The sequence below is a fragment of the Lagopus muta genome, chromosome 7 (assembly GCF_023343835.1).
Source record: "Lagopus muta isolate bLagMut1 chromosome 7, bLagMut1 primary, whole genome shotgun sequence".
NCBI lineage: Eukaryota > Metazoa > Chordata > Aves > Galliformes > Phasianidae > Lagopus > Lagopus muta.
The window spans coordinates 35596048-36172763 of NC_064439.1; the positions used below are offsets into that span (position 1 = coordinate 35596048).

The window sequence follows — 576716 nt, forward strand, 5'->3', positions numbered from 1 at the left end:
ATGGCTATGGCACAGTCAGTGAGCATTCATCTCTTTCCAAATTAAAAACATAGAGGGGAATTCAGGTAATTCATCCCTGTACAATCCCATATATTTTTAGATTATCATTTTCATTTTGCAGCATATTTTAATCAGGTTTTCTAAATTGGCTTCACAAGACTTATGTATAGTGATTTAGTGATTTTATTATGCAACGTTATTGAAGATTTGTATGTTATGAGTTTCATTTTATCTTGTTACTCACAACTCATAGTTAATTATATTGCATTTAAAGTAAAATTTAAGGATAAGATTATTCTTTATATGTTTATATATTTTTCTTAAAACATACAGAAATGTTTGAGATTACTTCTCAAACTAAAAAAAAAAACATGATTTCAAAAAATATTTTTTTTCAAATGGAGAATTCACTTTTATTTAATGGTTTCTTGGAGTCATTTATTGACGCTCATTAAACTAGAAAAGGTTTAACACAGTGAAAACCTAAAAGCAGCATATGAAAAATGAATTCATGGAATAACTTTCTATTATTTGTTCATTCATTTATTCCCATTCATAGTCACATTACATGCTAACATTTGCTTACGTTTGTAAGCACGTATTGGTATGTGTAAATTTTCCTTGTGTGATTAAGGGCAAAACCATCATGAGAAGTAAAAATACAAAAAAGTAGTTGTTAATGATCCATGATACAAATTGGCAGAGATGGCACTGAGATCAAAGAAGCTGTGTAAATCAGAGGAACATTTTCACCTATTACACAATAATAGATGGTTATAGTACTCACTAAAAGGATTCTCTCATCTCTTGAGGAAAATTAAGTACAGGTCCATTAACTCATAAAGAGAAGTTTTTGTAGTTTTCTCTTACTCTTGTTCATTGAAAAAAGTTAATGAAATAGAATAAATGTTCTAGACTATATTTTTACCTGTAGTGATGTTCAGGATGCCCCTGAAACAACTAATTATGAAAACATGAGAAGTACTTTATATTGTTTAAATTCCAAGGAAAACTTGAATTATGATTTATGAGGTCTATAATTTCTAGTTTTTGAACCATGTGAAACCTGCTAAGTTTCAGTGAGACCATATTCCTTTCAATCAGTCTCACAGGGCGAGGAAGGGGAGATAACAATCATCTTAGTACAATGCTTGCTCATTTAATTCAGCTCTTTAAGATGATTACTTTATGAAGATCACACATCTGCTCGTTTTCCATTTCATAGTCACATATCTCAAATGAAGATCCCAGGTGATCACATAAGATTATGTTTAATGTCTTAAAAATCATTTTATCTGCATGGTAAGTACATTACAATTATGCTTTGTGGTTCTTACAAAGGCCATAGGAAAAGATTTTTGAGAACAAGATGCACTATGATTGCTTGTGACTCAAGACTCAGAATTCCAGCATTTCTTCTGTAAGGAAAGATAGAGATTTGGTTTTCACAAAGTGAGGAACTAGAACAGCTAATTTCTCACTCAGTTTTGACTCTATGAAGACAAATCTAACCAAACACCCTGTCTTCCTCAACCAGCCCTGCTTCTTTGAGAAATACGTAGAAAGTATTTTAAAATCTTTAAATTTGCTGACATTACAATCTAGAATGAAAGTTAAAAGTACTTAATAATGCATTTGGGATTAATAAATCTGATTTTGTATGTCAGTGATCAAGGGATTTGTTAAAGGACAGCTCACTGAATTGATGTTTAATGCTCATCTAAGGATAAACTAAGTTTTGCAATATAATTAAACGAGCAGTAATGCAGAATCACAGTCTTATTAATATGTTAGCCTTGTAAAATATTTTAGTATTTCAGGCATCTAACAAGATAGCCAAGGCAAGTTAATTAGATTTCAAGTGAGTTGCTAACCATGCTAATTTATATTTTATGAGATTATTAATTAAAAATCAACATGCTTTAGCTTCGGTGCAGTACCTTACTGTATTTTATTACCAGCTTTGACTTACAAGTAAATTAAACAATACAAGCATAAAGGATTAGATGAGTGCAACTAACCATTTATTGCTAATATACTAAAAATTATGCTGCAAATGGTTTATCTTTTACACTCTTATTATAGCTTATGAAGGGCTCTCTCTAGCAGTCAGTCCAATATGTGAATTTTCTATGCAAATTAAAATATGGGGCTAAGAAAATAAATATGTTTATTGAGGCACTTCCTATGTTCTCATTTCATTCATGAGGAAAATTATATTATAAATGGAAAAAAAAAAAAAAAGAAAAAAAAAAAAAAAAAAAAAGAAAAAAGAACATCAAATGTTAAGAAATGCTGCATTGACAGGTATTTTTTTCCATTAGGCTCAAGTCACCAAATAAACAGTTCTTTGATCAAATTCACATTTCACTGAAGAACTATGCCTATTCATGCAATTGCTGTGTTAAGCTCAGCAGAATTAAATACTCTGCTAATATTTCCATTCACAACTGTTACAAAGAAAAGCCCTATTTATGCTATATAGTATTTTGCCCCATACACAGTAATGTTAGGTCAAGTGGGTACTGATTCTGAATGACAGCAGGATCTACAGGTAAACATATGTATGAGTCTCTATTAAATTTTTCAGAGATTGTGGGTGTTTCTTCTGCTTGCTATTCTGAACACCCAACCAATTGGACAGCTCACTTGTTCAGTTATTTTCCAGCTCATCTTTCAGGATATGTAAATCCAGGTGGTAAATACTTCTCTGATTTCCAGCAGGACTTTCTTGCTCCCTTACTGTTTATCAAATCCTCTACAATTGCTTTAATCTGAGGTTTCCTTCATAGAAGCTCTTTCTTGAAGAGACTTCCTATAGGGCTCTGAAAACCACTACAAAGTGAGACAGTGTAGCTTGTTTAACAAATACTGGCATCTTCTGACTTGGTTGCAAACCACAGCCAAGTAGCTCTGGGTTTGTCTGGTTTAGAATGTCTTGCTGTAGAAAATTCATTTCTTGTAGCATCTTTACTCCATAGTATGACCTCAATGTAAGGATGTTGTTTACTTTCTGTAAGCTTTAGACTAAAATAGTAAGTTATTGAAGTGACCATTTTTCCCTGCAGGGTATCTTTTCACTCCTGTTCAGCAATCAGTCTGAGCTACACAGAAACTGATTTGTTTCATTAAAAGTTGGATATCTAGCCCAGGTTTTGCACATTTTAGTACAATAAATATTTTGTTGCAAGCCTCTTAGTAGTTTATCTTCCCACAAGTAAGCAGGACAGAATCCTGCATCTTACATTAAGAATCTTATGATTACGGTTTTGCAGATCTTTGCGCATCTGTCTGGACAACATGTTGATTTTCTCAAGGATAAGACTATTTTTTTCATTCAGTAAAGCCATTGGGTGCATTTCAATATTCCTAATCTTTGCCCATGACACTGTAAATATTCAGTATCATACTCCACTCAGCATTAAAGATCATGAAATATTCTAGATACCAGGTAGCATTACCTAATGTCATACAGTCAACAACACAGGGAACCCAGTGCATAGAAAACTGAGCTCTCCTCTTTGCCACCACAAAAAAAAAAAAAAAGATTTCATTTCCATTTTCCTCATTGTTGCTGTACTGTGTTTAGGGTTTTGATTCATTTAGCATATTTTTTAACTTGTTCTATAAAAAATATCTATATTCAAAGTCTTAGACATTTTTTACATTTACTGGGGACTCCAACAGCTGTGAGATATCATTATTACTAAATAAAACCTAAGTGTCTTGGAGTCCTTTTATCCAAGCTATTCCAAGCTATATATATGTTTCATGTGCAGTACAGACAACTGTGAATTCAACATAGGTAATTATGCATTCAGTTTGAAATTTCCCAGTATTTACTCTGTCATCCCTGCATGGAATTATTCAGTGGCAAATCAAATATGAGGTGGCAAGTAGCATTTGCAATAACTTTATTTATTTGTACTTCTCTGTACAGCTAACCCAAAATGTCATCTGTAAAAATGTTGCTAAATCATGCCTTGGCAATTCTTTTTACGTCTTACAGGCAGACCATCCAGAAACATTAAAAGCTCAACAAGCCAGTGCACTTAACAAACATTTGAAAAAGAGGGCATTTTATCAACAACAGGAAATATATTCCTTTCCTCCCCTTAAGGATCCTCAGACTCTTTGTGGCTCACAGGATGTAATCAAACCTGTAGGTAGAGAAAATTAAAAGAGTCCAAAAGATTTCTACTGAGAGTAGATTGCTCACAGATCTTTGGTTTTCTACATGACAGGATTCCACCTCTATTAAATGCTGCAGTACCAATAAGAAAAGCCACTTTCTTTACAGGCTGATGTCCAAGGATCCTTGCCTTTATACTTAGGGCAGTCAGAAGTGGCCACTGAGCACTACACTACCATTCTGTGCCAATGACTTCTCCGTTCTTCAAGGTGCTCTGATTGAGAGGCACAGGGTAAGAAACTGCTTCCCTCTGAACGCCCTACTTCTGCTTTGGGCTTAGTATTGTTGTGTTCTGTGTTGTTGCTTTTTGTTTTTTTTTTTTTAAATCCAATGATAGCGTGTATCACAGTGAGTGGTTAAGTCCTCAGCCAAAAGAAACACCTGCAGCCTCTGGGACATGAACACACAGAGAAAACTATTCTGCTGTTCTACTGTTATAGGAAGATATTATTCACGGTCAAATGACACAGCTAGGCTGTGAGCTCTGGAAATTAATAACATGTATTTTCACAGTTAAAAGGGCCTCTGACAAATTCATCTTAATCTACTCTTGTTTGCTTCAAGATCATAACCATGGTTTTGGATTTATGCATGCTAAACCTCATTGTTACTTGACTCCACCTATAAATGGAACAACAGGATGAGCTACTTATTCTCTTATTTTCTCGTCTATTCAGCCAAACACAGATGATATTTGGTCTTGTATACTGCTGAAACCACTGAAAAGGCCAGTCAATATCACTTACCTCCAAATTATTTTTATCAGCAGAAAATAATTAGTCTGAGATCACTTAGTTAAACTCAGAAAATTTCAAGTTTCTCCTAAAATTGAGGGCTTTTGTTAATTCCTTTAGAACTTGCTTTAAAATCGTGAAAATTGTTGGTTTCTTTCATATGAACTACTGAATACCAATATTTTATTTCATGTATTCATGCAGTAATTTTCCTCACAAGCCAAATAAGCAAGAACATGAAAGAATATTAGTATAAAATTGCTGTATGCAATAAAATACAGTGTTCAGAAAACTGAAGTGCAAGGTTTATAAATATTAAATATATCAGATTTTAAAGGTCTTGCCACTCTCCTAATATTGTAGTGTTTTAGATTATATTTAAACAGTTCCAAACACATTCTGAGAGATACATTTGTTTTTGCTTAGGCTGGAACATGAGAGCATATTTTTGCTTTAGGCTCAAAGGCCCAGTGATGGCTTACAGACATAATTTCTGGCCAGGAAATCTGAGAGAAATTGAAGTAAAAGGGAAATATTAGCTCCTTTGCATCTTGAACCACCAAAGGAGTATAGGAAAAAGTCTGATTTCCAGTTGTTCTTTTTTAAAAAAAATAAATACCTCCTTGTAACAATTGAAGTGCTTACTGAAGAAAAACACCTGGAATGTTATATTTGAAATCCTGAAAATATAAACAGCAATAATAAAACTCAGAATAGCTTGAATTAATTTAAAACTTCTAAATATTGGTTTCAGTCAAGATTCTTTTTTAGTATGCAAGCCAGATTCTCATCATTATTACCCTGATGCTTTTAGTTTAATAAATTAAAGATAAAGTTGATGAAGAGAAAGTTAACACAGTCCTAGGAATATTCAACAGGTTGACAGCTATTTTGTACTCAATAATTTATGAGAACAAGATGTCTCCATTACATTAATAATTCCTTTGCATTTCATTCAATTATGCTGTTATTTTGGATGTTTATTATTTAGAGAAAAGATGGCTTTTGAAGGGCAAAGTGGATGTTCTGGGCTGAAATAATTGTTGAGCTCTAGAGATTACTGATCTGTTATTAATGTCCATCCATAAAACAGACTGACCACATGCAGATATTTTTTTAAAAAATAAACTCATGCTTGAAAAGAGGATATGTATGAAGTTGAAATCTTTGATTAAACAGAATAGGTCAGAATTTTTTCAAATATCTGTTTCCCTCCCTGAAAAATTAGAATTCACTGAAGCCCAAAGTTGCTGTTTTCAAAATTTGCTATAATTGGTAGGGCTATGACCTTACCATGGCTTTCATATATGACTAATACAAGCCAATTAATAAAAAGCAGTGTTCTTCTTATCACAGAATTGTAGGGTTTGGAAAGGACTTCTGGAAATCATCAAGTCCAACACCTTTCTATAGCAAGTTACCTAGAAAAATGGGAAAGATACACAGGAAAGCATCTAGGCAAGTCTTGAACATCTCCAGCGGAGACCCTACAACATCTCTGGGCATCCAGTTCCAGTATTCTGTCACCTCACAGTAAAGAAATTCTTCCTCATATATGCATGCAACTTCCAGTGATCCACTTTGTGCCCATTGCCCCTTGTCTTGTCACTGCACATCCCTCAGAAGAGCCCGGTCCCACCCATTTGAATCCTACACTTTAGGTATTTATAAACAGTCATGAAATTCCCTCTCAGTTTTCTCTTCTCCAGGCTGAAGTGTCCCAGATTTCTTGTACAGCAGATGCTCCAGGCCCTTGATTGTGGCCTTCCACTGTACTCTCTCTCGATCATCCTGTCTTTTTGTACTGAGGAGCCCAGAACTGGATACTTCAGATGTGGCCTCGCCAGGGCAGAGTAGAGAGGAAGGATCACCTCCCTCAACCTGCTGGCCACTCTCTTTTTAATGTACCCCAGAGTACCACTGATCTTGGCCACAAGAGCACACTGCTGGCCAATCTGTTGCCACCAGGACACCCACGTCCTTTTCTGTAGAGGTCACTTCCAGTATGTCATCCCCTAAACTTTTCTGATGCATCCTGGTGTATCATCTATATATGTGATTAGAGGACGCTGAAACTGCTGAATTCACTGCCCATTTTCAAATACTCTCTACTTACATTTTTCCTAGGAAGGGGATTTCATACACTGGCAGCTGTGAGTTTCATCCCCTTTGCAAACCTTGCTGAAATTTTGTATTGCTTTTCTTTTTTCTTTGTCTCTGATAAATTGCAGACGTCACAGATTGTAAGCTGCACGGAACTGCAGACTCATGCAAACTCACTATAACACGTAACAACTTTATGACATCGTATCTAACATGCTGCTGTAGATCATTCACTTTGACTAACAACATCAATGCAGTGCAGCTGCAACTGTTTTGCACACCCTTCACAACAGACTGCAGTGAGAGATTCACTGCTTAGCCAGAAGCATTCAGAGATGGACATAAAGCGTCAAAGGATAAGCACAAAATCCTTTACAAGACAATTACCATTTTGTCTTCATTCTGGCAAATTGTCATTAAATCCTCTTATTCTGTAATATCTAAATAATAATTAATCTCTGATATACTTTTTTTTTTTCTGTTGTACTGTAAACACAGGAAAGCACACTGAGTTTACAGCAATTAAGTTTTTATTTTTATCTATTTATTCATTAATTTTGTGGAGATCCGGATCCTGATAAAATACATCCTGGCGTCCTGAAGTAAATGGCTGACGTGATATTTGAAAAGTCATGACGGCCAGGTGAAGTCCCTGGTGATCAGAAAAAAGGCAATTTAGCACTCATTTTTAAAAAGGATAGAAGGAATGACGCAGAGAACTATGACCTATCAGCCTCATAGAATCATAGAATGACCAAAGTTGGAAAAGGTGATATGCAATAACAAGCACACATTTTGATAGCAGATCTATTACATGCACCCCAACAGAGCAGAATTTTCAAAACACATTTACATTTGATTTGAAATTTGATTTTCTTTTGCTTCTAAACTCTTCCTGATGCATGATTGAAAGATACTGAAGTTCTGTTAGTGCTGTAATCTGCTTGAATAAGTATCTTTCACAAGTGTACTAAGACAAGTTGATATCTTGCTATAGTATGCTGACAATCCTCTTCTTTTTTCTTGTAGTTTCCTATATATGCCATTGATTTGCTTGCTTTTTTTTTTTTTCTTTTTTTTTTTTTTTTTTTGTCATCAGGGTTTTTTGCATTTCTATTCCTGAGATAAACTGCCTTAGTAACAGGCATATTCGTATGCTCTTTGAAGTGTATTCCTCAGCAAAGAAGAGATCATACCTCATGGATTTCTCTTGCATCTGCAAAATCCATCAGGTTTCCGGATAATGACAAATATATCTGCAAGTCAGAACTGAGATCCCTTTTATTAATGAGCATAGTGACTCAACTGTCACATAGTTTTATTTCATATCAAGGGTGACAGGAGAAATGTATAAAATCTGTGTACGATGACCAAACATAGACATCATAAACATATAATTTATGTTCTTTAACCAGTCAAAGGTTGTCTAATAATGGTAGCCAAGCCAATGTGGCCAAAAAGTTATTCATCATATCTTTAAGCTGATGTCTACGGTATACTATGTAGGCAGAGCACTACTCTCCAGTTAAATGTGTCTGCACCACAGAAACCTACATTTGCTTTCATGAGTGATATTAATGATGAGATTAGACTAGGCACAGATTAGGTAGTAGTTGGCTGACTACAGCTCTGCTGACGTTTAACGTTTTCACTCATCCAGTTGAGATGATACTAAAAGCTCAACTACAAAGAGTGCATCAGCTGCACCTTGTTGTGTCTCAGATAGCACACCTGCTTAGTTTACAGCTGATGTTCTATAGCCAATGATAAAATCTTGTGTTTGCTTAGGCTGACATAAGACACCATACACGCTGGTGTGCAAGGTCATTGCTAACTGTGAATTGTTGTCTTTGCAGCTGTAAATAGTAATGAACTATCATTACCATTCAGTTTTCCATATGTTACTAAATAATTTGCATAATTAACTCCACATTTAAAATGATCCATGTCTACAAATGTATATGCTTATGCTAGGTCCAAGAGCTTTAACATTCTACAGTATTTCAGTTACTTTATAAATTTCCTCAAGGTAGAAGTCTGTGTTAATTTTGCAATTCCACTTTGGATGGTCTCTCACTTTTCACTTTCTTATTGATAATTTTTTTGCTAATTATATGAAAGCATGCTAATGAAATATCTAAAACAGGCTGAATTAGGAAAACAAGTGCTGAAGTTTAAAAGCCAACAAATTAAATCTATTTTCTAGATTTCTAGAATTTAAATTTCTAGATTTAAAAGCGCTGTAGTCAATTATTGTGTGTAGCTATTGAAAAATATGTATTATTTAACAATGTAAAAATGAATACTCACAAGAAAATAATACATTTAGTGATGTTTTTGTTTGTTTGTAACAGAACATTTAAGTTGTCCCAGCTTAAAATTTTGGGTTTAGATCTCAGGAATTCTCCCAGGATGGAAAAAATACTTCTAATAATTTGACTGCCAATGCTTCTATGCAGTCACTGAAAAAACTGTAAACACAATATTCAGAAAAAGAAAGCAAACTCTCCCAACATGTTGCACAGCAATCCCTGATTGAACTGCTGATATCAGCTCATGTTCTTTAACCATGTTCTCTTAACCATATGAGCTGACATTCTCAGGTAATAATACTTGCAGTTTTTCCTCAGTCAGTTGTTCTAAGTTGACAGAGGCATATCTGTTGAGTCTTACCTTGATTTGGCTCTCTTCCAACTCATAAATATATATCATATCAATGATTCAAGTATAAGAGTCATAACAGTCATTCAAGGCATACTGAAAAGGCAGCCACAGTGAATCTGTGAGGCATTATTGAGTAGACTATCAAGAGTTCTGACAAACATGGAAATATTGTCAATGGTACACTGACAAGCATTAGAATCAGATTGAATTACTGTAGTGCAGAGTAAATTAGATAGTAGAGCTTGAAAGAGAGCTACCCACGAGTATATAAAGTATATTTAACAGAAGAGTTGTTATCAAATGTAAGATGTAAAATCTTGCTATAACAAGATGGCAGCACATGACTGGTTTTTATTTAAATTAAAAATCACAGAGAGTGAAATTCAAATGTCTGAAGTTAGGACCAACCAGGTATCAGTGTTGAAAGCAGCAGCTGCAGTGCATCTCCACTGAAATATAGACACCATTGCCAACAGAAAGTAGTGAACATGTTAAAAGCTGTGTCATGATAGGTGACCATCTGTTTGTGTCTGTTGAAACTCTTGACCCCCTCAGGCCTTTCCAGGAAAATGTGACACATAATGTTCTTTATATTCTTCTTGTCTGAGATTTTAAAATAACTCAGGAATCTTTGTCTGCACAGAGAGTCAACATAGAATGAGCATAAGCCACATCTTGCAACATCTGTACTGTCTTTAAACAATGTTTGCTGTCACAGAGAGTCATTACATCACTTTCTGTAGATGACAGTACTTGAGACATCAAAGAACACAGATTTTTTTTCTTTCTGTTTTGTTGTTGTTGTTGTTGTTTAAACTAGCAGAAATTCCTGATGATAGCAACATCAATGTCCACAAGTGCATTTCTTCTTTTCACTTTGAGTTGGGACTAAATGTCATGGGTACACATCATCTGAGCTGCAGTAGAGCCATTTTGTATTTTAACTGTACATTGTATGAGACTGAATTGAAAGCTTTTGCCAGTAGTCATTTTACGAAGTTAAAATATTTTAAATTTATACTACACTGTAAATTTTTTAATCCTCTAAATATTTTTAAATATTATCTAAAGTCTACCACCCTAGGAAAATTTAATATGGTACACCTAAGCAGTATTGAGATATATTATCTTTTAGTACGATCATGTAATAAAATTAAATATCATTGTCCAGCATAATTTTTCCCAGGCAAAACAAATTATTCTATTCCCAATCTATGACAAAAATGTCAGTTCTTCTCTTGACTTAACCTGACATGTGGAAGAATGAAAAGTTTCCTTAACATTACTCCGAGGACACTCAAAAAATAGCTGTGTACCTTCTTTCACATTTCTTCTACCTCCATCTAAGTTTCGTGTGCTTTTTTTTTTTTTTTTTTTTTACATATTTTCTATTAAAACCTCAGATATTCCTGCACAAAAATCTCACCTAGTTCTGAGAACAACGCCTTAAAGTGATAATAGTTTTTCAGAATGCACTGCTCCTGACATATAAGTCTAGCCACTTCAGGGTTTTTCCGTAGTGTCTGACATTCTACTTCACCTTTAGAAATCTTTATTTAGATTTCATCTGAGAACAAACAAGATTTCTATAGGACTGATATTGATATTCTTTCAGATTTGCTTCCCTGTACATGCAGCATACATCTGATGCCTTCAAATCTCTTCTGAAATTCTGTTTTCAAGTGTTATAACTCTATGTGGAATTTAAAAAAAAAAAAAAATCAAGTATGTTCTGTGCCTGAATAAATCTTTCTTTAGTGCAAATCGGTTTCCTTTCTCTTCTGTATCATTTCACCTCCCATGTTAGAGCCCCATTTTGTGAAACATTCTAGCTTACTTATCTATGATTTACAACTTCTAGATGCAGATACATTAGTTTTTCCAGATCTATGCAACATTTTCTGTCTCTATGGAAGTTCCTCTGAGATATCAGTCTTGATGCAAATGACTCTGTCACAGTTTTGCTTCATCAAAGTCTAGTCTTTATCCAAGTTTTGGTTTCATATCCTGCTTAGATGTCTTATCGGAAACGCAATTTCTTAAATAGTAAGATGTTTTTTCCATTGTTCCAGTAATTCTTCAGTATATTCACATCTTCCTGAAGTCTCTGTTTAAATACCACTCATATTTCTCTTTTGCGCGTTCTTCGGTACTCTTCCAGGGTCTGCAATAGCTTTGTGTCTTTCATTTGAGTTTATTGGAAGCAAAGAAAAACTTCTATAACTTCAGAACCTACTATTATAACAGGTAAACTTCTGCTTAATTTTCTTTTTTTCTGTTTTTCTTTTTTTTTTTTTTTCCTGGAAAAATTTATTCATTATTACAAGTAATTTTGTCTTTACCTCAGTTTTCTTTTTTATGCTTCTGAAGAACTTAATTCACAGAGGGGCTGGTAACCATCAGCTTTGCTAAAACTAAGCTAAAAATACTGTTTGCTTATGTTCGTTTATTTCAGCCATCACTCAAGGCCTAGTGTTCTTATGCAGTCCTTCCTCACTCCAGCTTTTCATGGCATGAGCTCTGTGCTAGGTGGTTTGACCTAACACACTCTAAATCCTCCTGAAAGGAGAAGCTCCCTTCCAACTAGAAATTTTGGCTGCATTACATGGGAGAAAGCAAGGCAAAGAGAGTAAACTCTTTAGATATATCACACACCTTTCCATCAACCACATTTCAAATATGAACTAAAATCCTAGTACAGTCTCATTTCAGTTGATGCCTTTTTTGTCCCTCAAATCAGTGAGTTGAATCAATGGACGTACCTTAGCAGGCAATGCCATGGAAGGCTTGCATGTACAGTCACTCTGTATTGAAAGCAGATTATAGTAACAGACACAGGAGGGAGAGCACAATAAAAGGATAGATCTTATTAGTGTACTCATGGAAAAACATTGTTAACAATACTTGTCATTCCTTGATATTTCTGTTCAGACTCGGCCTATGTGAAATAAACTATGGATGGTTTCTCTGATACAGCATTTGGCATTTTTTTGGCAAATGTTCTAGTTGTCTGGGGTAACATTCTGTATATCCTGAAAAACAGTGGAGCAGAATGGACAAATAAACCCTTGTTAGATGCTAAATAAGCAAGGATAAGAAAATGAAATGAAGAGCTTCTAGAAATGGATAGATTCCATTCCATAGTGTTGTGTTGTGGATGCTGAGTGTTTAGAGATAATTATTCTCAGTCTTCCTAATTCAGAGTTTCCAGATGACACTTAAGATTTTCCCGTAAGTCTCATTTTTAGAAATATGTAATCAAATATAATCTTTAGAGCAACTACATGGCAAATCATTGGTCTGATTTTCATGTCCACTGAGTACCTCAGGGTTTTATTTTTGAAAATCATTTTACTTTGCAATAACATAAAGATGTAAAGAGCTTCTATCTTTAGATGCATACCACTACAGATCCAGGCTCCAGCTTCTTAGCTACAAATTACCTCATTACCCCAAGTTCCTTATGACATCATTATCTCTTCTTAAATAGACAAAGCTTGAATTTCACGACCTTAAGTCACCTGTTCAGAGTAGCTGAATTATACGTTTCTTCTATTTCTGAGACGAAAACAAAAAATATTTCATTGCCTAATATTCAGTCTTAAGCCACATATGTTCGACAAGGAGTCGTGGGCAAGCCATTTCCTGGAAAAATTCCTCATGTTTGCAAATCCTCACTTATAACAGCACATAAAATGTCAGGATATGATGGGAGAGTTTATTTCTAGAGCCATAAGGAAGCCATGAAGTATTTTAGGCATGTTTTTCCCTGCTGGGTTTCGCTGCTTTGTAGAGCATATGCTGATTAGCATTAAGTAAGAGAGTCAGCTTGGAAGAATGATCTGTTATATGGGTCTGTATTGCCAAGGAACACCAAGTCAGAGAGGCAGGAATGCCAATACAAAAGATAAATCTAAATGCATTTATTCCGTAGCTTCCCACTTCTTTTGTCATAAAGAAAGACTGCAAGTCTGTTTCTCATATGTTTCCCATCTAACTCAAGACTTGGTAATGCACAGATTATAGAGTAATTTATTTTTTTTTTAATGCTGATATTGCTTATCAAACATTAATGAGAACAACTATGTGTACTCTTCACATTTTATTTGATATATAAACAGAGCAGTGGGGTTAATTGTGAATGTTTATTTTTGAGTAGGGATGAAAACCTACTCAGATGCTGCCATTTTTCAAGCTGTGAAGTTTTTCTCTCCATAGAACATATGCATTACTACATTCTGGCAAATATACCCACAAAAAATAAGCCATGATAAGAATCTATTCTTTAATTTATTATTTTTTTTTTTCTGTTTGCAGTACAAGTTGAGAATTCATGACAGTTATATATAGTTTCCTCTCTCTCTAAAAGTATCAAAACAGCACATTAAATATTGGCCTCCTTGACTGTTCTGTCATATGAGCCTAAAGCTAATCATGAGTAGCGAAAGGAAGCATACTCAATTTGAATAGTTTTGTGAAAAATTTTACAGTTCAGCAAAATAGAAATCCAGTTTAAAAATATGTCACTTATGCTAGACGTTGTGTGCAGGGCCAATGGCCTGAAACATTCATTTTTCAATTGAAAACATCATTTTTAAAAATTATGCCTTCCAAGAATTCTTCCAGTTGTATGAACAGTGCTTCATAACACTGATCTCACTGATGTAATGGCCTCCCCTTTTGATTTGCATGCTTTTATGCTTTTACATCACTCCCCAAGAGTCTCCATACTATAAGCCATAAAATAAGCTTGTATTTTGCCAAACTTCAAGAGTGAGCGTTTTTTTTTGTTTGTTTGGTTGGGTTTTTTTGTTGTTGTTGTTTTTTTTTAATATTTCTTGGTCTACATGGTAAATTGATTAAATATTTAAATACATAGGTTTTGAGTTTGAAATTATTTCCTTTGTACTGTTTAATTTCTATTTGTTCTGGACTGAAATGACAGGTTTCAGAGCATAAAGAAGTGTGGGATCACACTTATGTGAATGATATTCTTCATTAGGACTTAGTTTACAGTATAGAGCATAAGGAGATAAAAATTTATTCTCAGAAGGCAACTGTAGAAAATGCAATGAAAGATAAGAATTATCCAGAGCTAAAGCTCATCCTGCCCTAGTGAGGTGTTTTGCCAGTGTGTGACTGAAGTAGCACATCAATAATCTGACCAGCTGGTCTACCTCCAACCTCCCACTGCTCGTTACAAAGAAATCATTCTCCAGCAGATACATGTGATAGTCCACACATCTGTATGTGTGTACAGTCACAAAAATTACATTCCTAAATCCTTGTAACTCATGTAACAAAAGTTAGTGAGCTCAGTGGAAATGAAGAAGTATTTTATTTATCAAGTTTTTCCCAAAATACAGATATAAATGATTATTATTAGTAGTAGAACTGACAGAGTAATGTTAATGACAAATAATGACAAATATATAAATATTTAGAGCAAAATATTGGATATGATCCTTACAAGTGACTAATAATTGCTGTGATTTCAAAATGTTTATTTTCTTCCTACTCTCCTGCATCTATGGTCTCTCTGTCTAGGAGAAAATTCAATAACAAAACTCCCTATGTGACATATGATGATATTTCTACAGTACTTCTACAGTTACTCCATATGCAATTTCAGGTCCCCAGATTCTCTACATACATCAGCATATAGGGAAGGTCAGTCTGTCTTTTTGCTTTCCCCACTTTCTTCTTTTTCTGAGTGTATGTCCCGCTCTGGAATTGAGGTTCTTAGCAAAAACCTTCAACCCAAAAGGAGAACCTCAGTCAGTAGCACAATTTCCTAAGGACTCGTATTATTTCGCCTCACATTTTCCATGTGCTAACAGCTGCTTTTTCTTCCTCTCAGCCATTTTTCTCAATTGGTGGCTGCACATCTTCAGATCTAGATTTACCATGTTACTTAGCAGGGAGAAGTCACATTCCTGACTTCTTCAGGAATATTTAATGAAACTGCAACTGAATTTTCTTTAGTTATTGCTTTGCTTTTATAGCATTATATTATCTGCTTAGTGATCCATTTGATAAGGTAATGAATGGGAGTCATAATGAGAACCTGTGTATCTCAATCCTATTGCATCAAATTACCTTATATCTATTGTGACACAAAGGACATATGGTTTGGAATTCAAAAGCTGTAGCTAATTCATCTAGAAATTGATATCAAAGTTTGAATAAGACTCTGTAGGCTTTTTGGCAAAAGATGGAGATGTGCAACCATCTATAAAACAATTTATTTTCTAGTGAAATATGCCTACAATGGGTGGTATAAACTGTTCTCTCCATTACCTAAAGGTGATGACTATATTTAGTCCAGATGTAGACATCTAACTTTTAGATATCTACATTTACTGAAGGTAAATGTATCATTTTATAATATGTAAAATGAATTTGTAGAAGTGTCAGAACTTTGTGTTTCTATTTCTTCAACATCCTCCTTTGAAAAAAAAAGAAAAAAGAAAAATTGTATAAATGTGTATATGCATGTACATAAGTTGTTAAGATTCCATGCTATCACCGTAATTATTTCCTCTGGTACAATAACAAAAAATCATTTGTGTTGGTTGATATGAAATGCAAAACAGGAAGCATTTTAAATCTGCAAAATTATTAGTACAGACAAAAAATTAAAAGCTGATGGCAACATAAACTAAACTGAGAAAACTCAGGAAGAACTGTTCTATAGTAAGGTTGCTGAACATGTGGAAAAAATAACTGAAGGGGGGGTTGAGCCTGAGAAGTGTAAGTGAGTTCAAGAGAGCCTCAGATTTCCTTCTTGAGCATGAAAGGGGTCAAGTAATAGAGCAAAAAGACGGGAAAGCGGGATTAAGGTAAACCAAAAAAAGCAGGCATGCTGGGCCAGATGACTTTTTCCTGTTTGTAAATTTCATGTTTTCAACAAAAAGCAACTACACAGATGGTCTGTGTTATTCTCACATCCTTTGAAATTCAGTTTCCAAGAATGTCACCTTGTTCCCTATCCTCCTGTGATACATAAAGTGCATACACTGTATTCCAACATGTTCACATGCATTCTTGCTGTCAAGACTGGTTGTCATTAGCCATCACCATGGAAAAATGTGTGCAAGAAGGGGGTTATAAACATAATAGTATCAAATTCTCTTGTGGAGATCTGCATGAGAGAAGGCTGCTGGTGGGTCACTAGCACTGTGTTTACACTACTAAGAAATTCAGCCTTACAAAGATGAACTAGTTGGTGCTGTGTCCACTGTATTTGTGGTCAATGCAGTTCTGGATTTTTATTTCAGAGCAGGAAAAAACTTCCAACCTTTATCTATGAAACTGTCTTAGCTTCCATTAGTTTGCACATTAAATAACCTTTAAGGGTTTGAAAGCATTTGGCACAGGGCAGAGTATGCTGTTTGAGTTAACATAAAAGAAATCTTACTAGTGAGTACAAAAACTGGACTACAAAGGAAACTAACACAGAATTAGTTTGTTAGTATGCTGCTGCTTTAGATCAAAATGTGCATGAAGGTGTAGGCTTTTTATCCAAATTCACACTCAACTAATCCTCCTCCATTTTGTGATCCATTGCATCTTACCAGACTTCACTATGGAAACTGACTTTTACATACTGTCTGATTTTCATAGCATCATTGAATGAAAGAAAGGAAAGGATTTGACAAGTTCAACCAATCTTATAAGGCAGTCCCACTTTTGTTTTGAGTCATGCTGCTGTTACTCTCAGACTGATTACTGGCAATGGAACTGGTCTATCTGCAGCCAAAGCTCAGAGAAAGTTGTGGTGAATTCATCCAGGATTTCCTGTATGAATTGTGATGTATCCCCCAGGGGACCAGTACTCTTTAACATCTTTATCGTTAACATAGTCAGTGAGATTGAATGTACCTTCAGAAAGCTTCCTGGTGACACCAAGCTGACTGGTGCAGGTGACACAATAGAAAAAGGAAGTTATGTCCAGAGTGACCTGGACAAACTTGAAAATTGGGCCCACATAATCGAATAAGATTCAACATGGCCAAATGCAAGGTACTACACTAGAGTAAAGGCAACTCCAGATATGTGTACAGACTGGGAGAAGAACCTGAGAGCAGCCCTGCAGGGAGGGACTTAGGAGCAAAAGCTTGACATGAGCTAGCAATGTTCACTTCCAGCCAAGAAAGGCAATAGGATCCGGGGTTGCATGAAAAGAGGGGTGACCAGTAGAGTAAGAGAGGTGATTGTCTCCCTCTTTACTCTGCCCACATAAGGTTCCATCTAGAGTACTACATCCAAGCATGGGGACCTCAGCACAAGAAGGATACAGAGCTGTTGAAGAGGGTCCAAAGGAGAGCCATAAAGATAATTAGAGCTGGAGAACTTCTCCTATGAGGAAAGGTTCAGGGAGCTGGGATTGTTTAGCTTGGAGAAGAATCCAGGGAGACATCACTGCAGCCTTTTAGTACTTGAGGGGAGCTTTTAAACAGGAGGGAGGCTGACTTTTATACAGTTCGATAGTGAAAGAACAAGGGGGAATGGTCTCAAATCAAAAGAGGGGAGATTTAGATTAGATATCAGGAGAAAATTCATTACTCAGAGTGTAGTAAGGCACTGGAACAAGTTGCCCAAAGAGGTTGTGAATGCCCCTTTCCTGGAGGTGCTCAGAGTCAGGTTCGATGGCTCCCTAGTCAGCCAGATGTAGTGAGTAGCAACCCTTTCTATGACAGGGGGAATTGGAACTGGTGCCTTCACCTGTGCTTCCAGGGCTGACTCGTTGCTCACATTAGGTGATCAATCAGAGAGTTCAGGCCGTGATTCAGCAGTTCCCATATACCCCCAAAGTCTAATAACAACAGAAAAAAAATAACTAGAGTTTAAATCAAATTATATATAAAGTGATTCTGTGATAATGTGATTTTTCCCTCTAGTAAGATTGCTTGAAACTGCTTCTCTATTTTTCCTCTAGCATTTACTTCCAAATCAAGGACTGAAAAATACCTTGTTTTCCACCATCTACAAGGCATACACATACTGATACCTGATGCTTCTATGTAGTTTGTTAAAGAATCTTTAAGAATTAGGCACCTGGACAAATCCAGTCCCATGTTGTGGTTCCATTTGGACCTGTTGCTTTCCAACAGCTGTGGAATGTATTCATTGTTGCATTCTGCAGTAATCCCAGTTCTAATGGCACACTCATTCCTTCTGTGGGGAATACTTGGCAGCAAAGAGTTTTAGTGAGGTACAAATCCCACTTCCAGCCAGTTATGGGCAAGGGATAAAAGCTCCAGCAATGCCCTGTGGAGAAGGAGGGCATAGCTCTACCCTGGTTCCTCTCATACCTAATGTGATTGGCGTATATTCAGAGATAAAAAGAGCCTGGATAATTCAATCACCCAATTTCCTCCAAAACTCTTTTCACTTTAGCTCTTTTGTGAAGAGAGAATACCAAAACACACATTTGTTTTGTTGGAACATGTTCATGTTCAGAGACGGTGTATGAGCTGAACACCAGGGAATCTCAGAGCCATTTGAAGAGTCTCATTTCCTTAACAGAATGACTTTGGAGTCAGGGGGGTTATTCTCCAGCAGATCTTAAATAATGTGACAGTCGGGTCATGGTCATATTACTCTTTTTCACAAAAATTCTAAAAATAATAAAGTAATTGAGAGTAAAGGCAGCTCCACCAGTCCGTAAGTACTAGCCTAGTACAGTTTATAAAAGGGGATAAATATTACTTAGGAAAACAAAAAAAAAAAAAAAGAAAAAAGAAAAAGAAAGAGGAGAAAGAAAGAAACTGAGTTGTAATCCAGCCTCTTTTTGTACAACCTCCAGACATATATGAATACAGTGTTTATTTGTTGTTTGATTCTTTTTACCGTCTTTAAACATATATCAGAACCCAGCTCTTTGGATAAGCCTGCACATATTTCTAACCATATTTCTTAAAAAGCTTAGATAGAACTTTTTTAAAGCTCACAGCAATTCATGTGCTTTATATTGATAATATACTCCTAATATTTTCATATGGTTGTTTGGGGTTTTTTTTTTTGGAAAGAAAAATTGGTAACAAAAGAACTTTGTACAATAAAGGAAATCAAACATGACTGACTAAAAAGGAATTTAAATCAGTGAAAAAGGTATTCATCACTCTTTTCTTAACCTGCAAAATGGATTTAAATCTGAATAAAATATTAACCAACATTACAGTGCTCTAAGGTGAGTAAATAGTTAAATAAGTTCTTTCTTAATACACTGTCTCTGTCATAGTGATGGCTCAGTGCTTGCTAGTGTGCCACATGGTGCTCCAGCAGATGCTGGTTTTTCAGAGGGAGAGGCACAAAATGGCATCAAGAATATTTACATTATATAACATTATAATTTTCTTGCACCTCAGCACCAGCACTGACAAAAAAAATTTCTTCTAGCTGTTCTCTGCATGTGAGCATAGCTGGGAATGTATGGGTTAAGTGACACTGCTCCACCATGTCTGTCTCCGTGGCAGGGCAGGAGGTTATGCAGCAGGGATCTCATAGGAAGGTGAATGCTTCTCCTAATGAGGTGAAGATGATGGCTCTAATGCAGTGGAACAGCTGCAGCGGGCTCTTTCCCAGCCCGAGTCACACTGAGATCAGATTCAGCGTATAGTGGCTCTGTTTTCTTCACACACTATAATTATGATTGATTTGCAAAAGATGTTAAACTCTTTGCCTTTTTATAACAAGAGCTTTTAGTTGGTGAGGCATTGAGAAAGGGGGGTTTTGGTACTCTTCCAGAGAGGACAATCTCCCTTCTGCCTGCTCAATCTTTTCTGTGGCTGACAAGGTTAGATTCTCCTTTTACTGCAGTCTCCTTTAATGCTGCAAGATCTGGGTGTCAGGATGGACAAGCAGCTCTACATTCAGGTTTTGCAATGTGCAAAGTAGCCTGCTTTCTTCCAATTGCACATCATATACAAAACAAGGAGATAAGAAACTCATGACTTTTCTCCTTTATAATAACTCTATCATTTCCATTATAGGGTTTACACCATAGTTAGACTTGATGTCAGAGAAAAATGTGAGATTTGACTGCCTGTATAATTCTCAAATGGCTTTCCTCAAAGCTAAAATTTGAACATAAAGTCTGATTCCCCCAGTTCAACAGCCAGCTATGTCCTGGTTGTGTACCTCACTGTCTGGACATGCAGATTGCCTCCTCCTCATGGGTTCTCAGGGGTCAGGAACTACCTAGGACATGCAGTGTTGCACCAGTGTCTGCTGGAGTCTTTTGGACTGATCTGGGTAGCTGAGCAGAATGGGACTTAGCAGTATTCCCACACAGATGTAGGGTTTCTGGAGGAAAGCATGTTAGCTTTCTGTCAGCCTAAGACTCAATCGAAGTGCTAGGGACTCTGAACTAGTCTTCAGAGACCTCCTCATAGGAAATAGTCCCTGCTATGATGAGCTAGTCTTTTGGTGCAGGGAATCATTACATCTGCTGTGGGTCTAAGAATTTTAGCACAGGAAGCTCTTTTTTCCCAAAAGAAAATGAATCGATTTTGGCAACTAATTCAAAAGTTTGGAGTGCTGGAGTAAAAATCTTCTATTATGAACAAAATTTTTTCCAGGATTTTCAATTATTATTCAATCCTTAGCTATGGGATCATGAAAAGCGCCTAGGGTGCAGAGCAAGCAGAGCAGAAAGCTGCAAGAAAAAAAATGATCATTTTCTTTCTGGTGTGTAAGCATCAGACTAGACCAGAAGATGAAGCTTTCTTTGCCAGCACATTGCTACATTTGGACAGCTTAATTCTGACAGCTCCTGACCTTTGCAGATTTGATGCTACAATGTGAACACTTTTATAATATAATTTCTATACATATTATCTGCATAACTATATGTGCTTTGTGACTTAGCAAGGAGGCCAATTTTCCCTTATGTTTGTAAGACAAAGTAATGACATTGCTACTATTTCAAAACCATGGGCAGCTTACATCCAACTTATTATAAACACAGTTTTGTCGCTTGCTAAGCTCAGTAGTATTTCTAAGTGTAATGGTAGAGTTCAAAATTATTGTTGGGAATTTTTGAGGATGGTAATAAATAAATTATAACTAATAATAGTATTTTCAGCAAATTGCTGACACTTAAAGGTGTAAAAGCTGTAGAGCCATACTGAACCACACACTTTTTGAAAAAGCAAATTCACTAGTGGAAACTCTATTAGTATCTATACATGTTATTAGGACAGCAGGATTTGTTCTGCAGCTGGACTTATTTGCTATCTTAGATTAGATTCAGTTGTCCATTACGTACAGATCTATGCACAGATGTCCAGTATGTACTGTCAAGTCCATGGAAGCTACAATAGTATTTACATCTATTTTTATTTATATGCATTGTTTCTTGGTGTATGTTTTTCCTGCTTAGTACTTCTACTCCTAAAAAACGATTCTGGAAGCTAGGCAAAACATGCACTGCAGTCATTCTCTTTGCAACTTCACAAAGAATCAGAGATGTTCAGTAACAGCAGAGAATTAAAACTGTATATGCAATACAAAGAATTAATTCTGTGAGATTGTCACCGTCTCTTAACTTTCCTCATGTGTTGGTTCGCATACATAAAATTTTGATCAATTTGAGGTGACATGTAAAGGTGACATGAATGGGTGTTCTCTGGAGAGCAGGAACAGATGAAGATATTGCACTCCTGCTGCCAAAGCCTTGAACTATAGGAGGGCCAAAAAAACATGCATGATGTACTGCTGCTTAATACATCTGAGGGTTGTAACTGGGGATACCTTTGGCAATTAAATCTTCTATTGCTTTTAAAAAAGCGAAAATAGTGTCTGTAGTTTCTGGCATGAATAAAGAGAATGTAAAGCTATTTCTAATTATTTTCTTGATATCCTACTCTAGAAGAGCTTCTTAAGGACCAGTATAGTGATACCAGCCTATGCTGGATAACGCCAAACTATGTGGTATGGTTGACAGACCCAACGGACAGGTTGTCATCCAGAGAAACTTAGACAGACTTGAGGTACAGGAGAACATCTTGAGGTTCAACAAATCCAATTTCAGAGTCTTGCTCCTGGATCCCTTCAACTGCCACTATCAATACAACCTGGGAGATAAGGGGATAGAACAAAGGGAAATGGCTTCAAATTAAAAGAGACAAAATTTAGATTGGATATGAGGAAAAATATTTTACAATAAGGGTAGTGAGGCACTGGATCACACTTGGAGGTTGCCAAGAAATGTGGTGGATGCCCTTATCCCTGAAGACATTCAGAGTAAGCCTGAACAGGGTTCTGAGAAGCCTGATCTCACTTTAGGTGTTCCTGTTCACTGCAAGATGACCTTTAAGGCTCCCTTCCAACTCAAACAGTTCTATGATTCTATGATTCTATCTCAGAAAGATATTGCAAGGATGAAATCTGTGTTTTCAAAAGCTGCCAAATAATTAGTCAAGTCTAAACCTAGATTACCAATTGATAAGAACAAAACAGTCATTTTTTTGCATACATATTTTTTGTGTAGATTATGTTAAGAATATCCCGGCTACACACACTCGCAGATCTCTCCTGCTGGAGGTTATATGATTTAGCCAAGCTTTATGCCTCACCGATCTCTGGCGACTGCAGAGAGGATCTGCCCAGACAGCCCTCGCCTGAGAAGGATGAGGTCTGCTGAGCAGTTCTGAGGGATGAGATGGGATCAGAAAGACAACTCCCTTCTCAAAGCACATGTGCTTTCAACATAATGAGGCCAGGGGTCTTGTTCACCATCACTGTACTAATATAATCTGGTACTTTTAAACAAAAAACTACTTCTCCAGATTACTTACCCTTACACCACAGAAGAACTGTATAATGCCTTGGAATTAGAGTTGACAAGATTTCATTATTTTTCATTTTCAGGGCTATTGTAATACATACAGTCCACTTAATACATATGGCATTTATTTCCTTTTTTCTGTGCTTAAATTTAGTAACATTGTAAGAGGATATCACACTTCTGCTGATGCAGAGGTCCTTATTCCTTCATTTTGTCCTGGCTAAGCTACTGCAGAGATTTGTTTCTCACTAGTAATTCTGCATGTGCAATTAATAGCTGATGCAAAAATCCCCTGCCTGATCTCAACTGGCATTGAATAGCTGCAGCTCATAACACCAGATCTGGCCCTGCTACAAGTCTCGTTGTTAATATGAACTCATATTAGTTTCAAGGTGTTTTTATTACACTACAGAGACCTTTCATTTAATTAATGGATATCTGACAACTCTTGAACCATCCTTTTCCATACATCTCCATTTTCCCCAAGTCACAGTCTTGGCATTGGCTTCTAAGATAAATGATAACTGACAACTGGTAACTTGTCCTTTAGGCAAAATTTTCTGCAAATGTTGATACCTGGGTGTTCACAAACCCTTAGTCTCTTCAGTGACAGTTCCTGCAGGAAATTTTACTATGTGAAACTAATACATGAAAACTGCATATATGTTACTGATTTCATAATATAACACATTGGCAAGAAAACATTGCCAAAAGAAGTCAAGACCACTTCAATCCAAGACAGTGGTCTAATTTCTATCTTTCTCATTGCAGATTACAGCCTTTGAAAACACTTACTGTTGTAAAGATATAACAAAAATGGGAGTTGGTATGATTTAGTTAATAGGACTTAGAAGGTCCTTATTTCTGTTTCCTTCTCAGACTACCTAATTCCTCCACTCATTATTGAATGTTGGCAGAAAACAGAGCTGTAAGGGAAATCTCATAAGAATTTATAATTTTTCACAGCATAATCTTTTGCCAGTTTTCAAAGTGAAATGTTATGTGTACAGATGCAAGCACACTGGAGAAAAGAGAAGAGGAAAGTAGTGGTGAGTGAGCAGAGAGCAAATAGCTAATACAAAATTTTTGGAGATTGTACCCATCATTACTTTTCTCGTGTTTTGTTTCTGTTTTCCCTAAGAGAAGGAAGAATTCAACATATTAAAAACTTTTTCATCTTCTAATCTAATCTAGGGGATTTGTAGTACAAACTACTAGTTGTCTCTAATAAAATAACATGAAATACAATCCTGTTGGAGAGTTTATAATGCAAGAAAATGGAAACATTCAGTTCCCTCAGAGGAATGTGTTGCTGGGAGAAAACTGTCAGTAGTTGTATGTATATATGTATGTGATTTTAATTATTGTTGTTATAATTTGCAATGTACATACATGTGTTCTACAATCTAAGCATGATCTAACGATATGGAATAAGGGGTGGATACTGTCCTGGTTTTATCAGTATTTCATATCATGACAGGATGCAGCAAGCTGTTTGATGCTGGAGCATAGTGCTGGGGAGGAGTACTTCCTTGGGTCCTGTGCTTCTAGCAGTTCCAGCTATTCTAATGTCAGTTGTGGCTCTCTTGGAGGAAGATTTGCTGAAAAGACAGATTCCCAGAAGTCTCCAGTACTCCTCATGTGATTTACAGTTCTGGGTGAATTGGGGGGAGAGCTCTCTGCCCTTCTAGGAGGCCAGCCATGAGATCCTGCCAGTGAAATCTCAGACTCTCTCTCCTCCTTTGTTTTTTGTTCATTTGATTTATCATTCCTAATTATTCTGTATTATCTCATATTCCTTTTAATAAATTTGTTCTGTTATCTCAATTGAGTGTTTTTTTTCATATTCCTTCCCTTCTCCTGTGGGGAGGGAGAAATGTCTTGTGATTAACTCTTCAAACTGCAACAGAGAGGTTCCAGGAATTTTCTTCTTTTTTTTTTTTTTTTTTTGTCATTGTTGCCTGTGTTCTGATGATAATTCCTTTTTATCTTGATTTGTACTGATTGCTTTCTTACTATTAATGGCTCTGAACAATTTCAAAACAAATTTCTCCTAGGCTTTGGTCTGGACTGTTATTGGTTGATTTGTAACAGTAGAGGCAGTAATCTGAAGCTCTTTCTTGGAAGTGCTGGGCCTCCCGCAAAGCCCTAAGCTATCTTTAGCAAGCCTGGTAAACATAGCTCCAGAGCTCCACACAAACTGACAGGGAAATCTTTGCCTTTGCAAAGAATTCAGAAATCTTTTGGTAGTAAATGCTGTGCATATGCATGCACAAACATGTGCATCCACAAAAGAAAAGTCCTTAAATTTTCCATGCCCAACAAATCCCTATGATTATCCTCCATGATTTCCTTCCCTGTTATCTTTCTGCCCATAGAATTATAACATTCTTCGATCTAGTGTTTGCTGAATGGAAAACATCAGGGCATGGCTGTTCTTATTTTCAAACAGAAATTCAAATGAGACTGGAATCCTTTAGGCTTTTAATGAGTTTCCAACATTATTTGGGCTTGCAATAATTCTCTCAGGTCAAAGAATTGAAATAATTATTGACCTGAGTCCATTTCTTTCTTTGTTTTTTTTTCTTCCTTTCTTTCTTTTTTTTTTTTTTTTTTAAATACAGGTGTAATTATCTCCTTAGCCATGTGCACACAGCTATTCCTGTAGAGATTTAGATTTCCTGACCTTGGTCCAGACATTATCTCTTACTATGAATAAATTTACTTAGAAATCTGCTCACTAAGGGAGTACCATCACCCCAATTTCTCTTGACTAGCATATGCACATAGAAAACTTCCAGAAATTTAGCCTGAAATTACTGTTAAGTTACCAATATTGAAGGAATTACATCAAAGCCAATGAAACCTAAACAATAGGGTACAAGTGCTAATATACATATTTTGAAGATATTTCAGTAGAAAATAAGTCAGGGCAGCATATTGAAAGCATGCATAAGTATCCCAACAACTATGGTTTCAAACAGTTCTTGTAACATTTCAGTATATTGCTGTGCAAGAAAAATTTTGCAAGACATTACTGTTAGTAGCATGACAGTCTCCTATTTAGCTATTACTCAATTCTCTGTCTTGAGAAAAAGGATTGAGGATATTTTCTTATATTTTGATCAATTTAAAAGTAGTTTATATTAATCATACTAGCTGACTTCAACTTTTTATTGCTTAATCTACAATTAATGATATTTGTAATACTCGTATCAGTCTACTTCTTTTCTAAATCATTTCCATTTCTTATCAGACTGTTTTCGACTAGATCAATGTAACTCCAGCGAAGATCATACCAAATAAAGGAAAAATTTACTTTGCTACTTCATTCTGTCTCAATATGACTGAAGTTACAGATTCAAAATTTGTATGGGTATGTGGAGGAGTCCTTATGTTACACTTCTTACAGGTTCAAACACATAATTTCTCTTTAAGTATCTCCAATTTATTATGCAGTTAAGCTAAACTGATTTTAGTTTTTCAAAATAAAATCTTCATATGTAACCATATGTAACCAAGATCCTTTGCCCTACACATTGGTATTTTTGATTCATATAAGACTTTTTTGTCCTGTACTCCAGTTCATCATAAGAGTCTAAAGTTTTGTCAGTTTCATCTACCTCCATCTTTCCATCTTTTAAAATTTAACTATTTCTTATGAATATATTTCAGTGCACTGAAAAGTATAAGAATACATTAATTGCATTGTTACAAGATGGTAGATGAGACACAGTATGAGGTATTTGTGCAAGATCGCGTGTCATTCTTATTTCTTCGTCAATTCTGCAATAATATTTATAGAATATTTATATATAAAATGACCAAAATGAAGCTTAGTCATCACATAGGCCAAATTCTGGGTAACATAATGCTTTCCTTATATTGATATCTTTGCATGGTTTAAAATTCCTCATGATAACAATGAAATCCTTGTATGCAGGTTCAAGGAGTTACCTTTACTGCTATAAAAGTGCATTTTATTTTCACTGCATTTCTCTTTTTTTTTTCTACAAGTCATTACATTCTGTCTGCTACTCAGGTGGAAGAAGTCTCTGCTACTGGATTTCTACTTCCTAGACTTCAAGACACTTAAGGTTTAGAGAAAGACACTCCTTAACCTTCCCTTTGATATGCTAAGTCTGTGGAGCACCTGAAGAGTTTTTCTATAAGACATATTTTCCTCCTCTTTAATACTTCAGGTTTTTTTTTTTTTTTAGATCCTTCCCTGTATTATCAGCCCTTTTTTACTCAGGTGTCAGACTGAGGGACTCTTCACCATGGTGAAATAATTTCCTCCTTGTGTGAGTTTCTCTAGTCCTGGGTTTGTTTCATCTCATTGACTACATTTTATCACATCAGGCTTTTGTGATTAGCTGTTGAGTTGCTATCACCCACCAGTTTCCAAATCTTTTTCATCATGCTCCTTTGAAGTATATAATTCTCTCCTGCAAGTACAGTTTATGTTTCTCTGTGTGACTTTGCATTTCACTGTCATGTAATACTTTGGTTTAGCTAACCATGAAGACCTTTCTTTATCATTATTTACCACTTCCACAGTATCTGTGTAGGGTTATACACTTTTCTACTTTCATAATTTTCACTTCTATATTAGGTCTTTACATTTACGCTTATGCTGCATTTTCTTCAAGTTATGCCTGATTTTTAAATTAAAAAAAAAGAAAAAAAAAAAAAGGTCCAGGTAACGAGGTCCAGGTTAAACAAGACACTCTCAAAAAATTGCACTCAGAGCATTCAGGTTCCATACCTGCCACTTTATTTTAAAAGCTGATCATAAACTTCCAGTCATCTAGTAGGTTGATGGTATGTTTATGTAATTTTAATGGAATTTTTCTCTAGGATTATGCTCATAGTTTACTCTGTATTGTACCAATGCCTCCATCTTTATCATCCAAACTTATAATTTTACATATGTCTCTCCAAAAGTAATGCCTCCCTTTTATTTCCATGGAAACTACAACAGATACAAAGAGCACAAAAATACTATTTAATAGAGCAGTTTTTTCAGCTAAAAAATGCTGTTCTTCAATATAGACACCACTATTAACATTTTTGCCAGCTATGAAAAGAGCCTGAATACTATGCTAGTAAAAATATTCACCAGCAGCGTTTATTCAGTGTTGTTGTCATCACTGCTAAAATGCACCATCCACCTCTGTGCTCATATCCACTGTTTGCTCTCTGTAAACATTCAGCAAATATCAGTGAGTATCAATGGGTGATATTTTTTCCGCGTGGAGAAGTTCAGTTCCACACTTTTGCTTCATCTGCACTTCCATGTCAGATGTCATTTTGACAGATGGCCCCTCTGCAGCCATCTGTCACACAGCAACAAAACATAATGGAATACTGTCAGGAAGGTTCAACCCCTACTGTCATACCACCAACATCCACATCTGATGTTGTGGGCCAATATGATAAAATAGGAGGCATTACTTTTGGAGTAGCCCTTGTACATAAATTGTTCAAGGGCTCTAGAAGTCATTCTAGCAGTCATAGCCCACAAAACTGAGGAAAATCAGATCTGAAAATGTAGCTCTTTCAATGAAAATTAAGTTGAAAAATGCTAATGCACTGTTCTTTCAGCATAGAAAATAAAATCGTTCTTTTTTATTATTATTTAAATATGGTCTTCACAAGTGAGTTTTGCTCTTGTCATTGGCTTAATACTAAAGTTCCCCTCCATCCTCTTCTATCTAATTCATAATAAGTTTAACTAACTTGGTGAGTTCTTTTTCAGAGAGAAATATTACCTGTTCAGATCCAATAAAATTTGTTTTATGATATGCACACTTTATGAGAATTTTTTGCTTTATACAGTACAATCCATAGACATTAAAAATTTAAGATGAGGTTTAATTTGTTCTCTTAAAAATATAATTGCATATCAATTCAAGATCATTATTATCAGAGTCACGATTTGGTTTTAGATGTACCAGAAAATATGTACTTTTTTGTCCGTGGATAAATGGCAAAAATAACTTTTAACCTGTAAATATTTTGAGCTTAACTTAAGACTTGAAGCTAAATTTTAAAGAGTTATACTCCAGCATAGTACATATTAGACACAGGAGAATATGATCCATGAATACAAATTGTTAATTGCAATCTGAACATATATAACAAAAAGTAATTGGTGTATTTTTGTCCAACATTTCTGACTTGGTAAAAATCAGTGTGCTTTATTTACTGGTTGCAGTCCTCTGGTAATAGGGACTGTCTGCTTCATGCCTTTACTTATTTCCTACATTTGAGGTGCAAATATATGTCTGTGTGTTTACATCTGTGCTTTTATATGTGTTTGTGTGTTGCAGCCTCATGATCCAAGTAACGCATTATTACCATAGCTAGTGACAGGTTTTGTATTAGTGTTACAAATTCTTGGAAGTATGACTTGTCAGGCTTGATTTCTCTTGGCTTTCTGAATCTTTGTTTTAGCTTGTTAGCTAGCAGTAATTTTCCAGCTAGTAGTAACTACTAACATTTTTCTTTAACTTTGATCTATCTTTGTGTGATTGTTTACTGTTCTGTCTATTGCTATAACTCTTATATATTTTTGTAACTAATAGGTAGCAATAATGAGTAGTTATGCAGTACACAAAGGACTATCTTTGACTCCAGAATAATAATGTGCTGTAGAGGAGTATAGGTGTAGGATAGTATTCTTGCAATTGTGGGCACAGGACAAAGTTAAAGGCCCCAGTACTGTAAATAATTCATTAGTTCAGTGAACAGAATAAAAAAGAAATATGTTTTATTGAAAGATATGCAGTGAATTTTTGTTCTTAGCCTTATATTTAAACATTATGGAAGGGTAGAAGTTTTCCTGTCAGTGTAACGGGTAAGTGAATCACCTATCCTTAGGATAACTACAACCCTTATATTTTCCACACATTCCCTCACTATGCTCACACCCCACTGTTTTGGAATCTTCTCTACAAAACCTTCCAATTTTACTTCTCACAACTCTGCTGCCTGTGCTGAGGATTACTTTGCCACATTTAGGGACTGTCACTGTCACTTCCACAAGTGGTATTTTGAAAACCTTTATACTTTATACTTTAACCTTATACAAACTGCAAACTCTGTTCCCCTCCTAGCGCTAGAACAGTTTAAAGGAGAAAAGTATGATGACTAGTTTAGCAGCTTTGCCCTTCACTGACAAACAAGATTTTTTAAACTATGCAGCAGAATGAGGGCCTTCACTCTTTCCTATAATACTTTTGCCTTTGACTCTTTGTAGGACCTTGGGCTGACCATTTAAGCAGGAATATTATGACCTAACAGAGCTGTCGTGTCCCCAGCCTGAAGGGGAGCTATTATGAATGATTCAAAGAGACTTTGATTTCCCTGCTCCAAATATGGTAAAATATCACTCTGTCTCAGCACAGAGCAGAGCAGACTTTATCCTTTGCCAGCAGTTTGTGCACTACTGCAGCATCCAGGTATGAAAGGCACTTTGATATTGCCTTCTATTCTTTGGCCTGATCCTGCTGTGCTGTAAGTGTTGTAAGCTAAGAAAAGATCGGGCTTCCTAGTGTGTCTTTCTTCAAAGACACCCTTACTCTAGCTTTTGTAGTCGTCTGTTCAGTAAGAAGACAAACTGAAACTAGCTTTACTTCTTAGTACAGATCTCCATCAACATCATCTTTCTGTTATGAAAGCCTTTGTTGGCAATCCTGTCACATTTTCAACAACAGAGATACCTCTTACTTAGTAAGAATTATAGTGAGGAGTCATTCATCACCTAGATTTGCAAACAACATATGTAGCTTTTTTTCACCTCCCTGTCCCTCACTCCACTCCTGACTTTATGTAACTTGTGCTGAATCTGCAAATTCCTTCCAAGCTAAAGGAGTCCTAATGTGGGCACTTCTCTGCTTGTGCATCCTGCTGTATCACTGCTGTTGCCCTGGAGAGGCCTGCTGCTATTTCAGCCGTAATGGTAGGCTGACCAGGAAGAGGCACAAAAACATATTTTTTTTAAGGCTGTTAGCTGAGATTGTAGCTGACTTCATAAACAAAAGTTGGAGCAGCACTCCTGTCATTTCTTAGAAGTCATATGGATGGTATCTCAGACTACACCAGCAAAATAGAGCAGAGGGTTTGTTGTCTGGACAACATAGTCCAGAAATATGACCTGGTTTATAAGAATTTAGTCCTGCATACATGCTATTTCTTCCTCTAGAATTCAAAGCGGCAACAATTACTTCTATCTGTGTCTATCTGTGGCTATCAGTTATAGCATACTGACACTACCCCCATGGTAACGCCACTCAAAGTCTGTTATGGGGTATTCGATATGTAAATATATTTTAATACCACTGGTACAAGATTTATCATAAGAGAATGAGCAAGAAATGCATTCAGAGACATAAATTTGCCTACAGATCATCTAAGCACAGAAAGGGAAGGTTATAAATACTGAGGAAATCATTTCCTGGGAGTTACACACTAAATTCAATTAATTCATTTTTTTAAAGAGCTTTGAAGTGCTGTACTAATGTTAAAAATCATTAATTCAACTGCTACCCCTCCTCTGACTTGTTTGATTATTCCAGAGCCATAGGCACAAACTCTTTAATAATTAAAAATCACTTCTTAATCTGTCCTTCCTACTTTAATAAATATCTTGTAATCACTCAACTTCTTACTCCATTCTCCAAAAACAATTTTAAAAATCTTTAAAATTTCATTTTATTATCCTACTTTTATTCTGTTTATTTGGTGGTCGATGTAGTGCATAATATTCTCAAAGATTAAAGCGTGAGAATTCTTTGTTGCAGCATTTAGATCAGTGTGCAACAGAATGAGGTAAAAAGTATTATTTAAAATTTAAAAAAAAAAATGGCAAGTGCCAGTCTAGCTACAAAGAAAAAGACTGTTAATAGACTAATTAAGACATCTATGTGGAAAAAAATTTAAACAAGGATGTCTTCTAATCCTTCAACTGTAAGCATCATGGGACTTAACTGCATTATAAAATATTTATAGCAGAAGAGAAACTGTATTCAAAGATAATAATTAATTTGGATTTTGACTTGAAAAATGCTTAGAACCTGCCATGACCATAATTTTTTCATTTGATGTCATAACCCCTCTGCAAGGGATCTCTCTCAGGTCCAAGCAACAAGTTTTTAAGGTATCCCATGCACAAGATTACAGGAAACAGAAGAAATTCAAACTGCTGTATATTAATTAGATTTGTTAACTGAAGTTGGAAAACATGATGAGTTTTGAAATATCCAGACAAAATACTGATAGTTGCTGCTCAGGTATTAAAAGCTGCTAAAAGGTATTAAAGGCCTGCAACAGGGAAAGTTATTTCTGAGTTCAATCTAAAGTGAGCGTAAGGAAGGTCATAATGAAAAGCCTAATGGTTTCAGTGAGTTCAGAGGAATACATGAGTAAAATATAGATGTTTTCTTAGATCAGTTTTCTTACTGAGGAAGCCTTTATTGTGACCTCACAGTCAGCAAAAGAAATGAAAGTTTCAGTATTTTGATGATTAGTTGTCATTCTGTACGAATGATTCACTCAAAAACAAAAAAAAAAAATTTGCTTTTCTTGAGAAGCATCAACTATGGCAATGATAATTTGTTTTTTAAATTCTTAGATAGCCCTAACTATTTATTTTTTAACTACTTATGTTTTGGTTTTGTTCTTAGAAGTGATTGTGAAGCCTCACCTCAAGTACTTTGTGTAGGTTTTGGTGCCACAGCATTTAAAAAAAACCATGGAACTACTAAAAGTTCCCAAAGGAGGGCTACAAAGATAGGGAAGTGTCCAGAGGGCAAGACATCATGCACAAATACTACTCAAAAAACAGCAATTGTGGATAGACATACAGAGAAATTAGATAAAAAATACTATACTGCAAATACATTCCTTTCCAAACTAGTGACATCATTCTCATTTCTTGGATGCTGTACATGAAAGAGTATATTCAAATTGGAGAGCTGTATTTATTTTGGAATAAATAGATTTAAAAGGTAAGAGTGCATTTAGTGGCCTACCCAGGGCAATGCTTGTGGCAGTGGGTAGCTGAAAGACCTCTTGGTCTGGTTTATATTTTCAGAACAAGTCCAGAATGCCTAAATAACCACATTTTTGTTTGTAAAACTTCACACAAAGTAAATAAAATAGATGAAAATATGCAGGTCGCTCCAAAAGTAATGCCTTCCATATATTTCTGTGGAAGCTACAAAAAGTGCCCATTTTTTGTGACAGAATATTAGTGGTATGTGAGAAACACTTCTGAACTACAAAATTGATATAGAATCAATTGAGATGTTTGAGGAGACTGTTCACATAAAAATTAAATTCAAATACTAGAACAAGGTTTCAGATAGCTGGGGTTGAGGTTAGGATTTTAGTTCGTTCAAGAATCAAGAATGCCAAAGTTTGGGCCCATGTGAGCAATACTGGTCAGATTTCTGATCCCGCTTAAAACTTGCACACAAGAATTTGTGACTTCCCGTTTAGTTTTGAATCTGAATCAAAAAGAAAACCAATCTCTAATTGAATCCTTTTTTTAGAAAAGGGTGACTCAACAGACTTATATCAATGCATTTATCAGTCAATTAAATACCCTCTGAGGATATGGACCAGTGAAGAATCAGCCCTCTTAACATGTAAAGATGAAGACTGAAATCGCAAACAGGATGTTCATAAAAAGCTGAAATACTCTGAATTACTTCAGAGTATTTCATAAGCTGATATACTTTTCCACTGGCCAGATTCCCAAATGGAAAACTGATGTAGAGATTATTGTTATGAAATAGAAAAATATGAAGTCTTCATTGGCAGTAGACTAGTGAAAATACAAGAACTCGTTTTTGGAACAGCTTGGAAAAGTTTGTCTCTATTCCAAACACATTTTGTTTATCTTACAAGACAGTTACAGTTGAGGGAACCTTTACTGATTTCTCTTGAAAGTGTGTTTTTATAAATGCCTCCTGGAGACAGCGCAGTATGATACATATGATTCACTGTTGATCTTTAAAAGTACTGTGGCTGCTATTTTCACACGAGATTTTTAAGAGATCTTTTAGAATTGTGAAATTATCAAAATGCTCATTTCTTGGTTAGTTATGTGCCGCTGCACAGCTGTGCTTAATTAGGTGGACATTTGAAAAAGAGCAAAAAGCCTTGAGTCACACCAGTCAAACCAGAAACCAGATTGCATCAAAAGCCCTCTTTAGTTAGGTGTACTTTCTCAGAGAAATTTCAGAGAAATATTTTTCATTTTTCCTCATGTCACTGTTTTCTAAACTCAAAGAACCCGTGAAGAAGTTGCATAATAATTTTTCTTATCCTCTATTGGCATCCAGAGGACATTGTCAGATTTCAGTTCTGTTTTCCTGGACATTAATTCTGAGATCTCCACTTTAAGGTTTTCACAGTCTGCAATAGATTGATAACAGAAGATGAGTACAGAAATACTTTGAAATAATAATTCCACTAGCCAAACATTTCTAAAAGATTTTTGAAGATTGGACTTCATCTATACTCATCCTGGTCTCAGCAATTGATTTTTCTTCAACTCTCATTGATTTCCTCTGACTTTTGTGTATCTAAGTCTACCTATTCTGGACAAAACAAAAAAGAGAAGGAAAATAAGTGACAAAATGGGTCTGGCTGGTACAGAACAACACATATCAACAATTTCAGAGTTTAGGGCTATTTGATTCAGGCTGGACTGATAGCGTTGGTTTGATTTTTCATGAGGGAGACAAATATAATTTCCTATTATCTCGTGTGTTTTGAGGGATTATAAGCAAACTTCTGGAAACAATCTTCCAGTTAAATGTAATTCTGTAAATGTAAGCCATGTAATTTGTGTTGGGATTTTTGTGAAAAGAGTTAGAGAAATATATTTCTATAAAGTACAAATACACATTTTTTTACAGCTCATATAGTCTAATTAGGATTTGGTCATTGAGACTTTCTTTCCCTGTAAAACTTTTACTTCTTGCTTTTTAAGAACATGTCGGCATTATATGTCCCAGAGACAAGTTAGTGCATCTTTCTCTCATTGCATGGCAGTTCTGGTCTCTTTTGCCTTAGATGCTGCATATACTAGATTTTAAAACAGTGAAATGTAACAGAGGAGGTCATTTAGCTTCTTCATCTTCATTTCTGTTTATTTCCTGTACAGTACTCACAGCTTACAGCTAGAATTATTTGGCAGCTGCTCAATAGCAACAATACAAAAAGCTATTACCTTACCCGGGAATGAAAAGCAGTGCTGAATAGAACTAGTCTACTTACTCACATGGTGTCCTTTCATTACTGGTCTGTCACTTTTATCATGGTGTTTCTAGGAAGTGAACAGGAAAACAACTGCTTCATGAGACAGAGACAGATATACAAAGCCGTGTTTGCCTAAAGTTGTGAAATAATCATCTGGTCTCTTCAATACCAAATATGTGTTAGACTGTATAAAACGTTGCAGTCATTCTGCACAAATTCCAGCACTTGCTGATGGTTCATCCCCAAAGTCAACAGACAGTGGAGAAACAGCAGTTCCTGTGAAGATGTCTGCCCTCCTCATCTAATATGTGGAGGCAAGTACATTTTCCACTGTGTTGTTTTCTGCAGAAGGAAAGAGATCCAGACACAGATCTCCCCATTTTATTTAATTTGATGAAGTTGCTTAGTTTCATTATATACATAGGGAGTTTCAACTAGAATAAAAAATAAGTATCATTCTGGTCAGCTATGCTCAAGACTGACAACATGGAGTTGTCTGTGAAAAATCTTTTCACAGAAGTAATCTTTGTCAGCAGATAGTTGGACGTTTGATAAGACAGAGAGAAAGCTTGTATATCGATTTATTTCAGCATAGCACTTATCCACAAAACACTCTAGGTTCCTGTAGCGATCTCATTTTGAATCAGAAGTAGACGTATTGGACATTTTCAAATCCCACTAGGTTTAGATATAGTTTGTCTGCTACATTTGTGTGAGAATGATATAGAAAAAAAGTGAACCATGAAAAGTGGCAGAACATGGAAAACAGAAAGGAACAGAATACAGCTTTGGAAGATTTCTGAGAGTATTAGTTCCTGGTACTAACTGACTGTATCTTAGGCAAGCATCTCCTAAATTTTATACAACTCAGCAGTCTCTCCAAGAAAAATAATATCTAGCCATGTATTGATAAGTGTTCACCAATTCGTGTTTCTAGTTTCCCCATAATACACAGTTATTCACCCATTACTTCAGGAAATCTAGTGTAGATCTTTATAACTTATTTTCCTCTAAGGTAAGTACAGCCAGGGTGTAATAGGATCCATGTGACAAAGTAGAACAAAAGCAACCCTACTAAAATGTTTTCTAATCTAGCAATTAGATCGGCAAATGAGGTTAAGTTGGTGATGGTAACTAGAGGCTGTTTTTAAAAAGTGATACAGGGGTTAAAGTGAGGAAGCGTTTGATGGACAGCTTCCCATGTGAAAGCAGCTTCTCTGAGGATCTCCTCAAATACCTGTAGACATGCATACAGCATGGGAAATGAACAGAAAAAATAAAAAGTCTATGCACAGCTGCAGAGCTATGAGCTCATTGAGGCTACACAGATGTAGTGGAATAGCTTGTACAGTAGAAAAGCAGCAGTGAATTTATAAGAGCTCTTCAGAAAGGACAGGAAAGGAGGAAAAGCTGTACTTGAGACAAAGAAGAGTTTTACTCTCAAGAGTAGATAGTTAAGGGGAGAGTTTTACTCTTCACCTAAAGTGAGAATTAGCAGTCAGATTAACTGGAGTTGCACAGTATTGGAATGACAGACAATACAATACATCTGCAAAAAAGAAAGTTCTAATTAGCACAATAATTATTTTTCACCATGAGGATGACAAAATATTGCAATAGCTGCCCAGAGAGGATGAATAGTGCCTTTATCTGGGAACTTTCACAATCAAACTGGACAAGGCTAGGAACTTGCTCCTAGCTGGCATGGGGCTGGTTCATCACTATCTAAATTATTCTGTGTAAGTGAACACAAGCACCTGCAGTGGGTTACTGAGAAATAAAATAGTTATATACTTGTAGCTACAGAGCAAGTCATTCCTTTGAAGTCTTTCTTATCTGTCTTCTGGATAACAATGTGTTACATCTGACATGTTCACCTCTCAGCAAGAAAGAGGCAATTTGCTTAATCTTATTCCAAGTGCCTGATTACAAGCCTTAATCACTCAGCAGGCCTGACTATAATTACTACCTGAAGATCTTCCTTATGGGAGTTTTGAGCAAAGGTAGATTCAGAAATTCAAAAAGTATTTTTGAAGCAATATATTGCTTAATTTTCAACAGTATGAAGAAAGCAGAGCAAAACATAATTTTACCAAATTATAGCAGTTTGTATAGGTGAGAATCAGTTTATGACATGTGAGCGTCCACATTGTATACAACAGAGATAATGTACCCAAAGTATTTTTATAATTATGGGAACTTTAGAAGCAGAAGTCTAGCATAGGTCTCATACATTGCGTACTGAAGTAGTCTATAACTTTCCATTGATTATATAAAAAGAAATGCAGCCAAGGCTGATTATTTTAGCTACAAATACTGACACTGTAAATGTCAACAATACATTAAATTAATCCCAAAGTTACAACTCTAGCTTATCTAAGGAGGCTGGATTCCATTCTACACCCCCAAATTTGCCCTTTAGCTTTTGTCATTGAAGGCTTCTCTTTTTATTTTAATCCAAGTTTTCTATTATCTGCTCTGTTTTCTGATCCAGCCTAAACCATGAGTCAGCCTGCAAGAATGTCACAAGTTCATTTCAAGACTGAGGGAGCTGATATATACTGAAACATTCCTAAGAAATTCATATCAGGATTAGAGTATACGCTGTTTACTGAGCCAATTTCCTGACGAATGTGCTCTGTATATTCACGCAGTCAACACCACAATAATCCTGTTAAGCCACAGCATTCATAAAATATTTACAGGCAGCTTCAAATTTGTCACAATAGTGTAAATATTTAAAGCTGTATCACTGGCATCTTGGAACCATTGCAATAGTTTGCACCCAGGCACAGCATTTCAGACTTTGCAAATACTGCCAGACATTTGCAGCAACTTTTGACATGGTTTTGAATAGCCATCACAGCCAGTAAGAGTGTATTTTTTTTCTCTTAAACAGAAGGGAAGAGGAAGACTTCTGAAGGTTTGCGAGAATCAGTACTCCAATCATTTGTGCAAAAGAATGTTGTTTAATTTGCTGATTTTATGCAAAATGTAATAACACCACAACGAAATTTTGACCAAAATTTATTATTGTCTCCATGAGAAGCAAAGGAAAGGAGAATGTTAAAAAAAGCTTAGGTGCATTTGAGAAGGAGCAAGTGGAGAAATCTGTATACACCTTTCAAACATGATTATTTTCAGGGACAATTAATGCACAAACGAGAGATCAGGAAGTGAGAGGGGGGTAACATCAGGGCAGAATAGAGAAATACGGTTGTGTGACAGTCCTGTACTACTTTTAAATCTGATTTTATGAGACCTAGCTCTCATATTCCACTTATTCTCAAAAGCTTTCCAGCATTCACTATTTTCAATGGTCAATCAAGCAAAATTTCCTTTATTGCTTAAACAATTAACACACTCTTAGGCAGAGTTACTTGTTACCTTTAATAAGTCTTCAATAACATAGAAGTTTGAAGGGAAAATAAAATACACTGATTCCCTTAAGAATTATTCACTTCTGCCAGTGCCTGATGTAAACATCCCAACTAAAATTCCTGATCTCCTCAGTTCTTACTCCTCAAGAACTTACGTTTTAACTCAGAGCATATTTTATTTATAGTAGTAGGTCTATACAGCATGGCATACACAGATTCTATGGAGATGAAGCCTAATTTTGCAACTGGAGAGAACAGTTGTGTTCTATATGATTTGTACTCAGAGATTGTTAGAAAAGCAAAGCATGAAAACACAGCAAGTCCCCTTCTCTTTGTCCTGCATCTGTACTGTATCTCTGCAAACAGACAATATTATTTTTCCTATCCCTTTTCTATTCTTCTCCCCTGAAAGATCTAATGAAAGTTTATTTCCAGAGATTTGGCAATTTACCCAGGAACCTGTTTATTAGCTTTGAAGTCTTCAATTGGACCCAGCAGTTTATATCTCATCTTTTTAACACAAGTACTTGTAGTGATGACAGCTCAAAGTCAGAGCCAAGACCCATAAATCACAGAAAGATTTTGTTTCAATATGACCATTTATTATTCTTGGCCTATTACTTGTTTCTTTTACTTGGAAAGGCTCAGAATTTAGAGAGTAAGATACGAAAAAAAAAAAAAAAAATAGTTCTAATGCATGTAAAATTATTGGTGTAGACCCTATTATTTTCCATAAAAACAGAAGTACAAACAAAATTAGTTTTCAAAGCTTTTGCTTAGTATATAGCATTTTATATTGGAGAAAAAATATATAGCATGGCCAAGAAATTTCAATGGGGACCTTACAATAAATTGGGTTTGAAGAGGAATGTGTAACCTTTGTTCTTCCTACTCTCTGATCTTCATTTCCAAGTGATGTAGCTGTTGTATTGTTGGAAAGTTATTAATGCGCTTACAAAAAATGCCTTGTACACTTCAGAGAAATGAGGTTTCATTGGGAAAAAAAAAAATCTTTAAAGGCAAATCATGTAGCTCTGAGAAAGAAAAAAATAAAATGAGCAGCTGACAACTGAAGTCTGCTCTTTCACTGGGTGTTATTACTACTGTTCCAATGTCAAGTGTAGAACTGCACTCAACAACTCTCTCTTCAAATGCAGAAAAATCTATAGAGGCTTGTGCTTTACAGTAGGTTTTTAAACCAATAGAAAGAAAATAAAGAAAATTTTCCTCTGTTATTACAAGATCCCCTTTTTTTTCCCGTGTGCTTAGTCTGGGTTTTCAACAGAGCACACAAAAACTTACTTTTTCCACAAGTTAAAGAGGAGAAAGGCTGTTACAGGGAGAATAGAAAACTATTGTTTGTGACATTTCTAAAGTCTTCCACTTAGAACTAACAGCAAGTACATGTAGTAAAATAATAATAATAATAATAAAAAAGTCCTGAAAATATATATAGCAGCTAAAATATCTTTTGTTTTCATCAAATTCATTGCTGTGTCTTTGAGGAGTACAGCTAATTTAGCATTCAAAGACAAATTACTGGAGGCAATCTTAAGTCAGTATTTAACTGTAATGTTTCTTCTATTTTTGCCTCCATTTCCATAAAAGTTCAAAAACAATGAATTGTAACAGGAAGCACCTGTGCATTTATAATATTATGATTTAGTTGAAGATAAACTAATTCAAAAGCTAACTATATATTAGATGCCAACACATTCATGAATTAACTTTGCTCTATTCTGCCCCTAAAAGCATAATTATTTCAACATGCTAACAAATCTGTCATCAGAAAAAAAAAAAAAAAAAAAAAAAAAAAAAAAAAAAAAAGAGGAAAAGTGATATATTACATACCAAAACAAGGCAAAATACTTTGATTAGAATTTTGTAAGGATTTGCACAGATCAAAAAATAAAATAGGGTTTAATCTTTGTATGGGAACTACTGAATCACAGCCTGAACCTCTGACTGATCACCTGAGGCGAGCAATGAGTCAGCCAGAGGAGCACAGGTGAAGGCAATTCACCTGTGAAGGCAATTCACCTGTGCTGCCAGAAGAGGTTTGGAGCCAGGCTCCAGTCCTTCTTAACCTATTTAAGAGCTGGCTACCAGTGAGGAAGGATATCTCCTGGAGATCTGCTCTGCTGGAGTTTTGTAAGTGAGCCTAGGATAGGGGTAAGCTTTCTATCTATTCTCTTTTTGTTATCCTAGTCTGCTTTACCAAACTCTCTCATTTATTTTGTAATTATAACATATTAATATTCATTGATGACACACTTGATGAGCCAGGCAGGCCAAATATACTGAAATTTACATCATGTCTTTTCTTTGGAATTTCTATAAATGGGTCAAAGGGGAGAACAACATTCCTCTAGAGAAAATGATTCTAGGGCAGATCCCAGCATTTGTGGGATCTCCCTATTATGAATTAGTGGTTATCATTGAAAAATGGGATCCCTTATATGTTATGGGAAATATCTCCCCATATCGCATGGCAGATTAGTTTCAGGGACTTAGCAAGGATGTACTGATCACTGAAGAAAGACAATTGGCTGCCTCCACAGTGGCGTGGCCACTACTAAGTGCCTTAAATTGTGCTGAAATAAGAGATAATACTTTAGAGAATGAAAATCAACTTTTGAAAGACCGTATTGAAAAATTAGAGCAGGAACTTGACATATTAACAGGGAAGAAACCAATTCTACATCTTCCAATAGGTTAAGTTCATAACAGCTCAATAAACAGTGATCAGATTCCTGAATCAACAGGCTTCATTGATCAGGAAAATAAAAAATACAAATTAGATCTCAAATATCCAATTTTGACAGATCCATTAGAAGCCCATCCTGTCATAACTCAGAAAACAAAAAAAGTACAGGACAGACTGGCAGGGGTGCCACCTGATCAGTGGCTCCCTGCCCAGACTCATTTACATGTAACAGCCCGGCCATACGCGGCAGCAGAATTAATGGATTTAGTACAGCTATTTCGGCAGAAGCCTAGAGAAAGTGTGCCGGCTTGGTTATTGAGACTGTGGGATTCTGGGGTAGAAATCCAGGGTAAGAGTTATAGAAAGGATACAAACAATGACATGGAACCTAGAAGATTTCATTGTTCCTAATAGGAAAAAAAAAAACTGCCTCAGGTGTCTTGGGACACAAAGCCTGAGCCACTGGAAGCAGAAGAATTGGCCCTAGCACAATTCATGGCATGACAAGGGATGTTAGTCCCTCTACGGCCTCCAGATGGGACCAGAGGCCCTATGTAGAATTAACAATTTATTGGTCCCGAAAAAAATATTCAGAGACTTATGGCATTAGTGGACACCCGAGCAGAAACATCAATTATCTACGGAGATCTGACCAAATTTGATGGGGACAGAGTGATGATTGGTGGTTCTGGGGAACAGACTATTCCTGTCACCCAAACATGGTTAAAACTGGGGGTTGGGTGTCTCCCACCCCGGGAGTACAAGGTGTCTATTGCCCCAGTCCAAGAATACATCCTGGGCATAGATATTCTATGGGGTCTGTCTTTCCAGACAACTGTGGGAGAGTTCAGACTTCGACAGAGATGTATCAGTGTCTGGGTGGTGCAGGCAATATTAAGAGGCCATGTGAAACATAGGCCTGTTTGCCTGCTGAAACTGCGCCAGATTACTAATGTGAGACAGTATAGACTCCCGGGTGGGCAAGATGTAATATTGAGAACGGTTCAGGAATTAGAAAAAGTTGGCATTATAAGACCTGCACACAGCCCATATAACTCCCCCATATGGCCAGTGCGAAAGTCGGATGGCACATGAAGAATGACAGTTGATTACAGAGAATTAAATAAGGTCGTGCCACCTATTCATGCTGCCGTACCCAATATTGCCTCCCTAATGGACACATGAAGTAGGGATATTAAAAACCCTATCATTGTGTTCTAGATCTAGCAAATGCGTTCTTCAGTATCCCAATTGCTGAGGAATTGCAAGATCAGTTTGTGTTTATGCAGGGAGGCAGGCAGTGGACCTTTCAGGTCCTGCCACAGGGGTACGTGCATTCACCAGCATATTATCATAATTTAGTGGCGTGTGACCTGGCTGATTGGAGAAAACCTGATGATGTTAACCTATATCATTATATTGATGATCTGCTGACATCTGACTCACTGGAGGCAGTAGGACAGGTGGCAGATTCATTAACCACCTATTTACAATAGAGGGGATGGGCTATAAATCCCCAGAAGGTGCAAGGTCCGGGCCTGTCCGTAAAATTCCTGGGGGTGGTTTGGTCAGGAAAGACCAAAGTACTACCCAGTGCTGTCATAGATAAGGTTCAGGCGTTCCCAGTCCCTACGGATCAAAGCAGCTGCAAGAGTTTCTAGGTATATTGGGTTATTTGTGTTCCTTTATACTTCACCTAGCGCAGCTGCTAAAGCCACTATACAGACTCACAGAAAAGGGGCAGCTATGGGACTGGGGGGAAAACAGAACAAGATGCTTTCCAACAAGCAAAACTGGCAGTTAAACAAGCCCAGGCATTGGGTATATTTAATCCTACCCTCCCAGCTGAGTTAGACGTTCATGTTACTCAAGACTGCTTTGGTTGGGGCCTGTGGCAACACCAGAGTTCTGTTCAGACCCCCATTGGTTTCTGTCTCAGGTTTGGCACGGAGCAGAAGAAAGATACAGTGTGATTGAAAAACAGTTATTGGCTGCCTATTTGGCATTACAGGCAGTAGAGCCAATAATTCAAACAGCTGAAGTTATAGTTGAGACCACTCTGCGGATTCAGGGGTGGGTGAAAGATCTGACCTACCTTCCTAAGACAGGGGTGGCCCAAGCACAAACAGTGGCATGATGGATCTCCTACCTCAGCCAATCAGCCAAAGGGGCAGCCTGTCTTCATCACCCTTGAAAGAAGAGCTCCAGAGAATCCTAGGCCCAGTGACATATCACAGTGATGCACCAAAAGAAATACTGGTTGCTCCACAAGAGAAGAGTGCAGTTCAGGAGGGAAAATATCCTATCCCTGAAGATGCCTGGTACACAGATGGGTCCAGCAAGGGCAACCCGAGCAAGTGGAGAGCAATAGCTTACCATCCTTCCACCAAGAAAATCTGGTTTGATGAGGGGGATGGTCAGAGCAGCCAATGGGCAGAACTGTGAGCCGTGTAGATGGTTATAACCAAGGAACCTGGTGATGGTATCCTGAACATCTGCACAGATAGTTGGGCTGTGTACTGGAGGCTCACTCTTTGGATTGCACAGTGGGCCACCCAGAAATGGACTATCCACGCCCGACCGATCTGGGGCAAAGACATGTGGTTAGATATATGGAATACGGTCAAACACAGGACTGTACGTGTCTACCATGTTTCTGGTCATCAGCCCCTACAGTCACCGGGAAATGATGAAAGTGACATGCTGGCCCAAGTTCGATGGATTGAGAATTCACCATCTGAGAACATCGCCCATTGGTTACATCAGAAGCTACGACATGCTGGACAAAAGACAGTGTGGGCAGCTGCTAAAGCGTGGGGACTGCCCATACAACTACCTGCTATCATCCAGGCATGCCAGGGTTGTGGCTCTTGCTCCAAGATGAGACTGAGATCGTTGCTCAAAACAACAGCCTATCTTGCTAGAGGACCCAATCCTCTGCAGTGATGGCAGGTCAATTACATTAGGCCTCTTTCTCGGTCTGAGGGGGCAAGATATGCCCTGACCTGTGTCAACACTGCAAGTGGGCTACTGCAGGCCTATCTAGTACTGAAAGCAAACCAGGCATATACCATCAAGGCACTCACTAAACTGATGTCTGCCTATGGGACACCTCAAGTCATCGAGAACAACCAAGGAACTCATTTTACTGGTGCAACAATACAGTGCCGGGCAGAAGAAAATAACATTGAATGGTGATTCCACCTGCCATATAATCCAATGAGGGCAGGCCTTATTGATTGTTATAATGGTATTCTTAATACTGTCCTGAAGACAGACTCCCAGTCCCTGCAGGGATGGACAAAAGACTGCATGAAACCACGTGGGACCTGAATGAAAGACTCTGAGAACATTGCAGACAACAGGGGCTACCCCACTTAGGATCCAAATTACAGGCACTGATCATCAGGTAAGACCCCAGATTGGTAACAAAAATAATCTTCAGCTCCCTGCCCCTGAGAATTTAGATTTGGGTACCCATAGAATAAAATGGCCCTGGAGGGTGCAGGTAGGACCCAAATGGTGTGGCCTACTTGCACCTTGGGGGAGATTGTTGGAGGTGGGAGGCTTAGTAGTCCCTCCAGTAATAAGTACATGGCCTACTGATATTGTGGTCAACACTCCGATTTTCATTGCTAAAGGGACCTCCATCATGTCCCTGTGGCAGATCAGGACACCTCCTTTGGTGCCTGATATAATTATGCAGCCGCAGACATCTGGCCAGAAGGTGTGGTTCAGGCAGCCAGGATGTGCCCCACACAAGTGGAAGTGTTGACCTAGGATAGAAATACTGCTTGTATCTTGCCCTGGAGAGCAGACCTTCCTCTCTTGGTACCTCTGAAACATCTGTATTACTCCCCATGAGTCTGTGAGCCTTCAGGATCACTGGAAGGAACGAAATGCCATCAAAGCGTTCCAGTGCTACTGTCAGATCATGTGCAACACCCGGTGATGGTCTACATGGGACTGATGGAACATAGAATAGACCTGCACCTCACGGCTACATGCCTCCAGTAACATCATCGAGCACTGGCCCATAAAAGAATATGGACATTCACTGATCATCACTCGAATTGTACCAACATGCGTCGCAGTGAAAATTGTATAAGCATTGTGATATAGCAGATCTCTGTCTTAGGGAAAGCTTACCCTTTAGTCAACCTGATCATTGGTTCATGCTGTGAAGGGGTGGAGTGTATGGGAACTGCTGAGTCACGGCCTGAACCTCTGATTGATCACCTGAGTCAAGCAATGAATCAGCCAGAGGAGCACAGGTGAAGGCAGTTCACCTGTACTGCTGGAAGGGGTGGAGCTCCTCAACGTATTTAAGAGCTGGCTACCAGTGGGGAGGGATCTGTTCTGGAGGTCTACTCTGCTGGAGTTTTGTAAGTGAGCCCAGGATAGGGGTATACTTTCTATTTATTCTCTTTTTGTTATCATAATCTACTTTGCCAAACTCATTTATTTTGTAATTATAGCGTCTTAATATTCATTGATTATACAATCTCGATGCACCCAAAACTGCGGTAGAGTATCAGCAGCAACAAAATAATGCATCAGCTGGTTCTTACAGGAGAAAATCCTCACGGGCTAATGTGTAATATGCTGCAGAACTGACAATGTTGGTTGTTTGTTTTTCCAGTTCAACGCAGTCTATTGCTAGAGGCACAGTATAACACCAGATCAGCTGGTTTATTGCAGTGATTTTGAATGACAATTTTTTTTGCTCTTGCTATAGAGGAAAATGTTTGAGTTGTCTACTTTGCATATCACCATGTAAAAAATCACGGTCCTTCTTTTCTATAGTAACAAATGACAGGTGAATCTTCTCTTATCACTTGTTTTTATATCTACTCTGACTTAGATATAGGATTAGTGGTTTTTTTGTTTTTTTTCTTTTTTCCTGGTACTATATTTATGTATGATTTAGTTCACACTGCAGCAAGCAATAGATTTAGTGCCAGGAAATTCTATATTTCTCTGTATGTATATGTATGTCACATGTAACAGCATAAATTAAGTAGGAAAACGAGGAACACTTTTGAAATTAAAAGCACATTTTTTTTGTCTTGAAGTGAGAAGTGTGAGGGGTCTAAATCATGAAGTCATGCTGAAACAGATGAGTTGTAATTAGGGCAGAGAAGAGAATGAAACATGGACATATGGCTTCCTTCTCGCCATGGTTTGCTTTTTTCTAGGGGATCCTAGATCCCTTATAAAGGTGGCGAGACGGATAGCCCAGCTGAAGTGCCTTTATACCGATGCACGCAGCCTGAGTAACAAGCAGGAGGAACTGGAAACTGTGATGCACTCGGAAAGTTATGACCTTGTTGCTATCACAGAAACATGGTGGGATGACTCCCACAATTGGGATACTGCCATCGACGGCTATAAACTCTTTAGGAGAGATAGGCGAGGTAGGAGGGGTGGGGGAGTTGCTCTCTCTGTCAGAGATTAGATAAACTGTGAGGAGCTCCCTACAAGAAACAGTCAGGAACAGGTTGAGAGCCTATGGGTTAGGATTAGAGATGGGACTAATATAGGTCAGCTGGTGTTAGGGGTATACTACAGACCACCTGATCAAGGGGAGGCTGTTGACAAGGCTTTCTTGCTCCAGATGCATGAGATGTCTGGCTCACGGGCTCTTGTCCTGGTGGGGGACTTCAACCATCCGGACATCTGGGAAAACCACACGGCGAGCTGCAAGAGCTCCAGAAGGCTCTTGGAATCCATTGACGATAGCTTTCTGGTTCAGGTATTGGACAGACCGACCAGAGGTGAAGCGTTGCTGGACCTGCTGCTCACCAACGCCGAGGAGATCATCAAAGGCGTCAAGGTTGGAGGCTGCCTGGGCTCCAGTGACCACACCCTGGTTGAGTTTGTGATCTCAAGCGATGTGGGCCTGGCAAAGAGCAGGATCAGGACACTGAACTTTAGAAGAGCAGACTTCAAGCTACTCAATGGATTGCTGGCCAAGATCCCCTGGCGCGCTGCCCTCAAACACAAGGATGTTGAGGAGAGGTCTTTCATTGTATTGAAAAAATGAGCGACAGCATTGCCACCATGAAAAGTGAAGATGTATTATTTGATCTTTTAGAAAAACATGGTGCTCGACCCTCTTTATCAGGCATGGATTGGGCACAACAGAACTGGTATAACTTGCAAAGTGTTTCGGACCGCATTAGTGTCTTAAAGAATGAGGCTCATACACGAGCTGGAAAAGGAAAGTCGTTTATTTGTGCCGTACTCGGGGCTACTTTAAAAGCTGCTGTGGAGTTCCGTAATGAAAAGCATTCAGCAGAACTCCAAACCATAGAAGCACTACAGGAATCGGTTAAAGTAACACAAGAATTGGTGAAAACTCTGCAGAATCAAATAGTTAATCTCAAGGAAGAATTAGTAAGAGAGAAACGTAATTCAGCTTTGTTGCATATGGCTTTTAAGGAACTGCTAACGTGTAAGCATGCCAGCCATACCGTCACCCACAGTTTGCCTCGAGAAAAAACTTTTCTTCAGGTGGAACTACCAGGAATGAAGGAAAAGCTAGATAAATTAGAAACTCCAATAGCCCCATTGCGTCCTTTGATAAAAACTGAATATACATTTGATAACAGTGAGGATCTAGAGCCTTAAATGAATGTTAAGGAAATTCCCTTCTCAGCCACTGAACTAGCAAAATTGAAGAAAGATTTTAGCCGCTCTCCAAAGGAATCTGAAACAGAGTATGTATGGAGGGTTAGCCTCACTGGTGGAGACCAGATTCTGCTAACAGAAAAGGAGGCGGAAGGTTATTGGGGACCAAGAGTATTTTTAACTACTGGCAACAGTCGTGCTCCCTGGTCATTAACGCAAAGGGCTGCCTATTGGGCAGGTGGTCTCAACCCTTTAGAACGGGGAGACCCTCTTGCCATTACTGGAACAACTGATCAGTTAGTAGAGAGTGTTCAAAAGGCTGCTTGTCTCCAAATGATGTATGATAGAAAGCTGCAGCCACACCATGAATCACCTATGATGATGCCTGTTGATCCTGAGAGAATGACTGCTTTAATTAGAGGGCTTCCAGAGTCGTTAAAACCTATAGGTATTCAACTGCAAGGAAAAACAGAGGCTATGTCTCAGGGAGAGAGAACCCGGCGAGTGTTGGAAGGAACTGTAACCCCCAACCATCTGCAGTCAGGAAACAAAGCATGGGCGTGGGGAGAGGTTGCCCAAGAGTTAATTAACAATGGAAGGAAATATGGGCCAGTGGTTTCTTCCTCCACTAAATTCGAGCCAAGAGAAGTAAGACTTGCAGCAGTCAGCCTTGCCCCCAGGCCTCCTAGCTCAAAGCTCGGTGGGACTGGAAGGGTCTCACTGTCAGTAAAAACAGGTAGGCGAAATATTGATCATAAACGTAATTTTCTCTGGACACTGGGCTGGCAAAAGGGTGTTCTACGAGATTTGATGAATGGATTACCCACTGTCAGGTTAGAGAAATTAGTTAACTGGTGGCCAGAACAAAAGCTCCAGAATCTCGAGGAGAGCGAAACCCCAGGTCCTAGGGTCTCTCCCAGGGAACCTGAACGGCTCTCCAAGCCATTAGAAAACTGATGTCTTTGCCCCTCCCAAGTGAGCGGGGTGGGAACGGTGAAGGGTGGATGCATGAGAAAGCTCACAACAAAGGGAAACAAGATCCTCGATTTAACACCTTCTGTCCAAAGGCCCCACCACTCTTGCCAGTTATCCCTGTGAGTCACGATCCAGTAGCTGATAAGCCAGGGAAACACTCTTACCTCCCTGGCCAGACTGTGTCGATTGACTCGGCTAACCTGAGGTCAGTTCCCTTCCTAAGGGAACCTAACAGGATCCCTTAACAAATATCTTTGGAAGGCTAAAGATACCCTGAAAAAGGAATATGAAATCAACACTTGCTGGATTGTTCCCTCATTTTTTAACCATATTAACAAAGCCCAAAAAGGGCAAGTCGGTGTCTTGTTTTATTTTACAGAAGATCCCCGTGGGACCTTGACAGAACACAAAAAGGCTAATAGCTGATTTTAACTATTTGTATTTTGCGACCAAAATACTGAAGATTTGATCATGCTAGAACACTGAATGTACCTCTTGATTACATTTTTTGGTTGCAATAGTGTTATGTTTTGTGTTGTTGTGTGTGTGGGCGGTGATTGGTATCAGTCCTTGGATCTGTTAAACTTCACAACTGGGTTCAGGGTTTTTTACAGGTCATCCTGGCTTACTGGTACTCCCTGCACGGTGATACCATTTCTTTTGACCCCTTCTTTCACCCCTTTTTACCAAACTGATTATGATTTCCATGTAATTCCTCCACAGTGTTTCCAAATTCCTAACAAACTGGGAAATGAATCAAGGGACCCATCTAATATCTGTTAGATGTGGTCACAAAAGAAATCTATCATAAAGCCTTTTGCACTGATGCTTTTCAGTGTCACATCAGTCTAGGAGTTCCATCCAAAACATGGTTGTTGGAAAGTGCCTAAGTTTTAAAAAGAGATGTGTATGTTTCTGGGATTACCCCTCTTTGATGGTTTGTACTGTGGGGGTATCCTGCACACACTGTCCTGTGAAAAGTTCTGTGGACTGTAAACAATACTTGAACTTGCCAAACTAATATTTGTATCTCTTAGCATTTGAATTGCTTTGGAAATGCTCAAGTGGAAAGTTCTCGAGACACTAAATCATCTTAGAAAACATTGCATGGCAAGTCCACATATTGTCAAATTAGATTAGATACGCTTTTTGTGAATTAACTGAAGTGTAATATTGTATGACTATTCATAAACACCACAACCTCTACTGAAGAATTCCCATCTGGATCCTGGCTTACACTGGGAGTTCCTGGGTGGGGAAAGCAGCTGACACAAATACCTAAGTTTGTTTTACTTATTTGTTTATTAATATTGGTTATTGTTAAATGTGTGGTCATTGCTAAATGTATGGTTATCTCTTTTCACTTTCTACCTTTAATTCATCATGTAACATTCATTTCACCACTCCTGAGGTATCACCGAGTGGTGTCTGTGGCAAATTGAATGATTCTAATTGTTGTCTAAAGATTGATGATAATGGTAAAGTTGTTAAACAAATTGCCCAGGGTATATGAAAAATAGCCCATGTTCCTGTCCAAACCTGGAAAGGCCCAAACTTTGATCGCTTTCCCTGGCTTCCAGGTGGTCCATGGGTCAAACGTGTCCTATTATATCTGCTGTGTGTTGTTGCAGCTCTTATGTTTGTACCTTGTATGATTCCATGTTTTATTCAATTTATACAACGTGTTGTATCCTCCATGTACTTTGTAACCACTTCAACCAATGATGGACAAGTCCAACAGATCAGGGCAACATTTGTAACCAAGCCCAAGAAATCTTATATAGTAATTGTGTAACGATTATCTTCCCCTTCTCCTCCTCCTCTTTCTCTCTTGCTTGTTTGCTGTCTTTTCATTTTCCCCCTTTTCTTTTCCTCACCACCATGGAGGGTTACTTATGCTTCATTTCAAGCAATCTTTGAGCCACGGGGTGGTGTGAGAATCCTTCTCTGTTTTTTGGCTCAAAGCTTGCTTCCTGAGGTGTTTCTTGTGATAAGACTCTGATTGATTTGTTGAGGAGGCAACTAATGGGTGCTGACAATGGATATCGCCTTGGGAACATTTGAAAGCCCTTTCCTCCAGAGCTCCTTGCTCTATAGAAGAGCGGATGAGAGTGCTCAGGAGTGTTTACTGGCGGAAGATCTGGCCTGTGACAAAACAGCTCCAGCTAGGTGTGGGAAAATTGGGGAACGATACCATCGTGTCCTGTGAGAAACAGGATGCAGATGGGTACCCCTGCTCCCTCTTATCTGCTGGCAAGGCCCGGAAGATGGGAACAAAGGAGTTTCTGCTGAGATCCCAGAGCCAGAAGCTGCCTCTCAGAGGAGAGCTGACTCAACCACTTTGGATTTGAGCTGTCACTCCAAAGATAGCTGACTTCACCACTTTGAAACCGTTGAAAAGGGGCCATCATCACCATGGTTGTTGTCGTCGTTGTCAACAGGACAACTCTGCCTGACGACCCACCGCTACTGAAGATCAAAGACTGAACTACGAACCTCGCTGGATCCATGGTGGTGACTATGTCCCTCTTGCTGCCTATAAAGACTCCTTGCCTCTTCTTTCCTATCTTTTCTATCGCCCTCCTTCCCTTTCCCCATTACCCTAATTCATAATAGTGTCCGCCCTCCCCTTCCCCATTTCCCTGATTAAGATTTGTAATAAACTGGTCGGACCAACATTTGAACCGTTGCTTCTTAATCTCAGGCCGGGTATATAGATAATAAAAGAACCTCCTCTCCCTCCTATAAATTGGAGCGAGACATCTGTCTTGGGACCGGTGCTCTTTAACATCTTTATTAATGACATCGATGAGGGAATTGAGTGCACCCTCAGCAAGTTTGCTGGCGACACCAAGCTGAGTGGTGTGGTTGATACGGTGGAAGGAAGGGATGCCATTCAGAGGGACCTCGACAGGCTGGAAAGCTGGGCTTGGGTGAACCTAATGAGGTTCAACACGGCAAAGTGCAAGGTTTTGCATTTGGGCCGGAAGAACCCCAGGCACCTGTACAGGCTGGGAGGAGTGGTCCTTGAGAGCAGCTCGGCAGAGAAGGACCTGGGGGTCCTGATGGACGAGAGACTGAACATGAGCCAGCAGTGCGCTCTGGCAGCTCGAAAGGCAAATGGGATCCTGGGCTCCATCAGGAGAGGGGTGGTCAGCAGGGACAGGGAGGTGATTGTCCCTCTCGGCTCTTGTGAGGCCCCATCTGGAGTACTGTGTCCAGGTGTGGAGCCCTCAGTACAAGAAAGACATAGAGATTTTGGAAAGGGTCCAGAGGAGGGCGACTAAGATGATCAGGGGGCTGGAGCACCTCCCCTATGAGGACAGGCTGAGGGAGTTGGGCTTGTTCAGCCTGGAGAAGAGAAGGCTGCGGGGTGACCTCATTGCAGCCTATCAATACCTGAAGGGAACCTACACCCAGGAGGGGAGTAAACTCTTCAAAAGGGCTGACAACAGCAGGACTAGGGGAAATGGTTTTAAGTTGAAGGAGGGAAGATTTAGGTTGGATGTTAGGGGGAAGTTCTTTACTAGGAGAGTGGTTAGGCCCTGGAACGGGCTGCCCAGGGAGGTTGTGGATGCCCCGTCCTTGGACGCGTTCAAGGCCAGGTTGGACGGGGTCCTGGGCAACCTGATCTGAATGTGTATGTTTGGTGGCCCTGCTAGGCAGGGGGGTTGGAACTACGTGATCCTTGAGGTCTCTTCCAACCTGGGTGATTCTGTGATTCTGTGAAAACCTGCTTGGGTTGCATCAAATATTCATTATGTTATGTAAGAAAGGAGACTGTCATGGGAAAAGTGTCTAAATATTTGTCAACTTTAAAAGATAAACCTCTTTCTTTCAACAAGGATGGCTTAAAGAGACTTTTTTTTTTTTTTTAATAAAATATGGCTGGCTGTGACATGTCTATTCACCTTCTACCACCAAAACAGAAATTTTTTGTTCACAAACACCTCAGTCTCATATTGTAGGTGTGAGATAATCTGAATTACAGCTGTATTATTTAAAAAAAAAAAAAAAAAAAAAAAAAAAAAAAAAAAAAAGAGGAAGTTCACTTTAGAGAAGCATCGTATTAGTAGTGGACAGAAAGTTTAACCAGCTTAAAATGGTCACTATGCATCTCTCTCAATGTTTCTATGATCTACTGCTATGGGTGATAGGTATGTTGGCAGAGATGCTAAATACTGGCACGAGACTGATAGCCAACAAGTACTGTAAGGGAAAGTTAAAAAGAACTTTGTGATTCTGTGAAATTTAAGATACCAGCAAATTTTGAGCATTCAGTTAAATTTCTTGGTAGAAAACAGAGCCATGAATGTAGTTCTTGAACAAGTCAATATTATAGTTATTTACTTGGTGGTTTTATTATTTGGGTGTATGGTTTCTTAGAAATCTCACTTGCAGCTAATTTCTCTAATAATAAATCCAGTTTTTGGCAGAACAAATGAGAAAGGCTAACTATAAGTAGATGCCTCCTTGTCGAGCTTGTAAAAAAGCAGATTTTTGTGGCTGCTCTATATGGTTGTCTGACTGCATCTTCTCAGGATCCTTCTTCACTTGGGCTGTGCATTTCAGCTCAGAATCTCCCCTTGGTTCTTGAAGTGTGCAAGGCAGCTATGTGCTGGGTCATGCAAACCACGGATGTGAATCCAGCTATGCATCTAAGTTCCTAGTTGAGCTCTGGATACGTCTATGACTGTTAAAGTCTCTGCCATGCCACAGAAGGTTTCATGGTCTCCATGGAAGCCACCACCTTGCTGCTAATGGGTTGCTGCTTAAGGAGACAATTCTCAGCAGTACAACAATGTCCTGCAAGACAAAGTTATGCAAGTTTTTACTTCCCTGGTGCAGCACAGTATCTGTCCTTCCTCTGTTATATCCAGAATGTCAGAAATACACAACAGTTTTATGCTTCTTCTCTGATTTCACTTGATGACTCCACAGAATATTCTTCCTTGAGCTATGTGTAGTTGAACTTCAATTTGAAACAGAAAGGGGATGCTCTCATCCAGAAAATATTTAACATTTCAAATGCAATAGCCAATATGAAACAAAGCCCTGTGAAAATGAAAAGTCACAAAGGAACCTTTCCCCAGACCAGGAAAAAAAGGTTAGAAAACTCACCTGTGGTATGAGGTGCTGAAGTTCACATCCCAAATTGTTCACAGCGTGGGTCACAACCTCAGCTGAATATTAACCGAGCTAATAGTTAAGCATTGCACTCTCCATGTCTCAGAGCTGGATTACATACATTTTCCCACTACAGCTGCATCTCCTTTCCAAATATGAGCAAACTAGATACATTTTGAAAGAAAAATTTTAAGTTTGAAGAATAAAAATAACATTTCATATGAACATTCCTGACTGGCTTTCATGCCAGGCAAAACACTAAAAATTTATTTTTAAATAGCCTATAATCAGTTCCTATTATGATAGAAGGTAACTTTATAAATAGATTTTTATGTTCTCAATGGATTATTATTTTTGATAGTTGATTTTAGTACTAATTCCTCTCAGTCTTTTAAATTGAGAATATTTAGTTTAGAAAAGAGAAGACTCAGTGAACAGCCTTCAGATACTTTAAAAGCTCCTTTGACAATCTGGTAATAATTTGCTCTTCACAGATAAAGGAGTAGTAATGGACTTAAATTGCATCAAGGAAAGTCCAGGTTAGTCATTATCATACACTTTCTAAATGGTAAGGGGACAGTAAATTCCTGAAACACTCTGCTTGGGAAAAGTATGGTTCATTATTGCAGGTCACAAAGAATGGGTTTGGTAAGGAGCGATAAATAGAAGAGTAGACGTAGATGATGGTGCTTTGGAGTAGAAGGATGAAAGAGACATTGTCTTCAGGTCTCCTCTTCTCTGAAACACAGAACCTACACCAAAAATAAATAAATAAATAAAAAATAATATATATATATATATATATATATATTTCTCAAAAGGATTTTCTTACATCTGTGTGAGAATCACCTCTACATGTATAAAAGGTTTTGAATACTGAAACATTCAGTGCTGCACCCTGCCCTTTCTAGAAATAAAATAAGATTTCCTGGGCATCAATTTCCCACTCTGTCATTACAGTAAATATGATTAAATCACATATATGACACTTAGCAGCTCATTTCCATAATTACTCAATTACTTTTCTTCAGCTTTTTAAAGTATTTTCCGGAATTTGGGTCTTGTTAAATGCAATTTTATAAAGGCTTTAAAAAAAAATTGAAATCCTAGACCAGCATACCTTGTAATGGATCGTATGATGACAGAAGCATGGAGAAAGTGATGCTTGAATGAATTTTCACCTCCCTCAGCCTTCTGGTCACACTTTTGTTGTAGCCTGTGAGGGACACTACTGACTCACATTCAGCTTACCATCTACTAGTACTTCCAAGTCCCTTCCAGCAGGGCTGTGCTTAGTCCTTTCATCTCCCAGCTTGTACTGGTAGTGAGGTCTGCCTCAACCCAGGTGCAAGACCTTGCCCTTGGATTTGTTGAACCTCATGAGTTTCACCAGAGCAAACTGCTTGAACTTGTCTAGGTCTCTTTGAATGGCATTCCATCCCTCAGCGCATCAATTGAACCACACAGCTTGATGTCATCACAAACTTGAGGAAAGTACAGCTGATCCTACTGTTGATGTATTTGATGAAGGTCTTAAAAAGCACCAGTCCCAGTACTGACCACTAAGGGATACCACGCATTACTGATCTCCACCTGGACAATGGGCCAGTGATCAGCACTCTGTGTCCATTAACACTTTATAGCCTTTTTTCCCTGAACTTCTTCATTAAAAAAAAAAAAAAAAAAAAAAAAGAACAAAATCAATATGTAAACCTCCAAGTGAATCAACTTAGTTTTACTGTGTACAAAGGACATAAAAGTAGGTGCAGGAACAGTGGTTATTTCCAGTCCTTGGATATGAAGCAGTTTGTTTTAATCAGTTCAAAATGGAGTTCCCCTGGTTTGCATGAGACACCTCTGGAAAAAAATACCACAGGGACTTAAATTACATAACAAGCCTTTAAAAATAGGTGAAGTTTGGAACTTGAATTGAACTAGACCATGTTAAATAGATGCAGAAGAGACATTTTCAACATGGAAATTTATGTCAGCTATATTCAGTGAGTGCAGATGTTCTGGCCTAGCCTTGCATATAGTATATAAGAACTATTTACTATTTCTTCAGATATCAAAGAGAAACATTAAACACACAAACCAGTCCCTCAGGAGTTTTCAGTATTCACAAGCTCCTTATTTATATAGAGATAAAAGACACCTGCAGCTATACCTCATTAGAAGAAAAATGACCTTCAGTGACCAATAAAGCTAATCAAAGAAAATATTTTTGTTTCTTTCTTTCCACCCACCCCCTCCGCCCCCCCAAGGAGCACATCACTTCCCACATTTTCCCTCAGAGAGGCAGTCAGGATAGATTTTGGTAGTAAGAATGTGATTAGCCTTCCTCAGACTTCTCTCTGTTAATTAAAGTGTACTGTGTACTGTGTACATAACATCTATGCTTGTGTACAATAGGATGCAAATGAAAAGAAATTACAATACCATTTTTAAAGGGTAAACAAAACTGTTTGTTAGTGCAGCATTCAGTAAATTAAGTACAGTGCTAAACTCACCTGATAACATAAGGTCTCAGAAAATAGTGATGATGGTAGCTAAACAAGCAAACTGCTAGACTAAAGTGATAGGGTTGCTTTCTATTTCTATCTGTCTGCCCACTTACAACAGAGACTCATTTTCTCATATTTAGATCCATAACCTTGTATTTATTATGTTGTCAAGACCAAATATTCCTATGTTGGACACACCTAATTTTTGTGGATGATAAAATATCTCATTTTGATTTATCCTAAACTTGAGGTAAATAATCCCTTGCTCAAAAATGTCTTGAAGACATTTCCATAGTTCTTGGCTTTTGTATTTACTGCGATGGATGTTAGAAGCTACTTCATATCATCACAATTGTCCTGCTGAGACAGGTAATTCAAGGGAAGCATTCAGAGGAGCACAATTAATACATCCACCCAAAGTACTCGTATAACTCCAATTCTCAAAGTATGAACTGCACATGCTCTTGTTTAGCCTCACGTGATCTCTGAAAAACAGAGAGTTACTGCCATCCTTATTTATATTCTATATAAAAATTCAGAAACGTAAAATAAATGCAGGTTGTCCATGAGATCTCTAACAAAACAAACTGCAGCACAAATCCATGAATTTAACTCCAATTTTATTGGATTCTTCCTTTTCTCACTTCTGTGATGTGTCTATCTCTCAAAGTGCTGGCAGCAGCAGCAAAATCAGGACATTAGGAAAATCTGAAGACAAATAAACATAAGTAGGAGAGCTGACAGGAGCAAGTGAGGAGGCAGAAGTAACTCAGTTCATAGAGTGCGCATTTTCTTATATATTTTTAGTACATTTTAAAGAGCAAACAGGTATTTTATACAACAGAAGAAATGGTAGCAGCAAAGAACTTCTTTCCAGTGAAACAAATTGAAAATGTAGTGTTTTGAACTGCTCATTCTACTAGTCCAGACAGCTCAGTATCTTTTTCTTTTGTTTCATTTCACAAGAGAAATCAAACAAAGGACATGGCTTAGCTTTTTCCTTACTGTTCCATCTTCTCTTAAAAATTGCTGTTCTTCTATTCCCAAAGCCCCCCTGATGGATAGTTCAAGGCAAGGTCCAGAAGCAGTCTAAACAGTTTGAGTTGCTTTGATGATTGATGCCACTGGAGTCAGAAAGCTTTTGAAAAAAATGAAACATGCTGTTGACAAAACTATAGAAAGGCTTTACTGGCTTCTTTAATATGGATCACTCTTATTTTAAAATATAACAGAATTTGAGTCCACACGAAGTCTGTGAAAAGAAAAGAAACCACTCAGTACAGTGTGTTATGAGGAAAACAGTACTGGGAATGATCCTGAGGCTGTTTCTTCCTATAGCCAGTTCAAACTCACTTTTAGTCTTTAGCCAGAAGTTTAGATCACACAGACAGGGTTCTGGATCCCACAGCTAAGACAATGATGCCAAACTTATCCAAAAAGCTCCAGACCCCACGGTTAGTGACTGACTTGAGGTCATCTCCAGTTGAAATTTTTCAGAGTGACCTCCTGTCACGTCTTGCCTGTAAGGAAAAAGGAAGGGGCAATCAGATTCACAAATATTCCTGGTTACAAGAAGGTAAATGATATGCAAAGGTCTACACACAATCACCAACTTTAATGAGAATTTAACACAGTTTAAATGAGAAGCATACCATGGAAAGTCAGAAAATATTTTATTGGTCCTTTGCATCCTCTACATAATTTACATGCAAGAATGCAATCAGAAACCAATATTTCACTTATCTCAAATGTATGGCACTGGTGGGTGAGAGATCACCAAGGAAAAATTCAGCTCAGGATTTTCCACAGTCTAGACCATCTGACCCCAGTCACCTTTGTCTGAGCACTGTCAAAACTGGAAGCATTATATACTAGTGTTTCTGGAGCTGTTACAATTTTCATCTACACTCTTAGAAGAAGTACAGGTACAGAGAGTTCATCAGCTTGGGTTCTTTATGCTCTGTATGCAATGAATTTGCTCTTCAGCACTTCTTAATTGATGCTGAACAAGAAAGCCTTCCACTTCATCACTTCTCACCTCAGACTGCTACTAGCTTTGGCAGTGGAAGTTCCATAAAATAGTCTAGTAGTCTTTATTTTAGTTGTTTCTTGTTTGTTCTGTGAGAAGACTTTGTCTTTAATAGAGTCCCATTGGACCTCTCTTGGTTGTTTTCTCCTGACTTCATGGACAGGGTCACACATCTTTTAAGAAATAGAAGCCAAAACCACATAAGATCAATGACATAGCTGTGCAATCAGGATGAGGCCTCCCTCCCTTTCTCTGCAATTAATTATCCATTTAAAATACATAACCTGGAATCCACATACCACTAAACGTAACAGAAACCAAAGACTTATTAATTGTCTGCTTCTTCAGAATTGAACTATTCTGCTGGTAAAACATTTTTTCCTTGTATGTCTGTTAGAATTGAAAATAATTGATTTCTCTTTATTTACATCATTAAAAGCTTCTAACAGTGACAAAACATTACAATTTTTACACCGGTAAAATCCACATTCTTTTCCTAATTGAGCCTCGATTATAAGTCATGATTCCCTGGCAATGCTTAAGTTCCTTTTCCAAATTCATAGCTTTGGATTTGCAGTGACCTGTAGTAAGTGATAATTAGTTAAAAATCAATACCTAAGTCTAATGAAAAACACTGAAAATAACTGAAGTCAATAATTCCCTTGCTACCAGTTTAGCTATTTTGGAATGAACTGGCCACTTTAGAATACCAACTCTGGCTACACTGCACTATTCAGAGATCTCCTTTGACGTTCATTTGTTCCAAATAATATTTTGTGGGGTTTTTTTTTGTTTTTTTTTTTTTTGAATAAACACATTCTCTCTCCTCTTATGATATGGAACAAAAATTGGGCTGCTGCTCCCAAGGCACTTAGCAGTACAAATATAGTCTGCAATCAGACCCATGGACTGTCACGGTTCAGGCACAGTTACAAAGCTTTCCTTGTACCATAAAACTCATAACACATGCCAAAGTGCCTGATATTGATGGACTCTTTAAACAGTCCTGACTCTGTATGGAAGGGTATCTCAGAAAAAATGCATCACAACCTGAGTGGGCCACTGTAAAGGTAGACGACATGTCTTGGAGGGAAGCTAGGCCTGTAACTTCATCACTTATGCTAGCCATTCACTTAATCTCTTTTTACAACTGAAACTGTCATCAACAAAAGACTATATTATTTTTATTTCCAAAATACATTACAATTAGAGTAGGTATAATAGTAATTAGATGCAGGGCTCTTCTCATGCAGGTCACATTAAGTCATAGCAACAGCATCCTCTGTCCTTAGGACCTCCATGGCAGATGGACTGATGGCCTCTTTACACTGTGGACAATGTTCACTGCACAAACAGTGCAGATGTGACTTACAGTCCAGGTAAACCAAAGAACTGAAATGTACAAAAAGAAAAGAAGCATGAGCAGAGCCTTGTTAGAGATAGGAACAGAGCTTGGGGCACCCAATTCCTAAACTATTAAATACTGCTGCCACTATCACTTTAGCCTAAAAAATTAATAATTAGAATGTTTTACTTTATTTATTTATTTATTTTCCTGAGCTGCTAGTTTTCACTAATACCCTCCAACTCCTTTAAAGGAAACTTTGCAACAGCACACTTGGGGAGAAAATTTTTTTTCCAAAATCATCTTTCCAAAGAGGTGACAGAAGGGATGAACCACCAAAATCAGATCCTGTGAGTACAGGGAGGACTTGGACAAAGAAATGCCTGCAGGGTAATGATGTGGGTAGTCTCACTCCATTAGTCTCAGCACAATTGATTCTGATCTGTTATGTCAGCCTCACTTAAAATGTGAGGTGGTTTCCCTTTCACTGTCTCCTGTAACAACCAAGAACAAACTTAATTTCAAAATGGATGCACTCCCTGAACCAAATATGTGGTGTTTAGCTTGTCAGCACACTAAATTATATTATTATTTCTAAAGGCTTTCCTTCTCTTTCTGTCTTGTCACATATGTAAAACCCAAAATGATTTGTAAGAAATATTCATTGGTGATGCTTACCAGAAAAACACACAAAAAAGTATGGAGATCATAATTTATACTGCATTGGCTTATTAGAAAACCGTGCATTCTACTAGAGCTTTAAGTGTGTTCTTTCACTTCTGTGGATGTCAAATGCAAAACTAAGAATCAAACTGGCACAGAGTGAAATTTCCTGTCGTCTTGGCCATTGGATGAAAATTAGGATAGCTATTACAGTAGTTATGCAGCTGGAAGTATTTAAAGAAAACAGCAGGCAACACAAAAGATTATCCAGAAGAAGCAATTCCAGATTAACCCTTCTGATGCACTTAAACTTACTAACCTACCCTTGTTCTGATTTGGAAAATGCTACTTGGAAAAAAATAAAAGTAAAAAAGAAATGTTGTTAGTAGAACATAAATGTAATTCAACTGCCTTGTCACAGTGAACTAGATAGCAAGGATGTGATATTTTCGTGTGATTGTTGTTACAATACCCTTTTCTTATATCTCTGGCTTTTTTGAAAGCAACATGCTGCCTTAAGTCACGTTCTGCACAGAAATTCTTGCTGAGAATATAGTAAAATCTACTGTAGACAGAAAATACTGAGAAAGTAATAACATGAAAATTACTTGGTCCCTGCACCATGGAAGTCCCACTTGAGCATGGAAAATAGGCTTTTAATTGTAACATAAGTGTTTCTGCTCTGCTGAGAAAGAAATCTCATCCAAGGAGAGCTACAGGTCTATACAATTAACATCAAAATGAATCAAGTGAAAGGAAACGTTTGTATTGGGCTGTGCTTCACCTTTTCAGTACATTTGTGAGACACTGCTTGACAAATAAATAATAACTGGTTAATGGAACAGCTCTCCTTTGTGTAAAAGCCATTCATTTTTGCAGAACTCGGAAGCTAGGTTAGAGGAAACTTACCATTGAACTGTTTTAACACATACTATTTCTAAAACATGTATATTTTAATTTCAATGTAGGATAATTCCAAGAGTCTCTTTTAGCACTACTTTCCTGAGCAATGCTACATTTAAGACTTGCTTATGTCTTCCTTCCATACTTCAATGTCCTTATATTTCTAGTAAATTAAAAATAAAAAAAAAAAGATCTGGGTGAACCTCGTGAGTAAACATTATCCTCTACACAGAGACTGATTCAAGTCATTTCAAGATTAGAGGGACTGAATGAATCCCAAGTTTTCTGTCTAATCCTCAAGTTTATCAAGAGGAAAAATTCACATGACATTCTGCAATTTTTATTTTTGTTTTTTAAACATCTGGACAAAAAGGCTGAAGGTCCTTTTTCAAATTGTCCTTTAACATTTCATAAAGCTGCAATATGTATTTATTTTTATAGTCCTGAGTTCTCTGCTGGAACAATCTCCTTTGACACAATTTCAACACTTCCTCATTGAACTTTTACTGCTATAGTGAACATTGCCAAAGGCTTTAGCCTGTATAACCTCATCTTCCCACTCATTGCTTCACAGCACAACAAGTATGCTTATGAAAGCACTTAAATAGCTTAGAAGTTTATGTACGTCTTCTAAAATTAAAAAAAAGAAAAAAAAGAGAGGCATATCATGGATGCCATGAAAGCCAGTAGTTTGCCTATTTTGCTCTCACAGAGCTTTACATTAGCTGGTTCAAGGGTTAATATATATCTAGCTATCACAGGTTTTGCAAAGAAGCCCATAAATATTTTGTGTCATAATTATGTAGTTATTAGTACAAGAGACTGGAGGAATCTGTTATGCTATTAATTATAAGCAATATATTTTGAGCATCACACCTTGCCATGAAGTCCCTTCAAGCTGTAAAGACCTGCATTGTAGTCTTCACATTCCTATCTTCTGCTATTGGAAAAATCAAAGTGAAAAACACTTTATCCTTGCTACGACAGACAATTTTATTTTCCATTCTCCAGCCCTAGTCTCCTTTCCCTACAAAGTCCTTTGGCCTCTCTCAGCAGTTTCCTTGCCCCGAGGACTCTATTTCCTCATCATCACTACTAACAAGAATTCTTTCAGCTGTTGGCAATCTTACTTCCTCACAGCAAACTCTCTTTACCTCCTTGGATTTATTTTTTTTTTTCCTTTATAACGATTCTTTTCTCATCTCTCCCTAGCACACAGCGTGCCAACACATAAAAGCTAAACGCTTTTGCTGAGAGTAATTCCAGTAACAAGCAGACCAATGAAAAGGATGGTTCATTTATAGAATACGTAGGCCAGCAGGAAACTCTGAGATATTTTATTTTCTTCTAAAGGAGGAATGAAAAACAAACCTTTAATTGAAAAACAGCAAGAGGCTCAGATGCACAACAGTGTTACCACACTATGAGAGGCATGAAGCTAAAAAGTTTTGCCTTTCTGTCTGTTCTTAGTAGGCAAGAACTCAAGACAGTCACCAATGCACGCAACCTGCTGACATCACAGTAATTCAGAATGTCAGAACCATACATCTCAAGGTCTTCTCTGCTTCTTTTTCATCTTCTACATGCACTGTTGTTACAGTCGACATTACAGCTGGAAAGATTATCATGGTGACAACCAGAAAAGAAACTAACAGGGAAGGAGTGCTCACCTGTATCCAAAGATCTAGGTTCACAGGAAAGACCCCACAGAAGAAGGATCTCCAGAAAAGGATCCTTCACCAATGGCAGTCAGCCCTTATATAGGGTCTAAGAGAGGTGCAGCCAGGCTCCACCCCTTCCGTCACACAGCTGAATCGCCTTCACCTGTGCTCCCATGGCTGACTCAGTAGTTGCCTCAGGTGGTCAATCAGTGGTTCAGGCTGACACTCAACATACAACTGTTATAGGCATGCACCTGACTGCATATGTCAATCCTTAAAGGGAAGAGGAAATCACATCAAACATATAGTTTAATCCAAAATCCCATTATTTCTCAACTAAAATCTAGGAAAAAAAAAAAAAAAGAAAAAAAAAACAACTAAAATATGCTGAGTATAGTAGAGCACCAAAGCCCTAGCTAAGGCTATGCACATTGTGCCAGACTCACTAGAAATGGGAGAGGATCGCCTATGCCTTGGGATACTTTCAGAAGAAACTGATAAAGGGAGGAAGAAGCACAAGCCTGTGATGTTCTCAAAGCCAAGCTGTAAGTTCATGGCACAGCCACATGTATACCTCCCAACTGTCCAGCATCCTGGCTGGACAGTTGATATAGACAGAGCTCATGTGAAGGAGACACTCATAGGTAATAGATCTGTGTTACAGTGATAAGGCCAGCATCGTTTCCTAGTTAGGAAATCATGTCAGGGAAAAGAAGGACTCATCATCTTTCTCAGGCAGACACAGCTTAGTACCTGCTTTGGTTATACACTAGAATATTCACGAACAGAACACTCATATGGTTTTTCAGACAGGTAATTTGACATTCCTTGGACTCCTTGCATTACCTCACCTCTCTGCAGCAGGCTGATCTCCAGCAATTCTACACCAATCATCTGCAGCGCTCATATTTTGAGAGGTGTATCCGTTATGTAGAATACCTTCCTTTTCACAAAGAGTTCAGTTCATCACTGCATGCTGTCTTACTGTCACTAGCCCCTCTGCTGCCTTGCTTCCTCTCTAATGAAAACTGTTTTCTTCTGCCCAAGACAATTTAAATTATCAATCTATTCTTTTTAATCACAAAGAAAAAAAAAAATCACTTCTGTTCCTAATAGCAGGTAGTATCTGCTCTCTTCTCAGCTCATATGCATGCCTGCTTCGGACACATTTCTCCTGTCACCATCTCCCGTCAGTCCTAGGATCTTTCCTTTATCCAATTCCAACCACGTACAGCCAGGAACATTGTTCCTTGTAGAAACAGCCGCCTTCTCTGAGATGGGCACACAAAAGAGCAGGAGCAATCTGCTGTGAAGCTACTTGGAATCAAATGAGGATGTAACAGTAGAGATAAATGGAGACAGAGAATAAAATCCCCAGCTACAAGATAGACAAACGTTGGGCAGACAGTATCTAGAGCTAGAAGCAGAGTATCTGAGGGTCTTTTTCCATTTATTTTTTTTTCTTCTTTGGCACTGCTTTACAGAGCTTATCATGCAAACAAAGTATTTGATTTGAATTTTATCAAGCACTGCAGGCTGACACAATTAAATCTAATTAGTAAATCCCTCCACTTCTGAGCATTCAATACAGAAAGATTTTACCTTCTAGTCTTAAACTAACTACAAGAACTCAAGTTATTTACTTTAGTAGTAACTTAGGAATATTTATGGGAATTGGATTTGCACTGTTTCAAGCACATGTTCAAGAAACATCTGCTGAGGATCTCATGCAGGTTTTGTGAATCCTACATTAGCTGTGGACCATCACGTCAACCAAATAGCTCTGTAAGAATCTGACAGACACTGATTTTGTCAAAAAAAAAAAAGCAAATTCTATTCTCCCTGGGCACTCTGTTCTTCCAAGGGGAGAGGTTGCTACTGCAAAGGACCTGTAGAGATATAGAAAACATCAAACCTTAGACTTCCTTAAGAAGTAGTACAGTCATCAGTGCACACAGCAGAGCTGAGAAATGCTGTAAGATGGGGGAAATGCTTCCACAGACCCTGGCTTTTAAGTATTGCTCTCTATGCAGTGCTCAGATACTGCTGCTTGAAAATGACAGACGTGCCAGTTAAAAAGATTGTGTAGTCAAAGAGAAGCAAAACAGGTTGCAAGAAAGATATGTATATTAAATATTTATAATAATAGCTTTGTGATATTACAGAAGTTCACATGCATTTATTTAAAACCATCTAGGGATTCAAATTCAAGTTTGCGGCAAACACAAAGTTGTAAATCAGGTATTTGCTATCTCGTATGGTTTCTTCTTCAGAAAAACAAAACAATTTTGTTTTATATGAACTGACTAGTAGCTATGTCATTCTTATCCACCATACCCAGATCTGAGGTAAGTAAGTGACTTCACTGCTTGGGCCTGATAAGATATGCTTGTACTACTAATTATAATTAGTACTTAATAATCAGTTGACTTAGCTTTTTTTTTTTTAAATTAAATATTAAAACAAATGTTACGGCTCTGGAACATGAGAACGAAAAGCACCATATAAATCAGAGCAAGACCTGACTTTTCTAAGTAGCACTGGGCAGCAGAAACTGTTAAGTATTCAGTAAAATCAGAATTAAAATGGTTGAAACAGATTTCCCATTAATCATCAAAGTAAATAAAATACTGACTTGTCCACATTAGATAACTGAATTAAAGATATTTGAAGTCACACACAAAGGCTTTTAAAATTGTATTTATGTAATACCGACCATAAACAGGCCTAAATGTAAAATAAAGTATTAGTGCCTGCAATGAATATTCTAGCAGACAAAATATTTGTAACTGTTTTCACATATCAAGAATTCATACCCACAAGTGAATCCAGAACTGAGCATTACATAAAACTTCTTTTTTTTTTTTTTTTATTTCATCATGAAAGTCATAGCATTTAGTTACTGATATACATATTTTATTTGGGAAAAAAAAAAAAAAAAAAAAAAAAAAAAAAAAAAGAAGAGACAGGCATATCATGGATATAAAGCATACTTTTTCCTAATATTTTTTACAAAAATGGAAGATCAGCATAATCCTTTTTTGGATTCTTTATATAGCTTCTGTCCTGCAAAGGACCGACTAAGTTGCTAAGGCTGCAACATCAATTTGTAATTCCTGCAAAAAATATGTAGATTATTGTTTTGTATGCTGAAGAGTTTTAACCTTGATGTGATGATGTGTTATGATACATCGTTGGCTAGCAAGGAGTTATTATTTTCCTATGATTCTAAGATTGTAAAGCAAGAAAAATTCAAAGCCAACAAACCTGATCTGACATCTACTCTTGCTTTTTACTGTAGGGGAGGAATTTTGAACATTTTTTTATTTATGTTAATGAATCCTTAGAGTAATTCTAGGAGGGTGCAAAATTTACACAACAAATTTAAATTAATGTAATAGTGAGAATTGTTTTGTTGTTTTTAATTTCCCTTTCACAGCATGCTCAGAAGTAACCAATGGAAGTTCAAGGCTTCGTGAGCTGCAGGTTGAAAATCACTGTTGAATGTATATAGAGTAAGAAATTAAAGTAATAATTTAATTGCAATAGTCAGATGAAAAACAAAACCCTTAAATCCGTAAGTATTAAGGAAAACAAAAGCATATTTTCAATGAACAGTTTTCAGTCCTACTTTTAAACAACATTCCATTAAGTCCAAAAGCCTCTTTACCTTTAGTTTGGCAGTACCTGTGTCAGAAAAGACTCAGTGCTATTTCTGATTAAAAAAAAAAGCCTTGGACCTCTCCCCAGTTTGTCTTGTACCAAGGTCAGTATCCCCCCCACCCTAGCTGCTTGGGAGTACTAAGACATTGCAAAATATATCACCTCACTTTCCAGCCATATTGTTGACTTACTTTCAGATTATTTGAAGAGTCCTAGTTCCTCTGATAGGTATTGATTGAAATGTTGAAAAAGTCTTTGGCAAGTCACTATCTCATCATGCATTTCACACTCTGCAAAAAAAAAATTCTTTTAGTTGTTGCTGTTTCTTCCTAGCACAGCAGTTTTAGTAGGCCTTTTTCTGTTCTTCATAACCTAGCAAAATAACTCTTGCTACTGTTACATCGGAAGAGAGGAAATGAGGCCAGGGACTGAAACTCGTTACCATAAATTATAATATACTTCCCTCCCTTGGGGTCTCAATTAAAAGGTACTGAGGAAAAAAATAAAAGACTGAAAATATACTAGTGGAAATATTTAAAGCTGAACTTTGTCTTTGGTCTTGTTTTTCTATTCCCAGGGTTGTCACAGACTTCAAAGAAATCCTGCCAGCTAATATTGCTGAAGAATTTTTTATAAACATTCATATTTACCTAATTCCCTTCCTATATTTACCTCCTCTCACACAGTTGGAATAGTATGTTACTTTGTTCGTAACTGCTTGATTCTTGTGCTATAAAATGTACTTTAAACGTATCTGGGTGAAAAAAAAAAAGTACAATGGCACAGATAGATAAAATATTTCCAAATTCAAATAATATACAGTATTATTGTGCCTTCAATTTCACACATTGACTTTGTTCAGTCACCAACCACACTGAAATTAAGAGGAAAAACTAATAGAAATCAGAAAAACCCAGGCTTCTCCTGGGGTGCAGGAGGAACTCCCTGTACACACATCTAAACATTTCTCCTTCCAGTTTTTAAAAACACTCCTCGTTAGAACATTTACACAAATATTGATGACCACTAAACTTAAAATCAGAGCCCACCTCTTATCACAACAAGCAAATATTGATCCTTTACTTTACTTTTACTGTCTGTACCTGCAGATATCTCTTGCTGATGTTTATTCAGTAAGTTCACCGCAACAGTGACTTAACTTTAGGTATGTCTATGAAGAATTTACTAAAGAAGGTTTCTGTTTCTGTTGCTTCGGTGAAATTTAATAAAGTCGGCTAGATTTAAAAGTATATTTTTTATTTTTTTATCATCTTTAAAGATGATATTAGCAGCCAATATACTGCCTAAAGATATTTTAGGAATAGAAGTAAACTTCTGTAATCACTGATGAAGGCTAGAATTAAAGAACAACAGTAAAATCTGTCCTTAAATAATGTAAAAAATCTTAGTACTAAATGATTTTAAGGTCCCTTCTATGATCTAGTCTGGAACAGAGGGTCATATGAATGAGTCATATTGCCAGCACTCAGACAAAGGCCACGATCAAACTTAACTAAATCTGAGATTGTAATGCTTTTTCTGCCCTTGCAGATTTTGCATTCTGATTGTGAAAACGATCTTTTTAAATTTATATAATTGACTGAAAGGATGAATAGGGTAATTCTGAGATCAAGTCTGTGCTATTTGTCATCAGTTCCAAGAGATCAGTCTTTGCCTTAGATCTACAGAAAAATATTTCTTTTTTTTTCATTTTGTCTATTTATTTTTTAGTTGCACAGCCATTTTCTTATGAGAGGAACCTTTTTTCTCTTCAGTATTTACTACCCATCTGTAATATCATGATTTGCTTTTGATAATAAGCTGACCATTCACAACATTCAGTGTTATATTTCCATTTAAAATTCTAATTCAGTATAGGCCAAGGTATACAAATTTATTAATGCCATAAATCTACTGTACCTATCCCAAAGAAAGCTGTTGCCCTTTTCAGAACTCTGTCTTCTGTAGTTTACAGAAAAGATTTTACAAATAGAGTGAAAGAGCAACATTAGAAGAAGAATTAATTAGTTGTACCTCTCTAGAAGGTGAGTGAATCATCTTACTCAGTATAAATACAATCTACCCACCTTATAAATAAATGTTGATATTCTGCCTAATAACAACACTGAAACACACTGTAAATCTTTACTCTGGGTTTCAGTCCTTCAAAAATTATAAAAAGATGCTGCTTTCACTTGTGAGAGCACCTGTTATGGTAGCATTGCTTTGAACCTGTTTTTCTGTTCTTTGTGTTCTGTGGGTGGTTTTAAAGATTTGCTGATACTACTATTACTACTTCCTTGATTTCTCTTTTTAACTTCTTCACTAAATGTAATGAATGAAATCCACCAAATGTCAGTGTAATTTTCCTGAGTTATTCTTAATTACTTTCTGATTTGCCTTAGTTTCCCTGCTGGTTTATCTATAGTTCACAAATTCCACTGACCACTATAAATCTGCTTTGATCACTTCTAGACAAAGATATTAATATTCTGTCAGCTTTTACTGCAATAATCTACTAGCTTTTTCCATCCATTCAGCTTTATTTTGTAATTATTTCTGAGATGAGACATTAATGAAGATTACGTCAGGGATACTATCTCTCTCATCTTTCTGCCAGTGAGCATCCATGAAAATAAAGTCTACATGAAAATAGCTCACATAGCACAAGCTTTCACATGACCCATGTAAGATGCTTCTGCTGCAGATTACTTCCTCTGTAGTAATAACTTCCTGTACTGTTTTTATTTTTCTCCATAAAGTAGGCCAAGTAATAAAACTTTTTGTATAAACACATAATAATTTATCCTAAATTTTGTACTCAGAACATGCTCTCTTTGGAATTGCTGTTTTCATCCATTTCAGTATGGTCCTATTTTGGAGAGTTGACTCTCCATAGTGCTGCACCATGTCTTTCCTCTCTTCCAATTCTTATGATGACATAAAGAGAAAAAAATTCCTGACATCAAAAGAGCGTAATTTCGTATAGTCAGCACTATAGATTCCTGCAGTTGGTTGTTATAAAAGTATTGCTTGCTAGGTGTAGTTAGAGGGGAAATAACTTGCACTTGCAGTGTCCCTTTTTAGGCTTCATAGAACTGAAATTTTACATGGGACAGGTAAAATAAACAGGTACCATTCTTAAAAGAGCTTTTAATGACATTGCTTTCTTCAGCTCATCTCAATATGAGAAGAATGGCAGGAACTCAGATTAATTTCTCATTATATAAATTCAAATATACAATTCAGATTAATTTCTTCAAAAGTAATTTTGTTAATCAGTGCATATATAAAATATATACACATCAAAGTCAATTTCCATTAAAAAAATCCATAAGAATACATCAGAAGAAAACATGGGTAGACTATCAATCATATTTTGCTCTATAATGCTCCCCAGGGTCCTTGCCATGACATGCTCAAAGGGATAGATGATTTTCCACTATACCTCACTCTACTGACAGTTCACATACAACTCTTCATAATTCATTCTTCAGGGATTCTCAAACATTTGATCGGATGCAGGATTTTTCACCAGCTTTCTTCTAATTTTTCTCTGAAATGCAACCAAGACAAGCAGTACTTGACATTTGTTATTAATGGAATTCAGTGAGATGCAAAAGAAAAAGGCTTGAAGTGGAATATCTTCTCTCATGCTATCAACTTAAGGAATTGGTTTATCTGAGAGAAAATATCACATGCTTGAAAACAAACGCAATTTTGGAAAAGAACAAATTTTCAATTATTTTGATGCAAACTCTATTCTAGACTAAAGAATAAAATGACAACCTCCAAAGAGAGCTTCTACTGAGATACTGACGGAACATTTGAAGAGCACAGCTGGTGGACGCCTGGTTAGGTGTTTTTTACATAAGTCCATTTGCTTGTAGACTAAGTATATCAATACAATTGGTAATTGTATGAATTGTACGAATTGGTAGGGAAAGCCCAGAACTCAATCTAAATATTATCTACAAACAGGTAAATTATGCATCCAAAGGCATGAGAGATATAACTAGTTAGTTAAGATCAACATTTATTGTCACTGATGTATAACGTAGCTTGTTTTCAGCATATAATCCCTGTGTTTAGTAGCTTTTTTTTAAGCAAGGCACCAAGGCATGTCCTACATTAATACAGACATTTTAATGCATATAAAACACATGAAAGGCCTTCCTGTTGTGCAAACATATCTAAACCAAACTGGGAGCTACTAGGAACATTAAAAAAAAAAAAAAAAAAAAATCCTTTCTCTTCCCTATTTTGTTTTACTTCTTCTTGAATAGATCAGTTATTAACATTTTTAGGTCTGGCAAGAATCCTTAGGAAAAGATTCCTGTGATAACTGCACCATTCAGAGAGTGATGGAAAAAGGAGACTCGTATACACTTCTTGGGTGGCTCCTATGTTATTCAGAATCACTCAGAGCATCTGACAGAGATCTACTTCAGGATGTTATCTAACTTCAAGTTTTGAACAAAGCACAAACTGGTCCTAACTGATACAAACTCTTAAACAAATACTTCTGTAACACTCCAAGTTAGACACTCGGTCTAATTTCTCCAGTATATTGCAGAGCAGCTCTCAAGTGTCATAAGCAATTTAGGACCACATTTAGATTCTCAGAGCATCACTCTCCCAAATACTTTATTCAGTAATCAAGATTTGTTTCAAACATCATAGAAATTCTTTCGTACTTCATTCTCAACATTTTCAGCTTAAGCTGTAGCTTAAAGAGATTTTCTCTTTCAAGCTGAGTACTTCCTTATGACTGATTTAAGCAGAATTCTCCTGTCCTCCCTCCATAATGAAAGTACATAAGCTGTTATACCTCATCAGCCAAAGAGATTTCTCTTTCAGTCATTTTTATTCCTGCTGAGGAAATGACACCTGCTCTTCTTCCAACAGCTGTTTCTTTCTCCAAACCCACTCACTGGGATACAGTACATCAGAGCCCAGGATATGTGCTGTAGGGATGGTTTAAATTACATGTCAGAAGTCTCACGAGAGAATCATTTCTCAGAAACTCCCTTGTCAGGACAGCCTCAAAACTAAACCTATGCATTCTCTTGCTAGTTGTCAAAAAGACAACAAATCTTTGCAACCCTGTAAAGTCTGTCAGTACAAAGACGGATCCAGTTCTCCTGGCCAATGGCAGTTTGGCTCATTTGTCTCTGTTTTTTTATGACACTAAAAAAAAAAAAAAAAAAGTGGGAGGAAAGCATTTCCAAAAGCTTCTCTATAATTATAGGACAGTTCAGCAAATGCATCTAAAACTATCCCAATAGTGCTAGCCAAATTCTTGGATAAAATTATGCATTTGCAATAGCTTATTGGGTTTACTGAAACTGATTGACTTCAGCTATTCATACTGGATTTCATTTGTGATCGCATCTTAAATTTATACAGTTCTTTCTCATGAAAAGTCCAAAAAAACCCCCAAAAATATTAAGAACATATTGAAGTGCCTTAATCAATTGAGAAACGTGTGTTGCACATTGCACTGAGCCCAGTGGGATCCAAAAAATGGCCCTGAAGGACTGCACCATTAAGGCTGCCTCCTGGTCATTCATAAGCACCTGCTGACTGCTTCGTAGTGCAGTTGAGACTAGAGCACCATGCAGGCAACTGGTAAAGCTTGTGGCACATGCACAGCTGCATATCTGTTTGGGTCTGGACATCTAGCACTTGGCAGGCCTTTTGGGAGCTCTGAAGTTGGCTATTCCTAGTCTAACCTATCTTGAATTATCCTAATTAATAGTTTGTTGAATTTTAAGCCACAGTTGTTTGCTATATCTGTCCTGGATGTACAATTAGATCTGCTAAGATTACATTTCTTTCTGAAACACCAATTGTGCTCAACAGAAGTGGAGATGTATCTTTCACTCTCCATACACACACATGCATACACGAAATTGTGCCTCTCAGGTTTGCAAGGCTTTGTCTGCCTTTGATGTAGTGGGGCAGTAATGTGTGCACCCATTTCAAGGCCTGCAGGATTGCGCGTTGTTAGCCACAGAGGATCATTTAGGTTGAAAAAGACTATCAAGATTATTAAGACCAACTGTTACTTAATAGTACCAATTCCCTCATCCCCCTGAGTACAACATCCACAAATCTCCAAGCTGGCTACCCCAGCACTATCCTGTCAGCCAGTTCCAAGGCCTAATGTGGTCACTCCCTGACCAGGCAGTCTGCCATGCTCCTACCAAACAGCTGGCTGAATCTTAGAGATAAAGAATAGCACATGAGAAAAGTGAAGGAAAAATGCAAGAGATTTAAAAAGGATAGCATATTTAAAACAAAGAAATTAGCAGCATCTAATATGCTGAGTGTTTTGCTCCTGGCCAAAAATGAGCATGGCAACCTTTCTATTAGCCTGTTACTAAATGCTGAATGCTGTTATTTATGGGGATAGTGAGAACATATTTTATAAACATATATTTTTGGTGGTTAAATTACCCATCTGTATGTGTGCGTAATTCTTGTGTCATTGTAACTCCATATGTTGTCAGGATTTAAAGGGATCTTGTGAATAGGCACTGGAACTGCCTGCCTTGTTGGTCATAACCAATTATGACCGAGAAGGATGTAATTTAGCTCAAATTCCTATATCCATTAAAAAGCTGTTAAATCACCTACATTTACTATTCAGCTGTTCTGAAGACTAGCTTGGGTAACATTCATACATGTAAAGTCTAACGTGTATTCTGATCTCTAAACACTGCTGATTCAGTTGCCCTTTTCCTGCAGAGGCATCTTAACCTGCCTCCAGAGACCCTCCAGAGCCACAGCCCAGTTTCTGACTTTGGGAGGCATCAATCCAAGCACACTGAAGCAGTTCACTTCCAAAAGCTTAATCACAATACAGAACCTGGATGTTCTCTTGCTTACTATTTCAGGGCTTTGTTCACTCACAGATAACAGTGTATGCTGGCATAACCAGATATGATCCCAATAAATACACAGATATCTATAATCTGTTAAAATACATCTGGGATGTGATTTCTTACCACTCTGGCCTTTTTCATATCTTTCTTAGGGCATAAGCAAGGAGAGAAAAGGCAAATCCTTTAGGCTAATGAGGTGCAAACCTGTCATTTAAATACTTAAATCAACAGGCATGAGACCTTTGTGATTGCTCTCTAGGTGCAAGATTAAGTCAGACAGAGATAAGCATCACTGATATCTTGGGCAGAACATCGGGCTGGAGGGATGACCTGGGGATTTACTCTTGCTGCCAGCACTGCAGTCACAACATGAAGTCCCAGTATTGGGCTAGTGCTGTACTGTATTGGAAAAGCCTCATTAAATACTATTTTGAGGCTCTTTCTGCTGCAGGTCATTTTGGGAGGATATTGTTCAGTTCTCAATCATATTGGCAGGGTCAAAGTGCATTCCATTCTCTATAAATTTCAGTATGCACTGGATGACTTCCTCTGCTTTTCATATTTTAATAGGTTTGTCAAAAAGAGTAATTCAGGTTCTTTTAGAAAACTCCCAGGATGGTTTGACCAAAGTCCAAAACATGACCTCTTCTCTTCTCAGAGAATTGCAAGGTTGACTTTTATCCTCACATTACTGAAACACTCATAACTCGTATTCTTCACCTTTTTTTTTTTCTTTTTTTTTTCTGGATGATTGCATGGACATTGCTTGTGTTCTATTTCACCTAAGGAAGAAAAGGAAAGGTCAGTGTCTTAATCTGTATATCTCAACCTTTTACAAGCATTGAAATTCAAACCAAAGTATATTTTAAACTGAATATATTTTTTCCAAGGGTCAATGAGAACCAGCTAGTGCACTGATCCTTTTCCTTCTATTTCAGGGATTTGATTTTAAATTATTCATTCTGACACAACTGCGTGTAAACCTTGTCTCGATTAATAAAGCTGAATGTAGAAAACTCTGAGAGAGATTATTAACTTTGTAATGTGTGAGGATCAAATGCATGGTCCACACCAGAGCTCACCTTCTGCACTAATGATTGTGATTTATCTCTAGCCTTTCATTATTTAAAAATAGTCTGACACTCAAATACATATTAATGAATTTAGCTGGAAGAGCTGACTCTTTAAGACAGCATGTACAACTGGCACTGTTTCAAGGAAATACACGATAACTTCATGACAGCATAATATTTCTTAAGCAATTTTGTTCTAATTGTTTGTACATTCCTTTGTGCATACCAGTTTCCCAAGTCTCTGTTCCTTCACATTCAGAGAAATAATAGCAGCTAGATGCAACAAACCTGTGCCTATAGCAGTGGGAAGAGGGCTCTACATCCTCAGTTTGGTTTACAGAGCTTTTGATCTTGCATATCCCAGCAGATGTGAAGGATCCATGTGCAGGGTGAGTATTGCTTCTGGAGTCCAGAGTGAGGTTCTGTTAACCCAAAGTTGTCTCTTTGATGCCACAATGGAATTTCCAGTTCAGTTTATCTGCAGTCTTTAAAGGTTTAGCCCTAAGTATCTAACGTTGTATTTGTTTTTTCCTGAATGTTAATATATTCCATGAGTTTTGAGATGCAGTTGCTCTAACTTCAAGGATAGAAAACAAACTACCTTGCTGCCTTTTCGTCTTCATCCTTCAGCATGTCTGAATGTATCATTTTCTACCACCACACCAGCAACTGCTATAAACCCTTCAGTCCTATTCTGTAAAATCTAGAATATTTCAAATTTTAATATCCTTTTTTATCCTATGCTCCAGACTGGCAGAGTAAACATTACCAGCATGGCCTGTCATTGGTAACTAGCCTGGCAGATAATAGCTTCCCTGCCAGCTCTCAAAGGCTTCTGCCAGTCTGTGATATCACCTTATCTTCACCGTTGTTATTCCCCATGGCTTTCCCACTTGTGATTTAATTTCAAGTAGCCTGAACAGAATAATATCAAACAGAAGATAGAGGAACCCTCGATGCTCATTAGGAAAACATGAATATTTCATTTATTCTCCTCCGCATGACCTTATCACTTTTCCGGAAGTATAGTAGAAACTCATGTGGAGCAGATCACCAGTTCTGCTCCAAATACTGTCCAATCCAGTCACTTAATGTGATTTCCATTCCCATTCTCTTTGCATACTGAAGAGTCTCATGCCTCTGATCACCATTTCCATTTTCATTTAGTTGCCTCTGTATATTCTTTACCTTTTAATTGACCAGCGTGTTGTTTTGACAGCTAGAGAATAGTTTGACTCCACCATGGCGTACCCCTCACATACTTGACCCTTAAGGCACTTCTGTGAAACAGCTGCCATGAAAGCATTTGTTGTTGATCCAAGTCCAAGTAATAAACACGCTCACTGTTCCATGTATGCGGATTCTAATATATACTTTAAATGTCACATAACTTTAACTTTGTATATAACCATAATATTTCTCCCTGCAGCTTATACTTTTGCATTATGCATGTATGTAAAATGCATTTAGCTAGGAGAAATCCTTTGAAATTCTCATCTTTATTCCCCAGGGAAAAATTATGGACTGGATTCTACTTATTCAAACCCAGAAATAGTTGTATGAGTTACTGTACAATTTAATTTCTTTATTTAAATCTAAACATAATGCTGTTCTCTTCCTTTGTCTAAAGTTTGATTGACTAGCATATCATCCTGTAACTATTGTCTTTGATTAATACTTCAAGAGAATCTATTTTTGTTTTGTCTATTCATATTTGTTTTGTGAATGTATTGCAATTTTAATACCATTAAAAACTACAACAAAGAAACACTAAGATGCTACAGAATTGGTCATTTTTTGTTGTTTGCAGTCTCGTCTACTTCAATTTTAATTCTTTAATTATGCAAAAAAATTGTATTTGTTGCAACAGTTTCGTATTTTTTATCAGAGAATCAGGGAACAGTCTTCTGATTTTCACACCTGTGCAACATTTGTAAATCATTCAGTATATACATTCATAATATTAGTTCATTTGTGTATTATACTAACTAGCACACCAAGCTGATATGTGTGAATGTCTGCTGGCTTGGGTTGGAAGAGACCTTGAAGATCCCCAAGTTCCAATCCTCCCTGCTGTTGACAGAGTTGCCAACTGCTAAATAATATGATAGATTAAGTGTGGTTGTAACATTCCTTCCAGAATTGTGGAATAATATTTGATAAATAATTCCAACATCTATTTACATTTTCAGTATTTTTCTAAAAAAAGCAAAATAAAAGTTTTGTGACTGTATATTCCAGTAAAAATTTTATTGTTGTACTGAATAGTCTCTTGAAAGAGGAGTATTTTAATTTTTCTCTGCAGCTAATTTTCAGCAGGTTTACAACTTTTGAAGGAGGTATGTTATACATTGTACTGATGAAGCTTCCCCTCCCCTGCTATACCTATGCAGCTTTGAGCATACCATTTCTACTTTTTCCTTTCCACTTTATTCAGTTTATCCAGATATCCACTGATTGCCAGCTGCACTGCTTCGCTCATACTAATACAAGAGATTTTTCTGTCACAAAAAATTTTATATGGTATATATACACATACATGCACATATATATTTATACGTGTATGTATACTTGGAACCTGTCAGAGCATTTTTTTCCCAAACATTCATGTTCCAAATGTAACATTAAATATTCTTCTGTGTATCAATTACTGCTTTGATGTACAGAGCTACATTTACATTGGCTCTATGACACCCTATGCTTATGCTTTGGCCCATGTTTTTATCCCTTGTCTGGACACAAGACCTGAGATACATTTGTGTGTCTAATTGTTATTGTGTTGCTTGCAATATGATCATCAGAAGTTAATTTTAGCATGTGTGCCGCCAGAATGATTGGGAAAACAAAATACTATTTACATAAACAGTAGTCTGAATTACCATGGTGTATTTTTATCAGTAATTATTACTAGCTGCTGATAAGGAACAAATGACTCATCATTTTCAGCAATAGTTTATATATTTTGTTGATCTAGTTTTGCCACAGGCAGTCCCTGAATGTCATTATAGAACTGGTCAACACACATCACTGAAAATAATTGTTTTGGAGAAATGCTATCCAAAAATAGAAAGAAGGTAAAAATGTAGTAGATCCCCCACATCTTCACAGTTTCAGAGATTCTATAGACTCATATAATTTTGTCTGACTGTTCTAATGCAGGTATTGGGTATGCTATCTAGTCAATCTTGAAGCTTACTCATATCAAAAGAACACTCATGTTTTACTTTCATTTCAGCTTTCCTAATATGAACAGTTAAGAATAGGCCTTTTATGACACACATGAGGAAAGCTGTGGGATGGTCTGGTCTTAGTTATAGCACACATGTATCTGCTCTGCATAAGGAAACAATGAGAAAACATTATAATGAAAGCAGTCCTACTGTTACTGGGCAACAAATCCAGCAAGCAAGAAAATAACAGCCACCAAACACATCATCATAATGGCAGTGCTTCGCTGTATTATCTCCTCGAATCCCTGGCATTTTTTTCCAGCTGCAGGAATGTCCCCTTGGCTCCCTGTCTCCCTAGAGGCTCAGAAGTGCACCCTCCCAGCCTGCCATGCTCTCTGACCATCCCATTTAGTGCATGCAGCAGCAGCATTTGCTGCATTCTTCAGCTGCCTTGAAGATATTTTGGTGGGTTTCTGAAGAGTGGAAGATTACAAACATGACAAAGGTTTGGAGCAGTGGTACAACTCAATGAACAGAACTGTCACAAAGACATCTGGCTCCAAACATGACAAAAGATAATAATTGTGTACAATAATGCTTTAAAAATTAATAATCTATTACCCAAATATTACTCCACTTATGCTCTTTAGGGCTACAGATAATCCGTATATTTTTTTCTGCACAGTAAGTAACAATTATTTCCAACAATGATAATTAAAGCCCCAAAAAGATACGGTTCATTGAGGATCATCTCCTGCTTTCAAAACAGTTAAGCTATTTGATTTTCATTCTTGGCTTGGTGCAGCTCATCAGTGTAATCTACTCAGGAGTTAGGGATGAGTGATACGTTTTACAAAAGCCTCTTATCTAAATCAGTTTCAACACCACTTACTTGCTTTACTCTAAACTTTTCTTTCCATAGAGCAGCACAGCAACAATAACTTCATAAGCATTTATATCAAATTGAGTAGACAAGCCAAACTACAAAAACAAATTTAAATAACCCAGTTTTTATAACTCCTTCAGATGCTAGGGTGTGTTCATGTAGGCTGGTGGACTTAATGGAAAAGGTTTTCTGCAAACTCATAAAATACACCATTTCATACATAAAGTACGCAAAACCACCAACAAATTACATTCCTCTATAACTTCCATTTGTATAAGCTGCAAAAATATGTTGATTTCCATTTATTAAATGAATATAGCTATGTGAATTCTTCTTGAAATGGTACATGGTTTGTTTTTATGTTACTGACATGAGAAGTAGATGCAATTTAATTGAAATTAAAACAGCAATGACTTGCTATCTAGCAAAACCAATTGTGCAACCCATTCCTTGCATACTGCTTATTAGTTTCCGTGGTAACTTGTAATCATTTGGCCTCCTAAAACAGATGTGATGTCAACAAATACATATTGTAGTAGAGCTTGGATACATCAAAAAGGAAGAGTGTTCTAATGACACCATAATAAATGTTAATGTGAAAACTTAATGGCCACATTACTGACATGATAACTATAGTATCAGACTTATGCTGTTCACCATGGAATACTTTTATTTCATAGCATGGTTGTGAGTTACTGTACTATGTGAAGCACCTTCCAGCATCCATTCTAAAATCAATTCCAGACTAAATATTTAAAAGCAGTCATTTATATACTAATATAAATGCATATACTATATTATATACTAATAAAATCTCAGTGATGACATTTCTTCCTAAAGTGATGTTACCTGTTGGATGAATCTTATTCTACCTGAATCACTAACTTCTGATTCATTTTAGTTTATCTTTATATGCTGACATCAATGTATTTCCAAAGTCTTCCAATGTGTTCATTACTATCTCTGTACATTTCTGATGTGTTTTTTTTTGTTGTTGTTTTTGTTGTTTTTGTTTTTCCAGTATAATAATATGTAGAGGAGAAGAAGAAAAAAAAGTCATAATCAGATTTTCTAAGCCAGGAATAATGAGAACAAATGGATGGAGCTTCATTTCAGCCTGGGAGAAGATACTAGTCAGTGATTTCCTGACTCTGAAAACAGATTTCCACCAGCTGCCTGCATCACGAACAGTACCTGATTTTCATCAGCTTAGGGCCTACAAAAAGAATAAAATCAAAGATCTGTGCAGGAGCCAGAAGCGAGTCTGAATTTCCTTTGATTATGAAAGCATTGCCCAATCATGAGGAGAAGAAATTGCGAAGGCCAAAGGTGGAGTTGAAATTGAAAGATGTAAATGGCAACATGTAAGTTTTCTGCAGGTACATCAGCAGAAAAGAAACACAAACAACAAAAACATGGAAAAAAAAAAACCCAAACAACATTGTTGAAAGGGACAGATAAATGCAGAAATCAAGGAGATGGAAAAACTTGTAGTAGTCCTAGCAGTGGAATTTGGATAAAGAGAGGTGCCTTATCCTATTTGGATAGTGAGGAAAAATTAATAAAGTAGACACACGCAATGCACAAAACTAGTCATGGTATACCTGAGGAACCTGACTGATGAAAAAAAAAATGGGGTGAGTCTTACAGACTCCTACGAATGAGGTAATTGAGAACAGTCAGCTTAGTCTGGGACAAATTTTACTTGACCAGCCTGAATGTTTTCATCATTAAATGAGTGGCTCTGAGCAAGGCAAGCTGATTAACTGACTTTATAAGGCTTTATACACACTTTTAAATAAGATCTTTTAATCAGACTTGACAGATGTATTTTGGATAGGAGAAGTACAAGGGAGGTGGAAAGCTGGATGGACTGATATGTCCTGAGTCAGTGTTTCAAAAATCTAACCAACAGGCTGCTAGCAAATATATTCCTCAGGAACTGGTACTAAGACAGTACAAGTTATCAGTTATTACCTTCAGTAGTGGTATAGATAATTACAAATAAATCAAGCTTGCAGGGTGGAAGAGGGGGCAGTGGCTGTTAAATTGGAGAGTAAGTTAGTCTTTCTAAAGGACATTCACTGACAAGAAAAATAAACTGCCAGCTACTTCATGAAGTTCAGCAAAATCAAATGCAAGGAGGCAAAACTTCATCAGCTAGAGATTTATAAATAAAAGTTTTACACCAGTTAAGCTCTGAACCAAGCTGCCTAGAGTTTCTGTGTACTTTCCAACTCTGGAGATTTTAAAAACTCAATTGGACAAAGCACTGAATGAACAACCTTACCTAACTTGGAAAATAACCCTGATTTGAGTTTGGACTTCATGACCTCCAGTGATCCAACTTAAATTATTCTACAGTTTCATGATGTAGTATTGTCAACTGCAGTATAGATAGGGTTTTGGCATCTTTAATTAAGTGGTAATGGAAGGGGGATTTGAGATTGCAGTGGTTATAGTAGAAAATAAGGTCTATTTATGTTCAGTCTGTAGTCCCAGTTTTCATTCTTCAATCCCTATGTTAAACAGCAGTTGTGCTGCCTCATATGTTTACTGTGAATACAGCTGCACTAGTCTGAGGTACCTTAAACCAAGTTCATAAAGGTTATGAGGTTTTTAAGTTGTTATCTCATAAGCTCCTTGAAAACGTACTGATCACAGTCTACTATGTTAAAGCACAAAACCATGACTGTTCTATGGACCTAGTACCTGATCAAATATCCAAATATCTTTCTCCTCCATGGGATTTCCAAAAGTTAAGGAAGGTACCATAGATCTGTTTTGAGTAATGGACCAACTCCATTTTGCAGAAAGAAGTGGAACTAGACAAGTTTGCCACAATGCAATTAAACTGAAGAATATAGAATGAGGGATGAAAAATAAATAGTGAGGAAATAAAACTAAGGAAATGTATTAATTCCAGGGAGACTGCCACCAACATCTGATGTGGTTAGTACAGTAGATCAGTACTGGGAAGAAACAGATTCACTGTTGAATCGGGGAAATTGCAAGGCTAAGTTTCCCAAGCCAGTACACATACATTTCCTTGAGTTTGTTTCATCTGTATTAAATCATTTGCTGTCTTGATTATCTTTTGAATCTACATGCTGCTAACTGTTTTAGTTGAATTAAAGTGATTTGTGAGCAAACTAGGATAAGAGTTCTCCATTCTTTTCTTTGCCTCTGCACACACTTTCAGCAGCAGAGATGAATTATTGATTCATGCATGCCAGCCACTCTAGGCCATGACAGTGGGATGCAAAAAGAAAAGGGGCTAAATATTTAACATGAGATTTGAAGAGATTTGAAGAAGTTTGGCAACACTTAACTATTTTGATCCAAGAAAAATCCTTCTCTAGCTCCAGAAATGCTTGAATCATACAAGTGTCTGCATTTCCCTCCTGTAAAGCATCATGTCCTTCCTTATCTTATTCTAGGCATATAAGTGTTATATTTTCTCTCATCTACCAGTTTCTCTTTTCACCTCATTTTTTTTCTCTAAATCTTTTCTAAAAACTTAATTATTCTTGATCATGACTCTGTGAAACTAGCAAACTATAGAGTTTTTAGTCTACAGTGGCATAACATGGAACATATTTCGATGAAAGGATTTCCATTTTTAAGAACATGTGTATCAAATTTATAGCTCATCGCCATAATATACCAAGGTTGTTACCTTCTCCAGCTATTTTTAAGAGTTGAGTTCTTAGAGTTACTTATTATTAATTTCTAAATGCATGATCAGCCCTTTCTTTCCTATTGATTTCAGCTCCTTTCTGTTACATCAGTTCTCAAAGACATTCTATTTTTTCAGAAAAATATCTTCTTCTTCTGTCTATTGATGATAGCTCTTCACATGTGTTATCAGAAAATGCAAAGAGTACATGATCTTTCCAGTTACAAACTTGAACTGCTTGTGAGGAATAGAGTTCTAGCCTTTCTCTTCACTTTAATAACTTTACACTATTAGTCTATAACATCTTCACTTTAGTCAATTTCTTCTCAAATTGTTGTCTGAATCTCATAATAGAGCACTATGGCAAATAATTTATTCTGTAACAATGATTCTACCCTTGCCAAATAAAGAACTTGCTCAAACACTGCTAATTCTGTCTCATTTAATCTACCTTTGACAAGCCACAATTGTTTCTTAACCCACTGCCCTTTCCACACAGTTAATAACTCCGACCTCTAAAAAGATCTAAGTGAAGCATCAAGGGGGTTAAATAGCAAGATAGAATTGTCCCAGTCACTACTCTCCACTCTTCTTTAATTAGAGACATTATATTGACTATTTATCAATCAAAATTACTATTACACTCTGCCAGACCATGAAACTTTACCACTGAACTTATAAAAATGTCATTGAAATTTAGCATTTCTGAGCATGTATGGATCAGGGTCAATTTTTTGTGATGTCCTCAGTACTCTCAGTACCCTATATATAAATATGCATTCTGTTAAGAAAGAAGGGCCCATGCTGATTTTCTGTCAGGCCTAGGAAGAGTTTTTTTTTGTTACTCTGATGAATTATTTGGCTTCAGTTTTGAGGTTTATTATTGCAGCATTGGAGATCATCTATAGCTGGAGATATAATGTTCAATATTGCTGACAGACTTCTTGATTTTCCAGTTGCTTCAGTACACTGACCAGCATTGAAAACATTCCCACATTTGGGTACAGAAGGAAAGTTCCTACATTAAATTGCCAGGAATCATTATACTTTCTTGCCCAAATGCAACACAGCTGTTGGACTCACCTGGATGTCCTTCTAGCAGCTCTTTGACACCGCATTACGTAACGTGTGCTCTTCATCACCAAGCTTTCAGAGGGCCCTGGCAGGTTTTGAGGATTCAAATGCCTTTACTGAAGCTTATGTTTTAAGTATGTCAGTGGTGTAGTGCAGATGATTTGTACACTGCTCTGGATTAAATGTCTGTGGCATGAATAGTGATCCACCACATCACCACATCCTGTCTTATGGAGCAGAACTGAAAAGCTTCTTAAGTATCTACTGCAGCAGTGAAGTTTCTGACAATTAACTGGAATACAGACGTCAGTAAAACATGAAAGGCCAGATTCTTTTTTTCCTACTGCTTTCCTTAGCTTTGTGAAGGAAATGAAAATAGCTCTAGCTTTTCTTCCAAGTATTTATTTGCCATGCAAAATACCCAAGAGGAGAACAGAGCATACAGGGAGAAGGTTTAACTGAAGGACAGTTAACATTGTTGATTTCTGTGACCACTGTAACGAGGGGCTGAATGTAGTGCTTGTTAGCACGAAATTGAGCCATATGCTAGATTATAATATATGACTGAAATGATATAGGACTTTACATTCACATTATTACATATCTGCATTATACATCTATTCACAGGTGTTTTATTTCTTTTTCCTTTTAATACTCGTTGTCCTGTTCCATTCTTATGGGGTGTCACCGAACAGGTGAGAAGAGAGGGATAGGAGGGAAATAAGAGCAGTGTATATGTAGGGAAGGGATCAGATGTGCACAACTACATGGAGATTTTGCTGTTTGAGTGAGTGGATAAAGAGTGACATCTGTTTGCATCTTCTTTCTAAAACTATAAAAAGATTATAAGAAATATTTTTTTTTTCCTAATTTGACACCTACTTTTCAGTGAGCTGGTAGGACTTAGACAAGTGTAGTAAGTAAAAAAAATGGGTCCAATGTAAGGCTCATCACATTTTTCTTTCCTTCTGCTCCAAAAATTGTCTTCACAGATTAATTCTGAAGAACAGATTCAGACAGCAATTTAGCTGGTAATGCTATGGACCAAGACTACATGCAAAATATGTCAGAAATTAAAAATCATTTTAGCAAAAGAAAGGGGTGTTATTGGAGAGGATTGTCCTTCAAACTGAAACACTTGCAGTAGAATGCAAGCTAATTCCTCAAATCATAATTTTCTTCAAATTGTTCTCCTCTTTGATACAAACACATCAGGAACATGTGGGGAGGGGACAACATGCATCTTGTAATGTTGTTCAGTGGGTGCTGCCCTTCCCCTTCAAGCCATCAACCAGTTTTGGATGTGTTAAGCAGGATACTATAAAAGCATAATTTTTTTGCCCACATGCTATCATCTCCCACTTTGTTGTGCCCCAGAAGAACACCTGCACTTGACAGACTGTTTTGAGCAGAACAACTTTCACCTGATACATGTGTGGATGAGAACTGTTCCCATGGTAAATGACAGCCATCAGCCACAAGCAGACAAAAGGCTGGAGCTGTTAAAAAATGCTGCAGGCATTTACAGTGAGAAAATATTTTATGATTTTTATGCTTTTTTTCTATTGCATTTGTGCTCAGAAATAGCATAGTTATTTTTTAGTGAACATAAGAAATAACATTTATATTTAATTAAATCTTTGAAGAATCCCAAAAGGGAAAAGCTTCAGGAAATTCTGAAAGACTAAAGCGTTGTCTGTGACATAAAACACTGACAAGCGTAGGTAAAGAGTACTATAGTGTATGTATGTTCTCTATTCATAATATACAACTATAATTTTAGTACTGTTGTTTTCAATTTTTTATTCAATTTATTGACTGATCAAATGAACCATCAATGGGCTTGATGAATACCAGCTTCTGAAGGGAATATTAAAACTGATGGCTTCTCTTTGTTCTTATGAGACATGGAAATACAAATAAAGTAACACAGAAGAAAAAATCAACTAGTATTAAAAAAAACAAATGTGAAATATGGCTATCCTTTATGGAGACCAAGGCATTGACACAATGCAGTGGTATCTTGGCTTGTGTGACAAGACACAAATGCATGAATTTCACAGGAAAAGCCTTGTCTCCCGTGACTGAGTGTCCAATATTTATGTAAAAAATACTAATATATATACTTGCTTCTAGTTATGAGTGTCAAATATTTATTTTCCGTAGCGAATAGCATAGATTTTAGTGTGCTAGCAGTGTAAATAGTGTGAAGACCATTACAACAAAACAACAGCACTAAGCCAAAATCTTCTGTGATCATTCTCATCAGCAAGTTAATTGTTTTCCAATTTACAGTTTTATGACATTCAAGGTCCTTATTTTACCCAAACATTCATGCATGTGTTAGTTTGTAATGCTTCACACTGCACAAGTAAAAAGAACCAAATTATTTTCCCAAGTTCATTACACTAAGTCCTTTGACTCCCCTTACTTTTCCACCATCTCAGCATGAAGCTGAACACAAAAAATAGGCCACCACTAAGTCATATCTCAGGTTCAGTCAAGTTTCTTTATCAATATATCAATTCTGCATCTGAGTGGAATGATACTTAATTGCACGATGCAGCATGACTGCGAAAAAACTCAAGCATGGAGGAAAAAAACATTGCATCTACCACAGTCAAAAACCTTTGCAACCACTTTCAGGAATCCCAGGTTTAAGAGCGTATGGTTTTCATACTGTCCTTAATTTTGGTCTGGAGCATAGAGTGTCTCAGCCTTTGACATTTCAGATCAGGCTGTGTAACAGTTATCCTGAAGGTAGTCACATTTAATCCAAAATGGTTCCAAATTGTAATAAATCTTATAGGTGGGGAAGGGTATGAAGCTCTCAGCCCTGGTTAAACCCTTAACTGTATGTTTGAGATTTCTACTAGTTTAAGATAGGATCTATCAGCATTGCTATTTCTTTTGTCAAGCACAGAATCCCAGCAGAGAAGCTTTTCTATGATCCACTAGTACTGAAGTAATGGTGCTTTCAGATAAAGAGAATGGGAAGATGTGTTGTAAAAAAAATTCTGTAGCATTTTATAAATTATAAGCTAATGCTTTTAAGTCTAGGTTAATAGGAATACCACAGTTGTTTCCCTGAGAGCTTTAGCTGCTTAGATCATTGAAACCTGAACTGTGCTGAAGTTACTTTTAAAAGTGGAAATTCAGACATTCATGTTAATAAAAATTATAGATCCTTAAAATCATAGAATCATAGAATCACCAAGGAAAAAGACCCACAGGATCACCCAGTCCAAACCAAACACCAAAATGTGCTACAGACTTTAAAACTCACCTTGTTTTCAAAGATTTATGCATCCAAACAATTTGGGTAGCTACATTTCATATTTACTGGTAAAAAATTATGTGTATGTAGAAAAACCTTTTCAAGTCTTGCTCCTCAATATTTGTCTTATTTTCATAAATCATATTTATTTTTGCAAAAAAAATGGGAGATATTATGGTAGAAGTTCTTCAAGATGCTTCAGAGAGAATCTAAAAGCTATGCATTTACAGGGAGCAGAAGGCAGATGCAGAGAGACCTAAGAAATATAATTTCAGCTTTCAGGGAATATCGAACCAATACTCTTAGCTATAATTGGGGCCTAGAGTATAAGTGATTATAAGCAAGTTCATTCAGTCACAGCATTCCTGGCATAACTGGAAGATAATGAGTGCGAGACATTAATTTTTCCCATAGCATCCTTCTGTTGCTTAACAGCTAAAGACTTTTTTCATCTTTTAAAATACAGCGCCAATTGTGATATCCCAGTACTAAAATGACAGATGTAATTCTTCTAGTTATATTAACTTTATTTAGCTATTTTTAATTTCATATATTTTTATTTTAAAATAAAGATGTATACTTTTCAAATACAATATTCCTTGACATGGCCATTTCTTTTTTTTTCTTCCAGTTCATTTCAGATCACCATATTCATACCATTTGCTTACCAACCTCTCACATCAGCTTTTACAGCAGCTTTCAAGAAGGTAACCGATTTCATGTTTCAGAGCAATGATGAACCTTCAGAACAAAGGTTTAAAGCCAGAGATAGTTGGAAAAATGCAGATAGTGTAAAAATATAAATATATATCCCTCCCACAAAAATACCATCTCTCTGGGTCAGAATAGAATAGTCATTCTTTAACATTTAATATAGAATTTAAGAAAATATCCCTGATCCTATTTGTTTTTCTGAGTTCATACCCAACCATTTCCCTGCAGGCTGATTTCACACTGTTATTCCAGTGAGTGACTGTATTTTCAGTGAAATTATCTGTTTCCTTGTGCTTTAGGTTTCTTCCCAGCCCTGGAGTGTTACTGTATTATGAAATATAGTGACACATTTTGTTTTTATAGTGCTTTCCACAGTGAATGTGTTGATAGGTAAGTGTAAAGTGTCTTCTATTTGCTAGCTCCTTTTTCAGCTACTGTGGATATACCCTTGTCCAATCACATTGCTGTGCCAGTGTTTTCTCTGACATATATTTAGTATAATATCTTTGTGCTAACATTCCAGGGTCATTGATTTTGTACTGACCAAAAGGGGGTGGAACAGCAAGGCACAGAAAATCCACTATACATTCTAACATTTAGTCTTTATCTTTTATTAGGTAGTGAGTAAGAGACATAAAAAGAACTGAGTCTGTTTACAGCTGAAATTTAAAAGAGACTTGTGTGAACAAAAACTTGTTCCATAGAGCACTGTGACAAAAGAGGTCCAAGAAAACTTAAGGTGTCATTGCGAATTAACTCATGTAAGTAGTTGGAATGACACTCTTTTTATTTCTACCAAAACTTTTATTAATTCTGCATTTAGTACTGTGCCTCCATACATGCCACAGGCCACATTATGAAAGGATCAGCCTGTTGATTTTGGTGGCATCATGACAACATGGCAGGATATACAGCAGGTGCCCACGTACCATAAGGCTGTACGTAAAAGCCTATAGGATATTAGTAGGTCTCCCTTTCTCCTGTCTGCATTTCCTGGGGAAAAGATTTTCTGCTCAGGCCTCTCCCACCCCAGCCCTCCTCTGCTTGTTCTGCAAATGTTTTATTACATAGGCTGTTACAGAAAGCTCTGCAGATACACGGTGGCTGAAGGAGCACATTTGGAAAACCAGTGCCCTACTTGAGGAAGAATCTGCACACAACTGGCAATGGCACTACATCTTCTGCAAAAAAAAAAAAAAGGAAAGTTGAAACTAGTTTTAAAGACCAAGCCTAAGAGTTTTTAAAGAGAAGCTTCACCTGACAACACAATGTTTATGTACCCACATAAGTGGAAAGATTTTCTAAATTCTGAGTGATTAGCACAGGTTTTGAAAGCTGGTCTGCCTCTTTACTGGGAGCTGTAGAGTAGGGAGCCCTTTTAGATGTCAGCCCCCAGTTATTTCGGTGCCTAAACTTTACTCATTCTCTTCTCTTTTTTGGAAACTGGGCAAAATAATCCAGCTAATAACCAGCCCTAACGCATCTATTTCACATCTATTTCATGGCTACATTGGAGTGAATTAAATATAACCAAAAGCCTACTTCATTTCAAGGCACAAACATTTGCAAATAAACTCGATGAAAAACATATACATAATATAGAAATTATTTTAATAATTCTAGATAAATAAATGCATCTCTTTGGAATTCTTTGGACACAGACATCCATGGAACCTCTTTCTCTCTTTATATATATATATATATTTATAAAATCTATATGCAGAGAGGTTTAAAAAATGGCAAATACCAACATATATGGAAGGCTCACTGATGAACTGCAAGTCAAAAGTGCTGTATATTCCCATCCTCTATATCTCCCACCAGTCCATATTAACCACAGGCAGTATTAAATAGCAACCGCGTGGTCAATATTTTGCATTACTACCATTTAACAGAATTTTTTAAATCATTTCCCAATCTAAACTTAAATTATGTTTTTAATTTTTATTCCATCTAAATGTATGGTAGGCATTTCACTTAGCTACACATCAGAGTGGTCACAAGTGATTCAGCAACACACTCTGTAATATTAATAGATACTTTTCAGCTCTCTATGGGAAAAAGCAGGCAGCAAGAATCAGATTCAAGACAACTATTTTTTTTCTCTGCTGTTTGTTACTTATCACATAATGACCCACATGTGAAACTCAATGGTTATATAATTATTTTATATAGTAGATTTTCTGTTTATAAGTTATTTTTCTTACTCTAACATATATACAATATATCTATATATAACCCTGATAAATCTTATTTTAAAGGGACACAGTCAACCCCTTTAAGCCTCACAGTAGACATATAAGGCTTTATGCTGTCCATACATAATGGTCAGCTACAGAATTCAAGGGTCCCTTCAGCTCCTAAAGGTTGTATTTGTTCCAAACCCACAATGTGCAGTTATCTCATAATATGTATCTTGTGTTGCTGTTTACATTTTATAGGTATACTAAAACATTTTATATCACATCAGTAGGAAATAAAACAAGAGAATAAATCTGTTTCTAAAACTAAGCCTACTGCAAAAAAAAAATATTACCTGTATCTACAGACACTCCCACTGGTATGATATAAAAAGAATATGTGCCATTCTCAGGATGAAATTCTGGCTACACTGCAGTCAGGAGGAATTTTATACTGACTTAAATGAAGCCAGGATCTCTCTCTTGATATTAATTTGCTAGGTATGACTATGCATAACCCACTTGTGTCTTCCCTCTGCTCAACACTGAAGTGTCAGGCCTGTTTCATAACAAGACTGTATTTTTTGCTATCCACTGGCCTTAAACTTTGAACAGTACTGTATGTATTACAGTTTGGAACTGTACACATATGATCTCATTTAAATAGAAGTTTGACCTATTCTGTGTACAGCATTTGATTTATTTTTTTTTCCCACTAAATTTTCTTGATCATTTATCTTATCTTAACCATAAATTACCTTCATGCCCATTCTTCAGCAGGTGAGGAAAACAATTTTTTTCTCACCAGGAACAACTCCACATTATTGTCTTTTTGTGTGTGTGTGTGTTTTTTGTTTTTTGTTTTTTTTTTGTGACATATTTTGTTCATTTTAACTTTTGCAATGCAGTTAGAAACCTAGTGGCATAGATAGAGACACAATACTACTGTTTTACAAGACATCTATTGTATCTACTTTTGTTCAGATAAATACCCAGTAACCGCTGATTTGGCAGGAGGATTGGTAAGGTACTACTATTCACAGTGTTTCTTTTCTTTTCCTTCTTCTTTAATCTACAGAATAAAGTATTTTATGTACATTGGAACCAGTTAATGCCCTTCAGACAAATTTGTAAGTTGTTTCATAAAGCAGGAAAGACATTGCAGGGAAATATGTGCCAAAAAGCACAGTCAAAAGGCTTCATAAGTTTTATATATCACTATATCAATGCTGGAGATCAGTTCTAAAACGATCAATACTTAAGAGGAATGCTCTCATCTGGAGAAAATACTGCCCATTCCCCCATTTAGAATTTGTTCAGTTCTCTATCAAAAGTCCTGGCTCTTCATATATGCTTTAAACTATAAATAAACACTGCATAGTTCAATGTTCTTGGTTTTCTTTTTTGTTTGTTTTGATTTGAAAAATTATTGCAGTACAATTGTTTCCTGTTTGGAGTTCAGTAAGGAGCAAACAGCACAGGAGTATGGGTGGTCCGTATAGGCCCCGGAGCTGGTCGTAGGAGTGCTGGAGGAAGTGCTGAAGTCTGGAAAAGGGTGGCTGCTGGGGCTGTTCGAAGACTGAAGGGGGAATTCACAGCCACAGCAGCAGCTGCTGCTGCAGCTGCTAGTGGATTTGGTAAGATTCTTGGAGCCATCGGCTTTGAAGGTTCCTTTGAAAATACTAATTTTACCTGTGAGGAAGAGAGAAACAAACAAGAGAGAGAGACATAATTTGTTCATATTAGCTGCATGACAGGAAGCTTGACTTAAGATTATAAGAGAAAAATCAGTTAAGAAAGGCTTTGTTCTGGTTATTGATTCCTTGAGCTGTAGGGTTGTGACGAGTCACAATCTCACACATTCAACAAGGGAAGAATTTGGTAAGGGACAAATAGTTCCAGCATTCCCTTGGTTGTGGGCTCATGCCTTACCTCTGAAACATTTAATTTGATATGAGCTGAGAAATCAAAGCAAAACTAAAAGAGTGTTGGGCAATCTTCAGATAAATTAACCCACATGTACACTATGAAACTAAATAAGAAAGAATTAGCCATCAATTAAGAGATTTCCATCTGGACAGTTTTGTGACAGAGACCAGAGCAGAACCAATACATATCATTCTCCCTAGTGTGAGAAACACTAAAAAGCTACAGCTGTTTTCAACATTACAATCAAAGTTCTACTTAAAAACATGATGAACATCTAGATTCTTTTTATTAAGTGCAAACACTAGCAACAGACAAATAAACAAAGCTCATCTTGTACCAGTTATGAAAATCTCTTAAATGCATTTCCTTTGTTAAAATAGGTGATGGACTCTATGGATGTACTGCCTTCTGTCACGTGTCATCTCATTGTGTATTCAGAATACTGTCTTCAGAAGGAAATGTCAGAAATAACTTTTCACTAACATATTGTGCAGTATTATAAATATTGTGAAATATTTAAACAGTACTGTAATGAAAAACTTTCTTATATCAGTTAATGTAGTGCTAAACTATGGGGTTTTTTTATTACTGTCACTGAGGCTTTCGCTTTAAATGTTTATAAATTATGACTCTTACTCAATACCAAATACAGTTTAGAAAATTCTTAGTGTTTCCAAAAAGGAAATAAATAAGCTCAAGATTTCCCCAAATTAAATGAAAATACAGGTTCATTATTATTTGATTACATAAGAATTTATGCTTGATATTCATACAAATGAATATCAGAATAGTCTATAGATTTCTGCAGATTTTAATGGGATTTTAAGCTTCTAATGAGAAGCCAGAAGCCTGAATATTTTTGTTTTGATTTTATAACTCTGAGATGAGGATAGAGAACTCATCAACTGACAAAAATCCCATCAACTCTGATGAATTCTGGGTACGTTTGAGTCCTTGAAGGTTTTGATGTCCTTTGCTTAGAATATATACCTGAATATATGAAGTTGCATATAGAAATTGAATATATGTACCATTCTGTGATGCATCTCAGACTAGAACCAACACTCTTCACTCATGGAGGAAAAGTTTCTCATCCTTGGATTGAAAGAGATTTTCAAATAATTAACTTGCACTATATCAGTCTAATACTCAATACTTAACACTGCCATTATGAGAGACTAGTCAGAAAGGGAGGACAAGAATCATCTGACATGTACCATCAGCAAGTTTTGTCACTACATTATCACTGTATGGAAAAATTATTTATCTGTTGGTTCCTTATCAACCAGATTGATACAGAATTTTTACTTTTCCTAACATGCATTGGCAAATTTGCAGATCTTAAGGTCCTTTAAAGCTCTGAAAAAGATATTCAGAGTTTAACATCCTAACAGAGAATAAAATAGGCACTAGCTCCTACAAAAGTCAATAATCTTAACTCCTTGATCAGTGTTATACATAAGCTGTCTTCTCTTGCTTAATGTCTGACTTTTTCCTCCTTCCATTTTCTTTAGTGCATTTCTTTTCAGCCTCATTTAGAAACTAAATAAATGAATGAATAAAGAAATAAATAAAATAACTGAGTACAAAGTACGAGTAAAAACAACCCAAAGACAAGGGTTATGATTGTTGTCTAGAATTCCATTCAAGGGTGTTTGCCCTAAGAACTATCTTATTGCAGAAAGTTTGGACTGTCAAATGCTTGGTAGCTTCTTTCAAAGATCCTAGGTGACTTCATGTTAAAAGGCTAGAACAATATTGCCATTCTTAGAGAAATTAGAAACTTCTAACGAAGTTGAACAGACTTTCACTTTATCAACATGGTTCTCATTTCAAGATAGCCGTAATAACTGTCACAATATATACAGTATAATGCACAGTCATTTCAAATCTCCTACAAGTAGTAATTAACATACAGATCAAGATTAAATAAGTAAAACTTACTGAACTCTTATTTTATAGTGAAGTAAAATAAGGTCCAGTAAATGACTTGAAAAATGTAATGAAAAGCAAAGTTAAACTCTAGAGTTCATAAAAAATACTTACATTAAAAGAAATCTTTGGCCTGTTGCCATGCAAATCCATACGTCAAGTGACAGTTATTTTGATGTTTTGTTTTGTTTTGTTTTGTTTTAATTCAAAATCAAAAAGGACTAAATGTTCTACTATGGATATCAGCTTGCTTACTGCAAACTCATTTTCTTCCCTTTGAAATCATTTGGTCTTTTTGCTCATCTCTGGTCTGACTTGTGAACTGTGAGCACTTTAGAGTGAGGCAGTAAGAAAAGGACACACTGATTTTATCTAGTCACCAATTGAATGGCCTTGGCTGGAGTTCTCAGAAATCACCATTACATAAATTGTTAAATAGGCAACTGTTTACAACAACAGTAACAAAATAGTTATTTTCATCCCCAGGGAAACAATTTCCTAAAGAAATACAAATTCTGAAAGAAACTCTAGTGATTCTGTATCCTACTTTTCTAATTATAACTTTTCTATTTCTTTCAGTATATCTTATTTGTAGTGGAGCTGTTGGTCTCCCAGGTGAATTAGAAAAACCCCTGTGAGACTATTTCCCTACTAGTGAGTTCACCAAAATGATGCAGTGTATTATTCCATAACATCTATGAAATCTCCAGTGCAACTAACAGTGCATGGATATACTACAAAAAAGGTCTGCCCCAACAAAGACAAATTCTATCTGTCAAGAAAAAAATTTAAGTTCAGCTAACAGAGAACTGTACTCTCAAAGAAGAAAGTTCTGTATGCTGCATGCGTTAGAGAAGATGGACAGTGATTAAGGAGTGAATCTGTATAAGGTCAATGAATCAACACCCTCACCCTGCCAAAATCATCTATAAATCCTTACAAAGCACCGTGTCACATAAAACAATCACACAGTTGATGTAACAGAGATAAAAATCAGATGCTCCACTATCCCACCCATGATATAAACTGTTTCTTGATTAATGGCAGGAACTTAGCAGGGTTTTTATTAGAAAGTAAATATTATTTTCAGCTTTTGAAGCTAGCAAGAACTCTGTTTCACAAAGTTTATCCTGTTGGTTTGAAACGTGACCAGAACCATCCTGAAACTAAGAGTAATAAAATGAGAGATGGATTTTTGTTTTTACTGTTTCAATTGTTATCTGAACATTTTATAAATGAGGATAGAATGAAGTTTTAATGTTTTATAGAATTTTATAGTTATTTCAACACTATTGCACTTAGTGAACACTGGAAAAATGCTTGACATTTGCATGTTTCTCTCCTCACTTGCTCTCTAATGACCTTTAAAAGAGGCTTCTTTTCTAAGGTTATTCAGCGGAGCTACAAAAACAAGAACCCATGGGTTCATACCCTTCAAAGGAAATAAATTGTTTCCTGTGAGCTTTCATGCACTTCTTCAGACACGTATTTCCATTGCTTACACTTACTTATTTTAAAGATTCTTCCACTCTCATTTTCTAAACTCTCAGTACTCAGCAGGATTCTGTGAATAACAAAGTGATTGGCTTACCCCTAGAGGATGTGTTCCCTTTTGGAGTTTGTTGTATGGGCTGTATTTAGGTTTAGGTGGCTTCCCAGCAGCTCTGTCTTTGTGCCTTCTACTGCTTATGTGCTGTTAAAATACATAAGGGGGGGGGGGAGGGAAAAAAGTGATATTTCCTTAAGAGATCATTTTGAGTTCTTCCTGAATGCTCTCCACAACAGCATTATATGATTAATTCAATAATGATTGAGAATAGGGCCTGTTCCAGTTTGAGGAACTCCTTTGTACACCACGCATTAAGACTGATTTTCAGCAGTGCTCAGTTCAAATCTGCTTCCACCATGTCACTGAATTTGTTAACTTCAACAGGACTTGAATTAGGTCAAAGCAAGAAACCTTTAAAATAATCTCTATTAAGCACCCATCAAATTCAATCTGCTAGTTATTGAGAGTTTTGGAAGAATGTTAGTACCACATTCTCTATTAAAAAAGAAAAGAAAAAAAAAAAGCACAAAATTGTTTAAATCCCCAAGAAGCCTAGAGATCCTCTTAAGATTTCAGTTGAAAGATGGTTACATATCAAACTAAGTGATAGTGAAGTAAAATCACACAATTCATTATCTTCTTCATAAAATCTATCAGATTTTACAAGAATGACTTCACACAAACTTCACTGCTGTATTGGATGTAAAAGACCCTTTTCAGAGCTGTACTTTCACTATGATTTTCATTCTCAAGAGAGTTCTTACAAAAAAAGACAAAGTACTGGACTTTTTTTCTAAAAAAAGACAAGCATTGCCATTGTCCATTACAGAATTTATCTTCCTCCCTGTAAAGCTCCTTAACAAGTATTGAATTCCAAAAGGTATATGGAACTGAACAGAGCAAATGTTTTGCTCATCTGATGAACAACTGAACATAACCTAGTATAATTGCAATTTCGAGGTCACACTTCTCGGTTCTGATAAAAAAAAAAAATCAAATCCTCACCATCCCACGTTTCTAAGTAGGCTATTCAATGTTGAGGGAAATACTGCCTACAACTACAAAGCAAATATCATGCAGTATACTAAATGGAAGGTTTTATTAGCTCATGACAACTGTAAAAGCCTAAAGATAACTGCAACACATTGCAGCTTACAGCTGCATGTATGTATGTAAGTCATATAAATAAATATAACTTTTGAGAAAACACATTGTATGAAGGAGAAAATCATACCCAAAATTAAACTTACAGCATAAGAACCGAATACAAAGGGAAAATTCTACAAGCTCCATTTGGATGTGAAGTGTTAGACTGACACATGCTGATTGTGTTGGTACTTTATTACCATGAAAATAAAGAATAGCCAAGGATTCACACTCTGCAAGGTAGCAAGGTAGTTGAGTACCTGTTTCAGTTGTGTCTCAGAGTTTACGTGCACATCGCATATTTCACAGTGAAATGTTTTGTTCTGAAGGCCTGTGTTTCCTTTATTCACAGGTCCTTTGCCTTTTACGCCTGCCCGGGGAAAGGCTTTTATGGTTCCACTTCCATTCCGAGCTTCCAGCATAGTTTTGTGCTTAGTCCCTGGAGACATTAGAAATGGGAAACAGAAACAACTTTGGCAATTTGGTTGCATTCATTGTTTTGTTTTCTTTCTAGAAGAAAATCATATGAACCTCAGCTTAGTTTTACATGCTATCCTTGGAATATGCCTGTGTTTGTCAGTATCAGATTAATACTTATGTAATGGTATTTCAAATCTGATATTTAATTATTAGATTACAGTTCTGTAGGTAGAACAAAGCAGCCACACCAATAAGTACTGGCACAATCAGGTGTCCTGATGTGAAGTTAAATGGGTGTGACTTTTCTCATTAACTCCTGCTGCTAATAAGACCTGAACTGTAGTTGCAAAGGAAGAATAATTTAGTGATTAAAGGTGCAGTTGCCTTTGATTTGTAGTCCTTCTGAATGGATTGATAAAAAGTATGCATTAGGTAGCTTACACTTAAATCTGTAATTAAGTAATTAGTTGTCAAACTGCAAAGGGGCTGAGGTTCCTGGCAGAAACCTGGACCTGAACAAAATCATGTGAGAAACATGGAGGTGAGAAAAATGCACTTGCATTTCTTATTAAAATAAAGGTTGGATAGAAAACATTTGTGTCTATTGCTGTACGTTTAATCAGACCAAACAATTTCTTACACTGTTGACTTCTATGTAGTTTGTCTGTGATGATAATGGACTACTACAAATTGCAGATTTATTCTTCCAGTGATAATCTGTATATGAATCACCTTCTACCCTTTTCCAAGTATGCATGTGTGTGACCACACACAGTTTAACAGCATAGAAATTAAAGCTTGGAGGTTTGTAATTGTTACAATAAAGTTTTGGCTCTCAAGTGGATCAGAAAAATATTTAGGGTCTAACCTTAATAGGAAGGAAGACATACAGGTAAAATAAGTACAACTGGATGAGCTTTTAATTTTCATCTGTCGAAGATCTAGTATACAGCAAACGCAGCATTCAAAACAGACTAGGCTTTGATTTTCATGAATACCAACAAATTGTCATTTCCTTTTTAATTTAAATGTATTCTATAGGCATGTAAACTTCCTTCATTTTTGATTAAAATTATTTTTATTACATCATGAGACCATTTATCATTTTTATGCAGGTATATTAGCAGTCTCCAAATTTCAAACTTGAAACCCTCTATCTCTTAACTCTGTTCATCCTGCTGTCAGGCAAGCACTGACATCCAAAATCTGGACTTTTTCCGTAGAACTGTTATAAATGCTCACTGCCACCATATTAAATTACAAGATATTTTAACTCTGTCTACCACAAAGTCAATCAATAAAATGCTTAAAATAGTGACTATGGATCACGGCTGACTACTGCTGGAACTTACTGATGTTACTAACTCTAACAACATGAAAAGGTTTAAAAATTAAGAAAGGCAGAATTAAGCAACTACCCATTCAACTCTCATGCACCAGCTACTACCAGTTTATGAAGACAGAGGAAAAATATACTACCAAGTTGTTGACAGACAATATGGGGCCAAAAATTCTAACTATCATTGAACTCTGACTGACTCTGCCTCTTTCAGCCTTAATTTGTTAGATTTCAAACAGAACTAATGGCATTCATATTCAGTTTGCTAGCTGGCACAAACAAAAGTATGCAAACTCTGAACACCAAAGGTAATGAAGCATGAGCTGTCATTTAGCTCTATAAGGCTAAAATGTAAGAAAATGGGTAGCTTGCATGCATGAAAAAAAAAAAAAAAAAAAAAAAAGCCCTCTTTCCCCCTTTAGAAAAGCCTATTTGCCTGTCTTTTTTATTCTTTAATAGTTAATGAATTCCATGTAATTGCCAGCTTTCTGCCACCTCTTTGTCCCCTGCTGCAAGAGATCTAAACTATTCAGGGAAAGATAATTGCAGAGCTCTTGAGACAGAAGGGGAAAAAAAAAGAAGAAAGCAAGCATTGCTCCATCTCACCACTGTTGTGCGCCTCCAGTTGCGAGGCAGAGTTGACAGCGACTTTGCATAGTGAACAGTACAGCAGTCTTTTTGCTTTTTCTTCCTCAGTCTCAACGGAAGGGCATGTCGTGCTGCTAGTGGCTGTCGTGGGGATTTTCTCCACTTTAGAGGTGATCTCTGTTGTCATAACACTGCTCTTCCGGATTTCCACGGTTGTTGTCGTTGATATTGCTGGTGTCCCTGCGGTAACATCTGTGGGCAGAGGGAAAAGATGGAAGGAAACAAAATAAGAGGTTGTGACCTCTGATGTTTGCTTACTTGCATCACAGCACTGTAACTGCCCAGAAAGCCAGATGCTGGTGATAGTATAACTAAAAGTAATGAACTAAATCTGAACTTATTCTTTCATTTTATATGATTACTCCCGTGTACCAAAATGCCACATACTGCCTCCTCCATTCTGCTAAGACACAGTAAATACAGAATTCATAAACTGAAAAGATAGGTTGTTGAGACTGTACTGTACCACTGAGAGATAATTCACCAAAAGTGGCTGTATAAATTACCAGCATAATAGTAGTAAACATTTAAATGCAGCACTTCAGGCACATAAACTGCCACGATACTGTATAGTACTTACACTGATCGATAGGCCAAGCTAAATTTTTAATATTCTGTACTAATAAAACTGGAATTAAAGTAATGTTCTTGTTATCTGATAAAATTAAAAAAAAAAAAAACAAAAAACAAAAAACTTCATTTAGTATCAACCAAAACTCTTATCAAATGAACCAAAGTAATTATTAATACACAGTATACATTTATCCATGCATCCTTATTATTACATATCAGTAATATGTAATAATAACAGTAATTAAAACAAAACAAAACATTCTGTATCTAATACCTCCAGGAACACTAAAAACAACTGTGTTGGTGATATGTTTAGAAAAACTGTAAACATGTGAGATATCTAAAACTTCAGAAATCTCGTGCCTGCATTTGAGAACACATGGTTTTTCTGTAGCTTTCTATTCTGGAAGAGAGAAAACACACAATATTGTGGTTTGAATAACATATAAATGACATTCTGTACGAGTCCTAAACATCCATACTCGATATTATCAGTTACCCCAGCAAGCTCTTCAAGCCTTCAGATGAGTTTGCTTTCCACTAGATAAGTTGTACAAGGGGCTCTATCCTTGCCAAGGACACAAAAACAGCTATACAAATCCTGAATTCACCAAGAAGCTTATAGCCTAAACTTTTACAGGATTCTCACAAACCTCTTTCCATCCCATTTTAGAGCCCAAGTACCGGGGACACAGATCTCTCTCACTGAAAAATGGAATCACAAAATCACAGAATTACAGAATCACAAGAACTGGAAGGAACTCCTGGAGATCATTTAGTCCAACCTCCCTGCTAAACCAGTTCCCTACAACAGGCTACACAGGATAGTGTCCAGATGGGTCTTGAATATCCCCAGAGAAAGAGACTCCACAAACCTGGGAAGCCTTTTCTAGAGTTTCACAAAGGGAGAGAGAAGAAAAGGCAGGGTAATATAATTTGGTAGCTAGGTACTTAGCAGGGTATAGGACAGTAAGACTAATCACTGAATCAGTGCAGAAGATAGCAAGTAAATTACAAGAGAAGAGAAGTGACGGAGCCATTCTGCCCTTTAAGAAAGACCAAGATTTGCAGTGCTTTGTTTTGTCATACTAGCCTACTGAGTAGCAGCTTACCTCATAAGAAATCTTATTTACTTTACTGAGACACTCCTGTGGCTAGGTACTTTCCAAAACAGACAGCTCACACATCCTTTGCTGTTAGTGGTGCTCTGTCTGTAATATGCTTTATTTATTGCCATCTATTACAATAAACAAAATAACTATTCTTTGGATTATAGATCTCAGTATGCTTTGTGATGCAGGAGGGACACATTAACTGATGCCCGCAGAGGTATATTTCAGATTAATACTGTTCAACAATTTCATTAATGAAGAGTATGCCTATTAATTTACCAGACAATAGCAAACCGGGAGGAAAAGCAAACACAATAGGAGACAAAATTCAAAACTATTTTAACACATTGGAAAAACAGTCCAGAAAATTAGATACTTTTCAGTAAAGACAACTGCAGGAATCCACACTCAGCAGGATTAATGCCACCTATTAAAACAGGATGAAGATCAACAGCCCAGTAATGGTATTTGGAGGATTTTTTTCTTTTTTTTGTTTTTGTTTTTGTTTTTCTCCTGTTTGTTCTGTTTGTTTATTTTTTAAGAAAAAGTTTTCAATAGGGGATAACAAGACAAACACATACCACACAAACTATGGTGTTATGAATAAGGTACCTGTCATACTGAAAGTGCAAAGTGAGAGATGTGTGAAGGTTTTTTTTCCTCCTTTAATCAGAACCGGAGGCCCTGCATCCAATCTGGGGACTGCAAATGTCACATTAACAATGACTTGCTCTGTTTTTAATTCAGCAGCAATACAAATGTAAACCAACACAAGGAGGGTTGTAAGAGAGGAAGCCAAAACAAACTAGAAGCTTACAAAACATGGCCTACTAATATAGAACGTGAAGGGTAAACAATGACAACATTTTTTCAGATCTGCAGAAGGTAACTAAAAATAAGAGAATAAACTCTTCTCCCTGATCCCTCCTAATAGGACATGGACTATTGGATTACAGAGAGGGAGACTTAGATTAGACATCAGGAAATTCTTTCTAATATTAAAGCCTGTAAAGCCTTAGAATATCCTATCTACAGAGATACTGAAATATTGCCTGTTGGAGGATTTGGAAATGGTTGAGCAAACGTCTGGGAAAACAACCCAGTTAGCAGGAATAATTTACCTCTGAGGAAACTTCTAGTCCTGTCAGTTTCTATAATCTGTGTATTTTGTGATGTTTCTATGTATGCTCCCAAAATGTTTTAGAAATTATTGTTTATAAAACCCAAAGCCTGCATTTGTGATGTGAATAGTCTGCCAGGCATTAAAGCATAGAGCAAAAGTTCCTTGTCACTCTTTAATGAGAATGTTTTTTTTCCTGAGACTGAGTCTGGATGTGGTTCTATTCTGAATGCACTGAGACAAATACTGTTGCAGAGCATTCTGTTCTTATTTTTTAATATTTTATGGAATAACAACAGTGTTTCAATAGAAAATAATATCTTGAAATATTAAGCCTTTTGTTGGGAAAGTGATGAGTAAATGAAGCCTTTGTATGTCTGTCCAGAAAATTAATTTAACTAGTCACTCCTCCATTTCAGAAAACATGTGCTAACGCTTGCGTTCTTTGAGTTGAAAGATGCAGCAAGTGTATCAAAACCCCACTTTCAGCAGTGCATAACATTGCTTTCTAAATTTCTGTTTCTCCGTCCTAGGGCTACTGTACAGTACTGTACTGTACTGTACAGTAGCAAGTCTAGCTATGCACTTTCCTTTGAAAAGGAAGGCAGAAGGAAGGTAGAAGTAGAGAGAAGGAAGGAAGAGTGAAAGAAGGCATTAACATTCTCTAAAAATTGATAGCAAGGTTGGTGCTCATCCTGATCTTGCAGGAAATTAGATACATACGTCAATCAGCATTATCAGCCTTTCAGTGCAAAGGTTAGCATGCCTTATGCAAAATATAAATAATCATTTCTTTATTTCACTTAAGAGAACCTGAGGCAACGGCCAAAAAAAAAACCCAAAAAAACAAAAAAACAAAAAAACTTAAATAGTTGCAGTTTTTGTTCTGCTTCAAATATATGTCCTTCTGTATGTGTGTTGATTGTATACTTCACGATTAAAGTGAAAAGAAAATACAATCATTATTTTGATATGTGTAAAAAGCATTATTTTATACAAAAATTAAATTACAAGTGGTAATTGTCATCATCATATACTCCACCTATCAAAACCATAATTATTCAGAGCATATATCCTGCTCATAAGCCTTCCAAAATACACCCTTTATAAATACATCATATACGTCAGTAATGCAAACACATTAATGACATCAAAACATAGAGGAAAACCATCCATGTTTGCCTTGTAAAAGCTATGACACATTTGAAGATGTAAAGCTCCACCTCCTCATATAAACTACAGAAATTACAGGGAATACATCCTAAAAACTGTCAAGTAAGCTTAAAAAGAGGAAATTCTTAAAAAGAGGAAATTCTTCTAATCTAACCAGTGTATCTTTGTATATATTATTCTATTGCCACTTATACATAGTTTAGCATCCTAAATACAGAGAGCAGCATTAAAGGTATAAGGGATAAAGCGGGGGGGAGGGGGGGAAGGCATTGGAACTGATGCTTTGAAGACTGAATCAGCATTTTTTAGCATTGCATTATGACAGTGCTTTAAGTGCTACTTCAGTAATAAATTATCTAAAACCATGCTGGAAATTCAATTGGAAATTTGTTTCTGGTGATGCAAGCTTACAGAACTGTGCTATTTTCATAACAGGAGCCTCCAGCAAATATTCGCTATTGCAACTGTCACTGTGTGACTTTGGCATAGAAGCATATTGCTAATATTGTGTGGAACTGAATTCCAGCTGCAAAAAGAAAAAAAAAAAAAAGAAAAAAGATTTCAGGATGAATAAGAATCCATTTATGCTCCAGTTCTTAATATAGAACAGACTAAACATTAAAAATAATTTTAAAAAATCATTAAAAACTAATCTGACTCACTAGAAAACAATCAAATATTTATTTTGACAAGAAGATAAAACCAGAAGTAAAACATTTAGTGAGAATTGTCTCCTTTGGGTTGTACAGATACCATAGTTCCAGAGGAAAACTGCAAGTATGTGATTAAGGTGCTTTTAAGTAAGCAAGATTAATTTTATATCCATCTACAAAACTCATGATATTTCTTTAGGCTGGAGAAACACAAAATTACACCAACTTATGTTTTTCTTCTGAGTATGTGAAAGTCCCACTTGTCAGTTCCTACTACTAAGAATTTCTTATCCTAAGACTATAAATAGACCTACAGAGAGAAAAGTGCATTGACTTCAAACAAATCACAACTATTTATGAGCTTATTTTTGATTCCACAATCTCAAGTGGCATGCATTTAAAAATATCTGACTTAGCACTTAACTCATGCATTCTGGTCTCATTTCAATCAGTGTTGCCCTTAGCATAAAAGGATGGACAATTTGGCCCATAATGCTGCCCATGACACAAAGAAAAACAAAATAAAATAAAATTAAAAAAAAAAAAAAAAAAAAAAAAAGCCATGAAGTATGCTGTTTCTTATGCCAAAGAGAACTTGATATGATGTATTTCATTGTACTATAAGACCTCTTACGATTGCTAAAGCATTGCCATCTGGATTACTTGTTGCAACGTTCGTCAAGTAAAAGACCACTCAAGTACGGGTGCTTGATGCTGACATGTTCAAGAGTCTCAACGTTTTATTATCCTGCTTGCTAAGGACCAAATCTCTAGCTTCTTGGACTTTGTTGAAAATTCCATGCTTCATGTCCTCTCTGTTAATTACATCTGGAGATAGGATATTATTCCTTTTGAAACTATAAATATAACAGTGGGCTATATTATAAACAGAGTACCAACTCAAAAATAACTACGCAATCAAACTTCTTTGTGCTTGGCTGACTTTCTGAATTCCTGTTCTTAAACATAAGCATGTGTGCTAGCACACTGGTTGGATCTGGCACTTAATCAAAACACTTTAGGGAACATTGACTCAAATGTATCAGCTCTTCCTCTTTTATATGTAAAGAATACAAATTGCATATTTTGTGGTTTATTGATATTTGGCTTACTACAATACATTGTACAGAAAATTCTTTCAGTATCATACTATGAAGATTCCTTTCATTATACTTAGTTTCACATTCAAAATCCTGATTCAATTTATTTTTAAAGATCTATTCTGACCCAAATGGTTATCTTTTACTTAGAGAGTTAGAACTGTTTTGTTTTGTTTTGTTTTTAATTCAGAAAATCCACACAATTTCTTCTTAAATACTCTACAGTGTGGGTTTTTTGTTTTTTTTTTTTGTTTGTTTGTTTTGTTTTGTTTTGTTTTTACATATAAGTTCTAATATCTGAACAACAGCTGTTTATTTCTTTACTTCATGGCAACATTTCCATCAGTGAAACAACACTAAATATTGGAATTCATGATATTTGTCTGATATTTTACTACTTAATGGACCACAATGGAAGGGGTGAAATCTCTGAAATAATGAACAAAGCAGTACATGACTAAACAGGAATAGAACACAAACATTTTTGATGGGGTCCTCTTGTTTCTTAAACATCAGATATTCATCTATTTTCTCTTCTTTCCCCTTTCACTGCCCTAGCTTAGTTAGCCAGTATCTTGCTAAAGTTCCTTGTTATTTTGATTAGTCTAGGTCTTCATTATGACTGCTCTTGATACTCAAAAATGAAAGGCCTAGTGTTTCAGATGTAGTGCCCAAGCATTTCTTCAAACAAACAGAACAAGGAGGACTGTAAAGCTTTCCCAGGATCAGCATGAAAGCCAAATACTCAGAATTTTCCTGGTTTGTAACTGAAGAAGCAATGACCTCACTGTTTTGACCATTGCATGTTTTCTAACACTTAAATAAATCACATTATACACAGTATTCATTGCTTAGAAATGAAGGATGAAAAAACAAGTGGCCCTAAAACAAGTGGTTTCATTTTACTGAGACCTCTACTCCATGCTTCCCCATGACATGCTTCGGTGCAGATCTGATGGGAGTGAATCAGAAAATTGCATGTTTTGTGACAAAAGATGTCCTTAGAGAGAGCAAGAGTGAATAGAAAGTAGCAAACTTCATATAATTACTCTTTGGATTTTTTTTCTCCAGCTAAGCTTGAGTCAGCTGAGTCCTAAAGTGACCCTTCTTCATTAATTAGCAGTACACAATCTTCTAACAAAATTATACCTCATTTTTCCTAGCAGCTCCCTTGGTTTAGAGCACAGTTCATTAATCCTGAACAGGATTAACCGCAGAGGACAACTGCATTCCTAGTCAGGTTAATTGCACAGAGCTGGCAGCAGCAATAACAGCTGGGGGTAAAAGGCCTATGGAAAAGGAAGGAAAAAGGTAGGGAAATGTCACGCTGTGCCTGGGTTTTGGACTTTGGGTAAATGTAGCTGACAAAAATGTGTCTGGAAGGGAAGGAGACAATGAGCAGAAACTATTCTTGGACTATTTTAAGCAACTATTGGTTATGTCTGGATTTGGGAGCTGAGCTGTCCTTTCAGGTCTATTGCATTGATTTTCTCCTCAGTGAGGCAGAAGAATAATGGCCTTCACCAGTACGAGTAAAAGGGTCCTTGCACAAGGAGCTTTAGGGGGGGGAAATCATGTTGCTCACTGAAGCTATTGTTGTCATTTAATTAATGAGACTCATGTAGTGAAAAATTCAATTTTAAATCAGGACAAAGTGTTTTCTCAAAGGGTGGAGCTTAGAGCCAAATTCAGAAGATTGTGTGGACTGGTGTCTCAGCAACCCTGCTAAAATAACATATTTTCTGTTTAGGCACTAACTTGAAGGTTAAACATAAAGCGGAGTGAAAGATTTCATTTTAATAGCTAAGATTTTATACTGGAGGCTGCAATGTAAAACGCTATTTTTAAGACAACAAATAAAACATGCACATGGTCGTTTGATCATATATTGAAGGAAAGCTGCATTATCCTACATATAGATCACCCCGTTAGGCAACATCAAAGGCAATACTGGCAAACTGCCATCAATTTTATATCTGCACATGCTTCAGTAAGCATTTCCCAACATTTAAGTAAAAGCAAAACAAATAAAAAAATATATCTGTAGCAAATCTTAATCCATAAGCAAAAATTGTGCAGTGATTGTGTGTTACCACTAGAAAACAAGGACTTGGAAAACATTTTTTATAAGCTAAAAACCCGCTAAAGAAAAAGGTCTGTAAGACATACTGGTCAGATGAATTTGCCTTGAATGTACCTTTTTGCAGCATGGAGACTAACATTAGCACAGCCATTCCCATCCATATTGTTAAAATCTCTTATCTTCCCAAATCAGACGGTTGCACACAAGCTGTCTGTTGTTCCTTGGCAAATATTGAACTCCAGGGATATCCGAGGGATTTAGCTTTGGCCAGAAGTCATCTAGAGACAGCTATACCAGTGGAATTTATGGATGGTTGTTTTACTGTGACTGTGTCCAGGAACATCCCTGGCATCAGTGAGAATCACTAGTGCAGGCAGAAGTCTAAAATACATTTTAAAATAGACTCTGGATGCAGCGTACTTCAGTGAGAATCCAGGGAGGAACTTTTGTCTGCACCAATAACTTCCAATGGCTATTATCTCTCTACCCAAAGACCCCTTAGGGCTTTACCTCAAGCCATGTACTTGGAAGAACATGCTGTTGTTACCAAGATCAGTATGCAGTCATGATCTAGACTCATGCCTACTACTCCTTCCGCCCTCACATGTCTATGTGGCAGACCTAGAAAAGGAAGAAGCAACGATGATGTTGTTTTTCAACTGGCACTATGAGCTACAGTGACGGAAGTGACCTTTAAAGGGGGCATTTCCTAAATTCTCAATTTCTGCAACAGATACAAAAATCAGACACAGTCCTTCTTAATCTATCAGAGATTAAGAATAATTTTTCACATAACAAGCAGACTGGCAAAGTCTATTTAAGATTTGATATCAGAAACAATTTACTGTGGAATCATTCTCTCAATGTTCTGTCACCAGAAACAAAGAAGCACAGAGAAGTATAAAGAACTTATTAAGGAGAGAAAATATACTGCTTTCACTGATGAAATGAAACAAGGAAAGAATGAGTGAACTGCACAGCAGATTGCATCAACTGCTCTCCATTTTAAGCAAAGTTTTGTTTTATTTTGTTTTGTGGCATTGGTTTTTTGGGGCTTTTATTTTATTACTATTTGAAGCAATTTAAAGCCTCCATCTAAACTTTAAGTTTCAAATCAGATTTATATTCCTAGAACCTAAAAGTAAATTTAAATAACTGGAATCTAAAGCAGAATTTCTGAGAACTCTGACTTCTGACTGCCCTCATAAGTATAATACCTCATGGCTTTCTCCTGTCTCAAATCCAGGAATAATTAAAGCTATTCCCTTTACAGCAGCTTACTTCCTTTACTGGAGAGCACTGAGCTAGTAAATCTGTTTTTGGCAATAAACTCATGTTGTATCTAAAGCAGGGATTGTCAGAAACATCTGTTGTAACTGTAATTTCTTTCAGTAGAGGGAAGGCAGGGAAAGCAGTGAGAAGATACATTCTTTCAGACATCTATCTTGGGGTGTACCAGAAGTAAAGCTTGCAGCAGATGTGTTCTGAACAGCAATGGCTTTCTTAGAACCATATGCTCTTCTATACAATTTTGAGACCACAAATGCCTAAATTTTGGAGGAACAAATTTCAAAAGAAAATGATGAGAGAACACAATGGCAAATATTAGTTTTCTTTTCCTTATTTTTAGAGTAAATGAGTGTTCTGACTCCTTTGCTATCCCATTTAGATTTTTAGCAGCCATCTTTGGTTTGATGCTTTTACAAGGAATGTCCCTTTGGCGGGCCACATAATCGTTGCTAACATATTCCATTAATTAACAGGTGCACCTCAAGCCTAGCAGTATCAAAGTGAGTGCCAAAGAAAGGAAACATCTTCCAATTTCAAGACAGTCTGTGAAAGGATCTTCTACTACATACACTTGCAATTAGTATGACCATTTATTTAACTTGCCCTTGTGTCTCCACCAGTTTTCATTGTCCAAATTAAATGTTCTCTATATTATCTTCACCTGATCTACATATTCCTGTCTCCAAACCATCACAGATCACTTCTGGGCTTATGGATACATTTGAGCCATCAATGCAGCAACATCATTTAGAGAACTACTAGCTTAATTGCATTAGTCAGCAGAAGCAATATGTTAAGTAAACCACAGTGAGGTTGGATACCTGAATCTTGGACTAGGCAAAGAGTGAGAGAAACCTGCCCCCCTCAGTTCTCTGGTGAGTTACCATGTAAATTTTGTTCTTTGTAAGAAGAATCTGAAATAACTTCCAGCAGGAAGATTATTGGTGCTCTGCTATGTGGGATGTACCATAATTTTAGCAGGCAAATGACACAGAAACAAAAACAGAAGATGGCTTTACTAGCACAAAGCTGTTTTGTTTTTCTTTTCTGGTGAATTACATGAATTATTTTGCAAACAAAGAGAAACAACAAAAATCACAAATATAATGGCACTGATCATAGATACCATTCCTAGTTTTAGATCTTACCAAATCACATATATTATTTGATTTAACCCATGGATATAAAATAACTATAGGTTTCTTTGTTTGTGATAACAAGGTAGCAAAGTAGTCCTTAAAAAAAAAAAAATGACAGAGAAAGAGAGCAGCTTCATATTAATTAAAATCAGCATCAAATGGCAGCTCAAGATTAGCTTCAGCAAACATTTGCAGAATCTCAGTTTAAGCATTTAATTCTTGCTGTGTTTTGGCTTTCCTTTATGCAGGGTCTTGTAATATTAAAACCAAACACTCATTTAAAATAACCAAGAGTGACATAAATCAATATTAATAGTGACATAGTTAATTTTGTTGGACAGTGTTGCCCAAGGCTTGCACTGGATAAAGTTTCTGTTGTGTTGAGTGACAGTAGCTATGTTTTAAGTGGTGTAATCCTTTGGCGATTGGTTGTAGGTGAAGTGAGAACTACAATTTGTTCAGAACAAATGCCAAAGAAGGCCATTTGAATAAAAAAGCCTCATGGAACAGGAACAGTGCTGCTAATAATTTCAAATGGCTATAATTTTAATGGTCAGTCTTTTCACATTTTCTTGTTCAACAGGGGAGAATATAAATAATAATAATACAGCATTTTTTTATTATTAATTTCCTTTGTAAACACATATTTTCGTTCTCTACATGTGATACACCTTCCTTTATATGCTGGGCTTTTTGTTTTTCTTCCTAAAGTATAACACAGTAGCAACAAAAGTTGTTTCATCTTCCTTTCTAGAAGTGGCTACATATATTACACCATTTACAAGATCATACCCTAACTCCGTTTTTCCCTTTCTTGCAAAGAACAGTTATTCAGATATCACTCAGTCTAATATCATTCAGACCCAGCTTTCTCTCTTTGAAAAGAAACAAAATAAACTTTTCTGTATAGGAGCTTAATATCCTATAATGCTAGAACTTTAGTTTTCATTCAGCCATATCCTTCTCCTATGTGCAATATAACATAGAAAAAGGTATGACTGAGTCCCAGGAAGCCCCAATAACAAAAGCAGAAAATTACCCTCATTTAAGAATGTGGAATAGCAGCCTGTTTATGAATAACTGACTGAATTTTTCACATGCATTTTATGCAGCATCCAGAAGGGCCGAATAACTCAAGTCTTTCAGCCATTTTTAATTTGTTAATCGTAAGACAAGTTTAAAGTATCACATATCTGGAACAATTAGATCATATTCCATGGTCACACTTTCACTCAGTTCATCATAAGTGACTTCTTTAAAATCCACTTTCTCTTCATAAAAGTAATATTGTTAGTACTTTTCTTGTGCCAAAAAAAATTTCATCTCAACAGTTCCAATTCTAAGATCTACATGGAACAGAATACACAGAGAATGGGGGCACATAGTACCAAATGAAACAAAGACTTTTAACAAAAAAAAACTAATTTTACGTAGTGTTTTGGGGCTTGATGGAGGTTTGTTGTTTGGTTGCTTGCTTTTTAGGTTAATATTTTTGGGGCAGCTTTTTTTGGGCAAGGGGATGGGGAAAGTAGGAGAGAGGAAAGGAGTGTATTTTACCTTCTATGACTTATTACTTTCAAATATCTAGCAGATAGTGAAAAACATTATAATAAATATTTTTAAAATTTTCAAGGAAAACCTGCTTACATAAAGAAATACATCAGTTATTTGCACGAAAAATACAGCATTATGAGCTGTGTATTAGTTTTCAAAAATCTTGGAAAGAAGTTGTATTATGACTGCATTAGTAGAATAACAGCAGCCGCAAAAACATATTTTAGAATTCCCTTCAGTTTCTGCAGTATGCAGTACAAGAATATCTTAGGATCTCCTTAGCACTGGAATGCCACATTAGACATGTTCTCAGAATTGTTAGGTTGATCCCTTAAGTATATTAAAAAAATAAATAAATTACAAGTGGCTTTACCTAGGATCACTTTACATCATGAAGTTTCAGAAAAGTCAAAACAGGATGTAAAAAAATGACAGCACCATTCTTCTGAAGCAAAACTTCCTCTATGACAGTCCCTGAAATTGCCATGTATACCATGAGATATAGATTTGGGCCTTTTGGACAGTTGTGGTGGTTTCATTTTTGAGAGCCTGAAATAATTCACACAAAATGTAAAGATTTTTGGTGAACAAATGCCCAAGTTGATTGCTTTCATACTATGAGCATTAGCCACTTGGCCAGCAGATAGAGAGTTTGCTTAGCTTTCCTTCAGAAAAGTCTTCATCAGCTATGACATTATAAGCTAACTGATTACAGCAGTACTTGAGCTAATATACACACACTAACTTTTTTTTTTTTTTTTTTTGAGTGGGAGAGAAAGACCATAAATTGACAAGAAAACAGAATACTGGTTCCTCTTTCCCAAAGCCTTTGGACTACAGATTAAACGATAGAATCAGTGCCAAAAGTCTTGATCTATGACCATGAAGAAACACATACACTTTCACTACTGAAAGATTTTTTGGTGAAATGAAAGACAAGGTTGGAAAAAATGAAACAATAAATGTAGACTTCAGCTACTGTAAAATCATTAGCAAATATGTTGCTGTCTATCTTGTGTTCAAAGGACTACATATTATATATATCCGCCCTTCTTCACAAATTAAGAAACGTGAAATTAGTGTGAAAATAAATTAATGGAACCCAAGTAAGTCAGATTTATAATGTACAACATTAGAATGTTTTAATACTTATTTGGAAAATTGAAGTATTTTGCTTCAAAAATAAGCCATCCACCAATTTTCCCAGGCAGCTACTGTACTACGCTTCAAGTCTATTTATTATACATATAGCACACTCATATCTGATCTCTTTCATGTCCTGTTAATAGTGAAGACAAGATCTGTAATGGCTTATGCATACAAAGAATAGAATATACTTCTACCTTTCATTGCCATAGCAGGAAAATACTCTCAATAAACACTTGTATACCTACTTCTCCTAAAAGGGACTGTAGCATCAAAAAGTATCTTAAGACAAGAGTAGACAAGACCGTAGTGGTAAAATCTAAAAATTGCACCATATGACCAGTAAAATTCTGCAGGAGTGGGGAGCACATAAGTCAATCATAACAAACACAACTCAGAAATGGTAAGAAGTCCTCCAGTGCTATGCTTTTGTAACTTGTTCTTAAAGCTTTCAGATAGCTTTAACAAGAAGTTAAGGTAAAATTCCAGTAGTTAAACCATGTAATAAACAAAAACCTTTTGTTTCTTCCGTCCTCTTTTACACTTGCTAATAAAATATAGTAGAAATGATATTCCGGACTTTCAAATGCAGTAGAAAATAAAGATCTGAGAAAATAAAATAACTACTAGAAATAGGGTACAATGGAAAACACACTTCTCAATTTACATAGAAAGGCTAAAAATTCACTGAGGCATAGTGAAGCTACAGTTAGCTATGACAGCAAAGCAATGGAGGTTGCCTTAATACAAGCATATCTCAAGGACTTAAATGCTTCTTAAGCCCATACCCTACTAGGACTATATTTTAAATATTAAGTCGCTAACTGCCCATAGCAAACACTTAAAATTAACTTACTGTCTATTTTGATACCTCATCATCATCATTGTTTTCATCAGACTGTAACTTCTTAAACTTTACCGACAACCGGGCTTAGGTGAGCCAGGAAAGATGATGTGGGTTAAATTGCCTTCTACTCTTTGCTCTTTTGTATCTAAAGACATCGTCCACAAAAACTGACATTCCAGCCCTGTATTAGGTAAGACATGGCTATGCACAGGATTTCTTCTAGCACCTTGCCTTCGGCAGAATCTCAGATATCTTGTCTGGCTTTTGAAAAAACTGTGTATAATGATTTCAGCTCTCCAGCCCCTTATATTGTATAGTTTGTACTACATTTTATATTTCTAGGTTCACACTCAGCATGTAAGCAAGGCTTGTGAATGTATCTTTTTGTTCTGAAAAAAAAAAAAAAATAGCCATAGCATTTAATCTTTCAGTACATGAACCTGAGTCATAGCAAGTAAGTTCTCCTAACACTTTAATCACAGCTTAGTCAAATGATCAATGCATCTCTCCACAGGCTGCTTTTAGCTAATTCTTTAAAAATAAATAGGACTGGACTGGAAAGCATCCATATTTGGTAGCATCTTTCTTATTGTGACTTCAGGCTGTAACAGCTGTTTCAAATGTCAGCAGATAGGGCAGAATTAAAAGGGATAGACAATAGACAGGGGAAATGCAGATATAACCTATATGTGCCTACTACCAAGAAATCTGCAGATGGATAGTTGGTTATCAGTTCTTTTATCAAAATTTATTAATACTTTTAATCAGTCCAAATGTGCAGCTGCTTCCATGCTAAATGAGATGAATCTGATAAAGATCTCTTCTTTGCTCTGCTGAGACACTGAAAAAATGCCACGTGACAACTGACATTCGAGAAAAAGGCTTAGAAAAATACTAATATAATCAGTGTTCACAAAATCACAACATGGCCAGGGTTGGAAAGGACCTCAAGGATCACAAATCTCCAACCCCCCTGCCACATGCAGAGCACCAATCAATTTAATACTAGACCAGGCTGCCCAGGACCCTGTCCAATCTGGCCTTGAACACTTCTAGGGACCGGGCATCCGCAACCTCTCTGGGCAGCCTGTTCCAACACCTCACCACTCTCTCTCAAAGTTCCTTAAGTTCTTAAAGTTCTTTAAAAGTGTATTTGAAATGAATCCTGCTAGAGCATACCCATATTTCCCTCAAGTATATAGTTTATAAACAAACAAACAAAAAAAAAAACAAAAAAAACCCAACCAGGACCCTTATTCCATTGTAGATAAATGAAAGTCTATTGTGAGCCGATTGTATCACTAGAATGCATCATACGACCTAAAAAGTCATTATTGCATAACATTAGTAATCATTAAACTTCCAAAGAACTTTGTTCAATGTCTTTTTGGGTCATTTAGTATGGCAGGCAACTTCAGTGATTCTGATAAGCTTGCCAATGGCAGTACTGGTCTAAGATATAAAATCAAGCCCACCTTGAGGCAATCACTAGCAGTGATTGCACTCCCCAGTTAAAATGGGTCAAACTTGCAGGACCAGATTCCTATTCTACTTTTTTTTTAAACACAGATTGAGACATCAATTCAGATTTTTTGTACATGTAAAACTGAAAAATGGAACAAAGTAGATTGCCCTTGCAACAGCAAAGTCTATGAACATGTCTTTAAATGGGATATTGCAAAAGAGCTCTTCCAAAAAAAAAAAAAAAAAAAAAATTTTCCCCCCATATCTTCTCGTATGCCAGGTTATAATTACCAGAACTAGCCAATTGAGTTTTAGGGAAAATGACAATACCTTTAGGCCTAAATTGTGACCTACTTTTTCTTAAATATAATTTCTCATACCTGTTAGCAAAGTCCATGTACTTCTTTTTATGTGTTTTTTTTTTCCCCCAAAACAAATCCTTCAATGATGTTTTTTTTTCTAAAAAAAGAAAATAAATAATGCCAGCATCCATACAATAACAAACCAGTCTGCATGCATGATGAAAGGGAACAAATGGCAAATATTGCATTTTTTTTTTTATTTTTCAAAGTTCCAAGAGGTAATGTTAGCATCAGCAACAGTAAATCAAATATACTCAAAAATTATGAAAAGTATCTGAGCAATGTTCTTACAGGCTAGAAATATATACTCTCCTCTCAGACTTAAAAAAAAATATATTGTGTACATACATACATATACACACACACACACATACACACACACAGTCTTTTCTCCTTTGAACTTTAAAGTTTTAATGTTTTGTTCTTTCAGATTCCCCTCTTTTCCCCTTGCCTAGCAGCTCAGCAATTCATAGGCTGCTGCTTTATGACCAAAGCAGTGCACTGTACAGGCTTGTATCACCAGCATCAGCAGCTGCTGTTAAATCACCTGTCAAATTTGCAAAATTCTCACTCAATTTACCCTTAATGTCAGACTTGCACTTTTTTTGTCCATGTTTCTGTTCATGTTGTTTACACAAGGGTTCTGTTGAGACCAATGGATGAGCAGCTTGATTTCCATGCACAGATGATTCTTTATACCAGCTGCTTCTCCACTAGGAAATGGAGAACAGAGCAAAATTCAAATGCATGTTGATGTTTTAAGTATTGGGTTGCATGAGTCTGATTCACGTATGCAGTAGGCAGCTTTGGATCTGGAATATCTAAATGAAAAGCTAGCAATCGTGACAATTGTGCAGATGTATTTCAAATTAATTAATGCATAGTATGCTTCTCTGTTTTGGAAATAAATTTATCACTATACATACACAGAATATAAATTTGCTTGTATGTGCAATGCGCCAACTTTTATGAAAATATATTCATCATTGTAGATCAGTTGATGATATCAAAATACTGTGAATTATATACTTACAGAATTTAACCAAAAATGATTATTTTCAGTGCAACATGTTCTAATACTGACAAAAAAAAAAAAAAAAAAAGTTGATGAGGTCTTACCAGAACAAGTATTTCTCACCACTTATCAAAGTTAAGTTTCTGTAAGAGATTTCGAGATTTCAGAACAGACCACGACAATAATTGAGGAACAGAGATTAAAGAAATGCTTCAGACTTGATCCTCTTACATCCAGATGGTAAAAGAAGGATTGCATAGTCACTCCTACACCAGATAACATAAATTGTTCCTTTTGGATGCCATGGCACTAGTGGAAGACTGAAAAACCCATAGTATTTCCTCAGCTCTTCCTTATCCTATAAATATGTCTGGATTGAAATTCAGATCTGCCACACAATATCAATTCAAAAAACTTCAAGGTGAAAAGCCCCTGGTTTGGGGGGTAAATACCACTAGAGCTCCAAACTCAATTTTTACAGAGAACATCACAGGAAATTCTATAGCCTACAATTTCACTATTGGAAACTGCCATCACCAAGAGCATGAAGTCCTCATCACAAAGCCACTTTTCATAAGAATATCCACTCCAGCTACACAGTTTAGGATGCTGCAGTTAGCCACATATTTACACACACACACACGTGATCCTTGCAACATTACAAAAGTTATTTTACTTCCCTCCCACTACAGTTCGGTATGCAAAGAATGAACTTTTCAGACATTTAACAACGACCACTTGATAAAAGTATACTTTTAATATTTGGAACATTTACTGTGTTGGTGCTTTAAACTTTGTAAGAAAGCATGACACTGTAGCATACAGTAGCTCCCTTTGTGAATCAAAGGACGCTCCTCACTGCTTAGTTTGTCAAATATTAAACTGTTCAATTTCATGAGAAATAAACTATGTTTTGTTGTTTAAAATGAATGCATTTTCTGTTCTTAGTTCAATGGATCAGCTTGTCTTCTGTTTTCCTCAGTAAAATAACTTTTTTTTTTTTAATCTTAAAGATGAGTGTTCTCCATCAAAACTTACATCAAAATAGTCTGAATAAGCACTTCTAAAGCTAGAGAAATAAAGCTTTTAATTATTATTTTTTTGTTTTTCTCTTATTTTCTTAGCACATATACACAGTACAATTAGACTAGCTAAAACACTTATGTTTCATGTAGCAATAGATGTTTGCAGCATCATGGAAAAATAAAAGAAAACATTGCTCTAAAAGGTTTAGCCATTAATTTATTGGGAATAATAAGCAAATATGGAAGTAGGTGTGCTGTTGGAGAAGAGTGAAAGATCTGGAAGGCTTTTTAAGAGAAACAGGTTTTATAAAGAGATTTTGAGAGACAAGGGATATAGGGGTTATCTAACACATGTGAAGAGACAGATGTTCTAAGAATAGAAATGAAAAAAAAAGCAGACAGACATCAAAACGGCATGGAAGTAGACAAAAGAATCACCTAGAAAGCAATCTGCACAGAAGCTTAGGTCTGTCAGTGTCCCACAGGCAAGGAAAAAAGGACAAAAATAATGATTTTCCATTTCTGATGGAAAACTTTTGATCACAGAATTAAAATATACACACATTTGTATTGACAAAAGATTTCTGCATCACATATCTGTCTTCAATGTTCAGGAAATGAATACTGCACAATGGCAGAGCCCAAAATGCTGCTCAACATTGTGTCCACTGATAAATGTAAAATGGAATGACTCAATTTTGAAAACATTTATATTTTCATAAACTTTAGAAAGTCGGGCACTACACTGACTATTTTCTTAGATTATTCTAGATGGGCACATACTTCCCATGGCACCAGAATAATTCATCTGACTGAGAAGACATCTTCATCCATGAAGTATTTTCATGGCCAAAATCAAAATACAACATTGAGCATGAAGTACAGCATGATAATTTGGTCTCACAGCACAAAGAGAAAGCACAACTTTCCTTTCAAATTCACAGAGAAATTTGCCCATCAATTTGAAACATCTATTACATTTTTTCAAATTAAACTCTCAGATAATTTTAATGACATTAAGATAAAATAGCATGTGTCTCAAACAACAATTGTGTAAAACACTTTCCACAAGTAACAAATACTGTAAAAAGAATTAGGAGTTAGTCTACTTAGAAACTCCTGTTCTGTATTATTATCAAAACAAAAGCAAGAACAAAAACACACACCCAAAACCAAATCAAATCAGAATGCTCAATAGAAAGTGTACAGAAATATCTACATAAAATAAAATATAAGCTAATTTATGTTTGCATCTCAGATATCAAAATATGTAAATTTAAGTCCTTAAATATGCAGAATATGAAGCAGACGGAAAGACAAAAAGTAATACCAAAAAAAGGAAAAGAAAAATAAAAAGTTAAAGAAAAATTTGAAGTACAACAGAAAAACACAGCAGACCTTTTAGTATCTTGAATTGTAGTGTATGACTGAGTTTCCAAATATCTTTCCTAGAACTCAGAAGCTGAGAAACTTGGCTGTTCCATATCTTCTCAATTAGATTAATACTGAAATTAAAAATACCACAACTGTTTCCTCGTCCTCTTAACCTAATATAAATAAATAAAAATGCTCAAACTGATATAAACAGGAAATGTGCTATGAAAAAACTTCTAAGCTTATAGTAATAAAGTTAGCAGACAAAATATAGTTCTGTAATTTTAGCAGATTTTTCAAACAGGATTAAGACCACTACATGATTGGTGTGCAAGTGATAAATTTAAGAAGTAAGCTTTTATCTTCCATTTTTGATCATCTCATCCCTTTCTCTGTCTGCTTATCTCTCTCACACAGATCTGTGTACACCATTCAAAGCTCTGCAGATTCTGCAGAGCAATGATTTGTCAAAAAAGAAAATCCCCAAAGAACCATAGCCAAAGATATCTACATCCATTCTAACAAATGTGGAATAATGAAATTTCAGTTTGGTTTTTTTTTTTTTGGAGAAATGCAAGATAGGCAAGAAACAATGCATTCATGATCCTTCTACCACTCTGCTGCTATACAAAAAAAAAAAATTTACATCCCTTGAAAAAAATCACTGGTGAATCCAATTCAATATTCTGTCTCCAATAGTAGTTGAAACTATCAACTTGAAAGGAAAACCAAGTTAAATCTAAACAAAACAACACAACAAAACAACACCACTTTTCAGTAGGTTGCATCCCTAAAGAATATTATGATATTGTGCTTGGAATCTGAATATGTCTGAAGCTGAGCAAAACAAACACAGTTTATTCCTTGAATATAGCAAAATTCTTAGAGAAACATTTTAAAAGATCTTTTGATCTTCTTAAAGCTCTTTCAATCAAGTCATAGATGTAACAGAAAAATTACTTATTCTCCCAACTCTCTTGAGGTACACTCAGTTCTAAAAAGAAAAAGATTTGTCTGCATAAGTGTTTTAAAATGTTATTCAAATGGAAAAACAGACAAACTCAGAACTATAGCTTCTAACTAATCAATGTTGAGCAGAAACTTTTTAAACTGCCCTTAATGCAGGATTTCCAGTTAGGACTGCAGACTGAAAATGAAGCAAACGATCCTATCTTGACATCACTAGCAAGACCAATAAAAGATCATTAAACAGGGCAGCCCAAAAGAAATACACTTTTAAACTTATCTGATACCAATCATAATGCTATCATTTCAGGATACATAGGGAGGGATGGAGAAGGAGCAAGAAGAAACAAGTACTGGAAACACACAGAAACAAGAATGACCCTGTCTGAATTAAAAATATATATTTTTACATTAAAATACTAACCAAACAAATGAAGAATTCTTCCTGATATTTAATGACTTATTTCAGCTACTGCTGTTGTGTTCTATTACATCACAATGTGAAGGTATTTTCCATCAATTTAATAAAAACTGATAGACTGTGAGGACAGAACAGAGCATAACTGAAAGTCCAGATCTTCTAATCCCAAAACAGATAAGCTCCTAGCTCTACATGTATCCACTGATTTTACATTTCAGGATGGTCCAGATGAATGTGAAAATGTTGATGAACGGGGCCTGAATAGAATTTGATCAAAGCAAGCAAACAACAATAGACATAGCTTCTCCCAACAGCAGATTTAAAATTTGATTGCTAAAACTTAGGAAAAAAGGGTTCAGGTGTTACACATCACAGTGTTGCCTGCTTTTGCAGTGAGACCACTGTTCTCTCTGCGGTCCTCTGGACCCACTCCAACAGCTCTGCTTCATTCTTGTACTGGGTGCCCCAGATCTGGATAAATACTGCAGATGAGGCCTCATGAGGGAAGAGCAGAGAGGGACAATCTCATCCCTCACCCTGCTGGCCATCCCCCTTTTGATGCAGCCCAGGATACTGTTGGCCTTCCAAGTCAATGCACTGCTGGCTCATGTCAAGTTTTTTTATCCATCAGGACCCTCAAGTCCTCCTTCACAGGGATGTTCTCAGTGAGTTTTTCTACCAGTCTGTATATAAACCTGGGATTGTCCCAGACTAAGTACAATACCTTGCACTTGGTTGCTGAATCTCATTAGGTTCGCTTGGGCCCTCTTCATAAGCCTGTCCAGGTCCATTTGGACAGCATCCCTTCCTTCTGTTCTGTGAACTGCATCATCCAGCTTGGTGTTGTCCACAAATTTGCTGAGGATGCATTTGATCCCACTGTTTACATCATAGATAAAGATGTTGAAGAGCACCAGCCCTAAGATGAACTCCTAGGGATCCACTTGTCACCAACCTCCATCTGGAAGCCAGTGATCACAATACAATGGTTGCAACCTTTGAAAATATTCTTTATTCACCAAATAGTCCACCCTTCAAATCTCTACCTCTCCAATTTAGAGATAAGAAGATGGTATGGGATGATGCCAGAAGCCTTGAAGTTAACGTTAGTCCAGTTAGACCACATCAGTTGTTCTTTGTTCACCAATGGTATCACTCCATTGTAGAAACAGTCACATCCTTTCAAAACCCCAACTATTATGAGAGAATCCCACCTCATTGCCTCTTTGAGTTCATCAGCATAGCTTCTTAGTCCTGACTGCATGTTTCCTGAATCAAATTTGCTATACACCTCAACACTGTCTTATCTACACATCTGCCAAATTTACTGCTGCCAATTCACAATACAGAATGGTATTTACTATAAACTTTTCATGATGGTGATTCTGACTGTGGGAGTAGCCAATACTTAACCCACTGAGTAACTATGATCACATAAATCAGTCTTGCTTCATCTTTTTAGGAAAAATATAAATAAGTTATTTATGTATATTCACAAATGTAGACGTATACAAAACAAACAAGCAAATATTTTTGGATATATTTTTATATTTTCATACTGTTTTTCCTCAACTGAATCCAAACTGAAAGGATAATAATTCATGTGGCCTTATGGATGAAATATTCCACATGTAAGCAAAATCATATTTACCTCCATCTATAACATTCTGATGGCACAAGTTGATCGGGCACTAACATTCATCTGTCTTTTAACATTTTTACAAGAACTGCGCTGTAAGATTTGATGTGCTTTAGGCTTTACAATCTACTGCATCTTGGAAAAACAAATATATCTTTGTTTAAAGAGCTTTCTTAGTTTTGCTTCAGTTATGCTGGTCTTTTGGCATGTGTTCGTTCTCTGAACACAACTCATTCTAGTTTGCCTTTTTGTGAACCTTTAATTTTTTTTTTTAATGTTTCAGATTATATATGTGCTTAAAATTGCATACAGCTGTCCAAACACAATCTTAAAATCCCCTCAGAGCATTAAAATAATTCTCATAGCATTGCACTCTATCCCCCTCTTAAAACATTATTAGTCCTCTGTTTGCTTTTTTATCTTCACTTATGTACAATACTGAATTTGATTCCTTGATTGCCTACTGTCACATGCAGACATTACTCCTCATTCATGTCTGACAAGATATGCCTGTTTAATATATATTCTGGCTATTCAAAATCTGCTCATTCACTGTTTCACTCTATGTGCCTGCCAGAAGATACAAATTATATTTTCCCCACTATAGTTTCATAACCAAATGAGTCTTCCAAATTAATTTTCTTTTATATTAAAGAGATAACAAATTCTTTTTAATAAAAGGAGGTCATTCTTTAATGTTATATGCTTCTCCATAACTATCCCTTTTGTTTCATTTGCATGTTAAGTGATGTTACAAATCAAAGAACTATTATTTTGGTGCACAATTAATCTACAACTACCTTCCTAAAGCCAGTAACAAATTCATTCTTTCATGCTGACAATTATTATTTTTGGCTATGCTACTGACATAAGATTTTGGCACAATGAACTCAATTAATCAATAAAATGATGGTGCAAATAATTTTTTTTCCAAGTATAACTAATAAGGTAATTTTTGCACCTAAAATGGCAAAGAAGTGCTATAGATTTGAGTGAAGATTGGTTTTCAAAGCTGCCACGCAGTTTAATTTTGGAACAAGGTCACAAAACCTAAATGGGACTATTTTGTTTGAAGATTGAAAATTCTATTACTTAAACAGATATTGTGAAAAATATTAGCAGTGCTCTTGTGAATGAATGAACTAGGTGATACAAAGCTTAACCTAAATAATCTGTCTAGTTTAAATGTAGGAGTTGAAAAAAATTAGGACTAATAATTACTGCCTCATGTCAGACTGAAGAGATCACCTGTTTTGTTGTTTTTTTTTTTTTTCATGAAAACCAAGTAAATCGATAAATTATAACATTGTTAAATGAAACTTACTGTTGTATCAAGGAATAAATTCCTGTTCTCTGGTAAAATTAATTCCTACTTCATAAATGGAAATGCGGAAAACTTCATTTTACTTCAATTTCCTGTGGAACTAGAAGAAGCCAAATCTTGTAACACATATATATGCATAAAATAAAAGACAGCATGTAAAATGTATATCTGTAAATTTTCTATCTGGATAAAGGTTTCTAGAGACTTATAGAAGACAGCAGTGGATTTTAATTTTAAAATAATAAAGAAGTTTTCACAGTTTTTGTAATTTTAAAAAGTTCATTTGTAGCTATCCAGATTTAATAGTATAGCAGTCCAAGGAGATCTGTTTTTGACTGACAGATTGAGGACAAGAAGAATAAGGGATGATGGCAGTGGAAAAACATAGAGCTGCAGCAGAGAATACAAAAGGAAGATAGGATATAAAACACATACACGAGAAAATAGAAGAGCAGAGCACAGTTAACATAAGCTTTGGTACATATTTTTTAGCCTTTCTTTGACACTTTGGTCCAGAAATACCTTTAAAAGGAGGAGAATCATGGTTCACTGCACATTGCTTTGTGATAGTTGAAAGTTTTCAGTCAGTCATCATTATTAACATCCTTTTCCAGAAAGGATTTTCAATAGCCCAGTGACAGACAATGAAGTTACTTCGATGTAAACGAGACCATAAATAATATCAGATCAAGATAAAAGCGGGAAGAGAAAGTATAAAAGAAAGATCTAAGCACCCTAAAAATCCTATCTGTATCCCAGAACCACAACTGACTACATAAGTAGCTGAAATAGGTTTTCTATTTTATTGTTGCATTATCTTCTTTCAGTTACAGTTAAATTACAGAAATCCCTCGAGTGCCTTGCCAGAAGTTTAAGAGATACTATACCATTAATGACATCAACTTTGCAGCTTTCAATAAAGAAAGAAAACAAAGAACAAATAAAAATGGCTGAAAGGGACTGCAACCCTCGTGTTTCAATTAACCAATTATTCAGATTAAAACCGATACCTTAGGAGATAAAAAGTGAATATAGCATTAGTACAATGTAAAGCATGCTCAAGAATTCTGACTTGCTATCAAAAGAACACGTTTCCTTCAATTAACGAGACAAAATCTAGACTTCAGTTTTACTAGTTGTATCTCAGTTGAAGACTTTTTTTTTGTCTGTGTGCCAATTCAACTTCAGACTAAAGTGATTGCGTGCGGTTCTAAGACAAAATCAGGAGTTAAATTTATAAATATTTAGTTAAAAACAAAATTGACTTTTTGTAAAGTTGTACAGAACCTCTGTTCAACCTTGAACAGAGAGTTTACAAGTTATATACCTGAAACATATAATACATTAAATTACAATTAGAAGTTAAACACTTACTATTACATCTCTATAATTATCTTTTGACAGGCATAAAGCCAAAGGACTACATGTATAACTTATTCCTAACTCTTTTCCTTGGAATTTATTTGATTTCATTTTTCTCACTCCCGATGGTGGGTCATTATAACTTTCCTGAATAACCTCCACTGTCAATATTTACATTGATTTGTAATGGACTAGAGACCTCTCAAACAATACTGTTAGTTTTTGTTTTTTTCACCCACCATACAAGTTCAAACATCAAGGGCTTTAATTAATATTAGAAGAATTTTCCAAAATCTACATGGCTACATTTCCCTCAGGCTAGTAGTATTGATTAAATTAGTGAAATAACTTGTCTCGGCAATATTTATATGGCCTGCTAGAAAAATTTCACATGAAAATAATAGAGATAGAAGAGTACTCAATTAGTACTTGCTAGGAATGCCCTCTCCCCTTGGCTAAGAGATCAAAGATGAGTCATTATCAGACAATATTCTAAATGCTTTATTTATCAAATGCAAATGCACAGGGAAAATGATTTCAATTTGTCAAGTCATTTTTGATCCATTTTAGGAAAAAGAAGTTATGAATGTCAAAACTATCCATTATGGGTGACATTTTGAATTGTACTGTTCTCTAAATGAGCACTAATAGTTTAGAATGTTACAGCCAATACGCAAAGCTATGTGAAATAAATTCCAAATGGGAAAGATATCTTACTAATGTATCTTAATAAGAAAAACAAGCTAAAAAAAGCTTCAGGTCAGTGGTAGGTACACCCTTTCACTTACAAGTTTCTGCAACAAGGATATTTAGTACAAGATGTAACTGTTTAGATGTCAATAGTTGAGATTTGATAAAATTCATATTTCAATCTTTATTTTTTTTCTTCATTCCTTTACATTGATTATGTACATAAATTATACACCTACATGAGTATTTATGACAGCCTCCATGGACTGCAGCACACAAACATGAGGAGCTTAAGTAAATCTAAGTGAAGACATTTTCAGCTGATGATATCCTAGACAAAACATTCTTCAGCAAAAGGAACACCATAGAAAGAAGAGCAGCAGAAAGTAGTTAATATCACAAGTACATTAATGAGAAGTCCTATTCTTCTCAGTCTGTAAAACTTAGGTCTGTTAAATATCTTAAATAAAATTCTGATCAGTTGTGGTAGTGACTTTTAGAAAAGTTATTTGATGGAAGCAGATATGGGAGTGTGAGAGACATTGAAGTTTCACTCTTCTCTTAGGATAAAACATAAATTGGAAATTCCAGTTATGACCCCATGGAAAACTGCTTTGATAATGTTTTAGTGAAAATAAAACACTGCCTCAAAATTTTCGTTTTCAAGAAACTATCATAATTTCAAAGTTATTATTACATTTTTTTTAAATATATACATATATATATTTTCTAAAAATATATATTTTTAAAATATTTTCTAAAATAAATTTCCTTGCTGTACTGGATTATAGAAGAATACTGAAATGGAGCACCTTGGCTTTCTGGAATTACATCACTGAAATGTGGATCAAATTATGTTTATGAAATATTAAATATGGAAAAATTGATTTATTTCCTTACAATACACTGATAATACTCAGAAAGAATAGTAAACTGATATAATTAATGAGATTTCAACCTTATAAGACGTAATTAGGATAGCACTGATGAATGTATTTGTAACAGCAGAAGTCCCAAACCTTGGATCCAAGTGGACTAACTTCCCTTACAAAAAGAGAAAGACAGAAACCACTATTTTTAAATGTTTCTAATTTCACTGAACTAAGGAAGAAACACTTGTCGGAATGCTATTTAATTCCATTCCTAAGAGCATTTTGTTAAAAATAGTTTTCATTTCACTGAAGTAAACTCATCATTTCCTGATGATGAAAAGATATAAGCTCTATTTGTCAGACAGATCATTTACATTCTCCCTTTTTTTCCCCCCTTTCTGAAAAAATGCAAGAAACATAAGAATATATAATTATTTGTATAAAAAAAAAGTTAAAAAGAAAATGAAAGCCACAATAAGAAATAACTTTAACCATTCATGAACTAATTGACATGTTTAATATTGAACTGTTTAAACAATCACAGAACATATGGAACTACACCAAGAGATGGGCAAAGAAAAAAAAAATGAGATAGAGAAAAGAAAGGCATTTTAGGACTCATTATTTACATATCTCATTAAAAAAAAAAAAAAAAAAAGACTTTCTAATGCTGAACAATATATTAGAGCAATCTCATTTTTTCATGTTATCAACAAAATTATGCTGTGAGGAATGACAGCAAGCATAATCATTTTCCTTGTAAATAACACATGGTTAAGTCCAACCACTGCACAGATACCTCTTCAGTAAGAAAAAACCATTAATATACATTCTCAAGGAATTCCTGACAATATTATGTTAAACTTTGTTGCTGTGTGATAGATGGCAGCAGAGAGGCAGTCTGATAAAACGGTATCTGACATAAAAATGTGGATGAAGGAAAGATGTGAACTGAATTCCTTCATGTGGAAAAAATGGCACCCATTGGCATTCATTGTCTCCTGCTGAATGTTTATAGAAACCAAACAGTGGATGTGAGCACAATGAGTGGGTGGTGCCCATTGCCTCGTGACAGCACTCATGACACTGACATGAAGACAAGCCATGTTCCAGATGGCCATGCACAGCTGTCACACTACAAAATGCAGAGCACCTTGATCAGCTTGTCTACATAAATCGGCAGATTATGAGAACTGTGCATAGAGCTAAATATTAGCTTCAATGTTTTGGAAACAGTGGTAGCCATATTGGAATACCACAAAGTTTGCAGCATTTGATTCCTACAAATGCTCACACAAGAACAGAAAGATCACCATAAGCAAGTTTGTCAAGTTTGTTGAACCTTCAGTGCGAGTCTGAAGATGACAAGTTTCCTGGATCCATAACATTACCAGTGACAAAACACTGCATTACCACTGCAACCCAGAATCAAAATAGCAGTGCATGTGACTTCTTCATCGAAGAAAAAGTTCAATATGCATCTCTCAGTAGATAAAGTGGTGTGCACTGTCTTCTGGGATAGGGAAGAGGTGATCCCTATAGATTTCCTGGAACCTGGACAAACCATGAACTCTGACCACCACATCTCGACACTGATTAAACTGAAGTATCAAACTTCCAGAGTTAGGCCAGAGAAGAAAATAACCTTTCTCTTACAACATCATAATGCCAGGCCCCATCCCAGTTTGAAGCATGAAACTCATTTCTAATCTTGGATGGACTGTTCTACTACACCCACTGCATAGTCCAGAATTGGCACCTTCTGACTTCAATATGTTTGGGCCAATAGAAGATGAACTGCATGGGCAACATTTCCCTAGCAATGATGCCATCAGAGCAACTGTGAAACAATGAATCACTTCTGCTGCTGCAGATTTTTATAAGTGCTGCATGTAGGCTCTTGTTCATCTTTGGCAAAAATGCATAGCTAATCATGGTGACTATGCTGAAAAATCATGTTTTGTATCTCAGCATTTGCTCTTTATCAAATAATGTTATTGCGTTTTTTGTATCTGCTATTGTTTCCATGGAAATAAATAGGAGGCATTACTTTTGGAACAGCCCACCTACTTTTAACTTTACAAGCCACCAAAAGCTAAATATAAACAGTGCATATCGGATTAAGAGTCTGAAAGTTCCCACAGCTATTCAAAGATTACTCTCATACAGTGAAGAGAGACTGCAAGAAAAACTGTTGCTTTTGGCTTAGCTAATCCCAGTCAAGCTAAAGATAGATGAAAATGCTGCATATGTATATGAGTAGCTTGGGAGGGAAACAGATGTTTTAAATTGGCCTCTGTGAAGCACTGAGTGCACAGATGGGGAATATGCTATTAAAACATAGTCATTATATTACTTTTACTATCACTAGTTTGAAGGAAACAGAGACCTGTTAAGGACTATCTTGTTTGGAGATTCATTTAGGGCAAACATTTGCAGATCCTTTGTTAATAAAACACGTCTAGAAAACATCCCACAATAATGCACTATATAGCAAGCTAGAAATAACCTATCACAGCTGTGAAACATATGAGGCATAGCAGAGCCAGAACTTGACTGGCATTTTAGTTTCAGAAGCATGTTCTTTTAACAAAAGGCTAAAAGGTGTAGATGTATGAAATCAATTATGTATTTCAGGAATAAGAATTCTATCACTACTGATAGAAGCTCTTACTGGTACTTCAACCTAAAGAAATAGTTACTAATGTCAGAAATAGTGTAGGATAGTGTGGTTTAACACAGAGGGCAGCTAAGTACGACACAGATATTCACTCAATTCCCCTCCCTTCCACTGGGATGGGAGAGAGAATTGGGAGAAAAAACAAATCACAGGTTGAGATTTAAAAAAAAAAAAAAAAGATAGAAAGATAGAAAAAATAGTAATGATTCAAAACAAATGATACCCACCAACCATGAAATGATGCCCAGCCAATCCCTGAGCAGCAAGCAGCCTGCTCTGGCCAAATTCCCCCAGTTTTATAGTTATTGCATGATGTCACACAGTAGGGAATATCCCTTTGGCAGTTTAGGTCAGCTGTCCTCATTTTGTCTCTTCCCAGCTTCTTGTGCCCCCCAGCTCCTTCACTGGCTGGGCAGTATCAGAAGTTGAAATGTCCTTGGTTCTCTGCAGCACTGCTCAGCAACAACTAAAACATCAGTGCATTATCAATATTACTCTTCTCCTAAAGCCAAAACAGAACATTTTACCAGACACTACAATGAAAGTCAATTCTGTTCCAGCTGAAATCAGGACAGATAGATTTAAACAAAAGTACAGAAGAGTGCTACAAAACCATAAATGTTCCTTGAAATTATATATATATAAATATGCATATAATGTATATTAACTGGGAAATAAGACTAGTCCTGCTTCAGATGTCTAACAGCTGATCAATTCACCCTAAGCTCTGAAAAATAGAAGACTAATAATGAGATCAAATGTCCTCTAGAAAAGCTGACTTCATTCCATCCAGTAAACAAAATATGATATATTTCCAAAAAATTAACTCAAATTACCTAATCCTGAGTGATATAAATTCAAACTGAAGTACAAACTGAAGTAAATTCAAACTCAATGTATTTGTTCCCAGTTATACATCTCCCTCTTAGTCTCTGAAAAGATCACTGAATCACTACATAGGACTTAGAAGAGCATTAAACGTTTAAGTTTCAACTTAGATGGACTTCAGGTGACCAGGATATCAAATGACCATTTGACCATTATTTGCCTTTCATTTCTTCTTCTACTTCCAGCCATAAAGTACAGTTCATATTTTAACAGTGTAGGAAATTTATACACATTTCTCCAAAAATAAACTGTTCAGATGCAATCAACATAATCAACTTTTTTGATTTAAACAACTACTAAATTTACTTTAAGTGAAAATTCATGGTGTACTTGATGAAACATTGGCTAAAGAGCAGTTTAATATAAATTATTTCATTCACAGAATAAATATTTTCCATTTTTCCATGCAACCCACTATAGTCCAAAATGCCTCAAAGAGGAGACTATGATTTGTTATGTCACCAGTGGATATGCTCTTAATAGGCAGTGGGCTTACTCTTATGTAGTTAGTTATTTAAAAGATGAGAGAGAATTAAATCTTACCTAGGAAATTCTGAACTATTTTTTTTTAAATTTTTTGCTTAGCATTCCTCAGACCCAAACAAAAATATGTAGGCTCACACCTATAATTTTAAAATCTTGACATTCATTCTCCCTCTTTTACATTTATGGTATAAAACCTTTGATAGTTATTCAAAAGCAGCATTTTCAACAACCATAGTTACCTATCTGTAGGGCCGAATTGTCATCCTTTTATTAACTTCCCTTTAAAACTGAAAAATCTTAACACTTGAAAACAGTAAAAAACATTAAATCTTGACTTCATTTAAATCAGTATTTCCATAGGAACAAGAAAATTTTTTTTTTCTGATTTTTTTTTCATATTTCATAGTGTGGAAATTATTAAATAACCATGGTGTTTTGATAAATAACATGAAGTATAGCTACTTGCATATGTAGCATGACTTTCTGTTTGCAAAACAAATCCCTTGTTTATTGTCTTTTTACCTCATTTACAGCTACCACCTTTATAGCTCCCAGCTTTATGTCCATGGTTACATTGAAGATTTATATGTTGGAAGGATTGAAAGGTACAAAGAGCATGTTGTCAAAAAATATTTTTCTTCAGCTTTGCTAAAATTTCAGATACATATGCAGGTATTAGGGACAATGATACATGCATGAAAGTAATCTAAATTGTTTATTGGCATTTGAATGTATAGAAAAACAAAAAAGTTAAGTGGTTGTTGACTTATTCCCTGGCAGGTTATCTCAGTGTTACACACTGAGTAACATCATGTTAGCCAAATTTCTGACACAATACGAAAGATTATTTCAATATTACTATTAAGAGTTCTGATTTTTATAGAGCTGACCTTAAGGTTTTAGATACTCAGAGATCGTGAGAGTAACCACCTGAACTAGACATCTGAAAAGATCACTCACTTTTGAAAACACAGGCCATGCACTCTCATTTTCATTGAGTAGGATCCTTTCCTTTGGTGAAGATCTGCATACAATGTTTGATACGAGCCATTTTATGTATTCTGTTAATAATGGTTTTACGCAAAATGTATCAACAGTCCTTGGTGTTGAGACTGGCATCTGTGTATCTTTCATCTCTCTGTTAAAATTATATACCTTGACTGTTTAACAACTTAATTTTTGAAGTATTGAATCCCTAATTTCTTATTTCTATGAAAAACAGAAAGAGAAAGGCTGGTTCTCAACACGCGAAGATTTACATGGGAAACCCTTGCTTTTATTACAGATGGGGCAATGTAAGTCATCAAGGCATAACAATGACAATGTCAACACCACCAACAGCATTAATGTGGCATCTGTCTTCAAAGCCACAAGAATTTTTAATCTGATTACCTATCAAGAGTCAACATGAAAAGTACCTTTGTTTTTCTATTTAAAACACTAAAAATGAGGAATGAGTCTTTATCTTCATTGCACCTTACTTAAAACAGTTTTTGTAGTGATTATATACTTATTAAGAATCTGAATCAACATTTTCAGCAATAGGGAAAGAAGTTCCAAACAACAACCATAGATAACAATCACAATTTCACTGTAAAATAATTTTAAATAGTAAAATTATAAAGCCTATTTTATGCACAAAATTCCCAACATGGCAAAGCCCTGACTTCACTTCCTAATCAAAAATAGAACATATAAAAATTGAGATCAAAGCAAAAATCCCCCCCTGCAAAATACAGATGCATATTTTCACAATCAAAATCAAAATCAAAGAAACCTAATTAAACAATAACAAACAGAACACCAGTATAATCCAAGAGCTGGATCAAAAGAGACAGTCAAAATTTGAACTCATGCACTTTATTTCTGATATAGTAGCAAAATTCTTGTACTTGGGCTTTGCCTTGCCTAAATTATCATACATGCCTGGATGGAAGATAGGTATTCTGATGTGTAAAAAAGAATTTGAGAACTGTGTCAAAAATATAGCACATTTAAAAAGTTGAGTGCTCAGGCTGTAAACCCATTTACATGAATATGATTTTTAATTTAGAACTAGACACATGAGCAAAGTACCTGAAAACTCATATCAATGCTCAGCAGCTTGCAGACAAGTACCAAGTGGCCTAATTTTTAGTTACATTATAGGGAGAAATTGATTTACAGTGGTAGAGTACTTGGAAGTAGCAGCTAATACCACATTTACATGCCTCTATAATTTACTTCACTTATGGCTGTCTCTTATATTAATATTCATTATAAAAGTCCTCTTCTAATATTGCTTGATTTGACAGGAATGCATTAGCTATGACAAATGCTTTATAATGTGCTCAGACAATATTAATACAAGCAGAACCTCTGATAATTGCTTACTTAAATGCAAAGATTTTCCTTTTTATTCAAATTTACCCTTTCCTTTCTTGTTCCGGCCCCTCAGTAATACAAGCTTGATAACAACTATACACCAGTTAGAATCTCTCTAAGCTGAGTTTGTGTTACTAGACCACACAAAAAACTGAACTGGATTAATTCCTTTCAGAAACCTTTAGATACACATATGAGGTTTTCAATTTAAAATATATATTTTAAAGTGGAAGCAAATCACTTTCCTTATCTGTGATCTTATTTTATGATAAACAAATTCCTTCTTTCTCCTTAGGAGATGACTTGCAGATGAATGTTTTTTATCCATGTGTAATCTGAGATCACAGCCAGAATTTTTACAAGCATAAAGCAGAAGAAACCTAGCAGTCAGGTTTACAACATCTCTACTCAATTGTAGTAGGATGTGAGTGGAGAAATAGGCTTTTAGGTTTCACAGTATACATAAAAGCAAGATACTTTCATAAAATACATTTAAATTTTGCAACAACAAAATGGGTCCATATTGCCATAGGTACATGGGAAAGACCTACTATAACCAAAAATTTGCTGAACCCTGATGCAAACAGGGTAGAATCCATGACCGTACAATTACACCACAATCATAGCTCGGCTTCATAAATATGTAAGTTAATTCATTTGAGAAGTATTGAAAAACAAGTTGACCTAAAATAGTTGCTGTCAGATTTGTTTGTTTGTTTTGCTATAATATTTTGTCCTCGAGCAAAGAGCTAAATAAAATTCAATATCAACCACACTTTCTCCATTTCTTGTGTTTTCTCTAATGTTGATACAATTTATTTTCATAGTCCAAATGACATGTCAGTGTTTTCCAGAGATATGTTTGTCATGCTCATGCTTAAAAAATAGGTAAAGTCTAAATTCACGCTTTTTGAAGATAATCCCCAAGACAAACACTCAGGGAAAACATTTCTCATTCTTGATATTAATGGGAAACAGATATTTAACTCAAATAATAAATTTTTAACTACCGGTAGTCCAGTGTTTGAAATGCAGGAGGTATAACTACTGTAGAAATAGCAACTTCTCAGTTTTCAGGTAAGAACATTCAAAGACTTATGCAAAATTTCATGTATAGGTTGAGTAGAAGAAAACAACTATGCTTTGTTAGACTTATTTTAAAGCAAATAATTCCTTTTGCTATGTTGCATCATACCACTTTTGTTTTCTTTATATAGCAATTTCTATGGTTGGGATCTGTTAGGTCTGGTACATCAGCTCTCCTCCACAGAGAGGAAAGAGTCTCTTCCCCTTTGGAGTGAAAGATGCCCATTGCTATGCTTGGCAGAGGGAAGAATGTGAAGATTTATTCCCTCTTGGAATAAATGTCATTGGGGAATACGCAACATAGAGAATAGAACATAGGAATATTTTGTAGACAGGTAGATAAAGTACTTGAGCTAAAACCTGAAGTATCTCCCTTTTTTTGCTAAGAATCTTATGGGGCACATGGTATCATAGCTACCAAACAGACAACCTAACTCACAGCTGGAGCTTGAGGAAGTCACTTCCACTGAACTTTAATGCCGTTCTACTTTTTGCTATTTTTTTTCCTACTTTTGATAATTCCAGTGACTGTCAATACAATAGCAACATTATTCACCTGAATTTAAATTGAATAACCCATCTTTTGAGACTTTATTTATTCACTTTATAACACTATGTTAACTAATACTTTCTAGTAAATATGAATATGTAAAATAGGAAGTGAGGAAACATTTATTTAAATCTCTCACTGGTTCTTTGCAAAATTATACTTAATATATTTAATATATACTTAATATATACTTAATATACTTAATATTAATACAAATATTTCCATGTACTTAAACACATGTTACTAGTTCAGAACCTCTAGCTGAAATAAATTTCACTACTAAGTCTTCAAAGATTCTCCTTCAAGATGTATGTTCTCTGTATTTATAAAACTTTACAAATAATGAATATAAATCATACTATGATTTATACAATGAGTTTCAGCACTTCTTTTATGGCTGGAAACTGCGTGCCTGATACACATAAGTATGTCTTATCTGGAAAAGATGTAAGTTTTTGCAGTAATTACAGTGGAAAAACAATAAAAGAGGTTGCATATAACTGTCCTGCTAATAAAATCCATCTCAACTAGAACAATTCATTTCTTTAGAGACTTAAAAGAGGAATCTTTATATATTGCACTTTTGCTTCACTAGCTTGTAGCCAAGGTAAGTTAAAGAAATATGGCAAATTATAAATTTTGAAATATATTTGAAAGATATATTTCATATGAAATATTTTATTTTGGAGTGAACACTGTAACTTGCCAAAATACAGCATTTTTTTGGGGGGGGAGGGAGTATCAGTTTCATTTTTATGTCAACTGTAAAGAACCATGCAAACACATCTTCTTACAACTACTCTGCGCAACTACAGTTTCAATTTCTGGATGCATGGTCTCTTGCATGATAACCACAAGTGAATTTAAATTAAATAAAGAAATGTCTTAAACTGGATGCTAAATGATCAAACATTTAAGTTTCCTAGGACCTACCTCTGGTCAAAACATAAACACAACTGCCAATACAGTTTTTTTAGATATTCAGGTCTGAATGTGGAATTAAAAAAAAAAAAAAAACCTTTAAAATAAATTATAATTAATGCTTTAAACAAAGACTTGAAGCAATTAGTAATACATTAGTTTAACTATTAGTACTGAAAATAAATATGTCTTTTCTCAGATACTTAATAGGGTATAAATTTATAAATAAATAACAGCATCAAATGCATCACAGAGCCTTCTCCTTTGACAAAATATCAAATCTTGTCTCTCTATTCAGAGACTGCCCAAGTGTGTAGTAATGACCTTGAAAAAAATAAGCAAGTTCTTCAAACTGTCAGTAAAAGAGTCAGTAGATAAGAAGGGTGGGCTCAGTCACTGGAAAGCATTCTTTGTCTAACATAAAGCTAGCAAGCATACGATGGTGTTGCTTGGAGAATGATGACACACTATCAAAAGAAGATAAATGCACTCCCAAATATTTAAGGCTGCAATGTCAGCAATATATCTCATGAGTTAAGTAATGACAGCCATCTTGATTAGATACAGTGTCCACAGTATTTGAGGAAGGTAAAGGCACTAAGTTAGTGTAATACAGCTTCATGAAAGATCAGAAAAACGAGAAATATTTTTTTCTCTAACATTCTGTCAATATTTATCATGTGTAAACAGCATCAGGTAGCAAACTGAATAAAACAGTACAGGTACATACAAGTTATTACAAAATATATCGATCTGCTCTGGATCAATAAGCACAGTATCCACAACACTTGGACTTTTTTCTATATTCCTTAGCAGTTTCCCCTCAGTTTTCTCATTTCAAAGGCTGATTTTGAAGCCTTCCGGAAAGCAAAATTGGGAGTTTTTGAAAATCTTTTTAAAATATTAGATAGATCATTACCTGAAAGAACTGAGGAGACAAAGATCTCGTCACAGGTTGTTCTTCTAGACTTAATGATCAACCAAAAGGTTGCACAGAATATATGTTTACAGCAGCAATGTTATTAGAATGTTGGAGTGGGCTAGTTCACATTTCTACTTATTTTCTTCTTTGGTTTAATTTTAGCCAGGATTATCTTTAAAAATCTTTAAATAAGTTAAAATCTTTAATTAAAATAAAATTGGAAGGGAGTCATGAAGCTTGCTTCACAGTTATGGTAGAAGATAAGAGGGATCTTGACTTGGAGCTGGACAAACTTTTTTGACATTAAAAGGCAGAGCAAAAAAATCCATCATTTCTCAACAGCTATTACAATGGACAACTTGAAGAATATTCTAACCTAGGAAAAACAGAACTATTAAGATTAATTTCACATTTCTGTATAGTCAGAGAACACTCAAATCATTGTCTATGACAAAAAAAAGTGATGATTAACAGTTAAAATTTTCTGTTGCAGGCAGGGTGACTTTCCTTTAGATTTATCCTAACACAGTAGTTAAGTGCAATTGTGTGAATTGCTCCTGGCCTTTTAAAAAGTTAGGTTGAGCTCAAATATCTCTGCTAACTTCATCTCATGAAGATATTTGGGTATCTGATGAAAACATGACAAGGAGATGCTGTCCCTGTGCAAGTGGGTGTTGGCCCTACAAACACAGCAACGCCTCTGGTTCAGAGGTTTTGTCAGTGCAAACTGCACACCTACTCTATTAGTTTCCATATGGACTTCCACTCACTTATCACAGGTGTAATTCACCTTCTCTGCTTGGTAGTGAAGTTCTTATGCTCACTGTTGATACCTTGAGCAGGGAAGCTGCGGAATCCATAGCATAATATGCACCTCAGCCTGGAAAACTAGTGAGCAAACAGCAAGGGAACGGAAAAGCCTCTTAGTTTCCCTCTTCACCTCAGTAAATTAGTTTCTGACTATGCAGGTGCTGTGTATGAACTTGTCTCGATTTAAACAAAAACATGACCTGACCATTGTGTTTCCAGAAAATAAATATAAATAAATAAATACATACATACATAAATAAAAATATATAAAATGAAAGCTAAACATGGATTAACTTGTGTGAATTTTCATGAGTTTCAGTTACAAGCTCACTGCTATAATAAGAAATTTTATTGGGTTTAAAATTCAGAAATAAAAAAGTTCATTTACATTGTGAAATACTGCGAGCATAAAAGCTTTCCTCTAATAGCATGCTCACAGCTGCTGTGAGCACTGTCACTTCTGTGTGTGCACATGAGATGTCCCCTCCAGTGGGCAGGGGAGGGGAATTCAATTATACTGTTGAAGCTAATTTACACATGTATTCTATAGGAGATAGAATGCACTAACTTCTCCAAACCATTCTCCCACTCTGATGGAATAATAAGGAAATAGGAATCACATACAGGATAAATGAGAAGATTCACCACTTATTTGAAGTACTTTTTGTATCACCATCAATAGCCGCTGATGTTTTGTTACAATTAAAGCCAGGAAAAAATTGGGTATCATTCCCTATTGAAAATATCAGTAATTGCAGGGTAACTACTTCAAGTGAATTCCAGTGAATGGCTGAAGTAGGTAATATGTTGATACACCTTGCAGATGGATCTGCTAAGACAAAACTTCAGCTATTAAGCCACTAGAGCAGAAACTGAAGCAGAAATAGTAAAAAAACAAAATGTAACAACAGAAGGGATTAAAACTGTATGATAGCTATCTCAGGACTCCCTTGATAAGGTGAGTGAACTAAAGAGCTCATTTGAGGACTGTTATAAGCAAATGGCTATTTAAAAGCAGAAATAAGATAATTTGAAAAGCATGATGAAAATATCTGATTTTAATGTAGGCTGCCTATATTTTAATAAGTGAAGATCTACTGGATTAAATTAGGAAATCCTTCTGATTTTATTTATAGCTTAAAAATAATCAGAGTTGAAGCAAGGAAAAGAAGACAATAGCAAGTTCTGATTGTAAGACATGAGAAGAATGCTAAGAAGTATAGAATTTGGGAATTAAAACATGAATTTCAATTGTCTCAATTAATTCAAATTCTAATAATGACAGAAAAAATACTAAACCAAGTGTAAGAGTAGAAAAAATATTAGACTTCCAGTGACATAAAGCATGTTTAATTATCTAGAGTAAATTTTTCTGACACAGTGAAGGACATGCTTTGCACTATAAAGACATGGTCTACCCAGACAAATCTTTATGAGCAACTAAAATTTTCTAAGAATTTATTATCCAATCCCGTGCAAAACATAGAAAGATAAAATATTATGATCTGGGGAGGAACTACCTCAAGAGTCAGTTCTTTTTTGATCACATATTATTCTACTGAAGTCAACTGGATCAGTCTCGTGTATTAATAAGAACTTTCACATGTGACAAATAAAGGACTTCAGCACAGAACATCTAAAATGTATAATATACATGATGAACACATACAGTCTACTAGCATCAAAGAATTTTTTATTGGGAGAGTCAGGAAGACAAATTATTTATGTGAAGCCTGAATATATATATATAAGCCAGAAAAAAAATTATATCCACACTTTTCTCTAACTTATGATTGAGCATTGCCCAGAAGACTTTCTAATGGAATTAATTAATATTAATTTCTGAGTCAAGTCTCGTAACTTTGGTCAAATGACGATAAGAATCCCACATGACATTTGGTATGTGATATAATCCTTTTCAGTGCTAAAAACACTTTGCTTTGCTTGTGGAATCAAGCTGCCTACTTTTCACTTGAAGTCTTTGGATATTGCCATACCTCCTAAGTACTGACTTAGATTGCTGTTTTCATGCATTTATTATTATTATTATTATTATTATTATTATTATTATTATTATTATTATTATTATTATTATTATTAGATTGTAATAAAAAAACCACTAGTTTACGTTCTGCTTGATGAAGTAAATGTTGAATATATTTGTCTCATTGTTCATTACTAAATCATATTTAAATCATCACATTAGATCTCTAATTGTGATTATATTTTTGCAATTAATAATATATTTCATTATCAGTAATAAAAGAAATAAAACTCTTTATATTCCTCCAACAAATACTTTTTTGCATGGTTTTGGGAGAACATCACTGCATCAGTGTTTCATGTGCAGCTGAAATTTAGACATGAATTCTCAAGTCTTTTTCAACCTTACATGAAGCCCCCCACCTTTCGAAAACATGCTTTAAACTTTATCCTTGGGAACAATACATCCTATCATATTAAGAGCAACTGACTGACTAGATCTCCAGTTCAGACAGTGATTATTTACGTACATTTATTAATTTCCCAGATACCTAGAATTTGTGCTATTTCCAATTTGTGAGAGTTTTACACATTCCTGCAGGTATCTGATGATGGAGATAAGAAACAATTCCAAAATTACTTCACTAGGATATATCTATAAAAACTCATGCATTTTGATTGCATTCCAAGGCCTTAAATTAGCAGGTCTACATGCACTTAATATGTTCCACATTTATTCTGCATCATTCCAGTATTTCACATAATTTTTAAACTCTGTATATTCTAGAACCATGCAAACACAAAGCATCAGCATGTTTTCTTTTTATCAGTTAAGTATGGACTCTCATGAAAACAATTTTCGGTAGGAGAGAATGATTTTCTTTCAATTCATGTTAATTTTCATTAATTAATTGATCACATTTAATTCATTATTCAATTTCCCTGACAGCTGTTGCTTTATTTCTCCCAAAATCGGTGTCATAGTGATAGATCAATAGTTACTTGATTTATCCTGTTTACCTTTTTTGAATACTGACACAATGTTTATTTTCTTCTAGTCCTCTGGATTTTCCAGTGTCTATATTATATAGAAAACTGACAGTTATGCAAGAAGTTCTTAATCTGCTTCTTTTACAACTTTCAGATGTAACTCTGGAATTGCTATCTGATCAAATACTTGTGTTTAAATACATTTAATGTTGCCATTAGCAAAGAAGGCATTTAAACATTAACATTGTCATCAATTTGAAATTGGTAGCCTGTTTTATTCTCATTCTGAATTTATCATGTATGGTTCCTTGGTTCTAGTAACTTTTAAGAGAGTCTTTTTATTTCCTTTAAGAGTGGATTCATCTATTTCCTATAATAATACTCAGTAGGTTTTACTTTCAAAGTTACATGAACCGTTTTGACATTAATACGGCTATGAAGGTGCCATAATACAAGAGTTCTAATACTGGGAGACTGCTATTTTATTTATCAAGGTGAAATACGGAATGTGAAAAGATGAAATGAGAAATACACAACAGTTCCTCAAGATGTCTGATATCCTAAAATAATTTTGAGAATAAGATCTTAATGCAAATGTATCCTGAAGTTACAGTTGTAGTTTAGCTCAGGCATCTATCACATGGAAGCTAAATGAAGTTTAAGCAGCACAGAATTCAGGTGCATGAAAACCAATTACATGTTTGTGTTCCTTCTCAAACAGATATCTAATCTACAACTATGCTTTATCGCAAGGTAACTTGATCTTCCTGATATCCAACCTAAACCTCTCCTGGCACACCCTGAGGTGAATTCCTCTTGTCCTGTCACCTGCCACCGGCAAGAAGAGACCAACCCTACTCTTGTTGCAATCACCATTCAGGTATTTGAAAAGAACAGTAAGTTCTCTCCTTAGCCTCCTCTTCCCCAGACTAAGAAGCCCCAGTTCCTTCAGTCACTCCTCATAGGGCATATTCTCCAACCTTTTCACAAGCCTTGCTGCCCTTCTTTGGATCTGCTCCGGCATCTCAATGTCCTTTCTGTACAGAGATGCCCAAAACTGAACGCATTACTCGAGGTGGGGTCTCACCAAGTACAGGACCAGGATTACTTCCCTAGTCCTGCTCATCAGACCATCATCAGTACATTATGGACAATTGGCTGAATATGAGCCAGGTACAGACACCTCCATATTTATTAAAACATCTATTCCTCTCTTGTGGTCATTAGACCACTCTGAATGGTGCTGTAAGGCCATTGTACAGTAATGGCACTAAATGTTTAGCACAGTACATTTACTCATTCTCTCAAACACACTCTCCTACTTTCTTTGGTTTAGGCATGGTAGAAATATGATAGAAACAAACAAACAAAAAAAAAAAGAAGAAGAAGAAAAAGGAAATACGAAAAAAATTAAGTCTAAACATTTTTTTCTACACTGCCCATTTAACATGTCAGCTTGAAAAAAATTGATCACTTATACAAAGATGTACTCTTTTCATTTCCTTGAAAATCTCATCATCTGAAAAAAATTCAACTTGAAAAATTTACCACTTATCCAAGAATATTTGATCAAGAAGTGTCTACTGCATTCCAAATCAGTTTATAAACTAACAAAATAAACATGTACCCAACTGTAAAAGGCTTTTGAATCTAATGGTTTACAAAGATGTAATAGAGAACCACGGACTGAAATACCTTGATTTTTCTGAAATCCCAAAGGCTAACTTGTGTCAATTTAATTAATAACAACAAGTAAACACAACATGAAGAACGAGCCATTAAGCAGAAACATGCTGCAGTACTTGATCCAGTTTTTAGAGCAGTGATTATGAATAACTGATGAACAGGTATCTTATAAACAGATTATTCACAAGATTTTAGTTACAACTATGGGCAAAGGCAAACAAGATTATATTTCACTAAGACACTATGAATAGAACATGCTTTTCATTTCTATAAGCAATAGCATTGTTAGTACAAAACTTTCAAACTGATTCAGTACGCTGATACAGATGTTATGACTGACAGCAGTTTTTAGCTACAGGATTATTCAAGCACAAAATTGTTGTCAAGGCAATCCAAAACAAAAGCAGCTGGGTCCACAGAAAACAAATGTTGTTCACATGACAAAGCTCTCAGTACATAGATGCAAGCAAAGAAAGATTTTATTGCACATTAATGATCAATTGAGGCACATATAAATTACTGTACTTTTAATATCACCATTTAGCTACACTTGGAAAGAAAGAAAAAGCCCTAGTTCTACATAAAGATCAAAAGAGAATCTATTGTCTTCCAAATTACCATTGAGCTTCAATGCAAAATTGGTACAACAGCCTGTGTAAGGCTGATAACATTTTGTGCTGCAGTTAGCTTCAGATTGCCTGAAGTGTGGAAAAGTCAAAGCATAGGTGATTTAAAGTGAAAGACATTGTAACATGGCTGAATATGACTGTGTTTAATTTTCTGACCACACAATTAAGAGAACTGATAGCGATGAATCAGTAATCTCTAATTTCCAAGCAAATGACAAGAACATCAAAAATACAAACACCTTTTCCAGGCTAAAATTTTCATTTAATGTTTTCATTCAAATCAAATTAGAAGAGACCAGTTTTCAGAATTGGATGATTGAGAACTATATTATGCTGTTCTAAAGCTGGCTCTGAAATCTGTCTGCACCATGTTAAGCACCAAGCAATTACTCTACATTTATTATTTCACACTTGCAGTAACAGCATAGGATATGCTGCATACTGTGCAACTTGTTATCAACACTACCTACATATCTACAGACCAACTTCAGCTCCAGCTTAGGCTATTAGGAAACAGGCCTTTTTCAGCTTTTATTCCCATTATCTGTAGACTGTTGAGTCAGTCCCCAGAAGTACAGTTAAAGGTTGCAGAAGAGTGATAAAATATGCTATGAAATTATTAGAAAAGATACAATACAGGAAGAAAATGCAGTATACCACATGGCACAAAACAGGTGTAAAAAGAGTAAAATGACTCTGAAAATAACAGCTTTGAAAATAAAAACTCTAAATTTGTCATCTATTCCAAGCAGAAAGATATAAAGATACAATTTAAAATGCAATGGAAAGCTTTGTGCTTCAGTCAGGTCCCATCAGTGATCTTTTCCTTATTTTAATTGCATGTAGAATACATTTTATAACAGTAATGTATATTAGATAAATTCAATGTGATTTGCCTAATGGGAAACTAGTGCAAACCTATTAAAGCCATGCATTAGGAGAATTTAGTGATCCGTATAAGATTATACATTCCCATTTTAGTCCTCTTATTTTGCTTTCAGTTCATTCTTTTTCCTTTTTTTTTTTCTTTTTCTTTTTTTTTTTTTCCCTCTTTTTCTTCCTGACAGTTTCTTAGTTCCCAGTTTTACATAAAGATACAAAAGATAATAGAAAACATGCTGTATGAGCTGGCAGGCTCCTGGTCAGCAGCAAAAAGTCCAGCTGGAGGCCAGTCACTAGTGGCCATCAGGGACTGATATCAGTGCCAATACTATTTAAATCTTCATTAATGACCCAGTTGCTGAGATAGCGTGAGCAAGTTTGCAGACAACACAAAACTGGGATGACTGCCTGATATACCAGATGGATGTGTTGCTATTCAGAGATCTTGATAGTCTGGAGAAATGGGACAACAGGAGTCCCCTGAAGCTCAACAAAGGAAAATGGAAAGTCCTTCAACTGAGCAGGAATAATCCCAGGCATCATTCTGGGTTGTAGGCTGGAAAGAAGATTTGTGGAGAAGGACTCAGGGTCCAGAAGTGCATCAAGCTGGACATCAACTAGTTATATGCCCTTGTGACAAAGAAGGCCAGTGGCATCCCGGGCTGCGTTAAGAAGAGCATTGCCAGCAGGCTGAAGGAGATTATCCTTTATCTGTACTCAGCACTGCGTGAGAAACATCTGCAGTACTTGGGTCTGGACTACTTCATGTAACAGAGACATGAACACACTTGGAGTAAGTTCTCTGTTGTTCTCTTGGAACACAGAGGTCTCATAGTCACATTCAGGCACATTCATAACATTTTGCTGTGTATTCAAGGGCTGCTCACTGGATTTAATACTTTAGATTTAAGACATAATATATAAAATTCAGAAGATACTTTGAAGACTTTGCTGTAATGATGGCTGCCTTCTTGGACAGATCTATTTGTCATTTCTCACTGACCAAAAAAATATCTAATACACTCTGAATTCTCTGTTAAAATAAGAAAATATAAAAATCTTCAGAAACTAATCTATAATGTGCTCATGGAGAATCCATGTATATTCAGACATATATAATGACTACAAAGATATGATTTTACATGAACATAAACTTGGACAGTCACTCTTGATCCAAAAGTCCAAGCACAGGACAAGACATATAGTCTAGTATGATTTTACTGCACAGGACGCATAGTTACACCAATGGAAATCCACCTAGATATATTCTGAAAGGCTTACCTACAGTATAAATCCTTACAGCCAAAGTGGACATGTGAAGGATTTTAATGAGGAAAATACACATTTGCTGAAAGCAGGAGCAATTTTTAAAGTTATCTAGATCAATTAACAACTTTATACATGGAGATATGTATGCATGTATGTTAACATACAGTGAAAATACCATTTTTTATTGTCACACCTTGAATTAGAGAATCAAGAAATATTGTAATCTGGCTTGTATACTATCACAATGTGAGTTTCCATTTGGAATGGTCATGTCTTCTGTTTTTCTTTCTAAACAAACACAGATAAGTACAGGTGAAAGGAGGATATGAAATAATAGAACAGGTACCAAAGTTGTCATATGTTAAAAATGTGATCATTCATTATGTAACTGGTAATATAACCCTTTGATTTTAATTACTTCCAAAGATTTCTCAAGTTCTAGCCTTCTAATGGTTGTAAAGGTTATGTAAGGGAGACAAAAAAGGGAAAAGAATTTTGACTTTCATGGAATAAGAAAAATGACCCCATAACTCTTGTTTTCTCCTTTACACATACAATGTAACAGTCAGGAATTATTTATTAAAGGTTTTAAGGAGTCTGCTTACATAGTGGATTGCATAGCCTCCAATAATTATTGTTTTTTTTTTCTCAATCTTCATTGCACAGCACTGCATAGCATTGCACAGCATTGCATAGATTTCCTGAAGGTATTTCATTTGCTGGGGCTGTTAAGTATGCACAAAACTAGTGAAGTGAAATCCTGACCAATGTGCTGTGACTGACATGTAATTCACCACTTAACCACTGCTGTACATGATGTATTGAAGGTGATATGAACATGACCTCATCCTTGGCATTTTTGGGATCAAGTATTAGCCTTCTGCACAGAGTTCTAAAATACTGTAGGGAAAGCTTTTACTGCAAATCATCACAAGTGAAGGCAATAGAACTTATTTCCAGTTATGAATGATCAATTCATGTGATGTTTTAATTAGCTCATTATTCCCTATCAGAACATTTGTCTTTTACTGTGATCCTTGAAAATAGTGCATACAGTGCAGCATATTCTAATGCCATTCTGGCTTTTAGAAAACACTTTGCTCTTAAAAGTACTATAGAATAAACATAAAATTCAGGGAAGGAAAGAAAACCTGATTTATAAGGTTTTTTTTTTTTTTTTTTTTTTTTTTTTTTAACTTGCTATATTTGGCAGAAAAATTCAGCCTTTTGGCTACCAAAATTGAATATATATATATTTATTGTTTGTTTGTTTTAATGGTTTCTATGGTTGCATGCTTGGTTCTGCAGAGAATAACCTGTACCAAGGATGCCAGTCACTGTGACCACCAGTCACATCAATACTGGCCTGCAACACCCATATTTCTGTTTGGATTGAATTGGCTACCTTTTTTATTTTAATGCCAATGACTGAATAGGACTTTTGCCACAAGTCGAACAGGTGCTCTCAGTGTTTTGTCAAAGTCAGATTTTAGATTGTTTGACAAGTAATATTATTTCTTTTCCTTATAGAATGCCACTGAGGTCAGTATCACTAGTACAGAATAAATATGTGTATGTGTACGTACACATATGTATACACATATTCTAATTCTGATTAGTTCAAGAAGTTACACACAGTATAACTTCTTCATAAAACTAAAGAAATTCCTGCATAGGTCATTGCTTTTGTGGACAACAAGTTTTTTGCCAGTTTTTTGATGTTTTCTTATTTATGCTGATACAAATATTGATTTGTACTACTGACCTTGGATGCCAGACAGTTTATATTTCTTGTCAGGGATCTAATTCAAAGCCTGGTGGAAAGACACTGACTGTTTTTAGGAAACCTTGAATAATCCTCTCAACTTACATAGCACAAGAAAAAAAAGCTTTTTAATAGTGCAAATCAAAGCTGAAAAATCTCTTTTTTCTCATTCTCTGAAAATAGTAGTCATTTTTTGTAAACATTAACTCACTCTTTCCATACAACATTTCTCAAACTGTTATGAGACTTCAACTGCTATAAGAGGTAGCACCAGGAGAAACTTCAAAAGATATTGGTATGCTTAGAAACATCTTTTATATATATATATAAATATATATATATAAAACTTATGACATTTCTCATCTTTGATATCATTCTGCTATGCTTCATTTCTTTCATCTGAGAAGCAAAAGCACTTAGAATATTTTCAGGAATATGCATAATTGTAATAAACATAACAATATTGTAACCATTGTTCTTTAAAGCAATAATACTATTGTTATTATATAAATTTCCAAAAAACATATGCTGTTTATAATAGATATATATGCAAGAGAGAAGGAAAGGGAGAGAGAGAGAGAGAGAGAGAGAGATTGAGAGATTGAGAGAGTTATTGGTATCTTTCTACAACAAATACAACAAAAATATAACCAAAATAAAGTATTACATATCTGCAAGGAATTTTTTTGTTCATTTTTGCAATAATTGGTTAGTGCACAACTATTTACAGTGCAAGATGTGAATCAGAAATGGTTGGAAATGAACAGCTTCTAGCACTAGTAGAAAGTTCTTTGATTTTTCACACCTTTAACTTCTTTGTCGTTTCTGTTTTTGGCTTGTTTGGTAAAGGGGGTTTGAATACGATTAACTATTTGAACTCTTCATGAAGAGAAAAGCAGTCATACCTTGTGAGATACCAAGATACCCTTCAATGGTCTTGCAGCTTTCCTTTGAAATTTCCAGTAGAATAATATTGCATTTAAAATGCAAGCTTAATCAAACCCTGTTGACTTCACCAAATATTCACATAGATTTTATTTGCAAAGGAGTGCCTTTTAGCCACTCAACAATTTAAAAGATATGATTTCGTTCTGAAGACTCATTTAAGCAGAATAATTGTAATCAACAACACTTACCTGATTATGTGGAATAGAGGTTATACTGTTATTTTCCAGTTCAAAACCATGCAATAGCCACTTTAAAAAAAATGCAATGTTTGGAATTTATGAAAACTAGGTTTAAGCTAACAATGCTCTAGCAAGAGGCTTCTAGAAAGAGTTAGTGCAATTTGCTGCTTTATTTGTGGTTAAAAGAAACATGCCGTAAGTAATGATTTATAGACAGGTACTGTGTATAGGCTGTGAGGGTTAGGTCAGTTGATACGTAACAGTTTAGCTGTTATAAAAAATAATCAAAATGTAAGTACTGCATTCTATCCTAAAAGAATGACAAGCCTCTTTTCATAAAGAGAAATCAGTTGTATGGCTGTCATACTCTCACCAGCGTACTAAAAGTACTAAAAGAAATCAGTACCACACAGAAAAATGGATTAAGCATGAATCAATGTGGCAAGCACATAACCAAACAGACATGGAATTAAGGAAAAAACAAAACAAAACAAAACAAAAACAAAGCAACAACAATAACAGAAAAAAACAAAAACAAAAACAAAAACAAAAAAAAACAACCAACAACCCACAACAAAGATTGTCGCTTAACCTGGTTTGTCAGAGCTGGTATTGATGGTATTGGTAGTGATGGAAGTGAAGGTAGTCTTTGCGCTGTCCTTGGTAGTAACAGATTTCTGCTTATTTTTCATGGCTTCCAGTGCTTTGAGCTTCTTGGCATGTTTAGTGCCTTTGTAGTGGGCCGCAGCCTGGCTCTACAAAGGAGAACAAAATGAACCATGCAATCAGGCTCATTTCTAAACTGGCATTCTCTGTATTAGTACAAATACAGACTACCTTTCAATAATGGGTACCATTCACATTATCCAAATGGAAAATTATATTTAGAATGATGCTTGGAAAACAATGGAAAAATTACCCAAACAACCCCTATTGGATGAATACAGTATATTTCTGTATAACGATATATTACTTCCAGACCAAAAATAAAGACGTTTTAGTCTCACATGCTTGAAATACATATCTTCATTGGTTTTTCTATCAAGAAAAATTTCGCTTTTGCATTAAAAAAAATATTTCTCAGGCAATGGGGAAGAAAGCACTTTTCACTATCCCAATTCCTATGAAAAACTAGATATTTAGCTAAAGTTTCTTTCTGTCTTTCAAAGAAGAGTTTACACTTAGCAGTGCTATCAGGAGTTTCTCAAATGGAAAGTAAAGACTGACAGTTCAGAGCAAACAAAAAAATTCCAAAAATCTCAAAGCAAAAGCTACCATGCTCCAAAAAAAAAAGCAAAACACAAATCACATAAGTTATCCTTTTCAAAGCCCATCACCAAAGAACTAACTGAATCTAAGGCAGATGTGCAATTATCTGTCTTTAATAAGTAAATAAATAAGCAATTTTAGTCCACTTGCCACAAATGGTAGCATTTGAAATTCAAAGCCAGGAGCATCCAAAGGAGAAACCTTACCCAAGTCTCATCAGAGTGCCAAATATGTTTTGGCTACCTGACATCATTAAGCTAAAACAGATTTGAATGTGCATTGCTATTGAGATTTATGTACAATACTGAAACCATATTAATTATTCCATAATTTAATACAAAAAATCATTTAATTCATGTTGTATGTATATTTTAAGAGTAGTATTTGAAGAATAAGATTAAGTTTTAGCAAAAAAAACCCAAACACTGGAACTAATAAGAATATTCAGAGCTTTTTATTTTCTCTTATATTTAAATTTTTATAAGAAAGATAGTCTTATTGTTACTAAAATAATAATTAGATAAATTCCTTATAATTTTACTGCTGAAATTCTAATTTAATTGAAAGCAACTCATTTCTTACTTGAAGAAGTTTACTGAGAATCTCAGATAATCTTCAAAATTTAACTACCACAGAATCAAACAAATGAAAAGCAACTAGGCTGGGTTAGCCCAAGGAGACAAAAGGTCAGTATTTTGTTTCTGAGATAAAAAAAATAACAGATGCTTAGCATGAATATATAAAGTAAATGCACTTTATTGTGTAATCACAAGAGGAAAAAAACACATCACTTAGTACCTGCTAACTCAGGGATCAAAGGGATAAAATGACACAGTTGCTTCACTCACTAAACCACTTTTACTAGGTAGAGAACTGCATTTTCTGGCATCTGTTAATCATCAGACCTTTATTTAATGCTGCCTGTGCTGAATTTTGGGAATAGAGCAATTTCTAGTAAATGTAACAAGTATATATTAATTATCTCAAGATTTATGGTTTTCAGCATTCCTGAAAAGTCCTGATTCTTTCCAGAAGCCTGAGTTTTGGGAAGTTCAAGGTGGGGAGATGAGAAGTGAGAGAACTGATTTAAAATATTAACCACATATACATGTATGTGTATATACACATAAATATATGCTCTCGTTGTATATTAAGATGCATCATTCCACTTGGTTGAAATGCCAGTTTCTCTGCATCTAAAATAATGCAAATATTGTAGTAGGTACCCTTATTGAAAGAACACTGGACAGTGAAGTCATTAATTAGAAACAACTTGAACAGAAACAGCACAATCATGCACCTTTTACAATTCAGAACACATAACATCAAGACATACTGTAAGCCAAATACAAACAATCAAGAGATGTTAATTGCTGTTAAACTGAAAAACCAGTGTCAGCTTATGATGATGCATTAAAAATGACATTAAAAAGTACAGCCTTATGATGAGATTGTATCAACTGTATTTATTGTTTCTAGAGTCAAATTTAATTATCAGACATCTTCAGTTACTGAGTGCGCTTGTTTTCCCAAACTGACAGAGTCATTTTTCAAATAACAGAAAGGTAGTTAGAATATGATCCTAAATACTGGAATCTGAACACTGACTTTCGTTTGAGACACAGCTCAATTTTCTTCACAGAATTACTGGAAAAACACCCCAGATTTTTGTGTCCTGTATCCACAGAATTTACTCCAAATTCTCACAGCTACATCTCTACAAACCCCTACTCGAAGTGCTGGATGCATATGGAATAAAAAATAAAGCTTTATGTAGAAACTCATAAACATTCCTGTGTTCTGAAACATATGAACATAATTGTTCCGAAGTAGAAACACATTCCTGCTATACAGAGTTGTCCATTACTCACTTCCCAGAGAGTGTTGCCAGTTTGTGCAGCTTCTACTTAGATAAGATGTCTTTTATATTTCAAAGTTAAAATCCCCCTTCTCTGAGGGAATATGAAGCCATCTGAACTTGATAACAGCAGTTGTTAGGTTAACAGTAGTTCTGTGCAAGAAAATAATAATCCCTAAGCATTTAACCCACTCAAAATTAACGTAAACTCAACTTCTACAAATTAACTGGAATCCTAAATAAGAGTCTGTCATATTTCCTTGCAAGAGTGGGATAGGGAAAACATAATGAGTGGTGACTATAGCCTTTCACAAAGGTGAGCAGGGGGTCTCATTCTGAAACACTTCAGTACTTTAAGAAACTATATCTACTCTTGAAAAGGTGTCTAAGAAGAAAGTAAAATGTATGTTACTAATTTGAATTCGAATTTGAGGACCCACTGATGCTTAACCACATTCTGAGAGCTCCAATCCTGCAAATCACATGTGGATAAAATTTGTACTACATGAATTACTTCAAACCAAGGAAATGGCAAGATGTCTAAATAGCAATTCACTTCAAAGGTTATATGTAAAGAAGTCTTATAACTATTTCAGTGATACAGTTCAGTTTAAGCATCTCTTTTGCAAAGCAGAGAATTTCTTCTGCTTCTATGCACATATTATGATTTATTAGCAACCTTTCTAATCTATATATTTTCCAGACTTCACAAATGTCAAGAATATAAAACTGTATTGACCTACATAAAAAATATATTTATTATCAATTCACAGACACACACATACCACAAAAGAATAACCACTGTATTTGCAGTTTGTATAGTTGCATCAGACAGCAGTAAGAAATAACAGCCAGTGTCAAAACTCAGCTGCATTTTATTCTTTTTTGCCTAAGTGAAATTGTACTGCAATTGCTATAAGGACATCATATTACTAAGCAAATTGTAATGAGTAAAGTACAATGAGAAATATATGAGATGTTTTAAAAAATCCAGAGTACTTTCTTACAATAACAGGCATCACATCTATACAAAAGTCCTCAAAATAAGTTTGTCAGTCTGACTAATTTACTCCAGTGAATCATACAATTCTTACTTATATTTCTTAGGCACTGGATCAAGAAAAACATCCTACTTAATTTTGAGTGTTGAGGTACAAAAGGATTTTCAGAGAATTTTCAAATTAGCAGCACTGCATCTTCTATATTTTTAATATCCATCTAGTTCTACCTCATATCATCTTACAGATTGGTTTCCTGCCTCTTTCATTCCTTCAAGGCAGTACCTTTCTAATAAAAGCAAGCTCAAATAAATGAAAATTTTTAAAAGTGTAATTGGTACACTCCACTGATTCTTCGTTGCTTAAATTTAACCCAAGCATCTTACACTGTCATCTCAAAATATATTGTGAAAGCTGTCCATCATGGAGAACATTATATTCCATATTTTCAGGTGGCCAATTACTACTATTAGAAAGCTCTAGACAGGGTGGAAAGTCTTTTTTGTTTGAGATTTTAGTTGCTCACATCATGTCTCTGTTTTTACCAGCCACTGGATGCTACAATCACTTCTGCTGTCACTCCCAATACAACAGAATCAATTCTGGCTAACATATTGATGTCAGGATCTCCCAGAGTAAAACACAGACTATAGCTGCCAAACTGTTCACTGTTCAAACCAGTGTTGATACTGAGCTACCCACACAGGAAAAGCAGTGAGCCAGATGCATATGGCAAGAAGAGGGTTTCTGCTCTTTGGTGTAACAAGGGAAATTGTTTATGAGATGCCTGTGCAACACGTTATCTTAATCATCATGTACATGTAATCTTCTTAAAGTTGGTCTGTCAATAAATACTTCAAATATAATAAGATAGATGCTCTAATCACAAAAGAAATTGATCTAAACAAAAAGACCTTTAATTTTTGAGCAGGCATCATACTGATATAAGTACTTTTCTAATGGATCCAAAGTCGCCAGGTTGACTGCCAGTCTGTCTAGTCAGTGATCAAAAAATCACAGAATTGTAGGAGTTGGAAGGGACCTCTGGAGATCATCAAGTCCAACCCCCTGCTACAGCAGGTTCCCCATAGCAGATAGCACAGGAAGGAGACCAAGCAGATCTTGGATATCTCCAGAGAAAAAGACTCCACAAACAATTTGAGCAGCTTGCTCCTCTCACTCTGACAGTAAAGAAGCTCTTCCTTGTGTTAACATGGAATTTCCTGCATTCCAGTTTCTGCCCGTTGTCTCTTTCATTTTTGCACACCACCAGAGTCCGCCACCATCAACCTGACTTCCACACTTTAGGTATTTAAAAACACTGTTGAGATCCCCCTCAGCCTTCTCTTCTCCAGATTGAAGAGTCCCAGGTGTCTCGCTTTTCCTCATACCTAAGATGCTCCAGGCCCTTACTCAACTTTGTCACCCTCCACAGGATTATCTCTAGAAGTTCCATGTCTTTTTTGATCTGAGGAGCCCAGAACTGGACATAGTATTCAAGATACGGTCTCACATGAGTAGAAGGGGAGGATCACTTTCCTTGACTTGCTGGCCACACTCTTTTTAATGCACCCCAGGATACCACTGTCCTTCATGGTCACAAGGGCACACTGATGGCTCATGGTCAACCTGCTGTCTACCAGGACATCCAGGCTCTTTTCTGCAGACCTCCTCTCCAGCATGTCAGGCCCTAACCTGTACTTATGAATGCAGTTATTCCCCTTCCCCGCCCCCCCCCCCCCAGGGGTAGGACTCTGCATTTGTTCTTATCGAACCTCCTAAGGTTCCTCTCTGCCCAACTCTCCAGTCTGTCCAAGGGCAGCATAAACTTCTGTTGTATCAGCCACTCATCTCAGCTTTGTATCACCAGCAAACTTGCTCAAACTTGTTGAGAGTGGACTCTATCCTTTCATCTAAGCCATTGCAGGAGATGTTCAGCAAGACCAGACTCAGCACCAACTCCTGGGGAATATGGCTAATCACAAGGTTCTAGCTAGATTCTGTACCACTGATTACAATGATCTGCCAGTCAGACAGTTGCCAATCCACCTCACTGTTTACTCATCTATCCACACTTTCTAAGATTCATTACATGGATATTGTGGGAGACAGTACCAAAAGCCTTGCTGAAGTCAAGGTACACAACATCCACTTCTCTGTCCTGATCTACTCAGCTAGTGATGACATCACAGAGGGCTACTAGGTTGTTCAAGCATGATTTCCCCTTGGTGAATCCGATCCTGATAATCTGATGACACCACTGTGTTCAAATAAAGTCATATTGTGCAACTGAGACATTTCTTTACTACCATATACATGCTATATAATCAGGGCTGAATTCTACGGAACAGTGAATAAACCGGAGAAGGTTACAGAAAGTCTAGCAACCTTGAGACTCCCAACAATTAGGACCACTGTGAATATCTGATATAACAATACAAGAATTGTACAGTCTCTGGCACTGAGATGTATTTGATCTAATTAAAGATAAGTCTTCATTTGAAGATATTTTAATATTTCAAATTTACATGCCTTTCGAGGTATACTGTTTTGTTTGCCCATTGAGTACAGACAGGAAATTCAGGACTACTAATGAGGCCTATTCTCACTTTCTAGAACACAGTGGAACTTTGTAGAATTCAGAGCTTCGCAGATTCTCCCTACAAGAGACAAGAAAGCCAAGCACCTATGCAAGCCTTTGCAGAATAAACGATTAAGTAAAGATATGTAATGTAATTTTTTAAGGTGATGTCAGTACAATGACATGTTCTATATTGAACAAGAAGAGTGCTCTGATGCCTACCTGATATGTGCAAACTGAATCTGCAGTCAATTATAATACAGATAAATGTTGCCTGTCATCATTTCTTCTTTCTGCTAAGCTTACCTTTATCTTCTGAATTGTGTCATTTCAAATTTCTTGCACTCTGTTATCTACATCAGTCTGTAATATGAAGCCACAGACTTAATTACGTTATGAACTAAGATTTAACCATGGTATGAAACACCAAGGATGTTCACTCTTTGTGATATGCTTTGAGAATATGGTTTTGCACCATAAACATTCACTGCTCTCTTCCTATAGCCAAATATACACTGATAGAGCAAGTACTGAAAAGGACATTGATGTAGGAAAAAAAAACACAAAACAGTCCTCCATTACCATGGCAGAAGAAAATAAATGTTAATTCCCAAGAACTTAATTTTATCTCTTTATGGAAAAAAGAAAACAAAACAAAAAACAAACAAAAAATCAATCAAACAAAAACAACAAAAAAACCCTATTCTCTCTTTTATTTTGTAAGGCATTATTTTAATACATCCTTGAATGCACTTTGACACTCAAGGATCAGAGAAGATGGGAGCTTTCTGAGCACACTAGCTCCTTCACATTAACAAAGCTGTTCCATCTCAATCTGCTTGGTCTCTTCTCAGTAATGGTGAGAGACCACTCCTGGCAATACTCCGCATCATATTTTAACATCAAATAAAAAAAAAAATCAAACATTCTCATTTTTGAAAGGAAAACCTTATTTATCTTGGTCAAATACATGAAATCAAAATTCCCTATTTAATATCCCTTGTCTCATAGTACTCTAGCAGACCATGCATACTGTAGAATGCTACTATCTAGGCAAGGTACAAAAGACTGCATAGATACAAGACACTTCTCAATTCATGTAACATATACAACAGAACATGTACAAAATCATAATTATAAAGGGAAGGCTGTTCAAGTAATGAATTCCCTTCTATGGCCTGTTTCTTTTAAGGACAACAGTATTTGGTCATGCGGCGCAATAAAAGTTCATCTCAAGTTGAAGCTTAATAAAATTATTAGTTGCTTTACCATCTATTTTGTTCTTCTTATTGCTAAGAAAGATAAAGTTTAGACTCATTTTTAGCATGGCTTTCAAGTTCTTGTCCATGGAAGTTCCTATATGCTGATTTTCATATTAGTAATAGTTGCTTTTGGAGGAGATTTTTTGATGGGGAGATGAAAAAAAGCTCTTTTGAAAACTAGCCTTAACTATTAATCAATGAAATTAACATTTAATCTGATCTTTATTACTTGGAAGACATTTAAGAACCATTTATTTTCAACATGGTAAATCTTGCAAGGAGAGTTTCAAGACAATATTGAACTTGATTTTTTATTCAGATTAACCAGGTGATTGATTAATTTTAGAATGAAGAAGATGATTAGTCTATATGTACACCGCTTTGAGTTATTCAAGATAAAATAAACAAGATATTTATTCAGCTCAGTAAATATAACGTGAATGTTTCCAATTCTAAATCTGGAACTAACATACTCAGAACTGAGAACTTGATCAAATGATGTATACCAAAATAATTTTGTAGAAATTTACCCCACCTTACCTCCCTTAGTAGTAGACACTTGCACATTTTACTCACTGTGTTAATTAACACCTTTTGAATGTTATGGTGATAGTAGAAATCCTAAAATTAGAAGTTGACATAAAATGCACCTATGAAACAACAAAGAAAGTAATATACCATGATATAATATGTTTGCAATTTACTTAATGATGAATTTAATAATGTAAATTTAACTCAGTATTCAGGTTATACACAAATGATATTCATCTAAAGACAGCAGATTCTGTTGGATTTAAAATAACTACTTCAAAGTAATTTTCTTAATAGCATTGAAAAGTTCAGTCTTTAAGAGAAGTAACAGTGATGGATGCATAACCAACACCCTTATGACTCTCAGTTTGTCACAATTCACAATAGTTAATGGGAGTCAAGACTGTAGATATACCCTTACCTGCCCAGAGCCTCAGTTCATTTAGAAATCTTACACTGAATGGGCATAAAACACTTTTCCCACATTCAGTTGGTGAACCATTAACTAAAGAAAATTGAGCAGTGGATTTAGCATAACTTCTTTAAATGTTTTCACCTGCTTTCTGTTATCAACCACTTTTGAATGCTTATTGTCAGAATAGTAATCTCATTGAATTCTGAGTTTCAGATTTTTTTGACTGAATTAAAACTTCAGAGAAGAATAGAGGTAAACAAGATAAAAGTACTAGAAGAGATTTTACAGAGGGTAGGAAAAATGTAAAAGTGCATATTTAAATTCCCATTAATTTGGTACCATTTGAATTTTATATTTGAAATTATCAACAAGCTACAATCAAATACAGCCTGCATGTATAAAATCACTAAAGAGTACATGGAGATATTTTCACTGTGTTCTTAAAAAAGTTTTCCAAAATTCAAGGTTGTTTTCAGAAAAAATGTTGATTCAACTGTTTCTTTTTCTTCTCAAATATAGTTAATTTTTAATTTTATATTTTAATATTCCCTGAATCCTTTAGATCAGCCTCTACACATAAGAAGGAAGTAAAAACCAGGCAAGAATCATTCTAGCACTGTTTTATTTGGACATGGCTGTAGTTAGGTGCTCTCCAGGTCCAATCTCCATCCTGCTTGCAGAAGGCAATAAGATACATCAAATATGTGAAGTTGCCCACTGTGAGATCTCATCACAGCTACACAGAGATTGATATTTTACGGTAGGAACTAAGACTGAAATTTGTACAGATTCTTCAATTCTCTAATTCCAAAGGGAAACCAAGCCTCTCAGGTTTAAGGAACTCCAAGAAGAGGCAATCTGTTTTCTTACAATAAATCTCAATGTACTAGTTCCTAGCTCATTTTGACCAATGTTAGATCTATGAAAGGACCTGCACAGTAGTTTACTCAAAAAATCCTACTTCAGGGTTATTCACAGGACATCTCTTTGGGAGGAAATACTCATTACATAAAAAAGAGAAAAAGGAAAGAAAAAAGAATGAAAGAATGAAAGAATGAGTACCAAGCAGTACTAAGAGAAAGTTAATGTGTCTACCCCAGGCTATATATAATTATTTCTGTGAGAGTTCATTTTCTGTAAAAAGCTGTAGAGATTGGATAGGGTCCTGGGCAAACTGGTTTAGTGTTAAGTGGGGAGGTTGGTGGCCCTGCCTGTGGCAGGTAGGTTGAAGATTCATGATCCTTGATGTCCCTTCCAACCTGGGCCATTCTGTGATTCTGTGATTCAAAGATTCCTGAATCTTGTGAATAAAATGAAAATAAGGATCTTTAACTTGATCACAAATAATGCACTGAGATTATAGAAAGCTCTAAGGCTTATACCCGTGATATCTCACTGCTCTTAATTCTCAGTATGCCTTGCAAAACCTCAAACTTAACATGACAGAGTTAAACTTAACAAACTTAGCAAGATAGATCCTCTTAAAAACCTCCTGCTAACTGGTACAAAACTCTCACAAATCTAGTTTCCTGCACTGGTTGATTTCTATGCTAGTGTTGTACATGAAGCATATGGACAGTTTGACAGTGATGTGGGGAAAACAAACTTCAAGATACTTTCTAGATTTTTGCTATCATCACTTAGTAAAGGTTAAGCAGCAATATGGGAGAGGTGTAATTTTTACATTCATAGTCTTATGACTTTTAAAACTGAATCTTAAAAACAAATTCTTTGATATACTGTATTTAACATTGCTATTAAATTGCACAAACCAGTGCTTTTTCCCATGAGTATGTATTAACAATTTACTTTTTGCAGACAAGTGCACAGATATGATTAGCTTTTGCAGATTGCTCCTTATTCTGTTACTGGTAACTAATTTTTATATTATTGCAGTGTAAACAGATGCTATTTTCCACTACATATTCAGCAGTAATGAGCTAATTCAATGTGTTAAAAACAACAAAAGATCTTAAAGAATAAGCTATTTACTTCAATAGCCCAAGCTCCATTGAAATCTATGTTGAAATCAACCATGATAGGAAGTTAACAAATTACTCAAGAAGCTTTGCTGCAAAAGAATAACTTTGTTTAGTTTATTCATGCAAATACAGAACATGTTCTTTCACCCTCTCCACATGCATATTATTGATTCTAGCCTGTTGATTTGGAAGCTATTTTTTCATCTTCACTAATACAGTTCATTGCTTTTCTCATAAAGAAAGGACATTTTGGCAAATCTTTGCAGGAGCTTTACAACTGCATCAGTATTCACTTCTAAGAATTCATTAAACACCAAGATCTACAAACTATGAACCACTGACTTTCATTGCCCTTCGGACCTTGGAAGGACCTTGTTGCCGAGAGAAAATTAAAAAAAAAAAATCAAGCATGTTAAGACAGATTGTGTGAGTGAAGCCCTAGCTACATTTCAGTTGGCAAGTATTTTGACATTTATTTCACTTTGAACTGGTGACTGAAAGCAACTATGATGTCCCACATGGACCATTTTATCCTAATGAAAAAAAATTTAAAGATTTTAAATCTAAGCCGTGAAAACAAAATGTATAGCATCACGGAAACACATCAGTTGAACAAGCAAAAGTCATGCTTTCACCACAAAAAAACTTACATTCAACTTTGAATATGCTTCTTTATCACTTTTGCTATAGTAGCATTTGGCTAGGCAGATCTATATCACCTAGGTTGGTGCTATGTACTGATATCCCGCTTCTATTTTTTTGTCATGCATAAATACAGCCTACAAAACAGTGACAAAATGAGAAGTTGAGAATATCCAAAACAACTTAACTGAAATGGAGATAACTTGTTTTCTTTCTCTGTACATTCTCTGTCAGTTCTGTCTGATTCTGCTAGAGACAACCACACTGATTGATCCACATAGGAATATTTTTCTGCTTCTTTTGCATTAAAACAAAAAGTGTTTGTGAAAATTATGTATATATATGCATGGCTGTACACAGATCGCAAGACACTGTCATCTCACCAAAAACATTATACTAGAAGGCTTCCATTATGCTAGGTTTCCAATGCTGAGTACTCTTGATAAATACACATATGTCCTGCAGACATCCAGCTATAAAGTTAACAAAGACTCTCACATTTTTGTTAAAGAGATATAATCTGTTGCCCTGCTTTTTTAATTGGGTTGCAAATAATCAGTGCCGCAGTTTATGGACAGTTATAAAGCCACAGAATATATCAGCTAAACTATATAATAGTATCTAGGTAGTAAAATATCAGAAAAAAGCAGATAACACTTAGAACTCTCATTCTAGGCTGAATCTGTATGACTGTCTTTCTATTTTAGAGTAATTCCCTATTTGTAATCCTGCACCTAAAATCATAGAATTATAGAATCATTAAGGTTGCAAAAAACCTCTATCATCTAATCCAGCCATCAGTCCATCACCACCATGCCCATTAATCATGTCCCTCAGTGCCACATCTATACATTTCTTGAACACCTACAGGGATGGTGACTCAATCACCTCTCTGGGCAGCCATTCCAGTGCCTGAACACTCTATCAAAGAATTTTTTTTTCCAAATATCCAACCTGAACCTCTCCTGGCATATCTTAAGGCCATTCCCTCTCATCTTACCACTAGTGACATGGGAGGAGAAGCCAACCTCGACCTTTCCTCAATGTTTTTCTTGTAGTGAAGGGCCAAACTAAACACAACACTCAAGGTGCAGCCTCACTGGTGCCAAGTACAGAGGAAGATCATCTCCCTGTTCCTGCAAACTGTGTTAATTCTGACAGAAGCCAGGCTGCCACTGGCCTTCTTGGCCAGCTGAGCATATTGCTGGCTTGTGTTCAGCTGGTTCTCTATGTTCTCTATGCAGTTTTTCAGCTCCTCAGCCCCAAGCCTATAGCTTGGGGATTGTTATGTCCCCTATATGGGATTGTTATGATCAAAAAGCAGTACCCAGAACTACATCTTGACTAAGCTCATAGTTGGTCTCAGCACGCTGATCCAGCCTATCTAGATTACTCCATAGATCCAACACAAAATATATAAAGTCCTTCCTATAATGTAATAAAAATATATAGAATAATTCAATTCATCTCTCAAAAAATAATAGCTATTCCAACATAAATAAACCTTAGACAAAAAAAAAAAAAAATATTACCTTGTAAGAATATTACCATTGCTGGTTCAAGCAGTAGATATGAAATAGCAAAAGCAGGTATCAAATATTCTGTTTGTAAAAACAACTATTTGCTATTGTCTACTGGATCACGATAAATTTTACCAGTGGGTCACATAAGTCTGCCTGATACAAGAGAGGAACTATTAAAATTTCAGGGCATTTTCCTGGCTCTCAGAGTTCAGGATGGCCCTGGTAGCTGGAATTGTATTGCACCTGGACCTGCACATGCTACTGTCCTCAGAATCTCATGAACAACCCACTTTCAACTCTGACTGATGTGCCCTTGTGTATCACTTACTCTGCCTGTCAAAGCAAAAAGGAGAAATGGTCACCTCTTAAAGAGATTTACTGAGTAATAAGAATTTCGAGCCATACAGCACCATACAGCCATACTCACAACTTAACCCCAAAGAAGTGAGATTACAATCTCAGGTACCATGAAAGGCTCTACTGATGAGGACCCTTCAAAAAGTCACACCCTCCAAACAAGATCACTAAGGCAGACAAGGCAGATGCGTGAATGATACGCACAATGTGTGACATCTGACAACTTGTAGCACTGTCACATTTACAGAGGAACAGAACATGCAGGCAAAGCTCAGCACAGCTGGCTTTAACACCAAGAGTCCTACCAAGTCCAGATAAGATTTAAGTTCATATTCTTTCCAACACTTTCTCATTACAGAGGGTTGAAGCTTTAATCTTTAATTCAGTGCTTCTTCAATTTCACTTTACAGATGTAATTTCAGCCTCACTGTTTTTGCCCATCAGTCTCTGAAAAAAATAAACCGTACTGCATTCCAAATACAAACTAGTTATTTACTTCGAACTCTGTTTTAAGCACCTTCAGGCTTATACACAGTAAATCAAATTGGCTTCCTCTGGCAGACAGCTGGCCAGAAGTACAAGAGGTTTCAAGCTAAACCAAAGAGTTATTTTAGTTTGAATATGGTAGCAGGATGATGAGACTTATGCTAAGAACAGATTAAATGTACAGTCGAAGTATTTATTTGGTCGAGCATGAACATGTTTTCAGTCAGCCAAATGTAAGTCTATGACTTCTGCAGGTTTGAGTATCTGGGTCCAAAGCCCCCTGATGTTTTATAGGAGAAACACTCTATCAGACAGACCACAGCATTGGCCCTGCTAGTCTTCTGATTTCACAGCTTATTACTGCAGGAGCCAGCAACAGAATTTATTGTCTATGGGAATCTTTGTTCCAGCTGTGCACAAACCTTTAATAAGATATTAAATGCTGAGATCTACAGGCTAAACTAGGCAGGAATTTGAACACCAGAGTAATGACATAGGCAGCCTTCACCTTCAAAAGAGTTAGCCATGGTTTTTTTTTAATGCCCTTCTGTCCTGCCCTGAAGCACTATCCAGCATGGGTGCTGACACAGTCCTTTCTCCTTATCCCCATTTAAACCAATCAAATTCTAAAAAGTGGTGGAGTCTCTTTCTTTTCATTAAACAAACAGAAATGAACAAACAAGCTCACAGAAAAGGATTCAGGGGTTCTGGTGGACAAATAAGCTTGGCATGAGTCAATGAGTACTTGCAGTGGGAAGGCCAACTGTATCCTGGGCTGCATCAAAAGAAGAGTTGCCAGCAGGGACAGGGAGTTGATTGTCCCCCTGTAGGCAGATCTTGTGAGGATGCATTCAGGCCAGGGTTCCCAGCACAAGAAAGATGTGGGGCTATTGGAATGGATCTAATAGGATGATCAGAGAGCCAAAGCACTTCTACTATGAAGAAAGAAAGGAATTTTAGGAAATGACTTCAGATTTGATGTTTATGATAAAATCACCATCCTACTGATCATTTGTGGTGCTGATAAAAGAGAATTATGCTGCTCCTCATCCACAAGGTTTCAAGGGCCATCCCATCACTCACCACCTGGAAAAGTGTTTGAAAATGCAGTGAAACACTAATGGTCTATGTCTTGTCCTACAAACAATTCATGCTTCTATAATTCATGTTTCTATTTTCTGAAATGTGATGAGCCCCTGTTAGCATCCCAACCAAGTAAAATCCTGGCTTTTTACTTACAGTCCAAATCCATCTTTTTTTATATTTAAGCTCTCCATTTAAAATGTATGTTTAATAATTGGTGGAACCCCTTTTAGTAGAAAAATAGGAGTTATGCCTACAAAACCAACAGATTTTTGTAACAGTAACAACAAATGGTTTCAAGCTATGAATTAAAATTCATAATCCAATTGCTGTAAGTGTCTATATTCCTCACTATGAATCAGTTTCTTAGCACTTTGTTACCTGTTTCATGTCAGGAGCAGCAACAGTGAATTGCCAAAGTAATTTTATAATAATATGGCAGTGAGGATGTGAAAAAATGGAGAATAGCACATTGAGTGGAAAAGTAAATGGATATTTTTAGTCTTTGTGTTCTTCTTCAAGTAATATTCAAATCAACATATTTTTCATATATGAATGTTTTCTGAGAGAGAAAATATGCAATATATGTTATTTTAAAAAATCTAAATTTAAAGCAACGACCCATTTAAAGTATTCTACAAATGCTTCCATCTTTATTCCTTACCACAAATATCAGAAAAAAGCTAATTGATAGACTACGGCCATCTTCGTTTTTATGTAGTTGTAAGTAGTATGGAGAGGAAAAAAATATTAATTAAGAGTGACTTTAGAGAAGGTTTGAATCCTAAGATGCACCAACTGGAGGATGTCCAATAAAAAAATTCCTCTTCCCATTCACAAAAAAAGCCTTATGCTGGCCAGACTAACATATTTCAGGAGTCTGTCCTCAAGCCTTTCCACTCCTCTGGACTTGGATACATTTTTCAGGACTTCGTCCATCTATTTTAATTCAACCAATATCTTCATGATCATTGAGTTTGAGCTCCTAGATAAGTCCATTTTAATCCTACTATAGACTGTCACATTTCTCAAGTCACTTTTTTTGTGCCTGTACATACCATCATATCTCAGATTTTAATAATGAACTATGACATTCACTTTCTTTTATTTCTATGTAGCAATCTCCTATTCTGCATCATCACACTTGCTTTTCAATACTGTTTATTTTTGTCTCTTCTCTTTCTCCCTCTCATGACTTAGAGCAATTCACCTACTACAGTAAACTATTGCATAAACTGGTAATGTTGAAAATGTACTTAGACAGTTTTTCCAGTTTTACGTCAAATGTTCTCAGGTGTTGTCAAAAATAAGATGGCAAAACGTTTCTCCTTCAAGAAAACTCTTAAAAATTAATTTCAGAAAGTATTTTTCCATTTATTCGTTCACTCTGCTTCTTTCCTTACCTTATATTCTTACCTCTTTTCTGATTTATTAGAAAATAAGCTCTCTAAAGAAAAAAATCGAATCCTACACATTAGTAAAGCAGTGTATGTTGCACAGATATTTAGCTGTAGGTTCCTTATGTAAACAAGCCATAGTATTCTCCAAGTTCTAAGTAGATTACTGATTAAAATATAACACCTCAATTTTTAAAATAATTATTGCAGAATAATTCAGGCTATTCCAATAACATAATTACCAGGCTATGATTTCCAAAGTGTTTTGTGGTTAGTATTTATCTGTGTATATCAACAAGCACTCAACAAGACATACAAACAAAAATTCCAAGCCTATTTTCTCTTGGGACATGGTTTTCCTTTCTTAGTGAAGTAGTATGGATTGATGCCTATGAGTAAACATCCATCACTGCCACAGTGAATATTCATCTTAAAATAAGTTTACACATGATGGAAAAATCAGTTAATAAGAGCAAACATGCCTACTTTTCTTAATGCTAACTTTTAAAAAATATCAATTTACCCTCAATTACTTTCAGTCATTTGCTTTTGCGTTAACAGAGATAATAAAGTAAGTTCAGGATTTTCTGTCATAGTTAGCCAAGATCCTTTCAGGCTGTAAGTGCTGTCAATTCAAAGTCTGTAAAGCATCTGCATAAGTTGCACAAAATTCAGCTTCCCAACACCAGAAACTATACTTTTTTTTTTTTTTTTTTTTTTTTTTTTTTATATATATATCTCTAAGCAACAAGCACATCCACACACATCAGTGAAAAATCAGTAAAATCCCTGCGTTGATTTTCTCCCATCATTTGACTCCAAGTCATATTTCTTACCTATTTATCCTAGACAATGCTGTAACAGAAGCATGAAATGCATATCTTCCAGTCCACAGAAATTCCTCTTACTTTATAATTCTTCATATTAGTACAAAACATGCACAATTAAAAAAAAAAAAAAATCAGATCTTTTATTGAAAGATTTTGTAGCTTGGGTTGAAAGACTCTTTACTTATACAAACACAATTATCCCTGCAAGATAGAAATGAACATGTGGTGATCATTGCCACAGCTCAATTTTGTCAAAGAGGGAGTACCAGACCTTTTATTTTCTTGATGCAGTCCTCATTCCTTGTCATCTCCGCTGCTGAATGTCACTGCATCTACTCCTTCTCCAAAATGTCTGTTCTCTCCTTTACTTCTTGCCAGTTGTTTTGGCAGTAGCAACTCTTAATAGCACTAGGACAGCTAGTAAGTCCACAAAGATTGAAGGCATTTCTCTGAATCACGTCACTTTGGCTCACCTTGCTAGCAAGTCTGTCTCAGTAATAAAGACATGGGACTCAGACTCAGAAGAATAGCCAAAATGATGCTGTGCTGTTTATAGTGTATTTCACTGAAAATTCTTGCATACTTTTGCTACATGATGTAAACCGAATTTCTTAGTGTTATGTGAAGTTTCACTCTGAAGGCTTTTTCAAGCTCTAAAGAAATATGAAGTAGTCATGGAATTTTAGAAAATAATAGTTCTTAGGCACTGTAATTACCTACAATAAAATACAATTAAACGCAGTACGATTTTTAATTCCACCAATGCCCAAGGTGTTAATTACATACTGTGTTTTCCAGCATCCAGATATTATTGCTCACTTACTGCTGCTTCTAGGAATATGCTCATCTTAGAAATTGACTTTATTTTTGCTATTTATTACTAAGAAAACTCTGGTATGAAAATCATGTTAGAGAAGGAATTGACAAGTAGTGACAGGTGCCTACTGGCAGGCTATTTGACTAGAATTGCACTAATGAAGTTCCACCTAACATCTCTATTCATTAACAAAAGAAATTTTTCTGTTATGTCATTACAATAACAAATGATGAGCATCTTTGAAAAGGTAAACTGATGCACTCTGTTAAATTGATAAAAAACCTTCAGTATACTTATATTAGTTACTAAACCATAAAAACAAACAAAATGTCAATATAGAGGAGCTACTACTGTACAAGTGATTAAAGTCTGTATTTGGCAAACAAGGTATTCAAGCAGACAGAGGATAAAGAATGAACTTTTTTGAGTGATTCCAATGGCAATTAGTGTTATTATCATCAGAATACACAAAATAAAACTTCTTTGCAAATATGCCACAGGCTTGCTGTTGTTTTTTTTTGTTTGTTTGTTTGTTTGTTCACTGCATTTGTCATAGGCCTATTAAATTGTGACATTTGGACATGCTTGCATCACTGTGTAGGCTGAGGTAAGAGATAATAGTATTGAAGTGTCTGCGTCTGATGAAAACACTTCCTATTGGCATAGTGCAACATAAAAAATTATATATCACTGTCCAGAAAATGGCCAATAGGAATAAGAAAATGATCTACTCCTAATTAAATCTTTTACATATAAATGCAATTGCTAATCAAATCTATATACTCCATACTCTTATGCTCTGTCTTTTTCATTTGCACTTTGTCCTATAGCTTCTGAAGCAGATTTATAGGCTTCTTATATACTGTTGTGATTTCTTCTGTCTTTATTTTTAGGAAAATATGCTAAAAATAAAAAGAAGTGACTGTGGTTCAAGTAAACTACATCTCGTTATTCTGATAGCTATTTTTAAGTCATATTTAACCTCTCTGCAAAATATATTTTCTCTAGATGAACTTACATTACACTTGTGACAACTCACATTTTTATTAAAAGGAAGCAAATACGCTTGAATGCATTAAGTGACAGAAGTGTGTTTTTTTCAGTACAATCACAATATAAACCATACTTCCTTTAAAGAAAGGAAAGATGCCTTTAATTTTTAGTAATTCCCTTGCTGTGAAGTTTGTTTAACAAACCGTGCAAATAAATTGAATTCTAAAAATAACTATAATCCTAGCTAAGTAGTATATCATAAGACAACAAAACAGCGTTTTTCCAGAAATTCTGGGCTAAAGTATACTATGTTCCTCCTAGTACTGCATAACCATTTAATTTCTAATTTATATAGTAATAATTACCATAATATTTGTACAATGAATGAAAAGTTAAAATTCAAAATGTTATTTGAAACAGAAAAGCAGGGAAATATCAACAGAATTTATTATTTTTGTCAAGAAGTAGTAAAATCAAAGCAAGCACTGAGAATTGCAACAATATTTTAAATGCAAATTAAAATACCTCAGATAAAAGGCTAGAAGGCAAGTGATTCTCCCATCGAGGGATGATTTTCACTTGTCTCTAGGTATAACATTATGTGCACTGATGGGCTGATCAACAGAACAGAACTTCTCCCCATCTGTAATCAAGAGTGATTGATGGTTGGGACAAAAAAGTTGATTATCATGACAAGTCCACTGATGCAGAGAAAATAGGCTATGCTGGAAAAGGATGAAACCTGTTCAGAGAATACCTTCTAAAATCTTTATAAAAGACAAAAAGAAACATTTATGCCCATCCAAAAACAACTACCATAAATGAATTTGGTAAATTCACTATGTATGTATATCTATGTTGTTCCACCACGACATGATCTATATAAATCCCAAACAGAGTAAAACTTTTTGTTTTTAAAATCATAACTTTAGATCAACTCATCAGACGATTACATATAAAAAAAGTAGCTGTATGCTTTACCAGTAAAGCACTTCCTCGGATTCAATACATGTTTTAAATTCATAGTAAGGATTTTAAAGGCCATGGGGAAGTTCAGTATAAGTGCCATACTGGATTCTTTCCTGAAAAGAAGTCAGTCCCCTTTAGCCATATTAAACCTTTAAAGGCTTCATTTTCAATTGAGATAAAAAAAATGCGTGAGTAGGGGCAATACACGCTCGAAGGTACAGTTCAAAAGTGCACTTTTCTACTCCAATATAAAGCTTTTAAAAGCAGATATTGGGTTGTGCTTCCGCTCATTCATTGGATCGGACTCTCAGCTGTTAGCTGAGGTATGAGTAAGCACACAGAACAGGAATATCTCCAGAGACTGTAAACGACATGTGAAGAATGATAAAAGAAACAAGAAGTTGAAAAAGTCAGGCCTGTAGTTTCTGAAGTGGAATTTGTTCACATCAGGGGCCATTATGTTTAAAGGTAATTGTGACAAAATGAAATATTTTCGCTACAAGAGTTGGCTGCACAGATACATAAAGAAGACTGTACTGAAGCTATTCCAGGGCATGCAATTTTACTGACAACAAAGAAAAAAAATCTCCAGAATTAGTCTATTATTTAAAAATATTTTACCACTCTTGGAAGAGTACAAAAAACAAGACAGGAGAAAAAAACATTTTACTGTTAAGATATGTTCAGAAATAATTAATAATTTTATAGAGTAAAAAAACAAAAACCGAACAAAAACAACAACAAAAAACAAACAAACAACAACAAAACAAACAAGCAAATAAAAAAAACCCTCACATTTCACTTATCTCATTTTGGTGGAGATCATTCCACATCACAAAAAAATTGCACATTTTCTTACTATAGATTTTGACATATAAACTTGTCTGCTCCTTTCTCTCTCCTGTCCTTACCAGTGCCTAACAAAGTGTGCAGAGCAATTTCTCAAAGAATCATTGATAGGTGAATGAAAACAAAATATTTTGTCATTTTTAGTTAAAGTTTTTCACACCTATTATTAATAACCAAGAATCTCAGATGCTCAACTGTATAAATTCTTAGCCTGTTTAAATAAACCTGTAAGCAAGAAATTAGAACAGACCAAACAAAGCTAGGTGAAGATGGTTCAGAAGAGAGTGTACAACCTATCTTTCCTTCTTGGTAAATGACTTTCTTATAGAAAGAGGTTTCTGTAAAGAATTCCCATTACAGTTGTTCTTAAATTTAAGGTGTATTAAAGTTAACTGATTTATTTCATGTTTGGACTGAGGAAGATGACATGAACAATATTTTAAATACAAACATGTATGGCAATAAGAGATAAAGCTGAGGTTTCTCTCCTTGCAGCTGAAATGGGCAGTCTTTTGTAAGAGTGGAGCACATGAGAAAATTGAAAGAGACAAAGAACTTTTTTGCACTTTTATACGTTTGTCTGTCTGTTCTAATTTCCTCATTTACATAATGGTATTTTTCAATTTATAGTTGAAAATATTTCGATATGCTTCCCAATGGTGTTATGTGAAGCTCATTCACATAAAGATCCCCTCATTTTTCAGCAGGCATGAAATCTTTCTGTTGCTAGAGTAAATCAGACAATGTATTTACAGAGCCCAATTAAAAAAAAAAAATCACTAGTAGCATATGTATTATTTGCCTGCAACTCATCTTAGAATCTACATACACGTTTATGACATCAAAAGCAGATTTTGGAAAATCTAGGATCAAATATATCATTTTTGAACTTCCTCCCCTCCTCCCATCTCCCCTCAATACTTGTTTTTCAGATATATTCTGATATCCTAATTTAATCATTTCTTAGGAAAGGAAAGCTTCTGACAGTAACACTCATGGAAAGGAAAGCTTCTGACAGTAACACGCATGGATGTGCTTGTTCAAACAATTTTTCTCTTAAGTTATCTCACCTCTGCTACTCTTTGCAGTTCTAAAATCATCTAAGCCCAAGCATAAGTTAAAAGTTGGCCCCAAAGGGCAAATATTAACTTCAGTGCTAGAAGCAGAAACCTTCTAAACCAGTTTGTCAGAACACAGTCAGAGCACCGGTCATTAGTCTTTTGCAAATTATTAAGAGGACAATCAAAGAGAGCTGTTACCTATTTATTTAAGGAACATTTCTTGCAAACTCAAATAATTTCCAAGAGATGTCAAATTTTATACACAACTGGTTTATTTTACCAAAGCAAGTGATTGCTTTGAAAATGAAATAACCTGGAAGGATGAGCAGAGGTAAAAATAGAGATTTGACAAAGCTGAATAAAAAGAAGTATAAAGTGATGGGTCTGCATCATCATTAAGTCCTAACACAGCAATAGCTTCTCATCAACTGAACGATTTATCCTCTCCAGGATCATGTTCCTTATACTGACTGATGTGCAGCTGGCATAGATATTGGACATTTCTCAATACCCTGTGCTTGTGGAGGGACATGGGAATTGTAAACATAACATTGCTTTTTTCATGAATTTAAAGATTTCCCTTTCAACTACCATTGCTAAATGTGACTGGAGAGTGAATTTTGGAAGAAAAGCGTATCTTGTAGTATGAACATAGTGGATGCAAAGTGACTCCATCTCTTCCCATCAGCACCAACCAGCTAACATTCATAGATCAGAGCATATTTTGCAGGTTTATTTAAAAGACTGATAACTTAAAACTATTCTTTCTATCCTGAGGCGATATTTTGGGGGCTAGATACCTGTGTGCTGGTCCATGTTCTGCAGAAACAGAGAGATTTCTTATACAGAAAAAATTGCTTTCATTACAAAAGAGGAGACAGGCACCAGGATTAGTGGAGAATTTGTGCTGAAAGCTCTGTAGTTTGTGGAACACTGAATGAGTATTCACAGTGCATATTTGGTTTGTATGCAATGACTAACAGACAAGGAAAAATCCAAATCCTTAAGATATCAGTCAGGGGACTAAGTTCAACACCTTAAGAGGTGACATCGTCTAAGAGTAGACAGAATTTAAGAAAATATATCGTATTTTCTTTCAAACTACAAAAGAAAAAAAAATCCAAATTCTCTAGCATAGGAAAGATTAGGCTTGCATGGGTCCTGACTGCAATTCATATTGCTGCCACAGCGTTTAGAACTGTGTTCTAGGAAAGAGGAGGAGAGGAGGTAATGCATCTAAAATGTGAGATCTAGGCATATAAAACCACAGTCTAATGAATATCCAACTGGACAATATAATACTAGTGATTTGGGGTTTTTTGTTTGTTGCTTTGTTGCTTTTTTTTTTTTTTTTTAATTTGTTATGTATGTAGTGCATGAGTAAAACATTCTGTGCTGTTTCACTAGACTTTTCAAATGCCAAAAACATCTCGAATATTTTGTTAAGCGATTCTTTAGAATTTCCATAATAAATTCTGGATATCCTATTAAAATCTTAGCACTCATCACTTTCTGTGATTACTTGCTACTTTTTTCCAGTGAATAGAAGAAACTAGCAACTATGGAAAAGCTCAATTCTGACTCACATTCTGAACTCAATTGAATGGCATGTGCAATTCCACCACTGAAATCAGTATTTGTTTCTCCTAACACTGGATTCTGCAGTGCAGGAAAGATACTAGAAATATTAGCAATATTAGAAAGTGCCCTAGTTTTAGCTGAGACAGTGTAAATAACACACCAAAGTTTGGTTGTTGCTGAGTGATGGGTGCACTCCTTGGGCTGGGTATGTTACAGCAGAAGAGCCAATGTCATTATGGCACAGCAACAGGGGGTGGAACTGGCTTGGATTGGCCAAGGGGATGTTTTATGCCACGTGACGTCATGCAGAAGGCTATAAAGCTGTGAGGAATTGGCTGGGGGATAGGAAGTTCTCGGTGATTAACTGTTCTGTACCCTCATAATGCAACACTGACTCAAAGGGAATTGCACATCTGTATGTGTTTGCACAAGGAGCATCTCCCTAAAGATTCAGGCTAACAGCTTCACAGAACAGGGGGGGACTGGTTTCGAACAACCAGAAGTAAAATTGTCCTGAGATAATACACAGTCCTTGGTAGCTGGCAGTACTTGATTTTGATTAAGAAAACTGTATGTTACAATTCAAGGAGATTACTTTTTTTTTTTTTTTTAAATACCAAAGTAGTGTTATAAATCTTCACGTTAAGTTGTAATCTAAAACAAAATCTAATTCAGAATCAGAGGTACAGATAAAACCTGTAGAGAATGAGAAATGGTTAAAGCTACACACGCAGTGATCAAGGTAAATGCTACACATGGTTTTAAATACTCTTTAAGGGTATCTCTGAAAGTTGAATAATAACAGATTTCTGATTAGGAAGGTGAATTGCTAAATAATTTTAAGCAGTTAGAACCTTTGGGGTTAGCTTTGAAAGTTCCTCTGTCTTTGCCAACAGAAACTCAGACGGGGGTGTCCATTTTCTGTCACGGACAAGAAATGAAATCTCTGCTAACTCCGTCAAACCACAGAAACTGTTTTGCAGTTAGATGAGCACAAGGCCATCTAACCTCTCCCTCAGTTCTGGGATATCACTGAACATTCCCTGTCCATCCTCAGAACAGGCTGTCAAACTTGCTAAGATCCTCCACTGACAGGAAACCCACAACTATTCCTACTTCTTTCATTTCTGAATTTGACCATTTTAACTAGAATTGTTTTGCTTACTTATTATAATAAATAATAAAATAGTTTAAAAAGCAAATTAAGCTATCTTTTACTAAAACCAGGAAATGAAATTTCAGTTGGCCACAGCTCTTAGTAATACCCTTCCATATATTCCAAAACTGCTATCTTTCCATGTCTTTTTGACTTTATATTCATTCAGTCCTTTCTTCTTTCCACAGCCCAGAGATATTTTTTCACTTGTCATACTTATTGATTTATATTAAATATTGCCAGTATTTCTACAAAAATTGATAGCTAATAATTTTTTTTCATATTTACCCACCTACCAATAAAAGTAAAACCTTTTTCCCAGTTAGTTCTTGATGACGTATACTCAGATTGTGAGTCCCTTTTGTCCACTAAGCCATACATTTCTCATTTCACTACTTGTGTATTTAATTTTTTCCAATCTAAGCACAATAATTTGTACTTGCATTTACTGTATTCTTTGGAATTTTAAATTATTTTCTACAAATCAGGAAAATTTTGTACTACAATCCTGAACTTGCCATCTTTCATCAGGTACCAGTCACGTTACATTTTGATATCATTCACAGTCCCAGTATGTGTACTCTCTATTCTTTCAGACATACAGATATTAAAAATGTGGACTAGCAGCAAGTATGGAGCAGACTCCTGCAGATCCTGACTTGTACAGTTCTTTTGTTTTGACAGGAAGCAATCAACAAACAACAACAAACAGTGATTCCAGGATGAGGATCCTGCTCGACTTTCAGGAGAACATTACTTCAGCTTCAATTTAACACAAATAATTATTTCTGGCAAACATCTGGAAATACTTTTATAGATTATCATAATGGAATTCAAGACCTGTAAATACATCAAAATGCTGCCCAGCCTTCCTCTAAAAACAGGCTGAATTATCACTCAGGTATCTACTTTGTGCAAAAAAGTAAGAGAGACTCTCTTTGCAAGATTCGACCTGATTAGTAGATACTGACATTCCCTACATTAAAAAATGGTGAAAATTTGGTAAGTCGTGTTCCCCCCCCCCCAAATCCTGGTAGTGATTAGTGAGTTTGTGTTTAGTGAGTTCTTGCATTAGCAGAGTATATACTCCAACATCTACCTGCAGGGAAACCCCTTGAATTGTCCTACTCAAGTTAGCTGGAATTTGTTTTCAGGATGCTTATAGCAGATATTTTATATTTATTCAAAAGCATGTATTTAACAGTCCTTCTCAACAAGGCAAAATAGCAATGAACAGATAGAAAAATCTAACAGGCAACACACACACTTCCTGCTAAGAACATACTTAAATGGTTTTCCCTTTACTGGATGCTTAATATAAAGGTAAAAGCAATACACAGATCTCCCTCAATGAAAAATAAATAAAAAATAATTAAATAGTCACTGCTTGAAACAGATTCCACTGAATCTACAACTGCTATTCCAGTGTTATGTTGTTTTTTTTCTTCTCAGCACAGAGAAGCTTTGGTTACTTGCTCATTCCTCCCTTTCCTCATATGAGAAGATTTATTTGAAAAGAAATACCGAACACACAGCTGTCATGAAGATTTACAGATAACGCCTTTAGAAAGAAACTAAATGATTTTAGACTACTGTAGTGCCTTTCTCATTTTTCTCTGAAATGTAATTTTGATTCTGTGTAACCAGGAAAAAAGCTCTTTTGTACTGAAAAAAATCTGTATCAAAGGGGAGAAAATTCAGTATTCTCTACCAAAATGAAAAATTTCACAGACCAGTTTTATTGTAAACATTTCCATAATACTGTTGTGACGTAGGTAAATAGAATTTCTATTCATTATTCTCTGATAAATTCTATCAACAGCACCTAAAAATATAGAGATGCATCTGTAGAACAGCCACAAACCCTTAGGTTTCTAAACATAAAAGCTATTCATTTTTCTAAGTGTTTTAAATAATGTTCAGTGAAGTATGATTACAATGAAAGGTGCAGACATTCAGTAAATTAAAAGTTTTTCATAATACTAAGAAAAAATCTACAATGTGTGACTGCCATTCATATAATTTAACAACCAAAAATTGATAGTTAATAACTTTTTTTCCAGGGCAATCTTTTCTTTAAGTCTTCACGCTGAATCTGCACTTTTTTTTTCTACAAAAAAAAAAACCTGTTGGTCATGCAGAGTTACTCAAGCAACTGAGGTACTTAGCTCTGCCTATTCCACTCACATTGCAGAAAAAAAAAAAACCAATTCTAAACCTGCAGTAACACTGACTGTATATTATTTCTTGAAAAGTCTCAGCAGAGCACTTTGTGAATGTCAGTTGTAATAACTATACACACTGGAATGAGAAGAGAGAACCATAAAGACATCTGCAAATCTCTTCTGGGTGTTTAAGAGGGACAGATATCTTCCCACGTTAATCACTAGGCAATATTTAGAATTCTAGCCTCTCTATCCAACAGAAACACTGAGGATGCTTTAAAAATTTAGTTAGAACAAACTTCCTCTGAACAGCTCTGGCAAAGCAGAGTTCAAACCTCTTGGATTGAATGTGTGAAAAGACAACTAAATATCTGCTTCACAGCTATTTTTCCAGGATTTTTTTTTTTTACTGCAAATAGTCTAAATGAAGATATTTCTCCTGAAACTGTGTTTTGTTGTAGCTGTTGTTTTCTAGGTATTGTAGAGATCCCTGAAAATGGCCACTGCCTCTCTCCCCTCTCTACTTTGGAATCCTTTTTAAGAGAAGAACAGCATGAGGGCATACCAGTCCTCTGAGTCAGAAGTGTCAGTGTTCACTGACATTGTGTTTCCTTCTGCGTAGAAAATTGCTTATTTCATCTTCTTCTGGAAAATGCCTGCATCCTGTTGGCTGGAAAATGTTTTACTCCATGTATTAGTCTAACTTATGTATCCGCTCGTGACTAAGTCAGCTTAACGACATGTTCAACCTCACTTTTGCCTGTATCTTTTTCAAACTAAGAAATGGTATTCCTTCTATGAAAGAAGATTTTGGTATCACTGAGGTGTTTGATGACTTTTGAGGATATATGCAATGTATGATTCAGCCTGACATGCTCTTTCCAAAGATGAAGCTGAAAACCATGAGCAATAAGCCAGGCTACTCAGTCTGCTACTCAGTAGCAATCAGCTACTCCCAGTCAGTGGGATCTGCTGTGGTCCAGAAATCTCCAATATCCCTTAAAATTGCTGTTTGTGAGAGACCTATTGTGAATGGCTCAGTATTTGCAGTCATAATTCTAGCATTTGGCTTCTAAATGGAAGAGCGCAATCTGACTCTCCTATTTTTGTCTGTGAGAATTGCAACAGCTACAGATACTCTATTATTGTTTGCAATCCCTGTTTGAGACTATTGTCAATTTTGTAAGAGAAAGGTGAACATTCAGTCCGTGAACTAAAATATCTGGAGTCTTGAATGAAGGTTAAATATGGAATTCACACTGGTCTGAAAGTCATGACTGAGATCTTGTTAAAATTCTTTCTAAGCATTAAAAGCTGAGGGGATTGAAGAGAACTGCATTACTTTTGGGTAGTCAATTTGTTACAGAATGCTTCAAGGCTCAACTTAAATTTTTGACAAGTTTGTGGCTTTGATAAATAATTGATAAACTAAAAATGATTAACTGATCACAGAGATTTGCCTACAAAGAAAAAGCTGCACAAAAGAGCTCTTTCAATTCTTTTACAACTAGCATGAGGAAGGAGCCTTGTGAATGTATTTGGATTGGACAATGCTTTAAATTCAAACATTTTTGTTTTGACAAATGTGAATTCCATATATAACAGGTAATAACTGAAAGACATTTGGAAGGGGAATATAAATTGCCACCAGCAATGCCCAGACATTAGAAGATTAGAATAGCAGAAGACAATATATTGCACCATGTCAGGTTGTTTCCGCACATACAGTGTTGCTGGAGAAGAAAATAAAGTAGTTAGAATGTTCTCTGTATATTAGAGACCATTTCCAATTCAGACTGTTATATTTAATTGTTGGAGGAATGAGAGAAAGCAAGGTGGTAGCCAACAGACAAAAATTACCTGCATCTATTATTACTGTTATTGCTATTAAGATCATACTGTCAAGACAGGAATACTAAGACACAATTCTGGCTGGAAAGGTCTTTGTAAGCATAGCAAACAGAAGGTAAAATCACAGGGGTGCACATCTGAATAACTTCTAATATTCTGAGGAAGAAAAGGCAACTACATCCAGGGCTGGTAGAAGAATTAGCACCCAGCAAATATTTCAGAGTTATTAGCAGTAATGGATCAATCAGTTTTCCTATTTTCAGCCCATGCAGCAAAACTGAAATTGATGAGCTCGCAGAGATATATCCGCAGGGAAAATCTGGCCTGGTGTATAAACACTATCCAATAATTGTGTTTATTTGAAGCATCCTACAGTCTTTTCATCTGCTGAACCACAAACTGAAATCATCACATTTCATTTAGGTTCAATTTATGCAAATTATGACACATCCAAGAAGATAAGTACATATTTCTAATCTGATACAAAATGATTGACTTACATCAGAATTAAATCTCAGCTGGCAAATGTTGCATGATATGATTTGCTTTCTTCGATGAGGAAGAGGGACCCCAAATGTATGATTTATTACAGCTTTCTGAATTGGGTCCATCTGTAAAGAAAAAATACAAGGAAATATAAAAGCTTTTGCTGTTTCATCATATTTTACATTAACTATATTTGTAAAACAGACACCATGTCATTCCAAATCATCTTCCATACTAAAGAAAATTATTTTTTAGTAATATTTATTTTAAGTGTAGTTTTATGAAAAGGTAATGCAGAGAGGAACAAAGAAAAATGGAGTTAGATTATATTATAATGCATATCCTTAGTTCTGTTCTACATGCACCAGTCTCCCTTTGCTGACAAAATCTGAGTTGAAGACATTAAAAAAACTAATTTATCAACAGTATAACATATTTTTAAGCCATAGAAATGTTATCTAAATAAAATAAAAATATTCCATATAAAATTACTAAGAAAATGATCAATGGAACTGTGAAGGAATAGTAGGTAGAAATAATTCCCAAATAACTCAGTATTATGAAAAAAATACACACTAGGAACCAATAAATGATCCATTTCAATAAAGGAAATTCTATAAAGCCAATGAAAAATTCAAATTCTCCAAAGACATTTTCACAGCATTTTGGATCAAACTACATCTTCCAAATAAGTTCTGCTTTAAGGATGCAATTTGACTTTGATGAAAGGCATTATTCTGAAAAAGACCTCCATGAGAAAGCTGACCTGGCAGTATATGCAAGTCAGGGTTCTGTTAAAAAAAAAAATAAAAAAGACAATTTTGGAATTTTGGCAGATCTTCACTAAGTCTACTCAGAAAATTTTACTTTGATGAATGAGATCAGCTTCCCCAGATTTATTGGCCAAAATAATTTGTCTTTTTTTCACAAGCCCTGCAGAACTATTTTTAAAATCTAATAAGAGCTTTACAGCAATTTTGTAAAGCCACTATTTTTTATCTTTGAATTTTTTTATATATATATTTTTAAATGAAACAAATACAACTAACCAATTGTCTGGCAGTATCAGACAGCTTAATTTGCATGTGCCTTCAGAACAAAACACCTTTTCTATATCCATGTTCCCATTATTCACTTTTTTGAGTCAGTTAGCAAAGGGCTATTCAATAAAGAATCACAGCTTTCTCTCGGAGTAATCAATGATTCATGGAAGCTGTAATGGTAGACAGTCATGGCCTTTATTGCAGTGAATCCAAAACAGCTCACTAGAGAAGCAGTGTGTCATCTGACAGCTGTTCAGAGTCAGATATGAAGTAGGTCATGGGCTTAAACTAATTACTGTTGATAAGAAATTCAGATCAAATAAAAAAATCAATTTAAACTGCAGAGTTTTATAGGAATAAAAATAATAGTAATAAAAATAAGTATGCCTCAGTAATACAACCAGAAACTAAGACAATGACTAAAATCAGAGAATACTGAGTTCTAGAACACTGATGTGCGGCTTAAGATAATGTGAAGACTTTCTGCTGAGAGCAGACCATGTGCTTAGAGCACTCATTTTACTTAGTAACCCAATCTTTAAAAAGCCTATGGTTCAAAAAACACTACTGCAGGGGCCCAAAAGACAAAAGTAAATAGACAGAAACAGCTTTTCTTTTTTTTCAACTGCTCCGTTATTTAAGAGGTGACTTCTTATACCAGTAGTACTATTACCTTCACCTTGGCATTTTCAACACTAAAACATAACCTGGTCTCAATCAACAGTATTTTATAGCTGCCAGAATTTCAAGAAAGTAAGCTTACATTTTTAAGAAATTTTTGCATTGTGTCTTTATAGGTATAAAACATAGAAGGAAACCTCAAGCTAAGATACATGATGAAATCAATATATGGCAGCAGCAGCACATTGCACATTCTTTGATCCAGTGTATCTGCTTACTTTCACCTTCTTAACTGCAGTTCCACAATACTATTAGTTCAGCCTTAGGTTAACATGTTAAACTCTGACACACTATCTCACAAATGCTAAAAGACAGTTTATAAACATCTGACCTCTAATATCATATTTCCTCCTGAGCGCTCTAGGAGATCTCTGTTCAGTTACACTGAGGCCTAGATAACTTTAAACAGTAACTTCTTAACTCAGCTGGATCACCTTGTCCAGGATGATATATAATTAGGTTCTGATTACGAGGAAGATGTAGCACCTACCTTATGTTGTTGTAACACAATTCTATCCTTTATCAAGTAATTTTCTATAGTGGTACCTGTCTGTCATTTCAAATACCTCATGTGTTGACAGGTAGCAATGTAACCTTATGGATTTTTTTTTTTTTAACTTATGTTTCTGTGGTATAAAATGAAGGTTTTGAACAAAATAGGTCCAAATTTTTTCTTGACCCAGCATGTTTGACCCAGTTTTAATCACTCATTTTTCTACAACTAAATTCCTTAGAGGTAATCCTTTCCTGCTATTCTTTTTCCATTGATGCATTGGTCTTTTGGTTCTATACGATAGAAAAGAAAAATATTCACCACATATTTTAAAGAATTATCTACTACTTAATGGAGGATGACTTATGTCAAGATGCCAACAACAACAACCTACAGAAATGCCACACTGTCATTTAAAATTAGTCAACAAAACAGTATTTAAACATAGGTAGAATAAATATTACCATAGCTAATAAGCTGCCACAAATAAATCTACAGTTGGATTTAACTATGTTCACAGAAAGAATTCTGGGTTCAAATGAAATTGAATTTCTTGTGGAATTAATGCTCAGAGATTGAGAACAAGACAACTTTTCAGAATTGGGGGGAAAAAAAGTGAATATGTAGGGTAGTTTTTTCTGTATTTATTTTGATCTTAAGAAAAAATGTGGAATTTCTTTCTTAATGCTCCACACATTTTCTCTAGTTTATCTACTGATACAGAAATCCATCTGCACATTTTCATTTCTCTTTCTAAAGATGCAGACTTCTAGATATATAGCTACATGGCCTTATTGTGAACTGGGTGATTTGTGTTTGCAACTCTATAAGAAGAAGTGTTCTGGACAGCCTCCAAGATGATTAAGAAAAGCTACTTCAAAAAAAGAAAAAAAAAAACCACAAAAACCTTCTCTGCCAATTGCTCTTTGATACTGCAGAGCAGAACTAACTTTCAAACAGAACAGACTCTAATAAAAGCTGGGGGAGAATACTGGAGTGCTATTTGACATTGTTATTTTTTTCCTGGAGAGCTCATTTGGGAAATACTACCAATACATAAATTTCAAATAAACATCCAAAAGCACCAGATAAGCTTTCAGAAGTTTTATGCAAGAAATTTGAGAAAAGTAAAAGGTGCATTATAATATGCACTAAGATCTCAAAGACTCTGGAAGACAGAGAGGAGCCCTGCTGACGGTCAGAGGAACAAAAAGAAATAGCTGATTGTGAGGAAAATAGAGAGCAAGGATTTCATGGATGCATAAAGAGGGAAATAATATAATGTAACTGAGATAAGCAGCATGTGTAGAGATACTTAGGAGAATCCACACAATGCCTTACTAAGTAAAATAGAACACAATTCTTACATGTAGTATATCATTTACTTTTCACTACATCACCTTCTGAACTTAACCCATTCTTAGGACTGCATGATTGTTGCATTTTTTAGTAGCAAACTGTTCAAATGCAAAACTGCCTCCTGCCTTATAATTTTGATATATTAGTAACTGCTTTTTTGTGTTTGTACTAAAGTTACAGACATGTGGCTTAGTAGTTGACTAGCTATAGTATCTTCCCTCAGCCATGTAATGCCACTGTCATTTATAGCTGGAGGATAATTTTGTATGGAAGTGCTCTGGGCATAATTTGACTACTTCCCAATAACAACTGAGCACTTCTTTCTTCCCTCTGATCCCAGTAGCATTAAGTATAGAGATAATTTCCTTTACAGTTGTGCTGATCAATTATACCAATGTCACGCTGTTATATGACATCACTTTATATTATACTATTATATAATTTTTTTAATGAAGAAATTGATCGTTTGGAGATCTGCTTCAGATTCAGCCTTACACCACCCATATATAGTGCCTATATTATGCATACTGTTCAACTAAGTAGTGCCACCACATTCTCCAGGACATGTTCAAGATTTACCACAGCCACACATATAGGGTGGACAAAGAATGTGCCACAGATCTTCTTCTAGAATCAAACTTCCAGGAAGCATTTGACTCAGTGTCACACAGTACAGATGATTTTTCCATGTGCATCCATCTCAGATCTCCTGACAGTATTTCTTTATTGTACATATTAAAAAAACAAAAACAAAAACAAAAAACCAACCATGTAGCACACATTAAGTATATCTGATTCTTTCCATTTTAACTTACAATCTATATGATGCATTCTTAATATACTGGCATCCAAATCAGAAAGAGAACAGCTCAATTATTTGATCTTATGTATATTTGACATTCTGTATTTTCATAAGAATTGCAGCCTATCTTATTCTGACCATCACTTTACTCTGTGAATACTAATTTTATATTCTGACCATCACTGTACTCCGTGAATAATAATTTTATAAACGAACCAAAGATCACAACACAAAAAGAAGGATGGGAGAAGCTTAATGAAAATAATTAAGTACAAAAATGGATGTTCAACAATATTTTGGTATCATGAGAAAGTACAATAATATGATATCAAATGATAAAAATACTTGTTCTGGATGTTCTACCATGGATGGTTTATCCATTTGTAACTAATTGATTCAGTACTGTCTTACATGAATAATTATGTACTGAATTGGAATCAGCACTGCACATCTTACTGTCTACTATTTCCCCTCTTACCAATGTTAGAAGCAACCCGATGTTTTTGATGGATATAAAACAGAAATATTACTCAACCCAGTTAAATGTAAAATAATTCATGGAAATTACCTGCAGCAATTGTAATAATGTACAATATTAAGAAAATATATTTTCATAAACAAACAAACAAATCCCTGTAAACGTTTCCCATTGTAACATGCCTATGTAATTTGAATAGTACTTCAGAACGAATTCCCAAAGACCGCTTTTTTTATTCTCTTGTTGAAAGCTTTTAAGTGTCTAACCATTTTATTCTTTCTTATATGAAGCTATTTAACTGTAGCAGTTGTGTAGTCACTGTTCTGATGCAAGTCTAGCACTTTTCTCCGGCTTTATTTTTTTTTTTTCTTTTCTTCTTGTGGACATTTTCACTTGGCAGTGAGGTGCTGAGGCAGCAGCACCATTTCTGGCATACTGCTTTAATATAGAGAAACCAGTCAGAGCAAAAGGATTTGCATTCACAGTGGTATTGTGCAGAAATACTGTAACCACATAGCAATTATGCAAATCTGTATACTCTAATAGTGGTTGTCAGTCAAAAGAGAAGAATTTGCATATGCTAAGGCTAGTGAGAAATAATCACACAGTGATTATGCTAATCAACCACTAAACAACATGTGAAGTACTGTCAAACTGGAACAAATCTCTGTATGTATGTGCTAAATAGAGAAATATCCAGAACTAAAAGAACATCAAAATTGTAGATCAAGCCCTTAAAAACAGGAAATACCTGAATTTAACATATTTAAGGATACACATTTTTAAAATATGATCACTTATTTTTTCTGAAAGACGCTGTGTTTGTTCTGTTCACAAGGTGGACAACATTCACTTAATGAGCAACTGTTCAATGTTTTGTTTTCTTGGAGTGGTTCAATGAATGGCCCTAGACATTTACTGCAGAGCTGAAATCCTGCTCTCATTGGGAATTATCAGTCTTTTCATTTGCACTCCTACAGTTTTTTTCAAGGACATGGGATTTGAGTACTTCACAAAGAAGTGAAGTACTAATGAAGAAATTTTGAAAATAAGTTGAAAGATGATATTTCCCAGAAATAAAGGACAAAACTGTGTTCAAGTTTCAGTTATCCAATTTAGTAAATCTTATAGTACTTATTACTGTATTATTTTTCATATGTTCACCACACAGTTCCTCAACTCAGATTCATCTGGGGAGGTGCTACACAAGTCTAAATACAGCCTTATATGTTGGACTCAAAGACTCATCCAAGAAAATTTTGGATTAAGTGACTTCCCTTCCATCTCTCAGAACAATTCTCTGTGGTAGTATTCAACTGGCTTTCTGGCTGGCATAGCCTTTCTTTTTCTTCTGTCCCATCTCATCCAGATATTTTTCCAGTTTCTTTAACAAATAAATCAAGATTATAATAGATATTGGTATTCTGAATTACAAAACCATGATTGTTCCCAAGTGTTCTTCCAAAGGACGCACAAAATTCTACCAGGCCTAAAAAGTTCTCCCAAAAGAGAGAAAATGAAAGGGAACTAAACGTGGCATGTTTGTCATATTTCTCAATTATCCAGTGGACAATGCTCAATAGTATGATTGCAGCAAAAGAACAGACTAACATGAAATAGACCACCTTGAAATTGAGATAATAATTTGCAGCATTCCTGACAAACATTTTAAAAGTGGTAAGAAAAGATGGGGTAACTTGTTTCTTTCCAGTAGTTTACTAAAATGAGTACTGGCAGACTGTAAAAATATAATTAAAACCAAAACAGTTTCTTGAAACATGAAGAAAAATATTTTACACTCTCTAAAGATACAAATAAACATGAAAAACTATGGTTCACAAAAGCCATTTGTTTTCTAAGCCTCATCTAACAACAAAGCAAAAACAAGCTCATGAGAAAAAGAACACACACACAATAAAAAGCAAAAGGCATTTTCCCCTTTTGCGCTTAAGAAAAGAGCATGGAACAAAAGGTTGGCAGGCATAATGAGGTTACACAACAAATTCCCAATAGGATCATTCACATGTGAATGAATTTCAGAAAACTGGACCAAATGTTATAATTGGTATTTAATAATAGTGGGTTTTTCTAATCACAACAAAAACAAAAGCAAGATGTTTGCCAGACAAGAACTGGCAGAGAAGCATTTGATTCACTTCTACAAAATTGGGCCTTGAAAGAAGAAATTCTTCACAAGAGAGTCCAAAGCAACCCACTGCAAATAATTAGGTTTTTCAAAGTAGTGACTGTATAAAGATGTGTTTAAGGAGCGGAAAAAATACAAAGGTCACTAATGTCTCCTATTTATTTCCATGGGAATTACAACGGATACAAAGAGCACAATAACACTATTTGGTAGAGTGGATTTTCAGCTACAAAACACTATTTTCCAACAAAGTCAGCACCATTAATATGCATTTTCATCAGCAATGAACAAGAATCTGCATGCCATACTCGTAAAAATATGCATGGTCATCCAGAACATAGCTTACAGTTCACTCTGCTGTTGCCACTGCTGAAAATTCACTAACCACTGCCTCACATCCACAGTTTGGTCTCCATAATCATTCAACAAGCATTGATGAATGTCAATGGGTGCCATTTTTTTTTCCACATGGAGGAATTCAATTCCACACCTTTGCATCATATCCATTTCCATGTCAGATGCCATTTTGTCAGATTGCTCCTCTGCTGCCATCTGCTCCGTGGCTGCAAAAATGTAAAGGACTGTGAGCAGGAAGATTCAACCTCTACTGCCATACCACTGATATCCGCCTCTGATTTTGTAGGCCATAATAAAATAGGAGGCATTAGTTTTGGAGCAGCCCTCTTAATTCTGTAATATGGTCTACTACAATTATTTAGACCGTTTCTAAAGTATATTATTTATTTATTTTTTTTATCACGGTCATTCTAATGACCTCAAAAAAACCATAAAGTCCCAAAAGACCCAAGTGATATTTCAAGCATAATTAAAATATTCTTCCAATTCTTTATTTTTGCAACATTTCAGATGATTTTAAAATCTATCCTTGTAAATTTTAGCACTAGGAGAAGTTGTAAATCCTAAGCCCTACTTATAGACCCATAGAATATGAGAATAAAAGGGACTCCAACACACTATTTCATTCGTATCTTACACCATACAAGCTAAAAATGTTATGGAGAGCAGGTCATTTTATCTTGGATTTTTGGAGAGAGGGAGAGTGTAGAGAAGTGATTAAATGTTGTCATGAAGTAATGGGTAAAACACAGCAATTGAATCTTGGACACAAAATTTGTTCAGATTCTCATTTTATAATTGTCTCAGAGAAAACAGTTCAACATTTCAGTTGAAACTGTTACCAAAGATGTTCTGCTTGCTTAGCTACTAAATCTCTGACAGATCTTTATTACAGAATAATTAGAAACTTTTTGAATTTCTCTCCTGTTTCTTATAATCGAATGTCAGCCCTCTCTCAAAATCTTGTAGGTGCATTTAGCTTCAGGTGCAAGTGCAGAAAATTTTTTGGTATAGTTATTTAATCACCAGTGCTTTTATTTTTTCCGCTTTTAGGTCAGTATTGAAAAAATTTCATAAAACACTCCAATTCCTTCTCTCAGAAGAAATATTCTGCTGTCTTTCTTCAGGAAATTCAAGCATACTAAATTTGTGACTCAAGACAATTTTATTTAAATTGTCAGTAATTGTCATCAATAAAGAAAAATACTTTTCTCCCAGTTTCTCACCTTGGAACTGCAGTGCTAGAGTGCTAAAGGTATATACAGCTGCACATGTGATACAGCTGAATATACCTTTATAAGCAGTAATGGTTCAGTATAAAAATAGCTGTAAGAATTGCTGTGCACTGCTTTATTCACAGCTCTTATATGTATCACTAAGAGCATTATATCTCCTTGCATGGAAAAAGATTTTGATTTTGCTCAGCTTGTAGGTTATGATCCACAGAAGAAGTCACCAGCGTGCTTGATATTGTCAGCTCTAAGTCTTGCCTGAATTTTTGAAACAGGTTGAGAGATTGTTGTATGCTCAGGAAACTCACTTCCACTAAGAGAGAGAGAAAAATATGAAATAAATAGGAAAACGAAATATGTAGTAAATTATTTTAATATATTTGAAAGCTTATATAGCAATCAATGTATGACTTGCTGTGCTTCATAACTGCATACGTAAAACCATTAGACCTCAGTACTGAATTGGTCTCTGAGAAACATGAGAAGAATGTGGTCAGAAGGTCTGATTGTTTTCTGGCTTGCAGTTTAATAAGGTATTGGAAACTGTAAAATTAAGATCAGTTTGATTTCTGCTTCAGTCTCTGTAGGAAGAAACAGTAGACGAAGTCAGAAGAGTTTAGAACAAATAGAGATTATAATACTATTGAATCTACTCTCTGCCAATTGAAAAGTCTCATATTTTCTTAAAATAAATGATGGTACAAAATCAAAGTTATACTTCCTAGAGGTGAAAAGGACCAACTTATTCCTATGTTAGGTATCCATACTGTAACTTTACTTTTCCAGTGATTCTCTACAAATCACCACTAAGGTTCATTCTGCCTACTGTTAGTTTTAATGACTGAATCACTAGTGCAATCCAGCACTAAACAGCTGTGGAGAATATAGTTATAGCTCATTCATTACTTGAAGTGCTTTAATTTCTTCCTAGCCATCTCTGAAATGTGATGCATTAAGTAAATCTCAGTATGTTTTTTTATTCATTTGGGACAAGATGAAATATTAGCAGTGTACATTTCAATGCAATTTTAGCCTTAAATATTTATCTGAATGATATATCAAAATTAAAATTTAAATAAAATTATTGCGATGGCAATTATTCTGACTCTGACTTCTCAGATTTGTGTAGATCACACTAGAACTAAATGAAAGAAAGGAAGGAAAAACACTTGTTCATTGTGTGCATTCAGAAGTTTAGTTGAAACACTCAAGATATAGAGGATTAATATGACACTTATTCCATCTTTCCACAAATAAATACTAATATGTATACGAAGTCGAACATCATAGAAACATCACAGAATCATCACAGAATCACCTAAGTTAGAGAATATAGTTAAGAACATCAAGTCCAAATATCAATATGTGGAGATACTAGAGGCCTTCAGTTCAGTTTCTGGAACTGTTTCATTACTTTGCTCCCCTATGTCGTTGTAAAAGTGCAATATAACAGTGAAAAATCCATTCACTTCACCATCATGACAGTTCACGACGCAGTCTATTTTAATACTAGTGATTTGACTTGGACCTAGTTCACTTCTTTTCTATAAGTTCTCTTAATAGTTACCAGACACTGATCTCTCAATGATTTTAGATCAAGTACACTCAAAATGGATGCCCTTATCTCAAAATCAACCCCAGCTACATCCATAGGTCCATACAGGTTGTGTAGGATCTTTAACACACAAGGCAGTCACAGCTGAGGACAGTAGTGCAAATTATAGTCTAGCTTATTAGAAGGACTACGTCCACTGTGGGTCGAAGCCCAAATGGGCAAAGAAGTGCTGTTGAGAATCAGACATAGAGGAAAACTGAAAAGATGAAACACCTATACACTGAGCTATTGTAGAGAAGTAGTCTCTGTAATTCTTACATCTTGTTACAGTAGCCCCAACCAGAATACCGTATCCATAACAGTAACAACATAACTATAACATAATATGTATTGTGAATTCAACAGAGTGAAAAGTTTCATGTGTATTATGAACTTAAAATAGGGAGTCTCATCTAAGTATCTCACTTTACAAAGACCACTTACACAAAGGTAATTAACATATTAAAACTGAGTTATACTAGAACTTTTGGCAAATCCATTTGCACTTTAGACAATAGAAGTATAATTGATTCAAAATCATCTGTGTCTGGGGTATCTCACATAAACACCTACAGATGAAGACAATTTTATTGCCTGTGAACTGCCTAGTTGTTGCCTGAAAGTCAAGTATTTAATATGCATCTTCACTGCTAGTTTATCTTTTCAGAAAAGAAAATCCATTACACTGGTCCAGTTCTGGTTATTTTGAAGGATTCATTTTATAATGCACAATTTTATGCCTATAGATGGCTCGTTCTTGCTTTTATGTTAAAAGCCGTGCACCACAGATATCTATAACACAGAATAAGTAAGATCCTGACTAGATGGTAGGAACTGGGGAAAAATAAAGAGGAAAAAAAAAGGGAGAAACTAAAAGAGCAGTGCAAACCCCAAATGGTTTGTTTCTGTTTGCCTTGTTGGATACCTGCAGGGCTCTCTCAGCACTGAGATTGTTTTTGTTTTCTACCCATTTAATTAACTATAATTATACAAATATCATCATTGAAAAAAATTGTCTTTTCCCCTGCTACTATAGAGCTCTTTTAGCTTTATAATGAAATAGTATTAGCAACAACCTCTATCCAGCAGCACTTATTTCTGTTTATCTTAACACACATAGAAAGAGTTGCAACCAAGATTTGATCTTGGACCTGTTTCAAAATTATATCAGATCTTAATACTTACATTAATGTACACATTCATGCCAAAATTAATCATTAGTGATGATCAGGATCTTAGTGACGTGCTTAAAAGGCCAAGAAATATTATCCTCCTATTACATACAGAAACTGAGAGCAAGCAATGGTTTAAGGTCACCATAGTAGTCTGTGCCTCAACATGGATTTAAACCCATCACTTCTTCCACTCACACCTTCCCAGAATAGAGCAACAAACTCCTTAGCAAACTCCTCACTACACATCATGAGGCTCTTGGTTCTTGTATTGAATTACAGTCTCACCTAATGGGAGCGAAGCTTTTACCTGGCAGCTCTTAAGAGCAGCTGCAAACACAAAAAGTTCTTGTATGGGATAGGATAACTAAAAAACATATTTCCTTCAGGAGCAACTGCAGACTTCAATGTTCTAAACTTCTAGTCTTCTTCTTTTCCTGTGTCCTTTTATAAATTTAGCAGTGTCTTCAGGCACTATTTAGAAAACTGTATTTATTGTAATCTCCTTGTAATTTTTGAAGCTGATTGCTTCTGCAATTGTGCCCACAATCTGAAGAAAAGGAAGCCCAGAGATTCAAATACAAAATTAAAAACAATTCTGTTTTGGTCTGTTATAACAAAATGGACTTGTATCTGCTCAGATCCTTCCACAGATGAGAAATCCTTGCTCTGAAATAAGGCATCTATGCAATCATCCATTTGAACTAAACATTTTGAAGATTTTCTTTTTTGTTCTTTCCTTCAAAAAATATTCCATTCATACTCCACACGAGGAGAAGCAAAGGATACTCACAGCACAAAGTACTGGCTGACCCTGAAAACCTGGGACTCATGCTGTGAACAATTCTTCACAATCCTAGCCATTCAATGCTTACAAATGGCACTTCATATCACCTCTCAAGTACCTGCTTTTAGTTATCCATTCAGATGAATGATTATCAGCAGTGTAAATGCTCGCTTTTTTTTTTCTTTTTCTTTTTCTTTTCCTTTTTTTTTCTGTCACTTCTTGTTTTTCTTATTGTTAACCACAACTGGAATTCTAACATCTTAAGTAGATGTTAAGTAGAATTAAGAATTCTACTTAATTCTTAAGTAGAATTAAGATGTGGAATTCTAACATCTTATGCTTCTCAAGGTTCTCAAGTTCTCAAGGTGGGGATTCGTAACGTAACTTTTACACTGATAAAACAATACTACCTCTAATGAAGGGTTTTATTGTCTTTCCCTGACCAAAATCAGTAAAACAAATCAGAAAACTCCGCCTGGCAAAACCTTTTATGTTATCAGGCAGGTCACATTTCTCAACTGTTAATCATGAACTCTGCTAGAAAATGTCACTTCCTGGCTGTTGTCTGGAAGACATGTATTTCATCAAACCTGCTCCTGGATGAAGTCGGTATCTGAATTTGTATACTTGTTAGATCCCAAACAAGTCCAATTGGTTGTCATACTTTCACCAGTGCATTCATGATATCTGTAACATTAATATCACAATCATCAGGCAGTAAGTTTCTAATCTCTGGAGCTTCCATAGAAATCAGATACGGCCTATTTGCTATTTTCTCAAAACTCTTTAAGAAGAATGAATATTTTGCTAACAGTGGTCAGTAAACATGCAAATATTTAGTAATTCCACCAGTCACAATAAAACATAGGACAAAATGCAATTAAAAAAAAAGAATAAAACAAAGAAAAAAAATACACACAAAACCAACAACAATAACAAATACATACAGAAATCAGAAATGACTAGTACAAGGCAGAATTATTAAGAAAGGAAGTAAAATTGTTCTGTCAAAATTTTCAAAACTATGTTGTTTACAACAATGTAAATATATAAGATCAAAGCTGCAACTTTAAAGTGGCACATTGTGAGTTCTGTTTCTAAAATTATACTTTTGCTGTCTAAGATTAATCAGGGTAGTTAATGAAGCAAAAAATTACATTTATAATCCAGTCTGAATGCAGCTGTACAGCAAGCTAAGATCTAAGTGCCATTAAGGTAAATGGAATTAATGGCCTGTCCCTGGCAATCTTTATATCTATCAGTTACTAATTAACATTCTTCTGTAAAGAGTAATTTATGAGGAAAAAACACATAGAGAAGCAATAACATTAAAACTTACAACATGCACTGTGGTCACAGAGTAGCTGTGCAGCTGTAATAGACAATATGTTGTGTTCTTTACAACAGAGAACAAGAAAGAACCAACTGGCACTGCACTAAGCAAAATCTTTTATGTTAAGTCATTTATTTTATATGACAGCAAATTATTACTACCAAGTATGAATTTCTGTGGGAGATGTTGACTTCGGCTAACAATGGAAGGACTGCAAAGAGGAAGCAATAAAATACCAAAAGTTAAGTTAAATTACATACTAAAAATAATGAACACTGTGTTATCTTTGTAGATGATGTAGCACTTTCAACATACGAGTCCCAGATTGATTACTAATTTTATGCATTCAGTACTTGTATTTGTTGCATAAAAGTATTTTTGTCAAGCCTTCACCACAACCTTAATTTGTCTCTCTTTTGTTTTCGGCTTTATGACATGAATGAAGGTGCACTATCATTTAAGGCACCTTTTAAAATCCTCCTTATCTTCTTGCCTGTACATCTGTGCACAGTCACTTCACAAGCCATGAACTAACAGTAGAAAATAAATCTGAGAGTGAACATTATAACTGCCCTTTTCTGGACACATTATGTGCCTCACTTCTTTTGGAGGAGAGAGAACAAGCAGAAACAGACTAATAAGTGATCTGTGGCATGGATCAAAATCAAACGGTGATTGTTGCCTCTGAAAAATACTCTCAATAAAGGCAATGGTAGCTAATTGTTCAGAAACATTATAAAAATATTTAGGTTTACTTACAGCATTAGAAAAAAAGGAAGACTAGGGAGAAAGTGGCTCCCCTGCTGAGTGAGGTAGGTTCTGGTAACGGGGGATGCTGAGAAGGCAGAGATACTGAATGCCTTCTTTGCTTCTGTCTTCAGTGAAAAAGCTCTCCCTCGGGAATCCCAGACCCTGGAGGTTAGTGAGAGGGTCTGGGGAATAGAAGGCTTCCCTTTAGTCAGGGAACAGGCGGCCCAAGAGTGCCTAGGCAACACCAGTGTTCATAAATCCATGGGATGCATCCACGGGAGCTGAGAGAGCTGGCGGAGGTGATTGCTGAACTGCTCTCTGTCATCTTTGAGAGGTCTTGGATAATGGGGGAGGTCTCTGAAGACTGGAGGTTAGCCAGTGTCACTCTGGTCTTCAAAAAGGGCAAGAAGGAAGATCTAGGTAATTACAGGGCAGTCAACTTCACTTCTGTCCCTGAAAAGGTGATGGAACAGCTTGTGCTCGATGCCATCTCCAAACAACTGGAAGAAAAGGAGGTTATCAGGAGTAGTCAGCATGGGTTCACCAGGAAAAACCCTGGTGACCAATGCTTGACCAACCTGATAGCCTTCTATGATGTTGTCACTGGCTGAGTAGACGGGGAGAGAGCAGTGGATGTAATCTACCTTGATTTCAGCAAGGTGTCTGATACTGTTCTCACGACATCCTTATAACAAAGCTGAGGAAGTATGGGATAGATGAGTGGACAGTGAGGTGGGTTGAGAACTGGCTGACTGGAAGAGCACAGAGGGTTGTCGTTGGCGGTGCAGAGTCCGGTTGGAGACCTGTAACTAGCGGTATTCTTCAGAGGTCAGTGCTAGGTCCAGTCTTGTTCAACATCTTCATCAATGATCTTGATGAGGGGATAGCGGCCACCCTCAGCAAGTTTGCCGATGATACGAAGCTGGGAGGATTGGCTGACATGCCTAAAGGCTGTGCTGCCATTCAGCGAGACCTGGACAGGCTGGAGAACTGGGAAGTAAGAAACTAGATGAGGTTTAACAAAAGCAAGTATAGAGTCTTGCATCTGGGGAGGAATAATTCCATGCACCAGTACAGGTTGGGGGGGATGACCTGCTGGAGAGGAGCTCTGCGGAGAGGGACCTGGGTGTCCTGGTGGACGACAGGTTGGCCATGAGCCAGCAGTGTGCCCTTGTGGCCAAGAGGGCCAATGGCATTCTGGGGTGCATTAAAAAGAGTGTGTCCAGCAGGTCGAGGGAGGTGATCCTCCCCCTCTACTCTGCCCTGGTAAGGCCTCATCTGGAGTACTGTGTCCTGTTCTGGGCTCCCCAGTACAAAAAAGACAGGGATCTCTTGGAAAGAGACCAGCAGAGGGCCACAAAGATGGTGAAGGGCCTGGAGCATCTCCCCTGTGAAGAAAGGCTGAGTGAACTGGGTCTGTTCAGCCTTGAGAAAAGATGACTGAGAGGGGAATCTAATCCAGGTTTATAAATATCTGAGGTGTGGGGGCCATAGTGGTGGAAGCCAGTCTCTTTTCAGTGGTACGTGGAGACAGGACAAGGGGAAACGGACACAAGCTGCAGCGTAGGAAGTTCTGCACAAATGTGTGCAAGAACTTCTTTACGGTGAGGGTGACGGAGCACTGGAACAGGCTGCCCAGAGGGGGTGTGGAGTCTCCTTCTCTGGAGATATTCAAGACCCACCTGGACACCTACTTGTGCAACCTGATGTAGGGAACCTGCTTTGGCAGGGGGGTTGGACTCGATGATCTCTGGAGGTCCCTTCCAACCCCTACAATTCTGTGATTCTGCGATTCTGTGAATGCTAATCATTCAGAAACAAAAAGCCTGTTTAGATCATCCTTGGATCACTGATAACAGTGTTATCCCAAGACAACATAGAACAAGAATGATTTTAATCTCCCCAGTTCCTGCCCAAAAATGGTATATATCTGCCACATGATATATCACTACCAAAAATGGTAATAATGCTATTGCTGATGTTTATATGAGATTCATTAAATAAGAAGGCATTCCCTACATTTCATACTTATTTCTGACATCAGTCACAATGAATTTTGCTTCTAATAGAAAGGACAATTGACACTAATTGTCATTTATTACCTTCCAATTAAAGTTGTAAATAAAAATTTAGTATAGTAACACATTTTTTCAGACAGCCAGTAAGATGCCAACACTAAGAATATATAAAATTCCTAACTTACATGAATAGCTATTTTGCTCACACTGAAGATAATTAACAGATAAGACTTTTAATTAACTCACAAAGACTTAGCATAATTTACCACAGAGAGAAAAAAAAAACCCTGACCCCTTGTAAAATTAATCGCATTGCTATGAAAATATGTTTTAAATTGGTAAGAATTCTACTTGTTCTGACAGCACTGAAATGAAATTCTAATAACACTGTACTGTCAATATAATTTCCTCCCTTTGTCACTCCATCATGACCTTCCCCCAACACATACAGCATTATTTCTGGATAATAATAATTTTAAGCAGGAGTTCAGCAGAAGTTTTTTAGAAAACAATAGTGATTTATAAATGTTAAGCTTGTATAGAAAAGAAGGAAAAGACTACAAACCCAGTATCAAAAAATACAACAGACTTCGTGAATTTACTGCTTTGGGATGACAAAGACAACTTAAATAATCTCATTTTTCTGAGGGAATTGAATATGATAACAGATAAACCCTGTCAGAATGGATTCAACTGCAATGCAGTAAACATTGAAGGGTATGCAGAATATTCTCATTTCATTCAGAGGTGGATTTTGGTGGTATGACAGTAGAGGTTCAATCTTACAACTAATATTCCTTTACATTTTGTTGCCATGCAACAGATGGCAGCAGAGGGGCAATCTGACAAAATAGTCAGATGTAAAGGTGTGGAACTGAATTCCTCCACACAGAAAAAATGGCACCCATTGGCATTCCTTGACCCTTGCTGAATATTTATGGAGACAAACAGTGGATGTGAATAGTGCATTTCACCACTGGCAATAGTGATGCAAAAGACGAGTTACATTCCAAGGAACCATGCAGTTATTTACTAGCACAGCATGCATGCTCCTGTTCATTGTTGGCAAAAATCCTATCAAAAATGATGACTATTTTGAAAAATAGTGTTTTGTAGCTGAGAATTTGTATTACATAGTGCTATTATGCTCTTTGTATCTGTTGTAGTTTCCACGGAAATAAACATGAGGCATCACTTTCAGAGCAACCTACATGTCCATGTTAACAGCCAGTGTGGTTGTACATAAACAAAGTATGCCCGTGATCTCTCTCCCTAATTTCTTAAAAAGCAGATTCATAGCAGACAGGACTCAACTTTTTGACAGCTTACCTCTGGCCTACTGTAATACCTTCTGTCGTTACTCACTGACTAGGAACAGAGTTACAATTATCCCCAACATCCCCATACATACATCTCTGAGAAGACAAGCACCTCACTTTCCTCCAAGTGGATGAGAATTGCCTGAACACAATGAATCTCATTTTTGCTGCTGCCGTTACACTATGCACATCTTCAGAAATCACCTCCAGGTGTCCACTGACAGAAACTGATGAAGGAGCCTCAAACAGTTCTTTACAGCTGATAGACAGCCACATATAAGTGACAACAGATCAAAATTAATTTGATAGTGCTACTGTATTATTGCTATATCAATAACTTCTACAAAAATCCAAGCAAAATTTTTCTACTGAGTTAAGAACATGAAGCCATCAAACTTTGGGCTCTGATAGGTTTATTCCCGACCCAGATTCCCTAAGAACAGTCAGTGTATTCAGCCATTACACATTACAAAGATAAGACCCTTGCCTCAATGAATAGTATAATAAAGTAGATGCATAATGGTAGTTTAAAGGTAAAATACAGTTTGATCAAAGTCCCATTTAAAACAGAACAAAGTTAAAATTATTCTTTTAAAATAATACTAATAATGAAAATATATTCTCATAGTAGGTGTGTTCCATCAAAAGTATTAAGTCTGAGACTCAGCTAGAATGACTAAGTGATGACACTCAAAATTCCAGTAATATATTGGAGTGGAAAAGGTGAAGTAGTTCTTACAGAATTTACTGTCTATTTCTGAAAGAAAAAATGGACTGATAAATTACTTGATTGTTTTCACTATATCTATTCCTACTTTGCCTAACTATTCAACAAAGCCTAGTTTTAAAAACGTCACATCACTTCTATTTGAGGCAACAGCAATACTGAGATGTTACAGCTGATACAGAGGTAAAGTACTGTTATAACCAATACAGACTAAAGCAAATTTTTGCAGTCAAATGTTATCATACTTTACTTTAATGTCCACACCCACAAGAGTACTCGCAAATACACTACGAGTTTAAAATTCTGCTGATCTTTTAAAATTGAAAATGCAGCAAGCAAAATCTAGTTACATACAATATTACTACTTGAAAATCACTGAAAGAAAGTTTATACATCCAAACCATTATGTCATCCCCAAACTATGTATGAAAATTCACTACCTCAGAACAATGGAGATAATTAGCTTATATCAGCTGAAATAATAGGTGTTACATTTGAGAGTCTGACCTCATGATTAATTCAAGCATCTGACCTGATGTTTAACTTCATTTTTATGAAACACTGAAAAGAATGTTTCACGTTCTGCCAAGACTGGTGCCAAGACTAAATCTTCAATAAGCAGACACTACACAGTTCAGAAAAATTCAAGTCAATCTGTCACGTTCCTTCTGTGGAACTTGATTTAAATACGAGCAACTCTGTGTCACCATTAAGCCATCAAAATACAATTGAGGTACATGGGATGCCACAGAATAACATCATTAAATAAAACTAATATGAGTTGCTTAGAAGCTAGGATCTACCCTTGTTTGCAACAAGTTGTTTTTTCAGATAAGCACAGAGCAGTATATCCCTTTCTGTTTGCAGAAGAAAATATAAAAATAATGTGATTTTCCTGTAGTCCTTTGTAAATTTCTAGCTGCCATTGTACTTAGGACAAAGAAAATAAAAATATAAACTGCAAATCTATCAAAGCACTGAAAACAATTTACTTCCTGAATTTACGTAGCAGACCAAACTCACATCACGGTAAATTTAAACCTTCTGTGTGTATGGATATCTGAAAAACGAGAATCTATACACTGTCCAGTGCAGTGGATTCTACTCCTTGCCCTGTACATCAGTCTTTAAATAACCCAGGGCTAGGTACGAAAACACCTAGTAGGACTGGACCAATATAAACATGGTAATACTTTACAGTGAGTAGATAACACCATCATACTAGAATAGTCTATGAATGCTCACCATATCACATCCTGAAAAAAAAAATATGAACGCATAGCCAAACACGTATGCATAACCTCCTGAATTTCAACAGCAATGTAATTAAACTGCAGATAAAAGTTAATAAAAAGCATTTTATTTCATGGCATGTCAAAAGAACACATTTTCTCACAGCAGATGTTTTGGCAAGTGGGATGCAGATCAAACCTAAGCTCTAGTTGTGAGCTTCTTCCTCACTGTGTGAATTTTCAAACTGAACATCTCACAAACTGAAGCACTCAACCAGCTTATGTTTTGCTCAAGCAACGGCATGAAATCTAAAATGCTATTTACAAGCAGTATTAACATTTCTCATTTTTAAAGCACAAAATACTTGGAAACTACTATTCCTTAATTTCTGCAAAAATAAAATATCAGTGAATTAAAAAATGCTCTCCTCTTGATGGAAAAACAATTTGGAAATATCCAATAGAGAACAATACCACTGTTTAATTAAAAATCACCAATTTCTGTCTGTAGGTCTCTACCTCTTCTGTTCTATTATTACACAGACAGATATAAAAATATTTTGTAGAAGCTCCAACACTAAATCCCACATATATCTAAGACAGTGACCTAAACAGAATCTAGTCCATGCTTCTAGATCCTCATCCTCAGGCTCATATCTTTATCTGAGAGTCATCATTTGGACAGGAGGCAGTATGATCTCTTATAGTTCAGACTGTGTTTAGTATCTTGCTTTACTTTTATTTCCTATCCTCCAAGATTCATTTATACTCAGCCAGAGATCCACCAAAACTGTGAGCACTTAAAATGATTTTAAGGCTCTCTAGAGTAAGGCTACAGTAATGCAATGATTCAAAATTTTAGCAAAAGCATGTCTTACCAAGATATTTGCCTTACCATATCACTATATTTCATATTCCTTTTCCCACTGCTAATCCCACCCTTTATACTTTCTTTTTCATTTATGTGTTCTGGAAAAAATTGAATGGGACTGAGTAGAAATGTAAGAGAAAAGTAGTTGAGTATGAGAAAGCTAACTTGTTGGTCCAATATATAACTTTCTGTTACCAACTTTGCCCTTGACGACTAAACAGAATTTTTCCTGCTTTGTTTCTTCACCAGTGCCCTTTAGTAGGTTCTTATTTCCTGTAGACACAGTAGTCTTCATCTCTTTGCTTTACTGTATGCCTTTAGAATTTGCACAATAATTTAGTTTGAAATATGCTTCCAAATATCATCTACTGAAGCTCCCGAGTTTGAAACGCAGCACCTACAGGCAGCATGCCAGGCCCATATTCAGGGTTCTACTCAATGAAGTTTTGATTACCTCTTTGTGTTTCATACAGCAGGCAGCTAAACACCACTGTCATTCACTCACTCTCCCCTACTAGCGGGATGAGAGAGAGAACTGGAAACAAAATAGAACTTATGGATTGAAATAAAAACCATTTAATATGATTGAAAAGGAAAGGAGAGAAAAAAAATGCCATTATATGTTTGTATATAGATAAGTACTTGCCACTTATTATCTGATGATATTTAAATACCATAATTTTCAACACAGATCTTTTAACTGGCATTATTACTATAGTAAATAAGTCTGTTTAATGACTAAGTTTCTAACTTGATGTAAAAAAACCCCAAACATTCATTTTCCTTAGTCTGTACCATAACTCTAGTTTTTTTCCAGCCAATATTAAGGAAAGTCTACACCAGCCTTTTTGCTTTTCTATCTACTACTAAGTATAGGGGAGTTTACTATCTTGCCTTTTAAATCCTTACACAAATGACAATCTGAGGTCTAATATGTATGCAGTTTGATTAGGACGTTTATCTTCACAAATCAAAATATTCAATTGTATTCTTTGTTTAAATCACTTACAATTGATTAGAAAGCCAATATTTTCAAGTGTTCATCTAGAGCCAGACCTTTCTTCAGATACAGCCCAGGATATGTTTGTCTTTCTGGGCTGCAAGGCCACATTGCTGGCTCATGTCCAGCTTGCCATCCACCATTACCCCCAAGTCCTTTTCAGCAGGGCTGTGCTCTATCCTCTCATTTCTCAGCTTGCACTGGTAGTGAGAGTTGCCTCAACTTACGTGCAAGACCTTGCACTTGGCTTTGCTGAACCTCATGAGGTTTTCTTGGGCCCACTGCTCAAGCCTGTCTATGTCTCTCTGGCATCCCCTCCCTTTCAAGTGTCTACTGCACCCCCAGCTTGGGGTTTCAAGATTGAAAAAAAGAGATTAAAAAAAAAAAAAATCATCAGTTTATGTTTGTGAGACCATTTCAGTTGATATAAATACATGAACTGCAAATTTTCAAAAGGGATGTATGGAGTTGTAATCAGATATTTAACTTAAAAATCTGATTATGTCTCTGGACTTTCTGTATATGTGTTTCTGTGTATATGTTCCAAGACAATTTCTATTCACTAAGTGCAGTCCAGGCAAGCCAAAAGGTTGGATGTCCATGGATTACTGGATCATAGTCATGGTCTAAGCATACTCTAATGTTGCCACGTAGCTGTTCAAACAGAAGGTAACATACCAATATTTTAATGGTATTTCCTCTAAAAAATTATTCAGGCAGATCTAAAATTAAGATCCTGAAAGCAACCATTTTAATGGACAGATATGAATAAAGGGCTTGTGGCAATTACTTTGTAACAAAATAGATGGACATTAAGACCAAATTTAAGTTACTCAGAATTGATATCTGGTATGTAAAATTAATGATGGGTGAGTTGAACTAAAATAAGCCCTAAGTTTGTGTTTTAAAACTTATTTAAACCAGAACCTTTGAGGTTTAAGATCATCAGACAAACTTGAACAGATAGATATTCTTTTGTTTTTCATGCATTTGTATTACCAGTTTGATGAAGAAATACTTAAAAAAAAAGCTAATTACAGGACAAAAAACAAACAAACAAAAAAAAACCCACAAATGCATGGCTTGTGCATAATCTTGAGCTTTATGCTGCTTGTGAACAGCATTCAAATTAAATCCCCAAGGCCCCAGTGTGACCCACAATCTCCTGCTGCCATACAGAACTTCCTTGTTCAAAAACTGCCTGGATATTACTACCTGTAAGATGGGTAATTTTTATCCAGTAAGATTGCCAAGCCATTTAAGAATCATCTCTATAAGCAAGAATGTTCTTCCTCAAAAAAAAATTGTTAAAAATTTGGAGTCTCTTTCTCATTCTGCACTACGAATAGACAGGAAAAACTAATCAAAATCAATGACTTTTGATACTATCATGTAGAAAGCCTACTAAGGCAATCATTTTCTAACATAGCTCTGAATTCCAGAATAGTGCATACTTACTGACAGCAGTAGCTGTCTAAAAACCTGCTGGTTACATAATCATCTTAAATCTCTGAGTAGGTTGAAGACTTAAATGTTTTCTAATGATAGCTTAAGACCAAAGCAGATGATTGTTAATCCTCCTCATATTTAAGAGATGTTGCACAGTAAGATATATTTATTGCAGTGCAAAGTAGCTTTTTTGTGTGTGTGTTACTGATTATTCTTGTGTCTAACAAATTTTTGAGATGTTTAATTACCTAAGTTCAAGTTGTTCTTCACAACCTTCCTCTTGATAATTTCTATTCCATAGAAATGCTGTTTTAAAAAATGTAGATAAAACCCTACAGTACTCTATTCTAGGTCCAGTTAGTGCGAAGCAGAGATACTAATCAAATCAAAGGAATGAATAAGCAAGGATAAGAATCCTAATGCATTTTACACATTGTATTACGTATTTTCAGGTTCAGATTTGGTTAAGGTTATGTTGTTTTCTCATTAAATTAAAAAAAAAAAAAAAAAAAAACCTTAAATTTTTGCAAGATTGCACATTGCATTCTCTTACTTCTTTACATTGAAAATTAATAGTTAATTTGTATCAGTACAAATGCCATCAGCCTAGAATTTTGCTTGTTTGTACTTTCACCTGAGCTTCTCAAGACACTAAACTTAGCAACTCCCAGAGAGAATTATTTACTCTCAGGGTCAGCAGCAATTTAAGTGCCAAATTATTGCTGTATCACAGCAGCTTCTAACAAAGAAAATGAAGGATTTTTGAAAAAGTTACACTGGTTTGTGAAGAAACAGCTAAAGGACATAATTCTAAATGAATTACAGCTTTTCCCAGTCTACTGAATGTTGGGATCCTAGCAAATAAAATAAAAATTAATTTTCAGATCCATATTTTGTGAAATTAGGGTCATTTGAATAAGATACAAGCATAATATAACAGCCGATTTGAAAAGAAAGGAAACATTTTTTTATGACACAACAGAGGATACACACACACTCTGCATTTGCTGAGGTAGACTTTGCCTCTATTTCTTGCTTTGCTTAACAGAAATGAAAGGCACTTAAAAACAAAAATGTGCACGGCAATTTAAGAACAATTCCTCATAATCAGGGAATCCTTACTGAGGAGCAGACAGTAAACAGCTGTGAAACTATGACATTTTAAATATCTGAGGGTTTGTTCTTAGAGAAGGATTTTCCCTGATTTCAGAAGCACAGACTCACTAATTTCATGCTGGCTTAGTTTAGTTTGAAACATTTTCATTAAATACCAAGGTAATTTCTCTCTCTTCTTTCAAATTTAGAATGAAAAATAAAATTAGGTTTCAAACAAGTACTGCTCCAATAAATTAAAAATAAATATGATAGATTTTGAGATAGTAAATTTGCTTCAATGAGTATCATGAGATACTAATTTCCTACAAAAAGCGGGAACTAAAAGTGGTAAGAATAGTTCCTGACAGAAATGAAGACATAACGACTCCAAGTCAAAACTGGATACTTCAAGGTTGTTTTGCAATGTTTCTCCAATTAGTGAGTCAGTATGTATGAGGCAAATGCATCTTTTAAATACCAGTTCTGAAATGGTTTTTAAGTCCCTTTGGAAGCCTTCTGTTCTTCCTCCCAACTCACTTCCATACCTAACAGCATACGTCTTAACATTTTCCAATCCTTCTACCAGCAGTCATCTGTGCACAGTTTCTCCTCTCCTAGACATTGCTCTCTCATGTTACTTCCTAACTCCAACAACAGCTTTTATTGCTTCCCAGACCTAATAGTGCTGTGTAGGAATGCACTGCTATAATTAACTCAGGCATCATCCCTATGATTAATATTTATCATCTGAGTCCTAGCAACACCAATACTGTAATCGGTTGAATCAATTAGCAAATCAGTAAATTTTAAACAAAATACAAATAAAGTGGACTTCATCCACTTCCAGCTCCCACAAGAAAAGCACTATATAAATCACTCAGACTTCTACTGTTTATAGCAAGCCATAGTTCACATACTCCTATCACTTACTACTACTCAGATTGCCCAAGGAAATTTTCCTCTCTCTCTCTCTGAGTATACTAGGCACCATATAGAGAAGTGAATGAGGAAACTCAAGTCACCTCATTCAAAGTTAAAATTAACAAACTTTCCTGCTGATTCAACCTACTTCAGCATGTTAGCTAATGGAGGGCTATCATATGCCAAGGCAAAACATTTGGCTCAAGAACTTTCTAAAATACACCCTTCGAAAGGCAGAGTCTGGAAAGTGTAGGTATAGGCATTCTCAGTTATTCTGTTCTTCCAGAAGTTGTCAGATAGATAAAGGGAAAGACAATCCTTTCGACTCATCCTGCCTTTTTGTTACCTCATTGAATCATCTGCAGATATCAGTAGCAGTTTTATGTGTCGAAATCAAAAGATATTTCATGAATCAGATCAACTACTTGACTTACCTGATTAGCTTAAGAACAAAAAAAAAAACCTAATCATTTTCCTTTGCTATTTTCAAAATACCAATTTTATATCTTTGCATGGTGGATATGATTTACTGGATTTTTAATACAGCATCAACATGATGGACTAATGATAAGCTCGGGAAAAGGAAATTAAAGCTCAAGGTTTATGTCTTTTCTGGCTTCTCAACAAATGTCCGAGGAATGGCTGGGTTTGTGTCTGACCTTTATAAAATTTTCTTCAAATATTTCCTTCACAGAATTATTTTGTTTGACTGCAGAAGCTCATGCCATGACATCTATTTGTTAGGATCACTGTCTCTGCAATTCAAACATCCTAGGAATTTCACAGTAGCAAACTAGTGAAAGAAATTGCTTCTGGTCAGCTTTTTGGCAGGCTTTACACCACCTCCAACTGTAATTTCAAATGTTTCCTTCCTATATATCTTTTTCTTATCTGCAATTTTTCATTCAGATACAGACTACTTTTGTGAGTCATTAACATAGCTTTTACAGTGCACTCTAAACACTCTAAAATTTTAGAATTTATTTAAATAATTTATTTTAAAGTTCTGATTCTTCGAGATAAAAATAATGTGTAATATGTCATCCAAAACTTTTTACTCATGACATCAGAAAACACTTAACATTTGACAAAATATGACAGAAATCCATTCTTTTAAATGGAAAACAATGTACTTAAAAGACAACACTGCCTTTTTGAGAGATATGGGCTTCTGAACAATATTTATGAATTGTTTTGATCACTAATTTAATCTATGCAGATGTTTACACAGAACTACTGTAAGCATTCTGTACAACCAAAGGAAAGATGTGAGAAAAAACAATAGTTGCATTAGGATTTGATGTGCTATATTCCAATTCTATCTCACAGGTCCAACACCAAACGTTTTGAGATTTTCTTTCTTTTCAAAAACAAAAACCAAAAAACAAAAACCAAAAAAACCCAAACAACAACAACAAAAATGTGTTGGGGGGGGGTTAGGGGTAAAATAAATTATGCAAAACATAACAGAAATACTCCATCAGAGAGTGCATCATAATCATAAGATGACTCCAGATAGATGGATGTGTAATTTAGCACGTGTCATTTACTAGCCTAAGCCACTGTGATTACGAGTGGGAAAGAGCCTCCAAGATTTCAATTATCATAAAGAATAAAAGTAGGTGTGTTCTAAGACAAATTGACAAATTCTTGAATAACAGCAGAAATGTTATTGCATGCTATGAATATGGAATTAATGAGGTATTTGTGCTTAGAAACGCTTACAACATGTTAATTTACCTGTTTTGCAAGCTCATTCTTTTTTCAACAGATATCTTTGGAAGTTCTAAGAGAAAGAAACTGCAGGTTGCTTAACCAGCAAAAACTTAAAATCAGTAAATACTTTTTCAGCTGGGTTTCTAGGTTCCTCAGACTACAGTAATCTAATCATGTCTTTCGGTAATTCATTTTCACATTAATTGCAACTTTTTAAAAACAGGATAATATTCATATTTAATCTGTAGATTTTATGAATTATTATATAATCCATTCAAGTTTTATAGTATTTGCAGAATAAAATAATCCCTGATCTTTTTCATCTAAGTGCTAGGGTATAACAAAGGGTATAAACATCAACAGATCAACATTATTTTAAAGAGTTTACAAAATGCTTCATAAAATTTAAGTATTTCTACTCATCAAGACTTGTCAAATCTGAAGATCATTTCATGTAATTTCCTTTACAAGAATATTTTGCATGCAAAGGAAAAGCCTGAGGGACTCTTAGTCCCAAGTAAAGGCTTTGCCACTGCCTTGGATAGCATGACTTTCTGTCAAGAAGTTATCCCTCAGTCCACTGTGCTGTTCCCTCTAGCAAATGTGTAAGGGATGAGATAAACCAGTCTATTTTTTCATATTACTAATCATAATTTAAATAAACAAATATGTGAGATATTTAGATGTTCTTGATTGATTTAACAATAACAAGAAACTGCTTTGTAAATAAATAAGTAAAACCGCACCAAAACAAAACAAACAAAAACAAAGGGAAATGAAACAGAAATGCCGTTTCTAGAAAATGTGGAATAGTAAATAGAGGAGTACACAGCCCTTTATCCAGACCATTACAAGCCTACAGCAATGCTCATGAAAAGTCTTCTAGTTGGCTCTCCATAACATCCTGTATGAAGTGTATGGATACAGTATGGTCACATGCTTATACACCACCCTTGAGACACCAAGTCTTGGATGAAGCCAAATAACTGAATGCCAGCTGAGACAACATCAGATGGCCAAACACAGGTGATACTAGCATGCTGGAAGTAAATAAACTGGGTAAATTAATAGATTTACCAGAGGCATAGATGGCTGACTGACACAAAAACTGGACAGCAATCCAGAAATTCCTATGGTCAGATGACTTATGTCCACATTACGGTTACAGAGATGAGTTCCAATATTCAGCAAGGGGAGGTTACATAAAACAGGTTATTTTAAGGTAATCTTAAAATTTGCTTTCCCAGGAGAATGCACATCCTAGAAACCTGGATTTCCACTGAAAGCAATCACAGAAGGTTGTAGCATACTTGATACAAATTTAATTTAAATAAAAATAAAAGATTTAATGGATTTTTTAATAGTATCTATCCATTTATACCCATGAGCAAACTCCTGTAAGCTCTCAACATTGCTTTGTCTGTGTGGTAACAGGTGGCAGCTGCTCATCAGAATCATAGGAAACTACTAATTCTCTAACTGGAACATAATCCTGAAGCTTTTCAAATAAGATGTGAAGAAACGCAAGCAATCTGAAAAACAAAGCCTGGAGTGTTTCTAAAATGTAAGATAACCCTAAGAAAAAGAGAACAAAACCTTTTTTGATGCTTTGGTTCAAAGTTGTACGAGTCTCAAATGATAGTTGCAAGAAGAAGCCATAAATATTTCCAGAAGTTTGCAAAAGGATTAAAGTTAGATTTAGTCTAAGGTTAGACTTAGTAGGATGCTCCTTACCCATGCACCAAGTCCGAAGAAAATAAGAGGAATCACACTGCTACATTGCTGAGACACGATTTTCCAGCCACTCTGAAGTGCAGTGGGAAATCACAGCCATGCAATCACAGACAACCATTACCTGAGGACCGCAGGAACATTTATTTATGCAAAGCCAGAATATGAGCTCTGTTCCCTGTTTATCACGTACAGTATAGGCTGTATAGAGGAAAAGAAAGATAGGGTGCTCCTGGAGATCTGGCAGCACCCTAAGTTGACTCAAAAATGGAAAAAAAAATAAGAGCTTAATTTCACCACGTTTCCCAAGCTGTGAACATTTCTTCTACATCAGAGAATCAGAACTTTAATTTCAGGGCATAGGTTAAGGATTTAAAAGTACAGTAAAAAAATCTAGCTAATTCAAATAACTGAATATTTCATACTGATGTTGACTCATTCCTCTTTTGCCAGCACCAGATAAAAACTTTGAATTGCCAGAATTTAGTGTGTTCACTCATTCTTCTTCCCCTGCAGAATTTTTAATTAAATGGCTTGACCAATGATGGAAATGTTATTGTAATAAAGAATTTCTGAACCCAAACACTATTTTTGCAATCAACCTAATTTTTTTTTTTTTGTAATATTTTGAAAAATATTTGACTAAACAACAATAGAGATATAAAGAAGAGTATAGCTAGCTTGCAGCTCAATTGCAGTGCTATGGAAAGGAAAAGAGCAAGCCAAAAACCTTGTTTGTTGACACCTGTAAATGAGCAGCCATGCAAAGAATATCCCCAGAAGCAATAATCCCCTCTGTTTGTCTGACAAATTAACAATTTGGTGCAATACAATTCTCCACCTGATGAAGGTCCTTTTCACTGAAATAACATTAAATTCATCAGCAACACAGACTGTATTTTTACTGCCAAGTTTTTCTACAGAGACAATATTCCATTTTGACTCACATGAAACTGAGTCCACTGCATTGTCCCGATTATTCCTTTCTGGAAATATTGCATTCTGACAGCTTGCCGTCACTACTGAACTTGAAAGGATTTTATATGCTATTAGGAAAAAAAAAAAAAAGTCTCATTAAATTCCTCCAATTAAGCTAGAAAACTTAAAGTCCTTATGTAGAGACACTAAAAAGAAAGAGTGGGATGCATGTTTTATAAATTTCACACTGATAATTTTTTCAAAAAATATAACATGTTTCATATTTCTTCTCCATTCCTCAGTATCAGAAGGTACATCTTTTCAAAATATCAAGAAAATTGGCTTGTCAGCTCTGTAAAAAAAAATCTTTCTTCTAGATAAAAACCTACACAGGGTAAGAGCCTTAGGAAAAGATCTCAAAAACAGTTTCTGGTAGATTTTTGACAGGTTTTATCCACTATTCTTGGCATAACTCTTCCCAGAAATAAATGTCAGTAAGCAGGTTTTCTATATTGTCCACTTCAATTAGTTGTTGGCCACAAGAGGACAAAACTGCATTTCCAGAAAACTGGGGAGCTCTGCTCCATATGAGGTGACAGCGGTTAACAGCATGACAGGAACAGCCTGACACCAAGGACAGAGCATGTAGAAAAGTGGCTCCCAGTGAAGCAAGCCAGCCGTAATTGCTCCCTTCTGATAGGTACAAATACAAGCATCACCTCTACAAATAGAGAGCACAGCCTTTGTGCTGCCCTGGAGGTTGCTAGGATGTTTCACAAGCTGGTTTTCAGGAAGCAAAGCGAACTACTTTGGCATCCTAACCCAAGCTGCACTACCTTGGGAGCTCCAATCTAGGGTCAACATCCACTGTTCTCTCCTCTTTTCCCATATGGCAAAGCACTATTAGAGAAAAGTGATACATGGAGTATTGCACCTGAGACTAGTGATTTACAACATCAAGAAAAATCAGGAGACTGAACAAGAATTCCTACAGCCTGTACAGAAACAATTACTTTCCAATCAACATTTCATAGAATTCTGGCATTACTACTGCTCTTCCAAGTCATAAGTTGATAGTCAAGAATTCAATTATGTTTCTCTTCTAAGGATGCTGCTTTGTAAAGTTTTCCACTGGCAAAAAGAGGACATCAGGCCTTATTCTGAAGTCTGTATGAAGCTTTTAAAGCAATATCACTATTTCTACTTACAAGTAGAAAATTACTCAGAGCTTCTACATTATTGTCCTCTTCCACTACAGATCTTGCTGTCGTTATAATCTACTATGCATGACATAATATTTCTAGATTTTTTTCCAGGAAAATGGTTAGCATATCCTTCAAAGGACAAACAAGTAAGGAGAGCAATGCACTGCCAAGTTTTCCAGCTGGTAACATCCTGGATTTGTTAGCTATAAATTCTGCCTATCAAGGTGCTGAAATATATAATTCTGAGAGCTTAATAGCTGAAGTAAAACCTATTTGATGATGCATCTGTGCTTTGAGAATGACGGACTTTGGAGACTAAGAGGTACAACTGAACTCTTATTGAGTGAGTTATTTTTCTGCAGGAAGGTAAGTTAGACAGAACTGATACTAGCATTTAGAAGGATGAAATATTTTCTCTTAGTCCAGCTACTCAGATCAGTGTTTTCCTATAACTTAATTAGCTTCTGGACTTTGATGCTTTGTGAATTTTTTGCAGCCAATCTTTGGCTTGCAAGCAAGAATACCACATTCACATTCACACACACACAAATACATATTCAGTATAATTGCAAAAGCTTCATACCCCTAAAAATTGGTTCATACAAACACATGGACTTAAAGCTTCTCTCTCTGCAGTTGAAATGGTAGATTTAAACTCCATGTTTGCTAGATGATCTCAAACATTTGTCAGAATAGGAAAATAATTTTCTAGTCCTCTGACCTTCAGAGTACATCTTAGAAAGCAACGTAAAGATTGTTTTTAGTCAGACTCTTTCATTCATATCTATTTACATCTCATACACTTAATTCATCTTTTTATATCAGATAAACTCGCAATGAACTTGTGATTCTTCAGGGTCTGCACAACAGCTTGCTGTTTTCAATTTGAACAGCTCTGTTGTTAAAATTTCTTTTTACATAGGACTTAAGGGTAACCATTTGCTTCATAATTAAGAATGTAGCATCTACAAATGCTCAGCTAACCAGATTGTTAATGAGTATGCTTGCTTTAAGCTTTCCTGTATAAATAGATAATGTCCCTCGTGAAACTGAATGGTTCAAACTTCACAGGTTATCACTGCATTTCTCAAGCTATTCACTTTTTACTTTCCCCCCTCCTTGGTGCCCAGAGACATTATTTGGAAAGATTTCAAAGCCCATGTTATCACCTCTATTCTCTGCCTAGATGCAAGTTTTTGCCCTCTTCAGAAATGCTGAACATTTTCCTCAGAGACAGTCACCAAAAACTGAACTTGCTCTAGACTAAAAGTCATTAGTAAAAAAACAAAATAACCTAATATTTGTAATATACTGAACCAGAATGAAAAATGTTATGCAACTTAACACCTTATTATTATTTTTGGTGATGCACTTAAGGAAGTATTTTTTTGTATTAGGTCTTGCATATATGCCCTAAGAGAATCTCCACTGATATGAAAAGTTAAGTAAATTACATGCTTTCACCTCTCCTAATATCTACTCCCAGCTCATCTGAATACTCAAAAGTCGTTTAACGGTATATAATTAGAAGCTAGTATAAATCCTTGATAAATAGGAACATTTCTCTGTAAACATACAATGTCAGCACTTCTGTCACATAATTTCAGAGTGGAATTTATCACATGTGAATATCTTATGGCCTGTCCCTAACATCAGATTCAACTAACCAAATATAGATGCAGCTGAGCCAGCCCCTCATAGTTTACAGCAATGAATGGGAACTTTCTAAGTTTACTTCCCTCATCCAAACGTAGAGACGCAGAGTGGATGCATTCTGTGCATTTTTGTCCACTTGAATAAATGGAGAAATTGTCTTTCTCTGTTGCCTTTTCCAAAGAATCTTGGGCTGATTAGCCCAGACGTCTATGCTAACTACAACTGAACTTCTAAGTTGAGTTAGAATTGCCACAACTAGGGACAACAAATATGACTGCATTTTTACTACAGTTTCTCTTTGATCAGTGCTTTTCTCCAGGGAAAGTTGTTAAAAAGTGTGCTTGGTCTGCAAGTAGCCTGAAATCTGGAATTCCTTCTAGCTTCTTTGGAAATAGCTCAGACATGCTACCAAATAGATCAGCTTATGCACAAATACAGAATAATAAAGAGGAAATCAATTTCCTAACATACTATCTATGGCCTTGATGTCTCAAACCAAGGCTAAAGCTCATTTACCCACAACATGAGAGAGAACATCCAGTTCAGGTTTCTGGATTTCTGGTCATTTACTGACCACCTGTTTCATCTGATTTAGCAAAAAAAAAAATACAGAAGTTTCTCCACTTAGCTGTGAAGTCAATGAATACAGAATATTATTAACAGCTACAACTGTTCAAGGGCAGATCGCTTATTGGTTAAACATTTTTCTGTCTCACACTCACATACTTAAAGATATTGCCAGACATTCTGTTTAAAGTCTAATATGGCCCGTGGGTTACCTTCTCCTTAGGCTGATAATGCCCAGCAGCAGCTTATGCATCCCCAAAGATTCATCAGCCTGGAAAGAATTTCTGGAAATATGCAGAACTTCTTAACTAGCCTACATGTTTGGGGGATGCTGTTAACCAGCTCTGGCACATGAGCTAAACATAGCAGCATTCAATAATGTACTGTTCAACAGGAAAATGGGAACACTGAGGGTGATGCTGCATGTCAGCATACATGATGAGAAGGCAAAGGTCACATTGCAAGGCAAAGAATCTGAGCAGATGACAGCAGCTCAGATGACAGCATCCTCACACTTGGGACAGACATACTCAGCAAAGGTGAATTTGGCAGATGGCCACAAAGCACAGGAAGCAGTGCTTCACATGGGAATGCACTTCAGAACATTGTTTAAAAATGCTGCTAGTCTTATCCTTGAAACTTAGGCTCAGGTTACTGAAAAATTTAAGAGATGAGGAGCCTCTGAAGTCTAACTACGGCACTTATACCTAAGGAGATACTTCTAAGATGATGTTCAAGTATAACAGGGTTTTGATAGGAGACAGTTTTTACCTTCGTATTTCTAAAGCAATATCAGAACACATTTTAATTATGCAGAACTAAACATACCACAAAGCCATCTGAAACTCCTGGAAAAGAAAAGAATTTCTATTATAGTATCCATAAAAATTCAGTTGGATTATGGCATTAAATATAGGCAATTATCACAAATCAAAATTGGTAAGAAAAATATCTAAAGCATACTAAAAAAATGCTAATTTGTAATGTTATCAATGTTTTAACTTAGTTTTCTTTTTTTTTTTAATGACTTCATGCCTATCTTCATTTTAAAATTGGAAATATTTTCGTTGTAATAGTAATTCTTCAATGCATTCCTTCCGAACATTTCAGAACTCAGAGTTTATAGGCTCTCATTCTTATTAGTACTGTCAATTGCTTGCAGAAAATTTTTCACAATTAGTTCAATTACAAAATGTGCATCCAAAAAAAGTAAAGAAATTAACATTTAATTCTTCTTTTTATTTCTAGGATGGGTGTGTTCTTTCACTACTCTTAATTATGATGCTTTCATATGTTAATTAGAATTGTTTTGGCATAGCAATTTCCACCCCTCTCTCAGAGCAGTTAAGCAAACACATTCCTATTCTTTTTTCCCTAAAAAGTACAGGTAAATGAAAAAAAGGTAATCCTACGGCATTTTGAAGTTAAAAAGTAGCAATTTTGTAAAGACAAAATTAATTAAAGAATTGTTTGAAGTAATAATCAGATTTTGCCAAGAGCTTCTCCAAAAGTAGTGCCTCTTATTCTATTATGTCAGCCCACATCATCAGGGGCAGATGTGGTTGGTATGGCAGTAGAGGTTGAGCCTTCCCAGCAATATTCCATTACATTTTGTTGCCATGTGACAGATAGCAGCAGAGGGGCACTCTGACAGAATGATATCTGACATGGAAGCATTTAGGAAGCAGAGATGTGAAACTAAATTTTTACATGTAGAGAAAGCAGCACCTATTGACATTCACTGACATTTGGTGAATGTTTATGGTGATCTAACTGTGCACGTGAGCGCAGTGAAGCAGCGGGTGGCGCATATCAGTAGTGGTAACAGTGAAGTGGAAGACAAGCTACTTTCTACATGGCTATGAACAGCTGTCACACCATTAAATGGAAAGTCTCTCATTCAGTTCAGATACGCTAATAGGCTAACAGGACTAAATATGCTGAAAAATATTGTTTTGTAGCTGAGAATTTGCTCCATCCAAGTGTTGTTATGCTCTTTGTATCTGTTATAGTTTCTATGGAAATAAATAGGAGGCATGACTTTCAGAGCACTCCATGTATATTCACAGCAAGTATGACTAAGAAATTCTTGAAGAATAATCTAACCTTGCATTAACTTAAAGGGTACGAAAACCACATATTCTAATCTGAAAATAAATGCACTAGATTGTATGCCAATGAAACAGCTATTATACCAGCTACTGCTGTCTAAGCATGCTTGAATTGCCCAATCAGTTTTATCTGTTATTAAAAAAAAAGTAAATTTTTCTCTTCTGAGGTGCAAATTTTAGGTATTTCTTGGGAAACGTGTTGGAGATGGAATGTAGAGTCACTTACAATTTTACACTTACAGCAAAGTGTGTGCTAGAGAAACTCTGCACATCTTAAAATAGAGAGGGAAACACAAGGCCTGGGACTGGATATAGCCTGCAAGTTTACTGCATGTCACTTGGGATCATATCATTTTTTCCTTCTACATTATTTCTGGCTAACACTCAGCTAGGTTCTAATTTATGGTCTACCAGTGTATCTGGAAGAGCTATTTGGCCCTCAGTACTGGGAGAGAATATTCCAGGTTTAACTGAGTACATAAAACTCCACTTTGTGCCCTTTTGAGCCTTCTATGGAAACCATGGCTCACTGAAAGTGGACAGTAACTGTTAGGACTGTACTTACTGCATTGAAGTTGGGGAAGAGATTGACTGCTGCTGCAGTGTCCAGAGGAAATGGGAGAAATGGTTTAATATCCAGCGATGGCTGCAAAGGTGGAGCAGGAGGACGCACTAGGGCTGGAAGAGCAGGACTCTGGCATGTACCACCTATATGTAGAAAGAGACAGAAGGCATTCAGCAAGTGACATGATAATAATAACTAAGTAAAAATACAAGAGTAAAATAAACAAAAATAATATTAACCATGCATTTATGGTACATTAATATAAATAATATTAAACATACATTTTTATTTGTCCACAAAAATCACTGTGTTATTGTGAAAGAGTGCAGCTGACTCGTGACTGTAGTTCATAATTTTTTGCCAGGAACTGCAGGTATCCATTTTTTATTGTTTAAAATTAGCCATTAAACCATTTATCTCCCTGAACTATCTGAAACAATAGCTCAGTACATCTGACTTCATTTTAGAACTCAGCTAGTCTCATTCACTTACAATTTCAGTGCTTTACCCCATAACCATTATTCAACCCACCTCAGCTAAACTACTACAGAAGAAAAAGGACAACAACAGGTTGTTTTGCTCAGCAAAAGCTGTCATTTGCAGACTTTTGATTTATTTAATTAAACCCTTGGCAAATAAGCTTAATCTTGTCAAGCGCAACCTACTTGCTGCCTTAACAGTTGATCAATACAAACCTAAAACACAAACAAGTTGAGCTGCCACCAAAATTTGGGGTTTTGAATGCTCCTGACATACACATTCTACTCTCATAAAAGCTGGAGTAGGTTCAGATTGCACAGAAATACCCCTGAAATGCAAAAAAAAAACTAAAGAGATACTCTTGCATACCAATAAGCCACTACTTGTTTGTTTGAGACTGTTTTACTTATTTATTTGCCCCTTGCATCTGAAAGCCAAAATGGTTCAAGCCTGTCCTCTGCTTTCAGTACTTTCTATGTTTTGGTTGCACTCCAAAACATTAATTCCCTTTTAATTAAAGACTGTTAATAAATGGATCCAATGAAACTGTTAAAATATGCCAGTGTTCTTTTAATCTGAAAGGCAGGAAGCAGACTGTAAAAACCTGTTGGTAAGTATATAAAAAACATTAAAGAAAACATAAAGGGAGTTTTGCCCTACTCACTGAACACAGACACAGGCAGATATGCCATCAGAGAGAAAGATCAGCAAACCCTTTCTCTTTTTTTCTTTCAAGCATAAGGCAGCCTATCAGATGAACTGCATACATTCTTTAAGAGCACAAACTTAAAGCACACAGAGTGATATACAGAATCTCTCCATATTTGGTCAGAAAATCTGCTAAGAAGGGTTGCAATTTCTTGCTTCTATTTGAGGACTAACAGCACAAGATTTAATGAATCAGTTGTAGCAGACCACCACAGTTCTACTTCTAGGTATAAATTCAATGGGAGCCAAGAAGCCAAGTTTTCACAAACAATTACAGTTGTTTCTTTTTTGTTTGGTTGGTTGGTTTTGTTGCCGTTGTTTATTTTTGTGTCTGTGTGATATTTTTTTACAACTTTCAACATATCTGTAAAGTATTTCACTACCGACTATTGAAAGGAAAGCATTACAGGTAAACCAAAGGCATTAGTTTAAGGTTCACTCCAAACTCATGCTGTTTCTTCCTCAAGAATTACTGTCATTTCTGAAATCATTTGTCTACTTACCTCAGTGTAAGAGTGTTAAGGCAAACCTTTTGAGTACAGTTGATAAAGAATATAGACAACAGAAAAGCAGAAAGAAAACACTGTTATTTTCCGTGGCTAACTAACATAGAAGCATCAGGTATTTCAAGAACATCACTGTTTTGGCAAATGCTAAGTTCCCGTTGAATTATTACAAAAATGGTATAAAAATAAATAGGCCAGAAAGATGATAAAGTGATGTTGAACAGTCCAGTCTTACTCCCTCTGTACAAGAAAAGCCCCATAAAGACTTTTTTCAGTTGCTGGAAAAAAAATATTTTTTCTCATTTAAAGCATTTACATATCACAAAATGAAACTGTTGCTCCAACAAAATTTACGAAGAAGTCTCTAGGTTGTACCTGAGATTGTACAGAAACACGAAGAATTGCCAAGGTGAGCATTTGCCTGACAACAGCAAGGAAATTGAAGCTGATTAAATATCCTCCAACTCACAGATGTAAATGCAAACTAGGTTAAGAAATATCACCTATGCTTGGGGAAACAGCACTTTGGATGTGTTATCTCGTTGCTACGAAGGAGAGTGTTCCAGCCTTCCAGATTCAGATTACCTAAAGCAATGGAACAGCTATCCCATACTCTCAGATATCAGCCTATGAAAGATGGAAAAGTTCTTCCTGTGATTCTTCCCTGCTGCATGATTAGGCACTCACCCACCTGCCACTGCCAGCCAACGCTGCGAAAAGTCATCTGGGGACGAGAACACAATTTAAAAGGAATAATTCAGCCAGCTTTTCAAGACCTTGGCTGGGGCTCAGAGCCTCTGGAACAGTTTAAAGTCTACCCCAGTCCTGGTTACGGTGGCACAGAAAATGAGCAAGTTCAGGAGCACAGCTGCTCTCTGATTTCTCAGTACTGTCCTTTAATGATAGAACATGTGACCGATATATTTGACCTTTCACTTAAAAGTAACAGTAATTTTTATGGCGCCAGAAATTAGATTCTCTTTCCATGTAACAAGAGCACATTTAACAGCAAGAAAAAACCCGAATCAATGGCAGCCACTTTTGTGACTCAACTTAACTGAAAAACCTTTTCACAACTTTTGGGAATATCAATCTTAAATATTTCCCTTTGAATTCATTAGAATAGAAATAAAGAGGAATAGAATCCCAGTGAGATGAGTTTTTGGACAACAAATGTGGAAAAAGTCTCATTGTATAGACAGAAGTATGAAGGGAAGAAATGTTGTCAACAGAAGAAAAATAAGAGAGCCAAAAAAACAAATCAGAGAGGAAAAAAGTAGGCGTGCTGTAAAACTCCAAAGAGAATTCACTTTATAACTAGGAGGTGCCATGTGGGACAACAGCATACTTAGAAAGTAACTTTTGGGCACGTATTGTGTGCTTTCTTCATTATGGAATGTTGATGAACATCAGTTTGAGGTGAGGAAATAAAAAGATTGCTTATGACTCTTCTGGTGTAGAGTATGATAAGCTTGTACAGAAGAACTTCCACAACTTTCCTTGTGCAGCTGAAATGTTGCTGATCACCATAACAATGGACGGCTCAATGCCAACCTCTTCACAAACTTCCTGTCAGCAACAGTGGGAGTATAAAAGCACTGATACCATCCCAAATCATGCTGTCTTTGTCCATAGACTGTGTTTGGTGTCCTGATTTTCACTAAGACATCACTGCCTGAAGTGACATGCATTCAGGGCATGACCCAAGAAATACAATCCCCCCAAAATGCAAGACAATACAGTCTAAAGTTGCATTTGATTAATAGCATGCTAAAATTCCTTGAAATAGAAATATACAGTGTGAATTTACAAATTCAGTCTTGCAAGTCATAGTCTAAGACCTTTGTAAAGAAAACAAGTCTTTCCAACCCATTCAGAGTCCAAGGATCCTGAAGATTCAAGACATTTGGAAAATGTTAGGGTTAGGGTTATGGTTAGTATTTGACTTTAGAGACATTGTTTCACTATGGAACTAAAAGTAGATTTCAAAATGAGAAGTCATTCCAAAAAGAAGAAACAAATTTCTTTAAAAATACTAAGTTCTAATATTGTCAGAACAAAAAAGAAAGAAAGAAATCCAAACAATAACAGTAGTTCTGAGGGGAAAAAAAATGCTCTGCTGAAATAACTTTCTGATAAGAAAGTCTCTAATGCAAATTCTTCAGCTCAGTTCACTTGGAAAATCCCTCAGATATTCAGAATCATATACATAGCTGTAGGGCCTCAGAACATCTGAATTAAGAAAAGCACAAAGACAAAATATACACAAGGAAACAAAAGAAAAACCTAAGATTGACGGACATTATAAGGCTTTTATTATTATTATTATTTATATATATATATGTAAGGAATAACAAATAACATTTTCAGGAAGTTTCTGGGGAAGGACATCCAGAATCCTGTCTCTCACAGGCCCTAATGTACTGCTTAACAAACTGGCAACTGCATACAGCAACATTTTGTGACTTAGTTATTGAGAAAGATATGCAACATCTTTTCCTGCATAACCTCTCTTTCTGCATGCTGTCATTCACAGATCTCTTAAGCTGTACTTTAAGTTTAGGTTCCAGAAAAAACAATCAGATCTAAGGAAATATCCAGTTCAAATTTTGTAGACACAGATAGTCTAGATAATTTTCATAATGCATTTGGAACGTGAAGGTTTTATGCAAACCAGGCAGGAGCTCTAAATTCATGCCTCATTAATCTAAATTTTTTTGTAGTTCTATCATTATTAGCACCAAAAAAACAAGTGGAAAAAAAAAATCTCTCCAGAATTCCATTTTCTTTTTTATGTCCCTTCATTGCCAAGGGTACAGTCACCTTCCATACAACAGAAGCATCCTAAACCAATATTCAACTTCCCATTTATCCTGGAGTCTATTTGTTTCCAGTAACATAATGTCATTTCTGCAGCACATGGATATTCCCAAGGTTTTCTCTTCATCACCCACCTCTCCAAATATTTCTATGAAAGCTTACTGAAGGTGAAAAAAATGTACACACTCTGCCATGATAGAAGCTCAGAGTACCTTTCAAATTCACATGATTCAGTGCGAATAGATGGGAATGTATCGATTTCTAGCTTAAAGGGTAATTTTCATGTAACTTAAAGGGTAACTTAAAGGGTAAAAACAACTTATTTTTAATGCAGGATCCTACTATCTGTCAGTATACACACAGTAAGGATTAAAATATATTTTAGAGAGCTTGAGCCAGAAGACGATTATTTGCTCAGACTATTTTAAAGAAAAGGAGCATGGGGGAGTTTATATTCTGATAAAAGCTAAGACGTTTACAATTGGTTAACTGAGTTCCAGCTAGAACTTTAAAATCTTTACAAATTTAATTTGCCTGTGGGTCAAAGAAAAGGCAGAGTGGGCATGAATGAATTTTCTTCCTAATCAAAATAAAGATGTAACCAATTAAGAATGGTAGGCTAGACATGAAAGATAATGAGTTTTCTATCTCAAAAACAGTAGACACACCATTTATGTCTTCACACAATCTGCTAAGCTGGGAAATTTAAAGACATTCAAATACAAAAGAATAACCTTCAGAATGTAATACAGGCAATGTGATATGAATTGCAAATCTGGCTTTGAGGAATATTCTAGCTTAATGTAATTTGTAATTTTGTTATAACCCACTGTCATCAGGATACCCTTTCCATTGCGGTAGAACAGTTTCCAATTTTGGAACAGCTTAATTTAGTAAGATCTGCTAAAGAACTGCTAGATTGCCATTTTTAAGGTAAATTCAGTTCCATTACAAGCAGTGCCATCTAAATCAGGTAGAGCAGGGTTTACCTAAATACCATGTTACTTATGAGTACTTATTATATTCAAGTGATTAAAATATGAACTCACAATACAGAAAGCTCACATACAACCGGTGTGTTTTATCTACATGTATGGATACGTATTTTAATCTTGAATCTTTGATTTTAATAGCTTATACTTATCCCCATATTACTGTAAATGGATGAAAATGACATAATGTGCTACCTAATAACACAATGTCTGTTGAGAATTTATTGATCATGAAATTTATGTTCTGACCACTCCCACTCATAGTTTCAGAACTCAGTTTCTTCTGAGTTTTTCTTTGTTGCTGTTGGTGGTGGTTTTTTTTTTTTTTTTTTTTTTTTTTTTTTTTTTTTTTTTTGTTTGTTTTTAATCCATTTTTATTTATTTATTTTGCATGCTTTGTTTCTTTTTTTTCAGAAGAGAGGATGAGGATCTTAAAGTGATTTCAACTGCTACACTGTTATGAGGACTTTTTTTCTGAGAGCATTTGCACCATAAAATGCTCTCAAATGTACTCGAAGCATTATAATATCTACTTTTAAACACAATACTGTTTCATGTGATTCCACTTAGTTTCATGAGGAAAAAAGAGAAGAGAAGAGAAGAGAAGAGAAGAGAAGAGAAGAGAAGAGAAGAGAAGAGAAGAGAAGAGAAGAGAAGAGAAGAGAAGAGAAGAGAAGAGAAGAGAAGAGAAGAGAAGAGAAGAGAAGAGAAGAGCATTAAGCACTTGACACTGACGAGCATTAAGCACTTGACACTCACTGGAAAGGAAGAGCTCTCAGAATGAAGTTGCATCAGCTTCTCTCCTGCTGGCTTTTTTGAGACAACCTGATGATCAGATACACTGTGTGGCAATATAAGCCCTTCTTTCAGAGGTTTTGATGTTAGCAAACGTAGCAGTAGGGAGTCACTTTGAAGAGAATGAATGCAACATTGTTTCAGCTATGGAGATCCATGATTAATAGTTTTTTCAGTTCACTGGCCAAAGCTGAAAAGCCCCCCTCAATATTTAGAGGAGAAAAAAAAAAAAAAAAAGAAATGAAATCCCTATGTAAGTGAAGTATTTCTATCTTACTACAGTATTTCTTGCACCTCAAATGAAGTTCTTTACTTGTTGCTTAGATACTTAACCCTTTTTTTATTATTTATATTTTGGCAAATTACAAAAATCCAAACTACACCAATTCAGTACGACTCACCACAAAAGTATGTTCATGGTTCCTAAAACCCTTGCAGCTTGGCACAACTCAGTACCCACTATTTATTTATAGAGTGCATTTTTTTCTGCACACACACTATTCACCTGGAAAATTTGATTCAGCTCTGGTCACTTGCTGCTATTCAAAGTATTATTTTGTCTAGAGACAATATTTGTTCTGTGATTCTTGCAAAGTGAGCTAGCTTATGAAAAGAACTCTTTATTTTTATTATTAGCTTCTATTAGCTGTAGAAGCCTCCAGCTATGCATCTTTTTTTTTTTTTTTTTTTTTTTTATTTTACAATCATAGCATTTTTAAAAATTCAAAATTGTATGTGCTAACACAAGATTTTTGACTGAAAATGTACCCAAATGTAATCTACCTAAAGGAGTATATTTTTTAATTATTTTTTTAAGTGGTGTAGAATACCATAAAACTGTTATTAACAATGGAGAACAGGGAAAATAAAGACATGAATTTGCGTGAATACTCCTTTAATTATTGCCCTTTTGATAAAGAAGCTCAGGTTCCCACTCCCTACTTGTGATTTTATTCCCCCCTGTTCCACTGCCATTATCCATGTGCAATAATGGAAAGTTGTGCCTGATCTACAGACAATACGGCCTAGCTTGTCTGAATAGGAACAAAGCAAGCAGAATTGTGTAGACCATATCCTCTCAAGGAAGAAGGAAGCTCATGTCAAAGCCTCTCTGAACTTGAAGTCACACTCGAACCCTATATCTAGAATATGGTATGGCCCACAGGAAACATTTTAATAAATCAAATTACTTCTGTTAAACAAAATATACTAAAAAAGCATGACCTTAATTTCAATATTTAACACTACCTAGCAATGAATTCTACTAATGCTCTACAGGCAACATCTTCTATGGATTATAAATTACATGAGAGTATCAATCAAGCTTTTTATTTCAGCAAGGGGGACATGACCTATATAATTGAGCTCTTCAGAATCCTTTGAGGTTTTATTGCAGTTGGTAAGATAAGTGTGTGTGTGTGCACATGCAACTATTCCCCCCATTTGGAAGCCATTAAATCACTGAAAATTAAATGATCCCAAACAAGTGTTCCACTTTCTGTTAAGTTCTGTCTGCTTCACTTAGAAGGAAACAAGAAGAAATCTTCCAGCTTGGCCACATTGCTTATTATCAGCCATCCATAGCAAGCACCAACCACAATAGCTAACAGGGAAATAGATCAAGAGTGCTAGCATCATGGCTTTAGAGACCAACAAGCAAAACATTTAAGACCTTCAGCTCTTATCTTCTTGAACATGCAAAAACTTTGGATTTGCATCTGTCTTAAAGAATAAAATAAAGTGAAAAATGCCCAGTAACGTGAAGAAGCATCATTTTTCTCCGTACAATTCTGTTATCAATTGTCAAGATACTCCCATTTATTAAGAAATTAACTAAATTTTTCAGCTATAAAACCAAGACAGCATAAATCACCTACCAATGTGGAAGACCAAGAAAATGAGCCTTAGGTCCTAAATCTTGTGCTATGACCACTTCAGCAGATTAGTCTCGTAATGAAAAGAACACACTTTCACCCAGATTCAAGAAATCTGTTCCAAAGTTTCTCCTTGGCTGCACATGTGTTGTGCAACTTTACTCTTTCTTTAGTAAGCAGGTGAGTCCAAAGAAATTAAAAGCCTGCCATGCCTGAAGTGGGCTACAGCATTATCTCAACATTCTTATCACTAAGCAGTAATGCCAGAAAAGAAAACTTTGTCTGGATATCAGAGAACACCAGCTTTCCCTTTTTTTTTTTTTTTTTTTCTTCTGACTATAAGATATTCCTCTTGGCTAGCTGATTCCATGTAAAGCAGCAACTCATAATGTGATTTCCAGCCTGTACACTCATAGTCAAGCTGAGTTCTCTAGAGTCAGAGTCCTAACAGATACTAACCAAAACAAAAGAAAAAAATCACAGTAAATAAATGAATTAAAAATACAAGCCTGATCTAAATATTATAAAAAGCACAATAATTTTAAAGCTTTACACTTTCTGACATTAAAAAAAAATCTTTGACTCAGTATATTCTCCAGTTAGATTTTTCTAATATTTATATGAAAGTCGCTTTTATTGTATAATAAGCACAGATTGCCAATGGTTACCAAACAGGATACAATTTTGCAAACAGGTTTTCAAATATTTTTTTCATTTTTATGATGAATTTACGTGCAAATTTTGCAGTGTCATTTTCAAAACTATGCTTAAAAAAGAAATAATGATTAACTTCTGTTGTCTATGCATCAAGTGAAACAGGCATACAAACGAGACAAATAAATAACTAATCTCATGAAATGGACACATAGTAGTAGCACAGTGGATATGAGGATAGTGCTGTGCAGCAATGCCTCTTTGATTTAGCCTTGGAAAAGCTTAATATAGCCAAGTTTTATTAATAATTCACTTGAAGTAGATTTTTACACATTTTAACTGCATAGCGCAAGCATAAGTGAACATGTCAATACTCCTTGCATACTTGAGGAGCATCACTTTGTTCTGTTAGTTGTCAAACTAATGTTGTTTCATTGAAAATAGGTAAATAGACTTGGGATGTTGCCAGGTTAGGAGAAGGATGGCAGAACTGCAGTCAAAGAAGTGAAGTCTGCCCAGGTCAAAGTTTGATTCATGGATAGAGAGGGAGGGAAGCAGGGAAAGGTGGTGAGAAAAGAGTCATCTGCAGTTCTATACATTCACTTCGCATTGTTCTTACAGATAACATTCAATAGGAATTGTGACATTTTGTAACCCAGTGAATGAATATATGCCACTGTTGCACAGATTGGGGCAAGATTACCCCGTAAACTGACTTCACAGCACAAGTACTCGTGCATAAGTGTATGCCAGCCTATGTGTTTGTGCATAAAAATATATAAACAGCTATTAGGATACATATTTTTCATTAGTCTTTGCCATGCATAAATAAAAATACTTATACATCAGGAACTATTACAGCCTCAGAATTTTGATTCACACAACTAGCCCACATAAATGCTTAAAATAATTATGTTTGTGGTCTTTCACATGTAGACAAAAGGGTAAATGGTATCAATTCTTACTGAACATTAATGAGGAGAAAGAGAGGATCAGCTGCACAGGATTTATGAACGGATAATGAAACACAGTAACAGATACACCAGATCAAAGCATGTTTTAAAGGAGAGGCAAAAAGCACCGTTCAGTTCATGGCAGCTTGAAAAATATTTTTAAAAAATTACACAAAATTTTATTTTTTTCACACATGCATGCCTAAACTAAAAATACTTCAAGTTATTTGACTTAGGTACTTTTCTCACCAATAAAATTCCCACTTGAAATATCTGAAGTTCTAAAAGAAAAGTAAATCAAACGAGAAAACACAAATATATTTGACAGTATTCTTTCTCAGAGAATAAGATCAGAACAAATTAGTAGATCACATGGCCTGATTGTCTCTAAACCCCAACCCATTACTTTTCATAAAACCTCCTCTAGACTTTAATGAAACTAAACCAGTTCAGCCCTCAGGAGATAGAGCTGTTTGTGCAAAAACAAAACAAGACAAAACAACAACAACAAAAAACAAAAACATAAGAGCCTGAGGCTCTGTGACCATAACTTTCTGGAAAAAGAAGCTGATGAAAAATTGAAGTTATTCTAGCAGGCAACCCTTGCTTTGTGTTGAGAGGGAAAGCAAAAAACAGTTCTTTGCAGTCTGTTGTTCCTGCAAAGATGAGGAAAGGAAAGGATAAAAAGTGTATTTAACTGTTAAGCTTGAGCCTTACTGGAACAGACCTTTTATGCCCTCTGAATCACAGGTGCACTGTGTCAACAGTGACTAATTTCTGGGTATTCTTCAGCAGGCAATAATTAAATAAATTAATAAACTGGCCAATTGCAGTCTAAGGGCAGAAATATCTTCCTACCTTCTGCTTAGTATTACCTGAATACCTGGCAATTTGATCAGAATTACTCCCCTCAGCATTAAGTAGTTGAGCTCACTTTAACTTACATCATCTTACAGAGATGTAAAATCAGACATTGCTTTGTTACCTTACTGCCACAAATTGAAGGTTAAGTACAGTAACAAATGTCAGGCACACATGAAACACAAAAACATACACACTAACAGGATACTGGCCTTCCAGCATGAAGAGATGAGTCATTTAATTCACCACAAACTGCAAATTATCACTGACTTTCTTATTATCTTTGCTTTTTTGAGCAGTACATTGGTCATTCCCTATTTGTTTGACAAAAGCTGGAGATACAAGTGATTAGAAATTCTAGATTGCAGTTCCGAGCGTTGGGTTTAGCAAGGGAGAAACCATGAAAGGAGTGCAGGTGCTGATAAATTATAAAGCCTTCAAGATGATATTAAGGGCAAGAAGTTGAAATATTTGCTGATGCTTTTCTTCAGGATGCCACTGACTGTAAACAGAAGAGGGACAAAAAACATATTGAATCTTCATCTGTGATAAAGTTCTTCAGAATTCATCTTCTCTACAGATCTGTATGTAAACTGCACTATTATGCCTAGTTATTATGGTTGCAAACCCTTATAAAAGTTTTAAAAAATGGCAAGAAATTAAGGACCATATTTTAATCAAGTGCCCATATTTAAGTCTGCCCTATAAATTCCCAAGGCCTCAGGGAAGCATCCCAGAGCTTGGGCTGTTGACTAACTGAGGCAATCGCACAATGATCTCTTTTCAGAGTGACTTATATTTGTGTAAATGTCTATTAAATTCAGAAAAGAACTTAGCTTGCATTTCCAGCATCCTACATAAATCTGTCAACCATAGGGCTAGTGTCTTTCTGAGAAAGGGAACAGATTTTTTTTTTTTGTCAAGAAGTTCTAATAAAATGTCTATTTATAAATAAAGGCTATGGAAATTTCTTTGGCAATCCTACATCTGAGAGTTGATTCAGGCAATAGGTTTGAGAACTAGAATATGTGGAAGTTAGTAAACCAACTATGGTTTTGATACCTGTGAAAATGCTGACAGACTCTGGTTTTGCACTGTGTGTGCCTGGAATTTCAAAAACACTTAACAAGAAAGGAAAATTTTCTCCTGTCATTCTCCATAGATGGAAGGAAAGTACCACTGCTTTTGCCAACAAGACACAAAGGACAAAATAAATTTTTGTCCTATTTTCCAGAATCACAGACATGACAGGCCCAATTTATCTAATCCATGACATGCTGGATGCTCCAGGCTGCATCCGTGGAAATAGATAAAGGCATGTACTCCGCAGATTTAATGAATGGGAATCCCTGCCCCTGGCTAACACAAATTGTGCTCATTGGTGGGTAATTCTATTGATTATAATCCACTTATATTTACACACAAGGTTTCAGTTTAGTAGCATAAATTATTCACCAAGAGCCAGGCATAACCTAATAACGGTTTATATTTCTTTGAGGTTGTTTTATTTTTTATGATTTTCTCTATTTTATCTATCTTTTTTATCTTAGGAGAATTTAGGAACATTTTTTATCTTGTCACAAAAAATCCCTTCATGAAAAATTCACATTATTATTCAGAACATTTTCCTTATCCAGAAAGAAAATTATTTTTGTAGGTTCTGACAGAGATTTTGTCATCCATTTCAGAGTTGACCACACAGCTGATGTCCATGAAGAGAAGTCTGTAAGATAGTAACTTGTATATCTTCACAAACTATTTTATAGGGGAGAACTTCTAAAAATAAGAATAAATAAGTTGGCACTTATTATAAAAGGCAGAAAGGAATGTTCTGTCCTCCACATTTATCATTCTGATGTATTTATATCACTGATGGTTAGGTATGGCAAACCATAGTGGAAGGGACAAACACTATTTATCTGTATTTTTATATAGGCCAGGAACTGCTTTAAACAGGCATATCCAAAACCTGCATCCCAAGGGCCTCATGCAGCCCAAAACAGTGAGTAAGCAATCTGCCCACAGCCCTATGCCAACATGGTGGTGGCTCTTCCCCAACTCCAAGTATGCACTCATCACTCAGCAACAGTCAAATAATCTTTGTGCTGTTAACACTGAAACCAGGACAAGGGGAAGGCACAGTGCAGTGCTAACTCCACCTTTCACACCTCCCTACCACATTTATACTGAGCCGAAACCCATGTGGAACTACGCGCTACATACAGTGTGCCTCTTTGTGAGTAAAACGTAGTGATTATTGACAATAATCTTTCAATCTACCTAATGCCATCCTAAAAGAAAACAATTTTAAAAAAAGGAAAATAGTGGATGAAGGTTTTCTGATGAAAAATGGACAGATGAGCATTTTTTCTCGAGACAAATATGGCACTAGGCTTAATTTGCAAGGAAATATGTCAGTTTTCAAAAATTAAAATTCAGTAAGACATTATATGCAAAAATACACTGCCAAGTTTGATGCATATCAAAGAATGCTTCATAAAGACAGAATAGCAGAACTGAAAAATGTCTGTCACCTCAATCTCTTTTTTTTTATTACAAGTCAGAAGAACTCTACTACAAAGGTTAATTAAGTGATAGCAAATCTCATTTCAAAAATACCAAAACATTTACTGGTGGTAAGTTTATTAAGCAATGCATGGAAATTTGTCTTGGTTAAAAACTTATCTTTCTACAATCAATTTGACTCACCAGGCTATAGCCAGGTTAACTGAAGGAACAGGAAAATTTATTGAAAAAGTTTGGAGAGTAAAACTATTATTTCCAATTTTATACTACTTCAGCAATAGATGAAAATACTGATGTTCCTTAAAAGTATGACTGATAACTTTTGGGACTTCATTTATTTTCTGAAGTAAGGTGACTAAGTTGGGGTAAAATGCTAAAAGGAATTTATGATTTGCAAAATGAAATCAAGTTATTTATGGAAATAAAATTTGTGCCACAGATTTAGCATTTTTGGTGGATTTGACTGCTCATTTATATGAGTTACATTTGCATCTTCTAGGTGAAAATCAACTTATCTGTGCTATGCTTTAAAGCATAGTGTTTGAAATTAAATTATGATAAGGTCAGGTTGTAGTAAATAATTTTATGCATTTTGATATATTGCCTAAACATGTGAGTCATTAAAAATATACAGCCATGCTTTCCGTTCTGATAAAGGAATTCAATAGGTTTCAAGATTGCCAAGAAAAAAATCATCATTTCTTTTGCTATATTTTTGACTCCACTTTCAGTCGATATAAAGGCACAACCTATAAATTTTCAAATGGAATGTATAGAGTTGCAATCAGATATTCCACTCAAAAATGTGATCATGTCTCTACTAGACTTTGATAAGCTTAGCCTAACCAGAGATAAATATCCCCCGCTTCACAGTCACACTTTGCTCATGTCCTGAGCATTCATTGAATAAGAGAGTAAAATTCAATCAGAAATCTCTCATGAATTCCTTGAGACCTCACCAAGAATGTTGACCACTTACATCAAACCAGAACCTAGTTTCAGAAAAAACAAGGTTAAAATATCCTACATTTGTTACTCTCTCTTTTTTTTTTTAACGTCTTAATATAAAATATAATAATTAAGCTTTACTACTTATGTATATTAACTATTTATCTTTTATGCAGCCCAAGACAATTCCTCTTTACCCAACCCAGCCTAGGCAAACCAAAAATGGTTGACACCCGTGGTCTAAAACATCTAAAGAAAGATAAATATGAAAAGACCTCAAGTAATAATACCATTCCTGTTCTGCTCTTCAGTCAGCCTAGCTACATTCTGGTCTTGTCAAGGCATTATGTAATACTATAGATCCTGTCTTGGGAACTAAGTAAAGGAGAAAAATATTTCAATAACTTTCTAGAGAACATCTTTTCTCCTCACGCAATCACACTGTTTAGAATATTTATTTGAAGTTCTAAGCTATGAAAATTTTACTTTTTGCAAACCTAAAACTTAGGTTAGACATTCACCAATTTTTCATTCACATTTATTCAGCCTAAAAGTCAGCATTTCTTGGAATAAGTATATAAATATATCTAGAAACAAGCCTAATACTAGAACAAGCTCTCTCAAACATTTCAGCTCATTTAATTCAAAGGTTATCCTTCATCTACCTTCCTACTAAAGAGCTCGAGGAAAAAAAAAAATCAAGCCTTGGGCATACAACACTAAAACTGTCTTTCCAAAGGGGAAAAAAAAAGTTCTTAGTTGACATATTTTAGTTTATTTTTATGTCTCCCTCTGCCACAAAGACAAAACAAAACAGAAAACTACCTCTGGTTCTCCTAAGTATCACTTATTTGAGAGATACTAAAGTGAAATGTATTTTTTTCTAAGGCACTGCTACCAGGCCTTGAAACAATGTACCATAAAATACAATATCAAGAATAGAAAAATTATGTGCTTGCTTTTCTGATATATCATGTAGATCAGAAGGATCACAGTGATGCAGTTTCATAATCTGCACTCTTGATATTTTAAGTCCAGATGTTATTGACTAAGTTGTATAAGGAAGTATTTGCTCTGATCCTTTTAATGTTTCTGTATTGCTTTCTTTGGTGATTTGGGTTGAAGTTAAAAACATTTGACTTCTTTACATTACATAATGCTTCATGTTCCTAACACTCTATAATTTTTTTTTCCCGAAATTAAAATAGAATAGTAAAACACTCAATTTAGGCAACAGATGTTTATTTAATTGAATTGTATATCAAATAGTTCAAGTGATTACCCATTATGATTTTATTACAGGAGATGAGAAAGTCAGTACCCTCAAAACACTAGCGCCTTTGATTTTTAATAAATTTTATATGTTAGTCTGATCAAAAGAACCTTACATTATCTGGGAAGTTAATAGGGCAGGGCATGAAGAGCCTACAATGGAGCTATGTGCAGACAAGTTGGATCCACCCCCTATTTTCCCACTGTTAAACAGTGGAGAGAGCCTAATATACTCTAATCATCTTGATGTCCATAAGAGTTAACATTATAACACATTTCCAAGAAAATTGAATATTAAACCAGTGAAGTGATAAACCAGTTCCTACATTACTACAAAAATGCAAGGATTCAAAAAGCCACACATTAACCTTTATACTGAAAATAATTCAGCATATATTTAACTATACAAATCCCGCCCATCAGAGTTATGGCATCAGAAGAGTAAATGCTTTCTTAATTCATGAGGACAGAAGTAGAGTCTTTCTTACTTGCATGACTCCATCTGAATAAAAATTCAAGATTCAATAACAATGAGTTTTAAACAAAGAAAAAATGCTATTCCGTTAAATTTTTTTACCAAAGATGCTCAATTTGAAGGATAAATCAAAGCTTCAAGTACTTGAACCACATGACAATATACAGAAGATGATTTATTTACAATTATTTGCATAATCGAGAATTTGGTACATTTTTTTTTTATAAAGCAAAATAAAACAATATAACACCAAGCATAAGAAAAGAAATGCATCATGAAGCAGTTAATCTAAAATGAAAATGAAATAACTCTAAGTATATTACCAAAGATGTACCGAGGCTTCTATATTTTCTTTATGATGTCATATCTTTTAAAAAAATAATCGGATTATTCCACAGACAAAAATATCCTTGTTGGATCTAGGCATGGCATTAAAGGAAGAATAAACATACTGAGACAACACTGAGGAAAAGAGTCCCAGCTCCAACCTAATATAACTCTGGTGACTAAAACAGAGTTACAGTGGGCATTAGTTTGTGCTGTAATACTAAAGAACATCTATCACTGCTGCTGAATCTGTTAGAGGCATCAATTCATGCAATCAAGCAATTTCACATGTAAGTCTCTAAGAAACCTGAAACCATAGACAGCTTGCCTGTATAAGGGTTGCATTCCAAAGCCTATACTCATGCCAGTTTTGCAGATCTGGAATTGCAACTAAACATAAATCACCTGATTCATAGTAGAGTGTTTTGGGCATGTTAACCTGAAACTCTTGCGAAAATTTTAGCAGGTGCAGACCAAGCCATGATAAAATTTAAGATCTGTACATCCTTCTTCATGCCCAAAGCACTGATGCTCACACAGTTCTTGTGTCAACATATCTGCGTAAGACTGGCACTACTTTCTGCTCTTCAACCTCAAACACTGAGTATGTATAACTTCACAGTGGGATTGCCTTCATTATGCAATTTAAAAAAATAGCATCTAAAAAAATATTTTAAAAACCTGTATTTCTGGCTTCTCTGTTTCACATATACTCCTAGAGAATATGTGGTAATCTTGTCTGGACAAAGATAGCATTTAAATAGGGAGTGTCAGAATTTCTTCATTATACTCTTCAGACAGCAAAATTGTACTCAGAATGGGTTAAAAAAGACCACAGAGATTTTTGTTGTTACTATATAAATTCTATTACTACCATATGTAAAAAAAAAATAAAAAATTAAACATCTACATTTTATTTCTCACTTAAATTATCGCTTCAGTTCACATAGGACAGCTGAGTGACGCACGTGTTCAGCTGCCTTAACATATGCTATTTCAAAAGCGGTAAAACTGATGTCTGCACGTACGATCAAACACCAACAGCATTAACAGCAACATTATTAAGTGCTTAAAGCTGCAACTGAAGTGGGGACACAAAACAAGGGAACAACTTCACGTTTACCTTGCTTCATTGTGCATTGTCTGACACTGATTACCAAGACTACGACCAGTCATGCTACTAAGTCTATGACTCAGAGTACCAAGGTTGGTGAAGATCCAAGAACAGCAAGAAGAGACTGAGCAAGTTAGTAGTTATAACTGTTGTAATTCAGTGTAAGAAAGTTGGAGCTTAAAAAAGCTAAACCAGAACATGCTAGACATCTCTTTTATATTAACCTAATAGAAATGCTTCCACCTGTTTCCAGAAATTGTCAGCCGCAGCTTAGGCACCTGGAAGGCATCTCCATTTGCAAAGGAATACAATTAAAATAAGCTCCTGTCACTTTAGCCACATAATTATTTTTTTTTATTTTTGAAGTTGCAAAACAGAAAATTCAAAGATTGTAAATTCTTTGAATATTAAACATACACACAAATACATTTAATAATATATAAAAATATGTAATATAAATACATATACAATTCCAATACAAAATTCCAATACAAAAATACTCTAACAGGTTAAAATACAAGTGAGCCAACCTCTCTTCAAGGGAGTATGAGACAGACACTACAGCTATGTCCCTTAACCCTCTCTTCTGCTAATTTTTGATAAGAAGGCTTATCTTTACATACTACTTTTTTAATTTATTGTGCTGCCAAATATCATACTAGAAGGAAAAAGCCAAATTCTGTCTTTTTTTTATTCCAAACAAGATCTAATTTGGTCTTCAGCCCTACAGAAGAAATATGAGACATTTCACAAGGGGGTTACATCATACTAAAGCAAAATGTAAGGCAACATATGTTTGTAAGCACCTAACAAAACTAGAAATCTACTACTGTAAATGGGCCTCACCTTATATACATACACCAACTCCTCACAAGCATCAGTGCATTTTCCTCTGCAGGAGCATCTTCCCGTAAGTATGGCTACTTGTACAACTTGTCAGGAAAATTCAAATTGTCCAGTCATGTCAGCTTGTGTTCCCACTATATTCAGTATCTCTTCTCACAAGGAGACAGGATTGTTTGAGTAGATATAATCAAGTAAGACCCCCCCCTCCTGTATTTCCAGCCTGATCAGGAAGAAATGTATGGCTGCTGGGAATGCCACAGTTCTCCACCCCAGATATGTTGTCCAAGCATCTGCCAAAATCTGACTACGCTTATGATATCAATTTAAGATTTATAAAGAGTGCTTAATTCACATTTGAAGTTATAGGAGATATTAAACAGAACTGTTACAAATGATTTGTCAGTTGACTTAATTAGACCAGGTCTAACTTAATATTTCCAGCACAGTTGAAACTCTTACTTTACTGGGGGCCATGGAAGTTTCTCAGCACATTACATCCAGTAACTGAAATCGAGTTCTAGCAAATCTATTAACACAGTCCAACACTTTCCACAGTTCATTACAAATAATAATTACTTTCCAAATACTTCCTCCTTCACTGTGAAGAACAAATCTGTCTCAGTAAAATAACATCAGTGAGGAAAGCTCAATTTTTGCTGAAAAATTCTTCAACTTCTAAGAGATATTTTTTGGAACTGCTAACAGCTGCCATATATACATATCAATAAATTTAAAAACAGCCCAACTTCTTCCAGAGAAAGTAGCAATATTACCTCAGGTTCCATACGTTGTTTACTATAAGTTGGCTACACAGATGGAAAAACCAGCAAAACTGGAGCTCTGCCTATCACAGGCAGCTTGGAGAGATTCCTGTAAAGATTAACTCATCTACTATTGTAAATGTTCTCTACAAACATTGGCAAATTATTACTATGATCTTCCTAAAATGGTCGAATAATTTAGAATTAACATTACATCTTTTTATCTTCATGAATTTGCAGATATTAGCTCAGCGGGAATCTCTTGAACAGATATTTTATATAAAACATTTGTAATTCATTTGACGGCACAGTAAGGTCAAATGGCAATATTTCTGCTTCCTGGCTGGATGAATGTAAAGTGAGCTTTGTATTGCTGAAAATATGCTGCCTTAGCTTTTAATATAAAAACTCATTTAATAAATTACTGTGAAACATCATGTAATAGTTTGGGTGTTTTTTTTTTTTTTTTTTTTAACATACTTGTGAAGAAGTCTTCCTACTAGAATAAATCACACAAACACAGAACAAGTGGAAGAATGTATTAGAAGCATGAATTGTTATTGTTCTTTTAATGCTAAGCATTATATGCCAATCTGAGAGAATTCTGTGATGCTTTTGCTTGCTTTTGCGGACAGCTTTAGGCATATTTGACTTCGAATAACAAAAATCAGTACACAGGACAATGAGAAATAAGAATTTTATTCTGCACATGTACTACCTACCTAAATTCTAGAGTTGTCTACATGTCCACAGCAATGTGTGTCACTGTTCATTTCCTTCACAGGCTATCTACATAAATTTTCTTTTCTACATGCTGATGTTACAACAATTTTGCTTTAAGTTAGTCACCAAGGGCAAATCAAGCAGCCTTGTTTGGTCATCTAAGGGTGCTCATGTGGGATGATACAGTTAGTACCATTCTGCTGCAACACCAGCATGTCACAAAAGTTTACCTGTTCCCTGCTTACATTCCTCCAGCTGCAGAGTTTATATATACTTCTCCAAGACTTTCCATAGCCACATTTTAATTATATCTATATTGCTAAAGAGATTTCAAATGTTACTTTGTGGTTTTTCGCTTGTGTTTTCAGTCTTTCACTGTTTGTTTTACCACATGTATAAATGAGTAAGCTCATTTATGTGAATGCACATACCTGCAGGGTTATTTATTTTGTATCAGTGTCCTTGTTTGACTGACTTTTTTTTACCTTGAAAATCTGTTTATATTTGGAAGGTAATCTGCTGAATGCACTGGTAGAGAACATAGAACTAAATGTCAAAATGTTAATATGAAGGGTTATTCATCACATGAACATTGATCTGATGATAGACAGGCATTTCTGCAAGGCAATGTGCTTTCTACCCATTCTATTCATCATATCTAAAGAGATGCAGATGTCCAGCTGCTACTGAACTTCCAGGAACCCAAACGGTGGGCTGTTAATTATCATTAAGTAGATTTGTCAGATACACCTAAGCAAAAGGCTATGTTTGATATTTAATAAGAATATTACAAAGATTTAATGATTTAAAAAAAATAGAAAAGTACCAGGCATCGACAAATGTACAGAAAATTGTTACTCCCACTCAGCTGAAATGAAAAAATTCAGGATCTTTCTTAGTAAAGAAAGAAAGGGAATGATCATACTGTGTGGATCAGTGCTACTAAAAACTAAGCCTATAAAAATTAAACATATTATTAGGAGAGTAACGTAAATGCTCTAGCACTGCGTGTGCAGTGGAGGACTAAATAAGCAAAAAAAAAAGGTAGGCAGACTGTGGCCAGGATTGGCGAGACAAATGTTTGTAAATGATTACATAATGTCTTGAATGCTAAAAGCACATAAGTATACTAGGAAAAAAAAAAAAAAAAAAAAAAAAAAAAAAAAAACCCCAAAACAACAACAAAGCATTGAAACAAAGAACCAATATTGTAGTGGCTGCTATGCCCTCAGACAGAGAAAGAGACAAAAAGGAAAAGGCTTTAATATATACCATCATACAAACAAATGTATAGCCTGCTTGCTTACTAGAATATAAGCTTCACAAGCACAGCACACTTAAGTAGGTTAACCTTCATGTACGCCTGTTCATTTTTACTCCTTAAAGAAATAAAAATGGCTACTGAAAATAATAGATGAAGGTTTGAAGCAAAGGTTTGGTTTTGTTGTTGGTTTTTTTTTTTTTGTTTTCCTTTTTTCCTGTGCTACCTAGAAGCAGGCAAGCTCATTTAACCTCCACTTTTGAAAAATTTGCTGCCTACAGCAGCATCGTGTACTAGAAAAAACTGAATAACAAAAGAGAAGTGTACTTGCCATGCCATAGTTATATATCTGGTAAACAAAATATTCCTGATATCTGGCTGATTTTGACAGCAGGTGAGTGAATTGTTTTTCACAAGTAAATACCAGTAAAAATAAAAAAAAAATAAAAAAAACAAACTAATTTGCTAAACATTACACTATAGACAGAATAGAGTCCCAGGTTGCTACTAAAATATGACTTGGCTCTACAAGAAGAGCATTAATATTGCTTGCAGAGCCAAGAATCACTTCTTCCTCATCTCCTCCTTCCTTGTGCATTTAACAATTGCAAATCTTGCCAAGGTTCTTTTTTTTTTTTTTTTTTTTTTTTTTTTTTTTGCCTCTTTTTTACCCCTCCATTCAATATTGATCCCTAATTCAGTGACGGGTAAATGTATTGGAAAACACAGCCATTATCTCTCCATCTTCATCAGTTACTATATTCTGTAGTAAACAAACTGAGTAAACAAGGTCAACAGGAACAAAAGAAGCTATAAAAAAATTCCTGGCTTTAATTTTGAATGAACTGGACTGTCCACCTACTTTTTCAATTACAGTACAAAGGTAAACAAAATAACCACTATGAAGTAATAATCAAAGAAGAAATGAAGCCCAGGTGTTTTTTGTTTGTTTTTCCTTTGCTCTTCAGAAAGCGATTTTTATTACTCAGATACATTCTTCTAGCATAACCCTACTTTTTAGACTAACTTGTTTTCTGAAGTAGATAACCAGGGAAGAAGCTGTCAGTTTGCATTATAAGAAATAAAACATAACAACACCATAATAATATAGACCACACACACACGCACAAAAAAAAGCTGTAGTCTGAGATCTTAAGCATATACTAAAATTTCAAATGGTCAGACACTTCAAGTTAATCTCATTTTTGTATTTCTTGTAACTCTTTCAGAGATGAAGAGACGCTACCATATCTCAGGAGCTTTTCAAGCTTCACTTGAAAAAGAAGTGGTACATTATGGTTTTACATCAGCAGAGATTATAAAATATAGCAAATAATTTGGATGGATATTAAAGCTGATCCCATAGTGATGAGAGAATTTCCTGTGATCTCTGAACAACTGGTTCCACCAGATAGTCACATTTTTAATAAATAAAATTTATCTAACCCCAACTTTTAAAAATTATTTGCAGCCTTTATCAATGCAGAAAAAGAGAGAGAGAACATTTGTTTAAATACTCTAGATAAGGACTCAAAATATCTTACTATTTTTTCAAACTTAAAGTATTAAATGGATATAATTTCAAAGCATTAAAAGAGAGAGAACCATATGAACAGAGATGTTAACATGAGGCAAAAGTATTTAATAATTGAGCTTTCATAAAAGCCTTCCTTACAATTCCTACTTCAAATTACAGTTACATTTTCTTATTTCATATTTCATTCAGACCTCTGCCAACTTCTTTATGCTGTCATACCATGCTTGTAACTGAGATCACTATGCATATGTACAAAAAAAAAAAAAAAAAAACCAACCAAAAAAACAAACAAACAAACAAACAAAAAACTTCAACGTGAACATGTTCATTAGCACTGGGCTAATGAATTGAAAGAAGTGATCAACAAAACACACAAAGAGGTCTAAATATATAGGAATACACTTATAATGCAACTTTACGGAAAAGATTTTTCACCTCTACACGGGGCTCTGCAGGGACAGCCGCTAAAAGCAGAGAGAACATAGACCGACTTACACCATAACACCTTCACACCAAATTCCATGATAATGAAGCAGAGAAAACATTCTTCTCACTTCTCACTCACAAACAGACCCCAGAAATTAGGTTTAAGTAAAAGCTCAGATATTTCAGGCTTTGGTATTTCTATCCAATCTCTTTTGCTGCACTTTCTCTGAATATTACCAATCCTTCACACAATTTCAGCTGCAAAACTAATCTTTGCAGTATATTATATGCAATAACCACTTTTGAAAACTAAAGTTCTTATGGTCTTCATTGCATTTCAAGAACTTTTCATAATCTAATACCAAATTGAAATATTTGCTTTACTATGTTCAAATTTATTTCCTGTTTTTAAAGAGCTATTATTATGTTTAGCTTAATGAACTTTATAAAGTTTTTAAAAAAGTATTCCTGGAACCTGATTAATGTTTTAGTAATTGCAAGAATTTCTAAGACTGTCATCAGATTATGAAATAAAATCCAGATTGCATGGAAGGATATTTGCACACAGACACCAAGAGATAGAAGCCATAGAACTCAGAGATAATTCTGCACTCAATCTCATTATTTTTAAAATGTACATAGAAAAAGATGGTGTAAGGTATCATTTAGGACAAAAAAAGTTGAAAAAGGATGGAAGCATAATGTTGCAAAGAATTTTAAAGCATATAGTTTCAATTTAACATTTCATTTCTTAACAGAAGTAAGATGTGTGCTGAGAAAAGGCGGTAGAAGGCATTCCTTCATCACCTCAGTTAAAGCATGGATGCACTTTCATATGCACACATATATTTTTGTTAAAAGATCTTCAGTTGAAGCAACTGTGACCTATTCTTCACTATTGAAGCCATAAACCATCAGTTGTGATTTTGGTTTTGTAGCAGTTATGTCACTCATAAAAAGGGTAACTTTGGCAGTCAGATTTTTTTTTTTTTTTGGTAATATGTTGAAATCACCTTTAATGTATGGCAACTTACTAGTTAGAGATATTTTAAATGCAGTTTCCACGACAGAAGCGAAAGGAATATAACCTATCGCAGAGCAGTTCGTATAATCAACAGGATTTTTTTTAATTGTTGCTCTCATTTATATATTTGCATTAATCATTATTCAGTGCTTCAAGATGAAAACTGCCCAGAAAACCATAAAATTCCAAGTATAAACGTAAGGCTCACGCAGATTTTTAGCTCCTCTATATTAGCTTGCTCAGCTGAATTCTTCTGTCTCTTTCAACATCCATTCCATATTTACTACACTTTCTTATTGCAGATGTCTGGTGATAAAACAGAGTACAGTTCATAATCCAGTATCTGCATTTCTCAAAACACTTTAAAAGCATAGCCTTATCATCACTGATTCACCCTGCGTTAAATGAAGACAAACAGAAATGCAGTGAAATGCCTCTGCGTTGTCTATCTGAAGAAGAGTATAACCTCCTAAAAAACAAACTGGTGACTAAATAATTTCACTAAAACTGCTGAAATGGGTTGTTTTGGTTGTTTGATTTGCACAATGTGTGTTTTCTTTAAAGAGGTGGTGAGATTTGGGTGTGGGGGGTATTTTTTCTTCCATGACTCATCCATCATGAATGTCTTCTACAAGAAAGTGTTCCAGAAATAAAAAGTGATACTCAGAATAGTAGCATGTATGCAGATGAATTACTACACTCTACAGTATTAGCTGGAAAAAAAAGCAACACTGAAAATCAAATCAGCTAACATGCAAACAGAAATATAATGGCATTTTCAGGCAAAATTTGATTGTGTTATGGGTTGTATATTATCCCATACAATACTCATTTCTACCCTAATATGTTAGATTTCATGTATAATCTGAACAAAAACATTGAGAAAAGAAGTTACTTAAGACAGTAATTTGTCCACAAGTGGCAGGGAAAAGCAACACAAAAAAAAAAAAAAAAAAAAAAAAAAAAAAGAAGAAGAAGACAGGCTTTGGGAGCTCACAGACACTCTACAAGGTTCCATTCTCCCCTTTTTATTGGTTGCTTTTTTGTTTTTTGTTTTTGTTTGCTTGCTTCTTCGTTAAGAACAAGGTATTGGGATGTGGGGGCAGGTAGCCTGGTGGTTTACAGGATTGGCTTTATTTCCAACTCCATTAAGGGTTTACTGAGCTTTCAAGAGCAGTGCTCGCTGTCCCATAACTGCAATATCACCGCAGTGTCTCCTTCAGTGGATGACCACTGCACACCACGATGATGTACAGCACACACCAAAAGCTCTCCCCCCATCCCCATCCAGCTTGGGAAAAGACATGGCACTTTTCACCCAGCCTTGCCCCAGCAGAGGGTCTACCACACTTGCAGATATGCTCACCCCATCCAGGAATGGGAGCAACGCATTGCACTGGCAAAGCAGCTGAGCTGAGACAGTGGTGGCCATGGGACCTTTTATGGTAGAGGTGGAAGCATACAGTTACATACACCAAGCGGCCACAGCAGAGCCTTCATGTGAGCGGAGGTTGTCACTTTGTACTGACAGCAACCCACCGTTACTCCTCTCCGGTCTAAGAACAGTCACAAGTGATTTATACCTTACTCTAAATTACCAGCTCAATGACAAATGCATGCAGAAGTTGCTTTGCGGGGAAGTATTTATGTTTTTAAGTGTAAAATGTTTACCTATTGAAGCATGTAACATATATTTATCATTTTCATTGGCTTTTGGCTTACCCTATAAACACATTACATCATTTTGTAGGATTTTTATTATTATTAAAATTCCACATTTCTGTTCAACTCGAGAAGATGAATGCAAAACCAAAAGAATAAGTAACAAATGTATCCACGGTGACCAAACAGCAGGCTCTAAAGCACAACACAGGGAGTGAAAGCTAGCAATTATTGAAGCCACTCCATCAAAATTCCAGTGCAACAGAAAAGGCATATGTAATTAGATGGATCACCATTAGTTTAATTATTTGAAGGCTCTGCACAAATAATAGAATACACATTACTTCAGTCTCACATCTTCCAAGCTACGCATTTAAAGAGAGCAAGAGACCCCATGATTGATTTCAGAATTTAGTAACTTTTCTCTGATGCTTCCGAAACTCACTTCATCCACTAACCCTTGCTACATATGAATAATATTTTTTAAAGGCCTAGGTTTACTTTCCATTTCTGTACTTACTTTAGCCTTGCATGCATGTTAACCACAACACTACATTACATCAGTACCAATTAGACAAGAAAACCCAGAAAAGCAAGATGCATAAAAACAAGTCAATTTTTTTTCCCCTTCCTATTCTTTAGGTGGCTCAATATCAGCATGCTCAAATATCCCAGAATTCTTTACTAATTGAAAGGACTTTTTTCCCTCCAGTAAAAATAAAAATATGATATTGCCAAGATGATGGCTATAGTAATTTCAAGTCAGTATGGACGCGTGATTTACGCAGTCTAGCTTTCGCTTGGATTTGTGCAATGCTGCTTTGTGCAACCACTGTTAGAACAGAGACAGGTGAGATTACAGACACTCCGATTTCTCACAGGCATACCAGGAAAACATCAAGAACAACCACAGGTAATTATTATCCCTATTAAATCATGCTTCATTATGCAAAAGACAGAAAAGAGAATAGTCATTTAAAATTTAAGTTAGCTTCAGACTGATCACAGCACATTGAAAACCTGCCTAGCAGAAACTTTTAGCTCTGGTCTCAAAAGTGAGATTTCCTATAATACAGGGAGAGCACAACCCAGTTTGTTCCAATTAAAATCTTGTTTTACATGAGAAAATAAATGTGCACACAACAAGATTCTGTATCTTTGAAAGAAATAAGAGTAATTAAGCTTATTTTGGTGTTATGTGCTTCTGAAAAAAGAAAGAAAAGGATACAATTAAATGCTGTCCAGCTAACATAGAACTAATACTCTAACCCATGTAACTTCAGGTAACAGGAACTTCTGTCTTAATCATACAAGAAAATGTAGAACGGGTTGTTAATAAATAAATACATCCCATAAAATCATATTAAAAGGTAAAAAAATATATATATATAAAATATAATAACCAAACCAAAACAAAAAAAAAAAATATTACTTAATATCACACATTTTCAATGCTGATGAGAACTCAGACCTAAAACTGTAACACTTGGATATTCTTCCTCAGTCTTCTTTCTACATTGGAAAATGTATTAAAGCTAATACATTGCAAATTCATCTTCAAAAGGAACTCGAAAGAGTTCTGAGAACTCAGCCAATTCATATTTTTTGCTGTTTGGGCGTTTTACAACAAAAATCAATCTGATGGGTTTCTCTACTAAAGATCCCCCCATTATTTTTAGTTTTATGAAAACAAGGAAAAATAACACCTAGCATATCATAGAGCATAATACTTGCATGAGAAGGCTCAGAATATTATAGAAATGCTTCTCATACAGCTTGAAGTGAACTCTTGATTCAGTATTTAATGAAATTGAGTAAGCTGCTGAATGTCCCAGAAAAAAACCAACTCCGCTCTGCCTTCATTTTATATATTATGCCATTATAAATTACACTGAGGCTAGATGAGTCTTCAAGCAGCCAGGAGTAGTATCTTTTCCAGAATGGCACTTTATTTTTTATTTTTCATTTTATTTTCTGCTATTGAGCAGTCAGAACTTGCAGCATTATATGGTAATCGTACATTCCAATCCAGTACTGCAGCACTACATTGCTTAAGCATAGCTCTATGCTCCAGCATGTTTTTAGGATACGCAGCCAGCCCAGCTGTAAGGCTGAGGAAGATTTCCATCAAGCTACAAAACTAAACTCTGCACAGATATTTTACAGCTCCGAGACCTCTAAAGGCTTAAAATAATATGCATTTTGTGTTATGCTAGAAGCAAACTCCACACTGGTGATCTGCATAACGCAGAGTAGCCAGCAAACACACCACTGCACATAAAGCATTGTTTCTTCTCCGTGTCTTTGAATTCTTCAAACTAAAAGCTGAATGAAATCCTAACACTAACTGTGCCTCCAAACCAAAATCAGAGCAGCAGTAGCTCACCCATTTCATTAAGTTAGTCTAAAACTTCCCATGCCTCCCAGTGATTTGTCTTCCCCTCTGAGCAGATGAAACACAAGTTCATTTAAAACAAACCGAGGATGATTTCATCCTATTTAGCTTATTTTCAAAGCTTCTCAGACTAAGCGGTAACCCATTCAAACAGAAAATTTCCCAGACAATGGAATCCTTTCAAACTGCACAGCCAATATGATTTCCTACTTGTCAGTCCTAGGTGTGCGTCGGCACGAAATGTTCTTGAATCAGAAATTTATAATAATCACTCCTATTGATAATATGAGCAGAAGCAGAATTACATCACAGTTAACACTTACCAAAATACATTATGTTTCTCATTAATCATGCAGTCAGGATCCCACCGCTGTGTATTCAGCATTAGCTCCCGCACAGGGCTGACATGTAAAACAGAGCTCTTTCATTCTACATTATGTGGAAATTTCCCAGCATAAGAAGCGTGAGCGAGCAGTGTGCCTCCTCAGGATGAGTGCTTTGCAGGCAGTCTTCTTATCCCTGATACAATCCCTGTCTGATTTAGCATTTACTCCGGCTGCATGCTGCACTGCCCATTCTTACTGTAATCTGACTCCTCCTTCTGATGTCCTTGCTGTGCCTGTGACATCAGGACTAGGAGTACTACAAACAGATCTTTTCTGTACCGAGCTCGCAATGAGGTGTTCTAATATCCTGCTTAACCTAATGCTGGCTAGGGGAGGGAAAAAAAAAAAAGAAAAAAAAAAAGAGGGGAAAAAAAAGCCCTTTTAAAATCGTACAGTTTGGGTTTGGTTTTTTTTTTTTTTTTGTTTTTTTTTTTCAGTCATTGCACTCAGTGACATAACATGCCCAATTACATAATAGATGGAAAAGACAAAGTGTATGTTGTTAACTTATTTTTCTGTGAAGGATGGGCTCCAAGAGAGCCCCAGGTGCCCTGATTTTCCAACTGCATAATAAAGATGCTTGGCACTTTGCAACGTCACCTTCCCTATGACTTCTTATTTGCTTTATATATATATATATATATTTAATCAATAGTTTCATATCAATAAATGATTTTAACCCAAGTATTGATGAAGTCCAGGCTGCTTCTATTTTTAAAAAGGAACTGAAAAATACATTGTTCGATTTTTGTAGAGTCAAACTGATTTTTAAAACTAAGGTTTCTTTGCCTCGATAACAAAGTGTGAGGACAGGAGATATGTGGCAGTAAAGATTTGTAATGGAGTTTACAACCTTTCACCCTCTGGGTCTCCAGTTCCTTCCCAGTCCAGGTTGATAAGTCATTAGCAGCTGGTAGCTATTTTATTGTGCTGTGACAAATGGAGCGGTCCTAAGTTTCTTGTAAAAAGGTCTCTACACAGTCCCTGCTGCTTTAAGAACTGATATATTTGCTGGCAGATACAGAGAAAGAAAGATCAAACACCTGGGTACCAAAACACCCTCCACTATCCACACATTGTGCTTTGGCCTGGATCTGATGTGCACTTGCATGGCAGTGTGACAAAGGCTATGTGGTCTGTTTTTATGTATGTGTTATACGTTGTCTATGAATCAATAGAGGACACTGGTTTCCTGCTGTCAGTCTGGCATCTATCACAGATAATACACTTAAACTAAATAAAGGTTTAAAAAAAAAAAAAAAAAAAAAAAAAAAAGGTAATGGAGAGTATGCTGAAGTGTTTATTTCATTACAATAGGATCTAATGGGATGAATGCTTTCATTCTACAGGAAAGAGGATGACAGGTATAATTCATTTAAGTCTCTATTTATTATTTGTAAAAGCTCCACACAGTAACTACAATTTCATGAGGTCCAATCACTTAGGGCAAAATTATCCCACCAACACAGCAGCCAAGGAGTGCTCCAGTTGCAGCAGAACAGTCAACAGCACAAATGCACACCACTGCTACACATCCTTCAGCAGCAGCTCCCCACATCATTGTGCTCACTGGGTTTGATGCAAACTATGTGAAAGTCACCAAGATTAAATAAAACCTGGATGAAATGGGGCATGTCCTTCACTGGCAGTTCCACAGCTCTCCATTTCTGATATTTGTTTTTTTTCCTGCCCCCCCCCCCCCATGCCCCCCCTCTTATTTCAACAGCCCCCTTGAGAAGAAGCGTGACTGAAATGAGAGAGCTACCCTTCCCAGATAAACTCAAAAGTCTAATCTGCTTCACAACCAACAAGCTAAGAGGCTACAGTGAATATGGCAGGAAGAAGATGGTTTCTCACATGATTCAGACCAAACAATAGCAAATTAAGTTGACTAAGACTTTAATCACAGTGAATTATAGTAAATATTAGATAGAAATAATGTCCTCAGTTTTGACTAGAGACATTGGGACAGCAGGTATCAGCAGTTACTCAGGGTACCTTCCTCTTTGCTATTTCATCATTAAAATGCTCACTGACTTCTTATAAACCAAGCAAGTGCACCTCACTGTAAGAGAAAATACCAGCTTCCAAGCCTGGTTTAAAACATTTTAGCTGAGCCACTCCAAAGACTTCTGAGCAGTAAGTATAAGCTATTAGGAGCCTTCTGCAGCACAAATATTCCCTCCCTTCCCAGAGCATAAAAGCTCAGGAAATCAATTCTCTGTGAAACAACCCTCCAGTTCTTTCAGCTGTGAAGTATTTTTGCAGGGCATTGCATGGTGTGCTTCAGGATACCGTGAGCACCCCAGACAGGCAGACATGGTGTTTAACTATCAGTCTGCTTACCATGTTGCAGAAAGACTCCAGATTATTTGGCCAGGAGTTAGACCTGCTGAAAAGTAGGCTACCTCTAGCCTAGGTGCTCCTAAAACCTGGCACAAGTTACTAAGTTGTGGTGCCAGTTGGACAGCTGAGAGCCTGGGTACAAACAACTCATGATTGCATGGACATACCATTAAAAGCCAGGCAGCAATCATATTGCTTTTAAGTGTCCTTTCATGAGCTGGCTGCTGGCCTCTCTGGTAAAGCATCTGTACCAATTCTGTAATGTCTAACAGCAGGCCAGCTCCTCAATAAGTGTAAATCAGCAAAGGACTAAATCATGGAATGGCTTAGATTGGAGGGGGACCTTAAAGATCATCCAGTTCCAACTTCACGTCATGGTCAGGATTCCCAAATAGGCCAACATATTCTTCAGTACCTGGTTGTGAATATTACCTATATATATATTTTTTTTTCCATTTGAAGATGTAAACCTAGAAAAAGAATCACCTCCCTTTCCCATATTGCATTTTATTACAACAAGCATAAGCCTATAACCAAAGTAGTTAAATCAAAACTAAGGAAGTTGAATTTATTTGCACTTCAGCTATGGAACAAATACAGTGGAACAAGGAAAGTTACTGGTGGTCTCTCCTGGAAAGTCTTAACAGCTCAAGTTCACATATTCCATGTCAAACTCGTCTTCCATTTACATACATAAAACACTGATAAATTGCAAAAAGTAAAGTTCCAAGTAAAGGACAGATAAATTTATCCCCAGAGTGGGATATTGTCCCTCTCAGCAAAAGCAAGTGTTAGTTCAGTAACTGTATACCAGAATAGCTAGTGTTTTAACCCAAGCACTGAAAACTCTGCTGAACGCTACTGCTGCGTAGTGAGGAGCAACAAACACTTGCATGAGTCTGGAGATGTCAGTAGACGCAGTCTGGGCATGCAGAATCATGCAGAGTGAATGAGCAAATCAACCCACAATGTCAGCCCACGCTGTAAATTCTCAATCATCAACAAGCTAGCACAGGCTAGCCAGCATTTAGCTTTGCTACAGACTCAGGTCAAGTGTAAAATTATCATATTTTCATGCATAGTTCATCTATAAGGACAACAACCTCCCCCTCCCACCAACCTCCAAACCCTGCATTTCAGCAATAATATATATATATATATATATATCTTTTCTGTTAAAATAACTACCCCACATCCTAATTTCTAATGGGCTGTTTATACTTGCATAATTGTTTTGTTTTTTTTTTTTTTTTTTTTTTTCCCACCAACTAATAACATCTCTGCTGTCCTTTGGCAACCTCTCTTTGGTACAGAGCACATTTTCCAGAAATGCAGACTACTCCAAAATTCATTACCTTCTCAAAAATAAGCAAAAAACAAACTGAGAGCATACACCTCTGTGCGTACAAGTGCCACATGTGTCCCGCATTTCTCCAGAGATGGTAAACCTACAGGTTACCTCCTGCACGTGACTTGGAGTAGAGCCAAAAAGAACATTCTTGGGGAACTGTCTGCGCTATCTATGCTTTCTGATTTTTATCCATCCACTGATTTACACAATGCCTCCCTAGCAAGTATCAAAACCACTAGCAGGCACATCTATTGCAGAGACCAATTAATATTTAATATTAATGCACCCAGTTAATTCTCTAGGATTCCTGGAAAACTCTATTCCAGTCTCGAAATCTCCCAGGGGGCAATTAATATTAAATTTATACTCAGATTCTTACCAGCTGAATCTGAAGAATTTCAATTAGTGAGGCTGACCACAAACCTATTCTTGCAAATGCAGTAGTATGTCCAGGGAGTCTTTGCTGGCAGAAACGTAATAGCTGGCAACAAAATGCAATAGTGATACATTTTAAGTTTATGCATCATGTATGGTAGGTTCATGGACCTGAAAGGCTTCCAGATCTTTTGCAAATAAATTTTATCTACTGAACACACACTGCTGTGACTGCTGTTAAGAATAAAAGTGTTTTATGCAAATATTTGCTTTGAAAATAAATGGAAGCAGCAACCCGAGTCATGCTTACCCAAAACACCCCAGATCTAAAGGATTCTTGAAGATAAAGTAGGGCTAGAACTTCTGAATAATTTAGAAATTAATGTACCACAGATATTTCATTCCTATTAGTAATATAGTAATCACAGTTCTGAAATAAAATACAGCAAAAAAGCCACAGTTTCATTAGGCTTCAAACGTTATTAGAGAGGTTTCTAATTGTGCATATTTTTGTGCCTAAAGTCAAATATACTCAGTACCTCTGCTAGAGATTTGGTTGGTTTTCATTTTGAAGCCATATGGAGTAGTTTAAGACATACTACACAATAATGCAGGTTTGTGATTCATTATTAATCTCTTGAGGTTATGCTAAAGGATAAAAAGGGAAGGAGCAAGTTTTGATTGTATATTTTAAACTACCCATTGAGACTCATCTTTGGTTTTGCACTTTCTCCACAGGATAAAACTAGCAAATGTGTTTTTTATCCTTGACTCAAAAGTGTCAGTTCTGGAAATCTGAAATATTTGTCACCATAAATACCATTTAACTGCAGTAGTACCCAAAGGAACCCTGAACTGCCACACGTGAATACAACTGGAGGAACTTAATTAATCTTCCTGTCACTTCCATGATGCTTTTCATTAGTTTAACCTGTTATCTGATCAACTGCTCCATTCTCTATTGGAAATGGCTAACCAGAACCTCTTACAAAAGCATTTTTGAGGAGTAAACAAAGACTCACCTTTGATTCTGAGAGTCTTTAATAGTCTTTGTTGTGCAGACTTTATCAATTCAATAACGGTACTTTCAGCCCTGTTTTTTTTTTAAGCAACTAGAATTTCCTACATACGAAGCTAAAAAAAATGTAAGTAGAATCAATATGCCTCCTTGCAAGCACAAAGCTAGTACTTACACCACAAAATTGTAATTTGAACACAAGATGACATGGCAGCAGATAGGTTATATTTTTCTGAATTTCTTTTGCTGAATTTCTTTCTTAAATGAATAATTACACATATATAAATTAATATATATATAACAAACAACACCAAACCAACACACTACGCACTATCTTTGCATGTTTAAATGCCTCAGAAGTATGTGAGAAGACCTAAGATGACGACTGTGAGTGATATACAGCTAGTACAGAAAGTTCTTTGATAAGTATATTGATAATAAATTTAAAGAGGATTCTCTTAAAAGTGATTAGCTCAGAAAGTTTTTCTGAATTCTTGTTGAATAACTTTTTAATTACAGCAACAAAACAGAAACAGCCACACATTTGTTTCAATCTCAGAAAATCAGAATTGACACTCTCTACTGTTTTGCAACATAACTCAATATTTATCATGAAAACAAGGCACTTCATGAAAGGCTCACCTTTCGTAAGTTTATAATACCTAAATTTAAGCTTATAATTCCAGATAGTGCACTGAGAATTTCTAGACAGCTTTAGAACTCTGGATTCTTCTTAGGTCCCTGATACAATCCATTCATAAACCTGACCTGCGTTTTGCATTCTTGCTTGTGCCATCTTGAATTGCTTGAATTTGGCATGTAGCAATTCTGTAAATTCTGACCATTTCTTAGTCAGATGTGTGCATACCTTGTGCTATAAGGTGCATTTGTTTAAAATAAAAGTGGCCAAAAATATGTATGCCTATCATTTCTCAAATTATCAATCGAATGGCAAATCTCAAGTAGCAAAACGAGATAGGATACAGTGAATTGTTATTTGAATTACCTGCTTAATTTCAGATAAAATAACATTTATTGCATTCTTATTTTCAGTTCATTTGCTTTGCTCAAAAATCATAGCAATGTGAATGTTGCAAAGATATCAGTTGCAGTTTTGAATACCAACACATAATTACTGATTCTCTAATCTCATGTAGTATGTCCTTTTTTTTTTTTTTAACTTCTTTTTTCATTTAAAGAAAGCATATCAATGAAATCGGAATCTCAGCTGAATAGTTTAGATGTTCAGTATAAAAATTACCCGGACCTATTGATCTTAAAATGTCTTTAGTTCAAGTAGCTGCTGCTTGATATATTCCTTTCTTCCAGACATTTTGGTACCTCAGCATACTCATGACATGAGGACTGTATCAAGCATTTTTCATAATGCAGAATAAAAATATTTAACATTTATGATCCTTCAAATCACTCTTAACAATCTTACTATCTCCATCTAGTGGCTCATACTATTAGCAATTTTGTTCTTAGTACTTTCTGAAAACTTCTCACTGTTTTTAGCCTTGCCAACAACAGATTTTTCATTTCCTGTTTTTGGCTTAAACTATAAATTTCCCATACTTCTTACTTCTAATTTATATTGATTTTTACCCGTTTCCACTTTTATTATTTTGCCAAGTTTCTTTTTGTTTGTTTTTGTTTTATTTTTTTAATTTCATGCTCTTAGCTTGTATTGCAGCTGAACCAGAACAGGCTTTAAACCAAAGTTTTCCATTCTCTGAACATGAAATTATTTTTTCAATCATCTAATGACCTGTAGTTATTTAAAGAAGTATCAGTTTTCCTCCCAAGTCATTTTCTAATAATTTCCTCCCAAATATTTCTGATCCTAATTTTACTTTAAGAAAATATTTTAATCTGTATTTTGTTGCTCCTATAGGTATCTCTCTGCAGGTTCTTCTCTCATTCCTCTGTATTAGAGGGGTATCAACATTAAATCTAAATTAAATGTCAAACTTTTAATCAACTACAGTTAGACAAAAAAAAAAAAAAAAAACAAAACAAAACAAACAACACATCTCCAGTAACTATTAAACAGCCTAGGTATGCTTATAGAAAAAGTTACATAACTTTTTCTTCACTTCAACTTCATCGTTAATGTCTAAGGAAAAAATATTTTGGCAAACATGCTATTATCAAAGGAAATGCTAGTTCAAGATGAGAAATCTGCAGTATATCAAAAACTGATTACTGTGCAAAAAGAGGAAGATGAAGTGTAGAAAAGGCGACCATTTTAGGGTTTAAAAAAATACAAGTTGCAGTAGAGTGCTCAATTTGTTATGAGAAAAGCTTGGCAAAATTATAGTGGTTTTATTCATATCAATGTAGAATTTGATTCACATATGTATGTGTAAGCATTTTTTGGTTCAACATATCAGCTTCATGGTAACACATAAGAAAAAACATCATAGTGCAGTGAAATTATCAGCTATATTTATTTTTTCTGTAGTACGTTTCAAGTGAAGTGCTATTCAACTCAGAGACTGACACCTAGGTTTTTGCATCTACATGCTGGTGCCCACCTGTGAGCTGGATGTCACAGTCAATAGAGATAAGATTGATGCAGTAAATAAAGACAAAATAGTTATTTACCTCAACCAGAAGTGCACAGCTACATCTACTCAATTGGCTGAGTAGCTGTCTAGGATCCGTTATATTGACTAGAGTTTCATTGATCTAAACGGGAGCTTAGACACCTAGTTCATTTGTGGACTCTTGTAGACAAATGCTTAACTTTATATGCCCTGATATGCAGGCTGAAAAGTAGCCAACAAACCTTTTAAAAGCGTTGGGACCCCTGCATATCAGTCACTTCCATTGAAATTCTGCTCCATATGGATTCATTGCTGCAACTACCAACTGTGCTCAACAACACTAAGCAGCAATTTAGAACAGAACATGAAGAACACCTGCAAGTGAAACCAGCATGAAATTTATATAAGAATTAAATTATCTCCTAACAGTTTGGAATTAACTATATCATTAGTTTCTGCAGTGCCTGAGAAAATTTCCTGAGATTAATCTGCCTCAATTTTTCATCTAGTAAAAAACTCAAAGATCAAAAATATCTTTATTTCTGCAGAAAGTCCCATTCTCAGATGACACAGCTGGCATCTCTTATAATAAATATGTTCCATTGGAATTCCTGTGGATTAACATATGCTATTCGTGCTTACTATCAGAAACAAAGGGAGAGAGAAAATGGGAGTTTTCCACAAAACAGCTGTATAGCTATTTAGGGTTAACAGTGAAAATTTCAAGATTTTGAGATCATCTAGGAAGAATCAATTTCTTTTGAACTTGAAATGTTCCTGTACTCTTCTCCCATAAGAATAAAGGGAAAAGGAAGTTACTGTTTTCTAGCACTCTATCAGTGATGTTCAAATACATTCCTACCTGGTTTGTAATAATTAACACTAAAAGGAGAGTTTTCATCTCAGCTTCTACCTTTTGATCTTATTGAAAGAGCCTCCTGCCATTCTAATTCAGAAAGACATTTACAGCAAATAACTCCTGTCTATATCTGTTCCTGGCTTTCTTGTTACATCTTTTTCTGTATGGTTTCCTTTTGATCTGCTACACTTCTGAATTTAATTATCAGGTTTTGAAACATCCTGCCATTACAGCAGCCTATAACTAATCCTATCCATTTCCCACAGAGGAACAAAAAGACTATCCCGAAGTCAAACTCTTTTTCCTTCTCCAATGCGCTTTTCAGCAACCATCTCAATTCAAATACTCTTCAACTGCATTTATGCCAAGATAATTAGGAAATTAATAACTTAGAGACATGGCTATAGTACTGTTTCTATTTTTATATAATTCGCAGACTTCATTTTTAATTATTTTGCCACTCAGCACTTCTGAAAATAAAACTACTTACTTCAGGCATCTAAATATGGTTGTAGAGACAGAAACCATTGGACTGTCCTTACAGAACTTTTTATTCTGTGCATTATATAAATCAACAGTGTACCAAAGATAAAGGTATGCATTATAGCTGTATGTTCCTACAATGATTTATAATATATTAACTGAAAGAATTTCCCATAGGTTTTAAATCTTGAGACAACTGTTCCAACTGCCTGTAAGACTGTATTACACCAACAAATGAAATCTCAGCTCAGGGGTGTTAGAAGAGGAAAAGTCTGTAGAACTGTTTCCAAGTTTGTATTTCTACCCAGAACTGAGGAACAATCAGTAGACAGCAGAACGGAAGATGAGTTTTTCACAAAGATGCACAATGGTATTCTGGATTTCTACACCCTCTTTAACTGCTGAACCCCTGCTTTCTCTTTATGTAAAAAAGAAAGAGACTGTGACTGTTGAATATATTCTGATTGCTCACAGAGTTGACTGCAAGGTACAAGTAACTTCCATGGGTTGCCATGTTTGCAGTTTAGCTTTGCGTAATAGAAAACTACCACTGACAGAAAAGATTTCATGGAAAATAAGAAATAGAAGGTCTCAAAAAAAAGCAACTCCCCCGGAAGCCTGCAGTGCCTGTTTTATTCTTCTAAAGATTATTATCATGTTCTATAAACAGCTGATACTTTTTTGTACTAGAACATATTTTCCCAGTACTTATCTACTACTTCGTTCCTTGATCACTGTCCACCAGAGCATTTCAAGAAGTAATAACTCTTACCAAGAGTAACTACATTTAGATGAAAATCCACCAAGCCATGTTTCATCTTCATTTACATCCATTAAAACCACTGACCTTAAGAACATATGCAGGAAGTACTGTGCATGAGTAGTAGAATGATAACAGCATGTACAAAAGACACATATAAACACAAATATATAGTAAACTATATGCACACACATACATAGAATCATAGAATTGTTCAGGTTGAAAAAGACCTTCAAGACATCAAGGCCAACCACAACCTAACTATCCTAAATCTAACAACCCTCCACTAAATCACGCCCCCGAGCATCACACCCAAATGTTTTTTAAACACATCCAGGGATGGTAAATCAACCACCTCCCTTGGAAGCCTATTCCAGTGCTTAACCATCCATTCAGTAAAGACATTTTTCCTGATATCCAATCTAAATTTTCCCTGGTGCAACTTGAGGCCATTTGCCCTCGTTCTCTCATCTGTCACCAGTGAGAAGAGACCAACTCCAAATGCAGTGTAATTTGACAATGCCAGATGCTTTCTCAGAGGTATAATCAACTTGATCCACAGGTAAATAGCCAAACCAGGATTACCATTTCTCCTTCATTCTTTTTCACTGCAGCTCAACAAGGAAATCTTTTTCACCACTGGACATGTGGTTAATCATAAATTTGCAAATTTTACCACTTTCAACTGTAAATCTATTGTATTATTATTATTATTATTATTAACCTTCTCTTCAACACTCAAGAGATATTTAATTAGAAGGAGGAAGGAGTTAAATTTTAATGGTCAAAACTTAAGCTAGTTAAAGTATAATTATCGTTAGGAATTGTCCATAGTAATATTTGAGTGGGTTCTTGATCACTAGCACTAAAATTTTGGTTACATCTACATCACCTGGGTCTCACAACTGTTCTAGTTCAGATAGAAACCTCCATGTTCTCTATATTTGCTGAATATTTCAGTGGTGAGTGGAGACAGGACAAGGGGAAACAGCTGGAAACTGCAGCATAGGAAGTTCTGCACAAACATGCGCAAGAACTTCTTTACAGTGAGGGTGATGGAGCACTGGAACAGGCTGCCCAGGGAGGTGGTGGAGTCTCCTTCTCTGGAGATGTTCAAGACCTGCCTGGATGCCTACCTGTGCTACCTGGTGTAGGGAACCTGCTTTGGCAGGGGGGTTGGACTCGATGATCTCTGGAGGTCCCTTCCAACCCCTACAATTCTGTGATTCTGTGATCTCAACCAATACATAGAGAACAAATAAGAATGAACTCTGGTTTTAGTCAGTGTCTCTGGAAATGAATTTCCACTGCACCCATCAGGCAGATGTCCATTGGAGCCATCTGAAAGATGAACAGATCAGTCCTAGCTGGATGTTAACATGTATTCAGCCATCCATCTTGCAGGCAACTCAAAGCTTTTCCCTTTGATACAAAGATTGGTATGTACATATCCATAATGTATCCTTCATCTCTAATCATTTGTCTTCATCCATTCAGGATCAGGACAGGAATTGGGATTACTATCTCCTAGACATACGATGACTGCTTTAATAAACCTGTAATATGCTGCAAATATTTAGATCTATAAAGATAAGCAAACAAAAACTACCTAGGACAAACAAGCAAACAAACAAATACAAACACCAGCAAACTTCTAACTTCTGAATAGTTCCCTGGTGTCAGGAAGTCACCAGGCACAGGAAAGACTGAAGGGAGATGAGTTCACCTGATTCAAGACAAACAAGGAATTACAACTATCCTAGTAAAATCTAGAAGTAACATACCTCTAGATACACTATGGGCTATGTTTCTCTTTTTTTTTTTTTTTTTTTTTTTTTTTTTTTTCTCCTGGGATAAAAGCACATTGTTCGAATCATAATTTTTGACTGAAAACTTGAACATAACATTGATACACACATCTCTAATGATAGGCATTTTTTTTTATAAATAATAGAAGGAGGTGTGTGATATTCTTATGTGCCATATGGCGGGAGGCAAAACAGTGAAGTGCAGAGTTCCAAGTAGCACTTTGAGTTCATTATTCACGGATTTTTTGTTGTTTTTTGCTTAAGAAGAGAATTACATGAAGTACTACTTAGCAATACACAAATGGCAAGCTTAAAGAAGCATCATTTTTATGTCTAATGTGACTATTTAATCTGATTTTTCACTTTAGAAGCAGATGAACAAACGGTTTGGTTCTGGTATTGCATGTGTTACTTCATAATTACTGCAGTCTTTTGCCCTTTTATAAAGAGTAATTTAAAACACTGCATATAATATTTTCTAAGGGAAGGTCAGATCTGAGAGGCGACTAATGGATTAGCCTTCAGATCTTTTTTCTTTGACTTACATGCATTTAAGCCTCTAGCATTTCTAAAATGGCAAACGCAAGAGTAACTTACTGAATGAGAAACACCTATTGTTTTGAAAGGTGTTCTACAGAAGGTGTGATAATTTTCACTTAAAAATTAAATAGAATGCTTAATCTATGGAACGTTGAGAAAGATAGATACCAAGTACCACCAGTATACATGCATATTTTAAATTGTATCAGAGATAGCAAATTGTTAGATAATGAGAGCATATTACATGAGTCATCAAAGCACGTACACTCTGAGGGAAGTATAATTAGTCATTTCTGATGACTGGCTAAATGCTATAAATACCACTTCACTGTCAATTGGGGGTCATGCCATAAAGTTGTTAAAGAGCAAATAACCACTTTAAAGAGGGACAATTTGACTTTAAAGCTTCTCCTGCATAAAAAATTTTTATCTGGATAGGTCTCTTATCTTTTTTAATCCTAGTGAAAGTCATGTCAAATGAGCAAGCAAAATTAGTCACTTTGTCCTTCATCTTACGAACAAATAAACCAACCATGAGAAAACAGTTTAAACAAAACCTGTACTCATCTTTCATATTACTGAAAGAATATGAACAATATGGCTTACTTCATTGTAAGAAAGCACAGATTCCCATTTTCCTCATACTGCATTCATCTTTATGGTGTTTTTAAATTATTTTTTGTTGGTGTTTGTTTGCTGTTGTTTCCCCCCCACACCTCACAAAAGGGTAATTTTCTCCCGGTATAGACCCAATTAAGACCATGGAAGTTACATTTAGGTGAATTTGGCCAAGACTGGGAGGCAGTTCATAAAAAAGTAGTTCTGTTCATTATTGCCATTATTTTCAAAAGACTACTTGTAAACAATTGTTGTCAGCTTTCAAACATAATTTTATAATACTCTTGTGATCTTCAAACATGCTACATTTCCATCCTTATCAGCACATTAAATCACATTGCCAATAATGTCTTTGGGACAAATTTGAATTCTTCAGGCTTGAATTTAATTACATTATGTAAACTAGAAGATGTCTTCAGTAAGCTTTGAGGGCATATCTTATCTTGGCAATTGTTTTAATTCTGTTTTGTTTAAAATATTTGCATTTTGATAACTTTATTCTGATGCAAACAGAATTTATTGATCTTTCTAAAGAATCCAATTTCTGTATAGTGCATTGTCTTTGTTTTGCCTAAAACTCTGACTGGAACATATTCTTACACAGCATTAAAGGCAAAAAATAAACTAACAGATTTACCAAGAATATCAATACTTTGTTTTATAGCAATTATAGTATAGGATAATACCATTTTTTTTCCCTCCTTCCTCTGGACATAGTACTTACATATCTCTTGGAATAGAGTAAAATGACATAAGTTATGATTTTTTCACAACATTTTTGCAGTTATATACATAGTATACTCTGAAAGGAATGCCTCCTATTGATTTCCATGAACTACAACAGATACAAAAAATAGAATAGCATTACTTGGCATAGCAAGTTTTCAGCTACAAAACACTTTTTCAACACAGACTCTACTTAGCTGTGCATTTTTACCAGTGATGAACAAAAACTTGCATGCCATGCTCATAAAAATCTGCACCAGCAGAGGTAATCCACTGTCACTACTGCTGAAATGCACCACTCACTGCCTCACTGTGCTCACATCCACTGTTTGTTCTCCATAAACATTCAGCAAGTGTTGGTGAACATCAAATGGATTCTATATTTTACATGTGGAAGAATTCAATTCCACATTTTTGCTTCAGATACACTTTTATATCAAATGCCATTTTTTCAGACTGCCCCTCTGCTGCCATATACACTAGCAAAACATAATGGAATATTGTCAGAAAGGTTCAACCTCTATCACCATACACCTAGCATCCACTTCTGTCATAAGCCAACATAATAAAATAAGAGACATTATTTTTGGAGCAGCCATCATATAAAGTATTGTGAAGGCATATTTTGTTTTCTTCTTTCTGCATTATGATTGATTCATTTAGTACTTCATTTGAAATACTCACTGTGTGTATTTGCACTTAAAATATTTTTTTTCTGAAGCTCTCTTTTTTCTGTCTCTCATCCAATTATTTCTCTGTTCTTCCAAATCTTCTACCCAGCAACTCCCTCATTTTCCCTTCTCTCTCACACTGATTTTGATTCAGACATAATCAAAGGAATTTTTCTTTCGTATTTATTTCACAGGACAAATGTAAATGTGGAAGCATTTTACACTCAATCATGCCAAGCTTGCCTTCCACCTGCATTTGAATGAAGCTCTTGAAATGCACGACAGAACAATTTTAATTAGGAGGATTGTAAATAAGCATTACATACATTTTCATCATCTGTCTAATAATATATATGTATATACCTAAGAAAGGCATGCAGATTTTCACTGTTTCTAATTTACAAATTCTAGAAAACGAGTTCAGTATGTGAAAAATCTCACACCACAGCTTAATGTTAGCAAATGAGTAAGACAACTGTTCCAGCATGTAGCATCCACAGACAACTTTTTTGTAAACACTGACAGAGTATAAGCAAAAACATTACCATGAGAAGTCACCTTTAATAACATCCCTATTTGTCAAAGATTGGTTCAAAAATATATTACTGCAAATAGCAGAATTCTGCTAGTATCTAAGCCATTTTTTCTGAAGTATTTTCTAAAGTATTTTCTCAATCAGTACACTTGCTAAATCATCCTTCCATATCCACTGGAAGGACGGATGTCAGATAAAGAGCAGAAGTGAAAGATTATTGCAGTCATAGTGTAGAAATTTTGATCAGCTGGATGTTCCCATGCTGTAAATAGTGTTCAGCTGCACACCACAGCTGCTCTGGCATAAGCATGTCCTAAAAGGAATATGGGATTGCCCAAAAAGGGCACTTTCTACATAATTTTGGATACTGCTACATTTCCAACATTTAGAATACTGGCCAGATCATTTTGGAAGGTTTCTCAGATGTAGAATAAACATATAGGTATTCCTTATGCTTTTAAGGATTTTAGTTCTTTCATTATATGTTTGGCAATTCAAGAGATCAAATCATTTCCACAGGTTTCAATCAATTTAAAGGAAAACTAGATCTGTTACCAGTGTCTTTGTTTTTCCAGGTTATAAAAATAACTCATCTAAAACAATTCCCTTCCTCTTCCCCTCTAAAAAGAAGAAAAAAATGACTGTTTTTATTGTTTTTTTTTCTTACAAGGTGCATACAGATTTGATTGCCACACCAAGTCATCTTATAAAAGATACGCAGCTGAGTATGCAACTACTTGAAAAGACAGAGAGTTTCAATTTGTTGTCAGAATGTAGCAAGCAAATATGCCACAGAGTGTCTTTTGGGCAACCATTTAAAAGCATTCCCAACCAAACGGAGAAGTACATCACTGTGAAACTACATAACATCAAAGTGCACAACTTGTTAGGCCTTGGCATGAGGATTTTTTCTACTTCATTATTCAGTGAAAACAGACAGACACAGGTGCTAACAATGCATGTAGCTTTCTTACAGTTCACTGTAATCACTTGATTTACCTGAAGTACATATTGAATGCGAACATAAGGAAGGCTTTACCTTCAGGTTCACAAATCCAGGTAAAAAGGATCCAGTGCATTAGAATGTCCAACCTTGTGCATTCACAGTATTTGCATCTGAGCTATCCCTTTGGACTTCCTTTACAGACAGTGGAGGCAACAGGCACTAGAAAATCCTGACAACAGAGCTTAGAGTGGTTCTAAAATATGTCAAATTTCTTGGAAGTGCCTAGTTTGATTTTCTTTCCTCCCACATTAAAGAAAGACTAAATAATCTGGTAGAGTATGCTTCTGAAATACAGAAGCCTAAGATTCTTTACAAATCATCTCACCCCTCCAGTGAATACTGGACCAGTGCATGAAAACCAGACAACGCAAACTTGCATTAACACGTCCTTCAATTAAGCTTGCTCAAATGCACAAGTTACCTCAAGATCTAGTGGCTTTCTTCTGTTTATCCTTTCTATCTATCTCTATGGGCAAACATTTTTACCATCTTCTATCAGAAGAGGAAAAAAATGGAAAGATTGATGTTTACACCAGGAAGTCACTGATAGAAAATGTACAGAAAAGTATACAGTGATAATCAATGTAATACAGATCCAAAAAGAGTACTTGAAAATGAACAATGAAATTGCAGATTACAAGACACATCTGTTTCAACATGACCTCAGAGTTAGATTAACATCTATTTCTGTCTTCCACAGAGCATGTAGATCCAACTAAGCAATCTATAAACGTACCTTGCAATAGGGTTCATGAAAAAAAAAAAAAAAAAAAAAAGAGAAAAGAGGGAAACAATGACAACAACAACAAAAAAACACACATAAAACACTTCAATTTTGTTTTGGTAGAGGCAGAAAATACAATTTATTAAATACAAGCACAAGATGGCCTTCAAACGCCATATTTATAATTACTACCCTTCCTAGAACCTTGCCATTTACACTTTGAAGAAGAGAATGTGGGAGAAGGTCATACACAAGAAGACATTTGTCATCTTAAAGGCTACATTTCTATGATAAAATAATTTCTTTTATGATATGGTGCAAAAGCAATGGACTTTGGTTGCCAAATTATCCTCAATTAGCGTTAATCATACTGGAAACATGCATTCTTGTTTTCTCTCCTTTTAGGTCAATAACCATTCTTCTTTAAACTACTTCACAAATGTGAATTTTTGTTTTGTGTTTATTTGGGAAAAAAAAAAATAATCCCAAATGCCTGGGAAATGCAAGTGAAATACCACATGGGAAAAATGAACCTCTTTCTGTTACACTTTCTTGCTATTTGGTAAGATGCACTCGGGATTGCACTGATCATTCACTGATACTCATGCTGATTTTTTCTGGTCTTTATCCTTCTGCTTGAGAGAAGGTGTTTCTCTCTGTTTTACTGTATATTGTTCAGACAGTAAAAAGCTACAGAGAATAAAATGTTTGGCTATCTAAAGAAATCAGTTTTCCTTATACTAGGACACTTCATAAGTATTCAGTCATGAGTTTTGCCTACATGACTGAACACTGTGAGTGCATTAGCTGCATATGCAATATTCTTACCATTCTTATTCATAAAACCACAAGAATTCAATTCAAATAGAGGTTGTATATAACTCTACACCATCTGTAAGCCATTTTAATTTAAAAGTCACCTTTGTATTCCTCCATGATGCTGCTGAATCAGACTATGAAAGCCTTTTCATAGCAGCTTTAGGAATGCATCTCTTAATCATGTGATAATAATTAAAAAATATAATCCAAAGTTACTGCTGTATTTTGAGCCAAAGTAATTTCTGGCAACTCCTCTGTTGCTGTTTATATACAACCATCACTAGCTTTAAATGTACTCCTTCTTTAGGAAAAATGGTCAAATTGGGCTAGAAAGAGAATTATGTCTCTTTTTGAAATTCCCTTCCCACCATTAATGCCCCATCAATGTTTAAAGTCTTAATCCAGGAAACATCATCTTTTACCCGTCTGGAAGTTAGATTTGACAACACGTATTTAAAGGAACTTTTGAAGCCCAACTGTGAGAAACTAAAGTCATTCCTGAAATAATTTGATTTACATGTATAGACTGAAAATATAGATTGCAAAAAAGTCTCACAAAATATATTTTTGCCTGTAGCAGACTTCACTATGGACTTATCAGTAGTACCAGACTAATTAACTGGCAGTCTGTGTTTTTGTGCAGGTACTTATCAGTCGGGCAGACAAATATTATCACTTTGGACAGTTTTGGTATTAACAGCTAGCAGATCTTTAGAATATATATTTTGGCACCACATTTAATTTTATTTTTTTTCAATCAGTAAGTAAGAAAAAAAAGTTTCAAGTGTAGTTCTAATTCCTCAACAATAGAATTGCCACTAAGTTCTCTTGGATCAACCTTCCAGAAAATATTATTTTCTACAGTTTTTCCAGTTTCCTTTTTCTATCTGATACACTTAGTGATTAATACAAAATTTTAAGAAATAGATAGGTAGATATTACAAAGTTAACAGCGGATGCAGTTCAGCCTCTTCATGCATTTCCTAGTGGAATTAATAGTCAATGCTGATGGTAATGTATTAATATTAGATCGCAATAAATATTAATTTATAATGGCACATGATGCATTTTTTTGGAGAATAGAAAGAGATTAATTTCAACTCACATAAAATACTCAAAGTGTAGTGAATCTTTTAGCCATGACTCCTACTACTGATACCCAGCTGAGTTCACAGAATTATAGAATGGCTTGGGTTGGAAGGGATCTCAAGGATCAAGTTCCAACCCCCCTGCTGCAGACAGGGCCACCAACCTCCATATCTAATACTAGACCAGGCTGCCCAGGGCTCCATCCAACCTGGCCTTGAACACTTCCAGTGACAGGGCATTCACAAACTCTCTGGGAATCCTGTCCCAGTACATCACCACTCTCTTGGTAAAGAATTTCTCCCTGATATCCAACCTAAATCTTCTCTCTTTCAACTTAGAAAGATTTCCCCTTGTCCTGCAAAGATCCTTGTTCTGACAAATTAAGATAAGAACCCCAAACTCTGCTTTCTTACACCATTTTTTCCCCCACAGTTCTTACCTCCATTAGTTTTTATCTCTAATAGCATTATATTTTCCAACATATATACACAGCTATACATAGATATGAGCAAGTGAAAATTGTCTTGTGGAAAGTTAACACAATTTTTTCTGAACCACTTTTGTTATTCATTAAAGTGACTTGACTAATCTCCTGCTGGTGGTACATTAGAATATGAATCAGAAGTTTCACTTCAAAAAACACAGTGCCTGCCCATTAGACACATTTTAAGGCTTTAATGTGAAAGCCTCTGCTTTTGCCAGATGTCTTAAAATCATATGCCCACTTTCAGTCAGTATATAATCTCAGAATCAAGCTAATCTACGCTACAGAGGAAAAAAAAAACACCTTTAAAATGCCACCTATTGTGCGATTGCAATGTTCTGGAACAGTGCTACACTAGCTGTGACAGAAAAAATAAGGCTATTTATATCTTCAGTGCTTGATAACTCATAAAACTAAGTTACATCTAAGTAATTTGGGGGGCATTAAAGCTTTTCAGTATCTGCAGAATAAAAGTATGCTAATGAACTAAACAATTTTTTTGTATACATAAATGAACGTTATCTTTCAAACCAGAACCAAATTCCCCAGCTAAATCTCCAAATATAATTTCCTGAGCTTGTGTGAAGTATTCCTTTATGTATGATTATTATTTTAGTAGCTCTGCTAGGAAAGTAAATCTCCTACATTCATTAAAAACTAATAGTTGCCTTTTAAGCACATTAGTGCAAGTATATTTATCCCTATCACAAGGAATCAGGCTATGTTTTGCTGATATTCATTACAGGAAAAGAGCCTCATTTCTCTCTTTTTTTCCTTCAGATGAAGTTTTGTTTACTTAGTTAATATTTTTTAAATTAAAGCTAAGAGCAACTGTAAAATGTAAATTGAAGTCCACATACTACTATTCATGAATCTACAACAAGCAAAGTTTTTAACTGAGTTTTGTATTTTTTATTTTTAAAAAGCAACGAAAAGGTTATTCTCATGCAAATACACACAACTTGTTAACCAAATATTCGTACACACAATAAATATTCTGATCTCAAGCATGTGGACAAATTTATATATGCCTTCTATCTTTCCAAGCTACTTGGTATTTAGCAGTACGCTCAAAACAGCAAAATATCTCAGTGCTTTAGGAGTGTGTGAAATACGCTTAACAGACCTCCATGAAACAGGAAAATACAAATAGTAAAAGAGAGCTCTTCAAGCAATACAGAGTTCTTCATACCATAATTACCAAACTTGGCCTAAGTATACAATCAAATCTATCTAAAAACTTACTGGCAATCAGAAATAAAGCCCCAAAAATATGGATAACAATTTATTCCCCATTACAGAAAATGTATTATGTAGATTAATTGCTAAGGGAGTCTATATGTATGAACAGGAAACTGGAAGAAAAGTAGCTATCAGGGTATTGTGTTTATCAGATAGCACACATATCATGGCTGCGATTGCCTGAGTTTGGCTTAAAACTGTCATATTTCACACATTTGAAAGAGGTTTATTTAGATATTATCATTTATGAAAACTGGAAGTCAATTTCATTTTTGTTTGCTTGGTTTTTTTTTTTTTTTTTTTTTTTTTTTAAAGTATTATATAAAATCTTTTTCTCTAAACCAAATTCTACCACATTACTCAGATTTGAACCTTTTGAACAAGCCTCCTGTGTGTTAGCTCTTAGGATTAAAAGGCATGAGGGCAAGGAAAGTAACAGCATCGCAAACTCTCCCCTTACGTTAGAAACATGAATATTTGTATACAGTCGTATGAAACATAATGTGTATACACAACAGCAAGAACTCTCAGAACCGATGGAGCTGCAACTCCATACTTAATGTCAACTTTGATGCCTAGATTATTCAGATCCTGCACGATCTCTATGGAAAGCTGTGGACACTGAAGAGACCATAACATTAAGCAAAATGTTGGTCAATCAATACTCTTATTGATTTTAGAAGTCTGACAGCAGTATTGGACAGCTGACAAGGAGAAAATCAGAAGAACGGGCTAATGAGATACAATAATAATCTGAGAGAAGTCAGGGCAAGAGAATAGTTGTGTATCTCCCATCAGTAATATGAGACAGCTTACAAGTGCCAAGAGGTGAAGGCAGGCATCCGGATAACAGAGGGAAAATTCTCTCCAAAACTGGCCCTAGGAGCAGCCTGGGACAAGATAGGCATCTCTCTCACACAACTAACTTAAAGCTCCAAGTATGAGAAACAGCATCCAACGAACAAGAGTCTTTCAAATCATCCACCTTTGTTCCTAGCCACAATTGCCTCAATAAGAGGAACATCATTTTGGCTCTGATACACACCAAGACTACAATGATTGTTTTATAGCCTTTTTTCCAAATTTATCAATCATGAGTGTAAACTCCTGCTTTGCCTAAATTTACAATATATGTTAATATAAAATCCATTTAGTATGAAACATGGATGCTGCTCAACCAACAAATACCAGAAACATTACCTGGGTCCTTTGCTTTCAGAGATGCAGAGCGCTAGGGACAAACTCACATGAAAATGAATGTAAAAGTGTCAGGAATGTCAAAATGTTTCCTGCCAAGCTGCAAGAATTAGTTTCAGCATGGAATTATCAAAGATCTGACTAAAACTTTTGCTATCAGGTATTGCTCCACTCCATCAGTTGCTTGAAAATTAGATAAAATAGATATGCTGCAAAAGCCTTCCAATAGTAGTACAGATACTCTGCTTTTCTTCCTCAGGAGGAAAGAAATACAAGATTTGCTATCATTCCTTCCAAAATACATTTGAATTTTATTTCTTTTTCCATTTGACCTCTCTTTACGTCCCCTGTTGCTCTTTTCTGAACTCTATGTTAAAGATAACATGCTGGACACGCTGTGCTCTGATTTTACCTCTGGCTTTGATGAGGATTCAAGGCATGATGAAAGATACTTGACTTTCACATTCGTTTTCAGGTTTGCAACTAGTCACTTCACAGAGAAGGAATTGGAATTGCTAAGTCCAGACAGTAGTGCTGAGAAGCTCAGGTTAAAGTTAAATAACATTCAATATATTCAACTCTTTTTTAATCAATTTCCATCCTCACAAAAGGCTAGAGGACTTTTAAAGCCTTTTTCTTACTACTCAGTATTTTCAAGTCTGCTAGTTTGGGTAGCACAAGCACATTTTTGTGCTTGATGCATCCAGTGAACTAACATGACAATCATTTGGTTTGAGACTCATTTAAGCTAATCTTAGAGTTTTAAATGTAAATGTCTGTAGTGTTAGCTGGAGATAGTATTTTCATAGAATACTGAGTATCCCTACATCTGAAGATCTTATTAAGTAAACTGAAAGAAGAAAAAAATAAGAAATCAACATCAGTGTACATAGGTTACATAAATTACTCCCAATATTAATCAATAGAAAAAAATATTTTATTTAAGCTATAAAATAGTTGCCAGTGTGAATGGTATGGGGCTCTGACAGTTAACTAGATTCCAAAAAGTTGTTTACAGTTATTTTTTCCCCATTCGATTCCTTATCTTGGCACCTGTCTTTCAACATCAGTGGAATTTTCTTAACATTAAAAATAGAAACAAAAATCTCCCTATATTTGACACATTATAACTAAACTTCAACTTGTTCTTCTCTATCAAATTATCAGCTATTATCAGCAGCTTCTGTACAAAAAGACCATTAAAATAAGAAGGACATTTTAAGGTACAATGGAAGTCAGTTTAAAGAGAATGAAAAACACTTTAGTACTCTCAAATTTATACAGTGTCCCTCAGCTTATTTTAACTGAGAAATACATGAAGACATTCATCAGTCTAAATGAAAACAGGACAGGACTCCAGGGAAGATTCTAATTCAACGTTATATTGAGCCCAATGTGAAATCTTCCATTCCTGTAACAAAATATACACAATATCTGTTCTTAAATAGTATTAAATAGTACTATCTGTGCTTGGAAAAGTATCTACTGCCACAAAGCTTAAGCAAAATCCAGGCCATCCATATTTTATGTTACAAACACATCTTCAACCTTTTTTGGAAATATTTCACACTTCATGGCTTTTGTCAGAGCTAGAATAGACATCCACACTGCAGAAGTTGCATAACATGGGGAACCATCACTAGAAATCTCATATACTGTCAGGGGAACTAAATGCAGGAGCTAAAGAGGAACTATGTGAAGCCTCCTCCTTTTCCTGCAGTTCTCTGTATTCTGGAGGGCTCCTTAGGAAACCTAATTCCAAGTAAATCCTTCTAAAAGTCAACTCATAGGATCTTTAAGGCATTTGCAATCTGGACCACAGCTGATCTGGAGACCCTCACTAAACAATAAAGAATAATATACTGGAAGTTCAAGACTATTTCATCCAGAAGAGAAAATAAACCATTTTAAATTATGAACATTAGCTATTAATCCTTTTCCTATGAGACTTTTAGATCACTGAAGCAACTAAGAATGGTATAATCACATTACTTGCTCACTGTATAAATGGCATTGGTGATAAATGAAAGTCAAAGCACAGGCAGCAATGCAACCAATTATTTAGAGGATTCAGTTACCACTTGTATATAGAACTTGATTCACTACCTTTTCTGACAGTGTTTCCTATTGTGGCCCAAAATTTATGAGAAAGAGCTTTGGCTTTATTTTAAATGGATCTAAACTGGTAGACTTCCTGTCACTTAAAAAGCATGCAGTCAAAGTCAATGTTTAAGCAACAGACAATTTCAAATAAATAATGCAAAGCACTTGGAGCTACCAGTGTAGCTGGCAGACATAACTTACTGTTTATATATCCTGTCGGACTTGACTTGAAGAGTATATTAAATTTCATGTGCAGTACAGACACATAAAGCAAATAAGAAATTACGGTCATAGCTCATGAAAGTTATTCTTATGGAACTAAACACAACATTTTGTAATATTCATCACTTTGGTAGTTATACTGCTTACTTCATTTAACACTGAAGGCAAAATGAGGCTAGTACTGAATTAGTTAACCTGTGCTTATGATTAGCTAAGCTGATATCACAACCTCTTTAATGATTTCTCTCTAAGCAAAACCACAAGATCTCTCTAAATTGAATTAAAGCCTAGTATAAGCACCAGTTTTATGATAAAACTGCTGTTGTAGTATCTTTGAGGTATTGTGGTGATTGGCTAAAATATCTTAGTCACTTCTGAGAAAACACAGCAGTCTGTATTTGAATAGTATTTCACACAGTATCTTGCCAGAGAAGCAGGTAGTACTATCAGTGTAGAAACCCCACTCTTATCTTCTTGACTGTAGGTAAGCAGACATTCATACCATCAATAATACAGTAGTATTATAAAGATTGGAGATTCAAGCTTTTGTACGTAATATATTAGGAAGTATTACTGAAAATTTAGTCAATTAAAAGTGATAAGTAAGAGAAAACAATAGCGTCTGAACACAAATGGGTTTTGCCTGTGGTCAATATGCATTTATGTGACATGATTTTCTATCTTATTAGATACAAAATGTTTTGCCCTTTCTTAACCTATGTGACTGAAATGCAGAAGGACAAATAAAACTAAGTAATCATTGCCTAACTAAATAAAAATAGAATGAGAATTTAGAACTGTAAGTAGCATTCAAATTACTCAAGATCAAAAAAGTCCAGTAAAAGATGGCATAACATTCTGCTAATTTGCCTGGGAGACACCACTTCCAATTTTCTCTAAACAATATATAAATTTGTTTGAATCAACAAAAGCTGTGCATGCAGAATAACACTTGAAATTTAGATGTCTTACTGTAATTTTTTTAAAAATTGCAAGTAATAACTATTAATTTCCCTGTTGTTTTCACCTTACATTTCTAATCCTTGTGAGACTCAAAACTGTCCCACTGTAGATATCAGAGTTCTCTCACCATTTAATTAAATTAGGGAGGGATATGTCCACATAGCTTCACTAGGAAGTAGAGGAAGAAGTGCATTTTCTACAACAACAATTTTCTGAGTTTACTGGTGACTGAGTTGTGGATGTAACAAAACAAATCAGATCAACTACTTTATAGGACTGGAACTTCACCACTAGGGCACCATTTGTAGGAGGGAAGGATATTATAATGGGAGGAAGATTTCGCAAAGTGAGAGGAATGAAAATTAACCTAAACTCTATACTACCATTTTCCTAAAGGCAGAAAAACTTTCTTTTCACTTTGCTGATATTCATGCCACAGTTGAAGGAAGTAATTACTTTTCTAGAAATGCAGCTAGAAGGGGAAAAGAACATGAAGTCTAATCTAATAATATCTATTTTCTGCAAAGCTTTCGAGTCCTTCTGGCCCTAGTAGCCTCAGTAACCTCTTATCACCAAAATGGTCAGATAGATCGGGTCAAAGGCATATCACCATAGAGGAAAACCTTAAAGAAGCTACAACAATTCTGTGCAGAAATCCTTTAAATTCTTTTACTATATGTGGAAGTATTGAAAGGAGAAAAATTTGCTTAGATTTGAATTGAGAACACCTGGTATACATTTTTTAAAAGTTTAACTCCTCCTAACATTAACTTCAATTGAGAAGCACTATGAAAACACACTTCCAAATTAAAATACACTAAGGCCAACATAAATTACTTTTTGATTCATACTTCTGCAGAAAGGAAATGCTTCATTTTCTTATTGGGACTTAGGCTGCTACACATTGTGGTGAGACCACAATCTCAAAGTTACTATCTCACTCCTGAAAACGGTTCTGAATAACCTACTTTAGGTGGCCCTGCTTGAGCAGAAGAGTTGGAACAGATGATCTCCAGATGTCCTTTCTAAATTTAGCCATTAACTGATTCTATTAACTCGTTCACTTTTGTCCCACATTAATTTCAATATTTATCCAGTTTCAGAACAAGATGGAAGAATAAATATGTGTGTGTGTGTGTGTGTGTGTGTGTGTGTGCAGTCTCCATCCTTGGAGGTTCTGAAGGACTGAATAACGGCCTGAGTGACCTAACCTGATCTGACCTGATCCTGCTTTCAGCCAGAGGTTAGACTAGAGAATTCCTAAGGCCTCTGTCAACATGAATGGTCCTTATAAATGTATCGATGCAATGGATTTTTTCCACTGCTAATCAATATCATCAGCTTCTATAATATTTATCTTGAAATTAGAAAATAATTACAAATAAATAAGGCGATGTTCCTGGAAATTAAATTAACCATTTTAAGATCAGAAAGAATCATTAAGGCAGCTACAACTGCTCTTTCTACTCTTCATTATCATCAAGTCTTTCTTCAAATAATTGTAATTACCTAGATAGAAAATTTGTCCTAATTCACGCATGCAATCTAATTCCAGTCATAAACTCCTCTACACAGCAGATTAATATTAATCACAAATGTTTTTATGAAGCAACTATTCACAAGCCTTTGTTTACCAACCTAAGTGTCAGTTTCCCCAAGTTCTGAAATATCTCTGAAACATGACTTGTTTATATTGCACTGATCATTAAGACAGTGGGAGGTCCTTCCCCCACAGAGGAGCTAACACAAAATATTGTTATTTTTTTTATAGCACAATTTTATGTAACTCTTCTGCTAACAATATCCCACATGCAAAGTTCCTATTTGGAGCATAATGTTTGTCCATTTCTAAAGCTGTATTGGACAAATACCGTGATGGTATGTTTCTGAATTTTCACAATGCTCTTCTTTCTACCTAAGCTACTCAGGCATTCCACCCCCAACTCTTTCTGACTCTGCCTCCCAAGCAAAATCCAGTTCTTTTCTGCATCCAAGGAAAGAAATCTCACAGCCCACCTGAGAATGCACACATCCCACCACACTGCAAAGTGAATAGAGGCAAGTCTAAATGACATGCACAAGGTTATGGTTCATGAAACAGAAAACCAACAAATTACAGATAAATCTAGGAACTATCTATTACATACAAGAATTTGCTCAGCATCTAGCAAAGTTCAGAGACTAAGTAAGGTTCAGAAAGGCCTTGTAATCATTGCAGACAAACAGATATAGATAGAAACACACTTAAGAGTAGAAAGAAAACCACTTGAAGGGAATTTCCTCCTCCATGACATTCTCTTTCAATAAGATTGTCTCTTCTTAGAATGGTAAGACAATTCATAGTTAATGAATGTTTTTATGTTTGTTTTGGCTTCGTTGTTTGTTGTTTTTTGTTTTTGTTTTTAATTCATATAACTCTTGACTTTGCATGCACTGGTAAATCAAAAAAATTTTCTGTTTATGTCTAGGACCAATCAGGTGGTTTTACCCGTTTTCATAATGCTAGAATTGGCAAGTAGTGCTAGCATCATGACTTTGAGATTTAATTATTGAAGCTCATTTAGGAATGCAGCCATAGAGCCTGAAAGCATTCCAACTGATAAAGGGACTGCCTGCTTAGCAACAGGGATACAACAGAGTGGATCATCTGAGAGTATCTCTTGCTGGTCTGTCTACTGGGCTAAGAATCCAGTCTGCTTACTTGTGCAAAGACTCCCCAGAGATTAAAACAGCCACAGATTTTAGTACCCATGCAAATCTTCCTCATAAGACATAAAAAATATTTAAGAACTACTACCACCAAAACCCAGTATTGTTTGATTTAGATTTCACTATACATTTTATGTATACAAAAGATGGCCAACTATAAATCAGAAAACAAACAAACTAAATCTACACAAAATTTCATAATTATTAACTGCTTCTGCAACAGCACAGGAAGAGAATACAACATTTTTATTATGAAGCTCTCATCACTGAAGTGGGACCCGCAGCCTTGTTATCAAGTACGCACACAAAATGACATCAGTCTAATAATAAAATATATGACATACCACTCTTATTTTCATCTTGTAATGTATTCTCTTGTTTTCCACAGATAATAACTTGATTGTATTTATGCTGCATGTCACATTCACCTAATTTACAAATACCTATTTCACAGACTTTCCTGGAAGCCATGCAGTACTGTAACAGGGTATAAAACTTCTTAGTATTAGTCAGAGTCTGATTATAGCAAGGTGTGAAATTGGTGTAATCAGTCGTGAAATCCCTACTTCACTTTCATCCATTCCTCCCTCTAAAGCTCTCTGCAAGCCAATTAAGAGTAATTAGCTCATCAAAGAAAGATGAGGGTTTTTCTCATTCTCCACGTATTTAATTCAGGTTCGTAATGCCTGTCTCCTATTTGAGCATGTTAGCAATCCAATTTTACATTTCTAAGGGAAATACTAAAAAAAAAAAAAAGTCATCAAATATTGTTCATCATCATTTAGAAGAGATGTGCTTTTGTGGCCTTGCATATATGTAAAACATTATGTACAATCAATAAAACAGTAGGCACCTTCATTTGATGTATGATACCTTTCAAGCCCGAATATGAAAATCGTCTCTATTCAGTAAGAAATATTGTCATGAGGCAATAATTTACAAGACTCATATAAAGGTAGATTTATGATTTCTTTTTTTATTCTCCTAACAGTTAAGTCCTAAATAATAAAGCTACAATGAAGTAAAGGAGTGTCAAAACAGAGATCAGAGAGAAAAGAGTAAGTAAATCCTAATTTTACCATAAAATCCAGTTCTTTCTAATATGCTAGTCATTTTCCCAGCCCACTCCTTGGAAAACTCCCTGTGCTGCTATTGCAAAGGTTTTAAAAGCTTATATGTTCTTTTCCTTGATGTATTTTCCTATTTTTAGCTTTCAATTCCAGGCCAACTTCAGCTGTCAAGTTGACAAGAAGCAATAACTCCTTACAAAATTTGGAAACAAATTTATAATGGTGACTGCAATTTTAGAATAGGGACTACTTAGAACAAGGCACTAATTAAGAAAACAAATTATCCATTCTCAGCTCTATGTGATACCCCCAGCCACTGCCAGTCCCCATACAAATCCCTTTGTCCAGAAGTGTTTAGAGTCTGTTTTTGCTTCAGCATAGTTTTATCTAACAGGATCATATCACGCTTTCAAAAATCAGTGTATTTCCTAATCTCATCTTCATTATTCCTTTTGAACAACTGCAAAAACATGCAGCTGATACTAATCCAGGCAGCGTGACTGTGCAGCTTACAGGCTTATTCATAGCACCATGTCAAAAATGTACCCATAACAACTTATTTATTTCTGTGGGGGAGAAGAAAAGGTGCCCAAGGACCACAGAAGAATGTCAGACTCTCCTTCCTAAGTCATTCCTGTTCTCCAATTGAACAGCATCTATCAAAATACTGAGCAGCTAACATTTGCTCCTAAATCATTTAATAGCTACTTGCTAGCATTAGGTTTGTCTGAAATGCTTCTTAAAAGGCCATTTTCAAGTACTTTAAAGGCATGTTTATAAGCATTAAATGAAATTCTAGGACTGCCAAATTCTTGTTAAAATTTCAGCTGTTCAGCTTTAACTCAACACCTTTCTGAACAACATCAAGAACATCACAAAGTGCCAAACCAACTAGAGCTGCTTGAAGCTGATAAGAGAGAGATGTAACATTCACACAAAAATCAAGCTGGAAATCAATAGGGGAGCCTGGATTTAAACTCAACGTCATTTCTTATAACTCAGCTGTTAACACTGGGAGAGCATGGAAACTTTACTGTGTGCTTAGTTGGGATAAGCTCTGAGACTCTTTTTTTGCATGCCTTCCCCATCTTCACCTGGCTTGCACTCAAGAGTGGAGATTATAACTAATTATTTGCCATATATTGAATATAGTGCCAAGTTCTCCCTCACACCTGTGGTTACCTTGTTCCAGCTGAAGGCAGTAACTATAACATCACTGACTTTGGCAGCAGCAAAGTAGAAATTCCTCAGGTACAAAAGAACGTCAGAGATCCTCCCAGCACCATCCTGCAACAGGACCTAGCAGATAATGACTCATTTATGTATTTTTTTTCTGCACAACAAAAGCTAAACAGCAAATAGTGTGAAATTCTTACCTCAGGGTTTCAATGAAATAGAAAGAAGCTTATACAAACAAGCCCAATGCTTTGGGCAGTTTGAACATTTGGCTCAAGGACGCTCAAATCTTCAAAGAGCTTTGCATCACCACTATGTTTGCAGTTTCCAACAGACTTGCATAGGTTATCTTGTAATGTAAAACAAGTATTGACTTTTTTTTTGCAACAACACGGGTGACTAGCAAGTTCTATTACAGTTTTCCATTCACATATAGAGCAATTGCACTAATATTACAATTATGCAAGTTCAAAACAATTACTAATAGAACTATAGCTTCCAACAGAGGGGCACTTTTTTTTTTTTTTTTTTTTTTTTTTTAATAATGTGCAAATCTCTAGCATTCACGTATAAGTTTTCATGGAAAGAAATTCAAGAACTTTTAGGAATTCAAGATAAATGTTACATCAAATCTATTAAGGCCACTGTGTGGTACTTACAACTCATTACTTTTTCTTTCAATAAAATTGAGCCCTATTTTGGCACACCTTAATAAACTGTTTTAAGAAGAAGACCCCTTTAATTTTTATGTTTTGTAGTTAAACAAGGTACAGGAACATACACATCCTACATATCATATGAGTATCTCGGAAGATAACCTGCCCATCATAAGCAGTGACAATGGTTTCAATTCATGCAATCTAAAAGGCTGTTGTGGATCCATTTCCATCCATGGATGATCATAAATAGCAGGAACTCAGAAATACAATCCTTTCCCATTTCTATAATATATTTAAATGAGAAAAAAAAGACACTATCATAGTATTTTCAACTCTATTCTTGCATTTTGTACATTGAGAGTTCCTATGTGTAGTTTAATTCACTTTTGCAACAAGCCTTCTCTAGAGATCAACTCAAGCATTGTTGTATAAAGATGAATTTTCTGGCCCAAGGAGATCAGTTTGCTCAGTCAATAACAATAACCGAGAAGTGAACCAGAAAACTCAACATGTGAAACCAAATTCAGTAACAGCATAATAACAGAAAGCTTTGTATCCACGGATAAATTCTTTCCAAATAACATGCTACAAAAAATGCAAACGAAGCAAATAATACCTTACATATTATCTAGATTAAATTATCTCACTTTATGGCACAGTTACAACAGAAATCACAGGACTCATCAGTGCCCCTATGGGACACTGTACATTTATTGAAAGTCAATTTATATTTGTAGATTCAACGGAGCTACATCAAACCTGGAGTTAACTTGTCATTTTACAGTGAGAGTATTAATTGTTCAAATATCTAACAATGCATGACACACAAAAAAATGCAATTATAGCCAAGCATTCACTGTATGTACCACATCCCAATCATCATCAAGTTCTTATCTCACAGTAGAATAGGACATATATGATAAAAGGTGACTACTTAAATCCCAGCTTTCCTATCATATTGGACCCTCCTAATTAAATCTCAAGATGTCTACATGCAAAACAATTTCCTAAAACTGTACAACTATCAAACAAAGTTAAGTAGCTGTTAACACTAAATTGACTTAAAGAGCAGTATAAATAGGACAACTTTACCAGTACAGTTATTCTTTCTTTTTCAGCAGCATTTAAAGATAGCATACAAGTCAAGGTAATGGATAAAACACACAGAAAATGGGTTTCTCATACTAGACCTCAAAGGTTCAGGGTTACGTTAAAAAGTTCCTGGATACTTACAGCAAGTAGCTGCAAATGTTTGGAGGCAGATGGGATGACACATGCAAGGAGGATGAAATACTGCATTTATTATTTTATGTTTTGTATTGGAAATGAACTGGCTAAGAATTGATTACAGATTACTGCTGAGGCATATCCATACTGATGATACGGGAAGTTTGAGGTAGTTGTCAAATGCACTGGATTCAGAAATACATACAAAGTCATTATATTGTTAAGAATATTTTCATATGCAATATAAAATTTCTAATTCTATAAATAAAAGGAAAAGTAAAATCTGCCACACGGCACAGATTTATGTCACAGAGCATATCTGGCACTTAATCTCTTTTTCACTATATATGCTACCTGCTTGTTCTTAACACTTCCATAAGCCTGATAAGTAAAACACATTAACAACCTGATTAATGGCATTGCTCCCTCTCAATTTTCAGTTTTCATGTGTTCACACAGTATATAACTGGTTGAGTTACAAAACAGTATAGAAGTGCATGCACCTAAAGGTAATCCCTCTATCTTGTTTCTGTAAGCCTCTTTTTTCTAAAGAAAATGATAGAATAAAAAATAACCATAAAACTTTGTCTGTGTTGCTTTATACAGTACTTATTCCTTTATCAAGAATCCTATTACAGCATCACACTGCTTTTACTAGTTTTTTACTACTGTAAACTTAGGGAAGGATTGTAACCTGAGCAGTACATTTTTGGGCTGTTTCTTAACTGTTGGCAAGTGTATGCTCAAAAGCGCTCAAGATTCTGGATCAACAAGATCAAATCCACGCCTACAGCATCTCTCTGAGGCAAGCACATGGATTTCCGTCATGGGAATGAGTGCACATAGAGGGGGCATTGGTGGGTGCCAATGCTACAGCCATAAGGAGTCAGAAGACAACACCTACAGTGGGACACAAGAGCTAGAAACACTTCTAGGTCTCCCTGATATAGTTTCTTTTGCTTAGGAGTGTGCTTGTTAATAACAATTATTAATTCAGAGTCTCACAGTGTCCTTAATGCATTGCTAAGGAAGATAAACCTTATTATACCCGTATAGATAGACAGGGTAATAATGTTATTAATTTAAAATGTGATTACAGACTCAAAAATACAACTATCTCCTTTCACCATATTGTGTACCAATTGGCCTAGCAAGAGATTTAAAAACTGCTTTACATAAAGCTAGGAATTCTCTACACATCATCCTAAATATAGTATATTAGTATACCTATAGTTTATATATTTAAAGTACTTTTTTTTCTAATTAATTTCCCCCTACATTTTGACTTGCTAATGGCATACACACACACACACACGCACACATACAGATATGAGTTAGTTAAACTGAAAAGCATTGTAAGTTTCACACGAAAAATTCTCCCCTCCTCCTCCTTTTTTTCCCTGGAATTTAAAACTAAATTTATTCAAAGAAACGAAAGAGAAACAGTAGCTATCATACAGATAATTCTTACCGAATTGGAAGCTTAGAAATCTTTTTGATTATCCAGTTACTAATCATGCACCAGGCGCAGGCAATCACATCTGTGTGTGTTTGTATGTAATTATTTTATTTTACATACATATATGCACATGAACATGTATGTATTATTTTTTATCTAGAAGCCTGTGAAATATATTGGGAGAATTCTTGTTTTGTCTTTAAAGAAATATTGCTTCCATCCATTAATCTTTATAATGTACCAACTGCAAAAACCATATGTCCTCTCAACAAATTTTCTGGTAAACATACTGGAAATCTGTACAGTGATCACTTTCTCTCATAAATTCAATCACTGGTTAAATGACAAGCCCATCTGAGCAGAAAATATTAGCTGTTCAAATGGTGAAATGACCTTCAGGTCGATTAAATTTATCTGCCATTACAGCACTTACACAAACAATTCACTACTTATTTTCTCATTTGAATTTCACCCTGTAACTCCTGTAAGACTATTTACAAATGTACCAATAAAATCATTAATAGTGAGTATTTGAGTTCCTAACTTTTTTCTCCTGCTCCACTCTTCTTATCTGTTTAATAAAAATCTGGCACATGCTGTGCTATTGCATGTATTATCAGACAACAGGAATGTACTTTTCAAATTTTATGAAGGTATTTCCTCTCCTCCGCTACCCACCTCCCTCCTCAAAAGGCTCTTCTGTCATTCCAGACTTCTGCTTTCAGGTTTCAAAGAGTAATGAATTGCCTGCTGATACAAGCAAGTTCATATAGTTTCAACAGAAAAAAAGAAAGCATTTAAGCAGGCATGAAACACCAAGAGAGTTTTTTGCCTTTCTTAAATAAATATTTAATAGAATACAGTAAATAACATCAGAATATTGTGCTTTATATATATTCTTGAGTGTAAATCCAAGAAATACGATTACTTTTCCAGCCAAGAAAAGACATGCTTTATCAGTCAGATATTTTCTTAACATTCCTTTGATCACTATCTAAAATGAATTAACACTTGCAAATTTTAACACTAGGGTGTAAAAAATTATTCAAATGCCTGTGGAACTGGTTGAGAGAACAGCCATGAAAACTCACAGCTGAACTGGTAATTTCAGAGGACGATAGAGCAGCATACCCCTATGAGAGCTAGACTCTTCCTCTACAAGGAAGACCAAACTTTAAATGAGAACTAAGGTTGAGTAACTCATCAGCACATTGATCTCCTGCATGTATTTTCAACATTAATTATATATAATAAATTGTAAACTCTAACATTTCAAGTCATAGTACATTATGATTTCATTCACAACAAAATCACATTTATTTACATAATTATACTTGAAAAAGCTATGCATTTCTCCTGAAATAACCATGAAACTGACTGTTCTAAGTCTAGAAAGTTTTAAGGGTTACTCCCACTAAAAACTTATTCATTAAATATGATCCTGTAACAAAAGTTACCTTCAAGCGTATCAAAAATCCTCTAATCTTGCTTTATACCCATAGTATATAACCAGCTCTCATCCAGTAAGTTTACTCACATGTAATAACTATGCTGATATGAACAATTAAAAACAATACACATCTAGTGTTTTGTTAACTTTGGAGAAAATTTATTTCTAGTATTAGCTTTCTTTGACTGGAAAAGTTTCTAGCTGCTGTCTGTACTGAAAAGTGTACAAAGATTTAAGCTGTGCTTTACAGATATCCTCTTAGCACAAAAATGTACTTTTGGACAATACATAATGGACAGTAATGAGCATAATTGTTTTGATGTGTCATGAACTCAAACATAAAAGCTCCACATACACCATACCTAATATCAGCACTATTCTTTCTTTCTTTTTTTTTTTAATTTTAAAAATGGTTCTTTTGTCTTGAAAACACACAGACTAATGGACAGAGTCCTTACTAAGCAAGTGTAAGTTCATGTCGTTTTGGCATCTGTTGTAATAAAATGAAAAAAAGCAGCATGTGACACATCAGGGTCTTATGCCTACCTCTAACTACCTTTTAATGCACATATATCCATTAAAATGTTAGGTGACTGACCCAACATAAGGCTCATATCAATATACTGAACAGAAAAAACTCTTAACAGAGACTTTAACATTAGGAAGAATTTCTTCTTTTCCAAGATGCAAACTCTTCACTAATTCTTTCATATCAGACAAACGCTGGTAGTTAAACCACACGAATGACTAGGATTCAGCTCTACTGGGTGACAATTCTTAACTAAAAACTTAGCAGATTTATGCCTCAGTTTATCATCTCGAACATGGTTCTATGGTATTGCATTTGTTATCACTCTCATAGTAGTGTGGCAGGATTAATTAGCGTTCTTAAATTACTCTAATGCTTAAAATCCCTACCGAGTGCAAATGGCAATTGTAAGTACAAATTATCATGCACTAATTTAAATGTTCACTTGAAAATAGTTCACCTTCTGTAGGCTGCCTGTTGACATTGCTTTGTTTTTTGTTTGTTTGTTTTTAATCTTCCATAAAGTATATTCCAATAAATCTGTAGAATGGATAATGTTCACAGACAGTTCAGCTGAATCCTGAAAGTTTTATAACAAGGGAAGGAAACTGGAACTCTTTCTATTATATTAAAAGCTACATAAAGATCTCAGCATACACATTCTATAAAGCCAAAGGAAAAAAAAAAAAAAAGCATTCAGTACAAAAACCTAAACAAAATATTTGTGATCTGGCCAGGAAAATCAAACACATTCCTATTAGTACAGTAATATATGTAGCTTTTCAGCATATGCTAAGGTTGCAGCTGAAAAATTGTTCTTAGCTTTATGCCTGTAAGCTTTTCTGGCTTCCTTCTGTATGGCAATTGGTACTGACCCTACTTCTGGAAGAAGTAGATAAGCAAAATATTTTAATCTGTTTGTTAATTATTGAAATTTGCACTATGAATAAATAGTCTAGGAAACAAAGTTATTGTAAATAGATTCTTTTCTTTGCCCTCATTCCCATACAACAAAATCTGAAGTTGTATGTGTTTGTTTATTGTTTCTGATGCTACTAAACTTTTTAAGGCAAAATTCATGCATTATGCATGGCTTAATGGGTTGCCGCATGGGCACAGTTCATGTGCCAGTGAGATGGAGGAATTATTCTATTCAGAATCAAAGAACAGAAAACATACTTTTTCTGGAATTACATTTGTAAATGGTTGAGTCTGTGACCTCGAGGAATGTGGGCCTGGCAAAGAGCAAAGTCAGGACCCTGAATTTCAGGATAGAGAACTTCCATTTATTAAAAGAATTATTGGATGTAATGCCCCGGGAAGCAGTCTTTAGACATGAGGGATCCAAAAGAGCCACTTGCTCTTTAAGGGCACCACTCTGAGAGCATCAGATCTTTCTATCCACCAGCACAAGAAATCAGGCAGACGAGGCAGGAAATGAGCATGGTTGAGCACGGATTTGCTGGTAAAATGGAGGAAAAAGATGAAGCATGCAGGCAGTGGAAGCAAGGATGTGGGGCCTGAGGAGATCCCATCCAGAGATGGGATTGGGAAAGCCAAGGTACAGAAGGAACTGAACTTAGTGAGGGATGTGAAAGTAGGGATTCTACATGCGCACTGTCCAGAAGAGAGGCCAAGAAGGTACATCTTCAGCTAAATGAGAAAGGAGAATCTGCAATAGTGGACATGAAAAAGGCTGATGTGCTCAAGGTCTGTGCAGTCAGACCTCCTGTGCCTTTCACATCCCTGAATTTCAAGGCAGGGACTTGAGCCAGCAGTGAGTTTTAGCAGCCTGGAAGGCCAACAGTATCCTGGACTGCATCAAAAGAAGGGCGGCCAGCAGAATGAGAGAGCTAATTGTACCCTTCTACTCCATCCTTCTAAGGACCCATCTGGAGTACCATGTCCAGCTAGGGCCCCCAGCTCAAGAAAGATACAGAGCAGGTCTAGAGGAGGGTCAGATTATGAGGATGATCAAAGAAGAGAGGTGCTCCAGCTATGAAGAATATTTGAGGGAATTGGAACTGTTCAGGTTGGAGAAAAGAAGATTCTTTGGACGCTTTCCATTACTTGAAGGGAGCTTATAAGCACAAAAGCGTCTAACTTCTTACATAGTCTTGTAGTGATAGGGAAAGGGGAATGGTTTAAAATGAAAAGAGAGGAAGTTCAGATTAGATTTTAGGAGGAAGTTTTTTTTACCCAAAGGGTGGTGAGAAATAAAGAAGCTGTGGCTTTCCAATCTGTGGAAATACCAGGTTGAAAGGGGCCTTGGGCAGCCTGATCTAGTGTTTGGCAACCCTGACCAGGGCAGGGGCATTGGAACTGGATGGTCTTTAAGGCCCCTTCCAATCTAAGCTGTTCTTTAATTCTATGGTAGTTTACACCTGCAACTTCAATGTATCTGCATCTTCCTCTCCAAGAGAAATCAGGAGCTAAAAATAAAAGAAAATGGTAGTATGAAATATGTTAAAAAGACATTATAAATATTAGAGTTAGCAAACCAAACTCATAAGAACAGCTCTTGACCCAGAGTAACTTTACAAGGATGAAAAAGAAGACATGATGAAGGTTTTGTCATGAACAGACAGGCTCTGGAAGGTCTCAGTGCAAGTGACAGGAATAGAGAGGTTTATGTACTGTCTATAGCATTACTGAAAATCAACAGACTGTGGAAACAGTTATTATTGTCATGAATATGTTTCTGAAGAAAATGGATATCATTCACTTTAGCCACAAAAGGAAAGCAAGGAACAATTGCACTGAGGTCCAGATGCTTGCACAATTTTAGAAGATTTGGGGGAAAAAATTAAAGAGAAAGAAGATACTCAAAATATTAAGGCTATTGAAATATGACCACTCAGTGGCGTGTCATCTCTGATGACTATGAAACAGTACTTAACCTCTCATTAGTGCAGTGACTCCACCTATGTTGCATACCCCAGGTATCCATGATCCAGATCCTCATCTTTTTTGTTTAATACATAGTTATGTGGGGGTGTAAAATTTAATCCACATTTTGATCATTCTCCATCAATGTATCTCCCTACATCCTTTTTCCCATAAGACTGTGTTCCAGATCTGTAACACTTGCTTCTCTATTCCTCTTTCTTTTCTGCAGCTGTCTATGTTCCAGTTCTGGTACTGTGCAATTCAGCCTTAATGTCCTCCTTCCTTTAAGTCTTCCCAGGTATGGGATTTCTTGAAAATTTAATCTATCCTCCTTTGCATACCACAGATTAGGAGCTTAGATCTCCTCTAATTTCTACAGAGGACATTACAAATAACATTACTGGATCTCAATGGAATGAGATCTGAATTTGGGCCCACCTCTCAGGAGACAACAGTAGAACAAAAGTATCAGGCCCCGGCAATTGTTTAGTGAAACAAGCTTTCTGCTATTGGAAAACATCTAACTAATGTGTATATTCAATGTTAGCTTGTAAAACACACAGTAACAAAGAGTAGACTATCACATTTAACTACAATCAGTTTCAAAAACACAGAGTTAATACACAGTGGAGAAGTAGAAACTAAAATCTGCTGCCTCCATTATGCTAATCTTGAAATGTATTAGAAATAATCAAGCCACTTGCAGGAGTTTATGTTAACAATCCATCAGCAATCAATGGAAGTGATCCTGGTCAAAAAGCATGGGATAATTTATTTGTCAAAAAGAAGAAAAACATTGAAAATCCAAAGTCCACCAATGAATTTAGACAAGAAAACAACAGAGGAATTAGAGAGCCATGAATCAAGTTAAAAAGCAGGACATTCTTCTCATTTACTATGCTGTGTTTGTGAGCTCAGTTTTTGCTCCCATCTACCATGGAAAACCTATTTCATAATGTATTCTTTAAGACTGTACTAGCCACTCCCATCACTGGGTCTTTACAAATCTGCTGCCTAGAAAGAGAAGCAAACGCAGCTTGTTCAGGTAGCCTGCATATATAGTTCTTACAGTTATACAGTTATATACAGTTATATTCTTACAGATAAATAAAATAAAAATATCAGCAAGGAAACAGCATTCCTCCACCAACAAAACAAACAAACAAACAAAAATACATTTTTTAACTTTGTTATAAAAAGAAGTATCTGTTCATACATGTATCTAGCAAAATTAAAATGCAGCAATTATTTTCTGTATTTTCCATGCTTTATTATCCTAGTATCTTGAAAGGTGAAGCTTATATGACTGTCTTTTCCATGAACTGTTTGCCAAAAGAATGATTTAGCCCAGAAGAGTAGCTGGTCAGACCAAAGTGCTTCAAATAAATTTAAAGCCAGGGAGGAGTTCTAAAACAAAAGCACAGTGTGAATATATTCATGGCTAGTAAAAAGAGATCTTTAATGTTGCAGGATCTTTTGCAAGTTAGACATATGTAGCAAGTAAAATGAATTGATACTCATCCTACTATGATGCTCCTGTGGTTCTCTCCTACTTTAACTGCTTCTATTGTAGTAGGAAAATGTGATCCATCTGTTGGATAGATACTTAAGGAAAATAACTCCTTGCAGGAATCACAAACTATTTGCAGGGATGGTATCTAAGGCCCCACAGCTTTCTCTGGGTATGTTGACAGAACATGACACTAAAAAGGAGTAATATCAGCTCAGCAGGAGTTACATAAAAGCAAAATATAGTTTATCTTTTCATCTTTTTTAGTATGCACTAAAAAAATTAAACAGTTATTTTTAGTACCCTTTGTGTGATACACAATGAAGGAAGCAGATTTATACAAACTCATAAAGACTAGATTAAAGCAACAAAAAGAGATTATCCCATTTAATTTGAAGACTTGCTACTGCCAGTGGGTAATCTGTTTCTACAAGAACTAGGGTCATTGCAAAAACCGCAAAACAAAACAAAACAACAACAACAAAAAAAAAGACAGATACCTTCAGAAAGTCTTCATCAATTCCATTTTAAAATAAGTTTCAGTGAATTAAAAGACATCAGCCACAAAATAGATTTTGAATATCATAGTTCTCTGCAAGGTCATTCTTCAGATGCTCTTACCATAAAAGTATACGTTACTTTAATATATACACGGTAGGTAAACAGCCTTTCTCAAAAAAATAATCATTTACAATTCATGATAGTCAATTCAGACAGCTTGTCAAATTACTTCAGAAAATATGAAACAGTTTATTCTTTTAATAAGATAGAATTAGTTATGTGGAGCTCAAAGCCATATCAGAAACCTACAATAGTATTTATCTCCTGCTTCCCCCCCCCCCCCCCCCCCAATAATGATTTCTGCTTCCAAAAAAGCCATCTCCCATTTTCCCAGAAACAAAGCATCAACATTTTCCCATCTCCCACCTCATAATGGCTTTATGATTTTTATTACCGGTATTCCGTATCATAATATCGTGTAATCCACTTGGATTTAAAGATTTAATGCTCCTTTTCTGTGGATTGTTGATCATTCCAGGGCACCTTTCACAAAAGAGAAAAACTACATCTCCCAGATGACTTCACTGTTCCCTACATCTTGTTTCTGCATCATTAAACTAAAACCTAACTAATCAATACGTTAAAACAAAGATGGTGCTACTTCAGAACAGAAAGATAACTACATTTTTAGTGAAGCATTTAAAATGCTCATAAACCACACAGGCTTGTTCATATCAATATCCATCATGGGTATCATGTTGAAGCTGCAGGAGAATAAAGATTTGTGCCAGTCTTTACATTTAAAATGCATTAACAATATTAAGTACTAAGCCAAACACAAAAGTGGCATTCCTTTTTTGAAAAGATTTCAAGAGAGATGTGTGATTTCAAACAAACATTTTTAAATCTTTCAAAAGTCAAATCATGATTAGGTTTCTGCTACAAATAACTGCAGTAATATAAGTTTAATTTATAAAAAGCATAGTAATTATAAGTAGAGCAGATCAGAGATCTGGTGTAACAAAGAACACGTTTTAGAAGGGCTGATCCAAATTTGTTCAAGGACATCAGGAATAAAACAGCCTCTTTACTGACTTCAACAAAAGTTGAACCACATGATTATAAACATGTATATTTTTAGATTTTGAGCTGGCCCTTCTAGTTTTGTCTTTTTGCACACAACTGGAGGTCAGTCTGGAAGATCTGAAACCTCACCTGCCCTGTCTTGCTTGCTTCTACAAGTTCCTCTCTACAACATTTATACAGAGGAGCAACGCAAGCCTGCACTCATCCCAATGATTACAGACTTATTTAGAATGCTTCTTGTCGAGGTTTCTTTCTTAGACAAACATAAAAACGTTTCTATGTATAACCACCTCTCCCAGATTTCTCTCCAGACTGAGAGACAGCTCTGAAGTTTCCTCTGCATTCCTCCGTTCCACAAAATTCATAAGCTTAAAAACCTCATTAATGGCAACAACAACCCTTACTTACTCCCAGGAGTAAGTACTTGCCAGTTCAAATAACTAACAGCATGCAGGCATCCACCTAACACACACACATGAGTACTTTAAAGAAAATATTTAAATCATTTCCCTCTTTTATGCAGTTGACAGATTTCAGCGCCTCTCTTGGAAAACCCGGTAGCACAGCGAACTTTAAATCCATCAACAAAGAAAGCAATTCAGTTTTTATGCTACTGAAGAAACAAAGTTTACCAGGTCTTGCACCTTGACAAAATTCCACTCTGCTTTGAAACTCATTTTTTTGAAGAACTGACTGGAGTTCTCTTCATAAGCAGAAATTTAATTCCACAGGTTCTGTGGCTATATCTGATTACAGACATACATTATTGCTTTTGGCAATTTATCATAAGGTCATTGACATTAATGTCATATCTAATGTCATCCTGGGGCTTATATGTTTCTATTTCAAACTTTGAAGGTAGAATTTTGTCTTAATATTTAGCAAAATACATTTGGAAAACAGTTTATCTATGATTATCTATAACAGTTGCATATTAAGGTGCTCCCTTTCATGCTTAGGAAATATATTAAAATACAATATATGTTTTAAAAGATTTTCATTAAGATGTCAGTGCTTATCTCAGTTTTAATAGCTACTGAACCACAGTATACAAATTCCAAACTGACAGTATTTTCACACAGTGGCTCTTGCAAACATTAACACATGTTTCATTTTCTAATGAGAAGCTGAAGAAAATACGGCATTATTCCCAACATTTGATGCTACGTTCTTAGCTTCAAAGTTCTTAATGCAGTGGTTTCTGACCTTAGATGCTATTCTGTCCTCTGCTTACCCAAATCTTTCTCAGTATGAACCAAAGGAAAATTAAAAAGATGCTGGGATGAAAAATGCTAAGCAGAAGAGCTGAGGAGCTCTTCTGATCACTGGTTCTTAGACTCACTTTCCCCCCGCACCCTCCCCATGAAGCCAGCTTTTTTCTTCCACATTTAGAGTTTTCTACTGCTGATTTTGCTTATTGTCACATTCAGTGTTTCCATCATGAAATGTTGAAAAGATGAAGTGAATGACACTGCGAATGGAAAATGGTGATGAAGGAAGAAACAAGCAAGGGAAGCAAAGGTAACTAGAGTACATTGGATTTATTTTTTTTTTTTCTCCAGACAATGTCTTCTCTGGTACTGGGGAGAGTTTCTGAAAAATCACAGATCAGACGTATTCAGCAAGCAGCATGGCAATCTAAGCAACACTAAAGGAGCACAGTTGTTGCATCACAGCCTGGAAAGCAGAAGAAATATCTCCAAAGAACAGTGATAATAATAAAATTACTGAGAAGTTACAGAAAAAAATAAAATAAAATAAAATACATCATTCAAACATAAACCACAGAATACACGCTAGTCTTAGTATCCTTTGCCTAATATTTCCAGTGACACATTCAATAAAATCCTTGGTTCCTCAGTTAAATTCTAGTTTCAGAAAGAGAACAAACCCTACCAAAATCACAGTCAAACAAATAGCCCTAGTTTCTAGCTTTCAATTTTCTAAACCACTTTCACAAAAGTATCTTTGTGTTGATCCTGAATCCTTATCTCTACTGCAAATAAAGATAAACGCATAACACCTTTTAAAATAGATTGTATCATTATCTCCACTAAAAAGAAAAACACTCAAGAACAGGTACGTGTTCTCCGCTAAAGAATATGCCATCAATAAAGGTTAATAATCCTTCCAGCTGTAGATCTGATTTTCTCTTATGGCTGATCATGTACAGAAAGTGCTAATACTGAAAGCACTAAGTAATCCTGTGATTATTTTATATTACACTCACTCCTGCATCTCTAATATTGTAACAAGATCCACACCAAAAGAATGAAGAAAATACAAACATGATGGCTGAAAATTCTCTTTTGATAAGAATGATTCCAGGTGTAAAAGCTATTCTTGGGAAGGACTGTTCTAACCACAGAAGGAGTTTGCAAAGCCATCCTCACCAGTTGCTAGAAACAGCAGAGCTCCAGAGAAATGATTAAGTGGCTGCCATATGTCTGCAGCTTGCAAGGAGTCAGCATCTTCCAAGATAGCTTTAAAAGTTTGTTCCTTCTACCACATTAATTAAAATTAAATCCTAATTAATGCAACGTGGCAAATGTCAGCATTATTATTTTTCTCTGTGTTTTCACTCTTTTGACTTCCAAATGGAAGCATATTGTCTGGTTCTCCTGGCAAAAACTCCGGTCCTTTTATTGTGCTAGCAAAAGAAACATTATTTGCATTTCAGAGATCTAGTTTATGAACTTACAGAGCCAACAGAATGAAACTGTTGCAATGGTTAAAGTAAACAGCTTTTCCTAATGTCTTAAGTAAAGGTCATGGCTCTTCAGAAGAAGAAAAAAATAATCTGTATGTAGATGTCAATTAAATTTAGTTTTCTAGGTTTATAACAAATCATAAAAATGGTTCTTATGCAATAAGTTATCATATCAATGCCAAAGGCAAATTGCAAAACATGAACATGCAAGCAATCACTCTCACTACCAAAGTAAAAGCCTCATCTGCAAGGGAGATATAATTCATAAACCAAGCTGCAAGGCAAATCCTGAGAGAGCTGAAAATGTACAATTAATGGTATAAAATGATTGCAGCCCATTACAGAGAACCTCTCCTAATACTAAAGCTTCTACTGAATTAACATCTTGCAGATTAAACTTTCTTTTTACACTACCATGACATCACAACTAACAACTTCATCAGCAAAATTCACAGACTACATGTGATAGTGTTAGAGAGACAGAGGTACTGAATGGCTTTTATCAATAGTACTTTATCAATAGCCTTCTATACCTCTAATGACTGACTGCACATTATAGGATCTGATCAGAAACTTCAGTTTCAGTATTCTACACCATAAGCTTATTCAAGCTTAAGGAAAAACTATTTACATTAAATGAGGGCAAAATTTTGAAAGATTATATTGTGCTGAAAAGCTAATATGGGTGTCACACAGTCAAATACAAGAGATACCTGAAATAACTCCCAGTGGGGAGTTCGAGCAAGGGAATAAGGAAATACATACTGGATAACTTCAAGATACACTGCAAGCTGTCTTTCAGAATAGGTATCTGAAGAATAAGGTTAACATCCCAAATGATTTTGGCAAATTGAAGACGAGTCCTGAAACCAACAAAACATTTACTAGAAGTTCGGCAGAGGAGAAAGTCAAATGAAGAATTCAATGCCATAAGTACAAAATGGGGATAAATCCACTATTTATTGATACGACATAAAAGAGCCCTTCACTTCTGTAATGAGAAATATCCAAATGCAACACTATTTATAAAAAGGCAAAGATGCAATTTCTGAAAACTGGAATAAAATCTGTCATTTTCCTTGTTGCTAATGGTCTTCATCTGAAGAAAAAAAAATAGTTCTACAGATATATTTCATGGAAAAAATAACTTGCAAACAAATTATTTTTGAAAAAATGACTACCTAACATCTCTTCATAAAATCTTAAGAAGAATGTCATCAGTTCTGTTCTCATGTCAAAGTCATGCTACTTAAGGAATAAAAAAAAAACCCTTTAATCATAGAAAGGCTTAGTTTGGAGGAAATCTGAAAGATCCTCAAGTTCCAACCCCCTGCCATGAGATCAGGCTGCCCAGGGCCCCATCCAGCCTGGCCTTCAATGCTTCCAGGGATAGGGCATCAACATCTTTTCTAGGCAACCTGTTCCCCTGCCCTTTGAGTAAAAAAATTCTTCCTATGATCTAACTAAATTTCCCCTCTTTTAGTTTAAAACTTTGTCCTATCACTATCGGACTGTAACAAGTTGATCCCCCTCATGTATTTAAGCACTCTTCAAGTATTGGAAGATTTCAATGAGGTTTGTCCTGTGCCTTCTTTTTTCCAAACTAAACGAGTCCAACTCTCTCATCCTATCTTCATAGAAGATGTGCTCCAGCTCTTTGATCATCCTCATGGCCCCCTTCTAGACCCATTCCAACTTCTCTGCATCCTTATTTTGCTGGACGCCCTTGGCCTGGACACAGAAATTCAGATGAAGCCTCACAAGGGCAGAGAAGAGGGGGACAATCTCCCTGATGGCCAGATTGCCACCTCTTTTTTGATGCAACCCAGAATATTTTGTGACTGAAAGATCTAGTTTTAACATCATGAAAGTCCTTCCAATTATTATGGTAACTAAACACTGAAACATAGCAAACTACAGGAATCTACTTAACCATACCTTCTTAAGAACATGAGACAGCTTGAGTACAAGGCATTAAGGAGTACAAGGATCTCTGTGACCATTTCAAATCTGTCCTCTTAGTCCTGCAAATTAGCCAGGAAAACAGATTTCTAACACAAACCTGAGCTTATCTGAATTCCTGAAGTTCTTATATTGCATCAAGCACACACTAAAAACAAGTTTCCCTTGAAAGCTTAGATGTTTTTCAGGCAGCTAACAATAGGCATAGATGAGCTCATTACATATGATGAAACTAACTCTTAGCAAAATGTTTATACTATGCCAATACTCAGTTTCATGAATGTGAACAAAGTGGATGAAAAAATGATATTCATAGAGTACAGATTTTTTTGAAGAAGTATGCATGATCATCTTTCTTCCAAAGCAACAAAAAAAAAAAAAAAAAAAAAAAAAAGAGGAAATCCATCACTGATATGCAGGTCTAGATATCTCCAATCAGCTAATACATTTTATTTATTCATTCAGAAAAACTTATATAATAATACATGTTAAACTGTATTATACCATATGTAAAAAGGTAACCATCATACTCTTCAAAACACCAATCCCCAAAATCCCATCTCACAATGTCAAAAATCAGCTTTTTTCTATCTCCTTTTAAAAATTAAAAAAAAAAAAATCCAACAACAACAAAACGAGTAGATAAACTGCACTAGTTAGTTTCTGTGCAGTCATTTCTACTACCATTCCCAATTGCATTTACATACACCAGCAATATATTCTGAAAACTGGGATACTAGATTTTCGCTCTGTCTGAGAAGTACCTCTTTTTTTACTTTACTTCTACATGCAAATATATCAGTATTTTAAAACATGTCAAAGCATTCACATTTGGCTCATTAAAATTGATGCTAAAAAGACAGTCATTTGATGAGATAATTTGCTCTTTACCAGATTTTTTAAAAAGCATTACAGATGCACACATTTATATATAAAGACACATTTTGCCCCCCATCACTTCAATGAATGCAGTCCTCTAAACATTAAAATTGTTTATTTTCATAAATTATTTCTGACTGAATGTAGAGTTTTCTAAGTGACAGTACATATACTCATGAGAAAACACAAGTGATTGATTTACTGCTATCTTTGTGATCATGTTGCTGGCACTCTGCTACCTTTGCAGCTACTGCTGTCCTCACAGTTAATATAGCTGCTTTGCATTGAAAACTGTCTATTAATATAGTACAACAAAGTTGAAAGTGAAGGGGCTGCTTTTTTATTCTTATGTAATCCTTGAGAATCCTGACTAGTTAGTCATTATCACATAAGTGAATTGTTTCTATACAGCTACTATGTTGGATTTATAGGCTATATAAAAATCCCCTTGGTCGTACCTTCTGAACCAAAAAATACTTCAACAGCCACTACTATCATGCAGTACTGTTTTAATAAAAAAACAAAAAACAAAAAACAAATAAATAAAAAACCAAGCAGATAAGACTGACTTCATTAGTTTTTGTTTGTTTGTTTGTTTTAAGTAAATGTGACAGCAATGACACCAGTACCAAAAATAACTGTTCCTCTGTATGATCAGTTCTTAAACCTCATAAGAGACCGTTACTTCATGAAATACATCAGGGAAAATAGGATTTCACAATCTCAAAATACTTGACCCAAAAAGAAGAGGAATGAGAAGAATTATAGAAAGGAATATAAACTCTTTCTCCTCAGATCATCTCTATAGTTTGTTGTCTCAGTATTTAGAGATGTAATAAAAGCAATGATGTACCAAATACGTATATTTTACTGTTGACTCTCTCTATTAAAAAAAAATAAATGGTGTGGTAGCAGTACACTGAAAAGTCTTAAGATGTAAAAAGCAGCATAAAGCAAAGTGGAATCACACATAATGCAGTAACCACCAGTTAATATTCCTTTGAAATCTAAAATAAAGAAGAATGTAGAAAATCAAATGCTGTACAACACACAAATGATCAGCTTTCATTGCCAAGTCACGTTTTTAAATTGTTTAAGCAGCCACATTGTTCAAATATACAAATAAGAACTTCTGGCTAAATTTCGTATTTTAAGCTGTTATCAATAACTATTCAGATACTTCCATTGATCTGCAGAAATAGGTGAAGAAAGACTAAGGACTTGACATAGGAATGAGTCTGGAGTAACATTAGTGAGTAGACTCTTGTTAAAATAGTTGCCTTTTTTTTTTTTTCCTTCAGTGCTCTTTCATCAATCATGTTAGCAGTTCCCCATTGTTTTCTCTTAAAAATTACCCCCATTAAAAGAGCATTGTGAAAACATTACTGAAGGTAATCTGAAAGCGATTGATTGGTTCTTCATCTCCTGACATACTGAAGAAATGACAACAAAACACACTATATATCATCAGATTAGACTTTAAGTAGAATGGATAATGTCCTAATCCATATGGTTAGATTTATGTCAGTTCTTCAAAATTATAATATGCCAAATAATTTCATTATTTGTTGTTTAATGGTATGGCACTGCAAATATTTGCCTATGGGAAGAAAAACAAAACAAAACAAAAAAACAAAACAAAAAAAACAAAAAAACAAAAAAAAAACCATAGCAATTTAAAATTCTCTGATGCTTCTTAGTGAAAAAAAACATTTTTTAAACATTAAAAAATAAAATTTGGCAATTTTGTTCTTCCTTCTCATATTTACAACATTCCCTCATTGTGTTGCTACTGAGGTAAAACAAATGCATCAAAAAATGTATTCTCCTTGCATCTCAGAAGAGTGACACAGTAGGACTTTTCACAAAAGATTTATTCTTGTTGCCGCTATTGGTCTCTATATCAGACAACTCCAGTACCAGCAGTGTCACACCAGCGATAAGAGCCTAGGTATTGGCACTGTGACAAGTGTGCCAAGAGACCTCAGTCACGGTACTGTTGGCTACAAACATTCCAGCTTTTTTTGTTTTCTGAACACATTGTTTCTTGACAGTTAAAAATATTATACTTTTTGAAAAGAGATGTAATGGGTATTTTCAAGAGGGAACCCTAACTTCGCTTTAAGGAAAGCGAAAATATATATATATATATATATATATATATATATATATATATATATATATACACACACACATACACACACACACATATATATATATATAACTGGGTGAAAGCTTTAAAAATGCAGATGAACTAGAGAAAACAATCTTCAATCCAACAGAATAAACCATGGATATCTTAAGAGCAGGGAAGTTTGAATTGTTTAGGATAAAAAAAACTCAAGCATTTGCGTTTTAATATTGTTTCAGTTTCAGTGAAACTTTTCCAATTTAACAGCTTTGCTTGAAATAGATCTTCACTGCAATGAAAGTAAATCCACACACAACCATCAGTTGCTTTACTTCTTTTTAAGAAATGCTAGGGGAAAAAAAAAAAACCAAAACAAAAAAAAAAAACACAATTGTTTTTTCACATAGAAACTCTGTATATTACTTCTACTTTCTGCACTTACTTTCTCTGCTTTGGTTCTAGCCAAAATTGCTGCATTAATCCAGCAAAAGGCTGCTTTTCTTTAAGAAGCAGAAATCTCACTCCCCTATTTCCTAACCTCCCCACTCAGTACTAACGTCTACCTCTACTCTTTTTCTGGTGCAAACATTCATCACATCTTACACCAAGATAAATTACTGAATTTATAAAAGTGGAAACTGTAGAAGAAAAATCTGTTCATTTTCTACCCAATCAGTTCCCTGGCCCATGTCACAACAGGACTGCACAAAAACCTGATGTTAGTATGGAATAGTCAGAGGGAATAAATAAGCGAGATCAAGGTGGGACAATTTCTGCCCACAACAGAATTAGTTTCTATGCTATTTGCTACACTTTGTAGTCTCTGCTTTGTTGGACCCAGATTAGTATGTGCTGCAATATAAATGAAGTTTTCAAATCAAGTAGACATTCTCAAAATGCTGTAAAACCAATTCCCTCGTGTCCTTATAGAATCTGATAAAACTTTCATGCCAGTCACAGAATTGAGTTACGCATTCTAAATTCAACAACTTCCACTTTCTAGCTGAGAGTTTAATTATTACTTTACACAACGGCAAACAAAAAAGATGAAAATTAAATTGTAAGGGAATCTGTGGACAAAAGGACAGGATATTCTTCAGCTTCCATGCTTCTGTATTACTTCTGCAGGGCACAGATTACAGCAAGGCTTCACAACTGCCTTAGGCAAGCGCAAGGATGAGATGGTGCCATCAGATACTGGGAAGCAGGACTAAGTATCTCAGTGATAATTAAAAACTCTTTTGCTTTCGAAATTCAGTCACCTTTGCTGTTTTATTAATACTTATTATATAATAAATAATAATATATATAATATATTACATGAATGCTTCAAGAAATACATTTTTTTGTTTTTAATTATTGAAAAAATATGCATTACAGTGGCAAGAAAATGATTAAATGGAGAATTTTTGAAGAAAGGGAAAGGCTCTGTTAGTCTGCTAATAACAAAGCCTTGTAGCTGTCATTTAAACCACATATGCTTAAAAGTTCTAGTATTTTACTGTTACTTTGAAATAGTTTTCTTTCCAAAGTTAAAAATAACACCTCAATTTCACTCTTTAATTTGCTTGCTTTCCTTCTTCAAAGTAGGAAACTATATTCAGCTTTCCTTCACACAATGCTTACTCCACTAACAGAAAGAACAGCTCATATAACTTCCTCATCTCCAATCAACATTGCCTTTGTTTTGTTTAATCATCTATATACCAAAGCCACAGTCATTCCTTGCCACTTAATAAAGGCTGCTTGTAAAGAAATACTTTTAAATAAATACATTTAGAAATGACTTTCTAAAGAGTTCCAAATCTACAAAAATAGTTCAGTGATATTCATTAAAATATGTCCTGCAGATGATTGCATAATTTAAGTTCCCATTTTGATCCTTTGTTACATAATCTGTTTATTTTTTCCCGTTTGCAGTTCAAAAACAAATCAACACATTCTCAATACCGTTAAATAGCTACATTTTCCTAACAGTATTTTAATGTTTTCTATTTTTAATTCCCTGAGAAGACTTCAATGCACTTGCAAATAATAATAATTTATCTCAATGTGTGAATTGGATGTTTTTAATAATTTTACAAAACTCAGACAGAAGAGGCGTAATGATGTGCCTGGTGTTGAGTCTCCAGTACAGTTCGCGGCAAACAACAGAATTTTTTTGCCAGGACTTAAAGAAAGTTTCCTACCACTTAAGCAGTTTATGCAATAATCTTAGTCCAATTAGCTGTCAAACAACCCAATGGACTTTATTCCATCTCAAATTTCTCTTCAAGACCTGTTTGCCATAACATATCGCTTGTAACAGGATCTATACAGTTAAAAAGAAGTTCAGTTCACAACATCTAATATACAGATTTCCTGCAACCAGCCCTTCTAAGTATTTTTCTTTCTTTTTTTCTTTTTTTTTTTTTAAAGCCTCAGAAACAAACTAAGCTCATGTCTGCATTTTACCTATGAAGCGTTGCAATCCACAATGATCCAAAAACTTTCATGTGCTACATGTATACGCGTGTGTCTGACCCAAGCAATTCAAACTATTACAGCTCACAACTGTCTGGGGCTTATGAACTCACTGCAGTGCAAATAGTGGGTGAATTTTGATAAACACATTTTTGCTCCTTCCCTTATGCAGCCAAACACAATCTGTGCCCACGTGTAAATGATTTTTTTTTTTTTAATATACATATAAATCACTGTTTTCAATATGAAAATCTGAGTGGTTTTGTATTTTTTTCATCTAGGGTAGTTAGTAACAATTTGAGTTGGAAAAATAATCTGTGTGTTCTGCACTTTGGTTTTCTGAAAGTTGCAACAAAAATGAAATACAGAACTAGCAACTGCACAGGGTAAGGACACCTTTCTGGTTTACAGCTTTATCTTCAAAGAATGCCAGGGACTAGAAATATTTGTCTGGGCCTGAGAGAAAGAAGCACTAGTAGAAGATAAAAAGAAGACTCTTCAGTCTTTCACAATATGCTTTACATTTCAGCATCTGCTGATTACGGTTTGTCAAAGAAATATGCATAGTATTTCATTTGTATTTAGTCAAGTTTTAATTTGATTTCTTCTACCAGTTTGCCACTTTTCATCATAAAATTTCATTTTAAAGGTTTCAAATAGTTCACGCCTTTCAGAACAAACTAATAAGATGGAATAAAATTATTTGCCCATAATTTATCAGAACAGCTTTTTTGAGAATAAAATCCTTGGGTTTGAGATTACAGAATGATCAAAATATAATTTTACCTGACCTCAGTTCAAAAATCATTTTACAGGATAATTGTTCCTCTCTGAGCTCTTTAACAGACTAAATTCTACCTTAATTTTCATTGAATTTATTTTGCCACATTATTTTTTAATATAAATATAGGTTTCTTTGAAGAGCATTCACAAATATATAACATGTAAACTAAATTCAGTTGCCAGTATGCAGTATACATACAAAAATACAACCCTCAGTTCTAGCAAGGCTATTATATATATATATTGTTATATATATATATATATATATATATATATATATAAAACAACAACAAGAACAAAGAACAAACTCATGGGGAACATCATTTTAATTATCAAGATGAAAAACATCAAATAAATAATTGAAAATAGAAAATACTTCAACTAAAATGTTGAAAAATTAAGTTGGAAAAGACCTTTTCTACCATAAACATCCAACAGTTTCTATATTCTCACTGCTTGAAACAAGGATATTCAGGGTTGTTTCATCTTCTCAAACAAAGAATACATAAAGTAATTTCAATTTATGATAATTTTGCTATTTTGATGTTTAGGAAATCTTCCAAAGTGTCTGGTGTGGAAAGGATAGCTCATTACATATTTTCATTCTTACCTACTTCAAATGTTTGAAATCAGAACTACCTCACAGTCCATCTAAATTCTTAAAATGTGAGTTGGGTGAATTCTGTGATTCAACCACCTCTCTGGGCATCAGTTGACCTGAACTGTCCTTTAAAAAAGGCAAATAAAAATAGCAGGTGCTATTTAATAAATTTTGATAACAACCCACATCATCTTTTAATTCATGTAAAAAATAAGAGATGTTCCTATTTCTTTACCCATTAAAGTCCTTGTCATACAAGTTCTCATTTCATCACGTTATCTGAATTATAGAATTATCTCTCCCTATTGGGCTGCTTGCAAGGAATAACAACGTCAGCCTGAACTCTACTGAATTTAGCTTTCTGGTCATGTTATCAAAAATTTGTTTGAGTACACAGCCTGCTAGAGAGGAGAATGACAAATCAAATAACCCACAAGGGACAACAAAGCTTCAATAGCTTCTTGCCTGTTGACTGGTTATTATATGATGATGACAAACAGCATTACACTGGTAACTTTTCTAGACATTTATACCACATCAGACTAACTCAAGATCATATTAGTCATGGAAGTCTCAGAAGATTTAGAGCCGTACTAGCAAGTCCATCTAGATTAGAAGATTAACATTGTTGTTATGAAAAATCAAAAAATGATAGTCGAAGGCTTAAAAAAGTCACTACTGGCCAAGTGGTACACAAGCCTATTTAATCCAGCATTAAAAAAAAAAAAAAAAAAAAAAAGGAAAACCAGGTCCTAGTTTCTGACCTTTCCTTTCCACATTATGTGGAAGGAATAAATACAAACTCTAAAGGAAGTATGTCAGAAATTTGGCACACCTGCAAAGTCAACAACAGGAAAGTCCACCCCGCAGAGGTTATTTTCTTTGAAAATTAAAATCTTTTTTTTTTTTTTTTTTTTTTTTTCTTCCAAAGGCATTCATGGAATATGGGCTCCCTCCAGTGGCAAAATTAACATTTAAAAAAATCTTCACACTTGTATGTGTGCTTAATTGTATGGCCTACTCAACAGAATAACCTCATACTATGGGTATAATAACCTCAATGATTTTTAAATCCCTTTTGGGATGGAATTTTTGTTTATTATTTACACGGCTTTATTTTCTTTTTTTCGAACGGTATAACGTACAGACAACATTTGTCAACACTTTATTAAATGCCATACAAAATTTACTGGTCTTTAATAAAACATTCCAATATTTTAAGTTTAAAATCTTTGGAAGAAATGCTTTCTTTAAATTCTTTAATTCAAGCTATTGTTTTGTAAGAGGAAAATACACGCTTTGGAAAACACACTACATTTAGCCAGCTACATTTCTAAAAAGTACTAAGCAGTGCCAAAATGTAGAGTATGATTGGCAACTCACATGGATGTACTACGATTTGACAGAGTGAATTTTCTCTGAATGAGGAAAACATCTCTCAACTTCAGCCCAGCTTTTCTCTATTCCGGCCCATCCCAGAATGCAAGATACTATTTTGTGCTTTGTGCTATATGAGCTAAAGGTATTACAATTAATTTACATAAGTATTCTTGCCTCTAACATCAGAAACAATGTAGCTTAGATGAACACTGCTAACTGTCATCAGTACTATCACTATGAAATGCTCCCATTTACCAGCTCCACAGCAACACAGCTATATTTTGCTTTCCACTTTATTTTATATTATTTATTGTTCTCCCTATACTGCATAATGTAGCAAATGATCAAAGAGTGACTGAATGAAACCATCTTGTTGAACATACGACCACTGGGAACCACGAAGTAGTTAACTCACAAACCAGCAAATCACTTATGCATATGATTAATTTTAAACATGTTGTTTAGTTTTCTTCTTGTGGAACTACATTTTGCTTGAAGATAACATCTGCTCATAAGAGGCACTAGATTTTTATATAAAGAAAGAATTGGAGCAGATAATTAAAACTCATATTAAGACTCCAATATAAGTGAATCACTAAGTCATAAAAAGTAATATTCATCTGTTGGGATTCTGTTGGCTCTCCAGGGAATTCTATCCTTGGAAAGGATCTCACACGGGGATTTCTCTTTTTTATACAAGGTAACAGGCAGAATGAACACAAAAATATTTTAACTCTCCTTTCACATACTCAAACACACACACAAAAGGGCATTTTCTCCTCTCTTCATCAAATCACCAACTTAAATAATAATAATAATCAAGGACAGTGCAGTAGCTATAGAAGAGAGAGAAGAAAATCAGCTATATGGAAAGCAAGATGCATTTAGAGCTGATCTCGTCAAAATCTCAGGAATCATCCATTCAGGAATTATAGCATTCCTTGGGAGATAATGTCATCCAAATTGTGACTTCTTTTACCAAATTATTTGGAAGGGAAAAAAAAAAAAAAAAAAAAAAAAAAAGTATTTTCTAAAGGGGAAGAAAAAATAGGCATTCTCTACTCTGAAAAAGATGTGTGTTGAATCTAGCTAAACAATGAAACAATTTAAATACTATCATATTTCAACACAACTGTCATATTTCAATATAAATACTTACATTAATTCTTCTATCAACATATGATACACATTTTGAAATGGAACAAAACCTCTCATTTATTCACAACTTGTTTACTATTTGTTATTTCACAAGATCACACTTCCAAACATTCAGCAGAATATCAAAATTGCAGCTAAAATGTTTTTCTTCTTCTGTACTCAGATATGGAACATGACTCACAAGAATGAATTCATAGTCATCCTAACAGGGAACATAAAACCATCGATGGGAGGCATCTCAGAGGCCCCATAAGCACAGTTTCATTGGCCTTAAATCAGTATGTTTGACTTGGGAGTGTTAGCAGTTTGCTAAACAGGCAGTTGAGATGCAGAAGCAGCTGTTTTAAGCTATCTGCATGCATTGAATGAATGTATTAAGCTGCCAGAAGAAACTTTGTTATGATGCCGTCTTTCCACTAGGGTTTTTCTCTAGTCCTTTGCCTATTAGAGTTTATCTAGAAACAAACTCATCACCCTTTGAAGTCAGTGCTAGAATATCATTCACATTAACACATATCAAACTGACTCTGAGTAAGGAGCCAGATTCAAGAGCTGGCATTTACTGGATGATGCTCTCAAACTTTGTCATGAAAACAAAGCTGATTATAGAGACTGACATCAGCAAATATAACCAAATAATCCTTTGTAAGATCTGTAAGATCTGTAAGATCTAATTTGAAAACGTTTTTAATAGAATGTTATCAGCTACACAAGCAACAGTGAAGTAGAAAAGTGAAGATCCCCAGAAACTCCAGCAGTTTCAACAAGACAGTCTACCATGACTATAGGTTGTTTTCCACCTTTTCTCAGGACAAGCAAGTGGAAGCTTCAGAAAGCCTCAGGAAATACAAAACTTGGTATTAGCAACAAACAGAAAATACAGTTACGTTGCTCCCACATATTATGGAAAACACACTTGAGATTAAAGTGCAGCAAGGACCTTTAACATAACAAACACAAGACAGTAGCAAAATTCTGGCACAAGATTATACAGAAGGCCCGAGACTATAAATCACAAACAGTCCATTAAGGATCACTAAGGGAATGCAACCTTGGCAGCTGGCTAGAAGTGGTTTTAGGACAGAACAAAGAAGGACAAAACAAAGAGAACAAACAATTTGTATATGACATACCTAATATATCTCACACATTAAAATAACAAGACACTACAATACACTCACATAATGTACAAGAGCAGGAACAAAGGAAGAACAGAAAGGGAGGAATTACTCCAACCTTATCTTCTCCACTAAAAACACCATGTCTGATTATTGAACTTCTGACATCATTCAGCAGTGGATATATTCTGCTTTTTCACTTGCCACTCATCACACTGTCTCTGCAGCTTGGTAGTCACTAATAACATGACACAGTGCTATAGCAAAATAAGTAAATTATACCTTTAAAAAGCAGCGTATATGAATGTGTCAATTTTTTTTCAACCTTCCTCCATGATAAGTTGATTGATTCCCCAGTAAGACAATGAACTTTAGTCAGACTAAACTTCAGCAAAATAAAAGATTCAATAAGGGCACAAACATTTTAATTCATCACTTACGAATCACAGAATGGCCTGGGTTGAAAAGGATAATAATCACCTAGTTTCAACCCCCCCCTGCAGGGTCGCCTACCATCAGACCAGGCTGCCCAGAGCCACATCCAGCCTGGCTTTGAATGCATCCAGGGACAGGGCATCCACAGCCTCCCTGCGCAACCTGTTCCAGTGCATCACCACCCTCATTGTAAAAAATTTCCTCTTAATATCTAACCTATATACCTCTCCTGTCCTGGTTTAAAACCATTCCCTCCTTGTCCTATCACTATCCACCCTCATAAGCAGCCCTTTTCTCTCTTGTTTATACACTTCCTTCAAGTATTGGAAGGCTACAATGAGGTCTCTTTAGAGCTTTCTCTAAGCTAAACAAGCCTCAACCAGTACCCTCAACCTTTCTTCACAGGAGAGGTGCCACAGCCCCTGGGAAGGGGTGGATCCTGGCTCCACACCTTTCAGTCACTCAGGTGTATTGCATGTACCTGAGCTCTCCTGGGTTGGCCCTGCCATCCTACAAGGTGCTCAATCACTGGTTCAAGCTGTGACTTAGCATTTCTACTACACCAGGGAAAAAAGAAATTTAAAAAAATCACAGAATCCTAGGAAAAGATAGGGAAAAACACTCTATGAGATACATTCACCTTTTAATTCATTACTGTAGAAAATCACCCATCAAGTAATGTAAAATTCCAAAAGGCTAAAGCATTTCATAGACTCTAGCATTTTATAGGCTCTAGCATTATTTGTTGTATATGCTGAAAAGAATAACAAATGCACTATGTATGCTTCAGGAAAAAAAAAAATAAAATCATTTATACAAATTCCATACATGTTTTCTTGGCAGGATTTTGGGGTCGTTCTTTTGAAATGAACGTCAAACTAAATGAACTCTGTACCACAATTCAGTTTTACCTAGATGAAATATCTTCATGAATTTGTATTGCATTTTTGAATTGCTTCAGTTACTTCCTAAAACACAGTGAACTAGAACCAAAATATTCAATCATTACCTAACATTCTGATGGTTCAAGCAGTACAGGAGTAGTGGAAGGCTACATTTCCTCCTCAATAGAAATAAATTGCGCACAAACAGCTAACCAAAAGTACAGACATCAACACGGATGCTTTGGTGTAACACTAACTTTCTTCTCCAATAAGGATTACTGAGTTTGTAACTTCTTTTTATTCATGAATTACAATCCAAATTTAACAACTTCTTACTATGTCACAGAACTCCAGAGAAAAATCAAAAGTAACTGAAACTATTTTTGGTTTTGGTTCTGTAAAACACTGAAAGTTCCAAAACAATTCTGTACTTTGTTCTTCGTATTAAAACTACTGACATACTGCACGAATTTCTTTTAGATCAGAAAGAACTCCATACAGAAAGTGATTACTGTTATCACTAAGGGAAATCTAATTCAAGTCAAATGAGCTTTTAAGAGTCATATCCATAATGGATTGGCTTTTAAACTGGGATTACAGGTACTCTACTACAAACAGTACTGTGCTTTTAAGGATTAGGATGCTCCTCTCAAATTCAAGTTCCTACGAACTGAATAAGCGTTTCTGTGGTAAATGATCTAAGTGCAGGTTTAGCAAGTAATTTAAAGAACCATGTTTTTCAGAAGCTCAGTCAGAAGGTGCCTTTCTAAAAATACACAAAAATTATTATATAGGCCTCCCAGCAGGCATAGCAGTGAAACAACTAGATGCTGAATTCTCAGAGCATGCGTGCAAAGTATGCTTATATTTATTCTGCTGCTGTGGACACTGGGGGTAAAGTGTAGAAAAAGTTCCTATATATGAGTTCATTTTGTCTGTGCTCTACCTGGTTAGAAGTTATGCGACTGCATTATAACCTGATTCAGTACATCTCACATGTTACCTTGGGCTTTACTGCTATATAAACTATGCCTATGTGACTTTTGGCTGACTCTAAAAATAAGAACAAATTTCTATTTTTCTGCATTAACAAACTTTGCAGTGGCATACTGCTCAGCACAAATCTTCATCAACTGTAGAGCAGCACACTGTACTTACAGAGTAAGATGATATGAAGGGATAGCATTTTGAGAGGACTTCTAGGTCACTGATTTTACTGTGTTTTTATCATCTCATGCTTGTTACCTTTTCACTAGTTGGAGCATAAAATTTTACAGCTCACATAAATTGTAATTTATTTATATGACCACTCATTAAAAGATATTTATTTTTTTCTGTGATATTTTCTTTTCTGACAAAAAGATGTATATTTTTGAAAACATAAGAAATATTCTGAAACAGATTTACAATTATGTTCTGCAGGCTTAATCAACTTAAGTCAATACTTCTATCATTTTTAATTTGACGTCATAGTCTTGAAATTGCAAAAAATAGTCAGCCCTAATAGTTATTGCTGCTTTTATTTCAATAGTTCGTGCTGTCTAATGAGGTGTGTGCTACACCACAAGCTCCCTCTTTGAATGTAAATGAGTAGGTGTTAGCATTTTCATCTAAAAAAATGCAAATGACATTAGTAGTCTATGAAAGCTGCCTGTCAATTCAAGTTTAAACCTCAAATATTTGGCTTTCTACAGAGATGAGAATTCTCACTTGACAAGGATTACTATTTCAGTTTTTTTCTTTGATCACAATGTATGTTCACTGTAGACTCATACCTCATAATGATCTATCTGTTCTTCTCCTCAGTAGCTCTTAAAATTAAGAGAGGATTTATGGGTAGGTTATTTTTTATTCACAGCCACATTAATGCGAGTCCTAAACTAATCAGTTTGCATTATGTAGCCTTTTATGCAGTTTGCACAGATTTACAGCTTGGTTGCTTTATCTAGTCTCATGCCTGTGAGACAGCTGTTAGGCATTTAGCTAATCTAATTGTAATCCCTGGGGGAATTCTTATTTGTCCACTGAAAGGTAGATGCATGGACCCCAGTTTACCATCTTAAGTACTTATGTCATTCCCCCTTTTTTTTTCCTTTGTGATTCGGGATCCAGAATTTATTGGAAAATGTTCATTAAAATTGTCTGAATAATCAGAGTATAACAGCTATTGGCTACTGTTCGGTTCTAAATTTAATTTCCTCATGGCTATGTTTAACATTTCATAGCTTTTAAGCCTATCATGCAGATTTCAGGGGTTGGTAAGCAAAGATTATTTTTTTTGTATTAAATCTACATAAAGATAGAAGATGCTTCCTGCACAGTGGTTTTGTTTTTTCTGCCACTTATTTTTTCTCTTATCTTCTTTTTTATGACACTTAAAGAAACAAGAGAAGATTAAATGTTTCCTTGTTTGATTGTGCTCTTGCCAACTGATCGTGTCAACAAAAGACCATTCAGCTTTCTCATTAAAATTCACAGTCTCTAGATGACTAAACTTAATTGGCAAGAAATCAAGGAACATAATTGTTTAAATTATGAGCATTTCTAAAAACAGTGCATTATGATGAAAGTCATCTATTTATATTTTGCTATTTCATTATGATTTTACTTTCAGCAGAAATTGATATTTTATCTTGCTGTTAAAAAGGTAGTAAAGTAAAAGCCTGACAAAAATGTAACACCTTAATCTGCTGAACATTAACAATCTCAAACATGTCTATTTTCATGTGGGAAGTGAATTTAGGTTTTTATAAATTAAATGTGTTTTCCCTAATGCTATTTATATACCTGAATGCAGGGCAGCTTGGCAGATAATAAACAAGCTTATATTTAAACAATAGGCCAAGATAAATTATTAGCTATATGATAATCAATAGAAATTTTACCTCTGACCTTCCACAAAGAGCTCACATTAATAATAAAATCACAACCTGTAATTGATAAAGTCTACAGGCCAATAGAAAATTTTGATCCCTCTTAAATTGCTGGCATGTTTTACCCAAACTAGCTTTGCCATAGCCTGGCTTTAACCAAATCACAGTTATGAAGTAGTTATGTTGAATTGACCCCATACATCTTTACTAATTTTTACTAACGTGCATAGTAAAGGCTAATATTGTTCTCTCATCACCTCAGACTTGCTAAGACTTATTTACTTCTTTCAGACATGAATTTAACACTGACCACAGAGAAAGAGAGAAGACAATTTTAACACATTTGTGCCATCAGTGCAAGTCAGCGCATCACTTCCACAGTGTGGTAGGATGCTGGACATCCACTGGCATCCAAGTGCATCTGCACAGATTTGACCCATGGAAAAATACCTAAAGGATGGGGTAACACAGGAAATAAACCATGAGCATTAGTCTCTCTCCTCACCTCCCTGCAGAGATATGCTTTATTTGGTTTCACTTCCAGTTTTTAAGGGAACAAGACTCTCTGATGCAAAGGGCAGCAGCAGCCTAGAATGAAGTTTGTCTTGCAATCTATCTCATGCTTTTTTTCCTCCTAAAAATCCAGGCCAAGCCTATTTCCTACTTCAAATTCAGTTCAGAAAAATAATTCACCTTGAGACAGCTTAAAAAGAGTCAGACTACACTCTGTGTTGATGAAACAAATTCAGGATGCATACTCCCTACCATCTTGCATTCATCAGCTTCACAGATCAGCAGCTGACCAGGTTTTCAGCAGGACTGCTAAATATTCCTCTACCTGCCTCCTCTACTAGGGTGACTTTCTTACACCTGTGAAGATTGTCACTGGATCTATCATTGGACCATGAGAGTCTAATGTGCTTCCTGGCAAGACACAGGGCCAACTAAGTAACATATGTTCATTCTGTCCTGCTATTATTTGCTAGCCAGATGGCATTCAAAGAACACAAGTCAGTGCTGTTCTCTGTTCATCCATCTGTCCTGGAATTCTCAGAGATTAAAAAGAGTATACTTTCCATCCGCAAAAAGAAGGATTCAGTGAAATACAAGATGTGACAAAGTAAACTAAACACCAAATAAGCAAGAATTCACCTAGACAAATAAAGCTTTCCACTCTGTTCTTATTTATCCCTGCAGTATGCATTTCAGCTGCTTTGCAGTATTACATAGCATTCTTAGATCAGCTGGGTGTTGTTTGTACTAGTTTGTTATTTACAAACTTTCGCTGCTGCATCTGGGCAAATATCAAATGAAGTGAAGAAACCAATACTACTTTCAAAGTAGACCACCATGATTATTATTCTAACCACTAAAAACATTTAATCTTAGTTTTATTTGTCCTTTTTAACTGATTAAAAGTTTAAAACAGCTGAGAGCCTGTGACATCAATGTTAAAAGTTGAGTTGAATAGACAAAGGGATGCCATTCAACCGAACTTCAATCTCTCTCCACTGTATCTATTAAATTGCACAGAAACAATAAAATTATTTCAGTCAATCAGATTTGTTACTCAGCATCAAACTAAGAGAGAGCTCCTTGAAATAGCTGATTAACTGCTGCCACTTTGCAAGTGCACCAGTTCCGATTGCCTGCTTGAGGTGACACCTGGGTGACAGTCCTACATTTCTCTTTGTAGATCTTGGCTTTTAAATTATTGCAAGTAAAAGATGGAGTTCTTCCTCCTCCTTTCAAAATACCATTGCCGTAACTCTTCCTGACCCCGAAGAATGATTTTACATTATTTAACGCAGGTTTGAAAATCCAACTCAACTTTGGTCATAGCAGGGAAAAGATTTCATTGATTACATTCTTGTGAGTTTTCATAGGATCAGTGAAAGATTTTGTAAAATCACTGAGAAAGTAGATTGTTAATAAGATACATTTTAAGAGTTACTATACTTACCTTATATGCTTATAGTTTATATAAGCATATAAAATATACATAGTTTCTATGCTATCTTAAAAGTGAACTATTTTTTCTTTATTTTCTTTCTTCCTTTATTTCCAATTACATTTAGGAAGCCAATTCACTGGTTCCAATCTTTACTCTTTGACTGAGTAAATTCATAGACAACTAGGTAAACACATTTTTAGACCAATGTGTAGGACTTCTCTCTTATTCTCTCTTGCCCAAACGATCATACAGTCCTTAGGAATTCATCTATGAATAAGAGAGGATATTATAGGAAAACAAGCTCACATTTTACTAAAAATTATAGAACTTCTTGTTTCTAAAATATTTGCAGGTTATCAACTTAAGTTTTATTCAGAAGTGTTTCCACTTAAAAAAAGGGGTGGGGGTGGGAGGGATTAAGATTATGACCTCTGCTTATTAATATTTGCATGATTACAATTAACACATATGCCTTTTGTTTTATTAAATCTTTATGCATCACTGAAAAATAATCTTACTTTTTGTTAGGCAATGTTAGACTATTACTACTACAAAGTCCTTGCTGTCTAACAACTACTCCTTATTTCAAATGAAGTTAATTTGATTAAATTTAGTATCCACTAAACTTTAGTATCCATTACAGCTATATCATCTCTAAACCAAATCAAACTTCTCTCTTCAACTGGCAGTGACTGGCAACTGTCAAGATATGAAAAGTTCACACTTCTAATGACAGCTTTATCTGCTCTAACAAACTCCTTTTCCTATACTATCAAGAATTAGCACCAGTCTTTTCAAAATCTAGAAAATTGTTAAAAATGACGAGAGCACAAAGACAGTTCAAGTGAGAAAAACTATGCTTGGAGGACATTGGAGTACACCATTACTCTGTAGCGAATGGAATGCTATTTTTCCAGCAGTTCAAGGACTATATATATTACATAACACATTAACAAGTCAGGTGCTTCTTAGTGGGAAATTGAAAGTAAAATACTTAACACCTACTTTTATTTCAGTTGGTGCTACAATGTGGAGATAAACTCATAATTAACAAAAGGAGCTAAATAGATGACAATAATAAATGGAAAAGCATCTCTTTCTTTTGTAACTGTCAAAGCATTTAGGTGTCCTTCAAATCCTGCCAGTAGCTATTTGTATCTTTTGGCATCAGAATACCTTCCAAAATCTGGTTTTCAGTTTCTAATATTCTTTCAGAAAATTAGGAAGCATGCAATTTAGACGAAATTTTTACTTTTTGTTGGTTTGTGAGGTATGAAATTAACTTAATCTGAGAATCTGTGTTCCTTGGGTACATATTTTCCCTGTTGCTAATCTAACTTTTTTTTTTTTTTAAGGATATTTACATGAAAAGGATACTTCTAACATGCAGTGCAATAAAAGGAGACATTTGTACTCTTTTCTCTCAGCAAGGAGATTACATGAGTTGAAAAAGACAAGCACCAACAAAAGTTTGGCTTGCATATGACATAAGAAGTTATTTCAATTTTTAAACGAGGTGGCTTGGTCTTTGAAACACTCCGTAGTCACAACAATCATATATAATATGTCTATGTTCACAGTGAGTACACTGCTCAAGATGTTCCAGTGTCATTTCTAGAAATAACAATGATAAATGATGCATCTCTGCTGACAGCTGAAGAAGAGAGACAAATATTTGTATATAAAATGTTCTGTGTATGCACAACCTGTAGTACTACATTATACATCAAATGCTTTGGCCTGAGCTGAATACAGTGTGATTTACAGCTAGCATTTATTCTGACAGTTGAGTAAATCCGTATTTTTGTACTGTAAGAAAACCAATAGCACTTTTGCTATTCACCAGGATCTGGAGAAAAACAGTTATTCGATAGTGGTCAGCATTAACCCTTAGGAAAGACTGTAATTCATTTTAGAGTACACTGGGCATTTACAGAAAAAACTGTCTCAGAAACTATTATCACCAAGGACATAAAACTTCCAAGAAACAGAAATAATGAACTAAATCTATGGAAGAATCACATTGCTCTGCTGTTGCAAAACTGATCACAAAATTTCCACCTCAGGCTGAAAATAAAATGGAAGTGAGGCTGCAATGGGAAGTGAACAAGAGAATGTTTGGGTTAAATGTCATAGATTAAGTCAGTAGTTATCTTGAATAAGTGTATACTAAGTGGCTCAAATTATTTTTAAATATTTAAATTTAAATAGATTTTGCTTCAATAGAAAAGATGAGGGAAAGAGATTCAAGAACAATTTAAATCAGATAAAGATATTATATGAGATGCACAAAAATTATTTTAAGCTCATGTACGCAATCCACAGAGTATTCAAATTGAAATAACTATACTTTGGTCATGCAGCTCGTTTATATGATTACTTAAAGCTTATGCAAAATACACAGCTGTACTTGAGGATAAAAAATAAGCTGGAAAATGTCAAGACAGCCTCTGTCAGATAATTGTAGGTCTGTAGCTTAATGAGTAGAATGCAAAATTCAGAGCACCAAATTAAAATAAATCATATGCTTTTGTGTTCGAAAAGCTATATAAAGTTTTGATGCTATCACAAGAGAAAAAGAACACTTCTACTTCATTAGCAAAACATATACCTACCAGTAACAACAGAAGGAATACTAACCACATATTTCAAATACAACAGAAAAATATGAAAGCACAATACATTTTTTCATTAAAGAACAATTTTCTTGTATATAAATTGGAATTTTGTATTTATACTCTCATGAAGAATCTTTTCTGTAGATATAAGTAACCAGTGCTAGTAAAATTAAGCATAGTAAAATCCTGTTTTACAAAATACAATAAAATTCTGATTGTATTCTGATTGTGACAATCTTTTTATTTCAAAACCCCTAAATTAGAAGCACTTTTTCTTCCATGACCGTAGATCATTTTCATTAAGTCAACATGAAGTTTTAAGTGTGTGACTGTTTAAAAAAATTGTAAATTCAGAAGGACAACACCTGTAAGAACACAGGAATCACAGAATCACAGAACTGTATGGGTTGGAAGGGACCTTTAGAGAGAATTAAATCCAACTTTCAGCGAAAGCAGGTTCATTACAGCATGTTGCACAAGTAGACATCTGGAAATATCTCGAGTATCTCCAGAGGAGACTCCACAACCTCTCTGGCAACCTGTTCCAGTGCTCTGTTATTCTGACAGTGAAGAAGTTCTTCCTTGTACTGGTATGGAACTTCCTGTGTTCCAGTTTGTAATGTTCTAGTTAAATGAGGATATACTGACATATTAAATTATCAGTTTACTATTCTAATTGCATTTATGTAGGTAATCAGGATTAATTCTACTAAGAAATAAACTGTGACTATATGCTTGCCTGGTTTTGGCAAGCAGCAGCATTTGGGTTGTTGTTCATGTAAGTAGGAACAGATACATAGCCGACAGGTACATAAAAAGGTGTTTTGAGAGCACCCCTTTTGTCCCAACTTCTTATTTCATAGAAGGCATGATAGTAATATCACAGTTCTACAAATATAGCTTACATTATGAATTACTGTGATATTTTTATTATACAGGAAGTGTCAAAGCAATTGACTCAGTATGGATTCTCAAAAAGTTGTAGGGTAATGTCCACCTTTAAAATCACATTCCACAAAAACTGAAGATTTATTTTGGCATGGCATTCTCCATAGTAAGTTAGACAAAGCTTTCCTAGTTAGGACAAGGAACTGCATATTTAAAAGAGGAGATAAAATACAACATTCATGTTTCCTGAGAATATCTTCCTCAGCTTCCACAGTTTTAATTATGACTACTCCTTGGTATTTTTAAGCTTTCCAGCTTCTTACCTTTTTGTTGAACTGAATAATAGGATAATCTCTACAAACAGAAAGACAAAATCTTAGTATGAAGAGCCACATAAGAAGATCAATTCAAAAAATGACATAAGACTTGGTGATTCACATCCAAAGAAAAAAAAATAAATTACAGCTCTTCCAGGTCTGGGTATCATTATTAGAGCTTCAAAAAGGAGATTTCCATTTTAAAATATTTGATTCAAAACTCAGTGGGATTTTATGCATTCAGAGTAGCCTTACCCATCTTTTGACAAGTTGATAATCAATTATAGTATTATGAAAAGGAGATATTGAGGCTGTTACTTTTCATCAGCAACATCTGATAATGTCATGTCATAAATGATTAATGTCACTGCTTTCCACAGTTTTACATTTTGCATCACAGAATGCAGTCAACAACTCTGTGATGTCTTCACTGTGCCAAACCTGGATCAATCAAAAGTAGTCACACTCTTTGCTGTATGGGCCAGAATTTACTTCTTCAGGGAGAAGAAATATGTTCTTCAAACATTACGAAGCAAATGAACAAATACCACGTTCTGACTTACTGAACTGGTTAACTCCTTCCCTACACCATCCCCCCCAAAATAAAATAAAATTGAAGGGAAAAGTCTTCTAACAGTCTAACCAAATGAGTTACTCAGTCAAAATTAAGATTGTTATCATGCGAGTTCCTACATCACTCAGAAACCCAATAGTGATGTTATTTTTGGATACGCTTTGTATACAGACTCAGTTGTATTGCTACTTTAAAGAATTCCAAATAATATGTTAAAGTATATCATAAGAGAGTTTTCACTGGCAGCTATTCAAGCATTACTTTACCCTATATGCCATATAGGAATGTATGTCATACATACAAGCTTATTAAAAATGTATGTATTAGAATTTATTTATACTTATTTCCAAGAAACAACCTGTTGAAATCAGTAGGATTATTCACAAAGCCATAGTTATTGCTCTATTTATAACTCTGGAGTAGAGCCTTAATTTTTCAGTACTAGAATAGAGAATTCTGATTTTTCCTTCAACCCAGGGCTAATTTTTTTTTCTTAACTCTAACTTAAAGTGGTACTTCTCAATTCACATAAGTTTAATATAGAATCATAAAATAGTTTGAGTTGAAAAGGACTTTTAAATGTTATCTAGTCCAATTGTCCTGCAATGAACAGGACACTTACAGTTCGATCAGGCTCCTCAGAGCCCCACCCAGCCTCACCTTGCATGCCTCCAGAAACAGGGAACCCATCACCTCTCTAAGAAACCGGTTTCAGTGTTCCGTTAATCTTACTGTTAAAAATTTCTTCCTTGCATTCAATCTAAATCTCCCCTCTTTTAGTTTGAAACCATTTTGCTTTGTTCTATCACAGCAGACCCTGCTAAAGAGTCTATCCCTTTCTTCCTCATAGTTCCCCTTTAGATACTGAAAGGTAGCTCTCAGGTTTCCTTGGAACTGCCTGTTCTCCAAGTTGAACAACCCCAGCTCTCTCAACCTGTCCTCACAGGGGAGGTGCCCCATCCCTTGAATCATTCCTGTGGCCCTCTTCTGAATGAGCTCTAACAGGTCCACATCTGCCCTATACTGAGGACTCCATGTTTGGAAGTAGTACTCCAAGTAAGGCCACACCTGTGCAGAGAAGAGGGACAGGATCACCTCTCTCACCCTGCTGGCCACGCTTCTTTGAATGCAGCCCAGAATACAGCTGTCCTTCTGGAGTGCTAGGGACATTGCTGGCTCGTGTCCAGCTTACCATCCTTTAGTACCACCAAGACCTTTTCACCACAGCTCTGCTTCATCCTTACATCCCCCAGCTTGTATTGATAGTGGGGATCTCCATGACCCAGGCGCAATCCCACTGTCAATGTAATTGACAAAGATGTTGAAGAGCACTGGTCTCAGTACTGACCGTTGAGGGACACCACTTGTCACTGATCTCCACCTGGACACTGAGCCAATGACCACCACACGCTGGGTACAATCTCGCAACTTCTCCCATCACGCAGTCCACTTGTCAAACCCATATATTTCCAATTTGGAGAAAAGGATGTCATGGAAACCCATGTCAAAGGTCTTAAGTCCAGATAGATGACATCAGTGGTTCTTCCCTTGTTCACTGACACAGTCATGTCATCATAAAAATGACAAGTTTGGTCAGGCATGACCTGCCCTTGATGAAGCCATGCTATTTATCCCATATCACCCTCCCCTCTTCCACATGCCTTAGCAAATCTTCCAGGAAGGATTTGCTCTGTGATCTTCCCTAGCACAAAAGGGAGACTGACAGGTTGGTAATTCCCTGGCTCGTCCTTTCTACCTTTTTTTAAAACAGGTGCTACACTGTGCTTTTTCCAGTTGCAAGGTACTAGTGATCAACTTTAATATAAAAAGCAACATCACAACTAAGTTTTGCAATTATTTTAAATTATCTGAAATTATCTATTTAAATTGTAAATAATAATTAGGGTAAATATTTAAAGAGAAAGTCTGTTATTGCTTATTATTATGGATATTTGATTCAATCTTATTAATTCTAAAAGCAGGTTCAGATTGACAGTGCTGTTTGCTAACTTGCTTCTAACATAAATAACATATCAAGCATATAAAACACCTGTTTGGACCTGAATAATTGGTAGTTAAAGCATGAACTAAACTGTTAATATGCATTATCACTATGAATACATTGGGAATAGGAAGAGACAGAGATAGGGAAAAGTCAGAATTATTCTTTCTTTCTATGGCTTAAGAAAGAAGTAAAGTATTTGATAAAAAAAGAGAAGCCAGGTGCAAAGTGAGAAAATAACCATATATTTTAGTAACTAACAGGATTTTATCAGGTGAGTTTGTTTGATATTTCTTTCCAGAAGCTTTAATAGGCTTTCTAAGATCATTGTTTAGAAATCTTAATTTTTTTAAGAGCATAAAGAATAAGAGTTTTGCTTGTTTGACTTCATTAATATTCCTCACAGTAATACAAAAACACTTTGTGAATTATACAAAAAATATGACAAATAAAAAAATACATCTGGATCACAAACCAAAATCTTTTTCAATATTTAAATACAATTCTCTGTTGTTTTTTTGTTTTTTTTTCCTGAATTTACCTAAGATCCATTTGTCTTTTACCATATTTCTATAGGTATGGATCTATAGGTATAGCACTGCGATAGGCTCCCCAAGGAGGTGGTTGAGTCACCACCCATAGATGTATTTAAAAACTGTTTGGATGTGGTGCTCAGGGACATGATTTAGCAGAGGGTTGTTAGAGTTAGGGTAGTATGGTTGGGTTGCAGTTGGACTCAATCATCTTTAAGGTCTTTTCAAACATGAGCAATTCTATGGTCTTAAAGCTCTGTAGAAGAAATTTTTCCAAATGGAAAATTGTCAAATTAGTATTACTGGATTCTCTATAATCAGTACAAAAAGGAAAAAAAAAAAAAAAAGAAAAGAAAAAAAGAAAATAAACATATCAGTCCCAAGAGATAAAACTATAATAAATTCTAAATGCTAGGAACATCTGCAAAATTACTGAGGAGAGTCACAAAAGAAGATTCATATGTTCCACAAAAGAAAAAACAGACAAAATTAAAAGAAAGGTAACTCAAATGTTATATGGGACCTCCAAATTTCTTCTGCTGCTTTGATAGTCTATAGGTCTGGTATGTTTTGGATGACTTTACACTCAAGAACTAGTCCTCAAAAAACAATGTAATAAGTATATTAATTATAGCATACATTGAAATAAAAGACTTCAGAAAAATCAAGATACATCAATTATCAATGACATACAATTCACAGCCTCCTGTTGTGTCACCTGTTCTTAACATTCAACATTTTAGTGCAGTTTGACATTCAAAGGAGAGTATTACAGATATTTATTTGATCTATTGTGACACTTGGATCTATTTGACATGAAACTAAGTATTTGCTTATGCTACAAGTGTAGAGTTTTTTTACAGATTTTCATTTATTTATTTATTTTTAAGAGCAGACTGTCATTCCTGGGTCTAATCTTTTAGGAGAAAGATTATTGAAGTCACTGAAAGCTTGAAAGTCACCTTAAATGATGGCAGATCTCTCACTGTAGAAGCGCTTATATTTTTCCATCTTTTGATCATTTTAATCAGGAGTTATGCTTGCACAAACTAGTCACATGCATAGTGTTCTGAGGATACAGAAAAAACTTCAATTTTGAACATAAATGGAAGTCTCCTCTGCCTTGAAAGCAAAATAGGAAGAAAGCTCTACGCTCTACCTAATTTATGTGAAGAATGTATTCACTTCTTTGTTCCCCATTAAGCAGAGATTTAAATAATTTTCCATGCTGTTGCAGAACACACAGAATAAAGTACCTATTCTTGTGACTTGCTGTTCATCAGTCTCAGAGCACAGAAGACTGCATCTGGCTGTGGCAGCAAACTTCATCCTTTCCAGCTCAAGAACTTCGCATTTCCTCAGGTCAACCTCTTAAATGAAAGTATCCTGAGTATCCTGCTTATACCAAGGTATTTTTGAAGAGGCCTGAGGATGACTGGGCATGTCTTGAGGATATTGCAATTATTGCTATGTGATTTAACAACATAAAGGCAAAAACAATCAATACAGGTAAACAATTTGGCCTCAGAAGCATGGAGCTACTTAGTACTTTAGAGAGGATCTGTCAGTGATCTGTCCATATCTGAAAGTTATCAGGAATGCAGTTAATCCTTGGAAAGTTTGGCAAGTAACCTAATGCGATTTACTCAAAATCAATTAGAAGTTAATTAGTCATTTAGTTGGAGAGAAAGATACTTTTGAGAGCAGAAGTGCTGAAGGTTACAATAAAGTAAGATAGGTTGCGAGTCAGAAGTTAGCCAAGGAGCTGGTTCACAGACCAAACTGTTGCAATATTTCCTCCACTTATCCATAAAATGCTATCCCCTTATTAAACATTTATTTATTAAGCTAAGCTTCCTTAGTTAAGAACCACAAAATTTATGAATTACAAAAGAATTCAAAGCTTCTGATCTCCGAAGGAATATGAGCTTCATCCTTCCTTCTTGACACTTTCTCCTGTGCAGAAATAAATTCTGCTTACAGACCATTTCTACTCCTTTCCTTCCAAGAAGGTTATAAAACATGGGTTTGAAGAAACTCCAAAAAATTGTGCAGGCTTTCCCACATGTCAAAAATACACTTAATTTCTAAGGGACTCTAGCTCTAGCCCAGACACTGGAGAAAAACAACAGCTTTAAAAAAGCAGATGTAAAGTTATGTGCTTTAAAGCATGTAAAGCAAAAACTAAAAATTACAGTTTTGCATTCACTAAACATGTTTCAATTTTCCACTAAAAAAAAAAAAAAAAAAAAAAAAGACAGACCAGCAGAGCAGGTGAATTTTGAAGACAATAAATAGAAGTCAAAGAAATACCAAAATAGAAGTATCTTGAATAAGGCCACAATTCAAAGCTGCTAAAATGAAATTGTTCCACAAGAAGACATCAAAATTGCCTACAGCACTGGCAATCCATCTGGCTTCTTACACACTTATATATTCCCTTTCACGCCTCCATAGTAACCCACTGCAGGGCTTATGTCTCCCTAAGCTAGTAGTAGTTTAACTATTTGGCCTATTATAACCAGACGGTTTTCAAGTTTCGACTTGCACAGATACCCAGCTCCCGGTTTACTTCAAAAAATGAACTATCAAAACTGGATAAGTAGTTACCACCATTCTCCACAGATAAGCACTGGTTTTCCATAAATAAAGATTTTCTGCTCCTAAATTTTCCCTTTGAATTTATCTACTTAGATGTTAAGAAGAGTACTCACCACAGAGACCACAGAAATATTCAGACAGATAATTTCAACTTTTATTCCACTGCCACTTCCGAACATTAAACTGTGAGACTATCTGGTACAAATTTTTTTTTTATGATAATCAATGGCTTTGACTAACAGTAACTTCAGAGCTCCGTATCAGTTAAAATAATAAAATAATCACAGAAGTTCTCTTTAGAGTCACTGATTTCGAGGATTCTTGAGAAACGATCTATCTTAGCAATGCACCTCATTCAGAATGTAAGCAAAATGGGTTGGAATGTTTGGTGTTTTTTCTTCTTTTATCTGAAATGTTCACATTTGGAATGGCACTGAAACCAAAGCTCAGGGAATAATTTAATCACATGCTTTTGTTAGAAAATCAAACTAACAAAAGATGAAATTGATTAAATTTTAGAAACTCTATGGAAAATTAAGGCTATTCAAAATAATTTGGTCATATACCTCTTGAGACAAAAAATGTCAGCTTATGAAAAATCTCTGTTGCCTGGAGACTCTAAATGTCTAGCTGACAAATGTACTTCTGCTGTTTTAAAAAGAAAATGGTTGATTAAAGAACAAATGTGTACTAATTAGTATATCTAGAAGCTAATTCAGAAAACAGGTAGATTCAAGACTGATGACTACCCAAAATCTGGCCCAGTGGCAAGCTAGCTACTGCTTTAGTTTTCTTTAGAGCAGATTTTCCAGCTCTTAATTCTAACCCCAGTATGCTACCACTTAATCATATAAAAAGGTCATGCTCTTCTCCTCCCAGATAAAAAGTTCTCTCTTTTTCACCTTTTTTTACAGGGCATAGATTTATCCTAGAAAGTAAAATATCAGAATCTACAAAGAAATTTTTGTGATACCTTATACAGCTGTAAGGTATTGATGAGCTTTAGCTATCTCAGAACCACGAAATGGTAAGAACCTTGCCTTCAGGTTACCATCCTTATCCTCTGTAGCTCTGAGTATCTTTGGTAATGAAACAGTTTGATACTAAGAGATTCTTTCCCAGAGCACATCATTTTTTAAAGCCAAGATGTATATAGTAACAGGATTGAACCTGATCTGGAATCCAGAACCCACTAATAGATATCTATTCTGCATTACGGAAAGATAGGTACTAAGATGGCTGACAAAAAATCCCCTTTCACTCTTGGCCAAATACATTAACATTATTTAAGACACTAAATTTTAGTGCACACTTTAAGTGAGAACATGCGCATCATCGCTTACTAAACCTCAGCTAATAGGCAGTAACTCAAAAAGCATATAGGAGTGCTATTAATTTTAATCATCTGCCCATACCTTGCATAAGTTTTCAGATGAGGTACAGCTCACTCAGCTTGTAAAAGGCCAGCTTATGTAAGTATAAGAAATTTCTGGTACCTCATGGAGCAGGTAAATTTTTCTGTTGAAAAGTCAATAAAAAGAGACTAGTGAAAATCAACAACATGTCTATTAAATACATGAATTGCCACAGATGTTTGTTAACCACTGGAGTGGTCATAGGCACTTGCCAACTACATGAACAGAAGCATTCACAAATGATTTCAATACCTTAATTCTTTTTCATTTACTCTTATTGATGCAAGGGTACTTCAAAAAAAGGTTAGAGATTTACACAGATGATTTGTCTAAGAAGTGCTGAAGAAAGTCATTCTAATGGCATGGAGACTAAAGCAACTTTTTTTGTTAATAGAAACAATACCATTTCTATGCTAAGAACCATAGAATATAACTATATGATGACATGAAAGATGGACTTTGATAAAAGGGTTATCTGTTCTAGTAAGAACAGATATAAAGAGCATGACAAATTGACCATAAAATTCAGTTCCTTCAGGGCACTAGCCTGGAGCAACTTCACAAAAAATCATTACATTATATTGTATTACTCTCAGTCAGCATAAGTAAAAATAGCATAAATTGTACTCTTCTACTGCATCCTTTCTTCATAGAGAAATAACTGATTAATCTTATCAAGACTGAACAATATAAATCTGCTTAGTTCAGAGTGTTTTTGAAAGATTCTTGAATAGGTCGAATGACTTAGATACAGACTCTCTGCCTGGACACAAAGGACCTCCCATATGAGAAGCAGTAAAGACTTATCACAGATTAACACCTAGATAAAATCTTTCAAGTAAGCCTGTGAGAGAAGCAATTGTTGATCTGGGAATGCATCTACAGCTGTAATACATCCTGACGCCATATTGCTTTGAATTAAAGTTCTCAACCATTCCCATGAAACCAACTAACAAGACGTGTCACGCATAACTGTATTTTTCTACAAAGAAAGGTTTCTTGTGCAACCTCACCCACATGAAAACATTTACTCTTAGCCAGCAACTGTTTCTTAGCTAATGTACATCTAAATCATATGAGATGCATAATCTTCACATGAAGTACATAAATAGATATATAGAGAGACAGATATTCACTATATATAATCTCACCATCTATGAAAAGGACTCAGATCCATGAGGGAGATGTGTTAAAGCTTTGATTTTGTGGAAAGCATTTTCATTTTTGCAATACTGATCTTTTTACACACTCATTATTATTTATACTGTTTCACTAAAGGAAGTGAAAGTAACCTGATTGGAAATTTTCAGTATAAGGTATGTCTATAAGGTACTAGTGCTATCCCAGAGTCAGCAGCAGTAAACATGAAACAGCAACTGCACTTAAAAGCAGTTTCCTTGAGAAGGAAAAGAAGAGAATGGCAGGTAAACTCTGGAGAATAAACGTTTGATGGAACATCTAGAAAGAAGAACAGAGAAGGAGAAATAGAAAATACATATGGGAAGAGCAGTCTTTAACTGGACTTCAAAATAAATTCTGGAAAAAGTGGGCTTATTGAAAACATACATAAATGTTCTTTGCCCTAAACTACTAGCAGAAAAAGTCCAGGAGGGTCTCCATATCAGAAGCATCAGTTCAAATCAACTGATTACACTATTATTGGGAACATCAGAAGTTACATAAATCAGAGCTGTAGAAAGAAATTTCTTACTCCTAACAATGGAGATAACATCCCAATAACATGCTAGAAAATTTTTTTTGCAACATTCTCTCCCCATCACAACAGGGCAAAATCTCCCAAAGTAAAGGAATACAACTGAGAAAACTCAGCGTTGTACAACTCTGCACAACTCATCAAATCATTATGCATATAGCTTCAGTTATTGACATTTCCACTATATCTCTCATATAGTATGTAAAATATACTCCTCATTTAAACATTTTGTTATTCACCAAGTTTCAATCGTATACCTGACACCTCTGAAGATAGTAAAAAGCAAAACTTTTCACTTTATGAAGAAAACTTTTTCAAGTTTTCTTAACTGGCAAATTCTATGGTTTTGAACAATGTAAATGTTACCACCATTTCTCTTCAGTACTGCTCTTTCAGTAATCCTTGCTGTCTCTGCATCGACAGAGAAATCTTCTGATCACCGTTTATTATCTACTCCTTACAAGCCAACTCCCTAATTAGAGTATGCAACTCAAGAAAAGCAACTCTCGCAAGACTATTCAAAAAGCTGGATAGACAACTTTTGACAAATGTAACATTGAAATCTCAGCATGCTCATGTTTTAAGCTGGAAAAATGCTCAACTTTGAAAGCATTCTAATACACTATGCTTCTCTTCCATAGTCCATTAATCTAGACAGTTTTGCTTACACTTGTTACACAGAAACATCACACTGCACACATGTGGTCCGGCACATAGTAGGTAACATAGGAAAGATCTACCATCTGCGTTTTCTCCAAGCTGGCTGCTGCCCAAATCCGGAACCTGCATAGTTGGTTTGTCATGGTGAGATGCAAAAAAGTTGGTTGGTCACAGCATACAGTAACATCAATGCATCAGTTCCAGACCAAAGAGGCCTCAATTCTGGTTAGCCTGCAAAGCAGATAGAACTAGAGTTCATCTGTATACTTCCACCTTGAAATATCCTCTTACGGCATAGATGGTCTGCAGATGCTGCCTATACTTTTAGCTGATGCTAAAGATCCCAAAGAATTTTCAAATCACAGTACAAAACATTTTCCTGGGTCATTGCATAATAGGCCTTTTTCCAATGTGGAATTAAGCCCTTACCCTTTCAATGTATTTGGATTTCTAACTCCATTTTAGTTCCTTCTGAGCCAAGTCTTACCTTTGAAAGATCCATTTCATCTCACTAGAATGCCTCTCCTTCAGGATATGAATGATCTTTTTTTTAAAAAAAGATTTTTATAAAGGAACCTTACAATCCATCTTAAGGAACTCTAAGGAAATCCATCTCCAGTATCTGTGCAAGGGATCAGGTAGGCTTCCCACCTCACTAAGACTCCTTCAACAAGACTCCTTCCCACCTCACTAAGACTCCTTCAACTCCTTCTCATTCCTCTCCTGATTTATACTGTGATTAATACTCATTTCTTCTGCAGGACTTTCTGTGACCCTCTAACTGTCCTATCCAGAGCCCCACCTGAATAGCACTAGAAACATTATAGACTCCTTCCCAAGTTACTTGTCAGTGTTTTTCACTTAAAGGGTGTCATATAATGAGAAGGTGTCTTAGCACACACTATGATGAGTACTATGTTATATAGGGAGAAGAAAAATCCCATACAAATATTTCAAAAATTAACAGTAGGTCTCAATAGAAGCTATAGCATCTGGAATTAATTTAGAGTGATGTAAAGCAAAGTTAATCTCTTTTAATCATTTGAATAGAGTAAATGAAGCAGCAAAACTTCATTATTTGTTAAGTAAAATTAAGGGTTTATCCGATGCAATGTAGCTTGCAGCTATGCTGTCAAAATAACAAATAGTTTCAAAATAGTAGATGCCATCTTTTTGGCACTCAAATACTGCAGGAGAGCTTGGCTTCTTCTGTATGTAACTAGACTCTTAATTCTCCTATGAAAATATAGTCTAAAATATTTGCTTGGATTTAAATCAGCTAACTTCATTCGGCATTCCTTATTTGTTCTTTTAATCATAAAAATGCCTATCAAACTCAATGGGAGTTAGAGTGAATAAAGATTGCTGATCACACTCCTTGGAGACCATAAAAAAATAGTCTCTACAAAGAATTATTACAGGTTATGTTCCGCTGAAAAGCTAAGTGAAAAGGTTTTTCTATAATTATAAAATGTAAAATGTGTTACAAACAAGTGTATGTAGCAAAAACCTTCAAAAGGAAACAAAAGCCCACATAATTACTTGTAAGAGAAAAAAAAAAAGCATGGACACATTTTTTATTTTAAAACACCATTTTTAAGGCACTACACTGTATTTATATATTTATTTACTTTTTAACTTGCAAGCCTTCCAAACTGTTTGAAAGTTAGAAGAAGGTGGAACAAATCAGAATAACACTGAATCTTTTTTGAGTAGAAGCAACTCTGTGCTTCTACTTACTCTACAGAATATGGCTCCAAAAGTTCAATCCTGGACTACTGTAGCAATTTTTTTTTTTTTTTTTTAGTTTATACATTCTAAATGGAGTACTGAACTAAGATAATATTATAAATTCACTATTCACATATTTAAAATTTGTTACTGACATTAGTGATAAATAATTTTATGCCATGGTTAGCACTGGATAAAATTTTTCAAGAAATTACAGGAATATCTATCACGTAAAGAGCATTAATGCTTCAAGAGAGACTAATAAATTAATCATATTAAATTTCAAAAACTCTGTTCATGTATGTTTGTGCACACATACTATTCAGAAGTGTTCTAATTATGTCAGAGAACTAAATTTTAGGTACCCGAATTCAGTCAACCTAACCTTGACCTCCTGCAGAAGGACTGAATGGACTTTCAGATTTGCTAAGCAGCTCTATTTTGCAAATCAATGCTGAGCTATTGTAGCCAACAGAAATAAATTACCATATTCAATATGGAAGAGGATATTACTTCCTAGACCAAAAAAAAAAAAAAAAAAAATCCACACACAGAACTTCATGAAGTTATAAATTCCTTTTGAGACTTAAATTCTTCCACAACTAATTTAAGATTTAAGTAAGGAGCTTTACTTCCCTACACAACTCCTTATGAGTAAGGGCCATTTTTAGATTATGATCTATGCTAGATTACCATGAATCATTTATCTTTCTTATTAAAATGACACAAATAGAATACAAGTAAAGCATCAAGCAGCTACTAAGTCTTCTGAGAGCAGAAAAACTGCAGCTGGTAATTTCTAGTCATGTGCATGCAAACAAAAATAATATAGAGTATAATTTGTTCCTTGATTAATGAGATCACATACTGCCAATGCTTTAAGCTACAGCTCTTGGGCAACTGGGATTCAAAAGAGCAGAGTTGCTGACAAGTGTGACTGGAGGCAATGTGATTTCTATAAATATGAAATAGTGCTGAGCTACATCTATCAGCAGTAATCTCTGCTTGGATATTTCAAAATGTCCAGGAGTATACTAATAACTGTGCAGAAAACAAACAAAAAACAATGAAACTCTTCATTTAAAAAGAAAAAGCTCCACAAAGCAACAACAACAAAAAACACTAAACCAAATACCACCATATATTACACTAAGAACTACTTTGTGCATATTATACTACAGGTCTAATAAGTAGAGAAGCATTGCCCTGCTTACCCTCTCTAAAAAGAGAATTTCTACAGAATTACAGAATGGTAGCTGTTGAGTTACCAGTCTTTTTTTTTTTTTTTTTTTTAAATCTCTATCTAAATAACAAAAATATTAAAGATCACATTTGCTGCTGATGAACAGCATGATTAGAAGTTCAGATATATAGCATCCAGTAATCCTTTAATGATTATTAACATTTATAATCATGTTCATTCTTCTTTATGTATGTCATGCATGTGTATCATCCTTCGGACACAGACTTTAGACTGTATGATTCACCCTCTAGAAGGATCATTCTCTAAGACAAATATATATTCATTATCCATTCTGCATTATCAATAACAATTTTTATGAGATCAGAGATTTGGAGAAAATTCTAACAATGGCACAGTACTAATTTAAAGAAGAAAAAAAAGAGCTATCCTGTAATCCTGTATAAATATTGAATAAATGCACACATTTACTGCCACACAAAACTAACTATAGAAAGCGCCTGCATATACACTCAAATTAAAACCTGAAGCAAATATGTTTGCTATTATGCTAAGGATATTGTGTGTGTGTTATTGTGCTAAAGTCATTTACAAAACTTTGGGATTTTCTCAACAAATGTGCTTAGCTTTCATTCAAGTAAATAGTCAGAAAGAAACACAAAGGAAATGCATTTAATGGTAATTTAAGCAGAGAAGATTAGTGCAATATAGTGGTCAAAGTCTCAAAGACTGATAGATTTTGTTGTATAGAGAAGTAAAAAGAATTAAATGTCATTACATTTTATGACAGGAGATATGGTTATATTGAAAATTCAATCAGGTTTCTTTCTCAGTCTAATAATGAGAATTTTAACATCTTCCTGCTGAAATACAGTGAAGCATAGTATTCCATTCAGCAAACAGACTAAAGCTAGATTCTAATTCTGTCTGGTTGAGAACAAATGGAAATATCTAAACTGGTACACAATATTCATTTTTCTGCACACACCATATAGAATAAATTAAAAATAACATTAAAAATTGATTAATCAAAAATGACACTTTCTTTTTTAAAAAAAATTCTTGTGCTTTTCTTTTTATAGTCTCACACATTAACTTACCCAACAGCATTGCACTCACTGCTAATGAAAAGAAAGCAGGCAGTACAAATCTTCTTAAGCCTCCCGTGGCAAGAAAACTATTACAGAAATGAATAGAAGAAAGTCTCTGGAGCCTTTCCCTTGCCTGCTTGTTTTACAAAAGGCAGTTAAGATCACACTGAGAAGTGTCAAAGCCAAATAAACCACTAGCAATTTGGTTTATACCCTTTGGGTAGTTAGTCCTCCATAGACGATGGCTCGACTTTGTCCAAAAAACAGTATGTGAGGAATAATGCAGAATCTACAAGAGGCTGTAGCCAAGCTTAAACATGTAGACAAAGGAGCAGTTTGCTTCTCAAGGTTTGCAAATGAGGGCTTGTCACAGGACATTAATTCAAGCAAGCTGATGTTACATCAAACTCATGCATCTAAACACAGTTAATCTGCTGCTTTTCACGTTGTGATCTAAGAGGAATTCAGCTGCAGCACACTGGAGCCTGTGAGTTCAGTGCCGCTTGAAAACGCGAGAGCTCTCCGCTCTCCCCTTTCACATTAAAATGTATGTTTGGCATCTAGAAAACCGCGTAGCAAATTGCGTTTTTCCCAAGCTTTATTATAAGATACAATTGGCATCTACTATTGCACAGTGCCTTTGTTATAGCTACACTTAATGGAAAGGAGGTCTAAAATGATAAAATACAGAAGGTATTCTCTAAAGCTATCACAAACAGAAGGGGGAGAGCTTGTCAAGAACTAGACAACATTTGATTTTAATGGCTGCTTCAGGAGATAAGTAGAAGAAATTGTGGTGAATCTATATTTTTTTTCCATAACCTTGCATTCTCTGAAGACAGTGATAAAAAAAATGTTAATGTGGAATTGCCATTTGTCTTCAGCACTTTTTAGTATGGAAATATGAACTTTTTTTTTTATGTCCTCGAGCTACACCTTTAAATCAATGATAATTTAAAAAAAAAATCTGAAATATTCACTGCAGTGCATGAGGATTTCCTTTATTAAGAGGACTTTACTTGCTATCCATCAAAATAAAGGCTCTGTACTCAAAAACTAAATAAGTAACTGTAAATATGAATGTATATGCTATGTATACAGTCTTAACTTGTAAATGATGTTAATAACCCCATTCCATCCACTTTCTTTTCAGAGATGCTTATGCTTCCTCGTATTCCCACTTTTGAACCCAATACCAATGATGAGTTGTGACCTTGCCAGTCCAAGCAATTTTAAGCTGGGAAGTTAAGCAGAACGTATAGAAACTTGGCTAGCATTAAGTGACCTGGAACAAAGATGATACTCTGAAGTAGTTTTTTTTTCAACTTATCATAAAATGTACTAAAAATTTCCTAGTTTTACTCTATATGCTTTTCCTTTCTTCTCATGCTTCTCTCTCCTGTTACATAACTCTAAGCTATTCCTGTAACACTCACATTCCCTTCTATTGATATTCCATGACTGCTTGTGCAAATATTCATACAACTTTTCACAACACTCCATTTCTATTCATTCTTTGTTATTTCTATATAGCAGGCCTGTGCCTTTATCTGCCACACTGCCTTGTCGTCGTTTTATGCATTTATAGAAAAGGAACACGAGAAGTAATTGAGTCAAGCAAGGCAAGTATTCTTTTCTAATCTATCATTGATCTCTCTGTGGGAATCTTTACAAGTATTCTCATGTAAAATTCCGATGTCATTCCTGAATTTTTCATTTTCAGACAATTGTGTTGCATATGACAAAGCTCAAAAGTAGAAATAAATGACAGTTCTTCCAGTTTTCAAGAACAAAAGCATTACCTAGTTCCTAGCCAAGCAGAAAGAGCGGACTACAGATTGAATACTTATCCAAATGCTGGTCAAAATAACAGCTAGCTCAAGAATACTTTCTGATGACAACTTCAGGATTGCAAATAAGAAAGCCTGTCATCATAAATCAGAGTCATTTGAGTAATTAAGTTTCAGTAATAGTAATTAAGTTTCAGTCCTTGTTTAATATCTTTATAACAGATGAGTGACAGAGCTCATTGCAAAGGAAGTTGAACTATGTTACTACTGTATATTACACAAAGGACAAAATTCCAACACCTTTGCACTGTTAAAATAACAATTTACTTTAAGCTATCCCAGTCACTTAAGGCCTTTAAAGTAGTCACTTGGAATTATATTTCAGTGGAGGTACAGTAATACAAACTGTCCTTTGTTCTACTTTCTGCAGTGTTCATGCTGAAAAATCTATCTACAGAATGCATATTCACAGGAGACATTTGCTAATAAAAACATTGAAGAGAACAGAAAAAAGTAAATCAAGGTAGCTTGACATACCAAATGTAATTAAATCCAAAATACTTTGTACTCTAAGTGGTTTTATGTGGATAAAATATTAATTTAAGGTACAGAAAAAGAATATTCAAGAATACATACTCTGATACTAATTTATTCGGCTGAGCTGTAATTAACCTGGATGTAGATTGTAAAAGAAGCTTTAGACCTTACTCTTCTGTTTTGATGTAACCAAAAACAGTATGGAATGTATTCATAGGGTCTGTTAAATTCCTTCAAGAATATTTTAATTAATTTAACAGGGATTGAAACAAAAAGTTGCAATAATCTTTAGGGTTCTCTCCTCTTGACATTTCCCAAAAAGAAGCGAATATGGATAGGAAAAGAAAAAAAAAAAAAAGAGCCTAGAAATTACAGTTTTCCTAACACAATCCTAAAAACATTCAGGGAGATTTTCTGTACTGTTTCCAGCACATTATAGTTTTCCAAAAGGAGTGCAAAAGGGACTCATTCTTCCAAAAAACAAACAAACAAAAATACCAATAAACAGCAAAGATTACCTAATGCTCTTTCCATTCACCTTCCTAGCATTGCATTCACATTTTTAACATTTTCTATGCACAGTAGAGAACTAAAACTTACTGTTTAGCAGTATTTTTGCTGTAATTCAAAGGATACAAATCCATAGTTCAGCAACTGAAACTTAGCAAACGTAGTAAGTACACTGTCTGAGACTCACAGTAAACCATGAGACAGTAACAATCCATACTGAAGGAACTCTGATATTTTCTGTACCTGATATATGCTAAATTCTATTGGCATGCTAACTATTGTGCCAACAAATTTGCTGCTGTAATCTCAATATATCTAGAAAACTTATTTTGTAAGATGTCTGTAGTATGCTAAAAGTAATGGTTGTTTACCTACTACTTTTATTTGCCTGTCTACTATCATTTTCTGTTAATGATTCTTGAATTATAAACATGCCAAATTTATTTCACTTAACTCTATTTATAGCAAATTCATAATTCTAGTCTACAGATTTTATCACATAGAACCACAGAACGTTTCTAGTTGGAAGGGACCTTTAAAGGTCATCCAGTGCAACTCCCCTGCAATGAACAGATCAGATTGCTCAGAGCCTGATCTTAAATCTCTCCAGGGACCAGGCATCCTCTACCTCTCCAGGCAACCAGTTTCAGTGCTTAAGTACAATTATTTCTAAAAACTTTTCCTTAAAGCCAACCTAAATCTCTCCTCCCTTTGTTCTATTGCAACAAACCCCACTAAACAATCTTCCCCTTTCTTTCTTATAGCCTGCCTTTAGACACTGAAAGGCCACTATCAGGTCTCTCTGGAGCCTTCTCTTCTTCAGTCTGCACTGAACTCTGGCATGGTAAAAACCATTTGAGAATAGTGCAGTTATTAAAATGGTGACACACACTGTCCTTGTTCTGCATTGACAATTCTCCATTATTTCTCCATTACTTACGATATATTCATGTTTTGACCAAATTTTTTAGTAGGCCTGTATATTGAAATATATATATTTAACAAAATAATCGAACAAAGGCAAAGAAGGCCAAATATTGAACTGTATCAAATAGGTGGAAAGTATGAAAGTGATGAAAGCTCCTATTCTCCTTAAGCACATTTATCTGAAGTAACCCAAAAAACCCCCTCACAGCCTGCACTAGAGGAAGTTAGCGTGAAAAGATCTGCTTTAAAAATGCAAATTACTTAAGCTGGAAGATCGTTTTAGAAGATGAACCTCATAGGGGATGAATTAAATCTTTCTGTATGTGCAGAACAGTCATATGTTTTTAAATATTGAAAATGAAAATAAAGATCCAAAATAAATAAATAAATAAATAATTCTATCAGTAGATAGATAAACCATAGCTCTCCAGTGAAGATTTCAAGGAAATAATGAATGGCATCTATTTGAAATTCTTAATCATCTTGCAAGCAATAATCATTAAATGAATAAACAAAATTTCTAGTCACTAGTATTAAACTAATACCTTATATTATTTTTCAAATGCACTCACTAATTAAACTATTATGACAGGTAAGATCGTTGAATAAAACAGCCTGTCTTCTAGTAGAAGACTAAATAAGTTCTCCTGGGTTTTAGCAACCTTGAACTAGAGCAGCTGTTAAAATAGCCAGGCAGGTGAAGCTGATGAAGATGCCATGTGCTTTTCTAAATCACTAAGACTTACATGCAAAGTTTGGCCCAATATTTACCTACATCTTCTCCATACTTTCTCACTCTTGGAAGATTTTACTTCAGTTTCAGATCACAAGTGTTGTTACATTACTGAAATAATCTCAAATTATTTTTTCTCAAAACTTACCTACATTTCTTGCATTTTGATTAACTATAGTTCTCTGATTTGCACAAGTTAGTTTTGAAATAAACACATAATGTACCATTCCCTTTTTGTGATTGCCTGAAACCTATCATTAGTCAATCAAAGAATGAGAATCTGCATAATCACTTTGAGGTATTTTTCAGTAACTGCTCTATGAATATTTATTTTTCCTTCACTATTGAAATTTCACAGACATATTCCTAAGGTTCTGATTGGATCTGTTGTTCAGAATTTTAAAGCTCTTATCCATGATACCATGCAAAATTACATATTACTCATTAAGTATAAGTTCTAGAATGAGAAACATGGGATAAGAAAAGGTAAAAATAAAAGGAAACTAAAAAAGAAATAAAGAAGAAGAAGAAAAAAAAAAAAACCAAAAAAAAAAACAAACAAGGGTTTCCATAGTAAAATGTTAGAAAATTCTGTGGACACAATCAGGGTCTTCTTCACAACAGATAAATAACAAACATAATGCCTGCACAACGGCCATTGGTGCACATGAAAGAATACTATGTGTCTTGCATCATCCTAATGCTGACTCTTCTTACGAGCAACAACAACAAAAAAAACCAAACTATTACCTGTTACAAAAAGGAAGTAAAATCCTTAATATTAAATTGGACTATGTCTAATCAATAAGAAAATGCCATTCTAAAATTTCTTTTTACAGAAAAACATGCTTTAAAAACATCTGAGGTATCCTTCAGGTCCAAAATGTACACAGGCTTTGCCAATGACTTCAGAAGGAGGTTTATACTCTTTCAGCCCCCTTACTTTCCACAAATCACTTACCTAAATGGCACAGAGCAACAGTCAAATTGTGTTATCATTCTAAATTTAATAGAATGTTTAAAGACAGCAGTACTTGGTATTTCTATTTAATAAAAACTATGTTCCTAATGCTGTTCAGTCAGCAATTGCAAGTAATTGTCCTGAATGTGGACATAGACAACTAGTAGTTAAAAGCATCATTATTAAGTTGTTACATATATTTTACTAAATTTCTATTATCATGATTTCAAATAATTAAAGTATAAATAACATCAAATTCACGTACAGTGTTTAGTCTGTTATTACCCTACACATTTTTTCAGTTAGATTGTTTGAGTTAGTGGTAGAAAAAATAGATGGGAAACCCTGAATATTAATGCCAGTGCTGATGTCCACAGTGGAAAAGCTGATAAGCCATTAGGATTAACAACTCTAGACCTCTTTTACAGCCAACTCCTAGTATATCAACATTAACAGTTGAAAGTGTGTGAATCTGGGCATCTTCTTACCAATCTATAAGTATGTGGAGTGCTACACATATGGAAAAACTGCAACAATCTTGCATACAGCAATAATGTTCCAAACATGGTAATTATGTTACTGTGTAGCAATAGCTTCCAAAATGGAAATACTTACAAGATACATGTAATGACAAGCATATTCACAGTTGTATGAGATATCCTGATTTCAGATCTAAGAACAAGCATAATCTATTTTTTCTACACAGCCACGGACAGTGACACAAAAATCTGAGAGAGCATTTCAGCTTAGTGTCACAACATGCACATTATTCCATACTAACAGCACAAAATGTATCAGGTTATAGTCATGCTAAGCAGTAAATCCAGGTGAAATGCCAACAAGATCCCTCTGCCTCGTCTGTTGGTGACAAAATGATTGAGATCAAATTCAAAGTTTTTCTGAATATGAACACAGAAGTGGAATTTACATATCAGCCTTACAGCAAACACATGCTCTCTCTTAGGAGAGCAGAGATGTGCCCAGGAGCATGTCATGATAGGTCATTATATAAGTAGGTTGATTAATTAAAAAATAATTATTTACGGGAATCTTCATTTAAAAAAAAAAAAAAAAAAAAAAAAAAAAAAAAAAACCTTTAGCTGGTTTCCAAGACAGTCAATTGCATTTAATAAACACCCTGCACCTGAACTTCCACTGGAACTGACGGCAAAAATTTCTGACCTATATGCAGAATGGGACCATTAAATGACATTACATCCAGAAGTTATAAGCATCCCTTCTCTAACAGAAGCATTACTAAAATTTATGACAACAGGAGAAACACAAAGTTCATTTATTTTCCAACAACGGTATTTTAGAATCCAATTTCAATCAAATTTGAACTGCCCGGAACAACACTTCTCATTTTGGAAGAGCGACGAACCTAACAGTCAAGTTCAACTGGCATTTGTAACTTGATAAAATAATTATTCATTCGGATTTAAAACACACAAAAATTTGTTGTTTTTTTTTTTTAAACACAAAACCTTTTTAACAGCTTCATTACACAAAAAGTGCAGTTACGATTTCTTAAGTCTTAAGTTTCTCTGTAACAAATAGGTTCAAGAAAAGAAAAAGGAATTATTTACCATCCCTGGTAAACATAAATAAAGCACCATTTTTGCAGAGGTTCTGCAATATACATCATAGCTTTTACACACCTGGGCACAATGACTATAATTTTGCTTGGGATACCAACGTCCTAGTGCAAAAATCGTTTATCTTCATGTGAAACAATTTCAGACAGAAAGTGTTTCTTAGGCATATAGAAGCTACATTCAATCACAGATGAGGAGGTAGAGGTGGGAATGAAGAAGAAAAGAAGAGGAAACTTTCTAACAAATGTATAAGGAGAAAAAGGTAAAACAGGACTGATATAAAAAACAATATTGTCCTAGCCTTACTTATCTGCTACCTTTATCTATAACATTCTCTCTCAAATGCTTCTAGCACATGTTTTCTGAAAAACTTTCCAAATGGAAAATATGAACTAGTCAATTTCTTGGAGGTAACCTTCATGATTTATTATTTTAGGGATTGTGGAATATTGGCATATAGTGACATTTTCAAATCTCTCCCTGAAATCACAAGAAATCACATTAAATGAATGTGCAAGCATCTAGAAAAATTTGTTTTGCCCCAGGGTATAATCCAACTGCTGTTTCACAGGGACACCAGTAACCTATGGTAGCTTTGTAAGGATATCACAGCTAACCAAGGACACCTCCAGTATGACACTTACGTTAGTTGCAAAATTGCTCTGGGGTTCAAACTCTTCAAGTTTTGGCAATGCAACAATGCACACTAACTTGCAAGTTAGCAACTTTATCTTAAGCATCATCCAGTCTTTTAGCGAAAATATGATTTACCAAAGACTGTGTAACATTCAACAGAAAAAGAAAAAAATTATTTCCAATGCCTCAAGCTCTTTTATTAAGTATACTATGTTATATAAGAAATAACATCTCAGCAATGATTCTGACGTTTACTACTACTCAGAAAAAGAAAAAAATGTTATGTTTGGCTAAACTTCATTTGGCATACAGGATCAGAGTCTGAATAATATCACAGTTAAAATCATTTTAGATATTCAATAACAACACTGGTACAATTAAAAATTCAGACAAATTATGTTTTTGGCAAGATTATACTTATTAAAACTATTTAAGGAAGAAAATGTGAGAACAGTTCTGTAGAAATCTCTCAGGATGAAATTCTACTACTTCATAAATGGACAGGAAGTAACTCAGCACTGAAATATTGTAGCGCATACACTTCACGTACAGCAAAAAAAAGAGACAGGTCAGTTGCTTTCACATAATCTTTTCAATATTCATGTAAAATTATACTTTGCAACACTTACAAATATAAAAATCTTTGAAATGCATGCATTAACTATGCAGTACATGACAAGTTAATAGAGGTGAGTGATATCTTTATTTCTGTATACGAGTGTCTGAAAAAGTCTTCAAACTCTGCCCATAGAAATGCTCCTGACTTACAAGGTAAATTATACAACAGTATGTGTTACAAGAATAAAAGTAACATTCAGACCCTGTGCAAATGAAATTTAAAAGAACATGAAAAGTTTTCTTTTCCTTTGTAAACTGTTGATGTCAATTTGCTTTCAATTTGCTTTGGACCAAGATTAGAGGTGTTATAAGACAACTTCCTTGTCAAGTGGTCTGGATGAGGAGCTGCAAGATATGGTTTTGTAGCTTGTTGTAGCAGTGGTAATGAGAAGACGGTTGACTAGATTGTTTCCAACTTTGTGATTCTATGATTCCTTTTACGGTTATGAAAAAACATAGAATCACACCAGACGTCCTTCACATTCTCACATTATCTGTGATCACTGCATAGTTCCATAACTTCATCTAACCTGCCTAAGTCAGTGGCAGTCTATTTAATCCATCTTACTGCATCCCCCAGTCAGATTCAATCTGAACTTGAATTCATGTGTATAATTATGTTTTTAATATAGATATTATATGCATTCTGAAAAGCAACATAAACTAGGAATTAAGTAGGAATTTTGTCAACAGGACTATCACAGTCTTCTAGCACTCAGTAAGCAACTGGAAACATTAAGCCATTTCGTATTTTTATCCTTCCACTTAATACACCTTTTTATAAAAGGCATAATTTCAGATTTTTTATGTTTTTATGATGCTATAGTAATGTATTTCTTATTTAGAAAAACCTAGAATTATTCAACCGAGTGCCAAAACAGCTTTGCTAGATTTCAAAACTTATCTGTCTTAAAGAGTATTTAAACTACAACAGTATGTTAATTTTTTCTTCCAAAAAGCAGGTAGTATTCTCTGCCGAGTTGGCAAAAAAAAGGCATGTTTTCAAATTTATTATAAATTAAAGTGCTTTCCTTCCTTTACCTATGCTGTATTGCCTTCACTGGCCTTCACTGTTCTTATTTAAACAACAAAGAGTGCCTTCCCATTTTCTGTCTCTGCTGCTGTTGTTTCTTTTGATAAAAATCTGTCAAACTATTAAGGTGAAAAGTGTTTTTCTTTCTGCTACTACTGATACCAGGAAAAGTGTTGTTAGAACATCACAAATGATCTTTCTAGTATTTAATGAAATATTTTGATTTTTATGTTTTCATTTTCAGTTCCAATTTAAAATGACTCACAAAGATTAAGTACTGAAACATTAACAAGATGCACTGTAGTCTATCACTCCACACTATGGTGTAATTCTATTTGCACCTATGGCATCTAAAAATTACTCCCTTGGAGTTTGCATGAAAGTATTTTTTTAAGAAAAGGTAACTGTTATTCCCTACCACTGGGGCTACAAAGATTCAAAAACCTCTTAAGCAAAAATAAATAAATAAATAAATAAATCTATGAAATATGATTTTTAGACCATCTGTAAAGAAAAATAAAAACAAGACTCATCTGTCCCTTCCTGGGGTGTGAAGTTTCACAAATTATAATCAGAAATCCAATTGGCTGCAGAAAGCTCATATTTTTGCAGGATTAAATCTATGAATTGATAAAGGAGGGATTTACAGGGCAGTAAATCCTTCCCTTGAGGAAGCTGGGTTAGAATCTTCACATTAATTGCAGTTATTATCTGTAGTGTTGTACAATTCAAAGTCTTAAGGCAAGTCTGTGGGTCCACAGAAGCAAATCTGCAAATACAGTCTCTGTTCTGAATAACATATACTACAATTTGAGACAAAGCATCAGGAGAAGCTGAGAAGGACCACTATGATAGAATGGGAAGTGGAAAGAACTGGTTTGAACATGCACAGATTGCACTGTAGCATAGATACATGTTCATATCAATAGCCTGCAAATATTTTGTAGAATAAACTCAACTATTCTTCTCAAAAACTTACTAGAAACAAGCCTGCCTATCTTCAGTAGGACATTCATTTCATACATCCCATTGTCAGTCATCTTCTTTCAAAGTTCAAAAGTTGCTGAGGAGAAAGATCAGAAAGGACAAAGAAACTGTCTTACAGAGTAACTGTTGAGATGACAGTTCAAGTTGAAGAAGCTTATGTAACAACATGTTAAAGAAAGCACCAACATCCAAGTTGAGTTCCTCTGCAAATGAGAAATAGGAGCAGATACTAAATAATCATACTTAGAAAAAAAAAATTCAAAAATGAAGACAAAGGACTTGAGCAGGAGTGAGAACAGGAAAGCAGATTCATTACTAAAGTGACATCCAAAGGTTAACAGAAATGATATGAATACTTCAACTGAAGAAGAAAGTGTTGCAGCACTAAATAAAAACATAACTAGGAATACATGTTGGGGCAGAACTAAAGGCCAAGAATCAGAAACTTCAAAGCTGGAAATGATGGAAATGAGAAAAGAGATTTCCAGGCAGCATGTATGTTCTCATGCAGTTCCATTAGAGAGATTAACTAGGCTCCATTTAATGGAGGAGAGTATAGAAGGACAACAGATCAATGCATTTTTCATGAACTTGTGGAATAAGCCAAAATTTCATACTTAACTACTGCATGAAATGCCCCAGATCCTTACTTAAAAAAAAAAAGGATGCAATGCATTTGTCACAGGGGTAATTTCTTCTTGGATATCTGAGAACATTCCTCTCAGCTCTTTTCAAAGCCCAGTACTTTTTCTTCACGTAATGAATTATTCATTCAGAGTCTCAACAGACAGCAGCTTTGGACCATAGAGCTTATATGGCTCATGATTTAGTGTTTTTATTTTCTGCAACTTTCAGCTCTTCTGGAAACACCAGCTTTAATATGTAATGTCTTTGTAAAAAGGTGAATAAGTTTTTCATCATAGAGCTAAGACCATCTAGAACACTAGCATATGCAAAGAATGAAGTTACAGGCATTCTGCTGATTATTGCAAATTTTGTTTTCAGCAGGAACTTCATAACTTTTGTATCAGTATATGTCTCTCTTTCACTGCAACATTGTTTTCACTAATAATTTTCAGCTGTGCATGTGTGGTACATGTACGTATTTAACAAACATTTCTGTCCCCAACTAATTAAGCCAGTGAGATGTTTTGATTTTCATCATGTTTAAACAAGAAGTACAAGATAAGTTCCTGAGCTTTCATTTCAAAGCTCTATATCATGTCCCATATCACAGAATTATTCAATAGTTTAACTTGTGGAAAAAAATAGTATATTATTTACTCGATCTAGGCTTACAGGTAAGCTGTTAAAAAGTTGGGTTTACGACATAGAATGAAGCATCCCAGCACTCATATTACATTGTTACAATTTTCAATCAAAATGTAGAACAGTCAAAAATAGTACAACAAATAATGAACAATAGTAAAAACAAAAAAACCTAACTCAATTATTATGAAAATGTAAGTACACCCTGTTTTATAAGTTATACACTGAAATAGACTTTATTCCTCAATGCTTTCTGCACACATCCATGGTAGATACAATCCTTTCCATACAAATTTATTAGGCAAAGCAGAATTTATTTATAGAGCGTATTATTTATTGAGCTTATTTAGTTGGAAAAACACATTAAACAATATAGGATGTAGGAGTTCATCTTTCTGTAAGTGACAGCACTGATTTGGAAAAGACTATGGCAAATCAATCTAATTATATCACAAGCAAAGTAAATACAATTATAAATTACTCCGTATGCTTCATTACACAAGACAAGTTAACCATCCCTAATTTTCACTACTGTGGTTATAATTAATCCTCAAGTGCCAATTATGTTGGAGGAAGATATTAATGTCTCTAACCTATGACTATTTTAAGAACATATATAAGTATATAAATGTCATCTGCCTCCTTTGCAGCTTGAATTATCAGCCTTTGCATAAACTATTTAAAATATATGCCATTCTTGAATTTGACTGTTTTTTTGGGTGAACTTGTACTTACTTGCAGCTATAAAGATGACTTAATTATATGCAAAAGAGTGTTTATACATAGATTCTCAATTATCATGCTATAAATAGTATCATACTAATGGGTTATTTTGCAGTGCCTCCTCATTTATGCAAGGTATTCAGCTTTAGAAGAGACAGAGAAGCTCATGGAACACATACTTCTATCACAGCAGTGTTTTTGGCTAGCTACTATTTAAAGTAAAATAACATTTTCACTGGAACACAAATTAAAATATCATATTTAGAGCCACTTCTAAGGTACATTTGATGACCGGTTCATTTCTTTGCAATTAAAAAAAAATCTTTTGTTTTTGATATTACCAAAGAGAATTTCTATAAAAAATAAAGTTTTAATTTGAGCAAGAATGTTTAAGTTGGAAAATCACACTTTCACCAAATTGGAGGGGTTGAAATGGACCTCTAGAGATCATTGAGTCTAACCATCTAGTAAAGAAGGTTCCTTACAGTAGGTCACGCAAGAAAGTGTCCAGATGGGTCAGTCTGGACAATTCTAATTTAAAAAAAATCTAAATTTGTTTTCATTAACATATATTTTATTTGACAAAAAAAAAAAAAAAAAGAAAAAGAAAAACAACACTTTTCAAGTGATTTCATTTCTGAGTATGGGCTTCTTAATGTTTTAAATTATAAGCTGGTTTGTAACTTTTTTTTCTTTCTGAAGGAAGTACACCATGCATTTCTGCTTATGACCACATGGGACCTCCTTTGCCTTCCACTACTCAAATTGACTCTATGATTTGAGGTTGTAGAGGGCTTCAGCATTAATTTTTGAAAACATTTTTGAAAACATTTCAAGAAAAATTATATCAACTCTACTTTTTGAAAGAAATTATTTCCCACATTTTAAAAAATGTAAACAATTTTTATGGTTAAATGTGCCATTCTAATTACAATAAATATTATATTTCACCCACCAAAGAATGACAGTGAAACGGCTATAATAGTTTCAGCAGAAATGCTGAAGAATTCTTTTAACTTTACTAAGTATTTTAATGTACAATATTATTGTCAACGTATCCATTGTAATATTGTACTGCCACAAGTTCTGAAACTGTCAAGATACACAAGTAAAAAAGCATCAGCCCATGTTGCTCAGAGACTTTAAACATCATTTGTTTGATGCAGTCTTATAGAGATTTCCCACATCTTTGAACAACTTCTTCTCTCATGGCTTATTCTCTTAATTATGCTAATCATGACTCGCAATGTGTCTTGCTTACTAAACTGTATTTGCACTTCTTATGTTATTTTACCAAGAATTGCAAGTAAAATAATTTGCAATTCTGAGAATATTAAGGTTAAAATTGTTACAACAAAGCTTTAGTTTAATCTTTTCAAATTCAATAGATTGTAACTTCTAACAGATTAAAAAAAAACTTACACAGCTTAGCTTGATATTCATTCTATCATATCAAAATCCCTTCCTGAAAAATTTGCCAAGGGATTCTCATCCCTGGTTTTCTTGTTGTGTTTTCCTCCTACATTTTCCCCAGGTTCTACATTTTTTAGTGAGATCAGAGCATAACCTCTGCATCAAGAGGCAGAGCAAGAAAATAAACAGTATTCTGCCTAAAGTAGCAGCACAGCTCAAAGAAAAGTTAAACTTCTTCACTGCTAACACATCATAACTAGGATCTCTTTCAGTCTGTTTCTAAAAATAGTGCATTTATTCTCTTTCAGCTCAATTTTCCCTCTCTGTCACACAGCTGAGAATTTTGTGAGCTTTTTTTGTTTTTTTTTTTCGTTTGTTTTTTTTATTCTTTTTACTTTTTCTTAAGTGTTAAACATCCAAAAAGCTAATGACATGTACTCCACTAATCAGTACAGTTTCACTGATTATATGGTAATGTGATTATAAGGAAATATCCTTGTTTTGATTTAGCATGCCAATAATTTCATAGGACTGCTGAAGCCAATCCAAAGGAAGGACACCAAGATGATCAGAGGGCTGAAGCACCTCTCCTACAAAGACAGACTAAGAGAAGTGGAGTTATTCAACCTGGAGAAAGTGCCTACAGGGAGTTCTTGCTGGGCTCTTTCATTACCTAATGGGTGTCTACAGGAAAGCTCCAAAGGAATTCTTTGTTAGGGGTAGTGACTGGACAAGTGGTAATGTCTTTATATTAAAAGAGGATAGATTTTGATTAGATATTATGAAGAAATTTTTCACTTTGATGGTGCTGAGACACTGAAACAGGTTGCCTATAGAAGTCATGGATACCCCATTCCTTGAAGCATTAAAGGATAGATTGGATGGGACTTGAACAACTTAGTCTAGTGGAAGGCGTCTATAGTGGAGGAGATAGAACAAGATGTCTTCAAGGTCAATTCCAACCCAAACTTTTCTGTATTTCCACAATTCTAAGATTATTCTCTACATTTTAAAATGTAAAGGAAAGAAAAACAATCTCTTAATTATGGTGGAAATTATTACTTCTGAATGTCAACTGTTTTTAAAATAATTTTGGTGATCAAAGCACCCAGCTGTTCATATAAAGTTTTTGTCATTTACTAGCCACAAAAAAAAAAAAAAAACCTCTGCATTCTTTGTACAATCTTGACAGCTCACCCAGCACTGATATGAGGAGAAGCTCCAGCCAAATTTCAGCAACATGCTAACAGGATTGCTCAGATCTTTCCTCATCAGAAATGAGAACATAGCCCTTACCTTGTGTGAGAACTTATTTTTATCGCTTCTCAATGTGCTCCAATGAGTGCCAGCTTCAAATGACAATTTATTCATTTATTCTGAAACATGGCTTTCGAGCCATATTTATTGCTAGAATATGAATTATAAAAACGCCTAATAGTGACATCAGTAAACAAAGAGAAAGTTGCTTTCCCCAGATTTGAGATTATATTATTCAGTGACACTAATTTAGTTTTAGTGTTCCATGTTTTTAAATGGTTATATAATTCTTCAAAAGGTGACTTGTTATCCACTCCACCAATGCCCTGACCTCCAGAGCAGGGCTCAGACTTTGCTTGAACATGGAATAGTCAGGGTTTTCAGACAAATAACTAGCTATGTTTTGTAGCTCAGATTTTTTACTGGCAAACTTCCATTTTTTCTAAAAGTTGGACTGAAAATGAAGAAAAAATTTCATTTGAAGTGTAGGAGGATGCTTTGTGCATGAATAGCTGCATTTTTTCGCATGCTGACCTCATGGTATCCCAAAGCATCACACTACTGCGGTGATCACATGGCTTTGCCAAACACCTCACTGAGCTTGCTTGCAAATCTGCTTTAATTCTTGCCAGTAAACTCCGTATTATGCTTATCAAGGGCTCTCACATTTCTTTCAAGTCAAATATGTATAATTTTTATATGTCATTATAATTCAAACAAATCGTTCCTTAAAGCATAATCTTTGTTAAAAAAAAAAAGTAATGTATTACCATTTTGTCTTTGGAGAACTGCTCATGTCCTTTTGTAAGGTATTTTAGGTATTTTTAAGAGATTGTCATAGTAACCAGTCTGTATAAGTTTGTTTTGTTTTAAATAAAATTGGAAATGTAAGCACAATAAAGCTTTTTCACATCTTACAGTTAAATATTTTCAAATTTTTCATCATAAAATACATTATTTGAAAAATATTATGTATATATATATATGTATACATGCAAACTTATACAGAAAGACACTCATATGCCAAAAAATGTAGTACATTACATGCACACTGAATATATATTTTAAAGTATTTACATTCACAATCATAGACACACCATAGACCACCAGCACATTAAATGAATACAGTATGCATACACATTTACATCTTTCAGTTTCTATGACAACATCAAAAATGTATGTAGAAATACGATCCAGATAATAAAAAAATATCATATAGAAAGAGCTGCTCTTTCAACACTCTACGTACATAAATCAGGTGCCTACAATTATTTCTGAATACCCAACAGTGAGAGCCTGAGATAGTATCAGCAAAACAGGGAAGTAAACATAAGATTTAGCAATATTTCTAAAATACTAATATTTGGAACCGTTAATAGTCTTCATTTTTTCATCAGACATCTCCTAAACAAAATCATGGAAGTACTATTGGAAAGAAAATAGATGAATAATTCAGTGTAAGCACTGGTAAAGGTAGGCATAATGGTTTAAAATGCAAGTCCAGTATGAATTTTAATCAATGGCATGAAGTTAAAATCACTTGTCATGTCTGTTTTCTCTCCTTTTTTTTTGTTTTTAACCTATGAGAAATATAATCGAAGGCATGTAAATTCTAATTCACTCCTTTTGCCTCAGCAGTCCACCTATAAAGGTACTGCCTCTCTAACAAAAAGAACACATGTATGTACCATTCTGAATTGCAGCTAACAATATTTTTCTTATGTCTAGCTCAAAAAGAGAAATACAAAGTTCATGACTCAATAAAAGGTTTCTTATTCTGGACCATTCTTAAGCACATCCCTTAACTTAAAGCAGGAATTCAAATGCTGCTTCAGCAATTTCAAAGTGATTTAATTCAGTCATTTCCTAGTCTTTGAGTGTTTCTTTTTCAACATCAGTAGCGGTCTTTCATTACAGACATCCACGCCACATGTCTTTTATGACATATTCTGCATGGTTGCAAATTATCTTAATTCCTTTGATTCCAAGGGAAGTAATTGATATTACAGATAGTACACTAGCCAATATCTGACCTTTTGTCTTTGAAGGTTAGAAGCTATATTAAAACTTTTGGGGATCTCAATCCTAAGGGGAAGAAAGCAAGTTAAAAATGTGTTCCCTGGACATAATACAAACAATGTACATATCAGTAACTTCTTTTTAATGTACAGTAGCAAAAAGAATAGAGAAAAATGTGTCTAGGACAAGGAGAAAAGGTTAAAAAATAAAGTACATTAAATTCAACATTTCTGTTCCCAACTCATACTGAGAAAGATTTCATGAGTACTACAACCATAGTTTAATTTATTCTCACTAGTAACTGCTGTAGTATATGACAAATTCCATTTTATTTTTCCTTGCTTATTACCAAGCACATGTAAGCAGAAAACATCTAACAAGATGCATCACCATGTGAAAACAATTCTGAAAATAAACCACAGTGTAGTATACAATTTTATAGTGGCTAAACATTGTGAAAGAATAATTAAACAACAGCATTAGAAGAAGAAAAAGACTTCTGCTACTATTATATATTATTATATATTATAATATTATATAATATATATATATTATAAATATATAAAAATATATATTATATATAATATTATAATATATATAATATTATATATATAATATTATAATATATATAATATTATATATTCTATATATATATAGAATAATTATATTATTCTGCTACTGTTATCATTCTAGTGACATCAGCAGTAAAAATGTTCAAGTCAAACCAAGCATCAGCAAAAAGAACAGAAGCTTGTTCTGAACATCCTACTGAACCATGTAAGTCCCAAGATAGATCCTTTCCTCAACTCCACCACAAGAAATTAAAAAGTTTTCTGAATAATAATACTCACTTGACTAATTGATGTGGAAAACAATTATTTAGAATAGACAGGCTGCTTTCTAAACTCATCTTTTACAACACTGCAGAAAAAAATTCGTAAACCTCCCTTAGTGGCCACAAAAGCAAAAATATTATAATAGAAAATTCACTATATGGGGTTCATATTTAGGAAAATAAAATAAATAACATTCCAAACTCCTGTAAATGTGAGACAGCTCACATTTCTACATATACATCTATAAATACACTCATATACATTAAATATTGATAGGTGCTTTTTATACAGAGTAACTCTCTTATTGAAGATTTGTTTAAAATGTTCATACCAAAAAGAAGAGGAAAAGGTTAATGGTTTTTAATATTTAACCTTTCATGCTGATGCATACATTGCCCAAAGCACCTGGCAAACAGTAACTAGCATGGTTCAACCAATTGGTGTTGTTGAAGCCTGTTATTAGAGATTCTACTGCAAGCAAACTGTCAAACTGTATAGAATATGCCACTGTTTTCCAATACAGTCTTTTGTCAATAGAAAATATCCCACCACCAAAGATTTTTATTCTGATCGTAAACATAACACTAAAATCTGAAGCATTCTTCAGAAGTGAATTTAGATGACAAATTGCACTTCATATTTCCATTTATTACATTGTAATTTTAAGAATTTGCTTTCCTTCGGTACTGCACCAGTTGAACATTGACAGTTTTGTCTGGGGAAAGACATTCAGACAACTACTTATGCCTTTCAGATTTTTGGCATTTATTTAAATTACCAGAATGTGTTTTATTGTAAGCAATAATTTTGCTTAAATTTTTAAATTTTGCTTTTATAATCCTAATCACAACTTCTGTTCAGCTATATTTTATTAAACTGAAAATAAAAACATACCTCTGAAACTATCATTCAGAGCCATTTCAACAAGAAATGATTCAAATAGACTCGTTGGATTTCCAACAGTGTCAGCTTTTCCCTGTTCCTTAGGGAACAGATAAGCAATAGGCTTACTAGTAACAATTTCACAAGGAGTACCTTGAGAAGTTGTAAGAAGAAATATTATTTAGAATACATCAGTATTTTTACTTTAGAAATCAATAAGTTCATGTCTCGAAAAGGAAATCTGCAAGATCCATTGTACCTCTTATTTGAAAGAATTAACTTGAAGTAAACCTTAGAGAAAAATTCATTTTAATCTTAAGATGATCCTAAAAAACTTAGATGAAGCAATATCATGGCTCGATAGCCCCGAGTGATTTCTCTTATCAAAATTTTTTCTGTTTTTCTTGCTTTTTTCTGACAGAGACCTAGAGCACAACAAATGGACTAAATCAAGCACAACACTGATAGTCAGATGAAAATCAAGAAATGGACTATCAGGGAAAAAATGATTCATTACTCTACATAATATTTATGGGGAACCAGGAAGGAGAACATACTGTAGCAGCAGAGGAAACACCAGCTAGGTGGAATCATTTGTAGCGTTATGAATTTATTCAGTAGCATTATAATAGTATACACTATTACAAGCATGTAATTATCTAAATTGTGGGGGGAGTGGTGGGGTGGAACACCCTCTGTTCTGTTTTTAAGTATATAAAGAATTTATCAGAATAAATTTTAAGTGTTTCAGATCAGATTACCTATTTGATCTGGAACATAACATCACAATATAGACGCCTGTAGTAAAAGAAAACAAAATATAGAAATATATTCCTGCTAGAAGAAAAATAGATTATCTCCCCTCCCTCTATGAATATGAGATACAAAGCAGACTGCCCTCAATTTCTTCCACAAAAGCTGCCCTCCCTTGATCAGAGATGTTGTCTCTGAAGCAACAGAAGAAAAAGAGGAAATCGTATAACGCATTATACCATTCCGAAGATAGAGCTTTGAGAGGACCACAACATTTTAAGTAGCCTTTTCTCATGCCATGACAAAAACCTATACACTTTTAAGTGGGTCAAAAAACTTTGTCTCAGATATTTTGAAAAACTGGTTTGTGTACCCTGTTCCCAGTATTTTTCTTTGGCTGCTAGCTCAGAACATAAGAAGAATGGGTCACTTTTATTCCAGTCAATTTTAAGATAAAACAATTAATTAGAATTTATTAAACAGAATTATAAATATGTGCATGCATATGACACAACATTTAGTCATTTCTTAGAATATCCTGCACTGGAATGCACCCTTAAGGATCATCAAGACCAACTCTTGTCTCCACATAGGACCACACAAGAATCAGACAATTTGTCTGAGAGCACTGTCTGAAAACTTCTTGAATTCTGACAGTTTGGGGCTGTGACCACTGCCCTGAGGAACTTGTACCATGCCCAGCACCAGCTGAAGAATTTTCTCCTGATATCCAACAGAAATTTCCCATCACAGCTTCATGACATTATTTATCTATCAAGTCACTGATAAATAACATGTCAAAGATGACACATGCAGTAATTCAAAAGCAATACATAGATTACACTTCCAAATACATTACATTCCATACTCAAGGAAGACTAGAAAAAAATAAATACATTATAGCAATAATATTTTTAAAAGTCTGACAATATGAAAAATTATTTGTTCATGCAGCTGGCATGATTCACCTTTTCAAGTATTTAAAGTTTCAAACATTTTATAGAATTACAGAATGGTTTGGGTTGAAAGAGACCTTTAAGATAACCTAGTTCCACACACACTGCTATACACAGACACACCTCCCTCTAGAGCAGCTTGCTCAAAGCCCCATCCAGCCTGGCCTTGAATGTTTCCAGGTAAGGAGTATTTATAAGCTCACTGGGCAACCTGCTCCAGTGTCTTACCACCCTTTACCACCCTCAAAGTGAAGAATTTCTTCCTGTTATCTACTCTAAACCTACCCTCTGTCAGTTTAAAAGCATTTCCCCTAATCCTGTTGCTATCTGCTCCCATAAGAAGTCCTTCCCCAGCTTTTCTGTAGGCTGCCTTCAGGTACTGGAAGGCTGCTATAAGGTCTTGTAGCCTTCTGGGCTGAAAAGCCCCAGCTCACTCAGCCTGTTCCTATTGGGAAAGTGTTCTTGCCCACTGATCATCTTTGTGGCCCTCCTCTGGACCAGGTCCAATAAATCCATATCCTTCTGTGTTGGGGACTCCAGAACTGGACCCAATACATCAGGTGGGGTCTCACAAGAGCAGAGTGGAGGAACAGAATTCACTCCCTAGACCTGTTGGTCACACATCCCTTGATGCAATCCAGGATAAAGTTAAAAATCATATGGTTAAAATAAAATGAAACAATGTATTATCATAATCACAAAACGCTATGAGTACTGTATGAATAGATCATAAGGAAGAGAACATCAAGAACAATTTAACTTCCTCAGGGCTCTACTACAAGCATGTTCTCATGCTATATGCATCTGTGATACAATCTTCCACAGTAAAAAAAACTGTGCACATACACCATATGCACAGGACATTTACAAGTAATTTGTACACTATGAAAACATTTGTTAAATTGATTGTCTCTAATCTGGCTTTGTCCAATGTAAAATCAATGTGTTTTCTGTATTGTTGAATAGATTCTTGAGTCATAAAATAAGCCTTATATTAAGAACAGTACAATCAAAGCATTTCAGGTTACCTTAATCTTTCTACAATCTGCTTGCTGTTTTATTTTGCTGAAAGCCACATAAAATCATCATTGCAAGTGCTATAAAACCTTGCTGATTTCCCTGATGATAAAGTCAATAAAGGAACATAGCGCATCATTCAGCCAAGAAACCTAAAACCAGATAATTGATTATTTCAGTTCTGAAGACCTTCATTTCTAGAGATATCCAGTATAAGAAAATGTAGTTCTGAAATTGCTATTACATTTTAAAATGAAATGCATATGATATGAGAGCTATTTGAAGATTTATGCCTCCTATTTTACTATGTTAGCCCACAATGTCAGAGGTAGATGCTGGTACTACAACAACAAAGGTGGAACATTCCTGCCCATATTCCATTACATTGTGTTGCCATGTGACAGGTGGCAGCAGAGGGACAGACTGACAACATGGTTTCTGACATGGACATGCTTATGAAGCACAGGTGTGTCATCCCCCCATGTGAAAAAAAAAATTGCACCCATTGACATTTATTGAAGCTTGCTAAGCTTTTATGGATACCAAACAATGGATGTGAGCACAGTGAGCTGGTGGAAGGTGTGTTTCAGCAGCAAAGACAGTGACATGAAAGACAAGCTATGTTCTGGATAGCCATGCAGCATCATCACACAATAAAAGAGTGTCTCAATTAGCTCATCCACACAAATCAGCTAATGGTGGTGACTGTTAGAAAATAATGTTTTGTAGCTGAGAATTTGCTCTATCAAATACAGTTATTGTGCTCTTTGTATTTGTTGTAGTTTCCATGGAAATAATTAAGAGGCACTACTTTCAAAGTAACCAACATATATATATATATATACACACACACTCACTATATATATACACACACATATACATTCTACATATATATGTTTTTCATGTCTTTGTGCACACATTTATATACATTTACATGCATATGTATCCACATAAATAGTTCAGATACAAAATTTACATTCTAAAATGTACATCTTGGTCACCCATCTTCACACAAACATTGTTCTACTCCTATGCAGAAGTTAAGAGCATTTGTTTTACTTCTTCATAATGTCTGTAGAGTTCCACCTGAAGTCTGATTAAAATGAGCATGTTCCTGGCCAGAACTCAGTTGAAAACTGCTCAAGTCATGCAAAATTCAGCTTGTCTGCCCAAATTAACTGCACAAGAACTTCATGTCCCTATACTATTCCTTATACTCCTATCACATAAAATGTGAATACGTGCTTTTATTTTTTTTCTCTTTTAAGTTTATGGCTCTTCATATTTTATCATTTCTTATTTAACGTTGCAAGATAAAGTCCTGTTCCTGATCAGCAGTTGATACTTGTTTCCATGATGTATTGCATTAAACTAGAAACACTCACCTAAGACAATGACCTTTCAAATTCCTACTTGAACTTAATACCTAAAATAGGAAATGACTTGATCATAGACAGAATGCTGGTATGCTGAGACTCAAAATGATCATTATCACCCTTCCTTAAATTTCACTTATAAGATTCTGCATTATTTCCTCATGATGTACCAATTCCTCTTGGTCTTGTACATTAACATACTTTTAAGAGGGTTCTGGGGAGGGTCTCCCTGGGCCCAGCTTACTTGTACTGAGATGACTACTTTCTCTGGCCTTGGAGTCTGAAACTGAAGACTAAAAATAGCTGATATTCAAACAGTTTTGATCAAAATATTCTCATGTATTACACAACATCTAAATGAAGAAAGAACGTGAACTTTGAATGCTTTATTCATTAAATGTAAACATATATATACATAGCTAAGAGCATAAATACAAACTTAAAATTTTCAACATTACTTCAGCTCCAAAAACACTGAGGACAACCAAAGAAACTTGAAACAAAATTTACTCTGCAATGGCCAACAATGGGACACAGTCAAAAATAATCTTAATTTTGAACAGCTAGTTTAGAAGCATAATGTTTTAAGTCTGTTATTTTGATCACCAGAAAGCCATTTTTTCCATTTCCTTTCATTTTTCATTAAAGCCAGAGGAACCTAACCATAATTATTACAGAAGAATATACTTTGAATGCAGAATTAAAATCACATGAAAATGAAACAAGTGATAAATATATATTTTATTGAAATGGAAAGACCTGGTGAAACTTAATAGTATTTATCTGATCTAAGATAGAAAATCTAACTGTAATTTTTTGAAGAAAAAATATCAGAAAAAAAAAAAATCACTGAAAGACCTCAAACTAGTCATTCAAGCTCACCAGACAAACAAGATCAAATAATCCATGCTAAATATCCTGTATCATAAGGTAGACAGTACTGCAGAAGAAAAATAAGGAGAGATATAAAAGTCGAAATACTTCTAGAAAGGGGAGCTGGGAAAAAAAATGTCATCCAGCTTAACAAGCAGGACAAGCATATGGTGAAGTTGCTCATGCCGTGAAAAGTTACTTCAGATGAAACAATTCCTAACAGAATTGAAGAATTAAAAGCTCAACTGGATCTCTATTAACAAACTGCAGACAAAGGCTGACAACAGCACAACATACTCAAATTCCTCATAGAAATAATGAAAAATTCTGTAGTAACAGATATGTAGTTCTATCAACCAAAATGAACTTCTATTTTTGTCACAGAGATTCAAATCAACATAGTGCTGTAAACAGTGATATTAAAATGGTAAATTATACAATGTAGAAGGAAAATTATTTTTTTCCTCCCAAAAAGGCATTGGTGAATCAAGTGAATGGCAAAATAACCAAGTATAAATATTTAACTTTTTAGAGAGAGTAAAGTCTCCACACTTAGACATAACTATATTAAATCATTGGGCCTACATATTAGAGGGAATCAAAAAAACTTCTGATGAAGGATCTAGAGATACTACTATAAAATCTGGCATGTGTCTTAACTTTAGAGTGAGAATTCCATTCTTATCCTACAGCTTTCAAACTGCAACAGGTGTTGGCACAACTTTGTCAAAAAATTAAGTCTCTAACTCAGAACAGAGCTGACAGCTTACCATTTATGAACCTAGAAAAGTTTAATTTCTCTAGATTTCATATAACAATGGCAACATGACAGACGAACACTGACACTGAGAAAACATAGATGTATAATCAACAAATATACAGACAGGTTAGGCTGATATCTACAAAGCGTATAGCTAGAAAAATTATCATGGTGGAAAGGAATAATCGAAAATAAATGACAATGCTCACCCGTGTCCTGGACTCACAGGGAAACTCCAAAGGGAGCCATCTCCAGAAAGAGATCATTCCCTAGCAGCAGTCAGCCTTAAATGAGGTCTAGGGGAGGTGCAGCCAGGCTCCATCTGTTCTGGTCACACAGCTGAATCGCCTTCACCTGTGCTCCCATGGCTGACTCAGTGCTTGCCCCAGGTGATCAATCAGTGGTTCAGGCCATGATTCAAAAGTTCTCATACAATAGAACATTTTGCTTCTGCAGATGCTTAGAAAGACTTATTAGACAATAGAAGTGGAATATTTTTTCACTGCCTAACAAAAGAGAAGTCTCTGGGAAAAATGCCAACGCATTACATTTTTTAAAAATCAATTTATAGTTTCTGGTTTGCATCTCTTGAACACTGAAGTATGCATTTTTATGCATTCCACACTACCAGGAAGCAAACATTTTTGATGCTCACATAAAACATTTCTGAAGGTGTACAGGTTGAAGAAGGTTAAAGAGGTTAACAACCTAAAAATATTTGGCCCGGGAAAATACATTAAAACAGTATGGTCATGTGTTTAAGGATTTTTGAAAGAATCAGGAGATACTGACAGAGCAGTACATAGAAAGTAAACTGTGTGAGACAACTCACCCTGAGAAAGACTGAACAATAGGACAGAGGTAGATTACAGCAAGACCAAGAACACTACCAAAAGAAAATCAGGAAAATTAGGGTTATTTGCAATGGTACAAGCATGCAGACACAAGCTTAACTTTGCTCATGAAGAAAGCATTTTAAATACAATAGCATGTACAAGTATCCAAGCAGCCTAGAGTTCACAATATCATGATTTTCAGTTCTATACTAATAACTACAAAACAGGTATTTCCAGGGAAACATTTGGCGCCTCATACAAAAGCTTATCCAGAGAACAATGTTCCGTATAGAACATGCATCTCCAAAAACTTTGTGTCAATATACCTGTATAAAGGAAGTAGTTTTGACAAACACACTGAATGAAGTTTTGTGGCTTTATTTACAGCAGTGCCAGCTAAGTTAAAACAGAATATGACTCACTTGCCACAGGCACCTTCTGTCTGACAAGCAACACTTCTGCCACTCATTTCCTCTGACAACAGAATTTTTTTTTCCTCTAACTACAAAGTCAAGCAGAAGTTTATACTGATGCTATCACAAAATATGGTTGTGTGAGGCAAAACAGGCATGTGTGATCTGTGCAGTTCAACTTCATACTTAACTTTCTACTTCCTCCCTAATTTAAGGTTGTCTTGCCAAATGCCAATACAGAATGCTATTTTCTCTTTCTATAGCTTTTGTGGTGATTTCATTAACTTCAGACATCTAAAATGCATGTGTACATGACAGTAACCATAGGTTCCTTTCATAGCCAATGGATAAGCTTATTAATCCGATTTACTTTCTAACACTATGTCATAAAAGAGGTGAATAATGCCTTTAACTTTACTGACCACACTGATCAGGGCTATACCTATCAGTGTAGCATGCATTCGAGAAAAGTAGATTGAATGGCTGCAAACTTAAATACTACATAATAAAGTTACATAAGAAAGTGTCCCTTTTCTAAGCCACTGATTGCTAGCTACATATTGTTGAGTGTCTGTGATGCTTAAATGATCAGATTACTTGACTCTGAATTGCAGTTATACAACAGCCCATTTGGTTTACTAAGAGTGACAGTGCAGATCTTGAGCAGCCCTTTTTCCCCTATCTTTTGAGCTTTCACTAGATAGCTTCACTAAGATAACTTCACTACTTTTCCATAAACTTCTTGAGGCAAAGACTAATATTGCCCATAGCTATAGCTCTTAACAGCTGTGACAGTAATAATCACCAACTGGGAATACCCTCTGCATGCCAAGGCTCCTAGGCTCAGCTGTGGGCAGACTCCTGCTGAGAGCCAAGAAAAAACGAAAACAAACAGGTGAACTGTTCTGGCAACAGGTTCCTTAGAAAAAGGTAAGCAAGTAATCTACTAATAATATTTGCAGCATGATATTCAAGTGTAAATGTACAATTAACATCCCACTCAACTTTTCTATTTGCCTTGTGCAATTGGGATAACAAGCTGGATTCAAAGCAGACTGCAAGTGAGCTAGCAATTCATACCAACTGCTCAGCATATTATTAATTATGGAAGAGAGCAGGAAAAATAACTGTTATCTGAACGAATTTTCATATCTTTAAGCCCCAGGTAAGAACAGAGATAGTTTTCAGATCAGTTGCCCCCAGGGGAGAAAAATAATGAGAGAGGACGCCTGAGTGACTAAGCATTATTGAGCTAGCACTTATTACTAAAATAATTATCAGCGTTGGCAGATAAAATGGGGAAATCTGTGAAACGGTCAGTGAGACAGCAAATGAAAGTGTTGTAGCTTACAGGGATAGACAATTCTCATGAAAACAGAGTAAGTCAGTTAGACACCCCAGGGAATAATCAGCAATGAAAACATTCAAAAACAATTCAATATTCCAGCGAACAAAGACATGAGTAATACTGCTGTGGGTTACCAGGAGTTCTTTACTAACAATGCTCACTTTTTTTCTAAGCAAAACTTACTCTCTTCCACAGAATTGCTCTGCTCTCCCTTTCTTAAAAGCTGGAATTAACACTGAGGTTTTCTTAAAACCAATACTTGTCTTGAAAACTTTCTTTGAATACAACATTCATTGTCAGAGCAGACCATTTAGTAAAATATTAATAAATCCTCCACGAAAATCAATCTGTTGAACTGAATTTGCTCCACAGGGGTTTATGATATTTTTCAGTCACAATCAGTCATAACGTTGCTTGGTATTCCTTGAAATATTTAGGATGACTAGAACATAAATAACTACTAATTTTATCACTGATTTTAAATTATTTTTTGTTCCAAAAAATATTTCAGGTGCCATAAAATTTTTTTACTCAAGTGCAAGGAAAACAAATGGTTTACTAATGAATTGTAATCTAATACTATTCATAAAAAAATTACTGAACTCGTATGAGCAGTAAAGGTTCAAGCTCAGTTTGGATGGGACCTTGGACAGATTGAGGGAGTGTTTGGCAGCCCTGCCCATGGCAGGGGGATTCAAGCTCAGGGATCTTTAAGGTTTCTTTCCAATCTAAGCCGTGATTCTAGGAATAAATATCATATTAGAGAAACAACATCTGTATGCAAGATTCATATATGAAAACAGCTGAAGACCAAACAATCATTTTACACACAGAGGCATACATATGGGAGTATTGACTATTTCTAGAAAACACATATATAGTTAGATTTAGATTCTGATAGCAAATAATAACCAACAAGGCATATTTAAAGTACGAAACAATTATGAACAAGCAACAGTTACCTAAGTGCAGTAAACTACTGCTAAGGTAAAACAGATTTAATTAATCAGAAAGATGGATCAAGGATTTCAAAGAGGGTTTGGCCTTCTGCACAAGAAGTTTAGATTTTAGCACAAGCAACTATCTCAAGCTCAATAGCTTTATTATCCAGTTACCATGTAATGAATATTTCTACACCTTTCCAAATAAACAGCAGATGTTCCAACCACAGAAATAGCATACATTAGTAATGAAAGACAATTCATGACATATTGCACCCAAGGGTATGGAAATCTTTTGATTAATCCGGTATTTTCATAGCAGCTGTAGAAAAGACAGGCTAAGAGGCTTCACCAAGTTGTACAGTCACAAAAAATAGTCAAATTTATTTAAGGTTCAGAGGAAAACGTTGGCCTATTAATAAAATAAATTTTAAGGAAACAAATTTCCAGAAACTGTTAAGAAAAAAAATAATGATAAGAGAAAGCTGTTGAGTAAGCAAACTCAAATCTGTTGTTAAATGAAGATAATCTATATTTCATAACCTATTGTCTTCGTCATTACAGACAAATTTACCATTATAAAGATTTTTCTGCAGTGAATTACTCTTTTAATGTATTTTTCTTTTCAATTTACTATGGTAGAAGCCGTTAAAGTAATGGCAGACACATCAGCGTACAAAGACACTCATGGCAAGCAAGAGCATACAAATTTGTTCTGTATTTATCATATTAATTTAGATAGTCATCTTAAAATTTATCTCATTCCATCCTTTCATGTTTAGGGACATAAATGCCATCCTGTCAATACTTTAATTTAAAACCAGTGGCATTCAATAACTTCTGTAAACAATCTTTAGTAAAGGTCTAGAGCTCAAGTGGATAACAAGAAGGTAATAATACCTAATACCACTTATAGGTCACATAATATGACAGTTTATTTTAGCTCTGCTGAGCAATATTATAGGAAAGCTAATACCATGTTCTGTCTGCTTAGTCAAAGTTTCAGAATTCCTAGCACTACCAAAGCTGGTTTACAAACCTTTAAGGCTTTACAAGACCACACTGTGCTTTCATTCTCCTTATACGTATAAATGAAAATCTAGCAAGCATTAAGTTTAGGAATTTGCTTTTAAATTAGATTTTCACCATACATATGTCCTTTGGTTTTTCAAAAGTCTTCAAAGGCTTCCAATGTAACAGTGCACATTAGTGCTATATGTGGAAAATAAAACAAAACACAGAAATCAATTATCTCCAATTGAGCTTGTCTGAATTGTGAACATCCCACACTCAGAAGGTATAATGACCACACCTGATAGCTCTTGCACAGAAGCATCTCTGAAAACACATGGCACTGTTTGAAAATGTCAGAAACTTTAGTTCAAGCAAATCCTAATGTAGTGTAGTTAATCTAGATTGACAAAGGAGTTCCATGACCACAGAACTGTTATGTGCTGTGAAAGAGAGACCAAAACATTGAAATAACCTTTTTAAAATTGTCAAACTGTCTCTCTTTTTTTCCCCACTTTGCCCTGTTTCCTACCTGGATATCTTGCCTATAGCATTAGGTTAAAGACTTCAGTTTTGGACACTCATTTCATTTCCTTTATTAGCTTCAATTCCAATAACATTGTATTATCTCACATTCAGATACTATATTAAGTAAATTAAGTTCTTTCCCTTAGCTCATTGCTGCTGTTTTCCTCATCTAGGCCCATCTTCCTAGCTTTTCCCTTCACATCATCGCCCTCCCAGGGACCTGTTTGTGGGTCCCCTTACCCAATCCCTGTCACAGAACTAAGTCAAACATAGCCAAAGTGTGACAAAGATGTTGGTTTGACTTGACGACAAGCTTTTCTATGATCTCACACATCTGCAAATAAAACAGAATTAGGCAAAATACTCCAGCATGACTTGATGCCTACTGTTGTTGAGAAAACAGAAGGCCATATGACAAAACTTTTACATAACTGTCCAAAGTTTGAAGCTTGACACTATGAACGTAATTTGGAAAAAAAAATAAATAGGGGGGAATACCCTGTAAACACCAATTTTAAAATATGTAGATCAGTAGCATCTTGCTTCTACAATACAACACAGAGCCTTGCATCTTTATGGCACTTAATGCACTTAATCACCCATCAAGGAAATCCCTGGTCATTTCCTAATCTAATGAAAGAAAAAAAAGACTTTCCACACATTGAGATTTGTTGACTAGAGCAGAAGGATGTCACACAGAAATGATTACTCCAGAAATTCAAATGCAACATCCTCATATACTGTTGAAAATTTAATATTTGATGACAGTCAGAAAACTCAACAGAGAATGTAGCTGACATTTTCTTTCAGCAGCACACTGACAAATTACAGAAACTGAGTTTGAAAGACCAGTCACAGAGACTGAAATGCCTTGGAGGGAGAGAAGAAAAGCATTTGTGTTATAGTTGTCAGAGAAAACTATCTCCTGATCTTTATGCCTTTAGACTGCTGAAGACCAAGGATACGATCAAATACCTAACGTTACCCACACAAATAGAGGATTAAAACAGTTCAGATGCAGTTAAATACTGCCTCTCAATGTCTTAGCATTTATTAAAAAACGCATCTATCTTGTTCTCTTCACAAAAACACACTAAGAAAAAGTAACTGAGGCTATGTCCACAAATGATTCCCTTCTCTACACCTTCTCATTTTTATGTCAAGTGTGCCTTTGTGAGCATGAAGAAGTGTTTGTTCTGCAAATTCAAATTGCCGTGGGTCATAGCCGCAGACCTGGTTTCTGCATTCTTCCTCTGATCTCTCAGAGATGTCTTCCTTAATCTCGGAAAATTCACACTTCAACAACCCTCAAAACTGCAGTGTTAGCCTTTGGGAGATAAATTCTGAAATTCCGTTCCCTTTGATTTCAGCTTTCTATATACTGTACGTGCATAATATCTCTCTTTTTGCAACAAACTGAAATGAAAATTGTATGCTCAGTTCTTCTTTTAAAGAGTCAGTGACCATCAGTGACACAGTAACACAGAACGCTCCTTCCTTGGAAACTGTTAGTGTGCTCCATCCTTACCTCATCAAGAGCATTCTTGCATGCATAAGCAAATTAAGCCTAAATTCATTTTATCTACAGGATCCAGTCACCTATGCAAACATGAACAAGATTTGTCTTTAATACATAAAACTTCTTTACCATAACATGATTTTCAAAAAGTTTACACAGCAGCCACTACTGAAGGCAACAATGGTTTCTGATAAGGCTCATATACAAGTGAAAACTTTTAAAAGCAGCTTATTTATTGCGTCTCTGCTCAAAATAGAAATCAAACAAGGTATTGACATTTAAAATGTTTTCGTCAGCAAAAAAACTAAGAACTGTTTACTCTGTAAGACTGTTCACAGTCTGTAAAACAACTAAAATCATCATACAATTCTAAATACACTGTTTACTGTTGTTGCTGAGGGTAGTTACTGAAAGAAAGCCAAAGGTGATGACGATTTCACAAGCAGTTATTTCAACACCTCTTATGCGCTGTTTCTATTAACATCATTAAACATTTTAGCATGTTTGTTGCTTTTTATTTTATATTTTCTTAAGAGAAGTGAACAATAGGAAAGAAGAAAAAGTTGAAAAGAAAGTGTTCAGAAGCTGTGCAAAACTTTATGTGAATCTGAGCAGGCTGCTTTTCAGTTTGATGCTAGTTTGTGGCTCAGGGACATCCTTGGAGGCTAAGTTAAAGCCAGTGCTGAATCAAGTAACTGGAAAGTAGCACAGTCTGCATTCACCTCCTTGAAAGCTTTCAGAAAGCTTTTGTTTTTTCAACAGCTTATTTGTACACGTTAGTGTTGAAAATACACTGAGCAAGGAAGTTGAGCAGTGGCGTAAGAGAGCTCAGCACAAGCCAGCATAAGAGGACCTTAGTAGATGCAAGTGAAAAAAATATTTTTATAGGATTTGAAGCTCACGTAGATTGCTCCAAAAGTAATGCCTCCTATTTGCTTCTGCAGGATCTACAATGGATAGAAAGAGCACAATGACACTCATACAGCCCGTTCACAGCTAAAAAAAAAAACAGCACTTTTCAACAAAGTCATATTTTCGCTAGTGATGAACAAAAGCCTGCATGCTACGCATAAAAATCTGCACCAGCAGAAATAACCCACTGTTGCTGTCACAGCTGCTGAAATGCACAACCCACTGCCTCACTCCTTGTTCTCCATAAGTATTCAGCAAGCACTGATGAATTTTTCTGCATGGAGGAATTCACTGACACACCTTTGCTTCAGATGCACTTCTGTGTTAAACACCATTTTCTCAGACTCCCCCTCTGCTGCCATTTGCGTTGTAATAGCAACAAAATGTAACAAAATATTGTCAGGAGGGTTCAGACATTGCTGTCATACCACCACTATCCACCTTGACATTGTGGGCCAACGTAAGTATAATGTGTTCTAAACTATACTACAGGCTAAAATAAGGCCTGTAAAAACAACCAATCAGGATAATTTAGAACTCAAGCCATTGCCAAGCTAACAGCAAAGCTAGGATGACAAGAAGCCCAAAAAGCTGCATATATTTATTGCTTAATTTCTGTGATATGTTGGATTTGTCATTTGCATCTCCAAAATTAAAAGGTTGCTTTCAAGGATACGCCTCAAATGTTACTCTCTTCCTCTTCTCACTATGTCACAGATAACTGCTGCCAATCAATATTTCTGAAAAGCAATTCTTCAAGGATATTAAATGCTAAAATTTGCATAATAGCTACCTACACCACAGATCACAGCTAGGTCAAGGTGCCTTTGCACTAAAAATACATACACACATCACAAAATATGATGGTGCATGCTTCAAGGAACTAACAGTCTAAAAGACTGACCTAACTGATAACAAAAAATAAATAAATAAATCAAACAGCAGAAAAAAAAAAAAAAGATGAGTTAGAGACTGAAGGTAATCTGAGTTGTCCTGTGATCCTATAAGGGAACGCAGATAAAAGAAATGTGAGATTTACTTATGATAATAGCAAAGAAAGCCACACCATGCTTTACAGTTGCTCACCAATCAATTATTGGATGTGACCTCAGTGAGGCAAAGATAAAGAACTTGCAAACATGCTGCAACAGGATTTTCCAGGATTAACACTCAGAAGGAAGCAGGCATATATGTGCTTGAGGGATGGGACAAAATATCAGACTTGTCAGATTTGTTTTAAACCTTCTCATGCAGTTATCTATGAGTAACTCTCCATCTCACTTGTGTAAAAACAAAATTCTAAACAGACTTTGGTGACAGCTGGATTTGTCTACCAGTACTGAGATTTGTTACCTATTAATCAGTTTGATGAATTTACTTATTTACTGTGAGCATCTGGGGACATTTGAAAAGTACTTTTCCCATCACCGTGGCTTATCTTTTCAGACCGTATACTGTTAACATAGCTTATTCATGTTTCTCTACACAAAGCCTTTGAGAACTATCCCTTTCTACCTTATGTGTTTGTGTATTATTGACAAATGCAATTCTAAAATCCCCAAACCATTATGATGTGCATAGTTGGTGGCTACTCAGAGACTTTCTACATTTATCTATAAGACACTCAGAGATATATCTAAACTGTGTCATATTGTGAAAACGCTGAGGCTGCTTTAGGTATTTTGTCTAGAAAAGAAAAACTTCCTCAACAGATAATTTTCTTTTTTACTGAAGGCTTCAATAGTATATTATGGCCATCTTAAAATGCAGTGCTGCTAGCACGCTGTTTTCCTTCAGGTATTATCTCAGCTATGGGATGAATAGCAAGATAACAATTACTATGATCATAAGGAAGTCTAGTTCCAAACATCTCTGCAACACTGATCTCTCATAATGAGACAGCAACTAGTATTAGCATACACAGAACCAATACGTGTTTGTTTTAAAATTATATTCCTGAATGTCACTATGTGGCCTGAGCACTCTGTACCCTTGTGACACTCTGAGACGCAATTCATGTTCCCACTGCCTCTCATCCCATGAAACTGTAGAAAGGTAGAAGAGAGATAAAACAAGCCTGAGAGTTGGTCAGAACCCCTCAGGCAGAGGTATCTGCTGAGCAAGATTCACTGCCATCCAGAGAGGAAAATGCCGAGGCTCCTGATCTGCTCCCATCTATTTTGACTACTTTTGCTTCTGCCACAATAAAGGGCAAAGGAGACAAGGAGCTCCACCTGGTTCCCCAAACCTGGAAAGAAGTAGTTATGATAGAGAGCTTTCTCCTGGTCATCCTTGCCATGCAGAGGCAGCATTTTCACCACAGGCCTTGCCACTTTGACTGGGTAGAGTGTGACTTGTCAGATCAAATCAAAAGCAGTGCCATTAATCACAGAATGGAGACAAGCCAACACATATGAGAGAGGTCAGTGGCTGAGCAAGGAAGAAAATCAAAGTACTGCTAGACAGCTAAAGGAGAAAGCAGACATTCTGGAGCTGGACAACCCTACAGCAAGCATCTAATTTCATGGGTGATTATCTGAAATGCCATCTTGCTTTAGAGGTTTTTTATTTAACTGCACTGATTTTATTTTCTAATTTCTAATACTTAGCTATAGAAATAATGAAATTTTTTTTTTTATTGATACATGAATATAAGGAAACATTCTGCCAGACCTTGGAGCTCGATACATCATTCCTTAAAAAGGAAATCATTCCTCTCCCCCACAGTAAAATATATTTGGTTACAGCTCAGTGATACAAGCAGGTTTCAGCACCCATTTTTCTGTTTCCTGGAATACCGGGGGCCAAATTATCCACTGGCACAACTTCAACGAAGACAAGCAGATGACTCTAACAGAGAAGCTATGGGTACCACGTGCCAAGTTCTTTCCATCACTGAGCCACAAGGCAGTGCAGATCATTACACAGCTTCCCAAAACTCTCTCTCTAACTAACCCAGAATTTAAAAGAAAAACAAAAGATCTGAAATAATAAGTTCTGCAGTGGCTCTTCTGTTCTATTAGCCAAGAGATGAGGAGGTCATTCCCTGGGAATGGTCAGATGCTTTATGATTTCCCGTGTGTTCCTGCCTGTATCATTTGTCAACAATCTTTGAGTGCTCTCCTTTACTAAGCAGTGAAAAATCAATCATTATTTCAAATATATATAGGATTTTTTTTTCCGCAGAAAACATTTTAAAAATACTAAGATTACTCTTGAGGTTTGTATGCTTAAAGACAAATAAAAAAAAAAAAACAAACTTTCTAGGCATGCTAAATAGTAACTGGAAATTGTTAGCAATACACTCAACTATGATTGCTCTAAAAATACATTCGACTGACAAAGTAGTTTAGTCGTAATTTATAAACAACGAAGTATGAGAGTCACCTGTTCCCTGAAATGTGAGTAGCCTTGAGAGAAAGCTCACAGTTCTGCCAAAAACATAAACAGCCTTTGAAAGCTGCTTGTTAAAAAAGGGTAAAAGAACATTTGGAAATAAATCTTTGACAGACTACTTCAGACAGCCATGTACAACTGCTGTAACATATTTATAGACGGTTGCTTCATGGTCACAAAAATACTAAGTATATTAACCACTGGCAAAGCTTTGCCCTGATGCTTTAGGTCAAATGAACTGTCAAAAATGGGTCTGCAATATTCAGACACACACACCAGCAGAAAAAAAACATTTTGATTATTGTGTGAAAATTAAAAAAAAAAATCAAAGAGAGTGGAATATACAAGAGCTCCTTGCTCTTCTTGTGCCTCTCACTCCCTGAAACTATTTGTGCTAGAAATACCACTAAAGCCTTCCTTTCGTCTTTGTTTCAGAGAAAGACGAGATGGAAGAAAGATGGTAAAACTTCCCTATGAGAAAGGCAAGGCAGTAGTCAGGAAAATAGGTCAAGATTTGGAAGACTGAGGTTCATAACGGTAGTGTATCATAGACCTCTTATGAGTTCCTTAGTGATCTTCTCAGGGGCAGATCCAGAAAGATATTTAAGTGCCTATTCTCCCTGTGAAATCAATGAGATCTGGACAGCAGGATTCCTTTGAGGAGCTACTTCTCCTTTTCTCTGTGCCTCACTTCCCTACCTGTAAAAAAAGAGATATCGCTTTTCTTCTCCACATACACACTACAAATCTGACAAAGTCCCAACAGAATTTCTGCTGAATCAGATCTTCCATCTTTCACACACAAAAAAACTAGCTACATAATAAAGAAATCATTGTACTGTGTGATTTCTCCTCAGATATACAAGCATAAGGAAAAAAAAATATCTGAGCAGAAATGAAAGGTCTTAGAACTCAAACCATACAGATTTTTGCACATTGAGGGCTTCTCCACAGAAATCAATGAAAACCAGGCAATCGCTTTCCTTTTTTGCTTTGGAAAAATGTTTCATTTTTATTCTGCTCATAATTTTGCGAAAAAAAAAAAATGCCAGTTATTAGTGATGTTTAGCAGTATTCATTAAGAGTAAAAAAAAAAAAAAAAATCAACAAACAACAACAAATAAGCAGTTTCCTGCATATAATCAAGAAGGTTGGAAAAGACCTTTAAGATTTTAAGATTACCCAGTCCAACCGTCTACCTACCACCAGTATTTCCCCTCCAAAACCATGCCCCTTAGTAGAACAACTAAACGTTGCTTGAACACCTCCAAGAATGGTGGCTCCACCACCTCCCTGGGCAGCCTGTTCCAGTGTTTTATCACCCTTTCGGGGAAGAAATTGAAGAAATTCCTAATATCCAACCTGAATCACCCCTTGAGGCAACTTGAATCTGTTCCCTCTAGTCCTATTCACTAGTTACATGGGAGAAGAGACTGTTTCCCACCTCATCACAATCTCCTTGCAGGTAGCTGTAGAGAGCAATAAGGTTTGCCCTGATCCTCCTCTGTTCCAGACTAAGCAGCCCCCATTCCCTCAGCCAGTCCTCATAAGACTTGTGTTCCAGAGCCCTCACCAACTTCACTGTCCTTCTCTGGACACATTTCAGGGCCTGTATTCTTTCTTGTAGTGAGGGGCTGTATGGTCTTTTCCCTTTTGAAAATCCATTCAAGTAACTGCTACACTGCCTGTTTGGTTCAGACACTAAATGACCTTACTCTTAACTTCTTGCTACACAAGTTATATATTTTCCTCCACCATTTCTGAAAAAAAAAAAAGCACAGAAAAATTACATTTTTACTTGTTTCAGTTTTTCTTTTTTTTTTCTTCTTCAAGCAAAATAGTAATATCTGGATTTCTTCAGTGTTAATGTTGTGAGTACATTCAGATAGATGCTCATAGTTTTGATTCCCTTTACCTGCAGCAGTGAGTTCCTCTTGGAATACACTGAAACTTGCAGGTAAAACCTTAACGCAAGGTCATAAAATTGAGAGTTCAAAGCAGTGACAACTATGCAGTAGAAAGTCAATGCCATTCCTTTGCTTTCTAACAATTATGCTGGTATATATGGTAATCTCCTCTGCCATTGTGCCTGCACTAAACCCTTACCCTTCTGCCTCCCTTATAATTCCACAAATACTTGACAAATTCACCTAAAAGTGAAGCTGTACATAGTAAAGTGAAAGTGCAAGAGCTAACGTTATGTTAGCTGTACCACTTTAACAGCAAGAGAGCAGTAAGGATTTAACAGTGGAATATGAAGAAAAGAATATTCTCTGAACCACCTCAAATTGCTTCTCCTCAGCAACAATATTTCCTCTGACAGGATTTCTTTTTTACTCTCATATATTCCTACTATGGAGACATTCAAATCTCAATAGTCATGTTTTCTCTTCTGGAATGCTCCCAAAATTGCTCACAATTCCTAGGACAGATAAGAGAAATCTCAGCCTGAATTTCATTTATACATATAATTCTAATAAATTGAAAGCAATTTTAACAATTTCTGTATTGCATTACAACAATGTAGGCTGCATTGTAATAAAAAAACTAAAAACAACAAAGTTGAAGAAGTCTCATTTGCTTCCATTCAACTTTGAACTCAACAATCTTGTTTCCAATCTTGCATTTTCATTTAATCGTGACTAGCCATGTTTTGACATATTCAGTGCAAAACACACAAAGAATGCATCTTGTGTTATTTTTTCTTTTCACATTATATCACCATCTCTTGTATTTGCATATAAAACAGCAAATGTGTTTAGTCCCTTGTGGAATTAGAAAGGCTGTACAAACATTCAGCCTCCTGTTGGCTGTTTCTACTCAAGCTGTGCTAGTCATGACAGACCCTTTGAAGTTACTACAGCTCTGGGACAAACAGACTGCCTTTATAGAAAAGCCAGCATTTCAGAGGAAAAAAAGAAAAAGGACTTTTTTTCTTAATTGGAGCCAAATTAGAAAATTAATTTCTGATTTGAATCTGCTGGTTCTCTACTTTCCCAGAAAACAGATTTTTAATACAAATAACCAGTAGGTACTTCCATAGTACTGGTAAAGCTAGATGTGCAATAAGCCAGTGAGAAGTAGCATTCATTTCAAATCAAACTTAAAAAAAAAAAAAAAATGCAAAATTAAACTATATGACACTTTCTTTGCAAATTAGACATCCATCTAATAAACAATTAGAGGTGGCCACTTATTCCAAGGCAGTTGATTTAGAGTGAATGCTTTAAGGTATTTTCCAAAGCATTATCCAATTCTGCTCTAAAGAGAATTTTATGTCAGTTTCCTCTATTTCCATCACAAAACTAAGTACATTTCAGTATTATCAGAGTCTACATTATCTGCACATCTCAGTCACTCATGGTTAGAAGTATAGTGTTAAAGGTTCTTCTGAACTTCTTTCAAAAAGAACTTACACTGCTTAGATCAAATCACCAACTGAAATATTATCTCCTTACTTCACTTTTCCATATCATTCTACTTAGAAAAGATAGAAAATTCAAAGCCTTTCCTCAGCTCCAGACGTACCACAGCAAGCTACGCACAGGCTAATCTAAATGCAAATCCCAGCTGCTCCACAGACACTATGAAGTCAAGACAATCTCTGTCTTTATAAACAATCTTTATCTACAATACTACTAAGGGGTCAGGAGCCAACTAAGACAAAGACTGCACCCCTGCAACATTTGCACAGTGTATCACAGTTGTTGTGCTATTGTGCTATTCAGAATGAAAGTCAAGCCAAAAAGTTGCATACAAAACTGAAGTTCAAGAGCTTGAGTTGAAATGCAGTCCCAAAGCAAAACACTAGAAGGCAGTTAAAATTAGTCAAAGATTCTTTGGTAAAATTGGTAACAATTTTCTATCATTAAAGAAATAGAATATAAAAAATACAATAGCATGAAAGTTACATTCTAACACCAACATGTAAGAACACAAACATTTATTTTAAAGCCAAGGCAAGCCCAGCAAAAATCACAGTGAGTGATTTGAGAAGGATTTTGCCCTCCTCTCTGCACTACAGAAGCAGATATATCAACATGCCCAGGAAAACGACAAGCAACTTCTCTCCTTACTTCTTCCCACTCATTCTCCCCGCTCCAAAGCATTATGACACTACATGGTGATACACTAGAACAGGTTGCACAGACAGGTTATGAATGCTTTGTGTCTGAAGGCATTCAAGGCAAGGCTGGATGTGGCTTTGGGCAGCCTGGTCTAGAGGTTGGCAACCCTGCCCACTGCAAGGGGGTTGAAACTAGATGATCATCAAGGTCAACCAAGGCCATTCTATGATCCCACATAGGAAATCCTTCTGGAAATAAGAGGCTGAATGATCTGCTTCCACAAGAGATAGGAAAAGCAGAGCATCTCCAGAGCCTTGCCTAGTTGGTCTCCTACTGTCATTCACAGTTGCCATGTCAGCAAGAATAATCCAAAGCTCTTTCATTATATGGCTTCAACCATTTCCACAGGGTTGTGTCTAACCTTCACAGTGCAAGAGCTTGGTAACCTCTGCATAGAAACGTATAATGGTTTGAGCACCAAATTCTTCCTTATACTCTGCACTGAATATCACTAAGCTTATTTTTCAGGCAGTAAGAGAGATTTCAAACTCCTGCTGTCAGAGTAGTTCTCTTACAGTAGATAAATAAGATTCCAGAGCAGTCAGCCTGGCACCTCTTGCCAGCATTAAATTTATTTTTTTAGGAAAGTTGTAACAAATGTAATATGATCAGACACTAAATCAATCATCCAAGTTTTTGGCTTCTCTTCCTCATCCACTAAGCTGCTATCAAATAGCTAGTTATGAAACTAGAATTTTAACTCTTATACTCAAAGTGAGAATAACCTTGTGGATACGTGAATAGTCAGATCTGAAATGTAGTCTATTATCGTATTCCCTTGCCATTGTAATTCTACAAATTACATTTATTTTTTCACATTTCTTCCCAAAGGGAAAATGCAACCCATGGGAAATAACTAACATTGATTTCCTTGTGAAATTATTTGGATTTGTTTATGAAAACCATTAACTATTTTGCACTGCATTATAATATTTTAAGAACCTGTCTGTTTTTTCTTATTTCTGCAGAATTGTCATACTTTAAAGAAAATGTAAGTAGTCATGCTGGCAAAACATGGCAGCGGTGAAAAGGAAAGAAGAGCCTAGCAATTCCAGAAGATGTGTTCAGCATTCTGCCATCTCCTTCTTTAAGAACATTGCAGCTTTGTGTCCCCTTAACAGCATGGGAGATAGAAGTCAGTCAATATGAAAGAGTAAGCAAAAGGAACAACCAAAGTAGGAGAGCAATCAGCAGAGTCCAGTAACAAACACAGAGCATCCTCATCTGTCTCCCATTCCCCACAGAAGAGCTTAATTCTCAGCAGCTCCCTGCAGCTTCAGCATATGGGGAGGAAGACTCAAGATCTTGTGATCACCTCTACAGCCACACAGAAACGTAGCACGAGGTGCTATAAGTATCTAAACATTTTCCTTTAAACCCATCCTGATTTCTAGTGGTGCTCTTACCTGCTCCTTAAAGATAACCAGCCACAGATTACCTCTTGCCTTATCAACTGCAAACACAAACGGTGCCAAAGCCTAGGAAAATCAAATAGAAGGGTACCTGGTTCCCAGTAAAGCACACTACACCTTCTTTGCAACATCACCTATTTTTAAGCTGGATCTGGGTCTGAGTTAACACTGGAACAATTCTGTTGTCATAATAGTTGAAAAATCAAAGATCCAGTTTAATATTTTCACACTGCAAATTGAGCATGGTAAAATGTGATTTGTTTTTCAGGAGCTAATGAGCCTGTAATTCAAAATGTCTTTTTTTCTACTGTAAAATTCCACATGGAAAATATACATATATATTACAATATGTGCTGGAATCAGATAAAGGTAAAAACTTTGTGTTTTGATCTTGACATTCTCACTGAGTGTAGACTTCAAAAATGTCTAAATGTATCCATCATAAAGTACTGTGATATCAGAAGACAAAAATTGAGGATTCTAGTACATGTTAAAATATGATCACTGTTACCCTGTTTATGCCTTTGAATAAGGCAAAGGCCCAGTGGAAAAACAAGACAAAATGGGCTTATGAAATTAAGTGGTAGTAATGGATGGTGCCACGACAAGTGCAAGATACCACTTGTCAGCAGCTGGCCTTCATGAACATTTCAGGTTAATACATTTCAAATTATTTTTTTTTAGTTGTTTTTCAGCATGTCAAAGACCTGTAGACAGTAAAAGCTTTAAATATTGCCAAATACTTCTTCATACAATGATAGAGTGACACTGGAGTCCTCTACTTGCTTCCCACCCTTACAGCACATATTCACACAGGGTCCCAAGAATCTGTATTCACATTTACACTAAGACTCCATGTAAAAGGGAGCTACAACCAGCACATCAATAGTAATAGTAAGTCACCCTTTTTCTACTTTATTGCTAGCTCCTCCTCAAAAAACTTATGCAAATTCAAATATAAGTGATAACTTTGGAAATATTTTTATAATAGATCAGCCAGTATAGTTTTATAATGATTAATTCCCAGGGCACATTGACTGGCTTCTTGGAATTTTACATTATTAGGAAGCTTTAATTGTTGTTTATGGACAGGCATACAGTGAGTTAAAATGAAATACTAGAACCAAAACTAAAATTAGAGGGGAGAATTTATGTCTGACTAAAACTGATCATTATTTCTGGTATTACAGTTAAGTGAAAAGATTACACTCTTATAAGTCACTATAAGCAATAAAAGCAGGCTTCAAACTAGAGTCTTATGTATATTAAACTGGAAAAAAATATTAAGCATTCCTTCTTTCCTAAACACACTGAATATCATCATCAAAGTAAAAAGGCAGAATACATTACTTGAAAGCATTCTTATACCTTTACTAAACTATTATTTCAGCATTATACATCAATAATGATATCCTAAAAGTCATGAAAACTGTCAAAATATTAATGTACACTGTCACTCCCAACACAAATCTTTTAGTATTCTACAGATGGTATTCATGGAATAGTTAGTAGATATAACCACCTACACTAACAAAATGTAAAATCACAGAGCAATTTAAAAACAAATGGACGTATATTTTTCCTGACATAAGATCATCCAGGGCACAGCTATTTGTCACTATAATCACTGAATAAGCAATAATGATGTAAAAAAAAAAAAAACCAACAACCCACAGAAATATTTGAATTTGATGTTTATTTAATATTGATTCTGTACATTTTTCAAGCCAATAAGAGAATTCAAAATTGAGATACTCTCTTGAAGGTATCTCATTGGTAAGATTCTTTCAATTTTTGAATAGATTCCTTTATCACTAGATTAAAATGGATGAATATTTTCTGCTTAGAAATACAGCTAAACTGTAATTCTTATTTATGCTGATATTTGGTTACAGAAAGACTTCACAGCTGTATTCTACTTGGCAAATGTTAGTGCAAAGGCCATGAAAGAAATAAAAAAATGCTTAAAAAATATTACTTCTAATAAGAAATCCCTAAACATAATTAAATGGTTATCTCAGAAAAACTGTTTTACTACATGTAATTTGTGGTTGTGCTGAAGGCACTCTGAAAGCCTTCTCATAATATAGAATCTACATAGATTACATAGAAATAAAACTGTTATCATGTGTCGATATATTAATGTATACCAAAATAGAAAATATGAGGAGGACAGGAAAGGGTGGATATAAGTCTCCCCATACCACATTTTATTCTGCAGTAATATCGAATCTATTATGTGTCCTTTCTCTTTGGTATAAGTGAGAAAGTCTAAACTCTTACAGTTGCAGATTATTTCCTGAATTTAGACTTGGAAATGGAAAGGTCTTCACAGTCCTCTGACAGCAAGAAATGCACCCACTGAATCAAAGCCTGTTTACCTATACGTGCCAGAATTTGATGTTAAAACATTAAAGGTCTTAAAAATTACTCCAATCTTATTTGTAAAATTCAAAGAATTTTTAAAACTCCCCCAAACCCAATGAAAACAAAGGGGTTCTGCTGGCATCTGAAACAAATATATATTATATATATATATATATTTATATATATATGTGATATATATATATCCCATCTAGACATGGGTGCAAGAACTCAAATTTGTATGAAGTGAAAAACTTTGAATAACAGAAACAGTATTTTATCCTTGTTTCTGTTATTTTGATTTGCTTTGAGTTTTGTTTTGTTTTTTTTTTGTCCAAATCATTAGGAAGCCATTTAACTGGAGGCAATTAGTAGCTTTGATATGTCACACACTAAATAGACATGATACCAGTTCCAGAAAATTATTTTACCAGTATCTCCTTGTAGTCAGATGAAACAAAGAAGCGTCCAGCAGACCAGGAGAGGTAAACAAGATTACTTGTATGAAACAAAAGTGTTGTATAGTATGACGTATTTACATATATACCTCCAGTTGTTGAGGTGAAAACTATCCTACATTTGAGTAGTACAATTCAGAGGCTCTGAAACGATGGACTAAATTGTTTCAAAAAGAGGAAATTTTTGAAGCAGCTGCCACATTCTAACTACAGTCAACAGTTTACACTAATTGTAAAAATATAGATGACTTTCTGCATTGCACAGGAATCTTGACGGAAGACAAAGATGTGACCTTCTGCATAACATCCTTTCTGAAAACATAACTGCTTCCACAGACATGGTGTGAAGCGCTGCTAGTCACGATCTGGGTTTCAACACCATACCATAAATTCTCGCTTTCCTATTAGAGGAACTCACTCTGTTTTCTTTTAAGTAGAATGAAGCACTTGTGACATTAAATCCCTTCATGCTTAAATACACACAAAACATCCTTCACCTCTCTAGTTCCTCTCTGGCAAATACTGCTAAGCCACACAGCTCTACACACAAACCATTCTCTACAGGCTGTTCTTTCTGGATGACACATTAGAAAGTGATCCATGATGAGTCTTACAGACACAATGAACAATTCATCCTACTTCCCTGCAACTAATTACTGACATACTAGGATTGATAGCTTTCTGAACTGTTCTAATCTGTTTTCTCAAAATACATTAAGTATAGATATGAAGTCTTTAAAAAAAAGATTTTAAGGTTTTAAGTTGTGGAACAGTGGTCATACAAAGTACACTTTTAAAGGGAAAGATGGTATGTCCAAACTCCACAAAGAATAAGACGTCAAATTTAAAAGGACAGCTGAAAATGTCCTGTCTGATTTGCTTAAGTCCTCACTGACACATCTGATTTGCTGAAGTTGTCACTGAAATTCATCAGCTATCCTGACATCATTCTCCTATGATTTAAATGCCTCTGTAGTAGCTCTAACAAAAAACCTCTTGGGTATCCTGTCTCAACAGAGACATATGGTAAGCAAGTCAGAAATGCAATTCTTCCTCAAGCTAGTTCCACATACTCCCAGTGTAATAACAGAACCACAGAAATGAGAAGAAAAAGTTATATGTGGGGTCTCGGGAGGAAAAATAAGCAAAGAATCAGATGCCACAAAATAAACAAAAAACCACATCCCCAACCCTCACTAAATTATACTTAGAATCATAAAAATTAACAAGTAGTTTAAACCTCCAATAAGGTAAATCCACAAAACTCCAAGGAGTTCTGGCAAGGTAGGCATTACCTATGCTGGGTTCCTCCAGCATTTCCTGCAACAGTTCCCAGCCACTCATGCTGGGTTTGACCTGGCAACAGTCTTGCAGCCTTTTGCCCACTGGGAATCTGGACTTTTCCCAGCTTGGGAGTACCCAGCTGCAGGATGCACACTGTGCCAGGTGTAAACCCACATCTTGCCCTGTTCACTCCATGTGTAATTATAAGATTTCAGTTTTCTAAACAATATGCTAACCCTTCTCTCACTGGCTTATTTCAGATGGCTTTAACACAGGCTGTGAACTTGCATTAGTCAGGGTCAGAAAAATGGAAGAATGCAATGTAATTAAATGCAATTAAAATGTCACTTAAAAAAAAATCAGCTACTCTGCAAAAATACCAAAATAATATCCTAACATACAAACATGCAGTAGCATATTTTAGGTTTTTCAAACAATTACCTTAAATATTTCCTTCTCTACCAAAATTAGCTTAAGTACTTTCATAAAACTAACTAGCTACCCAGATACTACTGTAGAAAGGAGCAAAGGAAAGGAGCAGAGTGTGACGCTATGCACTACAAACGCAGATGTTGCGTGTCACCTCCTGAGAGATGATCCTTGTACTTTCATGACAGTTTTAGTCTGCAAACTGACTAGGAATTTGATAGTACAAATAATACAACTTCCAGTATTAATTACAGATTTCATTTTCATCTTACAGTGTAGAACACAATGAGTAAAATTGCGCTCAAAAAGAATTTATAAAAGCGTACGAATAAACACAACTCTGTAACAGTAGGGTTAAATCTTGTAACACGTCGGCATCTACACTATCTTCTCAATGGGATCGTGAATTTTGTTGTAGACAGCCAGAGCTCAAATCTATCTTCAAACTTAAAAAATCTATTACTACTCCCCAGCGATAAATTGGTAATTGAAACAGTTGGGTTGGTGCACAAATAACACTCTGATGTTAGATAGCCTCCCAACTCACAAAAACATGGAAGCTTTTAAGCTTCAGCACTTTAACTTATTCTCTAGAGACTCAATACATGAAATCACCAGGAAAAAACTGGTGCTAACTTCAATTCTCAGCAAAACTCTTTCAAGCCCCACAGGATGAAAATTGCTTGCACTTGGTACAGTTTCAGCAGCCACTCAGAGGTTTAGGGGCATGTTATTAGGTTTAATTTGCCCATGTAAAAAACTACTGCACCTATTATTACAATTTAATCTCAGGGTGGGCAGATTTATAGTTTTTGCATTTTAACACTATTTGGCTGTGTTCAGAGAGAACTCGAAAAGGTAAAAATCACTATTTTAATTTGTTAACTAAACTTGGAAAACAAAGAGGGATTTAAAGTCTTCTTTTCATCCCTTTCTTTCCAGTGAACGTAAATTCCCTCCTCATCTCAGCATTTTAAGATAATCTAGTTAAATATATGCACTAAAATAATTTCAGTGTCCAGCAACACAAAACAGGAAACATTTCAGTCGTTCTTATATTATTATTTTTTTAATGCACAACCTGTATCAGTACTAAATTGCTTAAAACTCTCTGCATACTTAGATTTGTTCATATCTCTAAAGAAGTAAAAGTAGCTTACCTCAGTTTTGAAATGAAATAAGCATAAGATACACTTCTAAAAGTATGCTTTTTTTAGCCTGTTTATGCAACTCATCTTAATATCTGTAATACATCCTAGAGTGCCCTCTCATGGATGCAAAACACTTAACAAGAGCAAGAGTGACTACCAAATCTGTGTCATCACATCATTTCATCTGATTCTAAAGAGTTAACTAAAATGCTAAGACAAGAGGTTTCAGGAAAGCAGTTGATAGTAATCATTCATTACTTGCATCCACATTCATCATTGAACTTGCAGAATTTTAGAAAAACTAAGTACTCAAAAGTGATCTATGACATCAGTATCAAATTCATCATCAGAATTCTTAAGCTGTTCTATCAAGCTGCCTCCAAATCAAGTCCCAGCTATTCTACTGGCTCTTTTATTTTACATTCATGAGAGCAGTGTAACAAAACACAGAACACCCAACTGGCCATTCTTCACTGGGAGATGTTCCAGTGACTCTTCCAGAAACATACAGCTACAGTTACTTTGGATAAAAGATGGAATTTGTCTTTTGAAAAGTCAAATTCTTAAAGTATTGGAAGAAATAACTATCCCAATGAGAAAACAGATTGTTTTTATCAAAACTGAGAGAACAGTAACGATAGACAAGTAATGTATTCAAGTGATTAAGTATTATTCTATTCAGAGAAAAAAAAACTCCAAGTAGAATTTTTTAGAAACCTGTATGAGAAAAAATTAGCAACAATAACCAAATGACCAAACATAAAATATTCACGTAATGGACAAATACCTTTGTGTTAAATGTAATGCCTAATATTTCTACAACAGCAGCAACCAAAAACCTATAGTCATATAAGAGATTTCAAATCTGGAATAATTAGAAGATTAATACTGGTTTGGCCCCTTTCCTAGACTGCATACATTGTATTCATCAACCACAAATATCCGCAGAGTGAGATCACTTTCAAAAAACAGCCAATAGAACTTTTTAAGTGCAGTTTCAGCTGTATTGTAGTAGATTTGTTAGAAGACAAACACCACAGGAATTTTATATTAGTCGGTTTCTACTGACCTTATTTTGGTAAGAAAGCATTTGAAGATGCCAAAACATTTAACACAATAAAGGAAAGCTCTGACAACTTCTGAATAATGCCTAAAATCAAGCAAAATGCTTCATGAACCCTTACAGACTTGATCAAAAAAGTAAACCATCAGTAAAGGCATGGATGATAAAGTGCTTTCCTATAATTTGCAGCCATTGCAGTATCTTTTTATTATGAAAAATTGAGGGTACTGAAGATAGAAAAAAAGTGGCTTGCTTTTCAATTAGAAGAAAATTACTTGGATCACATTATCTATACTCAGTACTTTAAGCAACCCTCATTACATACAAAATTTGATGTATTTTCAAAATTGTTTTCCTACTTTTGGAAATTAAAACTTCCTAACATGATAACAGAAATAGATCTAATTACTCTGCTGTTTAAGAAGAAAACATATGAGATTGTACTAATTTTAAGCCATTTGAGTTAGTTGTGAAACAGCAAGCAGCTGCAAAGGTACAGGATATTTTGGGTTCATCACTGTAAACGTGTAACCCCGCAAATTTAGGGAAAGCTTTTCATTGTGCTAATTTCCACCTTTTTTTTTTTTTTTCATATTACCCTTGGGCCCTGTTGCTGTCACAGAGAGCAGAACTCAGCTCTGCTCCTCAGCTCCCTGTGAGAGCTGCAGCCATCGTAATGCCTTCCCTCAGACTCCTCTGCTCTGGTCTGAGCAAACCCAGGGAACTCAGCTACTTCTCATACATATTCCTTTCTAGACCATTCACTGCCATTGTATCCTTCCTTCAGATATTTTAATATTTTTGTCCTTCTCATATTGTAGTGCCCAAACCTGCACCTAGTGAGGTGAGATTACAGAACACAGCAGGACAATCCCTTCCCTTACCCAGCTGGCAGCAAAGAATTTATTGTCTCAAACTTGAAATGAAGAAAATATAATTAATGTTCACCTATGTTTTTTATGATTTTATGATTTTATTTTCTACACTTAAATACAAAACCCTGCAGCAAGCAATTAAATGTAAAATAAGTAAAAGGTAGTGAAAATTTAAGACTTCCATGTAATTCTAAGTTCAGCAGCCAAAATCAGACTAAATTACAAAGTCTTTCAACCTCTCATGAAGTAAACCAATCACTCTTGGAAACAGGCTCAGATAACCTGGAATCATAGAATCATTTGCATTGGAAGGGCCAACCAGTTCAACTCCCCTGCAATGAAAAGGGACACCTACAGCTACAACAGGGTGCTCAGACCCCAGTCCAGCCCCACCTTGAACATCTCCATAGATGAAGGTATTCATCACCTCTCTGGGCAACCTCTTTCATGGCTTCACTATCATTATGATAAAAAACTTCTTCCTTATATCTAGTCTAAATTCCTCTTCTTTTAATTTGAAGCAATTTCCTCTTGTCCTAATCTGCCATAAATTCACATGGATTAAAACAAACCGTATCAGTTTAGTGAAAAGTACATAAAGAATTTTAATCCAATTTACAAGACTGTAGACTGAGGGCAGAGGAAGAAGCAGCTAGAAAAGCAAAGAGTAAAGAACATATTAGCTCAAGCAGGTGCGAATTCTTCTTTTTAAGAATCTGCCTCAAAGTATTTTCTCAGAAGCAGCACACACAGACAGACTTTGGCCTTTTGATGTTGGAGATCAGATTTCTAATTCTGGCCAACAGATTGCAACCTGCTGCAGATCCTGGAGCTCAGCTGGTTCTCCACAAGACATGAATTTCTAATGAAAACATTTCCCACAAACAGACAGGAAACTGCAGAAGACATCAAATGTCTTATAAGTGACATAGGGGTTTGTTCTGCAGGAACAAAGCATTACAGTTATTTCTATGTCTTGCCTCTGCATTTAATTAATTCTGGAGATGAAGCTAAAGAGAACAGTACTATTTCTTTAAAACATTTGTCAGTCTGCACTAAGTGTTGATTTTTTTAATAAATTCAAATGAACTTTAATTCGAGGTAACAAAATATCATATATATATATATATCAGATATATTAGGAGAACGTGAACAATTTGTACAATTCTTCAGATTTAATATTGATTCCCTTATTGGTGTCTCTTCAAAATTGAACTTCATAGAAAACTGTACTCCCCCAGAACTACTGTCTTCAAATAATGGTACCACTTATGGTAAACATGATTATGCCTAAAGAGCAACTTTGAGAACACATTTAGGCACACAGAGCATATGATATCTTGGCAAAACCTTTAAAGTATTCCATGGAAAGAAAGTATCAGGTGACAAATGACTTCTTGTAAACCATGACCTAGCCTTCACATGTTGCTCATACTGAAGATGTTATGAAAAACAAACCAGGGAAGTAAGCTCAACAGGCAGTTCTTCTTACTTTCAAAATTAGTCTTCAAGTTCAATTCTTAGCCTCTTTTCTTTTCTGCAATGCATCTTACATAGATTGCTGTGGTAGATAAGAAATGTTCCAGAAACTTTTGCAGATAAGTTTAACTCCCCAAATAAGGAACTCTTACTGCTCCAGTTTATACTGCCTCTGGGAATTTTGACACAATTTCTGTAGCTACACACACACAAAAAAAGCAATTATTGAATGCATACTTTTGAGAAGGTAGATCCAAAATCCAGAGGTATAACATAGCAAAACTGAAATGTACCCTATGTTTCATAAGAGTCCTTTCTTAAAACAGTGATGATACAAGAATATTAATAAGCAGTCATACCAATATGACAGGAACAACAAACTATGAGCATGGAATGAATCTTGCTGGAAGATAAAAATGACTGCAGAATGAGAAATTCTCATATATGTCAATGCATCCATTTCTACAAAACTTGCGGCAGTTACTACACCAAAGTTAATGCTAGAAAGCAAAATATAACAGTTCACCAACTGCTATATTTAGTCTTACATCATCCTTGACATTTGGTGAGGAAAGAAATAGCATCATATCCTCAAAAACATATTCTGAAAGAAATAATCCAAGACAGACCTCTGAGGAACAGTGCAAAAAAAAAACAAACATGGACTACCATGAAATCATGCACTCAAAACTGCCAATAAGAAGCCTCTGCTGATCCTAGATGACAGCAGATTTGACCAGGAAACATTTCCTTGTAATCAGGAGTAATATTGGCCAAGAATTATTAGCATATGGGTCATCAAAGATTTGTAGGAGTTTAACATTCTAGCTTTTCAAATATAAAACTAAAGCCAAGATAGCTCTTTCAAGATGCTACCTTTAACCCTAGAAATGCATTCACATTTCTGCAATTAGACTGCTGCTGTAATTAGTGGAACTAATTAACTGTTGGGTTTTTTTTTCTTCTGTTTATTTGTATTGGTAAACAGCTTTAAATTACTTAAATACATTTAAATTCAAATAATAGCACTTAAACATTCCTTCTTCATTTCATCTGTATTTTCTGGGAGAGAAAAAAAAAAAAAGAAGGAAAAAAGCAGGATTTCCCACGTTGTTTTTTTTTCATAGATTTGTTGGCTTTAAGTAACACAACAGCATAACTTCATCTTCAAAGCAAGATAGTGCTGAATTCCAGACTATCAAGCTTCTTTTGATCCTTTCAAACGATAGTACTAGAAAACAGAACGTTAAGCACTTCAGCTGTCAAAAAATGCTAGACTTGTTTTTCATTTTAAAGTAGTCTGGCTGGTGTCTTCATACTATACATCTGTAAAACCACAGGAAATTTAGCTCAGGCCAGAAACAACACTACAAGTCAGCATTTAATACAAGAAGTCTACAAAAACACACACAAAAAAAAAAAATCAAGCACTGCTCAGCGTTTGCATTCACTAGTTGTAACTACAATTAGACCAAGAAAAATGTTGACCTTCCAAGGTCCCTTCCAACTCTAAGGATTCTATGATTCTACATACTTGTAAAAGTTTATTCAGAAAGTGATCTTGTCACAATTCTTTTCCTTTCCAGAGGAATGCCAAAAAAAATAGTCTGATGATCAGATCATTTTGTAAACAATAGTCTGGCCAAGTGACTAGACAAATGAAAAAGGATCAATAACTCTACTTGTACATCTTCTACATCTGCTTACAGTGTTGAGAAAAGACAGGATTATTTATTCATTACATTTATTACTAAATACCTCAACTCGGCATCAACTCTGTTTGGAACATCAAGATCTAAATGCACATACAGAATCATTACCAACTTATGGGGTTTTTTTTGTTTTTGTTTTTACTGCTTTTACATGTAACAAAGTAAGTGAATTGTTCTTCAGCTACAGTAAACACTGGGAACTACACATGAGGAAAGTAAATATCTGCTGTAATATTTTTATTACCTTGTATTCTGTGGTCCTGAAATATAAAATGAAATATATTTTTCCTCTTATGGACTTTTACCTGAGACTAAAATCTCACTGAGATGTCTGACCAATCAGTGATTTGAAAGAAAATTACAATTACAGGTGAAATACATACCGTTGCTCCAAAAACAATGTACAAGCAACGTGACTAATTTCAGTTAACTATTTCTAAAAAGGTTACTTTTTTAGTCTGCTTTTCATTTAACATTAGTTGAAGTTACTTGCACAAGAAGAAAAATTCACATTGGGCAAATTTACTTCCTTTTCCTCTCCACAGATATATAATCTGCAGCAATAACCTCTAATCATTAAATGCTATGTTTTATATTTGTATAATCTTTTTATTCAGGAAGCTAGTTAAATGCAACAGTGCTACTGAGCACATTACTGAACGCATGATCGTTAAAGCAAAAGCCATTAAAATATGACAGAGTTTCCAAGCCTTTCAATAAATACAGCTTTTGCAGAAAATCGTTTCTTTAATTCACCATAAGATCACACATATAATGAAATTAAAGTAAGAGAAATTTGTATTTACACATTTTTTTGGTAAGCTATTGCCAGAAATACCACTAAAAATTGTGTTAATTTTAAAATCCTAAAACAGAACATACACTAAATACTTCATTTTTATTTTCAAACACTTCAGTGGACATTTGGAATGAAGTCACTTAGAATTTTATGAATAGCATTTTCTTATTAAAAAATATTTATTAATGGAAAAAAAAAATGATGCTGTAAAATCAGATACAAAGGAAGTAAACGAAATTGTTATGCTCCAACAGCTGTTATCAGATGCTTATGGAAGTGCATCTACTGAAGAACGATATTAATAGTAGCTGCAGATGGTTTTTAAATCCATCCATCCGTTACAGTTAAATGGGCTAGACAAAAGTGACGATAAGAGCAACTCTAAAAGACACTGATAGTCACAAAAGCTTATGTACAATAACAAAAAAAATCTATGGAGACCAAAGCTCAGTGTGGCTGATAGAAATGAGAGGAACCACAGCTTAGTGACATGAGCCTGCGCATTTGACCATAATTTCTTGGCTTGTACCCTTCAGTGCCTAATAAGTTCAACTCTATTTAAAATGACTAAAGTAATTTATGAATTTGGCAGGTACTGCAATTTTGTGTAACTTCTAGTTCATAACCCTATCTTTACATCTTATAAATTAAGCATTATGAGAAATGATGCAGCTGTAAATTTCCATCCTTGATCTCTGTGGACCTATTTGTTATATTGTGTTGTGATGCTTAAATAATATACATACTATAACATAACATTAATGTTTAGGTTACTCTGTTGTCCTGTGAGGACTGAAATGAATCATCTAAGCTAAACCACCTCAGCTAAAAGAGTATCTTGAAATTGTTGAGTGGAGGAGATAGTTTGTATGTTTTTAACATATGAAAAAGAAAATAAGAATGAACTAAAACCTGCAGAAAAATAAGCTTCTACAGACATGCAGGTCACTTCAGAAACCATACCTAAGTCAAGGCTTGAAGAAAGAACAGAGCTTAATTTTCCACTATCTGTCCTAAAATACATCAATATAATCACAATTCTCCTCGTAATTTATAACTCTCATGTCTGCTAAGATCAAGTATACCTTTTAATTTGATCAGAGACATGTGGATGGAGAAAAATATGAAATAATCCTATTTTTATTACTACAATTATACAAATTCATAATAATCAACAATTTAATTTTAGATATAAACAAAGAAAAGACTAATGTCAGAGAGCCTAGAAAATTAAGAAAAATGCAGTCAGATGAGGAGAAGAATCTTCTGGGCTACCATCCATGAGATCATGAACAAAAAAACATGCAATCGAGAAAAATACTATCACGCAGCATAAACCTCTGTAACTTGCAAGTTAAAAGCTCTTTCACAGGCCTTTATCTCTTGATTTTATTTATCCATTTGATCATCTCTGCTGTTACATGCATAACCATTAAGGCAATGTGCAGCAATCTGTAGCAAACAAGAACTTGATGTGACCAAATAACTCACTGGTTTTAAAAGTGTCATCATTAAACAAATTTATTAAAGAGCAGATTTCTAACTTTGAAAAACTCTCACTGCACACAAGTCAACATAAGACTGCCTTGTTTAAATAATTTACAGCTTAATCAGTGAAGTGATCTTAAATAATACTTTCCTTGTTTCAGAAACACTGTGGATCCTCTTACAAATGATTATCCAACTTTATAAGAGAACAAAGTTGGACAATCCACTATACGTAAGTTTACAGACTCAGAAACACATTCAGAACAAAGTCAGAGCTTTGATTCCTTACAAAGTAAAAATAAATATACAAATAAAAAGCAAGTTATCGGGCTCATCACTATCCTCTGCCAAGCACCAGAATCTCCTGCAAATTTGCTGAGGAAAAAATTTACTAAATATTTGAGTCACAATGAGTCACCTTCTACGTCATACATATAAACAAACTAAGAAGTCAAACACACAAATCAGCAATTCGTTTCCATTTCCCTGTTTGCGCTACTGTAAGTTACCAAGACATTTATCCACCTCTTTCTCTTGCAATACTTTGAGGCCTACCACCAGTTTCGTTGGGTTTTTTTTTGGTTTTTTTTTTTTTTTTTACTCTCAATGAAATGGAAATTAATTTTGAGATGCACAAACGTGAATGACAGAAAGTGAAGATAAAGATTCATTATAACTATTTGAAAAAGCTCCAAGTCTTCTTTCATGTTATGTTAATAAATTATTACTACATCTCTCTTACAAAAATTGCCCATTTAGGAAAAAAAAAATCCTGCAAAGCATCTACTAAGCAATGCAGAAATATGCTAATTTGTCTTATTGTGCACTCACAGGACAATGGGAAGCTATGACCATTCAGCAAGTGCTAGATCCTGCACTTTGGCCACAACGATCCCAGGCAATGTGGGGACAGAGAGGCTGGAAGACAGTGGAAAAAATGGACTTTGAGGGGGCTGGTTGATGCTCAGCTAACCATGAGCAAGCAATGTGCTCAAACGGCCAAGAAGGCCAACGGCATTCTGGCTTTTATCAGAAATAGTGCAGCCAAAAGACTGTGGATGTGATCGTTCTGTACTGAGCACCTCAAGTACTCAGTTTTGGGCCCTGCTCTACAAGAAGGACATCAAGGCCCTAAAGGTATGTCCAGAGGAAGGCAATGAAGTTGATGAAGAGTCTGAAGAAGTCTTATGAGGAGTGCCTGAGGGAGCTAGGAATGTTTAGTCTGGAGAAGAGAAGGCTCAGGGGACACCTCGTAGCTTTCAACAACTACCTGAAAGGAGGCTGTTGCAAAGTGAGGACCAGCCTCTTGTCCCATACAGTGATAGGACTAGAGGGAATAGCCTCAAATTGCCTCAAGGGGTGGTTCAGTTGGATATTAGGAAAAAATTTCTTTTCCTAAAGTATGGTCAGACACTGGAACAGACTGCTCAAGGGAGTGGTGGAGTGACCATCCCTAGAGATGTTTGAGCAATATTTAGATGTTCCACGAATGGACATGGATTAGAAGGGAAACACTGGTGGTAAATGGACAGTTGGACTAGATGACCTTGTACATCTTTTTCAACCTTGGTGATCTGAGGATCTAAGAATATGATCTACAGTTTCTACTAGGAACATGAAAAAGTGCTGAGGAAATTTGAAGAAAATCCAGGCTACATTCCAAATCTTCACACTCCCATACCAGAGATGTATTCAAATATGACCCACTAGAAGTCTGAAAAATCTAAGACACATTGGTGTTCTCAAGTTAGAAAAAAATCTTTTACTGTGGATGTTTCTTTCCTTTCCCTCACCCCCAAATAAATGCTTTCCTATATGTTGTCTTCAACAAGAATAAGCAGAGCCTTAGCTCAAGCTGAAATAGAAACCGAATATTACTGGACTTGAATCTATTTTCTTCCAGCTCATCCAAAGTTCCTGTGGTAGAACCCATTAGGGCTCCTTATTCCTGGATTTAAATACAGATTGGAAATGAACTTCCTGTGGATAAATGCCTGTGAAAAACCTAGAGGACAGTAAGTGCTTGGGAGATTAAGAGATTTAATGTAACCTCTGTCAAAGCTGAAAATTTAAAGAGCAGGATTTTTTCATTTTTCAATCAGTAAATTTAAAGGGACAGAATTTTATACATTACTTCAGTAATTACAAGTCTGGGTGTGCTCTTGTGCATATACATACTTTTTATAAATCAGCAACTATCTATTCTTAGTAGAGTATTCTTATTATAGATTAATTTAAAAGTTAGATGTCTTTTTTTTTAAAGGATCTTTTGCTAGTTCTTTGTATTTATTGCTTCAGATCTCTTTCTGACTGAGAGTAAATAGCACCTACTTCTTACAAGAACACCACATCATCAATAAAGATTTCATACACAATTTGATAACTCTCTCCTCTTTTCCCCCTTGCTCTGTCATTTCAATTATTTGTGATGCATGGGAACTATAAATCTAGACATGGTGAGGAACTTCTATGACAAACCCACTAAATTTTATTTACCATCTTCTTGTACAATTCTTCCTTTTATTGCAGGAAGCCTGCAAGAACAAAGAAGTATTCAAATTTACAAACATCTGTCTCACTCTGAAGGCCAAATATAAAAAGTCATATGCCTGAAGATCCTATTCTTCAAATAAGCCCATGGCATGCAGAGACAACAGCACATACTACGTCCATTTATTGCATGACTAATCCTTCTGCTCATGCTTTGTTTGAGTGATGAACACTGAAGAACTACTACACAGATCTTCAAAGTAGAAATCTGATGGCGCAGATTTGTTGCTTTGTTTTGTTTTTAACCTTTCCTTGATCTTGAGCGCTATTATCAGAAATGGTATCCAGAACTATGAGACTCTTGCCATTTTCTCCTATAAGCGTCATCACTTTGCACAACTTCATCTGTCCCTGTCACACAGTGATCTCTTTCAAACTGCAGCCAAGGGCAATATTCTTATAAATACCTTTGATACAGCAAATCCCTAAGGATTCTACCAGTGGGATTCATGTAAAAAATAAACACAATCACATTCTTATGCATCTGATCTCACAATGCAAAGGCATTTCAGAAATCACAGATGAAGTCCCAAAGCATTTACTCAGGACAGACTCTTCCTGAGCCTGGCAGTAACAACTTCAAACGTCTAACAATTGCCATATAAATAAAAGACCCATTACTTTTTTCTAGTTGTAAAAAAGCAAAGGATTTTAGGATCCAAAATCAATGTGGGAAGATCAGGTTTGATGCATTAACAACTGTTGAAAAATTAAAAAAAAAAAATCTTTCTTATTTGATCTTCACAAAGAAGCTATACACTTCTGAGCAATTTTGTAAACATCTTGAAAAGGGGACTGCAAACACTTTCAGTACAGATCAGCTAATTAGAAAAGGAGCTGAAAAGGAGCTTCTGAATTACCTTTTTGCAATTCAATTTGTTACAAAATATTGTCCCATAACTAGCATCGCCAATAAAGAAAAAAGGAGGAAAAAAAAGTGGTTTCAACTACAGGCAATATTTTTCATATTCCTTCATAAAATTGTTTTGGTACACAGTGAAATCACTAATATTGCTACACATACACATGGAAGAACAGAGTTGGAATATAAAGACCTTTCACTTGCAGCATGACGTGCATGCAAGTTAAGGGGAAACTGTTTGATATTCTGTCTTCATTCCACAGTAACTATTTAAATATTTGGGTTTTAAAAAGTAAGATGCATTAGAAAGGTATATCTCAGATCAATTCATGGTTTTGGAAGACAAAATATACACCAACAGCTTGGCCAATTTTTGCTAATGTCAAAGAAAGCCTCTCAAGTAAGCCTTATAGTTACCACATTGTATACTCAACAATATTCTTAAATTACAGGCATTTAAGTGGCAAAGTCAAGATAAAGATGGCAATATCATAACAGCTCCACATAACAGTATTCAAAAAAGCAGGAGAGAAAGACTTCCAATGAAGCATTAACTTCTACAAAATGAAATCAATAATTTTTTTTCCTCTTCCATATAACACCTTCCACACCACAAAAATAAATAAATAAATCCTACATTTTAATTTTTTATGCTAGCAATATCAAAATTATGAAGGAGAAATGGAGTTTCTTGAAATTTATTTCTGCATATTAAGACCTTGCTTTATTTTTGATTTAAGTTTTGCAGTGTGGGAGCACTATTCTTAATCTCTGGATTAAAAATAAAGCAGAACACCAAAATACCATGTGGTCTCAAAAAGTTGAGAAATGCCACAGTTTAACTTCAAACTTTACTTGCTCAAAAAAAAAAAAAAAAAAAAAAAAAAAATCAAGCAGCTCTCAGACAAACATCTCACTGTAGTTTCTTAGTTAGTCCTATGGTTTCTTTAAGAAGAAAAATGTGGGAGTTGCATAGGAGTGTTTCACTTTTACTTTACTAGTTTGCAACAAAAGAAAATTCTATGTTTTGCTGCATAATTCACATCAACCTGACAATTCCTGGCAGGAGGAGCCCAACATGCATGTATTAACTATGTGCCCCAGTCATTTAAGTGAATACAAAATATGAATTCTATGAAAATCTATGATAACTTCCTTAAAAGCTTCAAGATGGTCAGGCATCAAAAAATATTTTATATTCTGTCAGGTTTTCAATCACTTCCAATTACTTCTCCACAGTTGCTCATTCTAATAATTCTCTGCATTTCTATTTACCTCTACTAGTTGATCCTATCTTATGAAAATGAATTTTCATGCCCAATTTTCCCAACAAATCATGAAAAAGCAGTGAACAAGCCCTATCTGAATCCTACTACAGTCTTGTTAGTCTCCTCTTGCCTCAGCATCGATCCCCTTTTATCTTGCATAAAAGTATGCTTCTTCAGAAGTTCACGCTACTGTTCACAGGGGTCTGTCAAGGGCATTTTACTATCAAAGACAGCTTCTACATGGGAAATCTCTATGAGATTTCCATGAGTCTAACCTCACATATTGTTACCGTAAAGCGGGCTAGTAGGGCTGTTGGCCTGATTACTGCCCTCAGCATGATTAATATTCCAGTTTTGCCTTAGGGTTTCTTTGTATCACAGTGGGTGGTGTTCGACCCGGCACAACGTCAAGAGAAAAGAAGCCTTCGTCATTTCATTTTGTACACAAAGTCGCACGCATTTCAAAACCTATGTTGTTCTTTCCATACATATTCCTGTCTGCTTCAATCTCAACAACGTTGTGAAATGCTTTATGAAGCAGATACAATGCAATTGTTCTTTTTCTCATTTTCAGACACTGCACTGTATGCTCACCATTCCTGCCATGATGTGTTTGTAGATGACACTTCAGCCACTGTATTTTAGTGGCATCTCATTTATCTTAGGCAAACTACAGAGCAGGGAAAGCTCTATCAGAAGAAATTAAATAGGAACCCTTTTGCACATCCAGAAACAGTAAGCCATGATGACAACTCTCTTTACAGGGAACTCTGGGGAGAAGCTAAGCTTTATTATCCCAGATCTCTACACTGAAGCTTAACAAAATTCCCACATTTCATTAGAAAAAGAAAAGTGGTAGTTTGAAGGTAGCTCTGCAAAGTAATTAAAAAAGAACAGTGAATATAGAAATATATGAATATATATGAATATGAATATATATGTTTTACTAAAATATACTAGGCATTTTGATAGCACAAAACAGTATCATACAGTAGTTTTTTCAGTGGGAATATAAGTATGTTATGTTTTAGTAACTTGTCAACAACTCAGACAGCTGTCCAAAGTAGTAATGCTTACTGTTGTCAAGCATAGGTTTCCATCAGCATAACGTAAATGCATACTGAAATGCAAGATATTTTCTGGAGTGTACAGAATAGGAAGATTAAAGACAAAGGAGGAGACAAATTTAAATTGTACTGCTTAAAAGAGGTTATCAAGACTAGAAAAATTGCAGCATCAGAGAACAAAAAAAATTAGAAGGAATACAATTCAGCTTTCCTGAGCCATTAAGGACTTGGAAGACACATTTCTATTTGAAAATATAATTAGCATGACTTCTGACTAAAGAAAATAAACACATGCAGTTAGGAAAAATTACTTTCAAGAAGAAATTTTTGGAGCTCTTCAGAAATCCACAGCAATTTTAAAAGAATATCAACTAACAGCTGCTGACTATCATATAGAATTGACTCTAAGCACACACAAGTGTGCTAAGCAGGATTTCTCATTCAAAATAGTACAATATTTCCACACAGATTGTGTGTATGTATGTATATGACTTCTGTGCCAGCTATAAACTTAATTAACTGTTCTTTACTTCGCTATAGAATGCTGCTTATTTCCACCTAAAGTTACACAATCTTTATTTGGCTATATTTGTATGACCAGAGTTCTTGAAACAATTTATTTTGGAGTTTTTTGAAGTAATAAGACTTTAAATGGCAATGCTGCCAGGTTGGATAACATATATTCTTCAATTAGTTCCATCATCTTCTCTTTCCCTTTCTCAAGCATATTTCATCAAATAAATGCAGTTAATGATAACAGCAATACTTTGTTTCCTTGACATTTCAAACTTGTCACTTGAGACTAATTTGTTATATGTACTACTTTTGTCACTAGGTGACAATGTCAATTTGAGATCTATGTATTTTCCTCAATGTACAAAATTTATCATCAGTTAATTTCATCATGTTAAGATACTGTTGTGAGAAAAAATAACCAATAAACTCAATCTCATTTTTTCCTTTTTTTTTTTTAACTTTTTTTTTTTAAATCACTTCAGTGATTACATGTCAGTATCAGTACATGTACAGTTCACATATTCAATGATTTGTGTTAAAGGTTCTTACAAGAAAATAAGATGGAATGGCTATTAATAATTGACCTGCCATGAAGAATATCTGTCCTACATCACTGAACAACATGGTATCTGCTGATACTGCACCCTGCAGCATCTGTTGCTCCCCCTGTCACCAGGAAAGACAGAAGAAAGATTTTTGTAAAAGGTCTATATATAATAGCAACTTTGTTCCTAGTTTTCATCTTTTAGCTATCAAGAATTTTGTTTAGCATTTTTTTTAGCTAGATAGGCTGTAACATACGTTACCAGCAGTTCTGAAATTATGCTAGAGGCAATTTGACAAAAAACAAAAATGTTGCAAAAGGCTTCAAAAGCTTTGAGCTGTAGAAAAATCCTTTCTCAGAACATCGATGTTACTTTGTTACATTTCTTCAAATAATATCAGGGACAATTGGAGCAGAGCTTTCTCAGCACTTTTTTAAACACACTTTTACGAAGAAATATCCAAGTCTTTGGCAATATAGACCTTGCTTTTCATGTCAGTTAAGCAAGTAGGTCCCTCAGACATTCAAACTGAAGTTTTCCCTATGTTGGCTCTAAATAGACTTCTTATAATTCAGGTAGAAAGAGTACCTTATGCTTCTTTCAGCCTTCTACTCGAAGCAGAACTTCGAGATTAGATCAGGTTGAGCTTTACAGCCTCCAGAGCATAATTTCCACAGCCTCTTTGGGCAATTAATTCCAATTCTTCCTCATTTTAATGGTGTTGTTCTGATTATTTTTTTTCCACAGACAAGAAGGATTTCCATGTCTTGGGTAGACGAAAAACAGCATGAGCCAGGAGCACCATTTACTTCTTTCTAGGCATCACTATTCCACATTTCTTCTATAACAATCTTTAAAATGCGTTACCTAGCTTACCACTGAAAATTTTGTCAGCATAGTATTCTACAAAAAAATTTCTTCAGGTTTGACCTTAGCACCCTACAGATGTGAAGTCAGAGATTACTCCAAGAAGTTGAACTGCTTCTTTTAAAGACTTACATTTTTTTTTTTAATACTTCACATACCAGAGACACTTCAGAGTATCAGATATCACTACTAAGCTGAGGGATATTTCTGGTAGTATTTCAATCTCGATAACACTTATCTATGGTTCTTGTCTTATTTAACTCAGTGAAAATAAAGCTGTCATTTTATCATTTGAGCTCTTTTTTCTTATAGGGAAAAAAAAAAACAATAAATATAGTATATTTTTTCTCAATGGCAAGAAGAGAAAGAGATAGCATCGAAATTGGAATCAGATACGTATGTGAACTCAGCCATGTTCTACTGTGCAAAAGTTGTTCTTTTTACCAGAAACATGATTGAAAAAAATTGATGGGAGTAGAATTAAAGGCAGTCAGGACTAGGGCTACAAAGTCATTGATTTTTTCAGTTTGGTAATGAAATCAAAAGATGTAATAATTGTGAAAAAAATTATATCTTATGGACTGGTTAGGGTTGGGACTCTCCTAGCAAGAAGGAGAGATGAGCTATTAATTTTTCCCAATATTATATCTTGGAACAGATTCAACAGAAGAAAATTAATAGCACTCCATTTTGGAATAATGTGACAAAATGACTAAACAGCTGCACTCAAATGCTGGGAAAATTATTTTGACATTTCCAATTTTAATTCCCCTGTGTTTAGCTGTATCTATCCAACAAAACCGCTTAAAGCTTGCAGAGTATGTGATCACAAAACTTCTGTTCTTTTTCTTTCCTCTACAGCACTGTGTTATCCAGTGCAAAGGGAGAATGCCAGTTTCTAAGTCTAATAGACTTTATTCTGCTAGAGCTTTCAAAACCAAACACTCCACTAAAAATGACTTTATCAGTAAAAAATTGACTCTCTAATATTATATTCCATATGCTACATGCTATCTCTATTCAGGAGGCTTTCATCTACAGCATGTTACCCTGAAATAAAGTATCTACAGAAGAATTTTAAGAACTTCAATTTTTATTACAAAGCAAAGATTTTTGTTTATTAAATGAGCTGCTTACTTTGTTGTTTAAAATCAACGTATATTCCTAGTTCTCTACTTTCATATACAATAAACTAAGAGAAAAATACTGACAATATTGGTATATTTTGGCTGCTTGGACACTCCAACCAGGATAACCTATAAATACTAATGCAAGTAACAAAGACAAGTTGTTACAGATTAACACTCACAGCAGCAGTGTGAACAGTAGATTAGAATTAGTGTTTACTCAACAACATTAACTGAAATGCTGTAAATATATGCCAACACTGTTTCTCAACAGTGCAAGGAACTTGCCTTATTCTCAGGAACTTGATAGGAAAAGGTCATTCTTTTAACAGGAGCTAGCTTTAAAATTCTGGTCTTGACACTCCCTCTACTGTGAAATATGTCAGAGGGATACGGCTACCAATAAGACCATATATTTTTGAATCAGAGGAATAAATAACAAAAAGTTAACATTAGTAAAATTGCCTGTCCCACTCGATTAATGATTTTCCTTGCAGTGATGCTAAAGAAAACTACCGAATTCTCGTTAAATTCTTTTCTATCATAAAGAAGAAAAAAAAAGAAAAAAGTTACACCTGAAAACTACAAAATTACACTTTTACAGCCTTAGTGAGAAGTACATATTTTTATTTGTTTGGAAAAAGAATTGAATGGGGGAAGGTTAGCTATGGAGTAGCTACTAGCAGGAAAAATTGATAAATTGGGTTGTCATGACTCAACGGATTTGTTGCCTACCAGATGCCAGTGTAGAAAAAGAAAAGAAACAACACTGTATTAAAAGAAGACAAGCTACTGAGAAGGTCTGGAAGGAAGCCATCATAACCTATACTGGACTTAGTGATACAAGCATCAATAATTGGACACCTTGCAAAACTGAATTTAACAGTTTGTTAGCTGTAGTTAGTAAACAGAGATAAATGCCAGCAATTTCAGAAATGAGACTGGTGCCACACTCAGGGAGAAGTAAAGAATGGCAGACCAGCATCTCGATACAGTTCAGAAGCAACACAAATGGACCAGGAGGTCATTACTGGAGAAACTGAGCTTTATAGAGATAATTTAGTATTACTGCTATTCTTGCTATAGCATAAAATAAATTAATACAACACTTACCTAAAACAGCACAGGACTTGCAAATAAGGAGACAAAGCAGTTCAAATAAATGAGGTATGTAGCAGAATCAAGCATGAAGTCACACTGCAAAAACTTGGAAAAAAAATAAGAAAACATAAAAAAAGAAAAGATAAAAAATGACGGAGCAGAAGGAGGCTATATTGATCTTAAGCAGAGGTGCAAAAAAAGATGATAGTGCTCCTGCTTTTGACTAATATGTATTTTAAGTACAAGTTTGAGAACTAAGAGTGCAGTTATTTTACAAAATATAAGAACAAGTGTTGTACTCCTAGGATGTAATACAGGAGGTAACATGAAGCCCAGAGTAAGAGACCATGAACAACTAAGAAGAATGAACTAACTGTGAGAGAACAAGTTTGGGAACATACAGAATGAGAACTACGAGTATAGCACAGCAGAGCAAACAGCCACTCACAGGATAAAGAACAGTGTCCATGATTTTTAGTCAGTAACCTACATACAGCAACAACCTCTGTGCAGAATTGAAAATGCCTTTAAAGTATCTCAGCTCTCACTGCTTTAGCATAGCAATTAGAAATCCTACCCAGGTTTGCTTAAAGCCAGAAAAGAGCTACTGAAGAACTTGTTTCAGCTGTCTGACATTAGAGTCCTCACAGACAGTGCAATAAGCAGTCCTAAGTATAGAGGCAGTTCGCTAAGCACCTTAGTTTGGACCCAAAAAGAGGGCAGGCCAAACAGATGGGGATATATTAACAGAGGCTATGTGTAATCTTACAACAAGAAGGAAAACCAGAACCCAATCCACTTATTCATAAACATCAGTCTCTATTTATGAACTTGTTAAGACCCTGGGCAGATGTTTTCATAGTTGAGATTCTTCATATACCTTAAATAGATTGATCCATAATAAAATGTCACATCAGGTTTCATTCAGATGTAACCACAAATGGAAAGGAATATAACATTTGAGGTCATACTTCACCAAAGGACATAAGCACATGCTTAAGTACACTTGCAGAACAAAAGGGAATTTCAAAAAAATACTTCAAATAATTAGCAATCTATTTCTACTATTCTGCTGGATTTTGAATAATTGGAGCAGGCTGTCCAGAGAGGCTATGTAGTAGTCTCCTCTAGAGATATTCAGAACCTACCTACATGCTTTTCTGTGTAACTTTGTGTTAGTAGGGGAGTGGGAATAGGTAACCCCCAGAGGTCCCTTCCAATACCTATGATTCTGTGATATTCAAAGTCAAATGGATTCTAGTAAGCTTTATCAGGGGAAGTACAAACAAGTGGCTGGTGTGAGCAGACACTTCCCTAAAATTAATACAGCAATACACCAGTACTGTTTGATACAATCTTATGATGAACTATGATGTCACACCTGATTTTAATTAAACAATAACAAAACAAATTCTACAAACAAAATAAAAGATGCTATAAAAATGCTAAAAGTAGGAGCTGTATTAATATTAACTGGAATAGAAATATGATGAAAACAGACAAGTACATCAGAATAAGAAGAAAGATTTTCACCTAGGAGAAGAAGTAGTTAGTATGTACCTATGCACTGCCCACAGTCAGTCCTAATTTTCTGGAGGTTTCTAGTATTTGGGAGGCATTGAAGCTCCCAGAGCAAGCTTGCTGTTTTTCTTTACTACACTGTCATCTCAGACCCAGAAACTAGAGACTTGAAACCTGGGGATAATTCATATTGCAGTGGGGCTCTGAATTGGAATAGGATATAGAATTATAAAAAATAGTTTTAAAATATCTGTAACCACAGAAAATAAAACTGCCTGTTATGGTGCAACTTCTCGTTTTCATCTTCAGCATAACTTGCCTCATGACTTCCAGTAACTTCTCACATTGATCTGACAAAACTTGTTTCCCAGAAAGTTAGTGGAAAATCTCTTCCTCTGAAGGGTGATATAATTTTTCTGAAGATTTACTCCCTCCCTCACACTTTACCCGGTCTCTTTTCTCTGAAAGAAAGACTAATGCAATGGACAGAGAAGGTGGCATAATTTCTCAGAAATATGCAGCTTGGTACTTTACCACCTTAAACAAAGTAATATTCTATCTTCCCAAAATCTGCCACTTCTCATAATTGATGAAGAGACATGATACACAAAAGGTAGCAGCATTACAGAACTAGAAAACAACTGGCAACAGGAAAGTGCTAGGAAGGAGGCACTGCAAGCAGTTCAGGTGGACCTTCTAGATATCCTATCAGGTTTTAGGATGCAAAAACTGTTGTGAAAGATCAAATATTTTCCTTGACCTGAGTATAAATATCTACTGAACTGATATTACAGAATTATCTCAACAAATGAATGTGGTTGAAAACGAAGTCTGATAAGCACATTTTACTCTCAGTGTATACATTAGTGTGAGTATGAAAGTCAAATTACTATTCATTCTTAAGTAACATCTAGCATTGAAATGAAACATTTTCTTTTTGTAATTAGTAAAGTATAAAGAGTATTTCATTATTTAATCTGATCTTTTCCCTTTATTTTGTGCACTCATTGTTCTTGTTCTCAATACAATATAATTCTATTAAGGTAAAGTTTCATTGAAATAAGCTGTAGGCAGCTTTCATTTAAGACGACATAATTGAAAGTTACTAAAACTGGATAGTTGTTTGTCAGGGTTGTGAAATAAAATAGTAAATAACCACAGACCTAGATAAAGAAACTATTTAAATAAACTATTAAAGAAATATTTAACAGAACTGTGTTTCAGAGAACATTTTTCCAAGTTAATAGAATTTTATGAATTCTGTGGCATTTCTTGGTTCTTCCGCTGTGTTTTTACTTTATATATAATGTAACAACTGTTTCTGCTTTTTTCCTAAGCAAGCCTCACTCATTCACAATTATTCAGTAATTTACACTACAGGAAGCACAGTGAAAATTATGGTTTACATGAAATTTTACAAATATCAGCTTCTTCATTGGCCCTGCTATAGGTTTGCACCCACAGTTAGTCCTATCCCATCAATAGAACACTGAGTCTTGAGTCCTGCTGGTCAGGAAAGTTATTTCCCACAAAAGCTTACCTCCTCCCAGAATGTCCAGACTGGTTTTATAACAAGTGAAACAACTTTGGTGGCTTAGATTGGAAATACATTTTACCCACTTTTAATCCTAAAACCTACTCAAATTTGATACCAAATTGCCTGTTACCTTTCTAATAAGTATAGGAGAATTCACAAGGAAAAATAGAAATAACCAGGAATAACAAATACTTTGCATGATGTACCGAACAAAGTGTGAAATACATTTTTAAGTGTCATATAAGGCAGTAATTAAAAGAAAGGAACACCAAAAAACTGTTTTACTCTCAAATACATAGAGTTCAGCAGCAGGCTGAGGTTTCATCATACCCTATCAAGTTATCCTAAATCACTGCATCAAGTCATAACACAGGAAACCCCTATTACTACACCACTTCATTTTTATGACTCCTCATGATGTGCTGTTCTGAAGCTGCAGTGCCACAAAAAGGCACTGAGTGGGTCTCAAATTGCAAATCAGTCAAGCTGAAAAACAAATTTGCTACCAAAACTTTTTAGAGTGTATCTGGTTTTCCAAATTCAATATTGATAACAAAATAGCACCATGGTGATGCTGCTTTTAGATCCATAATAAATGCTCTTTATTAAATGCATATTTGTATATGTTAATAGACATTTTGCTTGAGCAATTTACTTTACGAAACTACACAGAACTGTTCTATCATTTACAGCCAGCAGATAAAAGTTACTTCACACAGTTTGAAGATGATGACTATAGCATGATAGTTGTATTTACGCTGTCAGATGCTAATAGAGCTGAATATTACCTCCCATTAGCAGTTCATAGTTTGGGAACAAAACACAGACTGTTGATTCATATAAATCAATCCTCCATTTCTATTACCCTTCCATCTTTGTGGGAGTCATTCAATGATGGTATAAAGCCTGAAACAGCCACACAAATATTTTTCCCCAACTTTTTCAAATATGGAACTATCCCTGAGGGCACCCAACTTTGCAAAGACGCATACAGTCCATAGTATAGTCCATGAACCACTGTAGTTGAAGATGAGCCTTCTTGTGCAGTGTAAGCACTTCTGTCATTCTACACAAGATACACTACTGACAATGAGGATTTTAAAACAATCTAATAAAGCAAAAGCTTTCTTCATTTATGTACACATGATAAACTCCAAGGGTCAATTCATAATTATTTCAGGCAGAGTCATATCGCTCAAGCTTGCTAGGGTCTCATCAACAAAATCTGAAAAACAGTACTCATTTTACATACACTGATTTTGACAGAGCCTGTTACTACAGAAGGCTTGTCAGATCCTGATTCCTACTTGACTTAAAATAAGAGATAAGCAGTGAATTTCTATTCAAATAATTAGCAGTTCAGTTCAAACATTCAGCTTAGTTTTCAGGAAGATATATATAAATATTTGTCTCTATTTCATTTGTAATTTTCAGTTTAAAGACTATGAAGTCTCAAAGTTTAGTGATATGGGAAAATCTCTTCATTCACTTCCTTTTATACTTCTCTCAATACAGTGCTACTTTTGGCAATACTCAAAGGTTTGCCAGATTTTGGATAACCTCCCACAAATAACTGCACTTAGAAACAAAATTGTTTGAAAAATACTTTGAAAATGTCAATTTTGTTCTTATTTCAAGCACACGCAGCCCTGCACGAGTTAGGGACACTTTCTAAGAAGGAAATAAGAAACATGCTGCTATGCTATTGCTTTGATATTCCCTAAATAGAAATGTTGTCTCATTATTGAAACCCTTTGACACTAATTTCAATATTACTTAGTTGCTAGTTCTTTCAATGCCACAGAATAAAGGAGAAAAATGAATTGCAGAAAGACAATAGTTTATCGTTACCACAATTGCTGTGCGAGTAACAAAGATAATATAATTTTACCTTACCTGAAGATAGTAATAACACTAGACTGTTTATTTGGTTTTAGAAAAAAACACATTTGTGGATAACCATATTTTACCTTTAAGCATCTAGGAAATCAATCTTTCTTATTCACTTGCACAGCTCCTATTAATGATTGTGGTATTCCTTCTAAGCTTGAACTATGAACATAAATAAACATATTTATGTGACAGGACTCTGTAGTCCTGTCACTTAAATTCAAAATATGTATTTTGTTCAGTGTCCTAGCTTTTTTGTTTGTTCAGTTTTGTTTTATTGATTTGCTTTGAGGAAGCAAGCAATATCTTTCTAAAAGCAAAGCATCCACATGCAATGTATTTCAGCAATGTACCCGTACTATTCTCAACAAACTCATATTCTTAAAGTCAGGACAAAGCACAGAAAATTTAAAATACTTCTTAAGTCCTATCTAAGGATCACTGCTAAGGATATGCTACTGCAAATGAGCAAGAAAAAAATTGTCGCACAAAGTGAATGTGTGTGCAGATCTGAGGAAAAGGTCTGTAAGTCCTAAGTACATCCTACTAAGGCTCTCATTTCTATGACATGGCACATAAGAACACAAACCATGACTGTGCAAAACTACCCACACTTCAGCAAAGGTAAGCACTACAAGTTAGAAATTGGGAACGAAATTTAATATTAAATCTTTTCCTTTCTTGTTAGAAGCCAAGTGATCTGATCTACTTCTGTACATAAAGACTCAAACAAATGATTTTCTTTGAGGCATAAAACCTCACTCTGATGATGGAAAACATACCACACACTACAAAATACTTTTCCCAAAGCCATCAACAAAATAGATTCAAATAAAACAAGTTTTGTTCCATTTCCCTTTGACTTTAACTATGATATTTAAGCAGATTTATGGTAGACATGGTTTAAACAGACTCATGGTAGGTATGGAGTGAAAACCAAAAGACAAAATTAAACAACTTTGAGAATATATTTGTTTTGTGTAATTTTTAGTTTTTTGTTTGTTTTGTTTGTTTTTCCTCACAGTTAATTTGGCAACTGCTTTTAATTAAAATCAAACACACCCCTACCGAGGGTATCTTTTCTAGTAAACAGTGAAATACGGAATATCACAGATGAAATCATCAAAATGCAAACAGAATGACAAAGAATCTGATACAACGTTGCCACATACACAAAATCTAGAATCAAAATACTTAGAATAAACCAGAGAGTATATTGATTAGCTATTTGCCACACATTCATATTAGTGATGATCCCAAGTACTCGGAGGTCACTGTCAGTCTTTACGTTAATATTAAAGGATTTGGTTAAATAAAAGAAAGGTTTATACTTATACGTTGTTTACATAGCTGTTATCTCAAATCAACAATAAGAGTTTCTTTTTAACAGCATTACACACATGGAGACAAGGTTATCTATAGTACAAGGTCACAAGGGTACAACTAAATCATCCATTCTCTAAAAGTAGTTCTGAGTACTTGGTTTTAACCCTGTTTTTAAAAATGAAAAAAAAAGATATGCCATACATATCTTTAAGCTATATATTTAAGGTATATTTTTATTACTAAAGATTTAATATTTAAGGCTCAGCCCTTTTATGTCCAAGTTCATCAGCTTTCTTGCACCTGATCTATTTCTACCTGCTCTAAGAACTGAAAAAGAAAGGTATACACCACTGAAAAATAATTAAGTCAAGGATACTTCCTATTTGGTGTTTGTAAGAACAAAGCCAGTGTTACAGTTAATGTTACAGCTGAAAAGACTATCGTGGTGAAAATAAGTAAAGATACAAAACAGACAAGGAATGCTCACCTGTATCCAAAAATCTAGGTTTGCAGGAAAGATTCCACAAAGGAAGAATCTCCAGAAAGAGATCCTTCCCTAGCAGCAGTCAGCCCTTAAATGGGGTCTAGGAGAGGTGCAGCCAGGCTCCATCCCTTCCATCACACAGCTGAATCGCCTTCACCTGTGCTCCCATGGCTGACTCAGGGCTTGCCTCAGGTGGTCAATCAGTGGTTCAGGCCATGACTCAACAGTTCCCAAATAGCCAGTGTTACAAGGAGTATATGTAACTGTTCACATGCCTCATATAAAAAAAAAAATTAAAAAAAAGGACGAATATACACAGCTTACATAGGCCAAAGATATATAGAGGTTAATGCTTACCATTATCACTTTTGAGATTTCCATTGCTGAGCTGTTTCAACCTCTTCTGATGGGATTTACCATTGTAGTGGATTTGTGCCTGAGCAGCAGAGTTCAGCTGAATATTACAAACATTGCACAAAGTGAAATTGGTCTGCTTCTTTTCTCTCTCCTTCTTTTCTTCAGTGCTATCAGTTGCTAATTCTTTCTCACTATCCCTGCCTGGGACATCTGGGATGGATGCAAAAGCCAAATTGTATGAGTGATTAGAAGCCAGTAAGTCAGGGCTCCAGGGTTTCTTCATGTTTTCTGGGGAGGAAGAGCATAATTGAAATAATTATTAATAAGTAATGCAAACTAATGTAAAGAAGTATTTCTACATTTGCAAATTTGTAAAAAGGCCAAAAACTTCTTTTTTTCTGGTTTAATATAAAATTTCTGCTTATTTATTTTACCTTTTGTTTATGTTTCATAGTTCTGCTATGTAACTTGAGAAATTTCAGAGCTACTCAAATGAATGTGTAATATGGAGCCATGTCAGAGCAATGCTTGGACAGTTGCAACATATGGGAAGTATGCACACTGCATCACTCTAAAGACTTTATGGGAGAGACCTCACATTATATCAGGAAGAGAGTCTGAGGAGCAAGTAGCAACAAAGACAAAGTTCTAATAACTAACTGACCACAACCCTCATTTTCCTTCTCCCTCCATTGCTGTGGGGAGGCTTTGAGGAGGCGAGAATGAAGGACTGAACATGTGGGAAATGATGAGGAAGGGAGAAGCTATTTTAATGTTCCTCATCCTCATTTCTCACTACGCTACTCTGGTTTAATCATGAATAAATTAAATTAATTTTCACCAAGTCTATTTTCTGTAACAGTATTAGGCATATTACTGACAGTAGATGATCAGTAGTATGATCTCCCTATCTTTATGTCAACCTTCAAGATTTTTCCATCTTACTTTCTCTGTCCTCTCCAGGACATTGAATGAATGAATAGTGGGGTGGGGACACAGCTGCTACCACAGAAACACAAGAGTTATTATAGCAGAAAGAGTTTATGCCTCTATCTACAACTACGTCAAGAAGTATAATACTTTGATTTTTTTAAATATAAACAATAAATATGGACAGTTAAATGCTGTGAGTCTGACAACCTATGGTTATGTTCATTACATACGCTTCTACATTCAAATACTGTCATTTTTTTTTTTTTTTTTTAATGATAGCACTTAGAAATGCAAGACATTTTTTAATTTGCCTAATTTGCTAAACGGGGTGGGGGAGATACCGTTTTTACTTCCTATGTTTTTATATTTTGATGTGTTTAATTAGTAGAAGAAAAAATAAAATCCCTACATTTTAGTTAGCTAATTGCACAGATTTCACTCTTGAATTTATTAATTAGCTTAGGTATTTAGCAAGTTCTGAGCATTCTCTCTCCACTTCCTTTGAATGATCTCAAGACAAACTCTAACAACAGTATAACTTGACTGCTTCAAAAACATCTGAAGATAAATAATAAACATGCTATATTTCTTTCTTATCTTAACTGCAAGCTAAGGATAAATTGAAGAATTTAGATTCAGCAAGTACCAAATTGAAACTAGTACAAAGATGAGACGAAAATCCCATCTGCAGAACTTCAAGTGAGGTCAACATAAACGTGAGCTTCCATGATTAAAGGTGAGCAGAAACTGCACAGAAGTGCACTGTGCTCTGAAAAACTGATTTACTATTCAAGGATTACCAAGTGCTATAACAACTTAGCATCTTGATGAGATCTTTATATAGCATATAAATATTTAAACTACTTTGTTCTCTCAGACTTAATGAATAAATGAAGATCTAGCCAAATAATCTAATATGTATTTTGCATGGAAAAAAAAACATGATGCAAACTTAAATACAACACAATGGTCTCTAACTGACAAATAATTTAGAGATAAGAAAGATACTTTCACAAGAAATGGGCTACAGATTTCTTTAATCTCAGCTCCAGATAAGGTTCAGCATCTAAAAATAAGTTTAAACAAGCCCTCAGATTTAGATCTGATTATACAAGAACAGTGCAAATCATTCTTGAGAGAGATTCATATGTTGGAATTTTCACGTGATTAATAGTAACCCAAAACTTTTGCTATTCTCTGATGAATTAAAACACATTTACAGAATTGGAATCAAACAGTAGAGGCAAACCTATCTGCAGACACAAATCTGAAAACATACTGATATAAAAACAAGTTTTCCAATTTTATTACTAATGAATTAATATCACGTTCTTTTGAGCTAACTAGAATCATTTTCACTTAACACTAGAGTAATAAAAAGTACAGACTGGGCACTGAGAAGAGGTCTGCATCAGCTGCAAATTGAAATCATTTCAATTAGCATTATTATTTCTGCTTTTAATCATAGCCAACTTTATTATTGAGAATTTTAGCTGTGTAAAACAACAGAAAGCAGACTAAACAGTTCATTCTAAAGCAAAATTCAAGAGAAAAACAACGTGGAAGTAGTTATTAAACCAAAGTTATTATGTTAACAGTAATTACAGTAATTTTTATAACCTCAGTCACCCATAAGAAGTTATGCAACTGGGGAAGCTTAGGAGAAAAGCCAAGATAATTCTGTAGCAGATCTACAGCATGTTTCTCCTAGTAGGAAAAGTATCCTACTTCTGAGAAAGTAGCAACAATACATCCCATCAACATCCATGCCTTCTGGGGATATTGTTCACTCCAGAAAGAGTCAATAATTCATCCACAAAAAATAAATTAAGAAATTCAATCTTTAATGAAAGTGTTGCAAGGATTAAAATATTAATGATAGCACTACTTCTAATGAATTATTCTAAAAAACTTATTCTAAAAAACTTTCCAGGCATCCTAGTTTATATACATTCTGTGCATTAATATACATCTTTTTGCGTTGAAAGTATTCCCCACTAGAGAGCAGTATTAATTTAAAATTTCAATGTATCTCTAGTCCTATAGTGCTAATCGTATAGGATTGAGATTACTACAATAAAAAGATATTCTAAGCAAGATGTAAACTTCAAAGTAAATATAATCTAGTAAGTTAAACAAACGCCATACGCTGTACATACACATGTAATTCCTTTTGAAAGACTAACAGATAAGCAGCCTAGTAAGTCTTATTAGCACTAACTTAATTCTAATACTTCAATACACACAGCCTAATCAGAAAACCTTTATTTTTTAATTAAAGAACATTTTCTGTCTTCAATTCTGATTTCCTTCCAGGGGAAAAAAAAAAAAAGAAAAAAGAAAAACACACTACAAAATACACACTAGGCATACTGAAATAATGAGAGATTACACCTTTGAAATAAATGAGTCCAGCATCTACCATTTGATGTGCGTATTCATTAAAACCCATGATGGCATTACAGGTGTAACATACTTTTTGACTATTGCCATTTCTCTTCAGTATGGTGGAAGAATGAAAAAAATTCTAACTGCAGCCTAGGCAACAATTAGGCAATCAGGATTTTCAGAAATACTAAGGAGAAATATTGCATGCTTTTGAAAGCCTCTTGAACTGATGCTATAAACCAGCATAACATAGCAGTATTTAGTGTACTGATTGGGCACAAATGGTTTTGAGCAAAATACTCACAAACAGAAAGACAAAAATTTGGGGAAAAAAAAAAAATTCCCTGCCATTATGTTTCTCTTGACTGCAGTGGTTACATATTACATAAATACTCATCAGTTTTGCAGCTAAGATTTCCCACCCACCCCCCACTGAGAAGGCTAACTTCTCAACCTTTAGGAGCCCTACAACAGACAACAGCAAATAAGACATGAATGAGCAAGATAACCAAGAACTCAAAATTTCAAGCCAATTTAAATAGTTCTGCAGATAAATGCTTAGATTTATTTTCCCCAGAGTTCTGAACTCAATTTTGGCTCAATGATGCTTACCAGTAAAATGAACTTTGCATGACATTATAGCTTTGTGAAGTAGAAAACTGTCCCATGTGGAAAACCAGCACAACTACATTGTGTGATGTTTACTAGCTTCACTAAGATAGCTACTATCTGGAGATTTCCAGCGTGTACTTAAATGTAAAGGATTAGAAATTATAGCCTTCCCATAAAGCTATCTTTACCTTCTTAACTGTAATACAAAATCACACTTTCTACTCAAGTATACAGAAGGAAAACTTTACCCACTTGTTTTAAAAAATGATTGTTTATTTTCTGAACCACCTTGTCACTATGACTGTGTACATAAATGAACCCAATGTATTTGACTATTAAGGGACCAACATAAAATATGGATCCCAGAGCAAGAATGTTACTAGGAGACTGCTATGCAGGTAAAGCAGTTTTACTCAACAATGACTGCTTGCCACTGATTAAAGTCATGATACATTCTAAAAAAAATCTCTCCCTGGTTTATTCCCAGAAGCTGCCAATATAGCCTTCTCAGATTTTTAAAAGGACTGAAGTTCCACAGGTAATAAGAAAATGTGGATAATCTAGCCAATGTCACCAGCTCACTACAGATCACCTCATATCCGCAGTAACAACTGGAATCTTCACATCTTTTCAAACATCACAAATGTGACCCAAGATCTCTCGGAGAATGGGGTACTACTGTTTGATGGCAGTCATGGTAGCAGGGTCACATCTGTGTCAAATAGTTTCAAACCTAACTTCCAGATCTTAAAACTCTCATCCATGCAATGAGTCAATGTGTGATAGGACACTTCCCAAATCTGGATCCGTAAGCTGCACTCCCAACTGTTACTCAAAAATCCCTGCCGCACTGGGTACCTGAGATTCCTGTACCAAGAGGCCAGTAGTAATTAATCAGTTTTTGCAACTTCTAGATTAAACTTGCTGAACAAAAATGCTTAAATTTACCCTAGACGTTTATTACTGGGAGAAGCTTGAAATGAACATACTGCCTACACATAAACCTACAGCCTGACAAAAGGCTCAGGAACAGGAAAATAAAAAAAGCTTTTGCTTCATTCACCTCTACTATCACTGAATGATGCACTCCTGACACTGCAGTTATCTGATTCAGATCAGATCTGCATCTGCTCCTGGACTTTAGGGTCCAGGGTGATTTAGGTCATGGTCTATATTATGTTACATGTCTCTGCAGTGGCAGTTTTGAACTTAAGAGGACAAATAATGATAAAATGGTGAAAGAGCACTCATGGTGAAAGCACAGCCCATTTGAAACACAGCTCCCTCCCAAATGACCCAAGTAACCTTCAGAATATGCTGCAGGACTCATCTGTTTTCTCCGGATGGATGAATGAACGTCATTTCAGTGGAAGAGCTGCTGGGAAATGGAAACTCATTAAGACTGGAAAGGCTTTCCTAAAATAGTTGATTTTTCAGGATCTCCTTTGTTTTGAGAGTCTTTCAGAAGAACGCTAAATTCCAATAGTATACAATACAACAAGAGATGATGTGAAAACGTGGAAGACATATATTAAGAAATCTTTCACTATTGGTAAATATTCCTGTAAGAGTTTTAAGACTGCAAGAACAAGCACCACCTTCTAAAAAAGGAGGAGGACTTTGATGAGTCATACACCAAAAAGCTAAATTGTGTATCAGTAATAGAACTTGGGACAGAAGTTAATATTTCTTATTACTCTCTGTCTCTTACCATCTTCATCAGAATTGAAGCCACTACTCACCAAATTTTCTCTTTAAAAAGTTCACACAAAATAAAGTACAGGAGGCAGCTTAAGAATTTTTTTTTAAAAAAATCAAAAAAACCTTGTTTTTTCCATTTGTTATTTCTCCTTATGCACTCTGCTCCTCCAAATCCAATCACTACCATTGTTATATGACTTCAGTGATCCATGTGAAGAATAAAATCATCATCATCATCATCTCAGATGATTTTTGCAAAGTTTAAGATGAAAAGAATCACTTGGGCAAGAACTGCATCAGTAAAAGAAATAAAAGCTGTTTTCACCTGTGTGTTTATTACTTATAGCAAGAAGGGAAGATGAGATGGAAGAAGACAGTTTGTTTTAGGCTTGGAGGGCTTTACACTTCAATGTCTATGTCATGGGACTCCTCTCAAGAAATGCATCTGAAAATTGGAACCTGGAAGATCAGATTTTTATCCATCTGAAGTATCTTGAGCAACAGCGCAGAAAATAAAAGCCTAGGCTTTTGTTCTGTTTTGTCAGCAGAGCACTTAAATCTTTCAGGAAAGGCTGCATTTCAATACTGCAGCAAATTAACCGGCTGCAGCCTATCTCCGGTCACAGTCATGTGCACTATGAGTTCCAAAAGGAACTCATATATGAACTAATCAGAAAAAAAACTTCATTTCTTGGTTCAGCAGTTCCCTCATGCCAGAAACAACCAACAGACCTCTCATAGTCTCGAAATATACTGCATTCATTTTTTTAATCGAGTTCTATAAAAAGAGCTAAGCACTAATCAACACCATATGTTATTCAATTAGCTAGTAATACATATCTATTTCTCAAGCCTGTGCTAACATAATGGAGGACTTTGGATGGTTCAGAACTACTTGAAGGCCAAGTAATTAATTTGCAAACATCAGCTCCTAAAAAGCTGAGAAGTGCTACTGTGGTGACTTACTTACATCTCTATAGCCAGAGTCAAGCTGTTAAACTTTCTCATTTGGTTTTTACTCAAGCCTTCGTTTCCACAATGATCATTTCTGAAAAAGACTTCTGTCTAAAATGAGGACAAATAAAGACTGGCCCAGTGATGCAGCTGGAACCCAGGCAGTACTGGGAGTCTCCTCCCAAGCAGGTAAAACAAGCTGCAAGCATTGCCTTATCTCCCTTTCCAATATTGGGATTTCATGCTCAGATTTTATGTAGAAGGCAGAAATTAGTATAGCAAAATGCATATCTAGTAAAGTTACAAGGGCCTCTGCCCACCAAGAAAGCCTGCTGTTGTTATGCTATGGGTACTTTTTCCCATATTCTGGATTCCTACATCTGGAAATTCCACCTGCAGTCTCCAGCTCCTGTCAACATCACTCTAAGCTGACCAGGATCAAAAAGAAAGGACAGAAAGCTCCAATTGCAACTCAAACTGTCTTTACTGGACTAAAAGTTAGTTTTGTCATTATTTCTAATAAGATTGGTAGTATGTGCAGATGTTAGATTTCAGGGGGAAAAGTGTCAGTTTTTCAGATTATCAAATCTGAACAACATAAGTTACATCATTCAGCAATGTCCAGAGACAGATGTAAAAATTGAAGTACGTACAACAAATCTTTGTCTACTGAACCACAGACATTTTGTAGGTACTGGGATTATTTTTAATTTCACAGTAAAATAACTTCAGTCCTGCTGGATAAATTTCCTGCTGTGAAATCATACAGGATACATGGATGGTCAATGTACTGTAATAAATATTATATGCCACTTAAAAGTTATTTAATTTTTCTAGTACCTAAATGCCAAGTCAAATATTCTTATGTCAGCAGTAAGAGAGTATACATACTGCTGATGAGCAACTCACTTAAGAGCTATGTCAGAAGTTCATGGCTTGTACTTGCTTATAAAAAACAAATCAATAAAGAAGTAAAGATTCATTTATTTATTTAGCAGGATAACTTCTCAAAATTGCCACATTTCTGCTGCTATGGTTAGAACTCTCAGACCTTCTTACAACCTAGGAAATCTAAATGTTTACCCCAAATACAAACAGCCAGTTTATAGAACTTAGAAGTCTATATCCCAGCTTTTTTGTTGTACTCTTCTTTTAGTGATATTTTTGTGGATGCATCATAAACAAGAGGCCTTTAAAACAAAAAGAACCAGAGAAGAGCAAGACAGAACTTTTAATACCTCAATCAATTAGACTTTAATCTCTAGATCCAACAAAATGTGATAAATTTTGTCTCTCAGGAAGGGGACTTACACAAATAGCAGCCTTAACGAATGATAAGTTTGGGCTTATATTTGAAGATTATCATTTATACTTTCATAAAAGTAGTCCTTTTTCCAGATTATCTGTATGTTATAAAGCATTATAAATGCTCTAGTAGCATTTATAAATGCAAGGACTTTTATTATTGTTATTATTTTAATTTTTACAGCCTCACTACACTTACTGGGCCATTTAAAGTTGAGTTTAATGGGGATTCGATTATTTTCCAAGCTATGCAAACATATCAAGGTGAACATCTGCTTTGTTTAGAAAGGTTAGCAAATGCTTTTGCAAGTGCAACTGGAAATTACAGTAATTTATCTTATCCTTCTGTCTTCGGACTGCATTATCTTTAGCAAAAAGGATGCATTTAGTATAGCATCCACGGCAAAAAGGACAGAATATCTATTCACAAGATTTGTTTTTTTGGGGCAGATTCTGTACAATTTGGTTGAGAAGTATAAAATATAGGCTATACCCTAAAAAGCATATTCTCTTCATAGTATCTTGAAAACTAATGTCCTCTTTAAAGTATTTTTGACTAGTATAATGTTCTTTCCTGTCAATTACATTTCTACCTCAAGATCTTCATCAATGCTAGGGACAGAGATAAACATCTAGTAAACTAGACTACCTTTTATGTGTCTTAAGACAAAATGGAACATCTGGCCTTTTTATATTTCCCTAACAGAGTGCTCTACAGAAGCAGCTGTAGTCTTCCATTACAAACACACAAGGCCAGCTCAGGGCTTCAGATATGCAGTGGGGAATTACTTGTAAAAGTCCTGTATAATATGTTTGATTTTACAAGGTATTCTGCATTTTTCAAAAGGTAGAATATTACCAGAGAAGTGCAGGAACTTATTGAACAGGTGCCTTACTATTGCTAAACAGATGTGTAAAATATTTCCTATTTCCCAGTTTCAGGATTTAGTTTTTAACAACATTTTCACTTTTCATATTATGAAATGCTAATAATTAAAAGGCATCAGTGCATACCTTCAAAACACCTCCAGAACAATTGGAAAATACATTTTTTCCTAAAAGACATTTCTTAGAACAAATAATGAGTAGTATGGGCATAACCACATACAGATAGAAAATAGGAGAGATTATGCTTTCCAGCCTTCTCTGGGAGTCCTTCACAGCAATATATCTCTTATTGCAATCCGCAGCAGCAGATGCTCACAACAGACCCAGAACTGCTGCTCATGGTAAGCCTGAGCACTTTGCTTAGCCACTGTGATTTGCAAAAGCTACTACTGCTGAGTTGGTAAAATACTTCCGTCTCGTCTAGCACTGCTGGCCATCTGCAATCTCTCTTGACCTGTCTAGGAGTGCTGAGGTAGTTGAAAACTTCTGAGAAGTCATGCATGGCAAAATTTAAAGCTTTGTAAGAATTACAAAGTTTCTTCCTTCAGCCGTGCTGATTCAGATGAAGCAGTTTATAAATTCTATTAAGCCTCAGGACAAGTTTATAAAATCCCCAGGACTCACTCAACTATTTTTTTTTCCTAATAGTAGTTCAAATTTGCAATAAAATATTCTTTTCCACTGGAGATCATTTAAGACTACAGGATAAAACACATATGAAATTCCTAGAATTAACTCAAACATCATTTTATGATGAAAGATTAGAAGTCTTCACAAAATATTCATTATCTCAATATCTTACAGTGTTTAATTTAAAAATTATCTTCTCTAATTAAAGTCACCATCTAAAAAATTGCATCTTTCTGGATATACACATAAGATTTCAATTTAAATGTTCTTTTTAAGAGAAGTGCTAAATATCAATGACCCTTAGCCAGTAACTTTGAACTTTGCAATATGGTGCTTGTTTCATTAAAAAACAGCAAGATAAACATATTTCTGTATAGGTGCAAGCCAGGGTACCTGAAGGCAGTGGAACAGCTGGCATAAAAATGCTTGCAGAAAAGCCGAATCAGATAACTGCTTTCCATCCAATTAGGAATTCATACTGTAATTTCAGCATCTCAGCAGTCCTCGTAATTTCTGCTGCTCTTGCTATGCATTATAGAATGTGTCACTTTCAAAATTTATTGTGCCTTTTACAGCATGGGTTAAAGAACACTTAAAGCACATTTAGTGTTTGACATACCTGTACTTAAGAAGAACAGAAATGAGTTCTCTTTTATTAATTTAGATCTGTACTACTAAACTATTCACAGTAACAGTCTCAGGGAATTTTCTTGAGATTACCTACATGAGTAAGAACTTACATGACAAAAGATCTGAAGGTCTGTGTTCGCATCAGAAAAGGGAAATATTAAATAATGAAAAAGCAGGCAGATTACAGTAGTTAAAACTTCAGTTTTAACTGTATGACTCAAGGTTGTAATATATTTACTAATAATTTAACGGATTTCTGACAAATCAACTGGGTTTTTTTGTTTCCTGAAAAAGCACGTAGGGCAAGAATGAAAAAAATAATAATAATTTGACATAAGGTGTGACTATTTCTACTGTAATTTTTGATATTGTAAAATTGGTTTCTTTCCTAAAAAAAAAAAAAAAATCTAACAGAAGAAAAAAGTGCAAAGTTATGAACAGCTAAGACAAAAAATACATTTCGCTATTCATATTCATTTGTATGTAGCTCAGTTTAGTGTCAGTCCATTTGAAATCTGTTATATTTTATTTTGCTTGTCACAGAAGTGCAAGAAAAGTAAACAGTGAACATAAACAATGACAAAAAAAAATCCTAAAATGTGACCTTCCCCTAAGCCACTGCACATAAGAGACTACCCCATCCTCTCTCTCATCTCCCTCTTTTAGACAAAATCATCATTATTTTACTTGTTATTATTTAAATCAGACCCAGTAATGTCATTTGTAATTAACACTCACTGTTGGGAAGCAAATGTGAATGGCTTACCTTGCAATATAGCAGTGTTATCCACTTCGACATGCATTTCTCCTACAGTACACATCTGGAACCAATACTCACTCAGTGCCATCAGCTGCTGCTCACAAATTACTTGACTATTGATCACTATGCTTATCGCTCTTCATTGACTGAACCTCATTTCACATTACTGCTCTCCTGCTGCTTCAGCAAATTCTGAAACTTCTATTGCAATGAGAATTCACATTTAAACTAAGGCAGTGGTCCTTCAAACTGGTTATTTCTTACTGTATCAAACCTTTTGCAGTTACCTTCATTCGTTAAAGAAAAAAATAATAACTGCCTGTCAGTTTCAAATTCTTCACCCAGGAATAGGCAATGAGAGGGTTTGGTTTTCCTCTTGTAACACAGCTGGGGGGGGGGGGGCTGGAAGGGGGAATCTCAAAGCAGATGATGACCACCATGGAAACAGTATGCACACCTGAGAGACTGCCACATGGCAATCAAATGACTGCAGACATGCCATTGCCCCTGACAACCAAAACAGTATGTAAGCATGTGAAGAGGATAAAAACCCCAAGTGTTCAGAGGTAGAGGTCCCCCACTGAACTGCAGCCATGGGGATCAATGAAATGTTGCTGTCTAACCTGCAGCTCCCTGATGACCAATGGTTTGCCACTGGATTCATGGTGGTGACTACCCTCACTCTATAATTCACTAGAATTCCTCTCTGTTCTACTGCTAACTCCCCCATTTTCCCCAAATTCTTTAACTGCTTAGAACTTGTAATAAACTTGTTGGACAATATTTGACCTTATTTGTGCCTTTATGTCAAAGTATAAATATCAAATTATCTCCTCCAACAACTTGAGTGAGACAGGTCATTTGAGGAAAATTATTTTGGGTCAAAACCACTGGAAATTCTTCCAAACTTTCTTTGTGTAAGCAATATAGCAACAGTCTTCCAGCTTGTCTCACATCAACTGAAATATTCTGAGAAAGAAGAGTGAAAGCCTCTTTGTTCTTTAGCCCATACAACATTAAATATTCATATTCCAGATAACAAGTACAACATGCACTTATGCAGCAAAATAACCTACTCACATCATCAACAAGTTCAACATTGTCATGGGTTTAGGGTGGGAGACAAATCAGCTAATACTCTTCATACTGTCAACCATCAGCCATGAGAAGAAAAATCAGAAGGTCAGTGGATTTTCTGAAAGCAAACCTACCAGACGCAGAAGTGTCTTACTGGCAATATATGAAGTAAAAGAAAGCAGACAGCAGCCTGGATAGACGTTTAACAGTATTTTGTTTGGAGCTTAGGGAAAATGTTAGAAGACTAGTCCGTTTTCTATCACCTGGGAATTAATTAGAGCACAATATCATGAGTATCTCAGAACACGATCATTCCAATCTAGTGATTTGTATTCAGGAAGAACAATAAATCTAGGAAAGCTTTGGTAGAGGTTAATGTCCTAATTTTATGAATTATATTCTAGGTAGAGACAGGTGTAACTGTAACTACTAAAAGCTACTTATTTATTTGGTCCATCTAACATGGGCATTTCTCCAACTTCTTTTAAAGCAATCACTATATAACGACTAGATAAACCATTTTATCATTAAAGCTTCATAACATCATTACATAAAGAAAACATGCAAATTCATCTCACTATTTACATGAATCTTTAAAAATATTATATTTGACCATTTTGTGACATAAAACTTTGTCATCATAAATGTGAAGTAATTAGATTGAGACACTTTATTCAAGTATATCTATCAGACAACACTACAGTATCTCTTCTAACTCCATTAAAGAGTATGGAATCCATTTATTGGTATTATACTGTGTTCTAATCATTGCTGGAAGATTAATTATTCTTTAGTTTAATCAATTTATTAGCTAATATTCAAGTTCTTTGAACATTCGCCAGAATAGCTGAGGACTGTGACCAAAATAGTGTGGAACAAATCGTTGTATTTTGCAGATATACATTAAACATCTCCAAAGATGTATTGCACAACTGAAAAATTAGTTATAGATGGGTAATAGAGAGTATAGGTACTTGACAGGAAGTATTTTTCCATGACAAATATGGTCCAAAATTTTGTAGCCATTCTTTTCCCTCATCTATTTATTTCTTCTACTCTGTCTCCCTGTTTTCCCTATGGGGTTAAATCAAAGAACTTATCTTAGCACCTGCTCTGAATGCACTTGTCCGTATCCTAGATTCTTAAAACCTGTCCCTGAACCTAGCTGAGGGCTACTGTACCCTTTCTGTGCAAGTGTAGAAAAAGTATAAAAAAAAAAATGAGCAGCCTTCATAGGCACAGATTAAGAACACAATTTGTTTCAGCTCAGGTAGTCCTAATGAAAAGGACAGTAATGCTAGCATTAGGGAAGTCAAAGTACTGCAGGAACAAAGAGGTGATGAGCCACGTAAAAGGACTAGCAATGTGCTATGCCCATATACTTACCCACCACTCACCCCTCGCTCACCATGCAGTGTTCTGCCCTAGGCAGACGGCTAAAAGCAGATGGGTTTGTAGATGATTCATTCCCTGACCTACTCTCAGTCATTTCCATTGTACATTAAACTCAGCTTCCAATTACATCAATACCATCTATCAAAAACCAAGACAACACTACCTCCAAACAACCTTCTTGCTAGTATTAACAACACTATCAACAATTCTCCCAATGTGAACTACTTCCAGCAGTCAGCAGAAAGTTATTTTTGTAAATATTGCGTTTTATTCCTTCTCCAATTAAGAATTTGAACTAGACTCATCTTAACTGTATTTCCAGCATGTGCTGCCTGAGCTCTGCATAAATCAATACCACCATTGAGCTTAGCATAATCTTCTACAGAAATAGCAGCTTTCTACTTCTAGACACACTAGTTCAAACATGGTTGCTTTACAAAAGAGGACAGTGAACAGTTTTGCTAAAATTGGTATGAAGAGAAGAGAGAAAGAGAGATGCATTTGCATTAGCTCTGATTAGGAAGCTACTGTCACGCTTTTTTTTTTTTTTTAATAAGTAGAGATATAGGTCAGAAACAAGGACTGGTATGCAGGGCGCTTTTCTAAAGATTAACTCACTCTAAAAGTTTATTTAGTTCTTCACCAAAATTCAGCAAATTTTACTAAATTCTTGGAAGTCTCCAAATCAATGAGAAAAACTTCTGAATTGGTAAACATGAACCATCTGCAGAAGTCCAAACTTTGTAGTGTTGAGCTTACATGGTTCCAGTATTCATTTAGCTTTAATTTCTATGGGTTCATGTCTTCAGAGTTTTTGTGTAATTTACAAATTTTCTCCAAAGTAAAAACAAATTTAAAAGAGAAGATAGGAAGAGTGCAAGAATCTCAGTTCAGGTTCAGAAACGTTAGTGAACTCTGTATGGCTTTGTGTCATATTGCAACTCATTTGTTTTAACATTATCAAACTCTTCAAGAAGCTTCCTCTGAATGAACAAAATTGATTTAAGTACTTTAAATAGGTGACAAAAAAAGGATAAAAAAATTCAAGTTATATTCTTCTAATTTTATAGACATTCAATAGCACAGTAAACAACATTTCTTCGAAATCAGCACTTAACAATCACAACACTTCTATGCATCTTACTGAACACAATGTATTCTAGCAAAAAGTTTCAAGGACAGACATTTCATCCTGTGCTTTGGTACTGCAGACTTAAATATCCCAAACAGTAAGGGATCCTTTCTTGCCTTTTCAGAAGATATTCCCAATCGTTTCCCCAGTAATTCCAAGTTCTTTTTTTCAAATCAAGTGAAGTTAATTATGGGGAAAATGAAGACCTACCATAAACGACAAATTGTAAGAATATTCAACTAAACATTAGATGAAGATCTTGCAGATACAAATGTAATATGAGTTGTCCTGCAACCAAGCTTGGTTTGTTGATTCACTGCTTAGATTCCTCCTTATTCTACTGGAAGAGAGAGTCATTGAGTCATTTCAGATGCAGGTTGCATCATTCACCCCTCTTATTGGTCTTTTTTATTAAAGTGATCCACAGAATACAATGATGGCATCTTGCTAGGAGACACGTTTGAAAAAGGAGCATAACATTTGTATTAGTGCAATACTTTCTGCAGTGTATCATACTCAGTATCTGTTTGGGAAAAACTGTGATTGCATATAACATTAAATCAAAGACCCACTCTAGTGTAAAACTGCAATTTGTCTTCAATTTTCCACTTAATAATTCAGAAACTCTTTTGACTATCAACTGATGACAATTTTTTTTTGCTGGCTACAACTTGGTTAGAATAATGAGAAAAAAAATCATTAGCATGTTAATAACTTGGCCTCTCTAAGGGCTACTTAGTTGAACTTCTATCAGAAAAAGAAGCTTCTTTTTCATGCCTATTCTTACTTGTGAAGTGAATATAAATTACCACAATCTCCCAGTTTCCTTCATTTCTATCTGTAATGATTTCCCAATGAATATAATACAGTCCTGTCATACTTTCTGTGACAGCAGCTCATAGAGAAATTTTCACATCTCTAAAGAAAAGGAAAGACAAGAATTACCACACAGATAAGAAAATGCAGTCATTAAACCAAAACTGCGAGAGGAAAATATGAGCAAAATATAGTCTGCAATTTAATGTGTCTGAGAATAGCTTTCTATGCTTCATATATACTATATTAAAACAATTTATACATCAGATTTTATGCTGAGTCCAGAATAGGAACGAAGTACAGAAAAACTACTAACTGTGATTTCGAGATTTAGAGGCATTAAGTTCTTTGCCCAAAATCAAGTAAAATCATCCAACAATGGAGTACCTCAAGCCTTTTTTAATTTTCGCAGGATAGAAAGCTTAAGGTACAAAAGGATGAATATTTATGACCTGATATTTACATAAAACATATTTATATGCATACCTCATATATGCCACTTTTCAACACAGAAGGTTTTGTTACTGCTGCTACTTTGTGCAATCAATAAATGGACCAAAAACAATTATACATAATAGAAGAAATGTGACATTTAGGATAAATAACAGTGACTTTAGTATCTACTGCTTTATTCAAATGATCTACATATAAATACATAATTTTGATGAAAATTTCTAACAAGATTTTCATATAATCTCTATTTTTTATTAATAAAAAACTGTCTGTGATCTATACATCTAATACAGTCATACCAATATTTTTAGATAAAAATGTGAGATTCACAAAATACTTTCAACAGCATAAACAACATTCCAGCTGTCACATTACCATCTATAGCTAACAGCACAACGCACTTGTTTTTAAAAAGTATTGATATATACAACTAATGATATTTGAAGTAGAGAACATATTTGCTGCTGTAGTTCATGCTGGTCTATGGCTTTGCCTGACAGTAGATTCCTGTATTCATGTGCTTGATGTAGTTTATCTAACAAATTGGATCCAATCATAGAGGTTTAATACCTCAATTTGGTATTTCAACTTTATCTTACAAGAACGAGAATTGATTCTTCCAAATTTAACAAAAATACCAAATATTAAGCATAAATGTACACTTCTTCTATGGAAGCTAATAAAAGCAGAATTTAAAAAGAGAAACAAAAAGAACTAAGGAATTATACTAGACACCAAAAGAATTAACCCAATTAACAAACACTGCTCACTTTTTTTTTTTTAATTGACCTAATTTGCATAGACAAAATAGCAACTGGAAACAAGGAGTAATATAACATGCTTTGCAAGATGAATTTCAAATTTTCTTTCTACTACTGGATATTCTCAAGATAAACTTTGGAAAGAACAGGATTTGTCCCAAGATCATTGTCAGCAGACTAAGAAATTTATGACAAAACAGTTAAAATATGTTCTAGTCTGAAACATGCAATCCCTTCCAGCTTCTTAAAGCGACCACTCCAGGCCAAGTAAAAAATTCACAGTTATGCAGCACAGAGGTACCCAAATCAGTGTCTGTGCTTTGTTTTGAGAACTCCTAGAGTACAAAAAAATATTTCTTCACATGCTATATGACTACAGAAGCATTTTTGGGGCTAAGCTCTTCCAACAGAAACTTGTCTATAATCCCTCAACCCTGACACCATTATCAATTCCTTTAACAAAGAAAATAAACTATGGTTAATTCTTTGCTACTGCACCCATTAACAGTGGAGGGTGGGGGGAAGAATATTGGGATTCATTACACGTTCATAACAGAGTCAAAGAATATATAGCACTTTTAGGGTGGAAGTGTTACGAGACTGTTGGCTGCTGGCAATGAAGCTCTAGAACAGTGAAAAAAGCTAGAAAAACGCAAATACACTCTATGAAAGGTAGAGTGGAAAAGAAGAAAAACTAAAGAGTTACAGATGGTCAAGATTAATTTCAATGTGCAGAAAAATAGCAGAGCAAATAATCAGATTTTACGCCTAAAAATATCAAGAAATTGAGAAACAGCCAACAAGACAGTGTCAAAAAACATCATGCTCAAACAATTTCAACACATCTAGTAACAGTGTAAAATGCCTTGTGGTCATTAAGTCCTGAGTTTACAAAGCTTTTTTGACACAGCTTTCCATCATTTTCCTGAGGAAAGTTCAGGAAAAAAAACATCTAAATGAAATACCCATGATATGATCTATCCAAATAAGAAAGATGCTTTAACAAGCCCTGCTGGAATGCGTTCTCTGCCCAAGTTTCACTAAGAGCTAGATGACAAAATGTAGAATATACATACCAAACTGGCTGATGATATCAAGCAGGAAGAGACAGAAACAACATAACAGGCCAAGATTAAATTCAAAACTGAATTGACAATGTGGAGAAAAGCCCCACTATAAAAGAACCCATAAAGCAGGAATAGCAATAAACACTTAGAAAATAGGGGGGAGGGGGGGGGGGGAAGAAAAAAAGAGAGAGAAAGAGAGAGAGAGAAAGAGAGAGAGAGAGAAAGAGAGAGAGAGAAAGAGAGAGAGAGAGAAGAGAGAGAGAGAAAGAGAGAGAGAGAGAAGAGAGAGAGAGAAAGAGAGAGAGAAAGATTAATCTACAGTTTTCATGTAAAGGACACAAATGTTAGAATAGATAAATACATAACAAGCACGCTAAATTATTGGTACTGACTGAAAGACTATCAATCCAAGATGACAGGCACAAAAATATAGTCAGAAACGGAGGTTTTTTGTTTTGTGGTGTCTTTGTCTTGGTGCCTTTTTTTATGTACTTATATCTCCTGCAAAACAACATTTGTTCGTCTCTGTAGAAGAATGAACATAACTTAAGAAATCCCTTACATCACAGCACAAGAGATTTTTCATCTATTTCTGTTCCAGCTAAGGGTCACTTAAACCTCCGGTCTTCATACTTCTGTCAAAGATAACTAGAATTAGATTGTATCACAGGCTGTATCTTGAATGTATACTCAGTAACAAATGCTTCCTGACATACTGCTAGAGCAGTAGTTCCATCTTCTAGAATGGAAAAACAGATTTACTTGTCTTTTATCTTGATGTTAGGTCACTCAAGAGGTACATATTTTTCATTCAAACTATTCCTCTTACCTTCCCAATTACATTAAGGCAGGCAATACAAAGAGCATTGCACCAAAAACAGAACATGGAAAAACAAGACCCGTTTCCAGAGTGCATGGAAGCAAAATTGCTTCTGCTCCCGCTCTGTTCATGAAAGACTTGTCACAGAATATGACTCTAGTCGAACAACAAGGACATAAGGCATTTTGAAAGTAGAGTAAAATGTACTTCCAACTCTGCTTTTAGGTACTGGTACATTTTAATAAATCCAGCCACCACTTTGAGGAAAGCTTACAGAATACATAAAACTTTCTCTCTCTCTCTTTTTTTTTTTTTTTTTTTTTTTTCCTTTTTAAACAGCTAGATACAGTAATTATAGGTATTTTGGCCATTAACAAGAATCCATTTGCAACAACATAATCATTGGAAAGCTGAGTGTGCCTAACGCAGACAGAACTTTTCCAATAAGAATGATGAACAACTCTTAAGTACAATTCCTGTCAAAATGTTTCTCTGAACAGCTAGAACAGTATCAATTAAAAAGCCTAGAATATTAATTGTTACCAGATTAAATTAACAAAATCAGTGTTTGATGAAAATATTAAATATAGCCTTATTTTTCTTTTGCACTTATTTTCTTAAAGAGAAGCTAATATTGCTGAGTTTGTGTTGAACAAAACATTTGTTTGCCACAAAATAAAACCACTATATTAAATCTAAAATTTCTTTTTCATTATGAACATGCAATTCACCTGAAGGCTTCCTCAAGAAGAATTTAACTTTCAACATGTATTTAAGATTTTCAGTTTGAAAGTATTATGCTTGAAAACGCTGAATACTGCTATTTTCTCAGGAGAACATTACTATGACTGCTGTTGTCCTCCATTAAATTTAATGGAAAAAATATAGAAAATAATTAACTTTAATAAATACATTTGAATGAAATACATCAATAAAATAGCCTTACTTAGCATTATGCAAAAATAGCTTAGGTAGTTAAAGGTGATCAAGTTCTATGACCTTCAAGGTCTAGGAAATTTAATCTTCAAGCTTGTATCTGTGCCTTCCTTCTCCCAATTCCTAATCTGGTATTAAAAAACAAACAAACAAACTTCAAGCAGTAAATCATGTACAGTCATGAACAACCATGACTGAACAAAAGGCAAAGAAAAGAATGACCTCTCCAACACATTCATTCAAACATCACCAATCTTACTCACTATTGTGAACAAGTTTAGCAATAGTAGAATCTCCCTTAATTCCTAGCTAGCTTAATTTAAATGTCTGTTTGCACTTTGCAAATCTGTTTTTCTACTTTCTTATAGATGTTCATACATTGAAGTCTGATGTTTTACCATCATTTCCTCAAGAATGTACAAAGTCAAACTGAAGAAAGAAAAGAATCAGTAATTAATTTTTAATGAGGTCTCTACACAAACTAATTCTTAAAGATTTCAATAGTGTAGACCCAAAAAGTTAAATGCTTTTTACCCTAATATATACTGCTGCTCTTCCAGAATCTCCTTGATGTTCAAAGCACCCAACTTCTTGGTATTTCTGTAACTAATAAAGTAGTTACTTATTAGCACCATTAGCCATGTTACTTGCATGTTACTACATCCAGTCAGAATAATAAAATTAACCCTTTATTTGGCTCTGCTTCTTCCATTCACAAATATGACAAAACAGAACAACATGCAAGTGTCTATACCCTCTTTCTTCACTGATTTCAGAGAAATTGATACAACCTACATATTCCTAAAGTTTCCCTTGAGAATTTATAAGAAAGAAATAAAGAAAATATGCAAATGCTCACAAGTACATGTGTTATTTGCCATGAAGGCTTCATCTAAACTGAGTAACATGTACAAACTGAACAGCTGTCTTAAGAAGTCTCGTGTAGGAGATAAGCATCATCACCTGTTCCAATTATTGTTATTTCACATAAAGTACTGAATATAGCATTAGAAGAGTCAAATGGATCAGGTCAGATCCCTTTAGCATTAAGAAAAAGGAGCCAACTATTGGTTTTGGAAACCTTATTAATTAGAATAGCAAAAGAGCCTGGAAGAAACTGTTACTTTATCTTCACAGAGGATTAAAAAAAAAAAATAAAAAAATAGTATCCATAGTGTTACTGCATTTTATACATCTTTAGTTAAACCAATGAGCTTTTAAAAAGGCCAAATTATCTATGAAGCCCTTGAGATCTAGGACTAATTATACAAACACAGATAACAAATACGTGTATTTGGATTCTAGCTGTTTTGTTACTTGCCCTCTTCACAAGAAAAAAAAAGGAAATCCTGTCAATCTGTTAGAAAAATGCTATTGGTTCTTCGGAAGATGTTTGTCTATTTATACATTAATGGTACACTATTGTGTTATTATGTTCAAAAACTAATAAGATAATTAAATTTTAAACTAGGTGTTACAAATATAAACAAAATTGGGTCCAATCTTTCAAGGCTTAATATTTCTAATTATTTCTGTACATCCTTTCAGAATTTGGGGGGGCAGGGGATAAGTACACTAAGGTAGCTGCAACAGCTTTCAAGAATACTGTATATAACGTAGTCCCTGACTCTATAACCCTTTCTTTGGCTAACAGCTCAAATCTCCTGCCACACAAAATATCAGTGTTCTATATGGCAGCACTCTTAAACTGGGAGAATTACCTTGTGTTGAGCATACCAACACTGATTTTTGGGATATACTAACATATTTGGTAAAGTAAATCTCAAAGTAAACTATGTAATAAATAAACTAAATGAATAAATTGTAAGAGATATCGGGGAGGTAAGGGGGTCAGAAAATAAAAGAGAAACAGTTTATTAAAGCAGCTTCATTTATATCTAATCATTACAATAACTCCTTCAATTTGGTTGAATTTTCAGTGCATTTTTGAAATGCCCTTAATGCTTAAGCATAGCTTTGTATCCGGTTCTCTTCTCAACATGAAACTGCTAAGTGTAGTCATGTGACAGCCACAGATTACTGCTCCAAGGGGAAATCAACATTGCCAGAACAGAAAAGTGGAAAGAGATAAATATTACTCATGCACACAACATGATCTCATGTTCCATTTATTTTACTTTAAGAATCAAGCTACAGAAATTGATGTGGTTTCCAATTTGACCCTTCTCTTCCTCTTCCTAATCCTATTTGAAATAATCATAATTTCAAAGATTCAGAATGACGATAGTGTTCTTCAGTGGTCTGTGACCTTAAAGTTGTCACGCAGTGGAATCAGCACTGACATAAAGTACAGGTCCTTCAAAGGCACCTCATGCATCCCCATTACAATTTTTTCTTTAATAAAGACAACCAATACTTTCAAAAAATATATAAATATACACAGATTTTCTCCATATATCAACACCACTAATCAAAAAAATAATAATCCAGTATTACTCAACAATACTGCCCTCTGTTGCTGCCAGAATTGTGGAAGAGATAGGCAGGGAAAAAAAAAAAAAAAAGATATACATAAAAAAATTATATATAATAATATTAAACTATTATTATATACTAAAACTATTATTATATAAACTATTATTATATATATACACACATTATATTATGCATTTTAACCAGTAAACATGTCTCTGTGCCTTACATTTTCTTCCTTTGTCTGAACTATATATTGGCCATTATATACAGAAGAAGAAAAATAGAGAGTAGCTAGCACTGATTATAATGCCTAAATTTCCAAAAAGAATTAATATATAATTCTTCAAGGGAAACCAATTTTTGAAAATTCAGCATGTGCTTATCTAGAAATCAATATACTCAAATCTGAATTTTCTCCAATATTTACTAAAGGGGGTGGGAATTAAAAAAATGTAATTAGTATTCAGATCTATAATACCTTAGAAGTTATAGAACCACACGTAACACCATAAGATTTGCCAGTTCTTACTAAGCAATGTGTCAAAATATATCAAATATTGCAGAAGAATCAGATTAAAGTCTCCATATCATAAGAATCTTCTTCTCACCCTCCACCACCAAGTTCCTACACGGTGCTTGTTAATAGCAGCTCAAACACCAGCAGCTTTAAATCCAGAAGTAAGATTTTGTTACTTCTGAAATTTTCAGCAAAGCCTTCCTTTTCCCCCTCAATGAAGACTGGAAGAGATCATTCATATATGAAGAAATAAAATAGAGAATGTGGAAATGGAAAAGCAGCATTTATCCAACACCAAATATTCAGCTGATTCTAGTATAAAAACTAGAATAATCTATCTGCCACTCAGTCCCAGAGAAATGCTAGGATAAAATTTTCATGAAAATTTAAAGCATTATAAGTGACAGCATGTACAGAGAAGAGTGACAGGAAAATAAAAACACAAACAGTAAAAAAGAGAATTGATGTGATCGTTAATATAATACAGAAGTACAGAATTATGCATTACTCCAAAATTGCAAAGAGAATTGAATGCTTTCATTTTTCATTTTTATGTAATGAACAGAATTTTAAGATCGTATCTCTGTAGTTATCAATACAGTTACTTGGAATTTATAGAAAACACTGGGAAACAACAGCAAACGAATTTGGAGAAGGTCAGTACTGAGAAATCAGAGCATACAGATGGTGTGTCAGTGTTATCTATGGTTATTCTTCCTTCCTGGTTCAATAGCCTGTGATCAGAACTCACACACAACTACACAAACACAAAACAAACACCACATTCCCAGAAGGTCTGGAAAATGATAAACTCATGGAAGAGGCAGTAATCAACCATGGCTTTTCAGTATCTTTATCTTTGCACCTTGGGATGGGAAACAGAGGAGCCCAAATCAATCTGGTAGACAGTGGGCTCCAGCAGGTCAGCTCTCCTTCATTCTCACACAAGGTTTCACAGACAAGATGGTCTCATACAGCAGAACTGCCTCATGCTATGTTAGAGCATCAATGGCAATTTCATGTAGCCTGTTTGCTGCATGGAGAGGTTCAGAAGCCAACAGTAACTTGCAAAATAAGATATAAATTTTGCATGAAAAAATAGCTAAAGAAAAACTACTGAAATAAAATTTATATTCACTTTCAAAAATAACATGGCAAAAAATTGACAAAAATAATATGTTGAAAAAAATAAATTGTAGATCCATATTCTTATACACCCTCCAAAAAATGTTTTTCCAAGCATTCTGATATTAAAAATACAAACTTGCAATTGATCCAACATCATGTCAGCTAAACCACACCAGCCTATATGGAATTCTCAATAACCCTGTACAAGAACTGGCAGATAATTGGGTTGACAAAGTTAATGCAGATGTGAATCCTATTACTACACAATCAATCTTCCAGATTCTGAATTAATGCTTTCAAAAGAAACCTGAAGACAGCATCAGAATAACTAGAAATTAGAATTCCTATTTTAAGTCTTGAAATTGAAGAAAACTCCATAAATGAAATAATTCCACTTTCACTTAAAACAAATATTTCATCATACTATTGCTAATTTTAGGAAAGTACAGCAAGGACGTTATTTCCAAACTCCTTCTCTAGTTTTGCATTAAAATCGTAAAATACTTATTTATCTAAGGAAAACAGATTAGTTTCTCAGAAACATAGCTAAGACACTCAAATTCAACAAAGCTCTGATCCCTGGCCTTTCAGGGTAAACCATTCAGATGATCTAGCCGAACAGCTTACAGCAAAAAATAGGCAAAGCAGGCAGAAACCTATAGTCAGATCTGTCTTTTGCTACAAATTTAAGTACAACGTCCCTCCAGCACGGCACAAGAACTCATTACTGCTGTGATTATAGGTTTAAAATAAAACATACTTCTGATTTCAGTCCAGCAAATTCAGAACAACTCAGTATTTGCTACAATCAGTTCCATTTGCAGTCAGTAGAATGAATGTCCAACTCAGTCATATTAGATTTTTGACACTTAAAATTTCACTATTGGAGAATACCTATTTATATTTAAATGAGGTTGCATAGCACACTCCAGATTTGATACACTTGACAGTCTACCTTATAAAAATGAAAGCTAGAAAGCATATTTAACTTCTAGCTGCTTAGTGTTAGTGCATTAGACTGTTCACAGAGTTCTTCTGAGGGATTTTGTTACAGCCTGTAAAAGGGGATTACCAGACTGTTCTTTCTAATTTATGTGAAAATCACTCAGTTGCATACCAATATCAATCAGAACAATAAACTTTGACTCTGACACATATAAGGCTAATTCATGATTGAAACTGACACGGAGAACCACTTTAATCAGCTAATAATCATTCAAAATTACCTCCAGGAAAATCTCTCTAGCTTCAGTATTTAGATTAAGTGTCAAGTCTCAGTCTCAACTTCTTACGAAAGAGGCAGCTTCACTTACAACAAATCTCTGTTAAGTTGACAAGAGTTAATGTACCTGGCAGCTTCACAGCACATGGCAGGTTTAGGTGCAGAATGCTGATGACACTGGAGCTTTGTGCCACCAGCAGAAGTCATTAGGTGAAAGAACTTTCAGATGAGTCACTTCTGTAAATTATTAAAAGAAATTACCCTGAGGACGTTTTAGCTCAAGAACGAATTTACTTGGAGGATGCTTGATAAAGCTCATTTTCATTTGAATTTGGTATGTATGGTTACAGAACATTATTCACCATATACTGGATTATTTTTTACAAACCTCTGTACACAGATAACTCCAAATAGACACTGCAAAAGAAAAACCTGTCAGTTTTTGATAACTCTCAGACAAACTGAACACCATGTGGAATTGCAAAACAGAGATTAATTGAGCAAACTTTGACTTCAGCTGCAGCCAATGTATAAACCTATAATTTCCTACACACAGTAGTTTAAAAAAAAAAAAAAAAAAAAAAGCATGAAATCAAAAAATGAAGGACGCCTAATTTTGTTTCAAGTGAAACCAAAACTTTTCCTTGCCAGCTGACCTGCAGAGGAGCCTGTAGAGATACCATCTTGAAGGGGAAGATCAACCAAAACACTGCAGGGCATTGCACTAAACTTAACTATTCATGCCAGCTATGAGTGGGCTCTTATCAACTGCCTGATAATCCTTCCTCCTGCTGCATTGATAATAATAGCACTAAAGGATTTTTTGTATACATGGCCTGCCCTTAGAAGGACATGGTTGTTCTGAAGATACACTGTGTCCTATGCCAATTAAAAGGATGTTTATTTGTGAAATAAAACAAGCTCTGAGAATGCACTGTGCTTCTTGTATTTAATGCATTTTTGCTCCTACTCTAGCTAAGTGAACATCCAAATAGTTTGCTTTGTTCCAAAAAGTGATTTGGATCTGCAGATGTCTTCCTGAACCTGCAGTGCTCCCTCAAGAAAGCCAAGGCACAGACTCAGACTGTATTTCCACATTTATGCAGTAACACTGGCTGAAAAGATTTTTTATATGCATTTCCTGAGGAAAAATGTCATACCATTTCGCCAACCTAGATAATCTAGCATGTCTGCTGCTTTATAGTCAATTAAATTAGCCAGCATTTCTGTGTGTTCTGTTAATTAATCTCACCTAGAAAAAAAAATGCCACTATGCCAGGTGAAAAAACACTGCTGCTGCAGCTACACTGCAGAGATGCAGAATACTTAAGACAGAAATTTTATAATTATACATGAGGTGAACTATGTGAAAAGAAAACATACTCCGTGGGGGGGGGAAAAAAAAATTGCTTCATTCTGCTTGGTTGGCACTGAAGATCCAATGGCTGGTCCAGCCTGGCCAGGGCTCCTGAACAATTTCAGTCCCTGACATTTTCTTCATCCAGGTTGAAATAATACTTGAGGAAAGAGGATTTCTAACTGAACGGTATTCATTTCTCCCATACTTACTTCACTGAACTTACATTTAAATACTGCTGGGAAAATTATGACACGACATTTGCAAATTCAAAGCTGAGCGAGACAGGCAGTCACCCAACCAGAGAAAAAAGAACCTTCTATGTTTAGTAAGACAAGCACTTACATTAGTAACAGAAAATAATACACCTCATGTAAGAAAGGGGACAAGTTATGACAGTTATGGGAATCATTATTCTGAGTTTTCTGACTTCTTTCTGGGAAAATTTCAGCAATAAATTCATGCAGTTCTTTACAGTCTATACACCCATGTTTATTCAAAAAAAAAAAAAATAGAACAATGTGAGTACAATGACAACCCATTTTCTGAGATACACTGTGGGTAAGTAAATGTTAAGCAGCAGGAGAGTTTTAAGTTACACAATATCACAGATGTGCACTACAGAGAAAAACATTTTTTGCCCCGCACCAGTCAGAAGACTTCTGGCAAGAAATTTGTTGGTTCTTTTTATAGCAAAGAGGATTTCTCTGTATATTGCTCAAGACGTTCGGTGGAAATCCATAAATAACTAAAAAATAAAAGCAGAAACCATTGAATATTCATCTTCAAACTAAAAGGAAATACTATTTAAAAAAACAGTGATTTAGATAAACAGCTTCAATAAATCACACAGGCATAGTTCTAAATGCCTTTATGTCTTTTTAGTATCACTAGAACATGCAAAAGATACAATCACCCAGATACAATCTGCTGGGCTGCCTAACTGACAAATAGCCCTTGTACTGGAACTCTGCAAACAGATTAGTATCAATAGCCCCAGGCACTGTGCTGCTCATACCTGCATATTTGCTGCACAGCCAGAATGGATTTCTCAACATGCTTAAGAAAGCATCTATAAGATCTTAAGGACTTCCTTCCTACTGCTTGTATGATTTTGCTGGGTAAAACTGGAGGGCAAGGCAGTAATATAACTGGGCAGAGAATGTCAGAGGAAAAAGAAGAAGAGACCATTAAACTCTTCAACTAAGCATCACTCAAAAGCAGGGATTATAGAAATGGAATAGGTGGAAACACCTGCGTTCAAGAAAAAAAAAAAAGCAGCCATACTCATGTATTTCTATTTGTCATCAAATGTATAGCTTAGACTCCAAAAAAAAAAAATATATATATATATATATATATATATATATATATATATAAAATAATAAACCATAAATTTTTAAAACACAAAAGCCATAAAACCCAGTACTTAAAGGGAGCTTCCAGTATTTAAAAGGGGGCTTATAAACAGAGGGACAATTAAACAGTATTTAGGCTTGAAAGCCTCATCCCGGCAGGCACTCAAGGCCAGGTTGGATGGGGCCCTGGGCAGCCTGAGCTTGTGGATGGCAGCCCTGCCCACATCAGAGGGTTGGAATTGAGTGAACTCTAGGTCTCACCCAACCCAAGACACTCAGTGATTCTATGAACCTAAAATATATTTCTTCATATATTCAAATGAGTAGCTGAAATGTTATCGCTACCACAAAGGCAGAATTGGGCAAACCAGCTTCCTATCATAGCATGCTATTTTAAACTGAACCACTTTGAATTGTTATTGGCTGTGATGGATATATTTTTTAGACATCTTAAACATATATACATAAACATTTCACTAACAAAGTATTTTAAAATAAAATGTGGGGGAAAAAAGGAAAAAAAAAAAAAAGAGCACTTATTCTACTTTTTTTTTTTTTAAAAAAAAAAAAAAAAAAACAGTACTTTGTGGATTTCTTTCCCTTAAAAGCCTTCAATCACTCCTTAAGCCTGTACTAACTTTTGGTACCTCCAGGTTCCTGCTGCAGGGAGTTCATACACTGAACTGCAGTTCTTTTTGTTAAAGCTAGCTACACAGATCACTGCAAAAGTAATGCTTCCTATTTATTCAAACAGAAGCCACAATAGACGCAAAGGACACTATAGCACTATTTGATAGAGCAAATTCTCAGCTACTAAACATAGTCACAACCATTAGCTATGCATTTTCACTGGCAATCATCAAAATCTGCACCAGCAGAGGAGACCCACTGTCACTGTTGCCACTGGTGAAATATACCACCCCCCACTCCATTGTGCTCACATCAACTCCACAAACATCCAGCATTGATGAATACCAGTGGGTGCAATTTTTTTTTTTTAAATACATGAAGAAATTAAATTCCACACCTTTGATTTGTATGTACTTTCATGTTAGATGCCATTCTGTCTGATAGCAGAAGATGGGCAATTATACAGCAACAAAATTTAACAGAATACTGGTGTGAAAGTTCAATCTCCACTGTCATCCACTCCGGGCTGTGAGCCAACGTAATAGAATAGAAGGCATTATTTTCAGGACAGCCATCATTCTTGGTAGCTTTATTTATTTCCCTTTGTTGATTACATAGGAGAGAAACTGAACATTTCTTCCCTATTCATTTTCTTCATATCTTGTACAACTTTAGTACAGTAAGAAAATAAGTTCCTTTCTGTTGGGGACAGAGCTGTAATCCTTGCTCAGAAGTCACTGTACATTCTTGATCACGTGCTGCTTTTTTCAAACCAGTTCCATGTCTGCTACATAGTTTGAGAGATAGAGGCCAGAATTGGAACATATCCTGAACATGCACACCATGGAATCACTCATGTACCAATGATGTTACAGAACCATGGAATTGTAGGGTTCAAAGTGATTTTGCAGGGTGACTATCTAATCCAACACCCTGCTAAAGCAGGTTTCCTAGAGTAGGCTGCAGAGGAAAAAAAATCCAGGTATGCCTTGACTATCTCCAGAGGTGACCCTGCAACACATCTGGGCAGTTCATTCCAGTGCTCTGCCAAACTCAAAGCAAAGACATTCTTCCTCATATTTTTACGGAGCTTCCTGTATTCCAATTTTTGTCCATTTCCCCTTGTCCAGTCTCTCATAGTAATATCTGACTCAGAATTGAGGTTTTCAGTTCAGACCCACTGAAGCTGTAGAGAATATCATAAGAATGAGTCTTACACATTGTTAAAGAAAATACTAAAAATTTGACAGCTCATTGTTTGTTACTGTCTGACATAGTAATAGATCAAAAATTCTCTTTTTTTATTTAAATGAATCTTCTTGATTAATTTCACTATATTTGTAAATAGTAGATTAGAATTTTTTTTTACCCCCAGTTTCAGGGAATAACGTGATAAAGATCACTAATGCAAAGTCTATTGATATTTTGTAAAATATATATACAAGAGTACCCCGAGACAATTTCTTGAAAAGTCCAACAGTTAAATGTTTAACAAATACCGATATATACATACTTTTTTTTTTTTTTTTAATTAATGGAGGAGCTGTACATATGCAGGAAATACTGCAGTTTTTGCACACAGGGGCAACATATTGCAACAAGGTCTTTTTGATTCACATCCCAGCAACTCTACCAAAACACAGAATATACTGGCAGTATGGATGCAAAAAGACAGAACAGGATGCTGTGCAACAATCAGTGAAGAAGTTTTCTGCGGTGTTTGTACGAGTAATATTCAAGAAAAAGAATTTTGCACTGTAGCTTACTATCCTTGTACTCTTAATTGTTACATTTGTACTGTAAGGAGAAAAGCTTTCCATAGGATGGTAAAGAAAAAACAAGGTAAGAATGACAGTAGACTAGTATTTAAAAAAGGATGACAGCATTTCAGAATGATGAGTAGACAAGTGAGGGATACCAAGATGGTATGACATCATACAGGAACATGGAAATGTCAAATTCTAAATATAACTCCTATAAACAGCATAGGTTCAGCTCTCTATGTTGTGGACAGTCAAACTTGCTTCTCAAATCTAATTTTATTTCTGGTCTATGCAATTGCTGTTTCCATTATTGCTAACATTCCACCTTCTTCCCATTTTCTGCATCTTTCCACTCTATCTTTTATTCATGGTATTAAAACATTTATTTTTAATGAATACAAAGACAAAAATACTGTCTCACCTTCTATCTGATTTAACATCTAATATTGTCCCTGAGTATAGTGTGAAAAAAAATGAAAAAGTTATTGAATAGGATAGACGCTCTTGAAAGCAGGTCATATTGTAATAGCTAAGAGAAGAGAGAGGAAATAAAAGTGTTTTGCTTCCTGCTCAAACAAAATGTTTCTCATACAAAACAAAGAGACTTGCATAGCAACCATTAGATTCATTTCAAAAAGATATTTCCCCACTATTAGATTAAAATTTCACCTTCCTTCCTATGCATGAACCTCTTAAGTTTTTATATATACACACACATGAAAAAAGGGCCCACTGTCAAATAGCCATTAGAACATCCCACATCAACTGGTTGCCTGAAGAATATTTTTTAATTTGATCATGGCTTGTCATTTTCACCACAACTGCTCAAGAAATTTTAGATTTACAGAAGAGTTAGAAAATTCAAGGTTGCAATCGGGCATAAAATTTTCAATTCCTTAATTTTACAATTAACTATAGGCAAACTGAGCTTTGAACTGTCTAAGAGCCTCAAATAAAAGTTGAAGGCTAAATTATATGAAGGTGCTATTCATGATGATTAGACACCTTCCAGTGAGCTGATCATGCAAACTCATAGTTGTGCTTTAAAAACCAACTGCATCAGTTCTACCAAATGAACTTATAAATCTTCTAGACCAGCAGTAGTCAAGAGAAGTCTAAAAGAACTTTCAGCACAAAAATGAATGTATAAAGGGAAACACTGATAGAGTACGTGTGCTTAAAACATCAACTAGCAGAGAAATAACTGCGTCAGGAAATAAAACCTAAAATTAAAAAAAAAGAAAAATAACAAGAAAAAAAGAGGATGATTTACAAATACCAGGAGGAGACAAGAAAGTCGAGTTATTTAATAAAGTCAAGCAAAATGAAATTTGGGGCTAACTACAGCAGAGTTACTTAATGAAATTACCAAGAAATCTCTAGGCACCCCAACAGCATTTTAATGACGTATTTAACAATGACTGGTGTTGGAGGAAACAGTTGAATTAAGTCCCTACCACAACAGTCCTGGTTCAAGTCATGTTAAAGAACACTTCCAGACTTCCCATTTCAGGGCCTGTACTGCAAGATGAGAGACACAAGAGGACACGCACTACATGAATGGCCATGAAAGTCAGCAGCCCCTTGAAGTTAAGTCTCCAGGGGGCATGCAGCTCTCTTAGCTTTTTTGCTTCAGTTAGAAATAAGCAATCAACAAGAATTCAGCTGTGTAACCATGATATTTTCACATACGCAGTGGCAAGATGACAGAGCTTCTAGAAGTGCCAGAAGTGTCTAATGCAACTTTTTAAAATGGAAACACACTGCAAACAGCCACTACATTTATGAATGATATAAATCCATAGTAGCAGATTAAGAGATTGGATGTGCACATTGAAATACAGACCTGACATCACTTAGGTCAACCTCTTGGAACAGCCATAAATAAAATTTCATATAAGTGGGGCAGGTGTGGTATACTCTCCATCCAAAGGGCAACAAGGCTGGTGAAGGACTTGGAGAATATACCCTACAAGAAGAGACTGAAGAAACTGGGGCTGTTTAGTCTGTAAAATGGAGTCTGAGGGGAGACCTCATTGCTCTCTTCAAATATTTGAAAGGTGCTTACAGCTAGAGCAGGGTTAGTCTCTTCTCAGAGGTGACAGGACAGGGGGAAATAGTCTTAACTTGCACCAGTTTAAGCAGAGGTTGATATCACTTCTTTATAGAAAAGGTTGGTTAAGCACTGGAATAGACTCCCCAGGGAGCTGATTGAGCCACCATCTCCGGATGTGTTTAAAAAACATTTGGGTGTGATGCTTGGGGACGTGATTTAGTGGAAGGTTGTTAGAATTAGGGTAGTGCAGTTGGGTTGTGGTTGTACTTGATGATCTTGAAGGTCTTTTCCAACTAGAGCAATTCTATGATTCTGTGATTCTATGAACCAGGGAACGCAACCAGCCACCGCCCTACCAAAAATAGCCTTTGTACAATGTGTGACAAGTGTCATTTTTCTACATCTGGTGTTGACTACTAGGGGCTTCCATTCAGTTACTTGCAGCTTAAGTGCAGAAGGCTAACCAAAGGCACTCAAAGGAAAAGCTTGGGAAAAGGCCAATACACAGAAGATAGGTTTTTATGCTTTGTTTTTTTTTTTTGTTTTTTTTTTTTTTTTTTTTTGTGGGCCCTTGGCTTACAGCAGAGTGACATGGGTAACATTCACAATTATGTTAAGCCACTCCTATTTTCCAGAGTTGTTTCTCAAGTTACATCTCACTCAACATCTCAGCATTTTAGCTCTTTGCTCCACATCCTTAGAGAAATTTAACAGCTTTGGTACAAGACAACCTTAATGCTATAGCATCAGTATTTACTACATAATGAAATCTTACACAATTCATTTGCTTTAATTGTGATGTCATTATAGTATGCAGGAAGGTAATTATTTAGAAGAAACATGCTTCTCCCCATATAATGTAGTTTAGAAGTACACATTTAGATGATTATCCAGTAACATGCCAACTGAGAGGAGAAAAAAATAAATAAAAAGTATGAGTCTAGGAATTAAGTCTATCTCAGGGTATTAAGCGGTTACAATTTAAGCAGCAATCAAAATATATAAAGCCATAAATTCCATGTATTCCATACAAGGAATCCTTTATCAATGTATAATTTAGCCATAACAAGAACACTCACTTTCACATCTTCTTGTTTTCTGGTAGTGATCAGACTGACGACTAAAATATTTTATTCTGTAATTGCCCAGCATCAGTAAGTTCACATTACCACATCAGTGATAGCACAGCCTCACAACAAAAGAGGAAAGCAGAACAAAGTGTTTTTCATCTTTGTTCAGTTGAAAGATTAAGTTGTTTCAAATGCAAAAAATTGCCTTTCCCCCACGTTCTTGACTGACTGGTGAAGCAACGATGACACAGCCTTCAGGCTCTGTCAGTTTTAACCTACACATCTACCTTCTTTCCAATGACGCAGAGAATAGCTCCAGGTTTCCCCCCCTGTGCTGAGGGTCACAGCCTAGGGAATACCAAGCTCCCTTATTCCTCAACTAGGACTCTCTTGAAAAGGCAAGTCAAATCAGACTAGCCAATTAGAATAAGTCTTTAATTCCTGTGATGATACAGTTACCTGAACTGTGCTGTGCTTCTGCTTTCCTCTGTGTTATAATAAAAAGTCAGCTCTTTTCAGAAAGTCCCAGGAGAAATTTGAGGTCTGCCTGCTTGCTAATGGGTCATCTTAAGCATGCATGCAGCTGAATAGAATGGTATCTACTTTAATAGTAAATGTTAATAATCTAATTACTTTGATTCACAGTTCAGGACTGCATTCAATTTGTGGTTGAATCTACCATCTCCCTCTGATACACAACAAGCCACTCCAAATTAATATTTAAAAACAAAATATTCAACTCGGCAACCTTTAGAACCTCATTTTCACTCACTTACCACTCTAAACAGAATGTTTTAATTCTGCTCTTCACTTCACTACCAATTAGTAAATGCACATTAACAACCGTCTCTCTCCCCAGTATAAAATACTCTAAATGAAACTCAACTTCAAAAGTTTTAAACACAAAAAGCACAAAAGCATTATCTTGCACATATTTTAAGCACTATCAGTAACAGTTATGGTTATCAAATGACATGTTTGTTGTGGCTGCCATCCTTGCCCCCTCTGCTTTTCCTTTAAAAAAAAAAAAAAAAAAAAATGAAAGCATTCTCATCACCTCTCCCAAAGGAGAACAGAGCAACCAACATTACATTGTTAGGCACCCAAGAAGACAAAAAGGTCTCTTAAAAAAAGAGACTATATACTATATGCTGAAACCAGGCAGTGTAGAAAACATTCATATAGACTCTGCTTCAAATCCAAGAACTATCTGCCTGGTCACACCAGGCAGCCTGATTGCAGAAGAGGACAGAAGTGGTGGGACCTATGACATGCACTCCAAATAGATACAGAGCAGCCTACTATAAAAAATGCTGTCTTTTATCTCAAAAAAACTACTATCTATGAGATTTCTCTTTAAATAGATAGAACTTGATTTGAAGAGAAATTATCACAGGCAGCTGCCTCAGGCACAAATTCCTGCAGCTTTAGACTGAGCTGTGTAATGAACTCCCAGACTTTCACATCGCTCTGTAAGGATACAGATCAATAGAGCCCCTGCTATATACCTATTAGCCTAAAAAGACCTATCCAAGCACATAGCATTCTATTTCTATCCTGGCCTGTAATCACTAAAACCTGTGGCATCAAAAAGGACATTTTCAGCAGATTTCTCCACATATCTTTTTCTACTGATGAACTGTCTTGGGCTTTTCACTTTTTTCATTATCTCCACACACAAAAATACACAACCATAACTAGCGTCCCCACTTATCTACAGACAATGAGTGTTCTCAGTTCTCTGTAAAGATGCTGAAAGCCAGCAGGAAGGAGATATCTCACTCCACTAGCGGGTGTGTGGAGGAGCTGAGAAAGGACAACAGCTCTGCCACAAGACAGCTGAGATGGGAGCACAGCTGTGTACCTGGGCATCAGCACCAGAAAGGCAAATCCTCCTGCTGAAACAGTATACGTATACATCAGCAGCATGCCAACAAAATGTGAAGGTCTTTTGAAGCTGAAATATATCTTGTCCTTGGCCAACACAGTGCTGTGAGGGAGCAGTCTGAGCTGATTCATGTCTCAGGAGGATAAGACAGCAATGCACACAATGACACTCCAGAACGTGCTTAGTGGGAGCTGCAGTGACCACAGCAGTTCCAGCAGCTCTCAGTGATAATCAGGTATTTACATATTCTCACTTTGCCTCCTTGTTCAACTCCTTCATTACCAATGAACAACAAGACTAAGACAGACTAGAGATCTGGACAGGGAGGAACTGGATGAGGTTTAACAGCAAGGTATTCTTAGATCAGGCAAGTAAGGCCATATGCCGTTTTGTCAGCCCCAGATTTAACTTACTGCCTGCCTTCAGAGAGTTAAGATCTACCACTCCAGCTATCCCAGAGGGCTGTTCTTTCCTTCTTTCCCTACCCATCTGTTCAAACAAAGCCTGCTATGTGTGTTCTAATGTCACTTCTTTTCCCTGAAAACTAAAATGCAATTGAAAAATTACGTAGGTCACTCAAAGCAATGCTTTTTATTTATTTCCACAGTAATGAGAATAGATACAAAGAGCACAATAATGAAATCTGATAGAGCAAATTCTCAGCTACAAAACAGTATTTTTCCCCAACAGTCACCATTATTAGCTATGCACTGCAGCCAGCAGTAAAAAAGAGCCTGTATGCTGAGGTCATCATGCCCACTGACTGTTTCACAGTGTTCCATCACCCACTACCTCACATCTATTGTTTGGCATCCATAGAAGTCCAGCAAGTACTGATAATATCTATGGGTGCCATTTCTTCTGCACGGAGGGATTCAGTTCCTTACCTTTGCTTCATATGCTCTCTTGTGTCAGGCACCATTCTGTCAGACTGCCCTGCTGCTATCTGTCACATAGCAACAAATTATAATGGAATATTGGTAGGAAGATTCAACTTCTACTGCCATCCCACCAACACCCACCTCTGATATTGCGAGTCTACACAGTAAAATATGAGACAAATCTCAAAGCTGCTCTCATAGTGTTACGCAAAATCTATCACAAACCATATTGAGGAGCTTCTTGTTACACAGTAGAAAAAGTCAGAGTCAGAGAAAGGCGCCTGATAAAAAGCAGCCTTGCAGTATTGTGGGGAATCAAATGCAGGGCAATGTGGGACTGTGACGATGAAACGTCAGGAGATATCACAGTGCAGGTCTAGCTTGCAGAAATCAAACTACTGAGTTGTAAGAATAAAGTAAAAATTGTAATGTGGTAAAATAAGAATAGCACTTTCCATTGGAAAAAAATCACTGAGAAATCAAATTTTATAAAAGGAATATAATGTGGTTTGCCCCCAATTCTTAAGTTATATAGCAAGTCTGACTCTATACAAACTGAAAATGCTCTCCAGTTTCTACATTACTCTTTGCTAGTCAGTACAGTCATTTTCAGGCTTTGCTGGAGCTACACTGTGTTCCACTCTCCAGCAGACTGCCATTTTGCCAACAGCAGCTGAGTCAGTAGTTCACCAAGGACTATACAAGGACTGATGATGGCTGAGCATCAACTACACTCCAAGCCCCCCCAGCAATGTCCTGCTCCTCCAGAAGAACATCAGTTCTGAGAACACAATTCAGCACTAATGACATAGCTCAAATCACTGCCTACAGACCTCCAGAATATCTATAAATCATCTCTACACAGCAGTTCCATACCTAAGAACCGAGGAAAGTTTTTTCTTATTTATATATTCTTCACGTAAGAAGGTAATATCTTTGCTGGAATATTATTAAATACTGCATGCAGGAGTCCTTAAAGTTTAAAAATCCATAACTTATTTATATACCATTTTTATTAAAGGCTTCTGATGCTGCTACAAGTTGAAACAATGCAAACAGACCATCCTCCTGCAGTCATTTCCCTTCCTGAGATCCCACATGCCTTCTAAGTAAGTCATTCTACAAAAGACAAGTCATAGGTAAGTTTATTTTGTAGATTGAGATCATGCTAAATAATTACTAACAAAAATGTTTTAGTTAGCTCCAGGCTACCTTGCTGCACTAGAATTAAATGGTAACTATTTGTTTTTTCAGTGGTGACAAGATCCACTGGGCTGATGTCAGCATCATTTTGAATGCAATTATTGCCGTCTCCGAAGAAAGCTTATAGCTAGACCTTGTCCTTTGGAAGAATTTATTTCCAGTCTGGTGAAAGTCTCACATTTCTTTGGGCATGACCCAACAGGGGATATCTTGATTACTCTAGAAAACTAATAGTATATTAGTATCATTAAAAGCTACTCCCTTACTAAGAGGTTAAGATATTCCTTTTTTTTAATAAGAACATTTATCATCACATATCATTTGTGCACCAGTAGATAACCATGCATATTAACTACGAAGAGAACACCAGTAAGCAAAATACTCTTTTAAATGCTTGCCAAAGAGCCATGTGACATTTGCTTTGATCTGGGGTTCAGGGTTTTTTTGTTTGTTTGTTTGTTTTTTTAAATTCTCATTTTTGCAGAAATACCCATAAAGAGTAACAAGGGAGCACAGAAATCTGAATCCCAGCTGTTATTCTCTTTGGATGGATACCAGAAATGCCAGCATTTTGTATGCTTTTACTAACAGGCAGAAGAGATGGAAGAAATATGAAGAAATACTGTTTGTTTTCCCATGGTTAGTAACAATGAAGTTAAAATGTACAGAACATGCCACACTACAGGCACTACTGAATCATACTGGGAATACCCATGCTGAGTCTTTCCTTTCAAGGAGAGTGCCTGCAGCCTCAGCCATTTTGGCAGTGTATTTTCCACAATGTCTTATTCCATCTGTGAGTATTAGCACTACAATCTGGCCCTGTGTTAGTAGTTTCCAGTGCTAATTGAGCATATATAAAGACACGCACTTCCCTGTGTTGCTGATCCCATCCTGTTTTTTCTCTCTCTAATGACAGTATTTAAGATGGAAATATTTTAACAATGCATTCAAGCCATAATGCAAACTAAGTTGTCATGGAATCAAACAACTGCTCCCAGAGGAATATCCTTACATAGATTATAGCAAAGCACAGTTTGCGTTCAGTGCCTGGTAGTGTACAATTTCTGCAAACAAAACACTGCTTGGATAGGCTTTGATTCAGCATAGACACAATCTCTCTCCCCATTTTCCTCTACATTTGCCTTTATGCAGACTGACCCCTGAAGTCCTTTGTTTTAAATCTTCCACAAAACTTAAGTGGACAAATTCTGCTCCAATGTAACCCTTCACAGACATTGAGACAAAAAGTAATGGAAGTTCATGAATCCAATGTAAAAGGGTTTATCACTTACTGAGCAGAAGAAAAGCAGGTGCCTAACAGAAATTCATGACGTTTTTTTCATCACAGAATCACTCAACTCTCAGTTAGATAGAAATACAAGTAGTCCTTGTACTCTAATCTGAGTTTCACAATATCAAGTTCAAATCACCCTTCTACCTAGGATCACATAGTATAAAAAGATAGCATAAAATCTAAGCTCATCAAGTGTTGCAAGGCATCTTTATATTCTACCAGCCCATTCACTGAAAAAGGCCTGTGAACAGCACAATATAGAATTTAAACTACTTTGGGCAAAGGCAGCTGAAATGCCTACAACTTTAAAATTAAAGCTCCTGCATTTTGAAGTGTTTTTTGTTTGCTTTTTCCCTCCCTAACATCTGCAGGCCAAGGTCATACTGGCAGCTAGAAGAAAGCACATAAAAAGCACAAGTCACAACTTTCAGCACTCTGCTACCAGGCTTTTCACGCTTTTGATAAGTACACAGTCAGTGTGTGTTGCGTTTTAGTCAAATACACATTTTTTACTATTGTTAATATTAAGACTACCTGAAGCAGATAGGAATACATTCATTTCCCTAATCATTATATAGAGTTAAAAGGGAACACACCATCCTGATCATGCCTTCAGTCTCCATCCACAAACATCCTGTTCATATTTAGACCAATGTTTAGCTAGTCACCACAAAACATTGTCAAGCAGAAGATAAGTGAAGAGATGGAGGCCAGGTAAGAGCTGAAGACACACGATTACTAAGGTGAAAATTAAGTACTGATCAAATAATAATTAAAATACTGCTTTATATTTTTAAAGTAGAAGCAAAAACTATAATTGAGTCCGTTCTACCCTCTATTTTACTAACTTGTCTGACAAAGGCAAATCTGGTTCCTTTACCATCAATAGACTGCTCATCTGACTTTGATTTCATTAACATCTAAGCCATTCTAAATGGAAGCATGTAGACAGCAGAGCTTATTCTCTAGCTTATTTCCCTCTCTGGATTTAAACAGAGTCATCAGGGCCTGACAAAGATACCCCTACAGATTTGTGACACACAGCAAGCGTTACTATGAATAAAGCTACATATAAGCACTACAGTCTCTGGCTATTAGCACAAGAACTCAAATACATCTTTTCTTACCGTTCATTTTAGTTGAGTCCAGGCCTTGAGCTTCATTCAGCAAACAAACAAACATGAATGAAATTTAGGTGTAATCCACACAAAGCAATGTTCAGATACCATTAGGAAAAAAGAGGTTAAGGTGAGGAGGGGGAAAAAAAAAACAAAACTAAATTTTAGCAACTTCATTAGGAGAAACGACTTGAGAATCAATGATAAAAGGAAATGTGAGACAGCCAGCAGTGCTCTCTGAGGAGACAGGAGAGACAGGGGTGGGGGGGAAAACCAGTCCCATTGCTGCATGCAGCAGAGCCCATCAACAATACAAAGAAAAAGCTTATGTCACCAGTGACAAGACTTCACATGTGGCCACTCTCTAGGTGACAGTATTTCATACAAACAGAAATCACTTAGAACAGTAATGGAAGGTATGGATCACATAAACTTTTCAGACACAAAACTTATGGAAATAAGATTTTGTCAAAGTCAGAATGTACACACACACACACACCAAAAGGGAAAGCCCACTGAAATGGCAGGGGAAAACCCACTCAAATCCCAAAGGTGAGAATACAAGTGATCAGATGAGCAGTAGGGACACTGCTTTCCCACTTTCACTCTTGGCTTAGTAAAGAGCTTATCAGGCACCAGTGACAGAAGTTCAGCAGCAGCCCATAACAGCAGGTCCTGCACCATCTGCTTCTGACATTTTCTCCTCTCACTCACTTTTGGAGAGGCTGCATGAAAGTAGAGGTAGTAAGCAGTTCTTCTTGCCTTTCTACCCTCTAAAAACATACTCTAAAAACCTCAAAAATCTTAATATGCCACATTATATTTTCTTAAGTGATTAGTATGTAACTAATCAAATTGAAAAACTGATTAGCAAATTGAATATTTGATTAGCTCCTTCCATAATGCAAAGAATTAGATATTAATCAAAGCTTGTAAGAAGATAAGCACTGCCATCCTCACACTCAAACCAAGCACCTGCATTTCATAAGGGGAAAAATAATGATTATTAAAACCAATGAACTGAAACTCTTTGATTAGTTCCACACACTTTTTCCATCTAATCAAGGTAATTATACAACAAATCTTCAAACATGCTCTATTTAATAAAGTGGGTCTGACACATTTATGCTCAATACAGGCTGCTCTGTCACCAATCCTTCAGCTAGCAAGTATCTTATTCTGTCAGATGATCCACAACTACAAAATTCCATTTCAACAGCTGCTGACTGCCTTACTGATCTTAGCATCAGCAAGTCACTCACACTGTCTCACCAGGACTGAGAAAAAAGCATCTGTTGAAGTCAAGTCAAATTCTTGGCAGAAATCAGCAAGAGGACAGCTTTCAGCTGATTAGCTGTGCCCTCATAATTAAAGAGTGGTCACAGTCATGGGAATTATCTCAAGCTGTTTTACCAGCTAGATTAATCAATAACCAATTTAAAATACATTCTATCCAGAGTAGCACCAATACAGTCTAGACTGAATATATAAAGTATACTATACTTTTTTCTTGCTTAACTATATTTTTCTTCAGAAAAAAGTCATATGACAACTTAGTACAAACTATACCATGGTATAAATTCCAAGGTATAAATTTATACTCAGGTAAGACTTGAAAAAAAAAAATTCTTTGTCTACATTCAGGCAATGTATTTTGACTACCATTATCATGCTCTGTATCAGCTACCGGATGAAATACATTAGCCACTGTTAACGTGTGCATCACACATTACTATGTGCCTCCTACCAAAAAGACCCAAAGGGATTCATTTTAAGCCCCATTTAATGGGCTGAGCTATCCAAGAAAACAACTGTTGGTTCCTACACTTATTATCAAGATTATAATCTTGACTGCACTATTTTCTTCTCCAGCTGCTCTCTGCTTTTCCCTTTATGACAGGAAAATGTTAACATGGCAATATGTGATCACTCATCAGCCTTCTGGTATAGTGGCATCAGTGCATTATTTCCTGAATGGCTCAAAGCATTACTGTGAGAATCTTTATAAAATATATCTTGACAGGATTGTTAAGTTGAGGGTGGTAAAGTCTTTTCCATCTTGGATGACAAAAATAGAGGATTCACCAGGAAGTGATTCACCGTAACAAAAATTACTGCATTTGTATTCAGCTTTCACAGTAACATCAACATCTGAACACAAATCTGTTGAATTACAAATAATATTCTTAGGCATTATGTTTAATACGTTATTTTATACGTAAGGCATAAAATATCATTCAAAAATCACTGAAATTATCAGAATAGCATATTTTTACATAGTCTTTGACTATTGGGGTATTTCTGCAGGCATGAAATTGTTATATTTTGCTTTTGAAAGAAGCAGAAGTTGGAAAGCATTATAAAAGGGGAAAAAAAGCCATCCAAATGGTGTCTACCACTTTTAAACATGTCACACATGCAGCACCAAAATCTATAGCTCCATATACACCAGCTGTGCACTGACTCAAGGATAGAAGCTGCAATTTTCAGTACCAAAATACTGAGATCCTCACTGCAAGGGCAGAGTAAATAACTCATCAGCCAGGAGTGACGAATAAGAATATGTAGTCTCCATTCATATACTTTATCATCAATGATACACTACTCTATAGAGAGACAAATACAGAACTCTTCAAATATGGTTATTTTCACATACATACTGGAACTATCTTTATTTTATATAATCAGGAAATATCAAATTTTGCATTTTGCCTTCTGAAATTTGCCTGGTTTCATTCTAAAGCAAAGTACTGTGGAACTGCTGCTTCTAGAAATTCTGAAGGCTACTAGAACAGCTGGTGAGCTACTGCAAGCCAAATTAACCAGAGGCATAAAGAAGCTCATGGGGAGCAACAAATGCAAGATTTCTCCACTATCTTCTTATATTACAAACACTTAAATGAAACTTCAGTATCTGCTCTCATAAAACACAAGAGCATCTCCACTTAGTGCACTCTCTAAGACGACCCACAGCAGGTTACACATTTTCTGATACTTCCCTTAACACTTAAAATAGTTGGCCCTGTCTCCCAGATGTCCTTTTAAAACCGTTGACTCCTGCATCTCTAAACTAAATTCCCGATTGCACGAAGTAATCCAAATATGGTTCACATTCACAACTGTGTCTTTGTTGTTGTTGAACAGACTTCAGTGTACTGCATGTTAAGATGAAGGATTCACAAGAAACACTGGATGGCTACCCCACCAAGGCTCACAGGAAAACAAGTTTTCCGCTTCATGAGGCTACTCCTTAGGGAAAATTCTAAATAAATACATCTCAGCTTGTTTCATAGCAGTGCATGTTTCTCAGCTCCAGAAGAAAACTGAGAGGCCAGAGCAGGCCTTGGTATCTAACTGTGACACAAAAAGCAAGCTTTTGCTGACCTCCCAAAAAGAGAAAGAGAGAGAGGGAGGGAGGGTACAAACAATTACTACTACATACTTAGAAGTCTTACAAAAGACTTGGTTTATGTTATTTCAAGCTACCTTAAGAACATTTCAGTAAGAAAAGAGATTACTGTGCCTCCTGATAGCAATCCAAACTTAAGAGCTTTTACACAGGAATTTTGAACAGGACAAGTTTTGAGTAAGGTTGAGTCTTTTCCTCCCTTCCCAGTGGAGGGCAATATACATGTGAGGAGAAGAAGCTGCTTCCTATTTTCTCACCTTTCTCCTCTAATAAACAAAATTTGTTGAACTCACAGCAATTAAAGCATCCAGACTGATAACTCCTGCAGTTTACAGCATCAAGTCCCATTCCAATAGAACAGATAATCTCAGATTTCATTCTAAATATTTAACAAAGAGATACGGTGACATGAAGGGGGAAAACGTTGATTAAAGCATCATTAATTCTTTGCACAATCTGCCCTTGGAAATTCATTCAGAGAAACACAAGCAAGCGTCATTCCCATAACTATTTTCTACTATTCCTTGAGACATTGAATTGGCTTCTTTCACTCCACAGTCCTCACTGCCATGCTGCCTTTTTATTCATTCTTTTCAAGAGGAATAGAGGCAGGTTTCCAGCTTCCACACTTGGAAGAAAAGCCACTGCAACGTAGTCTTATGTGCACTCAAACAGCTACATCTTAAAATTCTTTCAATTTTTTTTAGTACCTTAATCTAAAACAAAGATAACAATGTAAGCGTCAGCCCTGTTAATTTTAATTGCCCATCATTTCTGCAGCAACATCCAGCTAATAGGCTTATTCAACCACTCCAGAAGTGTTTTAACACTCCCTAGGTGCCAGAAACTGCAATTGTTTTCTTCCAAAAGCTCTTAACTGTCACTCCTGCCAGTACCTATCTCACACTGAGGTACTGTCAACAGAAAGCCCTTCAGTAATGTAAAGCCTGAATATGAATGGGGAATATAAAACAAGCTTCAATTTCACAATAGGTGACAGTATTAATGTCTGATTTTATACTTATTTTGATTATTTAAATAAAAACATACAATTAAGTAAATAAAGTTGCAATAGAATTTCTACTCAGACAAACAAGACGCTGGCACAATTGAAATTTTGCATGTACCCTCAATCCAATGAGATTTTACCTACACCCAGATTACTGAAGTACCAAAGGATCAAAAAAAGTACTTGTTGCATTTTTAATATAACATAATAAGGAAATTAGTACCTATGTAAAAGAAAAAAATCCTTCTGTGGTCCTCACCGAGTAACAGGTTGCAGGCAGATCTCTGCTGTTACATGCTCTTGGGTGACCCCTTAGGGATACCCATATTGGTAGTAAATGGCCTGAACAGCCTCAACTGGCATTTTCTTCTGTTCCACATATACATCCCTTCGTCAGGTGGAAGTAAGCCTAGCAAACAAAGCTCTCAAGACAAAATTTGTAAGAAAACTGAATTTCCAAAGCTGTAAAATCAGAGAAAGAGGAAAAAAAAAAAAAATCTTCAGACCAAAACTGAGAAACAGAAAACTATAATGCTTTCTTCACCTTAATTTTATCTTCACAAAGAAAGAGTTTCCTAACATAAATAAAATAAACTACATACATACAAAACTGGCATTTTGTTTACACATCACCACGTCACTACAATATACCTATTTCTCTAGATACAGACGTGTTTTGATGCATCAAGAGTTCAATACGCAGACTATTTAATACAGAAGAACCATCTTTGTAGATTAGTATTATGCACTGGGAAAATTTGGGTGATTTGCAAACTCATACACATTTACTGTGTATCAGCATATCACTGAATCGTGATTAGAAGTGACATTGTACACTAGGAAAAATGCATAATAGAATGGATGGAGCATATTTGAAATGGGTGTTCTAAATAATTCTGGCTTGCTTTTCACGCTGTTTCAACCAACAGTGTGTCTATGCACTGAGACTTCTAGCTAAGGCAGCAGATAAGGGAATGCTCCTAAATAATGCTTTATTCCCTATCAGAAGGGCTAAGTATTAATGATGCATAAATGTTTCCAGAAACAAAATCTTAAAAGCTTTGAGTCCATATGTTATCATCAGAATTACACTACAGAACATAAATTTGGCTTTATTTGTGTGTTTATTGGTGGAACAGCTACTCCCCACGTACTTAATGTTTTATTAGAATTTTCTCATACTGTAAGATCTCTCTAAGGCTGTCCGCTTTTGTTGCCTAAGCCTCCCAGAAGAAGTTACCACATTGTTTCTCCATGTTCATATAGCCTTGCTCATCACCAGCCTAATTATAAATGTATATATATCTCTACTCACCATCAAAAGAACTTCAAATTGTGTCTTAAATGATACTCAGCTTGAAAGTACAATGCTAAGACAGACAGAAAGTTCAAGTATTCTCTTTATGAGATTAACCCCCAACTGTTATTCAGTGAAGTGATCATTTATACCAGGGCCTGATAGGCTGAAAGAAATCACTAGGGAATAAGAAAGGCAAAAGTGGCTTCAGTAGGAGAATGAACTCCAGCTGCCTCCTCTTATACTACCAGCTTTATTTCTGGTTCAATCCTGATGATTTATCAATGCATTTCAACAACATTAAGAAAAAAAGAAAAACATTAAATTGGCCACAAAACATAATTAAGCATATCTGCCTGAAAATAAATCACAAAGAATTCCTAGTTCTTTGAGTTATTCAATTAACTCAAACTAAAACAATCCCCCCCTCTGCAGAAAAAAAAAGATACGAAACCAATGACACTCTACCATAAATATACAGAAGGCACCATTCTGCCCAGTCAGGAGAAAAAAAAACTGCTGAGAACTACAAAATTTCTGACTCCATTTAATATTTACTTAAAATCTATTCTTCATTAGGTTGTTATCTTAAGAACACTGAAATCTGCACCTCTTAGGTAAATCAAAGATTGCCAGGTCATCTGGATGTCATTGAAAGTGTAGACTTGCAGTCTGAAAGGAAGAAGGCAGGGCTCATATTGTATCATTTAAGATTATTAGATTCTGTTCTTTATCTGCTTCAGAACACTGCTGAAATTTGTTTGATTGTTTTCAAGTTATTGGGTGAAATAAACTTTATTAAGGTATTATTAAAAACAGCATCTGAGAAGTTACTATCCCCTCCCTCCCCCCCCCCCCCCCCCCCCCTACTGTGTAACCTTCATGTACAAAGGCTCTTGCTAAGTTCCTACAATCACCATGGCATAGTACTGCCAAAACCTTCTAGTAAAGTAAGCTCTCACACACTAACAGATGCCAAGAAGTGGAGAACGTGCCTACTGGCAACAACGTACACAGGAATCTCATCCAGAATGAAGACCTACAGAACAAAGTGGCACAAACAGCTATGTGAACACTGAAACTTCGCAATGATTCTTTGCAGCTAGAATCAGCTGGAAAACCACAGTACAGACTCACTATATGGCAGCAGGCTTCCAGTAAATCCAGTTTGAAATGAAAGACAAAACAAGGAATAGAAAAAAGAACATGCCTAGAAATCTTTGTAAAGGATGCTTAGAAGAATAAAATCGGGGAAAATGTTCACTGTTCCAGGAGAAAACAAAGAGATTATATTATCAGTTATGATAAATGAAACAATCAGGCAAACTTCTTTATCCTTCTGAAGTACCATTGGATGCGGTGAGATCATAGCAGTACTATGCCAAGAGAAAATAAGCAGTGAGATGGTCACGTCATGCTTCCCCAGTGGGCCATGTGCCACACAGAGGCAACACTGTGCTGGAGGTCAAGCTGTACACAGAGGAGAAACAAGAAACATTTGGTCCACAACTACCTAGAACAGAAACTTGGAGCATACCCAATTTTCTCTGTGCATGGACATGAAAGGCAAATTCTTCCTCCTTTTCTCTGGTCCATGGAATTGCCACAAGGACATTAGCAACCTTAATTAGTCATCCATTTTGCACATCATTTAAAAACACTTAAAACTTTCAAGTGTTTTATAAGAAAGCCACTAATTTAATAGACCAAACAAAGCCCGGCTATCAACTCAAGGTCACGTTATGTGACTAACTATGATTAATCTAAACTGTGACTATAGATTTGAGTGCTTATTTAAATAAAGTTTCCATTTTTGTGCTTTACAGAAATGCTAATAGAACGTAAGCAGAAATGAGAGCACAGCAGAACATCACACAGAACTGAAAGCATGAGGCAGCAAAGATTGCCCAACTAACTGACTTGGAAAACATTTTCAAGAGAGCTGAGCAAGGTCTGCATTAGTCCCAGGCTTTTCCCTTTAGCACTCATCCAAGTAACTCCCATTATTGTAAGTTAATTTTTCTTTTGATTTCAGATATCTTTAGATATGGTTCCTTTCCACTACTCATTCACACGCAGTTAAAAGACTGCAGAGATAGATCAAATTGTGTGCCAACGGGTTCATATTTGACTAATTTTATGCAATGAATCCATCAAAGTGTAATTCCCCTGATCATTTATTAATATCATATGACCATACAGCTATTTATTTATTTATTTTTTAAGAGGAGGAACGGACATTAACAAACTACATTATTTCTAAAAGCAGTGGCTCCTATTAATTCCTATGGAAACTACAACAGATATAAAGAGCACAGTAACACTGTTTGACAGAGAAAACTCTCAGCTACAAACACAGTTTTTCAATATAGTCACCACCATTAGCTACACATTTTTGTCAGCAATGAGCAAAAATTTGCAGGCCATGTTCATAAATTCCTGTACTAGTGGAGGTGACCCTCTGTTGCTGCAGCTGAAAACTCACCACCCACTGCCTCACTGTGCTCACATCCACTGTTTGGTCTCCATAAATGTTCAGTAGCATTGATAAATGCCAATGGGTGCCATTTTTTCTGCATGAAGGAATTCAATTCCACATCTTTTCTTCACATGCATCTCCACGTCAGACAAAAATTTAGTCACACTGCCCCTCTGTTGCCATCTGTCATACGGCAACAAAAAATTGAATGTCAGTGGGAAGATTCAATCTCTTCTGGCATACCACCACCATCCACCTCTGATGTAGAGCAACATAATAAGATAGGAAGCATTACTTTCAGAACATGCAGCTAAAAAAAAAAAAAATACACCCAACTGCCATGAAATTGATCACAGGGCTGGAGCACTTTTCCCCTATATATGGACAGGCTGAGAGACGTCCTTTCTAACTGCACAATAAACTAAATTTCTGAACAAATGTATGGTCAACTCTTCAGTTAGCATGAAATGCTTTTATGCAGTGTAGTATATTAATAGATTGAAAGTCAGCTGCATTCTACATGGAGAAACTGTCATGAATGAGCTTCTTTCTAGTGTGTTTACTAACTCAAAGACGGCCCATCTTGCTTAATCTTGCTGAGAGAAGTAGAGAAGTAAATAAATGAAAATGGAAGGATTTTCTTAAAGACTGACAAGCTACGCTGTCTCTGGCCACTGTATCTTCAATATGAATATTTTCTAGACCATTCAGGCTACACATTATGATGAGAAACAGACCATTTAAACAATATACTTCTATTTCTATGAACTATTGAATGAGACCATAAGATTTAAGTCCTCTATCCTCAAGAGTTTTTAGAAACTAGCAGTAACTTAAGCTATAGCACCTGTTGCACAGGTGTATAAGAAAAGCAGATGAATAAAAGGCATTTGTGACAACGTTTTCCTATCTCACAAATTAAACATGTAACAATAACTAAATTCAAAGAAAAGTATAGAGGAACAAAACAATACATTGTTGAAAATAACAGAAAAAGAAAAATAGGCTGAACAAACAGTGTTAACAACACTATGATAAAATGTAGATTCACTGGAAATAGAATTTATGATCTCTCTTTTCATGAAGTTCAAGTACATTGACTCTGAGATTAAAATCTCAAACGTTTTTAAAAGATTACCAGCTAAAATTGTATAGGCATTTATTGGTTAAGTCTTTTCCATCCATTGCCAAAAATAGAAAATCACGGCTTTCCTCCTAAATCACACAGATTTCTGGTTGGGACTAAATTGTCAGATCAATTTGTATAACTTATCAGGTCTAGAGTATGTACATAATTGCACACACATAGGATGTGTGCTTGGAGAACAAAGCATTTTAATTTCCATACTTAAAAACTGTATGAACCCTTAAATATTCAGAGCAATTTCTTAAGTATATGTAGCTCAGATATCATTTTGAGAAAAGGTATAAAAAAATTTTTTTTACAGCACTCTTAGAATTTCTAACTCATTTAAAACAGTTATAATCCCTGACTGATAATTACTTTCTGGATGTATTTTGCAATATTAGTGATGCAAGCTTACAAGTACAATAATTTATAATAAAAAAAAAAAATCTTCAATCTTTAAATAGATTTCCAAAATCATTTTTATTCTTGAACATATACAATGTGAACTGTGCACAATTTTATGGCATTAAGAGGTTTTTAGTATCCATTTACAGTGATGTATAAAATATAATCTAATCTCAGGGGAGACAGTAATCCCACAAATATTCAGTATGGTTACTGTTTTTCATTGGATTACTATTGCTCTCTAAAGAATAAACAAAATTATTTTAGAGAACTGTTTAACATGAGGCTGAGACTGCAGTGTAAAATACATACATTTAATAGAAAAGGTATTTAGACATTTTAGTCATTATACTTATAAATCTTAAAAATGTACTAGATGAACCTTATGAGGCAGAAAATTCAGAAAGACCTTGGAAATAAACTTTTATATTTGCTTTTTCAGTATTTAAGAAGACCTTCATAGGAGACAAAAGCACAATGTGTATTTTGATTTATTGCTTGTCTCCCTCTCGGTGATACTATTTTTCTACCACGTATTTAGTTTTAGGTTTGTTATTTCAAGAACACACGTTCCAAGCATAACAAGAAAAAAAAAAAAGTACTTCATCTTTTTTCAAAATAAAACAACTTAAATGCATAGCATCTCACAGGAAGATGTTAATTTGTAGTATCAAAGTTCAGCAAAATTTAATAAATGTATTAACATCATATATCTTAATATTTTCTCTTTTAAAATTAACTTATCCTAACTTTGATGCATGCATGCCTTCAAGAGGCTTCAGGTAAAAACATTGTATACAGAGAGATGTCACTTTGTAACCTGTCTAAACAGCACTTCAGTATACTTACTCGAGTTCAGAGGTTGGAGGCATCCTCGAGTACTGCCATTTTTAAAAAAGTCTACCAACTTTCATAGAAATCTGTCAATATTACAATATGCATAAACGATCTTTGAACTTCATTTTAATGTTACAGACAAAAGCTAAAATATATATAAAAAAATAAAAAGAATCAGAAGAAAAGAGGTCTGTCATGTTTAAATGTCATACCACAAAGAGATTAGTTAAAACACTCCACTATTCCACAACAGACATTAAAGTGTAATTCAGTTTCAGAAAACATATGAAAGTCTCAAAAGATTTATAATGGGAGGTTAAGGGTACCATTTTTCACTCCACACAACATGTCAGCCACATAAAGCAAACAATACTACTACGTGAAGCCCACTGTAATGGAATATTAAAGAGTCAGCTACAAAGCACAGCTAATTCAGACGGTAAAATTGATACTTCAGTGGCATTTCGTTTGATACACGTTGTCAAACATTAGTGTCCTAATCTTGAATCATTGAGAATAACCAGCTTTCTCAACATCTCTTTTCTACACTTAAATTTATTCACCTTAATAGCATCACTGAAACCAGTGAGCCTTGCCCCAGTGTTTTTGGTTTTTTTTTTTTTTTTTTTTTTTGCAAGCCACCATTCCCCAACTGCATCCCAGAAGACTGAATATTAACAGTGCTTCAGAATCAGCCATTTTTCAAAGGAAAAGCAGGAAAAGAAATTATAAGGATTTTAACAGGGTTAAAGCATGTTCTTTCTTCCCTTGTTTTCTTTATATTTACCTACAGTAGAATAAGAACATCATTATTTTTTGCTTGTGTCCACTTCCCTCCACAACAGAGGAAGCCTACATGGTTGACTTGACCCCGAACTGTCAAAAAGATGGGTGAAATGTCCTCTCTGTAACTCATATGTCTTTAAAACCTTCAGAAACCTTTACAATCACCAACTATTGAACAGGTGAGACAAGGACAAGCCATAGAAGTATACTAAGAGCTGAAGCAGCATTTGCAGAGATACTATCTTTCCTTAAATCAGCAGATACAGAAATTCTTGGGGAAGCTAACGTTCTTTGACACTCAGAGCCTCTATCAGACTTGATAAAACATCAAGCTAAGTAAGACTCCAAAAATAATTGATTAATATAATTAGATCAGTTTCAGAACAATTAGAAAATCTTAAGAAAAGGGGAGCCAAAAGAATACTTTTTAGAGGGAAAAGAATCAGGAAGCCATAATGTATTTCCCAAGCAGGAGAAATAAATACTTAGCACCTAGAGAACAGATAAGAGTTATAAAGTCATGTTTGCCAGGAAAAATGATAATCTGCTGTAATGACAATGTCTCAATGGCAGTTAGTATCTAAAGGAATTTTACTTTAAGCTCTTACATTACAAAATAAAGACATTCCCCTTCTCAGTTACGATGTCCATTAATAATCACCTGTGCGCATTTATTCTGGTGTAGACTACTCACTCTATTTGACCTCTCCCACATCAACAGCACTTGTGCTGGATAAAGCACCTTAAGTGCTGACATTTGCACGTGTAGAATTGACAAAAAACATCTACTGCAAGATCCTGTGTAAAACTGCAGATGCAAAAACATACTACAATTGTTAGTCCAAAAAAAAAAAAAAAGTTTTCATCTTATGTTAGTTTGTAGAAACTGGGGAATGGGATGCTGATTAATGGAACTATAAGAAAAAAATGAGGAAAGAAATAATCTGTCTTAGAAGACCTGGTAATCAACGGTACATCATATGTGTAAACAGCACATGACAATGCCCTCAGAACACAAACAAAAATCATACCAAGCAGTTTCTTTCTTGTAACCACAAAGCATATTTTGATCGTGTTCCTCTCTTGAAGGCACAACCTTTGTTTCCTGAAGTTCACCCTTAGATGGTTGACACAGACGCTATTTCTCCTCAGATAACATACAGGTAGATGTGACTGCCTCCACTTTCTACTGGTCTAAAAACATGTAATAAAATGAGACAAAGAGCACAACTGGCACAAAAACCCTCAAAGCTAAACCCTAATTGTATCATCACATTAAGTGGATATTAAACTACTCCCGGCCAGAACAGTTTTCACAGCATAGCATAGAAAATGGTATGAGTAAGTGGCAATTGCTTTATATATGCACACACCAGAAATACCATGTATCAAGTATACACAAGCAACAAAAATGTTGTTTGTATTTTTTATCTTCTATAAACTAATAACAATTTTGATAACCTTTTATTCAAACAAATATGATTACAATACCTATCAATTTAAAAAAAATAGTCAGAAAATGAAAAGAATTATTGTACATTACGCTTTATTCTACTAATCAGATTCCTGGTATGCCACAATTCTAGAAAGTTTTTCTATTTAAATGATGTGGAAAACAATGGTGATATGAAATACACTTTTTTTCAAAACAATATCATGCTGGATAATATGCTCTCTAATAACATACAAGAAATACAAGTGTTTTGGCAGTTATAGTTATTTTAATGAAAATGATCATATTGTTTTACTGCTGAGAAACTCTTGAGGTAGAAACACACAGCTAACCTCCCAACCTCATCAGAGCAAACATTCTGCCAAGCCATGAATTCTCCATAACATTATGTCCAAAGTTGCACACACATCATACTGGAAACCAACTACAGTATAGATGAAAAACAAAGCAGAAAAATTATAATATCCAAGCTTTCACCAAACACCAAATAAAGTTAGAAAACCCACCCACCGCCAATGATCTTAAAGCAGAGATTAATTGCTTCCACTTCTTCAAATGTACAACTAACAAATGCACAGTTAGAAGACTAGCGTGGTTAGGATGGTATTTTACAGGCTGATAGTTACAAAGATTATCATGGTGGAAAGAGACAATCAGAAATGAAATGCTCACCCGTGACCTAGGCTCACAGTAGAAAATTCCAAAAGGAGGGAGCTCCATAAAGAGACCCTTCCCCCAGTCACAGTCAGCCCTTAAATGGGGTCTAGGAGAAGTGCAGCCAGGCTCCACTCCTTCCAGTCACACAGCTGAATCACCTTCACCTGTGCTCCCATGGCTGACTCAGTCCTTGCCTCAGGTGATCAATCAGTGGTTCAAACCCTGACTCAACAGTTTCCATACACCAACTAAATGAAATATTTTTATATTCTCAAATCAAAAACTATGATATTAATTGCACAGAAGCTATAAACATGCAGGCCATGCATCTACAATCTTTTATAGAATCATAGAACCATTAAGGTTGGGAAAGATCTCCAGGATCATCCAGTCCATCTGTTCACTTACCACCAATGTTGCCCACTAAACCGTGTCCCTAAGTATCTTTCTCACATTTTCATGCCTAGCGATCTATTAATGTGAATGACAGCTGTGATATTCTCAGCTGAATGCTGATTTTAATGAAACCTAATTTTCCAAAAAGTAACAAAGCATTACACCAAAATTACCTCTGTCCACATCATAAATTGCAGCATGGAAGAGCCTCTCCTTTTCTCCTTGATTCTCAAGATTGTTTTATATAGAAACACAAAACTCTTTTTAAAAAATATTTGGTCTACTGATTTTCAGTGTGCTTTGAAAAAAGATATCTTTTGAGCTTATATAAAGCTGCTAGCCCATTTTGAATAAAATATACCCTGGACAATTTCTCTAATAGAAGACTCTGATGAATGCACCCTTGCTTAAATCTCAGATTACAGACACCATGTGATTATTGTAGGCCATACATACACAAGAGAGACAAGCCAAAATTCAGTACTCAAAATTCAGACTCTAGCCTGTCTGTTTTTGTTGTCTGTCTGTTTGTTTTTGCACTGGTTTTGCTGAGGAAAGCTTCAAAATAGCTGCACAGTGGGCACAAACAGCACGGTTTCAGTAGCAGGGGGCTGCAGCACTGCAGAAACAGCAGAAACCACCCACCACTCTGAGTATTTCCATCAGCCACAGCAGCCCAGCCCACATAGAAGGCTTAAATTGAGGCTAGAGAAAGGTGTCGACTTGGTTTTCTCATCAACACCCAAATCCATGATCAGAAGTCTCTGCTGGTTGATTAAAAATTAAATTCAGCTAAGATGTCCTAGTCTGGATAATTTTGCCTTCAACACACTACAATGCCAAGGTGACTTAGAGCTTCATACTAAAGAGAAAAATAACGGGTTTTAGCCTTTTTGTTTCAGCACTTATACAGAGCACCACTGGTGTAATTACAGCAGCATATATTTAACAGCCTGAGTAAATTCAAATAGATAGCAGCAACACCCAGTTAGGTTGTTCTCTTATACAATTTTGAGCTAAATAACACTGACAGAAAGTTCATCAAAATACATTTCCCCAGATGGACCAGAATTAGGTACATAGTGTTGCCCTACTCTGGAAGCACGGACATTTTAATGACTTCAGGCACAAATCACAGAATCTTTACATCACTTCAGATGTTCTCATATATTAAATGTGTATTCTTCTATGTCATAAACATATGAACCATGCCATTTAGAATAGGAAAGGAAAATACAGAAATTACTAACTTATGAACCCAAGAAAGCCTGGTAATTGCTAAAGGTGGGAGATTTACCTTAAGGTTCAAATCAAGTTTCAAGAAATGATGAAGTGAATTTCTTGCTTTCTGTTCAGTGACCTAATTCTAGTTCATAGATGCTTCACATTTATCAGCTTTTGAAGAAGCTGTTACCATATGTTCATTAATAATTAAAAGGATATTTTTAACTTGAAAATTTATATGTGTACATATACATCTCAGGTATGTGGCAAAAAAAAAAAAAAAACAACAAAAGGAGTACAAAATGCATGTGAGAAATCCAGGTACACAGGTTATATACGCCCACAAAACATTTCGTTTTTTTCTTACAATACATACTTCTTCAAAATCAGATTATTGTACAATTTACAAGACAGCCTGCAACAACAGAAAGCCTTTATCACCCAGCACTGTGGCACTCAAATGAAATGCTGAGCCTTAGGACTTACTTTTGCATGGCACTCCACTGGTAATCTCAAGTTCTTGCAAAGTAGTACCATTCCAATGTACAGCCTATTATTGGCCATCATTAATGCAGTTAAGTAGCTTGTATTCTTCACTGTTATGCTGATTTATTGTGTTTTATGATCTATGAAACATTTATGAGAACAAGAGAACTAAGAATCAAAAAAGGTTATCTTCCAAAATTTTCCAAGACCAACTTCATCTGTGGACAATACTTAGAGGCTGATGAGCAGAAAGGAGTCTACTGGTCAAATTAACATTCTAAATCTGTTACCATCATTGAAAACACAACTTAAACCTCCCAGAGAAAATGCCTTCATTTGAAACAATTTTTACTTCCGTCCATAAACATGAGAGCTGTTTCTTAACGTTGTGGTATTCCATTCCTATTGATATGCTGCTAAATGGTGATTTTTTGTGAGTCTGTTCCCATAGCTGATCTCACAGAGACAACAGCCACCTGCTTATGTTTTCCAGTTGTGTTTAAACACTAAGAGTATTCATTAGCCTATTCTGTAAACTTGAGCCAAGAGAAAGGAAATCCTGGTCTTCCACACATCACAGCCTAGCTAAATACCATACACTAACATGAAGGAACAGAGAGCACTGTTGCGCTCATCTTGGCCAGCCTGTGAAAATTCAGCTCACTCCACTGAAAGAGAACTGACCAGTAAAACTAAATGCAAACTGGAAGTGACAAGGCTGGACATTATGAGCAAGAGCTGTTTCTGTAATTCATGCCTGAATATATCTGAAATCCCTTTTAATTCAAGGATTGGAGGTGAGGGGTTGAATTTATTTTATGGATGCTACAAACAACCAAAAAGGGTGTTTGTGGAGGGGTGTCCAGATGGCAGGTGAATCTGGGTCAGCATTGCATCATATGTTCTCTGTTGGAAGCTAGAGGATAGAAAAATGATTCCTTCCAGTAAGTAAGAAGATGGCTATTTTGTCTTCGTACAAGGAAATTATTAGGAAGGGATGTTGTTAGGAGGAAGCTGGATGTCAGAGAGAACTTTTTCACATTAAAAAAATCTTAATTGGATGTAAACAAGAAAATTTAAAACAACAATGCAGCTGAAGTTGTAACTTCTCATATAGTGTAACTAAGTTAATAAATCATGAAGTTAAGGGGCAGAAACCATCCTCTATTTCCTATGTGGTAAAATGTTGCAGGACATCTGTGAGCATTCTGTGGTCTCTAACTGGCAGCCTGATCTCATCTCAAAGCAAAGTGTTTGGTTTTCTGGGGATCTTCACTATCAAGATAACCCTCTCCTAAAGAGGTGCTTATTTCTGTGTTTGTCCCACTTCATGATCTTTCTTTTTCCAGGTACCTATCTCTGCCTACCTTCTTTCTTGGCTTTATGCTGGCTTTTACTCTAGAGATCAAACCCCATCTGTCTGTTCTCCTTCCTTTTCAGAGATGCCACAAATCCTCAGCAACTTTTTAAGAATTCTCTCCATAATGGCTATGTTATGTGGAACTTTTTAAAGATACAGAACCATAGTTTTAGTAAAAATCTCCATAAAAACATCAATAAACTGTGAAGGTTTTCATCTTCCCAAATAGTACCTGAATGACATTACTATCTCATATTACTTGCACATGGATGATCACAAAGCCTTTGCTCACACTGTGCTTGTGCAATTACTGACACGCTCTTGACAGAATGAGTAGGTAGCAAAGTCACAGACTCAACTCCACAGAACATCAGCATGTTACCTTGAGGGACACCTTCAAAAGACAGTTATTTGCAAAAAAATCTAGGAAAGAAAAATAAAACATAAACACTGCCTAATGGTCCAGGAGTCATCATTATACACACAGTGCTGTATATCTGAAGCAGCACAAGTGAACTGACCTTCTAGTTGCCTGTCCTGTATTTGCTTCTCAATCATTCATCCCCATTCCCTCTCCAATAGCTTCATGAACTAGCAGAAAAATTGGACACTTTACTTCCTAAGAGTATCTTATTCTGCAGTTTCATCAAGTCTCCATTCAACCCTTCTGAGAAATAGCGAATACCAGCCAAGGTTGCCATAATCCTGGCCAGGCTCATCTTGCGTATTTTCAGTTTTGTTTCCACCTGCTCCAAACTTTGTAAGTTATTCTAACCCAAGCTATTGCTTTGATCATCATCTGCTTTGTAAATGCAAATAAAACAAAACTACATAGTGAATGCAACCTGATCCACACAAATAGCTTTCAAACTCTTCATAGGCAAGTCTACACTTTAGCCTGGACCTCAAATAAACTCTGACATAGAACAGGCAGCAAATTCTAAGTTTGTGCTGCCTGGAGACTGTAAATGCCCATTCACTCCATCAGATTTACTGCAAGGCCTTCACAGGAAGATCCCATTTGCAGTTGCTTAGAACTTTGCCAAAATTTAATTGCAATTATGCTTTACATTTTTCAATGTCTGTCTCAGATATTATTTAGCCCTTGAAACAGGGCTAAAGCCTTTGGAAAGAATTATGCTAAGAAAATCTATCGTTTGCCCATGAATCTGGAAAAAAATCACTGGATGTTAATAGCTCCGTAGACAGAGGTATAAAAAAAAAAATACCACACCTGAAAAGTACAGTATTAAGGAGCCTGGAACTGCCATAGAAGGAAACTCAGGCTTGAAACCAGGAAAAGCAGAACTAAGAGTGAGGACATAGCTATGAAAAATTGGAATGAGGAGTAACAATGGGAGACAATTGCTTAATTGGTCTTTTTTATTATTATTTTTTTGCAGGGTGATTTTTCTTTTAAATAAAGAGTTGAAATTCACATGGTTAAGAAAGGAATATAATGCATACCATAGCCAGAGGAGTGACAGAGATTAACACAATGAAGAAGTGAACGGGAATTTGGGCTAAGCAGGCAAATAGGAGCCAAAGTTGAAAAAAACAGCTTAAAGACATGGTTCTAGAAGGCCCATACACAAGACTCAAGAAGGTTTAATAACATCTCCCTCTCCTGACAGCTGTTGGCAACTTCTTCCTTCTCCACTGCTGTCCCAGAGGCAGAGGTACTTTACACGCCTGCAAAGTGCGGAAGCTGCTTTCAGGGGAGGCATGTGGCTGACTGCTAGCAGCTGATTATCTTTGTTCCACTTGATTACTTCCATGTGTCGTGAATTGTAAAGCAGCGGCGTGAACTGCAAAAGGCTAAGGCAGGCAGAAAAATAAATCAGTTCCTCTAACCAACTGCCAGTCCCCATGCTGTGCTAACATCCAGCTTTCAAGTAGTGTGAGTAGCTACACTGTCACTTACAGAACTGATCTTTTAAATACTGGCCATTGGTATCATAGGTAGCCCGCTACCAGTTTCACAATGCTCTTTTGAGACACAGGATGCTAACAGACACCACAGTGTGTAATACTCACACCAGAGTCTAAGAGAATCACCTGAAGTATCACGGTGTAGCTAACATAGTTCTGTTTCCGCAAAGTGTCAGAACTACTAATTCCCTTGAGATTCTGTTTGATCTTTCTTTGGTTTCCCAACCATGGCTATGCTGTACTGTCATTTCACTACCACAAATGCTACCTTATCTTTTTTTCCTTTGGTTTAGACACATGCGCTGTCTGGCATTCCCAAAGATCTACTGCAGTCTGATATTACAGTGCCTTACTGCCTCTTCACTGGGTTTCCCTTTTCTTGCAACATGAACATGACCAGCAACAATTCAACATCTAAGAGCTCTCTTAGTGCCTGTTTCAATTTCCTCTGAAGCATCCGAAAAGCCAGGCTAGCTCCAAAGACATTCTTATTTACTGGTATCTTCTAAGAAATAACAAAAAGTTTTCATGCCTGCTTAGCAAACATTATGCTAGAATCATATTCTTGTATTCACAGACACAGAGGGAGGGAGGGAAGGACTCCCTGTTCACTTATTACTAGTTTTGTGTCAACTGGCTGCATATCTAAAATTTTATGTCCCCTAATAGATCCGTCTATAAGAGATAGCTCATGTCATTATTTTAATAACTCAACTAATTATTTGATCTTTACCTTGGAAAGGTAAAGGTGCCCTCACTGTTTTCCTCCAAATAAATATAAATTAGATAAATGCCATACACAAACTTGTAACAAGTTTGAATTATATATCTCACAAATCAATCATATTTCTATTTAGAGAATCATATTTCTATTTAGAGTTTCCATAGCAGATCACAGGTACTGGAAGTCAGGATTCTCATTTGTTTCTTGGTTTCAAGCAAGGGAAAATTAAAACAGCATCTCTCTACTGCTTTACTCCGTCTGTCATTAGGACATTTGTCAAATAGTTCTTTCAGCTGTTGAACTGGATTGATGGTTATTGTTGACCCCTTCCCCTGCTTTCTTTCACCAGTTAAATATTTCATCTTCTTCTCATCTCCTTTTAAATTCACTGTGCTCAGTTTCATGCAGACTCAGCTATAGAATGCCCTTCAACTTGAAGTAAAACTTTGCTTATCTGAAAATCAAACCTTCCCCTACTGTTTTGTCTCTGTCTTAATCACATTCATTGCTATAGCCCTCCTTATTGATGCTGCATTATTTCATATTTTGTAATTAAAAAATATTCAACATTTGTAAAATTAAATTGTTTAAACATGACTCATACTGATGAGCAATTTTGCAAACTGTCAAAATGTATGCATGCACATTTGGTCAAATGCTACCTTTCCTCAATGTATGCATACTCCCTACACTCAAAAACCTACAAACTTCACTAAGGAAATCCCTTGCTACCTATTCCATTTTCCCAAATGCAGACAGCCATTCTGCAGAGATTGCCTACATATTCCTACATGTTTAATGTATAAAATCCAGCTCATGACTCACTGCCAGAAAGGCACATATAACTGGTCAAAAAACTCAGGCTACATCCCCTAGCACAGAGTTCTGCATAGTCTTTTCCACAGCAAAAATGTCCCAGAAACCTAAGGCAATTCAATTTAGTTTACACAGTCTTTACCATTTTTCGCCTGAAATTGTAAAATTTCAAACTCAAAGACAATGAAAGACAAATTCACAAGGAATGGTGGTCATCACTTTGGCCTGAACATTAAATAATTTGCAACTCAATCTCATTTGTTGAAAACCATTTTAACTTTGTCCTTTTTGGATGACTGGCACAGCTCAGAGGGTTATAATCACTGGCATAGTCTAGTTGGTGGCCTGTACCTACTGGTGTCCCCAAGGGGTTATACTGAGACTGGTCTCATTCACCATCTTCATCAGTAACCTGAATGAATGGATGGAGTGCACCCTCAGAAAGTTTCCTGATAATACAAAGCTGGGAGAGGTGTCTGAAACACCGTAAGATTGTGCTGCTATTTAGAAAGACCTGGGCAGGCTGGAGAGTTGAGCAGAGAGGAACCTGATGAGGTTCCACTGGGCATGGGTAGAGTCCTGCACCAGAGGAGGAATAAACACATGTACCTCTGTGCAGGTTAGGGGCTGACCAGTTGGAGGTCAGTTATTTTCTCTGTGGAGAAGGATCTGCACGTCCTGGGGGACAACAGGCTGGCCATGAGCCAGCACTATGCCTTTTTGACCAAGAAGGCCAATGGTATTCCGGGGTTCATTAAAAAGAGCTGGGCCTGCAGGTTGAGGGAGGTGATCCTCCACCTCTACTCTGCTCTTGTGTGTAGAGTTCTGGGCTCCCCAATTGCAAGAAAGATAGAAAAGTTCTAGAGAGAGTCCAGCAGAGAGCCACAAAGATGAAGAGGGATCTGGAGCATCTTCATGAGGAAAGGCAGAGAGACCTGGAAATCTTCAGCTTGGAGAAGAGGAGATTGGGGAGGGATCTTACCAATGCTTATAAATATCTCATGGGCAGGAGCCAAGTGGATAGATCCAGGCTATTTTCAGTGGTGCCCAGTGACGCAGCAAGGGGCAACAGGCACACAAACTGGAATGCAAGAATTTCCATCTGAACATGAGGAAAATTTTCTGTACTTTAGAGTAACAGAATACTGGAACAGGCTGCCTAGAGAAGCTGTGGAGATATCTTCTCTGGAAATACTCAGTAACCACCTGGACACTTTCCTGTGTAACCTGTCCTAGGGAATGTGCTTTAGTAAGGGTGTTGGACTGCATGATCCCCAGAGGTCCCTTCAAACTCCTGTGATTCTATGATTCTGGTCAGATACACTGCAATTCCCTCCTAGCAGAAGGTTCTCTTTTGGCTCATTGTCAGTTGGACATTACTGTATACTCACAGGAGCAGTTCAGTCCAAGTATTCACCTTCAATGAGCACCATATGTGTTGTTCTACTCCTACTTCACGCAAGTTGGCTGTCAAGGCATATAAAATTAATATGTTCTCAAGCTGAAAAGCTTACAAAATGGAAAAGTAGCATTAATAAGGAAATCTTAACACTTATTTACTGCAAGAAACTTTATCTTTCTCAAAGTTCAGTAATTACAGTGATAACCCAAAGGGAAGAAGAATGTAACAATCAGGGCTTGACACATAAGAAAAGGATTATTACCTTTTTTGAGCATAAAAGACTCAGTACTGGGGCAGTGAATTGTTCCTATTCAGGGCAAGATTTTGAAGTAATTCTGCCACAACTACTGGTCCACCAGCACTAACCTCCCACATGAGGAAAGCAGTAATGTAGACTGTCACTTCCTCATGCAGTTTGCAATCACCTCACAAATCAGATTCTCCCTTTCTACTAGGAATTTCTGTAGAGCTCTCTAGATCACATGTTTTTAGAACCAGAAAAGGACATCTACTCACATCCCAACCAGCAGCTTCAGAAGATGTCAGTCATTACTAGCACTTGTATTTATATCATACGATTCAAGTTTGGTTTTGATTGGCATAGCTGGGGAGATGGATTATTTAGAATTCTTCTTTTTCTTCTTCTTCTATGTAGTTTTACCAATAAAGTTTACAATGTTTCTATGATCTATATTTTCCTGAAGTTATAGGAACACAACAGAAAGCAGAGAAAACAAAAATAAAAATTATGGTGCTATGATATGCACATAAAAAAAAAAAAAAAGAGAATTTTGTTAAGAAAATCAGCTTTAGGACTATATTTTAATAGCAGATAATTTATGTAAGTACAGAAATCCTTAGTATGCCAGAGAAAATCTGAATAGGCGCATGACAGAATGCCACATCCAAGAAAGAAGACGCAGGAGATTAAACACTACATATAAATTCTTGCCTTTCACAGTGAAGCTTGGATTTTTCTCCTCATTATTCATAACAGAAGGATTTGTGGCAAACAGGTTAAGGTGAAGTAGCATCAGAATTCAAATGTAAAGATGAAAGAGACGTGACAATACAAATGCTTTCAAGAGTCACAAAAAAAAATAATAAAACTCTTTATTAAATGGAAAAGGAATGATAATATTTTACCATTTGGACATAACTGCTTAATTTAATAGTCTCAGATTAACTTAATGTAACCTAGGCACATACTTAAGTTTGTATATGACCACAGCCTTTTTGAATATTTGTGATATATGTAGCACAATTTTTGAGTCTTAAAATTATCCAGAGGATGCCTTAAAAAACAAAGAAAGATTTTTCCATTTTGTTGGAAAGCAAAAGTGATTTAGAAGTTACACAGTTAAAATATCATGTATACAAAACAGTGAAAAAAATCATGAATAGACTTCTGATAAACATAGCTACCACACATATTTTCATTCATTAAACCATAGAGTTTTTATTGACAGCACTATAGTCATTGAGGAATGGCCTTATTCAGGAATCAGAACAAGGATTCACACCACAGATATCCATTATTCAAGGTCTTCCTTGAAATTAGGATGTTATCAGCCTTTGGGAAAAGAAAATGATTAATCAAGTTGACATAAAACTGCTTTCCAAAACGTTTAGAAGTAGGTCAACAAATAAGCAAGGAAGGTTCTTGCAAAAGTTCTTGTCTTTTCCAGGAGAAAAAAAAAAAAAAAAAAAAAAAAGCCTTACTTGTGAGAGATGCACCTGAAACAGCCTGAAACTAGGCAGTTTTAAGCTTTAGTTATTCACACTTATCAAATAAAATTTTACCTCAGCAGAGGAATAAGGAGAGAAATGACAGTTCTATCTTGACTTTCACATCAAGATAATTACAGCCATCCTATCCCTGTCAAATCTGATTATAAACCAGGGATCAGCAGGCAGGAGATTAAAAGCTCATCTGAGTATATGCAACAAATGAAATTGATGAGAACTGCCCAAATTGTGTCAGTTTTACAGAAACAGCAGATTGACAGACTATTGGAATTAAAGATATGAGAGTTCTAATTCTCACTCTGGCTTTGAAATGCAAATGAAAGCTGCTGGAATTGTTGAACAGCAAGTGCTAACCTTTTTATATATAGTGGGCATCTTCTCCTGTTAACAGGATTTGTGGAGCACAAGATCAGCATTATATTAAACTGAGATCCTTGCTAATCCTTGTTGGTTGTTTTTTTGTTTTTTTTTGTTTTTGTTTTGTTTTGTTTTTTGTTTTTGTTTTTTGGGGTTTTTTTTGTTTTTTTTTTTTTTTCCTGTTCATTCTAGAGATTTTTTCTTCGTGTGCAATTTAGGCATCAATTTTTATTCCAGAAGAAAAGGAAGTTATTTTTGCTGTATGTTCTGTTATGTACTCAAGACATTGCATGAACACTACAGTCCATTGCGCACTTATCTACATTCTTTAGAGAAGCCACAGCTCAAAAAGGAAGAAGTGACCATGCCAGCTCTACAAGCAGCAAGAAAAACTGGAAAAGGATGTTTGTATACATAATCTATATCAGATATACAACTGAAGAGCTAGAGTGCTTTTTTGTTTGCTTACTTTTTTTTCCTCCAAAGTTGTCTTTCCTACCATCACTTAACTAAACAAAATAAATGGCATTCTTCTTTTTGAGTTGCCACAATGTGATTTATTTCACCAGATACTTTTTACCAACTTTACTATTTATCATGCTGATATATTTTGAACATAAAGTGATGCAAGCTAGAAATGGGTGTCCTTCAATTGCCTGATGCTCTGTAAAACCTTTCTAAACACCTGTAAATACATCACAGAGCAACAAGTCATCTCCACCTCTATAAGCAAACAAAGTGATGCTTCCTAAGTCTCCCCTCCCTACAGGGACAACCTCTTAGAGGTTGACACACGCAGGCACCCCATGCAGTACCTAATGCTAATCTGGGAGTTACATGAAACCAAATCTGTACCTGTTCTTTCACAAACAAGAGAAAGACCAAGCGCATTCAGGGCACTGCTTCTGACAGCGTGCAAGTGACTCTCCCAGAATTGTGCTGTGTGTAGGAGTAGTGGATCACTGGGACTAAGCAAGTTTAATTTCATTCTCCATGAACTGCAAATGTAATTTCTCTTGGTGCATCCTAGGAAAAGTACAGCAGCAAGACTATCCTCCCACTGTGGATTTACTAAAGTGATGATTTTTTTATTTTTTTTAAGGAATGGAAAAGAGAGAAAAAGAAATGATATGCAGAATAAAACTCTACTGCTTATACTTTTTTTTCCCCCCAATTATACTGTCTAAAATGGAGGATTCACTGACATTTTCAAATAATTTCTTTTCTTTCAGCTATCATTAAAGATATATTTTGGAAAAAAAATCACCACATGAAAAGTCAGAATAATCACTTTCCACATCCTTCCCATCCTCCCACCTTTTCTTTTACGAGTATTTCTGCTTTTATGGCCTAAATTCTTCTCCTGAAGTCAAACCCTCTGTTTATGGCATCACAGTGGTTGCTGTGGAGGTGATTATGATGTACAAAGCCAAAAGGGATGGGTTACAAATTGGAATGAAGAGCGGCATCTCACTAAACCTGTTTAAAGTAGTAGTAGATATTAAAAAAATACAGTATGTACATTGGAAGCAAGCACATTAACTCGTAAACGACTGTTTCCTATCGACTTTCATTATCACAACTGTTTCAGATATGTTAATATAATAGCTTTGGAGATAAAGTGTTTAAGTATACATATGGAAACAAGCATAAAGCATGAACAGACAGTGCTAGCACAGATGGCAGCAGAGTCCTAACTGTACTCTTCAGTAGTGCCTGTTGCTATCAGTAGTTGCTTCAGTAGTGCAATTGCTATCTTCTGCAGCAGAAACATGCAAACAACAAACTGTGGTAGCATAGACTGTCGCTGTTCTCCAACCACAAAAATACTTAACATAATCCTGCACGCAGTACGTTTCTCTATGCCAGATTCCAGACTCAGAATGAGTTATGACTAGAGAACATAGATTCCTGAAAAAGCTATTAGTTCATCCTAATTCCTCCTGCTACAAGGATTAGTTTCATATACATCTTCTCTAACATACACACACTTAAAAATACAACTGTTCAAGTACAGGTGCTAATTCTCAAGAAATGTGTTACATATTAGAAATAGAAGAAATCTGCCTTGGCATTTGCACCACAGAGGCAGACACTGTCAAATTTTCACAACCTTGGTGGCAGAAACAATCCTTAATTTTGGCCTACATTAGGAAAAACAGAAATGATTGATACTAAGTGAATTAGTTTCAAACCTTGCCCCTAACATTGACACCTGAAGCACTACTGGAAGCATGTAGGCACGTAGGCTCCTTGTACTCTTAACATCCATGTATGAAGAATATTAGAGCAGATGACAAATCAAAGAAACTAGAAAGGCACATATACCTTCCACATTTGATTATTTTTTTCCTGGAACACAGTTTAGTGCAGGTCAAGATGTGATTCCAAGTTAATTGAATGTCAAGGTCCAAGGAAAGCCACAAAGGTTTCTGAATCAAATCAAAACTGTACTGAACTACTGAACTGTAACATGTACTTAGCTGCATGTTAAAAACAAAAATACACAAAGAGCAGTGGGAAAATGTTAAAATCAGGTGTCAAATAAAAACATTAATGCAAACAAGAGGAAAAAAAATAAAAATGAGACTTTAATGGCCTTAGAATTCAATCATATCATTTTAAAATCTTGTTAGGCATAAAAAGTTATTCTCTAAACAATCTTTCAACATAAATGCTTCGTGAGTGCCCATGGTGCAACATAACCTACACATAGCTACAGCAGTGTTAACTAATTAGTTACATTATCCTTAATTTTTCAGTTATTTAAACAAGCAAGACAATGACTGTTAACACCAGAAAATAGAAAATATTTCAGTGGAAAGAAAAAAAATAATACTTCCTATTCCAAGAAAATGCATTCCCACAAGGTCATCATCATTACATGCAGACTGCTGCATGACAGTGCCATTGGGAACTGAAATTCACTGGCTGGTGAAAGAAAATAGTGGAACATTAAGATGAAGTGGAGCTGCAATTCTTTAAGCAGACTCATCAAGTCAGACATAGTTGGATAAACCCACCTAATACAGCAGGCAAAGTAGCACATGGAGCCCCTGTGCAGGGGGCTTCCCCAAAGCTGGGGAAGAGAACTACCAACTTAAATTCAACAGAATCATAGAAATGTTCAAGTTGAAAGGGACCTTTAAAAGTCACCTAGTCCAAATGAACAGGGATGCCTACGCTACATGGGGTTGCTTACAGCCTTGTCCAGCCTGACCTTGAATGTCTCCTGGGACAGGTGGTCATTGGTGGTCCACTCTGTGAACCATCATGTTCCTAGATCCTCATAAAAGAAACCAGAAGCAGGCTCCAAAAAGTCTGTGAAAGGTTCCTGATATTCAGAGGTACTCAATGAGCACTGGGCTCTGGGGTCGCCATCAGGCTACATCTTTCTTGATCTTGGCTTGAGAGTACAATAAGTGCAGTCAGAACATTGAAATACAGGATGTTTGATTCATGAATTATTTATTCATTTATTTATAATCTGATTTGGGCCAGAAAGTGTGATGATTCAGGAATACAATGGACTTCCACAGATTTGTGGGTAAACACCAGTAAGCCTAGGACCAAGACTCACACAAGACTTCTACTAACAGAACCCAAGAAATGGTGTTGGTTACAGAGGACAGTGCAGGAATGCAGTTAGACAATACTTAATTAGATACAACACTAGTTCTTTTTCTTTAACATTGCTGAAGAAAACTGCACACATCAGAAATTGGTTATCTTACTCTAGAAGAGAATAAAAGATGAAAATGAATATTGAACCTGAAGCTCTAAATCAAACCAAATGCATTCAGGAGCAATCTTCAACATATTTAAGGAAGAGATGAAGAAAAACTGAGCAGTGTAGAAACTGAAACCTTTGTTCCTGTCAAAAACAAAACAATACAAAACAAAGCAACCACAAAAACAATGTAGCAGAGTATTAAGTTTCAGGCTCTTTCCTTAATGACCAAGGACTTCTGTGCTGTAATGCACAGTGACACTTCAATTACTCAAACTGTCAAGACCTTTCTTGTCACAAAATTTTACCTGCAATTCTTATTTATGCAATGGAATGCCTCAAGGCCAGATAACTGGCACACTCCTCTGTATTTATCAAAAAGTTAATGTTTCTAGGTGTACTCTAGCATGGGACTGCAAGCTTAAGAATAGCTGCTGTTGTTCTTATGTAGAAAGCATATAAGCAAAGTTATTGTTTTCCATCCTTTCTGAAGCGTCCCAGAACAAGCCAGTTTCTATTACGTTTTGCAAATTATGCTTCAGATCAGCTATAGTATCTTTTTAGCACCACTTCCTCTTGGCCCAATTTTTACAAACACATAGCTACCACGTACAACTCCCTCTTTTACAGTTTCCAGACTTGATTTTGAATTTGGGCTTGTGAAAAAAGTAGCAAATGTCAGATTCTGTACATTCTTATTCCTTAGATGTTTTCAAGACTGGAGAAAGCCCTGAGCAACTTGTTCTGATGCCACAGTTGACCCTGAAACTTCACTAGTATACTTCCAATTTGAATTACCCTATGCATTCGTCAGTTTCCAGTCGATACTCTGAGTAGAATCAGAGTAAAATGGATGCAAAAATTTTAACTTGAAAAAAAAAAAAAAAGCTGCACAGCATTGTGACATCATACCAGTAAAGAGTTTTGCAACATTCCTCTTTTCAGACGATGATTAAAAGTGTACATCTACCACCAAATCAACTTTGTGGTGCTACAGGAATAAGATACAGCAAAAAAGCCATCTACACTTCAGAGTTCATCTTCAGATTTATCTTTTCCTGCAATAGAATTGCTGAGAGTTATTAAGAACTCTGAAAATTTATCAGGTGTCATTTAGTCACCACTTCTGTTAAAATCATTTATCTGTGTCAGCCCTCAGAACAATATGCAAAATAAAAAAAAATCCAGAAAACAAGGTCACCAACTGCTATGTAGCATACAGCAAGTGGCTACATCCCACAAGCTCAAGTCATTCAAAGATCAGAAACTCACTCTGGTGGCCACGGTTTCTGCAGGGTAATTCTTTTCCTGCCTTCATATTTGTAAGTAAAAGATGAAAAAAAGTCAAGTGACTGAAGTGAGATTAATCTCAGTCTAGACACTAGGAAAGAAAACAAAAACTATTCAGAATAAAACCCAAAACATGCTCCTATTGTGATCATACAGTCACTATATCTCAGTGGACAATAATCAGATTCCCATTGCACTATTACTAAAAGCACTGATAAGTTCTTTTTTGCTTTGTTTGAACTTATCTTGGTAAGCCAAAGGTCTGGAGCAATTGAGGCTGCATCCAGCTGTACTGTTACCATAAACAACTGACCAGCCCCTCAGGCTACTTCAGTGCTAACTGAAATCAATACCTGGGAGCAGAATGGCATAGAGAACCTACAGAACTCCAACGTCATCCAGACTGAAAAAGGGAAAGACCGTGTTTCCCTAAAGCATTTATTGTGCTCTAAAGATCACTTTCATCCAGCTCTAAAATGGATTTTCTAAGTGTCTCTTGAAATGCAAAATAGCTAGGAGGCCAAAAATGCATACCCTCTAACTTGAAAAGAAAATTAAAATTGAAATTAAAAAAATTGCATTCCAATACCCTTTAACTCAAGCTTGGTAATAAACCATATATTAATGAAGCCAACTCCAGATTACCGGAACGTCTTATGCTCAGAAATAATGCAGAAGCCTGGAAACATTCTGCCCGGCACAGCCATCCATCTGTTCTGTGATCCTGGTTCATGTGAATGCATCACAAGGATGCCTTGATCTTTCTGAATACAGCTTCAGATCACACAACCTCCTCTCAATTGCCTCCAAATAATTATTCTCATGCCCATTTTTTGGCTAGCAACAACTACAACCTCTCACATGAAGCAACAGCAACTACCAGCCATAAAGAAGAAATTGGTGAAGAAGCCCAATATACTTCATGTGACTTTTCTCAATCCAGCCTCTGGAGAGGAGAATCTGTTCTCAGCTTCCTATTCCTCCCCCTCACTACAAATGCCAGCTGTTTAGACAGCTCTAGTTTCAGAGTTTCAGAGCAGTAAGAATTGATCTAAATACTGGAATGGTTTATAGAGCCAAGCTCAATGCAGTCATTGACAATAACAAGTCTTTTTTTCCTCACTTTTTTCCACAGGCTCTTGGGCTCATTATCACAAGCTAACAGTTCTGCTTTAATCTGTCCTCAGGAGAAGGTTCTGCTCACTAATTTCTCTTCCTTTTTTCTGCTTTTCAATACTACTTAGGAGTACAGCATCAACAAACATACTGGCCACAGTCAGCACACATGACAAAATCCCAAAACCATCTCAAATAGAACCCCTTACATTTTACAAATTATGTAAGTTTCATTTACTAAACACATGCTTCAGTATTTACAACTTTTTTCATGGAAATAATGAGAATAATATAAACAACAACAACACAGCATTAAGATAACATTCTATAAAATGAGTTAAGGTACAACCAGTTGAATACTTTTTTAATAAAAGGGCATTTATTTGCAAAGTACTCTACTGCAGTAGCAGCCACAGTGCTACCTGCAAGTCCACTCCTGTGGCAAGAGATGTCATATATGTATATGTATTACAGTTCTGCTATGATTTTGTATGAATGGAAATACTACAATTTCACATATAAGGAGACAGAATATGAAAATGCTACCTTGGAGTTTCATGAGAAAGAAGCGGAATCCTAGGAGAATGAAGATATTCCAGGTTTTGTGATGGCTTATCCTGCTGCTGCTCAGAACAGCACTGGGTCAAGTCCAGCCCAAATACATATGGGAAAGCAGTCGGGAGTTGCTATGGTTCCAATCATTATGGCAAGGTAATGAAACAAATTCAGTGCATAAACAGACATTCCAACTTTAGTTAACGGACAAGATGATTCATTGTTATAATATGGCAAAGCTAAATGGAAAGACAAAGGCAGAGACACTAAACTGAGGACTAAGACTGGAAACTTCCAGATGTGAGTATAAAATGCCCCTGAGCCAGGGTTACTCAAAATATGAAATACTTCAGAATGTACTAAAACGAGATAGATTCTATAGTTCTGTCAGAGTAATCATTTCATCTACCTCACAATTTAAACTATGAGATTCAAATTATCACGAGTGATTTCTTTCCCATTTTAAAGCACACTTCGTATTTCCCAGTAAAGTGATTTGTGACCTATGTCTGATTAAAACTCTCCAAATCTTCTTTAAAGAGAGCTCAAGGAAAAAAAAAAAAAAAAAAAAAAAAAAGGTTATGGATGGAGAGGAAGTCTTTGGTTTCTTAACTATATTTTCTGCACAAAAATCAGACTTAAATGATCATCATAAAATTGTACTTTCACTCCTCTAGATTCTAGACAGCAAGCTTGTCATTCTATTGTAAGCTCAGATTTTGAATAATCTATGGCTTTGTAGTTATGGTTTCTTATTTATAATTGTATAAGTTGCAGTGTTAAGGTTTTATTAGCATCATAAACAAATTCTTCCATGAACAAGGGGAAAAAATGGTACATACAGTCATGTAACAGGTATTTACAGATTTTATCATGCACATTTCTGGCAAGAAGAATATTGCCTCTTTCTTTTTTTTTTAATACAATGTCAGAGTGAACTAATTTGAAAAATACTGCAGAAGCAAAAACATTTTTCAAGTATCAAAATATAGCATTTGAGTTACTGAGGACCCCAAGCTTCATTGAAGAAAAGGAAAACACACAATGGAAAAAAACATAGCATTGAATATTTTGGGTTGGAAGGAGCCTTAAAGACCACCTAGTTGCAAATGCCCTGCTGTGGGCAGGGACACCTCCCACTAGATCAGGTTGCCCAAAGCCCAATCCAACCTGGCCTTGAACATTCTCAGGGATGGGGACATCCACAGCTTGCCTGGGTAATCTGTTCTATTGCTTCACACCCTCACAGTAAAGAATTTCCTCCCTAAATCAGATCTGAATCTATTCTCTTTAAATCTAATGATATTACCCCTTGTCATATCATTACATGCCCTTGTAAAAAGTCTCTTCCCATCAGACAACACACTCAAGTCATCTTCCTTGGGGATGTTCTTAATTCCATTTTCCACCCGGCTGGTATTTGTGTTTGGAATGTCCCTGACACAGATGCAAAACCTTGCACTTGTCCTTGTTGAATTCCTAAGGTTCATACAAGCTCACCTTTCAAGTTTGTCAAGGACCCTCTGGATGGGATCCCTTCCTTCCAGCATGTTGACCACACCACACAGCTTAGTGTCATCTGCAAAACTGATGAAAGTGCACTCAAGCCTACTGTCCATGTTGATGACAAAGCTGTCAGATAGTATCAGTCCTGCCAGTCCCACTCAGCACTGGACATCAGATCTTTTGAGTGCGACCATCCAGCCAATTACTTATCCACCAAGTGGTCCATCCATCAAATTCGTGTCTTTCCAGCTTAGAGAGAAGAATGTCATGTAGGACAAAAACATTATATGGGATAGTGTCAAATGCTTTGCACAAATCCAGGTGGATTATGTCATTTGCTCTTCCCTCATCTGCCAATCCTGCAACCCTGCTGAAGGCCACCAAATTTGTCAGATAGAATTTGCCCTTAGTGTAGTTTTGCTTGTCACCAACCACTTCTTTATTTTCTAGGTGCCTCAGCATAGTTTCCAGGAGGATCTGCTTCACGGTCTTGCAGAATGTTTACATGCTCCCTGACTAATGTGACAAGATTCCAGAAGCAGCTATGGCATCTGAGTGTTAGTAGATCCAAACAGAAATAAATGTCAATGTTCGTATTTTATGAATATGTGAGTAAAAATGGTTTAAAATTTAAAGTTAACCTGCAGATTTTTCCAGCTAGGCACAAAAAACAGACTTACTTGATTTAAGAACTTCTGTTATGTTAAGCAGGCATATAACACCTACATGAATTTCAGACATATACTTTTACAAATACTACAATAAGCCACAGGCAAAAAGCAAGGTGTAGAGAGCTACGCCTCCAGCACAACAGAACATTTGGTTATGACTGCCTGAATACAACCAAGAACATTATTTCCCAGGAGACAGAGAAGGAAGAAAGAAGAAAGCTGACAGCACTTTGTGAATATTTCAGGAAAAATATGTGAAGATAAGACCACCTGAAATTGGAAAGCTTGTAAGACTCATTTCTCTGCTATCAATTGTAGAATTAGTCCTGTCCAGTGCAGTCACAATCAGAAGCTGTTAGCATATGCATATATATCCAAGGACGTCCATTGGAGAAACCATGACTTGCAGCTTTCTTCCTCTTGTACCTTCATCCTCCCTATCTTTCACTGGTTCAACACAAAGAAGTCTAGTTCTTTAGAGCAATAATATGCTGGAGACATTCAAGGCCAGGTTGGATGTGGCCTTGGGCAGCCTGATCTAGTGCATGGCAGCCCTGCTTATGGCAAGGGGGTTAAAATTGGCTGATCTTTAAGGTAGTTTCCAACCTAAGCCATTCTATGATTCTTACCTCGCTACAACATTTCTGTCGCTCTCAGAAGGAAATGACACCAAACAGAAGGGGCAACAATAGTTTATGACTTGTTTTGTGACAACTCTAGATAGGTTAAGGCAACAACTAGATGAAACAGGTGGGTAAAAAATGGTTTTGTTTTAATACAGATCACATTTTTTTAATGAGCCTACCTGGGCATGATTGAACATATTGGCACAACACCAAATGATCATATTGTGCTGATTTAAACACAGAAAACTTCCATTCCCTAGACTTGGCACATGTTGTTAGCAATTAAAAATATATCTTTTATGAAGTAATTGCTGTCTAAGACCTCACTATACACATAGTCCTACACACACATTCAGCACTATTTATTTACTTTTCGCTGTCGTAATTGTTTTAGTACTAAGGACGCAGAACTACTGGCTTACTACAGAACTTTCACATAGCTTTAAATATGTATATAAAGTATTGCTTGCTCCTCAGCAGTTATTTTTGGTGGTGTCAGATAATGTAGACGCCTTTCTGTTTCACAGTTTTTAGTCACAAGACCTCCATACCTTCTCTTCAAGGGATGAGACACCCAATACATATCAAAGTTTTGTTGAGTAGTACAGAAAAACACTATTTAATGTAAACTGTGGTTTTCACTATGCTACTATTTAACATCTTCTGCTTAGAGAGGATCTGTAGAACTCTGGCTGTAGCCATCCATCTGGGTTTTCAAGCTCTTGGGAGATTTTACAGGTAAGAGGCTATTGTTAATCAAACACCAAATAATTTTAAAACAGGCTTTTTACAAGATCACTAATGTATGTCATCTTACCATGATCTTGAACTTTTTGTGTTGACTTTTTCTTTTTTTTTTGCTGTCTAGACAAGTCCTACTTTACATTGCTTTGCATTTTCCATAGTGTCATACCATGTAAAACAAGATATTCTGTACATGCAATCATAAAGAAAATTTCATGTTTGTCTTTTGTGTTTTTAAAAAAAACAGAAAAGTCTCAGGTCACGATGCTGTAAATTTATGATTTGATTATGAAAAAGCATTGATTTACTTGCAACTGCTAAGATAAAATTGTAATTAGTAAAGCACTCAATAAGTATGCTTGATCTCAAATAGCTCTACATCAAAATAAATCAACAGCTATATTTACTCTCATCAAAGGTGAGAAGAACATCAGAGCTGGTTAATACTTGTAACTCGATGCAGTCAAAGGCAGGCTTGCTCATATGTTCACAGCTCAGTGTGCCTGAAGCAGCCAGCCAGCTCTAGGTGATGACTGAGTAAACATATCTTAATCCTTAACCCTAATCTTAATACACTGAAATGTTATGCTTGGTCTTCAGTTCGTGTCAACCATAACAGCATCATTGAGATCCACAGAGCTATGCCACATTTTACCAATGCGGGTTGGCAGCCAACTGAAATGAGTTTTGCAGCAAAAAGAACAGGAAAGAACAGCTTTCCCCCCACATCCCCCTCCCCTAGAAATTGAATTATTTCATATCCCTGCTGCCTCCCTGTTCTGTCACAAAAATATGAATATTTCTTGGTCATTCTGATAATTGCGTACATGTAAGAATGAATGACAGGACACAGTTAAAACTGCTTACAGCTCACATACCATAGTTTTACTATTGGGTATATCCTACAACTCCTCCAATCTTCAGCTTAAACATTAAGTAAATTTTCCACTCCAATGCAAAGTGGTCTATTATTACCTGATAAATAAATAATATGCAAATAAATAAATAAATGCCTGGAATCCATTCTTGGAAAATAAAGCATTTCTAAAACTTTGAAATTTTAAGAAGCATATCAAAGTAATACTTCACTTCCCCGCCTTCACTTCTCCAAAAGATCTCACTGCAGTACACACAGTCAGCAGTAAGGACATACAGGCTAGTTTTGTTTCTACCTTACATCTGCAGCTCTTAATAGATAGTAAATGATCCTTCAAAAAAGTCTACCTTGCAAAGATAGCACAGCAGAAAGAGCGATTATCCTTAAATACTTTCCAAAAATAACTAGGATGCAAAATACACGTGCTTCAGAGTCATTTTGCATTCCATGGTGTTACAGTAATTACTTCAATGAGAATTTATGATACTTTACAAAAACACTTTAACAAAGCAACAGACTAAAGCACACGGCACCTTTTTGTTACTCTGAATCAGAACTGACTTACAAATCTCCCCAACTGACTAATTTACAGCACAGCTACTTTGATGTTCTCATCAGGACAGCACACCATCCACTGTAACTTAGCTATGAGGGCAAAGTTTCTGGTAGGAAGAGTTTCCATTTGGCCTAATGCCTGCACCGCTCTGTTTGCAGGGTGCACTCCGGCTCTCCCCAGCTCAGTGCCAGAGCTCCCGTTGGCTCCAGGACATCACGTTTCAGTCTCTGCAGTACCCACGATAACGGCTCTCAGAGGTGCCACCAACTCTTTTCTTTTTGTGATTCCCCACTACGCTCAGAAAGAGCAGCATAAAGATTTACAACCACAGGCCGCTATTTTTATTCCCTAGCTGGATAGCACCTCCTCTCCTGCACAGTCATTTCCTTCAGAGTTCTGGTGATACCCACCGACAAAACCTCTGCTCGGACTTTTAGACTGTTTCTTTTTGAAAGAGGAGCAGTTCGGCAACTCCCGGCGCTGGGCAGCCACCACGGACACCCCGGGGTTCGTCTTCGCACCAGCACTGCTCCGACGGTGTCACCTCCAGGCGCCGGGACTCCGCGCTCCCCGCAGAGCTCCTGGCGGAGCCGTGCGCGTCGCGAAGAGCATGAAGTTCCTGCGGGAGTGTAACGGCCAGCACGGCGGGCACAGCCTTTCAGGGTCGGGAGAGCTATGTCGGTGCTGCTCAGACCCGGCGATGAGCATCTCACTCTCCGAGGAACTGATGGGGGACGGGAGCAGGCAGGGCAAGTGTTTTTCACAGCGCCTCCCAAGCATTAAGACAAAACACGGGCATGCCAAGAAAGATTTCTAGGACTCTTCCCAGGTTCGCTACCGCTTGGCAGCCTGAAAGCGCCTTCCGCAACAATTAAAGAAGCCGCTGTCACAGCGACATGTGGAAACGCACGCAAACAGCGTTCCTCACCCCCCCAACGCCCGCCGAGCCCGGGACGCGTCGTGGAGTTCGGGGCGCTCGCTGCCCTCGCACCGCGGCGAGGCAGGAGGAGCAGCAGCCCCCGTCCTGAACGCCACCAGCGGGCAGCGCGAGTCCCCTGCCAGACGCTCCCATCCCGCCCCGCAGAGACCCTTACCGTGCTGCTGCCGGGGCTTGCTGCCCGGCGCCTTCTCCTTCCTGCCGCTCCGCATCCGCCAGCACGCCGCCCCTCTGCCCAGCGCGCCGGCCATGCCGCGGGCGGGGCGGCCCCGCGCAGCGCCGGGCCCGGCGGGGACAGCGCGGGGCGGAGATGGGGCGCGGGACGCGGCGGAGTGGGGCGGGAGCAGCGCGGGGCCGGAGCAGCGCGGGGCCAGCGGTCCCGCCTCCCCCGGCCCGGCGTCAGGCAGCGGCTACGGGCAGCGCCGCCCGCGCCCCCCGCCCCGCTCCGCCCGCGGGGGCGGCGGGGCTGCCGGGGCTGGGCGGCTTTCCAGGCTTTGGGAATGACGGCGCTCATCGCAACCCACCCCCACCTCCCCAGCTCTGCCCGCCGGCAGTCCTCCCACAGCACCTTCCCCGAAAAACATGTGTACGTTACCTCCTGCCATCAAAATCACTGGTTCCGCACTCTCTCGACTCCGGCACGATGAGTAACTCAACCTGAGATTCCAACCTCCCACATGCCTATGTGGGATGAGGCGGCAGCCTCCCGCCCCGCGTGCAACTCCTCGGTTCCGGGGATCCCGGAGGGAATCGCCCTCCCCTCACCCCGACGAGGCACTCGCGGCCCTTCCATAAGGGGCTGAGCGCGGTGCGGGGGCACAGTGCTCTCTGTTCTCACAGTCAGTCGAAATGATTCAAAAGTTGCGGGCACAGTGTTGAAATATTAACAATTTTACAGGCAAGAAAAAGTAGTTTAGAATGCTGCTTTAAGTCCCGAGGGTCTGGCAGTGCAGTGCAGAGTTCCATAAGTACAAATGATGCGTGCAACTCGTGCTTGCAATCTTGCTAATAAATCCACCCATGTGTCAAGTTATTGCAGCTACCGCTACAGCTCCGGAAAGGTATTCCACAGCCACTTTTTGACTTTTCATTCACACATACCTATATGTCATCATCACCCCATGAGGCATGGCACTCTGTCTGTAGGGATGTTTTGAAAGGCAGAGAGCTGGCATGAGGGATTTGCACTGATTCTTCTATTGGAAAGAGAAGAGCCTCTATCCTGTATCTCATCTTTGCTCCCCTAACGTCAAGAATCACAGAATCACAGAATTGTAGGGGTTGGAAGGGACCTCCAGAGATCATCGAGTCCAAGCCCCCATAAGAAGCTTATGGAGAAAAACAACAAGGATTCTGATAGCCTGGTCTAGTGGTTAGCAACCCTGCCTGTGGCAGAGGGGTTGAAAATAGATGATCTTTGAGGTCTTTTTCTACCCCAGCCATTTTATGATTCTATGATTCATCAGTATTGTAACTTAAAATTTATTCTTTGGAGACTCAATCAAATTAAATCACTATTAAAAACTGAAAAAATAGAGACCTCCTCTTCAGCTTTGCAACTCCACCAGCCAAAGTGTAAAGGAGCCATAGTCTACACAGTAAGAACACGGTTTTGTCCTCCAGCCTGAAGTTAAACTGTCTGCCTTACGCCCACCAGCTGCCCTTCTTGCCCTGTGCCCCACCTGCGGGCTACAGCCCTGACATGGGTCAAAGTCAGAGCAAGTGCACACTGCAATACAGAGGTTTCCATCAGTGCCAAGAGTGATTCATGCGAGCAAGGAACGCTGACCTTGACCTGATGTGTACACATGCAGCCTGTGGTGATGAATGTAACAGAATAAATGACTGGATATGAGTGCTTACTCCTTCTCATAGGGCTGTTCTTGCTCAGTTCTGTTGTGTTGTAACACAAGTAATAACTCATTTGCTTGCCCTTATAATATCACATTTAGAAAACTGCTATTCTTCTCTGCCTGAAGGCTCTGGAATAAATACACTCCCCAAACAATTGATTTTAATCAAATATATTTCTATCACTTGATTCAATTTCTGTTATTATTGATAATGATTACACAAGTGGGCATTGTCTCACTGCTGCTGCACATCAGGGTGGTTTTTACAGCAAATAACTTTTGTTAGATGTACTTCTATAAATGTATTTACACAGGGGAGGGGGAGAGAAAAACAGAAGAAAATACATCTCCTTACACAAAGAGTGTGAAATTCCTACAGTGATTAGTTAAGATGCAAATTAAGAATGGGGTATAAAATATTCTGTAGAGAGTACTCTTCTAACATGATATAAAATATATATAGCATATAAAACACAGAAGTAATTTGAAAAACTCCATAGTAGTTGGAGGCAGAATTAGTATTCCAGAACAGGTTTAATAAGTAGAAGAGATAAAAAACCCCAACCTGCTTACATTTAGAATCACAGAATCATAGAATGATTTGGGTTGGAAAGAACCTTAAAGATCATCCAGTTTTTGGGTTTTGTGCAGAGATTTTTTTTGCAGAAACTTCCACAAATGAAAAACAAACAAACAAACAAACAAAAGATATTCACAGTCCCTTCCTGGAAGACCTTTTTTTTTTTTTCCGTGTTCAACATTTAATAACTTTCCTTATTAATTTATTTTTATCAAGGAAACATGAAAATCACGAGGGCCTTCTTAAATACTGTGCAGTGTAGCAGCTGTGATTTAAACGACTGTCACACTTATTCATCATAGGCAACTAAAGGCACAATAGAGAACATAAGCAGCAGCATCTGTTGAAAGGGAAAGGTACAGAAATCATAAAATGATAATACTGAAATGTTGTATGATACCTCTATGGCTCATACTTTCAGTTCCCGAGTGTAGCATCATAAATTGCATGCTAATGTTTGTTTGTCCTTGTGTTCCCAGCTCATCTACTGTTGAAGATGTACAACCATTTTGTTGAAGATGTACAACCATTTCTTTGTATTAACGTGGGTTTGTTTTCCCACTGGTGAAAAAGTGTTTGGATGTCATACCTCTCTGTTAAATGTATTCATTGCAAAGATGCATTAAACAGACTGGAGATTTGAACACATATTCTAAACATTGCTTACATTGAGCTGGCTTGCACAGACCTTCACAAAAAGGAGTATTACCATGCTCACTTTTCTGCTGAGCCATTTGTCGTTTCATCTAAGAATAATATGGAAGAGTTCCCTACAGTGCTGTTTCTCAGTGCTGAAATTACTCCATTTGTTTCCTTTGGGAAGGAGAATAGCAAGTATCTCTGGCATCTTCTTTCAGTCTGAGGCCATGACCCCAGATCTGAGAGCAGTAAGGTGTCACCTTGGTCAGCAGTAGCAACCCAGCTCTAACCTGGGAAACCCACCACAGTTCTGCCCCAGCTCATCTTCCAGCCCCAAACTTGCTGGCAACATGCTTATAAGTTTGCCATTAACAAGAATTCCTTCTTGCTGCCTTTTTGTACTGAAGATAAGTATGTTCTCCTTATGCATCCAAACAGAGAAGAGCTAGATGGGGCAGAAAAGCAGTTCATATAATGATACCAATTGCTCATAAAGCACTGCTTCACATCTGTAGGGAATCTATGCCCTTCCAGGAGGTGGCTCCAGGTTATATGCTGGTGATTTTATACAATCCTGATAGAAAGAGGAATAACCACAGGCAGGATTTTGCTGGGCTAACTTACCTGCTTGCAGTCACTCTCCACACCTTTGTGCCAGTGCTGGGATAAGGCATTGCTATGGATCAGCCTGTGTGCTTGCTCTCTTCTCCTCGTCCCCATGCTGCAGAAGTCAGAAAGGCAGTCATTAGCTTTGGTATCTGCCCAAGGATGGAGTTCATAAACATGAGGAGGATCAACTTTTCACACCAGTAGATAGGGATAGGCATAAACATGAGGAGGATCAACTTTTCACACCAGTAGATAGTGATAGGACCAGGGAGGATGGTTTTAAACTAAAGGAAAGGAGATTTAGATTGGATGTCAGGGGGAAGTTTTTTACTGAGAAAGCAGAGACATGCTGAAACAGGTTGCCCAGAGACATTGCAATTGTCCCATTCCTAGAGGTTTTTAAGTCCAGGTTGGATGGGACCCTGGGCAATCTGATCCAATATTTGATCTGATGGTTGGCAACCCTGCCTATGGCAGTGGGCTGGAGCTTGATGATCCTTGAGGTTCCTTACAACCCACGTTCTATGATTCTAGGAAGGCAAGACATAGAGCAAGGACCAGGCTATAATATCTTTTGCTTTGGGGACAACAGTGCGCAACCACAACTGCATGTTGCTCAGTACAATCCTCCTGAGTCTTGAATCTTTTACATGCACAGAGCAGCAGTGCACACCCTGGCATCAAGTCCAGCAAAGGCAGCCATGATCCACACCAACTCCAAAGCATGAGAGCCACTACTGGCTCTGGCTGTTTGAAGACGGCTTCAAGCCCAATCTCAACCAAGTCGTATCCCACACATCCTGTGCTCATAACTGCTTCATGAAGCTGCAGGTGGGTTTAGAGGGTAAGATACCCATCATAAAAGGGAATGTATAACAGAGTCAGGGTGTAATACTGAAAGTTTGACTGAAAATGCAGCCACTATAATTCTATTCTCAATAAAGCAGAAATAGTAACTTTTTTATCTACAAAGTTTAATTTTTAGGCTATATATTTGCAAAATTCAAATTACACTAGACTTCCCAGAATCTTCCTTCTTCTCCTACTCCTAAAAACTACGGAAAAGAAAATGTAACTGGGAGATAATGATGCACAGAAGCAACATTTCTGTTCTCTGTGCCTTTGTGTCTGTTCCTTCAGTTATTATGCCCAAGAGCGGGAAACTTGTTTTTCAGCTAGGAGAGCAAAGGGATGCATTTCCAATGGAGAGGACAGAAAATTCAAATGTGCTGCACCTACATTTTCATATCACACAGAGTTTGATCCAGTGAAAAGAAAGCAAGGGTCTGCCCCAGAAGTCCAGGGTACTGGGTAGAGGCAGAACTGATAATTCACACATATGTGGATATTTCAAAAGCCCATAGAAGACAGCTTTGACTTTAGAGCATTTCAGTTACTATTCTGGAAGTTTGACATGATCCTATTACATTGAATGTCAAAAGTCCATTTTATCCAAACTGTACTCAAAATCTGATCAGAGGGAACTACTTGAATCCCAGTCCTGGTGCTGAGATGTTGCTGAGGGACAGAAGTTCACCACCATTTGTTAGCTCATAGATAAACGAGGAGGTTTCTGAATGAAGTAACTGTTGTAAAAACAGGTATAAAGAGGATTAACTGTTCTTTCTGGTCAGGTAAGTTCTGATGACAGAAACCAAAACTAGCGTACAAGAAATTCTAGTTTTCAAAATTGTGAAGTTATTGAATGGGTGCCTCATAGTCCCTGATGAAATGAAGTGCTGCTCAAGAGCCGAATCAAAAGACACACTGCCTTTAGGATTTGCATGAGCAGGGATCCCAAGAGGGCATGCTGCTCTCAGGTATTTACCAGAGCTTCTGCTTTGAATATCTTAGAGAAATGGGATTTTAGATAAATATAGAGCAAATGTGCAGGGATTTTTGAAAGAAGAATTAGAAGGTCAGTCACAAAGGGCTACATTCAGTTTATTATTACTCCAGCCACAGGAAATAAGAATGAAATAGCTGCAATGAGAAAGTTCAAGCAGTTCTTCCTTTCTACTTCTCTCTTTCAAAACAAAGTAGATTTTCCTTGAAGCTTCTGAATCCCTTAGCAAACAATATTTTTTACATGTTTTGTGTGATCTCCAAACCAGGTTTCTTCCTGTGCTAGTTACCGATCTTTCTTAGTTCAAGTCAATCTCTGTTAAATTTGCTTCCCTGTTACTGTGTCAGAGATTAATTTGCTGTGATTTATATTAAAAAAATCAGTAGTAATATAAATTAAAATCAATTTAACATGGCCCAAGTGATGGAATTTAGATCAAAAATTCCATTTTTACACTTGTGAACAGAAATGTAAATTTTATACCTTAGCTAGAATAAAATACTGCGGCAGGAATTCACTCTGCAAAAAAGAACCTGCAAGTTCTTTTCCACCCATCACCTTCTTCAGGGTTCAGCAAGTCAGACACAGCCTTCATTTCTATTTGCAGCTCTGCAGGAAGCTGCAGAAAACCTATTGCCAGGGGCTGCAAAAGGAGCGCACTGAACAAGCTATTACCTCCCCTGGCTGTGCATTTTTCTGCCAACAGCTGCTACATCTGTAGCGGCCCTCCGGCACAAGGTAGGCTGCAGCAGCATGCTGAAACCCTCACACAGGCTCCATGGTACCACTGGCTGCAGACGGTTTATTTGCCTTTTGTTTTGTTTTGTAATTCGGGGCTCTCTGTTCCAGTGGAGTTGGGATACAAGATGGTAGCTGGGATCAGGCCCTAACTGTAGCCACTAAAAGCCCATCAGATACAAGCTATGCAACATTCTTACTCACTAGCACAGTAATGTAGTTGAACTCATACAGTTACAGAGATCTAATCACCTATTAAATCCACTAAAACTGCGTTATATGACTTTTCTTTGTCTTTTAGTCAAAAACTGTTGCCCTAGATGTTATTGATAAAATGCACTGGTGTGAAGCTACGAGGAGTAAGATAGGGTTGCAATTGTTAATTATATGTCTCAAAATTACATAATTTTGTCCGTTTCTTTTTTTTTTTTTCTTTCTTCAACGTCAACAAACATCTCATTATTGGCAGAAGTATTACATTTGTATTCAAAGTGAATATAAACAAGTACCTAACAACCACTCTGGTATGATTTTATGAAATAATTCTCGGTGTGTCTATATAAATCAGTGAAGAATATGAAACCAAAGCTGCCTGAAACAAAATAAGGAAATTCCTCTGGAATTAGGTGTACAGGAAATCCCTGATCATTAACATGAGTTCTTTTTCCTTTGGCTGGTTCCCTACTAGTCACCATATAACAAAATTTCTTTAAATCCTAAATTGTCTTCATCCTCCCTGAAGTTTCTGTGGTGTCTTCCTGGTCTCTACAGGAATCACTTCTGTTCACTTTTTAATCTCTATTCCTTTTATTTTTGTATCTATAGAGAGTTCAGGGATTGCTGAGAGCCAAGGGGATGGCCAGAGTCAGTGGCTAAATTCTAGCAGATTGCCACAGATGAGGCACCTCCTTGCAGAGCACACTGGTGTGTTTCTGGTTTACTGCAGTATTACTGCTTCACACACTTATCTCACTCCTTCCTCCTTTGAGAGAATTATGACAATTCAATGGCCCACAGTGCTTAACCCCTTTGAAACCCATTTACACTGAATAACAGAATTTTTTGCAGTTTTGCTCCTTTGGCCTGTGACTGAGAGAGTTGAGAGGTTAGCAAGCAGCAAAGCAACGTGTTCTTTTTCCTTATGAAAACTCTTCTGCTACTACAGAGAACAGAAATATAATGTCCTGCTGGAGTGAGAAACAGACGGAAGAAACGTTCAGTAACAATGCATGCAGGGTGATTGTTGCTCATTGTCACATCCCACATCTGTCAGCATCAACATGTCACATCTGCTGTCAGCACTTCTTCACCGCTGCTGCATTTGCAGCAGTGGGGCTGTACAACTAGGCACCACTCTAATGGCTGCATTTCAGCCATATGTATGTGATCTTTCAGTCTTGTTGGTTAAGCATTGCTATAGAACTGCAGGAACAGGGAAAAAGAAAACAGTGTTTGTGGCCTGTGTGGGCAACGGGGATAGGAAACAAAAAGTAGCTTCTTCATTACCCAATGCAAAGCTGAACTACATAACATAACACTCTCAGAAGTGAGCTGTGTTGTTGACCACGGGAAAGCAGCAATGTTATTTAGGCTTGTTACAACCAGACTCTGCCATTCCTATAGACTAGAGATAAAAATACAATTTAATATGTTTCTTGAGGTTCCAATACTGATTTTTCAAGCCAAGCTTTAATACTCACAGGTCTACATACACAGAATATGAATATGAACATGTTACTGTGTAAGAGATATGCAGTCTGGAAGCTTCTAAAAATTGACAAAACAAACAGAGCTGTTAATAATGATACCTGTCTTTCTATTTTTTTCTCCCATAGCTATAGTCAAACTAAACCACAAACAACTGCTCCAGATCTATCTCTGCAAAGTCTATTTCCACTTATTATTTTTCTGCATAAGTATGTTGGATTTTTCAGGATTTCATAATCTTCTACCTCTCAGGAACATTCTCTATATGGGTAAAATTTGTTTTTACATACTTGATATTTCATCTCCCTTTCAGTTATTAGTCATTTAATGGCAATATTAAAAAAAATGCAATGATTCCTATCAATAATCAGGTAATTAAAACTTGTAAGGCAGTTATTCTTGATATGGTGATATCTCACAGGATACCTGTGGTGTGAGTTTGTTTTAGTAACAGAAAAGATAATGTAAGGTTACTCCAGACTTCAAAATACAGTAAAGAAATGAAAAGTGAAGTAATGATTTCAGCAGAAGGTTGCCAAAGCCGAAGATGTAAAGCACACACAGGAGATTTTATTTCTGAATACAAGGCTATCCATTTGTTTTCAGAACTCAAACTCAATACAAATTTGGGCACAGCTGCACAAAAACATGAGATAAATATTGGTATTCAAGTCTACGTACTTAGAGTCCTTCTTCACTTCTCAAAGCACTCTGTACAGAGCTGCTGTAAGAGACAAAGTGCTTGAATAATAAACAGCACATCAGTTCATTAGAACAATGCAGCAACCTTGTCATTCTTAGGTGCATCTGGCACTACAGTCAAGCCCTCTCATTATATTTAATCATCAATATTAAGTATTCATTCACTCAAAAGGAAGCATTTTATAAAATGTTTCTTCTTGTTTTGCTCTACAATTACCTCATACGCATTGGAAAATAAGATTATGTAGAGGTGTGAACCTCTACAGCCAATAAAGTCAATGGACTTCAACTGGACTAGGACTTCCAGGACCCAGAATTTTCAAAAACATTTTAGATATCCAATATTAAGTTTAGGTCTTCATTAGATTAAAGTTCCAAAAATACTGAATTCTGTTCTGAAAACTTTTCATCTTAAATGTTGATTGAGACTGATTGTAGTAAATATTGTGTGAAATGCGGGTGCAGAATAATGCCTAGCTAGAAGTGTTATTTGTTCTGATAAGATGGAAGAACACCAAAAGTGCTTCCAAACACTAGAGTTCAATTTAATGATGACTATCATTGCTTCAGAAAAAAGAACTTTCTTAACATTTTTACTATAATTATATTTTCTGTATAACAACTGGTTGAAATCTTAGGTAATATAAAAAGCCTAGTAAAAATAGGCTAAACCCACTACATGAAATATTGGGTAGCTCCCATGCTTTTAGTGGATTCATATTTTCTATATCCAAACATCAAAGGAAGACAGAGAAGCTCAGTTTGGATCAAAGCTCATGATACCTCATTTGATTTCCATTCTTGTGTCTGTGAATGAAAAATGTGACTTGAAAACAAAGAATGAAATCTAATAACATAAATCTATCATCATAATCACCTAAAACTGGGAAATAAAAAGTCTAAATTTGAAGTATTTCATTCCTGAAAGAGAATCAATAACGTAATGTTACGTGTCTATGGGAAGATTAGTCTCAGAGGTAGATACCAAAGGAGCTCTTTGAGAATCAGAAAAACTAGCAGTCCACAAAGCCATCTAGACACTGCTAAAATTAAAATACAGGAATACTTCAGAGAGCAGAAAGAAAAATTCCCACAAGAATTGAAATAATGCTGTCTCTTATTCCTTCTATAACATAAATATGTTGACTATGTAACATATTTGTATGTCTTGCAATACTTGCAAGATAGAATACCACAAAAATGTTCTTTCCCCAGAAGAGTCTATAGGGCCAATAGCTACTGGCCACTCCTGAAAGAAATATTGATTTAATTCTGAAACAGCAGAAAAGGGACTAGGATTAGGATTTGTCAATTTCTAAACAAGCATTTCATCCACCAGGCTACCATCTGAAGGGGGGGAGTTACTTTTTCAGTCTTATTTTAATTTGAAATTAAACTAAAAATAGTGGCTCAAGCTACATTTGTGTGGCAGCCACTTCTTTATGGCTCATTAGACATCCATCTAGAAGTTACTCCTAAACTGTTTTACTCAGGGGATTTAAGCAGAGGTACTAACTGGGTCTCAGTCTGAGCTGTTTAGGTATGAACCATGCAAAAACCTGAGTGCCTGCTCTCTAAGTTCTTTATTTTGCCTGCCTTCCAATGAAAACTCAGAAGAATTTCAGGATTTTCAGCTCAGCCCTCCAAGTACTTATTCCTGCAGGCAAGGGATTTGCGGGAACAGTCCCTTAAGTTTTCATACTCTGAGTTTAATGTGCCAAAAAATTTTACAGACTATTCTGTGGCTTAGAAATTATGCTTAATGCAGACTTAGTGCCAACAGTTTTTAAATAATTTCCTTCAATATTAGACATAATATTGCAGTGGAAGTTTGAAATAGAACTCACTTCCTTGGTTAAATATTATCCCCCTGCCTTTCTGACCTGCAAAATATAAAGGAAAGATATAGAGTATATGCTTAAGCATGTAGTCCCATTAACTTCAATGAGCATGAGAAAACCAAGTGAGGATTTATGTTTCTTTAAGCTTAATTAATTATTTTAATGTTTTTCTGATGAACTGAATAATTAAACAAATCTTTAGAGAGAGGCATTGGAGATATAGTGCTAAATAAATCACAGTTTTTCAGTAGAGGAGGCTTTTATTTGCCTAATGGAAAATGCTGGATCTTCACAGATATTGAAAGTGTTCAAATGATATGGATTTATTGGAAGCTGTTGAAGATCTCACAAAGTTGAAATGAAAAAAAAAAAAAAAAGAAAAAAAGAAAAGGAAAAAAAAAAAAACAACCAGAAAAAGCCTCCATGACAAAGCATTTCACCTTTCATTTTTGGCAATTTAAATTCTCTTCATTACTTAGGAGTATTTAAGACCCTGAAAGAACAGATAAATAATGGTTTGGGTCCTAAAATTTTCATAGATTCATACTAAAATTTGGCAACTATTGTTTAAAGTATGGCTTCTACTTTTCATCCTGGGGGAAAAATTAAAAATCAATTCTCCATATACAGTGGAATATAGCATCACATGATCAATGCTCTACCTCATCCTGCAACTCCATGTACAGTGTTTCATCCAATTGCTTAAAATATCACATACACCTGCAAAAGGCAATGAGATACATGCGAGTGAGAAAATGTCACAATTTTGGGTACTGAAATATAATATATATAACAGCTTGAAACTTGTGAGAATATTGTGCAGGATTTCTTTCAAATCACAAACTAATAACATAGCTCTCAAAAAAATTGGATTAGATGCATCTTTTGAAATTGCTGGATCTTTCATCTGTTGAGAAGATCTTGCAAGAACAAACTGAAGATTCAATCTGTTAGTCTTAGTCACCAAGTAACAAAAGATCCAGTTGGTGGCAGCTTCCAGCACTTGGTTCCTGGTCGATGGAAGTAACATTTTGTTTTCCCAAAAATTAAACGGATCATTTTTACTGCATATGTTATATCTAACTACAAATTAATCATTGCTGTGTTAAAGAGTTGTGGTGAAAACCCAGTTCCTTATTATGTACTCTAGAGCTCTGTCTAACCAAAATGTTTTTTGTGTCAAAGTGACAAAACTAAGTGTATATGCTGCAACTTGAAGCAAAATAAATCAGTAGTTCTACAAAAGCCAAGTATCTGCAAATTACTGATAATGAAACGTAGCTTTCTAGCAGTAGGAAAAATGTTTCTGGTAACTTACCCTAAGCAAAATCATTTTAATTTAATAGGATTTTTTGGATTATTTCTCCCCTCACCAGCTCACTTGAGCTTGGAAACCTTAGGCTGTTCCTGACTGTTTGGCTTCAGTGACTCATTCTAACCAAGTTTTATGTGTTTTATATTCCATGGTACTGTGCCATTTTGAGAGCACACATTGTATTTTTGTTAATAAAATAAGATGTATAAAGTAATTCAGTCATAGAATTACTGGCTGCCCCTTATGTCTTATATATAAAAAAAAAAAAAAGTTGAAATAAAAAATAAGAGTTGGATCAAGAAAGCAATTAAATTGGGTTAATTGACATTATTCTGGACTCAAAGCGTCCATTGGCTCTCAGACCTACATTTAATAAAGTATTTATTTGCACAATCCATCTGTGTATAAGCATTCAAGGAAAAAAGAGAAGACAGAGTACAAACAAAGCTTTTAATAGATCCATTAACAAATAGATAAGTTGACATTTATCTTTGATATGTCAATTACAGATGAATCTCATTACATTAACACATTTCTCCATAAATTTCCCTTGGGCAGATAAGGCATTTTTTACTGCACTCGTCTTACAACCAACTGTGCACTTTCCAGCCCAGGAAATAGTAGCAATGCCCACAGTTTCCCCTAGAATGAAGTTTGTCTTCATCTTCCATTGACACAATCTAATGTCTCTGCAGAAATTGATATCTTCTGACACCTGACTTAGAAGGATCAAGCTCCCATCTTAGCCAAATACTGGACAGATCACTGGAACAGGCTGCCCAGGGAGGTGGTGGAGTCTCCTTCTCTGGAGATGTTCAAGACCTGCCTGGATGCCTACCTGTGCGACCTACGGTAGGGAACCTGCTTTGGCAGGGGGGTTGGACTCGATGATCTCTGGAGGTCCCTTCCAACCCCTGCAATTCTGTGATTCTGTGATTCTGTGAAATACACGACTGCTTCATCTTTTCAGCTATGTGGTGCAAATACACTCCACTACCACATTCTGCCATGTTCACGCACACCCAAGAGCTATATGACAGTGTTCTTGAGGTTTAAACGTTTGCATAGAGCACACACAAGGCATCCAGGAGTACACATTTAAGTTGCAAAGTAGGGTTGCTTCTCGTGTTTTCCATAGTCATAGGAGCTCACAACTGCGATTTTTACTAACACTTTCAATTGCCCAAGCATTTATTTACTTTACCTGCCACATCTCTTGGGATTGGTGAGATAACATACACTAGAAGGTGGTGAAATAACCTAGATAAAATTTGTAATTTATAAACTCTCCTCCACTGTTGGGTAGCAAACCTTTACCTAAATATGGCTATATGTTATTTTTTCTGTTGGAAAGGTAATTCTGTTTAGCCTTGGCTCAGCTAACTCTGCTATTACCTTTAAGCCAAAGGACTTTTCATCAAAGAAAAGACTGCTATGTGATATTTTAGCAGAGACAAATAATCTTTTCATGAATAGATTTAGAGAAATATACATGATGTAGTGTTTATAGGCTTATATAAGATCTATACATCACAAGCGTGCTTTTGATATACAGTACATTGCACAGTGAAGTTGGTACAGATATCCTTCTGCAAATCATAATTTTGCTGCAGAATAAAGAAGGTATATATTGGAAGTGGCTTATTTCAACAGAAAATGAGATTCTATAAGGTTTGGGTACTTTTCTACTTGTTATAAATACCCTGTGTATGTAGATGAGCTACAACTGAGCTGAGCTGGTTTTCACACACACTAACCAGTAGCAGTAAGCAGTGTGAGACACAGCACAGCAATGTATGGACTAGATAAAGGCTGGAATTGGAATTTTATCACAGCAGTGATAAAATATGATACTTCTAATATACAATGCCAAACTACACAACTGAAGTACTTGATAATGCATACATGGCAATGAAAATTAGTGCACTGAAAGTAAAATGGAAATACTAAAACACTACCTACTTCTGTAAAGAATAGTCATCTTATGACTAGATAAATGAATATATATGAAATTTCCATTGTATAAAAATATGCTGCTGAATGTCACAATGACTGTGCACATATATACACATTCACAAAAAAATAATTTGAAATGCTGGCAATTTCTTTAGATACTAACCTTTTTGTAGTTTTCCATTTATGTATTCTAAATAGAATGAGCATAATTTGTAAGGCGCTCGGTGAGAAATTCTGCTAGGGCTTTTGAAATGATGTATGATGCACACCCTTTAGGCTATATTCGCCTTTGAATAAAAGCTCAATAACACTGAAGTTTTCACTTCAAAACAAGACTATTATGCTTAGATAAATTACATCTATGTTAAAAGATGGGCCCCTAGCATTTTTATTTCAATATTTTAGACAGAAAACAACATGTTCAACTTTGTTAACTTCAGTTCTGGCTACAGAATACAAATCTGTGTTAGTTTAATATTTTCAAAGTAAATTTGAAAACCCTTATCAAGCAAATTCTTTGAATTTTTCTTAACTTAGAAAATCCTACTTCTTCTCTTACGTAAAAAAAAAAAAAATTGGCCAGGTCTGTCTCTATCTTCATTTCCCTGAGACCAAAGCAAATTACATCACAGGCAAACTGAGTTCAGACTGATGAAATCCTTAAGACAAGATCTATGCATGTCTTAATGTGCACACTACAAACTGATTGTTTCACTATTGTGTCAAGGTATGGATCTGACCCTGCTGTAGTCATAAAATCAAAGAAAAACCCCACAAACCTATATAGTAGCAAATTTGCTCTAGGACTGAGTATGGAATACATGGCCTAATTTAAAGCTGAAATCTCATTGATTTCAGACTCATGGCCCAAAGGCAAAAATTCCAGTGCTGTTGCCAGTGATAGCAGTGGTAGAACTCCCACTGGGTGCGATGTGAGTTGGTTGGTTTTTATATCACATTTGCATCAGAAAGGCATTGAGTGAAATGTCCCTACCAGTGTCAATAGGATTTTTGTGACTCACCAAGCAAGGACCAAGATTTCATTTCTTAATTCTGCATAACCAAAGACCCTGGATTAATATTGCTAGTACCGACTGCAACTGACATGTTTCAGGGTTTTTTTATCTTCCTGAAAAATTTTGCATTTTCTGAGTACTACTCAGCTCATCTCTACCTTGGCTTTCTTATTTTTCTTTTCACAATTCTCTTTTCAAATACAAGTCTTTTCAGCCCAGTGTTCCAAGCAGCATGGTTTTGGAGGCACACAGGAATCCCAGTGTGAATAAAGAAAATTTAAGAAACGGAAACTTCCCTGTATTTCATTGTTCAATAAACCAAATTGTGATAATATTTATATATCTCCAAACATTGTGAAAGTTCATCAAAGTTTTTGATTAGTTAAAGAAGTAATAGTTAGCTACTGTTGTGAGTAGCATTAACAATTTTTAGCTCCTCTGGAAGTACTTTCTGTCTACAGATATCAGCAAGCTATTTCCTTAATAACCCTGTTCAATTCTACATCAATGACAGAATTAAATCAAAACTGTTTCTATGGATCCCCTAATCGGTACTGGAGAAGAACAAAGATAGGGCTGTAATATTAAGGACAATCTCTACTTCCAGAAACCTTTCGTAATTCCATTATTAAAATTCCTGGTATCACAAAATGACTTGGCATAGACTAATGCATAGACATAAGCTCTGCAATCAGACAAGAAACATGAATGTTACACAGACAACGGAGGATGATTATAGCTTACCAAATGATGATCAATCACCAGTTGTGTGGTGTGTTGTGTGGTGTGTACATAATCTCTCTTCTTTAAGAATCTAGGGTGAAAATATATATATATATTTTTTTTTTTTTTTAAGAAATCACTAATAGATTTTGTGACTCTGAAATATCTTTTATGCTTTTAAAATGACAGATATGCTGTAAATTCTTCTCTATTCATTAACATATATCCTTTGATCAATGAGTTGTTTGCCTGCTTACGACATTTTAACACATTATCCCATTTAACATGGAATAATTTTAAAAAACAAAATGCCAAGAATAGCCATCTCTTATCTGTGATAGCCATAAAAAACAATAGAGCAAAGGGCAGAGTAGAAGCTGGATAGGAAATAAAGGAAATAAATATACCTAGTAAAGAAATATTATCAAAATAAATTTTTGAAAATGTAGGCTCTGTCAATATTAATCACGAGTTTTTCATGTAAGAAAAAAGAAAGCAGAGAGCCCAGAAAGAGCCTTTCTAGAGGGAGTGAAAGCAAGTGTTGGCACAATAGGATGAACTATGAGCCTGGCATTCCAAGCTATCTCTTCTCTTCTCACCAAGCCTTAGATAAACTCCAGTACAGTGTTTTTTTCGCAAGTATAATGGAAACATTGCTGCTTTTACTATCTGAGGTAATCTATAACTTATGTTTCCCTGGCATACGAAGTAGGCAGAACTAAAAGCTTTGTTGACTTGTAGATTAACTCTTGCATTACATATTGTGAGTTAATGGGACATATATTTTATAGCCTATAGTTGTATTTTTATGTAGAATAGTGAACGTTCAAGAGGTTTGTATCTTTCATTAAGAGGATTAAAATATTTGTGGGTGAACAATGTCTTTAATAAGCTGTTGATGTAGGAAAAGCATCATATGCTGGGCAAGACATTTAAACTTTAGTGAACATTTTATATCAGTGTTTTAATGCTTCCGCAAAGCAATAAAACTGGAAACAAAGTGAAGAAATTCTGAATCTGAGCAGAGTTGAAAAAATCTCTTTTACTCTAGATCCCAACCCAACACCAAATGTCAATGCCACTACACAATTTGAATACCATGCTCAAGCCTAACTGTAAACAGACAGTTAAATTCATCTCTAATGTAAGTGCTGAAATCACTGGAAATATGCCTGCTTACATTAGGTTCATTTGTGCTTTTTTTTTGCTACTATATCTTAAAATATTTATTATCAGCTGCATAAAATACACCATTTATGAACATATGGTCTGGCAAAACATCACCCTTTTCTTCAGTGTTTCTGGAGTTTGAGTTCACAGAATCACAGAATCACAGAATCACCCGGGTTGGAAGGGACCCCAAGGATCATGTAGTTCCAACCCCCCTGCCTAGCAGGGCCACCAAACATACACATTCAGATCAGGTTGCCCAGGACCCCGTCCAACCTGGCCTTAAACACGTCCAAGGACGGGGCATCCACAACCTCCCTGGGCAGCCCGTTCCAGGGCCTAACCACTCTCCTAGTAAAGAACTTCCCCCTAACATCTAACCTAAATCTTCCCTCCTTCAACTTAAAACCATTTCCCCTAGTCCTGCTGTTGTCAGCCCTTTTGAAGAGTTTACTCCCCTCCTGGGTGTAGGTTCCCTTCAGGTATTGATAGGCTGCAATGAGGTCACCCCGCAGCCTTCTCTTCTCCAGGCTGAACAAGCCCAACTCCCTCAGCCTGTCCTCATAGGGGAGGTGCTCCAGCCCCCTGATCATCTTAGTCGCCCTCCTCTGGACCCTTTCCAAAATCTCAATGTCCTTCTTGTACTGAGGGCTCCACACCTGGACACAGTACTCCAGGTGGGGCCTCACAAGAGCCGAGTAGAGAGGGACAATCACCTCCCTGTCCCTGCTGGCCACCCCTCTCCTGATGGAGCCCAGGATCCCATTTGCCTTTCGAGCTGCCAGAGCACACTGCTGGCTCATATTCAGTCTCTCGTCCATCAGGACCCCCAAGTCCTTCTCTGCCGAGCTGCTCTCAAGGACCACTCCTCCCAGCCTGTACAGGTGCCTGGGGTTCTTCCGGCCCAAATGCAAAACCTTGCACTTTGCCGTGTTGAACCTCATCAGGTTCACCCGAGCCCAGCCCTCCAGCCTGTCGAGGTCCCTCTGAATGGCATCCCTTCCTTCCACCGTATCAACCGCACCCACTCAGCTTGGTGTCGTCAGCAAACTTGCTGAGGGTGCACTCAATTCCCTCATCGATGTCATTAATAAAGATGTTAAAGAGCACCGGTCCCAAGACAGACCCTTGGGGGACACCACTTGTTACCGGCCTCCACCTGGACATAGAGCCATTGACCACCACCCTCTGTCTGCGGCCTTTCAACCAATTGCTTATCCATCGGGTCGTCCACCCATCAAATCCACTTCCCTCCAATTTGGAGATGAGGATGTGGTGGGGGACCATGTCAAAGGCCTTGCTCAGGTCCAGGTAAATGACATCGGTCGCCTTCCCTTCGTCCACCAATGCCGTCACTCCATCATAGAAGGCCACAAGATTAGTTAGGCATGACCTTCCTTTGGTGAAGCCGTGCTGGCTGTCTCGGATCACATGCTCATTCTTTATGTGACCGAGCATGTTGTCCAGGAGGATCTGTTCCATGATCTTCCCAGGCACGGAGGTGAGACTCACCGGCCTGTAGTTCCCCGGGTCCTCCCTGCTCCCCTTCTTGTATATGGGAGTGACGTGACCCTTCCTCCAGTCGTCCGGGACCTCACCTGACAGCCACGACTTCTCAAATATGATGGAGAGCGGCTCGGCAACCACCTGCAGATGGAATAACATAGCTGAAGACTAAAATCACAAGAACAGTTGGAGATAAGAACGCATACTTGCAAGGGATGTGCTTTTAAAGGCAATCAGAGTACTATTAAAAAGAGTGGTAATGGCAGCAGCAGCAAGTCAAGCATATACATACCAGTTAATGCCTGGCTGGGTAGCTCAGTTCTCCACATACGGAATAACTGAAAGTAGTGCTTTGATGACTATTTTTCAGTCTTTGTGGCAAACTACCCCTGCATGGACACATCTCCATTCCCTACTATTTCATCCTTGCAGATGAAAAAGTACGTTCACATGAGAGTCATTATGAGTTGGGAAGAAATTTGCAAACAATCTAATTTTAAAAGGATAAGTAATGAACCTGGATCTCAACTTCTGTTACAGTAGTTATTTGATAAGCTTGAACTAAGATTAAGAGGGACAGAAGAAAGGACAGTCACTGAAATGGTATAATTTAGTGCTTAGAAAGGAACTTAGAAACATATCACAGCTATAATTCAGGCTAATGTTCCATTTCATTTGAAAAGGGAGTCGTTAGAAAATGCTTTGAAGCATAAGAATGTCTGTCCATTGGATTTCCTGGCTAGTCTAGGAAAGATCTCAAACAGTTTCATAGAAGGTTATGTAAAGATCCAGACTTAAAGATAAAAATAGACAATGTACTATGCAGAAAATTATCATCTTTTCTGGTGCCCTTGGGTTTTGCCCTGCAAGTGCTTACTCACTTAAAAAATCCTAATGTCTCCAAACCCCACTTACTTTCTAATTAGAGTATTATTACTTACATGAGTAAGCATTTGCAGGATAAGTGCTTTTGCAAGCAATCTGAGAGAGGCCAGTAAGTGAATGAGCACTGGAATGGAATGATCCATTTAGCTACCCAGGAAGCCTGAGTATGTCTGAGTTGTGCCCTGCAGGCAGTAAATTACCTTTCTGTGAGTAAACAGGACCTATAATCAGCTAAGAGCCTGACATAAGAACAGCATTTCCTTGTGCAATTAGCGTAAAACAAAATAAATAAAGAAATAGCAATCTGTAGGTGTCTGACAGCACATGGGGTGATCAGAAAGATAAACATAAGTAAAGATGTAGATCAAGATGAAGTTTGGATTTGGGAGCAGCAAAGAAGCCCCAAATAAAGGGCAAAGTGTACTCTCTGTCTCCCCAGAAGGGACAGTGCTGTAGCTCCTTCTCTTTCTGGTAAATCCACATCTACCTTCAATAGCCCTGTGTCTTTATCCTGTTCAAAACTATTTTGGATGAAGAGCAGAATAGTATAAAGCAAACTGTGTAAAATGCCAGGATTTTGAACTAGGTAGACTTACATGCCCCAAGAAACCAGAGGGTGAAAAAACAGTAAAAATCTGCAAGATTCCAATGATGTCAGATGGCCAGTGTGGCTTCATTTCTAAACAATCATTTTTCTATCAATTCAGTTTCCTACACATAAGCATCTGACATCATTTGAAACATCTTCTGATACCAAAGACATCTGATCAGTTATGGCAAAGAGGAGACAGGACTCATCAGAGCCCTGTCTCTGGTAATTCTGTAACTTTTGGGGAGCCAAGAACTGAACACAGTACTGGTGTGGCTTCACAGGTTTTGAGTACAGGGTTCTTAGATATACTATGAAATATACATATAGTAGGAAGGGTCTTTCTTCATAATTTACAACTCTACATATGGAAGGTTTTTAAGCACTACCTTTAAAACCAACAAGAAAAAGGAGAATCTATTGTTTTATTAAAATGCTGGCACATAATGTAAAGAAAGAGAAAAAAAAAGAAAAAAGAAAGTTGTCTAGCTTTGATCTCTGCTAGTTCAAATGCATACCTTGTATGGGTTGTTCGTTGTGGAGAGCTGAAATACCAAAACAAATAACCTTTGTTTATTGGAAAGAAAAGCCAACAACCATTTGCAGAGCAAACAACAAAGGACAAGCTAAATAACTTTGTGGCAAACAGTTCATTTATGCAAGAACAAATTATTTTGTCATTATACTGACATTTTACTACAAAATAGTTTCACCTTCAACTAGCATACTAGCTCCATCATCTTTTACCTCTTCATTTCAAAACTCCCAAGAACATGAGGTATGCCTTATGTAAGGTAGACCCTCTCTTGCAATGCTAACATACCAAAAATAACTCAACTCAGATTAATTTTCAATGTTCTGTTATGGTCAGAGAAAGAATAGTATTCACATTAAGGTTTTTAAGAGGGAGTTACCAAATTGATTATGATGATTATTCTAATATGCAGGAAAATTCTAAAAGTACACTGCACTGGGTATATAGTCTTAGGTGTGAAAGGAGGAAATTCAGAAGACAGATGCAGAAACAGTGCTACTTTTAAGATTTTTTCTATGTTGGATACACAAGTGACTTGTAAATTCAAGCAAGTGGAAAGATGCAGTCTCATTTTCCTTTCAGAATAAAATTTCCAGATTTTTTCTACCTTTCTGTTCCTCATGTTATATTCTCTCCTTATGTCATATACCTGAAGATACCACTCCCTTTAGTGCTGTTTTATCTATTTAGAGATGCTTAAATTCAGATAATAGGCACCTTTGCTGTTTTCTAGATCTATTCTTGATGTGGGAGCACATGAGTCATGTAAGTGGGAAGTCCTCAGTCTTCTCCTGTGATGTGAAGCTCAGACACTGGTGTCTGAAAAATGAATGTTGTTTTCTCTCTGTGGAAAATATGTGAAACTTCAAACATTCGAGCATCTTTTATTGAGACCAGTTCTTATTGAGGAAGCTATTCACAGGATCAATCAATACTCATCTTCTGGCTTGGTAAGCATCTCTTACAAGTAGCAAGTTGACTGGGAGAACATCAGCAAATTGCTGTCTCCCACTCACCAGCTAGGATACATAAAAGATTCACTTCAGCAGTACTAAGTGTTTGAGGACAACCCTAGGTGTCACATTTAACATGAGAGCTGGGACTGTCATCCTGTACAGAGCTAAGGTTATGTGTGCTGTCTCTCTTCTCATCCCTTCAAATTGTACCTTCAACATGAAATGATGCAGGGAAAGCAACCAGGCCCTCCTGCAGACACCAGTGCAATATTCAATGTGCAAACTTCTGTTTGAGCAGCGCACAGGGAAAAGATACAAGTTCCAACTTAATTCATGGAATTTTTGAGAAGTCTGTAGTGAGATGGGTATGCCACAAGCTGGTATAGTGCTTAAAAACGTTAAACTTACAAAAATGATATTGAGGAGAGGTAAGAACAAAGAAAGATGCATGTACATTTTTGATGATAAAAAACATAAAGGGGTGGAAAGAAAAGTTTCCTTTTCTTATTCTGTAGAAGCAAGACTACAAAAGAAACATCTCTCATTTCTTATGTCATTGTTATTCTGCTCACACTGTTATAAGTAAACAGCCCAGCTTATTCAGAAAACAAGACTGATTATCCACTCTGTTACGCAGAGTATCTTTATGAGCAGCTAGCAGACTGCTGTTGTTTTGTTGGTTTGCTGTTTTTTGGTGTTTTTTTTTTTTTTTTTTTTTTTTTAATAAAATGTGGAACAAGAGACTGGAAGGCTTTTTTGAAAAAAATGCATGCAATTAACATACAAAATCTTCCACAAGCTCAGAGAAGTCAATGGATTCAAACGAGATCTGGATATGTCCCAGTGCTCTCTATCATTTGCAACAATAATTAACATATTTGCAAGTCTGGCTCCAATTACCCAGCTGTCATCAATTATGCCAATAAATTCCTGAGGATTAATCTCTACAATACATGAAAAAATGAGGATATAGTTGTCAATATATAGAGGAGCTCATTAAATATTTTCCAGGATATATAGTTCTTTAATGTTGTATAACTAGCCTACTTCGTTAAATATGTCACTGGAGTTAGCTTGCTGCTCAGCTAATACAGATTCAAAGGAATCAAATCTCTATAAATACAGGAGATGCTACAGCTTCAGCAGAGAAAACTGATCTATTAAGAAGGTTTTTTCAAATGACTTTCAGCAAGCCTTGGGGGCTAAGTCTGGCAAAAATGAACATGTCAGGTTTCATTGAAAATCACAGCCTGGCTAAAATGGGATTTTGAAAGATGAGCCACCTGCTTTATTAAAAACAACATCACAAGATATTTTTAGTTTATTTTACAGGCACAAAACTGTGTTCCACACGTAATTTTAAAATGTGTACAAAAGTTTAAAAACAAATGGAGCTATTTTTTAAGGACCTTCCTTCTCCTTGTCATCATAAACCTCATAAATATAAGACTCTTACAGTGGAGATTTCCCCTTCCTTCTGTTTTGGCTCCAGGGAAAATCTACAGAAAAATAAAACTAAATCTACAATATGAGAGAATCAAAACCATAAAATGTGAACTACATTACTGAAGAGAATGCTGAAAGACAAGATACAAATCTCACTGAGAACAAGATGACAGATATACTGACTTTTCCATAGACCACTTTAAAAAACAAAAAATGCACAGCACAGAGAAGAGGCAGGTGGTGGATGTTCATAGGCAAAAAGTCACCATTTCAGACAACGTGATACGTGGTAATCTGCACTCCAGAATTACAGCCCTATTCTATAAGCCCACTGTTAGGTCAGTGATGGTATACAGTCCATCATAGGAAAGCCTGCAATGCTTCAATACAGCACATAACATCTCTTTTTAGAGATCACTGAGGATCATGGCATCTGAGGTACTGAAGACCCCATGCTCATTGGAGAAAAGGACAAAAAGGAAATTACAGATTGGAACCAAGCATAGAATTGTAGAATAATTTGGGTTGGAAGGGACCTGGAAGACTACCTAGTTCCGACCCCAGTTACGTGCAGGGACATCTCCCACTAGATCAGCATGTCCAAACAGTTGTCCAACCTGATCTTGAACACTTCTGGGGATGGGACATCTGTAACTTCTCTGGGTAACCTGTTCCAGTGATTCGTCACCCTCATAGTGAAGAATTTCTTCCTAATGTCTAATCTAAATCTAGAGTCTTTTACTTGAAAGACCAACACCAGTGGGATCAAATTTGCTTTATATAACAAGCCCTTTACCCACCAGTCAAGACAGTTGCATCCCATTAGGACCAAAGTAGTTATTTACAACCGTCTAGCAACAGCAATAGCTTCATACTGGATAAAAGAGAAATATATATTATATTCAACTGAAATGCAGAGGGAAATTCATTGGCAGTTATCCCTGACACTATATCAAATGGATTATAAGTGAGGAATCTCAAAGTGAACATTCCTTTTCTTACATTTTGTAGTTTATTTTCTAAACCCTGCTGAAAAAAATTGGAAAAGAAACAAAGTACTTCTTTTACCTCTATTAAAAATGTTTAAGTCCCAGCAAACTAGAATTTCTAGCTACTGCCTTGTTAGAAAGATAATGGACTAACAAAGAAATCTAGTCTGTCTACTTTCCTCAATCCCTTTTTTAGTTTTTAATTTCTAAACCACCAGAAAGATTAATTACTTTATGAAATATTTCTTTGTAGTTCAGCAATAACTTCTACCAAGGCATACCACCCTTTTTGAATGCATATATACTTATAAACACACAGTTATGCACGTATGTATGATTGCTGAAGTACTGATTAAAAAAAATAATAATAATAAAATCAGTAATGATAAAAAAGTAGGCAAGAAAGCAATATGGGAAAAAGCAATGCAATACAAGGTTTCCCATGCTATCCTGTTTTCTCAACAGGGAAATAAGCCATGCTCTATGACTGATGGTCATTCATCTATCTGCCTTTCACAGTGTAAATATTAGATAAGAGCATTTTTATTTTGTTCATTCAGAACAGTCATCTCAACCTCTGAAATTCATACAATATTGTGAATAAGATACAGGGCAGTCACCACTCAGAGCACTGCGTTTTATAAGAAATACTGGATTTTTATCATGAGCGAGGTACCATTCAAACTGATCAAATTGCACTCAACTAGATTGTCAGTAAAGCAGAAGACAAATAATCTCATCGTCCTCAGAACGCATTCCAGCAATACATTACAGTAGTTTGGATTTCCACTTCAGTCAGTGCTGGCTGCCAGCAATAGCACTAATTAATTGAAGTCCATCAGCGTTTTGACTGATACCAACTTAAACCCAGTAGAATGCAGAATTGCTTTTAATGTTAATGTGTGGTTTTAGAGGATGGGAGGCTGCTTACTGTTCTCTGATGATTGCCAATTCAATAAAACTTCTATATAAACACTGAAAGATTCCTATAGAGCTTCCTTGGGACTGAGGCAGATTCCAAACACTCCTATTTGTATCCACCATTCCTGCTCAGGTCCTTAGCAGCAGGTCAGAGTATTTTGTATCTGGGGATATTCAGGGTGTCCAGCTGACTGCTTTCTAGATGGCATATCCTGCCTTCTTCATGGTAAAAAAAAAAAAAAAAAAAAAAAAAAAAAGAAACTGAAGTACATAAAAATGCTCTATAGAGAGAGTTGTGTTTTTGCTTATTGATATCACATGATACCACCAAATTGAACTCATACAGCCTTTTAATTACTATTAAGCTTGTGCTAGTTCAGGAGATAAAATGAGCTGGATGATGACTCAGCATGAGTAAGCAACAGACAAGACCAAAGCTGGGATGTAAGTCCTTTTCTTTCTAATTGCCATTTTGTACAACTATACTGAGACCTGGCAAGAAGTATCTTGGCAACACAGACCACTCAAACTGTTTATGGTCTTTGCCTCTGGCTCCTCTCATTATTCCTGTCTTAACTGGATAATTTCCTTTGCCTGAAAAATCTGCATTTATTCTGGTCATTTTTTCCACATCTCTCCAGCTTTTCAGCCCTAGTTTCTGATGCTTTCTCATATTTCCCAGTTGATTCTTCATTCTAGCTGCTTCCATGGGCTGCTCTGTCCTCGACTATTCTTTTCTGCTGCATTATTACTCTGCCCCACTTATTCCCCCCATGCACAGCTATAAGCATGCTATTTTGTTTACCATCAGCTATTAATGTATGTTATCAAATCTTACATTACCATCTTCTCTAACTTAGCACTGATACCTTTAGCATCATGTGTTTAGTTTACAGACCACTAATGTAGTCTGGCAACCACAGCTCTGGTGTAGAAACCAGATGAGTTCATCAACAATTACAAACAAACAAACAGAAACACTTTTAATTATCTTAACCGACCTCCATAGTGGAGGCTGCTCTTGGAACTGCTTTCCCACTATCCCTTTTACACTCCCAGTATATCATGGGTACTGAGACGCTACTCATCTGAGAAAAGTCTGACTATAAAGGAAACAAATAAGTTTTAGCTCTTCATTTCAAGTCTTAAAAAACAAAAAACAATTACACAAAACAAGGCATGGGATCTTTTTCAGCTGGCACATATTTCTTCCTGATATTCACACCTGGATTGCTAATGAACCCAGAGTTGGCTCTGCTTGCCAATTTGCCTGTTTCATTGTTTCCTGTGTTACAGTAATGGTGCACGTTTTCCCAGTTTCAGAGAAAGGATAAAAAAAAAGGATGCTTTTTTTTTTTTTACATGTTTCCCTAACAGTAACTAACATTTTACACAGTACTCAAAGGTCACTGATACTGTTATTTATTACTGATCCACCAGGAATAGTAAAAGTGTAGTGGGGGGGAAAGAGAAGCCATATTTTGCAGAAAATAACTTTGTATTTTACAAGTTCAGTCACAGCTATGGAACGTACTGCATGCAGAGCTGAAAGCTAAGACAGAAGATTACTCTATCTGTCACTATGCAACTGAAAATAACTTGCCCAAACAGGAAAAAAACTACTTTGAATAGTCACAGACAACGATGAGACAAAAAGGTGTAAGCAAATATCATTTAATGAACACTAACTTTACATGAATTAAGACTACAATCTTGTTATTGGATTTGAAGTGAGTACCATCCTCAAATCAAGCACTTTTATTGCATATATCTAGTGTTTTAACTGATGACATGTTCCACTGAATTCTCTTACTTATGTTTCTTCAGTCTCTCTCATCAGAAAATTTGCCCTTATGTATTTCTAACTTGCTATAACCAAGACTGATTAAAGCGTGATGACCTAGTAGATCTTTTCTGTCATTCTATGAAGCAATGTGCATGGCTGTCAGAAAAACTCTGATAAAAGTCTTATCTTTTTTCTTGTCAAACAGGTGGTGTGTTGCACTACAGAGACTACAGTGTATAGGAATAATAAAAATACTGTCAGGATGACATACTCAAAGTAAATCTATCTTGGGAAAAAATTACTGGCAGTGGCTAGAAGAAGAGCCTACTGATTTAACTGACTCCTTATAGATGGCTTCATGTTTTGATGATTTGTTTCTGTTTTTCTCCTGCATACTGATCCTTTTTAAGCTGATCTGAGAGAACTTTTATTGCTTCTAAAGAGAAATTAACAGTAAGCATCTTATTTCTTTCTTAACAGCAACCCAGTTTGTTCAGCTTGTTGGGAAATATCAGAAGAAATGAGGCATCACTAACAATCTAATTAAAGTAGACAGTGGTATAGAGAACAAAGACCAATAAATACAAGTTTCATCAGGAATTTAATTATTGAAGATCAAGACCTATTTTGCAGTAAACTAACACTGAGGACCAGTCCACATATGAAAAAATTAAATAAATGGAATAGAATGAAACATAGGAGAATTTAAAGCAAAGAACAACAACACTAAGAAGGAAAGGATTTACCTATTCTGGCACTAATTAAGGAATTAAGTTTTTGTTGTTTTTGGTTTTGTGCCCTCAAAACAGATCCTTCTTCCTATTACATTCAAAGACTCCTAAACAAATTTGTCTTACCTTTCACTATTTAAATGAACTTTATGTTCTTAGTTAAAGTGACAGGGAGTGCTTTCTGACAACCTACAGGCAAAAATAACTGCAGAGTAATTACAGCATCTGGTTGCTTCAAAAAATAAAGACAATGCAGGCAATCTGCTCCCAACATATTAATTAGTTTTCACATAAGAAAAATTACTTGTGATAGATTTAAAGACACACAAAAAGGCATAGAGAGAAATAGATAGACACATCATCCAGCTGTAGAAAATAGGAAACTGATCTGGACACTGCATCCTATTTGGTAAAAGACGAGTGCAGTAAGCTGTATCACATGCATAAAGTCAGGGAACTTGAAATGGAAAACCAAGGTTTTCAATGTTTAAAAAAAAAAAAATAAATAAATAAAAAAAAAAAAGAGAAAAGAAGTACAAACAGTTGTATTGCATACTCATGTGAAGAAAGATCTCATCTTCTGTACCCAGAGCTGTCCATTGTATTGGTGGAAAAGAGTTGCAGTTGCGGCATTTTGGATGCTCATCTAATTCAGACATCATGGTGAAGTTAAGGCCAGTGCTGTATCAAGGATCAGCACACAGTAATCAAAGCTCTTTTGTAGGTGCAGGGGAACTACAACAGTCACTGACATGTATCCCAGTTAGACAAATGATAATAAAGGCTGATGTGATGGGATTGCCTCATACAAGTGCATTGTTCTGTGCAAGTCCCATCCCCTGAATAAATATGTTCAAGGAGACCTACAAATTGAGAATTTCAATCAACCAGCATTGCAGCAACAAAGAGCCCATTAAAACACACACTAAGAGAATAAAGGGATAAATGAAGGCAGACACCAGGGAGGATTTTCTAATCATAAAATAAAAGAAACTTATTTTATTACATTCTTCTGCATTCCTCCCCATCATAAAAATCTCTCAGACATTTGGCATTTTTTATGTAATGATAATTTTGCTTCTCTTCTTAGACATATTCAGAATGCTTTGCATAGTTTGAAATGCATCCTCTTACTGCCTTCACTGCCTCCTCATGAGCTCTGGAATTAGTAACAGGAAGGTTTTAAAGTTCATTTGAAGTTACATATTTCCATTAATGTTACTGCTGACAGGGGCTCCTCAGCAATACATACCTTACTAGTTGTGAGATACACTTGATTCTTAACTGTTACGTGCCAATAAAGTTAAATCAAATTCTGTGATGTCACATAAAATTAAGATTGAAAGTTTTCTGATGATAAATACATGGGCAATGGCAATGAAGCATGGTGAAAGCATCCTGCAACAGACAGTATTTGTGTCCAGTGAAGGAAAAGAAAATGCTGCCCCCAAGGATTTTCATATGGCTCTATAGCCAGGCAGGTTTTCAAGGAAATTAGATTAATCTGATAGAAAATTTATTTTCCTAATCTAAAGGCACACTAAACGTATAAGTCTTGAATATATTGCTTTACCAAGGAGAAAAGTTTTCAAAATAATAGATAACACTTTGGAAAAATATGGGAGAAAATTTTGCTTCAGCTGTCCCAAACCAAGTGAGTTATAAAGGATTATTATTATTATTATTATTTTTTCCTAACTTCATAGAATCACAGAATGGCTTGGCTTGAAAGGGACCATAAGGATGATTCAGTTCCAACCCTCCATAGATCAGGCTGCCCAAGGCCCCATCGAACCTGGCCTTAAACACCCACAGGGATGGGGCATCCACAGCTTCCCTGGACAACCTGTTCCAGTGCCTCACCACCCTCTGAATAAAGAATTTCTGACTAGCATTTAACTTAAAACACTCCTCCTTTTAATTTAAAGCCATTCCCCCTTGTCCTATCACTATCTGCCCATGCAAAAATCCTCCTGTGTATAAGCTTTCACGTACAGGAAGGCTTCAGTGAGGTCTCCTCTAAGCCTCCTCTTCTCTAAACTGGAGAAGCTCTGCTCCCTCAACCTTTCCTTATAAGAGAGTTGCCCCAGTCCTTTGATCATCTTCATGGCCCTCTTCTGTACCCACTCCAATACCTTCATGTCTTTCTTGTGCTGTTGTCCCCAGATCTCACACAGTACTCTGAATGGGGCCTCACAAAGGGTGCAATCCCCTCTCTCACCCTTCTGGCTGCTCTTCTTTTGGTTCAGCCTGGGATACTGTTAGCCTTCTGGGCTGCAAGTGCACGCTGCTGACGTGCTCAGCTCTTCATCCTCTAGGACTCTCAAATCCTCTACAGGCATGCTCTCAAGATGTTCTTTTCCAATTCAGTTCATATGGAAGTTGCTCCAACTCAAGTGCAATGTGTTGCACTTGAACTTGTTGAACCTCATTCCGATCATGTGGGTCCACTTTTCAAGCCTGTTGAGGTCCCTCTGGATGACATCCCTTCCTTCTATCGTGTCAGATGCACCACTTAGTGTAATCAGGCAAACTTGCTGAAGGTACACTCAATTCCACTATCTATGCCCTTGATAAAGATGTTGAAGAGTATTGGTCCCAGGAGGGACCCTGGAGGATACCGCTCATGACCAGCTTCTACCTGTACATAGATTCATTGACTACAACCTTCTGGCTGTAACCATCCAGCTTCTACCATTGTTCATCAGTTTGATTCCTTGCACACTTTTATTTCGTATACTACATAACCAAGTTCCTTGCTAACTTCCATGGACCCTCAAAACAAAAGTCAAAAAACAAGGCATATAGAATTTGAAGTGTTCCATCACTCACTTTTTCAATGGTTCACAAACACCTCTCCTGCCTTGTGAACAGACTTACACGTCATAGAGCAGCAGGAACGTGTGCCTGTACCCTCATGAATGTATGGTGGCTAAATATCATTCATGGAATGGTGAATAGCTCAAGCTCTGCAAGGAGCTTACCCAGAAGAGGAAAGCTGAAGTACCTTGTGTATGCCTTTAGGAGACTTGGCATTAGTTGATCTGAACTGTCAGACACTCTTGCAGTATAGGATTCAGTCTAGAATCTGCACTGGAATAAAAGAAAGTAGATGCTTCCTTCTACTTAATGTTTTGCCAGATAAAGACTATTCCTTGCTGTTAAGACTTTGGAGGAATTAATATCTTGTCCACAGTAGATACACATTCATCAACAACAACACAGTTTAATCTAGTTTAAACTACTGAAATTAATTAAGGTAGGATTCTGAGCACAGAATCTAGTCCATAGGTTGCCCTATACTATTTTTATACTGTGACCTATTTTCCTTAGGATAGGAAGGCTTAATAAAGATCATGGTAAATAAATGTGCCTTACTTGTATACTTCATGTACTAGTTCATTCATTAAACAATCATGTGTTATGTACATGCTTATATATGTCTGTATATATTTGTGTAAATGAATACATACTGCAAAAATCAACAGAAAAATTGTCTAATAACACTTAATTTAGTAAAAAAAAGTTCATTCATCTATAGCTTGAGCCTTCAGAAAATGTTTGGAAATCTCCTTTTGCATTCAGATTCCAGGCTACCTTAACATAGGCAGCTGATATCTAACAATCTTTACTTTCTATTTTATGCATAAGGGGAGAGGGTTTCAGGTAACTTAGAGCATGTATATTCTTATGAAGACATTCACCTATAGGTCACAATTCCTTCTAAAGGTGTCTTGAACAGAGCATTAAAAGTAAAATCTGAATCCATATGGAAAGGATTATCCGCAAAAAGTTTCAGTTCTTTATATGTAAGTAAAACAAACATTAACAATATTTTTAAAAACTGTTTCTTTAAAAATCAAAAAGCTGTTTGCTGAACTACTATGAACAAAGGGAAATAACATTAAATGCAAAAATGCTTCAACCTTCAACATAATTTGCATAACCAAGATGTTTGATTTTGGCTTCAGTTGTTTTGAAAAACGTAGATCGCCTTCGCACTTTGTGACACGTTACAGAAAAAGAGTGGGCACATTCCAATTCTATTTTAAACAAGATCTATGAATAATCCCTGGATTCATCCATCTATATCAGACCTAAATCTTGCTATTTCTCCCAGAATAGTCCAGGATGCATCATCAAGGTCTCTACAACTGTATTTCACTAACTGCTTCAATCTGAATGCAGTTTTCCCCACTCAAGTCCTTCCCTGTGAGCATCTATTTCCAATCAAGCTACCATTTCCAAAAGCAAAAACACACGCACACTTTAGTCACTACTTATCCTATCTTCTCCCTATCTGATTTTGCCTCTGGCCTGTTTCTGTATTGCTTGTACGTTTCCACAGCAGGCCCTTGCTGATTGTATCAGACATACTTTTCTCCAGAAAAAAAAAAAAAAAAAAAAAAAAACCTTAGTACATAAGTCTTATTGATATGCATGCACTCATTTTGCTCATCACTATTCATTCAGTTTCTTAATGAGATTGAAACCTCTTTCAGATTGGTAGAACTGTATTTGACTGGGTTGCATTTAGAAGAATTCAATCCAGATGCTATTCTACATAGTACATGCATTGCTTCTTCTGTTTCCAGTTTATTCTTCCATTAGCATAGATAACGGTCAAGAAATATTTACAATATCCTCAGTAGACCTCAAAAATATTTCAAGACTCTTTTTGCCTCAATAAAGTGCTCTTAAAGCCTTAATGTAATTTTCAGAGTTTAAAGAACACCATTTTAAAATCTTTTACACAAAAATGTTAAAATATATTTTAACTCTGCAGATCTTGAGCATGTGTAGAAAGTGAATCAATATTTTGTCTCTGCTCAATCACACTAAACCACATTTGCTAGAAAAGTCAAGTTCTTTAGACTTTGGTTGGAACCTGTTATCTTCTTTGTAGCTGGCAACAAACAAGCTTTTATGTAGTACACAGGTCTCTTCACATACTTTGCTTTGACGTTCTACCTACTTTAACACTGTTAAATAAGACTGAAAATGAGAATATTTAATCTTATATTGAAGCAAAACAACTATTTAGTCTGTAATCAACATATGCTTTGAGGCTTTGTTTATTTTCAGGGAAAAGGAAAAAAAAAAAAAAAAAAAAAGAGACTTGTATTCCCTTTGGGATTATCCCTTACCATTCTTAGTTTTGTTCCACAAATAAAATTAAAACAAAAGAGCTGTAATACTTCACAAAACCATACTTCTGCTATGCATTGCTAGGTTGTCAACAGCCTATCAACGAGGTATTGAAAGGGAAATCATTTTTTCTTCAAGCTCCCTTTAAAATATTATCTCTGAACCTTCCTTTGTGTTCATTTCTTTTCAAATGTTCCTTTATGGGTTTTTGCCATAGTTGTTGCTCATGATAACAGCATGAAATGAATTAGCACAGTAGTGTAAAATCTGTTAGCTTTTCCAGATTATTTACAACATTGTAGCATGGAGGAACAAATGGAGCTTCATATCAGTTAGAGGCAATAAGAACAACTAAACAAATGGAAATAAGATTGTGAAATAACTGCAAGCAACTGCCGGGCTGCTGGAGAAATGCTATTGCTCCTGAAATCAACGGTATTTTTGCCAGTCTTGCCATAGGCTGTACCATCTCACTATTGCCCATCTCTACATCCTTCAAAGAACTCCCCAGCAAAAAACCACAATCAATCCTAACACTCCCCCAAACCAACTCTTGATATTGTCCTCACATTGTTATCAAAGGAGTAACTTAACAGTACTGACCTTGTTGAACAAAGTGATAACAGGGGATAAAAGAAAGCAGTCAACACAGTAGACTCATTCTCTTCCTCTCTCTGTGATCACAGAAATGAGATTGGCTCCTGTAGAGATTAGTTCAAAGTACTCAGCCCGGTTTTCCCTCTTTAATCCCTGGAAGAAAAAAAAAAAGAGAGAGAGAGAGAGAGAGAAGCAGTAGAGACTCATCCTTCCCTGTGCAAGCTATCTCCCCACTCCCAAGAATTTGGAGTATCAATAGAGAATATTTAAAGGATAACTGCACAGTGGATATCCAATGGTAGGAGCAAAGAAAAAAAGACTACATTCTAACTCTCCATATAGCCGAGCAGTTTTATTAGTTCAACAGTAATACAAAATACAAAGGCACATCCCTCTAGAAATGTACAGCAAAGGTCAAAACACAAAAAGAGGACAGTTCTAGATTATCCAAATACTCTTACAAGAATGCTTATAACATGGCTATTCTGACAAACATTCATTCCACCTCTTTTCCCCGCTCTTTTTTTTTATTACAACTGTTCTCATTGCTTGCAAGTAGAGAATTTCAAATGGAGTTAAATTTTCAGTAATACATCAAACAATCTAACACATTCAAAAGTGATGGGGCTCATAGTAAATTACATGTTGCAGTGCCTCATCAGCTGAAGCTATTACTCCATTTCTTCAAGCCATTTAAAAAGAGCCAAGAGTCTGATGCTATTTACATCATGTATATAAATAACATGCATCTCATATTTATATAAGATGTGCGAGATAGGAGAACGTTTCTGCAAGTGTTCATTTGAATTTTAACTTGAATTAACATCAGCACTGATTACACAATGGAGAGAGTGATTGTAACCAACTCTTCTTGATTTCTTTACTCTTAGGATTTCAATGAGTCTGCGCAAAAAAGATCTTTCTCAGAAGTAGGGGCCTGTGATCACAAACACAATATTTACAAAGAATGATATTTCAAGAATCATTTCAGGAGAGCTCCTGAAGAGGCAGTGTTCTGAAGACAAAGTCATTGGATTGTGAGAAATGAATAGGGAAATAAAGCAAAAAAAATTATCATATATTATAATCATAATCACATAATATAATCATATATTACTAAAGTTGCTGTAATTTAAAATGCACATGTACATGTCAACATTGTAAAAAAGTTCAAGTCTTGTTCAACAGATTTCTGAAATATTCAGTCTCAACCATTCAATGTCTTTTAATCACGTAGAAAACAAGATATACAAGGGCATATGTTCATTTTATGGGCATTAGTACAACTGCTAAGGGTAAGTATTTCTGCAAGGAACTTCAGTTAATTACATCCATACATAGCAGTAAATTATATAGCACAGCAGGCTTAGTACAGGATCATGCTTTACACTGCAAGTGAGAAAGATTTCCAAAATTCTATACAAGAGAAAATATGACCCACTCACAGAAGTTTTAAAGCACCTTATACCCAATAAATCATATCTGGCTTGTACTATTTTACGTGGTGTAGGACATGGTCTCTCACAGGATGACCTTAATTCCTAAATTCTTTACCAGAGACCACAAGGGCAATAAGGCAGCACATCAAAAGGAGAATATAAGTCTGGATTTACTATGTGAGGTCTCTGGAAGAAGTAGAAGAGAAAAAGCAATACAGAGCAATGCTCATTCATTCAGAAAGTGAGAATAACACAATCTAACTGATAGTAGATGAGGAGTATGGACAGAATTCTAAACACTAATTTTTACTTATTTGTTATTCAGTTCATAAAGAAAATTATAGTTCCTTGAAAAAATTAGTACATATGAACAACATGCATATTGAAGAAAATTATACCCCACACTAAGAAATTGAATTATGAAGAAGTCATTTAAAATTTATCATGTCATTCACCACAGCTATTTAAAGTTATGTTCTGCAATGCCATATCATGCCACATTAAAATTGTCTACTAGAAATACCACACGGAATGTCTCCCTGAAATCCTAACTGGAAAAAAAAAAAGTTTGCCTACTTCTGTGCATTTGCTACACTTTTGTTTTCTCACTGGTATGGAAGCTATAAACAAAGTTCTGTCTTCTGACATGCTTTTTAGTAATAAAGTCAGTTAACATTAGGAAGGACTCATGACTAAACCACAATGGCTGAAGTATAAAAACACTGAAATTTGTAGGGATCCTCAAAGGTCTTCAATGCATCCCAACAAGCTGGTGACATCACAAGCATTCTAAAATCTACCGCAAAATGAATGAATGAAGTATCTTTCTCATTCATGTTAAGCAGTTAGAAATCTGAACTCTGAGACCCAACAAGAAAAGCCAGTAATTCAACTGTGGCCAATATTTTTTAATTGAAATTTGCATTGAATTGAGCCTCATTTTTCAGAAATAGAAAGCACTGCTGGCTCATAATGAAAAAAACAAACAGCAGGCAAATAAAACAGTTTTTGCAAACACTGTCCTTAGATAGCTTTTCTGCAGAAAAACAGCACACCATTAAAACAGAGTGAGGAAAAGCTGTCTGTAGTCCTGTAGCTAAATCACCAAGATGATCTTTCAACTAATGTATGTCAAAAGCAGATTCATATAGTGGCTTTTTACAGTTTACATGCCTAATGCAATCTTGGAGATGGCTTTGTAGTTTTTATACATGACATTTGCTCAAATAGGACTGAGTCTCCAGCACTGGGGATCTGAATGTAAGGTTGCAATGTGACATGCCCTAGAGCCATTAAAAATTCAGCTCTGGATCTCCAAGGAGAAATAGGGGAGAAGAAGGGAAAAAAGAAAAAAAAATAATCACAACTTAACTAACATTAACTTTGCATATGAACTGTCCCCCTTGTGCATGAAGGGGGAAGAAACTTCAATCATGCCAAGAAAAGATAAGGAAGCAAGACAAATGTACTCAATACACTCAGGCCAAACAAGTGGTGATTCCAAGTAAAGGAACAGATTCTGAAGGCTCTTTGCAGATGAAAATTGGCAATGGGCACCAAGCCATTCTTGTAATGAGTCAGCACTGAATTCAGTAACACAGCCAACATTTTGCCACTCTTGAGCAATAAGCTTTGTTTGGGGAATGTCAGCTCAATTTATTATAAACAGACTAAATTTGATTTTCCACTACATTGACAAATTATATGCAAGCACTCTTAAGAAAACTTCCTCTGTTGCTCATGTGCATGCGTTCACATTTCTTATATTTGCAATTAAAAAAAAAGGGTGATCAGAACTGTTTGATTATGAGTAAGTGAACTCATAAAAAACCCAGTGTTCTGTACTGAATATTCCAGATACATATGAGCATTTGATTTTCATTGTTAGGAATTAGATCCAGATGTTTAAAATAATATACCCTAATACTTAAAATGCAACTTATGAAAAAGCATATCTTATTAAGAAAAAACATTTAAATATTTAAAATACCCCACCCCTAGGCAAAAATATGAGATAAGCTAAAATGCACAGCAGTCAATAGATTATTTACACATCTTCTAACACACTAACAGAGCTATAAATAAATTAAATGTATTTAATAGCCAGGGTACCACCAGAAGAAAAATAGTGATTTCTTTAAAGTTTTATTTAATAGGAAAGGAACAAACTGGCATTCCTTACAGACACTGAATTCTTATTGAGTACACTCACTGGTATCATGACTACACACCAGATTATAAGTACATTTTCTACTTGTTATCAGGCTAGCAGCTTTCCTCCTCTACTAATCCAGAACTTTAGCAGTATAAAATTTAAAGAGTACTTGGTTTACATGAAAATCTACCAAATCTTGAGTGTCTTTCCACTGTAACAGTGTTTCTCATTTGAACTTGCCTGCATAATTGCTACCTTCCAATTGAACCAAATTTAATTAGTAAGATCAGAAATATACTCTTCAAAATAATCCTGTCAAGCTAAGTAACAGACACTGATTTTCTTGTCATGAGCCTCTCCAGGTTACCTGAAAGAGCTCCAGCTACATGAGGCCCCTATGCTCCAGCTGACCTCTGTGGCTGTATCTTCTCTCTGTCCCTTGGGGCTACAATAAAGCAATGCTGTTGCATGGAGAGCCTTGGCCAGAATTTAAAGAACAGCATTTTAGGGACAGAGAAACAGCTACACAAATGATCTATCACCCTGCCTCATCTACGGGTGCAGGGAGAGACATAGCTGGAGGTAAATGAATTCAATTACGGTGCTCTTTTTGTTCTTTTGTCCTTTCTTTTTTAATGTAGTCTTCTGGAGAAGTTTGTCAACAGGGAAAAGTCCTCAAGAATGAAATGCGGGAATGCAACTCACTGTTACCATGGGTGAAGGAGTCTAAATTATGTTTAAAAGCCAAACGGCTTTATGGATGACCGCTACCTTGAAGCAGGACACAGAGGTCTCCATTTTGTAGAGAACAGAAATTATGGAACGATGGTAACGTACAGAAGTATTAGCAAGAAGTGCTTTTTGCTCAAAAGAAGAGACCTTCAAACACAATCTCAAAGGCAGTTAAAAACAGTGACATTACTGTCACCATGAAATGCAATTACTGTGTTCTACAGTACCATTGAAGATTTTCACCTTAAAATAAGCCAACGTTCATTTTTGAGTAATTATGATATTACACTACAGCAAAATAAAGGCTGTTTAAGTCCAAAACAGAGATCCTGAGACTACAGAAGTAAAACCATCTGGCTGCTTCTGTTTCTCTTTTTAATAGGAAACTCTTTAATGATAATTTTTTCTTGCCTTGCTGTTGTCCTAATATGACAGCAAGTCTGTAGCAGTGAGCAAATTTGGAAAATTTGAAGTAATTTTCTGTGAAAGCACAGCTAGTCAACGGAATTAAAGAAACTCCTTAATATTATTGGCAGATTTGCACTTCTGATTTAAAATACTAATTAAAATGTGCATTGAACATAGTTTTAAACAGGAACTTTTAGAGTCATACTGTGTATGCTTTTAAGTCAATAAAACAAAAATATTGAGCAAAAAGTACTTAGTTCTTATAACTGTTATCCCACTGGCTTATAGTTATTAAAAAAAACTATTTCCTTCTTACCTTCTATTTTCATCTGTCAATAATTAGACTTCATAAATAGCTACTAAAGGGTGTAGAGCCTCTTTTAGCAGTTCATGGAAGACCAGTGGTAGTATTTTTTTTTATTTTAGTAACATCAAAATAAATGCTTTAATATAATTAGAAATATAAGTAACACTGTCTCTTCATTGGTAATTTATAAATATTTTTTTCCCTTTAGAAGATAGATTTAAAATATGAATGTTACATAAAACACTTGAAATAAAAAGGGCATCTCCAAAATGGTGCAGGCTCTTAGTCTCCAAAATCCTGGACATGCAGAGTCTGGTGTGATTCTGTATTACGAGTCAGGTGAATCTCATTTGGACATGGTTCACTTGAGTGCTGTGCACGATGCCACATGCATAGTAAGCATGCTCACTATTTCAGTGCAGGTATGGCAGATGCCTTCTGGATGTACAGAAGTGCTGATAGTGAAGTATATGGAAACATGTTTGGTTATCAAAGACAGCAGTGCAAGTAACAGGGTTTGGATATCTTTATAAGCTGCACGGTCGGGGTCTATTGCCTATAAAGTATATGGAGTTACGTACAGATATTAAGTGTTTCGATCAGAAGTATACAGTTTAGATTTAGTTTATAATTAGATATATTCTGCAGTAAAAACATTTTTATAGACTATGAAGAATCACAAGAATACTGAAAGAGTAGCTTGAGTGATAAAGTAATATTCAACCCAATTCCTAGAATTAACGTTACAAGCTTCTCTAACACTTTTATTCTTCAGTTTTAAGAACACACTGAATTCATGTATCAAAAATCAACTCAACTGCCAGTACAATCACCTCAGGGAATTGCCTCCATCATTGCAACACAATATATTTGCCTGGGCATATCACACTAACTAGCTATCTCACTACATTTAGCAGAAGAGACTGCCAAATTAGTGTTTAATTCAGTGCAGATACAGATCTGGGCAGCCCATTAAAATTTTCATTTTGACTTATGGTCTGATTTAAAGCGACAATTCAAATCTGCTCTTGTATAACCATAAAATAATGGGATATTAATAATACAGTTCATGCATCTCATGCCAAGCTAAATTTTCAGCATCTTAGCAAGATGCAATGAAGTATTAATATACACACACACACACACAGTAAAATTATGAGATTAGAGAAAGGTAACTAAAGCATACAAGTTTTAAACTGTCATCTTCCTTTGTAAATTGGTGAACTCTGTTACAGAAAAATGCAACAGAATACTCATTTTTACACCTCACTCACATGTATTAAACAAGAATATGTAAATTAGTATATTCATATTTGTATATTTCATACACAGAGTCAAGTACTGTACCCTTCCAATTCTTGAGAGCAGAAGCTGAAATGAAGGCAAGAGGGTTAGAAAGATTTGTCTTTTTTTTTTTTTTTTTTTTTTGACCATGGAACAAGATTTGAAATCCAGAGCTCCCATGTAGAAATCTGAAACCTTGATAAACCTTCTCATACAGTTAAGTGGAAGATAAAATAGTGAATTTCTCAAAAACTAGAAAGACATAAGAGAGAAAATGTGGCTGGAAACCATACTACAAATCAGGCTACTTCTATCAACATACAAGCAATTTTGAATGCAAGCAACTCAAACAACACTTAAAACCCAAATCCAAGTCTTGATTAGAAACTGAAACTAGAAATGTTAATTGTGGTTAAAAAAAAAAAAAAAAAAAAAAAAAAAAAAAAAAAAAAAAAAAAACCACAGTCAATACATTCTAACAAGTTTATTTGGCAATATGAGAACTTTTCCTATTATACCAACAGAGATGTGTAAAAATATTCCCAATGCTGGGAACTAGCAACTAGCACTCTTCAAATTTCCCTCTTGCTTGAATCTGCCATGGACCCACGTGCCTTAAAATCTACCTTCTACAGCAGTTTTTCCAATAGGAAATTCTAACCACTAATGAAGTCCTGCATCACCTGACAGAAGTTTTTGCTCTATCCTCCAAGAAGTGTCCAGACAATGCCTCCCATTTCTGAACCTGCACTTCATTTGAAATTTAATGGGTAACTTGGACAATCTTCCACTTATGAAGAAGTACTAATCTTCATGCTCGGTTTCAGTTGGGAGACTTAGAGAGTTTTCATAGAGACCAAGATTTGCTTCATGTTATATATAATACAGAGATACTTATTTTAAGAATATAGCATATAGTGAATATACCTATGACTACAGGCTGCGTTTTTTATTAACACAGTAAATGATTAATCAAAGATGAATCTTTAAGGTCTACGCAAATGAGACTGCAATATTCTTGTTGTACAAGGCAAGCTCTTTTTAATATTGCAGGAACACACTGAGAGAACAGGAAGTGTCAAGAAAGACCTTCTTACAAAGCCAAGGTTTGGATACAGAAAGTTTTTCACCACTCTGAATGAAAATCACTTAATAAATCACCAAAACTCTCAGAAAGTTATATTTCAAAGCTGTCCTGTGTAAAGCATCCAGTCAAGGCAGCATATAAATAGTTTTTGTGTTCTTGAATCTGCACTAGTAAGGTTAGAAGAATTTACTTACTGCATTCTAAAACGTTTCAGTACTTATGTTTGTAAGGAATGCTCTCTCTTCTGTAAACTTCTCACTCTTTCATGTCACAGAAATTTCGTATTTGAATTTAAAACACTAAATTATTTCAAACCTAATAGGGCTTTGGAAATGTATTCTTAGAACTAAAAATAACAATTCTTACAAGAAATAGAAAAAAAATGCAGCATAAATGTCATCTTACAACCCCCTTATATTTTATCCCGAGTGCCCTTAAAAATTTTTTTATTTTTATAAAACATTTATTAGGGCTGGGTGCAATTGTTAGCACAACATAAAATATTAAAACAAGGATAGAAATCCCAAAGCAATATAAACAGGCTGTATATACCATGCTTAAGTTTAAGATATATGTAATGAATAACGTATCAAAAGATTTTATATTTGTTGCCTTTCTTAAAGCAGGCTTTTTATGCTTGTATGTAAGTTATTTGTTATAGAAATCTGGACAGAGTACTAATAGTGAGTCAAAATCTTGCAAATACTGGAGGAAAGAACTGTAGAAAAATAAGTCAAGACCTCTATATAACAAGAAACCCTGACTCATCAGTACTGGTGTAAACATCTCCTATACAAGTCCTTTGGACACACACCAGTCAATTATGGAAAGCTATTTCCTAATTTACATCCACCACACTTCAGTGATATCACTTTGCAAGTACTATCTACTGCCAAACAAGCTTCATAGAGGGGCTATCTTGTATTTTACAGACAAGCAAACCAAGCACTGGAGATATAACCATATAAACTACAAAAACAAACAAACAAACAAAGAAGAACAAATCAAGAAATAAATTGGATGCTAAAGTAAGAACAGGATACAAGTATCTTCTTTTTCCTGATCCTTTGACTTGTAGTGCACAATAGAGATAAAACCACGGGAGACTACATTGCTCCATGGGTGCACAGATGAGTAGACAGCTTAAAAACAATATGAAAGCTTTCACCCAAAATGTATACTGAAACCTTCTAAGCCATGACTTCAGAAAATCCCTGGTGATTTTCTTCTATTACCAGAGATTTTTTTTTTGGAATCCAGCTGGCCCACGATAAAAAGTGCACAGTGTCTATACAAGAGAGTGAGGTTTCCTACTTCCCACTCAGAAAAAGGAGATCCTACTTAAACTTCAAGAGGTGTTTCCAAAATGAACAAGGATTTAACCCAGGAATACTTTCCACATTGTTGCCTGTGTCACCTCCACAGAGCACCTAAAGCCATCTCTTATGCCTTGACATACACCATCTCTCTCATGACGTCTACCTTCTGGTTGCCAGTGACTTCCACAGATGCATTCGACTGTCTCTAAGGAATGGTACTTCATCCTAAATTTCACCTCCAAACATTCTTTTTTTCAGCTCTCTTATTCAAGTCTGATCCTCATTTTCAACCCCTTTAGAAAATGGAAGAGCAATATGCCGTGAAGATTTCTTTCATCTACAATTTGCTCACTTATTTATGTGCTTATCTTGCGGCACAGACACAGCAAATACAAGCCTGCCATTCAATTGGAGGTTTGGTTAATAAGGAACATTGATTCAGTACAGAAACACATCACTGTTATTTAAGTGGATAGATATAAATACATAGAAATATTTCCTTCTGAGAAAATTTGAATTGTAATAAAGAAGCAATGCCATTTTTCAAGAATCCATTTCCAGAGATAGGAGATTCCTGAAAGATTACTTTTCTCCTATTTCTGAAATATATTACTCTACATATCATACTCTACAGTAATGCAGTCTTGATATCTTCTTGACACATCTGGATATCATAGAACCATAGAATTGTTTGAGCTAGAAGAGACACTTAAAGGTCATCTAGTCCATCTCTACTGCAATAAACAGGGTCATCTACTGCCAGAGCAGGTTGCTCAGAGCCCTGTCCAGCCTGAACCTCCAGGCTGGATGCCTTCAGGCATGGTTCTTCCACCAATTCTCCATGCAACATTTTCCTCTGCCCTACCACCCTTACTGTAAAAACCCTTCTTCTTTAAGTCCAATCAATCTAGGATAGAGAATAATTACAAACCCTTTTCCCCTGTGCTATCGCAATAGACTCTGCTATAAAAATATGTATTTCCCCTTCTTTCTTATAACTCCCTTTAGATACTGAAAGGCTGCACACAGGTATCCCCAGAGCCTTCTCTTCTCCAGGCTGAACAGCTCCAGTTCTTTCTGTTTGTCCTTCTAGGAGAGGAGCTCCATACCTGGGATAATTTCTGTGGCCTTCTGGACATGTTCTAACAGGTTAATATTTCTCCCATACTGAAAATTCCACATCTGGATGCAGTGCTCCAGGAGAGGCCTTACCAGTGCAGAGTAGGGGGGCAGGATCACCTCCCTTGACCTGCTGGCCACACTTCCTTCAATGCAGCTCAAGATATGGTTGAATTTCTGGGCTGCAAGGGCACATTGCTGGCTCATGTCCAGCTTGCCATCCATCAGTATCTCCAAGTCCTTTTTGGCAGGGCTGTGCCCTACATTCTCCAGCTTGTACTAATACCATTCCAGGCTCTCTGAAAAATGTTATTTCCCACAAAATTGTTCAGGGAGATCCTGACTATTAAGCTTTTTGGTTTTATTTTGTTTACTTTGCAGACACAAAAGACAAGGATAATTCCACTAATACGATAGATGATATTCTCGTAGAAATAACACTGTATATAGAGAAAGTGAAATCCACATAGGTTAAGGAAGGGGTGAAGTCAAAAGATACTATGTAGCCTATCTAGAGGAAGTGCCAGTGGCAGCTTCCAGTTGTGAAACACCTGGCTGCCAGCAATGGAAAGTCTAAAAGACATCTTGAAATAGTGTCTCTGCACAAGGTCAAGCTCATGTTCAAGTGCCTGAAAGACAGATAAAACAAATCTCCAGGGGCCTCCCACACAACTGGAATAGTAACAGTAGTGGTGCTGGTGCCAAGACTCTAAAATCCTAAATTCTATCCCTGTCTTCTCACAGGCTGCTTAGAGAAGCTATTAAAGTCTTCTCAGATACTTTACTTTCTAGGACAGTTACATGAACAAATTAAAGTGAGGTGTTTAGAAACTTAAATGAGGAACAAGAAATGCAAAGGCTTATAAAATCACAACAATATGTCAGCCCAGAAGAGAAACTGCTCAGAGAAGTTTCATTTGTTTATTAGCTAACATGAAAGTCCTGAAAAGACAGTAATTTATGGATACTCCATCCTGCAAACTGCTCTTCCATATACAACACTGAACTCTGTTAAAGCTTCAACATCAACATACAAAGCATAGCTTATAATAATAAACTCCCTGCACAAAGAGCACACCCAGCTAAGACTCATATCAGCTTGCAGGAAATTTAGTGACCTACCCTACAGACTGCATTCCTCCCCCCTGTGACTTATCCTGTCCTCTTCCATGGAGATATTCACAAAATAACAATTTGAGGACATTGGTAGCAGACAGAACCTGGATGGGAATGATGAAAATTTAGTCCAGAACATTTGAACTGCAGGTCTATACAAACCCTATCTGATGCACTACACATTTCAAGAGATACAATTCTGCTAAAGGTTTCAGAGAACATAAGAAGTACCTGTGCATGTCCTTCAGCTTTCCTGGTGGGAAATGCAGATATACAAAATCTTCAGGATTATGATATTACATTTCAATGCTGGGTAAGATTTTGTTTGCTTGAATACTATTTCTGTTTTCACTACATGGAAACTAGTCCTTCTTTTTTTGGGGTGGAGAACACCCCCAGTCAGTTTTAAGGTGGATCTGTAACACCATGTTTAAGTGTACACAGGGACCAACTGTCACAAGCATGCTCACACTGCGTGCCACTGTATAGCACTGAAGCCTATCTTAGGCTGCAACTGTCCTTTATGTACCTATCTCAGCATTCATTTATTCGTTAGCTACAGCAGCAGAGCAGTGAGACTACTGACATCACCCTGTCACAACCAATCAAGTTGTCTTTGACACCATAGGGCTTAGGTAATAAATACGTATGTGTGGCTAGAGACCTTTAGATTCAGTAAACCCTGAGGAAAAAATTACTTTGCATCCACATGAGAAAACTAGCAACAAGACTGGAAGAATTTCAAGACTAATATTTAGAAAATACTCAAAGCCCTGTGAGGAGATGACAACCAAATCAATAATAAGATTAGAGAATAGCAACAGAGATGACATTGCAATTTGCCAGTCAAATGGCAGGATAAAACCCATCAGCCCAAACAAAATAAAACCAGCAAGAAAACACTCAAACTGCTGAAAGATCTGCGTACAAAGGAGGCATAGAAAATCTATTGGGAAGGCATTGTACCATACTCATTGAATAGTGATACAGACAATAAGGCCAATAAAATATAACCATGCTTAAGAAACTGATAAACTATTTCCAATGGAAAAGTTATTAAATTATCTAGAAGAAGTCAGACTCCTAGCAGGAAGACAAGAACAGCTCAGCCTACAGCTAGAAAGTGTAATTTACAGGTGAGATGGAGCAGCAAAAACAAGAGAATGATATTGCTGAAGCTCCAGGGAAGCCCACAAAAGCATTGTTCAGTCTGAAGAACAGAGAAAAAGAAAATATTCATAGCATATTATTAAAAATGTGTACAGCCTTAGCTGAAATCACTTACAGAAAGTCACAGAAAGAAACCAGAAAGTTATAGCAGAAATATTTATTAAAAACAAAGGTTTTCACATTGATGTATGTCATTCAGAATAACTCAGAAAAACGTTATGCATTTAACACACTGCCATATACTCCCTTGGCTCCTTTTGAAAGTGAGTTTGTTATCCACTGGATTAATAACTATTCCAGAAGTTAGGATACTCCATGTCATAGCCATGTGATCTTCCCCAAAGTCATATGTATATATAAATATATCAAAGAGCCTTGAATAAAAGGGGAGAGAGAACCTAGGGAGCTGTTGAATTCCTCACTTTAGCAAAAGTTTTGCAGTTTCCAAGAGTGGGATTGGCCATAACACAGCTCAGTCATTCTCTACAAAATATTCACTTAGAACCACACAACTCTCCCCATGTTTAAATAGGGTTTTTCCTCAAAGCTCTAATGAGACCAGCACCCAAGAGTAGTGAGTATTAACTTGTCAAGACACCTCTTTGCCTAAAGTCTAAGAAAGAAGTTATGTTTTGCAATAAGGAATATTCCCCAAGAACATGGAGCACTTGCAAGTCTGGCTTGACTCTTAAAGACCAGTCTTCTGTGCCATTGAAATTGGTGGCAGCACTACAACTATCATTTCTTTGGCACCCGCTGCTTCTGCAAATACATGCAAGATTTCAAATTTTAGAAGTTTGCTTATGACACTGTGCAGGCTGTTTAAAAAAAAAAAAACACAACAACTTTAATGTAATGCAAAAAAGTTATTGAAAGGAAAATAGCATTTATTATGCTAGGTTTCAAGCAATACACCTTCAGGCTACCTGAACAGGACTGTATAAACTTGAGCCAGTTCTTTTTCTACATGTTCCTCATTGCTGATAATGATCAAAAACCTCTGTTCTATAGGAGAAAAAAAGGAGGCACTTTTGAGGAGTAGCTTTCCTGTATGAGATAGTTCTTCAGTTCCCTCAAGCTTCCAGAAATATTCCAGCAGTAGCTTTTCACTAAATCTTGCCAACTGAAGGAAGCCAGTCTGTAGTATTGCCCATCTAATTCCCCTTAACATTTGGTGTGCAACAAGTGTTGAAACAGTCATGTTAGTTCAGTGGTTGTACCTATTGTGAAGAAGCATGTATGGTGTACTCAACACCGTATTTCTTATTATCAATATTAAATTCACCATCACCATTTCCAGACAAGTCTTTTTGATGTCATATAGTGCAAGTTAATTTAAGTCTTGAACTCCTTTCGACAAAGAAAACAGGACTTTTGGTAATCCCATGTCTTTCAGGCAATCAAAAGAGCCACATTCCTAAAGCTACTTAATTGCATAGGCAACTACATCATGGACTGTACAGTCCCTGAGACAGTTTGATAAAGTTGCTTACACTCAAAACACCATGACTCTTCAGGGACCTGAATATTTATCTGTTGTGGTCAAAACATTAGACAAAATCATTACTTCCCCACCTCGGTCTCTGTAGGATCTAATTGTTTAACATAACTCACAGCATGCCCCCTACATAAAGACCACCTGCAGTCCAACACTAAGCACAACAGTTAGGGAAACTTCATTAAAATCATAATTACTTCAGAACTCTATTCACTAGAGTCTTCACCCAGAAATCAACAGATCTAAAAATCAAAACTTCTCAGTCTGGCTGTAAATTATACAAAGTGCTTTCTTTTAGGACAGGAAGTATTTGAACACTTATCTTTTTTAGTTAATGATATTAAGAGGAATACCTAAAAAATGGTCAGATGAACTGTATGCTAGAAGTGTCTCTTCTCATCCATTAATTTACAGGGGAGACTCTAGACAACTAAGCAGTTACAATTCCAGATAACCATTAACATCCCAGATACTTGAATTGTAGTGTGGTGACCAGTCAGCCTCAGTAGTTTTAACAGTAGCCTTTATACTTTCTCTTGCATAATTTCTGGCAGCACCTATGATCTTGTAGGTGGTACAGCTACACAGTGAGGTCTAGGTAACACTGTATCATTTGCTGGAGACCCACACCAGCCTAAATTGGAGAGCATGTAGTGGATTTTGTAAATGCCCTCCCCCAACCTTCCTCCTGTTCCATCCTTGCAAAGGAAAAAGATTACACTAAACTCATCCCATAAAATCTTTTGAGATCTTATGACAAAACACTTTATATAAGAACAAAGCAGCAATGCCATTATGATCCTTTCAAGCATAAGGTACAACTGCTTCAGAAAAAGGTCCTCATCTTTTAATACATCTTTATATCTGTCCCCAGTCATAAACTCTTCTCTCCAACTGTCTTCAGTTTGTAGCCAACTGACCTTTCTGAGGTGTCATTTTAAGCTCATTGTCAATGAGCTGAAGAAAGTAAATGAGACACTTAAAAAGAAAGAAGAAAGTGCAGAGAAGGAGAAAACTGAGCTGCAGAAGACTATCATTTTCTGCCCTGTTAGTATTTGCATCCAAGAACATTTTTCATGTTTGGACTTCTTCCCTGCATGTTGTCACTTTACTGGCTCTTTTTGCAAGTGTTCGGGAATTAGAGATGGGCTAAAGATTTGAAATTTCTGCTGAGTAAAAGGCAAATCTATGTTTGCTACCAAGAGCAAGGATATCACCCTATGCTGGTGCTAGCTCAGGAGAAACTTGCAGGGTCAACGATAGTGTTTCAGCAAAGAGTACTGAAAGAGAGCTTATTTCTCAAGTCAGAAAATTAAGACTGGCCACCATAAAGACATCAGCCTTGTAAAGTCATTTCACAAGTTGGTTCTCTGGTTATGTTATCATATGATGTGCTGTTATCAATATATTCCTACCTACTTAAATAGATCTTCTCATTTTGGAGAAAGGTTGAAAGAAAAAAAAAAAACCAAAAAAAAAAACAACAAAAAAACAAACAAAAAAACACCACAAGATTAAGTATCCAAGTGAGTTGTCCTTTCAAACAAGAATTTTAATTGGCATTATAAGCACTTCTACATTCTCACGTGAGAGAAGCAGCATGTTTAGCAAGGAATAAAATCCCAGCATACTGATTATAACATCGGCTTAAGTTGCCTGCGTCAGATTGGATTATTCCAGGCTGCAGATTTTCACTATTATACACTGATCTCCTGACACACAGCAGTTCTAGCTCAGACAGGAGCTGTAACATTACCCTAAGTTAGACCCTAAGAAGCCACTCCGCAACAGGGATATCTCTGAAGTAGACGGCAAGCCTGATGTAGTAAAGACATCAGATTTCCAGTTTATTTTCCTAAATAAACTCACTATGTTCAATTAGTAAAACAAAATAATTGTAATCAATTAAAAAACAAAATGCAAAAATAAAAAGAAAGAAGCTAACATTATGAGTCCTTAAACACAAACTGCACTCATTTTTGCCTGGTTTGTTCTTTAAATTTGACAGATGTCAACTCAAGTCCTTTCCAGCCTGACCTGTCATAAACTGGGCTCATTTTCCTTTTCTTAACCTCCAACAGATTCCTTTCTAATCAGTGTATATGAGGAACAGAACAAGAGCCTCTCCTGCACATTTCATATTTGTTGTGAAATCCAAGGCACAGTTAGATCCATTCTCCTGAAAGCATCTAAAGATGTTTGGCTGCTCAACTACCATGATGTGAGAGTTTTCATGTCCTGTCTGCTCAAAGACAAGGCAGAAAAAGGACATTCTCAGATGTGGACTGTTGTCTGTAAACCAATTGCATGACAGGTGAAAGACGACTTAAGTATAGTAGTAAGGGGAGCCATTTTGCTTTATAAACAGCTACATGCAAATGAATAAAAGGTGCATCAACATTCCACCTTTCAAATGCTGTCAGAATCACAACCATCAAAGCTCATGACAAACAGCAACTCCACTAAAAAAAAATTTGTTCCATTTCCCATTTCTGCAAACTGTACCCTGCTGCAGTGTCTAATTGGTGTATAGGGAAAGATTTCTATGAATTCTGTTAATCTTTATACAAAAGTGATAACATACCTCTTTCCAAGAGAGCAGTATATTAAATGTTCCATGAAAGAACCATTTTGAATCACAGACCACTGTGGAGTTTACAAGTTGGCATATCTTTCAGCAGCAAAACCATAGAGGATTCTGCTGTTCTATACAGCCCAGAAGCCTTCATTTAGTTAAAATACTTGCTTAACTGTCCAGAAAGTGGTCTCTATGTTGTAGACCTCTATGTTGTAGACCTCAAGCTAGCTCATCCAGTCTTGTGGAAAGATATGTTTGCTCACACTGATAAAAGCCATGACGCTTTCAGCTCTCAAGAGCATCATACCCCTTCTTGCATTGCTATGTGGTGGTATCCTCTACCACAGTTGCCACCAATGACTGTTTTAAATGTCTTTCATCCTTCATCAGTAAAAGCAATAGAAACTGTATCTTCAGTTTCTATTCTGTTCAGTTACAGAACAGCTGCAACACTTTAGTTCCTGGAACTTGCCTTTGAATGGGCTGCATTCTTCATTTCATGTGGATTCTCAAGTGACAAATCAAGGAGGAGGGAAAGCAGCCAAGATAACACAATGAGAAAGTAAGTATATACCAAGAAAGACTTCCAGAAACAGTCTTGTTTACAAGTGGCCTCAGATACAGCAATTACTTACAGATGAGTTTTCTGGAAAGCGACATCTTCTGGCGAACATTTTTGAACTGAGAAGAGATTTAGGTTAGATGTTATGAGTAAAAGATTTCTTCCTAAGTTGGTGAGGCACCAGAACATCCTGCCCAAAGAAGTTGCAGATGCTCCATCCCTGGAGGCACCGAAAACTGGGTTGGATAGGATCCTGGACAGCCTGATCTATGGCTGGCAACTCTACATATGGTAGCAGGGTTGAAACTGGATGATCCTTAAAGTCCCCTTCAACCCAAGCCATTCTATTTTTCTGGCAGAAACAATATTTTCAGAGCAGAGTTCCAGAAATGCAGCCCATGAATCACTGCTGCATGGTCCAAAATGGAACTTTTGAAAGTAGCTACTTCTGAGAGACATAGAACTACACCAATTAAAAGGTCAGCGTCCACAACACTAGAACAAAAACTCACATTTGAGTGCTCCAGGAAATAACACCTCCAGCCAAAGTCAACAGTGACACATGGAAGAGTCATCCCAGAACTGTCTGGACAGTGCCTTAGCCATACATCCAGATCCCATATACTCTTCCAGCTACACCCATTACTAAGCTTGGCAATGAGAATCTGTTTCAAGATCCAATTCCAGGAGTACTTATGTCACCATTTAAAGAGTGAGTTTCTGTTTCTGAGAGGACTCAGAAAGAAAAGCAATAACACTGCTGTTCAGACAAGAAACTGGACTGCGGAACTTTATTCCCCCCCTAAATAAACTCTTATTATTTGCTCCTGCCTGGTAAAAATTTGGAATTCCTGCCTCAGGTGGTATGTAGGATCTATAAACCTCTCAGTGCAGATCATGTTTCTTTTCTAGTAAGGAAGAACAATTTACTAGCAGTGGAGTTGGACTCTGCTATCAAGTGCTGGCACATACACTTTTTAATGTGTAAAAATTACTCCCTTGCTCTCTTCGTGCCAATGTTTATTACTGAAATGCCTTCACATACAGAGCCTTTCATTTGCTAAGTCTCCCAAAATATTGTTAGCAGTCTCACTTGGGATGCCTTCCCCATTTTGCCAGAACTGTCTACCTAGACTGGAAACATGAGATACAAAAGAAAAATATTTGAATGATAAGGTATTTAAGAGATATCACTGTCTGAAAAATCAGACACATTTTCACCCTTAACAAATTATACATATTGTTTAAAAGTGACTTATCCTCCATATATCTAATCAAGTTTAATTGCATGAAGTTTGTCCTCAAGCACAGGGAGTCCAACTGCCACTGCACTGAACCAACGTAAGGACTCCTCAGCCAGCCAGTTTGCTATGGTTTCCTTACCCTAGTACATATTTGATTCACATATCCCCCCATTCATTTCTGCTAACAGCAATACAACCGATTATTTCAGCCTTGGCATCCTTAAAATCTTCACAGGAGCAGAAACCCTTTAAACCTATAACTGAGTTCCTGAACTCTGCCAGGGACAGCAGCTCAGCCTTATCGCATGTTATTTTTCTGAAAGTGGTCCAAGCCATATCTTGAACTCAGATCAGCCATCTTTGTTTTTTGTAGTGATAAGGAAAATTAAACCTGGAACAGATCCAGTTTTTATTACATGAAGTGCAATATACACAACACAAACAGAGATAATGTGTGGCACTATATATATAGTCAACACAATGTGGTATTGAGTTACATAAATTGGAGAGAAATCAAGAAAGCAATTAAGAAAGAAAAAACAAGAGGAGGAAAGAAAGAAACCTATGTTTTAAATATCAGTGCTGTGCTTTCTCTTATAATGCCTTCCAATAATAATGCAGCAAGAAAGCCTGACCAAAAAAAATTAAGCCATCAGAAGTTTATTACAGAAAAGGAAAGAAGAGTATGATTTCTATACTTCTAGTTTTATGTGTTTCATAAGAGTGCTGCTTTCTGAACTCTATACCCTCCTTTGCTCCAGCATGCCAATGTATACCTGAGCGTGCAGTCTGCACTTACTGCTGTCAGGCTATATTACCCTATTACACATACACTGTATTAGATGTGACATCTTGTCTCTGCAAGTTAAAGATATCACTGCATATTGTTCCCCATAATTACACTGCTGTTTGATATCAGTACAGAAGAAAATGAAAGCTACACGCTGCAGAATTATTTGTGACGTTTCCATAATTATGTAGATATCTACACTACACAGAGAAACAATTTGTGTTAATACAGCCTGAAAACAAATATTCTCTCAAGAATGAAGAACATGAATATGCTTGTGAGATGCTTATAGGCTATCCAAAAAACAATGACTTAAATGAAAGATCTACTGGTAAGAGAGAGACAAAGAGACATACAATTTACAACTGCAGACATTTCTTTTATACAGTCTTATAAAAGTTAAACTAAATATAACATCTCCTTTTTTCTGTGAACTTTGAAAGAACAAAGCCATAACAAAATCCAAATTTACTAATATTATTTGCTGCAACTGAACACTACAGATATTCTATAATAGCTGCATAACAGTAAATATGCTGTACCTCATCAGCAAATAATGAAATAAAATTTTTATTTTTCCTCTAAAATTATACATATATAAGGGAACAAAAGAAAAACATGGACAAAAATAATCTCTTAAGTTCCTTCTTCACATGCAAATCAAGATAAAGAAAGCAGGATATAACTCCCTTGGGAAAGAAATCTGCAGGAAAAAGGTAATAAAATAATCATATTAAACATGTAATTATGTGCATTACAGCCCAACTACTTTTAAAATGCATTTCAGACTCAAGCAATTCCCAGTTTCATTGGGTTCCACAGTATCTTATTTGTCTGTTGCCACATAATTAGTTACTACAGCATCACACAATACAAAGCCATCTTCAGTGATCACCAGTAACTCAGCTCTGTACAACTCAAGTCAGTGTAATGCTCTTTAATGATTTCCATAAGAAAAGAACTAATTTTCGGAGAGACAAACGACAGCAGCCAGGCTCATAGCATGCAATTCTGCTTCGTACAATGCATCTTCTTGGGAAAAAAAAGAGAGCCATTTGCAAGGTACTGCCCTGCTTCTTGCAAGCAAGGTGGCAGAGCTTACCCAAGAGCTAGAGATGGCTGTCTTACAATGAGATTTTACATTCTCTAAAATCAATAGCAATTCAGCTGCAAAAGTACAATCCAGTTATGCACTATCATCTCCCATTATTACTATTACGTCTAATGTTTGCTGGCTTTCTGTTTGACATCTTGCTAAAAGAATAATCAAGGGAGCTACAGCTGGCAAAAAAAAAAAAAAAAAAAAAAAAATGGGTCCATCTGGCATTGCTCTGCTTGTGAAATAGGACAAACACAGATTGCTAAATCCCAGAACTTGCTTTTCTTCACACTGAACTTCATTATTTTTCTTTCCCAGCAATCCAGGAAAAAGATAAATAAGGAATCCATTTTAAATTCACGAGGGGAGATACTTCAGACATCATTTCACATTCTGGCACTGGTATGGTTTTATTACTTAACATCATTCCTAAGTAGTCATTACAAATAAATGATGTAAAAATTATGATGTAATTATGACATCACAAGTTGGATTATGGCAGACACTAGCACCTACCTAAGCATTATGAACTGTTTTTAATATTAAAAATAAAATAAACTAAGACCTTTTATTTGGGAATATGAACTGCAAACATTTTTTTTTAAATTGCATTAAAAAAAATTCTTCTGACTGCCCTCCAGCCTTCACAATTGTACTGTTCCCCATTGTATGGACATGAATGTAGAACATAAAAGAAATATGACTAGCTAAAAGGTAGGAAAGCAGTTCTGAAGATTTTCAGAATCTACAGTAAGTTTTGTTTATTTTATGAATTAAATTGCTCAAGGAAGACCCACAGGGTGAAACAACCAGTACAAATGATTTTTAAGTACAAGGAATGCCTTGCAGGGAGGATGTTGAATGACAGCTGTAGTTTCAAAAGTGACTAGATACAGCGATGGGAGATACGACTGTCCCACACATCGATCCTGCCCTGCATTAGCACAAATCCACTACCATTCACCTGCAGGGCACTTCACAGCACGTACACTCCAAATGCAAGAGTCTGACAATCGTAATAGGAACTCACTATATACATATACATATATACATATATATATATATACATATATATATATATACACACATATACATACATACATATATATATATATACACACATATACACACACATATACACACACATATATATATATATATATATATATATATATATATATATATATATATATATATATATGATAATGATTTTTATTTGGAAGGTAATGTGGGTTTTATTTATCTAGCAAATGTAAATACTGCTACAGGTGATGCCTGGAACTAATTTTCCCACCACAGCATCCAATCAACTTCCTCTGGTGGAATGGAACATATGTTTTTTTGTTAGAAACTGGAAAATAAATCCCAACTAGAGTATAGTTTGTGTGTGCAAACACCCACGTTCATTTGATTTTGATTCATCCCTGGATATGACCATACTAGATACAGTCACCAATAACCACAAGCACAGAACCCCAACCTCGGTTAGAAGTCATGTTTAAGAAACCTCAATGTTAAACTCAGTATAACATCTAGCAATCAAATAATGCTCAAAAACCTGTTTAATTCCATACAGGTAAGGCTAGGATCTCTCCACACAAGAGAGAGAGGAAGTCCCTTTGCTGCCTAGTTCATGCAATGTGCCTTCCTTATAGCATTCTCTCAAGTTCTCACTTTGCCAGAACCAAATGTCTTAAACTCACCAAAAATGAAGAGACACAAAACCCCAAAACACCATGGAAAAATTCTCTTATGCAATAGAAACAGGGAATATTAATGGAGTGTGCTTCACAGTCAACTTTGAAACAACTCAACCTTAAGACTTTCTGTTATTTGCATTTGTTTGAAACTATCACTTAGAATGAAAAGCATCATTACAAAAACTACAGATTCTTCTAAAGTAGCAGGCACTCTAATGAATATTCCACTTACAAATACTAAACTTATATATTCATTCTTCTCTCTCTTTATTTGTTTTAATAACATCACGAGCAGTTTTTGGCAGTAGATTTTGCTGAACTAGTGACAAACTACTATGTAAGGACTGGCAACACCAGATATAGTTACCTTAAACCATTTTCAGATCATCCCAAAAATTTAGCAGTCACAGTACAGTAAAAAAAAAAAAAGAAGGAATTGCTTACCTGTTTTTGAGAATTAAGCTCACCAAGTGCTCCAAAGGAGGTAATCTCCAAGTACAAACACTGCCCTTGTGGCTGCCAGCCCTTAAATGAGGTTTGAAAAAGGTGGAACCAGCGTCCACTCTTTCGGGTTGCACAGGTGAATTGCTTCCATCTGTGCTCCTTGGGCTGGCTGTGCCCTTTCACCAGGTGCTCAATCACCAATTCAGGCTGTGACCTAACAGTTCCCAAATCCCTGTACCACTGGTAAACTTTTCCAGTCAGAACAAACTAGTGATGCTAACTACTGTTGCCAGCAGTTAGAGGCAAAGTAGAAAAAACAATTCAAAGAAAATAATTAACTTAGGCATTTTATTTACTTTGTATTTTTGAATTATCTGCATACATATCTAAATTTTCACATGCTCGTTTCATAATTATTGAAATTATTTCATCAAACAGTTGTTAACACGAAACTAGTTTATCCATTAGGAAAAATTCCCTTCTTCCACTCAGTAAGGACTTTCATGAAATCTAGCCCACTGTGAAATCAATGACAAAGCTCTCACCAACTTTGTGATGTTGAGATTCATTATTTCACACTTTGTCTATTCCTTGCTTATCCATAATTAACTCCTACTGAAATTTGCCTTGCATAAGACCTACTTAATTTACTGCGCTCTTCAACTAATGTTAATAGCCAAACACGCTCAACCTGCAAAATATACAGACACACAATTTTAAACACTTTCAGCAAAATTCTTAACACCAAAGATTAATATTTGTCTTTCTAGAAGCTTATTATCTTCTCTCCAGGGTATTCCCATTAGTAAAATCCTAAGTACTTGAATGCTTATGTGATAAATGTGAAGAATCACTGTACAGGTTTGTAGTGAGATTCTGCTGACCAGCCCAAGAAGAGATTACATAGATATCTATCTAAAGCTGCTAAAGCTCTGCTGATTCATTATAGCAGGCGGTAATAACTACACATGAGAGATGAAAGGATTATATCTGGTCTTTAGGGAATGGCTAATGGAGATATGGAGATCTATAATGGAGGAGACCTGCAAGAGAATCTTTGAAACAGCCAAGCTCAAGGAAGTAGGAATTAGGTTAAAAATATATATATCTGTTTAATCCCAGAGATGAAAGGGAATTCTAGATTTACTATGGGTGTGCTTTTGCTTATTTAACACTAATTTTTTGATTACAGGTTAGGAATCAGATCTAATTTAGGCATTTCTGTGAAGCCAGTGGACAGAAACAGAAGTCTTCAGAATATGATTTACTTTATCACAACAAGAAAAAAAAAAACAGGAGGGGACAGGTGATAGAAATAAATAAGTAAACCCAGAAGCCATGAGGAAGTAATAAGAGTAGGTCTGCTTTCTAATGGAAACTGAGACAGTAGTGGCTGGTGATCCCCAGAGAGGCCAGCAGGGTTTAACCCATCACCCTCAGCTTCCCAAAGGCACACCCTGAGGTGGTGGACAAGCAAGAGTTCAGATCATAATGTGACTCCATGGAGGTGAGGAGGTCCAAGATAAAACAGTCTAAGATAAAGCCAGGAAGTATGTCTACAGACTGGGGTTTGGATCAAGTTTGTCTATAGCCAAGCAAAGAACTGGCTGTGACTATTCTACAGGCCAGCACTTCTCCAAGGTAGACCAGAGCAAGGGGCTAAAGATGCAAGGGCTGACCTTCATACTTCTGAGCAGTAGACAGGGTGTTCCAAATGAGTTCCAAAGTTCCATATGAGGTTGGTCAGGGTCATTAAGTCATAAAAACACACTTAGGGACCTGACACGAGTTCAATCTTCCTCAGATATGCAAAGACAGCAAGGCACCTAAGTGTAGTTTGCACAAGTAGGTTAGGTATATATCTCCTACAATTTCAATATATCCTTTAAGCAAACCCATTGTTGAAAATTTTCTCAACATTTAGAAGTAGATTATACTTGTTTGTTTCACTGTATTAAGCTTTTTGATGGAACTGTTCCACATTTCTCCTTCCATTTCTGGCTACTCATTTTTGCTATGCATTAAATCAGTCTGGAGACTCAACTCCTTTTCTGCCTACTCCAAGTCTGAGGTACCGTGGGGAAATTGGCTCAGATGTTAATCAAGTCATTCTACTATAGTTAAACAGGGCAAGACTTTATTGATCAGATGCCTCTCTTGGTCCATGACTTTGAACTGAATTACACAAGAAAAAACACTCAACTTCCTTTTAATTATCAGTTCTTGTTATTTCTACTTGACACAAATTTTCTGTTCTAAATCTTTCAGTATAGGCTGAATCTTTTCAGCATGTAGTAGAATATTTAGATTTTTTTCCTTCTCTTGGTCTCCAAAAGCAAAGGTTCAACTAATTCTCTTCTTGAGAAAGGCCACTAGTTTTTCAAAGCCCAAACATGTCTCCAAGGTCCTCTAAGATCTGTTCCATCTAACAGCCAAAATTTTACTCCATGCTTCTTGATCAGCCAAGTTCCAGTGTCATCTTTAGATCCCTAAATTCCCAGCAGGTCTAGAATTTTTCCATGTATTAATAGAATATTTTGCTGCAAGTAACACATTCAAAAAACAAGATTACTTCAAAAAGTGGTGAAACACAAAGTCTAGTATCAGCCAAAAATTTATATGCTGTCTCTTATTATTTCTTTCCCAACAACATAACATAAACAATAGGATGTTTACATATCAAACACAGGGATCATCAAACCTTCATCTCAAGGTAGCATTCAAAATCAGTTAATTACATACAGTTTGAACATCTAAGCCATTCTTGTTCCATATAATATCCTCTTGTAAGTATAGTATAAACTAAGGTTATTCAAATAAGTATTATAATTACTCCTAAGCATACCAGAGGAGGAAGTAAAAGTCTTCAAGAATGTTTTTAAGATTAGGAACTTCAAATGAATTTCACTTCCATGAGTATAAAGTACATTGAAAAGAACAGCATTAAACCATTTTAAATACACCTGAGGTATATTCTAAATGTAAGGGGAAATAACTTTACTCAACCAAAACCTTGTTTAAATATATATATATATATATATATATATAATTTTTTTTAATAAAGAAAAAGCACAGTTACTAAGACACCCCAGAGAAGAATACCTACAAATTACAAAATTTGCTGGTATTTGAAGGAATTTATGCTTTTGGGTTGGTGTCATCAGAGAACCACAATCTCTCAAAGGAATACAAGGCACAGAGTGAAGGATTATTTGACTTCTTTTTTGCCTGTTAGACTAGTGCAACATCAGGTAATGTAGGGACAGGTAATGGATCCTACAGATGAATCTATTCTCACCGCATGTCCAATTTTTAATTCAGATGAGGGAAGAGCCAGGAATTTGCTCATCTCTTTTGAGTTGCACAATCCTGCAACTGTTAAAGTCACTAGGAGTTCATATCAGCACAGCAGCAGGTGCAAATGCAAAAAGAAAGAATGAGGTCCAGATGTTTTTCATACAAAACACACTGTGACATTTTTGAAAGCAGTAGTGTTTCATCGTTAGTCTATAAACACTGAAGATACAGTATATATTATGTGAAGGAATTTACCCAAGACAAAAGCAATTTCCACATAGTCCTTTCTCTATAAAATCTAACGAGCTTTCAGAGGCTAAAAAAAGAACTAGAGAAAAAGTCAACATGAAGTTAGGCCTGGTCATGACTCTGTGTCCTCTGCAAAATCTAACGTTGATATCATTACTACCAAATCAATGCAGTCAAAATTTTTATCCTGAAGCATGTCTTTTGTCATAGTTAACTACAGAAATATTAACAGCAACCAGAGCAGAATAAAAACAGAGGTTTGTAAAATGCTGCTTCCCTTTGGGCTATTCCCTTGAGGAATAGTAGGAAGACAGGGTTTGTAAAACGAACTGACACCTGCAAAACAAATTATAGTTCATTACAGTTTCAATAATAATTTCTCTTAATCACCCAAGAGGTGTCCTACAATAGCTGGCGTCACTGCTGAAACACAGTGCCCACCACCTCACTGTGCTCTCATCCACTGTCTAGTCTCCATAAATGCTCAGCAAATATCGCGGAATCTCAAAGGGTGTAACTTTTTCTGCACAGAGGAGTTGAATTCCACACCTTTGATTCAGAGACACTTCCATGTCAGACACCATTTTGTCAGACTGCCCTTCTGCTGCAATCTGTCACACACCAACAAAATTTAACGGGATACTGTCAGGAAGGTTCAACCTCTACTTTCATACTACCAATATCCACCCTTGATGTTACAGACCAACATAATAAAATAGGAGACATTATTTTCAGAGCTGCCCTCCTACATTTTAACAGCGTACCTTGCAGCAAATCAAGAATGGGAGCAAAAAAGCAGAAAACCACAAGGGTGCTGCTTCTCAAGAGTGAAACACTGAGCAAGGACGATGCAGACATCCTGGGCTGTGCTTTCAGCGCACAGGCTTGCTATAGGCTACATGCCAGGGGTAACACGAGTCAGTAACACCCTGTGGCCTGTTTCCCAGCTACACAACGGGATTGTTTTTTCCTTTCTCTCATGTATGTTTGGCTTCCCTCAGTTGCAGGCAGCATCTCAGCAGTGTTGTTCCTGCCAAAGAAACCTCTCTGCAAGAGTTTGGCTTAATGGGCTCCTTAGGGATCTATGAGCACAGACAGAGGAATGGCAACCAGAAATCAATGGGCAAAGAAGACACGTATATGCCATGAGGCAAGAGTCTCCCAAGAACAGTTAAGCTCAGGACTCTAAGAGTTTGGTGAAGATAAGGCCCTAAGAACACGCTAGAATCAATTAATCAGTGGTAGCACCACTCCAACCATACTCAGAGAAGCAGTGGACCTCTGCATACAGACAAAAACAACAGGGTTATACATTAACCCGCTGACATAGAGACCCCTAAAGAGTTTCTGAAGACCTACATAGGAGCCCTAGCTGAGTCAGGACCAGCATCCATTTCTAGGTAAGAGTAGACCATGGTTGGTATCCTGCTGCTCTTCCAGCTGAGTCTAGGTGTGAGTTGTAAAAAGGAGCAAGTGAACACAGCATGTGAATAGCTACCTGTTAGCTATAACAACAAAATTATAAAGGGCACTCTAAAATACTGACTGTGATGTGTTCTCCTCAAGTCATGCAATTTTCAGTGGATATTTACAGGAATTCACTGGGTACTTTTGAACTGTGGAACAACATGGTCGTAATCCTTTTAAGACCTCAGGAAGTTATTTATTATTATTACCGACAGTAGCAAAAAAGGCTGCAGTTTAGGAAAGGAGAATCTTCATTTTACTATTTCGATTTATACAGACTCAGCATAGATTCTAATTTTCTTCACTTGTAAACAAGCATTTGTTCTGAGCTTTTTAAATGTGGCATTGAAATGCAATAAGCTAGTATCGTGATGCAGACAAATAGAACAGAACTGGGCTGCATAAGCATTTCCAAATTGATGAATTATGCAATTTCCAACCTTATTGCTCCTTTACTACAGGCTTCAGCCAGTATAGCCAAAATAAAGACATTCCTTCTTTCCTAAAAAAAAAAAAAAAATCGAAGAAAATCACATTAGGGATATTTTATGTAATGCCTATTAAATAAAGTCAAGGTTATTTATTTATTTATTTATAATTTACTGTACTGATTCCAAGGACTGGACCCAATAAATCATAAAATTAAAATCAAATAAGGGAAAAGACGTTACTTTGATGAACAAACATTTATTCAGACAGTAGCCTGTGCACATCCTTGCACTGTCCTGAGGTATCCTGGCAGGATCAGCAAGGGATGTGAGATTAACAGAAGGAGCAGCTTGAATTTTGGAGGCAGATCTAAGACCTTTTTCATCTACAGAATTATATGCTGATTTATCCAGTTCACTAGTCCACATATCTGGAATCAGGAAATAACTAAGATTCACATTCTGATTTGACACTTCATGCTTCAGGTATGCTCACATGTTAAAATTAGCTTGCAGTCAACTGTAGCTAATGTGAATTTATTTAACAAAACATTTTCACTTTTGTAATCCAGTGGAAAGTTGGTGTTTCCGACGGAAGTTGTTAAACTTACCAGATGACAAATAAGTACACCAGATGCTCATGGTTCAAGAAAAAATAATTTAATAGGATTGAAAATAGTAACTGTCAGAGGAGAAGCTATACCTTAAAAAATCTGGATTCTTTGATTCAATTCCAGACTTTATGCATGTCTTCATCTATTCCTCTATTCCCCAATCTTATGCCATTCTTAAAATATAGCAGGATATTCAGCTCTGAACTCAAATGTGACTTCAGTTTTCAGTCCTTTACATTTAGGTCAAAGGACTAAGCTAATGCAAAACCATGGCAGAGAAATTAAAGGGAGAGGAAATTTTGCATGTAGCATCGCAGCTCCCCACTTTCTTTGCTTAATTCACAAAATGAACAGCTAATATCAGTACTAACAAATGCCTGCAGTGCCACTCATCTACAGTAGAAGCTGGAATTTCCTGATTTCTTCACGCTTGCAGCCATATATATTCTATTAGGCTACCTTCTTCTCATGTATAATACTCATATGGATTTGATTGTTATTATAGATGATAATGTCTAAGCCTAAAGTAACATTTCTCAGCAACGGATTTCAAAGCATATCAGAAAGACAGACAGGACTTTTATGTGAAGGAAAAAAGATTCAGAGGAGTGGAGTGACTTATCTCTCTTCACTTCACCAGTCCAGAGCCCAAAATAGCACTTAGTGCATGAAGTTTTACCATAGCAGCTAATCTGTTATCAGTTGTTGCTTAAGTCACAGAGAAAACATCTAAAAGTAAGTTGGAAGAGAAAATAGAAGGCTATAGCAGCACGGTGACAGACAGACTGAAAAAAAAAAAACAAAAAACAGGCAGAGAGAAATAAACATGATCTGAAATGGAAATGGCACTATGAATCATGAGACACAACTGAGAAATCAGTTCACCAGCAGGACCATCTACAAGGCCCATTTCCTGAACACGCAGAGTCAAATGGACACTGCCAAACTACAACCTTCTTCAAGGGTGCACCTGAGCCCCAGTGCTGACTGTAGTGTTGTGGAGCTTGCTGAGACCAATGTCTGGTGCCTGAGCTTCAGATATATAATGCTACTGGAGCAGATTACTAGAAAGATGCTTCATCCGTTACCCTTCATGTTACTGCTTGGATTCTCAAAACACTTTTTCTTTAACATAAAAGTGGGGCCACAAAGATGTCCAGGATTGGATGCATCCAAAAAATTCAGGGACCAGTTACCAGCTGCATAAACCAATAACTCAAAATAAGGGTACAATTACCCATCAGATAGCATGGCCTACCCAGACATGACCCACAGCAGCAATGGTCTACACATCTGGCCTCATGACGGCAAGGGAAAAACAAGGCTTGACTGACACAAATCTCTTTTTGTGATATCAGTGGGAAAGCTCTGAAAGTTTTCAACTTAAATTGAGGTTAAAATTCATACAACAAGCTGAACTCATTTGTTAGGTTTGGTTTGTTCAGTACATTCTTACCTCCCAGCAGGCAGATCACCCCAAATAGCAGGAGTGCATAGTGGTGGTCAGCAATATCCCACAAGCCTGGAGAGGCTGTTCCCGTTGATGCCATGTACATGCAGCAACCTTCCCCATAGATAGACAGTAATTTAACTCAGAAGAATGTGGAAAAAGTCAGTTTAGTAACAAAGTGGAGGTAGAGGATGGAAAATAGATATAAGGCAGGTCAGGATAAAAAGATCACAGAAGAGAAGTTGCACACAATTTTCATGTTCAGATGTTTGGTGAAACTATTTTTTTTTTTTTTCTTTTTTATTTTCTAGATAGGCTACTCCAGCAGATCTTTGTAATGTTTTTCTTAGAAGTATCTATTAGTACACTTTTAATTACTGGTATGCTGAATTTTCTCGAAGAAATATGGTATAGTGCTATGATTTTTTTCTTTAAAAGATAGTTAGAAGACCATTAAAAAAAAGATTCCAATGTCATCTTGTTACAAAATTAATAATTTCAAATTTGTTCTGTACAGACCTTCTTTGCTGTACTAACAAGACAACAACACTCCAGAAGCCATTTTCATCTACAGAAGTGGCAGGTTTAGCAGTACCTACCAACTAAGCTGCAGAGGAGGAGAACAAGAGGCAAGTAGATACTTGCTAATGTCTCTGAGACAAACATTCCTAGCAAGATCTGGGCAAAAGGGCACCAAATGAGACAGACGTGCCCCATTCATTCAGATTGCAGCAGGAAGAGGAAAGCCACAATCAGACAGAAAGCAGGAGGCAGTAGAGTGGGCCTGCAAAGAAAAAGAATGGGTTACAGGGCTGACTTCTCTCTGCTACTACAAAATTTAATTCCCAAATATATTCTCATGGGTAAATCACACTTTAAGATGGGCATATAAGAAATTCCACATAGATTTTTTAATTGTTCTTTATGGTTTCATTTCTTCCCAGCAAGAAGGTAACATAAGACAGCAGAGTCAAAAAAAGCCAGAGGCAAAGAGATCCAGGAGTGAAGGTGAATGTAGGAATGAATGTGAGGCAAGGAAATATTGAGAAGTTAATGGAAATAATTCTAGGTGGATAAAGCTAAAAATTAATGGGAAAGCAAACTGGATCTGGAAAAAGAAACATGATAAAAGAGACTCAGTAAGGGAAGACAATACCTGACAATAAAGGACAGAAAAAAAATACTATATTATTACTTAGATGGTGTCCTAACCTGTACACAGAACACAGCTGAATTAAGGAATGTTCATTCTGTTCTTGCTTAACTTTTTTTTCTTTTAGCCAGTGCTTATGCTTATTGCTTTAGTATTATTTCTATATATTTATAACACCTTATGTGAGAGGCTGAAACATACTCATCACAATGGCAGTTTTTATATTTAAATGTTTCTGGAGATATCAGAACATAAAAGGGTGTCAGAACAATCCTTTTCACGCTCACATCACTCCAAGCTAAAGATGATTTTCTTTGAAATCCTTTGAAAAAATGCACTTCTGAGAAAAAAAGCTAGCATGAAAAATTGCACACCCAGAATTAATTTGGAGGGATATTATAAACCATGCACAAAGACAAACTAGAATGAAAGAGTCATTTCACCTGTGCCGTCCATACTGTTGAATACCTCCATAACTGTAATGCATTTGCCTGTAATCTTCAGGGAATTAATGCTCAACAAAAGATATCATTTCAAAAGTGTTAAAAGCACCTTCATAATGTAATCTGGAAGTCTTAGGACACAATAATTGTACTACACCTCTTTTTATGGATACAGTCCAACTGATGGAGATCTTATTAGTTGAGATCTATTGAGCTCATTATAGATATATACATTCCTGAGTATAGGAATGTATGTATTTATCTCTGTAACACCCATTAGTGGATAATTTGGCTGAAAAGTTACTGCATAAAATTTGTGTGTCAGATAGCTTTAAGAACTTGAAGTTGATGCTCATTGAACAGCTGTTTATTACTGGCAGAAATAATCACAGTTAAAACTTTCAAAAGGTGTGAAGACCCTAATTAAGGCAATTTAGATGGAGCAAACACTCTATTTTTATTTCAGAATCTTTGTAAGTTTGACAGTGTTGATGAGCTTTCAAAGTCAGCATACTAAAGATTCTGATAAGGGCATTGAGTTCTTTTCATGAAATCACATTCGACTTAGTTGGGATCCAATCTCAATATTCTAAACATTTATTATTCACAATGCCAGGTGCAATAAGCATTAAGAGACTTTTCTTCACCTGGAAGATGGAAATCATAGGAGCAGATGACAAATGTTCATAACAGATGAGAACACTGAGCAGTGCACAATCAGCAACCCTCACACAAGCAGCACCTGATACCCTTTGAGGTTCTTCATATGAGTTCCTTGCCCTGCTCAAGCATAAAAGACTATTTATAGTCATTAGGTAACACTGAATGTATTGCTCTGAAAAAAGCTGAAGGAACAGGATATCAATTAATACATAATGACTTAAAATCTGTAGCTCCTTTGTTTTAATTACTCAAAATCCTACTTTCACAAAACATTCACATTAATAAGGGGATTCTCATTATTTCATTGCTATGATTCTCATTCACTACCTTAAACATCAAAGAAAGTTACATTTTTTAATATTTTACTTCCTTTAAGCAAATATCTCACCTTATTTAAATGCTTATTTAAGTAAAAGCCTTATTTTAGTCAATATGAACTAAAGCACTTAGTACCAGGAGCAGGCATCCAGTGGACAAATAACATCATTTACCTGTACAAGATGGGGGAGAAGGGGGTTTGTTGCTTTTAATAAGCCACTGCATTATAGGCAGCTTGGATTCTTGCTAGAGAAGTTTGTGTCACATCAGCTGTTTGTGAGATGCAAGATAAGAATACTCAGCTCTTAAAAAAAAAATGCTTTTATTTCATTTTTTTTCCAGCTAGCTTGCATAATTTTAAACCTTCTTTATTTCACCATGTTCTACATTTTGAGCAGCTAGAATGGGGCATGCAGAATAACTCCATTTACTCTTCCTACTTTGAAAAGGAGCTCAGCAGGATGAGATGTTCCTGTGTCATCCAAACTCCAGGAAGAAAACTCTCTAAGTCTAATGTGTTAGACCTGGGTGGAACAAGTTGCTTTAAAAGAAGTAACTTGAATATTGATCTAGCACCATACTAAAAAAGGAGGAATTCTCTGAACCTTGATCATTTTCAATTCTCTCTGAATTTTATGTTCTCTTGGGAAAGATACATGGCTCAGACTAGTAACACTGCTGCCTCTGTAAAATCAAGATTCAGCCAAATAGCAACATCAATATATGTTACAACGTCCCATTCAGTTTATTGTTCCAGATATGTTACTTTCACAGCCTGGAAGGACTACTTATAAAACAATGTTACTGAAAAATAAATTTAAAAATATTATCTCTCTCCATATTATTTATATTTATTTAGAAAAGGAAAATAAATTAAAAAACCACTAATGCTATACAGAAGGGTAATAAATTAAATCTCCAAATACAGGAAATGAAAATACACTGATCCTTCTAATATCAGTGTTTATGATTACGTACATGGAATAAATATAGCTGAAGATTTAAATAATCCAGCTGATAATTAAGGCAAGACTTTCATGTCAAAATGAAAATCAAGTATCATGCCTTTTCATTTTCTGGTTCTTTTTCCAGATTTCTCTTTATATACTTGAAACTTCATTGGGATATATTTTAGTTTTAACATCTGTGGATAAAAATAGATAAAGCATATGCTTACATATATGTACATTTCATTTTTGTATATCTCTAAAGCAATGCACATACGAAATACAGTGCATATACAAAGTACCAATATTGTTGTTTCTCTTCCAGAATTAGTGATAAGTTCCAAGAGTCTGGTCATATCTCAAGGATTACATATTTCAGTCTCGTAGGTGAAAGGAGGCAAAGAGATAGCCAGCTGGCTCATGTGAAATTAAATCTCCCATGCCAGCTGGACAAGAAGTAGTGCTGCTGTTAGTTTTGGAGGTTGCTGCCTTCCTACTAACTGCAGGAAGACCAGGAGAATTAAGAAGCAAAATCTACGTGCAAACAATCTTCCATTCCATATGGAGTTTTCATTATCCCTCCGTGTATAATTAGGTCTGCCAGATTTACAGTGCTGTGTGCAGCAATACACTGAATCAGATTGCTCAGCTGCTGCCATTCACACAGCATTTCTAAAGCAGGCCTACCCTCCTGGCACTGAGCAATGAGGAGAAAAAGGCATATGAGAGCTCTTCGTCCTATAAAGAACCTTAGAAAACTCCTAAAAAAATAAGAAAAGAAAGAAACAACAAAAGTGAAATATGAATATGCTTCTAACCCTTCTGCTCCTAAAAAGCAGATAACTGGTTATGGTGATTCACTGCGGGTACTGCCAGTGTATCTGCCAGAAGATGTGACTTGCTGAAAAGAACCTTAGAATACCCACTGTAAATTACCTAGTTGCTGAGTTTGAAGGAATGTACAAAATATCTTCATTTCTTAAAATTTTTTCTTTCACTGATTTCACAATCACTATGACACTTTTGCAGCATTGCCAATACACCTTAACATATCACTTGCTTTGAAACTCCTGAGGCAAAGGCCATGGCTGAACTCAAATTGCAAGATGTCACAGACTTAAACTGATGATGATGTGTGTGTAAGCTTTATAGACAAAGAAACTAAAGGGCAAAATCTGACCCACACTTATCTAGCAGGTCTGTAGCAAGGATAAGAACAGAGCACAGTTGCCTTGACCTCAATCTTGTGTGTAAGCCAAATGCAGCATCTCTTGATTTAACCTGTAAATTTAGTGAAGAGGCAGTTGCTAGAGTTCTGCTGTTAAGCGAGACCAGTAACACACGGGGCATGTGGAGCAATCCTTGCTACAGTTATGAATGAAATACTAAGTATAACCTCCTAGGAAAAAACAACTTGTACTACAATATAACTCATTTCAATTCTAAACCTTCGTTCCAAATGTAGAATCACAGAATCCTTAGAGTTGGAAGGGACCTTCAGAGATCATCCAGTCCAACTCCCCAGCAATGAACAGGGACTTGCATAGCTAGATCAGATTACCCAGGGCCTGATCCATCCTTGCCTTGAAGGTCTTCAGAGACAGGGCATCAACCACATCACTGGCCAACCTGTTCCAGTGCCACATTTACCTCACTGTAAAAGACTTTTTGTTACACACAACCTAAATCTACTCTATTTGAGCTTGAAGCCATTTCTTCTTGTTTTATTACCACTATAGACCCTGCTAAAGAGTCTGTCTCCTTTCCTACATACTGAAAGGGCACTATCAGGTCAACTCGCAGCCTTCCTTTCTACAGGCTGAACAGCCCCAGTTCTTTCAGCCTGTCTTCATAAGAGAGGTGTTCCATATCTTGTATAATTTTTTAGCCCTACTCTGGATGTGCTTCAGCAGGTCTATGTCTTTCCTGTACTGAGGACTGCACATCTGGATGCGGTACTCCAGGTGAGGCTTCTCCAGTGCAGAGTGGAGGGGCAGGATCACCTGTCTCGACCTGCTGGCCATGCTTCCTTTGATGTAGCCCAGGATACAGTTGACTTTCTGAACTGTGAGAGCACATTGCTGGCTCATGTAACCAGATCCCATAGAAGAATGCCTAGAAGGATACCTGAACATTACTATACTCTCTACCTCCATCTGATCCCAGCAATCCCTCCCACTTCCCTCCACTCCTCTTCCCCCCCCCCCCCCCCAAAAAAAAAAAAACACCAAACCCCAAACCAAGAAACAGTCACACCAACCAAAGAAGATTTTAAACTATTTAAAATCTAGTCAGGGATATGTCTTGCCTAAGATTATAGCCATGCCTCTCACTCACCCATGAAGACTAGAGCATCCACGTAAATGACTTTAAGCCACTCACTGTTGTAAATGTTATAAATGTTATAAATAGCTCCGACGACACAATAGAGAGAAATCAAATATATTGAGTGAATTAAATGCAATTAAACTAATAAAATAATTCACAACATAAAAAGCATTGGTATTCCAAACACTGCAGCCTACATTCCTGAGCCTCAATGATCAAGAACAAGTCCATAGCACACCGTATCTCTTCCTAGCTATTCTTTACAGCTTTCTTTCCTTTCAGCTAGTAAAGAAGAGATAATCTTAGATCCCATTTTGCAGTCTTGGCACGCAACAAGAATTTCTACTAAAGATTCTCACACAGATTGCAATGACTACAAACTGTAAGTACCAACAAAGACAAATACAATATGACACATCACAAATGGCATAAGAACTCAGAGCACTGAACATGACCTCTGTAAGACTCTATCTAGAATTAAGTTTATGATTTCCAGTTACCTGTTTTCATGATGAATTAAGACTACTGCAAGTCAGAGGACTAAGATCAGAGCAATGAATGAAGGTTATTGTATATGAAAAGCCCCAAATCCAGGGAAAATAAGTGAATAAGAAAAATGACAGAGAAGTTCTGGGACTTCTGTGTGTAAATATACCAGGGTACAAAGAGCAGAAGGAGAAAAGAGTTGTTGAACTTAAAGTGCACTGCAGGCTGAAGAGACAGTGGATATAACCAGGCCATAAGAAAGTATAGACTGGATCCTCTATAAGACAAATGCATTTCTAGAATACACTGCTCATATATGTAAAAGGAGCAAATATCCTGGCCAGGGCTGACAGAGATGGCATGCTTATTAATAGAGCAACATGTCATTTGTCGTATTTGATGTTCTAAGAAGTCTTTTTCACTTCTGTCACCATAGCTTTTGCTAAATGATTACCCCAATGACTCAATGTAATAACAAAGGCCGTCATGGCAGATGCTGAAGGAAGCCTTGTCCAGAATATTCATTCTAGTATGATTTACTTATTTATTTATTCATTGGAGAGGGAGTATTTTTTACTGAAAGATCCAAATTCCCATATCTAACTCTTCAGCTTTTAAGGTGGTTTCCTTTTCCCCCATGCATCCAGATGCCCTCCAGATATCCAAGCATACTCGAGATTTCACAGGGCCTTCAGAAATAACTAAAAAAATCACTATGATGGACCAGCTAACTATTCTGTCACATGTGAAAGTAAAACAAAGTTAAGTTGCACCAAAGAGTAAGCCTCCATGTTTGTATAGAGATACTTCAGCTTTCTTTTATCTCTCTCTCTATCTGAATATTTAATGCATTATACACACATATACCCAAATATTATTTTGTATATATTTGTATGTATGTATCTATGCAGAAACAGTGAATTGAATACTGTATGATCTATAGTCTGTAGCTTCTTATCAGGCAGCCAGATTCACTCCTCATATCCTTATATATACCTCATATTCAAGAGGGTATTTTTATTGTGAATAAGTAAGCACCCTCCAGCATACAAAGTGGTAAAAATTAATTTAAAGAATAGCTCTCCGCACACACTCCAAATAAAACACACAGTTGGATTGTAAGAATCTTAGCCTGATATACTAACAAAGAGTTTGTGTCCAAAAGTACAATTTCTTTGAACAATAAAAGGTCCACCTAGTAAGATATACTATTTTCTCTCATTAGCCTTACCTATCTGGTAAACCATGTAATACAGCTCTTGATATCTGACAACCTGGCTTATTTCCCCAATGAAAAGTTGTAGGGTAATAGAATCTATAATTTAAATGTTTGAGTTCATATATAATATTATCAACAAGCTGCCTTTTAAAATGGTGGAACAGAGGTCATGATTGCAAATGGAAGATGAAAAGCTTGTCACTGCAGTAGGAACAATTTCATTTCAGATAATGTAGATGACATACACCTGTTCCTCATATTTTAGTTCTCCTTGCTTTGTTTTATTTATGTTCCATAGAGCTGTAATTCACAAGTGAAGAATGAAACACTTTATTGAACTTCTATACAGTATTTACACTTGCTGCATCTGACACCACTTTTTCATCATAATGGGACATATTGGGAATCCCAGAGCCATGAGGATTTATGGACTTCTGGACTACATGTCAGAAATCAGTGTAACACGAGCAGGCTCACACAATAAGACCAATCTAGTAAACTTTTATATTTATTAAAATTCTCTGCAGGGCTTACCGGTAACTATTTAAGTTAATAATTCTCTGTCAGCTATCATTCCTGTAGGGACAGTAAAACTAGTGGAAGAAAAAAGAAAAAAAATACAGTGTCTGACAAGAATCCTGAAATGCTGTAAACCTTTCAAATTATAATTTTTTTTCAGATGTTATATCACCCAGAATTTATGATCAAGTCAGCTTGCAGCATTTCACACATACACTCACATGGTGGCAATACATTTTCTAATGTGAAAGAGTATTTAAAACATGAGGGCTGCTCTAAAGTAATACCTCTCATTTTTTTTTAGGCCTATGACTTCAGAGGTGAGTATTGGTGGTATGGAAGTAGAGGTTGAACCTTCCTACCAATATTCCCTTACATCTTGTTGCTGTGTGACAAATAGTAGAGGGGCAGTCTGACAGAACGGCACCTGATGTGGAAGTATCTCAGAAGAAAAGATGTGCAACTGAATTCCCCCAGGTGGAAAAAATGGCACTCACTGACATTCATTGACACTTGCTAAATATTCATGGAGACCAAACAGTGCATGTGAGCACAGTAAGGCAGTAGTGGTGCATTTCAGTAGTGGTGACAGTGACAGTGGGTCACCTCTGCTTGTGCAGATTTTTACAAGCACTGCACTCTTCATCATCAACAAAAATGCACAGCTAATGGTGATGACTGTGTTGAAAAATAGTGCTTTATAGCTGAGAATTTTTTCCATCAAATAATGTTATTGTGCTCTTTGTATCTGTTGTATTTTCCATGGAAAATACAACCTATGTAAATAAGTAAAAATAAAGAAATACATTACATCTCAGGAAACTGATAATTAAAGTATGTTTTGCCTCCAAAATACTGTTGGTGGCTGAGGTTAACCTTTAAGCCAGTCTTGCATGTCCATATGCGTAGACACCCCCCCTGAAGACAGTGGTGCCATTAAGCCTCAGCCTAGGTCTCTCAGGGAGCACAACTTTGGCTGCGCCAGGAAACATACTCATAAGTTTAGAGTGGAGCCAGAATTACTCTATGCTTGTTTCTCACGGATGGGTGCAAATGCAGAAAATGCCTCCAAATGTGGCAGGTAGACCACCCAAGAACACCCAAGAAGGGTGAAAGAAGCCAGCACAGGGTGAAAGAAAACAGTTTAAAAAAAGCAAATGGAATCATGGTTTGGGAATCAGCATCTAAACCATTGAGAGATAAGTTGAATCATGCCTGGGTTTTCAGGAAAATCACCAGGGAACTCATCTGTATGCTTTGCTGTTGTGGTTAAACTTGACAGTCACCTAAGCAGCACTCAACTGTTTGTTCTAAGCTGTTCGCATCCCCAGTGGGGTGAGAGAAAGCATCAAAAAGGGTAGAAGTGTGAGAACCTGTTGGTTGAGATCTAATTTCACAAGGGGAAAAAAAAAAGAAAAGAGAATCATAGTATATTTATGAAGATGCACAACACAATTGCTCACCGCCAGCCAGGCTTTAAGCAAAAGTAGTCCTTCCACCCAATTCCCCACATTTTTATGGTTGAGCACAACAACATGTGTTGTGAAACATCCCTTTGACCAGCCTGCATCAGCTGACTTGGCTGTGTCCCCTCCTAGCTCCTTGTGCAGAGAAGTCTTTGATCTGTCTAGTGACTGTTCTGCAATAACTAAAATGTTTGTGTGCTGTGAACACTATTTTCACCCTAACACCAAAACAAAGCATCATATCAGCTGTTAGAAAGAAAATTAACTCTATCCCAACCAAAACTAAGACATCTGTTAAAATTGTTTGCACTTCTTCATCTTTGTTTTACTTTAGTGAGAAGCTTTGTTCAAAATCTTATTTTATGTCAGTTCTGTGTTAGAAGTCATTTCCTGAAATGCAGATCTATTAGTTTTACTGACAGTAAGTTGCTTGAGTTCCAAAACACAAGAATGAAAGTATTATGTGGATGTATAAACTAAACTAAACCTATGCATATCTAACTGAAATTATTAAATGTGCAGAAGCCTTCACTATGTTAGACTTTTCTAACCAGACCATGCAGTACCCTTTTGACTTACTATCAAAATGGAACAGAGGAAACAAAGCAAAGAAGTTATCTAGTTTACCTGAGCCCTTAGTCCAGAGTCAAGCTCCATGTGAAATAGGCATCATGTCAGGAGCAAATAAAATAAAATAGAAATATTTGTTTTACCTAGAGTTGTCTCATCATATTGGGAGTAGCAAGAAATGGTTGTTGGGGTAGTCCAGCTGGCCTCACAGCTGTAAGAAGACTAATGATGGTATAACAGAAAGTTGAATTGCTTATTAAAGCATGAGCAGATATATTTTGTTTTATCACAAGAGCAAACTTTTATCCAAATGAGGGAGGGAAAACCAAGCTGTGCAAGTAAACAAGATATCATTTTAGAAATTTAAATATTTCAAAAGTCTATGGTTCATTCATGGTAACGTCACTGCAGATAAACTGGATTCTAAGGTCCAACTTCAGTCATGCAAGCCATACTCACTCTTCATATTCACAAATACATACTTTCCTAGTGAATTAGGGCAAGGATATTTATTCAGTTTCCTACAGGAGGGGAAGAAGGTGGTGCTTCATCAAGAATTTTCATCCTGAAAATTACCAGAGTGAGCCTAGAGAAAGAAGACACAGCAGGAAAAATCTTAATTATTCTCTCTCAAAGAAAAATGATGGATGGGACTGTCATGAACTCAGTTGTACAACTCAAAAAAAAAAAAAATCACAATTAAAATGAAGCAAAATGATGAGGTTATCAGTCATTCACATGATTGTTTGCTACTGCTGAGGAAGAAAAAAGAAAAAAGCATACCAAAACTAGAGAATGACTACTTCATTTACACCTTTTTTTCCTGGGGAAAACCTTTAGTCTCAGGTGGGATCTCTGAGGTTAACCTCAATGTCAAGATACTTACACAAACAAAATGAAAATGAAACATGTTTTAAGGTAAATCTAAGGTGAACAAAACTTTAAAGAGATGTTAGGAAGTCTCACTGATGCGCAGAAAAATTCTCTCTCTTCACGGTGGAAAATCTAATGCATTTTAATCAATATATACACTAATAATACATAATAAATATAAATAAAAAAATAGACATTTGTGGTTATATCTGAGTTCTATGGTATATGATACACAAGAGTATATCAAATGTATTCACTAGTATGCCTATTATGATTCAGTCAAAATCAGTTTGATTTATAGCTCCATACAAAATAATGCTTTAAGCAAGCAAATCTTACACAGAACATTTTGCTACTATTACAATTTACAATCTTTTTTTTTTTTTTTTTTTTCAATTTAAAATTAAAACACTATTTTAATTTTAATCCATTTTATTGGTGTACCATCAGGTTTTCAGTCTTGGTCATACAGTCACGGTGAGGCCACTGTAGTACTGGAATGTTAGGTATTTTGTTGTCAGATTTTACACTGTAATGCAGAATTTGTTCTTTTTAGGTTTTCTCACTTGTCAGCTTTCTGCTTTCTTGCACAAGCAAACAGGAAATTCATCTTCAGTCCATGAATAAGTAGTCTTCTAGTGTTGAGACAGAGTAATTTGTCAATATTCCAGTGGCAGTAAATTCTAAGAGCATCCTTAGAGTCCCTCTTTCAACACTAAACATCTCTGAAATATCCTTCAGATTCATCAAATAAGAATAATAAGAATTGATACTGTTTAAAATAAAGGTTTATTCCTGCAGCTTTTATAGATCTCAACTCTTGAAATAGTCTTAAAACTTAATTACTTCTTAAATTCCTTGAATTTAAATAACCTTTCAAGATAGCATCATTTCTTCAGAGAGGTAATACTTTACGTTTCTTGCAGAAATTTGTGAAGCATTGCCAGACCAATTCATTCCACAAGGTGTATTTTCAAATGACTTTTTATTTTAGTAACTGGTTGTGGCATTATATAACCCTGCCATATTGTACCTAACTTATATTGATGTTCATATAAAAAGGAGAAAACAAACTATTATGTGAAGGTTTCTACTGAAGGACATCTGCAGCATAGGTCCAAGACAGAAAACTGTTCCTGATTATGCTAAATTGTTTGCTTACGTTAAATGCATGCTTCAATCTACAGCAGACGTAGGAACATAAGCATGGGCTTAAGTGCTTTTCCGGATATACAGATGGACTATTTGCTAGAGCTTAGAGATTACTCAAGAGCAAGTAATTTCCAAACAAGTTTTACTGCAGTTTCTTTGAGCATTGCAGCCCTGACTGGACAGCACTTAGTACAGAAATTACCACAGTCAATAGATGGCTTTAAAAATAAGGAGTTATTTCCCTGTTTGTTCACTTAGCTTTGTCACTGTCTTAGCTTTCAGAGAACAAATGAGAAGCCTCTCCAACAACATTAGGGGAAAAAATGAGAAGAGTAACTAGGGGGAAAGTGCTTTGTCACTTCACCATTAGCAGCTCTTTTCGTGCCTCAGTTTCTCGGGATTTTCAAATATCCATTCCAGTTAGGAGGTAATTCTGAGAGAAGAATGGCAAAGTGAGGCTGGAAATGTGACAAAGAAGTTATGTTGGAGTATGCAGGTACAAAAATGTAACAGAAAGCTAACAGGCTTTGACACATGGGGCTTTACCAGCAAGGCTCTGAAACAAATTCCCAAAGGAATCAATGACAATTCTAAATGGCAACAACTCTCAGTCCAAATGCAAATCACCCTTCTTCTATCTTGTTTCCCATAAACAAAACAGTCACATCAAAACAAAGCACTCCTATTAAGTATCTAATTCTTCATACAAGGAAGGAACAAGTCAAGTATGACAGATGTTAATCAGCTCACATAATGTACACTTGCCAGGTACTCACATACTTCAAAACAAAAGCAGAATGAGAACCTGCATAAAATAAAATGGCATACAACAAGAGCAGGGCAGGAGGGATACTGTGACAAGGATATCATTGCTGGGAGAACAGGGTACAAAAAAAGCTACCAAAGACGTGCTGCTGCAGCTGAATTATGTAGAATTCCAAAAAGGAATGAGCTCCAATCTAACACATGGATTTATTCTCTGTTTCCTTATTTATGACGTAATCATTAATCAGCTACTTCTACAGTGAGAAAAAATGTTTTTGAATAAATTAATCATGAATACAGTACAGAAATAGTTCCCTGCAAGTATTCTTTTGAGCAAACACTTCACTCCCACAGATTTTCACAAAAAGCCCTGCAGTAGATAAAATAGGTGGAAACATGATCTAAGCAAAACTCTATTTAGCAATTGTCAAAACATTAGTAAGTAGATTTCCTCATTATTCACTCAGCTCTGCTGGTATATTTGCAGTCAGAGCACAGATGAGAAACCTCTGCTGCACAGCAACAAAAGCAGGAGGAAAAGAAAGATTCCTAGCTGGGCTGAAAGCCACTCTCCTCACCTTGGCTTTAGGTGCCTCTGAATTTAAGGGCCAGAATTGTTTCTGGCAACTCTCAAGAGGCAGGGAGGGAGATTGTAGGCCAAAGAACGGCTTTTGAAGCAGGAACAGAGCTTCTGCAAAAATCATTTTCTTGCCTACAATTGCTCTTTCATCTCAGGCCATTTGTCTGATCGAAACTGCCTGACCTATCATTACTAAATAATATTACAAGGGCAGTTCTGTTCAATGATACTTAAAGGTTTCAACCTGTCTCTAAATTAAAATCACCATTCTGGAGGGATTCCTAGACAAAGCTAGGAGTCAGAGTCACATGCCCAGAGCACATAAACATGTTACCCTTTGAGCTGCAACCATGGTTCCTTAACTAAAGAGGCTCCACCACTATGCAATTAGTGCATATTACTCTAGTTGCATGTAAAGATCAAACACCTGGTTTACAAATAGAATGCCATCATGCTACACGTATAAAAAAACAACAACAAAGTCCACAGACTGAAAGATCTGAGGATTTGTCTGGAGGCTTGTATAAAACAGCCACTTTGAACAATTCTATATTTAACCAGTATGCTATAAAAGAAAAAAAATACACAGCACTTCATATACTTGTCACTAGCACTAATTTAAACCACACTGTGGAATAAGCTATTTAAACGGGCTTGTTGACCTACTTTTTAATTCCAGCTTTTGGGGAAGAAAAGAAGTTAAGCAGTAATTCAGAAGGTTGTTACTTCCTGAAAATCATATTTTTACATTTGTCTTTCTGCACAGCATTTTATTTCTTTTTTTCCCACTGAATGTAGGTAAAGATTTTGGTGCAGAATACTAGAATGTGGAAAACTGTTTTAATTCATCACTGTCTTTAAGTAATCCTCATTGTCTGACATTTTGGAAATCATTTTGCCTTTAATCAGTCTTTCCTCTGTTCTCAGTCATTTCCATCTGAAAGGAATAAGATCATCTTAAATATAAAAAGGAACTCAACAAAAAAATACAAAAAAATACTTACAAGAGAGGAGAAAGAAACATTGTTTAATTTACTTCTTTGTCATAAAATCTTTTTCCTCGAGATCAGTCCAAACAATTATTCATTTCTCTTTAATGTTTATCCCAAGTATGTATTTTTATGTTTCCCAGTGCTGTTACACCCTGTACACGTAACTGCCGTTCCAAAACATTTTTCCTTAAGACAAAAATCATTCTATATATGCCTCAATAGCATCCAAGATAGAGGTAAATTAAAGTAGGTCAAAAAGAGTCTACAGTGCAATTCTTGTAAACATCAATGCACTTGCACATGGAAATTTATTAATCAAGATTAACAGAATGACTTGTGGGTGAAAATAAACATTTGCATTTTTACAGGTACACAATTAGAAACTGAATGCAAAAGTGGTTCTCCATGGCTTAGCATTTCTACCAGACAGCTCAACAGTGCAAAAGCAGAAAATAGGTTTGTGATAAAGGAAAGGCGTACAGCTGGTGTGTCTCTGTGAAATCTATTAGCAACAGCCTCCCTAGCTTAAATGGATGTCTGTCAAAAGGCAGTTGGAGAATAAAGCCAATCCACTAGTTGGAAGTAGTGAACAATGTACACAAAAACTATTATGCTTATGATTTAATTTCATGCACAGGAACCAAACAAAAAAAACAGCTTTAAACTATTTATTGGTAGGTGTCCAACTGTGGCAAGCTGAACATTTTCATGTGCTAATTGACCACGCTTCAGGATGAAACATCAGTTCATCAACTACAGTGTGTAAAGGATGCAGTACAAAAAGCAAGAGACCTATCATAGTAGAATATTCATTTTCCTTTGAAAGACAGGCAGAAAAGGAAGACAGAACCTCACAAACAAAAAACAAATGAACGAACAAAAAAAAGATGAAAATGTAAAAGATGAAAACTAACTGTCAATATCTCTATAAGAGGGCACTGAAACTGCACATCCATAAAACTGAACGCTTCATCTGAGTAATAATATATTGTCAATTAAATTTTTCTAGAAACCTATCTATGGTAAAGAAGGAACATGTCCTACTTTTCCCTGGGACATGGGAATTCTTTATTGATGCGTATGTTTGCATTTTACATGGTTGGGCAACTGTGGAAGCAAGTGTCTTCCACTAAAGGATACAAGAGAGACATTTTTATCTTTGACCAGTAAAGCAACAGTAAAGCAGTCAAATGAAGCCAGAAAAGCTGAAAGTATAGGGTTAAGAAACAAACATTAATAAAACTAGAAAATCACAAAGCAAAACAGGTTATGTGAGAGATGGAAAGGCTAGACTGCATGAGGAAAATGTGCTGTTTTTTTCTTTTGTGTATAATATAGTCACTTTAGAGTGAAAGAGAAAAGTGGCAATTACTGACACAACAAAATAAATGCTGGGAACGTATGAATAAATAAAAAAGATGATTCCATGTCAGAACTCAGAAGTGTAAACCATCTACACTTTCACCAAGAAGCCCAGAAAATATCACTTGAAAAATATCACTGAAGAGACAATCCAAGCATGTTACTGGACAAAAACAGTACAAACTCAGACTTTCTACATAGTTATATTTAGGAAGAGTAGAGATTAAACTGCAATTAGACAATTACGACTGCACAGCCTTTTAACTTTAGCAGTAAAGACAGTATAATGAGGTATTTACAGAAAAGCTTACTGACCCAGTGTCCTTGCAAATTTCATTGTTTACAAGGCTTTAGTTAGTGGAATCCTCAGGCACACTTTCTATTCTGAAGGGAGGTGGGGTTAAAAAAAGAGAAAAAAAAAAGTTCCGTGAGACTTAGGCCTATTTCAGCTAACATATCTCAGCATGACACTTCTCACCAGAATCATCTTTCCTCCCCATGTTTTGGATTTTTTGCACACTTGTGTGCTTAAAATCATAGAAACAAACCCACAGAAGAAACAAAACAGATAATTCTCTCACATTTTAAGGAATATGCTTGTAATTCATATTCCAGTCTTCAAAAAGTGTTCCATATCACCAATTCCATATCACCAAAATTTAAGGGAGCAATTAAAAAAGGTACAAACCACCTGCAAAAACAATTAAGGTTACTTTTCAAGAACATAAGTGGTACAGATATCATAACAGTCAAGGACTGGCAAAAAACTTGTAAGTACTCTTTGGAAGGATGGTACAGGGGATTAAAAGGCATACTTGCTGAACAGATTAAATTAATTTGTGGGTTTTATTAATATCTAACACAGGCTACCTTTCCAGAGGCTTTGAGTTATTCAGTTTGCATTGAAATACTGCATGACAACACTTTAGTCAACACCTCTGTACATCAAGAAACCATAGCAAACACCATTTTCTCTTTAGCAGGCAGTACTTCTCATAGAATGGCTTCGGATGAAAGGGATCCTAAAACTCAACCAGTTTCAGCCCCCTACAGTGGGCAAGGCTGCCACCCACAGGATCAGGCTGCCCAGAGCCCTATCCAAGCAGGGCATTATCCATCCAAGGCTCAAAGGAAAGGCGATGTACAGCCCTAAGATTCAGGTCTCTGTCTTGCACGGTTGAAAGAAAGGGTTGGCCTTCTGTAAGATGCTTGTGCTCATTTTAGTGTACTCATGCAGGATATTCATAGGTATTCACTTCAATCAGATGCTTATCACACTTTTTCTAGGAGAAACCCCAGCTTCATAAATACTTAAAAGCTTTATATTTCTTTAAAATAATACATATTTGCGATCTTGAAGTGATCATGCTGCTCTAAGAATTCCCAGCAGAAATTATGGCTATAAGCAATTCCCTTAGAGTCACTGTTGTGATTAAAAGTATATCATAATGCAAAATTTATTTTGGAATGGCACTCGCACATACGGAATGTAACAGAAGAATGGAGAACCTAGATATACATGCTGGGAAGAACAAATATTAATGAGAAATGAATAACTGTTTGGAGTGATTTTGTGGAAAAAAAAAAATGTTATGACAAAGAGGTAAATTAAACAAAGTCCCTTTATCCCCTCTCCTATAAGTAGTTTTCTCAGGTGTCTGATTCTCATTTTCACAACAAGTTGTTTTTTCTTTGTTGTTTTTTTTATTATTTTTTTTTTTATTTTCCTGAGCTCCAACTAGAGGAACAAAAAGAAACACACAGAAATAAATGTCAATATCTTTAAGTTATTGCTCAGGTTGACCAGGAGAATCTGAAGCTACAATTATGGGACACAGAAGCCTACCTCTGTCCAAATCCTTCCACAAACCACAAATCAAAGCATTAAAGCAAAATGAAATCAACCCAGAGATATCAAGAAATAATTTTGTCCACAAAGTAAATCAAGCAGTATACACTATTTTAAGTTTTCCTGCTGAAATTAAGTGATATGCTACAAACAACAAGGGACTGGGTCAGGAGGACTAACATTTAGCCACATGGCAATAAGCCCAGACAGGGCAGCCAGTTCCCCGAGGTTCATGGCTTCTCCTCAGTGGTGATGAACATCTGAGGTGGCACAGCAAGCAGGGGCTTACTCACAGCTAAAAAGACTTAAGTGATGCGCTTACTGTATTCCTCAGCAAAAGCTTTGTGACTTTCTGCAGGAGCTGGCTCAATTATCAAAGCACACATTTTAGGCAGACATGAGATCCTTTCCAGAGGACAAATAAGTCAGCCTGAAAAACTCTGTGAGGGAGCTACCAGGCCATTCAGTGCTGGCTAAGACAGAAGGTGAATGTATTATAGTGAGAAAGAAAGATTAGTGACTTACCTCTTTATTCAGACACATGTAGTTATCACTCATTCTGTGTCTCTGAATAACACAAAGCAGACTGATATGTCCACTAAGCTGCACAGGAAAAAGAAGTCATACAACAGAGGGGTATCTCTTCAATAATCAGAGTTCAAAGCTATCTTCCAGAAAAAGATCTCTCAGTGAAAGTAGGAATTGAGGCTGGGACTAAATTCAGCCACTTTCCTCTATCCTGATTCTTCCTAATCAGTGATGGGACAACAGCTCTGATGATGCATAAGGAAAGGGGAGCAATAGCAGCGCTCTGCCAGAGAGAGCCATTAACAAAACCTGTTAGCTAGTTCCCAGATTAGTTGCCAATATGCTAGTTCCTGCATAAATTCTTTAAAAATGTGACATAACTTCACTAGCTTTCTTTACTCTGGTGTCTTTCTCTCATTCAGATCAATATATACATCATCCCAAGACTAAGAGTGTTAACAACTAATTATTTTTCTTCAGATGGAGATGAAACACTTTGTAACATCTGCAATGGGATTCCTGACACTGAGAAGACAGACGTAGAATAAGAAGACACATCATGCAAAGAGCGTTTAATCTAATCTAACAGGGATTTCCAAACAAGATTTAAATACCATACTTTGTATCTCTAAGCAATAAGTCTGCTATGTAATACATGCTTTTAATACACTCACATCCACCTTGCATGTTTCTACTGATGTATTCTGCATTTCCTTTTAGCATCCATTTAGCCTAACCTACTTCCATGAGGGAGCTGATGCTGTATTCCCAAATGGGAGCAGCACAGCAGTGATCAGAGAAGAATATTGCAGGAGGATAAGACATGCTTTACAATACAAAAGTGATGAGATCTAGTTGAGAGAATTCTGGAGCAACAGCTTTTAAGGTTATAATCTTCCTCCCCATCCCCCAACCCTCAATATTCTTTGCCTCTTGTTGAGGATGAAAATGATGGGTCCATATTTTTTCAAGATCTAAAATAGATAAACCTTTTTTTTTTTTTTTTCCATTACTATGAAACATAATTTAGCTTTGCTGAGCAGAGTTATTCCTATACACAAAGCATGCCAGTCAATTACATCGAAACAATTTCATTCAGGTCACTAAACATCAGTAGGTAGTATGATTTAGTGTTAGGAGTGTATTATACAAGAGCATAGCAATTTTGACGTCTGGAATTGAAATGGAAATTGCAATGTGGATGAATATTGACAGTAAGCATATACAGCAGCAGGAAGCATCCTGCACTTTCACAAGGCCATGTGACCAATTCATTTGTAACAAGGATTCCTTTCCCCACCTCAAACAACAACAGAATAGTATTTTCTCAATTCCAGAAAATTTCTAGCATTTATGTACAAACTGTTCTACAAACGTAGGAGTTTGCAGAGACCAAGAAAATTACAGAAAACAAAGATTTGTACTTAATTTCATAGTTCTAGATTCTTACAAGCCATTTTATTCTCTTGCATAATCAAAAGCATTTGTTTAAACTTTAAATTAAGCAGTGTTAAATATTCCTGACATTACTTTTTCTCTCTGAGAAAGAATTACATCTGGTGACAAGTTTATCGATCCAAGATTTGTAACAGTTTTGAAATACAGTTCTAAAATACAGAAAGAAGAGACTTCTTGCTGAGGCTACTGTTCAAAGAAGTCCTTTTCATGTTCTTGAAGCTAAAGGCTTATGACATTTTCTTACAAATATATACATATATATTGCTTATTTTTACCAGCAGTTGCTTAATTAAATAAAACTGAGCTGGTGTCGTACTTTCCATGTATGCATTATATTTCTGGGAATACTATGGCTCCCAAAATAGCCATAGATCAGCTCTACCTTAAAAAGTTCTCTTAATCAACCATCAGTACCTATCTAATTCAAGACTGGCATGCTCCATTGACCAGAAGACAGCAAGAATTCTTTTAACGGCTGCTTCTGCCTACTCAAAATGATCATCTATTTTTTACTGTTCAGAAAAATCACCTCTAAGAATTTGAGCTATTTCTTAGCCATGATTATTACCTCTCGACTCATATATTCTGACAATCAGAACTATTACACCATGATTTTTTTCCTCATGATGGATTTTACCAATTTCTCTTTATCAGTATGAAAACTACTATCATGTTACACTGACCAAAGAACATCTTTCCTCCCAAGGATTTGGAGTTATAGCAAGATTTGGCCTAGTTTTAAATGACACACATTTTTGCTGAATTATTTAAGAGCTCTAAAAATTGACACTTCCATACTAATTTTACCTTTCTCCTATTCTGCTGTTTCTTAGCACAAATGCAGACATTTAAATTTAAATGGACTATTAGAGTTCTTAAGTTATTGAGCAAACAATGGATGAATGGTTAACTCTTCTTCTATTCATAGTAGCAGTATTAACATTAAATTGTTATACTGCATATATGTAACTAACAGATTGCTCATGCTAATTGAGTATGTACTAGCTGTTTTTGAAAGGGTTGTTCCACAACATCCTCAGTAGCTGATTCAAAAGAAGTTCTAATAAAGAAATATTTTGAGTCCATCAAATGCCATTTTTAACAAGCTAGTTAACAGTTGTAATCCCTGAGCTACGTGTTAAAAAGAACCTAGTGCTCAGTTATATCACATTTGTTTCGATATTATAGCTAGCACAAAACAGTGAAACAATAAGAAAAAATATGTGGAATAAATAGCTAAGAATATCCTCTGCAGCAATAATCAGTGCTCAGATCAGTGGGACTACCTGTGTTAGTGTAGCATATCACAAGAAACATCAGGATTCAGGCATGAGCACATCAAATGTTTAGTGAAAAGATTATGTTCTTGAGACTGGGAATTCTGCAACAGGACAAGAAATTCAGCAATGGGACAAGAAATTCTTCTAAAGTCTCTAACATTATTTCACTTACAATCCTCTCTCCTTCCAGCCTGATTCTTCAGATATTCCCTCCTCCTCATATTTTCTCTCTGTCCAGCCAGTAGAGCTCACATCAACTTGCTTTTGGCAAAGTTTAGAGCTACCATTTGCAAAACAGTTCATGGTGTCGTTAAAAGGAAGTTCACTCCCTGCACACTACTGCATTTGTCCTCTACATACTGGTGACACAGGTTCACTTTCATTTTGAAAGGATAAAAATTAAAGAACTAACCATTTTTGAATTCTGGTTTTCTAAAAGAATTACAAAAGGCGGAAATAAATGGCCTATGTCTTGGGGAGCACAGAGCTGAATCAAAAAGAAAAACTACAGCCTGCTTCCAGAACAGTATTTCTCCTTAGCTGGAGTAGCATAAAGCCTTGGTGTTAAATGGAGAACTACAAAAATATTTCTTTCTTTCACAAGCCCATGTGAACTTAAGTCATATACTTTTTCAAACTCTGCCCTTCATTGGGAAAGAGAAAGGAAAATCAAAACCCGCTAAAACAAAAAACAAGCTGTTAGAAAATTCTTTACTTTTCAGAAATATGAAAAGTGTGTTGACAGATACACCTTGTTTTCCTGACTTGAAAATCTCCAACAACAAATAATTAACCAAGACAGAAACCAATCACCTGCCAGTTACTTAGATGTTTAGATAACACTGTCAGAAACAACTGTCACAAGTGGTGATGGTGCATGGTCTGTACAGGGTTTTGTAATTCCTAGTATAAGCCTTGCACAATTTAAGTGCATTTTATGAAATGTAAGATATATTACTAGTTTATATTACCTAGAAAATCAAAGAGAATTATGAATTCCTTACCTAAGTAATTAGGAGGTCATCGTACCTTTGAAATAGCATGCAGGATAATTTCAAGAAATCTGAAGTTATATTTTTAGAGAAACTAATTCTGCTCTAGTGTTTTCCATGAAGTTCAAATTAGGTGATAACGTTTGGATCTGAGGATTAAAAGATGCAAAAGACAAAGCCCAGTGTGTCCTTAATACAGTAGTTACAGTCTCAATTAAGTCAAAATCAGTAATGCAGACTCTTAGCAATAGGTTAATGTAGACACAAAACTTATGAACCATGAGAAATAATGATTCATCAAGGAAAGCAAGTAAGCAAAATTAGCACTTTTGTACCCCTGCATAATGCAAGAGTTCAGGAGTATTTTTAATTTTGATTTTCTTAAATGTAGTAATGTGACTTCTAAGATGGTTAAATACCATAGCTTTGAAAAATCTTTTGGTTGGGATAGACACATACCCTACATTATCCTTATCTCATACTAATTTTTAATTAACTACCATGTCCACTTACCAAGAATATATGTGAATATACAACTGTTCTCCTACACGTTCCCAAGGGAAGTCAAAGACTTTCATGGATGGATTTAAAGCAGAAAATTCTATAGTTTTCTGATTATCTGAAGTACAGAAGCTAGCTGCAAGGACAGGCCCAACTAGTAGTAGAGGGGCATCAATATGCCTTCAACCACACCAGTTGGACACAATCAGGAATTAATTTGATAATAATCTAGGCAAATCTGAGTCTGTAGCACCAATTCATAACAGTCTGATACCACTAGTAATGTTTGGGCAGGCTAAAAATTTCACTCTCACTCCAATGCTATCTACCCCAAAAGACGTGAGATCATAAAGAACAGTTCTCTTCTTACCTTCAGGTTTCTATGTCATGAAAACTGCCATAAAGTAAATGAGACAAGTGGTCTTCGGAAGCTGTAGAAATAGGATACAACAGTAGTAGGCCAGCAACATTCAGTATAAGTTGTTTTAATATTTTCCCCTAGTGAAATAATTGGTATTTAGTGTGTTCTTAACAATATGCACCTTCGCTATAAGCTGTAAATAAATAAATTGGGAATGCTTTCGCATGAAGTTAAGGCTGCACCTGTAGTTTCCTGGCTCCTCTTTCCTTTCTATTTTTTAAGGCTGGAGTGACATTTGTGGCTTTCCTCCACTCCTCAGTCATGCACCTCTCCCAGTTCTCCAAGACTTTTCAAGCATGATAAGGAACAGCTTAGCAGTCACTTCTGCAATCTTCCTCCGCACTTGTGTGTGCACCCCGTCAGAGCCCATGGATTTGTATGCGTTGAGTTTGCCTAGACAATCTCTGATCAGATCTTCCTTGAGCAAGGGGAAGTTTTCTTTTCCCTGTCTTTCTTACCTTCAGAGTCTGAGATCCCCAAGAGGCAGTCTTAGCAGTAAAGACTGAAGCAAAGAGAAAGTTTGTGTTCATCAGAGAGGGTGCCTTCTCAGTGTTCTCTATTATGAGGGCATCCAATTCATTCAGAAGGGGGCCCACATTTTCCCTAGTCTTTCTTTCACTATTGGCATACGTAAAGAGCCTTTCTTGTTGTCCTTGACCTCCCTTAGATTTAATTCCAAATGAGCGTTAGCCTTCCTTGTCACATCCCTGCATGACCTGACAATGTTCATATATTTCTCCTAAGACCAGACCCCTTTGACACATCCTCTAGACTTTCTTTTTGAGCTTTAACATGAGCTCCCTACTTACCCAAACAGGTTTCCTGCCACCTTTGTCTGATTTCTTACTTATAACAATATATTAAGAACCTTGAAGAGACCATTTCATTTACTGATAAAGAAGAATAAAAGACTAATAGTTCAAGAGTATCTAGAAGTAAAATAAACCAGAAGTCATTCCAGGTATAATCTCATTGACTTCAATGGAATCAGCCTTTATTGTATGTTTCATACATGTTACCATCAAAGTGAACAAAGCATAAGGGATTTTAGAAGATCTTATATAATGAAACGGATCCGTATAATTATTTGTTTCAAGCACATTTCTCTGTATCAACATATTGCTTTAAATTAGACACAGTAAAGAGTAAATAATGCATATTACAAGAGAAATGAAGTCTGATTTGTTTGCTTTAAAGTAGGCCGTATTAATTGGTTTTAATCCTGGAGTGACATTTTACTATTACCTGATGTTTTTTTGTTGGTAGTATGGTAGAGTAAATGCAAGGATGTAATTCACTAGGATGATCACAACTAATGAAAAAAATGGAATTGACTGATTTTTCCTGTGCAGGAAGAGGAAGAACAAAGACATACAATGCTGCAAGTCTTTGATGAAGCTAAGAAGTGAAGCCAGTCTTCCATTAAGTGAAAGAGTTTTTAAAAAGTTCCTTCTGGGGGAAGCTAAGAGCTCTGTGGAAGAATAACAGAGAGCTTGAGAGGGATCTTGCTTGCTAGCAAGCGAAGTTCAAGGGCTCACTGATTTAAGGTCATGGTGAAATAGTTTGAATTCATGATGGAGTCTCCAGGGATTTAGTTGAACTTAGTTCTCCAGATGTCTTCATGTGAAGATGCACTCCTGTAACATTTAGAAGCAGTGAGAGGCAAGTTTAATAATCTCTCTGCAAAGGCTCTTAGAGGAGAGAATTTAGCACAATGGAGAACTTTCTGTATTTTCACATTTGCCATAGAATCAATGTTAGACAGTTATTCAAATAAGCAGGTACATTTAAATGCAATAAAATTCAGTTTATTTGCAAGAGCCCACAGTGTATTCACAAAAGATTAGTTACACAAACAGGCTTGACAAGCTGCAAAACTTACAAAGGCTGGTGACCTTTTCTTAATGCCTTGTATGATGTGGCACATTTATACAGGGGATTGTGGAAGGAATAATAATCAGCCAGTTAAAATACTACATTCCTGAGCATAAAGGGAGCAACAGCCCAATATTGTTATTTACAAGCTTGTACTGTGAGAAAGTTCTCCCCAAAATACTTTCTCCAAGAGTCACACATTGTGATTTCTGCCCACTTCCAGCAAGATCACCATTCATGTACTATCACTCATGGCTATGCCTGAGAGCTTTGGATATGTCTTCACTTTAGCAGCTATCTTACTTAGCCAAAATTTTCTTCAAATATTCAAAATACAGCATCCTGGAATCTTCCTGCTAGTGAGCCCTTGCAGGAGTAGTACTGTTTTGTACTCTCATCGTGCAGTTTGATCATGATATCATCGCAAGGAGAACATAAATACAGAATCATGAATTATTTTCTCTTTTAAATACAGAAGGTCAGGATATATTACAATTAGGAGACATAAAATGAAGGATATTTATTTAAAAACCCTTTGTTGAAATTTTCATTACAGACTGTGTGAGGAATAATTAAAGGGAGAGCTACATTTCTTTGGCCTACTAATAAAAAAAGAAGGAAAGGAATTTATAAAATAGGATAATTTTCAGGGCAAACCATGGTAATTAGATGAAATTGGGAACACGATGTGTTAGGCTAAGTATCATAAAAACTTTGATAGCTAATCATCTTTGTTTTACTTGAGAACCTTGGGACATTTAGTAATAGCTGGCTAAAGCAACCATTAATTTGTACAAACATGTATAAATTAGACACCTTAATTTTTTAGCTTTTCAGCTTCACCTCAGATTCTTGGGCTACAGAATAGCAAAAAGGGACTCTGTTCGCATTAGCAATGCTTTGATATCTGTTATTCTTTTTGCAACAGGTTCAGTTTGGAAAGTCTCAGTCCTCTGAATACAGGCAACACTATTAATCATGTACTACATCTCAAGATGGATATTCATCCCTTCTCTCTCCTCACATGGATTGAAAAACCATTAAAGAGAACAAAGCAGAAAGGCACAGCCTGTCAAACTGCAAAATGCTAGAAAGGTTATCGTAATACACTTGCAGGCTGCTGTCTTTTTCCAGCCTGTATGAGAGATGAAAAATTTCATTCTTGTGATAAAAAAAGTAATGAGAATAGAAAATGGCACAACATGAATCCAGCTTTCTGACAGGGCTCCTAATGAGAATCAGGATTGTACAGACTTAATCTAATCCCATCACAATGTTATAATTCAAGACACAAGGAATATTCTTACACCTGTATTTTCATAAACTTTATTCTCAGAAGATCAAAATTTATGTAGAAAAAATAAGATATAAAGATAGAACTTTGAAGCTTAAAGAGGCTTACTCAATCATAAAATAACGTTGTCAATCTGACAAAAGTTCAGCCTCAGATCCCAGCACTGCAAATGCAGCTAACTGTACCAAAACTGGTCACATACTAGGGCTATTGTTTATTTTCACTCACTAAGACAAAGCACAATGTGAAAGCTGCTTTCCTCTGGACTAGATGATGGCTTTCTAGCAGCTTTTTATCTGTCGTATGTGTAAACCCCACAGTTTCATTCCAAGAACATATGCACTGGTATTTAGTTAGTAATTGAGCGCATATTGCACGACTATTTCATGCTCTTTACATAGCAATATATTTTTAATTTAACAAGTTTTATTGACTTTCCAGCTCACGTTTGAGTCTCTAGGGACTTCACGCTATCATTATCTTTCCTAACTTTTCAATTCATAAACAAGATGTAAGAATTTAAAATATTCTAGGACATAAAGAATATAATTTCTACAGAATGTAACCAGAAAATATTGTATGCAGAAATACTGTAAAATTAGGCATTAGCTGGCAGAAAGCCTAGAAACATTCTTAACTTGGGGAAATAGTCCTAATTAGCACTGAGACTTCCATCTCTTATGCATTTCCCCACTTGGAGAGATAGTGCCTTAGATATGTAAAATATCTAGGATAAAATACATTCTCTCTTCTCTCGTTACTTTCCCTCCAGTCTCATTATTCAATTGTTGCTGAAAACATACATGGGATTACCAACTAGCCTCTTCTCAGCACTATTATCAGAAAACCACATTTGTTTTACATGCAAGAAAGCTGCATGAAGCAGAGCTAGACATCAGTAATTCTATACAATATCTTATGTAGCAAGCTCGTTCAACTCCTGGAGACAGAAACAGCTTATTGCTCTGGGCTGAAATCTGCACAGATTCATCCAGCTCCTCAGAAAGAAACCACAAGGTGCTTTTCTGGAAGACTAATTGGGCTACTTCTACTCAGCACATTTTTATTTGTGAAAAGAGGTGCTACTTGTAGGATTTTAAAATCCTTAGTATCATTATTTAAATACATATCTTCAGAGATCATTAAAAGAAAAAACTTTTAAAAATATCTCTGGCAGAATACATGTTGGCACAAATACAAACAAGTCTCAGAAGGCAGATATTAGATGGGATCTTATATGACTAAGTTTTGACAAGACAAAGTATGATAACTCACTGTTGCGTGTCTTATCTTTTCTAGACTTGGCACTAAACAGACAAAATGCTGCTGGAGAGAGAAAGCACTCTAACTTCATCCAAAAGATCTAGTCTAAGGCACTTATCATGAAAGAATATTTTTTTAATAGCTTACTGAATCTGTTATCTGCCTATATCAATTTTCACTTATGTAAATATCATATGATGTGACACAGTGCTGTGATCTTCATATATACATTTGAAATGTAATACGGCTTCTCATTTGTAAGCTCACCGGACCCCCAGACATACATTGGTACAAAAGCAGGAAAGTCCACTCACTGATGCAAAATGTCTTCACATACAACAAGGATTCAACTTCTGTCACCAACATAAACACCAATTAGAAGTCCTTATAGGTGTACCTTTAGAAACATGTAAGATACAAAGAAAAACGTGACAGAAAATGGCTTGTTTACCATCCTGTTTGAAGGATGGCAAAGCATTCTCTCAAGTGCAACGTCAAGGGTTTGCAGTTCCTCATTCTCAATTCTTGTGGCAGTAGAAGGCTAAAAAGAAAAATAGATAAAAGGAGCAGAAATTGATGGTTCAACTTAAACGACAATTATATTTTGTGCATTGTTAACATTTCCCTGAAGATCAAGAGGCTACTGCAATCATTCAGGTGAGAAGATGCAGGCACAGCAGAGATCTCTAGAAATCAGATTGAGAAGCAGGCCTGATTTTACAGACCACTACCTCAGCTAATGGAGAATGCAGCTGCAAGATACCATCAACAACTGTATTTTAAAGTTTTATTGTCCTCCTTCCAGATCTTCCTTCTAATGGTAATGCAAAATAATCTAAATATTCAAGATTAGTTTCCAGGTCAGTGGAAGACTAGGGAGGGACGTGGGGGAAATGGCAATTTATTTAAACTCTTCTGACGTAAGAATGATGCAGATAACATTTTAAAGTACGAGGTATGCTATCTTTTCTACACGAAGTCATTTGAACTGCAGAAAAACTTTATGCAATCTTTATAAGTTTGTGGTTCTCAGAAGGAAGGGACTGCAGAAGAAGCATTTGTCATGGAAGCAGAATGGATAAAGGCAAGCTGCACGGGCCCCAGGACATGCAGGACCGTGACCAAAAATAACATTTGCCCTGATGCAAGAAGCAGGCACTGGAAAGATAAGCTGTACCACTCTTCAGTTCTTCCAGAGGCTTACAAAAAGCACTTGGCACGGTATCAGTAAAAAGCAGTGGTGGGTGAAAATGCCAAGCTTTCTGTGCTGCCCATGTCTCCACAGGTTCTTAATTTGGGATATTTCTACTCCCATATACAGCAGCGTCTTGTCATCTGGTTCCTTCTCATAGGCTATACAGGTTATATATAGGTTTCCAGGTTTTTAAAAAAAAGGAGGAGTCACAGTAGAAGTTGTAAGAAAATCCTCACATTTGAGTTAAACACAGTAAAATTAATTTTTGTGTATGATATTTACTTCATGCGTTAAGGTACTAAACAACTGGCCATTGCATGAAGATTCTAGTCCATAAGGTTGCCACACAAGTCTCTAGGGTGCCACTGGAGTGCTCAAATTAACAACTCTAGCATTTTGGCAAGACAGAATATTACACACTGAACAATGTGGAAACTATATTAAAAGGTCAAGAGCTGCAATATATAAATATATATGTAAATGCATAAACTGGAATCTAACTGTTTCTCAAAAATATCTGGAGTTGTGAGGCATTTTTTTTGTTTGTTAATTTTAAATTCAAGAGGAAAATGCAACCTCTGTTTTTGAGAATGAGTTCTGTACTGCATGTGCCCTGTGTAACCTCCTTAGGGTAAAAATTTCTCTCAGGATGAGAGGCAGAGCACAGCTTCCCACAACAGGCAGTGCTGGGCCCATATCCTCCAACAGTGGGAGGTGGCTGGTTCCTTGCACCAGCTGCTCCCACATCACCTGATTTCACCAGGGAAACCAGAACAGAACAGCAGCTCCACTGGGTACAGATAGGAAGAGCTGCAGAAGGGTTTCTAAAAAAAGATTCTGAATAAGAACGGCTGACGGGACTGAAGACTGAATTTTGAGGCAAATTTCACAGAAGTGTGGTGGAAAATGTGGGAGGTTGCAGCTGCATACAGCATTATAAAGGGTGCAGAGTTGTGCTATATGTGTTTTCTTATCAGGTCTTAAACTGATGATTCCATGCTTTTGCTTTCTGCAATGCACTATGAGGTGAGTGGCAACAGCAGCTTTGCCATACAACACTGACATTTGATAAGCCATTTTTTGACAGCCATTATATGTTCCAGGAACACTGTATACAGAAGCCAACATAACGTTCATTTAGCATATTTCTTTCAGTTTTCATGATACATCCTGAAATTTTAAGAAGTCTGAAAATTCAGTAAGTCATATACATATATTTCTCCTGCAGTTCAAGTTGCATACATATGGCTTTTTGATGGGAAATGGAGTCATTCTTAGAATAAATTCCACCTTTTCCTAGATGTAGGAACTTTATACATTAGAAGCAGCTGAAAGCTTCATTATGTCAGTCACAGAAGACAATGGAAAACAGCCATGTAATACACATGCATATAAACCCAGACTAACGCTGGTGGTCTCAGTGCTTTCACTGCAACTGCTTTCACTACCAACTTCAGCCTAAAGTTGCTCAGTTTACTTTTGCAGTACAAACCAGTGACAATTTGAACACCACTGAAACCCAAGTGGTTGTATTTTTAAATGTTTTAACCTTAGCATTATATGTTGGCAGACCAATTAAAAAAAAAAAAAAAGAAAAAATCTTCGCTTGTCATAAAAAAAAAATTGCTCACCTGGTCATCTGAAATCTAGGAATAAAACTCTGTAACAGAAATACAGTATTAGAAAGCAGCATTCCTTTATTCCTAACAAAACATAGGGGATGACTTGACAAACAAGTACATGCTCTCAGAGTTCACATTCTACATTTAAACAGTTAATGCATACATATGCAGTACATTTGCATACATATTCATTCTGTTCTAAGATCTCATTAATATATGCTAACATCCATCTGGGTCTGTGCGGTTGCATTTAGGATACCCACTTTCTTTATCCCCACTTTTCCATCATCAGCTTCATCACTGGGATTTTTGGCTGACTCTTGGCTGTTTTTCCCCAGTTTGGCAAATTTCCATTGCTTGTTATGCCATAATGAACAACTTTCAAAACAATATATGCAAAGTCTGAGAAAAACATCCTTGCACCTGGTGAAATGCAAAGATATGTACTCTATTATGACTCCAGTGCTTCTAGTGAAGCAGAAGTAAGAGAAAACAAGGCTGTACACTCACCTAATAAAGTTGAAATGGAAAGTTTTAGGATTAGCATTCACCGATTCCTTCTGCTAAACTAATATAACTGTTCTTAAACTAGTATACTGATCCCTGTAGCTAAACAAACCAGTCCACATCAACCTCATTATCCTCACTTCCGGTTAACATCATTTTGGACTTCAAAAAAGATAGCAATTCCATAGGCTGTTTCAGACCATCTGCTTCTAGACTGCATTAAAAGTGATTGTTCACTGTGGTTTTTTGATGCCCTGCCTAAATTCTTTCTTAGAAGTAGAGAATCCATAGAAGCTCTTAGTTGTAGAATGCATTTTGCAAAGCTAATACGAATGTGCATTTATGTTCCCACACAAGCCTTCATTAGAAGCAATATTTGTTCATTACAAAATTAATGTGTGAAGGAACAGGTCATAGGGAAGAAAATAACAGCTGCTCATAAATGCCTCTCTTCCTGTTTTCTGCTGCCGCTCACTTACTTGGTAAGCAAGAACCCGCTAATTTGTCACAAACTCCTGTGTAGGTTTAAACTGTTCCTTATACTGAACCTCTTGGTCCACAGAAATGTGACTGAAGTACTTTTGGAAATCTCACAGCCACAGTCTGGCTCTGCTCAACTAAGCAGTGATTCTGGCACCTACAGGGAAGAGCTAATGTTTTCATAGCAGACTTGGAGGCAAATAAAGTCCGATTAAAGTAACCTTGAGGGAGGAGAAGCAGCTATCTCTTAGTAATGACAATATATGAGATGAGTCCTGTCAACCTCCGTAGGACACATTAAATTCCTGTTAAATATGGATTAGATGAGTGCTGCAAAACCATATTGTTATAAAGGGTGCATCCCCGCAGATATCTGGGACTCTGCTACAAGGCCAGAGCAATGGCAGGCATTTCTGGAAGAGATGCAAGCAAGGTTTATATGAAGGTCATAGTTTTCACGATAATATTTCTGAGGGAGACAAAAAATAATCAAATGCATATGCAAATCTGCTATCTTAAGGTTCCTGAAGAGTCCAAGGAAAATGTGAGCTTTTAAGAGCAAAATAGATTAAAAAGTTAGATATATACAACAGGTGAAAAAGGTAAATGATTTATAGAGAAGCAAAAGAAAAAAGTAGGAAAGATTTATTTTATATTATTGACTACTATAAATCCTTAATATTCTGCAGTACAGCAGGGTAGAACTCAGGGTTGTCATAGCTGTGCTAGATTTTCCAGAGTGTAATGCTGGGTGAACAGCTGCCAATCATGTCCTCTGCAAAGGAAGCAGGCAAAAAAATATTGGAAGAGTTAGCTTGAACACACTCTTTAAACTGGTAAAGATAAGTAAAGCTGAACACAGCAAAGCAGAAACTTCATTGCTCAAGTCTGCCTTTTAAAAAGAAATATTCTCTTGGTCAGAAGTGGTCAGTAGCAGACTGAAGTACTTGATAGATTGGCAGCAGTACTTAGATAAAAACCTGCAGCAGTGTGCACACTCCCATTAGCTGAAGAGTCCCTTAAGTTCCAGTACATTAATTAGAACAAAGACATTCAGACAATCACTTGAGAGGAGGAGAAAGGAGGGAGGAAGAGCACTTGAAAAAAAAGTTGCAGAAAAGAAATATCTGCTCCAAAGCAAACACATAATTTCTGTGTTCTCTTCCAAATATGCACGGTGGCTCTGCAGATAAACTTACCATAATTGAATTTTATGAACCTACTACTTTATTTCACACCATCCTACTTGAGCAGCATCCTTGGATTTCTATGCCCATTCTCTCTCCTTAAATTTTGGTTTCTGGGAAAACCAGAAGGAAATCTTTTGGGGGTACTAATATCTCAGTTCTCCTTTCTCATCAGTCCATGCCCACCAGGTTTGTCATTTAATGACAGCTTTTGTAGCCTCCAGAAAAGCAGGCAGTCCATATTTCTGCCACAACTCCAGCTGACATATTACTTTTAAACCCATTTAATAATCACATGATGCTGAAGGAAACAGCTCTGTTAATGACTAATTAGCTTCTGTCAAAAAATTTTCCTAAAATTAGTATAATTTCACTGTGTTTTCTCTTCCGTGTGAAAGCATTATTTCTCTGCTGTAACTGTCTAACACTGCTAAAGAATTTAAGACATTCCCAGGTTCTACAACCCAATAGCTCAATGCACAGGAAGAAAAAAAGTAGACAGAGAAAGAGGAAAAAAAAGCTACTTCAGTGTTTGCCAGCTGCCAATTTCCAGGAAGGTAATTTTAAATCACTACATGGAAATGTAGCAGAAAAGATATGTAAGGGGCAGAGACTGGCACTAATCTGCTTTCTGGACAAAATCTGTACATTTAAGCAACAAAATAATGCCGAGATCACCCAGGAAAGCCAGCAAATAAGCTGCAATGATGCACCATGCATCACGAAGTGGGCATACCATCTTCCCATTCTCTATACTATCTCCCCTTCACTCTTGAAAGATTTCCGTTACACACAAAATTTGGGCTATCAGCATCTCTCACTGTTAAATAGAAGTTTATCAAGCTTCTGGGCCACTACTTCCTCATACTAAGGATAAGAAAAAATAAATCCTCTTGCCAACTGAAAAAGTTCCATGGCCTTTTATTGACCTGTAAGTGAAACCCAGCATACTGAGCTGCATCCAGAAAAGTCCCAGACATCACAGGTTTCACAATCATTTTTCAACAACTTGAGGTTGTTCTAAAAGGTTTAGTCTAAAGCACAGCATGTGTGTTACATTAATCTATTCTTGATGTGACAGATGCAGGGATTTGAGTTAAGATCTGTATGCATAAAAAACAATCCTTCTTTCTTTTATTTGAGAGGAAGAAAGGAGATTGCATTGGCTGCTGGAAGACCTCAGTGTGTAGGATCAGTGATCAAGAAAAGGGCAACCAGGAAAGTAAGGAGCAATAATTCTAACTTGGTTGCTCTCAATTGCTCACTGCCACCTCAGGACTCTAATTCCAGCACTACAAAGAACATCAGCTGTAATATAAAGTGTTGAGCAGTGCTGACTTATGCATGGTCAAAAATAAATCTAGGGAACTCATCACAGAGAGATAGGTGGAACCTCAAGGTGAATGCCTTGCTGCAGATGTACTGACTGGGCTGAGACACAGGAGGGCCACAGCCCTTGCTGCACCCAGGTAAAACCAGCTGTCCCCACAAATGTACAGCTCAGGAGCCAAAAGATCAACCGACTTGAGAATGTAGAGAAACTACCACAAAATGAAAAAGACTGAAATAACATCTTTAAAAGTAAGTCTCTTGTACAAGTAATTGAGTAATGTGTTAAGTTTCCCTATAAATATCTATTAAAAAAAATCTCAAAAGATATATATCACCTCTGCAGATTTGTTTTCTGAATCATTTGGCCAAAACCACTGATTTTATACAAGTTCAACCGTTGTTTTAAATACAAAGGTCTCCCTCTACTGCTTGTCAAAAGCAGAAACACTTACTCACAAATTAAAACATAATTTTCTTCTTTAGAAATTGAAACTGAAATAGATGGATCACTTTTACAGAGATAGTTTCCTTGTTCACATCTCTGACCTAAATTAAGAGGCAAAATAAGCATAAGCTATTATAATGCTATTCTTTCTAAAGGAAAGAGTATGTGCTACCTCCATTATGACTTTCTATACCATCTTCATTAAATGGATCACCCAAGTTTCTTTTATCTTAATCCAACACATTTGTTAAAGAGAGGATAAGAAAAGTAAAGAAGCAGTTCTTGTGATTTTTTTTTTCCTTGCAATACATATAAATGTACCTACTGTACTGAAATCAGACTATGTTGGAAAATTATTCGTATTACAAGAGTGTCAAAGAATCTTTGAAGATTGTTTTTTGAAGGCTAAATTTGAAGTAACAGCTGATTCAATCACTTATACACATAATGTCAGTTTCCACTTTTCTGAAGCCTATTGTGGCTTTGAGCAGTCCCCTGAAGGCCACTGTGGCAAGGACAACTAGAAGAAGTTGGGATACTGTTATTAGGTCTCAGCTGAAAATATTCCAGTAACGAGTAGAGATGGAATCAATAAAATAATCATAGACATGGGCCTTGGCTGGTACAGGCTTTGCTAATAGAAAGATACTAACTACTATCCAAGAATTAGAAAGCAATGAGATGATACATCAGCTCACAGTGTACTTAAGCAACTAAATCTCAAACTAAGATCAGCTAAAAGCTTAGCATCTGTACTTTTAGCTGTTTTACCTGAAAATATGTTATCTGCCTTACGTCCAATTATCTTTTTTTTTGAAGCTTGATACCAGTCTTTGCCTCAATCACAGCTTCCAGAGATTAATAATGCATTTTATCAATAGGTCTTAACAGCCGTAGTGGATTGCAATTCTTCGAAGTGTGGGCTAACATTGTGGAAACTAATGGATCTCCATATTGCACGCTGAAATTTAACTAGGAATAAGTTATTAACTAAATTCTTTAGCTTAATACAACTGTTCCCATCTATTACAGCTGCTTTCATCAATACTGACTTAAAATAATCAAGTTATAGAGCGTCCCTAAAAGGTACCATTAATTTAGCTGTGACTTACTCTTTTTTTTTTTTTTTAAAGAATTACTAATTAAACAGCAAAACAAAGCATGCCTTTTATTAAAAAAAAATAAAAATAAAAATAAAAACCAAAAACAAAAACAGCAACCTACCACTATCAACTTTCTTAGGTATATTGAACAGTACCTTTATTCACCCGTTATTGTTAAATGTATATCTTTCTTGTATTCCTCTGGATTTTTTTCTCTTTTGTAAAAAATAAAAAATATATCAATGCCATATTTTTGCACTTGCACTCTTTTTAGCTACTTAACAGTGTTATATTTTTAGGACAACTCAAATTCATCTCATGTACTGATACAGAAGTGTCATTCATAAGCTATTCAGATTAAAATTCAGATCAAAAAGTCGCTGCGTTAAAAGATGTTGTTTTCATAACGACTGAACTGAAAGAAGCAGCAAAAATAATTTCACTAATAAAATTTCTATTCCATATTCAAATTATCCACCATCTTAAAAAACAAACAAAAATTCATGCTCACAATTCTCCTAAGATAATGATTCACGTTTGCATATGTGCAACTTATTTGCAAAAGCAATAACAGACTTCAGTTCAAAATCATCTTGCTCAATATTTAAACCTTTGGTATGAGTTTTTGTAAAAGTTACTCATACACAGAAAACCAACAGCAATTCTTCCACGGCTGCTTTTATAATTGCACAGTACACAAAAGTACACAAATGCTTTCAGAAGCATTTTATCATCATTTTTAATCTGAGTAAATAGAAAAAAAATAATGTGTGCTCAGTAGATTATACAGATAGAGAGAAACTGTAATGAAATGGAGTCTATTTAGTGCAATCCTCTTTACTGACAGGAATAAAATCCTGCTTCTTGAGGTCAAAAAACACCTGAAATAGCTCACTGCTTGCGTTTTCACACACCGTTAAGTTGAAACCTACTGAAAAGCTTTTTCTGTAACATTCCAAGGATTTAAAATACCATAGTTTAGTTTGATTTGCAATTTTCATCTCCAAATTCAATGATTTAGAGGCATCCACCTGCATTTTGGGTATGGATACAATTCCCAGCTTATTGTTTTATTTTAGAAGAAACTCCATAAATTACTTCGAATGGAACATTCTTGTATACCTGATACAGATTCAATGAGATACAAAAGCTTGAAATGCCAGAAGAAAATAAATTTGGCACCACAGGCTCCCACAAATCAGAGTCTGATATCTGGCCACCTTTTCCTTTTTAGAAATTGCATGATCATAGTTCAAAAGTCCTAGAAGTATATAAGCACATACACTCTCTTCCATCAAAATATGTAAAGTATTGAGTGAAGATGTGAGTGTTTCAAAAGACATTTCAGCTTCAGCAGCATATCTGAAGCACAACATAACAGTTAAAACCATTAAAACCTATGGATCTTTACAGAATAATTGTTAGAAGCATTATTTAAAAATGAATCCCCTTCTTTTGAGAAAATATTATCTATAAAAGTGAAAGCTGTCTTACTGTTCCTTGTACTCCCCATATAAATTCAAAGCAGAAACATATGGAGAAGAATAGCTTCCAGCAAGAGCTGATCCATTATGGTTCCAGACAGTAGGTAGAAGCAGATCCTACATAACTCTTCTAAAGCATCAGCTGCTTACACACCTTGTAAAATTGTCTTCTCCATTAACTATCTATAGTGCTAGCCAAAATAGGTAATCTCAGCAAGCGGCAACAGTCACTGTCTCAAAGCATTCAAGACTCAGGTATACATCCCGTGTCTGGCACAAAAGAAGTGACCCAATGTTGTTCTAAACTGTATTTGTGCATACCAATGACCTTGTCTGAAGCCTGGTCCAACACCAGATGCAGCCTAATTATTGTTGAAATTCATGTATCAGATCTAAGCCCCTAGGAATAAAACATTTTTCTTGGTACTTGCAAGTATGCATCAAGCTTGAGGTTCTGAAGTACTTATAAAAGCATAAACACCAATAGCATGCTGTACTGCAGCCTCCCTCAGTGCTTCGTAATTCATGGCTGATTTTCAAAACTGACTTGAAAGCTTCTGTAGAAAAACTTTTCCAGTTGAAATCATCCCAAGCCTCAAAAGTTGAGCTCATCTGGTCCTGTTGTGATATTACCAACTAGAAGATGACATCTCCTAACAAGGGAAAAAAAATTCCTCCTCTGCAGGAAGCCTGTGGATATGGCATTCTCTTGGACAGATTGACAGCACCCACAAGTACCCTTGGGACATAACCCACATAGCACTGCTGTGCTTCACAACAGCTTCTACAATATTTATTCTGGAACACTTCTTTGCAATTGAAAAATAGCGTATTTAAGAATATAAAGACTTTCACCTCAAGGAGAAACTGAAGATTGTCACCTCCTTGCCAGACACTGCAAAGTTAATGACAGCAGAATCAATTGATTAGATAGATAAGTGGAAGAGAAATGCTTCCTCAAATTAAAATGTCATCCTCCCTCACTCTTCAAACACCATTTTCCAAGTAATCATCCTAGAGAAAGACTGGCAGTTTTTCCTTATTCAAGTCCTTGAAGATAGCAGAAAGAGCAATATTTCGTGGTCTGTAGGGAGCTTAAACACCAATCTGCTTTTTGTATATACAGTCTCACAGGATGAAGTGCCAAAGAGATGAAAGTAAAAGCCTGATAAGGCCCTGCTCCTCACTCCCTCTTGGACTTATTGAGCAGCCTAGCTGTGTACTTTACAGAAAGATTCAGAAAGAAGATTTTGACTTTGAAGACTGACTTTGCTGGAAACCAAAGTCACAGATCTTCAGTCCTGTGTTGTTTAATTCATTCTTAATATTCTATGAATGGCATCTGATGAGTAATTTCATACATTTAAGTTTTGATTACTGAACAAGCCTGGAAATGTGTGTATCAAATGTCAGCTTTGCTATTTTCAGTCACATATCCTGCAAAGAAACATAAAACTGGAATTCAGCACCTGTATAATCTGAGATCTGTGTTACTGGAAAGGGTGCAAAATAGCTACCACATTCTTCAGCCAGCAGCAGGACACTCATATCACACTAATTGGCTTTAAGTAATCACATGAGTTAAGAAGTGCTGTGCTGGACAGATATTGTTTAAAAACAAAACAAGTATGTAATTTTAAAATCTGTGGTAATATTTAAAGTACAGCTGGATTAACTCACTTGCATTAATGCTACTGTAAGCCAACACACTTTTTCTGCCTGTTGGATCACCCTGTAAGCACCACAGCAAAGCAGGACACACACACGTGTTACCATTGTACTTACTGCAGAATAGATTTCTTGGACCAGCCTACCTCATTGCTGAGCTACAGTGCCACTAACATAATTTACAGTTACAGAGGAAAAAAAAAAAAAAGTAGACGCATTGCTTTGACAGAGGAAGACAACACAGTTTTCCATAACAACATTAGGATATACTGAACATGACTTAATATGTTGAAATTGATTCTGATCATTGGACCTGTAATTATACTTATTTATTACTGAGTGGCAGTCATGGAAGCCTTATTTCTCCCAGTGTTTTATTCATTCTGCCTCCCCAAGACTGTTTAATTTGGTTCAGAGCTTTCCAAGACATTCACTTGTCTGCATTTTTACCTACTTTGGTTTATGCAGAGTGAGATATTTGCTATTTCAGTCAAGAGACAAACCAACAAATAATTGGTTTTTATTATTTCAGATGTCTTGACCCACATCAGATATATCCATCCATCCACACCTCAGCGCTCTCTCCTACTAGAAGTCAATCATTTAATAAGTTTTACAGACTACAGCAACTTTTTCAACATCTTGGCAAAATCTGAAGTACAACAATTCAGAGCATAACAGAAGCTTAACTCCTCTGACTCATCATGCAAAGCTTGTTCTAATGGTCTGTACTCTGTACACAGTATTCTGTCGGAGCTCCAATCTTCTCTTCCACATCTACAAATATCATTTCTACCAGGAAAGAAAATAATTCTGGGAGGGAAGAGGATTAAAGTCAATAATCCTACTGGCAGAGGAGAGAACATACATGAGCAAAGAGTGGCCGTGGTCCTTACTCAGTCCAGGAACATTCTTCTGCAACAATCTTGGCAAAGAGCATTTAAAAAGTGACCTCTTGTTAGGTACTGGGATGAGAGCTTCGTAATAGAGAAGTTCATAATAGAGAAGTTCTCCATCTGCCAAGTGCTCTTCTGGCGCATTCAAAAACAAAATGTCCAAACCAATTTCAAATTAGAATGCTTCATCCTGAAAGTACTCATAATTTTTTTTCAGTTAGGAAAACAGCCTGCCTCTGCAGTTTGTTATGCATTTGAATGTTAAAAGTGAAAAAAAGTTTTTCATTGTAGCCATGCCTCATCAGCTGACTCACAGTACAGGGATAAGTCTTGGCTGAGCATTTGACCTCATAAATCTTCTTTTTCTAGTGCTATAATTAAAATATCTTCTCTCAACCAACCTTACTCAGAAGGGTTCATGGTTTGACATACCTCTCCTAGCTACTTAAAAACAGAATGCCAGTTTATGTCACACCTCCTTCCTTTCCTGTCTTTGTTTGCACTTAGAGATGCTTATTCTGAAAGGCAAGATTCTTATTGCAGCTTTTCCCCTCAGGTTATAAAGTTATTACAGCAAGTTAGTCTAGCCTGCAGTTTATACAGAACTGTAAAGAGTTTTTCTCCTTTCACAGCAGAAAGATACTTTGTACAATTGATGTGTAGTTCCACCTTTTAGATCAGCTGAGATTCCATCCACAAAGCTGTAATTGAGTTGACATCCATGCTTTACATATCTTTATACTACTGAAACAATGTGTACTGTCAGACTCAGAATTTTTTTTTTTTATCTCAGATCATTTAGATGAGAATCTACTCAATTCCCATTTGAATTCAGCTGACAGGATACTACTCTGTGGACTTTTTTTTTTTTTTTATAACCACTGATAAACTGTAGTTTGTTTCCACCACTCAGACTTAAAAAGATACTTCCATTGTACTCTTGCTCCCAATAATTCTGTGACTAAGTTAATAACACTTAGAATTTTGTTTTCTAAAGCATGCTCTTGTGAAAGGACAAGAACCCTTTGCAAACTATCTTAGATTGTAATCTAATGCCAATGAATCTTGTATCTAGGAGAACAGTCTGTATATTGGCTTATATTAGCTATAGGAATGTTTGTCTATAAATTTGTTCATTAGTCTAGAGGTTGTTTTTGTTTTATCTCTTATTTTGTTCTTAATAACATAGCACTAGAGACAGGATAAATATAATATCATGGTATCTTTGCAACATTAAGGCTGTTAAAAATGATATAGCATACTTTTATGCTGAAGACTGATACGCAGTTTACTAATCAAGCTCTTTACACACACAGATGAGACATGGTCTGAAAGATATACAGATTTACTACAAACTGGTTTACCTTCACACCTAATCCCTAGACAGATACCACAGCAAAATAGAGCAGAAAAAGGTCACAATTTTGTCTACGTTTTGATTTTGCAGATGGTTCTAAAAGAATAAATATCCGTATAAGGTTTTTCTCTGAGATCTAAGTCATCCAAAGGATCCTGCAAGTACAGCTTTAGTGCAAAGGAATGGGCAGCATAACCACATTACTTAAGTATAGCAGTTTCACTGCCAGTTCATAGGTTCTTCACCTACTCTGGCTTCGTGTCTTCACTTTGTGCCCCTCAAATTATACAGAGGGTGCCCCCAAGATTTGCCCATTTACTTTCTTTGGTTCTTGAAGCTTGGATTTGAAGATATTTGTACATGCTGCTGAACCACAGTCATAACCACATCAAGAAAAACAAGGATTTTTCAAGCCAGCCAGAAATCTCATCCAAGAAAGACTTACAGGCACATGCCCCAGTACTGGTTCCTCAAGGTCCAGCAAAAGAGAGTGGATCGGTCTTCTTCATCAGATCTCTTCATTTTCACTAGCTAGGATGCTGGGTGAACAGAGACAGAACAATTCTCAGCTTGAAATACATCTTCCATATACCTGTTTTCCTACCACATAATTATATTTCCATGCCTATAATATTTCTCATGAAGAGTTTTTTTTCTTTTGCTAGTGTAACAGATACGCGTGTTTTTTTTCTGTTTCTTAATTATGTCCAAGAAAGCATACTCTTTACCTTGGTGGTTCATGCTTACAAACACTTATAAATTCTGCTTTCAGAACAGAGAAAAGCCCACTATAGGGAAAATATAGTTTTTCTTCCACATTTTCATTGATGTTATTTTAGCCATATAAAAATGTCACTGGAGCTGTCATTTGAAGAACTTAATAAAAGAAAAAAAAAGAAAAAGAAACAACAAAAACCTATAAGTTTTCTCTTAATAATTCAGCAAACAAGAAAAATGTATTAAGCAATCAAAGCACTTGTGTCTGACCTGCTGAGACTGAAGGTTTTTTGGGCAGTTCTGCTGCCCTACTATCTTTAATTAGTCAGCATCCAGCCTTAGAGAAGATGCTCTTGCAGGAATGAAAAATGACCATGAGTCCAAGGGATTATGAAAACATGCTAAGAGTCAATAAAAAGGTTCTGTATAAGTCACTCTGAGAGCATTTAAGGCAGTACAGCATTTATAACTGTCATGTCATTGAAAGGAAACTTCTCAGAGTAGCAAAAGAGGCAGCAGCTCCTCTGCCATATTCACTCCTTCATTCTCCCTCCCCTATTGCTAGTAGTTGGCTTTCAGCAATTTTCAGCCTGAAGTGCTATCATCATAAATGTAAAAGAAAAGAAGATTTAAATGAATTTAATTCCTAGTTCTATTTCTGGCTTTCTTAAATTTCTGGCAAGTTGTTTTACTAAGAAAATTCTGTGAGGATCTATTACATTTAGAATGGAAGTTGGCAAGGAGGATTTAAGTCATTTAACAGGCATTAATGACTACTGAGAAGATAATAAAGTGACTAGCTCCTGTATCAAAACAGAAGAAGCAGTAACAGCTTCTGTTGTGGAGCATCTTTCCTCCTTTTCTTAAGGGAGAGGGCTCTCTTATGTTACTATCCATTTCTTAATGTATAAATTGAATCAACATTATCTCCTTTGCTCAACACAGTCAAAATGCTGTGAAAGAGTGGGTAACAAAAAAAAAAAAAAAAAAGACCACCACAGAAAACAATGCACTACCAAACTGCACTTTCAAACACACAGAAGTGAGCTACTTGTCACATAGTCTGATCCACTGAAGAAAAAAAAAAAAAACACACAGCTGAAATTCACTCTATTATTTCCAAACCATTGTCCTACCTCTGGAGGATATCTGGAGGGAGTACTTCTACTTTCAAGATGACTGAAGTAAATATTTCTGACCCAATTTGTGAGGGTAGGTCTGTCATACATTCTCTTTATATCCTGGTTTTCTCAGGACTTTCTACTGCCATGCAATAATTTCCAATTATCTTTCACATAAAATCAGTTTGAAACAGCAGTCATGTTGGGGGAGACCTTATTTTCCTTTCCAAATCAAAGGTTCATCTGGGACACATTTTTCAATGTGCTGTTCTGGAGAAGGTCTGTAGAGAGAATGCCCGGAAAGGAATGTTTAAATTCTGGGAACATATATAGTAGGAAAGATACTGTCCTACAGAATATCTGTATGTTACACAGAAAAAAGAACACTTTTAGTGCAATATAAAGCATTATACTTGCCAGCAGATTAAAATCACACAAAAAAATAATTTGTGTACCTATTTTCAGGAAAGAAATACAAGCAATGCCAACACTTGGAAGCAAAATGGGACACATCCTGTTCTGTATATCTGAGGACAAATGACTCATTACAACTTGCATTCACACAGTTAAACTATGCTGTCTTTTTGCTAGAGCAGACCTGTCAGTAGGGTAGCCGCGTTGTTTATTAACGTCGACACAGCGCTAAAGGCCAGAACATCACTAGAGTACATATTGTAATATACATTGCACATGTCAGAAGGAGTGACATTGGCAAGGTCAGGGTTCCAGAACACAGAGACACTTAATGTCTAACAAAGTAGAATTTGAAATTTCAATGAATATACAAAGTAGCTACAAATCCTTTAACCATTTTAATAGAACCTGGCAAAAAAAAGAAAAAACTCTCATAAGATGCTCAGTCATTTATTGAATAGGATGCACTTCAATGTTTTAAACAAATTACTTTCAAATTTAGATTTAAATATGAAAGAGCAAGATTCAATGTTCCCAAATAAAAGAAAAAGGATATCCATTATACAAGTTTCCCAACACCAAGAAAATAATGCCAGATAACAAGACTCCTCTAGGGGATTTCTGGAACTAGAACTTGAATAATGCAGTAATGCTCAAAGTTAGTATAGATGCTACTACTGCAATTTTACACGTGGCAAAGACTTCATTTTGATCCGGAGTTAATACTCAAGTGGAAAGTTTGAAGGTCTTGTGTACAGTACATGTAGCATTTATATGAAGTCATATTTTTTAGGGGATCAGCAAAGCAGAGAACAGTCTGTTAACAGGCAGAGAAAGCTATTCAGGCATTTGAAATCAAAGACAAATTTGTTTGCAGAAACAAGAAGAGTATGTGCATTTCTCAAGAGAAGATGTAAAATTGTTCCCACAGCACCATTGAGATTACTTACTTACCTTTTGTTTAATACATTGATGTGATACATAGTATAGTCTTCACAAATGAAAGCTGTTATCCATTACACTAAAACTGAAGTACATGGACTAGAATGTACTCTACTGAATGAAGATGAGATCTGTAGACCCTGGGTTCTATACCAACACCTTGATCTTATATTTATCAGAGAATACACAATAAATGTGTGTAGACTGAGCAAGACACAGTGCATAATCAAGCCACAGGACTAAAACTGAGCAGAAACAAAGACTGGATCAATGAAGTTTAAGTACCTCAAGCTATGGTTGAAAATTTTGAAGGGATAGAGGAAAGTTTGAATTTCCAATGAAGTCTTAGCAAAATGCTGTAGTCTAAAGAATAATATTTTCAGAGATAATGCTGTGTAGGAAACCAGAAAGATAACTTGCAATTTTTGATGGCTCAAACTGGAAGAAAAAAAAAAAAAAAAAGGAGGGGGGGTGATAAGGCTGATGATCAAATCAGTGAAATTAGGCAATGAGAAGCAAAAAATTCTCATGACTCATGCTTCTTTGACTTGTGGAGGCAAGAATAAAAAAAACTTTAGAAGACTTTTAAAAACCTTTAAAAGTTTTTAAATGTCTCCAAACTTTTTTTTTTTTTAACAGAAGAAACAAGGAAAATGAATAAATGTTCTCAGTTTAAACACTGAAAAATACACCACTGCACAACACATGGCAAAGTCATTACCTCATCTCTTCCTTCTTCCTCTACAAACTCAGCAGGACAGAAAAACAGAGTTACTTATGGAACAGAACAGTTTGCCTACTCCCATTTCTCGGAGTTCTTTTTTCAGTTTCCCAGAAATCAAACAGTCCTATATTCCTCTGAGGAACTTCAAGGGCAGACACCCTTGAAATTACAATACTTCATCCAGAAGTTCCATAACTACACAAGCAGCAACAAGAAACAGTATCACGAAATATAGGCACACTTCATGACTGGACTGTTAAGGCTTCAATTTCAAAGCTGAAATGAAACCGAGCTGACTCATTCTGGATATCATACAGAGGCCTTCTGCAGGAGTCAGAGGGCATAAGTGGATCTAACCTATAAGCATGCATAATCTGAAAGATGGGAATGTACTTAAAAAGTTATATAGCATGTTTAACACTAAAATGTATAAATGCTAAGAAACATAGCATTTCCTGATATTCTGTGGAAAGCAAAAACGTTATTGAAAAAAATAATGTTATGGTATTCAAAGTAATTTTAGAAATCTTCCCTGAATGTGGTCTTACTGGTTAAGAATATAATAGGTTCCACTAATATTTTAAAGTCTTTTTCAAGTGATCTTCAAATGTTGCATCCAAAAAAAGCTTCAGTAAAATATTCTGTCCTCACCAAATATATTCTTAACGTTACTAAAAAAAAAACAGAAGTTGGACAGCTTGAACAGATGTTTTAGAACTTGGGAAAGGTCTTATAGCACCAAAGTCAGAGTATATCTGAATAGTGGGAGTTTTAACAGCCAGTCAATCCCTGTGCAATTTTTGTATAAGCATGTTTATTATGTGGCTATAGCGGTAGCCAAGCTCAGAATATTCCCTTAGGCATATTCTAACCTAACACCAAACAACCTCTAGAGAGCCCCTATGATCTACAGAGCACCACAATAAAACCACTAGAAATTAGCAAATAATGAGCTGTACGGATATTTCAGAACAGAGTGAATAATCTATATTACATCTGTAACAACTAATATCGATATTTCAAAGGATAAACTACTACAAGAATACAGTTGGGGTATGGTATTTTTGCAAAATGCATAAATACTACATTGTGAAGTATAACTACTACTCTTTAGGGGGCTATACAGCATGAAAAACCTTTGTTTTATATGCAAGATGCTGCTGTAGACCAGACTGATCCATGCAAACAGGTACTGCCCTTTCTCAGGCCATCCATTTTGCAGGACCTACTTCTGAATTATTAATAATTCTGTTTTGACTGATATATTTTGTTTTTATTACTAATACAGGCAGAGGTTTCACACATAGTGGCTGCCTTTTGGTAGGCGTAGGTAGCTATTCTTTCAGAAAAGAACTTCAGAGCTTGTCATAAAAATAATATTTGATCTAATAGATAAGATGCTCACTATCACACCAAGCGCACTCAAAATATCCACCCTTTGTGTATTCCACCCATAGTTAGAGTCAAGATTTCAGAGAATCTGTGTTTCCGCCTAGCTATTAGATATATATTTTTTAAAAAACAAAAATACTCATCTTTTGCAGCCCTTTTCTCAAGTTAAGTAACAGATAAATATCATATCCCCAGGCAACAATAACTGAGAGCACTGATTTTAATGAAAAAGAAATCCCAGTACATTTACTGCCCCATTGTTATCTTACTGTAAGTTTGCTAAAGAAGCATCGAAAGCAAACGAATGTTTCAGGTCAAAAGACTTGACTGCACATTAACTTATCTCAGTATTTTAACCTAAGGTTTACTAGTAGATTTTCCTAAACCTTTGGTATTCTCATCACCTCAGCCTGATTTCTATTAAGTTTCAAACATTCAGAAGGAGATTTTAAAATCAGGTAGTGGAGAAAAGTGAGACTTTTTATAACAATTGGTATACTCCTGGTGCTGTCTGTATTAGATATCTGACTCTGAAGCCAATACTGAATGAAAATAAACCTCTGACTGATAAAGATACTAGTGAAATTGATAATTCACTTGACCTGAAAGATTGCATTGACCACTGTCTCCAATACAGAAAGCTTAGAAAATTGCTCATGACCAAACTGATGACAGTTCAGTGGAAACTCAGGAGTGTCTATATAAGGGGTGTTATTAGATGGAAAATACAAGAAAAAAAAAATCACAATGAAGTTCAACTTTTCATTCTGATGTTACTCAAAAATATGTTTAGACATGCACAGTGGAAGAAGGGAATTTTTTATTAAAAAAAATGCAGACAAAAGTGGTCCCCCATATCTAGAAGTTTTAATTTGTTGACTTTATTTTGCAAGACAGATCATTAGATGAATGTCTTTTTAATCTGATACTTGGGTGAAATATTATAAAATTATAAATAATGTAAGTACATTGAGACACTTAATGAAATATTTCTACAGTACAGAATGAGAATATGAAAGTTTCCTGCAAGCTCAATAAAATACGTTCCACTCAGAAGGGGAAAAATCATTAGGCGCTACCAGGTAACCAGCACCTCCCTGCAGCAAGCATCAAATCCTCCTTGCTCAAATGAGCAGCACTTTCATAAGCAGCAAAGTGACAGTATTTTCCTACCTGCTGCTCAATTGAACATGACTTGTTTTCAGGAGGACAGAGAAACAGTAATGCTTGTCCTCATTGTGATCTTTGCCACAGCAGAGATCAATGACATGGCCATTGGTGGCGCTGGACATGACCAAATGTGGCAAACCACAGCAGCACTCAGGTATCTGAGAGCAGCAGAAAGGAATCAGGAGAGAATACAGGCTTGTCCCTCTATGTTGGTGAGGAAGAGGAAGGCAGAACTGCTATCAAGACCAGTGTAGCTAATTCACCAGTTGGACTCCGAAAGTGAAAAGATGGAAAACAAACAGAAATGGCATTTGTCATGGACATACCGGCCACAGAAGCCTTGAAATGCAGGGTCTGAGTCCTCACTTACATTCCTTCTATGTACTACACACACACCTTGCAGCATGATACTACTATTTCATGCTGTTTTTTCCCAAGGTCTTGACTTCTGATTTTCTACCACATTATTCATCCCCAGATTATCAGCTAGGCTACTTACACAAGTTTTCATCATCTGGGTTTGCCTGCCCAGATGGGATGCATGAAACAGAGAGGCAAGTAAGAGTTTGAAGATTTTGCAAACTACATTTTCATTCTCAAATATGGAGGTCACCAAAAGAATCCCATTTCAGGAAGACCATTAAAGGGCATCCTTGTAAATTCTTAGATAAAAACCTGATCATCAGAACCCTCCATTGGTAAACTTAACAGGATGCCTGTTAGGTGCCTAATTCCCTTCGGCAATCATTTAAATCATTTACTTTTTGAAACTGAGTATTCATTATGATATAAGATTAATACCAATTAGTAGGAAAGACCTAGAATTAGAAACAGTTTAAATTTTTCCCAGAAAAGTCTGTAATAAAACCATTGTCCTAAATTTAAGAAGTGTTCAAGAACTACATTTGCCTCATGTAATGTTTATAAGATTGCTCAAGTGCTATTTTTGTTAGGAAAATTGCTTGCAAATGCTAAGCCTGTTAAACAGGCAGTATCTACCTCAACAAACACTGCTTTAATAAAACGTACATAACAGAAGATCAAGAGAGACAGAGCTACCAAAAGGGACTCTGAATAAAAGGCTGTATACCCACATCATTGCATTTCATGGGTTCTGTAGGACTTTCTAACATGTTAAAATGGAAAGCTGCCTTGAAACTCACCTTGAGGCAAACAGCAGATAGTAACAAGCTTGTTTGTATGTTTATTTATTAAAGTATGATCTTTTGTATCTGGACGCTTTTACATTTGGCCTTCTACAGCAAGAGTAGGATTGACATTTTCTTCAAAAAAGATTTACAAGATTGCAGCACCCGGACCATGAAAGACAACCAGTTCAAGATTGAGAGATGGTAAGGTTTTGTTCAGATAGATTGTTATTACTTGCAAGATGGTTTTTACAGCTTAATGCAAATAAATTGGTGCTCTGTGATCAGAGAATTTGCATGGAAGTGCTGCTCATTGCCTTTCTAGGATCAATGCTATCTCTCTTTGACTCATGTCTATGGCAAAGTGTATTTAATCCTTTTTGTAGCTCTGTCTCTCTTGATCTTCTATTATGTACGTTTTATTAAAGCAGTGTTTGTTGAGGTAGATAATGCCTGTTTAACAGGCTTAGCATTTGCAAGCAATTTTCCTAACAAAAATAGCACTTGAGCAATCTTATAAACATTACATGAGGCAAATGTAGTTCTTGAACACTTCTTAAATTTAGGACAATGGTTTTGTTACAGGCTTTTCTGGGAAACATTTGAACTGTTTCTGTCTAA

The 576716-nt window shown here is 35.8% G+C and overlaps 1 protein-coding gene and 2 long non-coding RNA genes across 10 annotated transcripts in view; all 3 read right to left on the reverse strand.

Moving 5' to 3' along the window:
• Window positions 1–57693: 57693 nt before the first annotated feature.
• On the reverse strand, window positions 57694–63764 carry LOC125696357 (uncharacterized). The gene is made up of 3 exons (XR_007378320.1): window positions 63701–63764; window positions 58444–58610; window positions 57694–58342 (listed from the first exon to the last, which is right to left on the reverse strand). It is a non-coding gene; the product is annotated as an uncharacterized LOC125696357 (long non-coding RNA).
• A 22502-nt stretch (window positions 63765–86266) lies between these two features.
• ZNF385D (zinc finger protein 385D) lies at window positions 86267–466218 on the reverse strand. Of its 6 annotated transcripts, none has more exons than XM_048951270.1 (9): window positions 466150–466218; window positions 389858–390145; window positions 211073–211215; window positions 175759–175869; window positions 147195–147357; window positions 99219–99452; window positions 97114–97292; window positions 95750–95851; window positions 86267–91989 (listed from the first exon to the last, which is right to left on the reverse strand). In XM_048951270.1, the coding sequence occupies exons 1-9, from the start codon at window positions 466157–466159 to the stop codon at window positions 91756–91758; spliced, it is 1464 nt and encodes a 487-aa protein (XP_048807227.1). In that variant the 5' UTR covers window positions 466160–466218; the 3' UTR covers window positions 86267–91755. The 6 variants fall into 6 exon arrangements, with proteins under 6 accessions (XP_048807227.1, XP_048807226.1, XP_048807228.1 ...); XM_048951269.1 differs by lacking the exon at window positions 466150–466218 and adding an exon at window positions 465712–465818; XM_048951271.1 differs by lacking the exon at window positions 466150–466218 and adding an exon at window positions 442516–442626 and having other exon boundaries at window positions 86268–91989.
• Window positions 466219–566797: 100579 nt separating this feature from the next.
• The window catches only part of LOC125696339 (uncharacterized), a 22786-nt gene continuing 12867 nt past the window's right edge, over window positions 566798–576716 (reverse strand). For all 3 annotated transcript variants that reach the window (XR_007378289.1, XR_007378291.1, XR_007378290.1), the window contains 2 exons: window positions 570321–570586; window positions 566798–569006 (listed from right to left, as the gene is read on the reverse strand). This is a non-coding gene — a long non-coding RNA (uncharacterized LOC125696339). The remainder of the gene's footprint in view (window positions 569007–570320; window positions 570587–576716) is intronic.

Coding starts and splice junctions, on each gene's coding strand:
- ZNF385D (XM_048951269.1), bottom strand. CDS start 465,805: ATGGCCGGCGCGCTGGGCAGAGGGGCGGCGTGCTGGCGGATGCGGAGC. Junction 147,358..175,758: donor AGCTGAGATTTAATTCTGAT/GTAAGTCAATCA, acceptor TCTCCTTTGTAG/AGCCAGGCTGCGGCCCACTA. Junction 91,990..95,749: donor AGGGAACACATCCTCTAGGG/GTAAGCCAATCA, acceptor TCTTCCTCACAG/GTAAAATTAGTATTTTCAAA.